At 37.4% G+C, this 482901-nt stretch overlaps 1 protein-coding gene and 1 non-coding gene across 2 annotated transcripts; one reads left to right on the top strand and one right to left on the bottom strand.

The window, feature by feature from the left end:
• The first annotated feature begins 100709 nt into the window (after positions 1–100709).
• Positions 100710–463358, top strand: SLC2A13 (solute carrier family 2 member 13). Its single transcript, XM_078075885.1, has 10 exons — positions 100710–101531; positions 154133–154292; positions 180680–180888; positions 259428–259536; positions 350693–350856; positions 359482–359602; positions 393997–394122; positions 451628–451749; positions 451873–452025; positions 458309–463358. Exons 1-10 carry the CDS (start codon positions 100982–100984, stop codon positions 458533–458535), a joined length of 1941 nt encoding a protein of 646 aa, XP_077932011.1. The 5' UTR covers positions 100710–100981; the 3' UTR covers positions 458536–463358.
• On the bottom strand, positions 221014–221151 carry LOC118545601 (small nucleolar RNA SNORA67). Its single transcript, XR_004922160.1, has one exon. It is a non-coding gene; the product is annotated as a small nucleolar RNA SNORA67 (small nucleolar RNA).
• Positions 463359–482901: the final 19543 nt, after the last annotated feature.

Below are 482901 nucleotides of genomic sequence, written 5' to 3'. Positions count from 1 at the left end.
GCAAATGTAGAACTATGTGAGTGAGTGATTTTCTAGTATGTGATATTTCTTCATACTTCTGGCTCAGGGACATTATGGAAACATCCTGGGTAGAGCTTAAAGCCATTTTCTTCAGTGTTCAGCAACGATTATGTAGGGCTGGAAGGATTTCTTTCTACAGTTTAGATGGCTACATAGGAAATTAAAAGGGGGATGGGCAGTAAATGAAAGGAAATAAAATTTACTGAGCACCTACAAATCCTACTTTACTCAAGACTTTTTACATATATGACATGTTTAAGTTCAACATCACTAAGAGGCAGCTATTACTCCTATTTTTTAAGAAATAGCGTTAGAGAAGTTACACATTGTCTAAGTAAGAGGGGAAGCTGGTATTCAAACACATAGTTATGTAACTTGGAGATAGTTCTCACCAGGAAGGACTCTGTACAGACAGAAAAGAAGTACCAAACAATGTGGCAGGTTTGGGGTCCAGTTTGTAATTGCAATCATTAAAATTTTTTTTGGCTAAGAACACCTCAAAACCTCAGATAAGAGTCTCTTTGACTTTAACTCATGACTTAGAGACAACAGAATGAGACTTGTTCTAAAACTCGAGATCGAAATTTGGATTCCTACACATCATAAAATATAACCCACATTCTGCTGGCCACATCAGACTAGGAAGCCACAGAGACTCACAGCAGGCAAAAAGCAGTGTTCAGGAACTGTCCCCCATATTCTTCCAAATATGCCTGGGGTCCCCAAGATATTTACCTCATGTGTCCCTCAATGTATTACTTGGACTACCAAGTAGGATTTAACTGTATTTTTTTCAACTCTTCATGACTGGACTATAAACTCCATAATACTCCATGAGTTTTTCCTCACTCTTGAATCCCCAGAGTTTAGTCAAGTTCCTTAATTCATGAAGACAGTTAATAAATATTAAGTGAAGAGGGAATTGCCCCTGTTTCTGATACAGCAAAAGCAAGAGGACTAATGCTGACCACATGACTGAGGATACTGTGGGCCACTCTGCCTGAGCCAAGGAGACCATCTCTAGTCCCTCCAAAGCGGGAAGCATGTCTGTTGATTGTGGCCAAATTCTCCTGATACCAAAGCTGCTGATGCCCTCAAGATGCAGCGAATACTGCACAAATGATATCAATGATATATTGACTTTAGTTTTTATTTACCTGATTTCCGTAGTCCTCTTGTCTTATGCTTCAGTCTAAAGACAAGTCCACATGACAGATTCTGTGCTGTTCTCTGAAATATCTCACCCCTCTCAATTTTGTCCCACTACCTTTGAAATAACCCTTTTTCCATAGTTCTTTTTTCCTCTTATAATGATCATTCTTAAGCTTATTACATATGTACATATTTATTATATATAAGCTTTTAAATGCATGCATATGTATATATTTATATGTGTATACAATATATATACAACTATACAATAGTACACATTGCATGTTTATTATATAGTCTATAATTATATATTGATATATGGTATATATTAAATACCACATAATACACATGATATAAATAATTTATAATTATGTTCAATTTATTATTTATGCCTGTGTATGATACATGTATATATACATGTATATCATATATATAAGAAAGGGAAAAGAGAGGAAAAAACTTTAAATACAGCACAGTGTGCTTGGGGTTTTAATTTCCAGATGTTCCTTTCTAGAAATTTGTGCCCCCCTTAGCTGGTACTTGAGGGAAATAGTTCTGATCTTCTTTGCCCATCTGCATTATTTATGAATCCTGTATCTAAACAGGTTTATTTACATCCTGGGTCATCTGGCCCAAATTATCACCTAGATGAGTCAAGAGGTAGCAAGATGTTGTAATTGTCATCATTGTTGGAAATTATGTTGGATTTTTGCTCTCAGTATTTTTCCTTCCACTTCCCATTTCTAACTGGTTATTTATGCTCTTTGTGTTTCTTGCCTAAGATTTATGGGCTCAGAGAGAAGATTCCTTCCCAACTTTTGTTATTCTAAGGCCTGTCCTATTTTAAGATATTAAGCTAAATGCTAATGAAAGTGAGGTGTTATTTGGGGGGGGGCGGGAAGGGAGTAGAGTAAGTACGATTTCCCTAAGATTTAAAAAAATGTCAAAAGTGAAGGGTGAGGGAGCCAGAGCTGGGGGGGGGGGGCGGGGGAGGAGGGAGAGAGGGCAGTGATCAGGGTTCAAAGCAAATTCCTTCCAGGAGTGACCAGGAAAGCTGGGCTCTGGTCAGGAGACTCCTAGGAGCAGCTCAGATTCCTGAACCCCTTTGGAGTCCAAGAACAGGGATCAGCAGGACTTCTGCAGGCTTGGACTAGGAGCAGCACCAAAAGGACCCCAGAGGTCTTTCTGCCATTTCCTGGATCACATAGAAATCTCTCTGATTCTGTGCAATCACAGGGAAGCATCCAGCCCCTAAATCACAGAGATTGCATTTTCTGCCATCTGGTAGAACTACAGTTTGGAGTTAGAATTCAATTGATTTAAAGAACATAAAGACAGTCATAATGTTTGCCCACTCGAGTGTGCCATCCGAGATTTGGTCCTGCTATTATTTTTTAAATTTTAAATGCAAAAATTCCTTAATGCATCTTCAATGAACTCATTCATTCAACAAGTATTTACTGAAGGACTTCTATGTGCCAGGCATTTGGGACAGAATGGTGAACAGGATGCAGGGGCCAGGGCTTGCAGCCTAGCAGCAGGGTAAACTAGTAAATGGAATTAAATACAGAGTGTTAAGAATAATGATAGAGCAAGATAAGTTAGGGGAGAGATGGGAGACCATTTAAGTCAGGCTTAGGGAGCAGACATGAGAATATTCCTCCTGGAACAGGCTTGCACAGGAGAGAGTGCAGTGAGTCCCGTATGGTGCTCAGAAGGCGAGACAACATGGAGCTCCGGGTGGGGAGCTGCGAGAAAGGAGCCCAGAGAGGCCACCAAGGTCCAAGTCAATAATGGCTTTGAAAGCAGTGTGAAGGGACTTGGGCTTCCAAGTGATTTCTCAAACTTTTCATATCTAGTACACATTTTCATCAGGTTTCTAAGGAGGTTTTCTTTCTTCCATTGCATTTTGCACCCCTAAGTGGCTACGGCTACTGATGCAGCCAGAAAAGCCTCTCTGATTTGCAGATTTGCTGGTTTGTATCTCCGCTTCTCTCCGAGCTGCACTGTGCAGTAAGCAGTGAAGGAAGTTTTATGAGTCACAGGTGGTTTTCACCAGAAAAAGGCAGTTTGTAATCTGGCTATAACCTGAAAATGGCCCCTCCTTGCACAGGATTCCTTCATCTTGGTTTTGCTTCCTTTGTCGCAATATTGAACATCCCCAAGATTGCAGCAGCTCAGGTCTGCTTCTGTGTAAAATAAGGAAGAACTGCTTCTACTTTCAATTTAGGTTTGTCATCACCTTTTAATATTTTGGTTCTGAAAATAATCTTCCATTAAAAAACTAACCAGATTAACTGATGTACTAAACTAGGCAGAACCCTTACCACCCACCCAGAACGACACAGGCCCAGGCAACACAGGGCTCAGCACTGGTGGGCGCTTTGTTCCAGAGCAGCATAATGTAAGCCCTCCTACAGTGAAAATCTGACGTGGTCATATCTGTTTAAATCTTCTTTCAACTGTGTCACCAGCACTTGAAAAGTTGAAGACAGCTTAAACATTAACTTTCAAGTCACTGGTTAAAATGCAAGGAGTGTCGCCTTACCCATCACCAAAAATTTCCATTTTCCAAGGGCTGGAAAGATTCCAATGAATGCTCTACCTGTTCAAGGCAGTTGGATGAATAAGCCATCATTCTGCAGCTGAGTTTATATTCACAGCGTGCAACAGAATTGTAGCTTAAAATTCAAAGAAAGTTCCAAACGTTTGAGAGCACACAAGGGATGCAAACAGAGATCTCAAACCTCCTGAGTGGCAAGAGGCAAACTGGGGGAAAAAAAGAAAAAAAAAGGTCAACCTCCACAATAGTATCCTAGCCAGCTAGAGAGTAAAATTAACTTATAAGGCGATATGGTTTTGTGTTCATTTAGCTTGATAATTTATCTAACACTTTGTTATATTTGAAGTTACCAGCTTGGGTGAATCCTATCTGGGATCCATGAGTTGGACTGCTAAAGAGTTAATGTAAATACCATATTTTCCCTGCTCTGTAATGTACAGCAGTGTCATCCACCAGGTCTTCATCCCACAGGCCTATGCTATGCAACCATGCCTAATATCCACTAACACATGCTCTGGACTTCTGGGAGTGGACGAGGCAGCCTGTGTGAGGGGCCAGTGTGGCCATAGGTGTTTTATATGCTTCAATCTTTGAAAGCAGTAAGTTTACAGTTTTGTCGGGGTCACTGACATAACTTAGCTACTCTTTGATTTCAAATGTATCACTGAGGTGGGAGCCATCACACACTCTGGCCATCTTCCAGGGTAAGAGACAAGATTGAATGCTTAATGATGCAGCTCTGCTGTGTGATCCAAAAGTGCAGCTTCCAACCACAATTACTTGTGACTTCACTGTGACTCTCCTCACGGGAGATCCATTTAAAGCCAGAGTTTGAGGAAAGCGTCACTGTGATCTCTTACATTAATAAGCACTGGGGAAAAAGGGGGAAAATATCTTTCATTCCAACAAAGTCATAGGCTTTAGAACACCTGAGCAAAACAAATGGAAGCCAGGGGTTTATAGAAAAGCAAGCAAAGAAATTGCTAAGATAGACTTAAATTAAGAGATGAATGCTGTATGGAAATAATTATATTAGAATATCATTAACATCTGAGTTTTATTAAAAAGGAGCATTCTATGAAGCTGAATTAAAATACAGAGCTCTTGATTAAACCAAACCCAAGAAATTTCTTGAGACTAAGGATGTAAAGAAAGATCACAAAATAACATACTAGTCACAATGCTCATCTCTACTATATCTGACTAAAATGCATAGGTTTGGAGATTATCATTTACCTGGAAATTATCATTTACCTGAAGTTTTTGAAGACAGTTTTACAAAAATGGATCTACTGGTGACATTTAAAAAATACTTAAAAACCTCAAAAGGTATTCGTCCACAGTCCTTTGATGAAATTAACAGTAACAAAAAATAACATGGGTAAAACATCCAGAATAATATCTAAAATATGCTTAAAATGGTTGTGGTCATTGTTTATTTATATAAGCCTGGCATAGTTCCAAGAAAAACTAAGGTTTATATTCCTATGTCATTTGGCAAAGACATACAATTCTTTACATCCATATTAGTATAGATTACATTATTAAAGACTGAAAATATCATAAACAAAGCATACTTGTATGAATAGGCACTTAGATTTCTTTTTATTGGCATAACTCTTACAGTAAAGTTTTTTTTTTTTTTAATTTATTTGCTTTATTCTAAAGAGAGAGAGAGAGAGAGCAAAGTGGGGAGGTGCAGAGGGAGAAGGCAAGAGTCTCGAGCAGACTCCCTACTGAGCGCGGAGCCCGTCGCGGGGCTCAATCTCATGACCTGAGCTGAAATCAGGAGTTGGACATTTAACTGCCTGAGCTACCCATGTGCCCCAACTGTAAAGTTTATACTAAAAAAGAACATGCAGATTATCAATATTTTAGAAACATTTAACTAAGCAGTATTGGCAATTCCTACTCTTATAATTAGGAAGCACTTTACTAAACATCACTTAAAAAAACAAACTCATAAATTTGGGAATAGAAATATGTATCCTTAGTGTGGATCATAATCAATAGGGAAACCTTAGAGACATTCCTATTTATTTATTTATTTAAGTTTTTATTTAAATTTCAGTTAGTTAACGTACAGTATAATATTAGTTTCAGTTGTACAACATAGTGATTCAACACTTCCATACAACACCTGGTGCTCATCACAGCAAGTGCACTCCTTACTCCCCATCACCTATTTCCCCCACTCCCCCACCCACCTCCCCTCTGGTAACTATCAGATTTTTCTCTATAGCTAAGAGTCTGTTTCTTGGTCTGCCTCTCTTTTTTTTTTCCTTTTGCTTATTTGTTTTGTTTTAAATTCTACATATGAGTGAAATCGTGTGGTATTTGTCTCTCTCTGACTGACTTATTTTGCTTAGCATTATACTCTCTAGATCCATCCATGTCATTACAAATGGCAGAGATTTCATTGTTTTTTATGGCTGAGTAATATTCCATTGTTTATATATACCACCTCTTCTTTATCCATTCATCAGTCAATGGACACTTGGGCTGTTTCATCAAAATAAAAAGCTTCTGCACAGCAAAGGAAATAATCAACAAAACTAAAAGACAACCTACAGAATAGGAGAAGATATCTGCAAATGACATATCTGTTAAAAGGCTAATATCTAAAATATATAAAGAACTGATACAACTCAACCCCCAAAAAACAAATAAGCCAATTAAAAATAGGCAGAAAACATGAACAGACATTTTTCCAAAGAAACATACAGATGGCCAAGAAACATATGAAAAGATGCTCAACATCACTGATCACCAGGGAAATGCAAATCAAAACTGCAATGAGATATCAACTCACACTTGTCAGAATGGCTAAAATCAACAACACAAGAAACAACAGCTGTTGACAAGAATGTGGAGAAAGGGGAAACCTTTTACACTGTTGGTAGGAATGCAAACTGGTGCAGCCACTCTGAAAAACAGTATGGAGGTTCCTCAAAAAGTTAAAAGCAGAACTACCTTATGATCTAACAATTGCACTACCAGGTATTTACCCAAAGAGACATTCCTATTTATTTAAACAAGCTTGTTGATAAAACTTTTTTATAGGGCACCTCCCTTATTGTAGGTATTGTAATGGGTGCTGAAGATTCAAAAAAGGAAAAAAGAGAACAGACTCTCAAGAAACTCAGAATCCCTTATTATTTGCTATTAGACGCATACTTTAATGTCTAATGAGGAAAACAGCATCATTTAACATTCTTTTGTAAATTTTGGATAAAGCGTAAGATAAACAGAAACAACAAAAAAGTAACTATTTGAGTTTCATTATTTGCAAATAATATATTCATGAGTCTAGAAATCTAAGTGAGTGATCACAGATCTCTTAAAATTACTAAGAGTTTATTAAAGAGATGAAATTAAAGGTTTATGTTAAAAATTAGTTTATAGTACAACAGTAAAGACTTTGTAAACATAATAGGAAAAAAAGTTTACGTAAATAGCAATGAAACAATAAATGGAAAAAATCCAAAAAAACCAAAAAACCCGGATTGCTCTAACAAGAAATGTGTACAGGGTCTATTAAATACATAAATACACATACACACACACAGAAAAGGCCCTTAAAATTACCAAAATAGATGATGAGATTGGAGTAAATGTTTTTGTTTCTGAATTAAAAAAATTAAATAATAAAGATCTGTGAAGATATTAATTCAACCCAAATGAATTTACAAATATAACATAATCTCAATCAAAATGTCATTGGTTTTATTCCATTAGTGGAATTAAACATGATGCTTCTAAAAGCACTAGAAAAATAAGTTTGTGAGAAAAACTAAGAAAAATTTGAAAAAAGGAAATTATGGGAGATTTGCCTTATTAGACATTAAAGTATATTATAAGGCAAAAATAATAGAAGAGTAGAAAATCATTGCAAATATTGTTAGAAAATGAGACAATTGATCCAAAAGAGAGCTTAATGGGGCACCTGGGTGACTCAGTCTGTTAAACAACCCATTCTTAATTTCAGCTAAGGTCATGATCGCAGGGTCATGTAATTGAGCCCCACAACAGGCTCTTTGCGGCATGCAGGCTGCTTAAGATTCTCTCTCTCCCTCTCGCTCTGCCCCTCCCCACTCATGCTCTCTCTCTCTCTCAAATAAATAAATAAATAAATAATAGAGAGCTTAGCGTATATGAAAGTTTAGAAGTAATCAGGGAAACATCGTGAATCAGTAGGGAAGAAATGAATTATTAAATAGTTCTGTAGAAATTAAAATTATTGAAGGAGGGTATCAAGTTTATTTCTTACAATGTATATCACAATAAATTCCAAATGGATTATGGAGCTATAATGTAAAAACTAAAAATGCAGAAATACATATATGTATATATGTATATATGTATTTTTTAAGTCTACCATAAAAAGGAATATTACATTTAATTGAATCTTTAATTTTTTTAAATCCTGTACACAAAAATACACTAGAATTTTATTTGGCAATGGACAGAGAAAATATATTTGTAAAATATATGGTGGGTAAGAGGTTAATGTCCTTTTTTTCTTTTCTTTCCTCCTTTCTCTCCTTCAACAATGTATTAACTTGAGCCGACAATGCGTAGAAATTGAAAATGCAATGACTAACAACATAGATTTGGTCTCCATGGTTGCTGCTACCACAGGGTATCTCAGGGGAAACTGGAGGAAAAAGGTGCCCCCTGTTGGCAAATTGTGGAATTAAGAAGAGCTGGATTTCAAGCTCCCCTGGCTCTTCTCATTTGCTGCCCCGAGGCAAAATGCAGGTACAGCCCTATGTGGCAGCTCTCCAGTCGCTCTGTACAAACAGGCAAAAAGGTCAACTGAACAATTCCCATATGATGATGCAAGACAGAACAGAGTAGGGAGTACTTAACCTGAACTGAGGAGTCTAGGGAGGCTAGCTGAGAGAAATGGCAATTACACTGAGAACTGGAGAATGAGCAAGATCTACACATAAATACAGAACAGCATATTTGCAGGGGCGCCTGGGTGGCTCAGTTGGTTAAGCGACTGTCTTTGGCTCAGGTCATGATCCCAGGGTCCTGGGATCAAGCTACGGACCCATTTTCCCTCTGTCCCATCCCTGCTTGTGTTCTCTCTCTCTCTTAAATTAATTAATTAATTAATTAATTCTAAAAAAAAAAAAAAGAGCAGCATACATGCGAAGGCAAGATCCTCATTTTGTAAAGAACTCTTGTGACCAATAAAAAAAATGGCATCACAAGATAAAATTAGGCAAAATACACTAATATTCATAGAATTTTAATCAGAGAACATAAACAATCACTTATCCTCCCAAATAATCAAAGAAATGCAAATTGAACCATCAATTGAGATATCAAGTTTCTTCTATAACCTTGAGAATACTTGACAGTTTGTGTTAAGAGCACTGAGAGAACTGATACCCTTTATTCAAGTAACATCACATATCAAATAATAATAATAGTAATGCAAAGATATAAGATTATTCATTTTCAAACATCAACTGATAAATGGATAAATAAAAAGGGGTATATCCAATGGAATAAAATTCTAAGACATGCTACACCAACGATGATCCTTGAAAACATTCTACTAAGTGAAAGAAGCCAGTCTCAAAGATCAGGTAGAGTAGTGGTGGTTGCTTAGGGTTGGGGGGCAGGGAGGGAATGAGATGGGTGAAGTTTCTTTTATGATGAAAATGTTCTAAAATTGACTGTGGTAATGGTTGCACATACTTGTAAATATTCTAAAAACCACTGTATTACACATTTTAAATGGATGAATTGTACAGTATGTGACTTACATCTCAGTAAAGATTTTAAAAACATTATAGTATGTCTGATAGCAAATAAAAGAAAAAAACTAATATCCAAAAAGTTTTTAAATGGTTAGACAATATCATGGTAGAAGTATAAGTTGGAATAGTATATGTAAAACACTGCATAATATGATGTTAAGGTGTAAAAAAGATATTATTAAAATCCACTTATATCTGGGGCACCTTGGTGGCTCCGTCAGTTAAGCATCAGACTCTTGGCTTCATCTCAGGTCATGATCTCTCAAGGTCATGGCACTGAGCCCCGTATCAGGTTCCGCACTCAGCACAAAGTCTGCTTGAGAGTCTCTCTCCCTCTCCCTCTGCCCTTCCTCCTGCTCATGTGTGCACACACTCTAGCTCTCTTGCTTTCTAAATTAAATAAATAAATCTTTAAAAAATATCTACTTATATCTATTATATAGCATTGACATCTAGTTATTTTTGGATATTGGCATTTGTGGGTGATATTATCTCTTCTGTTTGTTGTTGTTGTTCATTAAAACTCTTCTGTAGCATGGACATCTCATTATTTTAACAATGAAAGGAAATGACACGTTAGGAAAGACTAAAACAAATTTGTAAAATTTAAGAAAATGCCCAAAACTGGACTTCTGGAAGAAAAATATAGGACCTGGAAGTCAGAATAGTATAAGTTAGAAGCTCATTGTGTTTCTTTTCTGTTTGTTCCCTTTTTTTGAAAATGTTTGTAATATTTTACACAATTAACTTTGTGCCCTACACTTCCTGTGGTGAACCACGAGCTATTTAAAACTTTCTTTCTCTCATATTAGTCATTCAGAAGAAAAGGAAACTGTTCACAAATGATATACAGCTCTAAAAATCCTATGTTCTTCTTGCAATTTCAACATAAAAAAATAGGATGGGGGTGATTCAATGAGTACTCAATAATGAGATTTCTAAGCCGTTGATTCACTTAGAAATGAAAAAGAAATGTGAAAAACTACTAAAAAATTCTTAAAACCATGATACAACTTTTAGAAGTATTTAAGTTGACCTTCCTCCCAAAGTCTGGAGTTTAAGCAACTTAGAAGCAATCTTTTCTAAAATCAGCTTCACCTTTTCAAAATGGAAAGAACACATTGTGGTTATGTACAGAAATATCTATAATTTAATATGTAGGACTGAAATAACAAAATGTCTATTATTTGCTTTGAAATACTTAAGCAATAGGAAAGAAAAGGAAAAATGGATGGATAAAGCAGATGTGGCAAAACTTTGATAATTATTAATTTTAAGTTATTGATATATTTAGGCTTACTGTACATTTTGAAGGTCTTTATAATGAAATATTTGAGTGGAACATTTTAAATTTCTTAAAAAATATAAATATAACCTAAAGTAAAAGATCAATAGATTACACAAAGAGGAAGCTTACAAATCTTAAGTTAATATAAATGTGCTAAAGACAATTAAATTCATCTTTGGCTCCAAACATCAGTAAGCCATCTGGGAAAAAAAAAAAAATCTCAACTCCATATTCAGTTGTAAAATTGGAGCAGGAGACTTTATATTGTCCTGAGAGGTAAAACTCTAACGAATGGGTATAAACTCAAAGAAGACAAATATTCCAGAGATGGACTTCCTTTGGGAAGTTGTAATTTACTCACCTGCTAGGCATTCTCTCAGAAAGGCAGTTAGAGGAAGATTTCAGGCATCAGTTGTGGGTCTGGACTAAATAAAACTCCTTTAAGCTAACTTTGTTATTCAACCAAAGAGTGAGGCATAATAACGAGCTGGTTGCTAATTCCATGGTTCTGGGGCCAGTCATGCTCAACCTCTAGATGCCTGTGAAATAGTATCTATCTCTCAGCGTTGTTGTGAGGATTCAGTGATAAAAATATACATAAAGCATTAGAATAGTGCCTGGCTTATAGTAGGCACTCATCAATATTAAACTTTGTTGCTATGATTAACCTTGTGAGCTTTGGAGTCAAACATCTGCTTTGTAGCCCCAGCTCTACCATTTACTATACTTTTTTTTTAATATCTGACAATTTCAGTTTCCTTAAATCCTTTTACACTAAACACTGAGTAGCAAGTGCTAAAATTCACTAAGTAATGTGCACATGATACGAGATTGATTTAATAAATGACATTTATCTCATTACAGTAGTAATGACATTGTTTCCTCCATATCAAAATTTCTATGATTCCAAGAAAAAGTTACTGAATGATATTAATTATTTTAAATTTCATTTCCAACAATGTTTCTTTTGAACTTACTATATATAGTGCTTGGAATTTACTTTGAGGATATAAAACTTACTGTGGATAGCATTTGCTGAGAGTCACATTGGCCATTAACAGAGCTAAGGAACTCTGATTTTTGCTGGCTGGAACCTCCACCAGAACCTGTCCACTGACTGGCCGCCAAGGTCACAACAGGTGATTTATTCTTTCCAGAACATCCACATCTTGTCATCAGGAGGCTCTTCCAGAAGTAAAATCTTTGTGGCATTTATGACTTATTTTAAGATTTTTGGAAGAAAAGAAGGTAAAATATGAGTATTGCAGCATTTTTAAATAGGCTGTTACCAACTCATCAGCATCTAAGGAAAAAAAAAACTATATTTATCATTCTGATTCCTGATTGCTGTTCACCAACAGTTTAAGATTCACTGCTTTGTTGTCAGAGAAATATTTTCAAATGTCTGTGTATTTCTCTCTATATCTCTGTAATAAAACAAGGAATCCAAAACTGAAGGCACTTTGAATCAGTTTTAAATATGAAACATGAAATTTGGCATCAGTGTTTAGCATGATGTTCTTCCTGTAGTAAGTGCTCAAAAAACATATGTACGCTGTAACTGAAAAAGATTATCCAAAATAAATGGTCTTTACAATTCAGCAGTGTTAAAGATGTATTATGGGAGATATAAGAAGAAGGCTTAAGCCACTGTATCAACTAGTTATTTCTAAGTATGGCAAAAAAAAATTATAATGTATATAGATCTTAAACATCTTACCCATTATTATGTCTGTGCATATTAACTCAGTATTAAATTATGATGTCAGTAGTTAAACTATAATAGCCATCATGGCCCGTTTTATTGGGTTTTTTTCTTAAGGCAAACCATTTTAATTTTAAAAGAGTGTTTTCTCTAACAGGTTTTCTGAATATAAATATTCTGCATAAACTTAGAGATGAAAATTTCTGGGAAATTTTCTTAAAATAGAAAACCTATGTTGAGAGATTAAAATTAGTTTTTTGGTGGGCACAACTCAACTAGTACATTATAATTTTACAATATTTTTTGAAGATTTATTTGTTCATTTTAGAGAGAGAGAAAGTGCGGGGTGGGGGCTGGGAAGGGCAAAGGGAGAGAGAGCATCTGAAGTGGGCTCCCCGCTGAGCGTGGAGCCCTAGGCAGGGCTCTATCTCACAGCCCTGAGATCATGACCTGAGCTGAAATCAAGAGTCCAACGCTCAACCGACTGAACTGCCCAGGCACCCCAATTTTATAATATTTATATTGTTTTATTTTATTTAAGATTTATCTATTTTAGGGAGAGAGAGCACATATGTGCATGAGCATGAGGTGGGGAAGGGGCAGACGGAGCGGGAGAGAGAAACTTAAGTAGACTCTGCACTGAGCACAGAGCCTGATGCGGGGCTCCAACTCACCACACTGTGATCAGGACCTGAGCCAAAACCAAGAGTCAGATGCTTAACCACAGTGCCCCCTAAGTGCCCCTATAACATTTTTAATCATAAACTATCAACCATGTCTTAAAGTTTTTTAAAGTTGACCTGGCTCTCACAGCTAGGACTTGCTGTTCTATTGAGCCTAGAATGTCATAGAACATTAACATCAGACAAGGCCACTCTGTGTGATAGATCAAGGCAAAAACTAGAGCACTCTGCAATCATGTGTGAACATATACAAAAACATGAACTTTGTCCAACTCACAAAAATGACCAAACATTCCCTCTCCTGCTGTAGACTACTTCAATTCAAATGTTGAAACCCAATCCCAAATGTGATTGTATTAGGAGTGAGGGGGCAATTGGGAGGTGATTAGGTCATGAGGATGGAGCCCTCATGAATGAGATTAGTGCTCTTATAAAAGCAACCTAGAGAGCTCCTTTGCCCTTTCCATCATGTAAGGAGACCTAGCTGTCTAAGAACCAGGAAGCAGGCTTTCACCAGACACTGAATCTTGGCCTTCCCATTCACCAGAACTGTGAGAAGTGAGTTTCTATTGTTTAAGCCGCCCAAGTTATGGTATTCTGTTGCAGCGGCCTGAACAGAGGAAGACACTGGCTAATAGTGATTCCTGCTTCTTTACAAATTATATCTTTTTTTTTTTAAGATTTTATTTATTTGACACAGAGAGAAAGAGAGAGACAGACAGAGAGCACAAGCAGGGGGCAGGCAGGGGAGAAGCAGACTCCCCACGGAGCAGGGGCCCTGGGATCATGACCTGAGCCGAAGGCAGCCACTCAACTGACTGAGTTCCCCAGGCGCCCCTACAAATTACATCTTTAGCCTAGATTTAGCCTTTTCTTCTAGATAACATCTATTTAGATATCTAATCATAGAATTACCCTCACTTCCTAATGGTATCCTTAGACCCTCCCCAAATTACCTAACTCAAGCAAAAATTCTGTAAGTATTTTCTACCAGCTTCTTACAGGACCAAAACTGGGACAATTGTAGGCTTCTCATGTAGGGTATGGCAAGGGGCACTTATACTTCATAACAGCAAATGGATAAACACCTGTAGCCTTGCAAGAATGTGTGTGTGTGTGTCTGTGTGTGTGTGTCTGCGTCTGCATATGCACATACATGGCACAAAAGCCAAGAGCAGAGAGTAAAAGAAAGAATTAGCTCCAAGAAATAAGATAACTTACGAGCAATGACCTTTAATACGTTAACTTGGCCAGTAAAGAAACTTGGGCCAGTGGATATCTGAGAAGTCTGCAATTCTCCCAGTTTTCATCCTCTGCCAAGAAAGTTAAGGTCAAACCATGATGGGAGGTAAGAACCCAGCAGCATTCACCCATGTTCAGAAGATTGTCATGACAAAGCTGACATCCAATCACTTTGCTCTTAATTCCTGTGTATCCACTTTATCAGTCAAGACACTGGAGGACAGGACAGGTGAGCAGCAATCAGCAGAGGAAAAATAAAATGTTATATTGTATGTGTTATTTTCATTAAGAGAATGAAACTTCCTTCTTATGAGTTCTTTAGGTAATTGAAGACTGTAGAACACCAAAACTCTGAGCTTCACATCACTATTGAGCAGAATTCACATTTGGCCACAAAAGCTACATAATGCAGTGTTTTTCAAATGTGGCCCACAATGCATTAGTGTGTCAAGAAATCAATTTAACAGATTATCACCAGGAGTTTTAAGAAGCAAAATAAAATAGAATAGAAAATTGCAGAGCGCATTGGGGTTTGGGAGAGGGAAAGGGATAAAAAAATCTCAGTGTGGTTAAAAGTCTTAAACTTACGCAATTTACAAGTAGGAAAGTAGGGACTTCAGACCATCTGAATCCATACCATACATGCTTTTGGCTGTATGATATATCTCAGTTTTGCTGATTTCTAATAACTTATCTCCCAAATTCCTCAGTCAATTGTTTTCTTAAAAATGACCATGGTGATTAAATGCATAGATCTTAGAGCTCAAATCCTAGGCAAGTTACTTTCCCTTTTGGAGTCTCATCTGTGGAGATAATCACTGGACCTACCTCACAGGATTTATTATAGGCTGAATTGTTTTCTGCTGCCAAATTCATATGTTAGGGCCCTAACCATCAGTACCACAGAATGTAACTGCATTTAGAGATAGGATCTTTAAAGAGGTAATTAAATTAAAATGAGAAAATAAATATCTGTGGTTTAAACCATGCAGGCTGTGGTATTTTGCTATGACAATCCTAGCAAAATCATATGGGGTTGTTATGAAGATTAAAATTTTATATATATATATATATGGGTGCCTGGGTGGCTCTGTCAGCTAAGCAACCGACTCTTGATTTTGGCTCAGGTCATGATCTCAGGGTTGTGAGATCGAGCCCCACGATGGGCTCCACCCTGAGTGTGGAGCCTGCTTAAGATTCTCTCTCTCTCTCTCCCTCTCCCTCTACTCTCGATCTCTTTCTCTCTCTTTCTCTCTCCCTCTCTAAGAAAAAAAAAGTTAATATATACAAAATGATTTGTAATATGAGTTTTCTATTGTTATTGCTTGCCTCAATTTCTCTATATCTTCAATTCTTAAAATTTACTTCCTTTTTACATATATTTATTTATTTAACATTTGCCCCTTTGGCTAATTTGTAAGCCCCAAAAAGAGGAATTACTATGTTGGCCTGCTCAAATAGAAAATTGTTTAGAACCTATTAAGGACTCATTAAATATTTACTAAATTGATGAACAATGTAGGTGCTCTGCCGAATTATTTTTGCTAAAAATGGGCCAACTGATTTGAGAATTTCTTCTTTCACACCCATCTCTGGATTCTTGTCCCCATACTTTTTTAAAAACATACTTAAGGATATAATGCAGATTACAGATTTAAATCTTATTTTTCTACTGACCTTACAAAAGGATGTTGAAAGAGGAATAGAGGAGACAGTGACAAAGGGTATGATGACAATGCTTCAGTAACCGTAGAAAACCCATCAGGGGAGTATTAAGACTGACCTCACAGAGGGGAAATCACATTGGCTATAGATACGCCTCCCACTCTCTAGTGTAGATATGTTTTACCTCTGTGGCAGGAGAGCATTCAGGACAGGGACAGGGGTCATCTATGATTCATGAGTTTTGCTTTGCAGTGTCAAAGCCATCAATATAAAATCCCCAGTCTAGTTCCCAGAAATGCAGGCACCATTTACTAATCTTGCATACATCACTGTTTAAGCCTTAGAGCTTACACTGGGGGATATAATCTTGTTAATGGCTGAGGCTCTCTAGAGACTCTGCTGAAATTTATGTTCCTAAGCATGAAGTAGGAAGAAAAATGAAAAAGCACCATTTAGTTTGAGGAAGGAGTTCTGTTCCTCTTGTTTTCTGCTTGAGAGTATGGCAGGGCCTAAGAGGTAATAAGGACAGTATCTGTGGATGGTGCATTACAGTCAGGCCTTAAAGTATCAGATAAGATTCAGTAGGGACAAAAGCAACATAACCTACTGAGGTAAAAATAAACCATATTCTATTAATAGGACAATGACTATGACTCATCTCTTAGTAAAGACAGGAACATCATTAGGCCTTGAAAATATCTGTCTAAGGTGCTATTTGGTTAAAAGAATCAATGTAATGCCAGTCATTTTTAGAAAGGAAGCAAATTGTGAAACAGGAAGCTTGCCTTTAGATTCTTCACTATGCATCTTATCTCTAAGGCAGTGAAAAGAAGTTTTGGGTCAAGAAATTTTAAAGGCGACTTAACAGATTAGGAGAAGGTGAGAGAATAATGTAACTAGCATACTATAAGAGGTAATATAGCTTCTATATGTAAAAATACCTATGATTGGTTAGTCTGAAAAAATGAAAGAAGACAAAATCAAAGTTCGTAATATAACAACAGGTTATATACAGGACAAATGTAGACTTCTTTACCAGATCACTAAATGTTAGAAAGGGAGAAGACAAACTTGATGGAACATCAGGACTATACAGGACTTAGAAGTCATTCTAATCCAATCTCCTTATTAAAAATCAGAGAACTTATGGGGCGCCTCGGTGGCTCAGTCAGTTAGGTGTCTGACTCTTAGTTTCGGCTCTGGTCATGATCTCAGGGTCATGAGATCAAGCCATGTGTTAGGCTCCATGCTTAGCATGGAGTCTGCTTGAAATTCCCTCACCCTCTGCCCCTCCCCCTGCTTGCCCTTGCGTTTTCTCTCTAAAATAAAATAATTAAGTAAAATCTTAAAAGAAAACAGGGAATTGATATCCAGAGAAGTGAGGTGACTTTCCCAAGAACACCTTGCTGATAATAGCTGAGCTGAGACTAGGCCTTATTTCTGTATTCAACTACCTCTCTTAACTCCATTCAAAGGCCTCATAGAGCACTCTGGCTGGTAAATGATACTGTACCATAGAATCTCTTTGAGGCCTATTCAATTCATTCTCCTTTTTGCAGTCCTGAATCAACAACAGCTGAAGTAATTTATTCTAAGGTAAAAAGAACAATAACTGTATGCCTTATCTCCTCCATTGATTTCTATTGAGCACTCTCAGAGGGAAAGCCCTAAACCAAAGAGTTAAATGTTTACCTCACCACTCTCTGATGTCGGAGATCATGAGACCCAGGGCCATTCTCTTGGACTTTCTAAAATTGTACAACCTAGGGCACCTGGGTGACTCAATTGGTTAAGCATCTGCCTTCGGCTCAGGTCATGATCCCAGAGTCCTGGGATCAAGCCCCACATCAGGCTCTCTGCTCAGTGGGGAGCCTGCTTCTCCCTCTCCCTCTGCCCCTTCCCCTGGTTTGTGCTCTCTCTCTCTCTTTCTCTCAAATAAATAAAATCTTTAAAAAATATAAAATAAAATTCTACAACCTAGTACCCATTAAGTCTTGTTAAAAACAGGAGTTTTAAACTCCATTGCTCAAAATGGAGTCACCTATGCTTAAGCCTATACCATCAACTGAGACTTAATTATAGTTTTGATTCTCCCAGAAATGGAATCTTAAACCAGTCAATCAGGAATCACCTAATCAGCATTAGTTAGGTAATTGGCCTGACAGATCCTTGCCATCTGCTATCAGGAAAATAACCTTTAAATAATTAATTTGCTTTTTTTGCCTCTAGTACTACTCCCTTGTTCCTCCTTCCTTCTGCCTATAAAATCTCTTAACCTTGTATAGCTCTTCAGAGCTCCTTTCTATCTGTTAGGCTGGATGCTGCCTGATTCATGAATCACTTAATAAAGCCAATAAGGTCTTTAAAACTTACCCTTGAATTTTATTTTCTTAACTGTTTTGATGGTAGCAGTGGGATTCAAAGTTTCAGAGATAATAAGGAACATAGACATTAATACCCACTGAACCCTTTGCATTCTCTCTTTCTCACCATATCAGAGAGCCATAGGTAAGTTCCTCTTGGATCTGAACTCCTTATTTTTCTTTGCATCTGAACTCGCTGCTTTTATCGGATTTCCAGTCCAAGGCTAACAGGTCAATCTACACCATTGAGAGGATAATAGAGCACCAGTCCTTAGCAGTCCAGGGCTTAGCAGGTCAGCTTGAGCTGGCAGACGATTCCACTTGCAACTCCAGTCCCTAGCCCTTGGCAAATCCACAGTATCATTTCTTCGGTTACTGCTGGTGTCCACAGTACCACTTCCTGGGTTACTGTTGCATTCTGCTATGTGCACATTAGGTAAAGGAATAATAGATTTATCATTAATGAGAATCCCGGTAACCAGACTGAAAAATTAGTGGGCATGGGTCAAGAACTTGGAAGCTGTTAGGGCACTCATCACATAAATCTAAGATTCCCATCATAGGATAAGTTGGTCACACAACAGGTTAGATTGACACTAAATCACAGACAAACCTCGAGAAAATTTCCATGCAATAAGGTTCACTATAAAACACCACAAAATCCCCAACCCACAGCTCTCCTAGATATTAATTTGATTATGAGAGACACAAGATTTAACTAAAGAAATAGGATCCTCCAGTTCCAAAGGATTTAGTCAATGCACTAAAGAAGCGCACTTGAAAGCAAGGGCTCTTAAACAAAGAGAACAAGATGCCTATTTTAATTGGCATACAGAAGCATCCAAAAGTCTTCAAGATTCTATAATAGCTTATTGAAAGATTCATTGTAAAAGGTTAATGAAAAATTAAAGATACAAGAGGCACCCCAAACAAAAGACTGTAAGTCTGTGGTGACTCCTACTGTTTCCCTTTATCCTTCTTTATCTGAGTACTACCAGTGCTCTGTCTTAATTACCTTTCCACTCTGAAGGGACTATCAAATAGTCGCTTTTTAAAATAAGATCACCCAAGGTGATGCCCTTCAGTTATCTTTCACTTCTTGGTCAAAAACTAAACTAAGGGCCATAGTTACCTCAACCCAGGGAAGATTCCTAAAAGTTTTCTGAACAACTTAGAGTCTTCACTGTGGCCTATGACCCTGAGCTGGCAGATCTTGAAACCCAAAAAGAGATGTGGGAAGCAGAATGGCATAAGTCTAAGAGTAATATTTTAGATCCTCAATCTCCAACATGGTCCCCTTATGAAACAGAAAAAGGTCACAAAAAAACAACTGATCTTTAAAAAGCTATTACCAGAATCTTTCTGAACCACACTGATTGGTCTGTTATCCAAATCTTCAAGCAGAAGAAAGATGAATCTGTGGCAGATTTTTAATCCCATCTGGAGGTTATCTTCCTACAGTATGAAGAAAGGGCATGGAAAGGTAGGCAAGGACACACCTCAAGAGAATATCCTATTTCTCAGTTACAGCTGGGTTTATGAGACTCTTCTTATTGTTAACAAAGCCATTGTAGCCTTGGAAGCAAAATCTGTCATCATGCTGCCTTTTCCTATAGTGAATGTTTGCCTTCAAATTTCCCTTCATACGTTCGTCCTCTAAGAATGTCACGCTCTGAGATGCTCCTGGGTTGTATGGAATGATAATACAGGGGAGGAGAATTTTCCATCCCAAAATATGTCTCTTTGGCATAAGGATTATTTTAGGCTTTTTTTTTTAACATTTAATTTTTTAAAAAATTTATTTATTTAAGTAATCTCTACACCCCATGTGGGGCTAGAACCCACGACCCCAAGATCAAGAGTTGACTGCTCTTCCAACTGAGCTGGTCAGGCACCCCTATTTAAAAATGTTTTAAAGTATAAATAACCTACAGTTTTATATTAGTTTCAGGTATACAGTGTAATGACTCAACAATTTGATACATTTCTCAGTGCTCATCAAGATAAATGTACTCTTAATTCCCTTTTACCTTTTCACCCAACCCTTCACCAACTTCCCCTATGGCACTGACCAGTCTGTTCTCTGTACTTAAGAATGGGTTTTGTTTTTTGGGGTTTTTTGTCTCTTTTGCTTATTCATTTGTTTTGTTCCTTAAATTCCACATATGACTGAAATCATATGCTATTTGTCTTTCTCTGACTGACTTATTTCACTTAGAATTATATACTCTAGCTCCATCCATGTTGTTGCAAATAGCAAGATTTCATACTTTTTATGGCTGAATAACATTCCATTGTGTATGTGGTATGTGTATAAACATCTGTCTGTATATATAAAACATCTTCTTTATCCATTCATCTATCAATGGACACAGGTTGCTTCCACATCTTGGCTATCATAAATAATGCTGCAATAAATGTAGGGGTGCATGTGCCTTTTTAAATTAGTGGTTTTTTTTCTTTGGTTGAATACCCAGTAGTGGGATTCCTGAATCATATCGTAATTCCACTTTTCATTTTTTGACAAACCTCCATACTGTTTTCCAGTCAAAAACTCCTGGCAAGAAAAGTACAATCCTGCTATGTTTATTGAAGGTGGAAGGCCTACATTTTGGTGAATAGCATTAATACTTCCATACCACACAGCATTCTTATGAATCACCTTAATAACAGGAATTATAGATGTTCTAAGTGGCTTCTAGGTTTTAATGTAAATCTCACTGCATCAGTGAGGGCTCTTTACTTGGATACAACTGATTTGTTATTCTTATCTGAACTGCCAGTGACATCTCAAGCTTTGTTCTTCTTTTCAAGATTGCTTTGCCAGTTTAAGCAGAAGCAGGATATATTAAAGAGTATTCTGTAGCCCACAGGCTCTCTCTCAGATTTGAGAGCACTCCACACAGTCAGAAATAATATTTCTTTTTCATGTAAGGTTAGGATGTTTATTTGAGTTTTTCTTACTTCTTGAGGTAGACCTGTATTGCTATAATCATCCCTCTCATAACAGTTTTTCCTCATCCCAAAGATTTTGGATTGTTTTTCATTTTTATTTGTCTCAATGTGTGAGTGTGTACATAATGTTCTCAATCTATCCTCCAATCTTTTATCCTTTCAGTCATCATTTTGATGTCTTTAGTACTTTCCATTAAATTCTGAGAAGATATCTATAGATTCTATTTAAATTATCAGTCTATCAGAGTGCCTGGATGGCTCAGTTGGTTAAGCATCCAACTCGTAATTTTGGCTCAGGTCATGATCTCATGGGTCGTGAGATTGAGCCCTGTGACAGGCTCCATGCTCAGCAGGGGTTCTGCTTGAGATTCTCCGCCTCTGCCTCTCCTCCCACTTGCACTTGTGCTCTCTCTCTCTCTCCCAAATAAGTAAACATTTTTAAAAAATAAAAAAATAAAAATAAATTATCAGTCTATCAATTATACATTGCCTCCATTGTAGTTATAAACTCAGAGATCCTGTTACTCTCTTAGTAATCTTATATGTCAATATAATAAAGGTCATATAAGAAAAACCCACAGGTAACATCATAATCAATGGTTAAAAACTGATAGCCTTTGTTCTAATATCAAGAACAAGACAAAGAATTCCACTTCCAACATTTTTATTCAACATAATACTGGAAGTCCTAGCCACAGCAATCAGACAAGAAAAGAAATAAAAGTCATCCAAATTAAAAAGAAAGCAGTAAAACTGTCACTGTTTGCAGACAAAATGATACTATATATAGAAAACCCTAAAGACTTCACCAAAAAACTACTAGAGCTGATAAATGAATTCAGTATAGTTGTGGAATACAAAATTAATATATAGAAATCTGTTGCATTACTATGCACTAATAAGAAAGTAGCAGAAACGGAAATTAAGAAAACAGTCCTGTTTATACTTGCACGAAAAACAATAAAGTATTTTAGAATAAATTTAACCAAGGAGGATATAAACCTGTACTCTGAATGCTATAAAATACTGATGAAAGAAATTGAAGATAACACAAACAAATGGAAAGATATTTCATGTATTTTTTATTTCCTCTTGGATTTTTTTGTACCTATTCATTCTTTGGTAGCACGGTATTTAACCTCCATGTATTTGTGTTCTTTCCAGGTTTTTTCTTGTGATTGATTGATATCTGGGGTCATACTGTTGTAGTCAGAGAACATGCAAGATATGATTTCAATCTTTTTTGAACTTATTGAGACTTGTTTTTTATCTAATGTGATCTATTCTGGAGAATTTTCCATGTGCACTTTAAAAGAATGTGTATTCTGCTGTTTTTAGATGGAATGTTCTGAACATATCTGTTAAGTCTATCTGGTCCAATGTGTTATTCAAAGCCACTGCTTCCTCGTTGATTTTCTGTCTGGGTAATCTACCCATTGATGTAAGCGGGATGTTAAAATCCCTTATTATTATTATCATATTAATGTCAATTTCTTCCTTTATGTCTGTTATTAGTTATTTTATGTAATTAGGTGCTCCCATGTTGGGTGCATAAATATTTATAATTCTTATAACCTTTCGTTGGATTGTTCTCTTTATCATGATGTAGTGTCTTCTTTGTCTTTTGTTACACTCCTTGTTTTAAAGTCTATCTGATATAATATTACTACCCCAGCTTTCTTTATGCTTCCATTTGCATGGTAAATGTTTTTCTATCTTTTTACTTTCAATCTGCCCGTGTGTTTAGGTCTGAAGTGTTTAGGTCTGAGTCTCCGGTAGGCAGCATATAGATGGGTCTTGCTTTTTTTATCCATTCAGTTATTCTATGCCTTTTGTTTGGAGCATTTATTCCATTTACATTTAAAGTAATTATTGATAGGTATGTACTTATTGCCATTTTGTTACTTGTTTTATGGTTGTTTTTGTAGTTCTCTGTTCCTTTCTTCTCTTGCTCTTGTCTCTGACAATTTGCTGATTTTCTTTAGTGGTATGCTTGGATTCCTTTCTCTTTATTTTTCTTTTTCTATCTGCTGCAGGTTTTCGATTTGTGGTTACCATTAGGTTTATATGTAACATCTTATGCATATAGCAGTCTATATTAAGTTGATGGTTGCTTAAGTTTGAACCCATTCTAAAAGGACACAATTTTTATACTCCCACCTCACATTTTATGTATATGATGTCATATTTTACATCCTTTTATTTTGTGAATCCCTTGACTGCTTTTTATACATATAATTGATTTTGACTGCTTTTGTGCTTTAACCTCCATACTGGTTTTATCAATGATTAACCTACTTTCAATACCTTTCCATTTACCTGTAAAATTTTGTCCTTTCCTAATGTTGTTACTCCCATTTATGGCCTTTCCTTTCCACTCAAAGAATTCCGTTTAATGTTTCTTGTAAGTATTGTTTAGTGGTGATGAACTTCCTTAACTTTTCTTTGTCTGGGAAACTCTTTATCTCTCCTTCTATTCTGAATGATAGCCTTGCTGGATAAAATATTCTTGGTTGCAGGCTTTTTTCTTTCAGCACTTTGAATATATCATGCCACTCTCTTCTGGCCTGTAAAGTTTCTGCTTAAAAATCAGTTGATACCCTTCTGGGGTTTCCCTGGTATGCAACTGGTTTTTGTTTTTGTTTTTCTCTTGCTGCTTTAAAAATTCTGTCTTTATCACTACTTTTTGCCATTTTAATGATTATGTGTCTTGGTGTGGACCTCTTTGGTTGATTTTGTTGGGGGTGCTCTGTGTATCCTGCATCTGGATTTCTCTTTCCTTCCCCAGATTTTGGAAGTTTTCAGCTATTATTTATTCAAATAAATTTTCTGCCCCCTTTTCTCTCTCTTCTTCTGAGATTCTTTTTTTAAAGATTTTATTTATTTATTTGAGAGAGAAACAGAGAAAACACAAGGAGGGGCAGAGAGAGAAGCAGGATCTCTGCTGAGCAGAGAGCCTGATGTGGGGCTGGATCCAAGGACCCTGGGATCATGACTTAAGCCAAAGGCAGACACTTAATTGACTGAGCCACCCAGGCACCCCTTCTTCTGAGATTCTTATAATACAAATGTTATTATGCTTGATGATGTTACTGAGTTCCCTTAACCCAATTTCCTTTTTTATTATTATTTTTTTTCTTTTTGCTGTGAAGCTTGGTTTCTTTCCCTAAATTCTGTCTTGGTCGCTGATCCATTCTTCTGATTCCTCTAATCTGCTATTGATTCCCTCTAGTGTATTTTTACTTTCAGTTATTGAGTTCTTCATCTCTGATTGGTTCTTTTTTTTTTTTTATGTTTTCCATATCTTTGTTGAAGATGTCACTGAGATCTTCCACACTTTTCTCAAGTCCAGTAAGTATCTTTATGACCATTACTTTTAATTATTTATTAGGCATATTGCTTATCTCCATTTCATTTAGCTCTTTTGCTGTGGTTTTGTCCTGTTCTTTCATTTAGGACATATTCCTCTGTCTCCTCATTTTATCTAGCACTCTGTGTTTGTTTCTATGTATTAAGAAAGTCAACTATGTCTCTTGATTTTGAAAGTAGTGGCCTTATGAGGAAGAGGTCCTGTGGTGCCCGGTAGTAGGCACTTCAGGGGTGTCTGTTATGTGCATTGTATATACTGAATGAGTCCTTTGTTCACTAGACACTTCAGGGGTATCTGTTATGTGTGTTGTATATACTGAATGAGTTTGTGAATGAGCTGTTTATGTCTTCAGTCTAGTCAGCTGCAATGGCCCATTTTGTCCTTTTCTTGGTGCCCTGGGCAGGGTTTGGTCCCTATGCTGTTAACTGGCCAGTCTGGAGGTGCCTTGGGTTTGTAGTTGGGTATGAGCCAATTCATTTTAAGAAACTGCAGACACTGAAGCCTGAAATCTGAGTAGAAGTTACTTTCTTGTCAGAGACACTTATATTTATAAAGGAAATCTCCATTTGTAAGGGTTGTACCAGAAAGAGGGGAATGACACAATCTCAAATTTGTCAATGGAGAAGGAACAACTTAAATCTGTATAACAATCTTACTCTTGTTTACTGTGTTTTCCTGGAAACCTCCCAATACTGGTTTCCCAACCCCTACATCTTCCTTGTCTTTAGCTGAAGATGGTATTTAAGGTGGTGCCTTTGGCCAGTCCAAGGAATTATTCAGTTTCCCTGGGTATCTCCCTGTGTACAGAATGTATACATGTTATTAAAATTCTGTTTCTTTTTCTCCTGTTAATCTGCCTTAAATCAACTTAATTATAGACTATCTAGAAGAACCTAAAAGGGAAGAAGGGAAAACTTTTCCACCCCTACAGAGGGAAGAAGGGAGGATGACTCTCATCACTTCTAAAGCAGAGTTTACAATTCAAGCCTTAAAAGGGAAAAATACATAAGGATATGCAAACATAAGTTGAAGTATACTCAGTCATTGAGCCTGTGTGTTTAAAGAGATAAAAATCTACAGGGAAATGAGCTCACCAATCCCTGGGGCTATTGTTAAAGAGAATCTTGGCAGCATTTCATTTCATTAAGTAGAACTTGGGGAAATTATCCATTATAGACAAGTTTCTTTACTTTAAAATTTTACTTTTAAAAACCCAGGCTTTATTACAAGATTTCAAGCAAATACCCTTTTACTCTAAGAATCTAAAATGTAAGCAGTGATCTCTATATTCACCATTAGTCACCTAAGCATGCATGTTGGAGGTGATTTCAAGGACTCATCTCATTTGTCCTCTCACATTGAAATCTTCCCAAAGTCAAGAAGATCCCTTATTTTAAAATATCCTGGCGGCTTGTAAATTTTTTTGAATTGTACACATAAACATTCCTACTTGTTTAGTTTATAGTTTATAATTAGATGGTTATATTAAAAGTAGTCCACCAAATAAGTGTCCTTTAAGAGTTTTGCTAATGCCAGAAAAATTTAAAATAATGAGAAAAAAAATGTGAAATGTTACTATTTTTAACAGAAGCAAAATGTAGTTAAGATTGCAATAGGATTGTCAGTAAAATGCATACCTGCTATGCTAAGAACTTATGAAGTGCTTCAAAAATATTTGTTGAGTGAATGACTGATGTTTGGCCTTATGGGAAGAAGTGCCACTTAATCATAAGAATACAATGTTTCAAAACAGAAAAATTTCAGGAACTTGAAGGAACAGACAAATGCCAATAAGTTTTGAAATAGTACTATCCAACTTGCAATTGATAGGTTATCTCTTGCTTATGATAAGCCAATTAAATAAAGCAATGAACCTGCCTTAAGTTTTTAGAGAGGCATTCAGATTTTGATAGCTTTGTTTTTATAACTTTGAGATACAGATAAAAGCAGCAGAATTAGTTTATTCTACTTATTTTGCAGGAGTATCAACTGTGATAGGTTTTAATTGACATTGTCAACTGAGAAGAGGAGGTGAAACTGAAAAAGAAACAAAGGCCTTCATTGGGGGGTTCTCAGAACTGCAATTTGGGGAGCACAGATTCTGGCAACAATCAGAAAAAGTTTCCTGCCCGCGAGGGGAAAGCAAGGGGTTTTTATAAGAGAGATAGGAAGGAGGGGAGCAAATGCTTGACTTAAAAAAGGAGGAAAAGGTAATAAAAAATTGTCAACTGGTACTAACATGTTGAGCCACTTCTGTTTTCTACACTTTGATAGATGAATTTATTGGTGTTATGAAACAAAACTATTCCTGGTGTGCATTAGTTAACCACTCTGTCTTCAGAAAGTCCCCACTGACAGTTTTATGGTCTGGATGCCAGTGGGCCTGTTGATTTTACAAGCAAGTGCTTATAAAACAATTAGCATCTCTGACCCAGTTCAAAAGGTCTTTTCACCCAGTTCAAGAATTCATTAGTTAGAAAGGAAAATGAAACTTCAAAGTGGAGTCTCTCTTGTCCAGAAATTTTATAAAATTCCCATAGCGGAAAGGGCTCTCCTCCAAAGGAAAATGGCTCACCCATCTAAACTGAATCTCTTTGCATGAGAAGCAAGTGATAAAAAAAAAAAAAAAAAAAAGCACAGGGTTTGGATTCTGACACACTAGCACAAATCAAAGCTCCAACATTTATAGTTGCATGTGACTGAGGGCAAAAAACTTAATGTATCTGATCTTCTCTTCTCTTATCTGAAAAATGGAGACAATAGCATTTACCTCCCAAGATTGTTGTGAGGATTAATGATAATAAATGAAAAATTCCTAACATGTAAATGTTAACTTTAAAATTACTATTCTCAAAATTATAAAGAATATTCCAAAATGAGAAAATGTTTAAAAATAAGACAAATTTGGAATAATTATCGACTTAAAAATAGTAACATTCAATACTACAATTCTGGATAACAACATAAGCCAGAATCTTAAGTATTTTCTTTTTTTTTTTTTTTTAAGATTTTATTTTTCAACAGAGAGAGAGACAGCTAGAGAGGGAACACAAGCAGGGGGAGTGGGAGAAGGAGAAGCAGGCTTCCCGCTGAGCAGGGAGCCCGATGTGGGACTCGATCCCAGGACCCTGGGATCATGACCTGAGCCGAAGGCAGATGCTTAATGACTGAGCCACCCAAGTGCCCAAGTATTTTCTTTTTTAAAAAAATTTTTATTTGAATATAGTTGACACACAATGTTACATTAGTTTCAGGGTACAGCATAGTAATTCAACTGAACCTGAAGTATTTTCTACTCAGTATGCTGTTTTTTTATTTTTCTGCTTGTATAAAAACACTGAAGCTTACATTAAAGTTGAAGAATAGTACAATGAGCGCCTATATGTATGCGCTTCACCTAGAGCCAATAATTGGACATCCAACATTTTGCCACATTTTCTCTCAGTCTATTCACATACATGCATACACTCACTTGTGCTGGGTTACGATTGCCACACAATATCCATCCACCCCAGAGAACTCTTTCAGAAAGGGACTTTCACAATTTTATTCTTTCCCCTCAGCTTTTCCCCTTAGTCATTTCCTCTTTTGAGAATAAATGGAAAATATCATGACAATTCATTCCTAGATACTTCAGCATGCTTTTCCTGGAGAATAAGGATATTCAATAAGCTAATTTATTTTAATGCATCCATCAGGAAAAGTAGATGTAAACAAACTGTAATTGTTAAGACCAGAGTCTTCTTCTTGAGTTGGAAATCTCTCTATTTTTTTAGCTACCAATTTGCATCGGTAGCTATTTTATTACGAACTTAGGGTTTTATCATCAGTAACAGTATTTATGAAAATGTGCTTTTTTTTCTGAGTGGCTACAAAAACTTTATCGAATTATTTAAAATGTTAGCATTTACGTATTTGCATGTAGACATAAAATTGTTACATAAAACCTTCAAGTCACTGGGGTGCAAATATGGGACACACACAAGCCTGGTAGAACATGTGTTTTAATATAGCAATATAGCTGTGGAAACATCTAAATGACTGTGTAGACACATCCAAAGATCTGAAGACCAGTTTTCCAAATTTTACTATGCACTGCTGAGTTTTCTCTACTCTTTGCTCTACAACTTCTCTGGACAATAACTGGTGCTGATTAAGATTGTCACACAATATCCATCCACCCCAGAGAACTCTTACAGAAAGGGACTTTCACAATATTATTCTTTCCCCTCAGCTTTTCCCTTCAGCTCTATTCAATCTTTTCCTCTCCCTTTATGCACGATTCAGACAATTCTACCTGAAGTAACTTTTCAATAAGCAAACTCACCTTTGTTAACAAATTCCTCTCTCTTGTATTTCCTCTTTTAGAGCTTTTGCTCAATTATCACATCTCATTCCCTCTCTAGATCTTAGCCTTTCTCTTTTCCTTGTCTTTTTTATTATGGACTAGCAAAATAATCCAATCACTATCAATTAGCTAGTTAACTTTGGGCAAATTGCTTGAGTGTTCCTGGACCTCAGTTTTCCCTCCTGGCAGCCAAGGTTGAGTGAGCTGTATTTGCAAAGGCAGAATTTAGAGTCAGTTCTGCTTGAGTGAGATTAAGTAGATGAATTCTTTTTTTTATTATTATGTTATTTTAATCACCATACATTACATCATTAGTTTTTGATGTAGTGTTCCATGATTCATTGTTTGCGTATAACACCCAGTGCTCCATGCAGAACGTGCCCTCTTTAATACCCATCACCAGGCTAACCCATCCTCCCACCTCCCTCCCCTCTAGAACCCTCAGTTTGTTTTTCAGAGTCCATTGTCTCTCATGGTTCATCTTCTGACTTGAACCCGCCTGAATTCAAATCTCTGCCTCTCCCACTACTAGTTTGATGGCTGTGAGTGTTACTTAACTTGTCATACCTTGGTTTCCTACTTGTGAGGCAGGCATGTTAATAAGAGTAGCTGCCTCTTACTATGGAGTTAATGTTTGTATCCAAGGACATCATGACTGAAAAATGTTAAGAGTCATGCTTGGAATACACTCACATCAAGGAAACAAACACCAGTAGCTCTGAGATCTATATGGATAATAACCAATAGGATGAAATGTCTAAAAGTATTGAGTACATGTCAAACATTCTATCAGAATAAAGAACTATAAATGCCTCTCCTTTACTACCTGCTTTCTTCTCATCCTCTAATCAAACCTACTTGTCATCAAAAAGTCAAATAAGATAAAATTTCTTAATGTTATTTTAAAATTGCTCTCATTATAACACCCTAATTTTCTAAAAGTTAATTGTATATTATACCAGGTACCTTATGGGCTGAATTTATGTGGGGTGTGATTAGGGCTTAACCACAGGTATATTATTTCTAGGTTCTCATTAGGTCAAAGTATGAATTTCAAAGAGTTAAAAACAAGGCTCATAAAGTAAGCATATGCAAGGACATTTAACTGCTTAATCAGGGAACAAACAGAATGATGAACCTGGTTGCAAAGAGAAAAGGAGAGACCAGTATATACAGTAAATGGAAAAAAAGAACACCGAAAAAAAGGTTGCTAAATTATATTTTATAATACTGATTGCTATGCTGAATGTTCGTAGCATTCCAAAATTCCTCCAAAATTCATATATTGAAATCCTAACCTTTGGGAGGTCCTTAAGTCATGAGGTGGATCCCTCAAGTATAGCATTAGTGTATTGGGGGTTTTTTATTATTATTCATTAGAGAGAGAGAGAGAGAGAGAGAGAGAGAAAGAGCACAAGCAGCGGGGGAGGGCCAGAGGGACAGAGAGAGAAGCAGACTCCCCACCGAGCAGGGAGCCTGATATGGGGCTCCATCCAAGGACCCTGGGATCATAACCTGAGTCGAAGGCAGATTCTTAACCTACTGAGCCACTCAGGCGCCCCTGGGATTAGTGTTTTATGAAAGAGGCTCCAGAAGAAAACCTTAGTCTCTTCTGCCATGTGACCTGGAGGGGAGCCCTCATCCACCTATGCTGGCACCCTGATCTCAGACTTTCAGCTTCTAAACTGTGAGAAATAAATTCTGTCATTTATTAACTACCAAGTCTGTGATATTTTGTTATAGCAGTCCAAACAGACTAAGACACTGATTAATTTCCTTCAGGGCAATAAACCATAACGTTTGGGGTTATCTTTCTTACTAGAAAAACACTGTTTGCTTCTCTACCAGAGAAAAATAATTTACAATTTAACAATCTTTGTCAAAGTAACATCTACCTTTGCATAGCCTGAGCCCAATTAACACTAAGTTATTGACTAAGTTAAACAAAAGTTGCAATCTCTAAATGCCTTTAAGCAGGCTGATTGATTAGACAGTGCATTAGTATGACATTGAAAGCACCCTCCATGACATTTTTGCATTATCTTTATGTTTCGGATAATTTTTCAATGGTTTCATTTTACAAGGAAACAGTTCCAACACTATAAATTGTAATCCAGTTGTAAGCCATCTATAAATTGAGTATTTCCTATACAAAAGAAGTAGGCAAGTGTGGCCCATGACTTTGGGTTTCATATTTGATGGGGAAACTTTTACTTAATTTGGGAGGACAGTATATACATGCAGAAATGACTCAAGGGTACTTACAAAGATTTTTTAAAAAGTTTAACTCGGGGCACCTGGGTGGCTCAGTCAGGTAAGTGTCTGCCTTCAGCTCAAGTCATGCTCTTGGGGTCCTGGGATCAAGCCCTGTGTTGGGCTCCCTGCTCAGCAGGGAGTCGGCTTCTACCTCTGCCTCTGCCCCTCCCCCCCCGACTTGTGCGTGCACTCTCTCACTCTCTCACTCAAATAATTAAATAAAATCTTTAAAAAAAAACTCAATTCAATGAATGAATAAGTACTTGGAATCAATAGAGCTTAATGCAGGTAGTCAGAAAGCTATAAACATAATCTGTACACTTAAACGTATACCAACTTTTCAAAGAAATTACATAGCTTCAACATCCATACCATGTACTATACATTTAAAAATGTGTAGTGTATTAACTTCATGATTCCAGAATTCTAAAAATTCTATCAGTTTAAATTCAGTTCTTATGCTAAGCCAATAATTTTGAAGCCCCTCTTCTTCTCTGACTCCTCTGTATACACAGAGTGGAAACACCAGAAAAGCCTGGCTTTTTCTATGAAAAAGTCAGATTCGTATGCAAAAACACTGTGTGAAAGAATACATATTCCACAGTAATATTTTTTGTTGGTTTGTTTTTGTTTGTTTTACTGAAAGCAATGCTTTTGCAATCACATATTCAATATTATAACATGCAGGTAAAATAAGTCATTCTGGTTTTGGAGAAATTTTCTTTAAAATTCTTTTTCAAAATATCCATGTCTTTTCTTTTGAAAATCCATGCTTAAATAAAGAACAGAATGTCTGAAAGTTTGCAAGAGACTACTACACTTCTTGTACCTTACTACATTGTAGGAAATGTAACCTTGAGTTAACATAGTTCTCATAAAAAAAAAAAAAAACCTCATACAAATCAATAAGAAAACGCAAAGACACCAATTGATAAGAAGGCTAAAAGTATGAAAAGAAAACTAAAAGGAGGAACTGCTGCTCCACAGACTTATGGGAATATGTTCTAAGCACTCTAAGAAAGCAAATTAAAACAAAACTCCAATATTCACCTTAACTAGTATATTAGTTTCCTAGGGCTGCCCTCACAAATTACCACAAACTGGATGGCTTAAAATGACAGAAATTTATTCTCTCTCAGTTCTGGAGGCTAGAAATATGAAATGAAGATGTTGTCGGGGCCGTGTGTTCTCTGATGGCTCTAGGCAAGAATCTTTCCTTGCCTCTTCCTAACTTCCGGTGGTTTCTTTACTTGCTGTTTCTTTACTTACAGTTGACTCTCTCCAACCCCTGCCTCCATCTTCATGTGGCATTCTTGCCCCTGCACGTGCATCTCTGTGTACACATTCCCTCTTCTGTAAGGACACCAATCATTGGATTAGGGCTCATCCTAATCCAACATGACCTCATTGTAATTCAATTGCATCTACAAAGACCCTATTTCCGAAGAAGGTCACATTCTGATGCTCCTGGTAGTCATGAAGGCGGAGGGGCAGGGGATGGAGGGGGAACACTATTCAATCCAGTATAATGAGCTAAGATTTTTACTTAATGATATCTCCAGTACTTGGAGTCAACCAAGACTTACCTCTGTCTGTCATGTCGCATCTGATCATCAGCAAGCCTGTTGTTACTCTGTTTAAAACATCCTCTGACAGGCACCTGGGTGGCTCAGTCAGCTAAGCATCTACCTTCCACTCAGGTCATGATCCCAGGGTCCTGGGATTGAGCCCTGTATCAGGCTCCCTGCTCAGTGGGGAGCCTGCTTCTCCCTCTCCCTCTGCCTGCCACTCCCCGTGTTTGTGCTCTCTCTCTTTATCAGATATCAGATAAATAAAATAAAATAAAAAATAAATTGTAAAAAATATCTTCTGAATTTGACTTCTCACCATCATCTCTCTCCATCTGGGCTAGTGCAGCGCCACCTACTTGGTTTCCTGCCTCTGCCCTTACCCACCCCCCACACTCTCTTCTCCATACTGTGCCAGGGTGAGCCTTCAAAACCCCAATCACAGAATTTCACCTCTTCATTCAAAATCTGCCGGGAACTTCCCACCACACTTAGAATGGAACACAAAGTCCCTGTCAGGTTGTAAGAGGCCTTATGTGCTCCAGACCCCGGGTCCCTCTCTGGTCTCATTTTTAACCCTCTTCTTGTTCATGCCCTCAGGTCACTCAGACCTTCCTACAGGGCATCTATGTTCCCACTTGCAGCCATTTGCACTTGTTATTCTCTCTGTCTGCTATGGTCTTCCTCAAGATCTTACCATGGCTGGCTAATTCACTATATTTGGATCTCTGTTCATATGTCATTTTCTCCACGAGTCCTTCCTTGATCATTTTTCCTGAATAATACTTCTTAAGCACTTTCTATAACCTTTCTCTGCTTTATTGTTCTTCATGACATTCATCACTACCTGATATTACCTAGTTATATACATGTACATAAAAATGTACATGTAAAATATATGTAATATGTATATTATATACATTAGACCTACATTAAATATACATTACATCTAATTAATTGTATATGTGTGTGCGTTTGATGTTGTTCTCCGTACTCAAGTAAGCTCTCTGCTCACCTGGGATACAAGCCTAACTTTTTTCCTTCCTCTTTAGAAGTTTTAAATCCATGTAGGTAGGGCTGAGCAAATATATCATGAAATAGACTTTCAGGTGGCCATCCTGTTATATTAGAGTTTTGAGAGAAGAGATTCTACAGAAATAAGATAGAAACCAGCTTCAGTGAGTTACACATACGGAGTACTGGAACATACACAGGATCACAACCTAAATGGGGAATGAAGTACAACATGATTAAACCAGGCAAGCATGCTTTCATCTCTCTAAATTTGGCGCTTCAGGTAAACTGTATTAGAGAATGTCGTTCAGATTTGAAGGTAAAGTAAAATTTCCTAGTCTTTTCCCTCTGTGTTGAAGGCAGCTGATTCTACGGTGTATGCCCAGCCTGAATTGCTCACCCAGTTGCAGGAAAAGTCGTAACTGAGTCAGAGAACAGTGATCCTCTCTCACTGCGGTAGGGCGGTCTACCAGGTATAAATACTATCAGCCAAAAGAAGCACAGTAGAGCCCCTTGTGCCTGGATGCAGAAGATAGATGAGCATGGTATATCTTCAAGCCCTAGCCTTAGGGCAAAAAGAACCTGACCGATACTAAATGTACACCAGTGAATGTCAAGTTCTAAGTAATCAGAATTACCATCTCCTCATTTAGGCAGTGTTGTGGTTGAACTGTGTCTCCTCAAAGAGATACCTTCAAGTCCTAGCCCCCCAGTTCCCTTGAATGTGATCTTATTTAGCAAAAGGGTCCTTGCAGATGTAATCCATTTAAGATGAAGTCGTGTTGGATTAGGGTGGGCCCTAACGCAATGACTAGTATTCTTATAAGAAGAGGGGAATTGGTTGCAGAGATGAACACCGGAGGGCAGAACGCCATGTAAAGATGGAGGCAGAGACAGGAGGTGAGCAGCTACAAGCCAAGAATGCCAAGGTGTGCCAGTGGCCACCAGAAGCTGAGAGGAGGCAAGGAAGGACTCTTCCCTGGAGCCTTCAGAGGGGAGCATGGTCCTACCACCACCTTGATTCAGAATTCTAGCCTCCAGAACTGTGAGAGAATAACTTTCTGTTGTTTTAAGCCACTCGGTGTAGATACTTTGTTATAGCAGCCCTAAAAATCGGATACAGGAAGGAATACGGAATAAATTGGAGAGAAAGTCTGGAAGTGTTTCTTCCCTTCCGACTCTCCCTCAGATGTAAGAATGAGGCTTTTTCCCATTGGAATAAGAGGATAAAATATTGGAAAGTGAGAACTTTTCTGTTTCTCTCCTGCATTTTTGCTTCTACCGCTTAATAAAAATCTACAAAAGCCTTTGTGCTATGTTTCCCTCAACTAATGAACTGGAGATTCAGTAATGAGAGCCAGTGATCCCTGAAATTGGTCAGAATGAGATATTAATTATTTAACTCTGCAGATATGGTATGCCCTGAGCCAAAAAGTATTTTCTTTTCTATTTCCAATTTCAAAATATGCTCAACCACTACTTTTAACATACTCGCCAGAGCTCCAATTTTGAAAGTGAACCTCCTGCTCCCATTATTAAGTTCCCAGAAAGAAATTAAAGTCCTTCATTTTGCAAATTTAAGTTAAAAAACATGAAAGTTCAATATTCTTTCCTTTCTAATTCCATTTTCTCCTCAGTCTCAACATGGGGTCTCTCTGGTGCCCTTGGCCTACGTGACCTTTCTTTGCAATATTTAGCTCCTTCAATCCTCAAGAGCTGATTTAATCCAGCTGTAAATCTTTCATGTGTCCCACGGTGAAAGGACAAGTCTCAATAGGTTTTGGATCTGGGTAGGTTCCTTCAGAGAAGTCATTCTACTTTGTTCCCTGAGATCTTGGCTCCTGTATTATTAGTAGTAGTATTAATATTAACAATAATAATATGATAGTAGTTCACATATAGAATACTTACTATGTGCTCAGGTACTATGTTGACATCTTTATATATTTTATCTCACTTAATTGTCTCAAAAATCCTATGAGATCACATTCTTGTCATTCTTGTTTTCTAGATCAGGAAACTAAAGCACAGAGACTTAAAAAATAACAATAGCTGAGGTTCAAACCCCAGCAATGTGGCTCCTGAGGCCACAGTCCTCACCATTACATGATATTGCCTTTACAAACCTTGTTTGTCAGGACTCAGTCATACTTTTGCATCTAGGCACAAGTAAATTTGTCCTCTTTCTCTGAGTAACCATCCTTTAAAAACAACTGCACACAAATATATCTCATTATCTTTTTCTTTTCTTCTAGCTTGATATCTAAACTCTCAACATTTCTCCTAAGAAATGCTTGTGCTTTTTTTAGTTCTATTAACAAGACTTGCTTCACTTTTGCTTTATGTTACTGTTTCTAGAATGACTACTAGTCTTTCACATCTGACTTGTCTAATATTGTTTCCACAAGACATATCTATGCATATATATATTTATATAAAACCATTATTTAAATTAACTAAAGAAATAATGATCAAATAAAAATGTTGCAATTATTAAGCAATGCTGCTTGATTTTTTTAATGCAGGTATTTCAACTAGTTATTCTTTTTATTTCATACTCTTTTTTAAAAATTATATTTATTTATTTTAAAGAGAAAGAGGGCATGATGGGGAGGGGCAGAGGGAGAGGGAAAGAGGTAATCTCAAGCAGACTCCCCACTGAGCATGAAGCCTGCCCAATGTGGGGCTCAATCTCATGACCCTAAGACCATGACTCTGAGATCATGACTTAAGCTGAAATCAAGAGTAGGACGCTTAACCAACTGAGCCACCAGGTGCTCCTATTTCATACTCTTCTTATAATGCCTTTTTAAAAATGTGCCAGGGGGCACCTGGGTGGTTCAGCTGGTTAAGTATCTGCCTTTGGCTCCGGTCATGATCCCGCGGTCCTGAGATCAGTCTGTCTCTTGCTCTCCTGCTGCCCCTGTTTGTGCTCACTCACGCTCTCTCTCTCTCTGTCAAATAAATAAATAAAATCTTTAAAAAATTAAAATAAAATTAAAAATAAATAAAATGTGCCTAACACCTCTTTAGAGAACTCTTCTATATTTTTTCTGGGTAAGAGAGTATATGTGCCTAATAGTCTATTAAAAATACAACAAATAACAACTTATGTAGGTATGTACTATATCTAAAATCAAAGAAATTCTTTAAAACACTCTCTTGTAAAATGGCCCTTTAGAAAGAACAATCCATGTTCTTTATTTCAAAACTAAACCTGTTCATTGCCCAAGTCCTTTAGAAAATCACCAAGTCTTGGCAATTGTCCGTATTCAGATATTCCTTATGAGTCTAATTATGAGGTTAAGTTTCTACCAATACCTCTACTGTTATTTGTAAGAAAACTTATATAAATCCAAAGCATGCAAACAATTATATTTCATAGTAGGTGTATTGTGCAAGTGGCAAGTAATTCTATCCATTCCGCAGTAAGTCAAAAATCTTATAGCAGTTGTCTTCTGAATTACCTTTTAGTTAGCAGTTCAATAATCCCATAAAAGGATAGCATAAACTAACAAAACAGTTGTGGGAAGGTGCTCAGAAAAGATCATACAATCTAGTTTTATCTAGAATCTATAATAAAATTGTGCTTTCCTTTTTATTTTTTTAAGATTTTATTTATTCATTTGTGAGAGAGAGAGCGTGCATGCAAGTGGGGGGAGGGGCAGAGGAGCACCCTGCAGGGCCGATCCCAGGACCCCAAGATCATGACCTGAGCTGAAGGCATACACTTAACTGAGTGAGCCACCCAAGCACCCCTGTGCTTTCCTTTTTAAATGAAAATTATATTTCTCTTTCATTAACAGTTGAGTTGGGTTTTTCCATAACCAATTTTGCCCAGAAAAAAATGAGGAAGCAATTATATTATGATGTAAAAAAAAAAATAACTAGTATCATAAACTTTTAGAATTTGCTGTCTGGGTTCTAGAATTTGATTTTTATTTCTCTTCTTCAATTCCTAATTTAATAAACCTCAATTTGTATAGAATTATTTTTTGCAACATGACAAATCAGCCCAGAACATAGTAACTTAACACAATAAATGTTTATTATCCTCACAGTATCTGTGGCTCAGGAACTGTGGGAACAGACTAGCCGAGCTTGGGCTTGGGGTCTCTAATGAGGTCAGAACTGACAGGGGAACTGACATCTGAAGGCTTGACTGGGCTGGAGGTTCAATTTCCAAGGTGGCTCACTTACATGGCTGCCAAGTTGTTGCTGGCTTTTGGTAGGAAGCTTTAGTTCCTCCCCATGTGACTCTATCCACAGGTTTCTTAAGTGTCCTCATGATAGAGCAGGTGGCTGGCTTCCCCAGAGTAAACGACCAAAGAAAGAGAAAATTCATATCCACAATGTCTTTTATGACCTAGACTCAGAAGTCATACACTGTCCCTTCCACCACATTCTAGTTGTAAGAAACCAGTCACTAAGTCTGACATACACTCCAGGGCAGGGAAATTCGGCTGCACCTTTTAAAGGGAAGGATGTCAAAAATGTGAGAACATATTCTTAAACCACGACAGTGTTATTTACTTTATCTCTTATTTATTATAAAGAAAATCTAACATAAGCTTAATATTCTGGTAATAATTTATCTATTTTCAATATTATTTTTCAAATATTTCCCCAAATTTACTTAACAACCCTATATAGCCTAAAAAATCTCTCTCTAAATTTTATCCCTATCCTTTCTACTGGTTTTAGATTTTGTTTGTTCTTCTTTTTCTAGCTCCTTTAGGTGTACAAGTGGATTGTTTATTTGAGATTTTTCTTGCTTCTTGAAGTAGGCCTGTATTGCTATAAACTTCCTTCTTAGAAGAGCTCTGGCCACATCCAAAGGATTTTGAACTGTTGTGTTTTCATTTTCATTTGCCTCCATGTAGCCTTTCATTTCCTCTCTGATTTCTTGGTTGACCCATTCATTGTTTAGTAGCATGGTATTTAACCTCCATGTATTTGTGTTCTTTCCAGATTTTTTTCTTATTGCTGATTTCATAGCGTTTCATAGCATTGTGTCTGAAAAGAAGCATTGGGTTTCTTCAATCTTTTTTAATTTGTTGAGACTTGGTTTGTAGCCTAACATATCACCTATTCTGGGGAATGTTCCATGTCCATCTGAAAAGAATGTATATTCTGCTGTTTTGGGGTGGAATGTTGTGAATATATCTGTTTGATCCATCTGGTCTAATGTGTCATTCAAAGCCATTGTTTCCTTGTTGATTTTCTGTCTAGATGATGTACCCATTGATGGAAGTGGAATGTTATGTCCCCTACTATTATTGTGTTACTATCAATTTCTTCCTTTATGTTTACTAATAGCTGTTTTATGTATTTAGATGCTCCCATGTTGGGTACATAAATTTATACAATTGTTTTATCTGCTTATTTGATGGCTCCCTTTATCATTTTGTACTGCCTTCTTTGTCTTTTGTTACACTCTATTTTAAAGTCTATATTGTCTGACTAAAAATTTTTAAAAATAAAGTCTATATTGTCTGATATAAGTATTGCTACCCTGCTTTCTTTTCACGTCCATTTGCATGATAAATATTTTTCCATCCCTTCACTTTCAACCTGCATGTGTCTTTATGTCTGAAGCAAGTCTCTTATAGGCAGCATATGGATGTGCCTTGCTGGTTTATCCATTCAGTCACCCCATGTCTCTTTATTAGAGTGGTTAGTCCATTTACATTCAAAGTAACTATTGATAGGTATGTACTTATTGCCATTTTGTTATTGTTTCATGGTTGTTTTTGTAGTTCTTCTCTGTTCCTTTCTTCGCTTGGTTTCTCCCCTTGTGTTTTGATGGCCTTTTTTTTAGTGATATGACTAGATTCCTTTCTCTTTATTGTTTGCATATCTATTACAGGTTTTTGATTTGTGGTTACCATTAAGCTTATATATAACATTCTATGCATAAGGCAGTCTATATTAAGTCACCTAATGGTCACCTAATTTTGAACCCATTCTAAAAGCACTACATTTTTACTCCCCCCATGTTTAATGTATGTGATGTCAGATTCCACATTCTTTTGTTTGTGATTCCCTTGACTGCATTTTATACACATAATTGATTTGGACTGCTTTTGTGCCTTAACCTCCATACTGGTTTTATCAGTGATTAATCTACTACTTTCATTATGTTTCCATTTACCTGTAAAATTTTGCCCTTTCCTAATGTTCTTACTCCTATTTATGGCCTTTCCTTTCCACTCAAAGAATCCCCTTTAATGTTCCTTGTAAGTATGGTTTAGTGATGATGTACTTCTTTAACTTTTGTTTATCTGGGAAACTCTATCTCTCCTTCTATTCTGAATGATAGTCCTTGCTGGATAGAGTATTCTTGGTTGCAGACTTTTTTCTTTCAGCATTTTAAATATATCATGCCACTTCTTTCTGGCCTACAAAGTTTCTGCTGAAAAATCAGCTGATAGCCTTCTGGGGTTTCCTTTGTATATACCTGTTTTCTCTTGCTGCTTTAAAAATTCTGTCTTTAGGAATCACTGGTGGCTCAGTTGGTTAAACATCTGCCTTTGGCTCAGGTCATGATCTCAGGATCCTGGGATCAAGCCCTGCATTGGGCTCCCTGCTCAGTGGGGAGTCTGCTTCTCCCTCTGCCCCTCCCCCTACTCACTCACTCTTTCTCTCTCTCAAATAAAATCTTTTAAAAATAAATAAAAATTCTATATTTATCACTACTTTTTACCATTTTAATGATTATGTGTCTTGGTGCGAACCTCCTTGGGTTGATTTTTTGGGGGGTACTCTGTGCCTCCTGGATCTGGATTTCTGTTTCCTTCTCCAGATTTGGGAAATTTTCAGTTATTATTTCTTGAAATAATTTTTCTGCCCCTTCTCTCTTTCTTCTCATTCTGTGATCCCTATAATGTGAATGTTATTATACTTGATGATGTTTACTGAGTTCCCTTAACCTATTTTCATTGTTTAATATTGTTTTTTCTTTTTGCTGCTCGGCTTGGTTGCTTTATATTACTCTGTGTTCCAGCTTACTGATCTGTTTTTCTGTCTCCTCTAATCTGCTATGATTCACTTAATGTATTTTTACTTCCAGATATTGAGTTCTTCATCTCTGATGGATTTATTTTTATATTCTCTTTATCTTTGTTGAAGGTCTCACTGAGGTCCTCCACTCTTTTCTCAAGTCCTTTGAGTGTCTTTATGATGATTACTTTGGATTCTTTATCAGGCATATTGCTCATCTCCATTTCATTTACCTTTTGCTGTGTTGTTTCCTGCTCTTTCATTTAGGACATATTCCTCTGTCTCCTCATTTTCTCTGTCTGTTTTTATGTATTAGGAAAGTCAATTACATCTCTTATTTTTGAAAGTAGCGGACTCATGAAGAAGAAGTCCTGTAGTGCCCTGTAGTGCAATGTCACCTGTTCACTAGAAACTGTTGCTTCAGGGGTGTCTCCTATGTGTGCTATGTTCACCCTACTCTTGTGGTTGTGCCACATTTGTACAATCCAGTCGTCTACAATATCCCCTTTTGCCTTGTGGCCAGGGTTTGCTCCCTCTGCTGTTAAGGGGCCAGCTGGGGCTGTCTTGGGCTTGAGTTGGGTCAGACTAAATGTTTGTCTGAACTGTGGTAGCTCCATACTGCAGGGCACTCTCCCTGTGTTGTCACCTGAGGGGCATTTTAAGTGAGCAGGGCCTGCAGTCAGGCTAGATGTCTGCCCCCAGTCAATCTGTTTGGGTTGCAATGACCCCAAACTACTGAGTTAACTCTTTGTGCTGCCCCTTGTGATGTTTTTGTTGGTGAGTGAGTTCAGCTGTAAGATCAGATGTATGCCCCCAGCCCACTACTAGGACTGCGATGGAACCTGTATGTGTGGTTATCTCCCCCTGTCCCCAAGAATCACTTTGGAGTGGTTCTGGCCACTGTTGGGTCTGCTTTGGATGGACTCCTGCCAGGTTGGGCAGGTTGAATGGGGCTTTCTGCAGGAGAACACGGGGTGGGGGGGCAGGGCACATGGTGTTAGCAAAGAATGCACTTGTCTGCTTGCAGGATAGAACCTGGAACCACCTTGGAGGGACTTCTGCTAGTGTGCAAATTGGTTGGGGCAATCCATAGGAGAGCACAGGGGCTGGACACACAGTGTTAGCAAGCTAGGTTGCAAGTGTTCTTACTGGTTCTTGTAGATGTTCCAGTATCCAGGCTGGGAGGTACAGGAGAGATATGGTGTCCACCAGCTCTTTTGTTTTTGAAGAAGTCTCCTAAAGATCCCTGCCCCTCCAGCACACATTATGAGCTTAGTAAATAAATCTCCTTCTTATATACCCTATGCACTTTTCAAAATGCTATTTCTGTGCTGTAACTCAGTTGGGCTCTTGTTGTGCCATCTCTCAAGGGCAGGGACTGTTTCCTATTGTCCTCCAAGTCTCCCAGAGCTGAGCTTATTGATTTTTAAGGTTTCTGGTGTTATGCCCTATTAATTATAAAAACTTACAAAGTTAAGTCCCTCTGGTTTTCAAAGCCAAATGTTATGGGGACTTATATTCCCAGTGCTGATCCCGTGTCTGGAGTGCCTGGTGTGGGGTCTGCTCCTCTCCTCTACAGTTGTGGTGTCCCTCCCTTTTGTGGTTAGTCTCACAGGTTAGTTTGGTTCCTGACTTTCCTACCCTTTTCAATATGGCCTCTTCTCTATTGTTAACTGTGGAGAGTCTGTTCTGTGAAGTCTCCACATGATTTTCTGGGTTAGTTACACTGATGTGGGTGTTATCTACATGTGTCCTACTCTGCCATCTTCCTGGAATTTGACTTTCTCATGAAAATCTTAATTTCTTTCTCTCTCGTGACCAAAATTTTTCAATTTTGTTAAGAAAGCCCCAACCTTTCCTTGGATGAAAAACAAAGTAAAGTAAAAGCATTGGAATAACCAGTTAGAAATATGAATTAATTAATAACTTGAAGGAAGCCTCACTCAATTTCTCTTAAATTTCCAATGACAGCACAGAAAAGCAGATGAAAACTCACAATATTACTATTGAATAATGTGGACCACTGTGTGCTGGAATTGTAAGCAAAGTCTGCCAATGATAAGGCTAGTACCAAAGGATTGGTAGAAAAATTTTCAGGTTTTGCCTCATAGAGAGACTTTATTTTATTTAAGAATGAGAAAGAGAGAATTTGGGGGGGTGGGGAAGAGTCTAGAAAGTGCTTTATACCTGCCCCTCAGTGTGTAAGATCAGCGGCCAAACTCTATTTCACAGTGTTGTTCTATAACACCACAGAGGGGGGTCAACCTCATCTCCTTCCCTATTTGTTTCCTATATGTACACAAAGGCAGAAACTCCCAGCATGTAGGGGCAACTGAAGGTAGCTCTTTGATTTAAAGACTTAGGGGGAGACGAACCATGAGAGACTATGGACTCTGAGAAACAAACTGAGGGTTCTAGAGCGGAGGGGGGCCGGGGGATGGGTTAGCCTGGTGATGGGTATTAAAGAGGGCACATACTGCATGGAGCACTGGGTGTTATACGCAAACAATGAATCATGGAACACTACATCAGAAACTAATGATGTAATGTATAGTGATTAACATAACATAATAAAATAAAAATGAATTAATTAATTAAAAAAATAAAGACTTAGGGGGATATATTCTGGTGATAAACATTCTTCAAATACTGCATTTATTAAAAATATCAACTAACCAGTGGGTTTGGTTTCAAAAACTGCCTCAGAATTCAACAGAAACGTTTAATGAAAGCCAACAAGAACCTGGAAATGAGATAGACCTAAGTATATCAGTCTGCATTTCAGCTAGAGATTTGGAAAGTTTACCAAGAGTGGAACCTTAGCCATTTATTCTCTGGTCTATTGACAAACACTGACTTAGGACTAAATCTCTTTGGGTGGGAATTAGTAGAACACACACAACAAATATTGGACCTCTGGGAGAAAAGGGAATGAATTTTGCTGTAGAAGAAAGAGTGATAAGGAAATCCTGCCATTTGTGACATGAATAAACCTTGAGGGCATTATGTTAAGTGAAATAAGTCAGACAGAGAAAGACAAATACCATATGCTCTCATTTGTATGTGGAATCTTAAAAAAAACAAAACACTCTCATAGATACAGAGAACAGACTGGTAGTTACCAGAGGCAGGGGTGAGGGGTAGGAGAAATGGGTAAAGGTGTACACCTGGAACATATAATGTTATATGTCAATTATATCTCAATAAAAAAGGAAAGTGTGACAACTAAAATGTTTGAAGGAAACAAATTCTAAAAATATAAGATTCTAGAGAAAATTTCAATAAGCTGATATTATCAATAAAGGAGCCATGGCTTCTGTGAAAAGAGAATCAGATAAAAATAATAGAGAAACCAAAAAGCAACACTATGAGATGAAAAAGCAATAGATGAAAAAGCAATAGAATGAGAAGAGGAGGATGAACACAGTAAGATAAAAAGGAAAAATGCCGAATTATGGACTGAAGGTTTGTAACCTCCCCAAAATCATATGTTGGAGCCATAACCTCCAGTGTGGCTCTTTGTGGAGATGGGGCTTCTAAGGAAGTCATTAAGATTAACTGAGGTCGGGGCACCTGGGTGGCTCAGTCGTTAGGCGTCTGCCTTCGGCTCGGGTCATGGTCCCAGGGTCTGGGGATCAAGCCCTGCGTTGGGCTCCCTGCTCAGCGGGAGGCCTGCTTTTCCCTCTCCCACTCCCCCTGCTTGTGTTCCTGCTCTCACTCTCTCTCTGTGTCAAATAAATAAATGAAAATCTTAAAAAAAAAGATTAACTGAGGTCATAAGCATGGGGCCCTGATTGAATCGATGTCCTTATAAGAAGAAACCTCAGAGAACTTGTTCCCACTCGTGTGTGTGTGTGTGTGTGTGTGTGTGTGTGTGTGTGTGTGTGTGTGTACAAAAGAAAGGCTATGTGAGGACAGGGAGAAGGAGGCTACCAGCCAAAAGAGAGAGGCCTCATCAGAAACTGACCACACTGAGACCTTGACCTTGGACTTCTAGCCTCCGGAACTGTGAGAAAATATATTTCTGTTGTTTATGTTACCCAGTCTGTGATATTTTGTTATGGAAGCTCGAGCAGACGAACATGCTGAGATTAGAATGTTTCTGCAAGGAAGTCCAAAATATAATCACGAAATTAAAAGCTCCACTGAAGGTTGGAAATAGCACGATGTATACTGAAGAAAATATAATCAGTGTAGACTGTGTTTCTCACATTTCAGTGAGCATGGGGGGCACCTGAGGTTCTGATCCAGTGGGTCTGGGGTCTGAGATTGTGCCTCTCTAATAAGCTCTACTGTGGCTGGTCTGAACACCATGTCCGGTGCGACGTAGCTGTAGAGAACACTTGTCAAGCACAGAACATGCTAGACATGGCTGACAGTGAACATACATGTTTGTGTTTCTAAAGGAAAGATCGGTACAAATGCAACAGCAGAATAATTAAATGTACAATTGAAGGAAATTTTACTGAGGCTCAGAGGGAACTGAGAGTTCAGAGAAAAGGCACTACCATTTTACGTACAAAATTCAGTGAAATGCTCTTGTACCTCCTCCCCAAACTGAAGAAAAACAAAACAAAATAAAACCAAAAAAAAAAAATTACAACTAACATAACCAAAAAAAAAGAAGAAGAGGCAGATTTATATTTGTCATAAATTTGTTCACAATAGGGGAAAATGCAAATAATCTAAATATCCAATAGTAAATTGTTTTAAAATTGTGGTCTAAATAAAATAAAATTGTGGTATATTCATAGAGTAGAAACTAAGCTACAATTAAAGTTACATAGCAGAAAAACATAGAATGATATTAAAAATATTCACAATATATTGTAAAGTGAAAAAGAAGGCTGCAAAACAGCATATGATTCCACTCCTATAAACATGTGTATCAATGAATATGTGAATATATGCACTGAACAAACTGGAAGATGTACACCTGCTCCCTAATGTGGGATTCCAGGTGATATTTATTTTCTTCTTTCTTGCTGGTATTTTCCACATTCTCCATAGTGACGATAAAATGGATCCATATAAAAATGTCTAGAAAATAGAAATCACCAGCGATGCTATTGCTGGGCACTTTATGTCCAATGAAGTATTCCATATTTAACTATAAACACCTAAATGATTTTAAAAGTTAAATAGACATTAACAGTGTTCAGGGAACATTAATTACTACTTATCTTCAGGAAAATTAGCAAGGCAACCAGGGACAGCATGGCTATAACTTGACCTCTCTTGTTTGAGAAAAGAGTTTTCTTGTCCTATTTCCAATTTTCTATCTTACAAAAAATTTCAAACATTCAAAAAGAGAATAAATAAGTTATATTGGAGGTGGTTTTATTTTATGTCTTCTTAAAATTATTTTTCAAATCAAAATTCACTTCAGTAAAACTAAGAATAGATAACATTTTCAAAGTTACCATAAACGTCAGGACTATTATAATATCCACTTTACTGAGCAACAGATTTTTAAAGCAAAACTGAGCAAAAACGGGTGCTATAACAGATGTATTTTTATGCATAAGTGACGATAGAAAACTTTTTTTTTTTTAGTTTGAAGGAAAAAAGGGCCACATAGTATTTTGGAAATAGATTTTTTTAATGTTTTTCCCTAAATGTACTTTAGTTTTACTTTCTATGGGCATTTCCTAAGTCTAACTAGATATTCTGAATTACAAATTACAAAGATTTTCCCACATATATCCAATCTGCAAGTTCAACACTCTATTTAACGAGTTAAAAAGCTGAACATAATATATTAATTTCTATATCCAATTCTCATCTTTTAAAAATAACAATAACAAAAGAAAAGAAGAGAAAAAAGGAAAAGAAAACCAGTCACCTCTTCTCCTATTATTTTGGATATTAAAAGTAAACATATTGCATTCAAGTTATTTTCTAAGTTCAAAAAAACCACTTCAGGCATTTTCTAAAATTGAAACATGACATTCAAATTCATTTATGTCATTTCAGATAACTTACAAATAATTACTCCTGGCAGTGAAAAACTCAAGTTCTTTAGGTGGTAACTGAATTCCTAACTATAATTCTCAGTTTTTCTCACAATGTGGTAGATTTTTCCAAAATGACAGAAATGTGGTCCTCTCATTGCTTTAACTACTTTATGAGTTTGTCCTATATCCATGTCTTTCTGTGCTCGGATGCTGGCCTTGGGCATACAACTGGCTTTGGACAATGGGAGATCAGATGAGGTGACACAAGCAGATCTTTTTTTAATCATCATTTTAAAACTTTTCATTTATTTTTCCTTATCTGTTGTAATTTGAGTATAGTTGACTCACTATATTAGTTTCACGTGTACAGCACAGTGATTTGACAAGTTTATCATTGCGCTATGTTTACCACGAGTGTAGCCACCGTCTATACCGATCCATCACTATTACAATACCTTTGACTGTATTCCTTATGCTGATCTTGAAAAGAGCCAGCCCTCGCCTGTTCTTGCCCTCTTCCACTACATGAGATCAGGTGCCAGGTAGCCTGCTAGAAGACAAGAGGCATGCAAAGCACAGGCAAGCCTCCCCAGTTGTCACAGCAGGGTCCTACTACGTTGGATGACAGTTTTGTTGACTCCTAGACATGAGAACAAGTCCAGATGAGATGAGCAAAACCATCTAGCTGACTGCCCACACCACATGAGCAAAAAATCATATATTGTGAGACACAAACAATGAATCATGGAACACTACATCAAAAACTAATGATGTAATGGATGGTGATTAACATAACATAATGAAATAAAACTAAAAAGAAAGATAAATAAGTACTAGGGATATAATGTACAACATGATGACTGTAGCTAATACTGCTGTATGGTGTATAGGAAAGTTAAGAGAGTAAATCCTAAGAGTTCTCATTACAAGGAGAAAACTTTTTTTCTTTTATTCTTTTTTCTTTTCTTTTTATTGTCCCTATATGAGAAGATGGATGTTAGCTGAACCTATTATGGTACTCATTTTATAATATATGCAAATGAAACCATCATGCTGTATGCCTTAACCTTATATGGTAACAGGTCATTTATTTCTCAGTAAAACTAGGAGAAACCAAAATTTAAAATTTAAAATGCAAATTTTCGAGCACCATGGACCAAGGAGGTGTATATTTAAGTCCATTCCAGTGTAGAAAGGAAATTGAAATTTATATTTTTATCTCATTTCCTTAAGATTTCTATTTTAGGGACACCTGGATGGCTCAGTCAGTTAAGCGTCTGCCTTCGGCTCAGGTCATGACCCTAGGGTCCTGGAATCGAGCCCCGCATCGGCTCCTTGCTCAGTGGGGGGCCTGCTTTTCCCTCTGCCTGCTCCCTCCCCCTGCTGCTCCCCCTGCTTGTGTGTGCTCTCTCTCTGACAAATAAATAAATAATCTTTAAAAAAAAAAATCATATATTGTTGAATGAACACTACTCAGGTTTTGTGATTGTTACTCATCACTTATTATGGCAATATATAACTGATACAAAGGTAACATCAGCATTGTGTTAACACTGTTTTACAATAAAACAGTGAATTGAAGGTATTTAGAATATCCTGCAGAAGAAGCAATGATGATAGTGTCAGAAGTGATTGACAAAAGAAACTTGAGGGGCGCCTGGGCAGCTCAGTGGGTTAAGCGTCGGCCTTCGGCTTGGGTCATGATACCAGGGTCCTAGGATCGAGTCCTGCATTGGGCTCCTTGCTCAGTGAGGAGTCTTCTTCTCCCTCTGCTTGCTGCTCCCCCTGCTTGTGCACATGCGCTCTCTCTCTCTCTCAACCTCTCTCTCTCTGACAAATAAATAAAATCTTTAAAAAAAAAAAACTTGAGCAAGAGTTAAGAAGAACTGATAGGTGTTCATCAAGACATTTAAATATTCCTGGGAATTCTCAAATATTGTGGCTGTAATGAGAGCTAAATTCCCTACCGTCAAATGTCACTTGGGTAACACAAATTATTCTTTTTGGTTATTTTTTTTTAAAGAGAGATTGGGGCACCTGGGTGGCTCAGGCAGTTAAGCATCTGACTCTTGATTTTGGCTCAGGTCATGATCTCAGGGTCCTGGGGTCAAGCCCCATGTAGGGCTCTGCGCTCAGTGAGGAGCCTGCTGGAGATTTTCTCTCACCCTCTCCTTTTGCCCCTCCCCATGCTCGCTCTCTCTCTCTAAAATAAATAAATCTTAAAAAGAAAAGGGGGGGGCAATCTTATAAGGCCAGACGACTTAAGTACCTCATTTTACTAAAGTTTATTATTGTGAACTTCTTGAATCTTTAACAACGGAGGGAATAACAAATAAAACGTAAAGATTGTGTTTCTTTTTTCCATGATTAATAAACCACCAAAGGGCTGAGACAATGTTTAATAAAATTTATTTTATCTCCCACAGTACCTAATCCTATGACTTGCACATAAATTGGCACTCAGTACACAGTGTGTTAAACTGAGTTGGACAATTATGAAATAATTACTTAGTAATTTCTTTGAGTTCTGTGAGAGAATTTTCACCCAAGATTTTGCTGAAAGCTACATTCAAATGTTTGAAATTGACACAGAAATCTATGCTTATTTGTTTATGGCTCATTTTTAAAATATAACCCATTTAATCTAATTTCAGGTAACTATAAATTTAATATCATTGGCCCACGTTTCCTACAACAAAAAGTACAAAGAATGCCTGGGAGAAATAAGTTGCAGATGAGAAATGAAGAGAATGAAGCTGTTTCTAACACCAATGTTTCTAGCAGCAAAGGGACAAGGAAAAACTAGAAGATAAAGTTGTTTGCTTATTTGCTCTCTTGTACCTTTGGGACCTCAGGTAAATTAACCTAAGCACTTTTGCTTGATTATTTTAATTTCCTACTAAATGGGGGGAAAGGGAGAAATGGCAAAAGTATGTTCTGTGTCCCTCACTGGATTATAGTAAGAATGAATGAGTTGGGATATGTGAAAGCCATTCAGACTTTACACAATGTGATATCCCATCATCCTCGTTAATATGACACTAGATAAGAGCACACTATACTCTATGTAGCATCATACTTATCTAGCTCTAACTCTCTGATGTTAAATAATCACTTTCCTTCTTTTATTTTAACTCCAGAGAACGTAATTCCACACCTTCCCTTAACCTTGGCCAGGCCACAGACACACCAAGAACTCCCTCGGTGGGGCCATGCCTTCAACCTATGAGTCAGAGACTGGACTGGCTAAATCATGAAGACCACTTTAACTTGCAATTGCCTTATTTATTAGACTATACACAATTTCCCTATTTAAGTTAATGTGATACTTTGAGGACATTATATATGCAACAGAATGCAATATATGCAATAAAATCAGTATGTAGCCTATTCTGAAATTCAGTTAGCCCACCAGAAAGGGTCAGAGTTAAATCTCTGATATTTCATAGAAATGAAAAGAAAATTCACCACACAATAAGCTTTCTCTGTGGAATTCAGAAAAGAGAACACTAACAATATAAAAGAAACTATAAGTTTGAATGATCACCTACCAAGCACAAGTAGTGAGAAAAATTAACTAGATTTGAACCACAAGTTGTATGCTCATATCCCAGATTTACTCCCAACTATACTGTGATCTTGAGCAAGTTATTGCACACCTCTTAAGTATCCATTTTCTCACTTATACAGTGATATCAGTACCACCTACATTACACAATTAAAGATTAAATTTGGCAAGTCTTATTAAATAAGAGTAAAGAATACCATACTCTTAGTTTCTTTTTTTTTTTTTTTTTCATCTTCCCTGAAATTTGGTTAAAGCAAATCTTGTTTCTGTGGCCCAATGTTGGGGCACCTGGGTGGCTCAGTTGGTTAAGCATCTGACTTCGGCTCTGGTCATGATCTCGGGTCCTGGGATGGAGCCCCATGTCTGATTCCCCACTCAGCAGGGAATCCGCTTATCTCCCTCTCCTGTCCCTCTGCTTCTCTCAACCTGCTCCTCCCCCCTGCTAATGCTCATGCTCGGGTGCACGCTCTCTCTCTCTCATATAAATAAATAAAATCTTAAAAAAAAAAAAAAACCACCAAAGGTCCAATGTGTGTGTCTCCCTTCCCTGAAGCTAAGGCCGTTTCTGGTAAGACTATGCCCATCCAACTGTGTAATGTAAGTCCCATATTCTTGCTATCAATGCAGACCTTAGTAATTCATGTCATTTCTTTCTTACTCATATAGTCTCCAACTCCAGATCTCCGACTGTTGCTCTGTCGTATGGCAAATATCTTCCATGTGCTCACTGCATGAGCACACTTTATTACCCCCTTCACCTCACCTACTATGGTAGGAACCTATATAATTGTAAAGTGGTTGCATAGTAACCACGTTATCCAGTATCTTCATTCCACTTCTATCTTAAAACTCCAAACAACTAGTGGAGCATTTTTTCAGTAAACAACAGTCTTCAACCAGAAAGAGAGGAAATAAACTTCCAGGTTGCTGATTCTGTTATTTTTTTAAAATTAGTTACCTCTGTGTTTATATTCACCAGGCTTGTATGTGAAACAAGAACCTAAGCGCTCACAGATGAGGGGGCAATTAGCATCAAAACACAGCACATGCCAAACGAGAGCTGTTGTTGCCGCTATCCAGTTATCTAGGTTATCACTGACAAAGAGCTTCCCCCAGAACATGAGAAATCTACAGCCACCTGCTCTTTCTTGGCTGGTGGAGTGAAACAGACTTCATAGTCTACTGGCTCTGCTAAACTGTGAATGATAGGTGAGCCAAAGCCCCTCTGCCAGCCATTGAAAGAAAAATGACCTCAGTCAGCAGGAGGACGCTCCCTTGCCAAAAGAAAGGAAAAGAGACTTGAGAAAGCATTTAATCCAAGACCCTCATTGCACAGATTAGAATTCAGGTCAAGTGCTTTGCCAAAGTCGTAAAACAGTTATTTAATTGCAAAAATAGTAGGAGCAGAAACCTTTCTGCTTAAATTAAAGATTCTTCCAGGGAGGCAGCATGACGTATGTTGTGGTATTGAGTGAGACTGCCTCGGCTTGTATTTTAATTCTCCAATTATGTGTAAGCTCTCAAATTAACCTTTAGCAACTTCAGGTTCCTCAATGCTATCTCACAGGGTCATTTTGAAGAGTACATGAGACAATCCACATAATATTTGTGTAATTGCACCTTACATAAATTAAGTACATGCTAGCAATTATTATTATTCAGTGGTCCAGAAAACTTAAACCTGTCAGATCCCAAAATAACTTACTGATATCTTCAAAAGAAGGGAACATCTTACATTTAATGCAACGGTAAAGTCAAATAAACTTCCAAAATTTAAAGCTATATCTAGATCACCCATTATTCAGTCCTTTTAAAATTCTCTCTTCCCTATCTCTGGAATGACCATCCTAAGCTTTCAGCAAATGCAACTGGCCCAGAACAGTAACCACATATAATATAGAGCTTAACAAATAAAGGTTTTTATTTCCATCAAAAACTCTCATTTGAGCCTTTAAACCAGATTCCAGCTCTTTTATAGAAGAGGAAAAGAAAACAAAAATTTATGAAGTATGAGGAACCCTGTCTAATTTGAGCCTTGAGCCATGGCTTAAACATTCTTTTAAAGAAAAGCCTCCATGATTAATTATCACTAACTATAAATTTTTCTCTAGTAGATCAACAATGAACTAGATAACATTTGAGAGAGTTTATTTTTGGTTAGCCTATTAATCTTACCCAGAATAATCAGGGGTTGGGGATGTGAAAAAGATTTCAGAAACTATTCTGTCAAAGATCCGGGTTTTCAAAAGGACCAAGGCAGGTTTTTTTCCTCTCCTCAAAAATAACAAACAAGCAAAACAAACAGAAAACAGAAGGGTGAGGTTGGGGGTACCTATACAGCTCCCTCCTTTAAATAGATTCTTTGGAAAAAAATCATTTGGAATATTACTCTTAGGCCTCTCCATGCCTATTGATGATATAACTATGAATTCTGAACACCTCCTTCTTCTACAATTGTCTTTTCTTTGGGGACACCCATTCCTTCTCTAACTTCAAAGATCAGTAAGTATTAGCATACAATTTCAAGAGATCACAAACTCATTTAGCTTGCTTCTCTGGAACCAGGCATGTTTTCTCAATTTCCAAGTGTCATTTTTACCACATCCATAAAAGCAGAAGCCATTGGAAGTGGCTTGTTTGTTTGCAACCCAAGTTCTCCAGAGAAAATCTGAGACTGACCCCCATACACAGAGGACAGAAAGAGACCAAAGAAAGAGGCAGGCCACTCCAGATTGGTAGGTGGCAGTTTTAATAAGCAAGGAAACTTACACATGAGGCTGGGTCTTCATGACTTCAGAATAAGCAGATCTCCGCACCCACCCACCAAACCCATGAAAATTTATATAGGCCTCACCTGGGCTTAGTCCAGAGGGTCTCGACAGCACTTTGCTCTCTCACAGCTGTGTTCTTCGCGTGACTCCTAACTCGAGAACAGTGGGCAGAACATACACTTCAAGGACAGAGGAAGGGGTAAATAGCCTCTGATTGCTGGAGTTCAGCTCAGAGGTCAATCAGCGGTCACGTCCTTTGATGACCTCCTCCAATGTGGCTGGACCAAGCAACTGGGGCATCTACCTAGAGCTTTCAGATCTTTCCTATTTCTGGAGTAATTTCTCTGACTCTTATAAGGAGACTGCTATGGTATTTTCAGGCCAGTTTCATTACAATATTATAATCTGCTACTCCAAAAATATTTCTTTCATTTTCTTAATGGTACATTGGATCCCGAAAGACATTGTGGGTCTTTCTGTTTGATTATTTATGTGCATGTTTTGTTTTTGGAAACATCAATGCAGAAGGGGAAAATGATAATAATGAAGATCATCTAGTCTCAGAGTTCATTAAGCCAGTTAAAATTTTCCCAGTTGACACTTTTCTTCTCTTGCCTGTGTGATGAAACTGACATTTTGGGGGCACCTGAGTGGCTCAGTTGGTTAAGCAGCAGTCTTCAGCTCAGGTCATGATCTCGAGGTCCTGGAATCAAGCCTCATGTTGGGCCCAACCTATGTTCAACTGCAAATGTGGCATGATAAATCCTTTAAATGAGAATTGAAGCTCACAGTAAGCCATCAATTTCTGTGATGAAATTAGTAAAAATAATGGTTGTGAATTTGACTCACCGAATAATGGTGAGTTAGGAAATTGAGCGATGTGGACAGATGGAGGAAAAAAATGGATAACAGATCAATACAGTTCTAGCACAAATATAGAAGTGCCAATAATTTGAGCCTCATTTAACTTAGTTTTTTTCTAAAGTTTTGGGTACTTAGTGAGGTTAGAGAAAGATCCTCTTAGGAATCATCTAGAACAACATGAATGAACTTTGAAGAATTATGCCAAGTGAAATAAAGGAGTCACAAAAAGACAAATACTGTATAATTCTACTTGAATGAGGTACCTGAGTAATCAAATTCATAGAGACACAAAGTCTGGTGGTTGCCAGAGGCTGTCGAGAAGGGGATATGGAGTTGTTTAATGGGTACAGAGCTTCAGTTTGGGAAGATGAAAGTTTTGGAGTTGGATGATGATGATGGTTGTACAACAATGTGAATATACTTAATGCTGCTGAATAATACACTTCGTTTTTTTGAGAACTGTACACTTTAAAATTATAAATCTTATGTCTATTTTACCACAGTAAAAAAATCACCTGCAGAAAGATGGCAAAAGAAGAGATTAGGATGATAAAATTGAAATAAACGTGAAAAATGAAACATATATATATGTGTTAAAAAATTTCTTTATCATAAAATCTGTTTTAGTCTTAAAATGTGTAGAAAAATCTCAGCAAAAGAGTGCCCCCATGTGGACCTCTGTGAGGTGGCAAAATATATAATGAATAAGCCTGATGTCCCTCCTAAACTCTTTTGAATTATACATTCTAGTTCTTGCATGTAACCCCACACTTACATTCCTTGAGAGCAGAAGAACTCAAACACCTCCCCAAAGTTAATTCAAAATCAGAGACCAAAATAAGGATGTTGATATACTTTGGAGAGATTCTTTCTCTCAATGTCTTTGTTGACAGTCAATTGACAATTAAATTTCTTGAACGTTTTAAAGGTTGAAGCTCAATGGCTCTTATGCTAATTACAACCTAGAGTATTTAAATTCATATTGGGTTTCTGGAAGAAGCTTCTTTAGAAGAAAAAAGATATTTTGAATGTGTTTTTTTGGGGGGGTATGTTTTTGAAGATTAACTTTATTTCATTCATTACCACATTTAGTTCTGTTTCTCAGTAGGAATGACTGTTGTTGTTACTGACATCTAATTTTGTTGTTAATAAATAGGAAACTGGAGAAAATAAATGTATCTTTCATTATCACAAAATGGTAAAATGACCTTCCACAGTAGATATTTTTATTTAACACTTTAAGTTGTTTTTTTTTTTTTTATGATGACATCATTATTTCTTTTTTTTAACCTAGAGAATTTCATCAACCTCATTTGGTGGCCAAGGAACATGTTAAATAAGTTTCTAAGGTCATTGAAAGAATGAGTGGGAAAGCAAGATTAAAATTCTGACATACTGATTTCCTACACTAATCTTAGCTGATTGCCAATGTTGCTGCTCTAAAAATGTATATTCTTAAGTAGAGGCAATATTTTCGTTGAGATTTTTCAAGGTGATTCTATGATTTTGTGGGGGGAAATAACTTAAAGAATTTGATTTAAAAAATTATTTTGTAAACATAGGTTCCTAACAACAAATATCTTAAATTGAAGAAGACAATAGAATGATTAATTGTACCTACTGGCGGCCTTCGCTTGACCTTGTAAAGGTTAGAGTTCTCCAGAAATCTCATTAGAAACACTTTCTACACTTGAGCTTCTGTTTCCTTAGGATCTAGAAGCTGAACCAGTCTAGTATTAATGAAGTAACTGTAAGTAGCGTAAGCAATTTGTAGTTACCCATCCTGAGATGATTTGGAGACCATTTGTTCTAAGTTCATGATGTCATTACAATATCTCTTTAACAGTCTAGTATCATTTTCAATTGTAACTATGTGGGGATTTTTTTTTAAACTTCTTTGCAATGATTTAGATTTACAAAAAAATCCCAAAGGTAGTATAGAGACTCTCCATATACCCTTCACCCAGTTTCCCCTTATGTTACCATCTTATACTAACATGTTACATGTGTCAATATTTAGAAACTAATATTGATACATCACTATTAACTAAACTCCAAAATGTATTCCATTTTGCTACTAATGTTTTTCTCTAGCCCAGATTCCCAACCAGGAAATCACATTGCATTTAGTCATCATGTCTCCTTAGTCTCCTCTGATCTGTGACAGTTTCCCAGACTTTCCCTGTTTCTCATGACCCTGACAGTTTTGAGGAATATGAATTTTGTAAGTTGTCCCCAAATTTGGTTTTGTCTGATGTTTTTCTTATGACTAGACTGGAGGTTTTGTATAGAATACTAAAAAGATAAGAGTATCCCTTTCATCACATCATATCAGAGGTGCATGATATCACTGCTAACATGACCTCAATCACTAGGTTAAAATAGTGCTTGCCACATTTTCCACCGTGAAGTTGCTATTTTATCCATTTTTTCTTTTCACTATTCCTTGGAAGGGGATCTCTAAGTCCAGCCCATACTGAAGGTGGAGGAGGATTGAAGAATTAAACTCCACCTTCTGGAGGGGGCAGTATCTGCACATGTTATTTGGAATTTTCCATAAGAACGATGTATCTCTTCTCCCTCATCTGTTTGTTTATTCAACGATTTCTTTATATCAGTATGGACCTGTGCATATTTCATACTTTGTGTTATAATCCAATACTACTTTATTTTGATACCCAAATCATTCCAGATTTGGCCACTGGCATCTCTTTTTTGTTCCTGTGACCTTTTGACATGCCCCCATTCTTTTGTTTTCTTAAGCACTTCCTTACTTTTTGGTATTGCAAGATGCTCTAGGTTCCTCTAATATTTACCCTGACCCAGCCCTAAAATCAACCATTTTTCCAAGAAGCTCCCATTGCTATTATTGGCAAATGGTATTTAGAAACCAAGATCTCCACCCTTGGTGTGCTTATTGCTACTGGTGTCACTGCTTCTCAGCCCTCTTAGCAGATAGAACTAGGAAACATGGAGGCGCCTGGGTGGCTCAGTCGTTAAGCGTCTGCCTTCAGCTCAGGTCATGATCTCAGGGTACTGGGATCGAGCCCCATGTCGGGCTCCCTGCTCAGTGGGGAGCCTGCTTCTCCCTCTCCCCCTCCCCCTGCCTGTGTTCCTTCTCTCGCTGTGTCTCTCTCTGTCAAATAAATAAATAAAATCTTTAAAAAAAAGAAAAAGAACTAGGAAACATGTATGTATATTAACCTATGTATACACATATATCTATAATTATTTCTGTATCTCTCCAGCTATAGATAGATGCTTCATGAATGGATGGATGGATGGATGGATAGGTAGACAGTTAGATAGGAATTCATACTGAAGTCTCTGACACCAATCCAGTACAAAAGGATTTATTCTAGCCTTCTGTGAGAATTTTTTTTTAATCCTGAACTTTACTTCCTCTTATTAACTGATTATTTTTTGTAACTTATAGTAATTTATGTTACTAAATAAAATTCCCTATTAAGCCACTACCACTATACTTTGGTGGCATAATCATGTTGCTCTATCATTTTCTGTAAATCAAGTAAAAGCTTTTGACCCATGTAGCAGATACTGTTTATTGTATACTTAATATTTATTCATCTCTTCTTTGTTCCTAAAATTTTAAAGGTAGCACTGTATCCAATTAAAAAATTCTCCTCTCCAGACTGTCTATAAGCTAGAGTTGCTCCCATGTAATTTAGATGTATGGTATATGAAAGGAAGCTTCCTAGGTGCAGCATGCAGGAAAGCAATTGTTCTCCCAACGAAATACACCTTTGTTCTTCATTCTACTCTCTTCCTCCCATCTGAGACATGCACATGACATCTGGAGGTGGAGAAGTCACCTTATGGTCAAGAGGATAAAAGCCATACGGTAAAGATGGCAGAGCTGGAAGATAGAAGGAGTTGGTCTAATGAGTTCTTTAAGCAACTGCACCAACTTTAGACCGACTACCTCCAGAATTCTTGTTACATGGGGGAAGGGAGCTCATATTAGGTAAGCTACTGTAGTCTGTTATGTAAAGTTGAACACAGTCTTAATTGATACAGCCCATTTGGAAGAATAGAACAGTAATTTTTTTTTTAAGTGGAATGGTCTGATATTGTGATTATATGTGCCATGAAATACCAGCCAGTGCTGGTTTGTTATATCATATTTAGGTGTTGAAGTGTATATTCCAGTTTCAAGGGTTAGTATACAAAGAGTTTAATGGCATTCTGATTATCAGTTCACGGTCAGCAAGTTTCAGGATTAAACAAAGTTTCATCTATACATACCATGTAAAGGAATAAGTTTTAGAAAAACAATTTTCAGATTATCATATCATAAAAGATTGATTTTTCAGAATGTGACTTAATATATTAATATATATAAAATATAAAAGATTTTTGGGGTGGGAGGACGAGATACAGAGTAAGGATTGGGAGAACTCCAAGAGCGTCATGGGAGAATATGCAGTTTGAAAAAATCATATTAGAATTGTAATGACTTTTGATCAATATATTCAATTTTCTTTGAAAGTTAATACTGATGATGAAAATAACAGATGTGTCCCATGTTCCAGGCAAAATGCTAATCACTATAAAAGTATTATAACATTTATTTGCCACAATAATACTTTGCAGTAGCTACTCTTAGTATCTGCATTTTAAAAATGAGGAAATTCAAATATGGAAGTACAAGCTCACAAATCTAATTAGTGCTTCGTATTCAAAAACAAGTGTGTCTGATTCCAGGTTCCGTATCCCTACCAATCTCACTGAACTGTTTCCTTGCTAAATAACATTAAAGGAAATTATAGGGTCCCTATTTTGTCAAATAGCACTTTACAAAAGGTGTTTTTTTTTAAAGTAAGTAATACTGCTATACTCTTAGTGAAAAATGGAAAGATGTTTTCCTACCTACTGATAGGAGTAAATCACATTGCTTAATCACATAAATTTCTAGATGAATATAAAAACTTAAACTGCCATTTGATTTGTATGAGTCTATGACCTTAGTTCATTGCAGTGTAACTGAGAAATCTTTTCTCAATCAAAACATTAAAAATGGGGGTGTGGAGGGCTGGGTTAGCCCAGTGATGAATATTAAGGAGGGCACATATTGCATGGAGCACTGGGTGTTATACGAAAACAATGAATCATGGATCACTACATCAAAAACTAATGATGTACTGTATGGTGACTAACATAACATAATAAAATAAAATAAAATTTAAAAAAAAAGAAAACCATTAAAAATGAGATGCATTTGTTTCACATAAATTATTTGTAAGAGAAATATGTATAGCCATACTGCATTGCTCATAATTCACTTTTATATGAGCTATTTTGAATCATGCTAAAAATGACAGGCAGCGTCCACTGTCACTTTGATTTAGGAAATGTCAGGTATCTGTGAGCTTCACTGACATGCATGAAGTGTGACTTATGAAAGGTTTTAGAAAGATTTTTGTCATTTTTTTCTATACATAATAAATGTATATGATTGTATTCTTGGAAATGATTACTTGTTTAATAAATTAGGAAGTAGAAATATCTACCAGAACAAGAAGAAATAACTTTCAACTTTTACAGTATAGTCTTTTTAGTAGACATAGTGCTTTTTTTTGCTCTATTTAAAATAGTCACACTACCTATAAAAAATTAGCAAGAACACCACTGACTACTACCTTATGAAAATAAAGATTTTTGTTAACAGCTATGGCATCCCAATACAGCTGCACAGAACTGAATAAATTGTCTCAAATGGCAGTTCCCAAATATCAACAGTCACAGCAACAAAACCTCGTATCTGGAAGAAGCATCTATAATTCAATTCTAACATCAATAGAGTCTCATAAATCCTTATTGATTAAAGAAATAAATGTATCCTTTTTTCAAAAAAAAAAGACTTCTGCATATAAATATTTATTTATTTATTTATTTATAATGACATTTAAAAATCAGTATCATTGCGGTGTAGCCTCTGATGAGGAACATTGCTTGACAAAGTACGTGTTTTATATGTAGCCCGGGTGACATGTGGGATCTCCAGTCCCCCTAATGTCTGAATCAAATTTCCTCCATCATCCCATTCCATGCCTGTGTCAGTATAAAACTTTTCTCCAATTTTCTGGAAATTACCTAGGTCTAACATTTTCTTGGTCCTTCTGGCTTCTAACTTTTTGCTCTTTCAATTAACTTAACTGATGGATAACCTTTCCACCTGATAATACCACTTCTGTTACAGGTCATGTTAACCCAGATATGAAACTCAGTCATTTATTATGGTGCCACAAATTAAGAAAATTAATAAAACATGTATGTATGTGTGATATAATTTACTAAATTTGGGGGAATGAGAGGGGTAGGAGAGACTTTACATGAAAGAAAGATCATCATCTTATATCTAATAATAGATATCCTAGTTATTAAAAATACGTCAGACATCCTATCCACTGCTGGGGATTTTTCACTGCTACCTCACTGCAAAAGAATTTAGAAACCCATCTTCATACTATCCATTTGGCTCCTTTCTTATCTTCTCACTTCTGTCTCATCTCTTCCCTGCCCTCCCCTTCCTGAATTGCTACTGAGACCTCCAAATTCAGCAAGAAATAATTTATTTTGTCTTTCCCTGAGTACCCTAAAAGAACAGAGCATGAATAAAGCTGGGTTGTTTTATCAAGAAGTCAAATTCCAGGGAAGCAAGAAGGAGGTAAAAAGAAAAATGAAGCAGGGAGGGAAGAAAGGAAAACATAAAGGAGTGCATTACTGACCTGGCTGTAGTCTTACAAGGAAACACAACTGAAGTATCACAGGACACGTGGACTTTTTGCATCTCCAAATAGGCAGGGATGGCAGGGGCAAATAAATCGGCAGGATCCTTTTCCACTGCCTGTCTCTCATTGATCAGTTTGCTTCTGATGGGGCATTACCTTCTGGGCACTTGTGGTGTTAAACGCCAATATACCTCATCAGATACACGTGTAACAATATTACTGACTCTCACCAGATGACTTTACCACCTACCTCAGAAGGATTCGTCAAATTCCTACACCCAATTTTCAAATCTATCTGCATCCCTTGTAATCAAAAACAGGGTATGGCAGAAGGTAGGTAAACAATAAATACTTTTAAAATAAATATGCACCCACTTTTACCTCCCCCATCATGTAAAATGAAGAAATGGAAGGGTCTACCTGTCTCTTTATGGCACCAACCTTCCCCTCCTTACTGATGGGTATTTAAATATGATATAGTGTCTAGTGTCTCTCTGTTTTTTTTAAACTCGCTTCAGCTTTACACCCACACTCCCACAGCTGTATGGTAGTATAAATATCCTATAATTTATTTATCCATTCTACTGTTGGCCATTTGAATTATTTCCAGTTCTTTGCTATTAGTGATTCTACAAATATACTTGTGCGTGTTTTTTAATGTGTGTGTGTGTATATATATATATGTATAAATATATATATGATTTTCTTCAGAAGAGGAACTACTGGGTCACTGGGTAAGCACACCCTCAACTATACTACATAATGCCAAATTGTGATCCAAAATGGTTCTACCCTTTACACATGTGCCAGCCACGTGTAAAAGTTTCCATAGCTCCACATCATCATGAGTCGATATTCTCAAATTTTTTAGTTTTTGCAAATCAAATGGATGTGCAATCAAATGGATTGTATCACACTTTGGCTATAATTTGCATTATCTTTATTACTAATGAAGTTGACCATCTTTTCATGTTTATAGGGCATTCTTTCATCAGTGAGGAGCTTGCTCAAATATTTTGTTCATTTTTCTTTTGATTTCTTTATCTTTTTAGTACTGGTTTGAAGTTCTTTATATATTCTAAATATTAACATGTTTTAAGTAAATTTGCTGCAATACCTTCTATTTATGATTGGTTTTCACTTTCTATATGCTGTCCTTTGCTATATAGAAGTCTTATTTTTAATGTAGTTGAATTAATCAATTTGTCCTCTATATTTGAGCATTTTGCTACTTGTTTGAGAAATCTTTGCTTTGAGATCATAAAGATATTTTCATAGATTGTTCTATAAAAGTATTACAGAATTCTCCAATCCACCTATAATTTATTTTTGTTTATGTGTAGGCAGTTTCCAGGACCATCTCCAAAAATCCCTGCCTTTTACTCATACCCTTGTGTGTTATCTGCCAACATTGAATAAGGCTAAACTGGCTAATAAATAGGATACACAGAAATGATGGTATTTGGGGGCATCCGGGTGGCTCAGTCAATTAAGTGTCTCCCTTCAGTTCAGGTCATGATCCCGGGGTCCTGGGATTGAACCCCTGCTCAGCGGGGAGTCTGCTTATCCCTCTTTCTCTGCCCCTCCCCTTGCGCTCTCTCTCTCTCTCCTCTAGCTCTCTCTCAAATGAATAAATAATTTTTTAAAAAAAGAAATGATGGTATTTGACTTCTACGCCTAGATAATAAAAGGCATTGTAGTTTCCATTTTGCTCTCTCCCTCTTGTATCACTAACTATGGGAGAAGCCAGCTGCCATCTTGTGAGAACACTCAAACAGCCCTATAAAGTAGTCCATGTAGTTAGAAACTGAACCCTCTGGCCAAGAGCCAGTGAGAAACTGGTTGATAACAGCCGTATGGATAAGCGTCCTAGAAGTGGATTCTCCTGTCTCAGTCATGCTTTCAGAAAGCTGTAACACTTGGCTAACATTTTGACTGTAATCTCATGAGAGACTCTGAGGCAGAATCACCAAATAAGCTGCTCCTGAATTTCTGACCTATATAAACTGTGTGAAATCAGTATTTATTATTGTTTGGATCCCTACATTTGCGGCTATTTTGTAACACACTAATAGACAATTAATACATTATTTACATAAGGTAGCTTTTCATTTTCAATATTTTTCATTTGCATAATCAGTTATTCCAACATAATTTATTTTGAAAGCCCTTTCTATGTATAGTTATCTGCAAGAGTAACTCTGTCATAAATAAAGTTTCCAATTACACATGGATCTGATTCTGAGCTCATTCTATTTCATTGGTCAATTTGTTTATCCTTGAGTTAATTCTTCACTAATTACTATGAATAGATGGATGAACATCCACCATTTATTTTTGAAGTGACAAGTATGCCCACCTATAATTTATATAGTTCAGATACCATTCTACTTAGGTATTCAATATCCTCATCGGGATTTTTCCCCCACAATAAGAAGCACTGATGTTTCTGATTCTTACCTCAGTAGGCCACTGATAGAGGAATATAGGATCTAAAGGAAGAGCTTCAAGGTGTTGGAACATGGCATCTTATATCAGCTTGTCTTTTCATTTTCTTCTTTATAATATTTGCCATGTGTAACTGAGCTTTCTTGCTACGTATATTCAGCTCAACTTACTGTACTTCATTGACGCCTTCACAAACCTTTTCATGTGTAAGGATAATAGTTATATCTTTTTCCAAAGTTTGTTTTATTGATGTTTTTTGTTGTTGCTTTCTCTTGTTTGCTATAAAGATCAGCCTCTTGTTCAATGGAAAATATGACCAAGAAAAGTTTTCAGAAATTATATTAGGGCCCCATCATCACTACTATCATCGTTATTCCCACTGTGCATGGAATTTATAAATATGTCCAAATGCTCAACCCTAGACATCTCTTTTCATTGATATTTTTAAGTCTCTTAAGTACTACATCAATTTAATAACTTTTTTTGTTCTTTTTTCAAAATCTTAGGAAGAAACTACATACTGGAACTGAACCAACAATATGTGTTTCTCTCTGCGGATCAGCACAATTTCGTAAGAACTAAAATGATTCAAGCAGATGTTCATCATGGGACTGCCGGCAAAAGCACTGAGAGTCACAAAGATAAATTCCAATCCAGTGTTTGGAAATCTCCCCACCATACTCAAGCGTCTTTTGAAGTAGGTATCAGATTGTTTTTAAGTACTTTTAGAGAGCTTTTTAAATTTCATCTAAAAAACACTTTTGAAATCTGCAGTACTATTCCTGGAAATATATCTTAGATGGACTTGAATGGAGCGAGAGAGTAGATATGGATCTTTATTTTGTCTTTTAGTGGCTCACTTATAGGGAAACATATAGGGCTCTCCCTGTTCTAGCCATAGCTTATATCTTTTTTTTTTTTTAAGATTTTCTTATTTATTTGAGAGAGAGAGAGAGAGCATGAGCAGAGGGAGAGGCAGGCAGAGGGAGAAGCAGACTCCCCACTGAGCAGGGAGCACAACACAGGGCTTGATCCCAAGACCCCGAGATCACGACCCGAGTGGAAGTCAGACTCTTAACCGACTGAGCCACCCAGGTCTCCCTACTCATAGCTTATATCTTACCACCTATCTTTAAATCCTCTTCCACAGCGCGCCTGGGTGGCTCAGTCATTAAGCGTCTGCCTTCGGCTCGGGTCCTCATCCCAGGGTCCTGGGATGGAACCCCGCATCGGGCTCCCTGCTCGGCGGGAAGCCTGCTTCTCCCTCTCCCACTCCCCCTGCTTGTGTTCCCTCTCTTGCTGTGTCTCTCTCTGTCAAATAAATAAATAGAATCTTTAAAATAAATAAATAAATAAATAAATAAATAAATAAATAAATAAATAAATCCTCTTCCAATCACATGCAACGTAACAACATATCCTAAAGTATGTCATGCTATTTCACATCTTTGTGACTTTGCTTACGTTGTCCTCTTTCCCTAGAATGATCTCCTCAACCCCCACTGCCAAAATCCACCAGGCAAATACATATATATTTTCAGATTTAGCCCATCACCTCCTAGAAAACCTCCTCTGACTGCCATTCATCTCCCACAGGCAAAATAACTTACTATCCTTAGTACTCCCTCTTTCCACTCTAGACTTTTCTACCTGGTTCCTATAACACTCCATTGGCTCGTTTGAATTTGTGGTTCTCACTCAGCAATCATAAATAATTTGGAGGCAAATTGTACTTGCCCACCTTTGGATTACTAGTACCTAGCAGTGCCTGACTCAAAGTATGACCTCAGTGAATTTATTATAAAGAAGCGAATGAGTGAATGAATGATTGCCTGCATCTGCATCAGGGATTTAATACTTGATTAGTAAAGGTTTTAAATTTTATCCTCCTATATTTTGAGATTTAGAATTGTGTTAAATGAATTCAGTTACACATATTAGACATTACTTTGTCCTTTTCATTTGTCCCTAGCACATATCAGGTAAATCATCTCTATAAAGTTTAAGGAAGCATATTGTAATATATTGTAACATAGAAAAGGCATTTCTAAAATATTATAGTGCAGACACTTTGTTTCCAATGTTTGACATAATGCTGGAGCAAAACTTAAAGAATCTTGAAAAGAAGGAATATTTAAATAATGACACTATTATAATGTACCATTTATATGCTTGTAACTATACTGTGTCCTTTAAGTATTTTACCTCCTTTTATTTAATAGTCACAACAAGCCTATAAGATTTGTTGATATTTTCTTAATGTGCAGATAGGAAATTGAACCCCAGAGAGATTAAATAAATTTCCCAAAGTCACAAGTGACTTTGACTCTGTCTTTTGTTTTTTCCTTTTTCTTTTTCTTTTCCCTTTTTTACTATGGTAAGTACACTTAACACAAGATCTACCCTTTTAACAAAATTTTAAGTGTACAGGATAATATGGTTAACTATAGGCACAAAGTTATAGAGCAGATCTATAGAACTTAATCATCTTTCATACATGGAACTTTATACCAGTTGAATAGCAACTCCCCATTTCCCCCTGCTCCTAGACTCCAGAAATACCATTCTATTCTTCACTTTGACAATTTTAGATACTTCATAAAAGTGGAATCATGCAGTATTTGTCCTACTGAAAGCCTATGTTTTAATTTACTAACTTTTTGAAAAATAACAATAATAAACTATAGCATGTTAACATAAATAACATATTTATGAACAATAACTATATTTTCAAAAAATTAGTTAAAAAGAGTGGCATAGTTTTACTTATCACCACAATCTCATTAAAATGTGGGAAAATTGGACAGCCACATGCAGAAGAATGAAACTGGACCATTTCCGTACACCACACACAAAAATAGACTCAAAATGGATGAAAGACCTAAATGTGAGACAGGAATCCATTAAAATCCTTGAGGAGAACACAGGCAGCAACCTCTTCGACCTCAGCCGCAGCAACTTCTTCCTAGAAACATCACCAAAGGCAAGGGAAGCAAGGGCAAAAATGAACTATCGGGACTTCATCAAGATAAAAAGCTTTTGCAAAGCAAAGGAAACAGTCAACAAAACCAAAAGACAACCGACAGAATGGGAGAAGATATTTGCAAATGACATATCAGATAAAGGGCTAGTATCCAAAATCTATAAAGAACTTATCAAACTCAACAGGGAAATCCAAATCAAAACCTCAATGAGATACCACCTCACACCAGTCGGGATGGCTAAAATTAACAAGTCAGGAAAAGACAGATGTTGGTGAGGATGCGGAGAAAGGGGAACCCTTCTACACCATTGGTGGGAATGCAAGCTGGTGCAGCCACTCTGGAAAACAGTATGGAGGTTCCTCAAAAAGTTGAAAATAGAGCTACCGTATGACCCAGCAATTGCACTACTGGGTATTTACCCCAAAGATACAAATGTAGTGATCCGAAGGGGCACCTGCACCCCAATGTTTATGGCAGCAATGTCTACAATAGCCAAACTATGGAAAGAGCCTGGATGTCCATCAACAGATGAATGGATAAAGAAGATGTGGTGTATTTATATACAATAGAATATTATGCAGCCATCAAAAAATGAAACCTTGCCATTTGCAACGACGTGGATGGAACTAGAGGGTATTATGCTAAGAGAAATGAGGTAATCAGAGAAAGACAAGTATCAAAAGATCTCACTGATATGAGGAATTTGAGAAACAAGACAGAGGATCTTAGGGGAAGGGAAGGAAAAATGAAACAAGACAAAACCAGAGGGAGACAAACAATAAGAGACTCTTAATCTCAGGAAACAAACTGAGGGTTACTGGAGTGGAGCAGGGTGGGAGGGATAGGGTGGCTGGGTGATAGACACTGGGGAGGGTATGTGTTGTGGTGAGCGCTGGGTGTTGTGTAAGACTGTTGAATCACAGACCTGTGCCCCTGAAACAAATAATATGTTATATGTTAATAATAAAAAAAATGTTTGAACTATTGGGAAGCATCAAGTTCATGCTGATAGACACCAATTTTCCAAAATTTAGTGCTTCCTTCAAAATCAAAGTTAATTATTGCCAGCGAATATTTCAGCTGTTCTCTCTGAAGTAGCAAACTCACTTTGTTCATTTTCAAGAAAATATTTGCCAAGTCTGAATAGTTATAGTTTGCCTATCAGTGTTCTTTTAATGATGTTCTATTCAGTTAAAAAAGGTGGCAAGTTTAATCTCTAACTCACACAAATGCTTTTTTTTCTTCAAGACAACCATCATATTTTCATAAACAGCAAAAGAGTTTTATGTGTACTTCCCATTTCATAATACAGAATTATAAACAAGAATGTTCTCTAGAGGGACACCTGGGTGGCTCAGTTGGTTAAGCATCTGCCTTTGGCTCAGGTCATGATTCCAGGGTCCTGGGATCGAGCCCCGCATTGGGCTCCCTGCTCAGCGGGGAGCCTGCTTCTCCCTGTCCTCCCCACTCATGCTCTCTCTCTCTATCTCTATCTCTCTCAAATAAATAAATAAAATCTTTTAAAAAACAGAGTAGTTATTATTTTTATTATTATTTTATTTTATTTTATTTACTATTTATTATTTATTTATATTTTTGATGTGAGTTCGTGGTTGTGGAGCATACAATGGCTACTCACAGAGTCTGGTGCCCCTGTCTTGATTCATACTAAGGTGCCAGCATGTTCTTTTTTCTTTTTTTTTTAAAGATTTATTTATTTGACAGAGAGAGACACAGCGAGAGAGGGAACACAAGCAGGGGCAGTGGGCGAGGGAGAAGCAGGCTTCCCACGGAGTGGGGAGCCCAATGCGGGACTTGATCCCAGGACCCTGGGATCATGACCTGAGCTGGAGGCAGACACTTAACTGACTGAGCCACCCAGGTGCCCCGGTGCCAGCATGTTCTTATTGCTTTTGCCCCATCAGTGCATAAGTTAACACAGTGAAAAAGACAAACAACATCTTACTTACGTGAAAATAGTTTTGACTTCATGGACCCCTGAAAGGTTCTTGGTATTCCCTTGGGGTTCCTTAGACAACACACTGAGATCTACACAACAAGACTATTGCCATAGTCTTCTACCCACCCTTCTCTAATCTGTTCTCCCCATAACGCTCTAAATCAGATCATGTTATGCTTCTGTACACAACCTTGCATGGATCTCATCCCGGGCAGTGGAATGTGGAATGTCCTCATCTTTCTATCTCATTTCCTACCACTTTTCAGTTGCTCACCTTCCTCAAATCCACTGGCCTTCTTGTTCTTGAAAGTTTTAAGTGTACGCCTCCTCAGTAGACCTTTACACTCTCTATTCTTTCTGCATGGGACATTTCTTTTCTTAGGCATTTTCATGACTCATTTTCTTTCTTCATTTAGGTTTCTGCTTAAATATCACCTGACAGAAAGTCCTCCCCTGACCACAATCTCTAACTGCATCTCTGTCATCTTTTAAACCCTTAGCCTGCTTTACATTCCTTTTTGCCACTTATTTGTTAATTGTGACTCCCCCACACACACTCAAATATCAGCTACCTGAAACCAGGGATTTAGTTCTGCTCACTGGTGGTTTTTTTTTTTTTTTCTTCATTGCAAACAATGAAAAATGTTTGGATGAATCAATAAACTGCATTCTAACAGATGCACCAAGGTGAGTTCTTAAGACAAGAATATATTTGCCTCACAGAATCGTAACTTAACATAGTGTTTCCTAAATAAAAGCTCACAGTTAGACTGTATCAGATTAACTCAGTGTATTTGTTAAAGCACAGAATCCAGCTTCCACCCCCAAAGATTCTGATTCAGTCAGTCTAGGATGAAAAGAGAGACAATGTATATTTTAAAATTCCCGAGGTATTTCTGAAGAACTGTCAGTTTTGGGAAACCCTAAACCAACATGCTAGTGTCTGATATAAGGCATTAGTAGGTGTAGGATTTATATGAAAGGCAGCTAGGTAACCTGCTAAATCATCATTCAGATTATTCAAATTTCTGAAGATCATGATTATGAAGATGGCCATAAAAACACACAACTGTATAAAAAGCCACATAAAATAGAATGAAATAAATTTTCTATATTTAAGTACAGTATCAATATACAAAAATCAACTATTTCTATGCATTAGCAGTGTTCTATCTGAAAATGAAATTAAGAAGGCAATTCCTTTTACAATAGCATCAAAAAGAATAAAGTCCTTAGAAATAAATTTAATAAAAGGAATGTAAGACTTGTATACACTGAAAAATATGAAATATAAATAAATGGAAGGACATCCCAAATTCATAGTTGGGGAGACTTAATATTGTTAAGATGGCAGGATCCTCAAAGCTGATGTACAGGTTCAATCCAATTCTTCTTCAAAACCCCATCTGGCTTTTCTACAGAAATTGACAAGCTAATCCTAAAATTCATATAGAAATTTAAGAGACTCAGAAGAGCCAAAATAATTTTGAAAAAGAAGAGCCATGTTTTGAAAAAATAGCCTTTTCCACAAATGATACTAGGACAGCTGGATATCCATACACAAAAGAATGAAGTTGGATGTCTTCCTCACCATACACACACAAAACAATTCAAAATGGATTATAGCCTACATTTATGAGCTAAAATTATAAAACCCTTAGAAGAAAATATAGGAGTAAATCTTCGTGGCCTTGGGTTAGTCAAAGTCTTCTTAGATATGACACCACAGCACAAATGACAAAAGAAAAAATTGACACATCAAATGGAATTCACCAAAATTAAATGTTTTTTGTTTTAAAGAATACCATCAAAAAAGTGAAAAAACAACCCACAGAATGGGGGAAATATTTGCAAATCATATACTGATAAAGAACTAGTCTTTCTTCATATGAACAACTATTACAACTCAATAACATAAATAATCCAATTTAAAACTCAACAAATGATATAGACATTTCTCCAAAGAAAATAGGCAAATGGCCAGTAAACATGTTAAAAGATGCTCAAAATCATTAGCCATCAAAGGTACTTAAATCAAAATCATACAGAGATATCACCTCCAAATGACGAGGATGGCTAAAATAAAAAGACAATAACAAGTGTCAGCAAAAATGCAGAGGAAATAGGACACTCTCACATGGCTGGTAGGAACTTAAAATGGTGCAGCCACTTTGGAAAACAATCTGGCAATTCCACCAAAGGTTAAACATAAAATTATCAGCAATCCCACTTCTAGGAAAATGACCCCCCCCACAATGAAAACATATATCCATGCAAAAACACGTACATTAATATTCACAGCAGCATTATTCATAATACCCAAAGAGTAGAAACAACCCAAATGTCCATCATCAGATTAATGGATAAACAAGATGTGATATATCCCCAAATGGGATATTATTTGGCAATAAAAAGGAATGAAGTACTGATACATGCTACAATGTAGATGAACCTTGAAAACATTATTCTAAGTGAAAGAAGCCAATCAGACCACGTGTTATGTGATCTCATTTGTATGAAATACCCAGGATAGAGCTATAAAAAGTGAAAGTAAATCACTGGTTGCCTATGGTAAGTGGGGGCTTAGGGGAAATGGAGAGTAACTGCTAATGAGTCTGTAGTTATGTAATTTCTTTTGGGTCTGTTATGGCAACCTAAATGGACTAAGACAAACCCCATAGCTCAAATATTTAGTTTCTAAATCCTAAGTGTGTCAAATGTGTATTCTTGCCAACCATGTTACTTTTCAAGAAAACAAGGAGAGGAAGCTTCCAAGGAGAGGGATCAGCCTTTTGGTGAATGCCTGTGTTTCCTTTCATATTTTCCTTGATTAATTTACGAAAATTTACATTCTTTTTAAGTCATAGTCCTCATTAGCTACGGGGCTTAGGGGGGCATAATTTTAAAAAGATATTTTCTAAAAGTACACCAACAGAGGGTAATAGAGGTGGGTAGGGACATTCATTCTTATCTGACCTTTCTCTGATGTGCTCACATACTATTTAACACTCAAATGCCCTTTTATTGCAACATCAAAGTTTCTGATTCACTCTTCATATTTTATTTTCACAATAAAGAAATTGTCCAACTTAAATAATATTAAATTACATAGCAAATGACTTTTTTTTATTGTGGTAAAATATACATAACATAAATTTACCATTTTAACCATTTTTAAATGTACAGTTCAATGCCATTAAGAGCATTCACATCATTGTGCAATCATCATAACAGATGACTTTTGTATAAATAATTCAATGGAAAATTCAAACATATAATCAAATCTACAAAGTACCTTTTATTATTAAAGTAAAATCATACTTCTAATAAAGGGCACTATCATAAGGCTTCAGACGAACTAGTAACCCTATTAATAAATTCATGGCATTGTTATTTATGGAACCATATTTCAAATATATTTATACTTGTAATTTCCTTTTATGACCGAAAGATTTTCATCCAGATTTTGTATTGAAAATAAATTCATTGATGTATCATGAGACAGACTGCATATTAAGTATATTAAATGTCAGGCTTGTTATTCTAGTTTCATTTGGAAAACAAACTCTTCCATAAGGCAGGGACAGATGTTGATAAGATACTAGCAGCTGTGGCAGAGAATACATTTTCATTAAGTAAGAATGACAGTGTTTTTTTTAATGGGTAAGATTATTAATAGCTCTTTGGAAGTATTAGACAGAAGTTGTTACAAGATATTTTAAGATAATCAATAACCCGTCCACTGTGTTTCTTACTGTGGTGCCAGATGCTGTTGTTTGTTCTCTCTTGACAAGACATCAAACTCCAACACCATGTCTACCTGACCATAGCAGACAGGTCACACATAGCCATCAACTTGACTAAGAGAATTATCTAATTCAGCCTGAATTTCTTCAGTTTGTCCTCTCCTTTCAGGTCCTTCCTTCTTTAAGCTTGGTCTTTTGTCCATCCTTAGGGACTTGCTATCAATCATTTTCTCTTCAGTGGATTCATCTTCAAATTTTGTAGGTTCTCTCCCCTCAGCATTGTCATGCTTTGAAAATAAAAAAAAATCAAAAACCAAAATCCTTTTTCTTACCTCTCCTATGTCCACCCTGCTAATATTTAAGATCTCTACTGCACTTCATAGCCTGACTTCTTTAAAGAGGACTGACATCCCATCTTCACTTTCTCACCAGGATTCCCTCTCTCATCTAGTAGAATGTGGCTTCTACTGAAATGCCCATGCTAAGACAACAAAGGCCAAAGGATACATCTTGTTTTCTTACTTGACCTCTCTCTGCTTGTGATGATTTTATGGATTCTTATTCTGGAAACTTTCCTGCAGTGGCCCATGTGACACTATGCTCTCTTAGTTCTCCACATTTCTCACTCTTTTGCACTTTCTTTCATGGACTTTTCTTTCCCTGTCCTCTTCTCAAGTGTTGATGTTTCTCATGTATCCAACTCCTTACTAAACATCTATTATTGGACAGCACATCTCAAACTCAATTACAAAATTCATTTCTGTATTTTCTCCCCAATCTTCCACTCCTTAGATGTTTTCTTATCTCAGTGAAAGGTACCACCATTCACCCAGTTGTTCAAGTCTGAGCACCACCCTTGACTTCTTTTCCTTCCCCTCCTATACAACACCAGCTACTGGTCCCATCAAGTTCTCCCCCTACCCCGTTTATGACTAGTCTCCCTCATCATGCTGTGCCTCATGTTCAGAACTGGTTCACTGCAATAGCTTCCAACAAGTTGCCTTGTCACTCACTTTGAATCTCCATACTGCTCCAGAGTTATCTTTCTAGTTTTAAAATCTGATCATGTCACACCTTTACTTAAAATCCATCAATGCCTCTCGGGGCGCCTGGGTGGCTCAGATGGTTGGGCATCTGCCTTCAGCTCAGGTCATGATCTCCAGGTCCTGGGATTGAGCCCCATTTCTGTCTCCCAGCTCAGTGGGGAGTCTGCTTCTCCCTCTCCCTCTGCCTCTCCCTTTGCTCTTGTGCTCTCTCTGTCTCTCTCTAATATAAGTAAAATCTTTTAAAAAAAAAAATCCATCAACGCCTCCCAAAATAGAGTCTAAACTTGCCCCAAGATTCTCATACTGTTTCCCACTTTCCACTATATCCTCCACTCCCATCATTCCCAATAATTACCCTTCACTCCAGCCAAATGGAATTTATTAGATTTCCTCCAATATATAATGCAGTTTTCCTTTTCTTAGAATATCTTTCTCACTTTTCCCTTATCCATTAAAAATAAGCTAGAGTACCACTATCCCCATGAAGTGTTCTTTGTTCTTACCCACCCCCCACCTCCCCAAGCATAACCTCAGGCCAACTTTGATACCCCCCCATTTGTTCACCTAAAGCTGCCTCTGCATACCTCTTCCTAACTCAGCTTATATCAGAGTAAATTGTAATCCTAGATTTGTTTTTATTTCCTCTACTAAACTGTCAACTCTTGAGGGAAAGGAATATGCTTCACTTTCTTCTATGGTCCTAGAACTAACTATAGTATTTGGGTATAGTAGTGAGCAAGACAAATTTGTTGAATTAATGAATACAGAAATGAACTAAATCAACTAAACTTGTTTTGCCTTAAATATATGGCCAACAATATTATAACATAAGAACCCAGAATTATTGTCCTGCTACTCGAAATGCTCCTTTATAAATTGAACCTACTAAATACTTGGGTTTGAGTTTGGTTAATTCTTAGGCAAGAAGGCTTAGTGTACTACAGAAGTCATTTCATTATAATTTAGACTGTTTCGTTTTCTTCATTTTTGCAATCTGTCATGTATGTATACTCTGATGAAAAAAATATTTGAGCTTGACTTAACATTCAGTTGGTAAATATTTGTATGGGCATGAGTATAAAAATCTCTGGCCACCAGAATATCCTGATCCAAATAATGGAGCAAAGGGACAAGAGACTTCAGAAAAGTTGATTACACTGTTTTAATGACAGGGGGTTCCTGTCAGTAGCTCTCAGGCAAAAACCAAATGCTATGGTTGGTTTATCTGTTTGCTTATTTTTTCCTTGCCTCCAGTGCCTGACAATGCTAAGTAAAGAGTAAGAGCTGATCATTTTATTTTATATTTACATAGAAATTTACATTTTAAAGGACTCATTTGTTGATATGTCAATTTTATTTAATCCTCCTGAAACTTCAATGGTTCTAATAAACAAAAGTGTGGATTCATTTTGCTATCTCTAAAAGTTAAAATCCTCTTTTGTTTGAATTTTTTTGTCTGAATATTTTTTAAGAAAATTTTCATGATGTTTCAGGGTTTTTTTTAATTTTAGAAAATGGTCTATCTTTTGTTTTATAGTGCCTTTAAATTAGCTTTAAATTATTTATTTTCTATTTAAAGATCTAGGCATCATTCAGGGAAATATATAGTTCCAGTCTTAAGTATTCCAATGTCTTCTATGACCTTCAGCTGCAAATTACTTCTATGACTATAATCTGAAGACTGTTGTTCTTTGTTTATCACAGGATGTGTTTTTCCCAGTTACTAAGATAAAATGTCAAGTCACCACTTCATTTTGAAGTTGCTCCTTATTCTTGCAATGCTGTTATAAATATATATAAAAATATATTTATGTATATAAATATAATTTTTTCTGTAATGGAAGAAAAACAGTAATTGTTATTTCCAGGCTTTAGAAATAACTTTCTCCCCTGTCTTATTCTTGAACCGAAACCTCTGAAACCTACTGAACTTATTCTTACATGCTATCTACTCTTGATGTCTTCATATTCCCAGAAAGACTAAACCAAGAATGCATATAGAGTAGAATTTATATTCATATTGTAGCTTCAGCCAGTCATATATAAAGACTGTGTGACTGGGCATAAATAGTTAAATAGTCAGTCAACAACTAGTTTTTGACTCCTTCTATGGGCTGGGCATGGTTATAAGCCCTGGAGTACAATAGTGAAAAACAGTACTACCATTGATATGTTAACAATCATTGAGAATAATCAATAGTGTTTTACATGAAGTATCTTGGTGCCCATCATTCTGTTCAGAGTGACACCTTAAGTTTTATACCGATTTTTCCCACCTTAGTGTTCCTTTTACCCTTAATTCTTTACACATTATTTTAAAATTCTTGATGTGTATGTACATTTGTATGACACCTCGAATCATTATGCAATGAAGTGTGACATAAATAACTAAATACAACTCAATGCAAAAGTACATCTTCAGCCCAGATACAAGAAGTCACTTTTTCCTCCAAGTGAACAGGAAATCAGCTTTCCTTTGCCTCAGCTCATTAGAGAATGAAAAACACTCCTAAGTCAGAAATCAGAAATTCAGCACCAAGGAAGCAGAGATGGAAACCATTCCTAGAGTAATCAGTAACACACATTTTGCAGAGCAAACTTTTTAGGAATGATGCTTACATATTTAAAAAAGAGTTGGTATTTAAAGTGAACCTTGAAGAAACAATCAGCCAAACCTAGAATGTGGAAAATTCTACAGGACAAAAGATCCAATTTCTTCAATAAGTAAATAGAAAGAAAGAAAAAGAAAGAGAGAGAAGGAAGGAAATGAGGGAGGGAGGGAGGGAGGAGGGAAGGAAGGAAGGAAGGAAAGAATTGCTACAGATTAAGAGAGTCATAAGATATATATTGACCAAATATAATGGTTAATATTGTTACATTCTGACTCCAATAAACTAACTGTAAAAAGACACTTCTGAGACAATTAGGGAAAACTAAACATATATTAGGCATTAGATAATATTAAGAAAATATTATTAACTGTAGGAATGTGGTAATGAGATTATTAGTTCTATTTTTCAAAAGCCTTATATGTTAGAGATACATATTAATATGTTTATAGATGAAATATGTCAGATATCTGCTTTAAAATATTCCAGATTTATTTAATTTATTTGTGAAATAAATAAGCTTATCTGTTTAAAAGTAAGTGAGAAAAATAAAGCATACCTTGAATCACAGTAAATTTCTAGTAGAGTTTCAACGAATACAAATTATATTCTTATCTCAGTACAGGTTTTTCCAAAAGTAGCAACTGAGTAAAAAGCATATTCGAGAGTAATTTATTTGGGAATGTGATCCCAGGGAACAGCAATTGAGAGTCAAAGAGAGTAAAAATGGGGAAGAAGAGAAAGTCAATAGAGGAATGCTCACTGAGCTGGCTACCACTTTTGGATGACAGGGATCTCAGTCCTATAAAGAACATCTGAAAGCCTCAGGAAGTGCACCTCAGAACCATCCACAAGGGAAAGAAAAGGGAAAGCATTTATCAATCATCTCCCTTCTCCATTGGTCAAGGGCTAGGCCACAGGGCATTAACACCTCTGTACTTCTTAGTGACAGGAGCACGAATGCCAAGAGAGTTCTGTCATATCTAATGACTGGGCATAATTGAAGCCCCCCAGCAGGAAGAGAGAGGTGCCCAGGGTTAGCCTGAGGCAATGTACTCACAGATTTCACCTGAATGCATCTGGTTGAGGACTTCATGGGAGCTAGGCTCCACAGCTAAAACCAGAATAAGAGGATAAGAAGAGGCAGGCAAGAGCCCATTCTCTGTGTCTTCTTTTCCTTCCAGTAAGTCCAGTGAGTTAGGAAATCCCCTTCAATATGGTGGCAAGCTGGAATCTGTAAAGATCAAATGTAAGAAAGTTAGTGAAACAAACTGAAGTCCCCCCAAATGCTGCATCTGATTCCAAGGCCATAGTAGATATGATTTATCTCCTTTTTCCACTGCCAATTTTAGAATTCTCTTACCCTAGGCCTGCTGGCCTGTGTTGTTTGCCTGCTGCAGTGACCCAGACCTTCATCTCCAAAGAGTCTGTGCCCTTGATTTCTTTGTGCTTGTCAGGCTGTGGTTGCGGCAATTTTCCATCCACAATTGTCACCAGGCATGATGGCCCCAAGAGACCTACTGAGCATCCCCTAGACACTCTGTATATCTCCCTGCCTTCATTTTGTTGCAGGAAACCTAGTTCCTCCTGATAAAAATCAGTAGTAATTACCACCACCGGTACAAAGTGACTTTCTTTGCCTATTATTAGATTTCAGGACTCTAAGTGCTCAAACATAACAATGTACAGATTACCAATAAGATACTTAGAATATAACATTAAATACGGTAACAGAATACTGATCAAAGTCACAAACAGTCTAATTACCATTAGCAGGTGACATGCTTTACTGTTGTAAACTTGACCCCAAATCATCAATCACCTTAAAATACAAAAAACAAAACAGAAACAGATGGGTGAACATGTCTCAAAATACAAGACTAGGTTATACAAAATTTTTTTCCCATGAACCATTTCAGAAACTCTAATTCCTGTCTTTCTTTTTTTCTTTCTCTTTAAAATAGTTTACACTTTCGGGCGCCTGGGTGGCTCAGTTGATTAAACGACTGCCTTCGGCTCAGGTCATGATCCTGGAGTCCCTGAATTGAGTCCCGCATCGGGCTCCCTGCTCGGCGGGGAGTCTGCTTCTCCCTCTGACCCTCCCCCCTCTCATGTGCTCTCTCTCATTCTCTCTCTCTCAAATAAATAAATAAAATCTTTAAAAAAAAAATAGTTTATACTTTCTCTCATTCAATAAGAATTTGAAGGGGATGCATTGGATTAATAATTTTTAGCAAGTGTGGACAGAAGTCTGAGAGATTTTATTTAACAGAAAAGTAGTTTTATCTACCTCGTTGGCTATGCCTATTTTAGATGCATTTGCTTATTCAGTAATAACACAAATTCCTTCATTTATCATGTGCATCTGTTGTGATAGGTTCTTATATTAATTGGCCGCAATCCCCACAATAATGCTGCAAGGTAGGAACCGAGGGGTTATAGGAAGTAATTTATCAAAAATCAAATACCTAAGCCAGAATTCCAATTCAAAACCTGTTGCTTTAGGTTGTTTACTAATCTGGAATAGTAAAGGAATCACTCAATTTACAGTTGTAAATATTGTGGGAAAACTGTTTAGATTTGGAATCTTTGGATTGTCATTTTGTGATTCCAAATTAAGAACAGAGGTGTAATGAGGAACAGAGAGGTAATTCACAGCCTGTTGCTTTCAACCGGCTGGCTGTTGTATTATTTCATCATAGGCAAAAGCAGAAGTGCATATATAGTTGTCGTGGGTTGTAAATCAAGGTGCCCTTACCTACCACAGTCAAGGAGTCGTTATTTGACTTAAATTCAAACAGTCACATTTTCTCTCCTGAGATTGTGATATATGAGTGAAGTGACACAACATGGAAAAACAGATGGAATATACTTATTCCTGGGGCAACATTCTTACAACACAATCAAGCAGTTCAGACAGCTCAGCCTTTGGATTATGTCATTTCCCTGGGCAGCTCTTTAGTCTTCCTCTAGATTTTGTAAGGATATCATGATCTCCTTACAATAAACTTTTCTTCTTCTTCCTTTGTAGAGTCAGTTCCTGTTCACTAGCAATCAAAGAACCCTAAATTATATACAATTACAACAAAGAGTGACCATTTCTTTCTCCAAATACCTGTTGTCTTGTCAGTCCACACCATACAATTCAGCATCACTGTTCTCTAATTCTGCTTCAGTATAAACTACTTGGGCATTTCTATTATTATTCTATATGACATAGCACAGGGGTGTGTACTAAATTGATGGATAGATGTAAAAAACAATAATAATGGATACAATGGATACAATGGTAAAGGGTGAGGTGTTGGGAAAGTCAAGGATAGGAAATGAACATAAAGCTCAGGAAATGCCAAAGCAGTTCTTAAATCCTGCTTCAACGTACTCATGACTATTGCAAAAGCACCATTCTCCATGGGACATCAATTCAGACTTACAATAAAGTACACAAAAAAAAATCATCTTGGGCGGGTCAGCTTGTGTTTACTCAAACCTACTGTGTCCCACGAGGGGAAGAGTTGGAATCATTGGGTGCCCATAGAATAATGAGTCATGAACACATTTTCTTGCACACATATATAAAAAGTTACATAGAATGGTATTCTCATCTTTCACCAGCAGTAATGATTGTTGAAAATAATAAGGAAATAGGCAGAATGAAAATATAATCTCATATTAGATACTGTAAATGTAGTATTTTGAAGAGTATAAAAAATGTAGTAGAATGGCTTATTTTCCTCAGCTTGCAGAATATAAACAATTTATTTCAGAAAAAACCTCAATAAGAAAGGGTGATTACTTTTAGTATACTGAATTGTTGAAGGAGTGTTTATTCTACAGCTGAAGTCATTCCAAGATATGAATTCAGAGCATTTGTTGATTGTTCATAAGGCATGGCTGTTCTTAACCTGAATACTGAGAAAACAAAAAAGGAAAAAAAACACTTTAGGAAAAATGTTTAGATTTTTAGAAAATTGTTATTCTTTTGGTTGAATAGTGTAATGTCCACTCTTTCCTCTTTGCTTTTATCCATATAAATGCATGCCTTTTAGCAATTACAAAGGGTGACTCCATTTCAGAATGGTCTTATTTACTTTAAGATGAATTAAACATTACCTCACTATTCCTACCATGCTTTCCTTCATTCCCATAATTTTCTTTGAAACTTATCTTAAAGACATGCTATTATGGTAAAATACATAAAGGATAACTAAATTAAACATGTCTTTGAAATTTTTGCATAAAGAACACTTTCTGAAACTAGCAATTGTCTGTGAAGTCATTCAATTTTGAAGGGCATTCGTAAACTAACTCTACCTCCTACAAAACTGCATAAAAAATTATTTGAAAGGTTAATCCAGGGGGGTGTAAAGAAATACAAAAAGTGAAAGCAAAGATTCAAGAAACAAGGCCAGCAAAGTCTTACCAAGGAAAAGTTTTTTAAAAAAAAATCTAGAGAGAAATTAAGAATATCATAAGTATAAGATGTTTGGAAGATTCCCCTTAAAGTAGGAAAATTTAATGATACAAGATTACATATACTTCTTTAGGCATTCAACCACATTATTTGATTCAATAGAAAATATAATTCATATAGTAATATTGTATTTGCTGTTTATCACCTTTTGGAAAGAATCTGCAAAGAATAAGAAACATAATTTTGGGGTCTGTCATAAACCTTGATTATCGATATAATAACACGACAGCATGACTAAAACCAGAAGGTAAATGGGGAAAAGAGAAATTTGCAGGTAGGGTAGGCATGCTTCTGATAGGCAATCAATAGATACTGTCTAATGTTGGTAAATCTAAAAATGGCAACTCAGTGTGAATTGACCCTGAAACAAATAAAGCTTAAGCTTTGGGAATCTTAACTTGCCAGGACTAGGAACACTAGCAATTTTGTAACTGTGTGTTTCTTTTTCTTAAATGTGTATCCTCCTTAATGTATAAATTTGAGGCCCCATATAACCTGGATCCACCGGAGGCCAATCCCAGGGCTTTGGCAGAGACCCATGCACCTGGAGGACCCTGTCGCTAAAGTTCCTCTAGGGGCAAGGTAAATACAAGCTTGATGATAACCACCCAAATAACTAAAAGCAGAAATCATTGACCCTCCTTACTCCTTGGGGATGGTCCTGGTAGAACTGGGAGGGGCGGGGAAGAAGGCAAGAGGGCCGTATCTATTTTTCATTTTATAGCCACTAGTGTGGTTTTATCTATTTATTAACCTATAGATGTGTTGTTTTTAAATAGCAACAATTAATTTACAGTTTATTAGTCAACATGCACTTTCCTCCTTGGTATATACTAAAGCTATAGATTGAAGGTGAAAGATAGGGCTGCAATGTATATATGTATATTTAATACATTTTTTCCACGTCTGTACTAACTATCCTTATTTTCTCCTTACGTACATATTTATTCTGGGTTCAGTGCCACCTTTCAAGTTAATAGAAATTCCATATATGAAAGCAGCAGTATGTGAGATAACAGGAAATAAAAACACCTGGCATTATATTCTTGTCCTTAGGAAGAGCAGCCCCAGAGAGCATCAGTGATGGCCTTTTCTTATCAAATAGACAGTATTACCGATAGAATACTTAAAAATATAGGAACACTTTCTTCTTATAAAGAGTTTTCTCATGAATGGAATCTTATTCTTTCCCGAGACGCTTTTAAAAAAGAAAAGAAATTCATGGTTTTCATCATAAAATCTCTGCAGCTTTATAATAACAGGATTCTGCTCTTGTAAATAGTCATATTGTTTAAGGCAGATATATTTAGAGCCTGCAGTAGAGTAAGAAAACAACTGATTCATGGAGATATTTCAGAGTCTAATGAACTACCTTGCCAAGATGAAGTGTTGCGTTTTGCAGGTAATTAGACTGTTCTTTACCTGCCATTGAAGGAATGTCACTGTAAGCAGACACAAACTCCATGGCAACGTGTAGATCAGCACTTTCTCTGTCAATACCTGGGAAACATCATTTCTCTGAAATTCTGCTAAGGAATTTCTTCTCAGGAACAGATTAGACAACTAGTGACCAAGGAAATGTGTAAACATGTTTAAACTGCAAAGCATTATTGGGTCAGCCAACTACTTAAGAAAGGACAGCCTTGGCAAATGAAGGAGAGTGAGAGAGGAAGACGTGCAGATTTCCTCCTGGCCTTGAGATGAGAGCAGCTTGGCTGGAGGACTCCAGCTGGGAAATGGGGAAGCCTGATTGCTCTCCTTTCACCCATCTTCTGGACAGCTCTGCAAAGGATGGCAGAGTATCAAAACAGGACCTAATTCAATTACCTGTCTTTTGTTTACTTCCAGTCGAATGGTTAATATTAGCAAAAGCATTTTTATTACTTTATGGATATGAATGTAAATTTGGTATAAAAGACTGGCAGCTGACAAACCTGTTTACCTGGGAGTTTAGGGATGATTAATCCTTGGTGCGTGCGTGCATGCATATGTGTTTTAAATATTCTATTCTCAAGTTTTTCTAAGAAAGCCTACATTGACATTTTTAATACCAACTGTAAAAGATCGTGAAAAATTAGGCCATTTTAAATGAAAATAAATTCAGAAATGTGAGTATTACATACGAGATGGTTAAACACTGCATAATGAATAATAAATTAAAGGGAGCTTATTGGTAAAAAAAAAGTTGGAAGACTGAAGAATCTCCAAGGTCCACTCAAGTCTATGTTTCTTTGAGCAACAAAACAAGAAAAGATTGAGGAAATTCAGAGGCAAAAAAAAAAGTTCAACTTAAAAAAAAAATTCTAAAGTACTCTTCAAAATATTTCAGTATAATGACATAGAAGTCTATGGTTGTGCTTGATAGGTAAATGGTGAAAATGGTCATGTGTTTGTAAGGAAGCAAAAAATATATGCCTTAGGGAAATTGTGGAACCGAAGAGAAAAATGTAAGAATACCTCGGCAAAAATACACATGGGTGGAACATCATTAGAAGAATTGTTAGAAGCAGGCATTTAAAAACCTCAGAGAAATTGATGATAGGAGAATTAACAGTAAAAATAAAAATTAGGGGCCCCTGGGTGGCTCAGTGGGTTCGGTTAAGTGTCTACCTTCAACTCAGGTCAGGATCCCAGGGTTCTGGGATCAAACCCTGAGTTGGGCTCCCTGCTCAGCAGGGAGCTTGTTTCTCCCTCTCCCTTCACCTCTCTCCCTGTTCGGGCTCTCTCTCTCTCTCTCAAATGAATAAGATTTTAAGATTTTATATCTTTAAAAATAAATAAATAAATGAATAAAATAAAAATTATTTTGAACTACAAAAAGGAATAATTTTATGCAATGACGTGGATGGAACTGGAGGGTGTTATGCTGAGTGAAATAAGTCAATCAGAGAAAGACATGTGTCATATGACCTCACTGATATGAGGAATTCCTAATCTCAGGAAACAAACTGAGGGTTGCTGGAGTGGTGGGGGGTGGGAGGGATGGGGTGACTGGGTGATAGACATTGGGGAGGGTATGTGCTATGGTGAGTGCTGTGAATTGTGTAAGACTGTTGAATCACAGATCTGTACCTCTGAAACAAGTCATACAATATATGTTAAAAAAAAAAAAAAGAAGAAGATAGCAGGAGGGGAAGGATGAAGGGGGGAAATCGGAGGGGGGAGAAGAACCCTGAGAGATGATGGACTCTGAAAAACAAACTGAGGGTTCTAGAGGGGAGGGGGGTGGGGGGATGGGTTAGCCTTGTGATGGGTATTAAAGAGGGCACGTATTGAATGGAGCACTGGGTGTTATATGCAAACAATGAATCATGGAACACTACATCAAAAACTAATGATGTAATGTGTGGTGATTAACATAACAATAAAAAATTTAGAAAAAAGGAATAATTTTAATTGTTGTACATTCACAAAGTGCTAACAAGACCAGAATGCCCTGCAAGAATATTAAAGAGTAAACGAATGATTTGATATCATATTCTAGAGTTCAAAAGATCAAGGGAAGAGAAGAAAACATCAAGGAGGATCAAAAAATTTACTAGAAGTTTATCAGTGGAAGACATTCATTCTAGAAGATTTCATAGATCCGTCCCTTCTATTTCTCTAAAATCATCTTATTCTCCATTAACCTCCCCCCACCACCGCCCTGCACTGTGTTCTGGTCTCATGATCTGCTTTTACTTGTTTGAACATGACAAACTCTGCCCTACCTCATGTCCCCTGATGATGCTGTTTCCTGTGCCATGAATGGTCTTCCTCCTACTGTGCTTGCCTAGCTTTTTTTCATTTTTAGTTTTAGCTTAAAATATTATCCTGGCCATTTATGTTTCCTATCAAAGAAAGCACAAAGCATCCCAATGCTACTCCACGGCTACTGACTGACATTATTTTTTATATATAACATACATACACATATATACATATATATAACATACATATATACATATATAACACACATACATATGCACATACATACATATACAACATACATACACATATATACATATACAACATACATACGTATATACATATATAACATACATACATATATACATATACAACATACATACATATATACATATATATAACATACATACATATATACATATATAACATACATACATATATACATATATAACATACACATATAACATACATACATATATACATATATTACATACATACATATATAACATACATATATAACATACATACATATATACATATATGACATACATGCATATATACATATATATAACATACATATATATATGTTTTCTGCAGAACACATACCAAAATTTGCAATTATTTTATTTTTTAAGACTAGAAATTAATTTCAAAGCTAGAAGTTAAGCTCAATAAGGGAAAGGACTGTATCTCTCCTTGTCACTGCTGTGAGCCCATGACCTGGTAGGGTAATTGGCGTATGAGAGGCACAAGATAAACAATGGTTGATTAATGATTTGATCAATTGATGGATTAATAAACAAAACATGTAAGTAATATGATATAAAATATAATGGAATATGGAGGCAAACATCTGTTCTAAGGTTACCTTTTACAAACATAGCATGTTTTCCCAACTCTGTGAAATTCTGGCTTAATTTAGACCATAAACCCACTGTGTAGCTGCCAGAGATTATGGAGAACAAATATCTGGCCTTTTAGAGGCCTCCACCAAGACTGGCAGACTAGCAAATATTCCAAACGTCAGAAGGGGAGTCAGATACTAAGCAGCCAAAGGCCTCCAGAGATACGCTCACAAGAGCCAAGGGTCTTCATACTGGCATTAATTGTGTACAAGGTCTAGGGAAGAACTCTAGTTAAGGAAAACAAGTGAATTTGTTCACCAGTGATTACTGAGCTCCTGTTGAGTACCTATTGAGAAACTACTTTGTGCCAAGCTTGCTGCCAAGTCCATAGAAGACAAAGAAGAATAAAAAGCAATCTCCACTTTCATGAAACTCAGAGTCTAATAGAAGAAACACACACATATACATATATAGTTCTCTGCAACCTTGAGACTTACATTCTTGAAAATTCTCTGACAAGATAATTTGTAGGCTAAAAATATAAGAATTTAAGAGACAATAGGAATGTGGGACAAAGTTCATAATGAAAACAAGAAAGTCTTATTAAATGTGAGATTTTTATACCATTAAGAACAGTCTCTCTGGGGCACCTGGATGGCTCAGTTGATTAAGTGTTCTCCTGGGGTCATGATCCCAGGGTCCTGAGATCCAGCCCTGTGTTGGGCTCCCTGCTCAGCAGGAAGTCTGCTTCTCCCTCTCCCTATGCCCCCCCCCACACTTGTGTTCCTGCACTTGCATGCTCTCTCTCTCTCTCTCTCTCAAATAAATAAACAAATAATCTTTAAAAAAGAACACTCAGTGTAAAAAAGATCATCCAAGGATTTCCTTTGACATTAAAATCTGAAATAATTTATCAAAGATCTTCTTTAAAGCTTTAAGTTGAACATATAAACCTATTCTAATTTGAAGTTCAGTAAATCTTAGGGGCCCTTGGTTGGCGCAGTTGGTTGAACGTCAGACTCTTGGTTTTGCTCAGGTTGTGATCTCAGGGTCATGAGATCAAGCTCCTCATAGGGCTCAGAGCTCAGCGCAGTCTGCTTGAGACTCTCTCCTTCTCCCTCTGCCCCTCCCTCCCCACCTCTCTCTCTAAAATAAATAAATAAATCTTTTTTTTTTTTAAAGATTTTATTTATTTCACAGAGAGAGACATCAAGAGAGGAAACACAAGCAGGGAGAGCGGGAGAGGGAGAAGCAGGCTTCCCGCGGAGCAGGGAGCCCGATGTGGGGCTCGATCCCAGGATGCTGGGATCTTGACCTGAGCTGAAGGCAGACGCTTAACGACTGAGCCACCCAGGTGCCCCTAAATAAATAAATCTTAAAAAAATAAAGTTCAGTAAATTTTAGCAGTTTCTGAAATATGTTTGCTAAGTCCCATGTAATATTTTTAAATATTTTAAACTATTTGTAAATATAAAATATTCCATTTCCTTCTTAAGATCTTTGATTATAGGACCTAAAAATTTTTCAGGTATAAAATTAGTTCTTATAAAATTAAATTAATCTTCTTAATAATGTGATTCTTAAGTTCTCTTAAATATTTCAATATATACACTTAATAAGGGTTTAATTTAAAACCAAAATTCTAAATCAATCACTAAATGATTAAATTAGAACTAAGTGCTTGATATATGTTGCTCTGAAAGACCATTTTTTTAAATACAAGGACATTTCAAATATACTCAGATTCCATAACATAGAAATGTTAATATGATGAATTCTGATTCTCTTCAACATTGCTGTACACTTGACTCTTGAACAATGCAGGGCTCAGGAGCGCCAACCTCACATGCAGTTGAATATCCAAGTATAACGTTGACTCCCCCAAAACCATACTAATAGCAAGAACAGGGAGAGAATACTTTTTACTGTGATAGGCCACTTACTGCTCACGTGGAGACGATTAGCATCACGGGGCATTTTAAGTGAATGTTCACAAAGCTTGAGCTCACTGAAATAGCAGCAGGAGGTGGTTATGAAATTAACAGCAGTACAGCATGCACTATGATTAATTTTATGCAGTTATGACTTTACTGCATCTTTATCTTTGTTTACATTTCCTCTTGACTGCCAATGGCATCATGCATGATCTGTGTGTGTATAAGTTTTGATCAATTAACTTTTTATAATAGATTTGTGTATATTGCATGATAGTAAATGATAAAATATACTGGTATCTACATATAGTTTATATATTCTTGACATACCTAATTTTTCTCAAAAGTTTTTGGTATTTTTTTTTTAAGATTTATGTATTTATTTGAGAGAGAGAGAGTGAGCGAGAGAGAAAGCAGAAGCCAGGGGGAGAGGCAGAGGGAGAAGCGGACTCCCTGCTGAGCAGGGAGCCAGACTCAGAGGCTGAATCCTAGGACCCTGGGATCATGAGCTGAGCTGAAGGCAGACACTTAACTGATTGAGCCACCCAGGCGCCCCTCAAAATTTTTTGGTATTTCTAAGCTACGCAGTTCATCTGAGAGTTTTTTCAAATTGACATAAGCCTCCAAAGAATTTTCCGGGACTCCAGGTCCTGGGATCAAACCCCACAGCGGGCTCCCTGTTCAGCAGAGAGTCTGCTTCTGCCTCTCCCTCTGCCTTTCCCCCTGCTTGTGCTCTCTGTTTCTCTCTCTCTCAAATGAATAAATAAAATCTTAAAAAAAAAAAAAAACATGTAAAAGTAGACCCACGCAGTTCAAACCTGTGTTGTCCAAGGGTCAACTGTACTTAGTTCTAAATCTTTTAATAGTTGAGTAATGCTTACTTGATGGAGATTATTATTGTCATCCTAACCAAATTTCAGCATAACTATCATTGCTTGGTTTCATGACCAGAGTTTCTGGCTTTTGGTGCTGACTGGCTTCTTGTTAGCGATGGAACAGGTTTAGCATTGTTTGTATTCCTACATCAGTGCAATTTACAGCTTATGTAAATCACGTCACCAGGTTCAATTTATGCGTATCTGATCCTTACGCCTACTCACGGAAATCTCATAAGCCCTATCCTGCTTATATCACATGATTCATAGTTTGTGCACTTAGTGTATGTACATGTCTTTTCTGGCTACTTTTGATCCAGAAGAAATCCTACATTTAAAATTTATAATTCCTCGTGCTCGCTTTGGCAGCACGTATAATAAAATTTGTAATTCCTATTTCTTAGGACACCTAACTCTTATGGATATTACAATAATAAGCAATTCCATGTTTAATGTTTTAATGGCTTAGTATTACTATTCAGTTACCACTTCTGAGTCAGTCAAGACTTTACTTGCACTGCTTGAAACCAAAAAATAAAAATTAAAAAAATATCCACAGATCAATGGTTTTTAAAAAATTGATGCTTTCAGTTTTTCTCATCTCTGAGGAATACAGGGCTGGGCAGAAAATAGCTGATATGGCAGCTTCATGATGCTCTCTTGAAATCCTCTCTTTCTGTCTGGCCCTCAACCTTCTCATCCTCATGGACAAAAGATTTTGCATGCTTAAAATAATAATAACATCTGCATATAAAATAGAAAAAATATTTTATGTCTTTCTGAAAAAAGATGTATAAATATTTAAGCTTTTAAAGACAGCTTTATTGAGGTATAGTTAACATTCAATAAAATGCATATATATAAAGTATACAATTTGGTAAGTTTTGACATATGTAGACAACTGAGAACCCATCACAACAATCAAGATAATAAACATAACCATCTGCCTCAAGTACTTCTTTGAGATCCTTTGAAATTTCTTCCTTCTATCCCCCTTCCCCCAATGCCATCCCAAGACAACCAATATCTGCTTTGTTTTATGAGAGATTAGTTTGCATTTTATTTTATATAAACTTTATATAACTTTATATGAATAAATTTATACAAATTCTACAGTGTGGACTGTTTTTGTCAGGTTTGTTTCACTCAGTGCGATTATTTTGAGATTCATCTATATTGTAATACAACTATAGCTCATTACTTTTTATTACTGATTAGTTTTCCATGTACACATATACCACAGTGTGTCTATTTATCTGTTGATGGACATTTGGGTTGTTTTAATTCTTTGTCCGCTGCAAATAAAACTTCTATGAACATTAACAAAGCATTGTATGGACATATACTTTTATCCATAGAAAATACGTAGGAGTAGAATGGTTGGATAGGTATATTTTTTTAACTTTTTAAAGAAAATGCCAGGCTATTTTCAAAAGTGGTTGTATCATTTTACATACTCACTAACAGATCAAAGTTCCAGTCCCACCACATTCTTGACAACACTTGATATGGTCAGTACATTAATTTTTAGCCTAGCCATTCTACTAGATATGTAGAATAGTCATTCTATTAGGTATGTAGAATTAACTCATCATGGGTTTTAATTTATATTTCCCTGATGGCTAATGAATGTTTAGCATTGTTTCAAAAGCATATTTACTATCCATATATAGTCTTTGGTTAAGTGTTTTTCTGATTATTACACCCATCTTCTAATTGAGTTTTTTGCTTTATTAATGGATTTCAAAAGTATTTTATTTATTCTGGGTATGAGCCTTCTATCAGATATAAAATTTGCAAATATTTCCACCGGTCCATAAGTTGTCTTTTTATTCCTAGCTTGCTCAGAAATTTTTCTTTATTCAGAAATGGACGTCGTATTTTTCAAATTTTTTTTTCTGCATCTGTTGAGATGACCATATGGATTTTTTAAAGTAAGTTTTTAATATAGTGAATTGTATTAATTGATTTTTGAATGGGAAACCAACTTTGCACTTGTCCTGATGTATTATTCTTTTAATATATTGTTGGATTTAATTTACTAAGTTTTGTGTAGAAATCTATGTACGTGAAGGTTTTGTAGTTTTCTTGTAATGCCTTTGGTTTGAGAATTAGTATAATGCTAATATATTCCCTCCTCTTCAATTTTCTAAAAGAGTTAGTGTGGGATCATATTATGTCTTCCTTAAATGTTTTGTAAACTTCATCAGTGAAGCCAACTGGACCTGGAATTTTCCACATGGAAAAGTTTTAAATTACGCATGCATGTTTCTTAGTGGATCTAAGGCTATTCAGATTATCTATTTCTTTTTGAGTAGTTCATCTATTTTAAGGAATATGTCCATTTCACAAAATTTTTGGCATGAAATGTTTATAATATTCCTTTTATTCTTTTATATTTGTGGAATGTACAGTGATGTCACCTTTCTCATTCTTAATACTGGTAATTTGTGTCGTCTATCTTTTTTTCTTGATCAGTCTAATGAGAAAATTATCACTTTTATGAATCTTCTTAGAGAACCAGCTTTAGTTTCATTGTTACTGTTTTTCATTTAACTGATTTTCACTCTGACTTTTATTATTTCCTTCCTTCTACTTCATTGATTTCCACTCTGACCTTTACTATTTCCTTCATTCCACTTAAGTTTCATTTGTTTTTTCTTTTCTTGTTTCTGAAGTTTGAAGCTGAGATCATTGATTTGAGATCTATTTTTCTTTCAGTTATGGGTGTTTAGTGCTCTGAATTTCTCTTGAGTGTGTCAGTGGGATCTCACAAATTTTAATTGGTTGTGTTAACATTTTCATTCAGTTCAAAATACTTTCTAATCTCCCTTGTGATTCTTAAACTCTGGTTTATTGAATTCTGGTTTATTTAGAAGTGTGCTATTTATTTTAAAATATTTGGGGACTCTCTAGTATTGATTCCAATTTAATTCCATGTGGTCAGAGAATATACTTTGGATGTCATGAGTCATTGAAAATGTGTTAACACTAGTTTTGAAGCCCAACATAATGATTTAACTTGAGTTATTGGTTTTTTATATATTTGAAAGGAATGTATATTCTGCTATTGTTGGTTGAAAATGTTCTTCAGGTGTCTATTGGGTTAATGTTGTTGATAGTGTTATTCAAATCTTTAATATGCTTATGATATACTATTTTCTGTATATGAGTTCTATCAGTTATTGACACAGGGATAGTAAATCTTTGACTGTAATTGTGGTTTTGTCTGTTTTTCTTTTATGTCTATCATGTATTTTCAAGCTCTGTTTTTAGATGCCTAAACTTTTAGGATTTGTAATCTTAACAGACTCTTATCATTATGAAATGATCTGTTATATTGTTTGCTCTAAAATTTTGTCTGTATTAATATAGCCACTCTAGCTTTTTTTTTTTAAAGATTTTATTTTATTTATTTATTCATGAGAGACAGAGAGAGAGAGAGAGAGAGAGGCAGAGGGAGAAGCAGGCTCCTCGCTGAGCAGGGAGCCCGATGCGGGACTCCATCCCAGGACCCTGGGATCATGACCTGAGCCGAAGGCAGACGCCCAACCATCTGAGCCACCCAGGCGCCCTCTAGCTTTCTTTTGACTGTGTTAGCATGCTGTATCTTTGCCCATCTTTTTATATCTAATATATAAAAAATAAATATCATAACCTTTAACGTATCGTTTACACTTAACGTTGGTTTCTTACAGGCAGCAAATAGTTGAGCTTTGTGTTTTATATCCAATCTGATCATTTTTGTCTTTTAATTGGTGCCCTTAAACTGTTTACCTTCAATATGACTATTGATATGGTTGGGTTTTTGGATTGAGTCTTTTTTTCACTTTATCTACTCTTTTGGCTAAATTACTATAATCTTTTTTGTATTATTTTGGTGATTGAAGTTTTATATATCTTTACATAATATTATGTCATTTCAATATAGTATGAGAACACTACAAGTGTATACTTAATTTTTTTTTTATTTGAGTATAGTTGACACACAACGTTACATTAGTTTCAAATATACGACATAGTGATTCAGCATCTCTATGCCTTACACTGTGCTCACCACAAGTGCAGCCACCATCTGATACATACTGTGCTATCACAACATCGTTAACTGTATTCCCTATGCCGTATCTTTTATCCCCATGATTGTTCATTTCATAACTGGAAATCTGCATTTCCCACTCCCTTTCACGCATTTTGCCCAATACCCCACCTCTACAAGTGTATACTTTCATTCCTCCTCCCCTAGCATTTGTACTATGGCAGTCATACATTATATATGTATGCAATCACAGAATTTTGCAAGGACCATAGACTCATACATAGAGGCTATGCTTCCAACTGTATCCAGGCTTCTACAGTGGAGACCCTCCGCTGCTGCTGGGTGAAAACACCACAGCTCCTGCTGCCAAGTTTGGACATGGCACACCCCCACTATGCCCGCTGCTGTATGTGTGCCCTCTACCAGTCTATGCCATCCTCACTAGGCTGGACATCCCCATTTGTGTTATTACTCTCTTCCAATTAAAGTCTTGTACAGATGTGTTTGATCGGCTAAGCCTGGGTCACATACCTGCTCCTAACTCCAAGCATTGCCGGGAAAGTGAGCTTCTGGCCTCTATTTTGGCAAAGTGAGACTCATAGTACAGGCAGTTTTCCAAACAGAGAGTGCCCCAATGTGTGAGGAGACCACAAAGTATGATAAATGTCTACTATAAGTTGAGAGATTTTTAAAAATGCAGGTGGTATTAACATAACAGAATAAAATTTAAAAATGCAAAAAAAAAGAACATAATGTTAAAAAGAAAAAATTTTAATACAACACAGGTTTTAAAAAATAAAAGACACAAAGCAATTTTGCTACATACCTAAAGTATAACAGAAACCTGAAGCATTATTTTTTAACGTCAATAGGGGCTTTAAAATTATGATTATATATATAGTTGATGGCTTTTCTCCCTATCATTCACACTGTGTCTCTCATCCATCAGTATGATAATTGAAAGCCGAGTCTACACTTAGCCTGTAGGTCTGTGAGAAATAGCTGTGATTACTCCAGGGCTCCTGCATGGAAATTTCATGGCAATATTACAAAACAAAGATCATACAGAAGAAATTGACTTTGCTTTTCTTGCCAGTGCACTATTACATTCTTATTTTCTTACCGAATCACTTCCTGATGAATATCTGTCATCATTAGCCAGTGGCAATAACATGTTTACTGAATTTTTCAGTATTCATCCAAACATCTCTTATAACAGTTCAATGATTCAGAGAAAATAATGAAATTATTTTAGCTCTTCAGCTCAGAAACATATTTGTTTTTGTATTGCAATCTAAGGAATACTTTTTCACACATGGAAATTTCCTCTTTTTCATTTCTTTCTTTCTTTCTTTCTTTTTTTAGGATTGGGAAGAGCTGCTATATAGTCAATCCCTTTCTTGTTCTCCATAGAGTTCAAAGTAATTTTTCAAGATGACAGACCATTGATTGATAAGTAGATTGACTTAGCATTGAGCTTTAAAATTGTCAAGATTTTCTTTTCAAAGATTTTCAAACTCTGTATCCTATTCTATGTTTGGGGATTTATGTAATTTTTCCTCTATTAGACATTTTTTCTTTAGAATAATATGCAAAACTACAGAATGACAAGCAGGGTGATCCCATGTCTGGTTAGTAGCTGGGTAAGATGTCTATTACAGAGGAGGTAGCGCACAGAAGTTGTGCTTTGCTATTTGTAACCTAGGGTTTCCCCCAAATTAATGATGAAACGGTGATCACTAATAGGCCAGATGGATGTAAAAATTAAGTAGATTATAAAACCCAAGCAAACCAAAATTATTTACTCTAATTTGATCAGTTGATATTTCATCTATAATTTTGGTACCAATTAGGAATAAGAATAATTCTATTGTAACAATTTTGTTTTTTATATTATAGCTTTGAGCTGGAGAAAATAAATACCATTTTATTTTTTAAAAAATATTAAATTTCAGTCCATTGATCTCTCTTCTCCTCTCCACTGAAGTTAACCATGATTTTGTCTCTTTTAATAGTTTGGTACATAATGATTCCTATGATCAGCTTTTTTATATATGGGCAGTAGGAAAATACTAGGAATGAGGACAGTGGAGAACATTGCAAAGGAAAGTGCTTTTCATAAAGTAAATGCTTAAGAAATGGTATATTTATTTCTATTAAAATCTATAGTCTATGCTATAGATTTCTTAAGAAAAAACATGATTTGTTAAAATCTGACACTGCTTGAGCTATGTATAGAGTTGGGGTCAGGTGGTATGTTACACAAATACTTTGTATTATCTCAAAGTGTTGTTATTTCATTCTATTATGTATAGATGTGGAAAGTGATGACTTATGGACCCAAGCCAAACAGATTCCATACGGACTGATATCACTCACTCATACACTCGTTCATTCATGCATTCATTCAATAAATATATATTGAACCCCTATATGTGCCAGCAATGTGCTAGACTCAGGGGGTATGGTGGTAAACATGGCAAGCACAGGCCCTGCTCTCATTTGCTAAAACACCCTTTATAAATTCTGAGCTGATTCATAGATAAAACTTCTCTAATTGCACTTAGGAAGACACATTTTGCAAGAGTCCCCAGTTTAAGAAAATCACAGGAAGAGAGTAGTGAATGCTCCTACTTTTACCGTAAAGGTTTTCTGTCCCACACTTACTGACTCAGCATGAAAATCAGATGAAAGTAATTTCAGCATTACTCAAGTGTCATTTAGTGTATTTGAGATATAAAAAATATCCCATGGTATACATTGCAGAAATTGTGAAAGAGAGTGTAGAAGGAAATTATCATAGTATTCTTTTGGAAACATTGAGATTGGCCACTCTTGCTGAAATATTTTTTTGCCTAAAGTTAGTTTAATGATCATATTTTACATGTTCAAGTACTACTGGCTGGGAAGACAAAAGCATCCTTCAAAGCAGTGGTTGTTAATGCTATGCAACTTACATGGACAATAAGTTACACAATTTGTATTACCCAATTAGAAGTTTTTGGTTCTGGGCACCTGGGTGGCTCAGTCTTTAAGCGTCTGCCTTCGGCTCAGGTCATGATCCCCGGGGTCCTGGGTTGGAGCCCCACATTGGGCTCCCCTCTCAGTGGGAAGCCGGCTTCTCCCTCTCCCTCTGCCCCCGCTTTTGTTCCCTCTCTTGCTGTCTCTCTCTGTCAAATAAATAAAATCTTTTAAAAAAAAAAAAAAGTTTTTGGTTCTCCCGAGTTAAGAGGATAGAATAGGAAATTGGAATTTATTAATTTAACTAAATAACTGCATAGATCAACTATAAAATATAATTTGGTTGTTTCAGATGGATATTTTGCTTAGATTTAACATGATAAATACACTTAACATGGCATAGCAGGTTACCATATTACCACGCTTACAACTTCAGACAGAGTCAGTATTACAAATGATTTTACAATTTGGATTCCAAATGCAAAACAAAACCTATTGAATTGTTTAAAACAAAGTATTTGTGTAACATACCACCTGACCCCAACTCTATACATAGCTCAAGCAGTGTCAGATTTTAATCTTCTTGTGATATGGTGAACTTCTCCATATCACAAGTTCACCATATCACAAGATAACACTTGAAGAGTATTTTCCACTACTAGCCAAAAGATTGAACCTTGATGAAGAACCAGCATCACACCAAATTAATCACTTCTGAATTAAAGAAGATGAGTTGTTGTTAATTTCATTAGTGATTCTACTTTGAAACAAATACTTCCCACATCTCTCATTTCAGATTACTGGATCCTGTTTAATTAAAGGGTTTCTTGAAATGGCAAGCCAAGTTGTTTTCTTTTAACTGTTACAATTTGTAGCTACACATTTGGGTCAATAAGAAATATTTTGACACTCTGCAAATAAAGTTGAGTGCTATTGGAATTTTTGTCTCTAGCAAAAATGTGGTACACTATGATTTGTATTGTTAGCTATTTTTATATATGGTCATGTGGGCCTTTTATTACCTGGAATATATTACATTTGAAGATAGGGACTAGGCACTACATTTTTCTGCATACATTGGAAAAATATGACAACTGAAAATGTTGGTGTCCTCTTACCACTTTGGGGGAAGCCAGTGGAGGGCCAAACTAATATGTACACTAAGAATAGTAGAGGGGAGAAAAGGATAGAATTTGGGACTTTGATACCATTTTTCAAAGGGTGTTTATACCATTCTTGGTGCTGCCCACCTATAACGTTCAAATTCATGCAGTAATACATTTCTGTAGTGTATAATAACATATTTTGAGTATGGATTTTCTGCCATTCAGAATTGAAACTATGTAAATACTGATACAATATTATTATCTCCCTTTTACAGAAGAGAAAATGGAAACTTAGAGAAATAAATAAGTTGCTCAAGTCACACAGTCAAATACGTAGCAGAGTAAAGATAGGAACTTGGGTCTTTCTGCCTACAGTATCTAGGCTTACTCCATTTCCCCCCCTTCCCTGCCCTATTATTCATTTAATAGAACTCTTTCCCCATCCTTCTTATTAATACCATGTTCTTCTTTCCTACTATCCTTTTTTTGCTTGCCTTTTTTTTCTCAGAGGAAGAAGTGTTCCTTCTCCCTATGGCTAGATTAGCCTCTCCCCTGATGATCTTGCTGTTATTCTCCTGTCTTCTTTGGGACTTTGCTCTATCAATCATTCAGGCTCTTGAATTGTGAATTTCTTCTTTTCACTTTAGCATTATGAGTAAACTCAAGTCATGCCTGACACCCGCACACTTACCCTTGATTCTGATAACTCTTTAAGCTCTTCCCTCCTTTATTACATCTACCAAGAGACTTCTAGAAAACACAGCTACGTTTGCTATTTTCCTCTTAATTGAAATTGCTCTCTTTAAAGTCTCTGAGTGGGGTGGGGGTGGCTGGCGGTGCCTGGGTGGTTCAGCAGGTGAAGCATCTGCCTTTCGGCTCAGGTCATGATCTCAGGGTTCTGGGATGGAGTCTTGCTCGGTGGGAAATCTGCTTCTCCCTCTCCCTCTGTCCTTTCCCCTGCTCCTTCTCTCTCTCTCACTCTCTCTCTCTCAAATGAATAAATAAAATCTTTAAAAAAGTCTCTGAGTGGGGAGAGGCATTGCAACCTTTCTCACCCAAAAGAGGAGGAGGTATTACGTTGTGTTACAGGCTCTGTTCCTGGTTGGGTCGTGGTTATTAGTGGACAGGATCGATGTGTGTTAAAATATCATCCGTGACTCATGCTTTCTTTTGTGTTTCCTGTTCCCTGTCTCCCTGTAGTAAGCAGATCTAGATAGGGCATTAGTCTAGTGGGGCATGCTGATCGTCTTTTTTCTTACCCTGTATTCTTCCCTCCCTCATCCCATCTTTCCTACTCCTTAGAGCAAGTTAAAGAAAGGCAAGATTTTGGGGGGACCTCCTAAGCACCTATTGTTATATTTCAAAACTATGCCAAGAGACCCACACTTTATCTTTGTACCTATTAACAATATAGTATGTTTATTCTGGTGCTGCAATTGTCTATTACATGTACAGAAAGGAAGAATGGTCAATATGGCAGGATTCTGGCATTACTGGGTTTCTGAACATAAGACCATCAAAACAACATTCTGATTCTCAGCAGGCACCTTTCACCCCCCAGCTTTATTGTGGCACGATTGATAAATAAAAACTATATATGTTTAAGGTGTACCATGTGATGTTTTGATATGCATATACATTGTGAAATAATGACCACAACGAAGCTAATTAGCATATAGTATATTCATCACCTAACAGGTTTTTGTGTGTGTGTGTGTGTGTGAAAACACTTAAGATATACTCTATTAGCAAATTTAAAGTATACAACATATTAACTATTAACTATAGTCATGATAGTATACATTAGGCCTTCACTGTTGACTTTATCATAGTAATATTCAATGATTTCATATGAATTTTTATTTTCTTTGATGTCTATGCAATATGTTTGATTCTCTTAGCTAGTCACTTATTCTTGAAATGCTTTACTTGGTTTTTATGCCATGTCATTGTACTAGCTACGTAGAGTAACTCAAATCTGTTTTGGTCCAGTATTTCTTTACTTGTATCCTGGCAGATTTCACAACCTCAGCCATATGATTTACCTCCACTCATAGCTCAAGTTGCGGGCAGTGCTAGGCCCTAACTGGTCAGCAAGCGATCTCTCAGCCATGGTAATTGGGTCAAGGATGGGCACATAATTGACAGATCTAATTGGATACTATACAATAAGTTTTCGAGGACTTCAGAGAAAGAAACCTTTTTTATGACCCTTAGACATGGATGGATATAGAGTTTAGAGCTTGCTGTAGCCATGTGGCCACCATGTGGAATTTGAAAATGGAGTTTGAAAATGGAATTTGAAAGTGGAGAGATGGAGCAAAGTCTCTTCATGGTGACATCCTGGAGTTTGAGTCCTACATCGAGCTACTTTTCAGAGACAGGAACCAGTAAAGTCTCCCCCCCCCCCCCATGATTTTGGCTTAAACCAGTTTGGGTTTTTTTTCTCCTTTGCAATCTAAATAATGCAAAAACAAAACAACCTCTGCATTTTATTGTGTACATATAAATGCATACATATAAATTCATAGGGAAATTTCTAGAAAGATACACATCAAAGTGGTAGGAGTGGTTATCTCTGAGGAAAGGGGGTTATTATGGCAGGAGAGATAATTAGGAAGAGATTTATGTGTTTTTTCTTAGACTGCTTCACAACAAGGATCAGTCACTCATAAAATTAAAAATAAAGATTCAATAAACACAAAGACAACACTCTGCTACTACCCCCACTACTCCCTCCCAACAACAACAACTTCTGTTGAATTAGTAACCAATATATTTGTCTGATATTCAGGATCTAGAGCGGTGTAACTAAAACCTCTTCTTCCTCTCTTTTCTTTTTTTAAAGAATTTATTTCTTTATTTGACAGAGAGAGAGAGAGAGCAAGCACAAGCGGGAGCAGGGAACAGAGGGAGAGGGAGAAGCAGACCCCCTGCTGAGCAGGGAGCCCAACATGGGGCCCGATCCCAGGACCCTGGGATCATGACTTGAGCCGAAGGCAGGTGCTTACCTGACTGAGCCACCCAAGTGCCCCTTCTTTCCCTCTTCTATGGCAAGTCCTTAGTGTTCCTGGAGGTTTGTAAAGCAAATGTACTTAAAACAGGGGCTTTAGAACTTACCTTGCAAACTAATCATGATGCTTATAATTATTATTTACTCTGTAATGACAACCAATTCTATCTCAAAATATGTTTTCATGCTCACTCTAGTCAATGAGTAGTTGCTACACCATTTATCTGCTCTGCAAATAATAATAATAACAAAAAAACCAAGGCACAAACTAATTTAGAGCTTTGTTCCAAGTTGCACAGTAAAACAGCAATAGTGATGGGACTCATGTCTTTTGATTCTCAGCTGATGAGCTTTCCATCTCACCACAATCTGCAGCTGGGGCAGGATTCAGGGAACTCCAGTTAGGACTCCGCTGTGGTGTAAAATGAAGCTGGCTCCTTCCAACACTGAGGAGAACTCTGCTTAACTCTCTGATGCCTTTTTTTTCATGTCATATTTCTTTTGAGATATAACCTGACCTTAGATATATAAATGCCCCGATGATACAGAACAGAACCATTTTAAGTAGTTTAGTGTTCTGTGACACAAAATCTGAATTTCCAGCAAAGAACTCTCAGGGGGCACTCACTACACCTGCTTGGAGTAAAAGGCAGTTTGTTACAGATCAGCAAGAGGAACTGTTAACAGGATTAGCTGATTCTCATCTGGTGAGGCGGTCTCTTTAAAAGTGGTGAGCCGATTCACCACCAGGGGGCGCAGGTTTTCTATAGTAAGTGCGGAAAAAGATGCGCTCTCACCTGAATCTTTCCCGAAGTCTGAATATTAAAGAGTTCATTGCTCCGGAGCTAAAAGCTCTCTGTTTAATTGATCCCTGGGAATGATGATAGAGCCTTGCTTTAAAGCCACACAATCAGTTTAAACAGTTAAACCCTCTGAGCTCATTCATTCATTTTTCCTGGTTGCTGGAAAAGAAAGTGCTATATTATGGAGATAGTCATGACAGATAATCCAAATGAAAGCAATTTTGACAAATTCTAATAAAATTTTTTTGTTGAAACAGGGATGACAAAATCCTTTAAAAGGAAAATAGTTTAGACTGCATGAAAAATAGGCCTCAGGCTAAGAATCTTTTGCTCAAATAAAGGAAATAAGAGCCCTGGAATTGTAAGAATAGAATTATATGCTGCTTTAACTCATGCCCTCAGCCTGAAGAACGAAAGCAAATTAGAGAGACAAGGTAATCTTTCTCTTCTGAAGTGGAACTGTATAAAATGATTTACAAATGACTTAAAGTGGAGGGGATTCAACAACAGGCAATTAATTCAACAGTTTAAAAAAATCGGTCGCAAACAATGCCATCTTTGCTTTGTTTCAAGCAAATAAGGCACATCCTTTTTTTGGTGAGCATGTTGGGGGAGGGAGGTGGAGGTTGCCTATTAAATCACAGATCGGATTCTAGGGGTTTAATTTCTACCCGTGGGAAGCACCTGGTTATACACGAGTGGAAAGCATACATGTAAATTTTCTTTTACATATCAGGGATTCGTGCAGGATTTTGGGATTCGCCTGGGGAGATACTTTATCTTTGTCCTCAAAGAATTAAGATGTACCATAGCTTTACAATAAGCATGAACTGAAGAGGGACTAGCAATGAGGGGAGACTGCTTATAGAGATGGGAGAACACAGCTCTGAATGAGAACAAACTCATTTATGTCACAGTATTATAAAAGAAAGAAGGCTTGCTATGTACCATACCAAGATATATTTTCCTAGGCCCTTTCCAGCTTTGGCCATCCCCAGGTTGTTAGAAGACCTATCAGGATGTTTTAAGGGGTTCTCTCCCTAGCCTCCCACACCTATTAACTTGGCATTCCCACACTGGCCTGCTCCCCAGCTGCAGCCCCCAGGCCAGGGTTAATTCCTTACGGATGCCTGTACCCTAAATAAAGAAGCCTCGGTCAGAGGTCGCCCCAGACCAGGAGGGTGGGGTTTAGAGGTCTCGGGCGGCCCGCGCCTGGCCCCACCCAGGGAGGGGGCGGAGCGTCTCGCGGCCCTGCCCCGCAGGCCCGGGGCGCACGTGACCCGCGGCCCCGCCTCCCGCCCGCTCCGCAGCGCCAGCTCGGCAGGCGCGGGGCGTGAGTCTCGACTGAGACCCGCCAGGCTCCAACTCCGCAGCGCCGGAGCTCGGCGGGCAGCAACTTTCTCCCCGGAGCGGCCGCGGCGGCGGCTGCTGCCGTGGCAGCCGGAGTGGGAGCCGGGAGGAGGAAGGCGGCGGCCGTAGCTCCTGCCCGCTCGGGCTGTCCAGCCCTCGGAGACCGCCGGCCCGCCGAACCTCGCCGCCCCCCCGGGAAGTCCCGGGCCCCTGCCCTATGTCCCGCAAGGCGAGCGAGAATGTGGAGTACACGCTGCGGAGCCTGAGCAGCCTCATGGGCGAGCGGCGCAGGAAGCAGCAAGAGCCGGACGCGGGGAGCGCGGCCGGGGAGCGCAGCCTCCTGGCGGCCGCCGAGTCGAGCGCCAGCCTGCAGAGCGCGGGCGGCGGCGGCGTCGGGGACCTGGAGCGCGCGGCGCGGCGGCAGTTCCAGCAGGACGAGACCCCCGCCTTCGTGTACGTGGTGGCCGTCTTCTCCGCGCTGGGCGGCTTCCTGTTCGGCTATGACACCGGCGTGGTGTCGGGGGCCATGCTGCTGCTCAAGCGGCAGCTCAGCCTGGACGCGCTGTGGCAGGAGCTGCTCGTGTCCAGCACGGTGGGGGCGGCCGCCGTCTCAGCGCTGGCCGGCGGGGCCCTCAACGGCGTCTTCGGCCGCCGCGCCGCCATCCTGCTGGCCAGTGCCCTCTTCACAGCCGGTTCCGCGGTGCTGGCCGCGGCCAACAACAAGGAGACGCTGCTCGCCGGCCGCCTGGTCGTAGGGCTTGGCATCGGTGAGTTCGTGCTCTGCGAAGGGCGCCCCTGACCCTGGTCGCTGCATTCCTTTTGCCCCTCTGGGGTCCCCGTCGGGGCTTGCTGGCCCGGAGAACACTCACCTTGTCTGGTCCCGAGAGCCCATCTGTTTGTTACTCCGGGCTCTAAGGCTCCCGCGGAGGGTGGAGGTGGTGGTGTTCTCTCTGGGCTCCCTGGAGCCCACGTGGAATCTTCGATCGCCCACGGACAAGTGAATCCGCGCGATTGTTGCATGTCCTAGCACTTCTAGGAACCCGAGTCATTACCTTGATCCAGCCCTACCTGATGCTCCTCTAGACCTTATGAGGGGAGGGTCTCTTTACTGTATTGTTCTCTATTTTTTACTGCTAACCCCTTTCCTTTCTAGGATTCCAAAGTCCGAACCCCATCAGTCTTAAATTCCCAGTAAGATAATTTTTAAAGTTAATCAAGTGATCCTGGACTGTATTCTTTGCTACCGGTACTCTCTTTCTCTGGTCATTTATCTTTAGGTGGAGTATTATTTTTCCTCTCCTTTTGCCTTTAAAATTGTATTGTCTCTTTCATATTTTTCGCAAATGAAGTCCTGTTTTTCTAACTTTTTTCCTTTAAATCCATATCCACCCATTCTCCTTTTTCGTTTTGCCCCTCTTGCTTTCCTGTTGGGAACCAAATTATCTATTAAAGGTCATGTTCACTTATTAAATTCATTTAGGAGCCACTTCCCCTGTGGATAAATGCCCAGCAAGATAGATGTTTGCAATTACTTCAAAAATGAAAGGATTAAGGTTCCCCGGGCATTGATTTTTCACCCTGGTTGCTGAGCAGGGGAGGTACAATGGCAAGTTCTTGGCAGACGGAAGCTATTTGGAATGTGCTCGGTATTATTAGAAAGCACTTCTGAGGGAACGTAGGGGGTTGAAACATAAATCTCACTAGTAATTTTTCTAAGACATGCTGCTGATGCTTTTTAAATGTTTCATTTTATAAGTCAGTTTGTTTCCTTTAGAGTGCTGTTGAAGTAGTTTCCCCCCCCCCATGGCTGGGGCTTGATGAAAACTCTTTAAACCTGGGACTCGTTAGGTTTGTCCATTCACCACTTGACATCTTGTTTTTCACCCCCTTCCTTGTAGTCTCTAAGGGGAAGCAAGCCCCATTTATACAATTCTATGTTTAGGAACCATGAGCCTGAACTCCAGCTCACTGCAATTTATATCCAAAATCTGTCATTGCTGACTTTCCTTTTGTTTCTTGGACTGTTAATTAGTGAAGCAGGGCAAGGCTCTCAGTAAAATATTAAGTTGGCACATTAAAGTCCAAAATGACCAAAAAGTACAGCTGAAATGAAGCCTCTTTGTAGAGGAAATACCTGTCCCTTCAGGACCCTTCGATAAATAACTTGTGGTTAAAGTCAAATGATCAGGATTCTTTTCTCCATATTCTCTGCTTGGGGCGCCTGAACTATGTTGATTGTTTCTTCTGACCTAGAAATAACATCATTTTAGGCGGCAAGATTTGTTCAGTAAGAGTGAATCTTGTGATTTTGAAATTGAATAGTATTTTGCATGGTGAATGAATAATGTTTTGCAGCTTTGAATGAAGCTTCCTAGAGTTTAGGTGTGGCAAGTATTGGTTATTTGGATACTCTGTTTACTCTTTATCTGCTGGGAAAATTGAGCCCCTGTTGTGGGTAAGGTCTCCTCCTAGATGTTGTGAGCAGCAGAATGGTGAGGAGGATTTAACCCAGTAAGAGTAGCAGGGTGGGAATAAAGCCAGGTAGAACTTGCTAGGCTCCATGAGAAGGTCTCTCAGGGAGAGAGGGCTGATGCTTTCAAAAAGGGTACAGTTATCCTAACAGAGGGAAGCTGGAAGCTCTTCCTCATAGAAATGGTATGTTCATACGTGAGTAGTGTTTTAACAGAGGTGAAGAAAGAACCTTCTAAGCCAGGGGATGCTTGGGGGAATAAGGTGGATGTAACAAAGAGGATGAAGCAGGAGGTAAGATGGGAAAGGTTGATGTGCGGAACTGCAGACCCCTGTGTATCCCACAGCCTCCTTCTGTGGCACCTGGGCTGCTTGTCTGTGCATCCCAGTTGAGACATGGTCCTGATTTAGTCCTGGTGTGACCCATCTCCTCAGAAAGAAGCTCTTAGAATAGATGCCCTGATACAAAGTATCCTAAAAGTCTTCTTTACTTATAAAATGAGGAATGCTAAAGTCATAAGCAGGCTTTGAAATAGACCACATTTCGAATTAGGATTATGCAAAGCATGCAGTTGTACATGTAAAATCCTTAAAACTCACAAAGATTACTAACCTCCCAAAGGAGAAGTCACAGTTATTTTTAGTTACAAGGAAATGGGTCCTTAGCAGGAATTTTTTGGGGGAGTTCGGGAGGACGCTAAATCCGTTTTTCTTGCTTAAGTACACTAAATCTGGGTGAATTTCATGCTACTTTTTTTTGGAGTAAATTTTATGGGAAGTGGGAAGGGTTTTTGTTTTTGATCCTTTTGATACTTAGTAAATGTTGATGAATAACAAAATGTGGCTTTTGCTATTTTTTTTTTTTTTTTCCAGGCAAGTTTGCAGTGGTAATTTCTTTCACAGATTTACCTGTGGTAAATATAAAGCCCATGGGGACAGGGCTTTTTGTTCATTTTGTTTACTGATGTGTATTCACAGCCTATAGGAGGCCCTTACTGATTGGAATAGTGAGCAGAAACATTAAAAAAAATAATTCCACTTCTCTGGGTACCACTTTAAGATAGGACTATTCTTTAAAAAAGTGTTATTATCAAAATATTTGAAAGGCCATCTAAGGGTTTTATTTTCTAATACTTTAATGCAATCATTCATTTATATATTCAACAAATGCTAATTAAGCTTCCATTATTGATTCTGTCAGTTTTGGGTAGGCAGGAATTAGATAAAAATCCCACCCTGGAGGTGTTCATTCTCTAATAGAAAAGGACCATCAACAAACAATTAAAATACAATAGAAGTTTCTCTAAGAGCCAGAAGAGTAGGCAGTTGATTCTTTTGGGGGGGAAAAGTAAATAGAACACATGGGAGGTTTTACAGAAACATATTTAAAATGGAGTTTGAAGAGTGGGTAGGAGTTCAGCAGATGTAGAGGTAGCTGGGAAAAGAGCTAATATTTAGTGCTTTAGTTTCTACTAGGCCTCCTGCATTAGTTTCCATATATTTCATTTAATTTTTCTAACTCTGAAGTAGATGGGAAACATCTACTTCAGATCCCCTTTTGCTGGATGTAGAAACAGTCTATAGCAGTTAAATGACAAGGTCACTGGTACAAAGTCAGGATTAAAAAAGCAAAGACTCGGAGTCTTTTGCTTATATTACTCTCCTGGGCATTTAAGGTAGCATTAACAGCAAGTGTAAAGGCATAAAAAAATCAAAGCAGTATTTGAAGCATAGTGGAAGGTGGTGATGGGGGCTCATGAAAGTAGAATGATGTTTGGCGGGGGGCGGTGGGGGGGCTATGCTGAATAGGGATTATTTGGCAATGCCTATACAGGGACAGTCGTGGGAGGTTTTTAGCTATAAATGATGTGATCAGATTAAGCATCCTTTGTATCTGGTCTTTTTTCTCCCCGCCCTTTTGCTTTTAAACTCTTATTTTCTTCCCCAAACCTTCTTGCCTCTTTGAATTTTGTAGTGTTAGAAATTCTTTGTGGAGATGGTTACTGCAGGGTGGGTAAAAGCATAGCAAGTGGCCATGAATTACTGGAGTAGGAAGAGTCTGTGGGGCCTTCAACAGAAACCTTTGAAATAGATAAAGATAACCAAGCAGTACAGTGTAGTTGTTAGTCTGTATTAAAAGAGTCCGATGGTGAAAGAAGCATCAGAAATTGGGTATTAGTGTTTGAGTTAGTTTAAGGATTCAGTTTTCTTTTTACAACAAAATCAGCTGACTGAGTGCCTGTTTGATTAGGGCATTACTTTAGGCTTTTGTTTTCACCAGAGGTTCCTTTGGTTCATTTTGCTCTTGTCTTGAATTGAGTCCTGGGACCAGACTGTCTCATTTAGTCGTTTCTCCACAGTGTTGGCATTTACTCTACTGCTCATTATAAGCAGTGATTTAGCGCCTGTGTAGCAAATATCAAGAAGTGTCTAAATTCAGATATTCACCAGTATTCAAAACCTTTACTGAGAATTGACATATTAATTTATACAGCACTGGGTTTGTTAAATTAATCTTAGGTCTGCATCAGTTTTTCCTGTCTCAATACTCCCTCTACTGGAACACAATTTTTGGCTGCATATTGCAGCTTGTGATCAGTCTGCTATAACCCGTAGAGTAATATTTCTAAAAATATAACTTTTTTTTCAAATAGCATTTTGAATTCTTTGATGCAAAGCAAATGTAAAATCTTGTTTGATCAGAAACTCATTCAGTACTGAGATTAATGTCAATAAAGAATTTAGGTAAGCAGGGCTAGTCAGAATCAACCAGATTTTTAAAATATCAGCTGATGTGATTTCATTTTTGTTTTTTGCCATCAAGGTTGTTTTTCCTACTCCCTGCCACCCTCCACCTCCCACTTTTTCTTTCAGTTTCATCTTTTAAAGCAGGATTTCTTTGTTGGATTTACCAGCATGAAACTGACATGTAAAGTAAAACTTTATTTCACTTCCTCTGTTTCCTTGTCTCAAACAGGGTGTATGTATGTGCCACGCCCCCTCCACTTTTCTGTCTGGTGGCATTGACATTGCAGAGTTGCACTGAGGATTATGACCTAATTATGTTTGCCTAGTAGTGTTGCAACACCGTCCTCCAGTGAGTTGTCAGTAGGATGACAGAGAAGTCTGTTAACATGAGTTCTATGAAGTTGTTCACGTGACTTCAGTAGAAGACATTTCTTTTTCATCCATCCATATTTCTTTCAATTTTTTAAGCTCAAAGTCAGAACCCAGGCTAAGTTGACTGCCTTGGCACTGATGTTTTTGGCTTTAACACATCTGCTGACATAGAACCTGCTGGTAGGTCTCAAATAGCAAGCAGCCTTTGCCTTCTTACTGAAAAGCCCAGGAGGCTATTTTCCTTACCTTTTTCTGATCAAATCTGGTTCCTTTATGCATCCTTTTTGTCTACAACTCTTCTTATTCCTCTTAACTTTCTTTTTCTTTTGACCTTCGGAGTAAGTTGTAGCAACACTTCTGTGGAGAAAACTTCCGTTGTCAGGAGGAAAATCTGTACTCACCAGAAACCCAAAAACGTCTTTCCCACATTTAAAATTTAATTTCCCTGGATGTAGAGACAAAAATAGCCAAGTTTTATAGATACTTCTCAGCTTTAGCTGGGAGTACTGCATGCTTTACACTTAAGGCTTTATTGGGACCACTGTTCGGAGTGGTGTGGTCTGGAGTATGTGTCAGAAGCCACATGGCAGGAATTTCATGTCACAGTGCTACAGCAGTGTCCCGCGGGGGGGGGGGGGGGGGGCACCAGTGTGTGGTGGCACCAGCGTTCTTCTTTACCTGATCTCATCATCTCTGTCCTGCCCTGGGGGGAGTCTCAGCAGTCACTCTGCAGGGCAGAATGTGAATGGGCAGTCGATTTAGCTGCCAGTGCGCTGGAAACAGTACCTAACGCTTGTTCCGTGCCAGGCACTCTGCCCAACACTTTGCATATATCCACGTAATCTTCATAATAATCCAGTGGGACCATATGATTTTTTTTTTCTTTTTACGATGAAGATGTTTAGGCAGAAAGAGAGGAAGTAATTTTTTCATGGTCACAGAGCTCCTGAGTGGTGGTGCCTGAGTTGGCTCCCAAGAGGTCTGGGTTTGTCACTGCTCGGTGACACTGTTGCTTCTCTCTGAAACTAGCATAATAATTTTCCATGATATTAGGTGGATGTTACTTTTAAAATCTAAACTTTTAAAATGAGTTCTTCAAGAGTACAGCCATGGCGTATCAAGGAGTGGCAATGAGGAAAGCAAAGTTGGTTAGGACGTTTCTTTCCCGTACTAAGGACATGTGACCAGGGATGCCTGTAATCAGGACTGTCATGTTGCACAATCCAGGGGCTCCGTATTCACTATAGAGGGGCTGCAGTGAAAATAGGCCCTGGGAGTTGGACCACATGGAAATACTGCCTGTGGTACAGCAACTAAGATTTTAAAAATGGCTTTTCTGCTTTTCCCTTTAAGCTTATGATCTCTTTTTGGAATGGGCTTTTCCATAACATTCTCTCTACCCCTCGTCCCACAGCCATTTGCTGAGTGATGACTTTGTTGAGTGCTAGAGAGACTAAGATAAAAATAGTCCCTGTTTTTAAAAGACTTAAGTCTACTGGGAAAGACAAACATGAGAACATAGTGATGTGTTGTTAATCCTACGAAAGAAGTATCTGTAGGATGTTGGGCACCTGGGTGGCTCAGTCAGTTAAGCATCTGCCTTCGGCTCAGGTCATGATCCCAGGGTCCTGGGATCGAGCCCCACATCGGGCTCCCTGCTCAGCGGGAAGCCTGCTTCTCCCTCTCCCTCTGCCTGTCATTCCACCTGCTTGTGCTCATGCTCTTTCTGTCAAATAAATAAATAAAATCTTAAAAAAATAAAAGTATCTGTAGGATGTTTACTCATCCTTCTAGGTCCAGCTTTATCATGAAAGCTTTCTTAGTTGGCCTCTGCTAAACATTAATACTTTTCTCTGAGCCATGTTTATGGTATTTAACTGCATTACTCCTTGCAATATGCCTTTTGGCCGTGGCTCTTTTCTGCTGGTAGACCAGAAACTCCTGGTGTTAACTAATAAGGTGTTAATAGTGTTTATGTCCTCTAACTGCACTCAGTACCAGACTTTCTATATATTAAGCTCTTAAATGTGTATACTAAAGAATGTAGATAAAGAATATATGTGGGAGCGCCTGGGTGGCTCAGTCCGTTAAGCTTCCGACTCTTGGTTTCAGCTCAGGTCATCATCTCATGGGTTGTGGATCAAGCCCCATGTAGGGCTCTGTGAACAGCAGGGAGTCTGCTTGAGGATTCTTTCCCTCTGCTGCTCCCCCACTTGCTCTCTCTCGCTCTCTCATATAAATAAATAAATCTTAAAAAAAATATGTAGACTGAATATGTAAAGCCAAAGAATGCATAAATATAATTCTCAACAGGATGTTGCTATAGTTGAACACTTAGAAACCTCAGGTACACATTTAATTGCTGCATTGTTAATTCAGAAAGTGGAGTAGCACGGTGAAGCGTAAGGCCTCTGGTCCACACTGCCTGGGCTTACACCCTGGCTGGCCCCTTACAACCTGGGTGGTCATGTTAAATCTTGTGCTTCAATTTCCTCATCTGAAGAATACCTGCCTCATAGGGTAGTTATGAGGATTAAATGAGTTTATCTTATAAGTTGCTTTCATGGTACCTGGCAAAGTAAAGCATCACTGTTTGTTAAACATTCACATGTAAGCTGTGTAACCCTTGGCAAATTCCCACCATGCGCGTCAGTTTCCACATCTCTAAAGTGAGTGTTATGATTGCACTTAGAAAATAGGGTTGTTGTAGAAAGTACATGAGCTCATGCATGTACAAGTACCTGGGTATCAATAAAATGGTAGCTCTTGTTATCAGGTGTAGACATCTCTGTCATCACCCCACCAACATTTTACAATCAGGGAAATAAAATTATTATTAGATTTTGATGTTTATCATAACTATTAACAGATGAGTAAAAATTCCACAATATACATTGAACAAATCTGAAAGACAGAATGAGTAATGTGAAAGCAGAACGGTATTGTCTTTCAAGTGTTTAATTTGCATTATGTAAGATCTAACAAGACAGATGAAGTTTTGAACTAGGTCTTGGAGAAGGTTATAAACAGGTCGTCTGAGAGGAGGATACTTTTCTGGTGGGGGAAGGGAGAAGTGATAAATATAAAGCATTGAGGAGAGCAAGCAGTTTTTCCTGGCTAGGTGTAGGGCTTGAATAAGAAAGTAGTCAAAATGTGAACATATTTGTTAGGGTATAATCTTGGCCAGTGGTAAGAGACCAGTTGGATCTATGCTATTAGATATGTCTATAATGTAATACTTCATATGCCTGTTTGTAGACAAAATAGTTCAGTTCCCAGTGGAAAAGATATATCTGCCTTTTTTTTTTTAAAGATTTTTATTTATTTTTTGACAGAGAGAGAGACAGCGAGAGAGGGAACATAACAGGGGGAGTGGGAGAGGGAGAAGCAGGCTTCCCGCCGAGCAGGGAGCCCGATGTGGGGCTCGATCCCAGGACCTTGGGATCATGACCTGAGCCGAAGGCAGACGCTAAATGGCTGAGCCACCCAGGCGCCCCGATATATCTGCCTTTTAAGAGGCAAAGAATGAATAGTTTTAATAAAAACTTGAAAATAATAGCCTTGGAATAAAAAGAATTTTAGTAATGGAAGCTTTCATATGAAACTCCATTATCATATTTTTGGGCTTAGTTTATGACTCCATGTCAGGAACTCATTCCCTACAACAGAGAAAATTGGAAACTAAAATTGTGTGCATCATATTCAAGGACTAAACATGGACCATTTAATGTTTGGTTAGCAAAGCTTGTAGTTTTGAAAGAAAAGTATAATGACTGAAAATGAGTTGCAAGCACATCTAACAGTAGACTTCACAGATTCTTGAAATGCAGGCATCATTATAAATTAATATTAGGCTAAGATCTGAAGCAGTTGCTGCCAAGTCTACCTAATTCTAATACTTACTATAAAATCATAAAGAAAATGGCTTCTGATACTCCTCCTTCCACTGTTTTTGGACCAGTAAAATCAGTGTAACGTGGCCATCCATGATTCTGTAGGTAAATAGCATGTCTATCTCAGTGGTCATACAGGGCCCACAGGCTGCCTTGCGTGCCCGGCAGTGAAGTTGGTGAGGCTGGAAAACATGCAGAAAACACAAAACCGAAAACTCTTCCCATCCTTTCTCATGCCTGTTGAATGAAAGCTTTTTGGGAATTCTTACAGAATCTTTCATTTTACTCACTCCTATGTGAGGAAAATATGTAGAATTTTGGGAGTTCACTATTCTTTCTTGTACTTGTCTCTTTTAAATGATTTCTGATGTTAAAATTCATCCAAAGAACCTAGAGTTCTAACAGTATGTCATTTTTCCTTGAATAATCTCTCTTTGAAAATCCCTAATCTTCATTTCCTGGGGTGTAATGCTTACTTAAAGGCAGCTTATTAGAAGTATTATAAAAAGTCAAAATACGGTAGAGAGATCCTGAAGCAAAGCTCATCCTTTATGCCTATGTGTGCATGTGTTTTATGTGTATTCACTCATTAACCAAGAAGGTTCGTATTTTCCATACTTCAAGCGAATTAAAGGAAGTGTAGAGAGGTTTGATAAATTAGCACTGTTAGTGACAGTGCTGAGATTCAAATCCGGGTTTCTGATCAAGGACCAGTGTGTGCCCTACCTCTCCATTATATGAAAAATCCAGTTCTTGATTGTGAAAGCTAAAATAGTCACAGTATATTTCCTAGGTTAGTAGATGGATTTAATGTACTTCATGTAATTTAATTACGTGTATGTAATTAAAATCCTTATAAGATACTTTGTAGAATTCCAAAAATGATTGTCAAAGGAATGGTGATGAGGTTGGGGGTACAGTAATGAAAAACTAGGTAGAAATTACTCCAAATATACAATACATTGTTATATGGCATCATAATACATTTTTAAAGCCAGAAAAGAGATGAGTAGAACAGAATGACAATTTCAGCAATAGATCCAGCTCTTTGGATTTAGTATTCAACAAATCAGATAAGACAACAGGTAAAGAGTTATTAAGTAATTGAAAAAATATAATATGAATAAAAGTGTAAATGAAATTTATTCTCAATATAAGATATATTAAAGTTTAAAAAAATAGAAATGGAGTGATTTTCTTTTATCTTTATCGGTGATATGGTTCATTATATTATAATTCTTAAAACCTTTAGAGCTTTTAAAAGCAAGGTGACAGATTGGAAAAATATTGTGATACATTTATTTAACAGGAAAAAATATGCTCATAGCATATTAAATAGACTGCTTAGCAGCAAAGTAAATGCAAGTAGTAAATAAACTCTTAGAAAAGCGTTAAACCTTGTTAATAATTTGAAGTGAAAATTAAGGTTACATCATACTTACTAAATTAGCAAATTAGAAACAACTCAGCTAGTTGTACCCTAGGAAGAGCTTTTCTGGTTGGAAAATAAATTGGAATAATTTTTTAAAATTTTTACAATTTTCATTAAAGATTTTATTTATGAATTAGAGACAGCTTGCACATGAGAGAGCACAAGCAGGGTGGAGGGGCAGAGAGAAAGGGAGAAACAGGCTCCCTGATCCCAGGAGCCCAGGATCATGACCTGAGCCGAAGGCAGACACTTAACCAATTGAGCCACCAGGTGCCCCTGGAATAATTTTTTGTAGAGAATATTATACATAATATCCTGACATGTTTAACATGTTTCATTCATTTGTTCTTTTGTTCATTAATTCAACAAACCTATTCTGAATTACTGACATATATTAGTACCAAATTAAACACTGTGATACAGAAGTTAATAATGTGAGGTCTATGCTTTTGGAGTTCATTTGTAAACTGCTATTTTTTGATCTGGAAATTTCACTTGAGGGATTATAGTATAAGGAAATAAAAGAAACTCATTTTGCATGAAGATATTTATAGATGTACAATATGTAATTTTAAAAAACTGGGGGAGGGGCACCTGGGTGACTCATTCGGTTGAGGGGCCACTCTTGATTTCAGCTTGGATCATGATGGAGGGGTCCTGGGATCAAACCCTGCTCGGGGCTCAGTGGGAATCTTCTTGAGGATTCTCTCTCTCTCCCTCTGTGCGCCCCCCCCCCCCCCCCGCCCCACCGCTTGCCTGTGCTCTCTTAAAAAAAAAGTTGGGGGAAAACCTCTGAGTGCCTAGTGATTAGGAAATGATTATGTATGAACATTACATTGCCATTAAAATGAAACCATGAAACCACATGCACCTGGGATACATACAAATCCACAAATAAGCAACCCAAAGAATAGAATCTGATTAACAACTATATAAAAAATCATGACTGGACTTGGAGTTTGAAAGAAGGCATAACATTGTATATGTAGTTAACATGTGGCAAAATGGGTTTTAAATTTTGTTACTGTTGCCTTTATTCATTATTATAGCTTTACCTGGAATTCAGATTTTTGTTTTAAAATACACAGATACGTATATAACAAAAGACGCTGGCAACAAATTTTTTTCCAAGTGAGATTTTTACCTCTTATTCTATGGAATAAAGTTTTTAAGAAATGACAAAAATGTTATAAAGAATCTAATCATATGAGAGTTGCTTTAATGTATTTTCCCCTTAACTTTTAACTCCTTGCATGGATTAATAAGACTCCATGATATGTGATGTACATTTCTTGGATCTTGCTATTTTATGTTTCCCAAGAAAGTATGTTGCTTACTTTATCACTGGGAAAAATAGAAACAGTCAGAATGAGAACATCCCCAAAGTCCCTCATCTCCTCTGCATCCTCAGATGTCCCTGCCTGCACCTGCCAAATGCTCTGCTTTTCTTTCTATTCCCATGAATGCACTGTCCGTGCTCCTGCCAAGTGCAGCCTCTCACTCATGTCTGAGAGCTCATCTCTCTTTCCTGTTCAAAACTGTTATTCCAGCTACTTCCCTCTTTTATTGCATAAATTTTCCCTTTCTACTGAATCATTCCCATAAGCATGCACAACTCTTTAAAAAAAAAATCCTTTCTACCTCACTTCATCTTTCGGTTACTGTCTTGTTTACCTCCATTTCTTTACATGACACGGTTGCATATATTCCTTCTCTTCGGTTTGTCTCTTCTCATTCTTTTGTGACCCCTTTCCAGACAGGTTTTGCCCTTACCACTTCACCAGTGTTGCTCTTGTTAAGATTACCATGCCCTGTGTCATCCCAGAAACAGTTTTGGGGCCTGATCCTACTTGACCTGTTGTAGGCATTGGACAAACTACATCATGCCTTCCTAAGGTACTTTCTTTGGTTTCAAGGACACCACCCTCTCCCTCTTTTTCCTTAGGCTGTTCCTTCTCAGTCTCCTTTGGAGATTCTCCCTCATCTTTCAGAACTCTTACCTTTGGCAGGCCCCTCTCTTAGAGCTGGTGGCTCATCCTTGGAGCTCTCCTCTCCTCTGTTCTCATTTACTCTTTTGTTGCTTTTAACCTGGCTCATGCCTTAAATGCCTTGTGTTTGCTGACAACTATCTAGAATTTCAGCCCAGACCTCTTTCTTGATCTACAGACTCTTGAGCCCAGCTTCTCACCCAGCTTCCTGTTTTGCCCCCCATCTTCCACATACCAGGTGAGGGCATTCTTGGTGTTTGAGTCCAGGCCTTGGAGTCCTCCTTGACTTTTTCCCATGTCCTACATCCAATCTGCCTGAAAATCTTTGAATCTATCTTCTAAGTAGGGTCTATTTTTCATCAGTTCCACTTTAATCATCCTGATCTAAAAGGACATCTCTCACTTGGAGCCTTGCAAGTCTCCTAACTGTTCACCCTGCCACTTCCTCGACACCTCTGTCTTCTTTTCTGCACTCAACAGCCAGAGTGATTCTTGTAACATATAAATGAGATCATGCCACCTCAGTGCTAGTCAGAGTGCTGCCCTCCGTGGCTCCCCAGCTGTCTCAGGACAAGCCGGGGGCCTGCAGCCCTGCACTATTCTGGTCTCTCCCCGTTCCTTCTTTGACCTTCTTCTCTACTACTTTACTCCTGCTCCGAGCTGCCCTGGCCTCCAGGAACACACATGTTATCCTCCCAGACCTTTGCACAGTCTAATTCCTCTGCTGGGAAAACATTCCCCGCATATCCACACCATTCCCTCATCTGTACGTTTCCATGGTTGTCTTGAGTTGCAGCCTCCCGCCCCTGGTACTTCCTACCCTATTTTTATTCCCATTTTTGATTATTTTTTTACTTTTTATTTTTTTCTCCTTGCTTTGTTATTCTGTTAAGTTTTTCTCTGATATTTATGTTACTTGTTTTCCTCCCCTAGAATGTAACCTCCATGGAAGCAGGTTTTGTTTACCCCATTCTACCAATGCGTAGTACAGTGCCTCGCACACAGTGGTTGTTCAGTAAATGTTTGCTATGTAGATAAAAAACAGTATAACTCTGGTGAGTAATTTTTGAGCTGAGATTGGATTAATGTATGCATCAGAGATGTCATGTCATAGGAAATTTGTGCTGTGGATGGGGTTAATGAAATGTTCTCTAGGGTACTTCTTTTTTTTTTATTAAAATTTTAAAGATTTTATTTATTTATTTGACAGAGAGAGACACAGCGAGAGAGGGAACACAAGCAGGGGGAGTGGGAGAGGGAGAAGCAGGCTTCCTGCTGAGCAGGGAGCCCGATGCGGGGCTCGATCCCAGGACCCTGGGATCATGACCTGAGCCGAAGGCAGACGCTCAACCAACTGAGCCCCCCAGGCGCCCCGTCTCCGGGGTTACTTCTCATTCATGTCTGTGGTTTCAAACTTTTTAAAGTAGTTGGGAAAAAATCGATATTTTTAAGTCCATTTAAGACATTTAAGCTTAACCTTGTTCTCAGTACCTGGGACAAAAGCAAATCCTTCGTCAGGCTTGCAAGTCTAAAAAATGGAAGTGGACTCATGTTTGAAAAATAATCAGAGACTCTCGCGGATACATTTAGGGTAACTACGTTGACACGTGATGGCGGAACCGACCGGAGTGCAAACTTGGGACGTGGTACGTGTGCTTCTCTGCTGTCACCAATGCTCCAGCGTCTGCTCGTTCCTGGCAGGGAGGCTTGTGGGAAGAGGGATGATGATGACTTAGTTGCATCTGTGTAGTTGAGCTTGGAATTAAAGCAAAATGGCAGGGGCTTCGAGAGCCCTATTTCACCCCTACTGTAAAGAGGCCTGATCAATTTTTCCTGAACTTCAAGTCATCTCTGATTCCAGTTTTCAAAATTCAGTGCATCTTTTTCCTGGAAAATGCTGTGTTTGGAATTTGAATCTCGTCTCGCTCTTTTCTTAGTCCTCAGTCCGCATTTCATGTTCTGTAACAGAGTGAAATCCTGGTAGTTTAGGATTTAAAGAAATAAAAGCCACTTTGTTTTCCATTATGGATCTGGTTGTAAGTTTAAGGGAGAAAACATATAGGCAAGTGTACTGTGTGATAAGTTTTGAAAGACGGTATTAAATGTATGGAATTTTAAAAATAGGTATCATGATCTTGACGTTGCTCTGATCCTTCAATGTTATTTTGGTGTAATTCTGGATATGAAAAGTGGGGCTATGATTCAAGCAAAGCCAGCTTGTGACTCTTCATAGCAATGAAGTGGCATGATCACTGGTCCAAACTGTGGTAACAATTAAACAAAATATCAAATTGTGCTATGAATACCTGGCTTCAGCCAGATTTTCCTGTTTACCATTCTATGAAATTTTTAATCTTGTACACCCCTTTAACTCTTGCTACACGTGAAACCATTTTTGTTATCCCAGACATACTTTATTACACCTTTCTCTATACCACTTCTATTAACAGGTATGGTATTTACCTATCATTGAGTGAGGTGTTTTTCTATAGGAAAATACGCAAGGCCCCGTGGTACAGATAAAGTCTGCCTGGAACTAGCAACTCAGGCTTTGCAAGGAACTTCATAGGGTTCTTAGGTGGGTCAGTTGCTAAGTACTTTCTGTTAAAAGTTTAGTGTAGGGGCGCCTGGGGGCTCAGTCCTTAAGCGCCTTCAGCTGAGGTCATGATCCCGGGGTCCTGGGATCGAGCCCCGCATGGGGCTCCCTGCTCAGCAGGAAGCCTGCTTCTCCCTCTCCCACTCCCCCTGCTTGTGTTCCCTCTCTCGCTGTGTCTCGTTCTGTCAAATAAATAAATAAAATCTTTAAAAAAAAAAAAAAGCTTAGTGTAGTTCCTAGTGCTTGGTAAATGTTCAGTAAATATTAGCTATTAATGTTCTTGTTGTAATTGTGTTTTCATATGGTTCTGTTCTCTATCATACTCTAAGTTTGAAAGGTACAGAGACTGGTCTTCTGCCCACCCTTTTTTAAAATCCCTGTAGCCTACCAGATCGAGTGCTGGAAACCTGTGTTTGACTGAGTGAATTTTTACACCCAGTTTACCTCTATTGTAGACAGACATCAACATCTTAAATTGGTGAGCAGACTATACTGAATAGGTTTTCCTGGCACGTTAGTAAGGAAAACCTTCTGTAGGGCTATAATTTGCATGGTAGTATGAGAGCAGATGGACGAGTTACCTAGTTTTACATCCATAGATCCTGGCTAAATGGAGAGAGAAAATATGAAATTTTCATAGTGTGATTTGAACCTTGAAATATAGGACTGGACAGAAAGCAATAGAAGTTACTCCATCAAATTTATGACATGCTGCTACTCTTTGTTGTCGTTAGTTGGCCAATTTTAACTTTAATTGCAGGTCAGGCTTTTGTTATAGTATACAAAACTCAGGATTCTAACAATACACTTTTATTTTTAGATCCTATTTCCAGCTCCTCCTGTGAAATAAATAGGAACAAATGAGTGGTACTTTAATAATGTCAACATAAGTAAACTCTAAAGAATCTAATGATACTCTTACGAATGAATATGTCTTGTCAATATTTAACTTACTGCACAAAGTATGATACATAAAGTGGAATTAAGGGGCCTTATCTGATATAATACCAAGTTTCTACATGTATACCTCTCTACCAGGAATGTCTTAGTAAAGATTGTGTGGCAGTAATTTCATTTGCTTTTTCATAAGGTAATGTAAAGTAGCTGCAAATGTAAACGTCATTATTTCTTGTGAAAGAACAGATGTTGAGGTTGAGGAAGAATTCATTTTTAAAAAATGAGCTCCTTAACCTAATTAAGAAAACCATGAATGTAAAGAAACACATAATTTTGTGATATTCATTTGGTAATTACACAGTCATTTACTTAATCTTCATTTGTGTAAGAGATCATTATGTTCTGGAGCATTTTCAAAATTATATTTTTCTAAATATAACACCCATTTTCAAATATTTAGATGTATTAAGCATTCAGAATGGTAGTTATTAATAAGCATTAAAGCTTTGCATATAGATAGCTACTGCTTTGGTTAATAGTTAAATTTATTTGCTTTAAGTGAATAACTAGCAGACTTAATCCAGCTTGGATTAAAGGAATTTGTAGACGTGAACTCAAAGCCACTGTCAGTAATTTTTTTCTTTTTTATTACTAAGAGAGTCATGAAGATGAGGTATCCAGAGATAAGACATAATAGACAAACAATGCCTTAATTGTTCAAAAGGGAATGAATTCTGGGAATTATAGATCAACAGACGTGACATTGATTTCTAGCAAAATTATAAACTATTAAAGTTAAGATTTGGAAGCATTTAGAAGAGTCTGATATTTACTAGGAGCTTTTTTGGGGGGTTCACTTAGGCATATGTCTTATTAAACCTCATTTTTTTTTTCTTTAAAGCATTGCTGAGTTGGTAGATTAGGGAAATTCTGCAGGTAAGGAATTTGACATACTCTTCTTTCATTTAACATATTTAATAGAATATCTACTTTGTACTAGGTGGTAAACAAAACAAACTGTGTTAATTCCATGGGGGATAAAGACAACAAGTAATGTCTGAAGTCTGGCAGAGAAAAAAAAGACATGACTTAGTTGGATGCTCTGTTAGGATTGAAGAGTAGGTCCAGAAAGAGGTCTCCAGTGGGGTGCAACCTAGAGCTCATGCCTAAATGCTCCTTGCTTATCAAATCTGGGGAGCCCAGAGCAAGCTAAGTGGCTGTTAGGCTTGATAACAGAGTTAGTATTCAAAGTATTTTCGAGATACTAGAATGCTCTTGAAAATCAAGAAAAATTAAAAATAGCAGATAATATGTTTATATGTTCATCTTTTACATAAATATGTTTGCATTATTTCTTTTAACCCACACTTAGATCTAGCCAACAGGGAGGGAGACTCCTCCAGTGAATGTCCAATCTCTGTGAGCAGGCAGTCAACATACGGTACAGAGACACCTGTCCAGGGGTGGAAGGAGAAATCTTCAACGGGGCAGTGTCCTATTAGTGTTTAGCAAACGTTGGTTTGACTCACTGACAACACCTGAGTCATTTTATTTTATTACTTTTGGCTCCTTTTAAATTATAAAATTTACTTTTCTTGAATGTAGTTTGAGTCTCTCTTTATGAAATTAAGGACATTATTTTATGTTCTGATAATCTGTAAAATATGAAGCAGCTCTGGAAGCCAGCCACATGTCTCCGGCACCCTCTCTAGTGCCTCAGTTCTCTCTTGACTCGTGAAATGATTCATTCTGCCGCTGGCATGAATCCTCTCAAGAAAACAAATTATTTAGTGTTCTTGAGGTGATTGACTTGCAAATAATCTTGTGCTCCTAAACACTTTTTTGGTAAATTCACCAATTTCTGCAAACTAGAAATTATTTCACACTTACTCCAGTTGTAATTGAGTTATTTAGATCAGATATTCAGAGATTAATGGACTCTCAAAACCAGTAGGTGCAGGCATTGTACTGCACATTTTATGATGCTAGGATAAACGTTCATCTTCACTCTTGTCATTGTTAAAAAAATATTTCACCAAAGGAATTCTTAGGAAAACAAAAGCCAGTTGGTTCATGTGCCTTTCCTGGAGCTTAGGTTCCCACCCCTCTCCCCATCCCCTCATCTTCATCTTCCTTCCTAACCCTCAACACACTTTGTTGTCTTTATTTTTTAATAAAAAGCTTGGTGGTTCTCAATCCTAATGGGAAGTGTGAGTAAAAGCATTGTTAGGATTTCTTCAATATAGATATACTTGGCCCTGTCAACACTACTTCCAGACGAGACCCCTATCTCTTCTCCAGACAAATTAATACCCTCAAGGCCCACCCATACAGAACTTCTGGAGCTGTGATAGCTGTTTAGTTAAGACTTTCCTTAAAAGGCAACCGTTGTTGATTATTGGGTTCAAAAAGGTATTTTGAAGAATTTGTGATTTTTCTCCTTGAACAGGTGAATAACTAGTCAGGTGCAGTGACTTCTAATTTGTAACTCCTTTTATTGTGTGATGTCAAGGTCAGTCAGAAGGAGAACAGTTTTAAAATAAAGTGATTTAGTAAAGACAGTGTTTAAATGCCATCTTTTTCAGTTTTGGTATTTTAAGTCCTATGAAGCAGGTGTGTGTGTGTGTGTGTGTGTGTGTGTGTTTTGAGTAAGAACTGCCTACACTTTGGGACTTAGTATCTTTAACTGTTCCCCTTTTGTGCTTCATGTCCTAAAAGAAATGTTATACCCCTGATTTTTTTTTTTTTTTTTTACTGAATAGATTAAACATAATTTCAGGCCATTAAAAAATGAGGGGCTTTTTCCCTCCTTCCCTTTATTCCTTCATTCATAGAAAAATTTAGTAAAGTACAATGCAAGGAAAAACTTGGAAGGTTAGGAAGAGGTTGTAATATTCTTTGCCATATTTATTTATGTATTTTTTAAACTTTATTATCTTGATCAAAGCCCTTGACATGAGATCTACTCTCTTAAATTTTTAAGTGCATGGGACAGTATTGATAACTAAATGTACAGTATTGTACAGCAGGTCTCGAGAACTTACTGATTGTGGGTAACTGAAACTTTATGCCCAATGAATAGCAGCTCCCTATTCCCTGCACCCTCTCCTGCCACAACCCCAGGCAGCCACCATTCTACTCTCTACATCTATGTATTTGACTATTTTGGAGACCTCATGTAAGTGGAATCATGTAGTCTGATTCATCCAACTTGAGCTCTTTCCTCTTCCTGGAATAATGTCTTCCCCTGGGCATTGCATTCTAATGTATTAACTCATTTAATTTTCATACCGTACAGTAATGTTATTTTTCATTTCGCAAATGGGATCTTAGACACTGGGAGATTGAATAACTACATGAAGGACATACATCTAGTAAGTCGTGGAGGTAAGATTCGAACCCAGTGGTTTAACCCCAGAGTCTGGTCCCTTAACCATTGCACCATGTTCCTCCAAGATGGTGACAAGAGTAACTGTCTCATGGAGTTGGCTTGAAAAGTAAAAGAGGCAAATTGTACAAAGCTTTTATAACAGTGCCTTGCAGATAGTAAATGTTAGCTATTACTTTCATTGCTTTTAATTTTAATGTATCTACCATGGTTCAGCCTCAGTGGAATAGTGTAAAGGATATTTATACTGATTGTGATGTGAATTGTTTTGTGAACTGATATAAATTACCCCTCTGAGCCCTACGTTTCTCAGCTTTGATTATGGGGAAAATATTGCCCCCTTCATACTGGGTTTATGAGTATTAAATTAAGAAGCGTTATGTAAGGGTAAGTAGTATATATAAATGTCTAGTAGTGTTAGCTTACTCTGCTCACTTATGAGATAGGAGTTCCTTAAGGACAAGGTCAATGTTTTATTATTATCCATCCCAGACTCCATCCAGGTCCTGGCACATAGTAGACATTTAGTAAATGCTTGTAGAATAAATGAATGAGAGCATTAGAAGGAGAAGGAACAGAAGGAAAGACAAATGTGTGGAAATTTTTCTCCTGGAGCTAACTTTCTTTTAGGGAAAAAGGTTATTTTAAGGCCACATGGATCTAAAAAGGTTTTTTGTTTTTTTGTTTTTTTTTTATTTAAAGGTTAAATTGTTCTGATATTCTAAAGTATTATGCAAGTAATATGGCCATTTAAGTTCTGAAGAATGAAAGAGAAGGAAAGAAAGGGTAAGAGATTTAGTAAATACTATAGACCTGTTACACTCGAGTAAAACTCAAGTTACACTCTTGAGCAGTGGTTTCAGAGTCTTAGCACTGATGATCAGAAGGCCTTTGGAGAGCTATTTAGATGATTAGCCTTTATTTTCAAAAAATAATTTCCTGTTTGCCTTTATGTCTTTGAGGGTATCCTTTCTGAATGGAACCACAGCCAAAGGTGGTAGTGTGGATGTGGAAGTTTGAGGAGGGGGGGGGGTGTGTGTGTGTGTGTGTGTGTGTGTGTGTGTGTGTGTGTGTGTGTACCCCCAGTAACCAGAGCAAACAGCCTAGTGTCTGGTGAAACCAGTCTGAGGATTGGATACATACTCTCCACCTCCACTGTCAGAGGTAAGGTGGCAGTGCAAGGTGCTGCATTTCTAGAATTGGTTGTGACGTTCTATCTCAATGTCTAATTATGCCTCTTGGGATGAGATAGTGAAACTTACGTCCCAGGACTGGCCTTTGGTAACTGCATGAAAGAAGTCTAGCCTGACAGGTCATTCCCTCAATTTGGAGGTGTCTCCTTAAATGTACTGCAGTGTTAGGTCAAAGGCATCAACCAGGATCTGTCCTTGGCTGTGGAGGTACCGCTCATCACACTGCCGCCCATCAGTTGGGTTCTGGCACTTCAGAATGCCCCGTTCTTGTCACAGGTCTTTCTGCTTGTGGACAAGAGACAACACAGCATCTTTTGTTCCTTCCTCTTAGCTTCTCACAATTTAGCTTTTAAGACTGAATTGTCTGGAATACCTTCTGCTGTTGATGGATTAAGGAAAAGCCTGTGGTGTTTTTAACCAGTGGGGAAAAAGAAAATCTCTCTTACCCGTAGGGATGAAACGTAAGACTTGACCTGTAACTTCTTGTTTGAGGGCCTGTCCTGTTCCTCCGTTCAGCTTTAATTTTGCACAGTCACTGGTGACTGCCAGCTGGGAAAGGAGCTCATGTTATTTTATCGCAGCAACATGAGTTTATATTTATTTATTTTTATAAATGGATTCAAGTGAAGCTGTTTTTCAGAAAGGTGATATGAGGTGGGAACAGGGAGATTAAAAAAAAATCCACCTCTGGGCGCCTGGGTGGCTCAGTCATTAAGCATCTACCTTCAGCTCAGGCCATGATCCCAGGGTCCTGGGATCGAGCCCCGCATCGGGCTCCCTGCTCAGCTGGGAGTCTGCTTCTCCCTCTCCTGCTCCCCCTGCTTGTGTTCCCTCTCTCACCGTTTCTCTCTCTGTGTCAAATAAATAAATAAAATCTTAAAAAAAAAATCCCCCTCCTAGGCCCTTGCATTTTAACCACCAGTCCCTTTATGGGCGCCTGGACCGGCACCTCCCAGGTGCTGTCTCTGCAGGGGTTCCCAGCTTTTGGTTGGCTTGGGAGGCAGCCTGGACTCATATAAAGGACTCTGGGATGTGAAAGTAGAGATCCTGTGTTACGGTCTTGCTTTTGTGTTTTACTTCAATACGTGATTTTGGACAAGTCACCTGACCCCTCTGAACTTGTTTTCCCTTATGTAAAGCAAGAGAGTTGTATTAGATTCTGGGTAGTTTTTCTTTACCTTAGGCACCTAATTGACCAGGGGAGAGGGAACAAAAAGGAGTACTGAGATGATCTCCCACCTACTCAGGCCCCTGCCTCAGTGTGAAGTGGACATAAACACTGAGTGTCGGGCCTGAAGAGGAGACAGAGATCAATCCTAGTGTCGTAAAATTAAAAGCTGCTAAATAGAAGTTGATTCTAACATGTAGTTAGAAGTCCAGTGCTATCCTGTAGTGTGTCTCTTTATACTCACCCTAACACATTTTAACTTTTCATAGACTGCTCTTTCCCTCCGTTGAGAATTGGTGCTCAGTTCTGGATAGCTCTTCAGTCAAATGACCTGACTTGGGTTGAATCTTGTTATTTGAGCCGGCCCTGTGTGCAAGCTTGCCTTGCTGGCTATTTGTGTGTTTCTTGTTATTTAAGGCATCTTGTTGAAGCCGAAGAGTTTACTCTTTGAATGAGGTTTTTTTTTTTTTTAATGGAAAACTGTTGCATTGAAAAGTGGTTTTGTGTTTTCATAAGCCACACAATTCTGAGCCAACTGACACAGTTTCAAAGTAGTTATTGCTGGATAGAACACACTGGTCAGTACTTGAGAGCCTGGTGCAAGTAGTTTTGAAGTATTTGTAAGTATTCATGATGGAGAAGAAAGCACGATCCAGATTTGGAGTTTCCTGTTGGTTATTTTTACAGTATCTTAGAATAGATTAGTGTTGTGCTGTTACCTTGACAGATGTTCACTTCATCTTTAATTAGAAACATTTAAGTATATCCATTAAAGAGCATCTGATACAGTATCCAATGTTCTGAGCATTTAACTGTTATTGATATTATTGGAATGCTTTTTACTGCCTCTCAGTCCATATTTGTATCTATACTACATGCTGTAAAGGAAAACAGTTGCATTTAAAAATGGGATGAGTGTTATCTCATGCTGGTTAAAATGGAGTAGTAACTCCTCTATAGTCTGTTTCTTGACTGATTGCAGCTGAAAATTCTGGAACTAATGCAAAATGTAGCTGAATATTCTGAAAAGTAAATGGTGGCAGGCAGGTTAGGAAAGGAAGTCAAAATTTGAAGACTAACTGATAGGGCAGTGATTTATGGTTTGTTTTTTACCTCAATCTTCTGGTTTTGACTTGTGAACACCAATGGCAAAGAAACTCCAGGAGAATTCTTTTCTTTCTAACCAGAGGACTGAGCAAAAGGACTTGCTGTGAGCTAGAGGTGTGGAAGGATACCCTGCCTTCAGACCAGCCCCAGTAGCAAAGCTGCACAGCTGCAGTGGTGGTGGTAATGATGTGCCAAGACACTGAGCTAGAGCCCACTCTCTCTACAGAGGAACGAGGAAAGGGGTCCCTGGGGTCTAGAGAGCGTGGGGGAGAATCACTGTGATTTTTCTCTTGTTTCTCTTGTTCCAAATAAGTGGAACTGCATGACAGTGTAGAATATTAAAGTTCTGAGAGAAATCCTGAACTTCTGGACAACAGATTGGAAAAAGGGGACTCTCTGGGAGCCAGAGAGTATCAGGGAAGTGTTAGGAGAGAGCTGAAAAAGGTGGTCCCCTAATGTGTGTATAAATTGATACAAGTCTCAAGCTCACCCCTAAAGCTGCACATGCACAGATGAAACATAAAGTGGCATAGCAAGGTTTTAAGAACTGAACCATAGTATGAACTACCATTCAGGTTCCAGACTGTCCCATAAGGAACCCAAATAACGTAGGCCATGAAAACTTGGCGATTAAAAATTGGTGATTAAATTATCTCCTACAGAAGGCAGGGCAGAGTTTGTGTCCTGAGTCTAAGATTGCTTAAACAATCATCAGCATTTGATAAAGGATCTTATCAGGACCTAGAGACTCACAGCATAGTATTCAACATTTCCAGAATATCACCCCCAAATTACTTGACATGCAAAGAACCAGGAAAATCTGACCAGCTCTCAAAGGAAAAATTAATAGGTGCTCACTGTGAGATGATCCGGATGATGGATTTATCAGACAAGGAATTTGAAGTAGCTTTTGTAACCATGATCCAAGAGGTAAAGGTGAACAACTTTTGACGTGAGTGAAAAGATAGAAGTTCTCAGCAGAATAATAGAAACTCTAAAAAAGAATCAAATGGGTATTTTTAGAACTGAAAATACAGTATCTGAAATTAAAAATTTTGGGATGGGCTTAAGAGAAGAAGACAAATAACAGAGAAGTGAGTGAATTTAAGATAGATCAAAAGAAATTATCCAGAACATCAGAGAAAAATTAAATATAACTAAAGCCTTAGGAACTTATGATACAGTGCTAAAGGGTCTAAAATTTGTGATATCAGAATCCCAGAAGAGGTGAAAGAGTTGGCTACAAAAGAAAATAATTGAAGAAATAATGGTTGAAAACTTAAATTTGGTGAAAGACATAAACGTAGAGATTTAAGAAACTCCATGAACTTCAAGCAGTATCAATTCAAAGAAAACCATGCTTAGATGCATTACAATCGAACTGCTGAAAATCCAAGATTAAAAAAAAAAAACAAACTTGAAAGCACTGAGAAGAAAAAAGAAAAAAATCATAGTATACACAGGGGATCAGTGACTCAAATGACTGAATTTTTCATCAGAAGTCATGGAGGCTAGAAGACAGTGGGAGAAAAACCTTTAAAGTGCTGAAAGAAAAGGGGGAAAAAAAAATTGACCCAGAATTTGATACCTAATGAAAATATCTCTTTTATCAATGAAGGCAAAGAAAGGCTTTCTCAGTAAAGGAAAACTACGAGTATTCATGTCTAGCAGCCTTGCTCTAAAATACTAAAGGAACTTTTTTTCAGACTGAAGGGAAATGGTACCAAAAGGAAGCCTAGAACATCAGGAATGAAGGCAGAGCAACAGAAATAGTTGCATTGAAATAAGTGTGTAAATATAATAGTTTTTCTCCTCTAAAGTTCTTTAATGTGTGTATGATGTTGAAAGCAAAATTTATGACACTGCCCGATGGTTTTTCAGTATATGTAGTTGTAATATATATGACATCTGTAACAAACAGGGAGGTAAAGTGATCTTTATTGTTGTGAACAGACTGTATTTTACTGAATGTGTTAAGATATTCTAAGTAGACTGAAAGTTGGGGATGTGTATTATAATCTCTAGAGCAAGCACTAGAAAGTTAATACAGTGACACTGTCAAATGACCTAATCATTAAATTAAATGGAATATTGAAAAAATTTTTAAAAAATCCAAAACAAGATAGTGAAGAGGAACAGAAGAACAAAAGCAAAGGGTACAAACAGAAAACAATGTGCCAATTACATAATTATATTAAATATAAATGGTCTAAACATTGCAATTAAAAGATACAGATTGTTAGGTTTTTTTGTTTTTAAATCTAACAGTGTACTCTTTACCAGAAAGTGACTTTAAATATTAATGGTAAAGACAGGTTAGAAGTTAAAAGGCTGAGAAAATATATCATACAATGCTAAGTAAAAGAAAATTGAGTGTCTATATTAATATTAGATGAAGTAGCTTCAAAAGAAGGAAAATTTCCAGAGATGTCCTTCAATAAGGGAATGGATAAACTGGTACATCCATACAATCCAAGCATATTATTCAGTGCTAAAAAGAAATGAGCTATCAAGCTACAAACAACAAACAAGCAAGCAAAAAAACCGTCAGAAAACTGTGGTGGAACCTTAAATGTATATTACTGAGTGAAAGAAACCAATCTGAGAAGGCTACATACTGTATGATTCCAACTATATAACATACTGGAAAGGGAAAAGCTTTGGGTATGGTAAAAGGATTAGTGGTTGCCAGGATTTTGGGGGGATAAAGGGAAGAATGAATAGATGAGGCACAGGGGATTTTTAGGGCTGTGTGGTTCTAGTAATGGTGAATACATATCATTGTACGTTTGTTAAAACTCAGTGTACAACACAAAAAGTGAACCCTAATGTAAACTATGGACGTTAGTCAATAATAGCAAATGAATATTGGCACATCGATTGTAACAAATGTACCACACTAATCTGCCAATAATAGGTGGGAAGAGATAGGAGAGTAGATGAAAGTGGGGGGCATATGGGAACTGTATACATTCTGCCCAATTTTTCAGTAAACCTAAAACTGCCCTAAAAATAATTATTAACTTAAAAAGATGCTCAATATCATTATTAGAAAAATAAAAATTAAACCCACACTGGATACCATTATATACCTATTAGAACAGCTAACATCAGAAATCTGACAGTACCTAGTTCAAGTGAGTATGGGGTGCATCTGGGACTCATACATTGCGGTTGTAAATGTAACATTATATATAACCACTTTGGAAAGCAGCTTGATAGTTCATTCTAATTTAAACATACACTTACTATACAACCCAGCAGTCCCAGTACTAGATATTTACACAAAGGGAATAAAAACTTAATGTTCACATAAAAATCTTTATGCAAATGTGTATAGCACCTTTGTTCATAATCACCAAAAACTGGTAAAAATTGAAATGCCTTCAAATGGCAAATGGATAAGTGAACTGTGGTACATCTATAATGGAATACTACTCTTCAATAAGAAAGAATGAAGTACTGATACATGCAGCAACAGATACGAATCTCAAGTGTGGTAAGTGAATAAACCAGCCTCAAAAATTAGGTATATGTGATTACATTTATATGACACAGAGAAGGTAAAAGTATAGGGATGGTGAACACCAAGTCCCTAGTTGTAGGGTTGTGGTTTGACTCAAATGGACAGCATGAGGGAAGACTCCATGGTGATGGAAGTGTTCTGCATCTTGATTGTGGTGGTGGTGGTTACATGACTGCATTTGTCAAAATCCATAGAACTGTACATCAAAAGGAGCAAATCTTACCTAAATTTAAAAATTAAGTTTATTCCCTTTTATACAAATGAGGGAACTGAAATGGAGAGATGTTAAATAAATTTTCTGAGCTAGTCCATGGCAGGGACAAGCTTCATTTCACTCCTCCTAACTCAGGGTTTCTCAGCCTTGGCCACGTTGCTGTATAGGCTAGATAATTCTTTGTTGTAGTGAGCTGTCTTGTGCATTGTGGGATAATTAGCAACATCTCTGGCCTGTACCCACCTGATGCCAGTGGCAGATCTGTCCCCAGTGTGACAAACAGAATTCCTTCAGATGGTGTCAGATTTCTCCACTGTTGTTGAGGGTAGGAAGAACTGTCCCCAGTTGAGAACTGCTGGTCTAACCCATACGTTGAATCTCTGCATGTAACCTGTTGTTGGGTCATTGTTTCCCTTATATGAAAACAGGCAGGACCAGTTTCAGAAGATGGTCCTAGGCATCAAGTGAGATGATAATGTGGAAGTGCTTTGCGGGGCGCCTGGGTGGCTCAGTCGTTAAGCGTCTGCCTTTGGCTCAGGTCATGATCTCAGGGTCCTGGGATCGAGCCCCGCATCGGGCTCCCTGCCCCGCGGGAGGCCTGCTTCTCCCTCTCCCACTCCCCCTGCTTGTGTTCCCTCTCTCACTGTATCTCTCTCTGTCAAATAAATAAAATCTTTAAAAAAAAAAAAAAAAAAAAAAGGAAGTGCTTTGCCAAATGTGAAACTCCACATAAATTCTATTATTTTAAGTTGTTAGGAATAAAAAAAAATTGGGGGGTGGTGGTGGTGTAAAAAAAAAAAAAAGAAAAGCCCAGAGGAGAAGGGAGGTACCTGCTATGATCACAACTAAAGAAAAAAAACATTTTTTTTAAGATTTTATTTATTTGACAGAGTTGAGAGAGCACAAGCAGGGGGAGTGGCAGAGGGAGAAGCATGCTCTCCGCGGAGCAGGGAGCCTGATGCAGGGCTCCATCCCAGGACCCTGAGATCATGACCTGAGCCGAAGGCAGATGCTTAACCGACTGAGCCCCCCCCCATGTGCCCCAAGAAAAAAATATTTTTGAATAGAGATTGAGAAGATTGACATTTAAGAGAAGGTGTAGAATGGCTTTTCAAACAGCACCTCATTGGATGGTGTGATTTTAGTGGGGTCACTAAACTCTAGGTGCTGGCCTCAATTTTCAAGGCTATAAAGTTGACTTTATTCTCCGGTTTTTACTGAGTTGGTTAGGTTTGGGGGTGCTGATTTCCGCTAACCCAGCCAAGAGCAGATGGAGGAAGAACCGCAATGCCTTGTGTAAAGGAGTAGGGTTAAGTGCCACGTGGATCAAATTGCTCAGTTTAGTTGGTTAGTGTTTTGGGGTTTTTTGTTCTGTGTCTCCTTCAACCCACGCACCCTCGTGGAAAGTTGCTTGCTGAACCTGTAGTACAAAGGGAGTTAGTAGTATACCTGGAATATAGTTGGTGATTGATAGCCATTCATTTTCCATCTGTTTATTTCCAATATAGAGGGAAATTTACCAAATCAGGTAGTTTTTCACTGGTTTGTAGAGGAGTTCTTTCCCTTTAAATTGGCAGAGACGCATTGACACCTCTTTCTCTGTGGCTTTTTTTTCCACCCTAGATTTTGTACAGACCAGTGGGCTTTCTATTAACATATTTGTTGTTCAAGCTAATAATAATATGACAGATTAATTTACATTATATTCCATTCATGCCTTTCTGAGGACGTGTTCTTATTACCTTGATTTATAATAGCTTTGGTGTTTGGAAACCTTCAATCAAGAATTTGTTTATAAACCCCCTCTTAGAGAAGAGCACTATAGTAATAGTAGTTTTCTTATAATGATTACAAATAACTCTTAAACTGATTATACTTAAGAAATAATGAGTAGGGACGCCTGGGTGGCTCAGTCGTTAAGCGTCTGCCTTTGGCTCAGGTCATGATCCCAGGGTCCTGGGATCGAGTCCCACATCGGACTCCCTGCTCAGCGGGAAGTCTGCTACTCCTTCTCCCTCTGCTGCTCCCCCTGCTTGTGCTCACTCTCTCTCTCTGACAAATAAAAAAAAAAAAAAATCTAAAAAAAAAAAAAAGAAATAATGAGTAGTATAAAATTAGGGGTTCACAGTAATGATTCAATGTGAAACCAATTTATGAAATCCAGAATTCAAAAAGTCATATGCAGGTGCTAATGTCTTGAATGGGGGGTGGGGAAGAAGGTTTAAATGGCAAATGACTGGAGATTTAAAAACATGGGGTGTTTGTTCAGTGGATAAGAAAACTACTGAAAGGAACTATTTCCTGGAGAAGGTAGACACCATTCTCTTTTCTTTTCATCCCAGCCCTAATTAATTAATATATTCTGCATTTCCATGGTAGCAAGAAAACATCTCTTGATGCTTCTAATTTAGTAGTTGGTAATGGATTGCAATGAAATGTACTAATACAGAAAAGTCGGCAAGTGGACACCACAGTCCAGGAGCCTTTTTTCCCTCTGACTTCATTTCTTCATATTGCTTGACACATGTAAAATCCACGTCATTTACAAAGTTAATATTTCATCTTATTGAACGGATACAATAGGTAATTAACTTTATTTTTTGAATACCATCAAAAGGATTGTTTAGAAACACTTAATGAGTAAGTAGATTACGCAGTTTCTTTAAGGTACACACACTTTTTTGAATATAGTATTTCTGCTAGTGGATACCATAAAGACTTTGAGATGATAGTTGAATTCTGTTTTTTCTTCCTTTTCTCCCTCCCTCTTCCCTTCAGCAGACATTAAGTAACTAATATTTGCAAACTTACATTAAGTGCTCTTTATATTTAATTTTTATGACTATTGTATGACTATGAAGTATATAATTAGCTTATCCATTAAGCATACATCAGAAACAGCAATGTATAAAAAGATTATGTTCCTCTACCCATTTTATGTCTCAACATCCCTCAACATGGCTGGTCATGAGTTGTTTGTTCACCCGAGCCCCCCTTTCCTTGCAGGTGAGCATTGTGGTCAACTTTTGGAGATTCAGGCACTTCTTAGCCTTTCCTCAGCCCCTTCTTCGTAGTCTTGTGTTTGTGCCATTTCACATTTGGACAAGAAAAAAACTCCAAAAAACAAAGAAAATGCAGATTAAGTGAATTAATCGGACATTGACTCATTATTGCTCTACATTTTGTGGAGTACTTCATAATTATTTTTAAATTTATGAAAAGTACCTAAATTTCAGAAGGTTAAACTTTCTGTGAAATAAAATACTTGTTCATCAAAAGAACAATTTTCACTAGAAGCAGCCAGTGTATGAGGCTAAACACTGAAGAAGGGGAAAAGAAGAGTGAAAGTAAATGAAAAATATTGGTATTTATTTATTTATTTTTTTTTTTAAAGATTTTATTTATTTGAGACAGAGAGAATGAGAGAGAGAGAGCACATGAGAGGGGGGAGGGTCAGAGGGAGAAGCAGGCTCCCTGCCGAGCAGGGAGCCCGATGCGGGACTCGATCCAGGGACTCCAGGATCATGACCTGAGCCAAAGGCAGTCGCTTAACCAACTGAGCCACCCAGGCGCCCCAAATATTGGTATTTATGACAGTATTCTTTGGGCAGGTAATATAGAAGTTGAGGAGTGAAGAGAACATATTTGCTTTAATATTAGTGTTTCTTCAGTTGTACATATCACCAGCAACATATTGGTGACCTGAATAGACAGGTAATAGATTAGTAAATACTTAATTAGTATTAGAATAAGTAGGAAAAGAGAATAGAAAATTGTTTAAGAAAGGTGGTAGGATGATACTAGGAATCACCACCAATTCCTTAGAATTAGTACTTCTGGGTAGGTACTAAAAAAAAAACTGGTTAAAGGATTTTGAAAATACTAACCATGTTTACTATATTTAAATAACAGACCCAATTCATTATTAAAGATTAAAGTCTTTCAAAGAAAGTTTTTAGATACAAAAAGCAGAAAAGCTTATTTAATTTAGGCTAAGAATTTGATTTTAAAGAATTTAGATAATAAAATTAGCACCTGTCATTCCCCCCATACATTATCTAATTGAATCATAAAGCTTCCTGGGTTAGTATTGTCACCCACATTTTATAGATGAATGAACAGGATAGGTTAAACAATTTGCCCATGGTTACTACATACGAAGTATAAGGGGCAGACCTGCAAATTAACTCTTGTCTGTTACTGAAATATAAATACGTTGTTCTCTTCATTGCCATATAGAATATGTGACTTGCTTTTGTAGTTTAAATTAATTTCCTTAGGAATATTAGAACTTAAGTCTTTAGGATTTTTAAATCTCATGATTCTAGAAAAAAAAGCTTTTTGTTTTTCCAGCTTTCGAATTTAGCTTTTGACAGTAATGTGGCTGTGAAAACTATTAATTAAGATGTAATAATTTTCCTTCCATTAACGTACCTCCTTTTTACTTGCACGTCTAGTTCTTCCATGAAGCTGCCTGACAAGGCAGGAGGAGGGGTCTTCCCCTCCTACGAATTCAGGAGCCCTTCCTACACTGATTCCCGTTTAACACTTACATTATTTCACACTTATATTATTATGCATTCTTTTTTTTTTTTTAAAGATTTTATTTATTTATTTGACAGAGAGAGACACAGCGAGAGAGAGAACACAAGCAGGGGGAGTGGGAGAGGGAGAAGCAGGCCTCCCGCCGAGCAGGGAGCCCGATGCGGGGCTTGATCCCAGGACCCTGGGATCATGACCTGAGCCGAAGGCAGACGCTTAACGACTGAGCCACCCAGGCGCCCCTATTATTATGCATTCTTAATTGACTGTATATTTGTGCCTCCAGCTATATTACAGTTTCCCTGTGTTGATATATCTTTATGTGTAGGCATAGTATCTTCTTATGGTTTAGGTTAAATATTTTCTGAATGATCGATTATTATTGCTCATCCATGTCTTAGTTCTACCTCTAGAACATGAGGCATCTCGTAGTGAATTTTCATCATGTGGAGTTTGAAGGAGCTGGAAGACTTTGCTACTCTCATCTCGTGAAAAACTCCGTGTTATTTCTTTGACCGGACCCTCGTTTTCCTTTAGAGTAGTTATATTTGAGGTAAGCAGGATTAGAAGAGATGTCTGCGGGTTTGTTTTAAGGCAGGATTCGAAGCTATTAACTGTTATACCCAGTACAGTTGTATATAACACTCGCTGCTTTATATAGCACGAGGTACGGGCCTGAAACGTCCCGGCCACACCTTCGTACTTGGAGACTTTTGTTCTAGGGACTTAAATTTACTTTAAATATAAATATTTAATCTCAAATGTCTACATTTAGTTACCGCCACTAGACAGCTTCATTTCATTTTGTATGTGAGTATGCCTGAGTGCTTTCTTAAATTGTTTTTAATGTGTAAGTTTCCTAAAACCCTTTTTTGAAAAGTGGGCCAAATACAAAGACTTTCAGAGAGACTGGCTAAAGAATCAGGAGTATTCAGATCAGACAGTCTTGCCACTTACTAGCTGTGTGACCGTGGGTATTTTGTTTGACTCATTTAAGCTTCTGATTCTTTAGAAGAATGGAGCTCACAATACCTATTGCAAAGTGCATTTGTGAGAATTAAAAAGAAAGCATGTATGTAAAACCTGGCTCTCAGTAGGTGTGAAGAGATTATTATCCATTTCTTGATTCACTTTGTCTCCATTGTGGTTAAGTTTTGTAATAGCGTGTCAGAATCAAATATTCCTACCCTCTTTTTTTTTTTTTTTAAGATTTTATTTATTTATTTGACAGAGAGAGAAAGAGAGAGAGCACAAGCAGGGGGAGGAGCAAAGGGAGAGGGAGAAGCAGGCTCCCTGCTAAGCAAGGAGTCCAGTGCAGGACTCGGTCCCAGGACGCTGGGATCATGACCTGAGACAAAGGCAGTCGTTAACCAACTGAGCCACCCAGGCACCCCTGTTCCTACCCTTTTAAAATAATCTGACTCTTTGGGTCACTTCAGGTTGCCATGGAGAAATTATAAGGTGTCTGTACCATATAGAACTCTTAGAGAATCCTAGTAGATAGGTGGTATTGTTGAGGGATAGCAGAGAGATCGGAGTATGTGACTATAACAGCCAGAAGAATCTCTAATTGTATAATCTCAGCAATTTATTTTCATGTTGATAACTATTTATGTAGCCTATCATGGACTAGAGTTGCCTTCATTTTTTTCCTCTCTCTCACTTAAATATTGGTGCTCCACTTACTCATTTTTTTATTAGCTAGATTTTTAAGTTTTTCAACATTGACTATTAAAAACTTCCTGGTATTACCAGTATATATCATACATGATATTTATTGAATGAGTTATAAGTAAAAAATAGGGGTTTTGTTGTATTGTTTGACCATAATGATATCACTGTTTAGTTTTTAAAGTTTTTAATTAATATTTGGTTTTAGAGCAAGTTTAGTTTTTTGTTGAAATAATTTTTGAAACTTAATAGGTTTGGCTTTAACTAATTAACCATCAAAGTGCAGGTTTTTATTTTATTTTATTTTTTAAAGATTTTATTTATTTGAGAGAGAGAACACAGACGGAGAGGGCAGAAGCCGACTCCCTGCTGAGCAGAGAGCCCGATGCAGGGCTCTATCCCAGGGCCCTGAGATCATGACCTGAGCTGAAGGCAGACGCTTAACTGACTGAGCCACCCAGGTGCCCTAAAGTGCAGGTTTTTAAAGGACTTTTGGTAATATTACAAATGATGCACCATGATTTTTCCCATTGTTTCTTCCCACTAACACTTTTATATTTTACAGTAGCCTCAAATAGCATCCTTGATGGTATTATTGATAGCCTTGATTAAATATTTTGCTGTATTGATTGTGATGAAAACTTAATATACTGAGACATTATCAGATATTACTGGCTTGTAATGGGTTCCAATTTTGGTAATTTTAATAGGGCAGAAAGCTGTAGGACATTTGGAGTGAAAGTCTCTTGATCATGAAAAGAAATTTTTTGCACTGTGGGAGTCCGTTAGTCTTTTTAGTAATATTGTCATTTTTGTTCTTTCCTCCCTTCTTTCATCAATAAATAATTATGCCACACTGGGTATTTTTATTTAGGTTGGAATACATCAAAATAACATTTATTGTTGTTGAAACTTATATGTTAACAATTTAAGACCATTCAGTTGTAAGAAATAGACCTGATACTTTAAAATACATTTATAATTGATACTGGAGATTATTCCACAAATATTCCACTGGAGAAAAATAACCCAATGTTTGATATATGTGTTGTGTAAATACTGATGTTCGGTTTTAACAAAATGGGGGGAGAAAAGATCATGGAATTACATAGTCATTATTTTTCTGAGGTAAGCTAAATAAAACAAATTAAAGTTAAGTCTTTAACATTTTTGGAGTTAAACACCTTAATTAGTCTATCCTCTATGACTTTCTTGTTGGAGTCATTCTTCCAGTTATAAATAGCCCAGGCTTAGAAGTCCAAATGATCGTGTGTGGCTATTGTCATTTCATTGCTATGGCAATTCCACAATTAGTTTGGAAGTTACTGGCAAGCTCCTGGGTGAAGTTTTTGATGTACTGACTTGGAAATGGAAGAATAAAACCTTTTTTACAGCTGCTGTGTGATTCTGAATAGAGACACAGCAGCTCCTTTTTTTCCAGTTTTATACTAATTTAGATGTAGACATTATGCTTCCATGAATTGTTGGCAGAAATAACTCCTTATTCTCCTGTCTATCAAAGGGAAAACAAATTTAGGATTCAAGTAAATATTGGGGCAAGTTATTTGTGAAAATTCCGGAAAGTAGTGCTAGAATTGAGTTTTCTGTCTTTTGGCTTTAAAATTGAAGTGTCAAAAATGGTGAACAATCATTAGCCTGCAAAACTTCATTAGATTTTTTTTTAGTTCTTGCAATGTATAGATTTATTCAATTTCTTAGGATTAAAAGAAATTCAGAGGGATTATTGAATATCTATATAAAAGAATTAATAAAATAGATACTGGAAAAATAGTTATATATGCATGTAGCTAGTTGGCAGTTAACTTTTTGGTAAATGTCATTTTAAAAATGAGATATAATGAAAAAGCATTTGACGAAGTACAACATTAATTCATGATAAAAACCCTCAACAAAGTAGGATTAGAGGGAACATACCTCAACATAATAAAGGCCATATATGAAAGGCCCACAGCTAACATCATCCTCAATGGGGAAAAACTGAGAGCCTTTTCCTTAAGGCCAGGAACAAGACAAGGATGTCCACTCTCACCACTGGAAGTCCTAGCCACAGCAGTCAGGCAACAAAAAAAAAAGTACTGGAAGTCCTAGCCACAGCAGTCAGACAACAACAAAAAAAGTAAAAGGCATCCAAATTGGTAAGGAAGAGGTAAAACTATCACTATTTGCAGATGACATGATACTGTATATAGAAAACCTGAAGGACTCCACCAAAAAACTGCTAGAACTGATAAATGAATTCAGTAAGGTTGTAGGATGCAAAATCAATCTACAGAAATCTGTTCCATTTCTATATACAATAATGAAGCAGCAGAAAGAGAATTCAGGAATCAATCCCATTTACAATTACACCCATAAAATAAGATACCTAGGAATAAACTTAACCAAAGAGGTAAAAGACCTGTACTCTGAAAGCTAAAAAACACTGATGAAAGAAATTGAAGACAACACAAAGAAATGGAGAGACATTGTATGCTCCTGGGTTGGAAGAACAAATATTGTTAAAATGTCTATACTACCCAAAGCAATCTACACATTTAAAGAAATTCCTATCAAAATACCAACAACATTTTTCACAGAACTAAACCAGACAATCCTAAAATTTTTATGGAACCACAAAAGACCCTGAATAACCAAAGCAATCTTAAAAAGAAAAGCAAAGTTGAAGACCTCGCAATTCCAGACTTCAAATTATATTACAAAGTTATGATGATCAAAACAGTATGGTACTGGCACAAAAATAGACATATAGATCAATGGAACAGAATTAAAAAATCCAAAAATAAACCCATGAGTATGTGGTCAATTAATCTTCAACAAAGTAGGACAGAATATCCAATGGGAAAAAAATCTCTTCAACAAGTGGTGTTAGGAAAACTGGACAGCAACATGCAAAAGAATGAAACTGGACTACTTTCTTATGCCATACACAAAAATAAATTCAAAATGGATTAAAGACCTAAATGTGAGACCTGAAACCATAAAAATCCTACAAGAGAGCAAAGACAGTAATTTCTCTGACATTGGCCATAGCAACTTTTTTCTAGGTAGGTCCCCTGAGGTAAGGGAAGTGAAAATAAACTGTTGGGACTACATCAAAATAAAAGAGCTTCTGCATAGTGAAGGAAATAATCAAAACTAAAAGGCAACCTACAGAATGGGAGAAGATATTTGCAAATGATATATCTGATAGAGAGTATCCAAAATATATATAAAAAACACACCACCCCCAAAACAAATAATTGTATTAAAAAATGGGCAGAAGACATGAACAGACATTTTTCCAAGAAGATATCCAGATGGCCAACAGACACATCAAAAGCTGTTCATCATTGCTTATCATCAGGGGAATGCAACTCAAAACTACAATGAAATATTACCTCACACCTGTCAGAATGGCTAAAATCAACACAACAAACCAGAGGTGCTGATGAGGATGTGGAGAAAAAGGAATCCTTGTTCACTGTTGGTAGAAATACAAACTGGTACAACCATTGTGGAAAACAGTATGGAGTTTCTGCAGAAAGTTAAAAATAGAACTACCTTAAGATCCAGCAATTGAACTACAAGGTATTTACCTAAAGAATACAAAAAACCCTCACCCAAAGGGATACATGCATCCTTTATGTTTATAGAAGCATTATTTACAATAGCCAAATTATGGAAGCAGACCAAGTGTCCATTGGGAGATAAATGGATAAAGAAGATGTGGTATGTATATATATAATGGAATATTATTCAGCCATAAAAAAAGAATTAAATCTTGCCATTTGCAACAACGTGAATGGAGCTAGAAAGTATAATGTAATGTTAAGTATAATGTTAAGTGAAATAAGTCAGTCAGAGAAGGACAATTACCATATGATTTCACTCACATGAAGAATTTAAGAAACAAAATAAATGAGCGGGGTGGGGGTAGGGAGAGACAAACCAAGAAACAAACTCTTACCTATAGGAACAAACTGATGGTTGCCAGAAGGGAGGTGGGTGGGGGATGGGTGAAATAGGTGATGGGGATTAAGATGTGTACTTGTCATGATCAGCAGTAGGTGATTAAAAAAAAAAAGTGCTCACTTCAGCAGCACATATACTGGAAAAAAAAAGCTATAATGACTTCTTACTCTTGCATCACCAAATTCTCTTTAGGTAAAGCAGGATAAATAATTCAAGCTTTAAAAAGGAAGAATTTTCTCTAAATTTATAGTATAATTGTTAGTGTTACCCTCAAAAATTTTAGGAAAATTTTTTCTTAAGATGAATTTGAACTTAAGTTTTTTTTTTTTTCCCCAAGAGCTTAGTAGTTTTTTAATACATGGAAACCCAGTGTAATTTTTTCCTAAGAATATGAAAGATTATGGAGTGAAATTTAGTTTAGCCAGTGGTTTCTGTTCTGAAAGTACCCCTAAGGTATTTTAGAGTTGACTTTCTAATTTTATTTTTAATTAAAATGTCTTTTCAGTTTTTCCTGAAAATCCTCAAATGAAATTAGATGTCCTTTCCCCCTCTGTTGTTCATGTTGTCTCTGTGTTCACAACTTGTGGATCTTTTGCCTTTTCTTTCCGAAGCTACAGAAATAAGAAAACAAGAAATTTAGTGTTTTTTGTGAATCTGTTCTACAGTAATCTCATTTTCTGGTCATGGCACTACCCTCTACTATCAGTTAGAGTAGGTTAAATGGGAAGATTTGTAGATTTTCTCATTATAAAACCATAGCCTCTCAAGACCACCTCTCTTCTAAAAACTTTGTAAGTTTACTTTTGTTATGTATTTCTCTTTGTATATTTCCTCTTTAACTCAGCTTGAATTGATTTTTGTATATAGCGAGAGGTAGGATTCAAGTTCATTTTATAACATCTTGATACCCAGCTGTCTCACCGTGATTTATTCAAGGTCCATCTTTTCCTCTTGATACCGCCTCTGCTATACAGGTGTGTTGATATACAGGTGTGACCCATTCTGGGTGTTCTCTTTTGTTGCTCTTGTACTGTATGCTTGTAATAGCATTATAATACGTCTTGACACACGGGAGGACAAATCCTCCTTATTTTTTTCTCAAGAGTGTAATAATTATTCTTGGTTCCTTGATTCCCATCAAAGAGTCAGCTTGTAAATTTCCATTTTATTTTCAGCTTATGAAGTTAAAAAAAAAAAACAGTCTTGTTGGGATTTTGATTTAGATTGTGTGGAATCTAGGTATCAGTTTGGAAGGAACTAGCGTTTTTAGAATACTGAGTTTTCTAATACATGAACATGGGTTTTCCATCAATATTGATATATTCTTTAATATTGTAAACATAAAGTCTTATAATTTTCTCCTTAAAATTGCTTTTTCTAATACTCAATACTAGATACTTTATATTTTTGGTGCTCTTGATAATGGTGTAATTTAAAATTTTATTTTCAAGGTATTAGTATGTGAATATATATTAGAATTTTGTGTACTTTTTAAAAAGTCCAGTGATGTTGTTAAACTCCTTTATTATAACAGTGTATCTGAAATACACTGATATTTTAAAAAAAATACACAATTATATATGTGAATAGTGCTTTTTTTCCTTCTAAATCTTACACCTATTTCTTATCTTACTGCATTGGTTAGAACCTCTAGTGTTGAATAGAAGTCTTCCCAACTTCGGATAAAATCCTTTAATCACTTTCTTGTTCAGTATGATATTTGTTCTGGATTTTTTTCTTTACTCTTTATCAAGTTAGTGTAGTCCTTCTTTATTTTTTAGTTTTCCTTTTTATTTTTAATTATTAGTGGATGTTGAATTTTATGACACATTTTCTATATTTATAAAAGTGTATCTTCTTTGATCCCTTAATAAAGTAAATACATTAATTTATATTGCATTGGGAGCATAATCTTGTGTTTCTGGGGTATCATGATTCATTGTTATACAGTGGTGGATTGCTAGATTTTGTTACATATTTTTAGGATTTTTTTCCTTCTGCTCATTTGTAGTATGACATGTGCTGACCTTTTTAAGTTCGAGCACGTCAGGAGCTGTGAAAGGTGTTTTATCTTGCTTATAAGCTAAAAGTTAATCTTTCATAGTTTCATGGGTTCTGGTAGAAGACACAAGATTCCTGGGTCAGAGATGAAGGATAGCATTTTATACCCAACAGCACCCAAAGAATCATCATTTTTGCACCTGTTCCTTGAGCCCCAGTTCCTACATGGTGATATGAAGAAGACTAGATACATTTCACATACAGTGGATTATGATGTAGAAGAGGATCCCTGAGCTTAAGGAATCAAAACTTTGTAAGGGGCAGTAAGCATGCCTGCTTTTTGCTCTGGAGGGAGATATTTATCTTTATTTTCAAGACTGTCTCCAAAACTACCCTTTTCTCTAGAGGGATATACTGTCTTTTACTATACTAGTTTGCTATACTAAGTATCTTAAGAAGATAGTATGGAACAAAGACCAGTCAGTGCCTACTTATAAGACATGCAAAAGCACAAAGTATCTGTAAATTGTCTCTCAGTACAGCAAAGGTTATTCGAGCCCATTAAATCAGTTACAAAATACTGCCTTTTTTTTAATACTGTCTTTTTCTAATATTAAAGAATAGTTTATATAAGAATGGAGTTATTAGTTTCTTGAAAGTTTGTTGGAACTAACCAAAGCCATCTAGATGTGAAGTTTTTGTTACGGGAATATTTTTTTGACCATCTTTCCAATGTCCTAAATGGTTATAGGACTATTCAGGTTTTCCAGTACTTCCTGGATAAATTCTTTTTCTAGGAATGTGTTCATTTCATCTAAGTTTTCAAATTTATAAGAATAATGTTCATAGTGCCTCTCTTTATGTGTCCAGTTTCTGTAGTTATGTCTTACTTTTTCATTCTTGATGTTGGTTATTTGAGCTTGCTTTTTCTTGACCAGTTTTTCCAGATATTTGTGAAAAATAATATTTTAAAAGAACCAACTTTTGGCTTTTGAATCCCCTCTTTTCTGTTTCATTAGTTTTTGTTATATAGTATTTCCTTCTGCTTTTTTTTTTTTTTTTTAAAGATTTTATTTATTTATTTGACAGAGACAGCGAGAGAGGGAACACAAGCAGGGGGAGTGGGAGAGGGAGAAGCAGGCTTCCCGCGGAGCAGGGAGCCCGATGCGGGGCTCGATCCCAGGACCCTGGGATCATGACCTGAGCCGAAGGCAGACGCTTAATGACTGAGCCACCCAGGCGCCCCTCCTTCTGCTTTTTAAAGTTATTTTTTTCCCCTAAATTCTTTGGATGGACATAGATGATTTATTTTCAGGGCTTCTTATTTAAATACCTGTTTTGGTGAATCATACAACTATTCATATGGAGTGTTTATTATTTCTATTCACTTCCAAAAAAAAAAAAAATTTCCAACATGATTTCTTTGACCTGTGGATTATTTGAAAGCATATTTTTAATTCTCAAACATATGGCTGATTTGTTTTGGTTAATTTACTTTTTTTTTTTAAATTTGTTTCTTATGTAATTGCTTCAAGGTTGCAAATCATGGTCCATATCATTTTGGCCCTTTGATATTTGGTGAGGACTGTTTTATCGAACAATAAAGGGTTAGTTTTTATAAATACTCCTTTTGTGCTTTAACAATAATAGATGTTACTATCACTGTGATTGTGGATTTGTCTATTTTTTGTATTTCTGTCACCCTTTGTTCTCTGTATTTTCAAACCATGTTATAATTTAATTGTTCTCTCTTGCTTGTGAATGGAATCCTTCATCAGTATCAAATGACCCTTTTGGTCTTTAGTTAATAACTTTTTGCCTTACTGTCTATTTTAACTGAATGAATATGGCTGCCTCAGCTTTCCTTTTTTAAACTTTTTTCAGCTTTCTTTTATTTAGACTTTTCCTTGTTTATCTTTTTTATTTTGTTTTCAGTCTTGTTCATATTCTTTTAACTTTTGTGGGTTTTTTTTTTAAATATAAAAATAAAGTGTAAATTTTAAATCCAGAAAGATTGCTTTAAATCCAGACAGATCGCTCTTCTTTTTACTTGGCACATTTGATTCTTTCATACGTATTACAATTATTGAAATAATTGAATTTAAAGCTGTCTTTGTACCCCCAATTTATTGTGCTTCTTTTTTTTCTTCTTTTTGAATTGCCCTGTATATATAAATTTTTCTCATGCAACATTTCTTTGAACTAGTTTGGAAGTTAGATTTTGTTTGCATATATTTTTTTGGTAATTGCCATTGAAATTTTACTCATATTTAATAACATAATGAAGTCTGAAGTTACAAAATGTCTTTATCTTCCTTCTAAATAATACAAGCAAATTACAGCATATGAACTTCTTTTTACCTCCTCCCAACTTTAATTCTATTGTTGTCATGTATTTTGGTTTTCTTCTTGAGTTTGCATTTATATGTCCCAAGGTATTGCTAATGGATTTTTGTTTAGTTTTAGTTTTTAGATATCCTATGTATTTATCATTTTCTATGTTCTTAATTTCTTCTTGTGTCTTTATTCTTATTGCATCATCTCTTTGGGATCACTTTTTATCTGAAATACTGTGATATGTGATTTTTAGGAAATAGTATGTTTGGTCTTAGTCCATAGTTCCTGGCTCACAGTTCCTAAAACCCTTGGAATTTCCTAAGTGCAGAGAATGAGTGATAATGTGACTTTTGTTAAGCACCTAAAGATGGGGGCAGTTGCCAGGAGAGTCAACGATGTGATAAGAAGGTTGGAACTTTCAGCCCCACCTCCTGCCCTCAGGGGAAGGAAGAGGGGCTGGAGGTTGAAGGTCAATGAAACCTCCATTAAAATTCAAAAGGGTTGGGGGTTTGGAAAGCTTCCTGACTGGGGAGCATGTGAAGATTCTGGAAAAGCGGGATGCTGGAGAGGGCATGGAAGCTCTGTGCCCGTTCCCACACCTTCCTTGTGTATCTCTTCCTTCTGGCTGTACCTGAGTTTTATCTGTTTATAACAAACCAGTGAGCTAGTAAGTACAGTTGACTCTTCAACAACATAGGCTAGAACTGTATGGGTCCCCTTATATAGTGATTTTTTTCCTTCAATAAATACAGTGCGAGAGCATCTGGCTGCAGGGGTCCCAAACAGATCACGTTCAGCCACTTGCTGCTGACAAAATCTAAAGGTGGAGAAATGAGTGGTGGTGAAACAAAAGAGGAATTTATTTCCATGAGGCCAACACCCGGGAAAGACTGTCTTCAAAGTGCCAAAATACAGTGGTTAGTTCTTCCTACTTTTGTGTTTTCAAAGAAACTACTTGTTTCTTCTTTCTTCTCTTGTTTGTGACCCCCTCCCATAGATAAGATAAATACAAGCTTAAAGGTGGGATATACCTGCAGAAAGGAAATGTCAGGATTTGGGGAGTCCTATCCAGCTGGACAAGAGACATGTTAAGAGAAGGATGTTTTTAATTTTTTGTATTTAAAGCTACCCATTTGAGTGTTCATCAAGTTGAAATTAGCCCTTGGAAAATGAACAGAAATGATTTTTAATCGTATCTCTGCCATCTCTTGTCATCTATTCATCCTCCTCCTACATCTGTCTGTCATCTGCTGACTGTCTGCTCCTGAATAAGAAGTTGACTTCATATATATAAAAGCCTGTTGAAATATGCCATTAGCATACTTGTAGGTGGAGATTGTGCAAAATACTATTCAAAAAGGGTAAGACAATGAGCTAGGTGTTTTTACAACGGAATTACTAAGGTAAAATGGGAGTAGCAGCAGTGAAAGTCACTTTGCCTCCTCATTTGTTAAAGAATTGGAAACCACTGCCTTTATTCTGGCGGTGTCAGTGTCAGAGCTGCCGGAGCAGAACTGAGAGAATGCCAGCTGATTTGTGCCAAAGCTAGGCTTCCTTGACTGAGTCAGGGCCGCCACTAGATCTACAAGTAGAGTGAAATGATGTTTATAAGCCACAGAGAGCAATACAGGGGTTCATTTTAATCATCTCTTTCTAAAGCCAGCTTCAGAGAATGATAGTGCCTTTTTCAAAACGAGCATCCATATCGTTCATTATTTGTCATATCACTTGGAGTCTGCTTCTAAGAGTGTTACTAAGCCCACAGTGATGGCATCTTGCTTATCACCTTTCATTAAATGTTAAGGATCCCTATATTCTTTTTAGACCCTACAAGAAAAAAGAAACAGAATTGTACAGTGTTGATAAATGCTTCACTGTGATTGGTGCCTACCAATTCAAAGAATCAGTGAAACAGTCTTTGAGTTATGTATCCATTCTTGGTATACTAAAGAACATAATAGAAAGTTGGTTATGTCTATTAAAAACAATTTTAACTCTTTGCTAGAGAGAACCTAAAGATCATTTGTCTCTTTCACTCCATTCCCTTTTATCATTAGTGAGACTTAGTTTTCTTAAAGCCAGATGATACAGAACTAGGGCTCCTAAGAGCAGACAAACTTTTCCGTTTTCTGTCTCAAAAGTATCTTGGATGATAAGTGTAAAAAGTGTACATGTAGAACATAATTCCCCATTTTGTAGTAATAAAATAAGAGGCCAGTGGAAGCCAAGTTGGCTATGTTCCTCATCAAACAGCTAAAAATTTATTGTAGATAGATTTCCATGATTACCGGGGATTATTAGTGAAGAATCTGTGAAAGCAGGTTGTATGTCATTTTTTTGTAGACCTTAAAAAAATGTGCTTTTTTTCTCTGCATTTTTACTTTAAGATTTTATTACTTACCTTGCTTTTTTAAGTATAAGCAGCATAGGGTTATTCATATAGATGGAAAGAATACTAGAAGAGGCTGGGAGAAAAAATATCTATTGATGGGTGGCTTAAATGATTTTTGCCACTTTAAACAACTCAAAGGTAGGGTCATTCAGTGTACTTTTTAGAGACACAGGAAGTCATTAATAGAGATTTTTGGTTATGAAGATGGACATTATCTTCTACAAATCTTTGCCTTTTTGGACATGAAGTAGAAATTATTATTTAATAATTATTCAGGCATAATGTTCTAACCAAATAAAATGTTTAGCTATTGCTACCAAGTGCTGGAACAGAAAAAGACCAGTTAATGCTTTGAAGTGGTTATTAGACAAGCCAAGATATTCTATCTGTGCAGCTCGAGAAATGTTACTTAGAACTGGGAAAAGAGAGGAGCCATAATAAGAAGGATTGAGTGACTACTCAGTGGTCTACCCATTCAGCTATTTTTTTTCCCCCCATACTAAGTGAGGGGCAGATCCTCTGAGCTGTTTATACCAAAACTTCCCTATTCTTGAGGTTTTTGTTGTTAATCTTGGGGTTGGTTTAGAGGTTGTTTCAAACATAGTAAATGGGTGGTTTATCTTAAGTGTTTCCTACTTGGGAATGTCTTTCACATTCTCACGCCTGAAAGACAACTTGGCAAGATATAAAATACTTGGATCACAACATTTCCTCCTTAAATATGTGCAGGTGTTGTTCTGTAGTGTTTTATATTGCCTGGTTTTTCATACTTGGTGGGTGAGCTGTTTTTTTCTTTCTGCTCTATCTGTAAAAAAGATCTGATCAATTTTTTGTTAACTTTACAAATCAGAAAATTTCCCAGGATGTGTTTTGCTATTGCTACCTACCCCTGGGCCCGTTTATTTCTTTTATAACGGTTTGTCTTTCAACAATAACTTTTATCATTTTAATTTCCTTTGCTTTCCATTCTTGGACAGCATTTCAAATTGATGTTCCACACTGATTCCAGATTTCACACAGCTTCATTTCTGTTATTTACTGGTTCCAATATGGTGTTTACTTCTGTAATTATTTACATATTCTATTAATTTTTTAGTGTTCTTGGCAGTCCTTTACCCTACCCATTTACCTGTTGAATTTCATTCTGTTGTCTTTAAGCTGAATCCCTTCTCATGGCTCTCAGTTCCTGCTTTTTAGGCAAGGCCAGACCTTTTTTGAAGAACGGATTAAAAATTTGGTCGGGGGGGGGGTGTTCATTTAATACTTTGCTACTTTAATATTTCCTAAAATAATTCCTTCTGTTTTACTCCTCAGCCCTTTATATATGTTGCATGAATATTTCCACAACCAGATTCTAGCCCTGGGCTTATCTTCCTCTGTACACATTTCTTGTGTGTTTTGTCTATGCCTATTCAATTACAATCTACATTCAGATGATTCACAGCCGTTAGCTGCTGTTTAGGTCCACATTGTTTGTTGTGCTAGAACATTTATTTCTAGATGTCACATAGAGCTAAATATGACAAAGCACCACTTACGTTCCTGTTTGCTAAATTCACTGCCTCGAGGAAAACGTATTGATTTCTTATTAACCTTTGTGTATTCCATTTGTCGGGTGTAAAAGCATACTGTCTCCACTTTTGTTAGCATTTCATACAGTTATCTTTCTCTTATGACCTCTCCTGTTTTAGGAAATTTCTTACCAAAAAAAAAAAAATTTCTTACATAGGTATTAATTTCTTTATTTGCCCTCTCTGCTCATCAAGAAATTCTTTCCTTCTCTGTTTTTTTCCTGCCCTCTTCGATCTGTGTGTTCTTAGGAACACTTCTTTCTTCTTCTCTTTATCTGAATACTGGAATACTATACTGTTACTTAAAATGGTCTTGCGCTACAAGGGTGACGAGCCAGTATCTAGATTGTTGTATAGAGCTGCACAGGGATGTGTTTTCTTGGGTCTACAGAGTTGTTGTACCTTCTGTGTCTCACTCATTCGGCTTCTGTGTTTATTGTACCTGACTTGCTTCTGTAAGAAGTTTGAGACCCTCTTTTGAGAAAAGAATAAAGAGAAGGAAAATTTTTGTAATATAATGCGTTAAAGCTACAGAATTATGGGAAAAATACCGCAAGTTATAACCAAATTTTAATAGTGGTTATGTATGGGAGGTGTGATTAGAGGTGATTTTTATTTACCTAACTTCTTACCGGTGACTTCCAAATTTTCCCTGATGAATAATATGTATAGTGTAAAACCTGTCAGTTAACAATAATTTAAAAGGATATGGTTTTGTGAAACAAAATAAATAAATAAAAAATTAAAAAAAAAAATAAAAGGATATGGTTTTGTATATGCATCCCAAAGTACTAGATCAACTGTGAAGCCAAGGTCTGTGCTTGACAGTTAGGCAAGTTACAGTACAGAAGATATGTGGGTTATGATCATGCCATTAAAGGGGTTGTAGTTGGGTTTGGAGAAACAATGTGATACAGGTTTCACTGAGATGTTACCAGTAAAAAGGAATATGATGAGATCAGTATTATATTCTCAAGTAATAAGAAGGGAGAAGTCACTTAGGCTGTTAAAGACTGCACAGAGTTTAAATGATGGTGACATGTTTAGAATGCCTTGTGAAGAGCTTTTTAACACTATAGAACAATAATTCTGCTCGTAATCCCCATAGATAAAATCTCACTCATAACCTGGCTCCTCTGTTATAGGCATTTTGTGTTGTATATATGTTTTCATTACTTTGGGGCTTATTGCTCTTTGAAGTTGCCCAGTGGTGTTTGTGAAAGTCGTAAGTCTTGTTGTTAGAGAAGAATAAAAACTGAATTCTCAACTGTGTTAACAACCTGGTAACTGTAGATCCTCGACTCTTCAGAAGAATGCAGACAAAGCAGTCCTGGGCAGGACAGCCAAACGGAAAGAAACAACTACAGTAAGGGACACTTTTTTAGACAGATTCTCTTTCTTTTTATTAAAATTATTCCTTTAGAGATCATAGAGCAATGATTTGCAAAATGAAATTGGGACATCATGGTCCTTGTTCGAGAAGCATTGTTATGGAAACGTACCTTCCTGTGCTTCTAAGAAGCTAATTAGTCGCTGCCTGGCTTGTGTCGAGAGGCTGCTGTGGTTCATGGGTATTTACCTATCGCAACAGGATTTTCTAATGCTATTTGTTTATGAAATTATTTATACTTCTGACTGAGGGCTTTAAAAGGGCTTCCAGCAGTTTTTGAAAGCCAGCTTCGGCACTCAAGACCATCTGTGCTATTGATGGTGGATCAGCTTGGCAACATGAGACTGTGTGAATCGTGTTGCACTGTAGTGTCTGAGGTGCAGTTTTCTGGTGAAAGTCCTTAAGGGCAGGCATGGTAATGGGTTTCCATTGATGTAGACGTCTTTATTTATTTTGTAAGAAATAGAACTTTCTAACAATATTCAGAAACAGTACCAACATAGCTTTTTGTGGTTGCATTTACGCTAGTAAGCTGCCAACAGAAACTTGTACCGCCCCGTTCCTTATGTTCATTTCAGTTCATCGGTTTCGGGTGGACTATTAAGAATTTGTCCTTTATCAGACATTTATTTTGATTAGTGTTTGGAATAGGGAATAAGTCAGAAGTTCTTCATAGATTTTTTCCCTAAACTTTAACTATCATTAATTACATCCATTTGTGAAGTACTTAATTTGGGGGATTTCATACAGTATTACTTAACTGCCCTTCATTGAACAGTGAGCTCTGTCTCGGGACAGAATTCCATTTGTTTCCCTAAAGTAGCGAAGAGGTTTTGGGGTGGCAGAGCCTTAATAGCCAAGGTTTATCAGAAATGGGCACCATGTTTAGAAATCCATAAATTAGAGTTTGCATGGATATTTTATTGATAGCAAGGTGAGATAACCCTAGTGACTGTGGAGCCCGCTGCTCTCCCTGAACATGGCGTTCTTTCACAGTTCTCCATTTTCATACAGCAGTTTTATGGGTTTACGTTCATCTCGCTTGAAATTATACAGTGAATCGCATGTAATTGACTAACTAGACTGAGCTTTTTAACATGACATCTGGTGGCAGTAAGTCACAAAGCAAGTGGTAGGGGGCAGGAAAGAGATCAGACCCTCCTGCCCCTAGAAGTGTCCATGTGCTGACTAAGGTAGTAGGTCCAAAAAGAAAATGTGTCTGAGAAATTTCTAAAGGGTCACATTCGAGTCAGAGGCATGGCCCTTGGTTCTCAAGTGGCACATAACAGAGATTAGGGGACCTGAATCTGTGAGACTCACTTTGACATTAACCTGCTTATGTGACTTCCTGAAAATCTCTTCTTGTCGGTCTTTGATGCTAGGTTTCTTTACCTTTTCTTGGGGGATAATGAATGATCTCTGTCCTGCCTACCAACTGATAAGGTGACCTTACATAATAATATAAAATGGTAACATAAAAAAGACTTTAGAAAATAACATGGCATTCAGGTGTAAGGTGGATGCTTACTGGATGCTCCTTCTTACCTTCTTCCTCCAACAGTTCCATAAATACTGGAATTTTTCAGGACTAAGTTCTAGGCATTCTTCTCCTCTTCCATTTCTGGGTGATCTCATCCATTCCCATGGTTTCCTTTTCGTGCACCATCCACACAGAACTGTCTTCTGAGCTTCAGATATTTGTGTAACTTCCAAACCCCACTGGACCCAGTCTCATTTTGAAGTTGCTTTTAAATATATATAGTCTAGCAACTAAAAGCAATTGAATAGTAATATTACTCTGTATTTGTGTCTTGAAGAATATAATAGCATGTAGGTTATAACATAGCAATATTTCTTAAAATCTCTGTTGTCTACCCCTTTGCCTTCCCTCCCAATTCAGGCCTCAGTCAGTCCCTTTGTTAAAGACTCCCATTTTTTCCATACCAACCCTGAGGCTCTCATTCACAGCTCTCTCCAGTCTTTTTTCATTTGAACTTTTCCCTGCCAAACCAGATCTTTGGTCCATGTTTTCTTCTCCATCCTTTTTTGCCTAGCATGGTAATGGCTCAAGAACTAGGGTGACAAAGACCAGATTCTCCCTAGGGGATGAGAGAGGAAGGAAAGGTTGGTTATTTTGGCAGAGTTACTGGGTGGGAGAAATGAGGCAAGCTGGGAACACTCACATGTAAATATTCTGTATTCCTGACACACTCAGGGAGTGTTCTACTTGCTCTCTACTTGTGTGTTTCACAGAGCACCTCTGACTCAACCTGGTTAAAACTTGACCCTGTTATCTTCTACCCACACTTGCTTCTCCTCCAGTGTCCTGTATCTTTGTACCAAGTACCCATCATGCTCCTACTTGCTTATTCCGGACATCTGAACATCAATCCTCGAGTTCTTCCTCTCATCCTTCATGTTCCATCCCAATTCCCTTTAGCCTGGATACTAAATACGGATTTCTGGAATCTTTCCATTTTACTCCATCATCTCCTCTGCTGTCACTGTACTTGCTGCTCCCCTGCAATCACTTTTCCATACTCTAAAGAATGACTCTTTAAAAACATGACTCTGGTAGTGTGTTTTCTTCCATTATACTATTTAAAGGCTTCTGAGTACCAAGTCCTTAATATGGCCTCTTGTCTATGTTTCTGGAAATAGTCCCCCTTCTTCAACAGGTTGCATCTCTTTTCGCCTCAAGGCCTTTGTCTAAGCTGGACTGATTGTCTAAAGTGTGTGTCACCTTCCCCACGCTGTCATCAGGCTCTAGCTTACTCATTCACCTGATCTCCGCTTAAATATGACCACCTCATCCAACAACTGTCTGACTCGTCAAGCTGGGCCAGTCCCTTTGCCACGAGCTCGTGTTCTTCACACTTCCCCTTTGGTGAGACCCATCACATTTGACATCTGATTACTTGTTCAAGCACATTTTGGCTGACACTAAGCTCCATGAGGACAGAGGACATGTCTCTCCTACAGCACTGTGTCCCCAGTGCTTAGCACAGTGCCCAGCTCAGCTCAAGTATGCGATGAACACTCACTGATTAATGGATACTGCTTTCATGATTTGGGCTCTGTCTGCCTCTCTCCACACATACGCTGCTTCACATTTATTGTTTACCTCTGAGAAAATCCCGTATTATTTCATATTTCCTTAAGGCCATGCTCTTCTCTGTAGAATTGTTCCCCGCCCCCCGAACTAGCATCTAATCATGTCAGTGTGCGGCAGTTGTCCGCATCACAAGATGGAACCCAGTGTGTAGCTGTACTGTGACCCTTACCATGGTGTTTTGAAATTATTTATTTGATTGCCTCTTTATGTGAGCAGGGCTTGTGTATAGCTTCTCTTATAATAGAGACCCTATTTTGTTCACTTATATTCGTCCTGATAATGCCGGCACCTAACACAAGTCAAACTGAATCAAAAAAATTAAATTGCCTCATAACTAGAAGTATAGTAATCCTAGAAATAATCGCTAACATTGACTACTTTCCATATGCTAAGCACAATTTTAAGGGCTTTTACTCTATGAACTCAGTGAATCTCAACTCCTATGAAAGAGTTACCTTTATTCTTCCCATTATATAGGTGAGCTGGAGACCCAAAAAGGTTAATTTGTCCAGACTTAACCAGCTGGGGAGTGGCAAGGCTGGAATTTAAAGCCGCTGTTCCAGAGCCTACCCTCATCTGTGCTGGCCAGTCAGTAGAGTCTAGAACTTTCAAAATTGGGTTCTGGAATCTCTCTGTCTGGGCCAAATTCTGGTTCCTCCACTTATCATCATCTGACCTGGGGTAAGGTCCTTCTTTGCAAAATGGGGATAATTATATGTCCTTTATAGGGATGTTGTGAGGATTTAATAAAATAATCAGTCCCTGTGAAATATCAAATGCAGGCAGTTGTAACACTGTTAAGTCCATGTGAGTACTCCTTTAACAGATCTTTTGGGTTTCTTTCCAATTCTAAATCCAATGAGTCTGTCTTTTTATAGTTCCCTCAGTCTTTTCTCTTTGCCATTCCCTGTTACTTTTCAAGGTCCTGGTGTTTATTTTTAATAATTAACCTTTATAAGACCTGCCTGAGGCTATCCCTACATTTCTCTCAGGTAAAATCTATGGGCTTTGTGACAAGCATGTGCTACCTAAAACCACAGTCCTGATTTCCCATGCTTAAATCTGTGGGCTGCGTGCCTGAGTCAAGATGTCTGGCTAAAGAGAGCAACCGAATTCCTGTTACAGCCAGACAAGCAGGAAGAGAAATCCAGACAATTACTGTTGTCTGACTTTTGGAATCTTATTGAGATGTTCTAATTGTAAAAGAACTAAAAAGAATATACAATTAATTTGTCAACATTTGCATCAAATGTTTCCTCTTTCCAGGTTAGATGAAAGCCAATTTAGTATGATGTGTTCTCTTAAATTGATTAGCAGTCAGATGGAAACTTCCAGCTGTTTAGGTGATGATTTAATTGTAAAGACTCTTCATACTTTGTCTGCTAACATGTGCTTATTTTACGAAACTCATAAAATCTTGATTCTTTTCATGTATATTTATATATACCGATAGGCACTACAGCAGATAATACTTGGGGAAACTACAGAGTGTATAGTTCTGAGATTTAATGGTCTGACTTGTGTGCAGTTATTACTAGTAGTTATTCAATAGTACAGAAGCAGATATATATTAAATTAATCTCATCTGTCCATGTATTTGCTTGGTTCAAAGATGGAACCAAGTAAATAAAAATATGGCAAAACATGTCTAAAACAGGTGAAATTGGGGACAGTTTTGACATCAGGAGGGAATTTAGCTCACAGAGTAAATACCATGAATACCAAATACCAAAACGCTTAGTGTAGAGGTGGGCATCTCCGAGTGCCTAATAAAGAGGGAAATAAAAGACCGCTGTGTGATTTATAGTGCCCATAAACACAGAGAGGGAGCACAACTGTTGTAGTTACCGAGACTATAGACAAATATCTCCTGTTATCTGCAATGTGGTAAATAGCACCGTCAGCAGCCCTTGTTCAGAAAATACAGCAACAGGTATCTTGGTGCTGCTACTTTCAATATAGGCTATTTTTTGGCATTATAATGATTAACTCATTAAAAGCAGTTCTCCTTGGTATCTTACATAACCCATTGATGTTCTGGCTTAATGTAGAGATCAATTTATAGTATCTACAGGTAGAAGAAGATTACATTTTCTTAGATAATCCTGCTTGATTTTTTTTTTCCACTTAGCTTTTGACAAGTATTGATTAGATATTAGTTTTAGATTACATAATAAGACACACCTGGAAATTTTAAGTACCACTGAGAAGTGAGCTAGATATGGCCAAGAGGATCAAAATTTTCTTTTAAGAAATAATTTTGGATTAGCCTAAAGTTGTGGACTATAATAGAACTGTAGTTTTTTAAATACATGGTGAACATCAGGAGTGCTTGGAGGATTTTTATTTTTTATTTTTTTAATTTTTTTTTTAAAGATTTTATTTATTTGACAGGGAGAGAGAGAGAGAGAGCACAAGCAGGGGGAGCTGCAGAGGGAGAGGGAGAAGCAGGCTCTCAGCTGAGCAGGGAGCCCAATGCGGGGCTCGATCCCAGGACCCTGGGATCATGACCTGAGCTGAAGGCAGACTCTTAACAGACTGAGCCACCGAGGCACCCCGCTTGGAGGATTTTTAAAAGACCGACCCATCTCCCATCTCTAGTTTTCTATTTAGTAGGTCTGGGGTGGGTAAGGTGAGAGCATCCTTATTTAAAAAAAAAAAAAAAAAAAAAAGGCTACGTAAGTGATTTAGTGATCAGTGAAGTTCTGGAACTACATAGGTTATGCTGCATTAATTTCAGATAGAAACAGATTTTAAGCAGGTAAAATCAAATATACCTTAGCCATAAAACCATCTATTTTGTGGTTAAGATCATCTGTTCTTAAGGACTCTAAATTACCAAAGTATTGTCCATTGTAAGCTATTTCAGAAATCTCTACCTAGCCAGTCGAATAGGGTGACTTGCGGTATGGATTTTTTATTAGTAAGCCAATTAAGAGTTTTGGTGTATCTGCTAGAAATGATGACTTTTTGAGTAGTTAATATGCTCCTAGGATAATTTTTATTCTCATCATTGTCTGATTACATTTCCATATAGACTAAATATTTTGATAATTATATCCTATCTAGAGAGCATTTTCTTATTTTTAGTCCACAAAAATTATAAAACATGCTTTATATACATTCTGAAGTTATCTGAGAACTCTAAAGGTAGTTTCATTTGTAGGCTTTCAAGTGATAATCTGAAAATGGGTATCTCCACATTATGTCTTGACTTATCTGCAGTAGTCACTAGTTATAAACAGAATCTTTAAGTATCTGGTAAACTTTAAAGTAGAAAACCAGGGGTGTGTCTCTGTGTCTTTGTCTAGCTAGCATCAGTATTTATAACAACAAAGAAATGGTGAGTAAGGGCCTTCTGTTGACTTTTCCTTGTTTCTTCACAGGCATTGCTTCCATGACAGTGCCCGTGTACATTGCAGAGGTCTCCCCGCCCAACTTGAGAGGTCGATTAGTCACCATCAATACCCTCTTCATCACCGGAGGCCAGTTCTTTGCGAGTGTTGTGGATGGAGCCTTCAGTTATCTCCAAAAGGATGGATGGAGGTCTGTAAATTGTTCTTAGGTTTAATTTTCAAATCATGATTTTAGGGGATGGGAGAAACATTGAGAAGTGATAGGAAGAATGTAACTGGGTATTTTGAATCATTATAACTAATTTATAAGTGGGTGGCACTCAGCAAAATTGAAAGTGGATAAGAAGCTGATATTTAATGATAGACAAGGAACCTACCATTATGAATTGATATTTACAGGCTTTTAGCATTTAGGTGACATTTCTCATACTCTGTGTAATCTTTTGCAATATTTGTTTAAAAATGAATGCGGCAATAAATATGTATGGAGTTCTTGAATTGTATCAGTGATTGACAAGGTGTTTATGAACTGCAGATATAATTAACATCCTTTCTGGGTTTAAGAGGTTACATTCTGACCTGAGTGAAAGAAAACGCACTCTTTAAAGGTATAGATTAAGCTGTATAAAAATATATTGTTATATATGTATATATAAATTTAAAATACACAAATTGTTCCTTGATCACTATTTGCCTTATTCTGAATCAAAAGAGATGAGAAAAATGTTTTTAAAATGCTTTGAAATATTTTCAAACTAAGTATTATAGAAACAAACTAATCTTATATTAGAGCTTAAAACTATAATAGGCTCTGGATTTTGATATCATACTTTATAGTAATCAAAACAATAGATTCATGTAACTTCAGGGAAATTTTGTCAAAAGTGCAGCAGATTACACAGTATTCTCTTACTCTCTTGCCACCATGTATTACAACAGATGTTTATTGAATATCTCCTCTGTATGGGTGTTGGAGATACAATATTGAACAAGACAGGCTCTAGTACTTATACGCAGGGTGCTTACAGGGTAATTCTTAACAGCTGAAGAAAAAAGGGTTTGATATGATATGGATGTAGGGAATTAAGCTTCTCTGTGAACAGCACCATAAATCATGTGCCTTGATGAGCCATTAAAGGCTGAGACTGATGAAGTTTTACTAAAAGTTATGTGAGAAAACTTAATGATGCCAATTAGGGCTATACCTGTGTCAGGACCATTAAAGAGAGGACACAATTCTTAAAGCATTAGGTTCTTCCTGCAGATGTTGCTAAACCACTTTTGCCTTTGAAGGAATGAATCTCTGCCAAAGTGAGAAATTACTAGAGAAATGAAGAAACTGGACATTTCATCTTTCTTTTTCCACTTTGTAGATGAATAACTTACCAGCTAAACTGGTATAAGTTTTTCTTAGAAACTCACTGGAAGTCAATTTTTCAACCCCACGTCTTTAAGTAGATCTAAAACATTTATTTACATTAAGTTAAAATTTTAGGGGTACTTGGGTGGCTCAGTTGGTTAAGTGTCCGACTCTTGGTTTCTGCTCAGGTCATGATCGATCTCAGGGTCATGAGATCTAGCCCCACGTTGGGCTCTGTGCTTATTAGTACGGGAGTCTGCTTGGGACTCACTCTTCCTCTCTCTCTGCCCCTCCCTCCTGTACTCTTTCTAAAATAAATAAATCATTTCAAAAAATTTTATTAATGTAAATAACATATATATGCTTTTATTAAAAATATTTTTAGGAGCACCTGGGTGGCTCAGTCAGTTAAGCATCTGACCCTTGATTTCAGCTCAGGTCATTATCTCAGAGTCGTGAGATTGAGCCCCTTGTTGGGCTCCATGCTGAGCGTGGGGCCTGATTATGATTCTCTCTGACTCTGCATCCCCCCACCCCTGCTCATGCATGTGCATGAGCGCTCTCTAAAAAAAAAAAAAAATTGTTTTTAAATGAAAAGAAAGTGCATTAGCCATGTTTTTTACTTAAGTATAGCAATTTAGATATCTTTTCTCAGCACTGGTTAGGAAAGAGAGACAGATCATACAGTATTGAAGATAATTTATGAATGTGTGGTGTCCCTGTGTAGAAGTGGAGACCTTAGAACACTTTTCAGAGGCGTGGTGACACAGTTATAGACAGACCTGGATTCACATCTGTTTTCTACCTCTCATAAGCTATAGACCTTGAACAAGTTACTTAGCTCCCTGAACTTCACTCCTGTAATTGTAAAAAATGGGATCAAAAGTACTTGTTAAGATTATTGTAGGATCGGGCGCCTGGGTGGCTCAGTTGGTTAAGCGACTGCCTTCGGCTCAGGTCATGATCCTGGAGTCCCTGGATCGAGTCCCGCATCGGGCTCCCTGCTCGGCAGGGAGTCTGCTTCTCCCTCTGACCCTCCCCCCTCTCATGTGCTTGCTCTCTCATTCTCTCTCTCTCAAATAAATAAAAAAAAAAAAAAAAAAAAAAAAATCTTTAAATAAAAAAAAAAAAAAAAAAAGATTATTGTAGGATCTAAATTATTATATATAAAGTATTCAGCCCACTGTTTGGCATATGGCAGATGATCAGTAAACAATGAATCACATTATTATTTACTATTCTGATGAATGATTGCAGGATGGATACTATTATAGTTAAGTTTTGTAAGTGAGGTTGAAGGAAAACACATACTATGGCTTCTGTTTTCTTTATTGGTACAGATGAGGCTTGGAGGTGATAGGGAAGAGGCCTACAGAAAATAAATGTTAAATGCTTATAGCTGCCCTAGAAAATATAAGAAAGAAAAGACTAGAGACAAAAATGATTTTCCAAATAACCATGGGACCCCAGCTCAAGTTGGAGACATATATTTGCAGTAAAGCCGAATAGCATGCCTGTGTATGTTTTTCCCACAATACTAGACTGAAGGGTGAAAAAATAAAATATAAGAGGATGGGAAAACTAACTTGGGCTGGTAGTCAGCCAAATGCATTAACATACCAGATCACTTGGAACTCACTTATTGTTTGCATGAATACGCATTCACTTATGTCCACATGCAAATAAGTTTCCCTTTTTTAACTGGTGAATTTTCAGTGTGTTATTCTCTTCCAGTATCTGGTATCCTTAGCAGTGTGTTTAACTTCTCGGACTCCTGGGCTAATAGGAATGTGGTTACAAGCAAATAAAGGTTGAAGTACTACCTTAACATCAACTTTAGAACTGTCAGCAATTATAACTTATTTAAAATTATTAACAAGAAATAATTCATTTTTGTGGCAGTATATTTCAGAAATCCTAATTAAAATGTGGGTGTAAATGTTATACAGAATTTTTTCATACTCATATTTTTGCATATTATAAAGGAAGGTGTCCCCTATCTTCCAAGAGTTTTGACATTTTTAAAAATTTTTTTATTTTTTATTTTTTTAAAGATTTTATTTATTTTTTGACAGACAGCAAGAGAGGGAACACAAGCAGGGGGAATGGGAGAGGGAGAAGCAGGCTTCCCACGGAGCAGGGAGCCTGATGTGGGGCTCAATCCCAGGACCCTGGGATCATGACCTGAGCTGAAGGCAGTCACCTAACCAACTGAGCCACCCAGGCGCCCCCAAGAGTTTTGACATTTTAACATTATTTCTTTATTTCCCTTTTTGACTTTCATTGCCTCTGGACCTCTCTAGTTCAAGTTACCAAACATTTGGTGTTATTACTATATAACCAGTGTCCCAGATTTTACTAGCTTACATTGGAGTGATGAACAATTTTAGAGTCTGTTAGCAAGTACTATTTGATCCTAACCAAAATCTTGAGACACTGGTGGAACTGATATATTCACAATTTGCAGATTAAAAAAATGCTAAGAGAAGTTAAAGATTTGGTTGAGGACACATGGCTGTTACATAGAAGAGTTTAGAGCCAGTTCTTCTTACTTGAAATCTAACTACTTTCTTCCTCATTCTACTTCCAATAGTTTATAATTTAAAATGTAGTTATTGAAAATTCTTACAATAGTGATCAGATGAAGACTTATAGAAGATGAAACTGATTAATCAGACAGAAAAACTTATTAGCCTTTGATGTTCTTGAAAAACGAACTCCTCTTTTGTGCCAAAGGGGTCAAAGCTACTGTTCTCTTATTTGGATATCCTAGAAATAAATTGTTTTCTGCTGAACAACTAGAAGATTAGTTGTTTTAGAAAAAAGAATTGCCAGTAGAAAATTGAACCTTGGTATTTGTCTAGCACTCTTGCGTTATTATACATTCTTTGCTGGGAAAAATGTCATCCGGCTTCATGAGGAAAGAGGAATAAGGACTTTGAAGAGATCATTAATGATTAGAATTTTGTAAAAACAACTTTATTGTGATATAATTCACATACCATTCAGTTTACCCATTTAAGATGTATAATTCAGTGGCTTTTAGTACATTCGCAGAGCTGTGCAGCCATCAGTGCAATCAAATTTAGAATATTTTCATTACCCCAGAGGGAAACTTTGTGCTCCTTAGTTGTCACCCCCCCCAGCCTTCCAGCTCCTGCCAGGTCAAGGCAATCATTAATCTACTTCTTGTCTCTGTAGATTTGCCTATTCTGGATATTTCATGTAACATTATGTGGTCCCTTGTTGACTGGCTTCTTTCACTGACCATTTTTTCAAGGTTCATTCATATTGTAGACTGTGTAAGTATTTCATTTCTTTTTATTCGCAAATAATGTGGATATACCACATTCCATTTATCCATTTATCAGTTGATGGACATTTCCACTTTTTGACTATTACAAATAATGGTGCTATGAACATTTCTGTACAGCTTTCAGGGTGGACATGTTTTCAGTTCTCTTGGGTATACACCTTGGAGTGGAACTGCTGGGTCATGTGGTAACTACGTTTAGCCTTTCGAGGAACTGGCAGACTGTTCTCCAAAGTACTGCACTATTTTATATTCCCACTTAGCAGTGCATGAGAATTCCAGGTTTTCTGCATCCTAGTAAACATTTATTATCTGTCTTTTTGATTATCATCATCTTAGGTGGGTGTGAAGTGGCATCTCATTGTGGTTTTGATTTGCATTTCCCTGATGACTCATGATGTTGAGAAAGATTTTATTTTTACCTAACATATTACAGTGCTTACAAAGATGGCAGAGGTATTTTAGTAGTTGGTATTAATGATATAAAGTTTTATCACTGCCTTTTTCTGTGCTGATAGTTTTTAGTCTTGCTTATTTGAACATAGATTCACTCACTACACTTCAAGCAAATGAAGGTTTCCTTTTTTTCACTGCCAAATTAAAGCCTGGCATGTCGCAGGCCCTCAGTAAATATATATAATAGAGTAAATTTCACAGCTTCCACTGTGAAGGTATAAAACACTTACCTGGGCATGCCACTGCTTAAATGTTTCACAGCCTCTCCATTTCCCAGAGGAAATAAAAAATCAGGCTCTTATCCTGGTTTGTGGTGTCTTCCATTATCCAATCTGTGCCTGCTTTTCTCGATTGTTTTTAACTTCTCAGTGCCTCCCTCCCTCTTCCTTTATATCACAGCCATGCCTGTATACCTGATACACCACTTGCATCTTGCTTTTTCATGTTTTTAGGTTTTTTCCATCTGCTTACTTTACCTATAATGCTTTCCTACCCTGTCCTGCTTTACTGGTCCACTTGCTGTTCCTCCTTTAAATCTCTGCTTTGTATATCATGTGAAGCTGTTTCTGCCCCCTTGTCCTTTCATAAGACTTTGTACATAGCTTCACTGTTTTATACGCTTATTATTTTGAACTGGTTACTTTTTTGTCTGTCTCCTAATTCACTTTGGAACTCCTGAGTGTCATTGACTTTGTACTCGTTTTTAGATCTAGGGAAGAGCCTGGAACATAGAAAATGCTCAGTTAATGTTTATTGAACTGAGCTGAATTGTTTCAGCTCTAGGGAAGGCACTCTTAACTAAAGTGAAAAGGTATTGATTTTTAAACCAAAATACCAATTCATTAATGTATATTGAGGAATACATTTACTTCATAGATGGCTGGAAAACTAAATTATTAATCATAAGTGTTTCTTATTAAGGATAAAAATCAGAGAATGAAAATTAGTTTCTGAGCCCTTATAGCTTTCCATCCTTCAAAATAATATGCCTCTCTGGCTCCAGAACACTTTTGTTCTTCTTTTTTGGACAGAGCTGGTTTTCAAATGAGTATTCCTCTATTGATGATTACATAAACCACCATGTGACTTATAATAAGACTGGTATATCTATAGAGGGGCTAAATTATTCTCTTTTATGTTGATTTTTGTTCATTTTATTCTCAGATTTAATTTTTTAAAATTAGAGTTATCTCACTAGCCCATGCACAACCATTTGGTAAGTGTCTGAGTGTGCTAGGTATTTTCACATTTTTCATCATTTACATCATGCTTTTTTTGTGTGCTAAGGAAGCAGAGATTGAGGAAATGTAAGTGTTGAATGAGAAGCACAGAGTATTAGTGTTAATAACATCTGTATGGGAGATTTTTCTGGGATATCTTCAGGCTAATTCATGGATGGTGTGAGACTTTTGCTGAGTTATTTGAAGAATTGGTGGACAGAGGTGGAAATGGGGGCAGAATATAGGCTAGGTGAGGGCAGGATCGGGAGGCTTGAAACTGGGGTAATGAAGCGAATGAGATACGGGAGCCAGATTCTAGAAGTCTGTAAATTCTAGGCTTCGAGGTTTTGAACTTCTATCTACAGGCAAAGGGAAACTATTTTAGAGCAGAACATGCTATAAAGTAAGTCAAAGATTAATATGAGCGTGATGCCCAGAATTTATTGGAACTCTTGGCTCCTGGATGGTTGCAGAGAACATATTTGTGAGGCTGTCACCAGAATAGAGGTGTGAGGTAGTGAGGTGTGTTGCTCTTGGAGACACCAGTTAGTATAGGAATCATTCAGTCATTCAAGAAAAACTTGCTGGGGGGCACCTTCTTTACACTATGTTGTGCATGCTACTAGAGATAGATGAATAAGAAGTGTACCTGTTCTCAGGCACCTCACGGACTAATGGGGAGACTTTTTCATTAGCCTCTTAATTAAATGACGGATAGTGTTCTGAGAGCTCTTAGGCTGTGTGAATAACTTAGCTTTATGCTGGAAAGATACTTGAGCTGAGTCTTTATGAATAAGAGAGTTCTAGACATCGTGAGGGAGAAGGAAATTCTAGGTGGAATATAACTTTCAAAAGCCCGGTAAGTAGTGTGAAAGGGCCAGTCATATGTGGGCAATAGTGAGAAGTTTTAAAGCAGCTAGCTGGAGGGCTATGATGACAGTCTGGGAGTTTGAAGGTAGAAAGGTAGTCTTCAGTGGGTATGAATAGAACTTTAAATCCCTTGCACTCTCTTTAGTAGTACTTTGAATCAAGTTTATTGAAAGTACAGGTGATTATTTTTAAAATAATCACTTTGGGATGAAAAATGAGTGAGTCTCTCTCCCCGCTAATATTTTACAATTTAAAAAATCGTGTCGATAAGATGCTTTTGAGAATGATATTTCAAAAAGGTGATATTTCTAAACACATTTATGCTGGGGAAAGTGTTCTTACAATTTAGTGCTCAGAGATCAGTGGTGTTTGGCTCCATACAAAATACAGAGTATAAAGCGGTCTTAAAAATCTAACTGTGCAGTGGCCGCTTTAAGAAAGATGGATTTGGCTAACAGCTTGATTACAAGTTAATATCTTAATGCTGAAGATACTTGTAATTTCATTGTTGACAGAATTAGGATATGAGACTCTTTATCATAAAGATATCGATAGTGTTGTGGGAGGAATAGGTTGAAGACTTGCTTTCACAGCACATAAATTAATTTATCTGAGCTCTAATATCTTTATGTAGCTAATGCTTCAGCAGTTCTACAGTGTAATTAGGATCAGACGAGTTAATGGCTGTGAACATATGTACAAACTCTTAAATACTACTAGATACTCTTTGCTGTCATCTGCAGAAAGTCTTAGGTTGATTTTCTATCTTGTATCTAACACTGGCAATAAAAATTTCCCTCACATTCAATCATCTGATTTTTTTTCCAGGTAAACAGTAAATATAGTTTGCTAATGAGAATGCTTTGTATAAGACTAATCTCTCCTGAAGATGACTATTATAAACCACAGACAGAATTTTAAAAACTGTTTAGGACACTGGAAAACTCCAGCTCCAAGAATAGGTTGAAACTGAAGGGGATTTGATTCTTTTTTTTTTGAAGATTTTATTTGGGACACCTGGGTGGCTCAGTCGTTAAGTGTTTGCCTTCAGCTCAGGTCATGATCTCAGGGTCCTGGGATCGAGCCCCGCATCGGGCTCCCTGCTCAGCGGGGAGCCTGCTTCTCCCTCTCCCGCTCCCCCTGCTTGTGTACTCTCTCCTGCTGTGTCTCTCTCTGTCAAATAAATACATAAAATCTTTTTAAAAAGATAAATAAAAAAGATTTTATTTATTAGAGAGAGAGGGAGAGAGAGAGGTGGAGAGAGAGAGGTGGAGAGAGAGAACGTGCACAGAGGGAGAGGGAGAAGCAGGCTTCCCGCTGATCAGAGAGCACAATGCGGGGCTCAATCCCAGGACCCTGAGATCATGACCTAAGCCGAAGGCAGATGCTTAACCAACTGAGCCACGCAGGTGCCCCAGGGGATTTGATTCTTGAATGGCTCATGGTGAGTCTACATTTATGGCTTTTTACTTCAGGCAGCCCTCAATCCATAATGGACAGCTAGAACTTAAGTAGAAAACTACCGTTTTATTGGCTTACAGTCTCAGTGGCTAGAGTTTGGGGCGGTCAGAGTGGGGTGGAATTTGAGGGTGGAATTCCAGGAAAAGAATGATCCATAGAGGAGGAAGCCCTCCAGATCTGAATATTAATTTGCCGCAAATGTTTTATTGACCTCAGAACTCTGAATATATAGTAGAGATTCCACGGAGCCTGTGGAAGACAAGTTACAAGTTGATAAAAGCTGGGAGAGATTTTATTTCCTGCCTGTATGAGGAGTGCCATATTTGGAGTTTGAAACTTGAGATTACAGCTCAAGCTTTCCATTAGAACTACGGAAGGACTGGGCCTTAGAAGTAAAGACTTTGTTGCATGATTAAGGGTTTGCCCTAAGACCAAAACTAAATCAGATTCACACTAACCAAGTATAAAACCGAGCCTCCACAAACTCAAGGGGGCTGAGAGGAAAAAGTCTACGTCATTCAGAAGGAGAGAATAAAATCTAGAGTCTCTACAGTTTGTCATTCACGATACTCAGAACACAAAAAATTATTAGACATGTGAATAAACAGAACTTACGACACGTAACTAAAAGAAAAACTGGACAATATAGACAGTCCTCAAGATAACTCAGATGTTGAAATTAGCAGAAAAGGACTTTAAAGCAGATGTTATTAAGGTGTTGAAGGACTTAGCAAACAAAGATAGTCATACTGAGTGACCAAATGGTGAATCTTTGCAAAGAAATGCAACCTGTAAGAAATAAAACTGAGACGAACCATGAGAGACTATGGACTCTGAGAAACAAACTGAGCGTTCTAGAGGGGAGGGGATGGGGGGATGGGTTGCCCTGGTGATGGGTATTAAAGAGGGCACATACTGAATGGAGCATTGCGTGTTATACGCGAACAATGAATCATGGAACACTACATCAAAAACTAATGATGTAATGTATGGTCATTAACATAACATAATAAAAAAAGTGGAAAAAAAAAAACAAATAGAAATTTTAAGTAGTGTAAGTGCAATCTCTGAAATTATAAATTAACATCTAAAAAATTCATTGGGTGGACTTAACAGCAAGTTGAAGATGACAGAAGATAGGACCTGGAAACTTGAAGGCAGATCCATGGCTACCACCTAATCTGAAAAAGAGAAAATAATAAAGTTGAAAAAGAGGCCTCGGTGACCAAAGACACAATGTCGAATATTCTTATATACCTCTAATTAATACTAAGTAGTCTAATATACATGTAATTGAAATCCAAGAAAGAGAGAATGGGGGGAAAATATGTTAAAAAAAAATAATAATGGCTGCAAACTTCCAAAATGTGATGAAAACACTAAGTATTGATTCCAGAATACAGTGAATCCCAAGTAGGATAAATATAAAGAGTATACGCAGGCGTATCATAATCAAATGGTTGAAAACAGAAGATACATACAGAGAAAGTTAGGATCCAAAAAGAAAAAAGACATGTTACATGAAGAGGAGCAGCAAGACAAATGATGGCTGACTTTCCATCAGGAACAATGTGGGGTCTGGAGACAATGTCCAGTTGACCCTTGAACAACATGGGTTTGAACTGCATGGGTCCACGTAACAGATTTTTTCAACAAATACAATATAGTACTGTAAATGGATTTTCTCTTATCATTTTCTTAGTAACATTTTCTTTAGCTTTTTTAGGAATACAGTACATAATACAACTCACATACAAAATATGTGTTAATCGAATGTTACTGGTAAGGCTTCCAGTCAACAGTAATCTATTAGTAGTTAAGTTTTTAAGGGAGTCAGAAGTTATATTTGGATTTTTGACTGCCCAGGATGAGTGCCCCTCACTCCCATGTTGCTCAAGGGTCAACTGTACTGAAAGAAAAATGTCAATCCAGTAGGAGAATATCCTTCAAAAATATAGGTAAAATAAAAACACTTTCAGGTAAAGTAAAATTAAGAGAATCTCACCACCAGACCTGCATTGTAAGAAATGCTAAGGGAAATTCTTCAGACTGAGGGAAATGACCCTTGATGAAAGCCCATCTACAGTAAGGAAGAAGAGCACCAGCTATCATAAATAGGAGGCTAAATATAAAGGACTTTATTTTTTTTTTTCAATTTTTTCAAAAGACATATGACTTTACATTTAAATGTAATGTACTTAGCTATAAAATATATGACAATAGTAAAAACGTTAGAGGAAGTAAAATGGAAATTATCTATGTTTCTCAAGAGTTACAGTTTTATCTCTAAGTAGTAAAGATACATATTTTTATCCCCAGAACAACCACTAGAGTATATTATAAAAAGATATAGCTAAGAAGCCATTATAAGAATTAAAATGGAGGGGCATCTGGCATTATAAGAATTGAAACAGGGCTCAGTCAGTTGAGCATCTGACTCTTGGTTTCGACTCAGGTCATGATCTTGGGATCATAGGATCAAGCCCCATGTTGGGCTCCTCACTCAGTGGGAGTCTGCTTCATTCCCTCTCTCTCTCCCTTTCCCCCCTCTTCTCTCCCCCCCCCCAAATAAATCTTAAAAAAAAAAAAATTAAAATGGAGGGATGCTTGGGTGGCTCAGTCACTTAGGTGTCTGCCTCTTCATTTTGTCTCAGGTCATGATCTCAGGGTCGTAAGATCAAGCCCTGTGTCCAGCTCCATGCCTGGCGTGGAGCCTGCTTAAGATTCTCTCTCTCCCTCACCCTGTCCCTCTGCCTCTCTTCCACTCCCAGCTCACACTCTCTCTTTAAAAAAAAAAAAAAAAAAGGATATTTAAAATATTTGGATAAGCTGAGCAAAGGCAAGAAAGGAAGAACACAAGAATAAAGAACAGATGGAACAAATGGAAGGCAAGTAACAAGTAACAAATGGTAGACTTAAAACCCAATTATTGCAATAATTATAAAATGTAAAAAATGTTCATTGTGCACAAAAACATGACACAAGTCTATATTGTCTAAAAGTGACACAATTTAAGTATGATGCCACAGATAGGTTAAAAGTAAAAGAGTGGGCAGAGATACACTATACAAACACCAGGTATAAGAGAGTTGGTGTGGCTTTGTTAATAATCACACAAAGTAAGACTTTAAGACAAGTAGTATTTCCAGAGATAAAAAGGGACATTTCATAATGATAATAGAGCCAACTAGTCAGAAATATAATAAATAATAAAGACTAGAAGTCAATGTAATAGAAAGATAAGCAGTAGAAAAAAGGTTGATTCTTTGTAAAGATTAATAAAATTGATAAGCTGATATGACTGATTAAACTGATAAAGAAAAAAAAGCTAAAGCACAAATTATCAATATCAGGAGTAAAAGAGTGCATCATTACTATGGACATTATTAGGATAATGAGGGAATACTTTGAATGACTTTGTGCCAATAAATTCAACAACTTAGGTGAAATGGGCATATTGCTTGAAGATCAGGGCCCTGCTGAAAACTGACACAAGGTAAAGTGGAAAATCTGAATACCCCTGTATTTATTAAATAAATTGAATCATTATTAGTAGCCTACCTGCAAAGGAAAATCCAGGCCCAGATGGTTTCAGTGGTGAATTCTGTAAAATATTTAAGGAAGAAGTAGCTCCAAGCTTAAACAAAAGCTTTAAGAAAATAAAGATGGAAGGAATACTTCCCAGCTTGGATTCTGAGGACAGCATAACTTTAATATGGCCTAAGCTATTACAAGAACAAAAACTCTAGATACTGATCGAAAATATCCTTACAAAATAGTAGCAAATCAAACTAGTAATAAATAAAGGTATAATAAATTGTGACCAAGTCAGTTTTCTGAGGAAAGTCCGGCTATTTTGCATTTGAAGATAAATTTGTGCAGGTCACCATGTTCAAATTATTAAAAAGAGGAGAACCTATATAATTAACTCAATATATGCAGAGAAAGCATTTGTTGGAATAACATTCATTTATGCTAAAACCTTCCAGCAAACTAGAAGAGCACTTTTTTTTTTAAGATTTGTTTATTTGACAGACAGCCAGAGAGGGAACACAAGCAGGGGGAGTGGGAGATGGAGAACCAGGCTTCTCGCTGAGCAGGGAGCCCAACGCGGGACTCGATCCCATTACCCTGGGATCATGCCGAAGGCAGACGCTTAATGACTGAGCAACCCAGGCACCCCTAGAAGAGCACTTCTTGAACTCAATAAAGGACATGTATGAGAAAACCTGCAGCCAGCTTTATACCTCATAGTGAAAGCCGGAATGCTTTTCCTTATCATCAAGGAAGAGATGTCCACTATCACCATTTACAGTCTTTCAGATTGATTCAAATGGACAAGTGATTCTAAAAGTTTTTACAGAAAAGTCAAGGACCTAGAATTGCCAAAACCATCTTGAGGAACAAAATTGGAGAGTTCTGTCTGATTTCAAGACTTAGTATAGGGACACCTGGGTGGCTCAGTTGTTAAGCGTCTGCCTTTGGCTCAGGTCATGATCCCAGGATCCTAGGATCGATCCCTGCATTGGGGCTCCCTGCTCTGTGGGAAGCCTGCTTCTCCCTCTCCCTCTGCTTGCCTCTCCCCCTGCTTGTGCTCTCTCTCTCTCTCTCTGGCAAATAAATAAAATCTTTAAAAAAAAAAAAAGTATAAAGCTAAAGTAATCAAAACAGACTGGTAAGGATAGATAGATAAATCCGTGAAATAGAACAGCAAGGTGGCTATGTATCAAAAAAACATGATTGAAAGAAGTTAAATGCAAAAGAGTACAGTCTCCATGATTCCATATGATGTTCATTAACATGTAAAATAAGCTATGGGGACAGAAATTCAGTCATTGGTTGTCTATGGCCGTGGGGAATGATTGGAAAGAGAGGGGTATAGCCTACCTGCAAAGCAAAATCCAGGCCCAGATGGTTTCAGTGGTGAATTCTGTAAAATATTTAAGGAAGAAGTAGCTCCAAGCTTAAACAAAAGCTTTAAGAAAATAAAGATGGAAGGAATACTTCCCAGCTTGGATTCTGAGGACAGCATAACTTTAATATGGCCCAAGCTATTACAAGAACAAAAAACTCTAGATACTGATCGAAAATATCCTTACAAAATAGTAGCAAATCAAACTAATTTCTGGAATGATGGAAATGTTCTGATTTTTTATTGGGATGGTGGTTATAAGGGCATATATATTTTTCAAAACTGTTAGAATGGTATACCTTGGATCTCTTCATTTTATTATATGGAAATTGTACCTAAAAATTGTTGACCTGCACCTTCTGTTAGTTCCCTCCATTATATCCCTTTTCTGCATTGGCCAGTGACTAATTTAATTTTGCTTCTGCCATGACACTTTTTCTAACAGCCTCTGTTGAAATAACTTTTGTCCTTGTTCCGACACTCAAAACCTCAGTCATAGCAATTAAATATAACCCTATTTTGTTTGATGATTACTAGTGTATAAGCTCCTTGAAGTAAAGGATGTCTGCTAATCATTATATCTCCCAAATCCCTAGCCCAGAGCTTTGGATATGGAAGATTTTCAGTGACCAAAAAAAAAAAAGATATGTGTGGGTGTGGTTGTGTGTGCATTATTTCTAACGTTAGTACTATGCATTTTGTGTAAGTCATTGTATTTTGCCATGTAGTTTAAAACTACTTAATATCTGTGCAAAACACATTCATTTGTTTAATATCACATCTTATTCTGTCAAAGTAAGTATATTTTGCTGCTTCTAATATAATCACAACACTCTAAATAAACTTGGCCAAACTACCTACCCGATATACCAATATCAAATCACTTTGAGGCATTTCCCCTACCTACACAGAGTTAATATTTTCTTATGTTTACATATTTGGCAAGATTTTCTGTTAATAGTTTACACAGACTCATTCACCAGGTAACACAAAAGTTGCTCATTTGCTGATCATATATCACCTGCTTTTTACTTGAAAGATTCCAACTAGGACATACTGATTTCTTTTTCTTATAATGTACTTTCAGCCTTGGTCTCATGTTTACTCTCTAGCCACCATCAGATTATCAGGTATGTCAGTCATCAATTTTGATGTTCTATGTGGTCTTTGAAGGCAGAAGGAAATTAATTTACCAGCCTGGGATCTCTATTATTTTAATTTCTTATCTGTTAAAATGGAGTTGTGAATCCTGCACTAAAATTGAAAAATATGTTAACAGGTGAGTTGTAGTTATAGCAGGTGGCTAAATTCATTGTTACCCTTTTGCATCTAAAACTTGCATTAAGTAGAAACATACTACATAAGTTATAATTTTTTTAAGACTTTATTTGTCAGAGAGAAAGAGTGCGTGCATACAAGCAGGGGGAGTGGCAGGCAGAGGGAGAAGCAGACTCCCCACTGATAGGGAGCCTGATGCAGGTCTCGATCCTAGGACCCTGGGATCATGACCTGAGCTGAAGGCAGACGCTTAACCGACTGAGCCATCCAGGCCTCCCCATAAATTATAATTTCTGTCTGGTGATTATTATGTAAATGTCTTGTGACTGATATATATGGTGAGCGTTTCTGTTGTAAATCCAGTAATAGAGATCTTGTAGTAAATGCATAACTCATATGATTATTAAGTATATGAGAAGTAAATGAAAAAAACTCAAAATCCATGGGAACATTGAACAGTGAAGTCAGGTAGCTCAAGATGTAGGGCTGAAGGAACAGTGTTCTTGAATGTGGTTTGAAAGGGTTGGATTATGCCTTTTTAAGGGGAAAACATTTCATTACCCTAAACAAGGTAAATGATATATATTGGAAAGTTCCAGCTTGGGGGATGTTTCTGGATTTACACAGCACTACACTGTCTCTGCTTTAAGTGCTTCATGATGCTTAATGATTGGCATAGAGTTTGGCACTTAATGTACATTAAGGTGATGTTTGTTGGGTAAACATCTCAGAATAACAGCTCAGATAGATCATAGGAATTCAGCCTTACCTTTCCAAGCAATACAGTAAATCTTCATTAGGTAACACTTTCAAAGAATTTACTAATTCTAACTGCTGACCCTTTTTATTTTCAATGAGCTGTTTCAGCAAAAAATGGTTTAGAGTTTATTTCATAGTTCTATATAAAAGGATGCCAGTTGGAAACTGTAGAGTTTTAATGAATAAGGCTTAGTATCTTAATATTTATGATATTCCTCTAACTTTTATGTGCTATTCAGAAAGGGCTAACATGAACATGATTTCTAAATCAATAGGAAATATAAATGGAATGCAAGCTACAAGACAGAGGATGGAAATAAAACTATCAGAATTATAAATACAGTTTTGTCACTTGGGGTTTTTTTTTTTTTTTCAGTGTATTCTAAGACAATATTGGATATTAGAGAATATTGCTAATATTCAAACTTCAGAGATTGTCACTGAACTAATCTGAGTGTTTTAAAAAATAGCAAGATTCTCTATGACTAGAATATAAGGTGGAGATTTGGTTGAAAAATACATTTAGCTATGTGAGGTTGGGAGACCAGTAAGGAAGTGATTATTGAATTGCAGCTTAATGCTCTCATGGCCTATTGGGATAATTGGCTAACTGACTGCAGTGTCCAAAAAAACCTTTATACACTTATCAGAGTGGAGTGTCTTCCCTTAGTAGAACTTAAGAGCTGTAAAAACAATCGCATACAATTTGCTTTAAATATATTGTAATACAGCTCTCTTAGCTATGATAGTTTTTCTAGAATAGCTTGACTTATAATTAAAACCATAAATCATACAGCTCTTATACTGTAAGGTATTGGGAACTTAAGGAAAAAGAGAGGAGAAAAATAAGCAGCATGTGGGTGCAAGATATAATTCCTCACTCTTGCACAATTCCTTTTGGAAGGGGAGTAGCTTGGAGAGGCCTTTAGGAGGCAGAGATTGAAAAACAAAATGCAGTGGAAAGCAATGTTAGATCTCTCATGTCCCTCATATAAAATATTTTAAAAGGATCAAATCAAATTTTTTTTTTTTTGCACCCAGTCATCTTTTAAACTATTTCCGGCCATGTTACCTATATTTTCCCTACATGAAAAATGTATGTGTATGTTGAAAATGAAATTCAAATTCAGTTTGGCACCGTGTTCAAGCAGTACAAGTTTGCATACAAATGAGATATTTTCTTTTAATTCATAGTTGATTATTTTCATAGTTGAATATATTCCATTTGCCACCAGCAGGTCTGTGTTTTCCCTTCCCATGGGTGCCTTTGTGTCAGGTACTGTGCTCTGTATGACTGGGGGTGACTGTTCCCAGGTAGCCCCTTTGCCATGTTATTCTGCGGTGCTTTAATACATTTAACAGAGGTGAGTGAATAATAAAACTTATAAAGTTATCCTCGAAAGTCTTTAAACATGAGGTTAAGGTAAATTATCTCACAGTTCTGTGAGAGAATTTCTGCAAAATTAAGTTAACTAATCACTAAACATTTATTATAGCTTGTCTTACAGTAAACATTATTGGAAGCCAGATTCCCTAGATTTTATTTTATTTTTAAATTTTTTAAAAGATCTTATTTTAGAGAAAGAGAGCGGGGTGGGGAGGGGCAGAGGGAGAGGGAGAGAGAATCTCAAGCAGACTCCCTGCTGAGCATGGAGCCTGACACAGGGCTTGACCCCAGGACCCTGAGATCATGACCTGAGCTGAAATCAAGAGCCAGATGCTTAACTGACTGAGCCACCCAGGTGCCCCAAGAGTACCTAGATTTTAATCCTAGTTCCACTGCATACTAGTTCTTTATCTAATTTATACCTGGTTTCTTTGTCTTTAAAATAATGATACCCACTTCATAGGGTCGTTGTGAAGACAAATTAATGTTTCTTAAGCCCTTTGAACAGTGTTTGGCATATAGTAACTAGTGCTGTGTATTAGCTATTACTATTGCCACTATTAAGTGATTACATGTCTAAGCTCCATTCAAGTAGATTTTTTAAAAATGTATTTGGAACATAATCATCACCCTGTGGAACTACTAGAGAATAAGTAATGTGTTCATCATGTTATCAGTAGACCATGTTATCAGATAACCATTTTGTTATCAGAGAACTAGGGCAATTATGAACTACACAGTTGTGTATCTCACATGGCCATCTTTTAGAGGATACTTTCTTCAGGGTTGTAGGTGAGAGCAGTATGATTCCTTTAAAACAAGAATGGTGGCAAATATGGATTCCAGGCAGGACCTATTTGGTTTTATGTGGGGTACCACCAGGGGAAGGGCTGTCACCTGGGAATGCTGGATCTTTGATTCACAGAGCTTTGGTTCTTGGCACTGGGAAGAAGGCTTAACCTGAGGTAAAATAGCTGGGCTTGTCTTCTTTGGTGGTAGCTGTCCCAGCCACACCATTTGAAAGCATTGCTCACCATTTGAGGGCCCATCCTTAGTTTTCTGGTAGGCAGGTGCTGATATAGCTAGTTGGACCAGAAAATAGCTCATTTGTTCACTTCAGTTGAGAAAGTTTAAAAAGATATCTCTGTGAGTGATCAGGATGCCACAGAAGAGTCTAAAGAATTTTAGAATTCCTGAAAGCTTGGCATTTTTGCTCCAGTCAACCTACTTTCCCTTTCTGTCAGCTTGGTGTGCCTCCAGAAGATAAATAGCCTTTGCCTTATAGTATGGACCTTGGGCGATTACTGTTCACTTTCACCCCCTGGGTTTTTAAAAACACTTAGATCAGTGGTTCTTAGCCCTGACTGCACATTAGCACCACCTGGGGAGCTTTTAATAGAATTTCCTGGGCCTGGAGCCCAGACCAATTAATCAAAATCCTGGGTGGGTAGGGCCTGGACACTGGTATGTTTTAAAAGTCTCCCTCCCCCCCCTTCCTAATGTGAAGCCAGGGTTTAGAACCCTTGATTTAACTTACAATAATGAGATCTCCCATATCAGTAGGTAACACTTCTTTGTGGGATTGACTGCCCTGGTTTGTCAATAGACTGTTTGTCTTATTAGTATATTTTTTGTCATTCATGTGGTTCCTGATTTCCTTGGATTTCGAGGACTCAGGGTGAGCCCCAAATACATACTGCCTTAACTAAGCCTATAGAGTTCTTGCTCTTTTAGTCTCATGATACAATTTTCATCAGTAACACAGCAAAGCAATCTCTTTATTTTTTTCCTGTTCTCCAATCTGTACATCATCAGAGCAACAGTTTTTCTTCAAGAAAGAAATTGGTTAGTTCTCCCTACTGACTTTTGGGTGGATGATACAGCCACTATAGATAAGTTGCATTAAATTGATAGGTGAGGGAGTCAGGGAGGTAAAAACAAATTTTACTGGGTGCCCTCTCTATTCTAGGTACCAACTGTATGGTTTCACTTAATTCTCTCAGCAGTCCTATGAAATAGATGCTGTCACCTGTGTGTTAAAATATTAAATAACTAGACAAGGGTTTTGTGGTTAGTATGCCCAGGGCTGAATAGAGAACCCAGGTCTGTTCCTGTGCTCATCCCATCATAAACCACAGCTACCCCCTCATCTTATATATTTGGTCTCTACAGAGCCTTGGAAATTTATTATTATCAAAATACTTTTATCATTGTTTGGGAGGAAAACATTTCCTCCCCTTCAGAGTTCCTCTGCCTGGTCAGAGAATTAAATTGACATGAGGTCACTTAATAAGAGACAAACAAAAGTTTAATGACCTGTATACTTCCTGTGTAAATGGGAGAGACCCACATAAAACTGAATAACTCCCCAAAATGGCCAAAGCCATCACCATCTTCATCTATAGACAAAAGATGTTGGGGGTGGGGAGTCAGTTAAGACGGGTTACCAGGAAAAGCACAGTAAACAAGGGTAAGGTTGTGATACAGATTTAAGTTTTACCTTCTTCTTTGATAAGATTTCTGAAGACTGAGTCATCTCTCTCTTCCTGATAGAAGGAGACACCCTTATAAATGGAGGTTTCCCTTGTAGATGTAAATGCTTCTTACAAAAGGGTAACTTCTATTTGGTTTTCAGAGCTTTTGCTGTGTTTGCAGTTTCTTAAAGATAATCAGCCTAAAATAATCATTATGCCAAAGAGACTCATTTTGGGGCAGCAAATTCTGTACATCATGAAAGATAATCAAAATGTAGTAAAATAAGCTTTGTTTTACTTCTAGAAGAGAAGCATTAGGGCGTAAATGTATAAAACATGTTTTATTTTGCCTAGTCTCTGGAACCAGGCTTCAATATCCTTAAAGGTTGGCAGCTGGGTGCCACCCACCTTAGTGTTAGGGCATTGAATTGTATATTTCAGACCTAGACTCTTGGATTTTAAAGGACTGGAAAGCTGAAGTAGCCTGTCTTCTATAGCTTGCTTTAGAAACACGCTAATATGTATGTTTGCAATTTTCTTTTTGTGTTTCCCTTTTCTTCCCTTCTCCTTTTCTTTTAGTTTTTAGAAATACCGTGTCCTAAGATTAAATAGTGAGTAATAAAGTGCACAGTATTATGTGGGCATCTTTTGGCCTGAAAATGTTTCAGTTTCTATATTCATTTCAAGTGCTGCTTTGAAGTACCCTGTGCAGCCTTTTAATCTTAATTCATCACTAAGGGGGTTTGGAGAACAAAAGGAAAGATCATGAAAAATGTAGAGAAATGACACATAGGCTTCCATTTTTAGGATTTTAGAAATTTATTTCCTAATCCAATATATTTGGTATTTGTCTTTTATCGCTTTTCTTTTACATAATTGGCAGTAATTGGCAATACAATTGTGTATAACCTTTTCTTCAAGAGAACACAGGTCAATAAAAATGTCATTCATTTACAGCAATAAAACATACATTAAAGTAACACATTTGGTTGTACAAGTTAGCGTCTTAAGAGGAAGCTGCCACAAGCATGCATTTGTGTGAGCCAATCTCAGCTCTCACCTGGTTTTCAGATGAGACATCTTCTTCAGAAAAGTCTGATTATATCTGGAATAACAAACAGTTTAATTGAAAGGAATTACCTTGCAACTAAGTTTGCAGAGCTAAATGATCCAGAAGAATTGCTACATGAACCAGTGCTATACAAATGTGAAGTACACTTATTTTCTATCTAGCTAATACAGGAAGTTTAGATGTATAGCTGCTTTTGTATGTTTCTTAAAATATTTACTAAGTGCCTACTGTGTGCAAGGTATTTTATTAGGTGCTTTGTCAAATACAAAGTTAAATACACAATCAAGTGGGACAGGTATATAATACAAGGTATAGTGATGTAAGTGGAGGTTAAACACTGTTCTGTAGGTTAGCAGAGGAAGGAATGATTAAGTATTGGTATAATTATCACAGCCTATGGATTAAAGTATAAAACACTTTTAATAAGATTTTATTCAGTACTGTAAGCCAAATGATTCATTTAGTCATAAAAACTTTGTTTACTTTTAAAAATCTTAATTTTTCTGTTTCCATGTGTATTTTTAGCAGCTGTTTGGAGTGAGAGATACTCTTTTTTTTGTTTGTTTTGTTTTGGTTCAAGTTTTTATTTAAATTCCAGTTAACATGTAGTGAAATATTAATTTCAGGAGTAGAATTTAGTGATTACATACAACACCCACTGCTCATCATAACAGGCACTCTCCTAAATACCCATCACCCATTTAGACCATTCCTCCCCGCCTCCCCCACCACTTCCCTCCCTTCCAGCAACCCTCAGTTTGTTCTCTATAGTTTTTTGTGGGTTTTTTGTTCAATTTATTTTATTTTATTATATTATGTTAATCACCATACATTACATCATTAGTTTTTGATGTAGTGTTCCATGATTCATTGTTTGCGTATAACACCCAGTGCTCCATTCAGTACGTGCCCTCTTTAATACCCATCACTAGGCTAATCCATCCCCCCACCCTCCTCCCCTCTAGAACCCTCAGTTTGTTTCTCAAAGTCCATAGTCTCTCATGGTTCATCTCCCCCTCAGATTCCCCCCCTTCATTTTTCCCTTCCTGCTATCTTCTTTTTTTTAACATATAATGTATAATTTGTTTCAGAGGTACAGGTCTGTGATTCAACAGTCTTACCCAATTCACAGCACTCACCATAGCACATACCCTCCCCAATATCTATCACCCAGCCACCCCATCCCTCCCACCCCCCCACCACTCCAGCAACCCTCAGTATGTTTCCTGAAATTAAGACTTCCTCATATCAGTGAGATCATATGATACATGTCTTTCTCTGATTGACTTATTTTGCTCAACATAATACCCTCCAGTTCCATCCACGCCATTGCAAATGGCAAGATTTCATTCCTTTTGATGGCTGCATAATATTCCATTGTATATATATACCATATCTTCTTTTTTTTTTTTTTTTTAAAGATTTTAATTGATTTATTTGACAGACAGAGACACAGCGAGAGAGGGAACACAAGCAGGGGGAATGGGAGAGGGAGAAGCAGGCTTCCCGCTGAGCAGGGAGCCCGATGCGGGACTCGATCCCAGGACCCTGGGATCATGACCTGAGCCGAAGGCAGACGCTTAACGACTGAGCCACGCAGGCGCCCTATACCATATCTTCTTTATCCATTCATCTGTCAATGGACATCTTGGCTCTTTCCATAGTTTGGCTATTGTGGACATTGCTGCTATAAACATTGGGGTGCATGTACCCCTTCGGATCCCTACATTTGTATCTTTGGGGTAAATACCCAGTAGTGCAATTGCTGGGTCATAGGGTAGCTCTATTTTCAACTTTTTGAGGAACCTCCATACTGTTTTCCAGAGTGGCTGCACCAGCTTGTGTTCCCACCAACAGTGTAGGAGGGTTCCCCTTTCTCTGCATCCCCACCAACATCTGTCATTTCCTGACTTGTTAATTTTAGCCATTCTGACTTGTGTGAGGTGGTATCTCATTGAGGCTTTGATTTGTCTTTCCTTGATGCCAAGCAATGTTGAGCACTTTTTCGTGTGTCTATTGGCCATTTGGATGTCTTCTTTGCAGAAATGTCTGTTCATGTCTTCTGCCCATTTCTTGATTGGATCATTTGTTCTTTGGGTGTTGAGTTTGATAAGTTCTTTATAGATTTTGGATACTAGCCCTTTATCTGATATGTCATTCGCAAGTATCTTCTCCCATTCTGTCGGTTGTCTTTTGGTTTTATTGACTGTTTCCTTTGCTGTGCAAAAGCTTTTTATCTTGATGAAGTCCCAGTAGTTCATTTTTGCCATTGCTTCACTTGCCTTTGGCAATGTTTCTAGGAAGAAGTTGCTGCGGCTGAAGTCAAAGAGGTTGCTGCCTGTGTTCTCCTTTATGATTTTGATGGACTCCTGTCTCACATTTAGGTCTTTCAACCATTTGGAGTCTATTTTTGTGTGTGGTGTAAGGAAATGGTCCAGTTTCATTCTTCTGCATGTGGCTGTCCAGTTTTCCCAACACCATTTATTGAAGAGACTGTCTTTTTTCCATTGGACATTCATTCCTGCTTTGTTGAAGATTAGTTGACCCTAGAGTTGAGGGTCCATTTCTGGGCTCTCTATTCTGTTCCATTGATCTATGTGTCTGTTTTTGTGCCAGTATCATACTGTCTTGATGATGACAGCTTTGTAATAGAGCTTGAAGTCCGGAATTGTGATGCCACCAGCTTTGCTTTTCTTTTTCAACATTCCTCTGGCTATTTGCGGTCTTTTCTGGTTCCATACAAATTTTAGGATTATTTGTTCCATTTCTTTGAAAAAAGTGGATGGTATTTTGATAGGGATTGCATTAAATGTGTAGATTGCTCTAGGTAGCATTGACATCTTCACAATACTTGTTCTTCCAATCCATGAGCATGGAACGTTTTTCCATTTCTTTGTGTCTTCCTCAATTTCTTTCATGAGTATTTTATAGTTTTCTGAGTACAGATTCTTTGCCTCTTTGGCTAGATTTATTCCTAGGTATCTTATGGTTTTGGGTGCAATTGTAAATGGGATCGACTCCTTAATTTCTCTTTCTTCTGTCTTGTTGTTGGTGTATAGGAATGCCACTGATTTCTGTGCATTGATTTTATATCCTGCCACTTGACTGAATTCCTGTATGAGTTCTAGCAGTTTTGGGGTGGAGTCTTTTGGGTTTTCCACATAAAGTATCATATCATCTGCGAAGAGTGAGAGTTTGACTTCTTCTTTGCCGATTTGGATGCCTTTTATTTCTTTTTGTTGTCTGATTGCTGAGGCTAGGACTTCTGGTACTATGTTGAATAGCAGTGGTGATAGTGGACATCCCTGCCGCGTTCCTGACCTTAGGGGGAAAGCTCTCAGTTTTTCCTCATTGAGAATGATATTTGCTGTAGGTTTTTCATAGATGGCTTTTATGATATTGAGGTATGTACTCTCTATCCGTATACTCTGAAGAGTTTGATCAAGAAAGGATGCTGTACTTTGTCAAATGCTTTTTCTGCATCTCTTGAGAGGATCATATGGTTCTTGTTCTTTCTTTTATTAATGTATTGTATCACATTGATTGATTTGTGGATGTTGAACCAACCAAGCCCAGGGATAAATCCCACTTGGTCGTGATGAATAATCCTTTTAATGTACTGTGGGATCCTATTGGCTAGTATTTTGGTGAGAATTTTTGCATGCATGTTCATCAAGGATATTGGTCTGTAATTCTCCTTTTTGATGGGGTCTTTGTCTGGTTTTGGGATCAGGATAATGGTGGCCTCATAAAACGAGTTTGGAAGTTTTCCTTCCATTTGTATTTTTTGGAACAGTTTCAGAAGAATAGGTATTAATTCTTCTTGAAATGTTTGGTAGAATTCCCCTGGGAAGTCATCTGGCCCTGGGCTTTTGTTTTTTTGGGAGATTTTTGATGACTGCTTCAATTTCCTTAGTGGTTATAGGTCTGTTCAGGTTTTCTATTTCTTCCTGGTTCAGTTTTGGTAGTTGATACATCTCTAGGAATGCATCCATTTCTTCCAGATTGTGTAATTTGCTGGCATATAGTTGCTCATAATATGTTCTTATAATTGTTTGTATTTCTTTGGTGTTGGTGTGATCTCTCCTCTTTTGTGCATGATTTTATTTATTTGGGTAATTTCTCTTTTCTTTTTGATAAGTCTGGCCAGGGGTTTCTCTACAGTTAAGACTTTGTTTTTATGGTTTGCCTCTCTCTTTTTTTATACCTATGTTCATTTGTTTCTTTTCTTAAATTCCACATATGAGTGAAATCATGTAGTATTTGTCTTTCTCTGACTTATTTCGCTTAGCATAATACACTCTAGCTCCATCCATGTCTTTGCAAATGGCAAGATTTCATTATTTTTTATGGCTGAGTAATATTCCATTGTATATATTTTCCACAACTTCTTTATCCAATTATCAGTCAGTGGGACATGTTGGCCCTTCTGTAATTTGGCTACTGTTGATGGTGCTGCTGCAAACATCAGGGTGCACTTGTTCCTTCAAATCAGTATTTTTTTTATCCTTGGGTAAATACCTGGTAGTGCATTTGCTGGGTCGTAGGGTAGTTCTATTTTCAACTTTTTGAAGCACCTCCATACTGTTTTCCAGAGTGGCTGCACCAGTTTGCATTCTCACCAACAGTGTAAGAGGTTTCCCCTTTCTCCACATCCTTGCCAACATCTCTCATTTCCTGTGTTGATTTTAGCCATCCTGACAGGGTATCTCATTGTAGTTTTGATTTGTAGTTCCCTGATGATGAGTGGTGTTGAGCATCTTTCCATATATCTGTTAGCCATCTGTATGTCTTTTTTGGAAAAATGTCTATTTATGTCCTCTGCCCATTTCTTAACTGGATTATTTAGTTTTTAGGTGTTAAGTTTGGTAAGTTCTTTATACATTTTGGATACTGATAAACCTTTATCAGATATGTCGTTTGCAAATATCTTGGAGTGAGAGGTAGTTTTAACACCCATGTGACAATTGTATTTTTTTTTCCTGCTGTTTTTGGAATTAAAATGAATTTTGTTTGAAAAGTAATGGACTTATTTCACACATTTTATATCTGGAGGCTTCAAGGCTGCTCACTCTACTTTGGGTTTAACATAGCTTAAATGTTGGAATAGCTTTGAAAAGTGTATTGAGTCAAGTGACTTCTAATTGATTTATGAATATCAGTGAGTATGGTTGTTATGTAATCAGAGTTGGCTTTCTGAGCTCTACCATCATAAATCTGCCGTGGAATATACCCAGGGAATTTGGATCAACAGAAAACGTACAAGTGTCCTAGATCCATAGAAGTTCCCATTTGAAAGCGACCTCGCAGTTTATCTACTCAAACCCCTCAATTCAAAAAGATGGAGGCCTAACATCAAAGAGATGTTAGGAGATTGTTCCAGTGGTCAGAATAATTTTGGAGAGATCTTTGATATTGATGTACTCATATTACTATTTTTGTTATTTCTCTGATGGATTTAAAGTGATATGCTTATTTACTATACTTCTGTCATTTTAATAATGATTGTTTGCTTCTGACTATCCTTTTCTGCTCTGGGTTTCTCCTTAGTTAATGAGGATGAACATGATGCTTGATGGCAAAATGAAATCATTACTGATCATTCACGGAGCAAAACAATAAATAGTTTGGGACATTTATCTTAATGAAAAATATATCTTTTTAAACAGATTATCAGAGTTTTGTCTTAGCCTCATTTTCTATTGTAAAATACAGAATTATATGTATATTAGGAAGGGATGGTGATTATGATGTTTTTGCATGATATGTGTGGTTCAGAATGTATATACATAATTATTATGACTTTTGCTCCTTTTTACTGTAATTTATGTCATCAGATTTTTCTCATTTTTCAGTTTCTCACTACAGCATAAAAATATTCTTTTTTCTGGCCACACACATGGAAAATCATTCTAATTTAACATGAGATGCTATTTCCCAGTGTGGTGAACACAAACCTTTTATTTATACTAATAAGTCCAAATTTTATAATAATACGTGGATTTCTTATTACAGGTACATGTTGGGACTTGCAGCAATTCCAGCAGTTATACAGTTTTTTGGCTTTCTCTTTTTACCTGAAAGCCCTCGATGGCTGATTCAGAAAGGACAGACTCAGAAGGCCCGTAGAATTTTATCTCAGATGCGTGGTAACCAGACCATTGATGAGGAATATGATAGCATCAAAAACAACATTGAAGAAGAGGAAAAAGAGGTTGGCTCAGGTATGTGGATTTTGTACTTACATTAATTTTAAAACCACATAGTGGTTTTATTTAGAAACTATATTCTTCTGCTATTATTTAATATCTCTAAATGATGTAGCGATTTTATGTATATAACCAAATCAAAATATATTTTAATTCAGTTTTAAAAGTAATATAATGTTATAAAAGAAAGAAAACTCATCCCCATTATACCACTATCTTCATATAATTACTATTTTTATTTTTGTAGAGCCTCTTTTATTTCAAAATTGGATATACTTGACATGGTTGTCATCATTTTGTGTGTGGGTGATAATTTTTGAGTATATGTATATTTTATATATAAATATATATAAAAATAAATATGCATATTGATCTTCCATATTAACGAAAAAGTCATAGTGTGAACTATTTAAAATAAATCACTTTAGTAAAAGTAAAATACCTTGTTTACATGTGTTACATTAATTTCCAGTCAGGTTTTATAAAGAATAAGAATATCTTCAGATCCTAGTTTTGGAATCATTTTGTGTTTCCCTGTTTTCATTAAAATGTTTAATTGTCTAATCAAAATTTCACCCTGTCAGAAAACCAAAAAAAAAAAAAAGTTTCTAGTCCATTTATGTTGGTGAATTTCTTTTTGGAGAAGAAATCATGTAGGGTTTTATAAAATCTCAGGCAGGATCTCTAATCTTGACAGTCTCATTTGGGTAAGTGATTTGCAGGATGTACGTGATGTGAGGTAGACATTTTATAATACATTTCTCAACAATAACTATTACCCTGCTAGATTCACAATTCCCAAAATTGTCTCATTTTCTCCCAACTTTCCTTTTGCCCCTACATTAATTGGAAACCCAAGTGGAAATGCTGACTTTGCGTTAGTCAAATTATTTTTCACACTTAACGAAAAGGCAAACACCCACACTCATATATTGATATATGTCACACAGGTCTTGGAAGGTGTGTTCACTCACCTTCTCCTGCTGTTATTTTTGGTGGAGCTGAATGTTGTGCTTTCCTGAAACAATAGAATAAACACTGTGCAGAAGCTGGTGACCATTGTTAGCCACACCCGATTACTCTCGTCGTTGTAGTGCAGTGTTGTTATTCTCTTGCTCAGGTTAGAGCCCCAGTGAACTGAGCCAAATCTAGGTCAAGGTCATTTTTAACAAACAGGTTGGTGAGCGTATACCATGTGCCTGGCACTGTCAGCATTTCCAGCGTAAGATGTTAGTGCGAGTATTAAAGAGAATTCTGTTTTTAACAAAATAATTCACTTTTACTGAGTTGAACATTGTGTTAATTTAAAAATACTATTTTAAATGTTCATTTAAATTACAAATACCTTCATTTATGCTCCTGTCTGAATTTCTCTCGGCTGTGGCTTGCATGAAATATGAGCTTGTTTTTGTAGTAATCAGTATGCTTGAAGCTCTTGTACTAATAATGTGTGAGTGGAAAAACTTTTCAGGTTATTAGGTTATATTAAATACTATTTAGAACATGAGCTTTTGTTATGTAAAGGATAGGACAACAACTTAATAAAAAAAAGCCTTCCTGTGTAGGGGTAGGGATACCACTGATTTGACTATAGAGCGTTGACCATGTAGCTTCATTTGGACTACTTAAAAATTTCTCTGACTGGTATAGCCACAGAGCCATTGACAGTGCGCACTATTTGAGTTTCATGATGATTTGGAATGGTTTTTTAAGAAACTTGAGGTACTTAAGATTGTAATTACCCGCATTTGCTTTAGTTTTTATGAGAGGTCTTTTGGAGTTAAAATAGGGCACTTTTTCTTGGGTAAAAATAAAATATTGCTTTATATACACATTTGGCACAGGTTTAAAAAAAAAATACTGTGTTACCGATTGAATCCTAATAACATTTGTCCCATGCTTGGGTAAATATCTTAAACTTTGCAACTAATAGGATTTACAATTTACCTTTTTCTCGATTTGTATTGAGTACTATCATCTTGCTTAGTTTTAAAATTAATCTCATGTTCTTTTTTAAAAGTACAGAATTAATAGCATTATGGCATGAATTCACAAGGCAGATCTGCCAGTGTTACATAGCAGGTAATTTGGGGGCCTCACTTTTATGATTGAGAAATTTGATCAGGGTAAAACCTGTTCTGCACACGTGTGAATTTTATTTCACCATTGTCACGTCCAGGAATGAGACTCTGTGTCAAGTTAGTTGGAAAATAGAGACCAGTGCTAGGGCTTGTCTTAACACACCGACACGGCAAATATACAGGAAGAAACAGCTGATTTCAAAATAATAAAAATGTCCTGGCGCAGAGAAGACAAGTCAGCCATTGTATTGTAGGGTTAGAGAGTAGCGTGGGTTCACCTGTGCATGGATCCTGACCAGGTAAATTTTGAGCCCCGACTTTAAGCCTGGGAACTCTGGGCAACAAAGTGCAGCAGTCTGGAGGGAGGAACTTTGGCCTAGCCACCGCAAAACACTCCAGATATTTCAGGAGGTTAGAAAGAAGTTGTGCATGACCCCTGTTTCTTCTAGGGAGAAATGTTTTATCATCAGACATGGTGGCTTAGTTACCTGCTACCTGCCTGTGAACTCAATAAATAGATCTGATTCCTCATCAGTCCCCATGTCCTTCTCTGGGAGTTTCCAGTGGATTTGTAACTTGTGACTGTTCACGGTACTTGCTTATGTGACCCTTCTTTTTTCCTAGGATTTTTTTTATTTTGGTCCCTGGAGTTTAAATTTGATTTGTTTGAGGAAAATAGGCATAGCTACCCAAGTATGTATTAAATTGTTTTTTGGATGTGTGAGAGATCGGTGCCTATGGGATTGACTTCTCCTGGCTTCAGACACACTTTGTGACTTTCTGTAGTCAATCTGGTGGCTCTCTGGCCGTGGCTGCAGTGGAGGTGAAGCTCATAGTCCACGCTGCGGAACAGCATTGGATTTTAATGGTGTTCCATCTTGTCTGCACATGGCACAGAGATCAGCCTTCTTAGCATGTGATTTCTCCACTATAGTGGGCAAAAAAAAAAAAAAAAAAAAGAAAAAGGGCAATTGATGGGAAAAGAAGCAAACAATTGGTTTTCATGCATATTCAACATTGTTTATACATCCTGCAGGACTAATAAAGTGAGCTTGGTTTGGAAAGCTCCCTGGCGCGGGAGACAAGGGAAATGGTGATGAGTCCTGGCTCCACCCCTAGTTTGGAATCCTAAAAAGATTTTCTAGGAGTTGCCGAACCTCAGTTTCTTTTTAGGTTTGTAAGAAAAGAGAGCCAGATTATAATAGCTCCACAGTCTGATTTTTTAGAGTTTAAAAAATCTGTGAGAAATGTCTGCTTTTTAATTTTTAAATGCTGTGCAGCAGCCTTTCGTTCCAAAATGTTTATTGAGTGACACTCAAGAGAGTTGGGGATGTGGCAATAAATAAGACAAGGTTCTGGTCCATTCTGTTGGGAAGAAGCACACAGATGATAAAGAGTAAATTCCTGGATAACTGCAAATTGTAGTAATGGCTTTAAAGGAAACAAACAGGATGACGACATTTATAGAAGGCTTGCAGGGGGATGGTTAGGAAAGGCTTCTCTGACGAGTTGAGTGTAAAGGCTAAGGAAGAATCAGCAGAGTAGAGAACTGAAGGGACGAGTGTTCCAAGCAGAGGGAACAGCAAGTACCAAATTGTATGTATCACTAAGTGGACCAGATTAATTTTCTTGTAAATTTTGATAATTGTTATGAAGCGTACATGTGCCGGAATTCTAAGGCATTGCAGTAAGAACTATTCCTCTTTATTTGTATGGGGTTGCCAAGCCTAAACTTTGAATTAGTAGGGACACAGTTACTACTTTTAGAGTTAAAAACAAATTTGAGTACAAAGTAATACACATCATCACTTCCATCATTTTGTTGCTCATTTCTTACAGGTTGTTGCCTTAGTTTATTTCATGCTGTATACATGTGTACTAGTGTCGTGACTTTCATTTACAACAGAGGTAGAAGCTGGAGGGAGACCTCAGTAATTACTTAAGGCAGTGATTCTCAAACTTTTCCACTTAGCTTCAACGTTGAGTGGAGTGAGGCCTTTTGGGGCCTGGATTCCATAGCAAAAGGCAACTGCAGTAAGCCCAACATTTATTTGAATTTTTATGCTTTATCCTAGAAATTAACAAAAGTTGGTGTTTTGTTTCGTAATATACCTGTTCACTCTACTTTAGAAGTGTTTTTTCTAGATATCTAGTGTTTATTCTTTGACTTTAAAGTGTTCCATCACTCTTGTCGTGTTCAGTTCCTGGGATGTGCACCCCTCAGTTTGACAGACATGAACTTAAAGCATTTGGGGTACCTCTCTGGGGCAAGTCCATGAGGCGGGGTAGGAAAAGTTGGAGCTGCCTGTATTGTCAGAAGCAGATGGTCATCTCTTAATTTACCAGGCATATAGAAGAGCAGAGAGTCTTTGTCAGGAGCTTTAGTTTATAACAGTAATTGTCTTACAAGAAAAACAGAATTAGTCAACAAAAGAGATAGGACTCCTCTGAAGGCAATCTTTGGAAAGAATCTAGAGATGAAATTTGTGTATTCGTATGCTTTATACCACCTCGTTTGAAAGCACTCTCTAATGACTTCTTTAGTTTTCTGTTTCTAATTGATACATAGTTGACACACAACATTATGTGAGTTTCAGGTGTGTGACATAATGATTCAGCGTGTGTATAATTGCAAAATGATCACCAGAGTGTAAGTGTCATTAACATGCATCACCACACATAGTTAAAACATTTTTTTTTTTCCCTTGACGTCTTCAATTTCTTATCCTGCACCAGAGAGCAAGAAATAGATTCCTGGGATGAGGTGAAAGGAAAGCCAGGCCTGCTGCCCCACAGGTTAAGCAGAAGCCCCGTAGGCAGGGCTTAGGGAAAGTCTCACACTTCTGCACCAACGCAGCCACTCCGTCGTCTGCTCTGCCCTGGGGGGGGCTACGGCAGCCTCATCGGGAGGAAAATGTAAACAAGGCTTTCTCTCCCTGGAGAAACGTGCAAATATTGTTGTAGAACCAGTACAAAAACCCAGAGAAGGAAAAAGCAGTTTTGGGAGAATGGAGTTGTCTGGGCAGCTTCGTTGCAACAGCAGGTGGAGTGAAAGCAGCAAAGCAAGGGAGAAACTGAGGGCGCATCTCAGGGCAGTGGAGAGCAGCCTTCTGCAAATCTGTTTGTTTATAGCATAGGGTCAGTCCAGGGAACTTAAAAATGTATATGACCTTTTCTTTTTTTAAAGGGAAATAGCGTTTTTGTGCATCCTGTCTTTTGAAAATTATATTTAGAGTTAATATTATCCAGATCACTGAGTCATAGATGCTTCCAAAATAGATTTATTGAACAGAACAATATCAGAACGTTGGCCTTGCCCTTGGTCACTCAAATCTTAATCTGCATAAGTGAGAAGTAGCAACCAGAGGCCCTATCAGATGCTTTAGAAAAATTAGATTCAGGCCCACTGGTTGCTGTTATCGGAGAGTTTCAGGCTACCTACGCACAGTGTATAATCTTGCAAAAACATTCACGCCAACAACATTTGCATTGTTTAATTTTATCAACTAATCAACTCAGTAACTGGGCAGACGTGGCTCTGTGTTTTGCCTTTGTCAGGTAGCTCAGTCTCCAGCCTGAGAAGGAAGAACGTTGTAGGGAGGGGAATTTATTCAGGACCCTCCCGTGAGTTCAGTTTAAAACCTGTTTCGATTTACGTCCAGCTCTTGGGGGGGGTCACGTCTATCGTGTGCAGGAGGGGACAGCTGCATCTCTCTCTTTTCTCCTGCAGTGATCTTGCCATTAGTTCATCAAGTCTTATCTCCTCATAAGTCATTTCTTTTCCTGTGAATTGATATTGCCTGTGGCCATTTCAACAAATCCTATTCTGCAGAGAGGTCAGAGAGGGTAGATATTTATCATATCCTGATAGAAATCCTTCCAAAAGTTTCTTTAGAAATCTGATTCCGGCATAATAACATTGCAGTAGAATGCTCATTGCAGTTGACATCTGCTGCACTGAGGGGAAAGTAGTCATTTTCCCCAGTATTTCTGGTAGTTTTGCTTATATTTTCTTCACGTGGTGGTATACCCAAAGTAATGCAAGTATGTTATTTACTGGGTGAACTTGAAATAGGTATTGACGAATTGTTTCTCAGCAGGATGACTCCCAGTTTTATGAATATAGGCAAGGAAAACATTTCTGTATCTAATATTCTCAAGGTGTTTGTAAAATTGCTAAAATTGTCCAAATGTGAGGCTATTCTACGTATCTCCTATGGTAAACAGATTAAGACAAAAGGTCAAGTAAAAAGCCGCTTTAATTCTCTATTCTTGTGTTAACAAGCTGTCAGCTGGACTATTAAAACTATATACAATTCTACTCAGTTTCTAGTGAAACTTATTTTTGTATGCTGACTTATTTAAAAGAAACTCTATTTAATTCAACATGGCTTTAAATAAAGGTTGCCTTCGATTTTCTAAACCACAGAGGACTTTTAAAATCTTAGGCAGAATTGGAATAGTTCTTAGATTGTACATTAAAATGTCATTGACTCACCTTTTACATGGGATAAAGAATAACACAGAGATTTTTCCACTTAATCTACTTATGGGAGAAGGAAACGTTTTTCAGATAACCTGTAGGCTTTCAAGCCATTTTCCTTGATTTATATTGGAAAATCCAGATTGTCTTATAAGTTGGTAGGTAATACCTGAAGGCTCATCTTTCTGCTTTCTCACTAAAGTGTACTTAAATCCATATTTCATTTAAAAAGAATCCATGCTGAAGGAATTTTGACTGCCTCAGAGTTTTCTTTCTCCCCCAACACATTGTGAAGTTCATCCTGTTTTTTAATGCTCTGTATTTAATATAGTCAAGCATGAGTAAAAGACCCAACTAGGTAGATATTTAAAAAGGAATGTAGTTCCTTAGTTGCTGCTTCAGGGAAATTCATTACCAGCTAAACAGTGAATCCATCATTCAGCACAGGTGGTAGTCTGCTTTGTAAATAAAACCATAGTCTGGATATTTTTTTTTCCCTCAAGATAAGACAAATTGCTGTGCCGTTTAATGGTTACCTCGTCTTTGGAGAAGGTGAGAGGAAGATCCTGAAGAAAACCCAGTTTTTCCATCTCAGGGCGGAGGGCATATGAGCACTCTTTAATGTTGGGACTTTTTAGTGGTAACGGGACAATTCCATTGATGGGCTCTAGAATCAGAATACTAATAGCCATGTCATGTGCTATCTAAAGAAACTTGCCTGTTTACACATGTCAGGAGAGATCATCTAGTATGTTTCTTAAAAACCAAAGGAAGGGGTGCCTGGGTGGTGCAGTGGGTTAAGCATCCAGCTCTTGGTTTCAGCTCAGGCCCTGATCTCATTAGACTCCTCGCTCACCAGGAAGTCTGCTTGAGATTCTCTCTTCTCTCTCTGCCCCTCCCCCTGCTCCAGCTCTCTCTCTCCCTCTCTCTCTCTCTCTCTCTCTCAAATAAATAAATCTTAAAAAAAACAAAAGAATCACTCTTACCTTTTTTTCAAATATTTTAAATTCACTTTATATTTGGGAGATAAAGTGGTCAAATAACATTATTTTTCTCCTTCCTTTACCACTGTACTGTAGGCACTCTAACTCCTCTGGTCTACCCACTGAGCAGTGTTTTTAATCAGTACCTTACCAAACACCGTAGATGTGCATTTTAGTTAACTTCTCAGCATCTGTGTTGCTTGAAATGTAGTAACCTTCAGTAAGGAGATGTATACTTGGCAAGATAGATTGAGGAGAAAATTGCTAGGTTTCTGAAACTAGAGCAACATAAAAGTGCAGTGTAAGTGTCTCACATTTTCAGTATAGTTTTTTCCTCCTTGAACTTTTTAAGATATTTCCTTGAAAAAAATAACTCCCATTGCACATCTTTTAGAATAAAATAAAGCTTCGAAATAATTTTTTTTAGAGAACTGAATCCAATAACTGCTCTTGCCCAAAGGGTGGGGGTGGACAGAGACTTTCAAAACCAACTTTCTATAAAAGCAAAGACCTTTGGTAGGGTTGTCCAAACATTAATTATTCATATTGAATAATACTAGTGCGAAAATACTAGTAACAATTACTCTTTACCGAATGCCTGTTTTTGTAAATGTGCGTGTGTGCACACATACATTCCCTCTCTGTCTCTGTGTCTCTCTGATTGTTAAAACAGCCCTAAAAATTACACATTATGATCCATACTGTGCTGAGAAAATGGAGAGCTGGCAAGGTTGAACAGCTAGGAAATGAGAGAGGCAGAATCTGAGCCCCACTCCGTGGCCTCTCCCGTCTGTCCTCCCTCCAGCCGGCCAAGCTCTTCGATTCATGCTACCTCCGTGCCCTGTAGTTTAGATGTAGATACTGAGAAAAGACATAGGGTGGCGTGGTCCTTGTTCATAGGGAGCTGAGAACCTATCAGATTTCCTTAAGAATGTCCTCCTTTTCTAAAAGGAAAGAATACAGAACAGCTACAAAATAGAAACAAGAAGGTAAACCTTCAAAGTCAACTGACTTATTTATTTTTAAAGATTTTACTTATTTATTTGACAGACAGAGAGAGAGCACAAGCAGGGGGAGTGGCAGGCAAAGGCAGAGGGAGAAGCAGGCTCCCCACAGAGCAGGGGGAGCCCGATGTGGGACTCGATCCCAGGACCTACGGGGATCATGACCTGAGCCGAAGGCAGTCACTTAACTAACTGAGCCACCCAGGTGCCCGTCAATTGACTAATTTAGTTCAGTTGCTTCCACCTTGAGAAGAGTGTGGTTCACAACCGTTTCTCTTCCCTGCTGTCACTGTCATTGCCTGGGTTAGGTCTGTGGTGTTCACCCCTCTGCCTGGGTAATGGTGCCTTCCACGCTGCCTTTCGTTCTGGTATCTCGCCTCTCCATCTCCATACCCTATGGCTTCCAAAGTTACCACCCCAATGCACAGGATCAGTCCCTCTCCTCAGAAACAAGTTCCTTTACAATCTCGTTTCAGTTGATCTTTCCAGTTCATTTTGCTAGAGCCAGAACTCCATCATCATTCCAGGGGAGAACAGGGACCATGCCTCCTGCCTCCCCAGGCGGGGAGATGACGTGGGAGGGAGCTGAGGCGGTAGAGTCGGCAGTTCCTGAGCTTGCCTATTTCATCCAACCAGTGAACTCTGCAAAGAAAAACGTAAAAATTGTCTCATAAAGAGAATGTATTAAATTTGAGGACTAGTAGCATATTAGGGATTTTCTGTGTACTAAGAAGGCCTTTTGATACTGTTCTCCATTAGCAAATTTAACACGGTTCATTGTTTACTTTTAAGACCTTTTTTTTTTTTAAAAAAGACTGAAATAGAAATGTTTAAATGTTTCTGCCTGCTTTGTCCAGTAGATGCTGGTATTTTATTGTGTCACACAAGAAGTACAAAGTCTACAAAGTGGGTAAAATGATGTTTCATCTGAAAGAACTAATGACGAGAGTTATGGGAATATTCTCATTTTGCTTTTTAACAGAGTAGGTTTGGGGCTTTTCTCTTTTGAGTAGAAAGGAATTAATTTTGATGCTTGGTTCTGGGAGTTGGGGAACTTTTTCTGGAAAGGGCCAGACAGTGTAAGTGCTTGGCTTTGTGGCTCGCAGCTCCTTAGCTCTGCCGTTACAGCATGAAAGCCAGTGATAGTGTGTGAAGGAGTGAGTGTGGCTTTGTGCCAGTAAAACACAAAAGCTTGTTTTTTTGTCACTGTTAGGTTTTATTATTTACAAAAATAGGAAGCCAACTAAATGTGGCCTGTGGGCTACAGTTCGTTGACCCCTTCTTTAATCTTTGTGTCTGTTTTATCAGTTGCTTCAGTTTTTCTCTTAGGACCAATCTGGGATACTGTTTGTTTGTTTATTTTTTAAAAATCTGCCTTGAAGCCTCTTCAACATGATTTTCACTAGTGGGTGTGTCCCCTTTGATTTCTGTGCAGAGAGTGCATTATGTAAATGTGTCTGTCGTGTGTGTGTAAGTGTGCATGTGGTGTGTTGTCACAGAAAGAACCTAAGAGGGAGTGTTGCAGAGAATCCTCTGGGTGATTGAAGCGGGAGCTTTTATGAGATCACTGCTTGGAGCATATCGCTTTCTTAAAGGCTGGACCACAGCATCACGATGTACGGAATCACCTTTGCTCTGATGGGGCAGTAGAAACCAGGTGTCTCATCTCATACTGTGGCTGGCTGCCCTGTCAAAAACGGTTGCCCCCCGCCAAAAAAAAAGTGTGTGTTCACATGTGAACAGAAATTGTTGCTCCCTTTCCTCGGATGACAGTAAAAGCAAGATGCTACCTTTCGTGGAAGACAAAATGCACTGAACAAGTAGGGAGATGATTTTATTCAGGTTGTTGCAATAGGTGGAAGGTTCATTAAGGAGAAGCTGCTCAAAGAAGAGGGAGCAAACCTGGCATTTTCTAGAGCAGGCAAACAAGAGCCACCCTCCAGCCTTCCTCAGAACTCTTATCTCTCAGAGCACGGGGCAGCGTGCCTTCCTTCTCTGTGCTCCCAGCACCTGCACTTGATTCCTTCTCTGTGGCACTCTGCACTTGATTTTCACACTCCTGTCCCACTAATGACACAGTGTTCCTTATCTTTGCATCCCCACCACCAAATACAGTCCCTGCTTAACATCCACTAGGTACTTAATCAGTGTTTCTCTGGCTGCCTTTCTACTCCTGTGGGAGGATGGATGATGATGTCTGACCTTTGATCCCTGAGATTTGGAGAAGGAAATGGAGTGCCAACAGCACGAGAAGCCTTCCTTGTGTGGGATTCAGTCATCCTGAAGCCAGGGACCCCCCAAGTGGTTGGTGAGGAGGAGATGTAATTCAGTGCAAAATGATTATTGCTGAATGACCGACTTTCCAAGGGCAGATGGGTATGTTTATAGTCTTTGTGGATTTTATCTAGACTGTTTGGAATTTATTTGTGTGTCAGCAGTTACTATTTTCTCCTGGTCTCTAACATGTTGGACCTAATTTAAAAACTTAATTTTGGGGGCGCCTGGGTGGCTCAGTCAGTTAAGCGTCCGACTCTCGATTTTGGCTCACGTTATGATCTCAGGGTCCTGGGATCGAGCCCTGCATCAGGCTCCCTGCTCAGCGGGGAGTCTGCTTCTCCCTCTCCCTCTACTCCAACCTCTGCTCGTGCTCTCTCTTTCTCTCTCAAATAAATAATAAAATCTCTAAAAAAATAAAATAAAAAAAGTAATTTTGAGGTAAAGCATTTATGAGTACAATGGAATTTCAAATATAAAAGCTATACAATATTATGTGATTTATGACTATTTTAGAATTTTAGAGCAGACCATCGCTAATGTCTAAATCTGGGAAGTACCTCTTAAGAATGAGTAGATTAGGTTTTTGTTTATAATTATGGGGAATAGATTATAATTCAGAGTAGGCCCATATTGCAGGTGTGCACACCTCAGATGTGGTAAAATCTTCCATTATGAAAGGTGAGCCTTATGAAACCCAAACGTATGTTATGGGCAATGGCTGCAGTGGCTTTGGTAGTCTTAAAACAAATGGCAGCCTTGATCGTACAGTTGTTAGTTGGAACCTTAGATTGGTGTTCGTTTTGTTTGTGGTGGTCTCGTTAGCTGGTGTGTATTTAGATGTATCCGCCGCAGGAAGTCATTGAAAATTCATATTTCTCAAAAATATTCTGTGAAAAATGTTTTAATTTTGCTTTTTGAAATAGTTTATTATCAGTCTTTCTAGTCATTTCATAAGAATTACTGAAATACAGTCAGCATCATTCATGTAATAATTCTGTAGATTTTTCTATTTCTTGTCTAATAGTCTTATTGAACGTTCATTCAACTCTTCAGTGGTTTTTTGAAAAGTATGTTTTAGAATATGAGTCCGCTTACCTATGCAGTTGACATTTCTGGCAGCAATGGGAGAAAAATATCATTTAAAGTCTTACTGCTTTTAAAGAGGAAGCTTGAAAAACAGTCATGGTTTTTTTAAAATTTTAATTTATCTGTCAGCGGTTTGAAATCAATAAAAAAGAACAATCATTTTAGGAGCATTTACATTTACTTTGTGCATAGACTTTATATGGTATTATTGTATCTTTCAATCCCACAACAACACTCTGAAGTAGTTACTATTATTATTACACTGTTTGGGAGATGAGAGAAATGAGGCACAGAAAACATGGTCTCCCTGTGGTAGGTGGCAGAAAGTCAGAACTCAAATCTGGCTTGACTCAGATGCATATTCTGAATCATTCATTATCCCATCTTTCAGTGAATTTTAAGATTTCTGCATAAGAAAAATATTATTTCCATGCTTCAAGATTTTCTTTAAAATGTATTTTATTACAGTTTCATGCACAGAGTATAATTTTTTATACAGAAACACAGGCTATTCCGTTTTCTTGAACTGTAACAGATCACATTTTAATAGTTAGAATTGATCAAAACGGTGCCCCCTTCCATGGCTAGTATCAGTACATCTGTTTACGGGTCCTGCCATGTTAAAATGAAATCCCAAAGAGAATTTTTCAACCTTTTTCTGACTCAAATCAGAGAAGTTTTGTTTTTCTCAAATAAAAGTTGATCAAACTATTGATTGACAATAAACTATACTAGGGGAGAGGCAGTTGATAACTCCGAGTGGAGTTTAGAAGTCTAGGATAGTTCGTCCGTCCAGAGGCATTGTGTGACTGCTTACCCGTGTGTCAGGCGCTGTGCTAGGTGCTGGGGTACGGGGTTTTACAAGGATAACAGCTAACACTAGGTGGGCACTTCTTATGTGCCAAATACTGTGTCTAACCAATATAACTCTCACAGCAACAGAGGTTCATACTGTTAGGATCCCCATTTCACAAGTGAAGAAACAGACTCGGGGACCACACAGCAGTGGGGTTGTGTCGACACAGTGATACAAGGGAATCTGTATTCTTAATCAGATCACATAGCTAATAAATGGCAGAACCAGAATTTGTTCTAGGTAACGGTCTCTTAACCAGCATCCTCTACAGCCTTTCATACTGAACAAAATGGACAAGGTCCTTATTCTGAAGGAGCTTATTTCTACCTCAAAGATATAGCCACTAACGAAATAAATAAGGCACAGTCAACTACTGTCAAAAAAATTGAAATTATTCTTGGGAGGAGGAGGAGGGACTGTTCTAGGATGGGTGGTCACAAAAATGACGCACAGACAAGGGCAGGCAACAGTGTGGTTGTGTAGACACAGTGATACGAGGGAATCCGTATTCTTAGAATTCTTATTAAATCGTATATAGTGTTCAGTAATGTTAGCTGTTAATGTTATAGAGCCCTGAAAATACACAAAGTGAGGGCATTGGTTAAGAATGCAGTTTTCGGGGTGCCTGGGTGGCTCAGTCAGCTGGGCATCCCACTCCTGTCTTGGCTCAGATCATGGTCTCAGGGTCATGAGGTGGAGCCCCAGGTCGGGCTCCACGTTCAGCAGGGAGTCTGCTTGAGGATTCTCTCCCCTCCTTTCCTTCCCCACCCCCCCCCCCGGCTCGTGCTCACTTGTGTGCATGCATGCTTGCTCTGTGTCTCTCTCTCAAATAAATCTTCAAAAAAACATGCAGTTTTCTTGGTCTTTAGTAGTATCAGTGATGGTAGTCTGTTACGTGATATATTTTTATTTCTTTTAATGATTCCTTTAAACAACAAAGGATAGTTAGTTAATAAATCCAAAGGCTTTTAAGAAAGAGAGAAGGGTTGTGTATTACATTTCACTACTCAAAACGTAGTGTGTCCCTTGAAAACTTGAAAGAAGTGAGTTTAGGACATACAATCATTTTGCAAAAGGAGGCAGATAGATTTAATAATTATCTCACAAAATATAGTTTACGAAAAGATATATGGTGTCAAAATTCTTACTAACTTCTGTGGAGAAATGATGACTCTTTTACTTAGTTTACTATTTCCGGTGTATTTTGAAGTTTGGAAAGTTGATAAAATTATAACATGATCTGTGGTAAGTGACAAACTTGTTTATCCATTGACCACAAAAATTTCATTACATTCATTAATTTATTCGTTTAACAAAAATCAGGCACTTACCAAATGCCAGGCTCCATTCTCACTGCTCCGTTTACAGCAGTTACCACACTACGGACTCTGCCTTCACATACCTCCATGCGGTGAGAGAATGCAGACGATAAAGGAATATATAACATACCAAGGAGTGGTAAGTGTGATGGGGAATGGTAAAGTGATGGGGGGAAGAGAGTGTTAGGTGCCTGGGGGTTAGAAAGCTAAGGAGTGGCCTCTTTGATGAAGAAGCCTCTGACCAAACCTGAGGAAGTGAGGGAGTGGGTCATGCACATGTCTTCAGTAAGTGGTGCAAGAGGGGGACCGGCAGGGAGAAGATCCCCGAGGTGAGATTGTACTTGGTATGTTCGAAGCCAGTGCTGCTGGTGTGGAGTGAAGGAGGGGAGAATAGAAGGAAATGAGTTTCAAAACAGGTGGTTGAAGGGCAGGTCATGGAGATGGTCTGTATTATTTAAATCATTATTCACCATAATATACCCAGAGCCCAGGTAAAGTACCTGGAGCTCACTAGTGATTTGAATGAGGAATTTAATTTTAGGAGGCCACGCATTAATCAGGACACTTTTGGATTATATTTTGGAAACACAGCTCAAGGTAGCTTGAAGTTAAAAATGAGGGACAGGGTAGCTTCTGTAAGTTATATAAGCTTCCTTCTGGTCTGTGTGTATGAATATGTAGGCTTTATTCTCAGCTTGGCTTTCCCTGTGCGTTAGCAAAAGTGGCTATTAGATGTCTAGTTTTGCCTTAAATTTTACTACTTAGGAACACTAATGGCGCTACAGTACTCCTTTCCTGATATCTCCCACAGAAATTCAGAGAAGGCTCTTACTGGCCTGTCTGCTCTATGTGCCCACCTCTGAACCAGTCCGTGTGACCAGGGTTTATGGTGGCTTATTAGTCATATCCATTCCAAACAACGTGGACTGAGAACTGGGGAGTGGTAATTCTCCAAACAGGTGCCAACAGGTAAAAATATGTGCCGGTCATAGTAGAAGAAGAAATAGAATCCTAGATGATATGGAACTCAGAACTCTGGTTGCCTTTCATTTTATTCTAAGGGCAAATTGGGACCTAGCAGCTCTGCCTGCTGAGTGAAATAGTAAGCTGCCCAGGGACACTGGCCAGAAACCTCATTATTGAGATCTTGGTGTTCATGACTTGCTCTTATAAGAGACTCCACGAGATAGAAGGATTGGGGGTATTTTACAACAAAACTAGGAACAACTTTTAGGAAGGTAGTATTTTCAACATCAGAATTTCCTCTTATTGACAAAAAAGAAAAAGACTGCAAGCCACATGAGGACAGACTGATTTCTGTCTTGTTTTTCATTATTTCTCTAGCAGCTTAGCACTACACTTGAAAATATTATTTTAATATCTACTAAATGATAAAATCTGTGATAAACAGCAACTAGGGAGCCAAGCCAAAGGGTAACACTCGCATTGTGTTGAAGTGTCCTCCTCTTAAATATTAATGCAAATTGTTCTAATTAACCATGTTACCTTATTTATATGACATAACAATTTGGGGCTTTGGTTTCTCCAACCATAAATTAAAAGACAATAAGTGTTGGGGCGCCTGGGTGGCTCAGTCGTTAAGCATCTGCCTTCGGCTCAGGTCATGATCCCAGGGTCCTGGGATTGAGTCCCACATCGGGCTCCCTGCTCAGCGGGAAGCCTGCTTCTCCCTCTCCCACTCACCCTGCTTATGTTCCCTCTCTTGCTGTGTCTCTCTCTGTCAAATAAATAAAATATTTAAAAAAAAATAAAAATAAAAGTGTTATTGGCACAGTGTTGGGATCTTTTTTTTATTTTTTTTAAAGATTTTATTATTTATCTGAGAGAGAGAGAATGAGAGAGAGAGCACAAGATGGGGGAGGGTCAGAGGGAGAAGCAGACTCCCCGCCAAGCAGGGAGCCTGATGCGGGACTTGATCCCGGGACTCCAGGATCATGACCCGAGCCGAAGGCAGTCGCCTAACCAACTGAGCCACCCAGGTGCCCCTGGGATCTTTTTTTTTTTTTTTTTTTAATGTCTATCCATTCCTCTTGTCCTGTCATCTGTCACATACATGCATGTACACACACACACACGTATACTTTCTCTGTAAATCTTCCAGGACAAGCACTATGTTCTATACATCTTTTCTAGTGCTGGCTTCTCAATGCATATTTACGGAACTGTTAAATGGAACTTTACCAACTCTGAAAATCTTAGGACTCTTAGTATTTGTGTTTTACTTTCATAAAGGATAGTTTACAGATTATTCTTTAATACAAGGTTTGGTTTTATTGACATATTTTAAATGAAGGCTTAGGTATTAGCCCCTTCTTAAATGTCAGATCTTTTTTTTTAAAGATTTTATTTATTTATGTGAGAGAGAAACCATGAGAGGAGCAGAGAGGGAGAGAGACAAGCAGTTGACTCCGTGCTGAGCATGGAGCCCAATGTGGGGCTCGGTCCCAGGACCCTGAGATCATGACCCAAGCCAAAACCAAGAGTCAGTTGCTTAACTGACTGAGCCACCCAGGCACCCTTAAGTGTCAGATCTTAATGATAGAGAAGTATATCAGTATACTGATATGTGGTTCATCATGTATGAACCATGAAAAGATTATGCTAGATGGAAAGAAACCAGGCACAAAAGCGCTCCATGTTGTAGGATACCATTTAGATTGAATGTCCAGAATAGGCCAGTCAGTAGAGACAGGCAGTAGATCTGTGTTTGGCTGGGGCTTGAATGGGGAGTGATAACTAATGGGTATGGGATTTCTATTTTGGATAATGAAAAGATTCTGTAATTAGTGGTGATTTTGCACAACCTGTAAATTCAGGTGCTGAAGTCTGCCCCACACCATTGTTATGAGGCATGAATGGGACAGAGTATGTACCGTGTCTGGTGCTTTGGGGCTACAGACATTAAGAGCTCATTAAAAGTGAATTCCTCATCCTTTGTTTCATACGTGAGTGAAGTAAGCCCCAAAGAACATGCCCATAGTCCAAGGTTATTTTCATTTAAAATTTTTTATTATGTAATTATATGTATTTGTATGTATGAATAAAATGTCTGAGTGGCTTACTGTTAGAGGTGTAGGATAATGAGTTTTTACATAATAGAGTGGGATCAGCTTTGCAAAAAGACAGACTTGAGTGAGTTCAAAGCCAGGCTGTGATGCTGTGTGCCTTTCGGTAAGTCACTTAACATAGCTGACCTCAGGGGCGCCTGGGTGGCGCAGTCGGTTGAGCGTCTGCCTTCAGCTCAGGTCATGATCCCGGAGTCCTGGGATCGAGCCCTGCATCGGGCTTCCTGCCCTGTGGGAGGCCTGCTTCTCCCTCTCCCACTCCCCCTGCTTGTGTTCCCTCTCTCATTGTGTCTCTCTCTGTCAAATAAATAAATAAAATCTTAAAAATATATATATATAGCTGACCTCAGTCTTATCTCTAAGATGGAGATAATGCTATCTCAGAAGGCAGTTGTAAGATGTAAAGGTTCCTGGTAACTTCTTGTAATTATTCATTGTTGAATTAGCATCTTTATCTATAATAACCTCCTAGTCAGTCTCTTAAGATTTATACTTTGCAGTTGCACAAATTTACAGGGTTTCTGACGTAAGGGTTGGCTATATTCAGTATTTTTGTCTAGAGAGCTGCCTGCTTTAATTTCTGTGGGAATGGATGGTGGCTTTAAGGATATAGGTAGCAATTATGGAGAGAGAAATTTTGGTAGACACGGCTACCATTGTAACTATTTCAGGAAGACTCTCACTGGTTTTCTTAATTTTATAAGGGTTAAACATAAAACATGAAGGTATTTCCTTTAAACATCATATTTCCGTATAATATTATCTTTTGTTAAGCACTCTGAATGTGTCAGCAGTTCCCCGGAGACCAGATAGGCTGAGAGGGAGGAGAGACCAGCTATCTCAGTTGATGTGCTTCTTGGGAAGTGCCGCAGGGTTCTGGAGTTGCCTCAAGATCTGTTTACAGTGGCCACTTTCAAAGAAGAAGCTGCAGGGCAAAACGGTCTCCGTGAATTAGGGCTGAGGATAAAACGCACACATTTTTGCTATAATTCCTTTTAGAAGAGTTTGGGAAAGACTGTTGAAAAGATGTGAAAAGAAGCCAAAGGAGTCACGGACAATAATAAAAAAAAAGATCTTTAGCCCCTCTCCTATATTGAAAAAACAAACCATTCATCTTGTTTTGCTTTAAGTTGGGCCAAGGACGGCCTTATACTGTATTGGCAGCATATAAAAGAGTTTAATTTTTCCCTAGATTTATGAAATTATGACCTACTCATTATGAAAGGCGATGCTTTTCGTCAGTTTTTTATCCTGTTGTTTTCGTTATGCGTGTGGCGTAGTAAAGAGGTTAAGACCATGGACTCTAGAAAGAGCTGCCTGCCTGGGTTTTAATTACAGCTGTGCAACTTTAGGCAATTTAGTTGACCTCTTTGTGCTTCACTCTCCTCTCCTGTAACATGCAGATACTTACAATGTCTTTCTCAAAGAATTATTTTGAAGATTGAATGATTTAATGTGTAAAGCTATGAGAACTGTGTCTGGCACATTATAAACTCTGTAAAAGTATTAATTATTATCACAGTTAGCCTACCAACAAAGTAACCAAGGGTGTACTAAAAGTAATTAACTCGCATACTTTCTGCATTTTTAAAAGTGGGTTTCATATAAGGAATGAGAAGTCACATTCTAATCCACTATGTCAGCTTATTCTACATTTCTTATAAAGCATCTTCTTTTCCCTCATGTTATTTGAGGTGTTAACTGATTTCATTCACTCAATAAATATTTCTTAATTGCCTATGACATTCTAAGCATTATTTAGTAAAAACTAATTGTTTACCCATTATTTAGTAAAAACACTTGATGATTTGGGCTACCCTCTTTGCAAACAGTTTCTTAGAAGCTATCCTTTGTATATTTCCTTTGTATATTTCTTTTGATGATACAAGTTTAAAATGTTTTTTTTTTTTTTTTTTTTTACTGTAGCTGCCATTCCATATTTTGTTAGTGTCTCCATATGTCTGAAGGAATGTAGAAATCTCTTTAGAGGGAATTTTTCTTACCAATGCCTTTGAACTTAGAAACTGGGAAGCACAGAATTAGAAGCGACATCTTCTGTCAGACGTTCCCCAGCAAATGCTCCTAATAGCATTGTCATTCAGCCTCCGTTTCAGAGGTACACTGTCTTCCACAGCTGAAGAGGCTGGGGCACTCTGTTCTGGGATCGTAAAATTGGATTCCAAACCCTTGTTGGGAAGCTTGTGATTTGTTCCTTTGAACATTACCGAACCAAAGTACTAACCAGCTACTTGTGTTTGGAAGCAACCTTATCTGTCACATTATCTTGCTTGTTTACACTTGGAAGAATGTTATAAAAGGCAAAGGCAAAGAAATAAAAGGTAGAGTCAAGTATGTCCTAGTGATCTTTAGCAGGTTAAGACCAAACTGATGAGAGTAGAGCCAGATTTTAGGTTCATTGTAGTCACACACCTGCAGTAGAAAAATATAAATATCACTTCTTTAAGCCACACACATTCTGACATTTTGTACTAAGTGGTTATATCTCCCTTGATCATACTATAAACATAATGCTAATTTCCACACCTGGAATCAAAAAACTTGCCAAATGGCAAGGATAATTTAAAGAATCCATTGTCAAAGATAATTTTTGAGGAAAGAGTGTCTGTCTGTTCCCAAATGGCAAAAGAACATCATTAATATCTTCTTTAGCATTCAAGACAGGAGACAGATGCTACTAATAAACCATAATAAACTCCTCATGGTTTTGTTTTTAATAAAGCACAAATGATTTCATGGTCCTATAATTTGAACTGTCAACCTAATTTAGTAGGTTTGTGTTGAAAATCTGATTTTTTAAAAATTGAGGTGAAAAGTTAATTCACTATTATGTGCAACATTTTTTCTATGTATAGGGACTATTAGTGAAAAAAAGTGATAAAGAATATGAAGTATTAAAACCTCTTGATTCATTGAGATGTAATAGGTATTAAATTGACTCTGAATTTAGTAGAAAGAGCCCCTGGAATCTCAGGTTATTAGTATTCCTCCCCTGCCTATGACTAGGTACCATTGGCAGGGTGACTTTATGGATGTGTACCTTCTGCGGTAGCTCAGGGCCCTGTGCTTGGCTTAATGCTCTGCTGTCACCGTCTTGACATTCTTAATGATTTTTGAATGAGGGGCCCACATTTTCATTATGGCCTTGGCCCTATGAATCATGTAGCCAATTCTGGCTATTAACAGGTTACTTCTCTGAATTTCAGACAAGGCAACAAAGATCTTGATGGATCCAAACTTAATGAAATTCTATTGAGTCCCAACAAAGTTTACTGGGTATTGAAAGCCCGGGCTCCTTTCTAACTCAGTGGTTCTCAACCAAGAGCAGTTTTGCCCCCTAGTGGACATTCAGCAATGTCCGAAGACACTGTTCGTTGTCCCAGCTCAGGGGAAGGTGCTCCTGGCATCTAGAGGGTAATAGGATGTTTAATCCTACAAATGCACAGGATATCCCCCACAACAGAGAATTTGAGGGCCCTAAACTTCAACACTGCTTTGTTGAGAAATCCTAAATAACCCATTATTTGTGTCTCCAACACTTGGTACTGGCCCAGGGAAGTTACTCAGGGTTTGTTGAACCAGTGGGTGCAGTCTGGATCTTAGGTTGTTGTATTCCTTATCGTATACAGACTGAAGAACAGATCTGGTGATTTCTAAATATAATCTAACGTTTGCACGAGGTTCAGTGCAGAGATGCTTTCCTGAGGCACTTCCACTTCTCACACCCAATTAACTGGCAGTCCCCGTACCCTCTTAAAACCTTCTCTGAAGCCGATCACACTCACAGGTGATGGATGACTGACTTTCCGTGATCAGACGCCCTTGTACGTCTGACACCTGTTGTGCTGTTGGTTTAGCAAGTCATTTGGGTTTGTTCCCAAGTCTGTTGATGCCAGTGTGCTGGTTGCTGTAATAATCAACTATTACAGAACTTTAGGAAAAGAAAAATACTAAAGAAGGAGAGAGATTTCAGTGAAAATCGAAGTTGCAGGTTTTGGAAAAATTGAGTAAAGGTGTCACTAAAGAAAGTTGCTCTTGAATTAACTGTAGGCAAGATGACTCTAAAGGATTTGGGAGAGAATCGTTAAAATTAGATTCTGTGTTGAATTTGCATAACTCTCTTAAGTTTTCACTGTTCTTTATGGAGATTATAGACAATTACATCTGTGGTTTTTGCAAGAACGACAATACTTTAGCTAGCTGATTCATGCTCCGAGAAAAGGTTGTGTCCTACATTACAGTACTGCAGAATGGATACTCTTTATATATTTTAGGATGATACAAATTGTTGGATTCTGGAATGTAACTTTAGAGGACTTTCCCAATAATCGGTGCATCAGACAGCAGGGCTTCCACTGTATTTTCCTTATGAGAAACTAAAAAGATCATAATTAGATATTCTGCTTTTGTCACTTGTGGAGCCAAACAGCTCTCAGCTCAGTGAAGTCTATGAATAATTTTCCTTGCTTAACACCACCTTATATCTTAAGAAGATACTCCTTTAGTTCTCGATTCCACAAACACCAACATAAGGTCTATCTCTTGCCAGATTCAGTACTGAAGTGTTGAAGAGTAATTTGCTTCCTTTTTAGTTCATACATTTTCTCCCTTGAATTTTCCACGTGGCTCTATAGATTAGAGGTAATGTGTCACAATCTTTCAGAATTAAATAAGTATAAGTAGAAAATATCAGAAGTTTAGCTAAATCACTTAATTTTACAATTCTGTTAGAGCTGAAGTGAGAGACATTTGTCAGCCTCGGTGATTTTAGCATGGTATTATCTTGTCCCTGAGTCAGACCTGAGAGCTGACTTCTGGAGCTTTCAATCCTGACCTTGTTAAAAAAAAAAAAAAAAAAAAAAAGTAGATACCCCTTTAATATAAATTAACTCTTGCCATTTTTTGTTAACATTCATAAATACTTTGTAAGTATTTATTTTCCATTTTCTGTCACATTTTTGCATATAGTATCCCAACGATTTATAGCCATAGACATCTTACCTGGCTAGTAAAAGAAAGGATTCAACATTTATAATAGAAGACATCATGCTTTCTTCTTTCTTTTTAAAATAGCTCAACAAGTAATATATAAGTACTGCCTCCTTTTAAAAGGTTAGAACATTACACATAAAGCTAAATTCCACTTTGTCCATGTCCTATGGACTTGGAATGTATCCTTCCAGACACACACACACACACACCCACCCACACACACACCCACCCCCCCACCCCCCCCCACCACCCCACTGACCTGGACAGATTTTCTATAGTTGTGGTATCATACTGCATGTATTATTTAGTTACTTGTTTGCCTTCTGTTGTCAAGTTGAGTCGTTTGAATCAGATCTTATATAAATCTAGGTCATCCTTTTAGCTGCTATATGATATTCCAGGTACGAATAACATCACATTTTATTTATCTGTTCCTCTGTCAGTCGGCATTAAGTTTTTTGCTCTCAGTGTGTAATGACTCTTGTACATATATGTTTCTCCTTTAAGGTCCTAGAAGTAGAATTGCAGACCATCCATATCCTAGCATTGCAGGGAGGTCTTGGTTCATTTGTTTCCATGGTAGGTTCTTTCTAAACTACATGGTATATAGGACAAAAGTCATAGAATCAAACCTTTTTGACATTGAAGGTATCTTACATGTCACCATATGATGTGAAGGATTCATTATTTTCTCTATACTCTTAATATTTAGTATTTTTCCCCTGGAGCTTCCTCTGCAGCCTCTCCTGCTTCTGCTACCTTAGTAAAATCCTTTTGGTTCCTCTGTTGCTTCTACTTTTGTAACAAAGTTTGAAAGAACAAAATGTGTTATCTTTGTAAGGAATTATTTTAGCAGGTGTGTTAGTATATTTATTCTAAAATTTAAAAAAATTTATTAAAATACTTTCTTGAAATGTTTTGAGCGACTGCTTCTTTTAGAATTATAACTATGTTGCTATAACACTTTAGATCTTTGGATACTCTTTAATTACCTAACAAGTGGAAAAGGCTTAGATTTAAAAATCTAAGTTTTCCTGTAAATCCCCTTGTGTGTTATAAACTCGGTAAGGCTCACTTGTATGGTAGAAAACTTTAGGGCTGATCACCTCCCTCCTATCTTCCTTATTTGGACAGTGTTTCTTCGCTTGAATAATTATACCACCCTCATTTAATGGCTTCTGTATGTGAGGAGTTGTACCCAGGTTTTTTCCCTTTAATTCTTTTTTTTTTTTTTTTTTTTTTTTTAAAGTAAGCTCCCTGCCAAGCATGGAGCCCAACACGGGGCTTGAACTCATGATGCTGAGATCAAGAGTCGGATGCTTGACTGACTAAGCCACCCAGGGGGCCCTTCCTTTAATTCTTATAGCAAGCTTAAGAAATTGATATTCTCCTTTTATAGTGGTAAAAACTGATAGAGAAGTTAAGTAACATTCCCCATTACCCTGTGAGGAAGTAGCGGAGCTAAGGATTCAAAACCCAGCTTACCTCTTTAGAACCATATACACTTTTCAACATGCTATATGTAAAGGTGATCTCTTTTCCACCATCATTTAAAAATCATGTCAGTCTCCTTTCTGGAGGTATGCTAAATTTTAATAATGCTTTAAAAAGAAAACTTTCAATTGCTTTCAGGCATAATTGTAGATAAAATAGTTTTGTGTAGACAATCAGTTAATTTTGTATGCTTTTATTTTTTTTTAAGTAGTCAAAAGAACTTAGCAAGCTTCAGAACATTTATTCTTCTATTTTCATTTATTCATGAACTGTCTGTTGACTTTTTGTTATCAATTAAGCCCTATGCTTAAAATTTTCACATTTTAAAAGTAACACATACTTATTATAGAAAGTTTGAAGAATAACCTAAATTATTAAGAAAGTGGAAATTACCAGTAATTCTATCAGCTGTTTCTAATAGCAAATGTGCTTGTGAACCTGCCCACTGGCCACTTCTCAGCCGTATGGGAGGGATGGGAGTGGGTCAGTAGTTTCAAGAAATTCTTATATTGAGTCAGGTTTAGCAAAAAAAAATAAATGAATAGTGGGATACACATGTCCATTTGCTCATTAGAAGATTTGACTCATCTTCCTTATGAATAAGTAAACTGATTAATGACCCACTGCTGCAGACTTGCAAAATCAGAAGTACATGTGCATCTGCTAACATTACAGATACTCAGATGGGAATTTCTTTTCATTATTCGTGATTAACTTAAGAAATTAAGAATATGATCTTAGTATCTAAGAGCATAAGAGTCTGTTACCCACATTCGAATGTTGTCTAGCAGACAAGATAGGCATGAGTTATAACTCTTGTGAAGTACTCTTGTAAAGAGAGACTGAGTGAACAGCTGATTGCTTCCAAGGACAGGGTAAGGGGGGTGAATACAGTGTCTATACCAAACTGTATTTTCTTCCTACACATAAGCTGTGGAGAACTTCCCCTACATTCACAGTGTTGTTATTGTCTTAATACTTATTTTTTTTCCTTAGCTTAGAATATCAGAAAGACATTTTACCAGACTCCTAGAATGTATTCATTGTTCTGTTACTGTATTTTCATTTTAGCATGATTTTCTTCTTAGGAAGAAGTCTACACTTATGGAGTATAAGCTGTTTGCCAGTTACTGTGCTAAATGCTTTACATGCTTTGTTTAGTGCTTCCATCTCTTTGATGTAGGCTCATAATATTGACTGTTTTACAAAGGAGACATGGAGGCTTAGGAAAGAAAAAAGAAATTAACCAAAATGTCAGAGCTGATAGATGACAGAGCCAAAAACTCTCACTCAGGTGTCCCTGAGTTGCAAAGTCCATTTTCTTACCACTCTATAACTTATAACTTAAATATTTCAAAATTTACTTATGGAAAAAATAATTTTGTATCCTGTTTCTTCCAGTGGACGTGTCTAAACCTTGTCGTTTTACCGTAGTCCTGTGTTACTAATTTCAACTTTAAATTTTCCCTAGGTATTAGCTAACTCTAATGGTTGTTTTCCTTACAAATATATTTTTATTGGGCAGGAAGGTGAGTATTTTTAGACTTAAAACATTCATACACTGTTTTTCTTTCCTAAATTTTTAACACTGTTTGAGATTATAAAATCATTTAAAAACATAACATTGACTTAACATTGGAATACTAGGAATCTAAACTAACAAATAAGCAAAATCTATTAAGTAGGATTCCGTGAGGCGGCGCCTGGTTGGCTGTCAGTTAAGCGTCTGCCTTAAACTCAGGTCAAGATCTCAGGGTCCTGGTATAGAGCCCCACATTGGGCTCCCTGCTAAGCGGGAGTTTGCTTTTCCCTCTCCCTCTGCCCCCTGCCCCTTGTGCTCACTCTCTCTCTCTCAAATAAATAAAATCTTTAAATCAGACTCTGTGAGCTGGGACCCAACCTGAGAAGTTTCTAGTGATGCTGATATGCAGCCAGTGTAGAGAACTGGAGACTTAAAATACAGCTTTTGGTGGTAATGTGTCACTTAGTGTAGTTTAGAGTGGCTCTTAATTAGTGTGCATCAGAATCATGTGCAGGAATCACAGCCCTGTGCCCCTGAAACAAATAATACATCATATGTAAATTAATTGAATTTAAATAAATAAAAAAGAATCATGTGCAGGGAGAGCTTGTTAAGACACAGATTGTTGGGCCCAGTGCCCTGAGGTCTGAGGTGGATCCAGGGATTTGTGTTTCTAACAAGTTTTCCATGATGCTGACACTGCTCTTTCGGGCTGTCCTTTGAGAACCACTTCAGGTCTAGGTGTTAACTCTTTGAGAGTCACCAGTTTAGGGTTTCACTTTCTGAGTTGGTTTTTTAGAGGTGATCCCCATATCCACCCACCTTTTCCGCAATATACCCACATAGACTTTGCAAACTATCATTCAGGATTACTAGGAGCCCTCAGATGACTATTATCAATGTTGAAGTGCAGTCTTATCTCCAGATGAAGAATTTGTTGTTGTCCACATGGAAAAACCTCAAATGAATTTGACTCTTCCCTTCATCTGTTCTTTAAACTATAAAGCAATCAAGTACTTCTATTTAGAGATCTCTTCATACCAGAGCCACAGGCTTTTTTTTTTTTTTCCTTTAGTCCTTCAGTGATTTTTTAAAATCCCAAAAGGTAAACATATTTTCCCCTAATTTCTAATTCTAATTTGTTTCTAGCAAAAGGGTGACTTCAACTATGTTAAGTGATTACAGAGAAATTAGGGTTAACCAGTATTTACTAAAGGATCACTTAACTTGGATAGTTGGAATTAAAAAAATTTTTTTTCAATTATGATAAAATAGACAACATGAAATTTACATTTTAAATGTTGCAGTTCAGTAGTATTAAGTACCTTCATAATATTGTGCTATCATCACCAGCATCTCTCCAGAACTCTTTTCATTTTGCATAACTGAAACTCTGTACCCATTAAATAATAACTTCCCATTCATTCCCACCCCCACCCCCAGCCCCGGCAACCATCATTCACTTTCTGTCTCTATGAATTTGATGACTCTAGATACTGCATATATGTGGAATCATATAGTATTTGTCTTTTTGTGAGTGGTTTATTCCAGTTAGCATAATGCTCTTGAGGTTCATACATGTTGTAGCATATATCAGAATTTGCTTTTTAAAAAGGCTGAATAATACTCTGTTTTCTATATGTGTATTGTGTACACATACTACATTTTGCTTATCCGTTCATCTTTCAGTCAGCACTTGGGGTGCTTCCACCTTTTGGCTATTGTGAATAATGCTACTGTGAAAATGGGTGTAGAAATATCTGTTTGAGTCCTAGTTTTAGTTCTTTTGGGTATATTCCCAGAAGTGACATTTCTGGGTCATGTGGTAATTCTGTTTAATTTTTGATGAACTGTAAATGGAAGAGAAAAGAGCAGATAAAACCTTGTTATTCAACTTCTAAGTTGTCAGTAATACATCTCTATAAACTACAGATTGCTTGTATAAGGAAGATAGATTTGGGCAGAGCTGATTTCCATTTTAAAATTGAAATTAACAATTCCATGCTCAATCTGTTGTTTAATAAAATTAGCTACAAGATTTTCTTTGAAAGAAGATAATTTGATGTGTACTGTGTCAACTACACACATTTCTGGAGTAGTTGACAAAAGTTCTATAAAATAACATCAGAATTCTCAAATTCATTCCTTTATGGGTGGTCCTCCATGAAAGGTCTTCTTTATGTTAACATTTAACTGGGAAAAAATAGGTGGAAGGCAGAAGAATTAAGAGTAACTGATTCCTTTTCAGCAAGAAGTTCTTCAAATAAAAGAAAAATTACATTGGCATTTAGTTATAACAATACCTGTAGTTCATTAATTGTTTCCTATAGCACAGTGATACTATATCTACTCAGCCACATGAAAAAGTTTAGCAAAGTCAAGCACATGGACTCTGAACTGATGCAGACTGCTTTCTAATTCTGATTCTGCTACTTAATAGCAAATTATTTAATCTTGCTGTAGGTCATAAATCAATTTGCTCAACTCATTTTTTCTTTTTCTTTTTAAGATTTTTATCTTTACTTTAAAAATTATGAAAGCAGCAGGTGCCCAAAGTTTTTTTTTTTTTTATTTTTGTTTTTTTTTAAATAAATCAAGTAGTCTGAAAGGCTTATAATACAAAAAGTACAGTGTCCAGCTATCTTACCTACCATTATCTTGTTCCATAGAGCAAACACTTTACTCTCTTAGGAGATTTTCACCTTCAAATATAAAGTAATATGTTTATGTGGTTATTTCTTACTAATTTTAGACAATATCTATTATGGCTATGGAAAATGAGGGATTAGTGATAAATATGGATTTATCTTTTCATGCTTTACTATAAGCTTCATATACCTACTTCCACCATCACAATATAGATCTATTACTTAGGAATTTTATAATTACTACTTACATTATTGTGGCTCTGTAACTTTGGTTTACTACGGAAATATAGGTAGCATACTGTAATTACATTTCTGATAAATCCTCTCTTCTAGGAGTTACCAGTTGTCTTTTTAAAATATTAAACTTTTTTTTTAGAATACTTTTAGATTTATAGAAAAATTGCAAAGATAGTACAGAGAATTCTATATTCCCCACACCCAGTTTTCCCTATCCTTTGTTAGTATGGTGCTTTTGCTGAATTAATGAACTGATATTTATACATTATTTTTAACTAAACCTTATACTTTATCCAGATTTCATTAGTTTTACCTAATGACCTTTTTGCTCTTCCAGGGTCCAATTTAAGATATTACATTACATTTAATCATCGTGTTACCTAGGTTCTTTTAGATCATGACAGTTTCTCAGACCTTTCTTGATTCTCATGACTCTTCTAGATGTGAAGAACACTGGTCAGACACTTTGTAGAAAGTTCCTTAGTTGGGACTTACCTGATGTTTTTCTCATGAACGGGGGTTATGATTTTTTGGGAGGAAGACCACAAAGACCATTTTCATTACATATTTCAAATGTACCTACTGTCCACACAACTTCTCACTGCCCATGTTGACTTTGATCCTAAGTGTTTGGTTTCTCCGCGGTCAGGTTACTCTTTTGTCACCCCTCTTCTGTGCTGTACTTTTTGGAAACGAGTCTCAGTGCAGCCCTTACTTAAGGTGTGGAAGTAATGCTCCACCTCTTTAAAGACAAATATCTACATAAATTATTTTTAATTCTTCTATGTGAGAGATTTGTCTATTCTCCTCCATTTATTTATTCTATCATGTATTTACATTTGTATGACTCATGGATACATTATACCTTGGGCTGTAATCCAATATACTTTATTTTGTTGCATAAATTGTTCAGGCTTGGACACTGGAAGCTCTTTTAGTTGACCCTTATGTCCTTTTGACATACTTCCATCATTGTGGGTTTTTTTCTTTTTTTTAAGCATTTCCTTACTTTCTGGCACTGCAGAAATGCTCTAGAGTTATCTTTCATATTTCCTGCCCCAATTCTAGAATTAGCCATTTCTCCAAGTTCCTTTTATTTTATGTATTCATTGTTATTTGGGTGTTATTGCTTCTGTGCCCTTTGAACTGAGAGCAAGGAAATGTGTGTGTATACAATTCCATGTAGATACAAATGTCTGTAAATATTTTCATATGTAACCATTCATACCTTTATTAAGCTAAATATGAGTTTATTCTGATATCTCTGAATAGTGCTGGTAATATACATGCAGTAAAGACAGGAGAGAAGAGACAGGACAGCTGAGAAAGAAGAGAGGAAGAGGATGGTTAGTACAAACTACAGGATTTAAGGATTTAACCTAATTTCTATTATTCTCTATCTCTAAAAGATAGTTTTGAGAATTTATTCATTCAAGAAGATTTTGAAGGTATACATAATCTAATCAAAAGATAATAAAAGAAAGAATGCCAGTATTTGTGATGAATTGTTCTGAAGATGGTGTATCAATATTAACAAAAGTACTTTTATAAAATATTTTTTTTCTTTTTTTTATGGGACTATATACTGAAATCCAGGGTGGACATATAGGCAATGAAGTGAAAAGGAGAAAGGATAGCAGAAAGATAGGTGAATCAATTGATGGAATAATATTGCCACCTCATACATAGCCTTTCAGGATTTCTACTAAAGTACTTTGCATATGAATGAGGATAAGGCATCTTAGGGAGATGGACCAGGTTTTGAATAAGAGCTCTGTCTCTCATTACCTGGGTCACCTTGGGCAAATTTCTTAACTTCTCTAAATCTTAATGTTTTGATTGCAAAAATGGGAATAGCAATGCCTGTCTTGCTGAGTTGTGAGGATTAAATGAGATGAAGTTTATAGAGGACCAAGCACAGTGATTGGAGTAAAATGGAGAATTACCAGATACAACTTCCATCCTGATTTGTGTGCTGAATGCCACCGAAAGGTCCAGGGTTTTTCCACCATTTTCCTAGTATGTCTATGGGAGGCTGGATTAATTCTAAGACTTCTCAAAGTTTGGGTGTGACTTAGGTTGGCCAGCGTAGGTGCTTCAAACTTACTCACTGCCCAACTGAAAAAATAGACATTTGATTCAATGTTCAGTTTTACCTCATTTTAAGTAAGTTTTATGTATGAGACACTGAATTTATAGATATCTCAACAGTAGAGTTGTTTTAATAATGAGTTCCCATTACACATTTGAAATTATTTGACTTGCTTTACAATCTCATAATTACAAACCTAGTCACATTATTAAAAGAAAAATTTTTTGTAAGTAAGGTTTCTTGTGTATCACCATTAAAAGTCTGAATTTTAAGCAGATTCTTGACCGGTGTCTCATATCTTTTAGCTCATTCAGCTTTAACACCTGTCCTATCCCCAATAGCTTTTCCAGAACCATTACTTTCACTGGGAAGCTCCCTGAGTTTTCCTAATTCAAACAGGGCTTCTTCAGCACTGTTACCTTTATAATGACAGCATAGTGGAGAAGCTAGATTGGCCAGCCTTTTCTGTATCTTTCCCAGTGCTATCTGGAATCAAGTCATTTGTCTGCATCTCTCAGGTCATGATTTCCATCTTCTGGATTTGATGCTGAGCCTAAGAGGTCCTCTGAATCTGATTGTGGTGTTTTTTAAGTAACACTAACCCCAATTTAAGCAAATAACCATCTGTAGTTTTGACATCAACATGAGCTTTAGTCATGATCTGCCATTTTTTGGACCATGGAGCACCTTTTGTCATGATCCATGCCATGAAAGTTAGGTAGTTTTTGCCTTGAACATCCTCAGTAATTAGGCTGAATTTTCTAAATTCATCTTCTGCAGATTAGCAAGGCTAGCTCAGAAAACCTTAAGGCCATCACATCAATTTTGGTTCCTTGCAGTCTTGTGACTAGTATTTTTCCAAAATTTTTTTGTATTGACACATCTGGAGGTCTCTTTGGCCATGTAATACAACAGAAAGATAATAAATGATAGATAATAAAATAAAGAAGGCCATATGTGTGAAGGTTCCAGAGATCAGGGAGTAGAAAGTGGGAGTTTTTTTTTGGAGGTGGTAGTGAGAGGCACTACCTTTGCCTGCAGATTCCAACTCTTGTTTGGTTCATAAACCTAGACTCCACTGTAGGTCCCTAAAGTACAGCAGCTGGTCCAGAGGCACACCGTGCAAGCCAGCCTAAGTGCTTTCTTTCCTCAGTGCATATATTTTTATTTCAGAGATCTTGTTTTACATTCCTGCCACTTACGCTACTGTCAGGAGGTCTCCTGGTCTGCTGTGGAAACATGTGCCTGCACACATTTCCCTAACTTCACTATTGAGGGAACTGAGGAAGGGGTCTTGGTTTGCTGCCTCCCAGAAGCCTCTTGCCTTCTTATGCACTTTTATTTCCTTGCTCTGTAGGAATCAACTATGTAGGACAGGGATAGAAACTCCCTTAGATAGTTGATCAGTGGATTAAATGAACCAGTATTCATGAAGCAGAATGGTGAGGTGGTTATGAGCATAAGCTCAGAAGTAAGAGTACCTGGCTTCAGAGCCCATCCTCTCCTTGCCTCAGTTGCCTCATCTGTAAACTTCATTGGGTTTTTGTGAGAATTAAATTAGTCAGTACATCTAAATGTGTTAAAACAATGCTAGGCACACAAGCACATAAAAATGTTTATTATTATAATTATCATTTGCATAAGTACAAGGAGCAGAATAAGTGATAGTTAAGAATATTGCTTTGGAATTAGGCTGTCTGAGCTTAAATCCCACCTGTACCAGTTATTAGCTTTGTGTCTTTGGATATCTAAAAAGTTACTTAAACTTTTTATATCTCAGTTTCCTCATCTATAAAATGGGAATAATTGTTCCCATTTTGTAGTGTTTTTGTTTGTGTTATTACATGAGATAATGAAAAAAATGTGTAAGTGCTCAATAAATTGTAGATTCAATACATGTATTAAAGTTAAAAAACAATACTTATTGAGGGTTTCTTCTATTTGGAGAGTATTTGTTTTTTTATATCAGAGGTTAAGGCATATATTAGGGATTTGGGATGTTGTTAGCCCCTTTGGTAATCCACCTCAATAAGAGTCTCAGAATTTACTACCCCACTATGCAACATGCCCAAGGCTTATACCTAAGTATACAAGAACCCTTACAGGTATTTGCATACAAGGTAACTCTGATTTTTAAATTTGTTGTTGTTGTTGTTGTTTTTTGCTGTCAGCTCTCATTTATTTGGTTAAGTATTGTTTTTATCTCTCATCTTCATTGATCATTGGAGATACTGCTTTCTTAGGAAGCTAGCACTGCATTAAAAATCATATGTATTGAAATTGATCTAAGATTGTAGTTACTAGAGCAATTAATACACTGTTCTGCTTGAAGCAGAAGTTGAGGCTAGCATAATTTATAAGTTCTTCTCAATAGGTATTGCTTTTTTTAGAAGTCATTTTTATTCCTGGTTATATAACTTAATTTACAGTATTGTATTTGATGAAGTTTCCATTTCTAGATGGTTCTGAAACATGTTGTCCTGCCCTACCCCTATTATAATCTCATCATTCTTCACTGGGAGAGAAGGTGAAGGTGGAAAATAGCACAGGGTAGTGGGACTGTGGCTGATAGGCCTATTAAGTGTTTCTCACAAATCACAGATTTAAATGATTTATTTGTAGTTTTTGTTACGAATTATTAATCATACTCACCCTGCAGATCAGAATCTCATATGGTGTATTTTTTTGCTCTGCTCAAATCCAGTATAGAGGAATAATGTCTTTTTCTGTTAAATCAGTGTGTGGGTTTTTAAACATTCAAACACAGTGTATTACCAGAGTTCTAGGTGATCCAATTCATGTTGAGGCATGCAGTTTTTGGAAAATAGTCAGTTTCTCAAGGTACTTTATAATTTTTTTCCTTGATGACTATAACCTCCAGAGACCAGGAATTAGACAAATACTGATGTGAGAAGTTGCAGAATGAATAAATTGTAACCTGTATCAAGTCAAGTGGCCATCATTGAAGAACAGTTTCAGAATCTGTATTATCTGAGCCTATTACAGAAATATCTCTACTGTGACAGAAAGCCTTCTCCATTCAGCTACTTTGTTTTTTTGACTGCAGAATTTAGTCCATTACATTTAAAGTAATTATTGGTAGGTATATACTTATTGCCATTTTGTTAATTGTTTACTGCCTGTTTTTATAGTTCTTCTGTTCCTTTTTTCTTCTCTTGCTCTCTTCCTTTGTGGTTTGATGACTTCCTTTAGTGGTATATTTACGTTCTTTTCTCTTTATTGGTTGTGTATTTGTTACAGATTTTTGCTTTATGGTTACCATGAGGCTTATATATAACAACTTGTATCTCTAATAGTCTATTATCAGTTAATAACAACTTAACATTGATCCCACTCTAAAACTCAGTGTTTTTACTCTCCCTCCTTCCATATTTTGGAATGTCACATTTTACTTATGTATCTCAAGTGATTAATCCACTACATTTACTGTGTATTTACTTTTGTAGTGAGATCTATTGTTTTGTATGTTTTCTTGTTTCCAATCGGTGCCCTTCTTTTCAGCCTAAAGGTGTCCCTTTAACATTTCCTATAAAGGGTGTTTAGTGGTGGTGAACTCCTCTAGCTTTTGTTTGTCTCGTAGTCTCTCTTCTTCAGTTCTGAATGATGACTTTGCTGGGTAGAGTATTTTTGATTTGAATTTTTTTCTTTCATCGCTTTGAATGTATCATGCCACTTTTTTCTGGTCTGCAAAGTTTCTGCTGAAAAATCTACTGATATTCTTATGGGAATTCCTTGTACATAGTAAGTTCTTTTCCCTTACTGCTTTCAATATTCTCTCCTCTTTAAATTTTGACATTTTAATTATAATGTGTCTTGGTATGACTCTCTTTGGGTTCATGTTGTCTGGAACTTCCCGGGCTTCCTGCAAGTGGATGTTGGTTTCCTTCCCCAGGTTAGGGAAATTTTCAGCCATTATTTCTTCAAACAAGATTTCTGCACCTTTTCCTCTCTCTCCTTCTGGAACCTCTGTAATGCAAGTGTTAGTCCATGTAATGTTGTCCTATGAATCCCTTAAGCTGTCTTCACATTTTTTCTTTTTACCACCTTGACTGAATGAGTTCTACTGCCTCATCTTTCAATTGCCTGATCCTTTCTTCTGATTTATCTAGTCTGCTGCTGAACCCCTCTAGTGTCTTTTTCAGTTCAATTATTATATTCTTTAGCTCTGTGACTTCTGTTTGGTGCTTTCTTACATTTTTCCATCTCTTTGTTGAAGTTTTCACTCTGTCCATCAATTCTTCTTCCCAGTTTGATGAGCACCTTTATGACAATTACTTTGAACTCTTTAGGTAAATTATCTGTTTCATTCAGGTTTTTTTCTGAAGTTTTATCTTGATCTTTCATTTAGAACATATTCCTCTGTTTTTTCATTTTGCTTGACTCTCTGATGATTTCAGTACAGTAGATAAAACAACCACCTCTCCTCAGTCTTGAAGAAGTGGCCTTGTGTAGGGGGTGAACCTTGTCTTTCAACCCTGCCCCAAATATTTGTCGGATCTCAAACCTTTGTGCTTGTTCAAGCAACCTATTATATTTTTAATAGCTCCCAGTAGTTGAGGATATGCCAAGATGTGTCAGTGTCCCTAAAGGGAAATTTTTAGCACCTAGATTCAGGCTGACTAGAAGCCAGATCCTCAGATAGCACCTTTAAAGTTGGTGGATACATACAGTCCTGTGGGACTTCAAGCACAAGCCCTGTTAGCCAGGTGATCTGGCAGTGTTCCCTAGCTGACAGTTGCAGAAATTGAGGTTCTAGACAAGTGTATAAGCTCTTCTATGGAAGATACTGGCGAGCTGGAGGAAGAGGGAGAGCATCAAAATGGCATCCCTAGCCTGCGTTCCTTAGGAGTAGCTCTGTAATCCACCAGGTGTATGCCATACCTGAAGCCTATCCCTCGGGCCAAAGCTCCAGAACAAACTGAGGCCTCCTTCACAGAAAGACAGGGGGTATGCCTCGTTCTGTCTCTTCAGTGCCCTGGGGGTGGCAGCCTGCCCACAGCCATTTTTCTAATTGCCATAATATCATAGGACCCAGAAATGCAAGCCTCCCTGGCCACCAGAGCCTGACAGTCAAAGGGTGTCCCCTGGGCAGTGGCTGCAAAAACCATGGCACCAGACATAAAAACCAGGACACCAGCCCTGTGTAAAGCTCCCACCCCCCCCAACCCCAGGAATCACTGGTACTCTGGAGCACAGAAGACCTAGATTACAAAGATAGCTCCTGCCCTTCAGGGTCTCTAAAAAGGATTAGAGTCAGCACTTAGGTGCTGCATGTTTAATTAGAAGGCTGCCCTTTAAGCCACAGACATAACATTTACCTAATAGGCCTTATTTACAGAAAGACTAAGCTCCTGGGTCTATTGCCTCCTGCTGTGCCCTGGGAAAGGTAACTGATTAAGAATTCTTTGTTGGTTTAAGTCCTTTGGGACTTACAGTCATAAGCCCATGTATAAATGCTGCCCACAGCAGACTCACTTTAGATGTAAGGACACACACAGACTGAAAGGGAAGGCATAGAGAAAAGATACTCCATGTCAATGGAAACCAACAGAAAGCTGACGTATTTATATCAGACAAATTAAATTTTAAAACAAAGACTGTAATAGACAAATACGGGTGGTACATAATGATAAAGGGCTCAATCCAACAAGAAGATACAACATTTGTAAGTATTTATGTACTCAACATAGGAGCACCTAAATATACAAAAGCAAATATTAATAGACTTAAAGGGAGAAATAGACAGCAATACAATAGTAGTAGGGGGTTTTAATACCCCACTGACATCAGTGGATAAATCATCCAGACAGAAAAGCAACAAGAAAACATTGCCCTGATACCAAAATCAGACAGGGACACCACAGGAAAAGAAAATACATGCCAATATCCCTGAAGAACATAGGTGCAAAGATCCTCAAGAAAATAATAGCCAATTGAATTCAACAATGCATTAAAAAGGATTACATACCATGATCAAGTGGGATATTTATTCCAGGGATGCAAGGATGGTTCAACATCTACAAATCAGTCAGTGTGATACACCACATTAATGAATTAAAGGATAAAAATTATATGATCATCTCAAAAATGCAGAAAAATCATTTGACAGAATTCACCTTCCATTTATGATTAAAAACTCTTAACAAAATGGGTATGGAGGAAATGTACCTCTATACAATAAGGGCATATATGACAAGGCCACAGCTAATACCATGCTCAGTAATGAAAAGCTGAAAGCCTTTTCTCTAAGATCAGGAATAAGACAAGGATGCCCACTCTTGTCACTTCTATTGGAAGTCCTCGCCAGAACAATTAGGCAAGAAAAGGAAATAAAAGGCATCAAAATGGAAAAAGTATTAGCAAAACTGTCACTATTTGTAGATAGCATGATATATTTGTAAAACTCCAAAGACTTCATCAAAAAACTGTATAATAAACGAATTGAGTAAAATTTCAGGATACAAAATTAGTACACAAAAATCTGTTGTGTTTCTATACATTGATAAGAAACTATCAGAAAGATAAAATAATCCCATTTACAGTTGAATCAAAAGTAATAAAATTCCTTGGAATAAATTTAGCCAAGGAGGTGAAAGACCTGAATGCTGAAAACTGTAAGACGTTAATAAAAGAAATTGAAGAAGATGCAAATAAATGGAAAGATATACTTTGCTTTGTAGATCGGAAGAGTCAATATTGGTAAAATGTCCATACTACTCAAAGCAATCTATAGATTCTGTGCAATCCCTATCAAAATTCCAGTGATATTTTTCAAGGAAATAGAACAAATCATCCTAAAATTTATATGGAACCACACACACACAAAAATCCCAAATAGCCAAAGCAGTTTTGAGATAGAACAAAACTGGATGCATCATGCTCCCTGATTTCAAACTATATGATAAAGTTATAGTAATTAAAACTGTGTGTTATTGGCATAAAAACAGACACATAGAAAAAAGGAACAGAATAGGGAGCCCAGAAATAAACTCAAATATATGGTCAATTAATTTACAACAGAGGAGCCAAGAATATACAATGTGGAAAGAACAGTGTCTTCAGTAAATGGTGTTGGGAAAATTGGATAGCCACATGCCAAAGAATGAAACTGAACCACTATTGTACAGCATACTCAAAAATTAAAACAGATTAAAGACTTAAATGTAAGACATGAAACCATAAAGCTCTTAAAAGACAACATAAGGTATAAGCTCCATGACACAGGTCTTGGCAATGATTTTTTTTTAAATCTGACACCAAAAGCAAAAGCAACAAAAAGAAAAATTAAGTGGGATTATGTAATACTTAAAAGCTTCTGCACAGCAAAGGAAACCATGAAGAAAATGAAAAGGCATCTTAGTGAATGGGAGAAAATATTTGCAAATCAAATGTCTGATAAGAGACTAATATCCAACATATATAAAGACCTCAAAAAAATCAATAGTGAAAAACCAAACAATGATTTAAGAAACCAAACAATCTGATAAAAATTTTTTTAAAAATAGACATTTTTCCAAAGACTGGCCAATAGGTACTTGAAAAGATGCTCAACATCACTAGTCATCATGGAAATGCAAATGGAAACCACAATGAGATATCAACCTTATCCCTATTAGAATGACTACTAAAATGACAAGAAATAAGAAGTGTTATTGAGGATGTGGAGAAGAATGAATCCTTGTGCACTATTGGTCAGAATATAAATTGGTGTGTCCACTATGGAAACCAGTATGGAGTTTCCTCAAAAACTTAAAAGTAGAACTAACAAATAATCAAGAAATTACATTTTTGGATATTTATCCAAAGATGACCAAAACACTACTTTAAAAACATATATACAGCTCTGTGTTCATTGCAGTATTATTTACAGTAGCCAAGATATTCAAACAACCTAAGTGTCCATCAGTGAATGAATGGATAAAGAAATTGTTTTTACACAGACACACACACACACATATACACACAATGGAATATTTTCACTCATATAAAAAAATGAACAGTTGCCATTTGTAAAAACATGTGTGGACCTTCAGGGCATTATGCTATGTGAAATAGGTCACAGAAAGACAAATACCACAATGATTGCTCTCATTCAAAACAAAACAAACAAAAAAACCTCATAGATAGAGAACAGATTGGTGGTTGCCAGCGGTGGAGTGGGTAAATGGATGATGAAATGGGTAAAGAAAGTATAAATTTATTTTAAAAATAAAACACCTTTTCATATAATGTGTATTTATAATTTGCATTTATAACCTGAAATTGTTCATTGTAAAGCTCAGTCTTCTGAGGTGATTTTTAGGTATGGTTAATTATGTTTTTGCCACCAGAAGAGTCTAAACAGTGTCTTCTGGGAATTGTAATTCGTTGATAATGCTTCATTTTATGTTTCTAATGGGTTACTCTTGGTAAATAACATTTTAATAAAATTCTTACTAGAATTGCTAGTTAGATAATGTGTTAATAGCTGTCAGAATTTAGAGTTCTTTGAACTAGTATCAGAGATTCACTCATTTTAAAAGCAAATTTACTGGGTTTTAACATGTAATATTTCCTTTGCCCAATTTCCATATAAATACTATCCTGTATAAAGTGATGAAATAAACAGATATTTAATTTAATTTCCAAGTCAGAAACATGTTAACTGCTTTAATTTTTTTGAATAAAGGTAGAGATAATAACAAAAAGAAACTATAATAATAGTTGCTACAAATAATAAAAAATTTCTTTCTTTGCTTAGTAGCCTCTAGACATTTCACTCTTGAAATTGTAAGAACATGTTTACTTTTCAATTATGTCATTCTACAGTAAGAATCTATATAATTTGTAAGATTGACTACCTCATAAAAATGTCAATTCTTTATTTATATTTGACAGAAATTTCAAGTATTCCAACTCAAAATAAATTTAATAGGGGAGACTCATCCCACAATCTTGGGGTTTATTTAGTGTGAAATGGGTATTTCTGAGTGTTGGTTAATAAAGTGAAGACAAATAAATATTATCCTATACATTGTTTCATGTTGAAAATATTTCAGTGTTTAGATTGCTCAAAATATTTTTCCCTTGAAAATAACTTATTTTGATGAAAAAGCATGAACTGAAGGTAGGTGAATGAGTATATGTGAACAAGATGATTTTAAACTAGATAGTTTCAATTATCTATGAAAATTTTGATTTTGCTTGTTTTCCTTTGCTTTTTATTTTAAAATATCAATTATTTAAAAATGTAGCACTCAGGCAGTGTAGTACATAAATGTTGGAAATATTTTATTTCTGTTTATATATTGCAGTGTATACAGAATTTAAATCCTATATAAAGATATGAATCTGCAGGTAGTACCTCAGTAGACAGAAAAATGCAAAAATATTGAGCATCAAGAACAAATACACATGTTGTGCTTCTGTTCTCAGTAACAGTACTTGTTCAGGAAAATGTAATAATAGAATTTTATCTTAATAAAACCATTTTAATGAACTGTGGACACTGAAACATTCCTTTGGGTTAGATGAATGCTCCATATAACATTTTGTTTTGCCCCAGAATTTATATTCATTCATTCATTAAAAGAAAGTATGATAGGTGTCTGTCCCTGAACTTTCTCACCTTCTGGGTCCCTTGATCCCAGAATTGGACCCTGGCTGGGCCCAACAGCCTCCTCAAATGAGGTTAGCAACATCAAGGGGCATGTCCTCAATGGTTGTGTTGTAGATAGTTTCCATGTCCCAAGAGGTCCTCCTGTCTTCTGTCACTATGTTGATAACCACACCCTTAAGGGCTAAAATGTCTGCCATGACTAACTCTGTGGTTATAGTTTTCCTTGTTGGTGGGGAAGTCATGGTTGATGGCTGAAGCAGTCTGCTGCACATCAGTGTCTGGTCCATATCAGGAAAGATGACAATTTCAGTATGAGGATGGGGAGACAGAAGGACTTAGGCATATATGTAGGCAGTCAGAGGTCAAAAGGAAATATCACCTTACCCCCACAGACATTGGGTATGCCAGATTTCATCCGGTTGCTATGTTTCTGGGTGTTGGGGTCACTAGTTGGCCCCTTGTAGAGGGGCTTACCTTGGAAGAACATGCTATGTAACATCTGTGAGTGGTCAAATGGATATTTTGTGTAAAAGGACAGTAATGTCCTTGTATGGGCATTATTGGATGATCACTAGCATTTTATTATGATCTTATCTTCAAGCTTATGTAATTCTTTTATAAGCTCTTACCAGTTTTATTGTTTCTTCTATGTGTATCGCTAACCTGCTGAGTCACTTAGCCATGAGACTTGAAGAACCAGGGTCTCTAACTCATGTTTCATCACTTACTATTTTTGGGGGATTATTTGTACCTTACATACTTCTAAAAGACTCTTTCAATTCTTGTATGTATGTGCGTAGTGGGGTAGATACAAATTAATTAAAATGTCACTTTATAAAAAATGCTAATAGCCAGGGGAAAAGGGGCAACATGGTCACTTACTACATTTATGATGCTTATTTGATAAAAATTTATCAGTTGTTTGCAAGAAGTGTAGCTTTTCCTGGTATTGAAAGATGAGATCCAGTTTGCTCCATTGGTCCTTATAGAACAGACATTGTGATGTAGTAGGTCTGCTCATCAGCAGATTCTGTAAAATAGTATAACTTGATTTCTTTCTTTCATATTATGATTAAAGGTCAGTTTCAAAAAGGTGTTTTGAGTAAAATTCTGAAGGATATGCAATTCATTCTTCTTTAAAATTTTTTGAGATATAACTCACCATAAAATTGATGTTTATTACTTTTTATTTAGATAGTATAAATTTTATCCTTGGATCAAGGCTGGCTGTCAGAAAGTTATGTATTCCATGTAACTTTGGCCCATCAGCAATTCGCCTTTTCTCAACTAACAAAATGTTATTATGTCACTGGCTTGCAAGGAGAGTGAAAAGTGTCTTTATGAAACCCCTTCCTAAGGTAGTTATGTTATCCTAGTCTATCCATAACCATTATTAATGCCTTCTAAAATCTTTCCTATATGTTTATCTTCCTCAGAAAGCTTTGAGCCCTTCAAGGTAAGGGATTGTGTTATTATGATACTCTAAGGAGTTTTGGGGACCTAGGAGAGTGCCTGATTTGTGGCATGTGGTCAATAATTTTGTTGTATAAAAGAATGAATTAATGAAGATAATTCTTTTTTAAAGACTTTTAAAGGAAATTGCACTCATTTTATGTTTCATAGTGCCTGCTATTTGGAAATTGTACTTATTTTTGTTACTCTGTTGGCCCATTTCTTCACCTGCTTTCAGTTGTGATAAACAATATGTCATTCCTTACGGTCAGGATCAATGCAGTAGAGTGATAGGCAGTTTAAGCTTTGGAGTCAGAGCTGGGTGTGAATTGTAGCTCTGCCACATTTTAAATATGGGTTATTGGATATATTAATCTCACTTTTATCTCTTCATTTGGAAATGGATATAAAGTAGAACCCCCTTCATAGAGTGGTTTGTGAGGATTGAGACAATGCGTAAAGTACTTAGCCTGGCATATAGTAAACGCTTGATAAAACACGTTTAATCATAGTTGATATTCAGATACTTGACTTTCTCTTCATGCTAAATAAGCCTAGTTTCTTGGGGCGCCTGGGTAGGTCAGTTGGTTAAGCATCTGACTCTTAATTTTGGCTCAGGTCATGATCTCATAGTTGTGGGTTCGAGCCCTCCCGGTGGGGCTCCGCATTCAGCAGAGAGTCAGCTTGAGATTCTCTCCTTCCCTCTGCCCCTCCCCCTGATCGTGCACTCTCTCTCTAAAATAAATAAATCTTAAAAAAAAAAAAAAATAAGCCTAGTTTCTTTATCCTGATTAAAGTCTAGTTATCCAGTAGTTCTCCTTAATTTCAGTTAGCTGAAGAAATATTTATAGCCTAGGGAAAATACATGTGGTAGATTAAACATTATCTAGTTAATAATGTCATCTAGCTACTAGGTTAAATGTTGCCTTGTATTATTAATTATGGGGATCTGTTTTCTTATGTCGAACTTCTATTGTATTACCTAGTTATTTGGCCTCAACAAAAACCTTCTAAAATTTAAGATGATTGATATCTTAAGAATGTTACATTTGTTGACGAAACCAGAATCATTTTTACTTCAGACTAAATTCATTTTGTGATTATGTGCAGAATTTCAGCAAATCTAATTTTATTTATAGACCTTTATGTCCCAGTGGTGCTAAAATAAATAAAGTGAATTTTGTAAGATTATAGTTTCAATAACCCTGAACATCATTACGTCCCAAGAATAGAGTGCTGACTTAAATGTCAGAAGACTTTCATTCTTATTTTGATTCCCTTGGTTATTAATTTGTGACCTTGGGCAAGTCATTTAACCTCACTCTTTTCCATTTTCCTCATCTTTTCCTGCCTTCTCTACCTCACAGAATCATTATGAGAGTGAAATGAGAAAATATTTGGGGATGGTAAAAACTGTAGAAATCTAAGATTTTTGTGTATATTAATGGCAGTGTTTTGTGATGTTAATTTTTTAGACAAGATCATAGCATAGGCTGAGGCCATGAAAATGTGTCTGTTCACCTGACTTTTTATTCCAGGTCAGTGTCAGAATTACTCAGGAACTGCTTTTAATGATTTTTTTTTATAGTTCTCTTTGAAAGAAAATTTGCAGTCATCACACAATAGCTTGGTATCTGTTGCCCTCCCCAGTACTTGCAGCCACTTAAGCATTGCAGTTCTTTTAGTTGAAGGCCCAGCTTAAGTAAATGCCAAAGTCAGCAGATAGAGTTGCGGAATCTTGCTGAAAATGGCTGAACATACCAGTGTTTGTCCTTCTGTTTCCTCAGTCATGTTGATATTCATATGCATGTTAACATAATTTCTCGTAAATGTCCATGCCCTCCCACCTTGTTACCTTTCTTGATGAGGACCTGGAGCTTTTGAACCTTGAGGAGTGCATTTCAGCCTGCATGTGGAGCTTGTTCCCCTTTTAGTATTTCCTAGTTTTTACTGTTCCACTGAGACTGAGTGGAAGTGGAATGTTATGGGCTAAATTGTGTTCCTCCAAAATTCATACGTTGAAGACTTAACCTCTACTACCTGAGAATATGATCACGTTTGGAGATAGGGCAGAGGTGATTAAGGTTAAAAGGGGTCATGTAGGGGGCGCCTGGGTGGCTCAGTTGGTTAAGTGTCCAGCTCTTGATTTCGGCTCAGGTCATGATGTCTGCTTCGTGGGATCGAGCCCTGCATTGGGCTCTGTGCTCAGTGTGGAATCTGCTTGTCCCTTTCCCTCTGCTCTTTCCCCCACTTGCTCTCTCTCTCTCTCTCAAATAAATAAAACCTTAAGGAAAAATAAAAAAAGAGGTCATGTGGGCGGGCCCTGCTCCACTATGACTAGTGTACTAGTAAGAAGAGGAAGAGACCCAGGGATGCGCGTGCATAGACGAAAGACCATGTGAGGACAAGAAGAGACACCAGGATGTGCTTGCAGAGGAAGACCATGTGGAGACACACAGAAGGCGGCCATCTATAAGCCAAGGAGAGAGGCTTCCAGAGAAGCTCAGTTTGCGGACACCTTGATCAAAACTGTGAGAAAACAAATTTCTGTTGCTTAAGGCTCCCAGTCTGTGCGATTTTGTTGTGGCAGCCCCAGCAAACAAATACCGAGTCTCCCAGATCCTGAGTGCTGGGCCTTCTCAGGGTGTGTTCACCACTGGGATTGTAAAAAAACACCTTAAAAAGACTCCATAGTCCACGTGTAAATACAGTTTCAATTTGAATTTAGTAGAGGCTCACAGATTTTACAGTTTGTAAATTCTTTTTTTTTTTAATGTAGAAGTGGTGGCAAAGCTACTTTTAGGCATGGAAAAGACAAGACAGTATTTGAGATAGTTTATTTAAAAGCTTACTTTACATCTTTCATAGTTTGATACACTTTTTTTGCCTTAAAATTATGGAGGAATTAATGCAAATGGCTTAAAATCTCCTTCATAGACATACACAAACTAAGTTATTTTGGTTGTTTTTGGTTTATTTTAAATCCTTGCATTCCCGTACTTAGTTACTCACAGCAAGGGTTTTTTTTTTTTTTTTTTAAGATTTTATTTATTTATTTGAGAGAGAGAGAATGAGAGACAGAGAGCATGAGAGGGAAGAGGGTCAGAGGGAGAAGCAGACTCCCTGCTGAGCAGGGAGCCCGATATGGGACTCGATCCCGGGACTCCAGGATCATAACCCGAGCTGAAGGCAGTCGCTTAGCCAACTGAGCCACCCAGGCGCCCCACAGCAAGTGTTTTGATGTTAATATAAATGAAACAGTCTAATTTATGTATGAAATTTTGGGGGGTGGATCTTCCACCTCATCCATTAATGATTTTTTACTTGGCTTAATTTTGATTTTTAAATATTGAATCCTGTTTATATGCCTATTCATGGAAATGGCCATTTTATAAGTAAGATAATGATACTGTCTTTTCACACACAGTGCTGTACAATTTTAAAATGCTTGCACATGCATATCTCAACCCATTCTCCAAAAACCTTTTGGGGTTAGCATTGCTCTCTTAATTTTCTAGGAAATGATTCCCAGAGGGGCTAGGATACTTTCTCAGTGTCACACAGTGGATTCATGGATCCCATGTTTTCTGAATCCCCATCCAGAGCTTTTTTTCTGTTTCTTAGACTCAGGGACACCAAGCCCCAAGGACTGAGAGACACATTTGACATGTGTGTACACATGTGCCGTGTGTGTGTGTGTGTGTGTGTCTGTATTTTCCCTTAGCTTGTTTCTAGTTCTTCCCTTTTCTGGTAACTTTGTGGCAAGTATGTTACTATGGTAGTGGTGATGTGCATATTTTCTTTTGGGTACTTATGTGTGCATGTGTGCACTTAAACACATATATGTGTGTGCAGCGGTACCAAAATACAGCTTGAAGCGGTGAAGAGATTAGGCTCATCATCTATAAGCTTGGATAGCAGGATGGGTGCAACTTCTGGCTGAAAATAAAATTTTAAGATGTGCATAGCTGTTACTTCTTATTTCAGTGGGTACCAGAATCTGTTTATAATGGTTAAAGGATAGGTCTTTAAAGGAAATTTGTTTCTCTGGAAACACATCACCTGTAATCTTCAACTCCTAAGGTAGACAACCTCTGTGAGGGTTATGTGTTAGTATTCAGATAATTATTAAGCTAGCTCATTGTTCCCAGACCTAATACTAAATCCCTGTCTTTCACGTTTCCTAGCAACTGACTTACACGTGGAGGTTGCAGAAGGAAAGCCATCAGGGACTTGCTCTGCATTTCTCAAACAGCATCTGAGAAATAGTACCTAGACTACATTGTTTCTCTTCACGGTTTCTACTAAAATCTTGCCTTTTATGTTTATTAGCTTCTAAAAGAGGATAGTCATAGAGGATGAACATGAAAAATTGAGTAGTGATGATAAAACATCAAAGTCAAATTATTGGAAATTTTCATCAGTAGTAATATTTTTTTATAGTCATTGCTATTTGTGTATATCTTGAAATGATGGTACTGGGATAAGGAGAGGAAATCAGTTCTGTTTTATATTTGAGAATTAAGATCTTTATTATTACAAAGTAATTCCTCTTAGATGCCTAATAAGTACTTTTTCATAATTGTAAAATAGGTTGCATTTTAAGTGTTTCATTTTCTTAAAGGGAGGACTATGTACTCTAACTCTTTGTACACACATCTGTGAATTTTAAACCTTTAGACTGACAAATTGAGAAATGCTTTGTGAGCTAAATGATAAATTTCATTACATTTAGGCAAAGAAAAATAAGAACCCAGTTCCAATTTCTCTTTATGAGAAATTGATAGTAATTTGATGTTGTCAGTTTTAGCACATGTTGAAAACAGAAACTATGATTTTATACTTTTATGCATTATATTTCTAATGTCATTTAATCTTACTACTTCATTTTGGTGGTCTAAAATGTAAAATATAATGACATTTACCTGTTATTAATACTACGACGTAGCTATTAGGAAAAAAGTGCCTTTTGGATGACAATCTGAAGTGATGTTTTTTTTTTCCCTTCTGAACTGTCATTGTGCTGTTTGCCATAACTGACCTTAGGAAAGGGGATGGAAAGAAAAGAGTGTGGAGAAAAGGGGAAAAGAAAGCAAGGGGAAAATGGAAGGAAAGATGAAGCATAAGTAAAACAAAACCGGGGCGCCTGGGTGGCTCAGTCGTTGGGCGTCTGCCTTCGGCTCAGGTCATGATCCCAGGGTCCTGGGATCGAGCCCCACATCGAGCTCCCTGCTCAGCGGGGAGCCTGCTTCTCCCTCTCCCACTCCCCCTGCTTGTGTTCCCTCTCTCGCTGTCTCTTTCTCTGTCAAATAAATAAATAAAAAATCTTAAAAAAAAAAAAGGTTTAAAAAAACAAACAAACAAAACCATGGTTATAACTAGTGAAAGGTGGGGCAGTGGAATTGAGTGGAGCTCCTACACGTTTCTCCCTCTCACCTCTGTAAAAGTGATACTCTGTTGTTCTCTTGCCGGCATTGAGTTTGCTAACTGGCTAGCACCTGCCAGGGTGCGCTAGTGCTGTCCATGCAATATCCGGTGTGAAAAAAAGAAGAAAGGTAGAAAACATCATAATGTGAGTCCTTCAGTGTGAGCTGAGCAGCACTTTTTTCGTGTATCAAATGAAGACTTGGACTACATAACGTCTTTCCCAAAAGCCACTCTGGGGGCCTGTGCTGATCCATAGAGCTTGCTTCCCTCCCTCCCTCCCTCCCTCCCTCCCTTCCTTCCTTCCATTTTATTTATTTGAGAGAGAGAGACAGAGCATGAGCAGGGGGGGAGAGGGAGAAGCAGACTCCCCACTGATCAGGGAACCCCACGCAGGACTCCATCCCAGGACCCTGGGATCACGACCTAAGCAGAAGGCAGACGCTTAACCAGCTGAGCCACCCAGGCATCCCCATAGAGTTTTCTTTGGTTTTTAGCCAACTTAGAGAAGTAAGTATTTTATAGCTGTTCATTATATAGTCTTAACTTCATGGGGTTCAAACGTTTTAAATGTTTTTTTTTAATGTTTTTTTTCCTCTACTCACTGAGTCCAACTGTGCTTTGTAGAACTGTTCTTTCTCATAGTAAAGCAGAATTCTCAAATTCTGTTCCCCATTTTTTTTTCTAAGTCCATTTGATTTAAAACTTGTTTCCTTTCTGAGTTAAGGCTTTGTTCTTCATCTCTGATGAGCTCAAAGTGGCATTGTTGCCCTGCCAAATGTCAGTTGGTCAGACCACTTGGCTGCTGTGCCCTACCCCACCCTCTCCCGTTTCCCACCTATCACTCCTGCTGCCCGTAACGCTCCACTTCTCCCTACTTCCTGCTTAAATAGACACGGAGGCAGGTTAGTAAGGATACCTCATAAATCCATGCCTAGCTAGGCAATGAGGTCCTGGTTTTTCCCATTCATGCAGGTACCGCCTGTCCTGATGGGTGATTTTCTTGATCCCTATCTGTTGGTGTGGAATGTGAGGAGCACCCTTCTCTTTTCATATGTGCTTCTCTAGAATACAGGCTACTTAATTGCCCCTTGGTCCACCATTGCTTTGGATCCAATTCAATGCAAAAAAAAATGTCCTCACTATGCTATTATTTTTCACGCATGAAAAAATTAGGCTGCCTAGGGGCGCCTGGGTGGCTCAGTCATTAAGCGTCTGCCTTCGGCTCAGGTCATGATCCCAGGGTCCTGGGATCGAGTCCCACATCGGGCTCCCTGCTCGGCGGGAGGCCTGCTTCTCCCTCTCCCACTCCCCCTGCTTGTGTTCCTGCTCTCACTATCTCTCTCTCTGTCAAATAAATAAAATCTTTAAAAAAAAAAAAAAATTAGGCTGCCTAATATTCTTTCTTTGGACGGACTGCTTCTTATCCTAAAATCATACTCTTACTTCTTTATAAATTCTTTTTTTAAATTTTATTTTATTATGTTATGTTAATCACCATGCATTACATCATTAGTTTTTGATGTAGTGTTCCATGATTCATTGTCTGCGTATAACACCCAGTAATCCGTTCAGTACGTGCCCTCTTTAATACCCATCACCAGGCTAACCCATCCCCCAACCCCCCTCCCCTCTAGAACTCTCAGTTTGTTTCTCAGAGTCCATAGTCTCTCATGGTTTGTCTCCCCCTCCTATTTCCCCCCCTTCATTTTTCCCTTCTTGCTATCTTTTTCTTCTTTTTTTTTTTTTAACATATGATGTATTATTTGTTTCAGAGGTACAGGTCTGTGATTCAACAGTCTTACACAATTCACAGTGCTCACCATAGCACATACCCTCTCCAATGTCTATCACCCAGCTACCCCAGCCCTCCCAACACCCACCACTCCAGCAACCCTCAGTTTGTTTCCTAAGATTAAGAATTCCTCATATCAGTGGAATCATATGATACATGTCTTTCTCTGATTGACTTATTTCCTTCAGCATAATACCCTCCAGTTCCATCCACGTCGTTGCAAATGGCAAGATTTCAATTTTTTTGATGGCTGCATAATATTCCATTGTATATATATATACCACATCTTCTTTATCCATTCATCTGTTGATGGACATCTAGGCTCTTTCCATAGTTTGGCTATTGTGGACATTGCTGCTATAAACATTGGGGTGCATGTACCCCTTTGGATCCCTACATTTGTATCTTTGGGGTAAATACCCAGCAGTGCAGTTGCTGGGTCATATGGTAGCTCTATTTTCAACTTTTTGAGGAACCTCCATACTGTTTTCCAGAGTGGCTACACCAGCTTGTGTTCCCACCTTAAATGAAATTGTGACAGTAGATGGTAGTTGGTTTATTTTTGCTTCTGATGGAAAAAAACTGAAAGCTGCCAGCGCCTTATAGCTCACAGTCCTGATTTGGTAAGTCCACAGGTCTTTCAGGCATCCATTTTCCTCTTCTTTGATTTTGATCATGCTTAAGATCTGAGTAAGGTGCATCCACTATTACCTTAAGGGTGATTTTAAAAGGAGAGAGAAACAGCAATTGTAGCAGGGATTACAGCTTTATCCCAAACACTGACCATGACTGAGGCTTCTTCCCTGGAAGCCTCAGCGGTGGCAGCATCTGGGACCTTGTTCAGGGCTGGCTAGTCTGGGCAATGGAGTGGGGCGGGGGATGGGGACGGCCCTCCGTGTGGGTGCGGAAGGCAGTGGTGAAGCGCCCTTCCTTCACAAAGCCAGTAACGGAGGGGAGCGGCCACTGCCTGAGGGAACCTGAACCTCAGGAGAGAGAGAGAGAGAGAGAGAGGCTTCCACCTGACAACTACCTGCAAGGATTAGCGGGGAATCAGCACAGGTTGTGGCTCCTTCCTTAGCCAAACTATTTTGCAATGTGAGAAACACAGAGAAAGTGTTTTTGAATGATGCTAATGGCTGTTTATGAAATGTATAAACAAATGCACAAATGAAGGAATGAGTGAATTTTGAGGGTGGGCAACGGAAGGGTGGGGAAGGGAGGGAGGGATGGACAGACGTTGCAATGATGAAAAAAGAGAGAAGACATGGGCCTTGATACCTAGGTTTATAAATTTAATACAGTTGAGACTAATCTGAGTGTGTGTGTGTGTGTGTGTGTGTGTGTGTGTGTATGGAGGGTTTGGATGTTTAAGAAGCCCTAATATTTGGCTTTTACTAAAGCTTTTATTATAGAGACAGTGGCACTGCTTAAGGTCTCTAAACTGTGATCAATGGGTCCACTAAGTAAGGATGGTAGGATATTGAAGTGTTCTTAGCAGTGCTGCCACCAGGGGGCCACATAAAGCCCCAGTGTCACTTCCGTGAGGTGGGGACACCTAGTTGTGTCCCTGGAAGGAGTTCCAGGAATCTCTGCCTTCTTTTGCGGTGTTTCTCCTAGCATTGTAACATCACAGCCACCATTTCCCAAACTTCATGCTTCTCTGGCAGGTGCTGAGATACTATTCCTAGAACTTGGTAAAACCAGACATGCAAGTATGGACGCAGTTCGACTCGTACTTTTGATAATGTTAAGAACTCAATCAGGGAAATGCCCTGCTAAAACAGGAGCTAGAAGTTAAAATCTTAACCCTCTATGCAAAATATTCATTTCCTTATTATTTGAATTTCATTTATACATTCATTGAGCATTTATTGGGTACTCTGTGTGCTTGGGCACCTATCAGACCCTACAGATACTCTGGAGAAGAGAGGTGAGTCCCTGCTCTGGTAGAAAGAATTCATTTTCTAATGGGAAGAGGAGAAATCTACAAGAAAATAAATATGCATAAGACAATTTCAGATAGTGAAAGGTAATATTTGAGAAGTACGATTCCAGAATGGCTGTAGATGTCTAGGATAGATGTATGACAATGGAACTCTGAAGTCCTGGATGGTGAAAACTATTTTCTTCTCTTTGGTTTTCTTTTTAAAATCAGAATCCTAGTCCCCTCATACAGGGAAAACTCTAGGAGAATGAAATTGAACACTTGTGGCAAAAAAAAAAAAAAAAAAAAATAGTTGAGGCAACAATAAACATTACTGAGAGCAAGTTTACATTATTTAGAGCTTAATGTATTTTACAGTAATTTTTTACCTGTAAAATTTTATTAGGACTGTGGCAGTTTTCTTTCTTTTTCTTTCTTTCTTTTTTTTTTTTTTTAAAGATTTTATCCATTTATTTGACAGAGAGAGCGGCAGGCAGAGGGAGAGTGAGAAGCAGGCTCCCCACTGAGCAGGGAGCCCGACGCGGGGCTCGATCCCAGGACCCTGGGATCATGACTTGAGCCGAAGGCAGACGCCTAACCGACTGAGCCACTCAGGCGCCAATTTTCTTATTGTTAATCCATACCCTGATCCTTTTCTGGATCATGGGGATCACTTTCTTTTTTGGGGAATTCTCTCAGCTAGGAAGTTAATAGTCTTTCCTATAATGTATTCTTGTGCTTCAAGATTTTGTGGAAAATGTGCATATGGCAATGATATTTTTAGCCCTTTTCATGTCAGACAATCTTGAATCTTCTTTCAGGACCTAGTTTCAGTTTCATCTGTTTTGTGTAAATTCATCTCGGGCACTCCCCATAACCACCCAGAGCAGGACATCCATTTTGGATTATTCACTCATTCAGAAAATATTTGTGGTTGCCTATTACTTACTGGCACAGTTCTGGGTCCTGAAGATTTAGCAGTATTCAAAAGGAAGCCCTCCTAAAGTTTTCTTTCTACGGAGGAGAGGTGACCAATGAACACAAAAACTTAGTGAATGACAGGTGGTAATAAAGGTTAACGAGTAACAGTGATAAAAGTTAATGAGCAGATAAAAGATGGTAGATGACAGTGGGGCAAAGGGGTTACACTTTTTTATAGGTTGGTCCAGGAAAGTCAGGAAAGGTGGAGTGTGTTCAAAAAGCTGAAATAAGTGAGGAGAGTAAGCCATGCAGCATGGCTAAAGCAGAATTGCTTGGAGGGCTTCAGGAGGTAAGGTCAGAAGAGCAGGTTATGTAGGGACTATAAGGATTTCGGCTTTTATTCTGAAGGGGAAGAACACTGGAAGGTTATGAGCAGGGAAGACTTGGGTTTAAAAAGGTTCATCTGGCTCCTGTGTTCAGAATAGACTGGAGTGAGACAGTGGTAGACTCAGGTCCCTTAATTGGAGGCTATTGGAGTAATTCAGGAACAAGAGGCCTACACCTATGTGATTGCCACGGGGAGATTGAGAAGTGGTAGAGTGTAGAATTGACATATTTACTTACGCATTGGAAGTGAGGTATATGAGAAATAGAGGAATTAAAGTTTTTACCTTGAGCATCTTGAAGACTGGGGTAGCCGTTAATTGAGAGAGACTGTAGGAGAAGCAGGTAATGCTTTGGGGGAAGGGAGTTAGGAGTTTGCTTTGGACATACAAGTGAAAAAATTGCAGACAGTTGGATGAGCAAATTTTGGTTCAGGAGACAGGGTAAATTTAGAGATGCGAATATGGGAATCATTGTGTAGATGATATTTGAGACCATGATCTTTTATACGTGTCTCAATTATAGCACTTACTTCATTGTTTTGTCATTGTTTGTTGATAGATCCGTCTGTCTGGGAAGATCCTTCAGGACAGAGACTGAATTTTACTTGACATTTTAATATTTTGTTCATGGCAGCCTGGCCACAGGGTGAAGCTGTAGGTTTTCTTTGTGGGTGTGAGCAACTGGGTTTACTTATAGCTTCATGCAGGGAAAGCCTTTCTCTTAAAACTAAAAAGTTACAGTTTAAAAGCAACCAAAGGGGGAAATCAGGTTGTTAAATGTACAGTTTATGGCCAGAACTTAAGATTTTATCATCTCTAAGTATTTAAATCTTTCTTCCAATTGCTGTTACCCTTGTGCCTCTAAGAAATACTTTCCTTTGGGTAGCCCAACTCAGTACAGTCATAATCTCAGTATAAGTGACAACTTTAATCCAGACTAATGCCCTGGGGGAAATAAACCTCATGTAAACTCAGACCTATAACCTGTTGGCTAACGTGCCTGAGATTTATGCTCTTTGAAAGTGGTTGGCTTGCTGAGTGTGACCTGACCTGGTGCCTGTCTGTAAATACTACCCCCCTTCCTTTTTTTTTTTTTAAATGTATATTTATTTATTTATTTATTTTTTGTCTGCTCTGGGTTAAATTAAGAAATTAAGAGTATTTAGAAATCTGTATAGCCATGGACAGTATAATTTTATGTCTATCGAATCTAATAAAATAAGTGCTTGTATTTTGTGTGTCTTTTTTTCATTTCATTTTTCTAGTAATTTGTTTTTATTGTATTTAACAAAATACCAGTCTGCAACAAATTGGAAAATTTTTTTAAATTGGCCCATCAGAGATAGTTTGATAAACAGTGTACTGGTTCATTATATCAGAAGGCACTTCACCAGTTGAGGACTCAGCTAAATCAGTAATTCTCACAGGAGGTGGAGTGGATCAAAATGCAGCCAGCAGGCTTGGTCAGTATTTCCAGAAAATGTGTGTAGTTGGGAAAAAAATTCTTCACTCTGTTTTCCACGTCATGACTTATTGATGGGGGTGGCAGCATGAAAAGAGGTAAAGAACCACCCTAGTGCAAGGAACATAAAAGAATTAGGGATTTGCTTAATATCTTGTTGATCTCAAGTCTGACGTTTTGGTGGGTAGATTATAAGATAAACAACCACTGCTGGGCTTTGTAAATATTTCTTTTTAGCATCCAAATTTTAGGTGTGTCTTCATATGTCAGGATGTTGTTTTATGGTTTTCTAAAAACAATCTAATCTGCAGCCCATCTATGCACCAAATACTTAACCTTGTTTCTTAGCTTCTGGAACATTTTGACTCCTTTGATTTATCTTTTTGACACTTCAAAAGGAAGTTATTAGACACACTGTGAATTAATAATCATTTTGGTCTGTTCCTTACTACTTTTCTTAACCCTTTTTTTTTTTTTTTTTTTTATAATTTTTTTTTTTTTAAGATTTTATTTATTTATTTGACAGAGAGAGACACAGCGAGAGAGGGAACACAAGCAGGGGGAGTGGGAGAGGGAGAAGCAGGCTCCCCACTGAGCAGGGAGCCCGATGTGGGGCTCGATCCCAGGACCCTGGGATCACGACCTGAGCCGAAGGCAGACGCTTAACCGACTGAGCCACCCAGGTGCCCCTACTTTTCTTAACCCTTATTACCTCCCATGAATAATTTTATTTCATTTTTATTAAATAAGCGATGGTAATATGCCTCACAGAATGCCATAATGGTTAATGTGGTGATTTCAGAAACAGACAGTGAATGGATGTAAGGAATAGAAGTAAAAGGAGTTGTGGGAATTGTAGCAAACCATAGGACACTAAGAAACAAAGGGATGAACATATATACAGACGCAGTAAAGCACTGGAAAGACCAGCAGTGGTTTCCTCTAGGCTGTGAATTTTGAGATGGTCCCCCCTTGTGATTCATTATCTTGGAACTTCCTAGATTACCAATATTAACTGCATATTGTTACTACTCCTATTATGGGAATTTGTTTACATTATCACCCTGCCCTAAACATGTAAGTAACCTAACCATAGGTTAGAGAAGCAAAGTGGTGGATTTGGTATTCTGTGCTTTTGAAGGGTTTAAAAATTACTGTCAAACTCTTTCTTCTTGGTGATTTCCCCAGGGACTGCCTATAGATTCCTTCTTTGGTCTTTGTAAAGCTATATGACAGCACATCTCTACCAGTTAATGAACACGGGAAAAGCTATTTGTCTAAGGGCTGTTTGTTTCGCTACTTACAAATCTGTAAAGATGTTGACAAAAATCTCTCAATCCCTGTAGAATACTCTCGATTTTAGTCAACAAAGGCATTATCCACCTAAAAAATTAAGTGAGAGAAACTATTGGCTACCTTTTATGAAACATTATCAAAAAAGTAACTGATTTTGATTAAAAAATAATCACCCTAAAAAAATCATGAATGGAATATATTCACTGGATGTTAAGAATCCAGAATTTTTGCATTAAACCTTCATAATTACTGGCAGTAATGATTTCCTAATAATTTCCTTTCTCTATATATAATATAGCATATTGTATACTAGTTTCAGTACCAAAAATTTACATTTGAACTCTGTAAAAGCAAAAGGTAAGTCAAAAAAATTATTTCTGTATCTTTTTTCTTCATTAAACCCCTTGTTTATAAAAAGATTACATTTATTATTGCTCTATTATCCTATTTTGTAAACGGCTTATTAAACATTGAGTGTGACTCTAAAAGTACACATTTCGTAACCGACCGAGAAGAATTTACCTTTTCCTTCATTTGGGGGAGAGGCACTGTATTTTAGAGATGCTGCCATTTGTTGGTCAGAATATTTCTAATTTTATTAGAATTGCCTCAGGAGCCAGTTCTTGAGTCACAAAACAATATGTTCCATTCACTCATTCAACAAATGTTTATTGAATGCTTGCTTGCATCAGTTCTCTCTAGATGCCAGATATACTGCGAAAAAAACCACATGTTTACTGAGCTCATAGAGCTTACAGTGGGGTAGGGGAGAAAACAGTAATGAAAGCACACGTTAAGTAGTCTTACTAGTAGTACTAAGTAAGACCTCTAAAGAAAGGAAACTTATGAAAGATATGCTTATGAAAGATAATTTAGAAAGGAAGGAAGTGCTAGTTTAAGGAAGGCAAAGGATGAACAATAGGATGGCGTAGTTTATTAATTTATAGATACTTCTTTTTATCTCAGATGCTTTTATTCAACTAAAAAGTCCTTTAACAGTAAGGCTTGCCTCTGAATGACTCCACTCCGTAAGGCCAATTTTTTTTTTTTTCTGCAAAAGATAAAGATTTGTGATTACTAAGTTCACTCAAAGTATGTCACTAGTTCTGAAGATGGTTCTAAAAGATTTCCAGAAATATTTTGACCTGTAACACCGTCAGTAAAATAATTCCATAACCTTCTTCCCAAGGTGACTTTGAAGGAAACAGGTTTATAAGTTTTGATATGTTTCTTCAAAAATCAGCCGTATTTGGGGCCCCTGGGTGGCTCAGTTAAGCGTCTGACTTTTGGTTTTGGCTTAGGTCATGATCTTCAGGGTCATGAGATTGAGCCCAGCCCTCATTGGCAGCTTCATGGGCATCGGACTCCGCACTCAGTGAGGAGTCTGCTCGAGATTCTCTTTCTCCCTCTCCTTCCTCCCCTCCCCCCACGCACATGCGCTCTATAAAATAAATAAATCAATCTTTAAAAAAAAATCAGCCGCATTATTTCATAATCATTCTTAATGTAATGAGAATAGAAAAAGCCTGTACCTCTTTATAGTAAAGCCCAACTCCACTGCTTTTTCTTCTAGAGAAAGTGAAGACTGAGACAAAATAATCTCTGTAATCACGAATGAAGTTGTGTTTGTTCAGTGTCTAAAAGAAAGTAGAGAAACAGTTTGATATGTGGAAAGATTAGGGACTTTTTTGGACTTTGAAGTCAGATAAGCATTGACTTTGGCATGTACTAACTCTTCGAACTCTGAAAAGCTACTTGGCCTCTCTGAGCCTTTGTTTTCTAATCTGCCAAATGAGATTAATACTATCAATTTCTCTGCACTTAGTAGTGCAGATTAATTTACATAGAGCTTGAATCTAGTAGATGTCAAATTATTAGCTCATGCCAACTTCCTCTTTCCAATTCCTTCAAACCCACTTTAACCACAAATGTCAAACCTAGTGAAATCCACTCATGAGCTTAAAATACATATGTTGTTTTCATGCTTTCCTTTCTGGTTTTTTAAATTTTAATTTTGGGTGGGAAAACATATTAGTATGTTACACAAGACGACAGTGGGAGAGTTAAGGGCAGAGTAAGACAACATATATGAGGTTTTCTAGAAGGAGATTTTATTCTCCATGTAATGATAAGGCCCAAAAGCTTGAAGAGATCTAAGTGTCTAGAAGATGGGAGTTTTGGTCTGGGTAGTTGGAGAGTATTCAGTGAAAAAGTCTTCTATAAAATATTTCACAAGGGGGGCGCCTGGGTGGCTCAGTTGTTAAGTGTCTGCCTTCGGCTTAGGTCATGATCCCGTGGTCCTGGGATCGAGCCTCGCATTGGGCTCCGTGCTTAGCAGGGGGCCTGCTTCTCCCTTTCCAGTTCCCCCATGCTTTGTTCCCTCTCTCGCTATCTCTATCAAATAAATAAAATCTAAAAAAAAAAAATATTTCACAAGGTAAGTCTGTTTGGTTTCTCTCATTCAAATGATATATTTCTCATCAGAAGTTAAAACATTATTATAAGTAGAAACACCAGAAATAACATTTATGAATTCAGCATTGTAACTTGGAATGAATCATAGAACTAATAAATGTGTTCAAATATATTCTACTTCAGCCAGGATATACTTTCCTGTTCTCCACTTTCAGGTCATTAATTCATACTTTGTGGCTCTTATCAATGCCTACCATGATTTCAGTGCCTCACCATGCCTACCATGAGCCACCCTTTGTGGCTCTTATCAATGCCTACCATGATAAGTGCCATCTACGATGTAAGCTTCTTGAAGGCAAGACCGTGTCTCATTTATCTTTGGATCTGCCAGTTAGTAGAGTTCTGGTGATGACAATAAATTGCATTTGATGGTAACTAGAAAGAATTTGCTTTAGTTTTGTCATAATAGGTATCTACCATGATTATCTAAGGGAGCAGGTATCTTAAGGTCTGATTTTAGCCTTATTAGAAGACGAGAAGATGAAGTCCTGAACAAAGCTGATACCCAATGACAGCAGTGCTTTCTCTGAGTCCCATTTCTGAATGGTGTCCTTGGTGTGATGTATGAGTTGTTATATTTGGGCACTTAGCTGAGAAGGGAGTGCTACTAGTCTGTTGTTAGTGTACATAATTATTTAGAGCGTTCAAATTTAAAGAATATGGTTTGACGTTTATTTATGACGGGATTTATAAACAAATATGCATTATTGAACATTTATATGTTTTTACTCTTTAGATTTGCTCTATCCATTTGTGATGCATGTTAACAGAAAGTGAAATAAAAACAGTTGTGCTTAAAGAGCTGCATCTGTTCTGTGCATGGGTCGTTTGAAGTTTGGAAAGCTGTTCTGATCAAATGAATAAATCTTCATCCAGACAGGTGGCTTACTTGAATACTTATAACTTATTTTCAGATGCCCCCTGGGAAATCTTACGTTTGGCTGCAATCTCTAAACTGTTTTATTGGCCAAGGATAGGCTGGGAATGGGAAGCTTCAATTAAAATTAATGGGACTTGTCATGGAGAAATTTAGAGAATTTCCACTACTCTTCAGTGGCACTATAGTAAAAATATAGGCATTGTCCAAGTAGTCATGTGAATAAAGCTATTATATGGGCTTATCTTTGTATGGGAATTCAAAATGCAAATAGATTATCTTTTAAAAGGATGTATGTAGTTAAAATTATTGTGTTGGTTTAATATCAGGGAGTACAGAATTTTCTCAGTCCCCTCCCTCGGCATTATTTTCTTCCTATTCCCTAGCAGATTAACAAAATAAAAGGTAAGCAGGTGGAGGAAGGTGATCTTGTTTTTCTCCCCCTGGATTTTCTAAAATCATTATTTAAGAAAAAGTATACAGTTTGCCTAAGTGAAATTTGCTCTCCATAGCTGTCTGTTAAATATCTGTCTCTAAACTGGAGGCATTTTTTTTTTTTTTTAAGATTTTTTATTTGACAGAGAGAGAGACAACACAAGCAGGGGGAGTGGGAGAGGGAGAAGCAGGCTTCCCGCAGAGCAGGGAGCCCGATGTGGGGCTCAATTCCAGGACCTTGGGATCATGACCTGAGCCTAAGGCAGACGCTTAACGACTGAGCCACCCAGGCGCCCCTAAACTGGAGGCATTTTTTAAAAAGGATTGCTATAGTGAGTAGCAGTTTAGCCCTTTCCAGGCATAGCAAAGCATTTTGGTCATGAACGTAAAATATTTGATTAACTCAGCATTTTGGAAATGAGGAATAGGAATTATTTATCAAAATACATAATGTAAAGTTTATAGGCAGTGATACTCAGTGATAGTCATTGTTCTATGCCATTTTTCTAAAATTATACAAATTGCTATATAATGATACCTTAATAAATTTGCACATGTCTTGAAAAAAATTCTGTAGTATTTGCATTTAGATTCTCAATGAAGAAGTGTTTCAAAAATACTGGAAGAGGATACAGAGAATAAAAATTTTTGGAAGCAACGTGAAGCTTTTTAAAATGCAGTCACGTGCATGTGAGTGTCAGAACTCAGGACGGGGAGCTAGAAGCTGTTGAGTACACACGTCATTTCATTTTGTGTCGTCATCACCCTGCTTTATAGATCAGCATAGTTAGTAAGAACATGAGTTGAGGTCAGATCTGGCCTTGAATCCTCTTTGTGCCGTTCATAGCTCCATGGGAGACCTTGGACAAATTATGGAACTGGGGCTGCAGGAGAATATATTGACTAAGGGGAGAGGCTTTGAAAGCAGGTCCTCAGCTAAGTCCTAGCTCTACCAGCTAGCAATTCTGTGATCCATGAAACAGGGATAATAACAGTTGCCCCATATATGCTGTTAGAATTCAATGCTGTGTATATAAAGAAGTTGATGTCATTTGTGGAATATACTAAGTGCCGAATAAATGATGTCAGTGATGAGGATAATGCTGCCGGCAGGGTGGGGGTAATAGGGCAGACCTCATAAAGAAACCCAGGCACGTCTAATTCCAGAGCACATGCTTTTTCCACTGACTCTGATTCTGAAAGAGATCAGAAAGAATGGTATGGAAATGTGCCTTGAATCAAAAGCAGTTGTGGGTCTTGAAGCAGAAGAATTCTTTTAACACATATGCAGGGCACAGACTGTCCTGGGGATAGGCATTAGAGTCCAGGACCCCAGCTGCATAGAAATTAGTCTAGTGAGGGAGATAAATAGTAAACAAGAAAACAAATACCTAACAGACTTCTGATAGTTAGAAGTGCTATAAAGAAAAGGCAGCCTAAGTGAATAGATTTAACTGACAAGATGAAAGAGAAAGAGGACTCTAGTTGCCTAAGCAGCTGGGTAAATGGAGATTTTCTTTTGTGCAAAGAGGAATGCTGAAGGAGAAGTGAATTGCTGGGGAGTCAAGAGCACTGTTTTGGTTAGCACAATTTGAGATGTAGATTAGATATTCAAGTACAGATGTAAAGTAAGAAATTGGGTTTATGAGTCTGGAACTCGGAGGTGAGGTTGGCATCCAATGTCATGGGAGTCATGGGGTTGGAGGAGATCAACGGGGAATGCATTTATGGAGAGAAAAGGAGAGATCTGGTCCCCCAAGGCATTCCAAAGTTGGGAGGTCACGTAGAGGAGCACAAACAATCCAGCAAAGGAGATAGAGCAGGGGCATCCAGTATAATGCAGGAGTAAAACCAGGAGAAAGTGGTTTCTGGAAGCTAGCAATGGAAATGTTTCAAGAAGGAAGGGTGGAAGGAAAAAGCAACTATTTCCTCATGTTGCTGATAGTTTACCATTGAATTTGCAAAGTGGAGATAGATAGAAACCTTTACACAAGCAATTTCAGTGGGTTGGTAGAGATGAAAGCCTACTTAGAATGGGACTGAGGAGAGAAGAGGAGGTAAGGAAATGGAGATAAAAGGTATAGATGATTCTTGAGATTTTTCTGTAAACTAGAACAGAAAAATTCGGTATGAAGTGGAAGGTAATGTGTTTTTTTGTTTTGTTTTGTTTTTATTTGAGAGAGAGAGCATGCACAAGAGGGGGGAGGGCCAGCAGGGAGCCTGACGTGGAACTCGATCCCGGGACTCCAGGACCATGACCTGAGCCCAAGGCAGCCGCCCAACCAACTGAGCCACCCAGGTGCCCTGATGTGGTTTTTTTTAAAGTTTATTTTTCAGTTTTATTTTACTATGGATGATACTATATCAAGGTTGTATGCTAATGGGAAGGGTCCAGTAGGTAGGGGAAACTGACATTGGGATAGAGGGAGGGATAATTACAGGAGCAATGTTCTCCTCCACAAGCTCAAAGGGATAGGATTCAGATCAAAAGTAGAGAGGGTGGCCTTGTCCCAGGGGGTATGGCAGAGCATATGGGTCAAGATACAGGGAGATTGCTGTTGTGGTGAGAAGATGAATTAGTTCTCTTCTAATTGCTTCTGTTTTCTCAGTGAAATAAGAACTGAGGTCATTAGCAAGTGCAATATAATGGATGAGTCATGTTAATTAACCTTAATTTGCATAATCTGCATTCTTGGGCAGCAAGCTCTTGGGAGATACATTTCCCAGCAGAAGGTCTTTGGGTTTTGTGAGCTATGTTCCCTGCCCTACTTGAGCCATAAATGCTATTCCTGTTTTTACCATGTGATTCTTACAGATTTCAGTTGAGCAGTGAAGTGTGAATGAAAGGGTCCCAATGAAGAGCCTACTTTATACCTTAAGTTTTTCACTATATTTTATCAGATAGTTTCCTAAGAAGTAGGGCATCACAGTCAGTCTTTATGCATACTGTTTTCATTTTTCATTGTAGGCATATATTTTGCTCCAAACTCCAGTATAAATTATAATGATTTATAACTATAAATAGTATTTATAGTGAGTCAGAAGGTCATGAGAGGAATCGCTGCCATAAAGAAAATATAGCATGGGGATTTTCATACACCTAGGGATGCTGACACAACCCAAGCCAGTTCTGAAATGATGGAAATAAGTATGGTTAATAAACTTCTTGTACCATGTGACAAAGATGGTAACATTTCAAATTATTTGTTAATATCAGACCTTAAAAGAAATAAATGTTTATTAGAGGAAAAACATTTAAAGGAAATATTTTGTATAAACCAAATTATCTTTTGATTCAGTTCGATAATCAGTGAGCACTTACTGCAAGTTACAGCGAGGAAGCAAATGTATGCTTAACACATGGACTCAGCTGTTAAGAGGCTCAAACACCTAGTGGTAGATAAACAAATGTATAAAAATGCTCATTGTACAAGAAAAATAAAGTGATGTAAGAGGAGTTTGAAAAATAGAGCAAGCTAATAATTCTGACGTTTATGTTAGATTAGGGAAGACGCCATGGATAAGATGTTATTTGAGCTGGACCTCAAGGGATGGGTAGGATTTTGGAGGAGGAGATTTGGGACTGGTTTAAACATTCCAGGAACATGACAAACTTGAAATAGGGCACAGAGGTATGGCAGTATATGTGTTTTCTGAGTGGTGATAAGTTCACTGTAACTGTGCTATTATGGGAGTTAGATTTGAAACCTGATACCAGACTACTTTGAGCACCATAATAAGTCTTTAAGTCTTGGGGAATCATTGAAGTTATGTCTTGAAGAAAGGAGTAAAATGATTATGGCTGCTTATCAGTTTGATAAAGCTAAGCATGGGATGGAACTAGGAGATAATCGGAGGATATTTGACAGGCGTATTTGTTGATCAACCCAAAGCAGGAGGTAAGGAGCAAAGAGAAATCAAAAATGAACTGGTATTTCTAGAAGGAATTTTTCTATATCTTTTCCAAAAAAGAGCAGGGCTATCATATTTATTTTTGTGTGTATAACTGATTTAATGATTTGATTCTGAATTTGTTGAGTTCCTACAGTTCTACATTTGGTTGGTTGGTTATATCTTGACTTATTTCCTAAGTTATTTTAGGAAGCTTACAGGAAATATGTTCAAGAAAGTGGAATTAAAAATAAAAACATAATGCTGTGGGAAATTAAGAATTAGAAGAGTAAATCGACACCAGGCAAGAACTAACATGTGGATATATCTTATTAACCATAGGGGTGTACACATTTAGTGACAAATGGTTATATATTTGATCCTGAGCCCCCTGCCTGCCATACCTACAAGGATAATGCAGTTACATGATTCTCACTGTCCATGAGGGGAAAAAATGAAATAATACTTTCGCTGGCATTTATGTATTTTTGTACATGATACTTCCTAGAGGGGATACCCAGTGTGGGTAGTGAAAAATGTCCTCCGTGATAGCAGATGGCAGTAATATGATTTATAAAGTTAGTTGCTGAAGCATCAGGACACCACTTTAATGATCAAGAAGGGAGGACAGGATTATAGGTAAAAATTTTGTGTATGCGTGCATGGTTTTTGTTGTTCCATTTTTTAAAATGAGAAGATAGAATTTTGGAAGTAGAAGAGACTGTCTACAAAAGAATTTAAAGGATGTGGGGTAAAATTTTAGAGAATGCCTACGTTAAGGATAACTGAAGAAAAGGATTCAGCAAAGGTCACTGAAATGGAATAAAATGTTAGAGGTGAAACAATATTCTGTAATATCAGAGAAGGCAGGGAATGAGAGAGATTTACAAAAGAGTTGGCCATAGCGTAGCATGAAATGTAAGGAGATAAAGAGAATGACTGCCTCACTGTTGATGTTAGCAATTAGAATTTTATCAATGATATTTTGAGAGAGTAGTTTCAATAAGAGTGGTGGAGGACGGGGTGGGGGGTGCTTACATCATAAGAAAGGCAGAAATCAAGAAAGTGTATGTAGACCTATTCTTCTAGAAGTGTAGAGATGATGAAATTGCAGTTTGGTATAATTGGGATGGAGGTGTTGCTTCAAAGGAAAGATCCCAGGGGGAGGAAAGGAGAGAGTAAGACAGGGCACAGAAATGGGGGCTCAGAGAGAAAAGGATTCCTTTCACTCAGCTAGAAGAGGGTGAGTTACAGGAACTTACATCAGATGGCTTCTGAACTGGTTTAAGATTTGAGGTGATTTGCAGAGTGAGGTGAAAATATGTGTGGATAGGGACTCTAGGTCATCACTTGTTAGGTCAGAATGCCATTTTGGAACAGACATTTTTGAGGTTATTTAAATGCCATTTTCTGGTTTTAAATATGCCAGTTCTTTGTCTTATTAGAAATAATTTAGCTTGCCTTGCCCCTTTACAACCCTTCAACTCCCACACAGATGTATTTCTTTTTCATTAAAAGACCAAATGGATATATAACAACAAAGTGAAAGAGCTTTATACCAAATGCCTAAATAGAATATTTATGAATAGTACTTTTTAGAAAAGTGCTGGAAAAATGGCTTTCACTATTTTCCTAAAACATTTATAGTAACTTGATGAATAATGAATGGGAATAATTTATAAAAGCTGTATACCTCACTCAAATAGAACATTTGTTTATACTCCTACATAACAGTTACATCATGGCTATATTTCATATAAAGAGCCATATATTTTTAACGTAAATGTTGCTAAATTAGTTTCATTCAACAGAGTCATAGAATCTTGATGTTTTAAGGGACCTCAGAGGACAGGATGTTCTAGAACATCCCTGAGAAGCATTCAGCTGCACATTGCTTCACTTCTATTTAAATTGTGCCTTCAAATGATCATGAGCCATACTAGAATATAGGCTAAGCCATGAGCAAGTTGAATAGGAGGATCAGAACCATTTCCCCATCTCAGTGTGCTTTTTATATAGGCATAACCGAAAACATGTAGAAATGAATTTTATTTTGTTATTAAATTTTACAGTACAGAGGGGAGATTGCGTTTTTAAAAGACTAAGCTTCAGCATTCAGAAAAAGTAGATGGATGAAAGCATTTCTAAGTAGAAACTCAAGTTTCAGTCGTATTTTAAATAGACACATCCTGACTCCCTTCACAGATTGCCACTGACCATATGGTAACTGCAGACATGCCTCAAAATAAAACAGCCATATGTAGATTTTCAAATACTGACCTCATCCCTGGAGAGCCATATTTATCTAGAAGAGCATCTCAAACTATATCAAGTAAAATTATGGTTTGTGTCATGTTAGAAAATTAGAAGAATCTGCCTAATGAAAAACAATCACAAATTAAAAACAAAGATGCCAAGGAAATAAGGTTAGATACCCACAGACATCTAAAAACTAAGGCATCTGGAGAACTGCTTTTTGAATTCTCCTTGTCTAGTTGTTAATAGGCAGTAGGATAACACATAGGAGCAGCATTAAAAGCTCTCTTGTCTCTGGTTGTGAACATGGATTGAGTGAAATCACTTAGGGGATGATTAGTTGGAGTGCTGTTCTCAGGCTTGCAGGCCCTGAATGCAAATATCGGTCTGCTGCATGCGCTGATTGAATACCAGTATTTTTCTGGTTCCTACCATACAATTTCTAGAGTGGGGCATGTGGAACTCACTTCACCATTTCCTCTGCCAATTGTTCTCTGTTGAAATTCTGCCATAGTTTTTCAGAACTTTTAGACTTGTAGGCATGTGCCTATGCATTACATAGAAACATGGAAGAAAGAACAGAAATGTTATATCAATTTGAAATAAATGTATTTATATCTTCAGTGATACCTCATTTTCTTCAAGTAAGCATGGGGAAGGGGTCAGAAAAGGGGATCAGGAAGTGAAGGTCTGCAAGTGATAAAAGAGGTTCATTGTAATGGTGGTCATTGTAACTACAAAACCTCTCTTTCTGTATCTGTGTGTGTGTGTATATATATACATGCACATATGTACACATAAATTTTTACAGATACACATGGATATGTGCATATGCATAAGAGAAAATGGAAGATGTAATCACCCTCATAATGTACAGGCAAGCCCAGTTTCCCACAGGCATTGCGTTATACTAGCAGATCTCTCCTGTCCAAGTTTTATTTAAATCTGGAGGCTCAGGGTTATGCTATGTGCATAAAGTTAATAAAATAGTATTAATTACTCCTAAATATTAATTGAGAACTTTACTTTTCCTTTGCTTTCCTTTTTTTTTTTTTTTAAAGATTTTTCATTTATTTATTTGACAGAGAGACACAGCGAGAGAGGGAACACAAGCAGGGGGAGTGGGAGAGGGAGAAGCAGGCTTCCCGCTGAGCAGGGAGCCCAATGTGGGGCTCGATCCCAGGACCCTGGGATCATGACCTGAGCCGAAGGCAGACGCTTAACGACTGAGCCACCCAGGCGCCCCACTTTCCTTTTGATGTTAGTAGTATTTTATTGGATTTTATTGAGTGATGAATTGTGTTTCAGCTGTAGTGCTATATATCAGGTTTGTCTTAAATTAAAATCGTGATCTTGAAGGAAATTACCCTCATAGGGCAAGAACTCTGAAAATGGCACTTTGCCGTAAAAAGGTCACTGACATTTCTGAACTGATCTTTATAATGCATGAGTAAACCTAAGCCACGTCCTTTATAAAGCTGAGCCCCTCACTTAATGTGTCACTGGATATATAAGTAGATATTTGTGAAAATTTGTTTTTTAGTCATATTTTTATTTTTTTATTTCTGGTAAGTTAGAAGATTACTTTATTCTAAGCCAGATTTATAAGTAGTTTTTGAAAGTTATTTGAATTTATGCAGATTTATCAATCTTTCCCACCTTTGCAAGTTACCTCATTTTGTTCTTTTCATTTTGCTGCAAGTAACAAGATGAGCCTTTAAAAGAAAAGCTCAAAGCTTTATCTTCAATAAAAACAGTCAGTTCCTTATGGGAACCCAATAGCTTTTTTAAAAATTAAAACTAATGTACCAGCTGTTAATGCATATAAATTTCCTTTTTAGTATTTATTTTAGTTATTGATCTCATGAGGATGGGTATTCAGTTAACCACTTTAGGCCATAAAATATTTTGGAGAAAAGAAAATAAATGGTTTATTGTGGTACTGTATTGTTCCTAGCACATCTTTCTGGAATAAATGATGCTATGTTCATGCCAGTTAAGTTATATTTGATTTGGGAAATACAGTGGTTATATTTTGTCATTTGTGTATTACATGTTATTGTTGATTGGTGGATATTTTCTTCTGAATTTTGTCTAGTAAGACAAGAAGACTAAATGACCTCTCTAATGAAGGTTTTTGGTTTTTTTCTATTGAAACCCATGTTTTTATTCATACTTGGTATTAAAGCACCTTTCCACCAAGGTCAACAGAAGTAACTGGTGTTTTTTATTAATGCAAAGCAAATTCAGCAGCCACACAAAACTTTGGTGGAAAGACCTTAATTGGCAAGAGAGCCAGTGTACTGAGCAGCCCTAAGAGAGACTTTATTTATGTGCTGATGTAGGATACTTTAGGTTTGCCGCTGTGAGCAAAATAGATTCTAGAATCCATCATCCACCCTGAGGCCTCCAGGGTTGTGTGCACCACTCTCTTGGATTTAGCGAACAAACATTTATGGAGCTCCCTTGCAAACTTTGTCTGTTGTATTCATGGCTTAGTATGACATTTTAAATCTCACATGTCCTAGCATACCTGAACAAATGGAAGATGCGATTATTGCCGTATTCCTTTTTTAACAGCATTTACATTCTGCCATAAGTGTTATTTATTTTTGGAGTTAAACCTTGATAAGTGAAAGATGAAAATACTGGAAAATCCATATTTTGAATCAACTCCTCATTTCCATAAACCCAATGCTCCATCTATTTCCTTCCCTGTTTCGGAGAACTTAGTACTAAGTTCTTTTTATGAAACATCTTTATTTCTTATTCTATATTTAATGACTAACATTGCTATTTTGTAGCATGTAGGAGACTAAGATCCCCCGCCCCCCCGCCTTTTTGTTGGTGGTGGTGGTGGTGAAGGTAATTGGAGAGTCGGCAAAGAGGAGTGTGGGGCAGGAGAACTACTTTAGAATTAGTGAATATATTTATAGCCTCATATATTTGGTTCATTTTTATATCTAGTTCTTGGCTATTTTTGGAGTAATTATGATTTTCCTGAAAGTCCTGCTGACAGAAAACAGTCTTTTTTCTTTAAGATACTATATTTCAAGGTACCACATATGTTTGTAGCAATCATGCTTCCGGAATGTGGCAGGACAATCGTGATTTCTAGGTATTCTGCCCTACCATAAAATTATGAGCCATTTAATTCAGCCTGATTCTTATCTTTTTGGTATCTTTATTCATGGTAACTGTCATGTATAAAACCAAACATAAAAAGAAAGAACAGTAGAAAATGTATGAATCCAGGTTAGATTTTCCATCTTCATTCTCCATGGTACTTATTTATTGAATGCCTAAATCTAATAAAGGAACATGCTAATAGAATGTTATTCAAATTATCATGTAAAATTTAAATATCCATATGAATACATGCTATTTTTAAACCAAAAAAATTATACTTCATATATCTTAAAGTGTTCTAATCTGATAGATATAGGAATATTTAAATTCTTGGGAGTCTACACATGACCTAAAATGAAGGCAGAGAGGTGCCTGGGTGGCTCAGTTGGTTAAGCGTCTGCCTTCGGCTCAGGTCCTGATCCCCGGGTCCTGGGATTGAGCAGGGAGCCTGCTTCTCCTTCTCCCTCTGCTTCCCCCCGCTTGTGCTCTCTCTCTCTCTCTCTCAGATATGTCAGATAAATAAACAAAATAAATAAATAAAAATAAAATGAAGGCAGAGAATGGGATAATTCTGATTTATCTGTGGTTGTATGAATAGTTTGATAGCATACATCGTTGAATTTGATAGAATTGCCATTTATTACAGGTACCTATGGCATAGGTATTACTGATTTATTACCTAGTGGTTTATTAGTAATCTGTGTAGGAATGTTAATTATAAAAGAAATAGAAATTATAAGTATAGAATCATTTATTTTTTATGTTAATGGAGCTCTTTGAATTATTTTGTGGAATCTTAGAAGTAAAGACTCTATTTGTTTAGCTAAAAGGAAAGCCCATGTGATTTGGCGGTTTTCAATTTAAAACTTTCTAATTCTATTCATCTATGGAGAAATTCTACTAGAAAGCTGATGGATTAAATCATAGCTTCATTATTTGAGTTTTGTTGCAATATCTCACATGCATTACCGCCTTTAATCATCACGATGTATCTATGAAGTACATGTTGTCAGATATGAGACATGTGAGGCCCAGAGAGGGTAAGGAACCTGCCCAAGTACACACAGCTTCTACATAGCTGAGCTAGACTCAGATCTAGCTGATTTGATTCCCTAATGTGGAGGCTCTTGGTCTGTGCACTATTCAGCATTGCTTGTGGTTGTAATAGCTGTTAGCAGATGTAAGTCATACATATTCCTGTATCTTACTGTGTAATATCAACTGAAAAATTGGGTAGGTGAGAGACTTTTTATATCACTAAGAATGACAACTTGTTATGAAAATACTGCAGAAGACCATTAGGTTGAGTTATATGTTCTTTCACTTAAAAATTGCTTTGTCCAAAGACAGTATTAATGTTGAGAATATAGTCGTTTAAGAAGACTGTCCATTTACTTTAAAAAAGGATACCTGCCTTTGCTCAAGAAAGATTTGTGTAAAGGAGTAGTTTTTCCTTTTTTTTTTTTTTTTCCTCTCAGCATCACACCACACTCCCGTAGCTATCGGAAAGTTCAAAGATTTCGTTTGAGAATTGCTGGGCTAGATTTAGGATTGCCATTATTTATGTAGATACCTTTAATGAAAAAAATATTTTAGAATTAAGATAATAACAAAACAAGGTTTTTGAAAAAAAAAACAACAACAGCATTTTAGTAGCATAAAGCCCTCTCAGCATCTCCCCTTGTAAGTAGAAAAAAGTCTTTGCTTTAGCAACCTGGAATAATAATGACTGGATTAACACAGTCATTGCATACAGACCTTAATGTACCATGATCAGCTCACGAGCACGCATCTAGAGACAACCAGCCCAACACAACACCTTGGCAAATTGATTGCCTTAGAAGAATTTCACAATGTATTGGCATAAATGCCAGACTGTGAAGGAATGATTGAGCCACATGGGGTTGAATTTATCAGTAGCAGCAGTCCATCCTTCCAAACAGAACATGTGCCAAGCACCAGCTTGTAATCACAAACATCATCTGCCGCATATTGAAGAGGAAAACAGCATAGATATGCTCAGGATCTTAGTGGTCGTTTATAATTAATCACAACATTGTTAAGCAACTTGCAGTGTATTCAGATTGCTTTATTCTTGAGTTCTCAATAACCATTATTTGCTCTGGTGTTCCTTTCTCCCTCCTTCCCTTCCTCCTTTTCCCTCATATTCATTAAACAAATATTTATTGAATTTCTTCTATTTGCATGACCCTAGGCTAAGTACAATGGGAAGGAAATGATAAAACAGAGATGAAACCTGAGCCATTCACCCCACGTAATCCAGTATGGAAGAGACATCAGCTACCTCACCTGCAAAACAAATTAGCCAGCAGTGAGAGCATAAGGGAGGTATAAAACTGACAGCATGATTCAGATGACAGAATATCCTCTTTTGGGAACAGGAGTGACCTCATAGAAAACAGGAACATTGTAAGAGTGAGAGATGTAAAAATATGAAGCTTTTTTGTGTACGACAGGTTACCCAAAGATTGTTGAAGCTTAGCATATTAGAGGAGAAGTATTGTGAGATAAATTTAGAAAGACAGGCTGGGACAGGGGTGTGCCCTTCATCAGACAGGCACTGGTGTGTCTGTTCCAGAAGGTTTTGAGCAGGTAAGTGGAGTACGTGGTCAGTGGCATGCTTTAGCAGCCAGGATGGCAGCAGTGTGGAGAGGTTGGATTGACCGGGTGGAGACCATATGCGAGGCGTTGTCACTGAATACAGGATGTATTCGTATTAAGGGTCTCCACAAAGCAGCCAGTAGGAGAGGGGTGTGTGTGTGTGTGTGTGTGTGTCTGGGGGTGGGGGAGGGTGGGAGGGAGATCAATTTATTATGAGGAATGGGCTCACATGGGTATGGGGGCTGAGAAGATAGCATAATTTGCCCTCTGCAAGCTGCACACCCAGGAGAGTGATGGTGGACGTCCCGATCTGAGGGCAGGAGAAGACCAATGTCCCAAGTCAAATAGGTGGGCTGAGAGAACAAACTCTTCATCCTCTTTTTGTTCTGTTTAGACCCTCAGTGGATGGGATGATGCCCTCCTACATGGGGGAGGGCAGTCTGCTTTACTCAGCCTGCCGACACAGATGTTCATCTTACTCAGAAACACCCTCATAGACACACCCAGAAGTAATGTTTAACTAAATATCTGGTCACCCTGTGACCCAGTCAAGCTGACACATCAAATTACCATCACCACTACTGTATGCCAGGAAGTTTGTTATCTCTGATCTTCATAATGGCAAGTGCTACTACGATACCCACTTAGCTGAGGAGAAGATAGAGGCTTAATGGGCTTGAATACGCTGGTGAAAACCTCCCAGGGGCCAAGGGGCGGAGGTGGAATTTCAGCCCTGGTCTGCGCTGCCCTGTGCAGTCTCACTACAAGTTGGCTGGGAGTCCAGCAGGACAGCAGAGAGCTGGGGAGCCACGGAGGGTGCAGATGCAAGAATAAAAGTTTCTGATGTTTTGTGGAAAGAAGATAGGCATACAGGCATTAATTGTCATTACGATTCAGCAGTTCGCTGGTTATGGGAAGGAGGAAGAGGGAATGAATAGCCAAGTACCACATTTTTGATCCTGATTAACTGCAAAAAATTAGGTAACGCAGGGTGAAGAGCAAGTTTGAAGTGAGGAATGATGCCTTCTGTTTTATATGCACCTGAGCTGGCATGCCTTTTCTGGGTCCTTCCCTAGGCCTGAATCTCATAGTTTATGTATACCTCTGTTAGAGGACTTAAGATACTGTGCAGTAGCTTATTTTATTTCTGTACATGACTCCTTCCCACCCCAGTATCAGGAGCTCCTCCCAGGCAGGGCCTCCTTGTGTTTCTGTTCCTAGCACTGAGTAGGTTCACAGTAGGGGCCTCAGGCATAATACATGGGCTAGAGAATACTTGGTCAGAGAGACAGGAGGGAACAGTGGAAGTCCAAGGAAGAAAGACTCTTTGAAATGGGTGTTGTGAGACTATATAATTTGGAGCCAACTGGAGATGAACGAAAGGCTCCCCCGGCAGCACGAAGGGCCTGCTCCACAGACACACTGAATTGGTCATGAAACAAGTGTGTTCCATTTTCCTAAGTATTTGTAAACGATACTCAACTCCCTGGGGATGGGGATGGTGAACTTTCGGGGTAGAGTGAAATGAATGTTCTGAAACCAGTAACTCTGGAATTAAGGCTGGGGACGGTGGCAAGTGAGGCCCTAAAAAAGAGAAGAGGTGCTCGCTTTGGCAGCACATATACTAAAAGAGAAAGAGAGGAGTCTGAGGGATTGGAGTCATGAGCACAGAGCATGTTTATTACTGTAGCTTGAAAGTGCATGTTTTGTGTTTTGTTACACTGTTCACAGTTGTAATTTTTTTTATGCAAAGAAAAATCCACTTAAGTCTGCTTATACAGTGCCTCGTCCTTGATGGCATGAACAAGAAGGTAGCTCGAGTCCTAGATCTACGTGCTTGTTAGTTTGTGAGCTTGGGGAAGTTATCTGATCCCTCTGTGTTTCCTTTACTCGTTCCCACCAAATGCTCTTACCTACTTAGGACTCTTCTGATGGTGAAAATCGGTTCCTAAGGCATGAAGAGCTATTGAAATATTAGAAAATCCACTGAGATTGGAGCAGATGCCCTGAAATCCTCATTGATCTCTTGGTGTCGCTGTGGCTGACACACCTCTCCTTCCGGAAGGAGGGCTGCGTCCTCTAGCTGCGTCAGGACAGGACCGAGGACTGCGCTCATGGGTCCTTCCTTGCTCAGCTTGATTGTAGCCCAGTCGTAGGCCCCAAACTGGGGAGCAGGAGGGTAATGTTTGAAGCTGAGCAGTGATTATCCTGCTCCCAGTGAGGGTTCTGCTTTTCTCCATCCACAGAGCATCTTTTCTTATAACACAGAATTTAGTCTGTGAAGCCTGCCAGCAGTGGGGAAGCCGCCTACAGTTTGCATCTTGTAGTTCATTAGTCATAATATGTTCTACTTCTTCTTCCTTAAGTTTTCTTTAGTACATGGTAAAATCCATAAATAAACAAAACAAAAAGAAAGGGAAGAATAAGCGCAAGGAAAACCTCGAAGAGATTCCGAGGGTCCTGCATGCCTGTCAGTCCTCACTTGGTAATCTTGCCCTTGACTTCATCAGCCCAGTTTAATCAGATATTATTGTTGCTTCTTTTTTTTTTAATTTTATTTTTTTATTATTATTATGTTATGTTAATCACCATACATTACATCATTAGTTTTTGATGTAGTGTTCCGTGTTTCATTGTTTGCGTGTAACACCCAGTGCTCCATGCAGTACGTGCCCTCTTTAATACCCATCACCAGGCTAACCCATCCTCCCACCCCCCTCCCCTCTAGAACCCTCAGTTTGTTTCTCAGAGTCCATAGTCTCTCATGGTTCGTCTCCCCCTCCGATTTCCCCCCCTTCCTTTTTCCCTTCCTGCTATCTTCTTTTTTTTTTTTTTTTTAACATATGATGTATTATTTGTTTCAGAGGTACAGGTCTGTTGCTTCTAATTAGTAACTCCTTTGTGCCCTTCACTTAAGTGAAGGTTATGATCTTCGACTATTTGAATTTTCTCCTTACCAACCATTTCACCATGTCAGCCCTGTTGACGTCTAGAGTTTCTTTATTTGCGAAGGACTGTGTGTGTGTGTGTGTGTGTGTGTATGTTTTAGCAGCTCTAGTGAGGTACAGTTTACATACAATAAATGGAACCTAGTTAGGGTTTATAATTTGGTACGTTTTGACAGTTGTGTATGCTGTGAACCTCACCCCACCCCAGTCAAGATAGTAAACATGTCTGCCTGTACCCCTCAAAACCTTTCTGTTGTGCTCCTTCCTGACTCCCCTCTACAGGCAACTGCAACCCGCTCTGCTTTCTGTCAAACCATTGAGACTTGGGAGGAAATTTTTAACTACAAACTCAGTAGTTTTAATAGGTTATACTAAAGCAGGCTATTTTTTGAGTTAGCTTTTAGAAGATTCTGTCTTCTGAATTATCTAGGATGTTGAATTTAATGCCAGAAAGTTGTTCATAATACTCCTTTATTATTTTTTAAAATATCTGTAGAATCTGTGTCAATTTCACTTCTTCTGCTCATGATATTGGTAACTTACTTTTTTTTAAAAGATTTTATTTATTTTTATTTTTTAAAAGATTTTATTTATTTGACAGAGCGAGAGACAGTGAGAGAGGGAACATAAGCAGGGGGAGCGGGAGAGGGAGAAGCAGGCTTCCCGCCGAGCAGGGAGCCCGATGCGGGGCTCGATCCCAGGACCCTGAGATCATGACCTGAGCTGAAGGCAGACGCTTAACGACTGAGCCACCCACGCACCCCAGTTTCTTTTTTTTTTCCCCCCTGGTCTATCTGTGTTTTAGTTTCCTATTGCTGCTGTAAAAAATCACTACAAACTCGGTAGCTTAAAAAACACTAGAAATTTGTTCTCATGGTCTGGTGGCCACACGTTTGAAATGCATTTCACTGGGTTGAAATCAAGGTGTTGGCAGAGCCGTGCTCCCTCCAGAGGCTCTCGGGGACAGTATGCTTTTTTCTCTTCCCAACTTCTGGTGGGAGCTGTCATTTCTTGGCTTATGGCTGCATTGGTCCAGTCTTTGCATTCATGGTCACGTTGCCTTTTATTTTATCCTGAATCTCCCTTTGCCTTCCTCATAGGAATATATGTGATTGCATTTAGGGCCAAACCCAAATAATCCAGGATAATCTTTCCATGTCAGAATCCTTAATTTAATTACATCTGCAAAGTCCTTTTATGCCATCTAAGGTAATATTAACAAGTTTCAAGGATTAGTACATGTGCCTATCTATTGAGGGGCTATTGCTCAGCCTACCACAGTGTGGCTCAGAGTTTATTGATATTTTCAAAGAACTGGCTTTTGGTTTCTTTGATTCCCCCCCCCCCAACTGTCTTTTTGATCTATGTCATGGATTTCCGTTCTGCTCTTTATTATTCTCTTTATCTTGTTTATTTTGGGTTTCATTTGTCCCTCTTTTTCTGGTTTTGTAAAGTGGAATCCAAGGTCATTGCTATAAATTTTCCTCTGTTTTGCTTTAGCTCCATTCCACAAATTTTCAGTTGCTGTGTTTTCATATTCTTTCAGTTAAAATACTTTCTAATTTTCCATTATTCCTTTGACCCATGGAAATGTGGTATTTAGTTTCCAATTTGGAAGGAATTTTCCAGTTATCTTCCAGTTGTTGATTTCTATATTAACTTCATGATAGGCTGAGAACATTTTTTGTATGACTTAAACCCTTTTAAATTAATTGAGACTGGTTTTAGAACTGAAAATATAATCTAGGGAAATATTCCAAGACATTTACCTTCATTTACTGTTGGAAAGGATTCTGTATTGTGCTCTTGGTCAGTGGAGTGATATTTAAATGTCAGGTCAAGTCTGTTGATTGTGTTGTTGAAGTCTTCTCTATCTTTGCTGATTTTCAGCCTACGTACGTATTCTATGAGTTATGGAAAAGGAGGTGATGAAATATTTGAGTATAATTATGGGTTTTTCTATTTCCCCTTGCAGTAGTATCAATTTTTGTTTCATATATTTTGAAGCTCTTATTAGGTGCATAGACATTTAGGATTGTTATGTCCTCTTGATGAATTAATCCCTTTACTATGACGAGTTGTACTTTCCTGCCTTTTTGCATGCCTGATAATTTTTTATTGTGTGCTTGATATTATAAATTTTCTCTTACTGCTGAACTTTGTTCTGGGATGCTATTCAGTGCTTGGAAGCAGTGGGGTCTTGATTTTTAAGCTGTTTTAGATGATACCCAAGCAGTGTTTAATGTAGGACTAAATTTATACCATTACCAAGGTAATTGATTACTCTTACTTACGCTCCAGGTTTTTCCCTCTGGTTGGTACAAACAGGTCCTGGAGTTGATCTCTTTAATCTTTCTGTGGCTTTTTCTCCTGCCTTGAGTATTTCCCTCACACATATCCACTCAATGAAATACCCAAGAGGGCCTGCAGATCTCTGTGTCCTCTCTCTCTCCACTCTGGCACTCCGCCCCAACTCCAGCCATCATGGTGTCCCTGGATCCTGAGCTGCATCTTTTCAATTCAAGGAGACCACCAGAGTCTGCCTAGCTTCCCCTGCTTGTATTGCAGCCTGGAAACTTTTGAGGCATTAAACTTGGACAGTTGTTGTCTGGTTCACCCCTTTTGTTTCCTGAATCTCAGGATTCACTGTCCTTCATTGCCTGTTATCCATTGTCATGAAACCTATTGTCTTCTACATTTTTCATGGCTTTCTAGTTGGTTTCATGTTGGAGGGAAATCTGGTAACTATTACTCCATTTTGGCTGGAAGTGGAGATCAACAGCTGGGATTTTATATAGTGTGTTCTAGAGCATTTTTAATTGTACCTGGAAAACGTCTCTAGGCTTGGCTCACAGACAGCTATTAACAGGAATGGCTGAACTTGTAGGACTGTCCTTTGCATTCTTGCCACTAGAATACCTGCCACACTTGGACAATTAGTGTGAAAGTTACTTAGTATGAGGTGTTTAGAAAGAAGGAAAAGAGGAACCCATTTTTGGTTCTTGCATCTGTTGTTTTAATACGTGTTATATTTTGAGCCCTGTAGTTCTTATCTACTTTAGTTGTTTAAAGGTTTTATGTGTTACTGTGTGGGAATTTGTGTCTCAAAGATATAAATACCTTTTTAAAAATTAAGCATGACATGTTTGTATACACTGAATGTTTTTAGTTATAAAAATCAAAAGAAATGTAATAAGTAGAGCATGACATTTTAAATTTTCACTTATGAACATTCAACCAATTAATATTTTTGATATTTTTCTTCTGCCTCATAGCTTCTGTAATATAAAAATTAATGATAGTTTGCATTTGTTAAGTCAGTTTTACTGCCTAATAAAGCTAAGTTTATGATTTTAATGAAAGGAAATTCTTTCATTTTATTTATGCATAATCAGATGTGCAGCTACTATGACCAAAATTTATCTGTGTATTTAAAAAAAGCCAGTCCAATAACAGAACTGCTGTTGTTTATTTTTAATACGAAATCAAAACCAAGAGAAGGTTAAAAACTCAGAATTTTAAAAACTAGGAAGTATATATGTGATGTTTATACAATAGTATATCTCTTGGTATTTTGGCAAGTCAAACTTTAATCCTAATTTGTCTTCATTTTCTCTTTATTTTCCTGCCCTCCAAAATCATTATTAGGTAATCTGTCCATCAAATCACTGAACAGTTTAGTAGTGAAAATAGATGCAACTACCCACAGATTATAATAGATTCTTTGCAGAAGGCCTATTTCTTATCTGTGGAGGTTACTAAAAGCTGAAGAAGGTGTTTTATTTGTTTTTGTTTTGTTGTCGTTGTTTTAAATTTTCTATGGTACACCAAGTAAATGATAATCTTTTTCATTTAGATTTTCTGATTTATGGAAATCGGTAGATCTTTTTATGACGCTGTGTATGTTTTTTATGTTGTGGCTCACTTATAGATTGCTGAAATCGCAGGCAAACCTGCTCACCTTTCAGACAACTGATCCAGATATATTTCAATATTGTCACAGTAAAGCTTTCAAAATCGGCCTATTTCACACAGCCTTTCTGATGTACTGGGTTTTAATACTGCTTTACTTGAATCTAAAACAGTTGACATTTACAGTACTCTCTCCTTGCTTTCTAAATGGTTGTCGCTGCATTAAGCTTTAAGTGACCATAAATGCTTCTCTGTCCATGTCCCTGTCTTACCATTTTGGGACAGAATCGTTTGCAGTAAATCAAGTCTTCATATGATTTTAATCACACCCATGTACAGATGAATATTCTCATTCCTATAATGTTCAGTTCTAATTAATACCCTGGTTCGACATCCCATGTTAACTTTTATTGCCGAGACAACAGTATATTTTATTCCATTTTTGTGAACTAGAATATTAGATTTCGAAAAGGTTCCGGAATGGTAAAATGTCCTTGGATTTTAAACTTGACTTAGTTTAGGGTTCACTAATGAAACTTAGCCTCCAGGAAGAATGCCTCTAATTAAGCAGTTAACATCCCAGTGATCCCAGCCATCTCTTCTAACAGCAGGAATGCCATAGGTCCAGGGGAGTCAACTCTGGCCCCATCAAGGACACTGCATAGAATGCCCCTTAAAGCTAAGGTGAAGGTGTACTTGAAGCACTTCTGAGAACCTAAGGGGCACTTTACTTAAGGCCTCAGTGGTTCATACCTACAGCTTTCCAGAATTGATCTAGAGTTCTGATAGACCAAGGCATCTGTGCCATTTGGAAAGCCCATTTATATTTTGAAATGATCATTGAATGCCACTGATGGAGCTATTCAAAATCTAGAAATAACATATATATATATATGTATGTTGTGTGTATGTGTGTGTATATGTATGTGTATATACCCCTATATAAACTACTTTTTTTTCTTTTATTATCTTTTTGGATAACATTTATTAATAATATAAACTATAACCAAGTCCTATATCATGCCTAAATTCCTTAACTTTAATTGAATAGATTGGAGTAAATTTTGTTACTTAAGTAAAATAAATTGGAATGAATTCTGTTCCTTGTTTAATTGTTTTTAATGAATGCCATTCTTTTGGTTGATTAAAGCAATTTGCCAGTGACTTTGTAAGTAGTCCCACAATGAATGGATTTTAAATAATAATTAATAGCCAAGGAAGTGGAAAAAGAAGAGTAGTTAATGCAGTTTGTAGGGATTTAAGGAAGAATAATTTCTGACGGTTCCAATTATGTAGGTCTTTCTAGTACCCATAAATTGCTTTAACTTGAATTGTTTCTTGTTGCTTTTACAGTGTGAACTCAAATATATACTAATCTGTTTTAGAAAAGAGATTGTGCCCAGATTTCTGTAAACGTTTATATGTTCCATTTTACAATGCCCGGTCATGTTGATTTCACAGAGATTTGGGGAAATTGATCCTAATGGGAATAATTACTGTGGGAGCTAAAAATAATAGATGTGTCCTTCTTTTTCTTTCTTTTTTAAAAAAGCTGGACCTGTGATCTGCAGAATGCTGAGTTATCCCCCAACTCGCCGAGCTTTAATTGTGGGTTGTGGTCTACAAATGTTCCAACAGCTCTCAGGCATTAACACCATCATGTATGTATTTCTTTCTGGCTTTTTATTGAAAAGATTGTGAAGGAATTATTTTACATGGAAAAAAAGAATAGGACTTTTGGTGATTTGTTATATTAATTGTGTAGAATGGATCCTCCTTTTGGAAGATACTTTACAATTTTTAATCCTATCAGTGTGTGACTTAGAAGGAGATGATTTATTTTGTTATACTTTATTGGCTTTACTTGATTTCATAAAATTTTTCTTGTACACCATCCAGTACTTCCTTATATTCTGAGCTAATGGATATATCATTTTCATAAGCTATTTCTTGATGCTGGTCAGAAAGTGAAACAAGGGAATCACCTGGCATTGTCAGAGATAAATGGGCACACAGGTAACTAGTTCATTTCCTTTTGGGGCAGTCACTTACAATGCAATGTGATAAGAACGTTAATAGAAGGTGTTTATTACCACCAGGGTACAGTGGGCCAGATACAGAGTGGGAACAGAGAAGTGGGGAAGACACAAAAGTTTCCTGCTTGCTAGTTGTCAGACTAATCCCCAAAGTTATATGGGGGTTGGGGGTAGAGAAGGATGAATAGTAGGGGTTGTTCCATGTTTCATTCATTCAACATTAAACCCATTTTTTTATTTTTATTTTTTAAATTTTTTATTGTTATGTTAATCCCCATCATTAGTTTTAGATGTAGTGTTCCATGATTCATTGTTTGTGCATAACACCCAGTGCTCCATGCCGAACGTGCCCTCCTCAATACCCATCATCAGGCTAACCCATCCTCCCACCCCCCTCCCCTCTAGAACCCTCAGTTTGTTTTTCAGAGTCCATCGTCTCTCATGGTTCGTCTACCCCTCTGATTTCCCCCCCTTCATTCTTCCCCCCCTGCTATCTTCTTCTTTTTTTTTTTTTTCTTAACATATATTGCATTATTTATTTCAGAGGTACTGATCTGAGATTCAACAGTCTTGCACAATTCACAGTGCTTACCAGAGCACATACCCTCCCCAGTGTCTATCACCCAGTCACCCCATCCCTCCCACCCCACCCCCCACTCCAGCAACCCTCAGTTTGTTTCCTGAGATTAAGAATTCCTCATATCAGTGAGGTCATATGATACATGTCTTTCTCTGTTTGACTTATTTCGCTCAGCATAATACCCTCCAGTTCCATCCACATCGTTGCAAATGGCAAGATCTCATTCCTTTTGATGGCTGCATAATATTCCATTGTATATATATACCACATCTTCTTTATCCATTCGTCTGTCGATGGACATCTTGGCTCTTTCCATAGTTTGGCTATTGTGGACATTGCTGCTATAAACATTGGGGTGCACGTCCCTGATGAACATGGATGCAAAAATTCTCACCAAAATACTAGCCAATAGGATCCAACAGTACATTAAAAGGATTATTCACCACAACCAAGTGGGATTTATCCCTCGGCTGCAAGGTTGGTTAAACCCATTTTTGACGGCCTATTTTATACAAGACACACAGAACTGAATAAAGTAGACATGCTTCTTGGCCTCACAGCGTATATAGGCTGGTGGGAGAAACACATTAAATAAATTCACAGTTTAATGTAGAATTTCAAATTGTCATAAGGGCTATGCAGGATTATTCCAGTCCTCCACAGAGTAGACTTTTAAGATCCTAGGTAATAGAATGTGGGTTGTTAGAGGAAAGTCATGAGTTTTGCTGATAAACTAGTTGTTGGGTAAAAACCTGCTAAATCTTAGAAGTTTCTCCCCACTATCTCTTGGTTAAAATTATTCATCAAAAAATATAAATTATGTAAAATTCAATTTTACTTCATAAAGCATTTGTACTTAGGACTTTTGATATTTTCCTTTGAAGTTACTTGGGATATGATAACTTATTTAGTGATCATTTGAGAAGAGTGACTTGGTTAAAACAATCATTAAAAATAGTAATTAGGGCCCAGTGACCCATTAGATTAAATCAGGATTTGTTAAGAAACTCCACTTTAAAGATTTATTTATTTATTTATTTAAGAGAGAGAGCATGTGAGCGCACATGTGTGAGCCGGGGGAAGGGCAGAGGGAGACACAGAATCTCCAACAGACTCCTCACTGAGTGTGGAGCCCAATGCAGGTCTTGATCTCACAACCCTGAGATCATGACCTGAACCAAAATCGAGAGTCAGATGCTTACTGACTGAGCCACCCAGGCACCCCTGTGAATTTGATTTTAATCATAATCCTTGATAGACTATAACTTCCTGGATTACATTTTTAATATTTGATCCTCTCCTCCTTCCCTCTAATATGTACTTTCATTTTTCATCACCTTTATCAGCTCAATAAAGGCCTGTCAGTAGAGTACCCAACATGTTTGTTTTCTGGATGTGGTATACCATGACTGTTCTGTGTCCACCATCCTAAGTGTGGTGATGGAACAGAATTGTAACAAGGCTAACACCATGCTTTCAGATAATGCAATGCAGTAATATCCTATGTGAATATCTATTTTATCAACCTTATTTAAAATATGTTCTCTGTTACTGAAAATCTTTTTTTGTTTGTTCTGCCCTTTTCTGGGCATTTAAATTTGACAAAATGAATTTTTCTTGTACTTTTGTATTCCTATAAAACATCACAAACAGGACCAACTGTCTTTGATGGGTAGTGGCTAAGGCCGACGTGCCCTAGTTGAAATCACTGTCATAGTCCATTCGTAGCTATCTAGTATAAACTGTGCTAATGAAGGTTTCCAGATTTTAATAAGGCGTTCATTTCTCCAAATACTCAACCTTCTCACTGTGAGATCAAGTGGTATGGGCATAAGAATTCTGATATTCCTTAAGATTTATTGTAGTCATTATGTGCTTTGCTTATCACAAACTGTACGTAATATAGGTAGTGTTGTCCTACAGCTTTTGCTTGCAGTTGAGTATTTATCCTGGGAAGTAGGAAGAATAAAATAAGGTAAATGATGGCTCGATTTAGATTGCTTCTACATGGTGCAAAATAGCTGGCCAACTCCCTAAAGAAATTAATAAGACATTTTAATGTCTGGAGGTTAGAGGGTTAGACACTTAAATGATTCAATACCTATGACAAATAACTGTTGGTTATTCATAATATACAATTTCAAACATTCATATTTTAAGCCCATGAAACTCAGTATAAGTCTTTCATTATAATAGACTTACTACTGTCATCATCTGGATGGAAGATGACTAATCTGGGACTCATATATAATGTATTCTCTTCTACTCTCTCTCTAGTATGTCAAATTGGTGTGTGCACATGTATTTTTTTCCATTCTTAATTAAGATTCAGTTAATATTATCATAAATTTTCTAATTTGAAATAACCTCTTAATTAGAGTCTAATAGTTTATTTTTTATTGTTTTTGGTAGGAAATATTAATTGTATTTTTTTCTTATTTTAAAAATGTCATTTTGTTAATTGGGAGTTCTGTTTTTATGGATTTTCCATTATGTGTATTTCTTTACTCTTACTCTTTCTTTTCAGCTTCTTCCTGGCTAAGTGGGAAATAAAGTAGGCAGCCGAAACCTAATAATCTGTAGAAGTTGAAATCTTTTTGCAAAACCCATCTTTCACCCCAAAGTTTGTGTGAACCTGAAATAAGAGGTATTTTGAATTCTATTTCTCACCAAGAAAAGTTCATACAAAGATCATATAGAAAAATATTGAAAGATAAATCATCCTTACAATTACATTAGATGATCTTACCATGTTTAGGTTTCTCTCTTTTCCCTCATAGGATTTTTATTTCTAGCTCCTTGACCTATTTAGTATCCTATCTCAGTCAAGGAAATAGATTTTCTTCTTGGAATATTTAATTTTCACATCCTCTACCATGAAAAAAAATACTGCATTTGTGTATAGTGTGTATATGTCTAAGTATTTTTATTTGTATGATAACTTAGATTTATATCCTAACCTATACTTTATCCTCTATCCTATTGAACAGAGGACTTCTAAGTTCTTAAAAGTATAACATACTTCAGATGCTACATTTAACTCTTAGAAGAAGCAATTTTCTAATGACTGTAATCACTTAATAATTTCAGACATGCTGAATAGACTATTCTCTTTTCACAAGAGAGAAAGAACAGAGCAAATGGAGTACTAGCTTTCCTGATATGAAAGTGTTGATATTATGGCACTGTATGTCACAGACCAATAAAATATTTCCACATGCGATTAAGGAGAGGAGTGATAGATGAGGTTGATGATAAAGTGAAGGAAACTCTCTTAAATTCTCATTGTGATCTACTCTAAACTCTACTCATAAAGTCAAAAACTTTCCATTTTCTATCTAACAAATTTTATCTGATGAGTACTAATACTTGAACCCTTCCCACGTTATTATTACCACAGCCAAAATGTGTTTATATGTGAGCAGGAGGGAGAGCGGGAGAGGAAGTAAGAAAAATAAGATAAACACCTGTTTCCATGGAGGTCTGATAGCATCTTGCTTCTTTTCAGGAACTTATAATAAGCTATATCTTGATAACATTCTGATGAACATATATCAGTCTATCTTGGACAGATGGAAGTTATCACATTTTTATCTGAGAAGACCAAGTGGTTAAATGGCTCACTTGAAGGTTACACAGAAGATCAGTAGTAAAGAGGAGAGGGAAATTCAGAAATTTAAGCTTCTGAATCAGCTTCAGCTAAAAAGGATTGTGAGGGGGAATAAATTTCTTTAGGATACTCTGTGCCAGTCATCTACTTCTAAGCTATTCTTCTCTTAGATTAGGGTTCCCATATTTATCTCTTCCTACTCTTCCCTTTTCTATTAATTTAAAGTAGGGGTGGGAAATAGGCATTTATATTGGATGGGCAGTCACTCTTACTTCCATAACTGCATTCCCTTAATCTCCAGGTGATCTCTTCTTTTGTCCTATTTACAAGAGATAATAAAGACCTTTGGAAAATATGTCCTTATAATAATAAAGTTAATGGCTATCACTTATTGAACATTAAATACCAGATACTACTCTAACATGTATTAACTCACTTAAATATTAACAGAAAAGGAAAAAAAAAATAGGACAAAACTGTTAGCCCCTCTAATGGTGTAATTATGTGAACAAACATTTTTACTGCTTTATATATGTAACACTATAAAGTATTTTTATAGACCTGATCTTTCTTGACCTTCCTTAAAATCCTGTCAAGTAGGCACGGCAGCTCCTCTGTTTATTCTCTAGCTAAGGAAGCTAAGGCTTAACAAGTGCAGTGACTTGTCTGTTGTCAATTAATAAGTTTTAGCACTGAGGCTGGAACCCTGATTTATGATTCCTTATCACATGAACTACTGTGGTTGTAGAACACCAAAATGGCCAGAGTTGACTGTTTAAAGCTTGTTTGGTGGTGATGTAAGGTAAGAAATCTGAGTTAGTGGAACTCAGTACCATCCAAGGATAAAAAAAAATGTAGAATGTGTGCTAATAAGTGGCATCCATCTCAAGAATCATAAATCTCATCAGATTCTTTTATCTGTTGGTACCCAGTTAAGGCCTTTGCTTTATACTCTGATTTAGAGTTCTTGGACAAGCCAGTCTGATGGTTGGGTGAGTCATTTATATTTGTTAGTCATTTTTAATTAATTTAATTTCATAAGGGCAATATTTCTGAATGTGTTCCATTCATATTTTAGCCTCAACAAGCTCTCCTAGGATAAAAATTTATATTTTTATATTTTATATTTTATAATTAAAAAATTATCATGCAGTCAGGAAACATGGCACAACAAGCAGGCATGGCCAGATGGTGGTAAATATAGAGAAAAATAAAAGTGACAAGAAATAAGAAGAAAACAATAAGGATTGATGCACTCTCCTGCTGTAAATCCGAACCAGAGGTGAGGGCTTGCTCTCTGTGATCTTCAGCAAGCAGGATGAATGGACCAAAGCATCTGCTCCCTAATGTGAGCCTTCCCCTCCCTCTGCCTCCTCAGTAGGACTCTGGACATAATCCAGCAAAGCTGTTGAATGATAGTATGCTTAACCTCGTTGGAATGTTTCAGGATGTGTGTATTTGTAGTTGTTTGTGTTCATTGGATGAAAGGGATTGAGTCGATGAGAATATAGTTAAGGTTCATGGTTCACTCCTTTGAAAGATGAGTTTAATGTGTTGGGAAAAATACTGACCCAGGAATCGAGAGAATTCGTTTTAAGATCTGTCTCCATGATGGGATTTTAGGCGTGCCAGTTACTTGTCTTCATTCTAATTACCTTTCAAGTGAAAGTAGATTAAAGTGAACTTTAATGTACATTTGAATGAGAAAAAAAAATGGAGTTTCAAGTAAAGTGGAAGCTAAAACATTTATGTTTGAAATGCTTTAAACCTTTCTTGGATGAAAAGTTATCAGACTGCAGGAGATCAGTTTTAGTCTAAAAAGAAAAATGTATTTTGTTGGCATAATTTTTGGAAGATTGATTAATGCTTACCACATGCCAGTCATTGTCCTGGATGCTTAGCTTCTTATATGTTAAGACCACATTTTTATTTCCAAAGTATATATTTTTTAGAAGGACAGTCTTGGTTATAGTTAACTGTACTTCTTTGCTCCAAGATTGAGTAGCAAACCTATAACCTGATGTGAGAGAACTTTCTGTGGCTTCCATGATGTTTTAAGGGAAGGCTCAAGCCCAGTGAACTTCACTGGCCTCTCAAATCCTGTACAAGGGAAAGGATGCAACTTCGACCTCTGGACTCTAAGGCCATTTTTGGTGACAGATCACTATCTTACTGTATAGAGCAAAGCATTCTCATCAGATGAAGCTCTAAACAGAATGGCTTTCTAGTGTTCTAATTGCTTCCCATTTCCCTGTGTATATGTTGTACACCTATCTTAATTTGAGTTCCCCAAAACAGGCCCCAAGACAAAGAACTGGATGCAGGTGATTTGAGGGGAGTGGGGGAGATGAAACCAAGAAGCCTGAGTAAGAGAGCAGAGAAAGTGTGGTAGGGTCAGGGATACTGTGAAGGCTGTGCTGATAAGCAGTTGATCTCAGTCAGCAGTTAGAGCTCAATCCTGCTGAGGAATAGTATAGAATGTGCTTCAGAACTCCTCCAGGACTATTTCTTCACCATCCCCAGTCCCTCAATATGAGCGTCATGCCTGCAGTTATTCTGGGGGTTCCCTGAGCAATCTCTCCTGGGACCATAGCTCTCGGGACTGAAGTAGAGAGACACAGGGAATTTAACTAGAAACTGTCAGATTCTACATTGAGTTTCCATGATAACTACAGGGGAATTCAGAGAGGGACCAAGAGCATAAGGGGCAGGGCATGAGGAGCATCTGTTTAAACTCTTGCTGTGTCTTCAAATATGTGTAGAAATAAGTTTACACAGTATGGATATGGATTTTCTTAGTATCTTAACATAGTTATAGCAAATTAATGTTTAGTGAAAAAAGGTCACTAACCATACAAAAAGTAAGTAATAAAATGAGAGCTTCGTAAGAAGTAATGACAGTATATTTCCTTGAATATTATTATCTTTTGGAGGTATTTTTGGTATAATTCACAAATAACTTTGTCCTGTCGCAGGATTCTTTTTTTTTTTTTAAGATTTTATTTATTTGCGAGAGAGAGAATGAGAGACAGAGAGCATGAGAGGGAGGAGGGTCAGAGGGAGAAGCAGACTCCCTGCCGAGCAGGGAGCCCGATGTGGGACTCGATCCCGGGACTCCAGGATCATGACCTGAGCCGAAGGCAGTCGCTTAACCAACTGAGCCACCCAGGCGCCCCTTGTCGCAGGATTCTTAAAACTACATCTGCTAAAGTATTAATTTATTCCTTGAACCAACATTTACTATATTGTTGATAGAGCTTCAAATATTTGGAAACTATAATTCTTGTCATTGAGAAGTCTGTAGTCTACTGAGCGGTTAGACATAAATCCTTACGATGCAACATAAAAGCCAAATTAATATGTTGTAGGAACACAGAAAACAGATTAGTTTTACCTGGAACATGAAGAGAGCATATATAAATTATTTTTTGTTATATTTTTAAAATTTCTTTATATGGAGTTGTTTTCTGGCCAGAAATGTGGTATACCAAATATTAACACAACGTTTGAAGTTAGATCTGAATTTGTTTTTTTTGTTTGTTTGTTTGTTTGTTTTAAAGATTTTATTTATTTGACAGAGAGAGACACAGCAAGAGAGGGAACACAAGCAGGGGGAGTGGCAGAGGGAGAAGCAGGCTTCCCGCTGAGCAGGGAGCCCGATGTGGGGCTCGATCCCAGGACCCTGGGATCATGACCTGAGCCGAAGGCAGCCGCTTAACTGACTGAGCCACCCAGGCGCTCCTAGATCTGAATTTGAATCCAAACCTAGGACACTTGCTGCGTAAACTCTACATATTGCTTTAACTTTTGAGTCTCAGTGATCTGGAAATCAGGAAAAATACCTCCTACAGTTCTTACAGTGGGTAGAAGAGAATAGTATATATGGTTCAGGCCCATGGGAGGAACAGAGTCCATGCTAGCTTCATTTCTGCTCACTGTGTATTGCATTTTGTGAATTCCAGGGAATTTGCGGGAAGCAGGGACATTCCATAGTTAACGCATCCTCTTTGGCCCACACCCATTAATCCAGGATTTGAGGCAGCCTCTGTAGATACGAAATTGTTTTAATATCCTTCTTTCATGCATTCTCTATTCTCAGAATATAGAAAGGAATTATAATAGTGTTTTTCTTCTAACTCATGGTTGTGGAAGGAGTGTTGTCCACTTCAGTATTATATGTGTTCTTTTTACTTAAGTCAGGGAGAAAAGACCTCAATGACCTTTGAATGATCAGAGCTAATAATGCCTCCCTAGGAGGTGGGAGAATCTGTGGCTAAGTATACCCCATGTGGCATGACTTGTGGTTTACATCAAAAGATTATTATATTCTTTTGCATCCTTTCTGAATCAGATGTGAATTTAAGGTTCTGTGGCAATTAATGGAGATTTATCTCCATGGTTTGTTAAAGTATCAGCAACTAAGATTCTGGGTTCCCCAGGACATATTTGGTAATATAAAAACATGAGCTCCTTGCCTACCCTTTCTCTGACTCATGTTTTGCTGAAAGGTAAGTAAAAGAAATAGAGATGCTGTGAGGGAGTTGAAACAGCAACATGAAATCCGGGGCTGTGCCCCAGGAGATAGGTTTGCTGTATCCATAAAGCAAAACCTGGTCCCCCGTCATATGTGGATTTGAGAGTAACCAGTCTGCTTAATTCCATGTAGACAATTTTAAAATTGTAGAAATGTTCACTTCTTTATTCGTTATTTAAACAAATCGGTGGAAGTCTCTCTGCCAGGGACTAGAGATACACAATATGACTTAGCCCATCCCCAGGGAACTTTGGTCTTTTCCCCTCATCTTTAAAAGGATATGCTGCCACCTGTCTTGAAAAGTTGCTTTGAAGATGAAATGAGGCAGCAAAATGCCTTTTGTATCCAAGGTAGTCAGATGATGTTAGGGGGTTTGATTCTGCGGTCCACACTCAACATTTGTCATCCTCTCAGCGAGGTAGGTGTCTAGACTCTTGTCACATGGGCATGGTTCTCTTAAAAATTTTTCCTTTCTTGGCACATCAAAGCATTTCATCTCGAGTCTCCTTCATGACTTTGCCTACTTGTTTTGCACCTTAATGTCTGTGTTCCCCGGGCCTTGGCTTACAGCTCTACTGGAGATTTCGTCCACTGTCATGGTTTTGATGACCATCTACATGTGAGAGATGACCTCACCTACATTTCCAGATCAGAACTGCTCTGAGATACACAATTATATCCAACTGCTGGACATTTTTACTTGCATATCCTACTCTCACTGGTCTCTTCATGTACAAAATGAATGCCTACCATTTCCCTCCAGTTCTGCCTCTCCTATCATCCCCATTGCAATGCAGAGTATGACCAGTGGGTGCCCAAGACTGTATATGGGAGCCAACCCTTCCAAATCCAACCATTGCAATTTCCTTCCATTTTACTTCCTTAATATCTTTTATATCCTGTCTATTCTCTTTCTTTTCTTTTTTTTTTTTAAGATTTTATTTATTTGTTTATTTGACAGAGGGAGGGAGGGGAGACAGCATGAGCCAGGGGTGGGAGGGAAGGCAGAGGGAGAAGCAAGTTCCTCATTGGGAAGGGAACCTTTCATGGGGCTCCATCCAGAAATCCTGTGATCAAGACTTGAGCTGAAGGCAGACATTTAACCCACTGAGCCCCCCAGGCACCCCTCTCTTTGTTTTCATTGTGTATTTGAGTTCAGGCCCTGCTTCAGAGAGGGTTCATTGTGTTTGCATGCGACAGAATCCGACTCAAATCTTGCTGAAAGAAAATAAAGGGATTTGTAGTAAGGGCATAGGGACTGATGGCAGGAAATCGAGCTGGGCCTCGCAAGGGGCCAAAACCAGGCACTGGAAACTCACTTGTTCAGCCTCTGTATTTATTTATTTTTTTTTTTTTAATTTTTAAGATTTTATTTATTTATTTGACAGAGAGAGAGAGAGAACAAGTAGGCAGAGAGGCAGGCAGAGGGAGAGGGAGAAGCAGGCTCCTCGCTGAGCAGGGAGCCCGATGTGGGGCTCGATCCCAGGACCCTGGGATCATGACCTGAGCCAAAGGCAGCGGCTCAACTGACTGAGCCACCCAGGTGCCCCTCAGCCTCTGTATTTATATTGTATCTCATCCTTGCCTCTCTCTGACTGTATGCAGCCTCTTCCTTCTTTCTCTCTGAGATCTTCCTCTGGTTTTTTTGCTGTTGTTCATACCTGGCCATACTCTGCCACATAACCTTAAATGTATTTCTGAGTTCGAGCATCCACAATCAATTGACTGGAGTTGTCTCAATTCTTAATTCCTAAGAGGGAAAAATCAAGATGGACCTTCTGTAGCCCAAGTCTGTGAGGCGGGGGGCTGAGCAACACTGTAGGAAGAGACTCAGAGGACTTTTCTGCCTTAAATCTTGCCTCCCTCAGTCTATCCTTATCTCTGCCTGTGACCTTTCGGAAACAGAGTCAAATCATATCCCTTCTTGACATAAAATCATTAGTGGTTTCTACAGCTTTCAGCAGAGCTCAAAGTCTAGATCCCCTCATGTACTGACTTTTGTCCATTTTGCATTGCCCTATGTCCAGCAACTTCCCACATGCTCTGCCTCATGCTATACGGAACATCCTGTACTTCTGGCGATCAAACTAATCCCGGCCTTGGTGCCTTCAAACATACCATTCTCCCAAGCCAAAATATCCACCGTACCCTAAGAGACCTCCAAACTCAGGTCACATGCCATCACCCTACCTCCCTGGGGTAATTTATGTGATCCTGTATAGCACTCTGAGTAGATATTTGTCATACAGTTATTTTGCTTTATTATAACTGCAGATTTGTATCCCCCCCCCCCCAAGGAGCATACAAATAGTAAAATTGCTTTCCTTGAAGTACTTCCCAGGAAGAGCCAGCTAGATTTTAGGTACTACTGTTTTGTTTGGCTTTCATTCTGTTTGTAGGCAGGGTCATAGCCTTAGTGTTATAATTGGAACTGTCTTGGTCTGACTATGTGAGTCTCTCAATTATTTTGCAGTTATGGCCTTAGGAAAACAAAAGCTACAGCATTCGGGATTTGAGAACAGGATCTTTCAAAACCACTGACAAATAAGTTCTGAGCTTTAGAATTAGTGACAAACTAACAGCATTTCTAATCATTTATAATACTGGATAGATACTCTTTTAAGTTTAGTTTGAGTTTCAACACTGAAGATCCATGACAACAATTCTCCTAGTCAGATCTCTTGGTTCCTTCTTTCTCAGGGCAACTGAAGAGCTAAGTTAGTGACTTCTATCCAAGTTTGTGATCATGCTTCCTGTGACTGATAGAATTGCAGGATTTCAAATGCTATTAAGCTGCTTGATGCAGAGACAAATAGTCTGATGCCATGTCATTCATGGCAGGGAGAAAAATGAACAGTGTCTCTTGCTGGAACATCTTTATTTATTTTGATAAGATTATTTTGTACTGGACAGATTAAAATATACAGAACTAAATATAAGGTGCACCTATTACCACTTCTGGAAAAACACACAGTCCCAGAAAATACAAAATGTATAAAGTAGATTGAACTGTGCAGTTTTAACTTCAGTTTCCTGCACAGAATTAATAGCCTCCTCCTGGATTCTTCTAATAATCTTCAACTTCCTTAAGGCTCTCTCCTTAGCCACTTACCACTAATATGTTTGAGAAATTTAATCATGTATCTAAGACTATTTGCAAGGACTAAATTTAGCCCCTTGGCATGTTTTCTTCAGAAGGTGCAGAGTTTTCGCGTTTGTTCGATTTTACGTTATAGTCCAGATTTCAAGGGGACCGTATTGCCTCTTAGAGTGTATGTGTCCTCTCTAGTTCCCCACAACACATTCCCTGCTCCTCCCCATGGCTGGGCTCCATCAAGGCTTTTGAGGTTCTGCCACCTGCCCTAAGAAATCAACTTTCAATTAATATTCTACTTAGTACTGTCCCTGTATATATCCTCTTCAGGGCTGGGTCAAGATGAGGGCAGACAATTAGATTGGTCTGGTTTTGGAAATAGAAGTATAGTGCAGTCATTACAATAGCTGTGGACATTTGTAAAATGTTCAGTTTCATGTTTTACCTCTAAGACCTTTTTTTCACATTACAAAAATACATATTTTTTGAGACTAAGTGGATAAGACTGCCATTTGCCAACACCTTACTATCACTTTAATCAGCTAAGAGGGGAGTATGTTGTAGTTGACTTTGGAAGCAGACAGACCTATTTAATAATGTGGTTAGGATTAAATGAGATACCACATTTAATGTACTCTGATGTGACTAACTCATAGCAGAGTATTATTTATTACATTGTTATTTTACTTGGCATCAGACAGACCCAGAGTCAGATTTTGTTATGTTTCCTGACCAGTTGTGCTGCCTTCAGTGACTTCTCACAGGTAGAGAAATATATGAGATATTTTAAATTTGTGAGGGAAACCCTGACATGCTCAGACTACTATTAAGTAGTCTGTACCTTAAAGCGGCTGAACCATTAGGTATTTCTTTTGACTTAGGGGTAAAAAAAATTACTGAGACACAAAGGGCTCTGGGAGGCAAGAAAGTCTGAGAACTTCAGCTCTGTCCTATATCCTTCCCCTTAACTTCATCTTCCCTACTACCAGCCATCCTGGTCATCATTGCCTCTCGCTCAGTTATTGCAATAGCCAGTCTCCTCACTGGTCTTCCTGTTGCCGTGTTTACCCTCCATAAACCAGTTTCCACAGAGCAGTCAGAATGGCGTTTGAAAATATAAAGATCTTAACTCCATTACTCAAAACTTCTAGTAGCTTTCCACCACACTTCAGGTCAACCTGGCTCTTGGCCATGGTCCGTAGACTCTGCACATCTGGCCCCCATTTTATCCACCATCCTCATCTCCTGCCCCTCTTCCCACCATTCACTAGGTCTCAGCCACACCAGCCTTTTTTCTTTTCTTTCATCTGTTTCTCAAACTCTCCAAGTTTGTTCCCATCATAGAGACTTTGCAGTTGCTTTTCTTTCTGGCTGGAAAGATCTTCCTCCAGATCTTCCCTGTGGCTGGTTCCTTGTTGCTTGTGTCCAAATTTAAATGTCACCACCTCATGGAGATGAACCATGAGAGACTATGGACTCTGAGAAACAAACGGAGGGTTCTAGAGGGGAGGGGTGTGGGAGGATGGTTTGGCCTGGTGATGGGTATTAAAGAGGGCACGTACTGCATGGAGCACTGGGTGTTATACGCAAACAATGAATCATGGATCACTACATCAAAAACTAATGATGTAATGTATGGTGATTAACATAACATAATAATAAAAAATAAGTAAATAAATGTCACCACCTCAGATAGGCCTTGACCCTATTCAAAAATAGCCACCTCCTTTCATCCATACCACTGCATTTCTTTTTTTTTTTTTTTAAGATTTTATTTATTTATTTGACAGAGACACAGCGAGAAAGGGAACACAAGCAGGGGGAGTAGGAGAGGGAGAAGCAGGCTTCCCGCTGAGCAGGGAGCCTGATACGGGGCTTGATCCCAGGACCCTGGATCATGACCTGAGCCGAAGGCAGACGCTTAACTAACTGAGCCACCCAGGCGCCCCACATTTATTTTCTTCATTGTATTTATGGCTGCCGAAAATTATCCTCTTTTACTTGTTCATTAAGCTTTATGAGAGGAGAGCCCTCATCTGCCTCGTTCCTTTTGAAGTGTGCCCAGCATACAATAGGCGCTTAGAAAATATTGGTTGCATTGGAAATGAAGACAAATGCTTGTTCTGTTTCCCTTCTTCAGAACCAGATGATGTCGTTGAGGATTATTTGCACATTGCTGCTTTTTTATCATGAAGTCCTGCTGAAATTTTGAAAGATGGGCAACTAAGTATTTGGGGGGTTATTTTAAGCATTGGATAATTTGTTCATCTTCAGTAGTCAGGAAAAGAAAGGTAGTCATACTGGACTTCACCTTTATCTGAAGTGCCTGACTTTTCCAAATCCTTAGTAAACTGATTAAAAAAATGGAGAGGGAAAAAAAGTCCCTTTTCTTCCCTCTTAACCTGAGTCTCTGTAGATTGGCAAGCCCCACAGCTGGAGAAGTACTGGAATAACATACAATAAAATCAGCATCACCTTTGTATGCCACTCATTTCATTCAAACTCAGAACTGAAACCAGCATGGAAGAAAGAAGTTGATACAGCCTTTGGGTTTATCCTGTCACCTGTCCTAGGAAACGCGTGAACTCGATTGCCAAATTATATTATGCAGGGTCTGTTTGTAGTTCAGTGAGATGAAGCTTTTTCAGTAAAGGAAAGAAAGGAATAGCTACATGAGTAACAAAATGAGGACTCTACTAATTAACCTCAGTAAAATGGCAATATCGTAATGAGATGGTATTATATACAACAAACTGAAACTAGTAATATTTTCATAATTAGGACAAAATGCAAACAAGTAACTTTGGATAAGCATTTATAATTGTAGGTATTTATATTCTGGCTGTTTGTTTTGTAGGAGAGTATTTCTTTCGCTGGTCTTTACAGAGTTCACTTCTAACTTACTAATTGTTTGCTAAGAATTTAAAGTTCAGTAGAAAATTGTGAATCATTTCCTAATAGAAACTGTATGTTAAGCTGATACCCAAGTTTCTTTATGCTTTATCCTATCTGAAATACTGAAACAATCTTATCATTGCTGTTGCAGGAAAACTTCCAAGCTATAACTCAAGATTCCAAGTGTGTTTTTCCCTCAACCCCAGAATTCCCAGGTGGGAGTGGAATAGAAAAGCATAGATGCTCAGGGGACCCAGGGTCCTCGAGGTGCAGGTGTGGGTATAGGTAGGTGCCAGACCCTGCTGGTAGGTGAATGGGTTCAGGAGAGATGGTGGCCACAGCAAAAGCATCTGCAAGGGCAGTTGTAGTGATGAGAATTCTGGTCATAGTAGGGCGTTCCTTTTGCCCCTGGTAGGGGAAGAAGGAAGTACAGACGATGCTTATGGTGCTTGGGACAACGACTTAGAGATGAAGCGGGCAAAAGATCATTCCTATGTATCAGTTGTTTGTAAGGTGTATGTTGGTACATTAATTGATAATTCAGATGATTTCTAAAATCAGAAAAGCTCAAATGACTAGGGCTTCTCAGCATGAATCATATAGTTAGGCATTTAGGTATTTGTTTCCACATGTTCATTAGAAAGCCAATTTGTGCACTAATTTGGTTATTAAAATTATATTGTTAACTTATGTTGCATGTGTATAAGGTTTCAACAACCAGAAAAAAATGTCAGCTGGTTATTTTGATGGTAGAATATGGATCAGATTTGAAGATTGATCTCTTAAAGCACAGGAAAGCAGGTTTTCCTATTTTGCTATTTTTAAGGGTTTATTTCTTCAGTAAATGATAGACTATCCCCTGGAAGTTGAGTCAGTCATGTAGTAGGTTAAAAAAGTCACAAACTTATTTTAAGGTTATTGATATTTTTTATTTTAATTTTTATCTCAGTATTATGTATACAGAAGTCAAGGTATAGTATAAAGTTTATCATGAAAAGCAGTTGTCCCTGACCCGCTCTTCTCTTACTTAAGTTTTACTCTCCAAAGTCAATTACTTTTACTTCTTTTAGGTATTTCCTTCTGTAATAGCATCTGTATTCCTAAATAAATAACATTTATATAATTTTCATTGACTATGATTTTTGAAATTCTGAACTGACTTTTCATTATGGAAGATGAAAAACTTCTTTCAACCACCAGCCCCCTATTCACAACCCCCCTTATGACTGTATCTCAAGTTTTTGGATTAACTGACATTTACTGTTTTCATCATTATGACTACTGAAGTACTGTTTCCAACTGACCGGCTTTGCATGCCGTGATGACGTGCTCTTTTGCTGCTCTAGCAACAGGCTCCACGCTTCTTCACCTTACCCTGTGCCCCGGAGCCTGACCTGTGCGCTAATACATTTGTACCAACATTTTTTTCTCCTCTATAATAAATAATTGCCTCCTTCTTTAATTTGCTCAGTCTTCAATGTACCCCTCACTAATCTTTTCCACACACTCTTCAGTGGAACTGTAAGACCCTGTCTTTATGGTTAAGCCTAAAGAGAAGCATCAGGAAATCCATCCTGTGATTCTGCTTCCCCTCCCCTCACCTTTCTTGCAGACCTTCCTCCTGGAGCCTCCATTATCCTGTTCCCCTCTGATCTGGATGCTCTCTATTTCTCTTCTGTTTAACTTCCCTGTTTCCTGGGTCCCATGTCCTCTTTTTAGCCTAACTCCTTCTTTTTTGTGGTTCTTATTCTGCAGTTGTTGCCTGTGAAAAAGCTCAGTGGGAAGTAAAAAAAATTTGAGACCACAAAATCTTTTTTTCTGTCCTCAGACTTGGTTGTTGTTCTCCCTCAGAAGGCTTAAGGCCAGAGATTTTCATTTTCAGACCCTGCTATCCAGCTGGCCTTCATTGGGCCTGCTGTCCTCAACCCTGCGAGCTTGCTTGTTCGCCATCTCTGGACAACGATCCTCCTCTCTTCTCCAGGTGTGGGTCGGCTAAGAGCACTGGGAGGGAGATTGGGTTCTGACTGATAGCTGCAGAGATTTTCAACCAGTCTTCTCATTTTTAGTCTCTGTCTGAAATATCTGATACCTCCAATTCGTGAACCTTTCCAGAGTTTTGCCATGTCAATCATCTTGCTTCTTGCCGGCTTCCTCCATATGTTCTGCTCTTTTAAGCAAGTCACCCCTTGTCTATCCTCTTTCCATTGTTCAAAACTTCTAGTCTAGTGTTCTTTATCCTTGCAGACTTTAAAAAAAGTCAGTTATTTTACAGTCATTTTGGTGGAGAGGGTGAGAAAATTAAAGCTGCTGAGTTTAACTGGGCATCTTTCATAAGTTACTTAAAAATATTAAGGGGGCAAAATGTAGTCAAATTCATCATTGAAATGCTTCTTTGAAATAAAAATAGTTTTTTAAGGAAATTAATTCTACACTTAATATGTTCATATTTTTTTAATTTTAATTTTTAAATTGCATCTGTACAGAAGAGAATCTAGCATTTTGGCTCTGTTTTATCTATTCCCCACTGATTAAAAGAAGCACTCTGGGTCCTACCACTCCCACAGAATAATGCAAGCAGAGCCTGAATGGAGGACTGACAGGCTCTCAAATTAAACCACTAAATTTACATATTAGAAGTAACATGGATTTACTGTATAGACTCCTCTAATAGGAGTTAAGAGTAAGATTTTTTACCCAACCTAGCAAGTCCAAATTGGGTCAAAGCATGCCAAATATCAGTGCTCTGAAATTAAAATTTTTTTTTTCTGATATATGAAATTATCTAGCATTTTTTTATTTTTGAAAGAGAAAGAAGATTTGGGTAAAACATTTTTTGCCTTTTAGAGATATGTTGCTAAGGAAAGAATCCAAATGAAGTGACATTAATAACAAACTCTTAAATATCTACCAGGCTCTTGTTACTAGAAATTTAATTCATTTTCAACAACATATGCATTTGATACTAAGCCTACAGTTACACATATGATTTAATTTCTACTTTTATTTAATGTTTGTGTGTCCAATTTACTCAAAGTTAATTCGTTTATTTGTGTTTCAGGGACTTCAAGGGTATGTACTGTTTATCTCTGTATTCCACACTTCTATAGAAGTTCAATAAATGTTGAAATAAAGCAATCACATTTTATATATCTAGCATAGTGCTTTGAACATAGTGAGGCTTAATAAATTTGTCAAATTAATCAAAGAATACCCTTAGCTTTTCTAAAAATCCCTTAAAGTCTTTGAATATGAAATAGACCAGATTTAGCCAAGTTACTATATCACTGCATAAACACGTCTTGAATTTGAAAAGCAGTTTTTAGGGTAATGATAGCAAATGAAATGAAATGTTTCCTTGTTTGATATTTTATTGTTTTAAAAAAGATAAATTCTAGCTAAATGTAGGCTACATGTAATGAACATGCTATTTGAAGTATTAAACATTTTATTAACTTTAATAGAGCATGAAATTCTGAGCTAACTTGTACTGTTACATATATAGGGTTTTATATTTTAAATGACATAAGGGGAAGCTAGGGGTATGTTTTGATTAATATGTTTATGCTCTTTCCAGAAACGTTTTAATTCATATGACTCACCAATTTCCTATTAGTTTACTTTGCATTTGATTGTTTTTCTATAGCTACATGAAAACCTTAAACTCTGCAAATGTTTTGGGCTTAGGGATCAAAGATAGCAGTAAACTTGTGAAATTTAGGATTTTAAAAATTGTATAAAATGCACAAAATGTAGTGGACTGTTTCATAAAGACAGTGGGAGGAAAACATTATTATAGGACTTACCAGGCCATTTCATTATGATACATGAACTAAAGACTTTTGGCCGACAAGAATCTTAGCTGTTGAAAATGCTTAATGCAGAGTCTATTACTGTTCCGTTTATGTGTGAACAAACCAAATGTTTTGGTTCTGCAGGTACTATTAATTATGTAATGACACCTTGATGGCTGTGTCAGCCGAGCAGCTTTTCTCCATTAGATAACATCAGGAAGAGATTTTCCTCTATAAATGAAATCTCTAAAAAATCTTCACATTTCAAGTTAGAGCTGTATTCAGTTTATAAGACTGTAAAGATAGTTTTATCATCTATTGAAGTAATGACTTGCCTGTTAAAATACCAGTGAGATATACGCCAAAATACTAAAAGCAGTTTCTAGAACATTGTTACATGTCTTATTCACTGTAGGATGCTGGCCATGCAATTCATATTTCTGCTCCTGTTTCTGTAAACATCAGAACCATATAAATCTGTTTGGATTTTAAAAATACCTCATAATGAGGTTTTCTGCAGTGTTTCCTGAGAGTGCTGGCTATAACATATGCCTGTGAATCTCAAGCCTCTAAACCTGAGTCTTATATTTAGGATGTTCTTAAAAACTGGCTAAAGGAATATTAATCACTTTCTCAGAGTAGTTATCAGTTACTCTTTTCATAAGATATTAATGTTAAATATAAATTTAATATTTATAAAATTAAAAAATATGAAATGTTAAATACTAAAAGGAATTATGTAAATAGAAAGGATTACTGTTATTTACATATTTTAATAATTGAGGAAAAATTTATCGTGTTTTAAGGGACATTTTCGTTCTTGCTGTTTTAATGTTCTGAACATTATTTGAGTTCTCTTCAATAAATTCCAAACAGCCTACACTTCAGTATTGTAAGTATTTAATCAAGCAAATAAGGAAGTTCACCAAATCTATGCCCAGATGAAGCAGTAGGCTTCGTATTTATTTTGGAATCTGTCCTTTTCATGAAGGACTACATAGGCTATCCCAACAATTGGGTGAGAGCCACTAAAGAAATTAATATGGGTAACTTAAATACAACAGGAAAGTTATTTTATATTAAACCCTATACTAGGAAAGATTGGGAAATATTGATGTGACTTAAAATTTTTTTTTAAAGATTTTATTTATTTATTTGAGAGAGAGAATGAGAGACAGCATGAGAGGGAAGAGGGTCAGAGGGAGAAGCAGACCCCCCCACTGGGCAGGGAGCCCAATGTGGGATTCGATCCCGTGACTCCAGGATCATGACCTGAGCCGAAGGCAGTCGCTTAACCAACTGAGCCATCCAGGCGCCCTGATGTGACTTAAAGTTGATACTAGCTGATTTGGCTTTAAATGCCTTAAATAGACTTCTTGTATTCAAATTTTACCATTCATCTTTTTATGTAATAAAACTGAGGCATTTTATGAGAGAATACATATGTATCTGACTTTATTTAATCATTGAATCCTCCATGATAAGAGTCTAATTAAAATGCAGCTTTTCCAAAGTAATGGTTTTTATTTTGTTTTCATTAATTAATATTTTGTAGGCAACCCCGGAATGACCCAGATGTTGGAGTCATTATATAACAGTTTTAAAGCGCCTGTTATAACTATGTGTAGAGAGATGTAAGATAATATGTTTGTAATGAATTAAAAGATTGGGACTCTCAAGAAAGAAATAGGAACTATGAAGAAGAACCAAATGTAAATTTTACAACTGAAAAATATAATACCAGAAGTAAAAACTTTACTGGCTATCCTTAAGCAGCTAATAACGAATAGCAGAATGAAGATAATAAAGATCATTCAATCTGAAGAAGAGAGAGAAAAACTTTTTTTAAGTGAGGAGAGGTTCAGATCATGGGATATAATTTCAAAACATCCAACACATGGGTCAGTGGGATCCCAGATGGAAAAGAGAATGAAGAAATAATGGCAGAAAACCTATCAAATTTGGTAGAAGATACAAATTTACAGATTAATAGATTAAGCAATCTCAACAACCTGTTTGGTTTTTTTGTTGTTGTTGAGTTTTAAGAGTACTTTGTATATTCTGGATATTAATCTCTTATCAGATATATGATTTGCAAGTATTTTTTCTTGAATTCTGTGGGTTATCTTTTTACTTTGTTAATATGGTCTTGATACACAAAATTTTTAAATTTTCATGGAGTCCAGTTTATTTACTTTCTCTTTTGTTGCTTGTGTCTTTGGTGTCATATCTAAGAAATCATTGCCAAATCCAGTGTCATGAAGCTTTTACCCTCTTTTCTTCCAAGAGTTTTATAGTTTTAGGTCTTACATTTAGGTCTTTGGTCCTTTTTGAATTAATTTTTTTCATACGGTATTAAGAATTCACTTTCATTCTTTTACTGTTTTTTCCAGCACCATTTGTTGAAAAGACTATCAAAGTTTCGTATGAATTTTAGGATGAGTTTCTATTTCTGCAAAATACATCATTGAGATTTTGATAGGGATTTCATTGAATCTGTAGATCACTTTGGGTAGTATTGACATCTTAACAAATTAAGCCTTCCAGCCCATGAACATGGGATGTGTTTCTAAGCATTCATGTCTTCTTTAATTTCTTTGAGAAAAAAATGTAGTTTCCATGTACAAGTCTTTGGTTAAGTTAATTCCTAAATAGTTTATTCTTTTCAATGTTGTTGTACGTGGAATTATTTTTTTAATTTCCCTTTTAGATTGTTCATTGTCAATGTGTAGAAATGCAATGATTTTTGTTTATTAGCTTTATATCCTGCTATTTAGCTGAATTAGTTTGTTCTAAAATAATTTTTATGAAATCTGTAGGGTTTTCTACATAAAAGACATGTCATCTGTGAAGAGAGATCATTTTACCTCTTCCTTTCCAATTTGGATGTCTTTTGTTTCTTTTTCTTGTCTAATTGCTCTGACTAGAATATTGAATAGAAGCAGAAAGGCAGGCATCCTTGCCTTTTTCCTTATATTACAGGAAAAGCTTTTAGTCTTTCACTGTTGAGTATGATGTTCACTTTAGGGTTTTTTATATGGCTTTTATTATCTGAAGATAGTTTCCTTCTAGAGTGGTAAATTTTTTCAAATCCTTTTTCTTCATCCATTGAGATGATCATGTTTTTTTCTTTTCATTTTGTTCATATGACCTATTACATTGATTTTCATATATTGGACCATTCTTTCCTTTCAATAATAAATCTTACTTGTTCGTGGGACATAATCCTTTTAATATGCTGATGGTTTTGGTTTGCTAGTATTTTGTTGAGGATTTTTATATCTATGTTCATAAAGAATGTTAGCCTTTTCTTATAGCTTTTGTCTGGCATTAATATATGGGTAATGCTGGCTTTACAGGATGAGTTAGAAAATATTCCTTCCTTGGCGCCTGGGTGGCTCAGTTGGTTAAGCGACTGCCTTCGGCTCAGGTCATGATCCTGGAGTCCCGGGATCGAACTCCGCATCGGGCTCCCTGCTCAGCAGGGAGTCTGCTTCTCCTTCTGACCCTCCCCCCTCTCATGCTCTCTCTCTCTATCTCATTCTCTCTCTCAAATAAATAAATAAAATCTTTTAAAAAAAAAATATTCCTTCCTTTTCAATTTATGGTGAACTTGGAGACATATTGATAATGGTTTCTTCAATTTTGGTAAAATTCACCAGTGAAGCCATTGGGTCTAGGGCTTGTCTTTGTGAAGAGATTTTTTTTTTTATTACTGATTCAATCATCTTGCTAGTTACATGTCTATTCAGATGTTCTATTTCTTCGTAATTTAGTCTTGGCAGGTTTTGTGTTTCTGCAAACTTATTTATTTCATCTGGGTTATCCAGTTTGTTGGCATAGAACTGTTCATAGTACTCTTACAGTCCTTTTTACTTCTGTAGTATTGGTAGTAATGTCCCCACTTTTGTTTCTGATTTAGTATATTTGAGTCTCGTCTTCTCTTTTTCTTAGTCCACCTAGCTAAAGGTTTGGCAATTTTGTTGATCATTTCAGAGAACTAACTTTTCATTTCATTGATTTTTTTCTCTTTTGTTTTTCTGTTCTCCACTTTGTTTTTTTCTGTTCTAATCTTATTTCACTCCCTCTGCTAGCTTTGGATTTAGTTCTTTCTCCAGTTCCTTAAGTTGTAAAGTTAGACTATTGACTTCGAATCTTGCTTTTTACTGAAAATATTTATAGCTATAAATTTCCTTCTTAACACAGCTTTCACTGTGTTCTATAAGTTTTGGTATGTATATTTTATCTTCTTTTTTATTTGTCTTTAAGTATTTTCTAATTTCCCGTGTGGTTTCTTCATTGATCTGTTGGTTGTTTAAGAGTGCATTGTTTCATTTCTACAGATTTGTGAATTTTCCAGTTTTATTTCTGTTATTGATTTTTAACTTCATCCTGTTGTGGTCAGAGAAGATATCCTGTATGATACCTATTTTTAAATCTGTTGAGACTTAATTTGTGGCCTATCATATGGTCTGTCCTGGAAAACGTCCTGTGTACACATGAAAAGAATGTGTATTCTGTGTTGGATAAGCTGTTTTGTATATGTCTTTTAGGTCTAGTTGGTTTATTGTGTTAAGTTGTGTTTCCTTACTTCTGTCTGATAGTTTCATTATTAAAGGAAAGCACGGAAGTCTCCAGATGGAGGTAAAACAGTGTCCATGAAGAGTCAGTCTTGAGAAAGATGAAAATAATGAAATTCTTGATGAGTGAAGGTTACGCTTTTAGATGACTGGCAAAGAATTTGAGGCTGAATTAGTGACAGGTACATAGGAAAGTAAGTGAACAAGAAAACAAAAGGCAATCATTCTCTCTGTGGGTGGGGGTGATTATGCAGGAAAGGGATGGTAATAATAGTGCAATATAAGGCTCAGCTGCCAATAGCTTTGGCATGTTTGAAGTATTGGAAACACTGACTAGTGATATAACTGAAATTACAATATAACAATTTTGAGAGGACTAGCAGGGGTGCTTGTGTGGGTGGTGGGAAGGGACAGTGAGCTAAATCCCTATCTTTAAAGGGTAGTAATTGGGGCGCCTGACTGGCTCAGTTGGTTAAGCATCTGCCTTCGGCTCAGGTCATGATCTCAGGGTCCTGGGATCGAGCCCCATGTCGGGCTCCCTGCTCAGCTCAGCGGGGAATCTGCTTCTCCCTCTCTCTCTGCCTGCATCTCACCCTGCTTGTGTTCTCTCTCTCTCTCTGTGTCAAATATATAAATAAAACCTTTTAAAAAAATAAAATAAAGGGTAGTAATTAATAGGAATAGCTGAAAGCTTTTTATCAAAAAGCATCAACATATAGACAGAGAAATAAATACCAAATGAAAGTAAAATGGCAATGACCATAGAACTGGGTGAGAAGTGACATAGAAGACTAGTATTATTAGATATTTATATGGCTTTTTTAATAGTAAAAACTACAATAATTTGTATAAAAGTGATTAAGCCATAAAAAATCAATTTCTGACCCATAATTCTTGTATTTGATATTCTTAAAGATAATCAGATGAAGTATGAATATAGTGTCATTATATATGCTCAGCTGCTATAAGTAAATGCAGTCATTGAGATGTGTTACTATGGCTACTTTTTTTTAAAAGAATGACATTCAGTGATAAAAGATAAGTGACAGAGGTTAAGAGATTTAATTAAAATACATTCATTCAGTTCATCTTACTATTTTCCGACTTGTTTTACTAGGTAGACATTATAAATGCATTATAATTTATCTATCTATATATAGGACAGCTGACCTGTTCATTCATATGATATATATCATGTTCCCTAATATGTATGGTGATAATAATAAATTTTGAAGAATGGGGTTTTTTCCTTTAAAAAAAAATTTTTTTGGAGCTCATCAAACAGTACATTTTTTTAAAAATTTTTTATTTAAATTCAATTTAGTTAACCTGTAGTGTATTATTAGTTTCGGGGTAGAATTTAGTTATTGATCAGTTGCATATAATATCCAGTGCTCATTATATCAAGTGCCCTCTTTAATGTCCATCACTCAATTAGCCCCTTCCTCCCCTCACCTCCCCTCCAGTAACCCTCAGTTGGTTTCCCATATTAGGAGTCTCTTATGATTTGTCTCGCTCTCTGTTTTTATCTTATTTTTCCTTCCCTTCCTCTGTGTTCATCTGTTTTGTTTCTTAAATTCCACATATGAGTGAAATCATATATTTGTCTTTCTTGACTGACTTATTTTGCTTACCATATTACTGTCTAGTTGTATCCACATCATTGCAAATGGCAAGATTTCACTCTTTTTGATGACTAATATTCCATCGTATATAATATAACTCATCTTTATCCTTTGATCTGTCTGTGGACATCTAGGCTCTTTCCATATTTTGGCTATTGTGGACATTGCTGTTATAAACAATGGGGTGCGTGTGCCCTTTTGACTCACTGTTTTTTTATCCTTTAGATAAATACCTAATAGTGCAATTGCTGAGTCATAAGGTAGTTCTATTTTTAACTTTTTGAGGAACCTCCATACTGTTTTCTAGAATGGTTGCCCCAGTTTGCGTTTCCACCAGCAGTGTAAGAGGGTTCCCCTTTCTCTACATCCTCACCAACATCTATTGTTTCCTGAGTTGTTAATTTTAGCCATTCTGAGCAGTGTGAGGTGGTATCTCATTGTGGTTTTGATTTGTATTTCCCTGATGCTGAGTGATGTTGAGCATTTTTTCCTGTGTCTGTTGACCATTTGTAGGTCTTCTTTGGAGAAATGTCTGTTCATGTCTTCTGCCCATTTCTTGACTGGATTTTTTTGTTTTTTGGGGTGTTGAGTTTGCTAAGTTCTTTATAGGTTTTGGATAGTAGCCCTTTATCTGATATGTCATTTGCAAATATCTTCTCCCATTCTGTAGGTTGCCTTTTAGTTTTGTTGATTGTTTACTGTGCTGTGCAAAAGTTTTTTATCCTGATGAAGTCCCAACAGTTCATTTTTGCTTTTGTTTCCCTTGCCTCTGGAGACATGTCTAGCAAGAAGTTGCTGTGGCTGAGGTCAAAGAAGTTGCTGCCTGTGTTCTCCTAGGATTTTGATGGATTCCTGTCCCATATTTAGATTTTTTTCCATTTTGAATTTATTGTTGAATTTATTATTGTTTTTACTGCACAAAAAAAGTCCAGTTTCATTGTGAGGAATGGTTTTAGAGTAACAGTCCTTAGCAGATTTCCTACAACATATTAACACAGACAAAGAAACTTGTTCTTCATAATTAGTATCTATGTAGAGTCAGAAAAAGGTGAAGGCCTTTTAACTTGCTAAATGACTAATCTAGCTTCCCATATATTTTCCTGACAATAAATAAATAAGTAAATAATAAATAGATCTCTAAAACTTGCATTTGGTAAAGGTATTCATTTTAGTGAGTTTAGTAATTTTCTCTTCAAGAATGTTTTAGGTTTTCTGACGGTCAAAATTGTAGGATATTTTGCATAAACATTTATGTTTGTGTAAGAGTGTACATTATTAATGTGTTCAGAAGAAAAATGAAAGTCATTTAACAACATTTGTTCATTTTCTTTTGTTTTTGCTATTTACCTTGATAACCTATATTCAATACAAGTTATCTTGGAGCTTAAATAAAAGCCTTCAAGAAAAATAGAATTATTATAATTTTAGTGGAGAAATGAAAAGCAGTAGCATGGTTTGGTTTTAATTATTCTCCCACATTTGTAAAATAGTTTATATGTCTTACGTTTTTATAAAAAGGGTGTGGGTGTGCATGTTTTACCTCCTAACAGTGCTTTGGTGAAGCAGAATAGATGATGATTTGCTAAGAAACTTGGAAAGGTTTTGGTTCGTAGCTTTTCTATTTTTTCTTCTTTTATTACTTTTTTTAATTGGAAAATATATTTTTATTTGTTTTTTTGTTTTGTTCATATTAAATTTGACATTTTTACTGTTATTTATATTAACTTTGACATTTTTACTGTTTTAAATGTACAATTCAGTGGCAGTAATTATGCTTACAGTGTCATACAACCATCACCACCATCTATTTCCAGAACTTTTCTTCACACCAAACAGAAACTCTGTACCCATAAAGCAGTGACTCCCCATCACTCCTTCCTGTCAGCCCCTGAGATGTCTAATTTATTTTCTTTTTATGAACTTACATATTCTAGATATTTTATATAAGTGGAATCATACAGTGTTTGTCCTTCTGTCTGGCTGATTTGACTTAGTATCATATTTTCTTTTTTTTTAAAGATTTTATTTATTTATTTGACAGAGAGAGACAGCAAGAGAGGGAACACAAGCAGGGGGAGTGGGAGAGGGAGAAGCAGGCTTCCCGCGGAGCAGGGAGCCCGATGCGGGGCTCGATCCCAGGACCTGGAATCATGACCTGAGCCGAAGGCAGACGCTTAACGACTGAGCCACCCAGGCGCCCCAACTTAGTATCATATTTTCAAGGTTCATCCTTACTGTAGCAAGTATCAAAACTTTATTCCTTTTTTTTTTTTTTTTTAAGTGAGCTCTACACCTAACATAGGGCCTGAACTCATGACCCCAAGATCAAGAGTCATATGCTCTACTGACTGAGCCAGGCCAGTGCCCCTAGAACTTCATTCCTTTTTTATGGCTGAATAGTATTCTTTTGATTATTGTGAATAATGTTGTGGTAAACTTTGGTGTACAAAATATCTGTCTGAGCCTCTATTTTCAATTCTTCCTTTCTTAAATTTTTTTTATTTTTGAGGACAATGACAAGACTTACTAGTCTAGAATAGAGGGAACTATTTGGGGAAAATATTAGAGAAAAAAGATTGGCAGTATAAGGTGCAATAGGCTTGACTATTTCACGTGACAGAAAGCTAACTCAAGGAAAAACCAAAAGAAATTTATTATCCTGTATTTAAGTGAAAAAAACCCAGAATATTTTGATTCTGTAGGACTCTGTTTTTCCATTTCTAGGCTGTCCTTCCTTTACATTATCTCAGAAAGAATACCTTAAGAGGACAGCGACTCTTCCCCAATAGTTGGAGCAATGAATCTTAATCCTGAAACTAGTACTGATCTGACTAAGGACACAGGCCAACACCAGACACCCATCTCTTTTTTTTCAGGGAGATGTGGTACTCCTGATTGATGTGACTTGGGCCATATCCCTACCCCAGGAGGCAGGGTTGGGGAAGGTCAGCCCTAGTGGAACCACACAGGACAAGAGTGACAAACAATAGAGGCTCTGTCAGTAAAGATTGCACTACACAATGAAAAATTCTTCCTGTCAAAATCAATAGATTGAAAAGATTCTGTTAAATATGGTTATCTGGGGTTCTCTTTGCTTTTCATTTTCAGTTCAGCTAATATAGAGAATAATAGGGTTTTTAAAATATTTGTAAACCTTAACGGTATCTGCCTTACAGACATTAAGGCTTGTTCCTGATCTTAAAAGTTCTCATCACAAGAAAAAAAAATGTAACTGTATGTGGTGATGGATTTTTTTTTTTTTAAAGATTTTATTTATTTGACAGAGAGAGACACAGCAAGAGAGGGAACACAAGCAGGGGGAGTGGCAGAGGGAGAAGCAGGCTTCCCGCGGAGCAGGGAGCCTGGTGTGGGGCTCGATCCCAGGACCCTGGGATCATGACCTGAGCCGAAGGCAGCCGCTTAACTGACTGAGCCACCCAGGCGCCCCGTGATGATGGATGTTAATTAGACTTATTGTGGTGATCACCTCACAATATATAGAAATATCAAATCATTATGTTGTACATCTAAAACTTAATGTAATGCTATGTCAGTTATACCTCAGTTTTTAAAAAAAGAAAAAAAAAGCCTTCAAATTACTCTTTAAAAAAAGAAAAAAAAGATTACACAGCTGCTCATGAGCAAAACTAAGATTCAGTCCCAGATCTCTGTGACTCCAAACTATGTATTTGTAACTGCTATGATCTAATTTACTCTGGAACACAGTAAACTCTGTATGTCTTCACTAGAACAATCAGAAAAATGGCTAATTTCAGAAAGGGCACTCAGGTAACTTGCCCAGCAAATTCCTCGCCTGGACTGCACCCAGGCCACAGTCAGTCCTCATAGCTGCTACTGGTAACCTCATAGCTAGGTGTATTTTGTGTAAATGAAGAAGCTGCTGATTCTTCAAGGGTATCCCTGTGCTTTTGAAATCTCAATAAAGAACATTGTGTGGGAAAAAGAAAAAAAAGACATGTTCCTATGATAAACTTTCAGGAGACATGAAAAATTTGAGAAGTATCTGTTATCCTTATAAATGTTAATCAGATAGCATTAGAACTCAAACTACAGTTGACCCTTCAACAACATGGGTTTGAACTGCACTGGTCCACTTACATGTGGATTTTCTTTTTTAATAAATACAGCACTGTAGATGTATTTTCTCTTCCTTATGATTTTCTTAATAACATTTTCTTTTCTCTAGCTTCCTTTATTGTAAGAATACAGTATGTAATATGTGTAACATGCAGAATATGTGTTAGTTGACTGTTTTTGTTTTCTGTGAGGCTTCTGAGCAACAGTAGGCTATTAGTGGGGCGCCTGGGTGGCTCAGTTGATTAAGTGTCTGCCTTCAGCCCAGGTCATGATCCCAGGGTCCTTGGTTCAAGCCCCACATCGGGCTCCTTGCTTAACAGGGAGCCTGCTTCTCCCTCTCCTGTCTACTTTCCCTGCTTGTGCTCTCTCCCCCTCTCTGTCAAATAAATAAATAAAATCTTAAAAAAAAAAAAAAACACTAAAGACCCAGTAGGCTATTAGTAATTGAGCTTTTGGGGGTGTCAAAGGTTGTACACAGATTTTTCAACTGGGTGGAGGTCAGTGCCTCTAAATTTTGTGTTATTCAAGGGTCAACTGTAGTTGTTAATATCCCTGCGCGTACCTTGATACTTCTGAGTTGACCTTTTTGTTAGCACTTTTGTTTGATTTATATGCAGTGGTTATTGTCATTTAAGTGGATTTATCCTATTGAAATGTTGATTTCACCATTGTTTTAGCTGTTACTTGACTTAGTCTTATTGGCATATCAACTTGCACCTGAATTATGTAGTAATTTAATTTTCCTTTTTCCTTATCTAGAATGTTTTAAGACACACATGCAAGGATTACTAACATACTCAATATGCTCAGTGAAGGTTACCTTAATGCCCGTGTTTGACGCTTAAATGTTGCCTCCTGGCTAAATCAGAATTGTGAATTACCAAATTAAAATATAAGAATATGGTAATACTTATGCCCTGCACTGACACCCTTTGGAGAATGTTTTGTAGTTCATCAGTCATGTACTGTATAAACAGTAATCTCTACCACTTGAAAGCAGTTTACTCATATACAGGCAATTAGAAGTGTTGGAGGCTACAATGGCTTTCTGTGCAAGCATGGCTGGGCACATTCCTGCATACGTAAACACACTGACGGCTCTCTCCTCCAAGTGGAGAAAATAGGACAGTCAAGGCAGGAGAGAGCTCCATTTCTTTGTCAGTGGCTTCTTCGAACTAAGGGCAATTTCAGGCTTCAGAAAGATTCCCTGAACTCTTTCTGGTAACTGAAGATCGTCATTTTTTAGGAACAGAAAGAGGGAAGTTCGTGCACCTGAAAACAAGGTAGTCTCTCAAGGCAAATACCAGAGATCATGCACACAAGTCAATTCTTACCCTTGAAAATAACCCCCTCTTGCTCTCTATAGGCAATCCCAGTGCTAGATATCCCAATTAGAAACTCTCCGCGTAAACCCAAAATTGATTAGTTATGTTTTAAATTTTGTTTTACATTTTGGAATCACCTTTTGTATTCTCTCTGGCTTGCGGTTTTCTGGATTTGAACCGTTCTTTGTTTGCAAAAAAATTTAATACAAAGCATTGAAGTGCTTCGTACTAATGTTTTTTAGGCCCGCTTATTAAGTTACACCATCTAATGAGAGCAGGGACCAGGTTTCCTTTAATTATTTGTCACTGGCTTTTGGCATAGTGCCTGGCATTTAGTAGACATTCTGTCTAATGATAGCTAAGGTCTACTCAGTTGAGTTTGTGTGCCAGAATGTTATGCACAGATGACTTTATTTAATCCTCACAATATCTTTATGTGATTAATTTGATTCCTGTGTTGATTTTAGAGTTAAGGAAGCTGAACTTAGTGGAGTATTTTGCCTGAGGTCTTAGAGCAGTGATCAATATAGTTGGGATTTAGAGCCTGGACCTCACCCCAGAGCTCTTCACTACTCCACTGTACCGTGTTTATAAATCGTTCAGTAAAGGAAGGAGCCAGGATTTATTCTGTTGTGCTGCTTGGCTCAGCTTTCAGCCCTGTACTCCAGTTTTCATTAGGAAGGATGTTAAGAAGTACAGTGATACTTCTGGTACAGTTCTCTCTACCTCTGGGTAGCCCTTCTGTCCTAACTTGCCTCTTTCCATAATATAAGTCATTAACCAGTCAGAGGAATTCAGTTTAATAAAGCACGTACACTGTGCAGAACATTGTGCTGGGTCTTCTGGGAGATGATTAATATGTGGAAATTCTCAGCCTCTTGTTCCCTACATATGTACATGTAGGGTGTGGCTGATTCTAGTTAAGTAGAGAAAAAAAAAGTAAAACATGTAAATATGCTCTGAGTGTTGGAAGAGTTTAATTTTAAGTTTGGTGGGGTGGGAGCTTCTCAGACTGTGTCTTGGATGATGAGGAAGGTGTGCTTGGTGAGCACAGGCCAGACAGGACTTTCTACCAGGGATTAGTTTGTGAATATTTCACAGCTGTACTCTTCAGTAACAGTGCTCATTAAAATAATAATATTCAAAGATAAATCTGTCAAGGTGCCAAGTTTGGTTTAGGAAGAATCATTTAAAATTTAATACAGTAGCTTTGGGGAATGTGAAAGAATACTGAGGTGAGCAGTGTAGACCTTTTCACATATAATCATCATCACAAAATATATGTGTGTGAAGAATTCTTAAATAAGTAAAATCTTACTAAAGCAGTGATGACCTTCATTAACAGATGACCATCAGAAAAAGTAAAAATTTGCTATTTTTTTTATGAATTTCTTCAAGTGTTAGGTACTTGTAGATATTCTTTGTTATATGTTCAATGAATGTGTGCTTCCTTTTAAGCCTTTCTGCTGTGGTTTAAAACATCATTATTTATGTTAATTATATAGTTTTCTCAGAACATATTATGGTAACTATACTTCAAAACCTATGGGTTGACAGATTTTTTTAAGTTACTATGTTAATTATATACAACAGAGAAATTTTAGGCTCATATGAGTAAACATTGCTGAAAAATAAAGGGAAAAAAAGAAAAATTTTTAAAAAGGAGTAATATATTATTAAAAGTATCAGTTTATCTTGATTATTTCCACTTTACAAGTTACCTTTCTGTACCTTAGCATAAAAAACAAGATAGAAAAGACTTCAAAATTATTTTGCCATCTGTAATGTAGTTATCCATAATCATAGTTATCTTTTTAATATTGCAATATTAAGATTTCTTTTTAATAGTGGCATTTTACTTAAGCATTAGCCAAGATGAATACTTACCACATATACAGCTTATATTCTTTATGTTAAAATATTCATAATCTCCAAACATCTAGAAACTTCAAGTCTGCTTATAACTAAAAGATTGTTCTTTAACTCTTACTGAAACTGCACATAAGCAAGAACTTGGCATCCATCCTATATAGCAGATACATATAAAATATGGTAAAAATAATTGAATATTTCTTTCTGACGAATGATGATTTACTGCACCTTGGAGTCAGCTTTCTGATATTTGCAACCATAGCTCAGTATGAAGAAGGTGTCAGAGGTTGAAAGGAGTCTTCTCTGACCTTATTTAGGACTAACTATAAAATTTGAAGGGATGGGGGATTAATGTCTGGTACAAAATTATTTTATTAGAATTGAACTCTTTGTTTTAGAGGTTAAGATGTGAAAATAAAAATTTCATTAATTAGGAAATGGTTCTAATTAGGTAACTTTTATGTAGGAAAGGCAGGGGAAAAGCAGTGGTAACTATGTTAAGTGATGGACACTTTAATTAGCTTGATTGTGATGATTATTTCACAGTGTATACATGTATCAAAATACCAAGTCTTACACCTTAAATAAATACAAATTTTATTTGTCAGTTATAGCTCCATAAAGCTGTTTTTAAAAAGAAAAAAAGGAATGAAAGATGAGTGAATGAATAGAAAGCCAGGAGTGGTTCAGAGTACAGAATCTGTGGTAAACTATGTGAGTTTAAATACCATTAAAATAATTTTCATCCAGTGTTTTCATTTTAGTGAATAATTTAATTCTACTCAAATATAATTAACTAGTGCATACAGCATATATAGTATTCTAGAAGTACAGCAAAATATAGTAGATGAGATCTTTCTAATTAAAGTGCATCATATATTTTTGAGCACCTACCATGTGTTAGGTAGTGTTCTAGGCACTGGAGATTTCTTGGGAACAAAACAAAAATTTTGCCTTCATGGAACTGAAATTCTAGCAGAAGACAGACAATAAGCAATATAAAGAAATAATATATTTTAGAAGGCAATAAATGCTGTAGAGAAAAATAAAACAGGATAGGGATTATAGAGGGGGCTGGAGTGGGGAGGGGATTGAATTTTAGCGTTCAAGGGAGGTTTTGCTGTGAAGATGACATTTGAAAATAAGTCCTGAACGAATTGAAAGACTAGGCCATGAAGTGTGTCTGGGGAAAGAGCATTCCAAGTGCAAGAGCATGAGCATGTCAGGGCTCTAAGAAGCGCCTGGTGTGTTCACACAAAGGAGGCCAGTTAAGACTGGCAGTGAGCGAGAGAAGACAGGAAGTAATAGAGGTAAAGGTAGGATTGGGGCATAAGAGCTGAAAGGTAGAAGACTCTGAATGGAGTTGAGTTGGAGACGAAAGTTCAAATTTTGCATACATTGAGTTTGAGTAGCCTATATATTAATGTATAAATGGGGAGAGGAGTTTAGGGAAGCCATCCAGACTGGAGATGTGAACCCAGAGGTCAGCTATGGGTAGATGATGGCATTTAAAGCCATGAGACTGAGTGGAATCAGCAAGGAAGTTGAGATAACTAAAGAGATCCAAGGATGTCCTTGAGGCACTTGGCATGAGATGGATCCAGTGAAGGAGAAGGAGCAGCCTAGAAAGTGCCCTGTCATGCAAGCCAAGTGGGAAAATAGATGATTTCAGGAAGGAGGGAGTGATTTGATTGTGTCAGATGTTGCTGATAAGCCAAGTGATAGGAAGGACTAAATTGTCCATTACATTCAACAATGTGGAGGACATTGGTGACCTTGGGTTATAGTGGATAGTGGTGCAATCAAAAACCTAAGTGGAAGAATAAGAGAAACAGTGAGTACAGCCAAGTCTTTTGAGTTGCCCCCCACCTTTTTTTAAGGGGAAATGGGTCAAGAAAGGTGTGTGTTTTAAATTTTTGTTGGTTGATAGGAATGTTCCAGTGGAAAGGAAACAAATGATGCAGGGGAAAGAAGGAAGATTGCTGGAGTGGTGCCCTTGAGTAGATGAAGTGTTTTCACATGAGCAGAAGAGCATGAGTGAAGCTTTAGACAGAAACACATTTGTTCAAGAGAGAGTGAAGACTGCAGAGTTCATGCGAGAATCTAGTAGCACAAGTAGCTTGTGGAGTGCCTAGAGTATGATCCAAAAGGGAACTGAACTTTATTTTGTAGGTAGTGGGGATGCTGTTACAGGGCTCTGAGTAAGACACTGACCAAATACTCGTTTGAGACCATTGGTCTGGCACAAGTGGACAAAATAAATAAGGAGTAGAGACTGTATAAGGAGACAAAGTAGAAGGGCGCTACAGTTGTGAAGTCTGGATGATGAGAAAATAGCGGAAATGCTGAGGGCCTTGAGGGGTATAAAGACTGTATCCAAAAAAAAAAAAAAAAAATTTGGAAATACATGGACTCTTGGGGTAAGAACGAACGAGAGGTGCCTGAGTTTTCCATCCTGCTAATTGACAAATGTGGATTGGTCACAGGTAAAGAATGTTTATAATAAAGAATAACAACTGAAGCTTTTTTTTTTTTAATTTTTAAAGATTTTATTTTTTTATTTATTTGACAGAGAGAGAGACACAAGCAAGAGAGGGAACACAGCAGGGGGAGTGGGAGAGGGAGAAGCAGGCTTCCTGCCATGCAGGGAGCCTGATGCAAGCTCAATCCCAGGACCCTGAGATTATGACCTGAGCTGAAGGCAGACGCTTACGACTGAGCCACCCAGGCGCCCCACAACTGAAGCTTTTCTTAAGGGGTTTTTTTTGTGTGTGTGTGTATATTCTAGTTATCAAGGCTGATTAATAATATAAATTGTTAATTACCCATTATGTCAGTAAACACTTAAAGCCTACCTAACTGTTAAGATCTATCCCAGTCTCCTTTGACCCCTCTTGATTATCATTATTATACATCATTATTCTTTAACTGTAATTTGGCTTATGGTCTCACTCTACTGTATTTCTTTGTATCTTTTACTCTTAACTAAGAGCAATGTTGGCTTCTTATTCATCTTTATATATGAACAGGGTAGACAGTAAACATTAAAAGAATGATAAATGGCTTTTTTAAGTTTCTTTAAACAATTAGCCTTTGAGACAATTGGGGATACTTGAATGTGGACAGTATATTGGATTATATTATGACATTATTATTTTTCTTTAGTGTGATAAAGGTCGTTGGGGTATGTGTGTATGTGTGTATGTTTATGTTTTGGATTGAATTATGTCCTCAGAAATATTGAAGCCCCAACATTCAGTGTGACTATACAAAAAAGGACCTTTAGGAGGTACTTAAGGGTAAATGAGTTCATAGAGGTAGGACCTAATCTAATAGCACTTGTGTTCTTATAAGAAAAGGAAGAGACTCCACAGGGCTTTCTCTGCACCTGTGTACAGAGGAAAGGTTATGTGAGGACACAGTGAGAAGTTGGCCATCTGCAAACCAGGAGGAGCGATCTCACCAGACACCAACCCTGCTGGTGACTTGGCTTTGGATTTCCAGCCTCCAGAACTGTGAGAAAATAAATGTCTGCTGTTTAAGCCTTCTAGCCTGTGATATTTTGTTATGGCAGCTCAAGCAGACTAGTGGGGTGGTGGGGGAGGGCTGTTTGTTTCTTTATGTTGTATTTTTTTTCAAGTGGTGAGTCTAGGTGAAGTGTTGACTAGCTTTTTCTATAGAGAGCCAGATAGTAAATATTTTAGGTTTTGCAGACCTTATGATCTCTGTCACAGCTACTCATCCTGACCATTTTAACATCAGAATAGCCACAGGTGTATAAACAAATGGGCATGGTTGTGTTCCAGTAACTCGTATTAATGGACACTGAAATTTGAATTTTTTTAACATTTGAAAAATGTAAAAGCCATATGGGCTAAGCAGAAACATGCAGCAGACCAGATCAGCCCTGGGCCACCCCTGATCTAGGTTGAAGAGTGAACCCACGTTCATTGTGCTGTAATTTTAAACTTTTCTGTGGAATTATGAAAATTCTCATAATAGAAAGGTGGGGGGAAAGTGAATAATCTTAAGAAAAAAAGTAAAACCCAAAGGCCAGTTTCAAATTTGTTAATTAGTCTTCACTACTGGAACAAAGGATAATGAATTTCTCAAGAGAATACATTTCTTTAATAAACTTGGCTTTAGTGAAGAGAGAGCAATGGTTACGTAACGGATGAGAGGGATAACTGTAATTTGTCATCCAGTTGGGAATACTTTTGAGAATGGAAAGGGGCATCGGTGGTAATTTGGCCAGGACATAAAGTACAAATCAAGATGTGTGGTTACCCTAGATGGGAGATTAAGAAGGTTGTACTCCTTTTCTAGGGCTGCCAAAACAAAGTACCCCAAAGAAGGTAGCTTAAAACAGTAGAAATTTATTCTCTCAGTGTTCTGAAGTCTAGAAGCCTGAAATCAAGGTGACTCCTGGATCATGCTCCCTCTTAAAGGGTCCTTCCTTGCTTCTTCCAACTTCTGCTGGTTGCCAGCCGTCCTTGGCATTTCTAGGCTTCTCAACACTCCAGTTCCTCTCTTTGTTGTCATGTGCCCTCTTTTCCTGTGTGTTTCTCTATGTCTAAATCCCCCTTTAATTTTTTTCTAAAGCCACCAGTTACTGGATTTAGAGTCCACCATAGTCCGGTATGACCTCATCTTAACTAAGTACATCTGTTTCCAGATAGAGACCTATTTCCAAATAAGGTCACATTCTGAGGTTCGGTGGGAACACTATGCAACCCAAAGTTTCATTTGGTTGGTGGTTTAGTTGGTTTTGTTGTAAAACAGGAGAGCCATTGGCATGCTTAAGGAGTGAGGGGGAGGAGCTAATATCATGAAGGAGATACAGATGTGTTTTCCAGGCACGTCTCTGATTTGTATTGAACAAAAACTCACTTAAACTAGGTCAAGTAAAAAGAAAGTCATCAAAAGGCTACAATAAAATTTTATAGCATCCATGCACTGGGAATGATGTGTCTTGCCGAACGGGGAGGGTCCTTGGGGGGGTGGTCCTAGAATTTGAAATCAGAACTGAGATACTGCCTCTCTTTTAAGTTGCCTGTGTCATCTTCTACCTCAACACCTTCATCTTCTGGCTTCTCTCTGCAGAAAGAGGGAGAGATTGGTATGTAGATGTTGGTAGTAATGGGAAAGTGGAGAGACTGCAGGCCTCAATCAAGTAGGAACTGAGATTATTTACTCAGAGAGAGTGGATTGCATATGGAATAGTTATACCTCACAGGTATTTATTATGATTTCAACATGCAGCATGTTTTGTTGTCCTCCCCACGTCAGGAAGATCCTTCCATTTCCACAGAAGGATAATGTCACTGTAGAGTCATGGATGTCCTGGGGATCTGGCCTGAAGTAGTTCTCCATGTATATCCCACACACAGAAAAAAACCTGAAATCTCATATTCTATGCTGTTACATATGCATGTTTATTTTAATGTTTTCTCTTCTCCCAGAATAGTGAGCTACCTTAAAGCTCAAGTAAGATCTTCCCTATTGGGCACCTGGGTGGCTCAGTCATTAAGTGTCTGCCTTCAGCTCAGGTCATGATCCCGGGGTCCTGGGATCGAGCCCTGCATCGGGCTCCCTGCTCAACGGGAAGCCTGCTTCTCCCTCTCCCACTCTCCCTACTTGTGTTCCCTCTGTTGTTGCCTCTCTCTCTGTCAAATAAATAAATAAAATCTTTAAAATACAAAAAAGATGTGCCCCATTAACTGTTGGAGTTTTATACTGCCTAGGGCAGGGTTTTTATCCTGGGCGGGGGCAGGGAGGAGGGGCCGAGCATCCTCACACCCTGGAGAGGTGAAAGTCATAATGTGGGAAGCATGGCTGTGATCTGTGTCATTATTATTTACATGCATGAGGACAGTGAAAGTGATGTTTCTGAGTCCTAAGGGCTTTGCATGGTAGATACTCAGTGAGTGTTTAAGTTGATTTTTTAATGTACATTTCCTCATTGACACTTAGGTGAGGAGTTGTTTTTGTTTTGTTTTGTTTTTTGTACCCACGCTATTTTTTTTGAACCTTTGGAATAATTGAAAAATGGGAAACTGGGGGCGCCTGGGTGGCTCAGTCGTTAAGCATCTGCCTTCGGCTCAGGTCATGGTCCCAGGGTCCTGGGATCGAGTCCCGCATCAGGATCCCTGCTCCGCAGGACGCCTGCTTCTCCCTCTCCCACTCCCCCTGCTTGTGTTCCTGCTCCCACTCTCTCTCTCTCTATCAAATAAATTAAATCTTTAAAAAAAAAAAAAAGAAAAATGGGAAACTGAAATTAAGAAAGAAGGAAATTGAGATAAACTGAGTGAGAAAGAGGAGAGGAGGAGGAGAAGGCTGCTTTGCTTTTGTCCTGGTTCTAAGCACACTTCTTCCTACCACTGACCTTTACACAGGCCATGTCTTCTGAATAAATACCCTTCCTTTCCCTTTCTTTCTGAGCTGACTGTTAAAAACTGTATTTAATCATCTTTTCACCAGAAAAGACTCTTCTGACCATCCTGATTAGGTCATATTCTCAAAGCTCCATATGCGTCTCCGATTTTTTTATTACATCTAATTTTAGATTTATTTGTATATATTTGATTGATGTGTGCATTTTGCCCTACAGCAGAACCTCTAAGAAGAGAGGGACTATGTTTGGTTTTGCTACCAGCATAGTGGATGACCCATAGCAGGTGCTCAGTAACTATTTGTTAAATGAATATTTGATGTGTGACACACTTCACTGGTATGATTAGAGGAGAGAATTTTTGTAATCTCATGAGATCATCCAAAGTGGAGAAGGAATAAAGCTATGTTTTTCTGTGCTGTATGTTAAGGAAGGTGATGGAATTGTTAGTACCTGTGCATACCCCAGTGAGAAGAACAACACATGGTCTTCTGTTTCCACCTTGATTATCTAAATTATACTTTTTCCCCAGGACCATGACTACTCAAATGGGAAGCAAGAGGTACTAAGTTCATTAATTATTTAAACACAAGAACTTATGTTTTTTGTAGAGGTCAGGTTATTGCTGTACTCTTGGTAAGTGTTTTTTCATATAAAATGATGGTTTGGGCCAAAGCTGACCCAGCTGCCTGGTGAGGTATGGTCCGTGTTCCAAGGGAACATTTACGGAAAACATTATTAGTTTTAAAAGTGTTTTGCTCCTCACGTGAAAAAAAGAAATTAACCTTGAAAAGAAAATAGTTAACTAAATTACCATTTAGTTTTAGAATGCCAATGTGTGTGAAATTGGGATGCATGTCTATATAATTAAGCTAGCAGCTGAAGTTTCCATTTTCAGAATTAAGATTTTAGCAGTAGCAGAGAGAAATTAAGTTTTGTCTCTTACTTTCACTTTCCTTAGCAGTGAACAGGGAGATCTATGGTTTTTATTGTTAAAAAGGAAAGCACTGCTGGTCTTAATTTCTCAGAAAATTTTCTCCAGACAACCAAGAGCAAAGAAAAAATTCAATACCTTTTGGCGCCTGATTACGTTCAGTTAGATTCTTTATTATGTACAGTCCTACTTCAGGTGCATCTGTGCCGTAATGGAACTTAAAAATCATACATAATTCACACTTCTTCAGTGAACGCTCCCTCTTCATAGTAGTCACTTTAGGAATCTAGGCACATTCTGAAGATGGTGGTTTTTAAAATTTTCCTTTTTAATTTGCTTTTCAATTCCTAAGGCAAGTTCTTTTGAATATTCTCCATTGTAGTAGACCTGTGTCCTTTGAGGATGATGAGATTCTTGGTAACAGGCAGGAATAAAAGGCATTTAGGAGGCATTCTGTGTCTTTTGAATTAAGGTGCATGATCAAGCTTTCTTGATTACTTTCTTTTTTTAAATTTTTCATAGAAAATATGCTGTGAATTAGAGATTTGTCATGATGCAATCAATCATTGAGCTCTTTATGTTACATATACTATTAAATTTCAAACTTTCTTTATGATGACTGATTAATGTTTGTACTTGTGAAATTTGGCAGGCTACAGTTATTTTTAAGTCAGCAATGTCCTCAGTTGTCATTTTGATGAACCAACCCAGTCTTGATATTTTTAACCCTAGAATTTTATGTTTTCTTTCTATGTAATACTCAAAAATCCTGTTTCATCATTGGCTATTTTTAAGTTCTCTGAAAGATGACAATAAATGTCATGTCATTTACTCACTGAAAATTGATGGGCTTTTTTTTTTTTTAACTTTATGTGCAAGTTTGCTTTTAGAGGGAGTTTAAATACTTCTAACTCCTCTGCCATGATTTCTTTCTGGAACTGAACCAGATATCTGACCTTGCCCTGTGAATATTTTACTTCCTCTTGAGGGTGTATGTGTGACTGTCTTATGCATCATCATTATTGTCTGCCCAGTTAAGACCTTGCTCTTGACTTTGCTTCACTGTTTTCCTGTTACTGTTAACTTGTCAATTTTAACTTTACTGAAAATTTTATATTAGCTCTTACTCATTTTTATGCCAATATGAAACATACTAAGGTCCTGTCCTACTTCTTCTATATTTTCATTGCCATCCCACACATGACTCTTCTTGCCCCCAATCTTCCCTTCTCCAAAGGACTTATTCAATGTACCTATGTATTTTCAATGTCTGTAAGGTATATTCTTCCAATATACTAACATTTATATAACACATTTAATGTATTCATTTTCCTACTGATGGTGAATCTAGGTGTCTCCACCTCTTAGCTTTTATAGACAGGTGTACAGTGAACATCCTCTTACATATCTCCATATAAACCTCTATGAGGATATTTCTGGACTATGTACCCAGGGATGGGATTTCAGGGTTCTAGGATATTATTTAATATTTTAATATTTGACCAGGTCTTTTTAGATTATTCTCAGAAGTAGCTTCATCCATTTTCATTCTAAGCATTTGTATACTATAAGGGTTTCTATTCCCAACTCCCCCTGCCACTAACCCCAACACTTTCTATTATACAACTTTATACAGTTTGGACATCTGGTGGGTGTATATTTGTTATCTAGTATTTTAGATTTACATTATTCTGATTATTAAACATATTATTGAGAATTATGTTTCCATGTATGACCATCTGTATGCTTTATCCGTTTCTTTCTTGGTTTTCCTGGCTTTTTCTGGCTGATTTGAGGGTCTATCTTATGTATTACATATATCAATTTCTCAGTCTTCACTTCTGAAAATATCTAACCTATGTCTGTCACCTACCTGTTACCTCCTTGTTGGTGTAGTCAACAATTTTTCCCTTCATAATTTGTGCATTTTAGATCTTTAAGATGTTGTTTTAGACTGAAGTCACAAAGATGTATTCTCATGTTTCTATTAGCTTATAGTTTTATCTTACACATTTAAGGTTTACATTATTTTGGATTTTTTTATGATGTAAAGTAGGGAATCCAGTTCCCTTATATTGAGTTTGTTTTTCATTCACCAATTAAAATATAGTCTGTCATTTTCTATTGGTTTGTTATGCTGTCTATACCATATGATAAGTACATATATATCCATGGGTATGTTTATAACATGGAACTTTATTCTTAACCTTCAATAGGGTTTTTAAACTTCCCCATAAAGGCCCAATGCATTCACTGTTCATTGTTCTTAGGTTCATTGTTAGGTGTTGTTCTTATTGTTAATGTTATGTCATTTTCTATCACATGTTCCACTTGTTTATTTTGGGTATAGAAGAAATGTTAGTAAAATTTATAGGCTGATTTGATTAACCAGGACTGTGTTACTGCTGAACATTAATGGAAGCAGGCATCCTTGCCCCAGTCTAAAACAGTAAGGTCTAAAGTTGCTTCACTAAATATGAGGTTTGCTATAGCATTTGCTGTCTATTCTTTACTGAACCATCAAAGTTCTTTTTGATATCTACTTGTCTGAATTTTTTTTTATACTTAGGTGATTGGTAATACAAATTTATAGAGTAGTCCTGAAAATGGTCTGGTCATGAAGCAGTTTTTTACTGGGGGGAGATAGAGAGATGATGACAGTATGAGGTTTTAGATACTGTTTCAACTTCTTAAATAATTATTGAACTGATCATATTTTCCATTTCACATTGTTCCATTTTTTTTTTCCCAGAATGGATCTATTCCATCAAGGTATTCAGGTCATTGGCTTATAGTTGTTCATTAATATTTATTCATCTGTTTTGTGCTTAATCTGAGTGATAGTTCATGATATAGGTTACCCACGTTTCGCTCTGTGTTAATTTATACTTTCTCTATCTTCCTTTTTGATCAGTCTTGCCAGAAGTTTATCTGTATGTATTAGAAGTCTTTTCAAAGAGTCAATTTTTGTTTTGTTAATCATTCTGTTTGGAAAGGGGCTATTCAACTCTAGTGAGGTATGGTTTATATAAATAAAATTCTCCACTTTTTTTTCTTAGTTTTAAATTCTAGTTAGTTAATAGTGCAGTATTGATTTCAGGAGTAGAATTCAGTGATTCATCACTTACAACACCCAGTGCTCATCACAACAAATGCCTTTCTTAATCCCCATCACCTATCTAGCCTATCCCCCACCCACCTCCCTCCATCAACCTTTAGTTTCTCTTTTATTGTTGAGTCTCTTATAGTTTGTTTCTCTCTCATTTTCCCTCCCCCACATGTCCATCTGTTTTCTTTCTTAAATTCCACATGAGTGAAATCATATGGTAATTGTCTTTCTCTGACTTATTTTGCTTTGCATAATATACTCTACCTCCATCCAGGTCGTTGCAATTGGTAAGATTTCATTCTTTTTGATAGCTGAGTAACACACCACACCTTCTTTATCCATTCATCATTGACATTTGGGCTTTTTCCATAGTTTGGCTATTGTTGATAATGCTGCTATAACATTAGAGTACATGTACCCCTTCAAATCTGTATTTTTGTATCCTTTTGATAAATACCTAGTAGTGCAATTGCTAGATTGTAGGATAGTTCTATTTTTAACTTTTTGAGGAACCTCCATACTGTTTTCCAGAGTGGCTGCGCCAGTTTGCATTTCCACCAACAGTGCAAGGGGGTTCCCCTTTTTCCACATCCTCACCACCAGTGATTTCTTGTATTGTTGATTTTAGCCATTCTTGATAGGTGTTGTTTTGATTTGTATTTCTCTGATGATAAGTGATGTTGAGTATCTTTTCATGTGTCTATTCACCATCTGGATGTCTTTCTCGGAAAAGTGTTTATTCATGTCTTCTGCCACTTTCTTAACTGGATTATTTGTTTTTTGGGTGTTGTTTGATAAGTTCTTTATAGAATTTGGGTACTAACCCTTTGTCAGATATGTCATTCGCAAATATCTTCTCCATGATGTTCACCACTTTTAAGCGAAAAGTATGAGTTTTGAGTTTCGACAAATGTATATACAGTCATATTAGAGCATAGCTTTCTCATGACGAGAGCTTTCTCATGACACTTTATAGTTAATCTATTCTTGCCACCCCTGGCCCCTGACAACTACTCAGCTGCTTTTGTAGCTAAAGATTTGCCTTCTCCAGAATTCCATATGAATGGACTCATATAGTATGGAATCTTTTGTGTCTGGCTCTTTTAACTAGTATAATAATTTTGAGACTCACCCATGTTGTGTATATCAGTCATTCTTTCCTGTCTCTTGCTAAGTAATGTTACATCATAGATATTAATTCTTCCAGTCCATGAGCACAAAATATCTTTCCATTTGTTGTGTCATCTTCAGTTTTTTCATCAGTGTTTTATAGTTTTCAGTGTACAGATTTTTCACCTCCTTGGTTAAATTTATTGCTAAGTATTATTTTTGTTGCTGTTTTATATGGAATTGTTTTCTTAATTTCTTTCTCCAAAAGTTAATTGTTGGTATATAGAAACACAACTGATTTTTGCATACTGACTTTGTATCCTGCAACTTTCCTGAATTATTAGTTTTAGCATTTTTTTTAACTGGAGTCTAATGGTTTTCTGTATATACTGTGTCAACTGCAAATGGAACGGTTTTCTTCCTTTCCAATTTGGTTGCCTTTTATTTCTTTTTCTTGCCTAATGCTCTGGCTAGGGTTTCCAGTGCTATTTTAAATGAAAGTGGTGAGAGTGGGCATTCTTGTCTGGTTCCTGATCCTTTTCACTGTTTAATATGATGTTAGCTGTGGGCTTGTCATATATGATCTTTATTATGTTGAGGCATTCCTTCTATACTCAATTTGTTGAACGTTTTTATCATGAAAGGATGTTGAATCTTATCAAATGCTTTTCTGTATCAAGATGAACATAGATTTTTATCCTTCATTTTGTGTATGTGATATATCACATTGATTTTGCATGTGTATCCATCCTTGCATCCGTGAAATAAATACCACTTGATTAATTTTGTGTGAGCCTTACGATGTACTTTTGAATTAGATTTGCTCATATTTCATTGAGAATTTTTACATCTGTGCTTATCAGGGATATTGGCCTATAATTTTCCTGTAGTGTCCTTGTGTGTATTTGGTATTGGTAATGCTAGCCTCATAAAATGAATTTGGAAGCATTCCCTCCTCTTCTGTTTTTTTTGGAAGAGTTTGGGAAAGGTGGCATTAATTCTTTAAATATTTGGTACAAATATTTCTCCATTCAAGCCTTCTTGTCCTGGACTTGCCTTTGTTGGGAGATTTTTTATTAGATTCAGTTTCCTTACTAGTGATTGGTCTGTTCATATTTTCTGTTTCTTCATGATTCAGTCTCAGGAGGTTTTATGTTTCTGTGAATATGTCCATGTCTCCCAGGTCATCTTAATTGTTGGTGTATAATTATTCATAGTAGTCCTTTGTGATCTTTAGTATTTTTATGTTGTCAGTTGTAATGCCACCTCTTTCATTTCTGATTTTGAGTCTCTTTTCCTCTTAATCTAGCAATTTTGGGTATCTTTAAAAAAAAAAAAAACAGCCCTTAGTTTCATTGATCTTTTCGATTATCTTTCTAGTCTCTATTTCATTTATTTCTGCTCAGATCTTTGTCATTTCCTTCCTTCTACTAACTTTGGTTTTAGTTTGTTCTTCTTTTTCTAGTCCTTGAAGTGTAAAGTTAGGTTGTTTATTTGAGATTATTTTTCCTTCATGTAGGCACTTACTACTATAAACTTCCCTCTTAGAACTGCTTTTGATAGGGGCGCCTGGGTGGCTCAGTTGGTTAAGCAACTGCCTTCGGCTCAGGTCATGATCCTGGAGTCCCGGGATCGAGTCCCGCATCGGACTCCCTGCTCAGTGGGGAGTCTGCTTCTCCCTCTGATCCTCCCCCTTTCATGCTCTCTGTCTCCCATTCTCTCTCTCAGATAAATAAAAAATCTTTAAAAAAAAAAAAAAAAAAAGAACTGCTTTTGATAAATCCCGTAAGTTTTGGTATGCTGTGTTTCCACTTTCATTTGTCTCAAGATACTGATTTCTCTTGTTTTCTTCTTTGAACCACTGGTTGTTTAGGAACATGTTGTTTAATCATCCTGTCGGGGCACCTGTGTGACTCAGTCAGTTAAGTGTCCTACTCTTGCCTTTGGCCCAGGTCATGATCTCATGGGTCATAGGACCGAGCCCTGCATTGGACTCCACTCTGAGTACAGAGTGGGCTTGGAATTCTCTTTCTCCTCTTCCTCTGCCCCTCCCCCTGTGTGTGCTCTCTCTCTCTCAAATAAATAAAAAAAATCATCATGTATTTGAGAATTTTCTAGTTTCCCTTTTGTAACTGATTTCAAGTTTCATATCATTGTCCAAAAAATGCTTGATAGGATTTCAATTCTCTTAAATATATAAAACTTGTTTTAAAATCTTACATATGATCTATCCTGGAGAATGTACACTTGAGAAGAATGTGTATTCTGCTACTGCTGGATGGACTATTCTGCATATATCTGTTAAGTCCCTCTGGTTTAACATGCCCTCTAAGTCCCATGTTTCCTAATTGATTTTCTGTCATTTTTGAGAGTGGGGTGATGAAGTCCCCTAATATTACTGTATTGATGTCAATTTCTCAGATCTGGTAATATCTGCTTTATATGATTAGATGCTCCTATGTTGAGTCATAAATATTAACATATGTTATATCTTCTTTATGAGTGACCCCTTTATCATTGTATAATGACCTCTGTTTCTTGTTACAGTCTTTGACCTACAGTCTGTTTTTTTTGGTACGTATAGCCACCTCTGTTTACTTTTGGTTTTTATTTGCATGGATATCTTTCTCCATACCTTCACTTTCAGTCTAAATGTGTTCTTAAAACTGAGATGAGTCTCTTACAGGCAGCATGCAGTTGGATCTTTTTTTTTTTTTTAACCCATTCAGCTACTTTAGGTCTCTTGATTGAAGATTTAGTTCATTTACATTTAAGGTAATTACCAATGGGTACAGACTTACTATTGCCATTTTGTTAATTGTTTTCAGGCTGTTTTATAGTTCCTTTGTTCCTTTCTTGCTCTCTTCCTCTGTGATTTGATGATTTTCTGTAATGATATACTTTTATTATTTTCTTTTTATCTTTCATGTATCTACTATACATTTTTACTTTGGGATTACCAAGAGGCTTACATAAAACATCTACAGTAACAACAGTCTGTTTTAAGCTGGTACAACTAAAGCACTATAGTTTTTTATTTTGCCTCCCATGTTTTGTTTTTGATGTCACAATTTACATCTTTTTATATTATGTGTCTGTAATTGTTACAGGTATAGTTATATTTAATAATTTTGCCTTTTAGCCTTTATACCAGAGTTATAAGTGATTTACCCACCACCATTACACTATGAGAGTATCCTGGATTTAATTATATGCTTACCTTTATCAGTGAGTTTTAATTTTTTTTTTTTTTTTTAATTTGAGAGAGAGCATGAGAGACAGAGAGCATGAGAGGGAGGAGGGTCAGAGGGAGAAGCAGACTCCCTGCTGAGCCGGGAGCCCGATGCGGGGCTCGATCCTGGGACTCCAGGATAGTGACCTGAGCCGAAGGCAGTGGCCTAACCAACTGAGCCACCCAGGAGACCCTATCAATGAGTTTTATACTTTTATAAGTTATCCTGTTACTAATTAGCATCCTTTCATTTCTGCCTGAAGAATTACTTTTTTTTTTTTTAAGATTTTATTTATTTGCGAGAGAGAGAATGAGATAGAGCATGAGGGGGGGAGGGTCAGAGGGAGAAGCAGACTCCCTGCCGAGCAGGGAGCCCGATATGGGACTCGATCCTGGGACTCCAGGATCATGACCTGAGCCAAAGGCAGTCGCTTAACCAACTGAGCCACCCAGGTGCCCTGAAGAATTACTTTTAACATTTCTTATAAGATTGGTCTAGGGGCAGTGAACTCTTTCAGCTTTTGTTTGTTTAGAAAACTCCTTATTTCTCTTTCATTTATGAAGGACACCTTTGCCACATATAGTATTCTTGGTTGGCAGTTTTTTCTTCCAATACTTTGAGTGTATCATCCCATTTCTTTCTGGCTGCAAAGTGTCTGTTTAAAAATCTACTGATAATCTTATGGGGATTCCCTTATGTAACCAGTTGCCTTTCTCCTGTTGCTTTTAAAATTCTGTCCTTATCCTTAACTTTTGACAATTTATTTATAACGTTTCTCTCTGTGTGCATCTCTTTAAATTTCTTTTATTAGATCTCTTTGGGCTTCCTGGAGCTTTTTATCTGTTTCTTTTCCCAGTTTAGGGAAGTTTTCAACCATTATTTATTTGAATAATCTTTTTGCCCCTCTTCTCTTCTCTTCTCTTCTCTTCTCTTCTCTTCTCTTCTCTTCTCTTCTCTTCTCTTCTCGGACAGCTATGATACATATATTGATACACTTAATGGTGTCCTATAAGTCCCTTAAGCATCTTCACTCTTTTTATTTTTTTTTCTTTTTGTTCCTAATTTCATAAAGTCCACTGTCCTGTCTTTGAGTTCTCTGATCCTTTCTTCTACTTAATCTAGTTTGTTTTTGAATCCCTCTTTGAATTTTTCAGTTTACTTACTCTGTTCTTCAGCTTTCTTGTTTCTGTTTGGCACTTATTTATGTTTTCTATATCTTGTTGACATTCTCACTTTGTTCATACATTGCTTTCCTGACCTCAGGGAACCTCTTTATGATCATTATTTTGAAATCTCTATTGGGAAATTACTTTTCTCCATTTCATTAATATCAGTTTCTGGAGCTATATCTTGTTCTTTTGTTTAGAATATATTTCTTTTCCTTCATTTTCCTTGACACTCTGTATTGGTTTTGCACATTAGATAAAACAGTCACATCTTCTAGTCTTGGCATCTTCTGTCTTATATAAGAGACAAAACTCACTGATCACCCAACATGAGCTCCTTGTTTCCTCTCAAATCTTTACGACTGTCCAAACCACCATCTTTGTTCTTAGTGTCTCCCGGTAGTTGAAGGTGTGCCAAGACCTGTCGATGTCTCAAAAAGAGGATGGCATTAAGCACTTAGGTGCAGGCTGATTAGAAGCTAGGCCCTGAAACAGCAACTGATAAGGTATATTGTTAAACTCCTTACAGGGAAAGACTGGAAGTGGACATTTTTGCCTGTTCCTTTTGTGCTCAGTCCTGGGGGATAGCCAAGGGGAACACTCGTGCACCCATTAACAACCAATTCTTTATTTGCTATAGTCATGTGGGACTAATGTATGCAAGCCCATTGGCTTTCAGAGCTAGGTCTTATGGAGGTCTGTCCCTTGGGTGGCAGCCTTAAAATTTGGGGCACTAGATGTATGGCCCAAAACCTTGGCTTCTCAGGGAGAAGCTGGGAGTCGAGGGTTCCTTCTTAATTGTATGTTTTTTGTGTCAAGGCTGGGGTTTATGGCAAGAGTGTTTTTCAGCCTTTCCTACCCATTTTGATGTTGGTATTTTCTCAGTCACCTGATGCGTAGGAGACACTCAACTTGTTTCTGGATTTTTCTCAGTGGAAATTGCTCTATTTGTAGCTATACATTTGGTGTGTCCATGGGAGGAGGGCAATTCAGAAGCCTCCTGTGTCTTGGTCTAGACTTCTGTACTATGACATCCTTGCCCTAGAACATTGGTTCCACTATCCATATATCTTTTTTAGGTGAAAATTTGTCTGAATGTTGTGCCCTTATTTTATTGCATTGTAGGAGTTATTTTAATTTAGTTGTAATATATATTATATATTCTTTACCAGGGATAAGGCCATTTCTCAAGGTGGTGTTTGCAGCAAACAATCTTGAGAGATAGGTAATACTTTTCCTGCAGAGAAAAAGCAAGCTTGTTCCCATTTGCTGTAAAAGTTGTATTGTATTACCTCCAGTAATGGTACCCACTGGGTGTGCAGGCATCCATATAGACATTTGTATTACCCCCAGCATACTTAGAGGTCAAGGGAGAGCCAATGCCAACCTATATGATATTCCTGCTGCTTGCTCTGCCTTCAGTAAAGTTCTGTATCTCTGACCTGGGGAGTCTGTGTCTTCTGCTATGGCATCCATGAAACAGTAACAGGCTAATTTTTAGCATACAGGTATGGTAAAATCTTAAACCCTTCACAGATCCTGACAGGACATAATTCAGTTATTTGGAGTTAGTATGGTCCTTTCCAGGCTTGCTTTTAAGCTTTGTCAAGACAGTTCTGAAACCAGTTTCAGTCTTGTTCCACGACTGAGCAATACCTTGCTAAGGACTTTACTCAGTGCCCTGTGTGTCCACTCTTTTGAGTGGGTACACAAACTATTCTTGGCTCCATTTGAGCTTTGGGAGCTCACCTGCTCATTTGGTGGTTCTTTCTCTGGCCTCAATAGTTTCTTCACACACATGCACTGAGCATTACTCACCAGAGACTCCAGGAGAACGGATGCAGACCTCTGGGTACTCTCCCTCTGTGCCTCTCTCCTCTTCAGTACTCTTGAGTTCTCTCTCCCCGTGCTACAGTCTGAAAACTGGCCGTGGCACTTGTGCAGCTTACCTCATTTTTCTCCCCTTCTCTGAGTTCTCTGACCTGTGCTGTCTGTTGTCCAAAGTCTGAGAAACTCTGTTTCTTATATTTCACCTGATTTTCTGATTGTTTAAGGTAGTTGGGGAAATTCCGTACCTGTTATTCCACCATTGTTGTAAACAGACATTCCATTTCTTAATTTCTCAAGTAGACTACTTAGCTTGTATCTTTTCATTCTTTCATTTAATGTGAAAAATCTAGAGCTCTGCGTTTCGCCCTACTGCTTCAGGTGCATCTCCCACAGCCTTTGACATGTAGAACTTCCACTGTCATTCAACTCTTAGTGTTCTTTAACTTTTAATTTGTCCACTTTATTTGACTGTGAATTCATTTGGGTGATGGACATTAAGGAGCATATGTGATGTAATGAGCACTGGGTAGTATACGAGACTGGTGAATCCACAGACCTGTACCTCTGAAACCAATAATACATTATATGTTAATTGAATTTAAATTTTTTAAAAAACTTAAAAAAAACTATGAATTTATTTAACTATTTAGTTTCCTGACCTTTTTGTTTTTATTATTGATGTGAGGTTTTATTGCATTTTATGTAGAGATAATGGTGTATACATTGATTTTTTGGAATTCGTTGAGATGTCCTTTTAGTCTAATACATAAAAGGTTCATATATTCTTGAAAAAAATGAGCATTATATGTTGGGTAAAGTTTATACAATATATATTTAGATTGTGGTTGTTAATGGTGTAATTCACATTTACTATGTATTTATTTATTTTTCTACTCCATTTTAAAAGAGTTGTATTAAAATTTCCAATGAAAAATTACGCCTATTTCTCATCATGGTTCTATCAGTTAGTGGTTGTATATTAGGTGGACATATATTTATGAGCATCATATCTTACTGATATATATTATTATATGTTACCTTTTATGAGGAAATTCTGTGTCTTTTTAAATTGCTCTAATATTAAATTTTTCATTTGGTTAACATTTATCTTACATATATATATTTTTTCCACCTCCTCTACCAATCTTTTTTTGTCTTTTGTGGACAGTTTAATGCTAGATATTTTGTAAATCTGATCTGAGTCAGTCTTTGATCACTGAATTTGACAAATGTATTCTTATATTTATTATATGAAGGCTTTATTTCTGCCTTTTTTTTAAATGGAAATATAGCTGACACACAACGTTACATTAGTTTCAGGTGCAAAACATAGTGATTCAACAACTCTTTACATTCTGCTGTGCTCACCACAAGTGTAGCTCCCATCTGTCATCATATAACACTTTTACACTACCATTGACTACATTCCCTATGCTATTCCTTTTGTCCTCATGACTTAGTCATCATCACTTATTTCTGCCATCTTTTTTCATGTTGTTATTCACCATGTTTTCCTTTTTTCTTTTTTTTTCCCTTTCCTACTTTCTGTTGTTTACAACTCAGGCTTTATTCTTTTGTTTGAAAATTAGAAATTCTTTTTTCTTCTGACCAATATCTCTAACTTATTAAGAGTGATTTTATTTGTTTTTCCCTTCTAATGTGTAAAACTTAATATCTCTGTCTTCCCCCTCAATAAGAATCTTATCAGTCTTTGAACTCACCTCTCTACTATGACCTCTCTTCTTTTCATGTTGACATCATATGGAGTTTTTGTTCTATAACTGTACTTTTTTTAAAGTAGGTTCCATGCTTAGCATGGAGCCCAGTGCAGGGCTTAAACTCACGACCATGAGATCAAGACCTGAGCTGAGATCAAGAGTCAGATGTTTAACCGACTGAGCCACCAAGGCAACCCTGTTCTATATTTTTTATTCTTATTCATGTAACAATAAATTTACTAAGTAGTTACTTGCCATTGATTCCCTTGTTGTTTGATCTGGAATTCATTTCTCTTCTTGATATAACACATCCTGCAAGATATTTTTCAAAGAGGACCTGTCATTGTGTGATACATTTTGTGAGACTGGTACCTCTTCCTAGGCTAGGCATCTGTGGACACCTCCAAAATCACTTTCATTCATCGGCTGTTTAGTGATTACCTATTATGTATCAGGTATTACCCTCAGTCTGAGGAAGGAAAACCAACAAAAATCTCTGCCCTCTGGAGTTTACATAGGTGCAGAAGAGAGGGGTAGAGAACACTTGGGCCTGCAATCTTTGGTAGAGGCTCCACAGTCCAGCAGAACTCTGGAGCTGTCATGATGTTACCTTGTTATTTCTGAATGGTACTTGGCAGGAGGGGCTGCTTTTTTTTTTGTCACATCATGATGACTAGGCAACTGATATTTTATTCAGGAAGCTCTGGGAGAGAAAAAGGGCCAGAATGAGCTCTTCCCAGACCATCTCCATTTTGTGGCTATTGACTCTGCCTCTTTAGAGTTTATCTTTGCCATCCATATTAGGGGAGCTTCTTCCTGCTCTCCTGGGTTGTTGTTTTTTTTTTAAGTTTTATTTATTCCTTTGAGAGAGAACACAAGCCGGGGGAGGAGTGTTGGGTGAAGAGGGGTGGAGAGAGAGAGAGAGAGAAGCGGGCTCCCAGCTAAGCAGGGAGCCCAATGCAAGGCTCGATCCCAGGACTCTGGGATCATGACCTGCCTGAGCTGAAGGCTGACACTTAACCGACTGAGCCGCCCAGGTGCCCCTCTCCTGGGGTTTCTTGTCTGTCGGTATTTTTTTGGTATAGTTGTTTTCTTTGCTAAGTAAGGTTCTGAAAACCACTAAGATTCAGTATTATCTGTAATATATTTGGGATTCGCCTGCAAAAGGAGTCCAGCAGCCTGTGGTAGTTCTTCATCTTGTCCAAAATTGGTAGTCCTAGTAGAACTAATTGTTATTTATTATTATTAATTACTATTATTATGGGATGAAGGTGCAAATGAGAATCAATGCTAAGAGAGTTTTCACAGATGATTATCAATACATCCTTAATTTGAGAGGGAAAAGGTATGAAATTTAATTATGTATGTTGTCCCTAAGCCTAGAAATTACCAGAATCTTAGGGAAGTTTTATCTGCTAAGCTCCTAAGGGAATTAACCACTGTGGGGAGAAGCTAAGGCTCACTGGGTGCCCTTCTCTACATGGTTCCAGGAGGCTGGGCCAGTTCCTACTTCCAGCTCATCACAAGAGTCAGGAGTGAGTGAGCATCCTCTGATCAGAGTGTCAGAAGCAGCCCTGAATTTCTGCAGAAGCAGAGGCAGGAAGCTCCCATAAAGAACAGCTGCATGTGACTAAACTGTGTTGTCCATCTGCCAGCAACCTGGCAGCGTGCCTTACACACCTTTGATCCTAAACCATTTACTACTCCTGTCTGTGCAGTCCTAATTTTTGGACACACCCTTACTGCCCCTGAGTCTTTTTTTTTTTTTTTTAATTTTTAGGTAAAAGACTTTAATTTTGGATTTCATCTTAGTTTATTGCTCAGTAATTTCCTTGATATTCAGAAACTTCTCAAACCTGTTTCTGGGAAGGATGCCAGCCCTGCAGAAGGCTGTGGAAGTGGACGTTTGTCTAGAAGTAACCAGAAAAAAAAGAAAAAAACACTGTAAATTTTGGGTACTGATTTTACATTGAAAAAATAATATAAGCTAGAGGGTGGAGCAAATGCCAAGAAAGGGCAAAGGCTGTATAAAAACCCCTTTTGATAATTCCTCTTGTATTTTTCTTTGGCTCCCTAATTTGTATTAAATCTAGTTAGAACCAAGGCCAGCAGGATGAGGTAACAGTATCATAAAACAACAGCAAAACAGGTTGTATACCTAAAACAGTATTCATATTTAGTGACCAAACAAAACCCTTGACCTTAAAATAATGTCAATAAGTGAAAGAAAGCGTTAAGACAATGGTGATGTTCTGATGTAAATAAAAAGTGGGCATTAATAAAAGACACAATTTTATTGTTACGTTAAGCTAAATTTAGTCAAGATGAGGATGTTTTTGCCAGGGTGAGATTTTGAACATAATCACTCTGCCATGTGCTCTCGGGGTGTAGTAAGAGCATACGATAGAATACAGTGTTGCCTTAAGCTCATGAAAGAGCAATGAAATACCAGTTGCGATTAAAATAAAAAATGGGGGGCATATTCTTCTTCCTTTCGCTAAACTAATTAAACCGCACACATAACATACACACACTCACACTCAGGCTGACACACACTAACACATCGCCTCACTAGGTTATAGTAGAGAATGTTTTTCCTGTCAGAGTCTTAGTGAATCACGATTTGTTGAACTGAGAAGCTGAGTCCTGCAGCTGTCAGACGTGTTCTGTGGGTTCCCAAGGTTGTTGATTTCCTCTACCATAACAGATGGAGTGCAAGAGAACAGAAGAGAATATCCATCTAACAGGAGGCAGGCATATTAGTATTCTAAATGTATTCATGTATTAAAGCCAGGCAATGGTTAGGTCTGAAAAAAAGTACCAAAAAAGCACTGAGGTTTACCCTAGGATTAACTATACCATAGAGGTGGGTAGAGCATAAATCCATAGTTCACCTATCTGTGAGTATAGACTAAAAGACATTTGCTTCAAAGAAATGGTTAAATTATAAAAATACAGATATGTTTATTATGGTGTAGCAGTTATTAAAAATTGGCATATTCGTGTAATAATATCACTTTCTAGGATTGCTAGTATGTTTGAACTTCAATTATTCAAGAAGGAAATATATTTGCATATGACACAGTAGACAGTACTGCACAGGGAGGCAGGTAACCAGGTTTGGGTCCTTCTAAGGGCTCTAAAGCACCCTTCTTAGAAAGGGGGACATAGTAGTACCTTAACTACTCCAGATGAAAAATTCCTTCCCTTTCCGCCATTTTTTTTTATTATGGTAAAATGCCAGAGCTCATTTTAACTTGCCTTTTATTTCAAACACCTGTTATTTGTTACTGAAACCTGGGGACATGGAAAGGCAGAGAGGAAAGAACTAAACATTTATGGATTCCCTGTATATCTAGGGAGCCACTTTCTATGTTACTTACCCTCATTCTCTTCCCCCGCCCTCAAAAAAAAAACACAAAAACAAAAACAAAAAAACAAAACCTGAAAGAAGAGAAATGAGAGAACTGATATTCATTGAGTACCCACATGGGTACCTTACCTGCATTTTCTCATTTATTTCCCAATGAATTTTGTAAGTGTATTTTATTACCACCATTTAAACAACTTAGATTAAATAAATTGTCCAACATAACAGTTAAAAATGGGGCTGAATTAGGGGCGCCTGGGTGGCTCAGTCAATTAAGCATCTGCCTTCAGCTCAGGTCATGATGCCAGGGTCCTGGGATCAAGCCCCACATCGGGCTCCCTGCTCAGTGGGGAGGCTGCTTCTCCCTCTCCATCTGCCTCTCCCCCAGCTCATGCTGTCTCTCATTCTCTCAAATAAATAAATAAAATCTTTTTAAAAAAATGGAGCTGAATTTAAAATTAAGCCTCTTGACATCTTGACTTCACAGCTAAAGAACTTCAAATTCACCTTCTAAATAGTCATTATTTCTGTATCTTCAAATCTTTTTTTCTACACAAAGACTTGCATTTACTCATAGAGTCAACATTGTGTTTTGATTTGTTTTTTGTTTTGGGGGGTTTTCTTTGGCCGCTTTGGATATGTTTATAGGTAGTATGTCATGAGCATTCAGCAATATCTCTAAGTATGTCATGAGTATTCAGCAATATCATGGCGATAAATTAAAGATTAACACTTTCTTCTGAAATATTCATGGTAGGCAAAGCAGAGAGTATGGAATCAAAAAAATTGAATGGTGATTTTTTTTTTTTTTTTTTGCCACATTATTGACAGATACAAGCTGTTCATGTTTTGTTATTGGGTAAATTTGTTAGTCATATTGTAAATGCCCTCCTTCTCATCTTATAAAACTAATTTTAGAAAAGAAAAGCATATTCAAAATAGAATTTGGTAATTAGAAGAAGTAACTTATCAAGGAATTGCATGATTGGAAAATTTATATATTTAGACCTCACACCAGTGTATAGATTTTAGTATAATCTATTTTTATTTGAAAATGGATTAGTACAAAATATTAATTTTCTTTTGGTATTCTCTATCCTGGAGGTTTCTAAACATGGAAAATATATGTATGCCAGAGATGCCTTGTGAGCACCACTTGTTTCTATCCTTGTGGATTATACCCCTTTTTAAATATAATAAAATTAAATGCTTTTTTTTAGTTTTTAAAAAGTTGGTTGGAAATGTAGACTCTCAGGCTCCATTCTCTTTCCAGTACCCAAGGAAGGAGAGAGCACCTGGGCTGAAGTAGATGCAGAATCAATGGAGAAGGAAGCAGGTGGGCCAGTTCCAATGGCATGTAAAAGAGAAATTACTTCCAGGACAAGTATCCAATCTACATACTTCTCAGACATTTAGAGATTTCTGTTTCATAGGCCAGAGGGCTTTCTACTGTAGGGTGATTAGTGAGATGGGTCTGATTCTATTTCCAAGATAATGTGTAGGGGATATATAACCATAGTACTCAAAACTGATCATTTAATACATCCCATTAAAACATCACTTCACATTGTGGATAGGTTCTATATCCTATTAGTAGTATATATCAGCTACATTATGGATTTAATAGAGTTTAGTGAGAGCCCTGGGCCTCTAGCTTCTTTTTTTCTATGGGAAAACTCATACTGAGTGCCACAATTAAATTTTTGGCATCTTGTAAACTAGAGATCAGCTCGTAAAGTCAGTGAACATATATTTCATTTCTCAATTGAGAAAATTAAATAGGGAAATCAGCATAAACAATTTAAATTTGCCCACTAGGTTTATAAATAATACATGTGTGTTCTCTTTCATTGTTTTATATATTGATGAATTTTTATGAATATATAAATATTTGAAAGACTAAATACATACCCTCATAAGTCAGTAAAATAGAATGGCTTTCCTATTTAGAAGGTTTATGTATTACTTTAATTACAAAAAAAAAATTGTAAAGGATTACAAAAATGCAATAAAAACAACTAATTAAGCATCAATATGATAGCATATAAATGTAGTAAACCTCTGTTCATTTACCTTGATTTATGCTTTAATTTGCTCAGTTTCTTCCTATAAATGTCTCATTATATTAAATGAAAGAAATCTAAATGAGAGACAAATATCAAGGCAATTGACTATTTATAAAAAGATCAAGTGTACATTTTTACTCCCTAATAGACATTGCAAAACAAATTTTATCTACTTTATCGTCCCTCATAATCATTTCACCTACTTTCATACTTCAAGGGAAGTGAGGGGAAAAATGTTACTGCAATCATCTCCACGTTATCAACCTTTAATTTAAAATCATCACAGAACATATAGGAACTGCCTACATTTGAGTAGTGCTCACTTTAATAAGAATTTTAGTAAGTGATTTAATATTTACTTGGCCTGAATAATGCCACTGAAATTCTCTGCCAGCACCCCATCCTCATCCTCTTGGTTGCTCAGCAACATAGAACAAAGCAGAGACCCAGTGGAACAAAAAAGCAGGTTTAACTATCACAGAAATCAAACTATTTCTTTCAGATTAGATGAAACACCAGTGAAAGTTATCTTTTGATTTATATATCTAATATGTGTGAGTATGCATGTATGTACATAAAATTTTAATACCCATAAGCAGTAGGGACAGTTACCTCTGATGAAATTTAGTTAACAAGATTGCTTAGTTATTTAAATAGAGATTCAGTAGTAATTAAGGTGGTAATTTGCCCATAGCCTGGATTTCTTTCCTTAAGATAGGAAATGAGAACTGGAGTTACTGCCTTCAGGGATTGGGGCTTGGAAGGATATAAAAGCCAATAGAAAGCCTGTGCTGTATAAAGTAATTGCACTTGAAAACAGCTGTTCTTTATATGCAAGAATTAGAGCCTATCTAATGTAGGTGAATTTAATCACAAACAAGTTTGTCTATAATGATAAAGTTGAAGTGTTTTCAGAATTTAGGATGCCTTTCAGATTATAAGAATCTTTTTAATCAGGTGTTTGATTTCACTTGACAAGTAAAACTGTAAGTATACTGCTTATGCCAGATATAATTTAACTTACCAGAAATTATTATTCATCACAGCCAAAGAGATTTTGATTAAAAATTCCAAAGGATTATCTCATCTATGAGAGGCAGTGGAATGAGTTACAAATGGAAGTACGGAAGAAATTTTTTCTAGGCATTTTAATAAAAGCCTAGGGCCATATCAGCGTCTGTTTGAATTTGTAGCAGGACTTTTTTCTTTAGGTTAAAAGGATATGCATGATTGCTTCCTGAGATTTCTCTTGGTGTGTGATTCTGCAGTGTGCTTTAGAATATTGATGTTTATGGTTATTAAATGTCTTAAAGAGTAACATTCTGTATTAAAATCAGCAACATTTGTAAGACTTAAATGGAGGAACCTTTACTTCTCTACTGTACTTTTATTCAGAATGGCTTATTTACTAAATTTACTTATTTACTAAGGAGAGTACAGTTGACCCTTGAACAACATAAGAGTTAAGGGCACCAACCCCCAGCATAGTTGAAAAGTCTGTGTATAACTTTTGACTCCCCAAAAACTTAACTACTAATAGCCTACTGTTGACCAGAAGCTTTACAGTAACATGAACAGTTAATTAACACGTACTTTGTATGTTATATGTATTATATACTCTATTTTCACAATCAAGTCAGAGAAAAGAAAATCATAAGAGAAAATACATTTGTTGTACTGTATTTAATGAAAAAAACCCACGTGGTTCAAACCTGTGTTATTCTAGGGTCACTGTATTCTTAGAATATATTTGTAAATATGACAGGGGGGAAAGTATGCCAGAAATGAAGCAGCTCTTCAGACACTTAATTTAAATCATGATGATATATTCAGCCTGGAGTTCAGTTTTTTTTTTTTTTTTTAAAGATTTTATTTATTTGACAGAGAGAGACACAGCGAGATAGGGAACACAAGCAGGGGGAGTGGCAGAGGGAGAGGGAGAAGCAGGCTTCCCGCTGAGCAGGGAGCCGGATGCGGGCTCGATCCCAGGACCCTGGGATCACGACCTGAGCTGAAGGCAGACGCTTAACCGGCTGAGCCACCCAGGCACCCCTGGAGTTCAGTTTTATTTTCAGCTAGTCATCTGCAGCCATGCTTCCCACAGAGGGAGGTTTCCATACTCACAGCACACTGTGCAGCTTGGATGAACAGTCTACCGGGCTACTTACGAGCTCATGACATCTGGGATCTGTGACGAGCAGCCAGAGCAGCAAGACAAAATGCCGATCGCAGGCTATTCTCTGTGGAGGTTTCCTACGTGCCTGATGCTCACCACTTTTCTTCAGTACAGTGTTTGGAAGATATATATATATATTCCTTGATTGTTTTTCTAAGTCCAGCAACTGATTTTATGATTTTACAATTATTTATATGGACAATAGTTCTATTCTGTAGGCATGTTTGTGTTCTTCAAGTTAATTTAGTGACTTGTAGCTATAGCAGTAAACTGAAGTAGCCTTTGTAATGCTGAGACTTGCTTAGTTTGCCTACTTGTGTCAGCAAGTGGCGTGCCTTTTGTGTGTGCATAAGTATGTATTCATATGTTCAAAGGAGCAAGGATACAACAGAAAGCAATGCAGACAATCCATTAGTATGGGAGCATGGCAGGTTTACATCTTAGAATGTATCTATCCAACAGATGTGTATTAAGCAAGATGCAGTAAGAACTCTGGATATAAAAATAAATAGAACATTGCCTTGTTCTCTAGTGGCTTGTAGTCTGGTTTACTTGGCTGCATCAGAGGAGGGCACATAAAGACAGACTAGAGCTTGAAGTGAGGTCCATCCTTCTATCAGAAGAGGGCAGATGGCAGGACATTGAATTTATCTGCAGTATTTGTGATATCCAGTCTAATAAACAAGAACACTGTCCACAGAATGTGGTGGGTGGCAGTTAGAAGAGAAACTGCCCTAACTCAAAGTCCTGAAATATCCCAAAGAAAGAAAAGGAGTGTGCAAAGAAGAGTTAGCGTGCCAGGCCTGAGATTGATATCCTTAGAAAGGCTGGTTTGTGAGGTTGGCCCTTGGCTGGTGCTTGGGAACTTGAATGATAAACAGTTGCCTACAGTGATTTAAAACTTTTTATAAATGGCGGGAGTGGCTCATAGTGTACTGTGTCTAAACTGTTTTTACAAACAATGTGGTTTATACTGAACATTTATTTTCCTTCCAGGAGACTGAATTTTTATATGTTCTAGGCAGAGAATGCATATGTGGCTAGCCCCCAATAAAAACACTAGGCACTGATTCCTTAATGAACTTCTGAGGTAGACAGCATTTCACAGGTGTTGTCACAACTCTGTGCTGAAGAAATTAAGTACATCCTTTGTAACTCCACCAATAGACTCTTGGAAGCGTATGCGTGGTTTCCTATAGACTTCACGTTAAGAGCCTTTTCCTTTACTGATTTTACTTTGAGTCCTTTTGCTGTAATATATAACAGTCATAAATCAAACCCAACTCCCGGGTCCTGTGAGACCCTCTAGTGAATCACTGAGCCTGAGGGTGGTCGTGGGCACTCCCAACAAAGGCAGAATCTGAATTTTGATCCAGTGTGTAGCAGCAGGGAGTCTGAAGGAGAGCAGTAGCTCATCTATTAAGTCCGCCTATGAGACTCCAAGAGATTTTGATCCAGTATGAAATGTCTCTTCTTGACTTCTCCTGATAGTTATAAGAGACATTCAGTCTACTGTGCTTTTCCCACCTCCCTACCCATTAATTTTGAGTGATGGGAAACTGAAGCTAAATGGAAATTTATTGATTCTCATAGCTGAACAGTCTTGGGATAGAGCCTGCTTCAGTTTGATGCTCACGTTGACGGGCGTATCCATTTCTGGGTTCCGCTGCTGCTCTGCTGATCACTTTCTCCAACAAGGTCTTCCCTTACTGTCACAAGAAAGTTGTTGCAGCACCAGCATCGTATTCTTTCTTACGACAAGGAAGAGCTGAAGTTGAAAATTAGAGCTCATTAGTTCAGTTTTTGCTGTGTGCCCATATGAACCACATACTGAGCACTAGCCCCCACCCACCCAAGGGAATTGGCATGAGCCTCCCCTACCCCTAAAAAAATCAAGATTAAGAATATTTTCCAGAAGTGGAGTATAGCGAGAGGCCACCATCACAGCCAGTGTTTACTACCCTCACCATCCCCACCACTGAAGGATCACTGATCATCTCAGTAGATGCAGAAAAAGCATTTGATAAAATTCAACACCTATTCATGATAAAAGCTAGTAACAAGAGGGTATAGAAGGAATGTATTCAATATAATAAAGGCCATGTATGACAAGCCTGCGGCTGATATGATCAATGGTGAAAGGCTGAAAGCTTTTCCTCTAAGATCAGGAAGAAAAGGGCCTGCTCTCACCACTCCTATTCAACATGATACTAGAAGTCCTAGCCAGAGCGGTCAGGCAAAAAAAGAAATAAAAAGCATCCAAATCGGAAATAAGAAGTAAAACTGTCTCTGTTTGCAGATGGCATGCTGTTATGTATAAAAAATCCTAAAGATTCCACCAAAAAACTGTTAGAACTAGTAAGTGAATTCAGTAAAATTATGGAATACAAAATGAACATATAAAAATCAGTTTCATTTCTATACAATGACAGTGAATTATCTGAAAAAGAAAGAAAACAGTCTCATAATAGCATCAGGAAGAAGAAAATATTTAGAAATAAGTTTAACCAAGGAAGTGAAAGATCTGTATACTAAAAACTCAAAAGACAGTGATGAAAGAAATTGAAGAAGACACAAATAAATGGAAAGATATGTCCATGGAGAAGAATTAATATTATTAAAATAGCTGTACTACCAAAATCCATCTATAGATTAAGTGCATTCCCTATCAAGATTCCAATGGTATATTCTACGGAAAAAAGAAAATCCTAAAATTCCTGTGGAACAACAAAAGACCCTGAACAGCCAAAGCAATATGGAGAAAGCAAACGAAGCTGGAGGTGTCACACTTCCTGATTTCAAAGTATATTACAAAGCTATAATAAAACAATATGTTACTGGCATTAAAAAAAAACACATAGATAAATGAAACAGAATCAAGAACCCAGAATAAACCCCTACATGTATGGTCAATGAATGTTTGACAAGGGAGCCTGGAATATTGAATGGAGGAAAAGATAGTCTCTTCAATGAGTGCTGCTGGAAAACTGGATATTCACATGCAAAATAATGAAAGTGGACCCCCACCTTACGCCACTCACCAAAATCATCTCATGAGACATTAAAGAATACTTAAGTGTAAGACCTGAAACCATAAAACTAGAAGAAAACATAGAGAAAAGCTCTTTAACGTTGGTCTTGGAATGGTTTTATGGATATGACACCAGAATCACAACAATAAAAGCAAAAAGAAACAAGTGTGACTACATCAAAATGAAAAGCTCCTGTATAGCAAAAGAAACAATCAGCAAAATGAAAACGCAGCCTACAGAACGGGAAAAAATACTTGCAAACTATATATCTGATAAGGCATTAGTATCTAAAATATATAAAGAACTCCTACAACTCAAGAGCGAACAAAACAATGTGACTTAAAAATTGGTAAAGGACTTGAATAGACTTTTTTCCCAAGTGTATATACAAATGGCCAACAGGAGCATGGAAACGTGCTCCTCATCACTCATCATCATCAAAATGCAAATCAAAACCACAATGTGATATCACTCACACTTATTAGAATGGCTACTATCAAAAAGACAAAAGATAAGTGCTGGTGAGGATATAGAGAAAAGGGAGCCCTTCTCTGTTCTCGGTGGGACTGCAAACTGGTGCAGCCACTATGGAAACAGTATAGAGGTTCCTCAAAAAATTGGTAATAGAACTACCATACTATCTAGCAATTCCACTTCTAGATATATTTCCAAAGGAAACGAAATCATTATCTGGAAGAGATAGGTACATTTTCATGTTCATTGCAACATTGTTTACGATAGCCAAGACAGGGAAACAGCCTGTCATTTACATCAACATGAATGACCTTTAAGGGCATTATGCTAAGTGAAATAAGTCAGAGAAAGACAAATACTGTATGAGCTCACTTACATGTGGAATCAAAAAAAAAAAAAGATTGGTGGCAGTTGCCAAGGGTGAGGGAAACAAGTGAAGGTGGTCAGAGGGAACAAACTTCCAGTTATATATAATGTACAACATGGTAACCATGGTTAATACTGCGTTGTATATTTGAAATTTGCTAAGAGAGTAGGTCTTAAAAGTTCTCACACACCACACACACACACACAATTAAAACTATGAGGTGATAGATGTGTTAACAGTATCTTACAATTTATACATGTATCAAATTTTAAAAATCACTGGCCTACCTGGTGAGTTTTATAGCTTTGTTTTCAGTATTTTTGTGCCTTTTGGAGAAATTCTGCCCAAAGTAATTAGGGCAGCTGGGTGGCGCATTTGGCCAAGCATCTGCCTTTGGCTAAGGTCCACGATCTCAGGGTCCTGGGATCGAGCCCCACATTGGGCTCTCTGCTCAGCAGGGAGTCTGCTTCTCCCTCTTCCCTTCCTTGTGCTATCTTTCTCTCTCTGTCTCTGTCTCAAGTAAATAAAATCTTAGAAAAAAAAGTCATCTATCCTGTACAGTATTTTGATTAAAGGACTGATCACATAGTTTAGCGCCCACTTCTGGAATCTTTTTGTATTTCAATTAAGTCCTGTACCTTAATTAATGGGGTAAATTTCACATTCAGGTTCAGAATATTATTCAGACTTTGTCTTTCTGTAAGTAATTGAGCCTGTGCCTATCAGATCAATTTAGATTTTCACCTTATTTTTCCATCTAGATTTGCTAATTGGACTCTAAATTATTACTGTAGTCCTGTGGCCTTTTAATTCTGTCTCTTACCCTTATTACTTGTCTCATAAGCACAGTAATTTAACTTTCCATCGCCTTGAAGAAAGGAAATGAGCTTTTTATGAACAAATGTTTCCTGGAATGTGGTCGACCTTTTATATGCAACACAATAGGGAATAAGATGCAGAATAAGACATTGAATTCTTAAGAGAATGCGTTTCCCATTTGCTTATTTCTTTTGAGTTTGGACCTGAAACTGTTGGGCCATTTACCTCATTCACAGTAGATAACTAAAATGATACAAATTATGTAAATATTTAAATCCCATTTATACCCCATTATATTTAAATCCCATTATCTTTTTCTGTTAGCCTATAGGGTAAATGAAGATGACTTAAAAAGGATATAGGAGGGCGCCTGGGTGGCTCAGTTGGTTAAGCCACTGCCTTCGGCTCAGGTCATGATCCTGGAGTCCCGGGATCGAGTCCCGCATCGGACTCCCTGCTCGGCGGGGAGTCTGCTTCTCCCTCTGACCCTCCCCCTTCTCATGCTCTCTCTCTATCTCATTCTCTCTCTCAAATAAATAAATAAAATCTTTAAAAAAAAAAAAAAAAAAAGGATATAGGAGTTCCAAGGCAATGCAAGAAAATGCCAACCTCTTGCCTTGCTAAATTGTTGAGCTTACCTTAGACATAACTTTTTCTAGATTTCACTTGGGTAAAGAAAAGGAATATTCCTTCTCATTTGTGATTTTAAGTATACCTGGCAGAGCTTGAAAACAACATGAGATCTTACCTGGTGTGTTCTGGGGATGAACCACTGTTTATTACCAGCAGTATGAACAGAGCATTGAAATAATACTGCACATTGGTAGTGGGAGAAGAGGACACATTTCAGGTTTAAAAATAGTTCTCTCATGTGCATACACACATTTTTTTTTTTCACTCTTCAGTTCTTTTCCTTCTTTTTCTTCCATCTTTCATTTTACACACAAAAATATAGAATGTGTTAAACATCCTATAAAGTCACACCATTTGCACATTTAATTTGTTTATGCTGAAGGAATAATCCAGAGAGATATAAATAGTGTGGGTGACTATGGTTCCATTCCATGAACATATGCCCTAGATTGAGCAGTAAAGTGGGAAATTGCAATCTGCTGTTTTCTCATGAGGTCTCAATTCCCTGTATGTCTCATAATGTGAATGTAATGCTGACTTGAGTGTGATTCCTTAATTTCAAGATAAATATGTTATATATAAAATAGCCCTAGAGACAAACCAGGTGCTTTGCCTGGTGTTTAACTGGAGTGTAGTAATCTGTTCAGTGATAGAGGGAAAGAACCTGCTCCCACGGAGCTCTTCAGTGGCAGAATGTAGCATGTCAGTCTCCAAAAGGACACATGAATACTGTTTACTGTAATTTCAGGATAAGCCAAAGGATTTTCTTAAGGTAATGGTGGGATCTTTGTAAACTAATCATCTGCATGATTAAATCATCATCACCATCATCTCTTTTCCCTAATGATACCGGTATAGGGGTTTGTAAGGTTTATATCTTCAAAAGAGTTTTGTCTTTTCATTGGTTCTTTTCTGTGTAGTGATTTGGTAATAATTCTCCACAGTCCGAAAAAGAGATATTTGGCCCATCAAATCCAATTCCACAAATGTATTCTAAAGGAATATTCCTATAAATGGAACAAATAGATACACAAATATGTTCACTGCAGGGCTTTTTATAAGAACAAAAATGGGAACAAAAACCTAAATTCCCAATAGTGACAGACTGTTTCATAATGCCACCTTACTATAATGTTATACTATGTAGTCATTAATAATAATGGCTGCTATCTATCAAGGGTTTATTGTATTAATGTAGAATAATTCTTAACAGCCATAGGATTTTGTAGATCTGCTTTAAAAATGTCTGATATGCATTTGTATGTGTTTAGTTTAATGTATGCATGTATACATATTTAAATTCATGAATATATTCAGCATATCAGGAAAAAAATCTAGAAGAATATAACAAATGTAAATAATGATAGCCAGAGGAAGAGAAAGTGATTTTTTAAAAATATCCTGTGATGAAGATAATACTTCATTTGGGCCATTAGTTACAGATTCTCTAACTGTGCTGTCAATAGAATAACCACTGACCATGTACCTTTTAATGAAAATTGAGATTAAATAAAATTTAAAATTCACTTTCTCAGTAGGACTTTCCACCTTTCAGCTCTCATATTGGACAGAGCGGATACAAAATATTTTTTGTCATCACACAAAGTTCTGTTGGACAGGGCTGCCTGACTTGAATTAAAGGTTGTAGTCCAGCAGCAGTTCCTTGTAGAAACATTAAAACGTCTCCACCTTACTAGATACAGCAATGGAATTGCTACATCTCTTCCTACATACTTGCAGTAGGTAGCTGGGAACTGTTACAGCAGCTGTCTGGTTTTTTTTTGTTTGTTTTTTTTGAGGTAGTGTTCCATGATTCATTGTTTGCGTATAACACCCAGTGCTCCATGCAGAACATGCCCTCTTTAATACCCATCATCAGGCTAACCCATCCCCCCACCCCCTCCCCTCTAGAACCCTCAGTTTGTTTCTCAGAGTCCATAGTCTCTCATGGTTCGTCTCCCCCTCCGATTCCGCCCCCTTCATTTCTCCCTTCCTACTATCTTTTTTTTTTTTTTTTTTTTTTAACATATCTGTTAAGCAAAGGTGATGAGATTGTGAAATTGGAAGCTGCATTTGGGTTTACCTTCCAGGCTGTGATGGCTGGCAGCAGCTTGTGTTCTTTCAAAGATTGTTTGGTCTGGGCTAACATCTGCTAGTCATATGCATATCAACGGTCAGCATTCTCTTTTGTAATGGATGGAAAGATGGAGTCTCAGAAAGACTGACCAAAAAGCATAATCGGTCTCGTACTCCAGAGGTTTCTTAATTCAGAGGACTACTGATGAGGAAATAACTATTAAGATCAGTTGCTTGCCCTCAGGAAAATAAGCATTGAACTAAGGGTCACAACTTGTCTGACTCTTCTTCAGTGTATGTGTTTTGGGGGGAGGGGGTGTCTTTTTTTGTTTGTTTTTAACTACACCTCCATCTTTGTAGTAAAAATTAGAAAAGTGAGGACATACCATCATATTTCTACTCCACCGTTTCACAAGTTGAAATTCCAGTCAATGAGAAAAGGACATTTTTTTTCCCCATGCATGTAACTTGATTGCTGTAACTATAAAAACTGTAAATATTTTTAGCTCACTATTGGCAAAATAATTTGTTTCTCAGCAAAAGTATATATAACTTTATAAGCTTTGGTTATGTGAAAAATTGCAATAAATACGAAGGGCAAGATGTTTTACCAGGATATACTGTAAAATATTTGAAGTCTTTTTTTTTGTTTTAATTTTAATTCCAGTTAACTTGATGTCTTAATTTCTGAGAAAACTGGGATATATTTAAACCCCATTGAGCATTGTTTCTTCCTGCTAGAAATTATAGTTTTCTTTGAAAAGTAACTTCTGCATTTCAGCCACATCCTGAGGTACATCCAGGAGTGGCAGACTTACTGCCTATTACTTAGGGCTCTATTGCTGCTGGATGTAGTTCCTTCTCCTTCCTGCAGGATTTAGGTCAGTCCTAGAGTTTTTTTTTTTTTTTTCCCAAGATTTTATTTATTTATTTTGATAGAGGGCATGCGTGCGAACGAGTAGGTATAGGGACAGAGCGGGAGGGAGAGAGAGAATCTGAAGCAAACTCCATGCTGAGTGTAGAGCCTGACTCGGGGCTTGATCTCACCTCGAGCTCATGACCTGAGTGAAATCAAGAGTCCAACGCTTAATTGATTGAGCCACCCAGGCACCCCTCCTAGGGTACTTCTTAAAGTACTGGCATAATTGGTTCTGCTCATCAGCTTTCCTCATGGCAGTCATTAGGACAGTTCTTGTTAGTACTCTGGTTTCATCTCCATTTCTTTTCTTTTCTCTCTTTTCCTCTCTCCCTTTTGCTTCCTTTCCCTCTCCTTATCTTTGTTGCATTAGTCCCTAATCTCTACATCTGCTTTATTCATTCTTTTTATTTCCACCCAAGGCCAGCATTCTCCTATGAGCCTCACTAGCCCTTTAGATTCACCTTGAACTTAATGATTGTTAATGTCTGTTTTAGTTGTTTGCCCTTACTTTAAAAGGTGTACATTTGAGGTAGCCCGAAAAAAAAAATCAGTTTTTTTTTCAGTTAATCACTTCAGTGTTTGAATTTTTTTTTTTTTTTAAAGATTTTATTTATTTTTATTTGAGAGAGAGAGAATGAGAGAGTGAGTACATGAGAGGGGGGAGGGTCAGAGGGAGAAGCAGACTCCCCGCCGAGCAGGGAGCCCGATGCGGGACTCGATCCAGGGACTCCAGGATCATGACCTGAGCCGAAGGCAGTCGCTTAACCAACTGAGCCACCCAGGCGCCCAGTGTTTGAATTTTTAATCTGTCTCAAATATGGTCTGGGTTTAGCCGCTCCAATATCCAAGCTAAATCATTTCCACAGGACAGATTTTTTTTTGTAGACTTGAAGGGTCATTTTATCCTTTCTTGACATTCTTTTCTTACATCAAGTAAATCTTTTCTTTAAAGGTTTAGTAGCTTCTCTGAGTATTGATTATGGATCAGAGAAAAAATTCAACCAAAAATATTACTGCTGTGATCTACTTTTATTCATCATGTTTGTGAATGTTCTGTTAGTCAGATTCAACATGTGGATAACCAGTATTTGGTGAATTAGAATTAAACAAATAAAGCAAAATAAAAATTAACTCAGAAGCTCTGATGCCATATTTCTTACCGATAACAACTGAAGGCACTTCAGGGCTTTCAGAGTCCTTCATTTCAGTTTCGTTAATAGAGCTGCCGCTGTGGGCAAAGACCTAGGACAGGATGATAGTTAGCAGAATGCTGGTATGACTGTGTTTACTAAATGTTTGCAAAAACATTTATTGAAATGTGCTAAATAGTTACTCTAATGTACTAACTGCCCACCAAACATTCTAAAACTTTTAAAAATAGATTACTTTTTGAAATACTGTACATTTCATGATTTTTTTCAACATTTACGTTACTCCCTACTAACCCATTAATTAGTTGTAAAAACTAATTTGTTTAACAAAAAGAATGGATTTACTTTTTCGATTCCATGTTGATTGTGAGTTTAAAAATTGAAACTTTAAGTTATTAACAGAATCTCAAGGTGTGATTTTGTGGCCTTTAATAAATTACAGAAAATATATTTCTTTTCAACTTCATTAATAAATAACTTGAAAATGAAGACTTTAAAACGAACTCTAGGATTCTTTCCACAAACACTCCCCACCCCAAGAAAAGCACATATTAGTTTGTTGCACAAAAGTTCAGTTTTTATAATTGAAATCTGACTTCTTTTATTTTTTTATTTTTTTGAGAGAGAGCATGAGCAGGAGCCGGTGGGGGGGTGGTGTGGGGGGGAATCAGGGGTCAAAGAGAGAATCTTAAGCAGGATCCGAGCTCAGTGCAGAGCCCAACATGAGGCTCAGTCCCACAACCCTGAGATCATGACCTGAGCCAAAATCAAGAGTCACACACTCAACTGACTAAGCTGCCCAAGCACCCCTGACTTCTTACTTTTAAGTCAGCCCTGAATTTTCTTTTTCTTAAGGAAGAGTGGAAAAATTTCAAATGTTTTATTTTCTATAAAATAGACATGGATAAATTATTGGAAAAAAGCTATCCACTTCAAATTGCACTAACCATTTTTCTAGAAAATTGGCCAACCTAATTTAAATGACTGAATATCGTTTTGCATTCTTATATTTGATAACTGTGATTGGTTTCTCATATATTTGTGGCCTTTCTCAGTAGACATGCAAGACTACATTATCATGGTTTTCATCTCAATAATATGGACATATCTTAATTGAATTTAGAGTAACTTGAATCAGATTGTAATATCACAATTAGAATCTTAATTAAAATTTTTGATTTTATGTTTTGATTTTAAGGTTTGTTAATTTATGAGTATAAATGTCAGGGCTTGCATTCTTTTTTCTTTGCTAATGTCACAACGTTGCTCTTTGACTTTGAATGATTTTACCTTTCTCCTTTTCATCTTATGTCTGTAGCCTCATTTTGGAAGAAATTTTTATCCCCTCCACTGCAGAGAGCTTTTCTGTCACTAGTTTGGAACAAATGACATTGCTTATTAGTTTTAAAAGAAAATTAGGTCTGTATTAATTGGCCAGACTGCTATTTATATTTATTAATTGCTGTTTTCAGTGGTAGAGATGAAAGGCAGATTCATGAGAAATAGGTTTATTGTTTGCACCCAGTTTATCAGTAAAAAAACAAGAAAGCAATGAAAATTAAAATTAGGATAGCAACAGTAAAAAAAAAAAAAAAAATAGCCGTCTTTCTCTTTACGGGAGTTTAAGTTTCAACAGTTCTACTAATCAAGTCAGAGGGATAAAGCCATAGGCAACTTAGTGCTCATCCAGTGAAATCTGTTATAATAGGACGCAATAGTAGGTCATGTGGCGGAGCCCAGCTGTTCCATAGGTCTCTTTGGAAAGAAGTAAAGACATGCGTGAGCTAGCATATGTGCCCCTGTGACTCAAACAAGTGAAAGGATGAATAATGGTGGCCTTGCCAACCTGCTGCAAAACATGCAGATTAATGAAATAGCCTTATTAATTACAGAGGTGTAACCATGGCTTTCTGTCAGTTCAGGCTCTTTTTATTACTTACAATATAAATTGTATACTATGTGGAGTACAAGTGGAAGCGTAAACTGCAACCAGAGTGCATGGTCTTTGGTTATTTGCCAGCTTTTGAGGACAAAATTTACCTAATGGGTGTGCTCTTCTCCACAGGAGAGTAGAATTAAGGTATGAATTAACAGGCTTGAGTAAATCTGCTAACAAAGCTATATTCATTATTGAGATAAACATATTTCCCAGGATAAGGATTATTTTCCTCCTATGGTACCTACAAACTTATTTAAAAAAACAAAACAAAAAAAACAGAGCCATAGATAACTAATGATGTTGATTAGACCACTTATAAAAATGGTAATTTCACAGTAAAGGAGAGAGATGTTCTCAGCTGAATATCTAGAGAGGCTGTAGATAAATGTTGAGCGCATATATATTCAGTCAGCAGTGTGATTTAGGGAATGAACCCTGATCTGAGCCCATCCCTGCCACTAACTTCAGGCAAGTTCTTAACCTCTCTGAGTCTCCAGGTTTCTAATATGCAGACTTGCTATAATAATGCTTACCTTAAGGATAGTTGGCAGTAAAATAGGCCTGTAGAAAATGACATCCATTATTTCTAAATTCCTGTCTTAATCCTCACTATAGAACTCATGAAGCAACATACTTTTATTGTTCCTGTAATTCATTAATTGAAGAAGCAGTAGGTTTGAGTAAATAGAGAGGTGTTCATATGCCTTCTGAAAATAAGTTATAAACCTCCCGTCTTCTTAGGCCTAAGCTATTCTTGATTTTACTTGTGAGCTAAGATCTGTGAATTAGAAATATGCAGTGATGAGCAAAATAGAGTGCCCTTCCTCAAGTTCAGTGAGAGTTCAGTGGAGGAGTCAGTTCAGAGATGTATGGGAATGGTAGTCACAGAGCATAGGGGGGAGCTCAGCAACCTGATTGAAATGGCTGAGGGGACTGGGAGTGATTGGTAAATGTTTCCCAAAGAAGCAGTATCTGACATGCATCTTCAAAATTAGATCTAAAGCAAGTACGTTTGCAACTTTGAGAGACTCTTAGTAATTTAGGTGCCCAATGTTTTTCTGTTGTTTGCTCTTCTGTTTTTTATTTCTATTCTATTTCTATTTCTCTGTTTTCTGTTACCATTTTCTGTTTTTTAAAAATATATTTATGATGAATTGTTAACCTACGATAAAAGTATAAAGAAATAAAACTATAATCCCACGTTCCAGAGATGACATTTCACTTTTCATGTATTTTACTTTTCATGTGTTTATACTTTGATTTACAGAAATTAAGATCATGTAGTGTATGCCCATTTATAAGTTTTTTACTTAATAGTAAAATGTTAGTATTTTCCATGTTATTATTTTAAAATGTGTTTTTAATAGCTTTGTAGAGATCTTTGTATGGCCAGGCTATAATTCGTTTAACCAGAACCACAGTGTAGGCTATCAGTGTATGTATTAGTCTTCTGTTGCTGCTGCAAATATCCTAAGTTTGTAGCTTAAAAAAAAAACACACAATTTTTTTATCTTACAATCCTGTATGTCAGAAATCTGACAGGTGTGTCATTGGGCTAAAATCAAAATGTCAAAAAAAAAAAAAAATAAATAAAATAAAATAAAATAAAATAAAATCAAAATGTCAGCAAGACTGCATTCCATTCTGTAATCTCTAGGGGAGAGTTTATTGCCTTGCCTGTTCCAGCTTCTAAAGGCATTCCTTGGCTCATGCCCCCACCCCCAAGTACATCTTCGAAGCCAGCAATGATGAGTTGAGTCCTCACATCACATCGCTGACCTCCTTCATAGTCCCATCGCCCTCTGACTGTTTTGCCTCACTATTTCACTTTTGTAAGACTCTTTTGACTGTGTTGGGCCCACCTGAATAATCCATGCTAATCTGCCTATCTCAGAGTCAACTGATTAGCAACCTTAATTCCATCTGCAACCTTAATTTTCCTTTGCCATGTAAAATAGCATATTCACAGAGTCTGGGGATTAGGACATGGACCTCTTTGGGAGGCCATTACGCTGCCAGCCACAGTGTAGTTTTATTTTTTTCAGTTTTATAAATAATATAAATTGTATAATAATGATGATGCTCTAGGGAACTTTCTACTACATGAATCTTTAGTTACATCTCTGTGTTTTAAAGGAAAACGGATGGCCACCTTTTTTGCTGTAAGTTGAATTATCTGCTTCTTTATTAAATAGAACTCCAGATTTTATATACTACTTAATATTTGTCTGCTGAGGACTGAAAGAGTGATCCAGACATATATTACTTCATATTAGTGACTGGGGTTATTTTTCAGATTGTAGAGTTCCTACTCACCGGGAGCAATTTTAAGTTAAGGTTGCTATGTAGAAATACAAAATATTGGCCAGAGACAAATGAGAAGTGGAAGCTGATAAATATATGAAGAATGATACTTATTTCTCAGCTGAAATAATCATGTGGGATTTTTGTAAAGCATTGAATAAGAACAAATGAGGTTTTAGACAAAGTAAGATTTCTTTCACCACTAAGTATGAACTCTGCCTGAACTCACTTCAAGTGTATAGTGTGTATGAGTATCCTATATACATTCACATTCTGATAATTATAAAATATAGAGTAACTTGTCAGAGTGTAAGACTGTACATACTTATAGTAATGTACCTTACAATTTCTCATTCAATGTAAAAACACAAGAATCTGCAAATACGTTAAATGCTGAGAGAAATATATCACATCCTGAGAGAATAAAGTAATCATTTAGAAATATGTAGTGAAAAATTTAGCAACAAATATGAAATTGATAATTCTAATGTGGGTTTTGAATCGGTAATATATAAATGATCTGCAGAAAGATAGACTAGGCCTAACATACTTTAGAATGACGTGGTATGCTATAACATGAGCTGGGGTCTGGTTTGCGTTTAGCAAGAATAAGAACATTCCCTTCCTCTGGTTTATGTTTGTAAATATTTCTAAAACCACAGTATCACAGCTAAGTTATATTGTTCAGTGTAGGGAGAGTTTTCATTTTAATTAATCCCTATTGGTGTTTTTGAAAAGTAAATACTTTATTTAGAAAGGAAATGGGTCAGTATTTATGGCTATTTGAAATCCTGGAATAATTTTAATTTTTTTTTTTTTTTCCAGATTTAAGCAGATCATAGCCATATGAGTCAGGTTGTAAAGTTAAGTCCTATCAGTTATTAGTATCGTAAAATTTCAATTCTAGGGATTCTAAATGGAAGAAAATACTGTATTTACAAAAGGATCTCTATGGTGACTAACTTCTGTGCTGGGGTGTTCTGTGAACATATACAAAGTATGAGCGAAGAATGATCCCCAAGTTAGTTCGGTGGCCTCTGGCAATTCTCTGCTGTCTGGTAAAGGGTGACTATTCAAAAGCATTAAGTTTTGCATGTTGTCCTGAATTGTAAGTACCTTAGTAAGTTGTATGTTTTAAGTGACAAACCTAGAATGGTTAAATACGTAAGCATTTTCTCCCATGAACTAACTAGACAAGCAGCAGAACTTGGGCATTTGAGGCAGCCTGGCTGGATGGCATTGCCACTTCTCTGGGAGAACATGGGTCCCCCAAGGGTGTTTGCTATGTCAGCCCAATCAGTTCATCATTGGGGACTCCCCAGATCAGGCCATAAGAGTTTCTAAGCATTCCGTCACAAGACTGAGAGTGGGGCACAGAGATAGAGTACAAAGAGGAGTAAACTACTTTGGGGAGGTTCCTGAAATTAGAATCAATAGCGTTGTTGATCAGCAATCTGTTCACACCACTTCCTTCCAGCTTCTGCCTTATTTAATTGGTAAGGGGAAGGAGCACAGAAGAAGGGCCTCAGGAACAAGAACAAAAACTATTTCTTGGCTCCAAATTTATGCTCTTTCCTCTCTGAACCAGTGTGTCTTCTTCTAAACTTCTGTGTCTTCCTTGCCAAGTAGAAAGAACTTCTAGAAATTAAAAGAAAGAAAGAAAGAGGAAGAAAGAAGAGGAGAGGAGAGGAAAAAGAAAGGAAAAAGAAAAAAGATTTAGCCTAAAATGTAACAGCTTTAGGAATTTGACCAGCTTGTGCATCCTATACATGTTGCCTGGGGGAGGCAGCGCTATCAGGCATGTGATGGACTAGGGTTGGGGTACGCCAGACCAGGACCCCACCCCAGCCCCTTCTAGTGTTGGAGTAGATTATCAAGATGAGACAGCCAGTGTAGACCCTTGAGCCAGAGCCTGGCAATTGGAGGCTCCCCACTCCTCCCCAGGGCTTGGAATGTGCATTCCACTTGCCTTCCCCACTCCCAGAAGCTGCCCCAAGGATACACCCTTGAGATAGAAATGTGGTGTTGAGGCTGTTTGGACTGGGTACATGTCTGAACCCAGTTAGGCCTCTATATAAAATTTTTTTTTTTTTTTTTTTTAAAGATTTTATTTATTTATTTGAGAGAGAGGGAGAATGAGAGACAGAGAGCATGAGAGGGGGGAGGGTCAGAGGGAGAAGCAGACTCCCTGCCAAGCAGGGAGCCCGATGCGGGACTCGATCCCGGGACTCCAGGATCATGACCTGAGCCGAAGGCAGTCGCTCAACCAACTGAGCCACCCAGGCGCCCCTCTATATAAAATTTTAAGATTCTAGTGGGCAGGTGTGGAGAACTAGTCATCTTGCAGCCACCCAAAATAGGCTTCATACGTTCCCCTATTCATTAAAAATGGGGCCCCAGTTTCAAATTACACCCAGGAAGCCTTGAGGAGCTTGCAAACCAACAATTTCTTTTCTTTTCTTTTTTTTTTTTTAAGATTTTATTTATTTATTTGTCACACAGAGAGAGAGAGTGAGGGCAGGAACACAAGCAGGGGGAGTGGGAGAGGGAGAAGTAGGCTTCCCGCTAAGCCGGGAGCCCAGTGCGGGGCTCGATCCCAGGATCCTGGGTTCATGACCTGAGCCGAAGGCAGACGCTTAACAACTGAGCCACCCAGGCACCCGCAAACCAACCATTTCTAAAGATGTTCTTTCTGTTATTTATATTCCCCTGTGATTCTGCTCTTTAAATTTATTTTAATCCATTCTAGAGCTCACAGTGGAGAGTTGAGTTTGCTATGAGCCTCTGAGACAGACTGGTGCTCTATATCCCCTTTAGGGGAGAGCACACTTCAGAGATACCCCTTGTAACAGCTGGCTGCCTTTCCATCAGCCCATCTCTGGAGGTTTCTTTCTAACTAAATGCTGTTTTATGATTTTTATATTTTGTGAATTTCACTACTGATGACAACTTATTTAACAGCAAAAGTGCTACACTAAACGAAAGACTTTAGCTATAGACAATGAAAATACTTTTTATGCAGAGACAAAAGATACGTAGTGTGGTAAATGTGAGTAAGGGTTTATGTTTTGCCCTGTATGCAGAATGAATACACCGAGTAAGAATTTCCCTAATGGCTTATTTGGAATCCTGAGTATGTATAAGAATGGAATGTAGAGCTTTTATGTTGAGTTAATTACACTGTAAAAATGCTTAGCGTTGACTTTTCTCAGGTTTGCATTTTCATAAGGTGTTTGTGATGATTAACATGAGCAAAACCTATCTGGACACTGCTTAGCATAGAGTAATTACTCTATAGATGGTATTTCTGCCATTCCTCTTTTATCAGGAGATGAGAGTTCTGCCATCAATTCCAACTTTCAAATTGAGTTTCACAGACTCAGAAAATGTTCAATAAATGTTAGCCATTACTCTTGTTGTTTTTCCATTCTGTATTTTCTTATAAAGCAGGCTTAGTGTTTTCATCATAAGAAACAAGAAGTGAAAGGGGCATTTTAGGAATATAATTCTACACGCATAAAGGAAAGTAGAGAATTAAGACAGGGCAATCAATTTAAACAAAAATGTTTAACTCAAAATATTTTTCTAATTCGGGTTTTTCAGAATTAGCGAGATGATTCAGTGCTTCTCTGTAGTATCCGAGAATTAACATGAATGTCTTTCATGTATTATTCCCTCAATAAATGTATGCTGACTCTTTATAATTGCTTTCCTTCTTCAGGTCCTATTTCATGTGTATACGTAGGCAGAATTTTTCTTTGTCATGTGTGAAAGGTCCTGCAGTGTCACTGAAAATGGAGCACGTATGTCCTGGTGCTGCCTACATGCACTGGAACCAAGTGTAGTTTTCGGGGTTTCCATTTGAACATCAAAGGACATGGTGGTGTCACTGTGCCTACATCAAGTCAGCAGCCTTATTTACTATTTAATAATACATTGGCGTGGCAGGCCTCTCTTTGCAGTCTTTTTTGCTCAGGGCTGTTAACAGCTCAACTAGTTCCTCTGCTGTTAAAAAATTGATTAGCTTTCTTTCCCCAATATTTGGAAAAGGATAAATAAGATTTATTCATGTTACTTCGAAAGACTGTATTCACTTCAGCCCTTCCTTCCTGCAGAAACAGTTTGAGGGCTTCATTGAAGGTATGGAGAGGCAATAGATACAATAAACTTTAAATTTAGTGATTTAGGCAATAGAGCAAAATAGGAAAAGATGATTCCTGCACAAGGAACTTGCTGTATAATAGTGTCTGTGTGAACTAGGTCACAAAGCCTGTCTTGTTCAAAGTGGTCTTGGAAACCCCCCCCCCCCCACACACACACACACACACACGTTAGTATCTCTTGAAATGACTCAGAATCCTGGCTGGGTGGGTGGGGATGGTAGGGGCTGAGTGGGTGGGGATGAGCAGAGAGCATGGACAAGTGGGAATCTTGCATTTTTTACCATCTCCTGATGATTCTTAGTCACAGTAAAATTTGAGAATCCTGTTGCTCTTAATGTTTTAGCAGCCAATAAAAAAAAAGGGCAGACATGTCTTGTTACATGATTCAGTGTCCCTAAAATAGAAACCAATCAATTGCCGTAGGGAAGCTCAAGAATTTCTCTCTGAGTGCTTTGGTGGTAATATAATATCCATTCATATTAATCTACCATTTCATAGAAAGTTTGTTGTAATCATCTAAACTCATAGGTATTGGCTTTGATGTCTCCAACAGTTAAGTCATGGCGTATAATTGCTTCATCCATCTATAGCAGGGGAGAGAGGGAAATAGGAATTATCTTTATACTTCTTATCTGTTAGATGATGCAATCAAGTAGGATTACTTAGACACCTTGCTCATAGTATTGTGTTCTCCTTCCCTGCTTATTCTTGTTCTACAAGGAGATGAAATCATCATTTAGAGAGTCAAAGAATGAGCATATGAGGGAATGTCAATGATCATTCTGGGTGTGGTTCTTAGTCTTTGAGACCTGAGCAATTCTGTTTACAGCATCCTGTTCCTCCAGTGTGCCTACTGCCACTCACTTCTTTGTCCTCATGTACACCGGTGGATGGCGCTCCTTTTCCACTTACCATGGATCCCCTGCATCAAAGGCTTACCTAAATGTAGTCACAAATCATTGCCCTCTCCTATGAAATCAAGATCTAGAATTTCCTTCCTGGCCACAACATCCATCCCTGCCATTGCAGTTTTTTCTAGTCAGTGAACCAAACAGGTATTTGTCATCCTGATTATGACTTACAGTCCCTCAAGCCCTTTCCGGTTCTTTTTGTGCCTGATCCTTGAGCTGGTTTCGAATGCTCTCCCTGACTAACCCCTGTGGTAGCTAGCATCGTAAAGTTCTTGCCTCTTTGTAATTTTTCAATCCTGGAATATGGGTAGTAGTAATATGGTTAATTGGGATCACTAATTAATTATTTAGACTGTAAGTGGAGTTAATCAATACCTTTATATTCCATTAGCACTTTACTCTTACTGCTCTTTACTAACTTGGCCCATAGAGGTGTAATTTTTAGGGGGATGGTGGTCTCCTTCCGTGGAAATAGAGACACTGCCCTCCCCAGACAGTCCCAGGTACTACTGGTATTTTTATCTCCCACTGTGTCTGGCACATAAGAGGCCCTGAATAAATGTATTTTAACTGCATATAATTGAGACATTTGGCCATTATATACTTTTCATTAAAATATTTATTACTATTACCATGTTTAAATATTTTTTGAATTGAGAGAGTAAACCAAGTATTTACTAGTGGTGTATTTGTACTGTTTTGGATACCGAGAGGTAAAAAACATGGATTATTTCATTTAAGAAAATATTAAGTTTGGCAAAGGAAAAAAGTATCTTTCTCTGAAGACAAACACATATATTAGTTGCTCATGATTATTTCATGTTTGTTTTATTTAAAATAATATTGAATTTAGTTCACAGAGTTGGAGGCTTATGGTGCCTGAATACGGTGTATGATGTGTTCGATATACCAAAATTTAACACCTTAAACAAAACTTTTAAATAATGTGTGCTTACTATAGAAAATTGGAAACATATAAAGAAGAACAGGCACCTGAAATCTTACCACCTGTAGCGTGTCTTAACATTTTGGTGTATTCATTTGTCTTATTAATTTTAATAGTTGAGTTTCTACCCTCTAAATAATTTTGCTTTTTTCCTTTTTCAATTCATCTTGTATGCTCTTGATCTGTTTTCCCAGTCTGATTCCACAGAGATTCAGAATTATAAATAATGTGCATAAAACTACATATCTTTGCATAATCCCAGTTTTGTGTGACCATGCTCTAAAGTGTTGCTTTTATATAGATTAAAAGTTTTCACAAACTTTTGCTTACAAACAAACCTTGGACTCCATTGCAGCATAAAATAAAGTACTGCTTTGTTCCTTTTTGATAGTGCCAAGAGCAGTGTTTTCATAAAGTAAATGCTGTGACCTGCCCCTTTTTCACACTCAGGCTCTTAAGCTTCCTGAGAGGAATTTTAAATAGACTATTTCCTTTTTTCCTCTTGTTGCTTTAATGAGGTATTAGATGAACACAATTTGGAACTAGAGAGATAAGAAATGATGGGAAAAAAGACTAGCTTGTATCATTGTTTGACTGAAAAATCTCACAGGTCATATACAGTCAATTTTTAATATTCTCTTCCCCAGCCATGAGGGTACTTGGGAACTCAGGACTGGCCTGTAAGGTAGAAAGGATTATAGCTGAATCCAGAAAGCATGAGGAATATGTTAAAACTAAATCCTTCAGGACACAACCTTCTACCCTTCCCTCTCACCTTACCCCAAAGACTTTATTTCTTTAAACCCTCTGGATTTTTTAAATACCTTATTATGAACATTTATTATAATTATTTAAGAGATTAAAATTTAGTTGAGCTGTACTAAAAACCACTGCATTATATGCTTTTTTAAGGTTGCGTTTTTTGGTATATGAATTATACAGATAACCAAGATGTCGGAAATGGACTTCAGGGTAACAGTATGAAGACAATAGCTAGAATGGAGAAATCGATTAATGGAAACATAGTCTCTAAGGGCAGAAAGCTGAAATAGCAGAACTTAAAAATGCTATCAATGAGATCCAATCTAATCTAGATAATCTAACAGCTAGGGTAAATGAGGCAGAAGAGCGAATAAGTGACCTGGAAGACAATATAATAGATAAAAAGGGAAAAGAGGAGGCCAGGGAAAAACAACTCAGAATCCATGAAAATAGAATCAGAGAAGTAAGTGACACCATGAAGCGTTCCAATGTCAGAATAATTGGAATCCCGGAGGGAGTGGAGAGAGAGAGAGGACTAGAAGATGTATTTGAGCAAATCGTAGCTGAGAACTTCCCTAATATGGGGAATGAAACAAACATTCGAGTCCTAGAGGCAGAGAGAACCCCTCCCAAGATCAAGGAAAACAGGCCAACACCCCGGCATGTAATAGTAAAACTTGCAAATCTTAGAACCAAGGAAACCATCTTAAGGGCAGTTAGGGGGAAGAGATTCCTTACGTACAGAGGGAAGAACATCAGAATAACGTCAGACCTATCCACAGAGACCTGGCAAGCCAGAAAGGCCTGGCAAGACATATTCAGGGTACTAAATGAGAAGAACATGCAGCCAAGAATACTTTATCCGGCAAGGCTGTCATTTAGAATGGATGGAGAGATGCAGAGCTTCCAAGACCGGCAGAAACTGAAAGAGTATGTGACCACTAAGCCGGCCCTGCAAGAAATATTAAGGGGGGAGGGTTCTATAAAAGGAGAAAGACCCCAAGAGTGATATACAACAGAAATTTACAGAGACAGTCTATAGAAACAAGGACTTCACAGGCAACATGCTGACAATAAATTCATATCTTTCAATAATCACTCTCAACGTGAATGGCCTAAATGTTCCCGTAAAACGGCACAGAGTTGCAGATTGGATAAAAAGACAGGACCCATCCATGTGCTGTCTACAAGAGACTCATTTTGAACCTAAAGATACATCCAGACTGAAAGTGAAGGGATGGAGATCCATCTTCCATGCCAACGGACCTCAAAAGAAAGCTGCGGTAGCAATTCTTATATCAGACAAATTAGATTTTAAGCTAAAGGCTGTAGTTAGAGACACAGAAGGACACTATATCATTCTTAAAGGGTCTATCCAACAAGAAGATCTAACAGTTGTAAATATCTACGCCCCCAACATGGGAGCAGCCAACTACATAAGCCAACTGTTAACCAAAATAAAGAGTCATAATGATAATAACATGTTAATTGTAGGAGACCTCAATACTCCACTCTCAGCAATAGACAGATCATCTAAGCAGGAAATCAACAAAGAAACAAGAGCTTTGACTGACACACTGGACCAGATGGACCTCATAGGTATATACAGAACATTCTACCCTAAAACAACAGAGTACTCATTCTTCTCGAGCGCACATGAAACTTCCTCCAGAATAGACCACATACTGGGTTACAAATCAGGTCCCAACCGATACTAAAAGACTGAAATTATTCCCTGCATATTCTCAGACCATAATGCTTTAAAATTGGAACTCAATCACAAGAAAAAATTTGGAAGAAATTCAAACACTTGGAAGCTAAAGACCACTCTGCTCAACCAGGAAATCAAAGAAGAACTTAAACAATTCATGGAAACCAATGAGAACGAAAACACATAGGTCCAAAACCCATGGGATACTGCAAAGGCGGTCCTAAGGGGGAAATACATAGCCATCCAAGCCTCACTCAAAAAAAATAGAAAAATTTCGAATTCACCAACTAACTTTACAGCATAGAGAAGTAGAGAAAAAGCAACAAATGATGCCTACCTAAGCCACGCATTAGGAGAGAAATAATTTAGAGCAGAGATCAATGAATTAGAAAACAGAAACACAGTAGATCAGATTAATGAAACTAGAAGCTGGTTCTTTGAAAGAATTAATAAGATTGATAAACCACTGGCCAGACTTATCCAAAAGAAAACAGAAAGGACCCAAATCAATAAAATTCTCAATATGAATTTTAAACCAAAACCACAGTGAGATACCACCTTATGCCAGTTAGAGTGACAAAAATTAACAAGACAGGAAACAAGTGTTGGCAAGGATATAGAGAAAGGGGAACCTCTTACACTGTTGGTGGGAAGGCAAGCTGGTACAGCCACTCTGGAAAGCAATATGGAGGTTCCTCAAGACGTTAAAAATAGAGCTACCGTATGAGCCAGCAATTGCACTACTGGGTATTTACCCCAGAGGTACAGATATAGTGAAAAGAAGGGGCACATGCACCCCAGTGTTCACAGTAGCAATGTCCACAGCAGCCATACTGTGGAAGGAGCCAAGATGCTGTTCAACAGAAGAATGGTTAAAGAAGATGTGGTCCATATATACAATGGAATATTACTCAGCCATCAGAAGGGATGAATACCCAACTTTTACATCAACATGGATGGAACTGGAGGGGATTATGCTAAGTGAAATAAGTCAAGCAGAGAAAGACAATTATCATATGGTTTCACTCGTATGTGGAACATAAGGAATAGCTCAGAGGACCACAGGGGAAGTGAAGGAAAACTGCATGGGAAGAAATCAGAGAGGGAGACAAACTATGAGAGACTCTGGGCTCTGGGAAACAAACTGAGGGTTACAGAAGGGAGGGGGAAACCAGGTGGTGGGTATTAAGGAGGGCACGTGTGGTGATGAGCACTGGGTGCTATATGCAACTAATGAATTGTTGGACACTACGTCAAAAACTAATGTACTGTATGTTGACTAATTGAACATAATTAAAGAATTGAAAAAATGAAAAATAAAATAAGGCGAAAGAAAAAAAAAACAATAGTCTACTCCATCCATTCATTTAAATAAGCATTTACTAAGTGTCAAAAGAAATAGTCATAAGCTGGCTTTGTCAGTTGCAAAAGTAAATCACATGCAGACTGTTTTTTGCGGAGTTTATGGTCTAACAGAGGAAATAAAATGTATATTGAAGTAAGTCTAATAGCAGAAGGAAAGTTGTGTGTGTTGTAAGAGAAGTGTTGACAAAATGCTGAGGAAAAGCAGAAGATTGATAATTCCAGAAGCAATATTGAAGAAGGAATCTAGATAAGATAAGAAATGTTTGAGTGCTAATCAAGTTTTCATGGATTAATGTAGAACTGATCCAGTAGGTTGGTAGATTTGATGGTGGTAAAATAAAAAAAGTAGCTCTCTGATTGCTCACACTTTCCCAGTGAATATTAGGCAAGATTTCACCTGAGGCTGGATAGATTGGGACACTAGAAGGAAAGGCGGTCGGGGGGCCTGGGTGGCTCAGTTGGTTAAGTGTCTGACTTCCTTTGGCTCAGGTCATGACCCCAGCATCCTGGGATCAAGCCCTGCTTCAGGCTCCCTCCTCAGTGGGGAGTCTGCTTCTCCTTCCCCCTGCTCTTGCGCATGCTCTCCCTCTCTCCCTCCCTCTCTCTCTACCCCCCTCAAAAAAAAATTAAATTAAAAAAAAAAAAAGGAGGTGCCATGAAGTCATCCTTTGCAGAGCTCTAGCATGTGCATCTTAGGGAATTCCCAAGTTCACGAATCGAATTCAAATTGTGTTTGTCTAGAGCCTTTCAGCTGCTAGGTATAAATGCAGAGTAGAAGAATAATTGGGTATAAGTAAGCACAGTTGGTGTTTATGACATGGATATGATAAAGGGGGAACAGACCAGGGAATTGGAGAATGGTGAAAAGAACATGATTGTTATAATGGTTTGGGGAACTATATTTTCAAGGCAGTGTCAGCATTACTTGGAAACTTGGTGGAAATGCAAATTCTTGGTCCTAGACCTACTGAATCAGAAACTCAGGGTGGGGTCCAGTGCTCTGTTTTAACAGGCCCTCCAGGTGATTCTGTAGCACATCTGGACCTGAGAAGCACTGGTTTGGGAAATCTAAATGGATGGAGACATTAAGTACAATTATGGGAAAGGAGCAGAAATGGGTGATGATAGATAACTAAAAAGAGGAAAGTGTGTGCATGGCTCAGCTTCTCCATGAAAGTAGAAGAATTCAAGTGAGCCGTGAGGGTGGGCAGTGCTGAGAGACTAGGTGAGAGACTAAGATCCTTGAAGGATTTCAGAAGTGGAGCAGGTAGGAGACTCAGGTGATGTCTGGGTGGTCCATGTTGAGGCTACTCTCACCAAGAATCATGACACAGAGGTAGAAGTGGAGAAGAACACTGCCAAGCAGGTACAGACGTCACCATTGAATGAGGAGTGACCAGAAAGTAGGCGGCATTGAAGAAGGAAGGTTAGGGGATAGTCTAGCTAACCTCTTTGTTCCTGTCATCTCTCTAGCTCCTCAGGCCTCCTCAAGTATATAGGATGTAAGAGAACAACAGCCAGGATCCCACATCCAAGTTGTAAGAAGGTGGTGCCCTCATGTCCAGACTTCGTTCATGGGGCACAGGGAGAGCATGGGAGGGCAGGGACAAGAGGAAGATTGAGGCAGATCAGTGAATGTACAGGTTAGTGTGGAAGTAAATGACCAGGTGGAAACGGCTGACCTGAATCTCTTGGACTCTTGCTTGTTGCTGAAATAAGCAGGTGTGTGAGACATGACGGAGCAAGGTGAAAGCCCCGGCATCTGATGGGATGAGGGTCAGCACTTGTTTAGTTACCTGACAAAGACGGCTATGAGGAAATGATGTATATATACCTTCAACATTTTATTTTTAGTTGTACGATATTTACTTATATCCACTGCTTGAAATTCCAGGTTGTTTCTCTTGCATAAATCACACTTGATATTTTTACCTATGGAATCCAGCTTTTAGGTTCCTTTCACACAGAACAAGAGCTGAAAGATACTTGAGAAGAAACCTAAGGGCAAAATCTTCTAGACTTTTACATTTTATCCCCGACTGTTTATAGTTGTGTTGCCCACACAGTTGGGTTTTTTTTTTTTTTTTTGTAATAACTCACCTTTATTCACTCTTTCCAAAGCATACAGTTTTGTTTTTAATACCTCTTTTTTAAGCATCTGATGTTCCATTGCTTTTTGTATTATTTGATTACATAATATAATGGGCATAAACAGGATTGGGGAAAAAACACACCTGATTTGATTTACATACAGCTCAACAGATGGGAGACGCATGCCTGCATGAAGTCCCACATGTTCATTTTCCTGTAGGCATATGTTTTATAGAAAGAATAGGTTAATCTGACAAATTGCTGAATTGCAAGTCAGAATAGAGAGCTTCTATCATTATTCTTAGTGTTGCTTAGAGCAAAGTCAATGATCTGGCTGAGTTGGGTGGGTGAGACATGAGGACAACTCTCCTGAAGTTTCCAGAGGTTTGAAGCCAGGGTGAAGGAATTGGTGGTCTCTGAGATGGAAAGTAGGTCACAGTGGGAACACTGAGGGTCTATAGAATCTCTTTTAACTTTCTTTAACACATTTTTACTTTGTTCTTCTCCAAACACTCATGACATAATTTAAATTATGAAAAATGCTTTGTAAAATATTAAATGTGATTAATAATTACACTTTCTGAGGATCATTATGATTTTGGATTATTGTTTGATTTAAGCATAGTATGGTATAATGTGTTAGCTCAGAATACATGTATGATATACATGAAATCCTAATTTCTACTTTTCTAACTTCTATTTTTTGCTTTATGGCTTGCACCTGATAATATAGAAAGCTAATTTTTTACTGTACAAAGTACGTAAGATAGGTTTGAAAATCTTAATCATTTTTTAAACAGTTTTTAAGATGTTTGTATTTAGGCGAAACATTTTTTTCTTAAAGCTATCGGTGTGTTTTCCATAGTTATCCATGTTTTTAACTGTATAAATACCATCCCAGTGGGAAAATAATTTTTTTTTTCAGTTAAAATAACATATTTTATTAGAATGGTATTTTAAATTCTGTAGTCAGTGGACTTTGCCATATGATACAAATATATTTATAATACAGAACTAGAAGAGCCAAACAATATAACTTAGCTAATAAGAATCTTCCAGGCCTTACAGTCAATCGGCTGTGCTCCATAAGTTCCCATCTTCTCATTATCTTCTCATTTAGCTTGGTCTTTATCACAAGTGTGAAAATAACCCACAAGTTTGTTGAGTAAGACAAGGCTCACAGATAACCGAATTTGGAAGCTATCTGCAGCGCTGGAAGGAGTATATTCCACATCTGTTTTATTCGGGAAGTTAAAGTCTCTATAGTTTCATACCAGAAAAAGTTTGTCTTTATTATGAACTGATACGTTTTGTTTTGTCAGACGGTTAAAACTATTGTTTACTACTCTGCTTTGGCTACCGGGAATCTTAGGGCTAGCCTGTCGTTACTATGTGGCCACAGTTTTTATATAATCATCTTCATCATCTACCTCTCTTACCAGTCTTTTTGTTTTAAGGATTCTATCATGTGTTTTATATTATAAATATACTTAATTCCCTTTTGAAACTCGGTGGTAGATAAATTCAATAAACTCAACAACTATTGAGTACTTACTTTTTACGTTGTTAAGTCTGTTGACCTGGCAATAGTGAAACAGACAGGTATGGCTTTAAGTAGTTGGAAAAAAAAAATTTTTTTTTTTCAGAAATCCTTAGAAAATGCTTTGTTTAAATATAGCATAAAGGAAAATAATATATGTATTTTGCTAAGCGTGTAAAGTGCACGTTTATTCTTTTATTGGTAGTTTAAAGTCCTCATTAAGATAGATGGCCATTATCAAAGCCTAGATGTTTTCTAGAACTATTCTGTTTTATTCAGAGTTAAAATCCAGTGGGTCTCAAATAATCTCTGAGATAACAGTGCACAGAGAGTCCAGCCGTTTCTGTTCTTAGATGTCCACAGAGAGCTGTGAAGCTGGTCTTCTGTGAGAACACACTGCCCTCAGGCCTTTCAGCTTCACTCTGGGGACGAGCTGGTATGTGTGAGGTGACCAAAGGTTGCCCAGGGAGTCCTTGAAAAAGATGACAGTTCGTCTGATAGGTACTGTAAAATGATTTTGAAAAGAGAAGGCATCCCTACTTTAGTCTAAAAGGAAAGAAAGCCTTTTTTGGTTGTTCATAGTGTTCTTTTATGAAGAAGACTCTTATGCTTTGTGCAACTTTTAAACAAACACCGAGTCCCTTGAACATTCAGACTACTACCAAAAGGCTTCGAAGGTTGTAAACACAAACGGTAGTCCATTCCGCGAGTGGTTGGCCAGTGCACCATTTACAAAAACCTTGGAATTCACACATTTTAAAATGTAAATTCAATGTATCTTTTCACCACGACCTGACTGAAAAACTAGGTTCATGAATTATTCTGCCCTAGATATGTCATCCCCTGCCCTGTGAAAGAGAATCCAGTTATTGCCTGAATTTTTCTGGAACCGATTGCCCTTTAACTGAATGTCCTTGTCTTTTCCTTCTAATTGATGGCCTTTTGCTTATTTTACTGCTTATTAACACTTTTATTGTGTGTGATATGCAGAATGATGCCCTCCCCCTCCACACCAAAGATGTACATATCCTAGTCCCCACAACCTATGAACATGTTACATTACATGGCAAAGGGAAGTTAGGTTGCAGATTGAATTACATCTGTTAATCATTTTACCTTAAAACGGGGAGATTATTCTGGATTATCCAAGTTGCCCCAGTGTATTCACAAAGGTCCTTAAATGTAGAAGACAAGTGATGTGACATGACAGACACTTGACCACTTTCCCTGGCTTGGGGTTGAGGAGGGCCTCCGACCCCCCCACCCCCCCGCAACCCCCACCCCCGAGCCTGGGAACATGGAGACTTCTAAAGCCTGGGAAAGGCAAAGAAACCTGTTTTCCCTTGAGCTTCCAGAAAGGAATGGCCTCCTGACACCTTTGATTTTTAACACCCAGTGAAATTCATGTCAGATTTCTGACTTACAGAACTGTTAGACAGTATATTTTTGTTGATTTAAGCCACTAACCCTGTGGTCATTTGTTATGGCAACAATAAAAACAAGTCCATTTACCAGTGTTCCAAGAAAGGGAGAATGAAGATCAAACTCTAGGTACTCCGTCCAGGAAAAGATTTAGTGTAATGTTGAAGTTGCAGTGCTTGCTGGCAAGGAGATAAAAGGCCATCAGTGAATTTCAGCACCCTGCCCTCATTGCTTCCCATTAATGCAGAAAATTTACAGGTGCCTGTTGCCAGTGTAATGACCTGAAATACACTTCAAAACACTATACCTTTGTTTCAGTCAGCCTCCAGGCTGCCTGCTTGGCTATCATTGGAGTGAGCTTTTCATGAAACAGATTTAATTATGTTATTTCTCTTTAAAGTCCATTGTATGATTTTCCATTGTCTAGAGAAAAAAGCCCACACATACAGCTTGGCAGTCAAGGTCCCTCGACAACAGAAGCTTTGCTGCAGCCTGTCATACTTCTCCCTCTTATGCACCTTGTGTTAACCAAGGTAAAGTACTTAGGTTCTGTGAGTCTGGCTTAGTGTTTGGCGCTTTTATTCTTCCTGCATTTCATTTTCTCTACCACCAGTGTCCTCCCAGATCTTCACACTGGCTGGCAATTCCCTATGAATTCTTTGAGACTCAAACGAAACATTAAATTCCCTGGAAAATCAAGGAACATACCACATCAAATAAAATTGTTTGGTCTGTCCTTTATGTCACATTATGACTTGTGTACACTGTGATTTTAAAATTATTTCCATTTCATTCTGTTTCATTCTGTGAGTTTCTTGAAGATAGCAAGTAGGTCTAATAATATATTTATGGGATCTGAGTAACTCACATAGCTTTTATACAGTAGGTACTCAGTAAATAAATATGAAGTGAACAAATGATTATGTTACCTGACCTGGCCAACCTACCACAGAGATATCATTAGAATGCAGATTTTGGATTCCCAGGCCAGGCTTTTGTTGTATTCTGCCAATAAAACTTAAGTATTACAAAAAAACTTTTTTTAATACCTAGGGAACATTTTCATTTTAAGTAAAATTTTGATACTGACCAGCTTACTTTGTTTGATACCATTTCCCCTTCTTTATCCCTTAATTTAACACTTGGAATTTCATGATTTTATTGTTATCAAAATGAAAACATGAAAATAGTTTCTCTGTCTTGTTTAGTTTCTTTTCATGGATCTAATTGCAAGAACTATTTTGTGTGTTGGGGCGTCTGGGTGGCTCAGTCAGTTAAGCATCTGCCTTCGGCTTAGGTCATGATCTCAGGGCCCTGGGATAGATCCCCAGAGTCTGCTTATCCCTCCCCTTCCCCCTCTGCTCCTCCCCCCACTCAAGCACTTGCTCTCTCCCTCTCAAATAAATAAAATCTTAAAAAGAATTATTTTGTGTGATGATCTATATTTATTTATTTAAATACTATGAAAATATCAAGAAGACTGAAATGTAATCAAATAGCATGGCAAGTATCAAATTCCTTTGACTTTAAATACTTGAATTTTTCTCTCAGCACTTCTATTTTCTGCCTTTTTAAATTTGTTACATGTTTATTTCTCAGTGGTTACAGGTCTGACCTTGCTGCGCAAGTCTTTATGAAATTGAAAATGTGTATGATAGAGCTTGGAAACTATAAACCCTATTCAGAAGGAATGAATTATTTTCATAACTTTTATTACCACTTTACACTGTGACTGCAAAATGTTCACAATTTTCATGATGATGGGAATAATTCCACTGGGGATTTCTCTTTTTTACAACTGCTGTCAGAATTCAGAATCTTAAAATGGTTGGCATAATTTTTAGTGTGATCAGTAAAACACATCCTTCATGTTACGTAATAATTTATGTTTGGTTTACTACTTTTAAAAAGGAAAACACTTTTTATTAAGATGAATGAGTGCGTTGGTGTTATTGCTTTATGTTAGAAGATCATCATTAATTTAGTAAATGAAGGCCATTGATAAATCATTGAAACGTAAATGTATTTAAAACAGATTTTTATTTTTGAAATACTATGAAAATGTTGATAAATATTTGGAAACTGTAGATTGTAGCTACAGACATATCCAGCTTGACTGAACATTGCTGGGATGCCCACTCTCTGATCTGGATAAGCTAACATGTTTTAGAATGGCTCAGAAGCTAGGGAAAGCCATGGTTCAGAATGTCTTCAGGATTTGAATTCTGTCACATTTCTTAGGTGACTCACCAGGAGTATTTTGCTTCCTTTGTTTTAAGGACAGCTTTAAAGTAATCTTCTGATTTAGCTACTGATATTTTCATCAGAAAAGAAATGTCCTGTAAGAAACCTGTCTTCTTTAAATGTATCAGAGATATCCCCTATTATGCATCAACAAATTGGCATTATGGTTTTTTTAGAGCTAGTCTCCAGGGAAGTCATTTAGAACAAAAATGAGTCTATAGAGCCTTATCATGTAGATTGTGCTAGAGATTATACTTTTCTAGAAAACACAAAACCATTCTCATGCACATCAGGTCAGTTTCTCATCGCCTTACAAAATGCCAAATAAGTGGACACATTCTCACTCCTCTTTAAAGAGGTTCCTTCTACCTGACATCTGCCATTGTATCACACTTTCCTTATTGTGTGCAGTGTCTATTTATTCTTTTAAGTACATAAATGTACAATGTACGATGACTTCTAATTCGTTCCATGGACTTGGAGCTTATCCTTGATTAGTGTAGTAGGTTTTAGTGAAACAACTCGCTGCCCTGTCCCTAGCTGCAGAGTACCTTTCACTTTTAAAGCCTTCAGCCCTCTATCCACTCGCTTGAGTATCTTTTCTTGATTATACAAAGTTCAAAATTTATCTGAACAGAGTCTCAGTGTTGTGATCCTCTGAATACTTTGCATGAATTCCCATGCTGACTCGATGCCATTACTGTAGCTACTCGTGGTCTTTTTAGGTTGACTGTATTTCTCTCCAGGAACAATTCTGTTTCTTTGAATAACTGTCAGCAACGATTGTGTGATTCTCTGCTCGCAGGTACTACAGTGCGACCATCCTGCAGATGTCTGGTGTGGAGGATGATAGACTTGCAATATGGCTGGCTTCAGTGACAGCCTTCACAAATTTCATCTTCACGCTTGTGGGAGTCTGGCTTGTCGAGAAAGTGGGCCGCAGGAAGCTCACCTTTGGGAGCTTAGCAGGTAGGTGACTGGATGGAGAAGTCAATTACAAACTTCTCTCTAATGATGACAAGTTCACCTTCCAAAATAAAATACCAGTTCCACTTATGATATTCTCTTAGCCAAATAATAGAGTTCTTCTAGACAAAACGTTTTTTATTTTTTATTTTTTTATTTTTTTTATTTTTTTTTAAAGATTTTATTTATTTATTTGACAGAGAGAGACACAGCGAGAGAGGGAACACAAGCAGGGGGAGTGGGAGAGGGAGAAGCAGGCTTCCCGCAGAGCAAGGAGCCCGATGCGGGGCTCGATCCCAGGACCTGAGCCGAAGGCAGACGCTTAACGACTGAGCCACCCAGGCGCCCCTAGACAAAACGTTTTTTAAAAAAGAAGTGAATGTTATGATATGTAACTAGAATGTGACTAGAAACTGGAATTGTAAGAACAATTTGAATCTACCGAGGGTAACATTCTGCTGTTGTTATTTTTGAGTTCTGCTCAAAGGTACAAAAGTGAAAAGAATTAATTGGTTTTTGTTCTTCTTTGAAAAATTTGATATTCATAAACTCACTTTTCAACACGTTTTATTTTTAAGTTTGGTATAATATGGAAGTAAATTTGGGGCATTTTTTTCTTCAGAGCTCTTTCAACAGTAGAATATTAGAACTCTGTAATTTCTTCACAAAGCAGCGACAGACTCTTTTTGTGTTTGAACCAGGCTCAAATTCTAAGGTAAATTCTGGTTGGTGAAGTGTGTTTTCTATAATAGCTAAGTAAGACAAAACTTTTCTCACTTTCAAGTATCTTTTGTCTTTAAATTCTGACATTTCATTATTTATTTCTCTGTTTCACTTGACAGAATGAGACCCACCTTTGCCATTGTCTTCACATGTTCACCATATAATTTTCTTATCTTTTTCATATCTACAGATTCCTAATTATCAATTAGCTGTCTTCTAATAGCTCCTTTATAAGTTTAATTCGAGTAAGAATTCATTTTTCCATTAAAATGTAACGTTTCCAGGCTGGCATGAACTGAATTCTATTTTCACCAAATTATACCTTAAGACATTGATCTAATAGCACTGCTTCCGGCACTTGTCCCAGATTTTAATGAGAAAATACATTCTGAGTTCCAAACTCAGTTATTTGGAACACAGAGTCTCTCCCACCCCTTCCTCCAGAAGGAAGAGTGGAATGCTTCCACCCTCTGTTCTTGCCTAAGCAGTGGATGGACTTGAGTCTGATAATATAAGTTGAACTGAGGGGAAGGTGAGCAGAGATTGTCTGATTAAGAGGCAAAGGTAATTTCAACAGCCAAGGTACACAGGGAAGCAGGAGGGTAAGTGAGGAAAGGGGAGGGACAAGGAGGCTAAAAACCATTCATTCATACACTTGTTGAAGAAACCAGAAGTGTTTTGTCTGGAAAAAAAGACTAAAGGGTTACCCAGTAGATACCTAATTCTAGCAGATGGTAGATGTCATGAGGGCATTATTTTTACTTAATATGGGAAATAGAGTCTTAATAATCAGAACTATCCAACAGTGAATTGGGCTGCCTCATTAGGATGGTAAACTCTCAACAAAAGGGTAGATGACCATCAGGTAGTGTTGTACCAAAAAATAAATTCCTACAGTTGGCTAGAAATTGGGTTTGCTGATTCCTGAGGTGCAGTTCAACCCTAAGAAGAGGTAATAGCTGCTTTAAACATTTTTAAATGGATACCTACCCTTCCTTTTGAACGGGGCCTCTGTATATTGCTACCTTTTAAGAGGTCTGTTTTTTAAATAGAATTTCAGGTCTTCTTAAATTTGGGATTTGGCTTTTGAGAGCTGAGGAAAACATTTTTTCTAGTAGTCTAGTCCCTTTATTTGTTGTATTCCAAGAGACACTTTCTCATCAGTTCTGAAGGTTTTTAAGGCATTGCAGATCTAGAACCATACTGCTTGGGTTTGAATTTTCTGACTTTAGGCAAGTTTCCATTTTCTCATTAGTAAAAAGCAATTCATTCTAGTCCCTACTTCATAGGGTTATGAAGAGGACTGAACACATTTATACACATAAAGCATTTAAAACTCTTCCTGACACAGATAATAAGGTGCCTAGCAGATCTTAGCTACCACAGCATTATTGCTGACAGAGTGGTTCCTTGTCGTTTTAACCATAATGTGAAATCAACTTGCATCCCCAGAATCCAGGAACTTTCCTGAACTCTTCTAGCCGATGTCATGTTTCACCTCTCAGTGTAGGTGCTCTGCTCCCAGGATTTCCAGAGCCCATCCGTGGCTGTTAAAGAGAAAGGATTAAGACAATTACCTGGGAGGACAGTACCCAGAGATTTCAGGGACTGCTTTTTATGAGCAACCTGGCGGCACTTTTCTTTCCTGCCTTGTTTTCTTTTCAGCCAAAACCACCAACACCCCAGCTGTGCACACTGCTAAAACCATGCAGTCATTGCTCTAGAATGAAGGAGATCTTCCATCATGTAGACACCTGAGTTCCTTGTTATGTGGCCAATTAAAGTGATGATGTAGATATTACAGTGGTTTAGGAGGGAAAAGGCCTACTTTCTTGTCACAGGTCTCCTCTTTTACGTGTACATATAGATGCAGTTCTGGTTTTTAACTGACTTAATAGGGTCCCAGTTTACCATAATGACCAATGGAAGCTTACACATTCGGTAGAAAACATGCTGTTCAACAGCCTTGCTAGTGGATGAGTATTACCCTTCCAGGAGATGTTCATTTCACTTTCTGATGCCAAATGATTCTGGGTTAGTTAGTTATTTCAATGTTTTTGTTTTTGTGTAGGTATCAATATTATGATAGTGCTATAAGTATTAGAATACTGTTCTGCTTAAAATTTCTTAAAAGCCTTTGGTCCGGTTTTGTCCCCCTTTTTATGTTTTTATTATGATTTATCTTATGATACTGGGGTAAATTACGGGGAAAAGTCATATCAAAATAATTTTTGAATAGGTATTCATTCTTTAAAAATTACTACAAATAAACTATGTGTATCTAGACCTGGACAAAACTACTCTTTATACAAAGAAATATAAAATATATAGTCCATGAATAATTTTAAATGGAGGACATTCTGTGGTGTTCTGACTTTTAATAATTTTTTAAAGAATTTATTTATTTGAGAGAGAGCAAGCAACGGAGAGAGCAGGAGGAGGGGCAGAGGGAGAGGGAGAGAGTCTCAAGCAGACTCCCAACTGAGCAGGGAGCCTGACACAGGGCTCAATCCCATGACCGTGAGACCACGACCTGAGCCAAAGTCAAGAGTCAGATGTTAACCAACTGAGCCACCCAGGCACCCCAGTGACTTTTAATATTTTTAAAGCTTGCTTAGAAAACTGGTCTTTCTCATAAATATTACACATTTAAAGACAGCCTCTTGATTCTTCTAATAGAATAAGGTCTATATCTACATAAGTTTATTGTAACTAATCAGAAAACCAGAACACTGTGTCATTTTTCCCCAAAACAGCACTCTTTTTGTGTTTGAACCAGGCTCAAATTCTAAGGTAAATTCTGGTTATTTTTGAGTTCTGCTTCCCCTCTAGAACCCTCAGTTTGTTTCTCAGAGTCCATAGTCTCTCATGGTTCGTCTCCCCCTCCGATTTCCCCCCTTCATTTTTCCCTTCCTGCTATCTTTTTTTTTTTTTTTTTAAACATATAATGTATTATTAGTTTCAGAGGTACAGGTCTGTGATTCATCAGTCTTACACAATTCACAGCACTCACCATAGCACATACCCTCCCCAATATCTATCTCCCAGCCACCCCATCCCTCCCACCCCCCACCACTCCAGCAACCCTCAGTTTGTTTCCTGAGATTAAGAATTCCTCATATCACTGAGGACATATGATACATGTCTTTCTCTGATTGACTTACTTCGCTCAGCATAATACCCTCCAGTTCCATCTGCATCGTTGCAAATGGCAAGATTTCATTCCTTTTGATGGCTGTATAATATTCCATGGTATATATATACCACATCTTCTTTATCCATTCATCTGTCGATGGACATCTTGGCTCTTTCCATAGTTTGGCTATTATGGACATTGCTGCTCTAAACATCAGGGTGCACATACCCCTTCGCATCCCTATATTTGTATCTTTGGGGTAAATACTCAGTAGTGCAATTGCTGGGTCGTATGGTAGCTCTATTTTCAACTTTTTGAGGAACCTCCATACTGTTTTCCAGAGTGGCTGCACCAGCTTGCTTTCCCACCAACAGTGTAGGAGGGTTCCCCTTTCTCTGCATCCCTGCCAGCAGCTGTCATTTCCTGACTTGTTAATTTTAGCCATTCTGACTGGTGTGAGGTGGTATCTCATTGAGGTTTTGATTTGGATTTCCCTGATGCCGAGCAATGTTGAGCACTTTTTCATGTGTCTGTTGGCCATTTGGATGTCTTCGTTGGAAAAATGTCTGTTCGTGTCTTCTGCCCATTTCTTGATTGGATCATTTGTTCTTTGGATGTTGAGTTTGATAAGTTCTTTATAGATTTTGGGTACTAGCCCTTTATCTGTCATTTGCAAATATCTTCTCCCATTCTGTCGGTTGTCTTTTGGTTTTGTTGACTGTTTCTTTTGCTGTGCAAAAGCTTTTTATCTTGATGAAGTCCCATTAGTTCATTTTTGCCCTTGCTTCCCTTGCCTTTGGCGATGTTTCTAGGAAGAAGTTGCTGCGGCTGAGGTCGAAGAGGTTGCTGCCTGTGTTCTCCTTTAGGATTTTGATGGACTCCTGTCTCACATTTAGGTCTCTCAACCATTTGGAGTCTATTTTTGTGTGTGGTGTAAGGAAATGGTCCAGTTTCATTCTTCTGCATGTGGCTATCCAATTTTCCCAACACCATTTGTTGAAGAGACTGTCTTTTTTCCATTGGACATTCTTTCCTGCTTTGTCAAAGATTAGTTGACCCTAGAGTTGAGGGTCCATTTCTGGGCTCTCTATTCTGTTCCATTGATCTATGTGCCTGTTTTTGTGCCGGGACCATACCATCTTGATGATGACAGCTTTGTAATAGAGCTTGAAGTCCAGAATTGTGATGCCTCCGGCTTTGATTTTCTTTTTCAACATTCCTCTGGCTATTTGCGGTCTTTTCTGGTTCCATACAAATTTTAGGATTATTTGTTCCATTTCTTTGAAAAAAGTGGATGGTATTTTGATAGGGATTGCATTAAATGTGTAGATTGCTCTAGGTAGCATTGACATCTTCACAATATTTGTTCTTCCAATCCATGAGCATGGAACGTTTTTCCATTTCTTTGTGTCTTCCTCCATTTCTTTCATGAGTATTTCATAGTTTTCTGACTACAGATTCTTTGCCTCTTTGGTTAGATTTATTCCTAGGTATCTTATGGTTTTGGGTGCAATTGTAAATAGGATCGACTCCTTAATTTCTCTTTCTTCTGTCTTGTTGTTGGTGTATAGGAATGCCTAAAAGTAACATAGACCAGAAAGAAACACAGACAATATACAGTAACAGTCACCTTATAGGCAATACAATGGCACTAAATTCATATCTTTCAATAGTTACCCTGAATGTAAATGGGCTAAATGCCCCGATCCAAGGCCTTCCTATATTGAACTCAACTCTGGGTTAGAGTAATGATCAGTCGGCAGTAACCATAATAATCTGAACACTAACAGGTGGCTGATAAAACATCTGTAACTTGTTAAAGGAAATAATTCAAGTAGTTTTAAGCTTTAAAGGTATATGGGTATATGACAGGACTAGGTGATCATTTTAAAATTTATTCCATAAATAAAGTCATTTAAGATACCATGCCTTTCCCTTAAGGAGTTTATCATCTTAAAAGTTTATTTTACAAGTTATTATTGGGGCACCTGGGTGGCACAGTCAGTTAAGCATTCAACTCTTAGTTTCGGCTTAGGTCATAATCTTGGGGTTATGAGATGGAGCCCCGCGTCAGGCTCCGTGCTCAGGGAGGAGTCTGCTTAAGACTCAACTCTTCCTCTGCCCTTACCCACCCCACCGCACGTGCTGTCGCACTCTCTCTCTCTCAAATAATAAATAAATCTTTCTAAAAAGAGTTTATTTTACAAATTATATATATCATATATATGTGTGTGTTTGTGTGTATGTATAAAATAAGTTATGCCCAGGCATATGGGATGCCCAATAACCTGGGGAGCTGTTTAAAACTCAGGTATCTGATCCCCATTTTCTGGAGACTCTGAGTCAGAGGTTTATATACATCCCAAGCATTTGCTTCAATAGGAAATCAGGACTGAGAAACACTGCTATATATAATAAAGAATGTAAAGGTGTAATACTGACTTTTAAAGGACTGTCATCCAAAATGCATTAAAATAAAGTAAAATTTGTGCTTAAGAAGGGTTGAATTGCCAGCTTTTCAGGAATTTTGTGCATCCAGAATGGTCAGTTCACCATATTTTGCAGTAAGTTGGACCTTTTTAGAGATGGATGCAAGAGACACATTGTATATACTGCAGAACTCTCGCTAGAATATATACCACATTCTAACCTTATGACCTCAATTGGGTAGTCTTAAGATTTTGTTCTTTTTTTTTTTTTTTTTTTTTTTCAAAAATACTCAATATTACAAAAATCTGTGGCTCTATGGTCCATTCATTAATGCAACCAGTACTTCTAGGGATCTACTGTATGCCAGGCCTTAGAATCGGATGTATGTGAGTATGTGCTAGGCATACTATCTTAGAGTTTATATTTTATCATGAAGACAGGTTATTTAATAAACATTATGAAAGAAACATATCATGTTTCCTTCATATCTTAAAGTATCAAAATTCCCAGATTGAAAAAAATCTTCCCTGCCCCACAACAATATGCCATGGAAGTAATTTGGAGAAATAGGTAAGGACCCAGGTTCTGTGATAGGCAAATTTACAGTAAAATTCAAGGTTTGTTTTGTTTGAAGAGAGAGGGATGATTTTCATAATAAACCTAATATATCTCCTCTCTTTCTAAAAGACTTCTTTTCAGTTTCCCAGTTCAGGGCTCTGATAGTCTTTTCAGAAAAGAAATGCCTCAAATATTCCTAGTTCTGGTTTGAGTTTTAAGCCAGCAAGGGGCAAACAAGCTGGATTTTAGGTTCATGGCTTTTTTGACCCAGTATGGCAAAAACAGACTTCTTATCTCCCCTTCAGGCCTCCCCCTTCCTTCAACTTTTTTCTACAATTTTGAAAGTATGCTGCTGCTTCTTAACGACTATGATAGTACAATAGCATTTTCTAGCATTACCAAAATCCTTAAAATGCATTAGGATATTTAAAATTCGCTGCAGTTCTGCAAGGTATTTTCACTAAGCCCCGTTTTATGGAAGACAAAATTGAAGTTTTGAAAGGTCCTGTGCCTTGCCCGAGATCACAGAAGTCAAGAAATGGCAGAACTGGAATGTAACCACAGCATTTAACTGGACACATCCGCTGCATCTTAAACATACACACCTCAGCCATTATATAATTCCACTGTGCTTGCACAGTGCTTCCCAAAGTTCTCCTTTTATCCATTCATTTAATAATATTTTTGGTCGTATCTTAAATTTACCTCCCAGTTTAATCAATAAAAACTTTGAAATGCCCTCCCTAAATTCCCTATTTTAAACACATTGCCCCATTCAAATTAATTGTACAAATTACTACAATCGTATTTTCTTTCTTCCTATGACTGTGTATCCTCTCAGTGGCTGGAACAATAGTCAGAAATTGGAAAACTTTCTTTTTTACTGTCAGGATGTCTCTCCGGGACTCAAAAGTGAGCCTTTTAAGTGATACACATAATCACTGTTTCTATAATTGAAAGATTCTACTTCCAGACCCCAGCAGGAAAGAAATGAATACATGTGCTAGATCCTTTCTGGCACCTTCAACTCATGAGGAAAGAATGCTACTCCTCTTTAATAAGAAATGTTCTCTCAGCTGCTTTTGAAATGTTCAGTTTGTTCGTTTTTAGTGTACTGATTTGGGACCTTAAACAATGAACGCCGTTAGAACAATTTTCTTGGCAACATGAGCAACACTTGGTGTGAGTCTGTCACCTTTGATACTTCTGACATCTTGGGTACTCAGTCACGCTGGTCGCATTAGTTTATTGTGAGTGAGACTGTCAGCAATCCAAGGTTTTTTTTGTTTGTTTTAAGATTTTTATTTGTCAAAAAGAGAGAAAGAGAGAGAGCACAAGCAGGGGGAGCGGCAGGCAGAGGGAGAAGCAGACTCCCCACTGAGCAAGGAGCCCAGTGTGGGACTTGATCCCAGAACCCCGGGATCATGACCTGAGCTGAAGGCAGGTGCTTCACCAGCTGAGCTACCCAGGCACCCCTGTTTTTGTTTTGTTTTGTTTGTTTGTTTGTTAAGAAAATCATTACCAGTCCTCTGCTTGGCTAGCAAATATATTTGCTTTGAATTTCACTCTTGTCATGTTTCACAGTGAATGTGCTAGTGAGTTTTTTCTGATAATCTTTATATATATTAGGAACTTTTTTTTTTAATAATCCAATGAAAGTAAAAGAATTTTTTTCAGAGGTATGTCTTGCCAAACCCAGTCTGCTTTGAAAAAATGTTGCCAACTATTCTCTGATGTAAAACTTCTTTTTAATTTAATTTTTTTTATTTTTATTTTTTTAGGTACCACTGTAGCACTCCTAGTTCTTGCTTTGGGATTTCTGCTGTCAGCGCAGGTTTCCCCACGCATCACTTTTAAACCAGTAGCTCCATCAGGACAGAACGGTACTTGCACAAGATACAGGTGAGATTTCATAATGGTTCCCCTGCCTTAACCTAACTCTAATAACTTTTTTGTTGGCTTTTAACTTTTCTAAAATTTGAGAGATGAGTAGGACCTTGCTTATGAAGGAAGATAAGACGATGGGAAGGGTGGTGGGGAGGGACCATGAGCAGGAGGAACAGCATGTGCGAAGACACGAGGACAAAACTGCTTAAGGAAAAGTATTAGATACAATATTGACATCTTTCTGGAAGTTAAAAGTTGGGATTGATATGGAATCTAAGCAGGAATACTGTGAAACCATTTTAGATCATATGTGTATGACTCAGTGGCATCTACATTCCAGGTAAAATAAATAATCAGTAATTAAACTTTTCCATGATGTACACGTCTGATAGAAGAGATTATCATCTGTGTATTCTAACAGTCTTCACAGAGTTCCACAAGGATCCTCTCATTCATGTAAGCAAAAAAGGAAGTTTTCTTTCACTGCTGGGGTTCTTCCAGAGCATTAAAAAGTGGAAAGAGATGGTGGGAGAGAGTGAAATAATTCTGATGGCCAATTGCAGGTGTAGGAACTCTAATGTTAAGTCTAATGGTATACACACTGTGTGATTAGATGGTTGGAGAAATGGATGGATGGGTAGACAGATGGACTAAAGAATGCACAAATGAATTACTTAGAGATTGAATGAACAGGTCAATTAATGTATCTGGCAGCAGAGTTTCAAAGTTTATTAACTTCATTTTAGTGGTTGAAAAGGCTAGCAGCCCCTTTAAAATACATGGATAGAACAAGACCTATCTTTACTTATTTATTTAGAGCGAGTGAGCAAGCGCATGCACATGCAGGGGTGGAGAAGGGGCAGAGGGAGAGGGGGAGAGAGAATCTTAAGCAGGCTCCACACACCCAGTGTGGAGCCCAACACAGGGCTCGATCTCACGACCCTGAGATCATGAACTGAGTTGAAATCAAAAGTCAGACGTTTAACTGACTAAGCCACCGAAGTGCCCCAAGACCTAGTTTTAAAAACAAAAAAATGATAGTCCTTCAGCCTCAGCTAAATGGACACAAGTCTCAAGTCAATGGGTAAATGATTTATTAATTTATTAACTTTTACTTATATACTCCTATATGAAATTAAAACATTACATTGATACACTAAATTCCACTTGGAATCCACTTGGAACTTCATATTGAGTGGGTATTGTATCTGTGGTGGTTTCTCATTATAACAATGAGAGGATATATATTATGCCTTCCAGGTCCCAAATTCTGATATTTACTTTCCTTTAGAAGTAAATGGTTATACTCTTCCTTCCTCTTACTAATAAGTTTACTTATATATTTGCCTACTGATTTTTTAATATTCTTTATCTTGTTCTAAAAAAGACTTAAAGATGTCTTGATAAAAGAAGTTAACTTTAGAATAGACTGTTCCTAGATGTAGTGATGTTTACTTTCTTTGAACATCCCACATCAACTGCTAGATGATAGAGCAATTACCAGAATTCTGCGTGCTCTGCTTTTGATTTTTTCTTGATAGATATTTTAAGTAAAATGTTTTTAACATAGTTACTTCTGGCAAATTATTTAAAATATTACTGTTGTTGGGACGCCTGGGTGGCTCAGTCAGTTAAGTGTCTGCCTTCAGCTCACATCATGATCCTGGGGTCCTGAGCTCCACGTTGGGCTCCTTGCTCAGCGGGGAGCCTGCTTCTCACTCTGCTGCTCCCCCTGCTTGTGCTCTTTCTCTCTCTGACAAATAAATGAATAAAACCTTAAAGAAAAAATTACTGTTGTTTGAGCAACAACTCCGATATATGATGTCTGATTTAGATGGAGTAATTTAGATTCAGAATAAGACTGATACACGCATGGTCAGGGTATCTAAAGGCAGAAAGTTAGCCAGAGTATGAGAAAAGTTTTATGAACTTCTGATACAGGAAAAGAATGACAAACTTTTGAATGATTGTCATAATAAAGTAGTTTTCTTGACATCGACTTTTAGAGTTTAAATAAAAATATTTATTGCCCTAGTTAGTTTGCATAGCAGTTTATGATTACCAACCTATTAATCCTTCTGATCCTTCTAAGTTGTCATCTACCTAGGATTTCAATACCAAAGTATAATGGAGTAAAAGTGGTACAGCTTAATTTTATTCTCATCACAAAAACAGGCAGTAGTTTTTAAAACAGAACCAAATTTTAGATGTCCTTTGGGAGACAGTGAATATGAAAACAGTTATATGTTGTGTACCATCTTTCAGTTACATATTATGCTTTGTGGGAATTTGATAGGACATACATATATTCTGAGTGATTTTATAAAATAGGCCTGCATTCCCCATACTGATTTTGTTCTAGTCTCCTGGTTGTGTTCTTGTTTTGTTAAAATTATGTATACACTTTCCCCTTTCTTTAAGATAAGCATGAAAGTCATGTTTGCAATACAGTACCATAGGATGAGTAATGTTTAGGCTGTAAATGTAGGTACTGTGCTTTCCTCATGGAATGATCCATATAGGAAAATTGAGCAAATAAAACAGATTTAAAAGGGAAATTGATTTAATATCTGTCTTAAAAATGTATACTATTGATGAGATTGTTAATTTCTCTCCATTTTGGAAGGAATACAATTCTGCCTAATAAGAGTTAAATGCCTACACCTACTGACTCAGCACTTCCGCTTGTAGAAATCTATAGACTGTAGCAATGAGTATGTATTCATTCCAGTTACGGCCAAGTATTCTTTATCTGATTAAACATAGTTTCTTATGAGAGCTATCAAAGCTTTGAGGATTCATACCTTTCCTAAGTAACACTTCCCTCAAATTCTTGACATTTTCTTAGTTTTGAGTGTGATCTCAGTATATGCAAATCGCTATCATAAAATCCTTCAAAGTAGGCAGATATTTCCTAAAATATATGTGAAATTTCAGGGTTTTAATCTCATCTCATTCATTCATTCATGTGTTCATGCATGTAGTTAAAAATATTTATGGAACACCTACTTACAGGATTATAGTAAGGATAAATTAATATAAGAAAACAGTGCCTAGCACATAACAAGCATTCAGTAAATAATGTAGCCATTGTTATAATTAATAAAGCTTATAATAGGAGATGAGCGTGGGATGATGGGTAGTCTTTCAGAGAAGATTACCCTGAGCATTGGCTGTTTGAACTGAGCTCTGAAAGGGAGAGAGGAGCATGGCAGGCAGAACAAACAGCATATACAAAGGCCATGCAAGGCACAGAGAACTTGGCAAGTGCAAGGAACTGAAAGAATGCTACTGCAATTAGAGGAGCTTAAGAGAACACGGGTAAGGTAGGCGGAGCCAGGTTCATGCAGGACCTCAGAGGTCATGTGAACGATTCTGATCTTCAGTCTAGGAACATGAACCCATTGAGAAGTTTTAAGTAGGGTAGTGACTTGACCAGATTTTCAAGTCTAAACTTTCTCTCTGGGGGTGGGGTGCACAGAGGGCATATGCTGATGTAGGGAAACTGGTTATTAGAGTTGTCTATGAGAAAGACGATAATTGCCTGAACTATGGTGGCAATATTGAAGGTAAACAGGTAGGACAAATTCTAAATATATTTAGGAGAGAAAAATCAACAGCGATTAAAAATAAGTAATTGATTAACTATGAGCAACCAGGTAGAAGAGATCATGAAAATGCAATGTGGTTATTGGGTGAGGCAATCACTATATTTTAGTAGGAGTTGACGAAAGGGGCTGTGTATCTAATTCATTTTTATTTTCCCTTTTAAAATTTCTCAATTGAGAATCTTACTTAGAGTCATCTGAGGAAGTGTTTAAAGCTACCCATCCCTCATTCCCATGGATCTGCCTCAGCAGAATGGTGGAGGGTATGTTAGAAATACTCCCCCGGCTGATTCCAGTACATCTTCTATTAAGAATCACATACCATAATGCTTCAATTTTTTTAAATTTTTTTTTAAGATTTTATTTATTTATTTGAGAGAGAGAGAATGAGAGACAGAGAGCATGAGAGGGAGGATGGTCAGAGGGAGAAGCAGACTCCCTGCTAAGCAGGGAGCCCGATGCAGAACTCCATCCTGGGACTCCAGGATCATGACCTGAGCCAAAGGCAGTTGTTTAACCAACTGAGCCACCCAGGTGCCCTGCTTCAATTTTTTTAACTGCCAGCTTCCTTTCATTTCTTTTTCTTTTTTCCCTTGAATGTTGTTAAAGCAAGCATACAAAAATAATCAATGTGGTTCTTTTTCTATTGAGTAATATTTTTGTGTTTTTCTCTCCAGATGAAGTTTACAAGCATTAAAATTTCTAAACTGTTGCTTCATTATAGACCTCCCTATGATAATGACACTGGTTTTGAGAAACTGTATATGCCTAACTAAGTAGCTCCTCACAGTTTAGTTACAGTAAGAGTATTTTTGCAATCACTATACTTTCCTTCTCCTTTTGCCAACCTTGTGTGATTTAGCACATGTTGGCATGACACTATAAAGCTGTTAGATTCAGTTATAAAACTTAGAATGTGCAGAAGCCCTGTTAGCCCCTAATTTTTTTTTCCAGTGTTTGGCATCCTGGTGATGATGTGTTTGTATCCAGTAATTCTGAGCAACTTGACAGTGAATATAGTATTATACTATGAATTGCAACTTTCCATTTTTGTCAAATTTTGTCTTCTATCTAGTGATTTCCATTAAAATTAACTTCTTTTAATTTTTTGGCCTGGTTGTATAGGCTAATATTCTTTGAGGTTACAGAGGACAATATGTCAGTTGAATAATATCCATAGACCTACTTCAGATGAAGATAAATGTACGTAAAGGGAAAATGAGAGTTGAAACAAAAACCTCCTGACCTTATCATGTACCCTTATCTCCAAATAGTTATACATGTCTTTTGCTAGATTTAAATACCTAGGCCTGAATTTGATGCCTGGATGAGAGAATTGTGGAAGAGATTCTTGGAGGAAGTTGGTCACTTATGGGACATTCTCATTTTCTTCATGACCTTTTTATCTTCATGCCGTGGCATTTGGCCAGGGACCTGCAAAGACCCCCACAATAGCAGGATCCCCTATATAAACTTGTGTTTTCTACAATCAAGAAGTGCTTCTTGGGAAGCCAGAAAGGCAAAAAGGAGGACTCTAGTTTAGCTGTGCAAAGTAGGGAAAGAACATCCCAGGAAGAAGACACATCCTGTAGACAGGCCCTACGCAGGGAGCCTGGCTTCTTAAGGAGTGTGCTAGTGAGGCTGGGTCATAGCGGGCAAGCAGGAGAATGCCACAAAGATAAACTGGATGACAGACCATGCCGGGACCTCATAAACCATGAGAATTCAGGACATCATCTTAGATTATTGAGAAGCCTTTGAAGGGTGATGAGATGAAATGACATAATCAGATTTGTGTTTTTAAAAGATGACTCTGAAAAAAAATTTAATTTAAAAACATAAAAGATCACTCTGGCTGCAGAGTGGAGAACTGATAGAGGGACAACAAAGGGTGCTAGAGGGAGATGAGGTAAGAGAGCTCAGGAGCCTAGGAAGGAAGTAATGCAAAGTTGACATCGACCATGGAGACACAAAAACTCAATAGTTTGGAAGGGAGTGACAGGGCTGGGTGATCGGGTGGATGACATACAGGGACAGATGCTTTAGGCAGGGTTAGAATCATACTCAGGTGAGAGGAGCCCAGGGATCTGAAACTTCACTGCCGTCCACTTCTCAGAAACACTGTTCCTGGGGTATAACTCTACAGAGTCTTTCCCTTGCTTTCCAATTAAATATAGCAGTTACATAGTAAGAACAGTCCTTAGTATTAGCTGTCACTTATATTCTTATTTGAAACATTCCTTCTGGACCTCAGAAGACTTGGAGAAAAGCTGTTATGAACTTGTCTATTTAGGTTTGAAGTAACACAAAAAGGCAAAGGGAAAAACATGTATCTCTGATAACCCATAAGGACCTTTTGTCTCATTCAAGAGCTCTGGTCATTGTAATGAATAAATAAAATCAACCTGGAGGAGTTCTGTTCACATTTCAAGCCAACCCACTTTAGAATATCATCCCTGCTTTGTTCCATGTAAACAAAAAGAATACACTCTCCAGTATAGTGACAGGAATAGACTGCAGCCATAACCACTGGGGTATTTCCTTACAATAAAGGCCAAGGAAACTACAAATAAAATGAGTATAATGGAGTTTTTTTTTTTTTTTAAGACTTTATTCATTTGAGAGAGAGAGATAGCACGAACAGTGGGGAGGAGCAGAGGGAGAGGGAGAAGCAGGCTCCCCACTGAGCAGGGAGCCCAGTGTGGGGCTCGATCCCAGGACCCTGAGATCATGACCTGAGCCAAAGGCAGACGCTTAACTGACCAAGCCACCCAGGTGCCCCTAAATGGAGTTTCTAAAAAAAAAAAAAACACTTAACTATTCTCTAATTAAGTTTAAATAAGATCACTTTCTTATAAATTATGATATCAAATGAGCAATGAAAACAGTTCAGGTATTAACACTAAAACATTCTGGTTTGCTAAATAGAAGCATTTCCATCACAATGTAAAAGCATGTTACACAGCCCCTTCTGTGTTTGCCCTACCTATCGCCGTGGACCATCCTTTTAAAAAAAATTTTTTTTTTAATACAAAGCATAGCAATATGGTTAAAAGACTCTCTTTAGTGAATGTAACTTTGGAAACTATCTTTGTTGTCTGGGTGGGTGGGTGGGTGGGTGGTTGGATGAGGTGGGTTGGCTGGCTGGAGTTCAGAGAAGACAGGTGATGTACTGACGGAAGGAAGTTTTTAGTATAATTTTGTAGTCCTAGGAGTTAGGTATATTTGCTAGAAAATTTGGCAACACTCTGTTGCTATATATAGTTGCCAGTGTAGGAAGCTTCCAAGCCTTTGTTTCTTCAAAGTGCTTGGCCTTTACCTCTACTCATGTCTACAGCACGATGACTGATTCATTTTGTAGGCCTGCTAAAAGACTCCGCAGTTTAGTTGGGAAGATCTCTGGGCACGCAACGAGTCACATGCTGCACAGGTAATGCTTCAGTGAATTTTTCAGGTTGCTGCTTGGTAGTAACAAGAGAATGTTTTCCTCGTATTAATAAGCAAATAACAAAACAAGATGGTATGACACATGCCTCTTGGACTATAACGTCCAGGTTATATGGTGAGTAAATTAGAAGACTAGAAAAATGAAGTCAGGTATCTGGAACAGCCTGGTTTTAGAAGCAGACATCCAGCAATTGGTTGTTGTATGATTCTACACACTTTAGCACATCAAAGAATATGGCACTTTAGGAAAATATGTATATGCATTTGTAGTCAGTTCATTTAATAAACATTTTTGAGAGTGACAGTAGGTCAGGGGATACTGAGATTAAAGGGAAAAAAGGAAACCTTACTCCACATTCACAGCTAGGAGGGAGGAAGATGCAAATAAATAATTGCAAAGTAGCGTGATCGAGGCTGATAGATGTATCAGAGCATGCCCTGGCATAATTCACTTCTCCTGGAGCCATCACAGAAGGCCTCACACAGGAGGGTTCTTAACTTTAACATTCTTCTAGACGCCTTCTGAGAGTAATGTTCTCAGCTGCATAAAATAAATTATATGAATACACGGGAAATCAATTATATTGAAATATGACTGCCAAATATTTTTTAAATAAACCTGTTATATAGTAATGTATATAGTTCTTCACTAACATTAATAGATCTAGCTGCAGAGCTAAGTAGTTTCAAAACCACAGTGAATGTAAATGGTTTTTGTGATTTCTGCAACTACTGTAATGGGATATGAAAATATATGTGATTTCTATTGTCAGTAGTTTATTGCCTACATTCATAACTGAAGGAAATGCTAAATTTTAGTAAAAGGCTAATGAAATAGAGGTGTAATTTTTTTTTTTTTTTTCTCATCCGAGTTCATAGCCCTGTATTTAAGTCCTCATATAGGAGGGAGCTTGATCTAATTCTTCCAGGGTAAGAGTTTCTCAGACCAGTGAAAGTGGAGATGGCCCCCAGGGCATGTGTCAAACAGATTAGCTCTTCAGGGAATTCTAAAGTTTAGTAATGTTGGTGAAAGGGACACCGGTCATGAGATGAGGTAGAAGGAAGGGCAGGGCTTTATATAAGTCAAAATGTGTAGTTGATGAAAAGCATTCAACAGCATCAAGCAAGGAAGTAACACGATCAAATTTGAGCTTTAGAAAGAGTTTTCTGCTTGAATTTTAGGGGACTTACTGAGAGAAAAGGACAGAGACCTCCAGAAAGAAATAACAGGAGTCTGAAGTTATTGCATAGATGGTGAGCTTGAGGACAAAGGGGTCTTTGGAGATATGATTGGGAGTAGACTGGTTAGAGGGAAAGAGACTGTGTTTGGATAGTTCAATTCTGTGGATATTCAGTGCAGGTTAAATGACCCCAGGTGATATGCCTAGGAAGATAGATGGACCATAATTGCAGGCATGCTTTTTATTTAAAAATAATAATAGTTTCTTTTAATTCTTACTGTATGCAGGTATCATTCTTTTTGAATATAATCTCATATTACCCTTAAGTTTCCCTACGTGGAAGTTGCTATCATTATTTAATTTTATGGGTAAGAAAATAAGGCTCAGAGAGTTTATATAGCTTGCTGAGAGTGATGGAACTAGTAAATTGCAGAGCCACCTTATTCTCTCCACCACCCTCTTTAGTCAAACTAATGGCCTTTCTTTGAATATGTGTCAGTACTACCCAAATCTATGAGTATTCTAATGACACGGGTAGGTATCTATTACTCAAAAAGCAAAGGGAAGGGTTATAAGTTCTGCACATTAAATGCCAGGTACTTAAATACTAAGTTTTTATTTAACAAAATACTTCCCTGAAAACAAGTATCAAGTGATGAGAATTGTTAAAACCAGAGGCAACCTAATTAAATTTTGTCCTAAGGGTGCTATTTAATTGAACTAGCATTAAAACTCTTTAAAATCACTGCGAATCATTTCACCTTTTCAACATCTCTGATCCTAGCAAAATAAGAGGTACCTTAATAAATACCACGCTCTCACAAAGCCCTTACTGACTTGTAGGAGAATCATTTATGGAAAGAAAATAATGCCCAGCTTAGAAGTGTTAAGGAGTAGGTTTATAAATCCCTGCCTTAGGACCTTATCAAAATTAGAGAGGACTCCCTTCATTCTCCTAAACTTGCTTTTGATTCTTTTTAAAAAGAAAGAGGTTAGGAATTTTGGGACACTGATCAAGAAACTAGTCCTAGAGACCGTGTACCATAAACACTGTTCTTTCCAAAGGAATGCCAAACAACATTTAGTTATCCCCCATACTGGTTCAGCCTTCTTCTGGTGAGATGAGATTTCTTTATTTTCCCAAAAGTGTGTCTAGTTCTGGACCCCCACAGAGGGAGCATAGGAGACACAGAGGCAGGTGCCTATAATTCAGCTCAGTTCTTTGTGTGTACACCTGGGCAGTTGCTTCAGGTGGGCAAGATAGTCGGACCCTTTTTCTTACCTCCTACTAGAAAATGATCAGCAGTGGTGGTGGTCAGCCATAGGTTTCTTATCTTCTTTGAGGTTCATTCAATGGACAAGTCCCCTTTTTTCTCTAAAGCAGCACTGCAGGACAATAACTTCTTGACACAAATTTCTCACAGGAATTGTATAGCATTTTAAGTTCTGTTTGTTGCACTATAGAAAGTACGTGTGAATTTTGGTCTTACTCAGGAGCAATCGATTATAGTCACAGTTTGTACTGCCGTGTTAACAGGGCTTTAGGCCCATAAAGAGAAATTTAACCAGAATATCCCAGAACAGTTCCAGAAACTGATTCATTATTATTTCTTCCCAATAGAATGTTATTTCTCATGAAAAAAACTAACCCATGTGAATGAGTATCTGATGAAAGCACTATGACTTACCAAGCTACTTATTTTATACAAAGTTTGTAACAAGTTGTATTAGAATCATTAATAAGCACCTTATGGATCTTAACACACCCAAAACCACACACCCATGTTATAGTCCTTTATAAACCATGCTATCCCTTGTAATTGAAAACAGATTCCATAACATCTTTCAGTACTCTGTTGTTCTGAGATGACAGAGGACAAAAGATACTGAGACATTGTTCCTACCCTCACAGAACTTTTGAGTTTGTAGAAGAGAAAGATGCTTTTTCACAATTGCCTATAGTCTATATTTTAACACAAGAGTAAAGAATATCATTCTTTTTTATTCTCAGCATAGGGAAATAGATAATTCTATCATTTTTGGAAGGTACGCTCTGAAAATTTACTGTAAACTGTGTAGGAGTACTTAATATGCAATGATAAACTCAAAGCTCAGCATGTCTTGAATATTCTGTATTATTAGGTAGCTGATGATACAAATCTGTTTTTCGTTCCACTGCTTTTTACTTGATACATCTCGTGTAGCTGTATTTCTTCCAGTGCATCCGTATTGCATAGTTACCCATTTTTTTGTAGAAACCTGTTACTCTTTGGCATTAGCATTGGTGATTATGTCAATTCTGTGGTAATTTCATCTTAGAACAATTTTTTTGAAGTGATGTTGTACATTAGGACCAGCTTTTTGGTAGATTAATAAAGTCTCTAACCTCCACAGAGGCTTAAAAAATGCACTGCTCATTTTTATACTTTATCAGTGTCATAAACTCATTGCCAGTAACCTAATTGAGAGTCAGAATTTAACTTTTTTAAGCTTATTATCTTTTCTTTTGTTTGCTTTTAACTTTTATATCCTAAATCCATGCTGATTAGTCTTGGCAAATCAGGAATAAAAGTGTTTCATAGAACTTATTAGCATTTTCTAATTTTATCAATTCTGAAAACAAAGGAAATCTTTATGTTAATTGATTAGTATTTATACAAACATTTAACTCTGTGGGGCCTGAATATTTAACTCTTACTGACTTCTCGTTTTTATCTTTGTATGATTAATATGGGAACTGTCATACATATCTTCACAAAAGTTTAGTGTAAGATAATAAACATTTGAAATTGAAGATAATTCAAACAAATATTGGTTAATGTAATCAAATTTGGCAAGAATATGTATTATCTTCATTCATATGTTATTACAATCATGTATTATGCTGTGGGTCAGCAAAGACTTAAAATTCAATGAATGTATAAATTCCTGGCAGTTAGCATGTACTAATGTTGACACAGATGTAATTCTTTGTTAATGTTCTTTTCATCTCTCATATTGGGTGTGGGTGTTGATTTACTGTATAGGATAAGAATAAACCAGAAATCTAAACATGCTAAATTAATATTCCTGCTTTTTGTACTTGGAATTCCAGTGTGTATACCAAAGTGGTCTTTTATTCTTATGTGAACCGACAGTGTCAGTTTAGTCAACTGCAGAAGAATTAGAAGAAGAGTTAGTATTGTACTTGTTTTATGTCTGTTCTGTTAATATCTCTAGGCTACCTTATTTTACTTAATACCCAGATTGTTGAAAAATATATCTGTGCAGTAGAGAAGCTCAGTATTTTAAAGAGTCATTCATATAATTATGTTTTATAATAATAACTCTTTTTTGGTTCCATCACTACCCATTGCCAAATCCATTGACTTTTAGGATAGTATGAAACGTTTCCCAAAGCTGGGCAGACAGCATTCCAGACAAAAGGGAGTAAGTAGCATGTGTGCACAAACAAGTGAAAGCTTAATATTTTATAGGATCTACAAGTACAGGATATTTTCTAGTTTCAGATGCTCAATTTCACAGAATCCAATTTTTTTCTTTCATTAAACTATGTGCCTTATATAGCTAATTTTTTTAGAGATGACCCAAGAAGCAGTAATTTTAAGCTCTGTCATGGCGGGCAGGGCACTGGCATGAAAAAAGTATAGGCCATGGAAGGGGGGCCTGAAAGTTCTTAAAAATGCTTATGCTGTGCTTAGCAGAGCTGCACTGGTTCTCCAACTCTCATGGTCTAAAACTGTCTCCTTTCCCTTTCCTTTCTCCCTTTCTCAAGCAGAGGGGGTTTCCTTGCAAATCAGAGTCAACATCATCAGTGAGCATCCTTTGCCATGGCCTGACCCAATCACCTTCCCATCCCCTGCGTCCATTAGACAGATGAACATGGGGCCAGCTTCACGGGAGTCACTGAGTTTGTGGAGGAGAGCAGCTAAGGCCCTGCCCCTGCTGTGTGGCCTTTGCTGTGGTGTCTGGGGAGGATAGTGACTCTCCCCACCTCACCCCCCAGCCCTCCAGTACCCTTCCCATAGTCCTGTTTCAGGTGTTTGTCATGGGCTAGTTCAGAAATTTAAAAGCTGGGGTTTTCAAGTCATCTTTCCAATTCCTTTCCTCTGGAAAGAAGACACTGTCAGTGCCCCTGGATCCAAGGGAAGGCTCCTGTGGTAGTTCCTCTGTTAGCAGATGTCTCTCGCACTTTCAGGCATTGAATTTGAGGCAAATTTTCAGAAAATAGATGGTGCCTATAATTCTATTCAGGAAACATGGAGTGGACTCTAAACAAAAGTGGGAGTTGGTGAGAAATATACCTGACAAGCCTGTTGGGAACTTAAATTATAAGAAGTCATATGTACCAGAAATAAGGATTTTGAACTCCCACATTAAAAAAAAAATATGTGGGGGGCGCTTGGGGGACAGAGTTTAGCGTCTGACTCTTGGTTTCAGCTCAGGTCGTGATCTCAGGGTCATGGGATCGAGCCACATGTTAGGCTCCACGCTCAGCGTGGAGTCTGCTTAAGTCTCTCTCTCTCTCTCTCCCTCTGCCCCTCCCCCCTGCTCTATCTCTAAAATAAATAAAAATCTTTTTAAAAAAAGAAAAATACGTGAAGCTACATTAATAAGAATGTTATTTCAGATTTGTATTTTACAAAGATCTTCCTGGCAGCAAAGTAGAAATGGCAAAAGGACAAAGCTTTAAGAGTCTAAATTAAGACCTAAAGTGAAGGGATGAGATGTTGTCAGGTCTTGGTGACTGGAATGACTTGTAATGTTATTTGTTAATGTAGTTTAACTGCCCAGTTTTTATGACTTGCCTTCCCAACTAGAAATTTGTAACTTGAAAGCAGAAATTATGTTTCTTCTCTTTTTTCTCCCACAGTTTGCTTCCTTTCTTAAAAATAACCTTGCAACGGGGCGCCTGGGTGGCTCAGTCAATTAAGCGTCTGCCTTCAGCTCAGGTCATAATCCCAGGGTCCTGGGATTGAGCCCCATGTCAGGTTCCCCACTCAGCAGGGAGCCTGCTTCTCCCTCTCCTCCCCAGCTCATGCTGTCACTATCTCTGTCTCTCTCTCAAATAAATAAATAAAATCTTTAAAAAAAAAAATACCTTGCAACTAACATCATAAGGTACTTGTTTACTGATCTGACCGAGTAGTGAGACCTGATGTTTGCATGACTGTGGTGTTAACTTGCATGTTTTCCTCTGTAACTACACTAAGTACATAAACTGATTTGGAAATACATTAAGAGATTTTAATGTCAATCTTATGCCTACCTCAGCAAATTGAAGGTTCTCAAACAAGTTCTTTGTAGTACCCTATAACTGCTCTTCAGGCCTGGATATACACTGATAATCTTTCGTTTCCATTTAATTAGATGCTTGCATTTGGCTTTCAGCACTCACCTGTTTTGTTCTGATAAACTCAGTTTGAACTGATAAACTCAGTTGAACTGAGTTTGAAGATGTGGAAAGACACAGGGATCTAAAGATTTTAAACTGCAAGAGCAAAGTAAAATCATATATACAAATAATAAAGAGAGAAGAAAAAATACTCCTCTGAGAGAATATTTTTCCTAAAAAATCAACAGAGACTTGAAATCTATCCAGGAAAACAAAAAGAAAGGAATGGCTATATAATTCTGAAAGTAACTTAAAATCTACAAGATCTTTGAAGATTAAAGTCTTAAAAGACAGAAAGCAACAAATTGAACATATATGAGAAAAAGCTAAGAAATTTACTCATAAATGAAACTCAAATAAACATGAATCTCTGAGACTCCAAGAGAGACAAACTTAGTAATTATCCTGTCAGAGAGAAATTGGAGCAACAGAAATTGTAGCACTAAAAAAAGCAGCTTAACTGCTCATTTACCCTTTAAGGAAGAGTCACAAAGGAACAATTTACCACCTCAATCAGAGAAGTGCTGAGGTAAGATAGATAGTCATGATTACCTCAAAAAACAGAATCACAAAGAAAAATAACCTTGACAAGCTAGAGCACTCACATCATCGTCATTACCAAGTTCAAGCTCACATGTAAGAGTTGTGCTCAGCCATGGAGCCTCAGCCATTCTTAGGTGGGTGAGATTAATGGAGTGAGGCATCAACTCTGAGACTTTTTAGGTCACCTTTCATAGTGTTCAAGTAGCTTAAAAGAACCAGCTTGCTTACTAAATGCCCTACTCACCACTAGACATTAACTGAGATGGTGGGGGAAATCAGCATTACCAACTTGCAGTCATAGGCACACACCACTCTTACCCACATTTTGTTTTTATTTGGCCTACATTGCTGAATACTAACCATTTACCGGTTATTAAGCCAGCTGTTAAGGAAACAAAGCCCCTTGTCAGAAGTTGGCAATATCTTAGGTTGGCTTTTATTTACACTTTGAACCCATACTCACATTTCACGTTTTTAGAGAGATGTTGGTGCTTGAGCAGAAGCTGATATTTCAGAGTATATTTAGAAGTGAGTAGAAACTTACATTTAAGCACTGAAAAAATACTCTTGTAACATTAGGAATTGTATTTGGCTATATATAACAGAAAGACCCAAAATAACTGGCTTAAACAAGAGAGAAGTTTCTTTTACTCTTGTGTAAAATATATTAAAATGTAGGGAGTTGGGAGAAAATGTACTAGATCTAGTATCATCAGGGATCCAGGCTCCTGTCTTTTTGCTTTACCCACGCAAGTATTCATCACAAGTTCAAAGGATGGTCCAAGATGGCTGCAGGAGCTCCACCATCAGGTCTGAAACATGCCAGAAGGAGAAAATGTAGAAAGAATAATGCTTCCCAGCTGCATCAGCTCCCTTTGAAGTCTTCCTGAAAAGTCCCACACAGTATTTCTCACAGGCCAGAATTAGTCCCTGGCCATTTCTATTTGTAGTGGAGACTAGGAAATGTATTCTTTTATTCAGCAGTTGGAAGAGGAAGGGGGACCAGAGTGTTCCCAGTTAAGAATCAGATTCTCTTACAAAGGAGGAAACAAAGAATGGATATAGGGATAGACTACTAGCAGTTTTTGATATAGCAGTAGAGAGAGACATCATATTTATGAGTGGTTCTGTTTGACAGCAGAAAGGATGGATTAATTAACCAAATAGGGCTCTACACATTTTCATGGTTTAGTTCTCTTTATAGTGATTAGAAATCTTAAGGTCAACTTTGCAGGTGTCAAGAAATACGGCCCTCTTCAATAATTTACCTCCAGCTTTGCAAGAGAGAAAGAATCATTAAAATCGCCATTTGTGTTATTTCTTTGGCCTCATAAGCAAGTGAAATAGCTGCCCTTTGTCATGTTTGTTCAAAATGAGTGATTTGAGTAAGTATTTTGCTCATTTATCCAAAAGCAATAGTCATGGCAGCCACTATTTATGATATAGTCATCATTGTGCTGACCACCATGCTAAGAGCTTTACATGGAATCTCTTTCCTATCCTTTAGCAAAACGGAGGCAGATGCTATTATTTTCCCCATTTTTACCAATGACACTGAGGCTTAAAGAAGTTAAGTGAACGTTAGAAGATCATATGGCTTAGCAGACACTAGAAGTGGGCTTTAAGAACACAGCTCTTCACCATTAAACTCTTCATTCTGAAATTTACCAATTAAGCAGTGGAATGCCCCTGCCCAGAGAGGGTGTCACATGCCTTAGGAAAGTGAATAATAATTCCTTATGATCAAAGGCCAGTAGGTCTAAATATTGCTGTGTTTTTACTCATTCACTGAAATTGAGATACTTCTTCTGAGAAATCTTTTTTTTTAATTTTGCTCATTTATTTCATTTATCTATGTTTATTCAGCTCAGAAAATTTCTGTTATTTTAAGGATCATCACAGAGTATCTTTGGTATACAAGCAAGTGCTTAAGATAAAGTAAAATCACTCTAAAATATTTTAAACAATTCACCACCTTGGGTTCCCTTAGAGCAGCAGAATGATCTGAATTACCAAATTTTAAATGTGAGTATCTGATCCAAGTTAAATTACAGTGTTTATTTTGTTTGTTTGGGTATTTGGTTGTTTTTAAGCTTCTGTTATACAAATAGATGAATATGGAAAAAGTAATTTAGAAACAAATACAGATGAGATGCACTTACAAAGAAATACCTTTAGGCAAATGAGACCGTATCTGTACACTCAGATGAGAAAATGAAGACCATGAATGCCGTTCTCTTCCTTGCTTCTTCATCTAGTTATGGAGATGAATTACACAAGAAAACCTGAATATTTTTCTTAAAGTGAAGAACCATTGTGTGCTGATATTAATATTTTTACCCCTTAACCCCAACATCACTTTACTAATAACTCTGGTTCCATCAACCTTCAATTCTTTATAATTTTGTGAAATTCTGTCAGCGTGACAGTCTCTACCCTAAATGGAGTTGCAGACAGCAGAAGACATGACTGTATCCAGGGAGATGACTTCCGGGCTATCTCATTTCATCTCTGTCACACAGCACAGCTTTCAAATCAAACATCATTCTGGGGCTCCGGGAGCTGATTGTTTCTCTCACTCTGCAAGCAAAACTCACATTGTCCTTGACATTCAGACATATCATTTCCTGTAACATAAGAAAGTGCTCCCAAGTAACCATGGAAGAACTGATAAGCAAATCCATATAAGCCAAAATATATTTATCCTTTTGATTTTGTTGTTTCTGTATGAAGCACTTCCGATATGATAAGCATAGTGCCAGGTGTTGTAGTTAATGAAAAATATAAAACAGACTTGGTTACCATGTTTCTTTCTTGGTGCATAAAGAAGATACTTGGGCAGTACTTAAACATAGAACCATCAATTATCAAAGCAAACAAATGAACAAAAATGTGTCCCCAAAAGAGCTGCAGTTTTAAGAAGTGTTTCCACAGATAGGTTTAAAAAAAAAACTAAGTGCTCACTATAAAACAACCTATTTTTTTGTGTGTTCATAAAAAGAAAATAAAGTCAGTGTGATTGTGCATTCACAAAGAATGCAGATACTATATGCTGCAATTTCATTTTGTGATACTTAATAAAAGTTAATTAGTTCAGAATAAAAATTGATTCCTTTTTCTAAACATATAATCTAGAAATCATCTGTAACTAGTAGGTCTGTTGGTTTAATTTTTCTTGTTGATTTTAAAAGTCATGAATTTATGTAATTGTATATGAAAAACCAGCACTGTTGGAAGACCATCCAAGATGGTAGCAGGGAAGACCTTGAACTCACCTCTTCCCATGGACACACCAAATCTACACCTATATGTAGAGCAATTCCTTCTGAAGAACTCAGGGCTGATTGAGCAGCTTCTGTACAACAAATGATAGAGGGACCATATAAAGAAATGTAGGAGAGATGGAGACACAATAATGACAGGAACTCTGCCCCACCACTACAAACTGTAACAGGAATATCACTGAGTGGCCCGTGTGCAGACTTACCTGCCTTGGAGCACAGCAAAAAAAAAAACCCCAAAAAATAGTAGTTTAAAAGGCAACTAGACTATAAGTGAAGAAAATCCATGTACTCACCATAGAGCATTCACCAAATGGGTGGGGAAGTGCTAGAACTCCCTCCCAGGTCAGAAGTGCTGATGAGAGCTGTTTTTTTGTATTTCCCTTCCACCTTGAAGAGCTTGCAGGAGAAGGGTACAGGCCCTCTAGCTGACCTGCTAGGGCTTCTCCATCACACCCTAGCCCACACCAGCTGTCATCCTGCCAAGGCAGTCCCAGTATGGTATACTTTGTCATGCCCCCTGGCCTGCACTTGATCCAGTCATCCCAACAAGGTGGCCCCGGGTGGCACTTCAGGACCCACCCTTGGTTTGTACCTACTCCACTACCAGCTGTCCCACCAAGGATACTCTGACCCCCTTCAGTTCCCCTTGTCCCATCAAGGCAGTCCCAGCATGGCATACCCCAGGATCCCCAGCTCTTGCTCATTTGAGCTCCAGCCAGCCTGCCAGAGCTTCCAGACTACACACAGTCTGCATAGGGGACACTACCACACCAGGCATTTTTCAAGACTGGGAGAGGTAGCTGTTCTGCCTCATAGAACCACAGAAAGTCAAGCAAAATTAGGAGACAGAGGAATGTGTTCCAAACAAAAGAACAAGGTAAAACCCTAAGGGAGGGGGGAAAACCGTAATGAAATGGAAATAATTTACCTGACAAAGAGCTCAAAGTAATGATCACAAAGATGCTCACCAAACTTTGGAAGAGGACAGTGAGAACTTCAATAAAGGATTAGAAAATATAAGAACCAATCAGAGCTGAAGAATATAATAACTGAAATGAAAAATATGCTAGAGGGAATCAACAGCAGATTAGATGATATAGAAGAATGGATCAGGGATCTGGAAGACAGAGTAATGGAAATCACCCATTCAAAACAGCACAAAGAAAAAGAATTTTTAAAAGTAAGATAGGTTAAAGGACTTTTGGGACAACATCAAGCCTACTGACATTGATATTATAGGGGTCCCAGAGGGAGAAGAGAAAGAGGCAGAAAATTTATGTGAAGAAATAATGGCTGAAAACTTCCCTAACCTGGGAAGGAAACAGACAGACATCTGGGTTCAGGAAGCCCAGAGAGTCCCAAACAAGGTGAGCCCAAAGAGATCCACACCAAAACATATTATAATTAAAATGGCAAAAGTTAGAGTGTCTTAATGGCTGCAAAAGAAGAACAAATAGTCACATACAGGGAAAATGCCATAAACTATCAGCTGAGTTCCCAGTGTAGGCCGGAGGATGTAGCAGGATATATTTAAAGTACTGAAAGGAAAAAATTCATAACCAAGACTATTCTACCAGCAAGGTTATCATTCAGAATTGAAGGAGAGAGTTTTTCAGACAAGCAAAACCTAAAAGAGTTTATCACCACCAAACCAGCCTTACAAGAAATGTTAAAGGGTTTTCTTTAAGTGGAAGAGAAAAGGCCATAACTAGAAATAAAAAAATATATGAAAGAAAGAAATCTCACTGGTAAAGGCCAATATATATAGTAAAAGCAGTGGATTAGCCATTCTTAAAAAGCTAGAATTAAAGTTAAAAGATAAAAATAGTAAAATCAGCTATAACTGCAGTAAATAATAAACAAAATATCTAAAATATGACATAAAAAACATAAAATGTGGTGGGGGAGAGTAGAAGTGTGGTGCTTTTATTTATTTTTTTAAGTAGGCTCCATGCCCAATGTAGGGCTTGAACTCACAACCCTGAGATTAAGAGTTAGATGCTCTACCTGCTGAGCCAGCCAGGTGTCCTATAGTGTAGTGCTTTTAGGATGCATTTGAAGTTGCACAACTACAGCTTAAAATAGACTGTCATATATACATATATATGTTTCTATATATGAATCACATGGCAACAACAAAGCAAAAACAATAGATATACAAAAAATGAAGAGAAAGGAGTCCAAACATAACAATAAAAAAAAAAAAATCAAACCACAGGGGCAGAAAGCAAGAGAAGAAAGGAACAGAGAACTACAGAAACAACCAGAAAATGATTAGCAAAATGGCAATAAGTACATACCTATCAACATTTACTTTAAATGTAAATTGGACTAAATGCTCCAATCAAAAGACAAAGGGTGGCTGAATGGATTTAAAAACCAAACAAAACCAAACCCAAATAACCCCAAAACAACATCCAGTTATATGTTGCCTATAAGAGACTTGCTTCAGATCCAAAGACACAGACTGAAAGTGAAGAGCTGAAAAAAAATATCCCATGCATATGGAAGTGAAAGGAAAGCTGAAGTAACAATACTCATATTAAACAAAATAGACTTCTTTTAAAAAAAAGATTTTATTTATTTATCTGACGGAGAGAGAAAGAGGGAGAGTGGAAGAGGGAGAAGCAGGCTCCCTGTCAAGCAGGGAGCCCAACGCAGGGCTTGATCCCAGGATCCCGGGACCATGACCCGAGCCAAAGGCAGACGCTCAACTGACTGAGCTACCCAAGAGCCCTGACAAAATGGATTTTAAAACAAGGACTGTAACAAAAACAAAGAAGGGCAGTACCTAGTGATAAAAGGATTAATCTAAGAAGATAAAACAGTTGTCAATATTTATGCACCCAACATAGGAGCACCTAAATATATAATACAAACAATTAGCAGACATAAAGGGAGAAATTGATAATAATACAATAATTGTAGGGGACTTTAATACCCCACTTACATCAGTGGTTAGATTATCCAGACAGAAAATCAATAAGGAAACACTGGCTTTAAACAACTCTTTAGACCAGACGGACTTAATAGATACATAAAGAACATTTCATCTAAAATTGGCAGAATAGGGGCTCCTGGGTGGCTCAGTCATTAAGCATCTGCCTTCAGCTCAGGTCATAATCCCAGGGTCCTGGGATCGAGCCCTGCATCAGGCTCCCTGCTCAGCGGGTAACTTGCTTCTCCCTCTCCCACTCCCCCTGCTTGTGTTCCGTCTCTCTCTGTCAAGTAAATAAATAAAATCTTAAAAAATAAAATAAAATTGGCAGAATACATTCTTTTGTTTTTTAAATTAAGCTTATTTTTTTAATTCCACTATTGTTAATATACAGTGTTACATTAGTTTCAGTTGTACAATGTAGTGATTCAACACTTCTATACATTATTCAGTGCTCATCATGATAAGTGTACTCTTAATCCCCATCACCTATCTCCCCCCGTCCCTGCTTCCCCTCTGAACCATGAGTTCTCTGTAGTTAAGATTCTGTTTCTTGGTTTCTCTCTCTCTTTTTTTCTTTGCTCATTTGTTTTGTTTCTTAAATTCCACATATGAGGAAATCATACAGTATTTGTCTTTCTCTGACCTATTTCAGTTTGCATAATACCCTCTAGCTCCATGCACATCATTGCAAATGGCAAGATTTTATTCTTTTTGATGGCTGAGTAATACTCCATTCTGTGTCAGCATCTTCTTTATCCATTCATCAGTCAGTGGACATCTGGGCTCTCTCCATAGTTTGACTGTGGTTGATAATGCTACTATAAACATCAGGGTGCATGTACCCCTTTGAATCTGTATTTTTGTATCCAGTGCACTTGCTGGATTGTAGGGTAGTTCTGTTTTTAACTTTTTGAGGAACCTCCATACTGTTTTCCAGAGTGGCCACACCAGTTTGCATTCCCACCAGCAAGGTAGAGAGTTCCCCTTTCTCCACATCCTCACCAACATTATCATTTCCTGTGTTGTTAATTTTAGTCATTCTGACAGGTGTAAGGTGGTATCTATTGAGGTTTTTGATTTGCAGTTCCCTGATGATGAGTGATGTTGAACATCATTTCATGTGTCTGTTAGCCATCTGGATGTCTTCTTTGGAAAAGTGTCTATTCATGTGTTTTGCCCATTTCTTAACTGGATTATTTGTTTTTTGGGGTGTTGAGTTTGGTAAGTTCTTTATAGATTTTGGAAACTAACCCTTTATCAGATATATTGTTTGCAAATATGTTCTTCCATTCCAATGGTTGCCTTTTAGTTTTGTTGATTGTTTCCTTTGCTGTCCAGAAGATTTTTATCTTAATGAAGTCCCAATAGTCATTTTTACTTTTGTTTCCCTTGCCTCTGGAGACTTATCTAGTAAGAATTTGCTAGGGCCAATGTTGAAGGGGTTGTTGCCTGTCTTCTCTTCTAGGATTTTGATGGTTTCCTGTCTCACATTTAGGTCTTCCATCCATTTTGAATTTATTTTTGTGTATGGTGTGAGGAAATGGTTCAGTTTCATTCTTTTGCATGTGGCTGTCCAGTTTTCCCAACACCATTTGTTGAAAAGACTGTCTTTTTTCCATTGGATATTCTTCCCTGCTTTGTCAAAGTTAAGATGACCATACAATTGTGGGTCTTGATGCACTAATCTTAAAGCATCTTAGCCCCCTGTTTTCTAATAGTCTGTGCACTTACACTTAACTTTGTCACATCCTGGAAATTGTCATAATCTAGAACAGAGGTCGGGAAACTACAGCCCTTGAGACAAATCAGACCACCATCTGTTTTGCAAATAAAGTTTTACTGGAACACAGCTATACCCATTGTTTACTTACTGTTTATGATGGCTGTCAAGCTTCAACAGCAGAGCCAAGAGGTTTTAACAGGATCTATAGGGCCTGCAAAGCCACAAATATTACTATCTAATCCTTGACAGGAAGTTTGCTGATCCCTGATCTAGAATACATACATATGCATATTTCTCACTCCTTCCGCTTCAAGATCTCACTTCCTTATCCTAGGACAACTGCTTTTCTACCTCAGAGAACTTTCATATCCTTTCTTCCTGAACTTTCAGTCACTCCATGGCTCTTCATCCTTCTCTGTCACTTTCATGGTGAAATCTCCTTAACCATTCTAACCAGACCCTCCAAATCTTTGTATTTTGGTACTTCTGTATATCACCTATAAACTTTTATATTTGACACTTTCCAACCATCTTCTTTTCTTTCTGCATCTAGGTTGCTCTGTACTGGTGGAGAATTAACACAACCAGGCACACTGATAAAAGTACACATTCACAGTATTCAACCACAGCTGGATCCTCATTGCTAATTGGGAACTTTTACCTGTCACTGGTCGGTGCCTTTCCCCAGCCCACAACTGATGTCCCAAACACCCACAACTCTCCTCTAATCCAATCCTATCCTCCTGCCCATCTCTTACAAGATGGCATTGTCTTGCTTGTGGTGAAAACCGAAGGGACTAGGTAGGAACATTCTCAGCTTTAAACTCAGACATGAACAAAGATCTCAGTAGCCAGGTCTGTCTTCACTCTTTTCTTCCAGGCTCTGCAAAATGTCATCCCTCCACCAGGGCTTTTAACCTTGATCCCTCTGGTCTTCACCCGCACCAACACCTTGTCCAATTGGTTATTTTCTTCTCTTTCTACTTTCCAACCTCTCCTAGAATATACCACACAAAATGTGCAGGCTCAAGCCTTTCCCTTACTGAAAAAACTTGAGAAGCTCTCCTCTCTACTACATACTTGCCCTGCATACCGTTTCACATGGGTCACTCAGTAAAAAGAGGCCAAGTATGAAACAGTATTCCATTTCCTTGCCACCACAGAGTCATTTGGACTTAGAGTCCCTCAGGCTTGCAGAAGCAAGATAAAATTTCCTACCACATTCTTGACCTGAAATTCTTTTCATCATAAAGACTATGGCAAAATTCTCCCAAATGTAATAATATTTCTAACTTCAACTTGACATTTAGAAGGTAACACAAAACTTTAAATATCCTGGGGAATCTGCTAATTGACCTTTTACAGAGAGCATGTATCATAACTGTGGCTCTAACAAATGGCATGAAAAATGAATAACATCTAGAAATGGCTATTTTTTATTCGTGATTTACTCTTTAAGGCTTTCTTGAACATGACCTGATGAATTTATGTCACGTCTTATACATATAAAGGCTGAAAACTTAAATATAGTGGCACTAGATGAATGCTCATAAGAATATTCTAAGCACAGGGACACCTGGGTGGCTCAGTCATTATGCGTCTGCCTTCGGCTCGGGTCATGGCCCCGGGGTCCTGGGATGGAGCCCCACATCAGGCTCCCTGCTCATCAGGAAGCCTGCTTCTCTCTCTCCCACTGCCCCTGCTTGTGTTCCCTCTCTCCTGTCTCTCTCTCTGTCAAATAAATAAATAAAATCTTAAAAAAAAAAAAAGAATATCCTAAGCACAGATGAAAACATTTTTGTGTGAAAGCAAACTGGCTAATTAGGCCCCATTTATCCTCTTTCACACTGTGACCTGGGGTGAGTTCTAAATTCTGGACTTCAAGTTTTCCATTTCAAGAGCACATGATCTCTAAGAAACTACCCAGTTGCAAGATTCTACATGAAGGGGAAAAAAAAAAGAAAAATACATATACGCTAACTCTTCATTCTCATAAACTTTAACCATGTAAAACATTATAATATTGTGACATCTCACAAATGTTTACTCTTGCATGCTGATTTCAAGGGCAGAAAGTATAAGTGTGCTCTACTTTAAGAAACTAAAGTTACAAAAGAAATGAATTAAGAAGGTATTTACAAAAGGACTGTGCTTTATAAAAGGAATTACTGAATGAATTAAACAAAATGAGGATACCTCCCTATTGATACAAAATATTTTAAATTTCAGACAAATCAGTGTGTAGTACAGTTGATAGAGATGGCCCTCCTCTTTGCTTCGTGCACACCTCCATCATAGAATTCCAATGTTCTTTACTGACTGGTTTGCAAAATCGACTGTGAGGTCTATATCCCAAGGGAAAAGACCATGTTTATCAACTGTTACCTGCAACACCCCATTGTAAGCTGGTTCCTTAAAATATGTTTATTGAATGAATCAAAGCATGACAGCTCTATAAATCAAGGCATTACTGTAGGTTCATTAGCCTGTTCTGCCCATTTATGGAGAATAATTTTGGGGGGTGGGTGGGTTGAAGTGAATATCTGAGTCATTTTTAGAATGAAATAGAAAGGGCGCCTGGGTGGCTCAGTCGTTAAGCGTCTGCCTTCGGCTCAGGTCATGGTCCCAGGGTCCTGGGATCTAGCCCCGCATCGGGCTCCCTGCTCCGCAGGAAGCCTGCTTCTCCCTCCCCCACTCCCCCTGCTTGTGTTCCCTCTCTCGCTGTGTCTCTCTCTGTCAAATAAATAAATAAAATCTTTAAAAAAAAAAAAAAGAATGAAATAGAAAGATGGTCAATCTAATTGCCAGAGGGTTCCTTAACCTGAGCTCAGTTTTTAAACTGCTAGAGGCTAAAGTGGACAATTTGCAAACATTCAGTCCACAGCCCAAATGAAATTGGTTAGTAATTTTGATAACTCAGTTTCAGAAACACCAGCTAGAAGGGCTAATTTCCTTGAAGCCTGAAGAAAAAAGCCACATTAAGAGAGGGTCCTCTTTTAAATCGCATCCTGTGAAATTTCTTAGTACCAGGACATTATGATATTTAGAGAGAATTTGTGATAAATAAGTGTGCCCAGAATTCATGCTATTGTTCTTGATTGTGAATACTTTCACTTGGGGAGGTTATATAATAGCTGATGATGCTGCTCTTCTAGAAATTGTTAGGGGAACTGAATGCAGAGCATACTAGACACTCTAAACAGTTGGGAAAATATATAATCTAGATAATAAAATTACAATTAGAACCAAACAGTTTGTTTCTTGCTAGTTGAAGGGAAGGAAGATTTAAGTTTTCAATCTCTGAACTTTTTAGAAAGGGAGAAAAACAATAAGTGTTCACATATTTAGAAAACTGGTCCTGAAACTTTAAAATGTTTCCAATTAAAGTAAAAAAGAGCAGAAAAAGAGGTAGCTTAGTGTCTAAGGGAAAGAAAGGACGGCGTGTTTTCATTTAATCAATTGTTTACATGTTTCACATGGCACCAGGGGCTTAACCGAAGGTGCCCTCTTCTCTCTCCTCGGCAAATCTTTAAAAAATTGATTGGGGTTAATTTAGAACATTTTTAGTTTCTACTCTGTGAAGTCGAGTGTGAACTCAGCCCTCTAGAAAACGGTCCATTTGTTTTTAAGTATGTGTCATTAAACCCAATAAGATGGAGCATTAGGGACAGTGTTTGGTCTGAAAATGCCTGTCTCTGGCAGGGCCTAGCCTGCGGACAGTCGGCGGCGGCAAATGGTGGCCATGAGGGCCAGCCGCTGGCTCAGGCCCAACTCCATTGCCTGTGAGGAACTGTGTTCACTCGCTCGTTCCTCATGCATGAATTTCACACCCTACTTTGTGCAATAATGGCACTCTGTGTCCCAAGACAGCTACTCTGAACTTTCCCTACCACCCTCTCCTCACTCCTAACTGCCCTGCTGCTTTTGGCAGGTGACTTGGAACCAAATCAACCAGAGAACACCCTGGCGGGGGGGTGGGGGGGTGGGGGTGGGTAGGGATGGAGGGCTGGGTTGAGGCCACAACGGCCCGCCTTGCTGTAGCCCTCTGCAGGACTGGGAGTCTGCGTGCGTGCTACAAACAAAACTCCAGGACTCCTGCCTTCTTTCTTGGCCAGCCTGTGGATGTCAGGTGACCCCTCTCCCTTATTTGGACTGCGTAAGTAGGGAACTTTTGAGAATTAAAAAAAAAAAAAATTACCTAAGTGATCGGAAATTATGTTAACAATCTGGGGAGCTGCTGGCACTGACTCCATGAAGCGGGCCATGCCTCACCGCTTTGTGAAAGCTGCTCTGAGGTTGCCAAGGGTCTTCTCATTGTTAGCTCTGGGCGCTCTCCTAATCTTAATTTATTGATCTGTGATAAATTTTCCTACAATGTTTCCCTTGTTCCTGGCACTTCCTTACCCCTTAACACTAGTCCCTTTTATGTTTCTTCCTTTCCTCAGACTGCTGCTTCTTAGTCTTTTCCTTCTCCTCTTGGTCCTTTCTGCTTTGCTTCTCTTCTTGGCAGTGTCCCTTCACACTGTACACTTTTGCTGCAAAGCATCACCCTTATGTGACCTTTACTATCACCGACACGCTGAGACTCCATGAACTGTTTCTCCAGTTTGTTTCCCTTCCCTAAGTGCCAGGCCCATATTTCCAACTGCCCAGTTCTCTGGATGTTTCATAAGTACCTCAAACTCAACACCCCTAGAGCTCGATCTTTGGGTTTCCTGTCAAAGCTGCTGTTCTTTTATGTCTCACAATTTAAAAACCTGAGTGTGATCCAGAATGCCCACATTTAAATAGCCACAGGTCCCTCAGGTTTGTCCCCAAAATGTGTGTGGTTCCTCCGCTCTCCATCCTTACCACCTCTCATCTCAGCTCTTCCATCTGTCTTCTAACACGTCCTCCTGCCCTCAGACAAGTGCCACTCCATCCACTCTACTGCCTTACATCTCACCTGATCAGATCTCTCCCCTATTTAAACTCTGCAGTAGCATCCCCCAGTCTGTATGATGAAGATCCAACTCCTCACTATGGCACAATCTACCCCTCTTAGCATGGCAATCTTGTCTTGCTATTTCTTCCCAGGTGCCATGGGCTCTAGCCTGTCCATATGAACTGCAGGAGTCAGAGGAGGACAAGCTCTTATGCTTTTCCCTATTGTGTTCTCTGTCTGGACTATTACTTTCCACCTTTATTTTCCTACATATTTCCTTCAAGACTCACATTTGGCATCACCTCCTCTGTAAAACTTCTTGACCCTAGCAAACTTAGATAGATCACTGTGGTGTCAGAGGCTCACAAAAGACTACTATTATTACTGCCCATCACATTATTATCTCTAAGGGTTTATGATATGTTTGCCTTCTCTTACTGCACTGTGACCTTCTCAAGGGAGAGATTTTTGTCTTGTACATCTTTTATTCCTAGTGATTTCCATGTTACCTGACAGACAACTGTTCAAGAGATACCTGCTGAGTATGTAAAGTGAAGAATGAATGTCACTTATATTGACAGCAGATTTACTAGTTCTCTGCAGTTCCATTACACAGGTTACACCTTGCTTCGCTATATGTTGGTCCATGAGGCTTGAATCAAGCTGTGAATTGTTCCCTATAATTCATGTCTCTCTGATCAAATCCATACACAAATGGATTTTGGAACATAAGTCTTATTTCCAAGTATCTGGAACATAGTCCTATTTCTCATCTCTTCCCCTTAGAAAGTGAGGCTATGAATACAATGGATTCCTGAGTTAGATGCAAAAGATTCACAGCAGTAAGGCCTGCAGATTAAAAGCAATCACAAACTCTTGCTCTTTGGTATATTATTAAAGAGGGTGAATTTAAGCTATTTCTCAGAGTAGGCTTCTTTCCTTCCATTCCTTTTTAACATTTACTGGTACTTTAGCCTCTAATTTTTTGTAACTGTCTAATCTTTTATGAATTCTTGGACTGGTTCTCCCATTTTATCTCAGAAAAGTTCACAATAAACTCTACAGGGGAGGTAAAAAGAAGAGAGCTCGATCTGCCAAGCCTGTCTCTTTCAATAGGGCTAAGTATTTTCCTATTATACTACATGAACCTTTGGTTAACATAGTTAAAAACACAAATCTCAGCTTCAACTTTGCAAATATAAAATGGCATGTATGTGCATGTTTGTATATGTACATGTGTGTATTTAGGTAAAGAAATGTGTGTATTATACAAACAAACATACACATTTGTATGCAACTTTTCAGTCAATAAATTGAAAGTAAGTACACAGTTCTTTCTGTTATCTGTTATTTATTATCATCACCGTTTGAAAACTTTTATATTAAAAGAGCCTATTTTATGTCTTTGTGATTGTATTTGTATAAACACTGATGGGTCCCTAAAATCTCTATAACACACACTCCTGTTATGCATTTCACTAGGCACACTTAACCTGATAGGAGCTGCTGATATCTGCATAGTACTCCTAACACTATCTCTTTTATTTATTGAGAACTTGCTGATATTTCAAAGCATAGGGTGGCTAGAGAGTTCCTCGTTAATGTCACAATTTGGATCATAGTGACAACTATAATAGCATTACACTGAGAGATACATTCTTTCATTAGCATTGTACTATTTTTAAATATAATGAGTGAGCACCTCATAAATATCTTCCCATTATAGAAACCATAATCATAAATATTGCCTCTTCTGAAACTTTTTAGAATTAGAAAATAAAAGTTTAAAAGAAAGTCAGGGTATCCCTTTTAGAAGACATAACATTCTTTGATTTCTCTTTCTGCTGCTTCATTGCTGGTATATAGAAATGCAGCAGATTTCTCTACATTGATTTTGTATCCTGCTACTCAAAACAATCTACACATTCAGTGCAATCCCTATCAAAATACCACCAGCATTTTTCACATTGCTAGAACAAAAAAATCCTAAAATTTGTATGGAACCACAAAAGACCACAAATAGCCAAAGCAATCTTGAAAAGGAAAAGCAAAGCTGGAGGCATCACTATTCCAGACTCCAAGCTATATTACAAAGCTTTAGTCATCAAGACAGTATGGTATTGGCACAAAAACAGACACACAGATCAATAGAATAGAATAGAAAACCCAGAAATGGACCCATAACTATATGGTCAACTAATTTTTGACAAAGCAGGGGAGAATATCCAATGGAAAAAAGACAGTGTTTCCAACAAATGGTGTTGGGAAAACTGGACAGCCACATGCAAAAGAATGAAACTGAACCATTTCCTCACACCATACACAAAAATAAACTCAAAATGGATGAAAGACCTAAATGTGAGATAGGAAACCATCAAAATCCTAGAGGAAAACACAGGCAATAACTTCTTTGACCTCAGCCGTAGCAACTTCTTACTAGACACGTTACCACAGGCAAGGGAGACAAAAGCAAAAATGAACTATCGGGACTCAATCAAGATAAAAAGCTTCTGCACAGACAAGAAAACAATCAACAAAACTAAAAGGCAACCATTGGAATGGAAGAACATATTTGCAAACAATATATCTGATAAAGGGTTAGTTTCCAAAATCTATAAAGAACTTTTCAAACTCAACACCCAAAAAAACAAATAATCCAGTTAAGAAATGGGCAAAACACATGAATAGACACTTTTCCAAAGAAGACATCCAGATGGCTAACAGACACATGAAATGAAGCTCAACATCACTCATCATCAGGGAAATACAAATCAAAACCATGATGAGCTACCACCTCACACCTGTCAGAATGGCCAAAATTAACAACATAGGAAACAACAGATGTTGGTGAGGATGAGGAGAAAGGGGAACCCTCTTATACTGCTGGTGGGCATACAAACTTGTGCAGCCCCTGTGGAAAGCAGTATGGAGGTTTCTTAGAAAGTTAAAAATAGAACTACCTTTCGATCCAGTAATTGCACTACTAGGTATTTACCCAAAGGATACAAAAGTACAGATTCAAAGGGGTACATGCACCCCAATGTTCATAGCAGCAATTTCAACAATAGCCAAACTATGGAGAGAGCCCAAATGTCCATCGACTGATGAATGGGTAAAGATATGGAGATGTAGTGTATGTGTGTATGTATATGTATAGTAATGTATGTGATACACATACATATGTATGTATATATATGTAATGGAATATTACTCAGCCATCAAAAAGAATGAAATCTTATCATTCACAATGATGTAGGTGGAGCTAGAGTGTATTATGCTAAGTGAAATAAGTCAGAGAAAGACAAATACCATATGATCTCACTCATGTGGAATTTAAGAAAGAAAACAGATGGGGTGCAGTCTCTTAAGCATCTGATTCTTGGTTTTGGCTCAGGTCATGATCTCAAGGGTCCTGGGATCGAGCCCCATGTCAGGCTCCACACTCAGCATGGAGTCTGCTTGAGATTCTCTCTCTCCCTCTGCCCCTCCCACTTGTGCTGTCCATAAATAAATAAATAAATAAATAAAATATTTTTTAAAAAAGAAAGAAAATTGATGAACATATGGGGGGGAGGGAAACAAACCATAAGAGACTCTTAAAAATAGAAAACAAACTAAGGGTTGTTGGAGGGAGGTGGGTGAGGGATGGGCTAGGTGGCTGATGGGTATTAAGGAGGCACTTGTGATGAGCACTTGGTGTTGTATTTAAGTGATGAATTACTGAATTCTCCTAAAACCAATACTGCACAGTATGTTAACTAAAATTTAAATTAAAAGAAGAGGATCTAAAAAACATCCCCTCCCAAAAGAAAATTAGTGTATTGACTACAAATCATCCAGATCTAACAGACATTTCGAGAATACTCTGCTACCAATAGAATATACACTCCGTAAGTGCACAAGGAAGATTCTCCAGGATAGATCATATGCCAGGCCACAAAACAAGCCTCAATAAATTTTAAAAGGTCTGAAATCATACTAAGTGTTTTCTGATAACAGTGGAGTGAAACTGAAAATCACTAACAGAAAAAAATTGGGAAATTCATGAATATGTGAAAATTAAATAACACTTCTTAATCCAGTGGGTCAAAGGAGTCACAAGGAAAATTAGAAAATTCTTTTGAGATGAATGAAAATGAAAACCAAACATACCAAATGTGGGATGTAAGTACAGCAGTGTTCAGAGGGAAATTCATAGTTACAACTTTCTACAGTAAAAAGGAAGAAAGATACCAAATCAAAAAGCTAATCTTCCACCTTAAGACAATAGACGTTAAGAGAAAGAAGGAGCAGTAATCAAAAGGGCTAAGGAGATGGAACGGAACGAAAGCCCAGATAGAAAAGAAAAACAATTTCTCTTTGTTACTGGAGCAGAGGACATTATGATTATTTCTATGTTTTCTGTAAGATTATAAAGTTACCATCTTTACCACTTTCATCTGTTTTCTATGTGAAGGTAGACTTGAGGTGAAGCTGGATATGAAGTGACTAAAAGGACAGAGCATTGGAGATTTGAAGAATAGTCCACATGTAATGTGGTTGTAAAGTCCTTGTGTGGAGTTGACTACAGAAAATTATTAGGAATGTCAGGCCATTGAGGATCCTTTGGAGGCTGGTAGCAGTGTATTCTAGAGAACTACTGAGCTGCCCTGTTGTGTGATTCCCTCAGCTGCATTCAGGTCTGTGGGGAAGGCATAGAAAAAGCAAACGTTGACGTTCACATATGGCTAGGATTTTTGCTAGTCGGGTGAGATGGAAAGAAATGGGCAAGGAAATTTAAGATGTTGAAATGATAGGCCATGATCCATAAGCTAGATAAGGATGAACCAAAGAAAGTAAAAAGCTAATGAATAGGGAACAAGTAGAGGGTTCAATGAACCAGAGTCACCAGGAGGTCTAACAGCTCCATGAGGGCAGGGAATCTGTTCTGTTTACTAATGTGGCCCAACCCCCAGAATAGTGCCTGGCACATATTTGTATTGAACGAATCACCAGGGCAGAGCTGGGATCATTTATAAGCAAGCTGGAAGAACGGGAGGTTGTGGTCAGAGTCAGATGACTGAATGAGGGATGGAGGAGGCAAAGCATCATCAGTGACACCTTGTGATGTCTGACATGCTCGTGTGGTAGGTTCTCGGTAACTGTTAGCCTTCATCATTACTTTTTTTGGCCTGTTGTAGGAACTACTTATTTTTAAAGAAATAGAGTCATTTCTCTACCGTTGGATGAGTTGACCTTTCCCAAATAAGTATCATTTAAAGCCGTTGGAAAAATCGGGGTTGTTAGATTCTACCTCACATGGGTGGAAGAAACCAACAAAGTGCTAGCAGGAATTCCCTTCCTTTCCAGATTAGCCCTGTCTAGTTGTGAAAGCTAGAAGCTCACAGTACTTCTAAAGCTTCCTGTTGTTCTGTTTCTTTTGCTTATCACAGGTGTGGACCCTTTTATATTTGCAATGCTGTATCACCTCTCTAAAGTATATTGACCTTTCAGTAGGTTTTCAAAGCCCTCTCTTTTGCTTTTAGTACAGGCATACCTCGTTTTCCTGCGCTTCGCTTTATTGCATTTCACAGAATAGTGTGTCTTTTACAAATTGAAGGTTTGCAGCAACCGCGCATCAAGCAAGTCTGTTGGCACTATTTTTCCAACAGCATTTGCTCATTTGTATATGTCACGTTTTGGTAAATCTCATAATATTTCAAACTTTTTCATTATTATTAGATTTGTTATGGTGATCTATGATCAGTCATTATGACTTGCTAAAAGCTCAGGTGATGGTAGCATTTTTTAGCAATAATGTATTTTTAAATTGAGGTATGTACATTGGTATATTTTTTTTAGATATAATGCTGTAGCACCCACAACAGACTACAGTATAGAGTAAACATGACTTTTATATGCACCAGGAAACCAAAAGACTCATTTATTGTGGTATTTGCTTTATTGCAGTGGTCTGGAACTGAATCCTCAATATCTCCAAGCTATGCCTCAAGGGGTCTCAAGTCTCCTTTAAAATTAAGGATGGCTGTTTGCAAAGGAAAAGTTTACAGAAGGAGGCTGAAATGATAATCTTGTTTTTAAACAATGCCAGTGTTTTCCCAGTTAGCTAAATTAATCAAGGAAGTATTTTGATTTTGAGGATTCACCTCTTTTTTGGATGCTTGACAGTAGTACTTACCCTGTTTCTCCCCCACACTCCGTCATATAATTACTTGTACACAGTCAATAATAAGTCTGTGCTGACTGATCTTTAATTGTAGAATAAGCAGTCCTCTGAAATGCCCTGCCCTCTACCTCTTTGCATGGTAAATTTCTTTTATGATCTATGTCAAGTATCTCCTCCCAAACTATCCCCAGCTCTTACAGGCAGATGAACAGGCCTCTGTCCTTAGAGTAGCTCACACTAATTTCTATTACACTGCCATTTATTTATTTGTATATCTGTTCCTGTCCTTGCCTTTTATCTACCCAGGAGCAGGGACTTTGTCCTATTCATCTTAGTGTCTGCAGCGCCCTGTGTGCGCCTGCCATGTTTGAGGTACTCCAGAATTGTCTGGCAAATGAATTTGACCGCAAGAAAACACATTTACAAGTACTTTGTAGACTTAGGTTGGAAAACCCTGCCCTCTAAAGGATTTTGCCTCTTTAGAGTTTTCTGCAGTTAGGACACTGCTGTTATGTGAGCAATGATTAATTGATTATGGCTCTGTGATCCAACCAGTAGATGCAATTAACTTAGAGAAAGTTAGCCTTTTTTCCTATACCAACTTATTTTAAATTAAGCATAGCATATAGTTGGTACTCTGTGTAGATTTGTTAAGAGTACAGATGTCCTACCAAGATGTTAACAGTGACCATTATTGGGGTGGTGATATTTTTGTTTTTAACTTTTTTCTTCAGATGTAATGTTTTTCATTCTCTGAATTTTCTATTTCAGTATTTATATTGGGAAATATGTTTTCCACTTTTAAAAGATAGGATACGGAATGGAGACATTTAAGAGAAATAAATGCTTTGGTACAATTTGGAACGACTCCGCTGGGTCACATTGGGCCAGTCCATGCTTTGATAACAAATCTCAGTGGCTTAGAAAAGCAAATGCTGATTTGCTGAGGGACAGCTGGGGATCTTTTACACCCAGTGTCTCAGATCCAAGCCTCCCTCCATCTCAAAGTGGCTTCTGCAGTTGCTGTAGCCAGGGGAGAGACAGGTGGGGAGACCTACCAGCTCCCAGCAGCCTCAGCACATGTCCCTTTGCCATGGCTAACATGAGTGCCGTGGCCCCAAGCTTCCTGCAAAGTATAATGGAAAATGTAGAAGAACATCAGTTGTCTTTAACGTGATATAACTCTTTATTTTACAGTTACTGTAATGAATGTATGTTGGATCCAGACTGCGGTTTCTGCTACAAGATGAACAAATCAACTGTCATTGACTCCTCCTGTGTTCCAGTTAATACAGCATCTACGAATGAGGCAGCCTGGGGCAGGTATGTCATCCCTTATATACCATAAGAACATAAAATACAATTCCAGAATGAGACCTTTTTTTATTATTGATTATATTCCCTATGCTATACATTTCATCTGTGTGACTTACTTATTTTATAACTGGAAGTTTATACCTTTTAATCCCATTTACCTATTTCCTCCATCCCCCAGCCAACCTCCCGTCAAGCAACCACCAGTTTGTTCTCTGTATTTAATAATCTGTTTTTTTGTTAGTGTATTCACTTGTTGGTCTTTAAATTCTACATATAAGTGAAATCATATGGTATTTGTCTTTCTCTGACTCATATCACTTAGTATAATACCCATGAGGTCTACCCATGTTGTCACAAAGGGCAAGATCTCATTTTTTTTTATGTCTGAGTAGTATTCCATTGTTGTCTATATGCCATATCTTCATCTAATCATCTATTTTGGACACCTTGGGTTGCTTCCATATCTTGACTATTGTAAATAATGCTGCAGTAAACATGTGGGTACATGTATCTATCTTTTCAAATTGGTGTTTTGGTTTTCTGGGGGTAATTACCTTGTAGAGGAAGAACTGGATCAACTATTTTAGTTTTTTGAGGAACCTCCATGTTTTTCATAGTGGGCTGCACCAGTTTACATTCCCACCAACAGTGCACGATGGTTCTCTTTTCTCCATGTCTTCATCAACGCTTGTTATATCTTATTTTTTTGATACTAGCCATTCTCACAGGTGTGAGGAGCTATTTCATTGTGGTTTTGATTTGCATTTCCCTGATGATTATTGATATTGAGCATCTTTTCATGTGTCTGTTGACCATCTGGATGTCTTCTTTGGAAAAATGTCTGTTTAGGTGCTCTGCCCATTTTTTTTTAACTTCAGATTGGTTTTTGGTATTGAGTTGTGTAAGTTCTTTTTATATCTTGGATGTTAACCCCTTATCAGGTATATCATTTGCAGATATCTGCCCCCATTCACTAGATTGCCTTTTTATTTTGTTGATGGTTTCCTTTGCTGTGCAAAAGTTTTTATCCCAGGGATGCAAGCATGGTTCAATATTCATAAACCATTCCTTGTGATACATCACATTCACAAGAAGAAGGATAAAAACCATATGATTATTTCAATAGATGCAGAAAAAACATTTGACAGAATGCATTTGTTTGTGATAAAAACTTTAAACAAAGTGGGTTTAGAGGAAACATACCTCAAACTAATAAAAGTCTACATATGAAAAACCCAGAGGTAATATCATACTCAGTGGTGAAAACTGAAAACTTTTCCTCTAAGGTCAGGAACAGGACAAGGCTGTCCATTCTCAATACTTTTATTCAACATAGTACTAGAAATCCTAATTGCAGCAATCAGACAAGAAAAGGAATTAAAAGGCATCCAAATTGGTAATTATTTGCAGATAACATGATGCTATATATAGAAACCCTAAAGACTCCAAAAAACTATTAAAACTGATAAATGAATTCAGTAAAGCTGCAGCATACAAAATTAATATGCTGAAATCTATTGCATTTTTATACACTAATAACAAAGTAGCAGAAAGAGAAGAAAACAATTCCATTTACAGTTGCATCAAAAAAATAAAAATAAAAAACCTTAAAATAAATTTAACCAAGGAGATGAAAGACCTGTGCTCTGAAAACTGAGACAATGGTGAAATCAAAGAGGACATAGACAAACAGTTATATCATGCTCATGGAATGAAAGAATTAATACCATTAAAATGTCCATACTATCTAAAGCAATCTACAGATTCATTGCAATCCCTATCAAAATACCAAATGCATTTTTACAGAACTAGAACAAATAATCCTAAAATTTATATGGAATCACAAAAGACTTCTAAGAGTCAAAGCAATCTTGAGAAAAAGGAACATAGCTGAAGGTATCACAATCCCAGATTTCAAAGTATATTACAAAGCTGTAGTAATCACAACAGTATGGCACGAAAATAGGTACATAGGACAGTGGAACAGAATAGATTCCAGAAATAAACCCATGCTTTATGGTCGATTAATGTATGACAAAGGAGGCAAGAATATACAATGGGGAAAAGAGTCTCTTCAATGAATGGTGTTGGGAAAACTAGAGAGCTACATGCAAAAGAATGAAACTGGACCACTTTCATACACCACACACAATAAACTCAAAATGGATTAAAGACCTAAATGTGAGACCTGAAACCATAAAATAACTAGAAGAAAACATAGGCTGTAATCTGACATCAGCCTTAGCAATATTTATGGATATGTCTCCTCAAGCAAGGGAAACAAAAGCAAAAATAAACTATTGGGACTATGCCAAAATAATAACCTTTCGCACAGCAAAAGAATAAGTCTTATTTTTAAACTTACAGCGTGACTGCATTTATAGTCAATGACTGCAGTTCTTTTAAACTAGTCTTTTAAATGGATTTTCACAACTATATTACTTTGCAGCATATACTGATATAAGGTGGCACTATAAAGTTACACTTGTATGTTTCACAAACTTAGAGTAGAAAGCACTCAAGCCTAGACTTTAGGAAATTCAGATCCAGACCCAATTCTGTCTTAAGCTATAGAAGGTTGGCTCTTGAGTCAGATGTTCCCTCATATTTCCAAGGCAATTCTCCCATTGCATATTGTTTAACTACACCAGTAATTTTCAAACTCTGAAACTTAAGTAAAAGAAAATTTTCAAGTCACAATAAATTGATATCACTTTAAGTTCTTTCATGCAACTATTGTTTTCTTTGAGTACATTCCTGGAATTTAGTAAAATTAAGCAAAACAATGATAAAAGTTGGTAATCACTGGCAGTAACCAGTCTGGGAAGCTATAAACTTTTCTCTTTTTGACAGATTACATTGGTTTGTAGTAGGCACATAAATGAAATATTTGTATGAATAAATATTCCCCACATTTATGAACTCCTGTCATACCCATGGACATAGGAAATATATAAATGTTATTTGATATGGCCTTAACCTCTGATGTATTCTAAATTCCCATAAAAAGAATAATATTCTCTCTTTCTGTCTGCCTCATAGAACTGATGAAGGCAATGAAATCTGTTAATTACTTGTATCTCCTAGAAGCTATAAAGTATAATGTATCATTATTAATCATTATGCTGTTATCATTAATCATTTTATTAGGGAACTACTGCAAAGAAGTAGAAGTAAATTATGTAGTATTTGACTGAAAATCCAGACTACATTTTAAATATACTAATTACAAAGAAATATGTAAAAGAAATGCAATTATTACTTAACATGAAAACTTGAAAGAGCTTGTTTTAAAAACACCCAGTATATAATTTTCATCAGCCAAGCTTCGTTAGTGAGTTAATTGATTAAATATTTCTGGATGTAATGCTTTACAGTTTTAGCCCTTATGATTCTTTTTTCAATAGATAAAAACTGAAAGTTTGCTTGTCTGGAATTATGAATATGTCACAAAATCTGTGTATGTAGTTTCCCGTACTTCACAGAATTAACTTAAAAACATATTAGAAATGTATATTAATGATAAGGGGACACTAAAATTAGGCGTTTCTCTCATCCTCAGTAGAAGGTCTAGAGGTCTCAGGCCCCAAAATAGGAGTTTTGTTCCTACTGTTTGCAAATAACAGATAGTACAACTTTTTAATAGAAATGTATACTACTTCTTTTATGTTAACTTATTCTTACATTTTATTTATATATTTAGAGCATTATGCCTTGAGTGTACTCACTACTAGGGAAAAGTGAGGCACAGATAATGCCTAGGGAAAAACACAAAGAACTAAACAAAATACACAGAGAACTTTTGTGTTTGTAGAATATTCTTAGAATATTTTCAAACTCTTTACCATTCCCCTTCAAAAAAAGACAGTTTTCCTCTCACTCTTTTCTGTGCTGAGTGACAGGCCTCATCTAACTTAGCCACTATGGTTGGTTGCTCTGTGCTAGAAAGAAAGCAAAAAAAAAAAAAAGCAAAATGTGTTTGCCATGAGAAATTCCTACAACACATTTTCCATTTATGTGGTAAAATAGCATTCACTATATTTTTGTTGGTTGATAGGTTTTATACAGTTACTTGGAGTAGAATTCTCAGGGCAAAATCTACCATTAACCTTGGATTCACATCTGAAATATACTGTTTATAGATATTTCAGGGTCAAGTTTTGGGGAGATTCGGAGCCATATATCCTGATCTCTAACTATAGCTGTTTCCTGAAAAGACACCAGGTGGAATGATAATACCACTCATGATGGAGATAATATAATGATTTTGGTGAACTCTGAATTGTCTCAACATAATGAAAACTATTTGCTTACATAATCTACTATAATAAATTGGAAACAAAACATTAAGTCAATTGGCATGCTTTTCTAATATCTGTTGTTAAATTTCAGTAAAAAAGTTTTTTTCTAAAAATCAGTTCTCTAAAGAAGATGCACAATTGGCCAACAAGCACATGAAAAACTGTACATCCCTAATTATTAGGAAATGCAAAACAAAATTATAATGAGACACCACCTCATACCCATTAGAGTGGCCACTATTAAAAATTTATCTATAACAATTGTTGTGGAGGATGTGGAGAAATTAGAAACTGTGTGCACTATTGATGGAAATGTAGGGTGGTGCGCCCACTATGGAAAGAGTGGTGGTTTCACAAAATTTTACAATAGAATTACGTGTCCTCTAACAATTCCATTTCTGAGTACATATCCTAAAGAATTGAAGGCAAGGTCCTCAAGAAGTATTTGAATGCCTATGGTCATGGCAGCATTATTCATAATAGCCAAAAGATGGAAGCAACCCAAGTGTGAATAGACATATGCATGGATAAAGAAAATGTGGTGTATACATACAGTGATACATTATTCAGACTTAAAGGAATTTTGGCACATAGTACAACCTGGATGAATCTCGAAGACATAATGGTAAGTGAAATGAGCCAGTCACAAAAAATACAACACATGCCTCACTAATAGGAGATACCTAGAATAGTCAAATTTATAAAGACGGAAGAATGGTCATTGGTGCAGGCAGGGGGAAGTGGGGAATAGGGAGCTGTTCAATGGGTATGGAGTTTCAGTTTTGCAAAATGAAAGGTGTTTTGGAGATTGCTTCAAACATAAATGTGAATATACTTAACATCACTAAACTGTACAATTTAAAATGGTTAAAATTTAAAATGGTGAATTAAGATGCCAAGTTTTGTTATATGTCTTTAACCACAATTAAAAATAAAAAGGAAAACCCATTAAAAAAATTATTTAGCATACTTCTAGAAAATAAACTACACTGTGTTGATGGAAAACCTTCTCTCCCTGCCTGTCACCCCTTATACCTCCCGTATGCATCCCCTACACATGCAAATACAAGTTTAATGCACAGCTGAATTTGAGGGAAATCCCCAGGTGCCACAAATGAGAGCAAGAACAGTGAACCACATGGAAACCCAGGAGCCCAGGAGCTACATCAGAAGGGAAGCAGGCCTGAAGAGTGAGAAGCTAGTGTTTTGAGTGCTGAGGGAGATAGAGCTCCAGGCTTTCCCTCTGGAGCTATGTAGTGCTATATGGGCTCTGAGTTAGGGGCAAGAACAACTGCCAGGCTGGGCTGGGAAAGCTGTAAACTTCTCTGTTGCCCACTTAGAACCTTGAGTAGAAATAGTGTCACACGTAGGAAAGCAAAGCCAGAAGCCGTTACTATGGGGTAATACGGGTTCTAATGTCACAGTGCCTTTGTGGTATGGGAACCATAAATTGAGAAATGTGAACACTAAAAAAAAATGTGTCCCAAACTGGATATAATCCACAGAGCCACTTCAGAAATAAACATGCAGTTGTCAGGACCCAGGACACGTGAGCCTTGCACGGAAGGCAACGTGGTAAATGTGAGAGCACAGTCAGAAATTATAAACTGCATCAATTAATGAGGGAAGGAAGCCGCAAGTATGACAGAGTGAGGAATGAATTACCTAAACAACCTTCCATTACAAAAAAGATATGAAAGAGACTTTAAAATATGTTTGAAAGATAAAGGAAATAGTATAATTTGGTCAATTATACTGAAAGTCGTACACTTATGATTTGTGCGGTGTGTGTGTGTATATACACATGTATAACAGACGTTATACTTAAGCAAATTTTACTAAAAATAAAATCTTCAAAAGCTAAAATTCTAGATAAATAACATAAAAGGGGGTATGAGACCTGTTAGACAAAAGCCCCGTACATTCCTTTGTTTGTTCCCAGAAGGAAATGGAGACTATAATTAGTTTTGCAGCTTGTTAATTATAGGTGTTAAAAATGTGAGTGTAGGGCGCCTGGATGGCTCAGTCAGTTAAGCTTCTGACTCTTGGTTTTGGCTCAGGTCATGATCTCAGGGACGTGGGATCCAGCCCCACATTGGGCTTCACACTCAGGGAGTATCTGCTTGAAGATCCCCTCTGCCTCTCCCCCCACTCACAGGCACGCATGCCCTCCCCCGCCAAATAAATAAATCTTTTAAAAAAATGTAAATGTAATCTCTTAAAAATATGTACTAGTGGAGGAAAAAAAAAATAAGAGAAACTAGTAAGGCAGGAAAAGGGGAAAACTATGGAAGCAACTATGGTTAAGAGAAATCAATTAAAAAAATCAAAATGAAATTTAAATGCAATTATTACAGTAAAAATAAACCTATTAAACATACCTACTAAAAACAAATATCCTTATACTGGATTTCTTTTAAATGCAGTTGTAATGTTGTTTACAAGAGATAATCATAGAGGGGTTGGAATTATAGTGAAAAAAATTAGGTAAGTGCTAAGTCAAGAAGACAAAAATTAGAGATGAGAGAATTCGGAAAACTTATCTAATAAGCTTGATGTAAGTGAAATTATGAACCTAACTTATAGAGAATTTTATTATTTCCAAGCAAATGTTGAATACTTATGAAGATTTACCATATTTAAGCAGAAAGAATAAACTTAATGAATTTGTATAAATGAATATATATTCTAAAAATTCTAAATAAATCAGATAATCAATATTTGCAAAATATCTTTTCTAAACAAAATACAGTAATACTGCAACACAATATAAAGATATTTATTACCGCTTCTACTTTAGTTTGGAAACTTAAAAAAATTACCTTAAAATTAATTAATGGGTTAAGAAGAAATCATAATGGAAAATAGGACATTAAAAGTAATAAATGAAAAAATCCACAAGAAGTTAGAACTAGAACAGAGAATTAGCCTGTAGAGTAAGCAGAGGATGGAAAGATAAGAGAAAGAAAATAATGGAAAACAAAAAAATACTAGAAAAGACCAAAAACCGAAAGTTGGTTCTTAGAGAAGACCAATATAATGGAGAAATCTCTGGCATTGCTGGTTGAGGAGAGAGAAGGCACACATAAACCAGAAGTAGAATGAATAAGAAGGGCATATAACAACAGATAGTAAAAAATTTAAAAATCATGAGAACACTACAAATAATATCCAGTGCATTTGAAAACAGATAAAATGGACAGCTTTCTAGAAAAAAAAACCTTCCAAAACCAACTCGACATCTCTGTGAAGCTTAATTTTCATTCCCATTATACAGATGAAGACAGTGATGCGTAGAGGGTCTCAGTGAAGTTCTCCAAGTCAGAAGCCTTTTAGGGGAGCAATAGTTGCATAGTAGGGAGATGCACATCCTAGAGTCATGTAGATTCTAATTTCAGCCTTGATTATCATTTACCTTGTTTGTAAATGGCACCTGGACAGTCTGGGCCTCTCTGAGCCCCATTTCTCATCTATACAATGGAAATAATACACTTGTTGTGTTGAACAATATGGCTTTTATGACGATTATGTAAGAGTGTATCCGAAGACACTTAAATGTCTGTGCAAATGTTGGTGGTAAATATCCTGTACTAATTTTTTTTCTTAGATTTGTCAATAATACATTTTCTAGATTAGAATAAGCACTTCCTAACAGGTAAGCGCATTAAAATACTTTCTGTTTAGTTGTGTGCCTCTGCATCCACCTCCCTATCCCCTGGCTCTCTATACACACAAAACCATAAACAATCTATTCTGGAACTTCAAACATCCTGACTCTTTAAAAGTATTGCTAATGAGGCAAACTTTCTTAATGTGCTGATTCAGTATTTGCTTCCTATAATAACAACATTTTCGCTCTGTAATTAGCACACTAAAATAGCTAGATAGAGGCCCTATTTGGCAGTTCATTGTTCTAACTCACACTGAATGCCTGGTTTATTGTATTCATTCAGCAGAGATGTTTTTCTCAAAGCTGCACCCTGATGCAACACTCAGACTATCTCCCCGGCGTCCCACTCTTCTCCCACACAGAAGTCCTGTCGACCTAAATCCCTTGCTATCACCCTAATATCCATTGTGATTTCCTACCTCTGTGCCTTTCCTCACGCTGTGCTTTCTGCCTAGAATTTACCCTCCTTCTTCCTCCTTCTGCCTGACTTTTAACCATTATTTTTTGCCCAGATCACATGTCACTTTTTCTTTGCAGTCTCTCTGATTAGCCCCAGCAAACAATCCTTATTATATCCCTTGCTTGCCCTTTAGCACTTCCATGCTAACTTATATGATAATTATACTGTCTTCTATGATAGTGATTTGGGTTTGGATGTATCTTTGCTTCTTGATTATAAATTCCAATGTCTGTATCCTGCACTGTTTTTAAAGATACTTATTTATTTGAGAGCGAGAGAACAGGAGCACAAGTGTTGGGGGGAGGGTAGAGGGAAAGGGAGAAGCAGACTCCCCACTGAGCAGGGAGCCTGAGATCATGACCTGAGCCAAAGACAGACGCTTAACGGACTGAGCCACCCGGGCGCCCTCATGCACTGTTATTTAATCCCTTGGTGCCTTGTACATTCAGACATTCAACAGTAATTGTTAAATGACAAAATGGAAAGGCTTCCATCACTGGAAAATAAGGGTTTGAAAGTACGGCAGTTCCAAATCAGAGGTGTTCCAACTTTAGTGAAATCTTCTACATTGATACTTATTTCCAGGAAAGAGAATCTCTAAAAGAAAAATGAGAGTGATGCACATTAATTCACAATGCTAAATATTTACCTGGTACTAATTAACACACTAAAGAAGTTTAAAAAATAAAACTTAACCATGTCCTTCAAGTATATGCATGCTATATTGCATGTAGTCATGCTACATGAAAAATACTTTTAAAAAATTATTGGAAGAAATATTCAGCATATGTCCTCAGAATATTCACTGGTATGCAAGGGAAGCAATGTATTTATGGTGACAGTATAAGATCAAGTGTATTATGAAACCAGGCCAAATAGCTAAAAATAGAATTTTCCCTTCATCACCTTTTTTTCTTTTTAACTTTTAAAGGTATATATCCATTTCGCATTTAGAAAAAAATTTATAATTAACAAATTATATCAGTATCTTAATATATTCACATATAGGATTGATGTTTTTATTAGTTATTCATATTAAGAATTTAAAATCCTCAAGCTATGCTTCTAAATTAATAATAATATAGTTCAAGATTAATTTTTGCTAGCATACATTTTAGACAGAGTAGAGCAAGACTCTAACGTAGAATATTTTAATCCATTTTGCTTTTTAAATTACACTTTCCTTCGTGTCTTTACTTGAATAGAAGTCATTATGCTAGATACTTTGTTTAAGATCTATAGCTCTACAGTATGTATTTGTAAGTTTCATCTATCCCTAAGTAATTCACGTGTCTCTGGATTCTTCTTTTTTCAAGCCCAGAAACTTAGCCTCTCTCAGCATTAATGACTTCATTACGGAATGATGCTGTTTTATGTTACAAAGTATACAAATCAGAAAAGCAAAACATAAACACAGCATAATAAGATAAAAATTTAAAAAAAAAAGAAAAGCAAAACATTTCTGAATAATTTATCTCCCATGGGGCCCCTGGGTGGCTCAGTCGTTAAGCGTCTGCCTTCAGCTCAGGTCATGATCCCAGGGTCCTGGGATCGAGCCCCACATTGGGCTCCCTGCTCAGTGGGAGGCCTGCTTCTCCCTCTCCCACTCTCCCTACTTGTGTTCCCTCTCTCACTGTGTCTTTCTGTCAAATAAATATTTAAAAAATAAGAAGAATTTATCTCCCTCCTCCATGTTAATTTGTCCAATTTCTTAGTTGACATTTAAATAATAAACACATTTTCACAGTTTTATCCAAGTAGTAATACTCATAATGTGTTTGACTACACTTCATCTTAGGCCCCAACTGTACATTTCTAGTCCAGTCCTTGTTCCTTTTATGTTTTTAAAATTATTCTTCAGTTCATATTTCATCTGAAAAGGAGTCTGTCAGTTATTTCTCACTAAAAAAGACTGACGAAGACTGTGAGACTTTTAGGGTTAAGGACAGGGCCAAGGCTCGAAGTGCTTGGTAAATATAAAATAACAGGGCCAAGTCTCGGTTCATCAAATAATGGTGCATTTAAGCAGAAGATGTGCTACTGCCGAGATGGAGTCTGGGGAGGTTGGGATTTTTCAAAAGGGGGTCGAGGGAACAATGGGAACAAGAGGAATGAAAATGCATGACTGGAGCTGATACTGGAAATGTGAGTTTGAATCCAACTGTAAGCCTTATTTAGGAATTTTAATTCAATATTTACAGGTACGTTTTATAGGTATGGAAAGCATACTGGCAGTGGATTTTAGGTGAATGACTATATGTGATACCAGTTGTGGATAGGACATGGTATCACAGAATGAGATAAAATTCTCTTCCAAATATTCCTAATATATTAAGAAAATCAAAGTGAATTATGTTGAGTGAACTAAACCCAGTCTCTAAAAGTTACCAAAAAAAAAAAAAAATCAGTTGGCACTAGTGTGATTTTAACACTTGGTAGGAAACATTATCTAACTCGAAATTATTAGCATTGTGTTTTCTTTACATAACTATCTTCTATTCTTGGCAAGTGTGACTGATTGCATTATTGTTCAAAATATCTGCTGCACTAGCTAGGGAAGGACTAGGTTTTTCTGGCCCATTTGGTCTTATCCACATGACTTGCTCTGGCCAAAGAAATGAGAGTGGAACCAACCCATGCCACTTCTAAGCTGAAGCTCTAAGAGCAAGGATTTGTCATGTCCTCTTTTTCTTCTGGAGTGAAGTTGGCAATGTCCCAGAATAAGAAGGTGTCCCGTTAGCTCTGGTCACAGAGTAAAGAAAATGTGGAGTAGAACTATAACTGACCTCATATGGACCTGTCTGCCGCATACGACACTGTAGCCCCATCATGGCTCTGGGATTTGGGGCTCTTTTGTTAACTCTGCATAACCTCTTGTCTTCTGACTGAAAAAGCAAGATAAGCCATATTCCACTGTGGAAGAGGCACAGATTTTCTTTATATCAGTTTTAAAAGGAAGCTCAGTTTTAGAAACTATTGAATAACAACACAGGAAAACAAAAAAATATGGTAAATAGTCACAAAGGGGGTTATGCAATGCCTTAGTTTGGGGAATACTACTATAGGGGTAGAGGGCTGTTAAGATTTTTAAGTAAGGACTAATGTGAATGGCTTTGGGTTTAAAAGATAAAATCCTGATTGAAAAAGGAAGGAAATGGGGCACCTGAGTGGCTCAGATGGTTAAGTGTCTGCCTTCAGCTCAGGTCATGATCCCAGAGTCCTGGGATCGAGCCCCACGTCCAGCTCCCTGCTTAGTGGGGAGTCTGCATCTCCCTCTCCCTCTCCCCCTGCTCATGATCTCTCTCTCTCTGTATCTGTCTCAAATGAATAAATATAATCTTTAAAAAAAAAAGAAAAGGAAGGAAGCATTTTTAAAAGAACAGGTGGGAGGAGGGTAAGGCAAGGCATTTGGAAATTTATTAACATAAGGGGTGTGGATGGGTGGTATCTGCATTTTAACATGGTGTAGGGGCACCTGAGTGGTGCAGTCAGTTAAGCATCTGACTCTTTTTTTTTTTTTTAATATTCAGCAACATTTATTTTTTTTAAATTTTTATTGTTATGTTAATCACCATACATTACATCATTAGTTTTTGATGTAGTGTTCCATGATTCATTGTTTGTGTATAATACCCAGTGTTCCATGCAGAGCGTGCCCTCTTTAATGCCCATCACCAGGCTAACCCATCCTCCCACCCAGCATCTGACTCTTGATTTTGGCTCAGGCCATGATCTCATGGGTCCGGCTCTGTGCTCAGAGGGGAGTCTGCTGGAGATTCTCTCTCCCTCTCCCTCTGCCCCTCCTCCCTGCATGCGTGCTCACTCTCTCGCTCTTTCACTCTCTCTCTCAAATAAATAAATCTTTAAAAAAAGTAAAATAAAATGTTCTTATATAATATCTTTAATAAAGACATTTAAAGGAAAGATTATACATGTTGCTGTGGATACAGAAAGAACAGCATTCGAAATGCAAATACTCTTAGAAAGTTCCTGCTAGAGAGTATTTGTGAACCTAAACTCCAGTTGTTCTAGTCAGAGACCCAGTGCCTCAGTACCCATCATTTAGGTCCTTCCTACTCTCATGTTTTCAGTGAGAGCTTTAAAAAAAAAATAAAATAGTTTAACCCCTTAAATCTGGGTTTACAACGTGTACCGTTTGTACGGTAACAACCACGTTGTATCATTTGGAATTTGCATGGACCTTCATGAACCAGTACCCATCGGAATTCCTATTGTTTCCAAACAGTGCCAGAGAGGCAGCCTGAAAACTGTTGAAACTCAGTTGCTCTGTCTTGGGATTTCTAGGAAGAGTTCATTGTAACACTCTTGACTGTATTATCACTTGTCCTCTTATGACGAGTGCTGTCTTATTTTATCTAAGAATGTTATTTTTAAAATAAAGAGTCCTAAGTGTTAGCCAACTTTATTTCCATTTCAGAGGCACATGTGCCCTGGAACTCTCTGGAAAATACAACAAAAAATGTATTTTAACTTTCTGTCGTTTATTTCATATATGAGTTTTGGGGAAGAGGTTGGATATAGACCTGTTCTGCGTGAACAAACCCATAAATATTAATATTCTTATGCTTAATTATTGGTATGTTGAATTTTATAATAGGATTTAAGTTCAGTTCATTTGGTATGAAATCTATAGCTAGAAATACGAAGAGGCTTTTTGTGCATTCATTTTATAACATTAATATTTGATATTCTGCTACATGCTGTTAGAAATATATTAAAAATACACAGACATTACCTCAAGATTTATAATCTAGGACAGATAGCAACATTTACACAAGTATACTTTAAAGTTACTGTAAAGAAATTAAAGTTCCTTTTACAAATACATTAAAAAAATACTTGCCAAATATACTGCTTAGGGTCCAGGACATGTAGAAAAAAGTTTCATGAAAATAAGTTTTAGAATGTGCAGCATTTAAAAAATCAGCCCTAGCTTTTAGGAATCTCAATTAATGGAAGGCTTGAGGAATAAAAGTTTGTGGCAAACTGTAGGACAGAGTATTTCAGAAATGGACCGTAGATATTTGGGAAATTATGTGTTCCTACCTTAGAAAATATTTTTAAATAGTGTTGAATTCCTTCTATCACAAGGGCTTACTTGAACTGCTTATGACATAACTGAGGAAAAAAATGTCCAAACTATAAAGTCACTTATGAATCATTAATTTATTTTATGAGCTTTTAAAGCTCATGAAAATTTATTTTTTCAGCTTTATTGAGGTATGAATGACAAAATTATATATATTTAGTGTGTACATCATGATTTTTTTAGATGTACAACATGATGATTTAATATATGTACACACTGTAAAATGCTTACCACAATCAAGTTAACACGTCCAGCACCTCATGTAGTTACTGTGTGTGCAGTAAGAATATAGAAGGTTTACTCTCAGCAAATTTCAAGTCTTCAGTACAGTATTATTAACTATAATCACCATGCTGTACATGACATCCCAGAATTTATTCATCTTGTAACTGAAAGTTTGTGCCCTTTGATCAGCCTCTCATTTCCCCACCTCCCAAGGGCTGGCAACTACTGTTCTACTCTCTGGTTCTGTGAGCTTGACTGGTTTAGATATCACATGTAAGTGGATCACACAGTCTTTCTGCATCTGATTCATTTCAGTTAGCATAATGACCTCCTCGTTCATCCATGGTGTCACAAATGGGAGGATTTCCTTCTTTTTTATGGCCAAATACTATTCCATTGTGTACACATGTATATGCATGCACACATACACACATGATATTTTTTTATCCATCTACCTGTGGACACTTCAGTTGTATATCATATACAGTTGTATATCCATATCTTGGTTCTTGTGAATAATGTTTCAAGGAACATTGTTTTTCTTGACAAAAATTTCATTGGAAGCTTAAAAATGAGATTGATGTGTGATGTGTGGATACCCATTTATTAAAGCACTCAAGCTATCAAAACTTCTGAAGCATCAGGGATGTGAAATTTGTTCATGTAACTATACTGTTGTGTTGTTTTTTTTTCCCCCCTGTGGGTGCAGGCTGGTTGACTGATTGGTAATGGAAAATCAGCTTATTTGTTTTAACATTGAACTTTTAGGAAATTCTTGATTATGCAGACCATTGTTGTTTTTTAATTATTTGGCTTAGGAAACAGGTGATCAAAATTCTGCTCAGGAGAATCAAAGGATGAGAGAAACGGACAGTGCAAAGTCAACATTTTATATGTTAATAACACCTGAAACTTTTCTATGTCTCTGTGTTCAAACTGTAGTTATCATCTGAGGGAAAATGTGTATGAAACTTAATATCTACATTTATCTGCCTATTTAATTATTCACCAAACATTGACTGTACTCTTTATTACCTAAAATAGGATTGCAAAGCTTGATATTCCTAAAAACTTGGAGGAGATCAACTAAGACAGACACATGCAAAAAAGGATTTCAGAGGTATTTACAAAGCAGAAAAATGCCCTTGTCCTGGGCAGAGTCACAGAACTACTTTTAGTAACACCACAGTTAGTAACACAAAGGATGTGTTTGCCCAGAACATCTTCTTCCCTGTAATCGAGCTATTATTGTCAGTTCTACATTGATTTGTAAGATATCTAATACTTGGGAACAGTGAACATTTTAGCAAATAGTTCTTGGTCTGTGATTACAACTCTGCTCCTTTAAATAGAGATTCAGAAGGTACATAGAAATATTTCATGTCTTTTACAGTTAAACCAGGAAACATATTTAGTACTGCTGTTCAATTAAGTCTGAGGAGTTTTGTTTTTTTTTTTTTTTAGTTTCAGAGGTAGGATTTAGTGATTCATCAGTTGCATATAACATACAGTGCTCATCACATCAGGTGCCCTCCTTAATGCCCATCACGCAGTTACCCCATCCCCCCACCCACCACCCCTCCAGCAACCCACAGTTTGTTTCCTATGATTAAGCGTCTCTTATGGTTTGCCTCCCTCTCAGTTTTCATCTTATTTTTCCTTCCCTTCCCGTATATTCATCTGTTTTGCTTCTTAAATTCCACATATGAGTGAAATCATATGGTATTTGTCTTTCTCTGACTCTAAGTTTGAGGACTTTTACGTGATTATTTCTGTCTGCCCTGAGCCAGAAAGGAGTCAAGCTCTGGGATACCACGTTAGTGTAAAGGAGGAATTTTTTTCTCTACCCATGTTAGGTTCTGGGCTGGGCTCTGTAACAAGACAAGAGAAAACAAACAGGTAAACCAGACATACTCTGGTTTCCTCCATTTGGCATACCAGGGAAAGGAAGGGGGATCACACACCCAGGGATGTCACTTGGATCAGAGGAGTGACCCAAGGAAGCTCTCCAGGAGAGTAGGGGTGCGCAGTCAATTAGGAAGCATGGATAGTTGATAAAGAGCTGGAAAATGTTACGACAAAGGTATCCGCATTGGAAAGACAGAAGAAAGTAGAGGAAAATAGAATGAAGATAAAATGAGACAAGCCTAGAGAAGTTCAAGGGAAGTGAATCTTGAAGCCAGCTCGGCAAATATTCTGAGACCATAGTCAGCCTTTGCTGAGTGTCCTCGATAGCCAGTCTCTCTGGGCTGGGCAAGGAACTGCCTTTGAAGTAAACAGAATTGCCCCAGATACATTGACAAAGTCCTGATTAGACTGACAGCTTTGAGCTTTTCTTACAGAATTAGTATTTGGTGTCTCTATACCCTGGATATAGATATTTTTTAAATATCTATTTAAAATATATAAAAAGCTGAAAATGAAATAGTATATATAGCATTAGATGTTATTGTCTACTGTGTAGAGATAACTCCTTTATGAATGTGCGCGCAGGGTGCTGTATCTTTGTTTGATTAAACCCCTGAGCAGTCATCAGTTGCTTTCCTCAATTGGCTTCTATAAATATTTCATGTCCTGTAGTGCAGCAGTTTCATTTCAGGCAAGGCATTGTTTTCTGCATTAAGTGAGGAGCTAATAGAATGTAAATTATTGGGTATTATATATCTGTGGAGCAGATGATCCGCAATCAAAAGCTGGCAGAGCCCCTCTTCCGCTGGAAGAGGGATGGAGCCGACCATCCCGGGGCTCTACCTGTGACTTGTGTGTGACTTGTGTGTGGCCGCGACGGGCGACCTCCTCATCCTGCCCCAACACGCCCGGACACCACCCCCAGGATAAGCAACACACAACTCCCTGCTTGTGAGTTGGTATGATTCTTTAAAAAGGGATTTTCTGTCCCTTCTGAATTTGTTGAGTACTCCTGAGATGTTCAAAGAAGTTTGTGTTTTACCAAATTTAGGGAACTCTTTTATCTTCGAGATTAGAGATTGAATGAGATTTTGTGTGTGTGCAGCTCTTTTAAAACAAGAAGGATAAAGTCACTCACTACCTGCATATTCTTTTATTATATTTTTTTCCCTCAAGGTGTTTGTGGGTCTTGGCATTCTGACACATTCGTTGTTTAGTAGCATGTTGTTTAGCCTTCATGTTTTTGTGTTTTTTCCACATTTTTGGTTAATTCATTTCTAGATTCATACCATTGTCATCAGAAAAGATGCTTGGTATGATTTCAGTCTTCTTTAATGTATTGACACTTGTTTGTCCCATGTGCACTTGAAAAAATGTGTATACTGCTGCACTTGTGTGGAATATTCTGTATGTATCTGTTAGGTCCATCTCATCTAATGTGTTGTTTAAAGCCACTGTTTTCTTGTTGATTTTCTGTCTGGCTGATCTATCCATTGGTGTAAGTTAGGTGTTAAAATTCCCTACTATTATTATTTTACTGTCAATTTCTCCCTTTATGATTGTTAATATTTGCTTTATGTATTTAGGTACCCCAATCTTGGGTGCATAGATGTTTACAATTGTTCTATCCTCTTACTGGATTGATCCCTTTATCATTATGTAATGTCCTTCTTTGTCTCTTGCTACAGTGTTTGATTCATAGTCTGTTTTGTGTGATGTAGTATTGGTATCCTGCTTCTCTTTTTACTTCCATTTCCATGGTATATGTTTTTCCATCCCTTTACTTTCAGTCTGTATCTCTTTAGGTCTGAAGTGAGTCTTATGTAGGCAGTATATAGATGGGTCTTGTTTTTTATCCATTCAGTTATCCTCTGTCTTTTGATTAGATCATTTAGTCCATTTATGTTTAAAGTAATTATTGGTAGGTATGCACTTACTGTGATTTTTTTAATTGTTTTCCAGTTGGTTGTAGTTCTCTGTTCCTTTCTTCTTCTCTTGCTCTCTTTCCTTGTAGTTTGATAGCTTCCTTTAATGCTATGCTTAGATTCCTTTCTCTATTTTTTCTGTATCTGTTCCAGGTTTTTGATTTGTGTTTACCATTGGGTTCATAAGTAACATCTGATATGTATAGCAGTCCGTATTAAGTTGACGGATACTTAAGTTCTAACACATTCTAAAAATACTAAATGTTTATTCCCCCATGTGTGTTTTATGTATATGATGTCATATTTTACATCTTTTTGAATTGTGTTTCCTTTGACTAATTTTTGTAGATGTGTTGATTTTACTACTTTTGTGTTTGAACCTCCATGCTAGCTTTATAAGTGATTAATCTAGTACTTATAATATGTTGGCTTTTATGTGAAATTTTTTCTTTCCATAATTTTCTTCTAATTATGGCCTTTTCTTTCACTTAAGGAATTTCCTCTGTTTCTTGTAACACTGGTTTAGTGGTAATGAACTCTTTTAACTTTTGTTTGGGGAGCTTTTTAGCTCTCCTTCTATTCTGAATGATAACCCTGCCAGGTAGAATATTCTTGGTTGTAGTTTGTCTCCCCCCACCCCCTTTGAGCACTTTGAATATATCACTGTGCCACTCCCTTCTCCCCCTGCAAAATTTCTGCTGATAAATCAGCTGATTGCCTTTATGGGATTTCCCTTGTATGTAACTATTTTCTTTTTTCTTGTTGCTTATAAAATTCTCTCTGCCATTACTCTCTGTCATTTTAATTATTATGTGTCTTGGTGTGGACTGCCGTAGATTCACCTTGTTAGTTGTTCTCTGGATCTCCTGTATCTGGATGTCTGTTTCCTTACTGAGATTAGGGACGTTTTCTGCCATTATTTCTTCAAATAAGTTTTTTGCCCCATCAACCCTTTGTTCTTCTGGGATCCCTATAATGTGAATGTTACTTATACTTGATGATGTCACTGAATTCAGTTTTTATTATTCTTTTTTCTTTTTGATGTTCAGCTTTCTTGCTTTCCATTACCCTGTCTTCCAGATTGTCGATTTGTTCTTTTGCATTCTGTAATCTGCTGTTGTTTCCCTCTAGTGTATTTTTGCATTTCAGTTATTGAAATATTCAGGTCTGGCTGTTTCTTTTGTTATATTTTTTTATCTCTTTGTTGAAGTTCTCACTGAGATCATCCACTCTTTTCTCAAGTCCAGTGAGCATCTTTATGACTATTACTTTGAATTCTTTATCAAGTATATTGCTTATTTCTGTTCCATTTAGCTCTTTTACTGTAATATTTCCTTATCCTTTCATTTGGAATATATTCCTCTGTCTCCTCATTTTGTCTAAGTCTCTTTTTTTGTTTTTATGTATTAGATAGGTCAGCTCCCTCTCTTGGTCTTGACAGTACTGGCCTTGTGTCAAAGAGGTCCTGTGGTGCCTAGCACAATCCCCCTAGTTGCTAGAACCCCAGATGCTCCAGAGGTATCCCCTGTGTGGGCTGCGTGGACTCTCCTCTTTTGGCTGAGCTCTGATTGCTTTCAGCACAGCCGGCTGCAATGACCTGCTTTGCCTGCAGTGGGTACACTGGGCAGGTTTGGTCTCTGCACTGTTGGGAGGCTTGTCTGAGGCTGCCAGGGGCTCGTTGATGAGCAGGACTGGCAGTCAGGCTTACTGTGTGCAGTGATTCTCTCTGCCATAGTTGGGGATGCACTGTAGGGCAGGTCTTGCTCCCTGGGCAGCCAGCTAAGAGGCAAGGCTGCTGGAAATGACAGTGAACTGATGTGTGAGGTTATCTCCCCCATGCCTAGGGTAGGAGTTACTCTGGAGTGATGCCAGTCCCTGCCAGGGCTTCCTGCAATCTGTGGCAGGGCAGGAGTCATTTTGGAGGGATGCCTGCCAAAGTGGGTGGGTTGAACGTGGCACATTCGCAGGGGTATGTGCAGTTGGGGCTTATGATTTAGCAAGGTAGGTGGAGAGTGTTAGCATTGCCTTCTTCAGGTGTCTGGCTCTCTAGTCAGGGGCAGGGGGTGAGAAATGGCACCCACCAGCACTTTCATTTCCAGACAAATCTGAAGATCCCTGATCCTCCAGTACACTTCATATGTACCCCAGCCACTTTCCAAACTGCTACTTCTGTGCTGTGTCGAGGCCAAGTTACTTATTATGCTGCCTCTTTAAGGGTGGAGATTCAGTTTCCTATCACTCTCTCAGAGTTAAGCCCTGCTGATTTTAAAGCTCCTGAAGTTAAGCCCTGTTGGTTTTCAAAGCCAGGTGTTATGGGGACTTGTCTTATGATTACGGGTCCCCAGGATCAAGGGTGCCTGGTGTGAGGTCTCCTTCTCTGGGCTTGTGGTGTCCCTCCCCTTTGTGGTTAGTCCTGCTGGGGCTTTGGTTCTTAACCATGTCTCTCCTGGGCTCCTCTCTACAATTAATTATGGAAGGTTTTTTCTAGCAGTCTTTAGGTCATTTTCAGAGGTGGATGCCTAGATGTAGCTGTTATCTCTGTGTCCATGGAACAAGGTTAGCTTAGAATCCTCTTACTCCACCGTCTCACCCCAACCCCCAGGAAAACTTTTATTCCTAGAAAATATGCTATTCTAATTCATAGCACATCAGTACATATTCTAATTTGAGAAGCATGACAATAAAGCATGGACCCAAAAACAAACACCTAGTTCACAAAAATTAAAAAGAAGTGGAGAAATTGTAGTGAAACTGTTTCAGACCTCAGTTCAGTATCAGTCTAAGATACATTGTATGCCTCATGGATTTAAATGTTACAGTTAGGATTTTACAAACACTGTAGGGTCTATAGTATAGCTAATTGAATAAGACTTGAACATCAGTTGAATTTCTTGTACAAAAAATAGGCTCAGAACTGAAGGGAGAATACTTAGAAATCTATGTCTTTGTATTATCACTGAGTAATTCTGAAACATAAACATTAACAGATTATTTTACTTCTGCAGTTTTAATGCTACAATTATTTGACATTGGCTCTCATTTATAGAATGGTGGGCTGTGACATAACTTAGCTAAAATAATGGTTAATTATTTTTCACAGACTAGAAATACAAGAAGTTATTTCATTGTAGCTAGCATATATTAAGATACTTTTCAATTATTATTCCACAATACTCTATGTACTTAAGCACAAGCACTTTTTAGTACTTTGTATATAAGCTATAATTATTTTCTTTTGTTAGTTATGGTTATACCTATTTGCTTCTAACTGTCCCCAACTGGAAGCTTCTCATGGGCAAAGTTGGGATAGTATTGTTCTCTCTGTGAGGCATAATGCCTGGCATGGAGAAATCCCTCAGTAGATGTGAATATTATTGAAAGAACAGTAATAAGAAAAAAGAGAGTGCTGTAGCCTCCAGTCCTCTAGATGTTTCAACAAAGAATTCTCAGTTTTATTCTTCTGGATAATTCTGGGTCATTGGAGAAGGCCAGACATTTTTGAGAAACTTGTAGTGGAAATGGCAGTGGTTAACAATAAAGGCCACACCGTCACCCTACCCAGCACAGCTCACAGTTTCTCTGCCTTGTTCCATCTCCTCTTTTTATATTTCTGACTTACAATTGGGTGTATGGTTTTCAGCAAGTTTCTTTCAGAAAGTCTAAAAATCAGTGTGCAGCTTAGCTCTTTTGTATAACAAAGAGTCAGAAGACTTTGATATGTGTCTGGACTCACTAACTGACCAGATTATCACCTTGGGTCATGTAGTTTACCTCTCTGAACCTCAGCTTGCTGATTTTTTAAATAGAAGTAATATCACTTGCTTGCCATCCATGATCATTAAGGAAGTGAAATGAAAATGTATATTGAAAGATTTGTACATTGACTAAATAGAAAACCCATCTGATTATAAATCTTATTTCTACAATCTGTTATATCTTCCTGACTTAACTAACTGTATAAATTGACTGGAATTGCATATCTAATTGGCAAAGGTAAAATTAAAAATTCCTTTCTTAAGCATGCTAGTATTTAAGGATAAAAGAGGAGTTCATTTTCCTACAAATGCATTGTTAAGTTTGTAAAAACTTTCATCAATAATTATCATTAAATCTTATACAATTATAATAATGCTTAATACTATCAGAATTTTGATTAAATTTCTTTAGTGAGTCAGTATGTTTTTTGACATAATAAAATCAGCTCATGCATTGTGTTTTTCTTAAAGTAATAGATGTTTCCACTTTTTCCTCCATTTGTAAGAAGTTTAGGCTAGTTTAAAAAAAAACTACAATGAGGAAATTATGAATGATTCATTAAATGTCTTTGATAAGCTTATTCCTTATAAACTATTAATTGCTATTTACATATGTAGCTCTTTTCTTTGGGAGATAAAATAATGACATTGAAATTCCAATAGTACTATCTACATCAAAATGGTGACTGATTTTTTTAAAGTCTCATCCCTAGTCTTCACATTTGAAGTTAATTTAAGTCTTGTCATAACGAATAACAAAATGCAGATAGAATTTAAGAAAATGTTCATGTACACTTTTCCTCCTCTTGGAAGATATGATTTTAAAGAATTTGGTAATATAATGTTGATGAAGCAATAGGCAACTACTCATGTTGGAAATTGTCTAAACTGAAGCTTTCAAAATACGGAGATGTAGCAGTATAGGCTTCAGAGAATTTCCAAGAATGACGTTCTTCAATATAAAATGGAAACTCCATGGGGTGCCCAGGTGGTTCAGTCAGTTAAGCATCCCACTCTTGATCTCAGCTCAGGTCTTGATCTCAGGGTCATGAGTTTCAAGTCCCACATTGGGCTCCACACTGGCTGTGGAGCCTACTTTAAAAAAAAAAAAAATGGAACTCCAATTTAAAAATGTATGTAGTATAGGAGCTCTACTTGACAAATATGGCAAATTAAATATTTTTACATATTTTAAATTTTAAATAAAATTTGGTTTAGAAATGGTAGTGGCAGCAACAATGTTTTTAAATTTCCCTGACTCTCTTTTAACCTCACACCCCCCCCAAAAAAACCAAACAATTGGCAAGAAATGATCTTATTTGAGTATTAATTCAAACAAACTGTGAAAAAATCTTTAAAAAATACAACCAGGAAAATCTGAACAATGATTCACTATTTAATGTTCTGAAGAAAGCAGAGCATTGTTACTTGTTAATTTCTGTTATTGTTCATTTCTTAGATGAAATAATTGTTTTTATATTTTTAAAAACTTCTTACAGAGATATGTACTGAAATAGTTACAGATGACATAATATATTTGGAATTTGTATCACAACAATTTAGGAGAGGTGAGAGTTACTGAGAGTTTAGATGAAACAGAACTGGCCATATTTTTATGGTTGTTGAAGGTTTGTTAAGGGTATGGGTTGTCTTTTTAATATACTTAAACATATTTGTTATAAAAGTAAGTTTCAATGTTATATCAAAATAAATGCTGGCCTACACCTATGACTAAAAATTAAAACAAAAAAATGATAGCTAAGAAACAAATAGAAAAGATAAAATGGAACGTGAACATATATGCAGTTAAGGCAATAGAAATCTTAAAAAAAAATAACAAATGTCAGATGGAATAAATGTAAAAGAAACAGGTGGTAGATTTAAACCACTATATTGATAAATTACATTAAATGTAAATCATCTACAAACTCCAAATAAAAAGCAGAAATTGTCCAAGTGGATTTTTAAAAAAGCAAAACTTATTTGCTGTTGGGGGTTGGGAGGAAGCAATTTAAATATAAAGACATGTATGGGTTAGAAGTAAAAAGATAGAAACAGACATACCATGCAAACATGAATCATATGAAAGCTGGAGTGGTTTTGTTAATATTAGGTAAAGAAGACTGCAGAATAAGGAATATTATCAGAGATAAAGAAAGACACATCATAATACTGAAGGGGCCAATTCATCAAGAAGACATGAAATCTTAAATGTGTATTTCTCTAATAGCAGAGCTTCAAAATAATAAAGCAAAAACTAAATCCACAATTATCATTGGAGAGTTTTTCACTACTCTCTCAATAATTGATAGAACAAACAGGCAAAAATGTAAAGACACAGAAGACTTAAACAGTACTGTCAACCAACTGCAGAATACATATTCTTTTAAAATAAACATGGAACATTACTAAGATCTCTACAGTATTCTGCACTATAAAACAGGTCTCAACAAAATTTAAATAATTGAATTCATAAAAATACGTTGTCTGACCACAGTAAAATTAACTTAGAAAACAGTCTTTAAAAACTTGCACGAAAATTCCCAAATATTTAGAAATTAAATCGCACACTTCCAAATAACCAATGATGTCAAGAAGAAATTACAGGGTGAATTAGGAAATATTTTGAACCCAGTGAAAATGAAAGTATATCAAAAATGTTGGAACTCAGCTGAAAGTGAAAGTAATGCTCAGGGCAAATGTATAGTTTAAGATAAGTATATTAGAAAATAAGAAAGGTTTAAAACCAGTGTTCTAAACTTCCATTTTGGAATCTAGAAAATGAAGAGCAAATAAAACCCAAAGTAAGCAGAAGAAAAGAAATGTTCAGAGTAGAAAGCAATAAAATAGAAATGGAAATGCAAAAGCTTTTTTTTTAAAGAGATCAGTAAAGTTGATTAAGTTATACCTAGACGCATTAAAGGGGGAAAAAGAAAGAGAAGACATAGTTTACCATTATTAGAATTAAAAGAGAAGACTTAGATGAAATGGACAAAATCTTTGAAGACACAGATTTTATAAAACTGACACACAAAAAATAGAAAACCTAAATCATCCTGTATCTATTTTTAAAACCAACGTTTAAATTAAAAACCTCCCCACAAAGAAAACCCCAGATCCAGGTGGCTTCATTGGTGAATGACACCACATATTTAAGAAAGAAGAAATGCCAATCCTATATAAACCCTTTCAGAAAATAGCAGAGAGGGGAACTTCCAGTTCATAAGATTAGTACCATCTTGGTACCAAAACCATACAAAAACTACAAGAAAGAAAAATTATAAACTAACACCCTACTATCCTTCATATATACAGACAGAAATTCTTGAATCCAGCAATATAAAGGATGCAAGGTTGATTTAACATTTGAAATCAATTGATAAAACTCATTATATTAATAGAATAAAGAAGAAAAACCATATGATCATCTCAATAGATGCAGAGACCATTTTTGACAAAATTCAACATCCATTTAATATAAAAACTCTTAGAAGGCTAGTACTGGAAGGAAACTTCTTCAACCTGATAAAGGACATCTGTGGAAAGCCTACAGCTAACATCATACTTAATGGTGAAAAACTAAATATTTTCCCTCTAAGATTGTGAACAAGGTAAGAATGCCCACTCTTCCACTTCAGTGCAGTATTTTACTGGAGAAGCTAGCCAGTGCAGTAAGACAAGAAAAGGCCTACAGGTTGGAAAGAAAGGTGTACGCTCTTTTCAGATAACATTAAATGCAGTTAGCAAGGTCTCAGAAAAGATCAATGAACAAAAATAGTTTTATTTCTATTATTTAACAATTGGCAAATGACAAAAAAGCTACTTATAATAACATCAATACCTATAAATTCTTGAAGATAAATTTAACAAGAAATATCAAGATCACTACACTATACACTGTAAAATATTCCTGTGAATGAAATTGAAGATATAATTAAATAGAGAGATATACCAAACTAATGAATTAGAATACTCAATACCTTGTTAAGATGTCAGTTTTCTCCAAATTGATCTATATATTCAAATAATCCCAGTCAAAATCCTAAATTATTCTGTTAAAAAAAAAAAAATGGCAAGCTGGTTCTAAGATTTGTATAGAAATGCATGGGGCACCTGGATGGCTCAGTCAGTTAAGCATCTGACTCTTGATTTCAGCTCAAATCATGATCTCAGGAGTCATGAGATCAAGCCCTGCATTGGGTTCCAACTCAGCAGGGAGTCTGCTTGAGATGCTCTCCCTCTGCCCCTCTTCCTGTGCTTGCTCATGCTCTCTGTCTCTCAAATAAATAAATATTTTTAGAGAAAAGATTTATATGGAAATGTGAAAGAGCTGGAGTGGCCAAAACATTTTTTAAAAAGAAAAACAAGGAAGATTTGACTTAAACAATTTCTATAAAGTTACAGTAATGAAGACAATGTGGTATTGAATGTAGAATGGACATATACGTAATGAAACAACAGAGTCCACAAATAGATCCATACAGATAGGGCCAATTGATTCTTAACAAAAATGCAGAGTTAATACAATGAGGAAAGGATATTCTTTTCCACAAACAGTGCTAGAACAATTGGCTGTCTACATGAGGGGGAAAAGGACCACAATCCTTACCTCACTCCATAAATGAAAGATAACTTAAAATGGATCATATAGACCTAAACGTAAAAGCTAAAATCATAAAACTTCTATAAGAAAACATAGAAGGAAATCTTTGTGACTTCAGGGTAGGGCAAATAAGTTTTAGACAGGACTCAAAAAGCACAAACAATAAAGAAAAAAATGGATATATTGGAGTTCATCAAAATTAAAATCATCTACTCTTTGAAAAACACTGTAAGAGAATAAAAAGCCTTCAGAGTAGAAGTAAATATTTGCAGACCAGAAGATATATGTATTTGCAATACACATATCTAACAAAGAATTTTATGAATAAAGAATTTTACAACTTAACAATAAATGAGGGAACAATTTATTCCCTACCCCTGCCCCCCCAAAAAGAAACAGGCCAAAAGATTTGAACAGGCACTTAATAAAACACAATATAAAGATGGCAAATAAGCACATAAAAAGATGTTCAACATCATTAGTCATCAGAGAGATGCAAATAAAAATCACAGTGACGTGCCACAGCATACCCACTAGAATAGCTAAAATGAAAAACACTGACAAATGCTGTGTTAGTGACGTTGTGAAGCATGATGTTGGGAATGCAAATTGGTACAATTTAGAAATCAGTTTTGAAGTTTCTTATAAAACTTCTTGTACATTTTCTGTACAACCCAGCAATTTAGTACATACTTGCTCAGGAGAAATAAAACAGGCGTCTAGCAAAGATTTATATGCTTTTGTTAGTAGTACCCTTATTTCCAATAGACAAAACTGAAAACTCCAAATGTTACTTCAATAGTGAATAGATAAATTAACATACAGTTAAAAACCACCCCAAAATGAACAAAATAAATGACCAGTACGTCCACTAACCTGATACAGTTTCAGAAACATGCTGAGCAGAAGAATCTAGAAACCAAAGAATATATACTGTAAAGTTGTCTTTATGTGAAATTCTAGAAAAGCATAACTAATTGCTAGTGACCAAAAGGAGATCAGTTACTAATGAGGGCTGGATATTAAGGAATTTTTTGAAGTTATGGAAATATATAATATTTTATTTGTAGTGGTGGTGGTTACTTGGGTCTATCTGTACATTCTCAAAACTCATTGATTTACATATTTTAAATGACTTTTTATTATTTATGTTATGCGTCAATAGATAATTGAATTTCTAGATTGCTTGACTTCTAAGAATTACTCCTAACATACAAAAATATGTTTCTAGCTATTTTCAAAGGGCAAAATGATTCTGTTTTTAGCAGGCAGCATTTGGCGACACCATTAGCCACTGCAAGATTCTCCTGGTACTGGTATTAAAAGCCAAATTCTGAAAAGTTCTATCAGTTCATCTTTGAAAGTGAACAAGGAGCCAAGCTGAGATACTTACCAAGTCTTCCAGCCACCCTTTACTTTTTTTAATTAATTTTTTTGTTTTTAAATAATCCTAGATTTATATGCAGTTTTAAGAAATAATAGAGATCCCGTGTACTTTTTGCTCAGTTTTGATGAGAATATCTTGCATAATGGTACTACGGTATCGCATTATGTATCCACCGGCACAGTCTGGACACACTTCCATCACCACAAGGATCCCTGCTACAGCCTCCTTCTCCCATTCCACTTCCCCCAAACCACTCCACCCCTTTCCTTAACCCCTGACAACCACTAAGATGTTTTCCATTTCAGTAATTTTGTCATTTCAGGAATGCTTAATAAATGGAATTCTATAGTAGGTAACCTTTGGAGATTGGTTTGTTCTCTGCCTAGTTCTGGAGATTCCTGTTGATGTATCAATAGTTTGTTCCTTTTTATTGCTGACTAGTATTGCATAGTATTGGGTGCCCCCCTGTTTAGCCATTCACCCATTGAAGGACATCTGGGTTGTCTCCAGTTTTAACTTCTAAAAAATATTTCCAAACATCTTGATTTTATTACTACATGAAAGAACTTATAACGGTTAAATTGTTTCTTATATATAATTTAAGCACTTTGGAGAATTCTCAAAAATTAAAATACTAACTTTTTGTATAGTGTCTAGAGAACCTTCAGTTATTTTTTTCCCCTGAGTCAGTTTAACTATAAGGAAATTTGCTTGAAGAAGTTACATCTTTTCATTGGAGTTTCATTTACATAGCACCTAGGTTTATATTGGATTAGATTTTATCACAACTGAGAACATGCCTTTTTGTGGACCTTTTTTAATTTGCAGGTAATGATAAATGAGGTCAGCATCCTGGGTAGCTTCTAATGAGAGCCTAGGGGAAAATGTCTCCAGCAGCATTTAGGAGAAAGGGACAGAATACAATTTTATCCTGGGAAAGGGTCATTCATCAGGCACCTGGAGTCACTTAGACCTGCCCCTTCACAGGACCTAACAGTCTGTTGGGCAAAGGTTTGGTTCTGACATACCCTTCGTTCCTTTTTCAAATGGATTGAAAGCTTTTGGTCTGATTTTTCAGCTTCAGAGGTTCCAGGCAAGGTCAAGGAGTCAACTCTGAAACAGGAACTTGTCAGCAATGTTTTTCTTAATTTTTAATCTGTGAAATCATTCTCTAGAGCCCTTGTGAAACTGCCACACACATTTATACATGAATTGGTTTGTGATTCTGAATAATCTGTTCTGCGGTAGCTAAGACTTAGCCGGGCTAAGCTTTGTCAGACAGCAATCCGTATCAGAAAGACGGCTGTAAACATTGCAGGGAAGCTGCTGTTGGTGAGGAAAGTGTTTGATGCCAACCATTAATTGTCTCTTGCTGGTTCATCCAGTTACCTTGAAACTAGGCAAATCGTGTCCACAGCTTTCTGCTCTCTGCCCATGTTTTGAAAAGAGCCATCCTTCCTTTTTCCATTCAGCAAACAAGAATGGAGAAAGGCCCTGTAACTCCTCTTTCTCTGTCATTTGTCTAAGATCTTGACTCTGCCTTGCCCCCTCAGATCTGGTTTCCTTGGTACCTGAGTTACTGAGGAGGTGCCGCCCCCACCCTCAACCCCCTTCACTTCCCTTTGTCTTTTAACGAACAGTTTATTCATGCAGAATGTTGTGTATGGTTTGTTTGTTTGTTTTAAGAGAACTCTCAACAGTGTTTACAACTTCAGAGCTATTTTTTTTAAGCGCATTGCAGTAGATCAGTTTTTAAATATAGTTGTTTTAGATCGATAGCCTATGGGAGTTAAGGACTCTTTGAAAAGAGAAGCAAACCAGAGAAATTAGGAACCCTCAAGAAAGAGTAAAGACTCCTCATCTATCCCGTGCGCCCTCTTCACACCCCCTCCTACTGACTGCACAGTGTCCCTGCCGCGGTTTCTCTCCCTGGGATTACGGCAGAGGCATCCATCCGAACCTGTCCCCTTGCTTCGGCCCTGGCCCCTGCGCCCTCCCCACAGTGACCCCTTTAAAACCAGAAGCCAGATCACACTGATCCTCTGTTCAGGATTCTGTGGCTTCCCACATCCCATCACTTCGAATGACACCGCACGTTACAGAGTCCTGCTCACCTCTAACCCGGCCTCGCAGGGCTGCCTCCTTGCCCATGGCGGGCAGCTTCTGTTCTCGCAGCCGCCCAGCAGGCTTCCATCGTGGGCGCTGGCACGCACTTGTCTGGAAAGCTCTCCTTCCGATACCTGCAGGGAGTGCATGCTTCCTTCTCCGCTCTGTCCTCACCTTAGCCTGGCGCCCTTACCTGAAAGCCCCGTGAACACAGCAAACTGCCCCCACCGACTCTTTGTCCTATTCACTCTGCTTTTTCTTTTTAGTATTTATAATGTGTTTATATGTAAACATCTTTGTACATTTATCCGTTTTATTTCTGCCCGTGTAGAATGCAAGTTCCTTGAGAGCAGAGCCCTTTGGTGATGAGTTACTGTGACATTCCAGGCTGGACCAGAGCCTGGAGCCTGGGAGTCCTGTAGTAAATATTTGTGGAGGAAATTAATTAATTAACCAATCTGTGCCCCCGTGGTTTCATGCTGCATTACCAAAAGTGACAGAAGAAGCTAAGAGCAGAGGACTCAGGGAATACTAAAGCTATTTAATAAGCATAACACGAGTAGGGTAAATAAATGGCTTTTGGCAGATTAGTATTTAGTAGTCGTAGTAGTAACCTAGCAGTTTCTGAGAGTGAATGTTTAATTCTCCCTTCTTGATTTTGAAGGTGTTGCTTACATGGCATGATGTTCGTGCGGTGTTACCTTCCATAGCTTGAAGTATGTTTAATCAAGTGTTTACAAGATTAGAACTATTAAATTTTTGGTGAAATGAACCTTTTATTGTGTATATATCACTGATCCTTGATAACTCTCTTTGCCTTAAAATCCATTGTGTTCCTTATTGTGTAGTTTTGCCAGCCTTCTTGTTGTTAATATTTATTTCATAAATATTTCAACCGTCTGCGTCCATCTGTTTACAGGGCTTGTGTCCTCTCAATTTTCCCCACCATTCTAACCAACTGTCTTCTCATCAGTTCACAGCTTGTTTATATTTATTCACATGCACATCAGTTTTTTTATTCATATTTCTTCTTCCTCTTCCATATCCTTTAGAAGTTTTTTCTGCAAGAGAATTAGCAGTAGACTCTCCCGAGCTTTGTCTGAAATTTTACTTGTTTTTCCATCACTCATGATAGCTGAACATAGAGGTCTAGATTCACAGTCCTTTTCTCCCAGTACTTTGGAAATGAGAGTCCAGTGCGCTGAGCAGTCCGCCACCAGGCTAGGTACTCCTTTCTAAGTAGTCTTTGCTTTCTTTGGATGCTTAAGCCCTTGTCTTCGTCTTTAGTGTTTTATAGTCACAAGAATGGGCCTTGATGTGAATTTCACTTTATTTACCTTGCTAAGGGATCATTGTTCTTTCTGAATTATTTTTCATTAGTTATGAAAAAACGCTTTAAATATCGTCCCCCCAAATTCTCTCTCTTCTGTCCTTCTGGAATGCTCATGAGATGCATGTTGGCCATCACATGCTGCCTTCTCTCTCATTTCCTCTCTTTCCCAGTGCCATGTCCTGGGGAATTGGCTCGGATCACTCCTGCAGTTCTTGCATTTTCTTCACTGAGGTCTCATCTGCTGGTTAGCACATCTGGTGAAGGATTTTTTTCTGTGACAGTATTTTTTTGAAGAAGTTATATTTGATTCTTTTTCAAATCTGAGTATTTTATATAAAGTGTTGTATTTTTTCTTATTTTAGGTCGTTCCGTGAAATCATTTAATCATGCCTGGTTGGTTGGTTGGTCTGTTTTGCTTCTCAATGAGTTTTACAGCCTAAACTTCTGGTGGCTGTGATTCTGCTGTTTGTTGGTGTTTGCGGTTACCTACTGGAAACTGATCACAGTAGATTGCTCGCTTACGTGTTCTACAGAATCGTAACGTGAGTCCCTTTTCAGCTGGGTTCATCTGTGGCCGTCCTGTATAGCCCACGTTACCAGCTTGTCCTTCCAGAGGACATCTGCCATCAGCTGTCACCGGCCTGCAGGCTGGTCCCTTAAAAGGACACCTAAAGTGGCTGCCCTGTGCCCTGTTCTTTAGATGACTGTCCATGGGTGGCTGCACCTTACTCCTCTTTTCTGAACATTACTACAAATACATTTAGAAATTTCTGTCTTCCTGGTATCCTAGGGGGCTCATGGAAAATTCCTGAAGTGAGGTTTCTTTTCAAATGTCATTATCTTGGATGACTCCACACTTGTTGAATTGTCCTTCTAGTAGGCTTCATTGTCCTGGGACACATTTTTATGTTTCTTTCTCTAATTAGACACTCATAGATTATTCAGTAACAATGAAAAATCTCAATCTGATATATTTGGCCTATGGATATACATTCTCAGGTTAGAGATATCAACACATCATTATTTGTGTACATGGGTGTCTGTATATGCACATGTAGTCACAAGACACACAATGTATGTTGTTTCAGCCTGAGTTTATACCAACACAGGTAAGTTTTCTTATGTCCCTCTGAGCTTTACTTATGAGCTTAAACAGGTTTTACTACCTTGAAAATGTCAGTGATATTGAAATTTATCATTAACATATTCTCTTGCTGCTAGATTTCACCATACCCTTGATCCAAGGACAATCAGTCCACTGTGGTCAGAGAGCTCAGTGCCAACCCTCATAAGAGAAAATGCATTTGAATTGTCAATCTCTGTGGTCTCTCTTTACTTACATTATTTACAATTTCATCAGAAAGTATTTTAAAATATTTTTGATTCATGTGTAAATTCTTCTAGACGAACATTACTTAAATCATTTCTAATTTGTTATTTGCTTAATGTATATTTTAAACGTAAGCGTTTGTTAATTCATAGACGTTGAGAAATAAGTTAATGATCACTCCGGTAACAGCAGCAATGCTTCCGATTAAAAATAAGGCCATTGCCAGCTCTATTTCTTACTGCATTTTCTTTTTAAATTTAAGTTCTAAAGCCTACAATTGTTTTTCAAATGCTGCTCTAGCTGTTTAGAATTTCACAATGATGTGACAGGCAAAGTACAAGGAGTTTTAATGGTGAACTTGGTATTATACCTGTGACAGTTAATATAGCTTCAGGCCTCTGAAGGGCAAAGCCGTGTTCTCATCATGATCTGGGAGTTTTAGCTATGCAACTTAGTGCCTACCGTTCAATGTACTTTATTTTTTAATTGAATATAGCCATTGTTACCTATTCAAATTAACAGCGTTTAACAATAAAAAATTTTCTTTCTGTTCATTACTAGCTCTTTATATTTCCTAAATGTGTAGTTTTGTTGAAATTCCCCATCTCAGTGGGTTTTCTGGTTAGTTGTGTTCAATGAGCAATGATAGAATGTTATAGTTCTAAGAGCCCTTAAAGATGATTGAGTCCAGGGGCACCTGGGTGGCTCAGTGGGTTAAGCAAGTGACTTCAGCTCAGGTCGTGATCTCAGGGTCCTGGGATTGAGCCCTACGTCAGGGCTTCCTGCTCAGCAGGGAGTCTGCTTGTTGCTCTACCCCTCCCCCCACTAGGGCTCTCTCTTGTCTCACACTCTCTCTGTATCTCTCAAATAAATAAGTCTTAGGAAAAAAAAAAAAGGATTGGGTCCAAGGGTATGAACTATGCACCTCTGCCATTTCTCTACCAAGACTTGCCCTGCCAGACATTATTAATCGATTACCATCTCCTACCCTCTCGTGTCTCCGAGCAGCCTGAAAACCTTCCTCAACATATTACTGATTTTGCGCAAAGGAGGAAGTCTTAGGTTCTGGTCTAGGCCTTTCATTATACAGATGAGGAAACTCAATCCCAGACATTTAAACTGATTGGCTGCACCTCACAAAACCAAGTAATTTGCTGGTCTAGGACAAGAACTCTTCTGACCCCAAATTAAATCTTGTTTCTTTTCTTTTTCTGTTTAAGCTTTTATTTATTTATTTATTTGCCAGAGAGAGAGAGAGCACAAGCCGGGGAAGCAGCAGGCAGAGGGAAGGGAGAAGCAGCAGGCTTCCCGCTGAGCGGGGAGCCGGATATGGGACTCGATTCCAGGACTCTGGGATCATGACCTGAGCCCAAGGCAGCCGCTTAACTGACTGAGCCACCCAGGCATCCCTAAATCTTGTTTCTTTCAGCACTAGTACCTTTGATGAATTTTCCTGCTTTAGTAATCTTTTTATGCAATTACCTGACTTTTTAAACCATCTTAAAATGTAATACTACGAAGTTTGAATCTTAGGTTTATGCCCAGGGAAATTAGATGAGGCAAGAAGTCAGCCCTCTCAAGTGGATCGCCGTCATCTGTGGGGGACGTCAGTTGTTTATGACTCTGCTACCCTCAGCAGCCCAGTCTTTGCAAAACCCCTCTTGGAAATAGCCCTGCCGAATCTTACTCAGCATAAGTTGCATTCCTATTTTTAGCCTTCTCGGAAGAAGAGATTTTAGCCACAAATTTTTCTTCTGCTTACAATTTTCATTCAAAGTACTAATTACCTTTCTTCAGAAATCCCAAGAATTTGAAGATGTATGACTGGTTTGGGAAGCTCAAGTTTTAGAGTGGCCCTGATTTTCCCACGAGCTAAGATTGGAATAGGACCAACCAAATAACACAGCATATATTGTAGATAAGCTTTTTCAGCCGTGATTGGTTTTCCATGGAACTGCAGAAAAAGCTGGGCATCAGTCTTCATTATGTATTTTGTGCATATCAGCTGCTTCACTGCAGATTAGCAGCAAATTCTTGTTCGAAGGATTCTGACAGGTTATAAATTATGCTGTTATAAATTTGATTCTCTCTCAACCAATGAGCTGGAAGTTCTACCAAATTTCTTTCTGAGTCCCTGTGAACTCATGATCTAAGCAACCCTCCACAGTTGTCAGACTTGGGTAATGTGAAGGTATTCTCCCTCTTTCTCTCTGAGCATGTTTTGTATAATAGGCCTTACTTTATGTATTTATTTTTTTTAAAAGATTTTATTTATTCATTTGAGACACAGAGATACAGAGAGAGAGAGATAAAGCATGAGCAGGGAGAGAGGCAGAGGCAGAGGGAGAAGCAGGCTCCTTGCTGAGCCAGGAGCCCGATGTGGGGCTCGATCCCAGGACCCTGGGATCATGACCTGAGCTGAAGGCAGACGCTTAACCATCTGAGCCACCCAGGCGCCCCTAATAGGCCTTACTTTAAAAAAACACTCAGTTGCTGCATTTTGATGATGCATTCTTCACCTTTTAAATTGCTTTTAGTTGCACAGACCAATTTGTCACCTTGATTTTTCCAATCTTTTTGACCTTGCTGCTAGCTAACCTTAGTTTTTTTTGCTTGTTTGTTTATTTTGAGCTGTCATACGTGTTTCTTTATCTGGTTTACTGTGCCAGTGGCAGTGGAAATGAAGGTTATTTTTTATGTGATTTTGAAGATTACTCTGGGTAGGTCCATATAAAAGTATACCTCGAAGGTGCTAATGTTCAAAATTGAAGAACAACAGTGATTCTCCAGGTAGTTGTACCTTTCCCGAATAGGGGATAAGGGTGGTGGGATTGAGTATAGTTTGGGGGCAGGTGATGCCTTTATTTCATTACCTGACTTATTTGAGGAACCATTCATAAAGTATTTTGAGCTTCGTTTAGTACTTAAAGGAGTGTGAGAGATTTTTATGATTCTACAGAGGTGTCATGGGAAGTGTCCTGAAAGCTTAGGAGAGCCTGGAATGAAGGTGGTATGTCCCGTGAGTCTCTCCTTTGCCCCAGCACTAGCCTGAGCCGTCCTGGGAGGTATCTGTACGTGCCTTGCAAGGAGGCTAGAACAGGAGGCCTTAAAGCACCGGCTTTACAGTTAGAAAAAGTTAAAGGGCTCTTCTTATACGTAAAAGGCGTGTTGTACATTTTTAATGAATTAAAAGTTACTTGGGAATATAGATTTTTTAACATACAATGTATTATTTGTTTTCAGGGGTACAGGTCTATGATTCATCAGTCTTATATAATACCCAGTGCTCATTACAACACATGCCCTCCCCAACGTCCGTCACCCAGTTAATCTACTATTAAGGTGTCTTCTTTTGCGTTCAGTTTCTTATTCAAGTTAATTGATTTTTCACTGAATATTCAGAAGCCCTGTATTAGTAATCTTTTGCTACATAACCTCAAAACTTAGCAGCTTCAAACAATAAATATTTACTGTGCTATACAGTTTCTAGGGGTCAGGAATCTAGAAATAGCTTAGCTGAGAGGTACTGTCTCAGTGTCACTCGTAGATTGCTATCATCTGATGGCTCGACTGGAGTTGGAGGATCTGCTTCCAAGGTGGTTCCCTCATGTGCCTGGCAAGCTAATACTGGTTGTTGTCAGGCCTCAGTTTTTCTTAATGCAGAGCTCTCTATTGGGCTGCTTGAGTGTCTTCATGATAATGGCAGCTGGCTGTCCCCAGCACGAGTGGTCCAAGAGAGAAGCAGGCAGAAGTCACAATAGCTTACATTAACTAGCTTTTGGAAGTCATACTTCATCATCCACAATAATAGTTACACAGGTTAACCCTATTCAGTGGGAGCTACACAAGGGCATGAATACTAGGAGGTGGGATCACAGGGTTACTTGCAAGCTGACTCCCACGGCCCTGAAGAAAAATCATGTTTGAAGTAGATTTAACCAAAACAATAGCTTTTATATTCAAATGGATGGAGTGTGTGGGGTAAGTCATGGCTGGTTTTCATTGTGTCTGTGTGTATCTGTGTTTACCATAACAGGCACATAACATGTAGCCATTAGCTTTTCTTTTTTGTTTTAAAGTACACTTGTGTCTTGGACTGTTATTAGATTATCCAATGTATATTTATCATTTTCACAGAATAAAAGCTACCAATATGAGACAACAAAAATTAGGGATGCAGTTGTCCTCATCATTTAGGTGAAACCAATTGAAATATTGACCTACTTTAGAAGAGATGGGTTATTGGATTAGCTCCTTATTCTGTATTAAATCTCCACTTACATATTTTTCACATAATTGCTGATGTTTGTGAAAACAGAAAACCATTTTCTGTTACAGAACCACAATATAAATGAGAAAATATTGAGCTGAAATAGGAAAATAACATTATAATTATAGCTCAGGAAATGCAAGTCAGAAATCCAAAATAAGTTAAATATATGCTGAAAATGATAGCATTTTTTAATGTATTTAAAGATAATTATATTGCAAACATAATACAATTTTTACCATTGTTTCCCAGTTGAAGGGCAGAGGAATGCTTGCATGCTTACTTTAAGTCCCTCAAAGAGATATGTGTTGTTTTTTTAGCAATAAAATGAAGTTTCACTATCGATTACTTACTATTATTTATCTTAGGCAAGTTATGAAACAAACACCTTTTGGGTTATTTTTGAAGTTTTTTGAAACTGAGCAAAAAGCACTCTTCTGCACTGACGTCAAGAGTAAAACATCTTTCTAAATGGAAATTTGCCAGTATGTATCAAGAGGCTTCCTAATATCCGCACCCTATAATTAGCAACCACACTTCTAAAAATGTGTTATAAGGAAATAATTGGAGAAGAAGCCAAAAACAGATATGTTTGTGACATTATTACTATTAAAAATATTGAAATAAAATCCAGGAGGCAAATGATAAAATAAATGATGCTATATTCTAATTATGTTAGCATCTGGGCTAAACCGCTATCAAAAGACCTGTCTAAACAAAGAAGTTTATTTCAGTAAAGTTTAGTCTTTCGGAGATACCAGCCCTTGTGGCCGTGCACCACCAAATGGGCAGGGACCTAGGTCTCCACTTTCTTACTCTGTTCATTTGAAGAATTATACTTTTTACAGAGCTTTAGCCAATTCACCATCACCAAGACCTTGTGCCAGTCCATGTGGCTGGGGAAGAGGAGAAAGTGGGCAAGCAACTTTCTGTTTTAAAAATGACCTAGAAGGCCTATACCTTATTTCTGCTCACGCACCAGGGCCCCACTCAGGTCAAATTAAGAAGTCAAGGGCTAGAACCCTGCATTGTGACAGTCAATGAAATATGAAAGTTGCCATGAATAGCCTTGAAAACATGAATATGTTAAGTGAAAGAAGCCATTTCTACAAGGCCACATACTATATGATTCCATTTATACAAAATGTCCAGAATAGGCAAATCCATAGAGACTGAAAGTAGATTAGTGGTTGTCAGGGGCTGGGAGGGGGAAGGGTGGGGAAGTGACTGCTAGTGGGGATGGAGTTTCTTTTCGGGGTGATGAAAATGTTCTAAAATCAGACAGTGGTGCGTAACTGTCTTGCATAACTCTGTCAGTATACTAAAAAATCAATGAATTATATATACTCTAAAATGATGAATTTTATGGCATGTGAATAACACCTCAACAAAGCTATTATATTATAAAAGAAAGAAAAATGTTCCAGTGCAGAAAAGGACAGTAGGAAATTCTCCTTTCTCAAGCCTCACATGGATAGAGGGGAACCCTTGCTCTACCCCAGAAATTTAAAACCAGGAGTCAGCCCTCATGGGTTTCAGCCTTATGGGTTCCTCACTCCCTGTGTCTGTAAAACCGCCGGCTTATGGATTTAATCCAAAGTGGTCCCCATTCCAGAGCACCCTCCCGGGGGTCTGGCAGAAGCAAATGTAAAATCCTCTCTGGAAATATCAGCCTCAGTCAAAGCCTCAAACCATTCCATAGATAAAATCACAAGGTAGATAAGTAGTTAATAGTTCAAATCACAAAATATACAAGGGTACTAGGCACTCTGAATGAGAATCAGTGAGACACATGACAGCAGTGATGGCCCCACAGGGATTTCAGGGATTGGATTTGTTAAGCAGACATAAAATAAGCATCATTAATATGTTTTATTTTTAAAATAAAATATTGAAAATATGACCAAAGAATGGGCAGATTAGAAAAATTAATTTTAGAAAAAAAATATGTTTAAAATTTGGCTACATAGATTTACCAGCAGATTTGACTTAGTAGAATCAATGAAGACCAATATGAAATGTTATCCTGAACGACGTCTAAAGAAACATAAAGACGAAAAATATGAGAAAGAGGTCTGGATATGAGAGGGAGTTAGGATAAGAAGTGTGACGGACATACTTCACATCAGACTTCTAGAAAGGAGAAAATAGAGGGAATGGGGAAGAGGCAGTATTAAAGATATAACTGGGAATGTTCCAGAATATTTGAATCCACAATTTTAAGAAGCCCAAAGCATCCCAAGCAGTATAAGTAAAACCATCTCCACACTAAACATATTAATGTGAAATTGCTGAACAACAAAGAAAGGGAGAAAATCTTAAAAGCTGCTAAAGAGGGTGGGAAAAGAAATCATCTTCAAGGCAAGAGCAGTTAGACTGACAGCTTATTTCTCAACAGAATCCAGAAGAGAATTGAATTATATCTTCAATATGCTGAGAGAAAATACACATCAACTTACAATTCAATGCCCAGTGAAAATCTCCTGCAAGAATGAGAGAGTAAAAGGCTCTCAGTTTCTCAAAAATCCTCTAAACCTCAAAAGGGAACAGAAAGAAGTACTTTATTCAAGCAGTTGCAGTAAGGAGAACAGCCACAGGAAGTGTCACTCTGAAAACGAAGGAGATTTTGTAGAGGAAGGAGACCAAAGCTGAGCGCCAGCTGCAAGGTTGGTGGGCGCTGGTCAGGCAGGTGTTGCGATCTTGTAGAAGGTTGTTGTTTTCCTTGCAGTTTGGCTGTCCGAAGGCCATTAAATCCTGTTCTAGGACTTGTTGGCTCAGAAGGGGAAGTTAGAGGGAGTGGGTTAGTTTCTCAGTACCAGAGGACAGGGGAGTTGGTGTGAAGTTCAGAACAGAAAATGTTTACAGCCCTTCACAGCACCTTCTCTTGAACAAGCAGACAGAATCCAGTGCCTACCAACCTTAATGGATCTGTAGCGATAGAATGAAAATCCTGAGAATGGGGGTCAATGTTAGGGGTTAAATTTTCCTTTTGCTTCCGTTCTGAGATTCTGTTCTGGAACATTTGTTCTGAAAGTATGTCACTGCTTAGCTGAATGACCCTAGAAACTACACATTTAATGAGAGGGATTCCTACCAAGAGGAAGAGCAGGTGAGTGAACAACCTTTGGAGGAATATTCAGAGCCAAGACTGGATTTCTGTCAGGAGTATCCAAAAGAAAATAGAGGTTATTTTGGTTGGCTTCACATCAGAAGGGTTCTGAGGGATGTGCATGCAGCAGTCGTCTGAACAAGAACCCCCCCCCCCACCCCCACCCGGAGGCTAAAAGATGGAAGAAAATTTGTCTTGGCTCTTTGGCTCCCTTGCAGTTGCATATGAATTTTATAATCCGTTTGTCAATTACCCTCCCCCCCCAAAAAAAAAGCCTGCTGGGACTCTGATTGGCTTTGGGTTGACTCTATAGATCAATTTGGGAAAAACTGATATTTTTAACAATAAACCCATTAATAAGGTATATCTGCATTTATTTAGTTTTATTGTTTTTCTGGAGTATTTTGTAGTTTTTAGGTTACAGAACTTGCACATACTCTGTTACATTTATTCCTAAATATTTCATAAATTTGATGTTCTTGTTAATGGAATTTTTCTTAATTTCTGATGGTTTACTATGTAAAAATACAGTAAGTCTTTATATATTGATCTTGAAAAAAAGCAACACTGCTAAATTCACTTGTTCCAGTAACTGTTGTTGTTGGTTTCATTGGATTTTCTACATACATGACCATGTTATTTGCAAACTGTAAAACTTTTAACAGACAATATAGCTGTATATCTTTATGACCCAGGGAAAGGGAAGGATTTTTTTTTTTAAACTAGTCATAGAAAATGAAGACCATACAGGAAATTCTGGATATACCTGACTACTTTCAGAATTCTGATTCGTGAAAAGATAGCTACCTTAAAGAAATTTAAAAAAGAAGCCCCACGTTGATAGAAGATATTTACAATACATATACCTGGCAAATGCTTAGTACCTAGAACTGTGCTGCCCACTGATGGAGCCACAAGGCCCTGTGGCTTTTGAGCACTTGAAATGTGGCTCGTCTCAACTGAAATGTACTGTAAGTGTAAAACACACAGCAGGCTTCGGAGACCTAGTACAAAAAAAAACGTACAACATCATCTTAATAATTTTTATATTGGACTTGTTGAAAGTATTTTAGATATATTGAGTTAAATAAAATATATTACTAAAATTGATTTCACTTGTTTCACTTTTTGAATGTGGCTACTAGAACATTTTTACTTATATATGTGGCTCACTTTATATTTCTCTTGAACAGTCCTGATGTACAGTATATCTAAATATTTCTGTGAGCCAATTAGAAAAAAGAATCCAGTTGGAAAATGCAAAAGAGCAGAGCACTTTATAAACGCAGATATTCGAATGGCCAATACACATATAAAAAAGAGGCTCAGGCTCTTGGTTAATCAAGAAAATGCAAATTAGAACTATAATGGAGAGGGGCGCCTGGGCGGCTCAGTCCTTAAGCATCCGCCTTCGGCTCAGGTCATGATCCCGGGGTCCTGGGATCGAGCCCCACATCGGGCTCCCTGCTCAGCGGGAAGCCTGCTTCTCCCTCTCCCACTCCCCCTGCTTGTGTTTCCTCTCTTGCTGTGTGTCTCTCTGTCAAATAAATAAATAAAATCTTTAAAAAAAAAAACAAAACAAAAAAACAGAACTACAATGCAGTACCATTTTCATCTACCAAATTAGCAGATGTGAAAAAAATAAAGCTGGCAAGGTTGCAGTGCAGAGTTCTCTCTTACCTACTGATGGTGAGAATCTAGATGGACCCAACTCCTTTAGACAGTTTGTGTTGTCGATAGTTGGCCGTGCACATAACCTGTGATCCAACATTCCATTTCTCTGTACTTAACAAACTCTCACACACATATACCAGGAGATATGTTAAAAATATGTTCCTAGAGCATTACATATAAGTTTTAAAAACTGTAAACAACAATAGGATAAAATACATTCATACAGGTATATAGCGTAGCACACTGAAAATGAAGTATAGCTAAAGGCTAGCAACATGGATGAATCTCAAAAGCGTAATTTTCAGGAAAGAAGCAAGTCCTGAAAGAAAGCATACAGTACTCCACTATGTCAAATTCAGTATCAGGCATAATCAAGCAATGCATTTTTTAGGAATGCATATATAAATAGCATCACAACAGAGAAAGACAAGGACATAATTAACACAATTAATGATGGTGATTATCTATGGGACCAAGGGAGGCATGCAATCAAAAAGTGGCCTATAGACAGCTTCTAAAGTCTAATAATAATGTAGTTTTTAAACTGGTTGGTGAGTATACGGGTGGTTATCTTCTTGTTGTAGTTTATAATGTACCTATTTTACAAATTCTTTATATGTATGACAGACTTTAATAAATTAAAACAGTCTCTAAAACAACTATGGCATGAACCTAATTTTATTTGCACACACACGCAAACTAGATTTTTAAATATGTATGGGGAAGGAACTCAAAAAAGTATACTAAAATAATGTATTTCATGATGATAGGTTACATGCAGATGAGGAGTTGGAATTTGGAAACTTAGGTCGCAGGGCAGTTTTGATTGTCAGCTACTTAAATCAGTGTTCTGTTAATTGTGCTTATTAAAAATATAAACAGCATGTATCACTATCATAACTTGAAAAGTAAAAATTACCAGCAAAAAACTGGGTTTATTCAGGAATAACAGAGAATTGCAATTCGGGACATACAGGCTAAGGCAAAACCACAGGCAAATCTAACAGAAGAGAGGAATGTTATTTTAAAGAGGAGGAATTTGGGAGTAGTTGTTTTGAATGAAAGTCCATTGGAGATGGAGGAAGAGCAAGAGTTCAGGGTGACTGATGACAGTTTCTCATTGGCTGACTTGTAGTGGTTGATTTCTTGTTGATTTGATGTGCATCTTTTCCTGTTGGGGCCTGTAATTGATGTTGAATGGTATGGCTCGCCCTTCTAGCCCCTTTACTCCACTTTAGTGAAATTTCCCTTTATTAAACAGGCAAGTTTGAGTATTTTTAGGGAAGTTTCAGATGGTTCCTAATTCTTTTGGACATACAGAAAGTCATAATTCATCTATTTGAATGTACATAAGTCTCCTAGGAGTAGAATATTTTTGCATATGTACTCCAGCAAATATGTGTAATCGAGTATTATTTTTATTTCTATGTAGTTTTTCTTAGGATAGATCCTCGTACTTGGTCCAGATTTCTATGATAGAATTAAGAGTATCATGTGTGTTATCTTAGTACCAGTAAAACTTGTAATGTGATCATTCCCTTCCTCTCTTGATGGATTCATGGCTAACAAATAGCAATTTATCATCCACAAGCTTGGTGCATTTGCCCTTTTTGATTTTTTGACAGTAAGAAAATCTAAGCTAAGTCTCCCAACTATTTCCATTCACCTTGCATCGTGATGTATTCATTTATTCACAGGCCACCTTCTCTTGTCTCTTACCCTTGCTGTTTATTCATTTTCATCCTAAAATTTATAATGTTCCAGAAGATAATGCTTATACATTACTGTATAAAAAGAATAAGTTTATTCATGATTGCATGAAGAGAAAACTTGTTTCAGTAAAGACTAAAGAGGAAGGAAGTATATCAAAGTATAGTAGTATATCAAAATGCTATAAAGAGATTAACAAAAAGACTGTGACTGGGATAAATAAATGAGCTGGGAAGGAAAAAAAAAAAAATCCTAGGAATCCAGATGATATTTCCTTCTTCTATAGGAAACACATCATATCCACAAGGGAATACTGTAATGTATAGAACTTTACACAAGAAAAAAATATTCCTGTCTCTGGTGCCCACGCCTGCAGAATACATGTGTTTTACTAATAGCAACAACAATTACTGTTGTTTTCATAATAATAGCTTTATTACATGCTAAGCATTTTTAAATGAAGATAGTAAGCCTCAGTTAGCTTAAATCACTTACTTACGGTCCTTGGTGGAAACTAGCAAGTGGTTGACCAGAATTCAAACCTAGGTCTATTCTCCTGCAAAACTTGTGCTGTTAACCTCTGTACCAAACTGGCCCTTTACCCAGTCCAACTCCTTTTCTTCTGAAACTTTTAACCAGATTAACTCCTGATATCCGAATCAAAGGTTCGCTTTAACATCACTGTTTTACATTACAATTTTATCTTTTTTAAAAAAAAAAACATTTACAGAAAATTTGTGGCTATGATTTGATTCATATAAAAATGTTTTGGCTATTACAGGCACCATGCCAAGAACAAAGGCAAATGGGACCCAAAAAAGCTCAAAGTAGGCCATTTACTGAAATCTCAAATTTGATCAGCACTTTCTTCTGGGGAAAATACTCTTTGTACATATTACCAGAGAGAGAGGATTTAGATAAAGTATTTAACCTTTGGCGCCATCCCCCCACTCCACATAGGATAGAGTACAAAGAATGATCACTCACCAAGGTTGAGCCCAGATTTAATACTCTGTCTGAAGTTTTCCCAGCTCCTAAAATTCCATGATTCTGGGTTTTCTCTGTTGTGATTAGGGCAGCCAGACTGATCTAACCATCACCAAGGACCGGTCACCTCTGATTTTGTGTTATCTCTGTATATGCCAGTATCTTCCTACAGTGTGCATTTCAGATGCTTCAGGACCCCCTTTCCTTTAAGGGATAGAACTTTGAGGCATATTACCAACTTCAGGGACCCTCTGGGAAAACTTCGACCCAAGGTGAACACAAGGTTTTTTCAACGTACTTTGTAATAAAAGCAGTGTGAAGAAAAATACCACAGATCCCCACTAATCTTCTCTTCTTTGGGTGTGGGTGTTTGTGTGTGTGTTAGGAAAGATGAAAACCTCACCTGCTCATTTCTTTTTGGCTGTTCTTCTAATAATTTAATTGACACTGAGCTTGTAGTAAATTACTGTTAAGTGATGGAATGAATGAATATTTAAATTCATCTATTCTAATACTTATTCTCATGCCTAGAATACAACAAACATTTATTTGCTGAAATAATAATTAAAGGAATGATTACTTGGAGTTAAAAACTTTAAATACCTGCTATAAACTAACAAAATCACAAAAATTCATACGAAGAAGAAAGAACATATTACACTAATTCATTCTCTCCTTACATAAAATTGCTTTGGAAATAAAGGAATTTCAGAATCACGAGGCAGTATTTTCTTGTTACACTGTCAAGTGGTGAAAGTGATTGATGCATGTAACAAATATTTACTGAGCACCAACTGTGTGCTTGTCACTGTGCTAGCCCGTGGGAGCAGGAGTGATGGTAGGTGAGGTGGAGGACAGGCTGGGTAAGGCTGGAGCAGGGGGCAGACCTTGCAGGGACCCTCCTGGTGTGAAGCCAGGGCTGGTTTTAGGGTGAGGAGCCTGAAGGTGGGTGTGACACGATTTGCTTTGTTTGCTCCAGTGCCAGGAACACAGGAGAAGGAAGGACAGGGTGGACGTTAAAGGACCTGTTAAACTATGCGTTCACCTTTGCAAATGGCAGAAAACCCAGCTTTGATTTAGAACAATCGAGACACATTTCCGTTTTATAGGTTTGTTTCATTCCTGGGAATCAGTAAAGTGTTTCAGAAGTCTCTATACAAATCAGAAAGTAAGAAAAAAGGCAATTGCCATTAAAATGCTTAATTTATGAAATGATTACGTTTTCACTTTAGCAGTAATTTGAGATAAAATAATGCGAAACTGCCTTACGGTTTATAGTTTTTTCTAATAATGACTCCATCTCCTCATTATTTACAAAATTCTTATGTCAATAACTGATGGCACAGTTTCTTTTTTAAGTAATCTCTGAGACATTCCATGCACATTTTCATCCTCTAAGCAACTTTCTGGGGAAACTTTTTTTTTACTTCCTTACCAAGGACTCTATCAGAGAAAGTCATTATGTAGTTCTGTGTTTTAGAGGATGTATTATTTAAAGACTGCTTAACACTGCCATCTTGTTGTATTGGAATGATTGTTCTCCTTGCAATACATTTGTAGTGTTGACATCACTGCCCTCAAATGAGTTATCTAGTTATTGAGATTGTTTTGTGATATTTTAACTCCTGGCTCATATCAGCATCCTTTCTGTCCTGATTATTGTTTTGTGCATTGGGGCAGAATGGATACCAAGTCAGAAGAGAATATACAAGACACAGAGCTCAAATTTGCCAAGGTGCTACTCATTTTAATTCCTCATGCTCTTTGGGAGGCATTTTATTCTCATTTTGAATAGAGATTGAGTGATTTCACTACTGACATTAAGGAAGAACACTGACTTAGGGGAGATTTCAAGCAGAGTTTTCATATCTTCTTTTTGTATTTATATTCCATAAAAAAAAATAAGGCACCTCAAGAAAGAGGTTTTCATATATACATGAACTGGTAGGATGATTATGTTGAAGGAGAAAGAAACCGAGAAGACTGGGTTTCAAATACTACCTCTTCTGTGTAATCTTGGGAGAGTCAGCATTTTAAAAAGACTTTGTCGCATACGCAGAATGAAACTATCAATGCTGTTGTTTTGGATTATTATGGGAATTAAATGAGTTAACGTATATTAAGGTGTTTCGTGTATGGTAAAACTCCATACAAATATTAGTCAACTTCCTCAAGTGAAGATTTACTGCTACTCAAGGACATTTCTGTTGGGAGCACAGCTTTCAGAAAGAAGCCATAGAACTCACACTTGATGGAAGGCAGCTGTAGAATGGATTGAAAAGAATCCAAGAAACAAATTATACCATTGTTTGCATCAAGATAGCCAACCGCGAGAAATCAGCTACATTCATTCCCATGCACCTGCAAATTAAAACGCGCGGGGGTACTGTGCAGGAACTCTCGCGGTGGAAAGAAAATGAGCCCAGAGCACTGTTGTGAAGTTCTCACAGCTTGGGATGATACAGACAGATTTCATTATGCTTATGTAAGGAAGTATGTCTGTCTGATATCATCATAGGCAATAACTTTTTAAATTCAGTAGAGATAAATTCTTAAAATTTAAAATTTCAGTGGCAAATATGTCTTCTCTAATACAGCATCGTGGAGAGATTGGTATCAGATGACCAAAGATCAGCTTAAAATTAATAAAGTATTTTTATCGTTTTGCTTAAAAAATATGGAACGTTGTTTATGTGTAAAATGTACTACGTTATAGTGGTCTATCAAGCCCTAGGGCAGGAAGGAGAAAGAGAGAGGTACTGTGTCCTTCCTGGAGAAAGGTCCCCAAGACATGCAGGAGAGCAAAAGAAGTCAGGCAGGAGAGCAAAGCCTGAAGGGTGGGAAAACCTCTGGTCTCTGAATTGAATTCGAACTTGAGAGGGATGGTATAATTCACCATCATGAGATCCTTACCATAGCATCATCACACAAGAGCCAATCCTAACCCTGTCTCATGATAAATTGTATTATTAATTTCATTTACTAAAGTATCATCTTTGAAAAAATGTTTTTAATTATAAATGGTTATTGAGTTATGAAACCAGTAGCAATCAGCAAAATCGACTCTACTGAATTAAGCCTTTTTTCATTTATTTACTCATTTATTTAACAAATAAGTATATACATTGTGCCAGGTATTAGACATCATTTAAGATCTCACAAGTGCCTTTCAATTTAAGTACCACTGATGGGAGCAGTGTGCCTGCAGCACCAGCCCATTTAGCAGCATCCCACATTTCTCATGGCTCTGGAGCCCGTGACAAACAAATGAACTTATTATGCTGAGTTTGTTGCTATTACTTCGATTACACTGTTTCCCCACCTTCATCCCATTTGGTTCAGTCTCTCCTTTTTACCCAGTACTTCACGGATCCTCATATGATTGGCTCATAATGGCAAGAAATAAAAGAAAGGAGGAAGAGAGCCCAAAGTAGAAAATGGAAAAAAAAAAAATGACGGTTTTCTTGAATGACAAAGAAGCAGATTCTGAATGTGATTCCGAAAGGAATTCCAGAAAATATATGAGCAACAGAGTACAGCATAGTTGGAATAGGGTAGCATCTCCCACAGTGACTGTATGGGGAAAAGTTATCTTAATATTTTATACCATATTTTCAATATTTAAAAAAATCTTATTGCAAGAATGGAACTGTATGGCCATTATGATACATTCTTTTGAGGACCTGTGGGATTTTATAGATGCAGAATCAGGATCAGTACTCTTATGTTAGACTTTAGCCATTCTGTTAATAACTTTCCATGTTGAGAGGAACAGACACACCAGATTTCCTGGTTAATGGAAGTTTTATGGTGAAGTTACACAGAAAAGTAAGAGAACAAAGTTAGAAAGAAGATCTAGACTACTGTGCATCACACTGGTGGTGGTCTGCCCTTCGCCTCTCTCTTCTGCACTCCCCCATCACTGTCAACTATATGATCCTTCTTACGGCCTCTGTTTACCCTCTTCTCTGAGTCTTTCCACTTCTGTATTGCTCTATCCTGTTCAAATAGGTCATATTCTGACTTCCAGAGAGAGGGAACCTAAACCATTCGTCAAGTCATTCTCTAGTATAAAGCATCTACCGTGTGCCAAGGCTGTTGGTATCTAACATAGAGCCAGGCAAGCCGTTCGTGGGGCAGAGTGTGACCACTTGCGTGGGGGGGGACTCCTGAGCTGTGAACAGAGGCAGGCGCCGTTAGGCTCCTGAGAAGGGAGGCCGTGTGGTGACAGCCAAGTATAAATATGGAAACCGGAGCCTGGAGGCCTTTGGGGCAATATGAAGGAACGGCGTGATGGAGAAGACTTGTAATTCAAAAGCAAGATTTCCCTTCCTTTCAGTGCCAGTGGAAGCCAGAGAATGACCAATAACTTTAACTCTAATGCTTGCCTTTACTACAGGAAAAAATTTAGAGTGAAACAAAACAATGGAAAAAGAGGCCCAGGACTAGTGGTCTGTGAATTCTTAAAGTTGCTCCCGTCTTGTCACAGGGACATTATCACAACTATAAATTCAAAAGTGAAAATCATCATCATCATAATAGATTTCCTTCCCCCCCGCCCCGTTTTCCACATTTCCATTTACTCTCCTGTAACCTTGTATCATAGATAATATTTTGTAGTTTGATATTCCTGCACTGCCAAGTTCATGGTATTTTCCATGTTTCCAGGTAATCTTTACAAAGTAGACCATGGCCAGGCTTGCTGTTGGTGTAATGATGCAGTAGGAAAAAGAATGATGAAGTATTTTCTTTAAAGTAGGGAATTTTTCTTAGACAGAAACGGGGTTGAACTCTGAACGCTAATGTGGACCCTCCTCCCCAAGGCAGAGTACAGGGCTCTTCTGGCATATTTTTTACATTGACCCCAGAACTTCAGGGGACAAGTCTGGGAGGATCTGGAGAGGCAACAGGGAACCACATCCACTTCTATTGATTGTACAATCACTGTACTGTTCGTTTGATACCAAAATGAAAGTAACCTAAGTTAGATCTAAGACTTAAACTTCAAATCTTTGTAGTTTAGCCTAACTTACTTTTAAAAATTATTTTAGGGCGCCTGGGTGGCTCAGTTGGTTAAGCGACTGCCTTCGGCTCAGGTCATGATCCTGGAGTCCCTGGATCGAGTCCCGCATCGGGCTCCCTGCTCGGCAGGGAGTCTGCTTCTCCCTCTGACCCTCCCCCCCTCTCATGTGCTCTCCCTCTCTCATTCTCTCTGTCTCAAATAAATAAATAAAATCTTTAAAAAATAAATAAATAAATAAAAATTATTTTAATTCACTTAACTACCCTCCACTGCAGATATCTTTATTATTTCTAATTTTCATCTGTGTTAAGCCTGTGATAAATAAAAGTATAGTGAAATATATCTTTCAGCATATAATGTTTCCATTCAGATAATTTCCTAAGAATAAATTTTAGAAATGAGACGTTAGGTCATGAATATTTGGATATGAATATTCTTATGTCCAAATTGCCAGATTTCATTCCAAAAGGAAATTATACCAATTTAAACTCTTACCAGAATTAGAGACTATACCAGTATCACTGTATCTGTATAGCTTTAAGTATTATTTTCATCTGGTTGCCCACTCGTATTCTTTCCATCTATTTCCCATACTCAGGATATATAAGCTAGCCAACATCCTGGTAAATAGTTTAGATACCACGACTTACATATAAATAAAACTTCATTCATTTAAAAAGAGGCTTTAGCTCCAAATATCTAATGCTAATAAAATTTACCCATGTCTATGATTTGTCTCAATAATTCTAAAGATTTTCTTTTTACCAGAAAATGATAATTAACAAAAGATAATCAATGATTTTTTTCAACTTGTCTTTATGTGACAGTCCTCTGTAGGAAAATTGTAAAACAAAAAAACAGGAACAATAAAAGGTAGACAATAGAAAATCATCTGAAGCCAAGATCTTCAACCTGGTCTGCATGCTACAAGCTAGGGAGCCATACTTTTCTAAAATTATTCAACTGTACGTATGTTAGAATTTAAATGCTATACTGGGGCGCCTGGGTGGCTCAGTATGTTGAGCATCCAACTCTTGGTTTAGGCTCAGGTCATGATCTCAGGGTCGTGAGATCGAGCCCCGTGTTGGGCTTCATGCTCAGCAGAGAGTCTGCTTGAGATTCTTTCCCTCTGCCTCTCCCCCTGCTTGCTTGCTCGCTCTCACTCTCTAAAATAAATCTTTTTTTAAAAAAATTTAAATGCTCTGTTGCCACCCTTGACAAGTTTATTTCATGTTAGATTATCATGTAGGAATTATGCTAGTGAACAGAAATTAAAATGAGAAGTAATGAGTCAAGTTTCTAACAGTAACTTTTCCTGTTGCTTTGATGGGAATGTTCAAAAGTTGAAATTTCTCATGGCTTTGGTTGCTTATAAATTTACATCATCCTGGCCCTCTGAGTGATTGGCATTATGTTTATTTCTCTTCAGACAAGAGCAAAGGTGTCCTTCCCTGGGGAGATACTCTATCCTTTTCTAGGTACCTCTCCACCACCATGCTCAGACTAACTGTGTAATCAGGTCATAAATTCCTATCGATAAAGAACTATTAAAGTTCACCCTTTGGGGTGTCTGTTTTGAGGTGATAGCTTAATGATGTTCTTCAAAGAAATCACAGACCTACATCAGGAACTAGAGATGAAATCATGCTTCACTCCCACTTCCCAGTAATGAATTTACGTGCAGTAAACTCAGTAGAATGGTAGATGTGGCAGACAAACCCTAGCAAGCTTTCTTTTCCCTTCTCCAAAACCCTACATCTTTTTGTAAACTCTGGGACGGGGGCAGAGTTCTCTTGGTTTCTCAACAATTAAGATTGGCTAAATAAAATTTGAAGTTTTGCATTTTAAATACAGGTTGTATTTTCTAGCATCCCCCACCTATGAACATGAAGCAGTTCATTTCATCGTGATTAAAGGAGCAATAGAAAAGCATGTGCTGTGTAGGAAGCACAGAACAAATTGCTTATGGTTAATTGGGGCAAGAGCAGTTGTAGTGCTTAGTTCCTTTGGTTATTTCTCTGGATATCTGATAGAGAGGTCACACACACACAATAGGCAGAATAGCTCTACATCTGAACTGGTGTTAGAGTGGGTGTTGAGTAGGCAAGGGAGAACTGTTCCACCTTGGAAGAGAGCTGTTAATTTCTAGAAGCGTTATTAAAGGCAGCACTGTGGGCTCCGCGGCTGGAACAGCGAACTGATCGTTTATGGTCTGCATGGCAGGTGTTCGTCCTGTCGCTCGCTCGCTCGCTCACTCGAGTAGTCCTCTGTCTCTGGCAAAGTGAGACCTGTCTTGCCTGCTTGCGTGATTCTGCTGCTCTTTCCGCTGCAGCAGCCTCTCTGCACAGCTCCCGGTATCGTCGTCCGTTTTCTGGTTTTTGCTCTAGAATGTGGTGAGGTGTCCCGTCAAAGAGCATGGCTTTTTCTAATCCCAGCCCGCACACTGATGTCAAAGTATTTTTTGTTCTTTCTCTGGAGCATTATGTTCTTCCACCTGCAGTCACTCAGCCAGGAAAACATGAGGGTATTTTGCAATAACATTTGGAATATACATTTTTATCTTTTAGTTGGGATTTCCAGTGTTTATATTCTAAAGGTCAGGTGATGTCACCATCTTAGTCATTAGTGGTCTGCGTACTGCTGAGTGTGTAACTCTGCCAAGTCAGAGCCTGTGGCGCTTTCCTAAAATCAGCATGAGGATGACGAGGAGTTACTCGCCCTTTTACGCACATAAACGTGCATGGCCAAACAGTGAAAAGCTACACCCAACCAAGCACAGAGCTCACCCTAAAATATGCTGCTTTCCGTTGTTCCAGCAAAAGAGATCCTGCAAGTGACTTTGATAATAATGAATGAAAATGGAGAATAGAATTTTTCAGTGAATTTTAGTGATTTGAGTATATGTAAGCATTTCCCTCCCCAGAAACCTGCCTGCTTGTCTTTTTCACTCCTCTCTCTCTCTCGCTCTCTCCCTCTGCCTCCCTGTCCCCTTTCTTATATAATTCAAAAGACTATTTGGTGAGGAATGAAGATGGAAGATATTGATCAGGGGATTTCTAATGCTGTTTTCTACTCACAGTTCAGTGTGAAGGCTTCATTTATGTCCATAGAGAATACTAGTATGAACTAGAGGTGGAGATTTAAGAAAAGGCAGGTGGAGGATACAAAACTGGCTATTCTTTTGGCATACACTTAAATCACTTTCTTCGTGCCATGCAATTACAACTGTATATAATCTTTGTAACAAGTTTATTAGGGACTTTATATAGATTAGAAAACCAAGGTACAAAGAGGTTGACTAATTTGCCCAAAGTTACACAGCTGGTAAGTAACAGAACCTAGATACAAAACCGTGCAGCCTAACTCTAGATCTTAACCTTTGTGCTGTGCTGCCTCGGATGGGAGTCCAGGACAGTAAAAGAGGGAGGATATATAGATAGGACATTTCAGAGCACGTATATGATAATGAGGAAGTAAGTGAGGAAAATGGAAATCCATTGAGAGAACAGAGTATTTCAGGTAGGTGAGTGGGTGGCATCTGTACTCACCTTGAAGGCCGAGCTAGACTGTGACAGTGGAGATCAAGAGTGAGAGTTTGCCTTCAGTTAGAGGAAATGGCATGAGTAGAACATCCCGGGGCTGGAAAGTTGGTTCAAAAAATTAGTAGTATAATTACTTGGAGAAAAGGACTGTATACAGGAGTATAAGATACAAGGTAGGCTGCAGCCAAATTTTGGAGGCCCCATTTTATAGGCAGTTGGGATAAGGGGGCTGAAGGTTTTTGAGCAGGGAGGTGGCCAGAGCAGTGCTTTCGAGAGCTCAACTTGGTGGGGCGGTAGTTTGAAGAAAGGAATGCCAGACGCAGGGAAAATCATTAGGAGACTATATTTATTTGCTATTGCTGCTACAGTAATACTGCCACATACTTACTTAAAACAACACACATTAATTACACCCCAGTTTCCGTGGGCCAGCAGTCCAAGCACAGCTTAGCTAGGCCCCCTGCCTAGGGTCTCACGAGGCTACAGAGTGTTCACTTGGGCTGTGGTTGTTTCTGAGGCTCAGCTAAGGAAGATCTTGTTAGCCGAATTCGGTAACTTTTGTACCAAGGACTTCAGTTTCTTGCTGTCAATCAAAGGCTACCCCCAGCTCCTAAAGACTTCTCTCAGTCCCTCCCATGAGCATCCCAACACTGGCATCCCATCACGTACCAGCTTACTTTTTCAAAGCCAGCAATGGAGTGAGAGACTTCCACGGAGCAGCTTACATAATCACATACGTCCTGTCACTTCAGCCACGTTCTGTTAGAAACAAGTCACAGGTTACTCCCACACTCAAGGAGAGAGGACTAGAGAAGAGGATGAGTATCAGGAAATGGATCACGGAGAGACTACTCCAGAGTCTGCCAAGGAGACAAATGCAGTTGATGAGACAAACTGTCTGAACTGGAGCGGTATTAACGCAAACAGAAAAGGCAGATTCAAGAAACTATGTCTAGGCAATATAATTATGAATTCTTACCCACATCCTGTGCAGTTCTTTGCATACATCGTCTCATGTAAGCCTCAAAATAACTGTATGAGGTAGGTGCCAGGAAAATCCTTATTTCACAGATGAGGACACAGGCTTTGAAAGTTAAGTACGTAGGTCACAAATATCCCAGCTTCAAATCTGGGTGTCCCAACCTAGATTTGAACATAGGATGTCAGTCCCAGAGCTCATAGTCTTAGCCACTCTTCTTTAATTGGACTTAAAAGTATAGAGGATTTTAAGAAAGATGGGTAAGAAAATATTGAAGATAACTGCAAGAGTTTAACCCATTTCAACTCAGGGAGTGGTGGTGGTATCGAAAACAGAAATGTCACGAGAGGCACTATTACACTAATACTTACTGTGCATACACTACATGCCGAGCAGTGTGCTAAGCACTCAGTATGCATTACACAGTTAATGTTCCAACAGCCTGTGATAATAGTGGATAATTCAGCAGGTACCTAAATTCCATCAATGGAGCATAAGGAAAAAGAATAAACTATCAGGGAGCATCCATGTGGAAACTATCAATCTCTAAAATTAGATGAGATGGGCATGAGGGTGATCTAGCAGTGATATGTCACCCCACTGATCGCCACGGCTGATTTGGCGGCTAGACATGTGTCCCCTTCCTCACCCTTCCATGTGCACCTCTCCTGTAGCTGTACACTCAAAGAGGATGACCTTCCCAGATACTGTTCTTCCATCAAGGGTATATGAGAAGCTGTGCACCTGTCAGAACCTCCAAACGAGCTCTCAAGTTCAATTTGTAGGAGAATGTAGGGTAGTCAAGATTCCAAGACTCCAGACACATCCCAGTGAGGCACTGCATGTGGCAGTCTTCCTTTCTTTTAAAAATTTAATTAAAATTATGTCTCTGTCAAATAAATAAATAAAATCTTTAAAAAAAAAAAATTTAATTAAAATTAGATGAGATGTTTAAGAGACAAGGGACAGACCCCACAATAGAACCTTAAAGCACACCTTTAGAGGTTGAGGGGAGGAAGAGACACTTTAAAAAGCAATGAAGACATATATATCAGAGGGAGAAGATGAAGATATAACTGTAAAAAGCAAAGGGGAAAGAGAAGACAAAAGGTCTGTCAGCAATATCAAGCACCAGAAAGTAATCAAAGAACCTCAAAATCAAGGCAAGATAAATGAATTTGGCGGTTAGAAGGTCTAACTTTTGGGTGAGTAGATTCAGGAAAACAGAGCCTGAGTGAGTCAGAGTTAGCTGGCCTATGGGTGGACAGGGGAGCTGGCCTAGGAAGGAAAGAGTAGGTTGTAAGGATGAAGAGTTCACCAGTATAAATTCCTCTGTAATTGCAGATGAACTAGTAGTGTAATACGAGAGGGGTTGAACAGTTGAGTAGCAGCAAGCTTGTGTGTCATAAACAGAAGGGAAGGCTCATGTCAGAAAAAACTGAAAATGGCAGAAAGAGACAGACTGCTGATGGAACGTGACCCCAGCAGAGACAGAAGGAGAAGGAGGTACAGGTCCTTAGAAAAGGCAAGAGACATGTTACTAATGGAGGTGTAGGAGAAGAGCCCTGAAAGAAAATGCAGAAAAACAAGAGGTTCAAGAGAGTAAAATTGAGGGTGTTCAAATTGAACGTCCTCATTTTCTTCTTAAAGAAGGACCCAAGTTCATAGTAGTGAGAAAGAGGGAAAGATTTCAGTACTAGAAGATAGTACATATTTTAATTAATTGATGCAACAGTTGAGCAAAGTTTAGCCCAGTGGTAATTGAAGGCAGTTAAATAGTACTGTGCATGGTTGGAAACTGACATTGTGAGGATGGCAGATAAGCATGGAGGAAGGAAAGATGGATTCTAGAGACCGGCAGAGTATTGGCATGGTCTACACTGAGTGATGAGGTTAAGTGAAAGCTGAGGGGAGTTTAGAATCTAAAGATTGTGATTTGGGTGTGGAGGAAGTTATCAGAAATTAGGAAATAAAATGCTTGTTACCAGAAAAGAAATGCTGAGACCTTGAAGTAAAATAGTTCCAAATCAAGCAAAATGCCCTCTTGCAATTTCAGAGGCTAAATAAAGAACTATTAAGCCAAAGTATTATATGGGCCAGAAGTAAAAATAAACAGCTGTGGCAGAGGATGTGAGGGGGTAGAGGATATGACTGACCAGGCACTCAACTCAGGAAGACAAGGTGGGGTGTTATGATGATGGAGGTCATAAACAGACCAGCAAGGACAGGGCTTAAATGTTAAGGTTCAAACATCAGAGGTTGATAGAGGCAGAACACTAGTCTAAAAATGACAATGAGGGCAAGAATGTTTGTGAGGCTGGTTGTGTCTTCATGGGCAATTCCAGTTTCAATTAAGGTAAAGAATTGGAAGTTTAACTTGAGAGTCAATCTAAGACCAGAGGAGACTTTGCTTGACAATAGAACTAGGAGGCAAAGTCACTAAGGAGTGACTGAGACAGAAGCAAGGACACACGGCAGGAAGGGAAAGTGTTAGTTGGGATCAGATACAAGCACTGTTCCCTCCCCACATCTATGCCATCACCTGTTTACAAGGGACACTTCTAATCCTTAAGGTATTATCCCCATTTTACAGATGAAAAAAAAAAAAATCTGGTTTGGGAACTTGAATCTTGTCTTGACTGCAAATTCTAAGGTCTTTCTACCACGACAGACTCTCGGCAGTCTTAAAGTGTTACTATAGCTTTCGAGGACTAACTGGAAATCATGTCTGACTTATATGAAGTGGGTATAAAACACAATGTGGTTTTTTCATTGAGATATAATTAACCTATAACATTGTATTAGTTTCAGGTGGACAACATGGTTTGGCATTAAACGTCCATCATCATACATTATTTACAAATGTTTCTTGTCATGAGACCTTTTAAGACCTACTCTCTTAGCAACTTTCAAACATGCAATGCAGTATTATTAACTGTAGTGGCCATGCAGTTCAATACCTTCCATGACTTATTTTTTAACTGGAAGTTTGTACCTTTTGACCCATTTCAATTCTCCAAACTCCGTTCCCCAGCAACCACAAATCTGTTCTCTGTATCTATGACCATAGCTCAGTATTTTTGTTTAGATTGCACATACAAGATCATATGGTATTATTCCACGTAGCATAATGCCCTCAAGGTCCATCCATATTGTTAAAAATGGCAAAAATTCCTTTTTTTAAGGCTGAATAATATTTGTGTGTGTGTGTGTGTACACACATTTTCTTTATCCATTCATCCATCAGTGGACACTCAGGTTACTTTCATGTCCTATTGTAAATAATGCTGCAGTGAACATGCAGGTGGATATATCTTTTGAGTTAGTGTTTTCGTTTTCTTCAGATAAATACCCAGAAATTGGATTGCCAAATCTTATGGTAATTTTGTTTTTAATTTTTTGAGGAACCTCCATCCTGTTTTCCATAGTGGCTGCACCAATATACATTCTCATCAGTAGTGCACAAGGGTTCCTCATTCTCTACATCCCCACCAACACTTGTTATTCATCTTTTTGATGGTAGCCATTCTAACAGGTGGGAGGTGATATTTTATTGTGCTTTTGATTTGTATTTCCCTGATGATTAATGATGTTGAACACCTTTTCGTGTACCTGTCATCTATATGTCTCCTTTAGGAAAATGTCCATTTAGATCCTCTGACCATTTATTTTATTTATTTTTAGTGAGAGAGAGTGGGGAGGGGACAGGGACAGGGAGAAAGAATCTCACTGAGCACGGAGCCTGACTTGCATGGCTCAATCTCAGGACCCTGAGATCATGACCTGAGCCGAAACCAAGAATCAGACGCTCAATCAGGTGCATCCCCCCTGACCATTTTTTAATTGGATTGTTTTTTTGCTGTTGAGTTGTACACACAGTATATTTCTTTGTTTTTCTCTTGAGTTATATTCAGATCTAAGATGTTCTATGTGAGCTTTACAGCGAATACTGTATACTTAAATCTTAATTTTTTTTCAAGAAAAACATCTTGGACCCTTTTCCTTAACGATATTAAGGAACTTTCAGATATTTCCAAGATAAGCACATTGAATTTCTGCAACTATACCCTAAAACATTAATACTTATATTGCATTATTTTTCAGATGTGAGAATGAAACCAAATTTAAAACAGAAGAAGTATTTTGGGCTTACAATTTCTGCCCTACGCCATACTCCTGGACTGCACTTCTGGGCCTTATTTTATATCTTGTTTTCTTCGCACCTGGTAAACAAAGGCTTTGTGTTGTTGTGTTTAATTTAAAGTGTCTCTTTTTAGAGGACAAACTACTCTTTTTCAAATTCCTTATAAACTATTTTACTGAAATTTTTAGTTTTATGTTTTTCTCAGGAATGGGACCAATGCCTTGGACTGTGAATTCTGAAATATATCCCCTTTGGGGAAGAAGTACAGGAAATGCATGTTCATCTGGAATAAATTGGATTTTCAACGTTCTGGTTTCACTGACATTTTTACACACAGCAGAGTATCTTACATACTATGGTAAGAGATTATTATTCCCATCTATAGTTTCATTTTTATTTTTCCTCCTTTTTTTATATATGCTATCATTTGTGTTTAAAAGTATAGTGGTTATATTTTTGCTATTATAAGTAATCTCTATGTGGGTCTCTCATTCCCCAAAGGCCATGAAAATGTACTTGGAAAAGATAAAAGGAATTCTCCTTTCCTAAGCAGCATTGCTTCTTGTCCTTCAGTGCTTTATAGCCTTCTCCCACCTTCCAACTCAAACATCTCTCTCCCAGCTATCTCCCCAGTTGGAAATCTTCACAGTGTGCTTTTAGTTTAATGAAGAAACATAAAACGAGAAAATGGCAGAAAGGATGCAGGCAGGGAATGTAAGGGCTAATGCTTGAAGATGTCTCATGACGGAGATGGAGTCATGTCCAAGGAGATCCCCCAAAGGTTGTGCTGTGATTTATGCCTTCCACTATGTCATCTGTGCTGTTCAGGCCACGGCATATTAATTTCAGCGTCCACTCAGAGCAGCACCCACCACTGCCTGAAGCATAAACCTGACAGCGGAAATGTGTGGACCATAACTCAAAACAGTATTAGGAAGTAGCTGAGTCAGGAAAAAACTTCTAAAATGAAACTTTACTAAAATGACAAGATTTTCTCTTTAGCAACAGAATTTCTTCATTATGAGTTTATAGTTTATAGGATTCTAAAAGATGAAATGTGAGGTTTTTATTCTACTCTCCCCGTAAGTCTCTGTATGTATATGGAGTGTCTCTTGCTTATGCCATTCTCTGGTCCCTTCCCCATCGCACACCCCTCACAGTTGGACCATAAATGTTTGGAGCTCAGGCCAGGACTTATGCCTTGTTCACCATTATATTCCCAATGCCTTCCAGGGCATTCTGTTCATGTGATAAGCACTCAGAAGTGTCTGTCAAATGAATAAATATGCAGAAGAATTTTGAATATGAGGAAACATTATACGAATCTAATCCTCCTCTCTCTTCTGAACATCCTGTATTGGTATTTATTTTTATTATCTTTATAAAACTCTTTGTTTCTCCCAATGAACATTTAGAAATTTAGAAACATTTTATTAAAAAACTTAATACACTGGCATTTGAAACTGGATATGTATTTTGTATATTCAGTTTTAACCCATTGGCAATTAAAGCTTTCTTTTTGAGAACATAAATTTTACACAATAAATACCCATATTTGCTAATTCTTGAGAATGCTTAATTTTTTTGTTTTGGAAAATTCTTAAATATTTAAAGACCTAAATATAGATTAACATCCTGAGAAAGTATTTTTTATTAAGTCATAGACCAAAAGTCTACAAGGCAAGGCTTTTGTTACCAAAGCTCCTCTCAAATTTATGCTGCCCAAAACAACATGAGGCAACAGAAGTAAAATTTAAATGGGGCATAGCCAGGCTTCTTTCAGAAATATCCAATTAGGGCACCTGGGTGGCTCAGTTGGTTAAGCGACTGCCTTCGGCTCAGGTCATGATCCTGGAGTCCCAGGATCGAGTCCCGCATCGGGCTCCCTGCTCGGCGGGGAGTCTGCTTCTCCCTCTGACCCTCCTCCCTCTCATGCTCTCTGTCTCTCATTCTCTCTCTCTCAAATAAATAAATAAAATCTTTAAAAAAAAAAAAAAGAAATATCCAATTAGAACAAACTGGCGGTTGCCAGAGGGGTGGGGAATGGGGGGGATGGGCAAAATGATTGGTAGGAGGTACAGGCTTTCAGTAATGGAATGAATAAGTCAGGGAGATGAAAAGTACAGCATGGGGGGGGGGCGCCTGGGTGGCTCAGTCGTTAAGCGTCTGCCTTCAGCTCAGGTCATGATCCCGGGGTCCTGGGATTGAGCCCCACATCAGGCTCCCTGCTCCGTGGGAAGCCTGCTTCTCTCTCTCCCACTCCCCCTGCTTGTGTTCTCTCTCTGTCAAATAAATAAAATCTTTAAAAAAAAAAAAAAAGAAAAGAAAAGTACAGCATAGGGCATATGGTCAATGGTACTGTAATTGTGCTGTATGGTGACAGATGGTAGCTATACTTGTGAGCACAGCATAAGGTACAGAGTTGTGGAATCACTATGTTGCACACCTGAAACTAATGTAAATTGTGTCAACTGCACTTCCATTTAAATATATAATATATAAATATAAACATTTTTATATATGATACAAAATAATATAAAATATTAAATATTTTAATAAAATATAATTTAATAAAATATAATTTAAAAACTATATATATATCCAGTTAGAAGCAGCTTTTTGCTTTGCATTAAGCCAAGCTTCTGTTATGTCAGCACACTGGTCCATTAGGTCTACTGCTTGCTAGTAGTGGAACAATATTTACGTTCAGGTGAAGTTTTTTCCCTGTTTTTGGATTTGAATTTTAATCTACATGTTACTGGTTTATGTAACATACATGTTTCTATTCCTGATTTAACAAACATATACCATACTGAAGTATCTCTCTTGAAATATGCAGGTCTTTTATTTCCTCCTTTCTTATTTCATAAAACCTCAAATTTTGTTTCCTTTCTAAGCTATACTGCTTAGAAAGGTCTGCCTTGGACCCCATTCACTAATGTTTATTACTAAAAACTGTCACCAGTATACCAATTTATGTATAGCACTGTGAGTACTAAATACCAAATCTACTATATAGATCCCTTGGAAAGCAGTGTATCAAAGTTCCTGTACTGAGATACTGAAATTCAGTCACACATGATCTTTGATTCCTCATTCTATATAATTCAATTAAATATTTGTGTTAAATCTGAAACTTAATATAGGACTCTAATAAGATTTATTTTCTTCAGAATAAAGCTGAGGAATATCTGCACTTAACAATCCTGACAGACTCGTTTACAGACTTTTTTTTTTTTTTTTTTTCCACTTTCATTCCAAGGAGAAATAAGTAAGTTTACGTAACTGACCTGGCCATTACTTAGAGCAGGTCACAGCGCCCCCCTGCTGGCTCCTGCCTCTGGGGCTGAACCACAGCTCTCACCAGTGGAGCACCCTTAAGAAGTTTTGGTATTTGCCTGCTTTGCACTCTTTAGATTCTATAAAAGGGTCTTTTATTTTAATAGGATTTTCTTGATGTTGTTTGGCTTGGGAATCTGGGTCACAAGCAAAGCCACGCCTTTAAGAATCTTTAATCCATCTAATTGTTTTTAACTGTAGGGGTTGAGGACTGATAGATTTGATTTGTTATTTTTCTTTATGCCACTGTTCCTAAATTGTGAAACATGATTGTATTTTATAAAGCCAAACCTAGTTTGCTCTGTTAAGAGATTTTGGAGTTTAGCAGCCTGATTGATTTAGTCTAAAATGTTTTACCATCTGCACTTATTTTTTCTGTGTTATCATCATGATTACCATCCTTTCTTTGTCCCTTCCTGCTAAAGATCCCATTTCTCTTCCCACAAATTTCACTTCTCTGTAATCAAACACAGTACTTGATCTCCTTTCATTTTTTTCCCTAAATCCCCACATTATCCAAGACCTAGCTTGTCGGTATCACCTTTTTCATGAAAACTTTCCCAAGTTTTAAGTCCTACTAATGTCATTCTATTCTAATAGCAACCCTTCTTCCTTAATCATTTAGTTGATTTTGATAACGCTATCCCTTTTTTGGGTAACCAACCTCCAGAATTCTAACAGGCATGTAACATACATTATTTCTGTTCTTAGCAGTTGGGCAGGGCAGCAGTTATTTTCCCCATTAGACAGATGAGGAAACCAAGGTCACGAGAATTTAAGAAACTCTCCCAGGAGTCTGCCTGCCTCACTCTGTGACTTTCCGATCCACACTCTGCAGAGCCATGATCCCCATCTCTCACTGTAACACTCGGTCATGCATCCCCGGTGACCTAGTACTGTTTTCTGGTTATTTACCAAGTAGAAGACGTAAAAAATAGGTCTGTTGAACATGAACCAAACAAATGAAATAAAGGGACCCCTACATTTGTAAATGGAGTTGTATTTTTAAACTGAGAATGATTTATACCAGCCCAGCTCCTTAAGAGTTGTATGGCTTCTGATGATTTAATCTAACAAACTATGTCACGATTTAGTCATTTCCTCGAAATCGCATTATTTATACCTCTTTTTCACTTCTTTTCTCGTAACTCCTCCTCATTCCAGAGCAGATTCTTCCAGGTGGCCAGTTCAGCAGCATTTTTCCTCCATAGTTTTCCTTGAGCCTTCCCAAGAAATGTTTCTGTGGATATTCCTGAAATGGCTGCTTATAGGCATGTCTTTAAGAAAGTAGTTTTGGGGCGCCTGGGTAACTCAGTCGGTTGAATGTCCGATGGTTTTGGCTCAGGTCATGATCTCAGGCTCATGGGATCAGGCCCTGCATTGGGCTCCACACTCAACGGGGAGTCTGCTTGAGATTCTCTTCCCTCACCGTCTGCCCCTCCACTCACACATGTGCCTGCTCTCTCTCTCAAAAAAGAGAAAGTAGTCTTAATACTGTCTTTCCTATTCTGTAATGATTCAAAAGAACAGAGAAATATTAATTTTGCTTAAAGCCTAATTTTGAAATATGTCTTTATGTTGTCTAGTTTAGCCCTTTATTTCAAATCTGTTTACCCAGAGTATTCCATCTGGCAGTCAATAAGAGCACATTTATTTCCAGACCCTCCAGTGTGTCAGGTGCCATTCTAGGCATTGGGAACCCAAATACAAACAAGCCAACTCAGGCCTCGAGGAGATCAGTTTTGACACTGCAACAGAAGAGCACATCTCCCTCTCAAGCACCTCATAACCATCTCTCTACCTGCTCCTGATTTGGGTTATAAAATTTACAGAATTATAAATTAAACAGAAGCTGAGAAACCATCTTTTTTTTTCCTTGACATGGAAACTGAGGCACAGAGAGTAGGTTAAATGACTGGAAGTCAGACAGAAAGATTTAAACCCAGACCTTCCAACTCCCAAACTGATTGATAGCCTTTCTGCAGTCATTTGTTGTTATATTAGTTTGTCATCTTCCTTCACCACGATGATTTGGATTTAAGGCCTCAAATTAGGCAGGAACTCCACTGTAGTTAGGGTCTTATATTTAAATTGAGAATTCTATTATTATAAAGGAAAGACCATCTTGGAAATATGTAGAGGATATACACAAGTCACATCTATCTCATCCATCTAGGCTTGCTGCATTGACACTTAGAAAACACAACCAGGTACTACTAAGGTCTTTTTATTTATGCTGCATTGGCATGCATAGTGTTACAGCAAAACAATATTCTCTGACCTCGTGGGACTTACATTCTTGTCAAGGGAAACAAAACAATAAGCTTTATAGTATGTCAGATGATGAGAAGTGCTACAGACCAAAAACAAAAAGGGACCTTAGTGGTCTAAGAAAAGGAACAAGGGGACTAATTAAAAGACTCCTGCAATAGTTCAGATGAGAGAGGATGGCCCTTAAACTAGAGATGCCAGTGGAATGGCGAAAAGTGGTCATTTCTGGTATTTTGAAGGTAGATCCAAGAGGATCTCCTGACAGATTGGATATTGGGCAGGACAGTAAGAAAGTCAAAGTTGACTCCTAGACTTTGGGCATGAGAGATTGGAAAGATAACAGTTGCCATGTACTTAGCTGAGTCATGAATTCAGTGGCATCACTGTATGTGGTTTCAGAAATACAAGATAAATGAGAAATTTCTCCCTCAAAATGCCTGCAGTCTAGTAGACAAGACAGACATAAATTCATGCACCCAATTATACTTCTTGTTTATTATGATGGGGGGGGGGTCTCAGCAAAGTGCTGTAAAAGTACATAGGAGAGAACAATGATCTCTAGCCAGGGAAGTGAGGAGAGATTCAAAGCAGAAGTTATGTCTGAACCCAGTTTATCATTCTTCTTGAGTTAGACATTACATGACTTGAGCTTAGAAAGATAAATTGGGGGCGCCTGGTGGCTCAGTCATTAAGCGTCTGCCTTCGGCTCAGGTCATGATCCCAGGGTCCTGGGATCGAGCCCCGCATCGGGCTTCCTGCTCAGCGGGAAGCCTGCTTCTCCCTCTCCCACTCCCCCTGCTTGTGTTCCCTCTCTCACTATGTCTCTGTCAAATAAATGAATAAAATCTTTAAAGAAAGATAAATTGTATTATGTTCACAGAGCTAGAATAAAGCAGTAAAGCAGGCTGGTAGTTATTTTTTGATTCTATGTCAGACCACAGTTACACGATTGACCAGAAAGAAAAGTCAAAATCAAGTACTCTTTCCAACCTAGGACTGTACGTACAAATATGTACTATTTTCCATTGCAGGAGCCTTCTTCCTTTATGCTGGATTCGCTGGTGTGGGACTCCTTTTCATCTATGGCTGTCTTCCTGAGACAAAAGGGAAAAAATTAGAGGAAATTGAATCACTCTTTGATAACAGGTTATGTACATGTGGCGCTTCAGATTCTGATGAAGGGAGATATATTGAATATATTCGGGTGAAGGGAAGTAACTATCATCTTTCTGACAACGATGCTTCTGATGTGGAATAATTTTCAGCTGCTGATATATTTAGGTATTTAAACAAACCTGGGGGACAAAAGCAGCAATTGGTGACCTCAATGCCCTGCTTTTAATCTCGTTCTTTCCACAGTCTAGTTTTGAATGACCTCATCTTCTAGAATATTTGATTAGGAGGAAGATACAACCATGATGACATTTTTTTTCACAAGCAGAAATGTAAAACAATATTTAGAGATTTTAAACTAATAATTATTGAACAAATGTATGTAATTCCTTCCTGAGGTAGTCTAAAATGAATATTGTATCCAGTGACTTCAGTGGTATCCTTTTTTCCTAAAACCATATATAATTATTAGAGTCAGTGCTAATCTAGCTTAATCGTATATGTAGGATATACTTATGAAGAACGATTCTGGAATAAGATCCAAGGGTGTTTTCTGTCAAAACAAGGCCCATTGGCCCTAAATTTTCCTAAGGACAAGTAGCTTATCTGTGATCAGCTATTAGAAAGTAAATTCTATTTAAGCTTTCAACAAATTCAAAAGTGCCTCCCACAGAGGCACGGTTGTCCTTATCTCCTTTGGATTCCACATTTTGGTCTCTCTCTCCAAATCAGATCTTTATAGGGTTCTTCAGAAGCTGACTCTACACAGGACCTTTTGAACATTATGAAAAGCAGGTCTTTTAGGGTTTATTTTCATACATATTTTTTGCATTGGTGATAAGTACCCATTTGCACAGATAAGCTAGCAAGTTTTGATAAGTATATTTTATTGCTAGAAAGTAAGAAAGAAAACATTTTTATGGATCCCTGATTTGAGTTAGTTACTTAGGTATGCAACTGTAAACACAAAATAGCACCAGATCTTCAACTGTATTTCAGGGTTTCTGTTCATACCAAAATCACCTTATACTCACCACGCCTTCACTCATCGCCTCTGGAGTCCTACTAATTTGTGCCTTCATTTGTTTTAATATAAATAGCTGCTAGCAGACTATTTTTCCCTTTCTTTTAATCAAATAATTCCCGAAACAAAAAAGAAAGAAAATCAGTGACAGATAATCCTGCTGTTATTGATGTTTTAAACAGTGGGACTTATTTTTTCCTTAGCTTTTTATTAACTCTTAAGAGAACTGTGACATTACTTAAAAGTACTAGTCTTTTCTTACTTTAAGAACATAAACTCGTTTTTATTTTGCACACCCTTTTCTCATTTTCCTTGACAGTTTATCAAAAAAAGATACAGATTTGTCTGTGGGTGTTTCCTTTTTCTCATACTTGGCTTGGATTTTTTTCCTTCTTGTCTAAAAATTGGGGTTTTCTATTGGAACAGATTAATGGTTCTAATATAGCATACATTTCTACAGTGTCTTCTCAAAGTGTTCATTGGTTTTTATGCTCGTTAATCAATGAACTCTAATTTTTACTCTTAGGAACTATACAGAGTATACAAAATTACTTGCTAGTTCCAGTGAAAATATGAATGAATCGTCTGTGGCCAGATAGGAATATATAAGTTTGATGGATTTTAATATGGCTCTAAACCTCTAATAAGGTACTCTTTGGAGTGAAAAGATGGCTATCTCTAAATTCAATGTGTGTTTCTGCCAGTCTCCAAGATGTTTTGTTCTTTGCTTGAAGTCTGGCTTATTCCTATCACTATTATCAAAACTGAGAATGTAGCCAAGGAGGTTTGTTCTCATAGCCACCGGGGGTATGATAAGTGCTTGAACTGTCACTTTACTGGCCTAAAAATCCTTCAGCCAAAAAAAAAAAGTTTTCTCCTTTTGATCATTTCATACAATAGAAAAAATTGAGTTTTTTCCCCTGAATTAGGTGCTTTGACAATTGATTTCTAAGGGTATATTAATACTGATTTTACCCCAGAAAAGCAGATGTGACTTAATATAAAATTATTGATATTTCTTATCCCATAAAAATTTCTTATCTGTGTAATACTTCACACAAGTGAAGTGAAGTGGAAAATGAGCTATTATGTGGTAAAATCAGAATATGATGGGAAGAAAAAATATTTAGACCAATAAAGTGCTCTCTAAAAATGTATTTTTCTGATTTATCCAAATAATTGCCTCTATTCTTCTCTTTATTATATACATAGCCTTAACTATATGCTTCTGTACTCAGCTGGGCTGAATGCACAGTAACTTTATTAAAGGAGCAACTGGACTTTTATTATTTCCTAAAGCAGAACATGGCCTGTTCTCCCTGACATAAGCAAACGGTATATTCAACTTTATATCCATAAATGCACAGAGTAACAGGGAAAATTAGCCACAGTTCTCCTCCCCTATTCTCCTCAACCTCTCCTTTAAAGGACTATTTGTTATTTATATAGTGATAAAGACAATATTCCTTATCTTTGAAGTACAAGACAGAGTGGCACAGTATAAAGATTATTTATAATTTTTTTAAAAACAACTACTTAAAAAGAAACCTTATACAATTAGAGTATTATTTTTAGATTTGGTGAACCTTTATAGTATATTTAAAAATTAAGCATTTGAATTTTGCAGGTTTTTTTATATTATGTACCTTTTAAGTTCTCAGCATCTTTGGCTACCACTATCAACTGGAAAACATTCCATTTGACATATCATCAAATATATATTTTGTAGGACAGTTTATATATGGTATGATTTGAACTACCATATTAAAACAGATAAAGCATCATGCTTTTAACTGAAATTAAGTTTTCCTTCTAAGCATGCTGCACATTCAATAGAGACATATTATGTTTTAGGAGCACATAGTAAAGAAAGTCATAACCCCTATTTGAGGCTTAGCTTGGTGGCTGATGAGATCTGCCATAGACTAAAGAGAATATAACCCTTTATCTGCATTTGAACACATAGGGCTGAATGTGATGTCAGATAAATTTTAAAGATTTGGTATTAATAGTTTTCTTCAATACAAACATTCCTAATAATTTTGACTGTTGCACCTTAGTCGTTAATTACCCAAAACATGATTTTTAATGTATTTGTAAAAGATCTAAATCAAAACTAAATTTAAAAGGTAATACTTCATAATGCTGTCAAGTGCTTTTTCATAATTTTATTTTACCACTGAGCTAGATTTTAGTATTTAAGAATCTAAATATTTTTTAAATTATTCACTCTAAAATGAGAATTCCAATAAAGCAAAAAACTTAGAAGTTGTTTACTATCATTTCAAAATCCATAATCTAGAGGACGAATGAACAGGAAAAATGTAAACTGACAATTTACCCTTTTGCTTTATATTGGAAAGTAAAATCGAAATGTATTGTAATCATAGATTCTAGGGGGAGGATATTCTAAAAAAACACTATATCTTATCTAAGAAAGTTTCACAACTTAATGACACTAATACAGTTTAGAAATATTGTCATGCAATTAGGGGGAATGGAAGGATTGTTTTATCGGCACAGTAATTAAGAACAATTAATGAGATTTTTGTTATAATCAGTTTTGTTTTGACCACTCTCCTGGTTATAAAATCTCAAATTATACTAAGCACCTTATAGCTTTCACTTATACAGCTTGTTGCAACAAGTTTTCAGTTTATATCTTTTTACTAACTGCAAATAAAACAATGACCTAGCAGGCCCATGGCAGAGAATTCATAACATGTGCTTTACAGCAAAATCTATTAAATAGTGGATGAAATGTATAGCTCACGTACAGCCGCTGCTTATGAAAAGACTTAGAATTCTTCTCTGGATTATTTTTAATGTCCTGTTTTCTGTCAGTCACTTTTCTTATCAATTTTCTTAGCCTCATGTACAGAAATGTTAAGCTAATTTGATGAAGTGATCAGGTGGTAGCAACGTATCAATTATCAGTACATTCAGTTCTTCTGGGTGAGAAATGTTGTTTTCTGGAAATAGCAATCATTTTAAAATGCCAATAGCTAACTGCTATCAACTCTTTTTACGTTATCTTTTAGGGAAATATTTGTGTGCCAATACTCATTAAAGAGCTCTTTTGTAAGAGTGTCAATGATGGTCAGAAGTACATGAGAGAATTTTATCCGCTTAATTTGCCTGTGAGTGTAAAATGGTGTAATTTCCTATAAATCTTTATATGTATAAAGCAGTCTTGCACTTGAGTGATTTGGTCTATGAAATGTTCAATAACTACCTTCATTTAGTAGTAATATTCATATATTTATTTCACAGTTCATGTGTTTGATTTTTGTCATGTCAGTATGAGAAAAAGGAATGCAGCTTACAAGTACTTAAACACCTATATTTTGTGAAGTTTTACAATTTTAGTAAAGTTAACATCATTCCATCTCATTTGAAGGTTAAAAAAAAATGAGACTTAACTCTAGCCAAAGTAGAACTTTATATTCTACATGTCCAAACTGGTTCCTAGCAGCTTTTGGACTGTATCTCATTTGATGTTATAGTATCTTTATTTGTAATAAATGTTCAAATTTCTATTTAGAAGCTCTAATGTACATCTAGATTAAATCAAAAGTTTTATGCTTTTAAAATATGTATTTCAAAATGTATATTTTAATTTGAGTGCATGTTATATAGTATTTAATATTTCCCATGTCTTGGAAAATTCAATATAAATATTTATTCTTACATGTGACATATGGGATCTCTCTTAAAAATTATGAATATGTATCATTTCCTTCAAAGTCATTCTAGCCTATAGCTGTATCAAAAGTATTGTATATTTTATGGAAATTTAGTGATGTATATGTAAATTTTTTAAGTTATTTTATTGAAGTTCAATCTTTACATAAAATTAAAATCTTTTTTTAAAAAAAGTGTCAGTGCCAGAACTGTAAATGAAAATAATCAAATAAAAGTTATGACAATTCATTAGTCATTTATCTCCTTTGCACTTTTGTATTTTCTCTAATTCTCTTCCTTTGATTTTAGGATCTAGGTTACCCAGGAAAGGCATCTACAAAATTAGTTCTCTCTATATATTTATGCGGTCCTCATTTTAATGATATTTTACCTCTTTTGATAATGGGTAAACTCAACTATTTTTTTTTTTTTTTAAAGATTGTATTTATTTGACAGAGAGAGACACAGCAAGAGAGGGAACACAAGCAGGGAGAGTGGAAGAGGGAGAAGCAGGCTTCCCGCCGAGCAGGGAACCCGATGCGGGGCTCGATCCCAGGACCCTGGGACCACGACCTGAGCTGAAGGCAGGCACTTAACGACTGAGCCACCCAGGTGCCCCTCAACTATCTTTTAAAAATAAATATATAATACCCAAAAATTGTTCCAAGGAATTATTCTAAATAATAAATATAAAACTTTGAAATGAAGTGCTTTAGGAACCCTTGAAATATTATTTCTGGTTGTTGTCAAAACCAGGTGTGACACTGGGGCACCTGGGTGGCTCAGTCAGTTAAGTGTCTGCCTTTGGCTCAGGTCATGATCCCAGGGTCCTGGGATCGAGCCCCATATCGGGCTCCTTGCTCCGTGGGGAGCCTGCTTCTCCCTCTCCCTCTGCTGTCCTCCCCCTGCTTGTGCTCTCTCAAATAACTAACTAACTAACTAAATAAATAAATAAAAAATAAAAAACCAGGTGTGACATAAGCCATTATGTTGGGTTGACAAAAACTGTATTTGCTTTGTAAATAACACAAAATACCTGCTGGATGACCTGTTGACAGTTCCTTTTGGAATTCTATTGCTCTCCATTGTCATTTTGCCCTAACTGTAGCTTTTATTAGCGAGAAATTATCTACTGTTTGTTTGTTTGATCTGGGCAACTGTTAGACTTACCTCCATAGTTAGTTAGGGTGTGCCATCCTGAGCCCAAATGTAGAAACAGCCTGAGGAGATCCCATAAAGACACTAGATCCACTTGTCCAAAGGCTTATAATATGGGGGTCTCATGTCTAGGTGGTTTCCCCATGCACACAAAATTAAATTTTATTTTCTCCTGCTTAAAAAAAAAAAAAGTGGAGTTGCATTTAATCAAGGATTCTGATGCCAGCAACTAAGATAAAAATCCTACAGTCAGAATGACCCAAAGAAAATCCCATAAATTACTCAAAAAGGGTCTACTCACCAGGACACCTAAATATTGCAGTACATATTTGCATCAGTGGTCAAAGTCCTCATTTAACTATCCAGTCCTGTGGGGTAAACATTGTAGTGCTTTTATGGGTACTAAACTTAAGTTCAGAACATTTTGATGACTTGCCCAAGATCACAAACCAGGAAGTAGTACAGAACTTCTCTCTGTGTGGACTACACCAATAGTCTTCTCTCCGTCATCATTTGGAATGTCTTCTGGTCAGACCTAGGCAGAAAGATTACAAAATAAACATTGTGGAATTCCTGTGTTAGTTATTACTTAAAAGGTATGCAGAGGAAGAATCAGATACCTCACTTTAACCTGGTCTATAGACACAAATTCTGAAGACCTTTGGAGATTTTTCTCCAAATAGTACATTGTTTAAGGAATCAGAATGAATACAAATTGCCAGCTTTGAATCCCAGCTTTTCTACTTACTGCCTGGTAACCTGAATTACTGACTTACTCTTTGCCTCAATTCCTGTCTATAAAGTAGAGACGTTACTATCTACCTCATATATTTGTTATGGGGGTTACATTAGTTAATCATCTAAAGCACTTAGAGCAATAGCACGTAGTAAGTGCTGGGTAACTGTTGGCTGTTCTCAGTGTCATCCTGCACATGCTAACCCTGATGCTAAGGTCGCACTGTCCAAAGCACAAGCAGTGTGTTTATAAATTCCTTTCCTGAGAACAACTACGGGGGGCAGGAGCACACAGGCTTGACGTATGTCATATAGGGTGTATGACGGCAGCAGCCAAGCTCCTGCTGACCAGAATGGTTTGCGCTGATATGGCTGACTAGCCTGATGTTCCTCTTCCCTTCTCCACCTCTTTCCCTTGAGCATCCTCCTGAATGGCACAGTTAATGAAAAGCACAACCTTCTCACAGTCTCCAGATTAACAGGATTTAATACACAGTTTCTCTGTATGTGATCTCTGAGTCAAGAAACAAAAATAATTTTAGAATATCTCTTGGTAACCTATCATTTAAATTCCTTTTAGCATTTAAAAAAATAATTTTCGAAATTCTCTCCAAATGCTCTAAAAAGGGGAAAAGGGGTGGCAGCATCTGGGTGGCTCAGTCATTTGAGCATCCAACTCTTGATTTTGGCTCAAGTCTTGATCTCATGGGTCGTATAAGATGGAGCCCACATCAGGCTCTGCACTCAGCTGGGAGTCTGCTTGAAGATTCTCTCCCTCCCCATACTCGTGTGCTCATGCGCTCTCTCTCTAATAAATAAATCTTTAAAAAAAAAATTCTCTCCAAATGAAAAATGACATTAACCCTTCACTAAGTGGCTATATTGAAATTAAGCTATTATAAATGCTATGAATTCAACATGAAACATTGATACTATTTTTACCTTTAATATTTCATACGCTTTTCCACTACATTTACAAAAACTGCATGATGAGCAGCCTGCAGAGCAAATTAATTTTTTACATGAAAGAAAATACTGACATGGTTCACTTCTAGCAAATGGATACTAAACCCAAAACAGATTTGTTAGAACAGTGGTTCTCAAAGCATGGTCCTCAAACTAGAAGCACTGGCATCATCTGTGACTTTGTTACAAATGCAAATCTGTAGGCCTCACCTGACCTACTGAATCAGAATATCTGGGGATATAGTCCAGGAAACTATATTTTTAATTGAAATATAATTGACATATAACACTGTATAAGGTATACAATGCATTGCTTTGATGCACATACTGCAAAATGTTTACCACCATAGTGTTAGCTAATACCTCTACCACATCACATAATTATCCTTTCTTTTTTGTGGTAACAATATGGTCTCTTAGCTACTCTAAAGTTTATTAGTACAGGGGCACCTGGGTGGCTCAGTCGTTAAGCGTCTGCCTTCGGCTCAGGTCATGGTCCCAGGGTCCTGGGATCGAGCCCCGCATCGGGCTCCCTGCTCCGCGGGAAGCCTCCTTCTCCCTCTCCCACTCCCCCTGCTTGTGTTCCCTCTCTCGCTGTGTCTCTCTCTGTCAAATAAATAAATAAAATCTTTAAAGTTTATTAATACAATACTATTGTCTATAATCTCTATGCTGTGCATTAGCTTTCCAGGACTTGTCTACTAGTTCCAAATCTGTACCCCTAAACGACATCTCCCCAATCCCCACACCCCACCCCCCAGTCTCTGGTAACCACCATTCTACTGTTTTCACAAGTTCAGCTTTTTTAGATCAGGGAACTGTATCTTAAACTCTCCAGATGATTCTTAAGCACACAATAGTTGAACCACTACATACGATTTTTGAAATCATCACATTAAAAAGGAATCCGCTGCATTTTCTTTCAAATGGTGAGCTCATCTAGTGAATAATAAACTGACTGAGGGATTTATATGCAAGTTACTTAGGAATTCATAAAGCTAAGTCATTTCCACCTCAGAGGCTTAGCATGTGGTGTTACATCTGCCTGGCATGCTTGTTGCCCTATTCTTTGTGTCTCATTCCTTCTTGTCATTCAGGTTTCAGCTCAAAATCATCTCCTCTGAGAGCCTGTCTTGACTATTCAATTTCATCACTCCTTTCCTCCCCAATATCATGTAAACTTGTTTTATTTTCTTCCTAGTATTTATCACTATTTGAAAATTATTTTTTAGTTCTTATCTGTTTCTCCCATGAGAATATACACTGCATGAAAGCGGGGAATTTGCACTATTCACTACTGACTCTCCACCTCATACAGTGCCTAGCATATAGTATGTGCTCACTAAATATTTAAAGAATAAATGGATGCATGCATCTCAGGTGCTCCTGGGGCCTACAAAGGAGTAGTGGGAAGTTTTAACTGGGCTGGAAAAAAATGATTAAAATGATACCATATTACCAGGCCAATATCAGCATGTTTCATAAATCAATCTCTGTATAGCAAAGCTGTTTTAATCAAACAGCCAATTCCATATGCTATATGAAGACATGTATATTCACATAAACACATCTGGATGATAAGTTTGGTTTCTTATTCCTATTAGAGGAGGAGAAAATCAAAATAGCATAGCAAGGTTGGGGTGAAATTTGCATCTTTTATAATATTCTATTTCTACATTCTTTTTATGGAATAAAAACACACTTATATGCTATATACTTTATACACATTATTTTATCTTCAGGAAACCCTGTATCAAAAGTAGCATTATTACCCTTATTGTATGGATGAAGAAATAATTGAGTCACAGGAAGTAACTTAAGTAGAACAGAAAGGTCAGTTTGTGCCAAAGTCATTTTTAACAAGTACTATTAATTTTCTTTTTTACAATGAACTTTATCATGGAAAATTTTATAACTGCCTCTACCTGAAAATATTTGTACTTTTTTTTCCTGCAGGGTCACTGGTTATGGACTTAGAAACTAAAACATAACTACTGGATAAAACTGACAATAACATTTAGAGGTAAATGTGAAAAGGGTGGAATTTAAAGTCTAAAATGATCAGTAATTTCCAAAATATGCCCAAATTTACATTTATAAATTAACCCACAGAATCCTAATAAGCTTCCTTGCTCTGAAGTCTGCTTTGTCTGAAATTAATTTAACTATTCCAACTTTCTTTTGATTAATGTTAGCATGGTATATCTTTCTCCATCCCTTTACTTTTAATCTGCATGTGCCTTTATATTGAAAGTGAGTTTCTTAAAGATAACATATGGTTGGGTCTTGTTTTTGATCCACTGACAATTTGTTTTTTATTGGTATATTTAGACCACTGACATTTAGGGTGATGAAATATCTACCGTATTTGTTACTGTTTTCTATTTGTTGTCTTTGTTCTCTATTCCTATTTTTGTTTTCTACTTTTTCCATTTTTTGTGGTTATCACTAAGCATATTATATGATTCCATTCCTCTCTTTCCTTAGCATATCAACTATACTTTTTTCCCTTTTTTAGTGGTTGCCCTAGAGTCTGCAATGTACATATATAATTAATTCAAGTCCACTTTCAAATAATAGTATACTCTTTCACAGATTAGAAGAGTCAGATATTCCTAATTCTGTCCCTTATGTCACTGGTGTCATTAATTTCACTTGTACTAAGCTATACATTGCACACACTGTTGCGTTTGCTATCATTTTAAACAAACTTATCTGTTCAATCAACTAAGAATAGGAAAAATAAAAGCTTTTCCTATACACTCATTCCTTCTCTAATGCTCTTCTTTTCTTTATGCAGATCCAAGTTTCTGACCTGTATCACTTTATCTCTGAAGAACTTTTCTTGTTTTAACATTGCTTGCACAGGTCTAACTGGCAACAAATTCCCTCAATTTTTGTCTGAAGAGTCTTTTATCACTTTAGAAGGATAATTTTGCAGGCTCCAGAATTCAAGGGTGGTGGGTTTTTTCTCTCAACATTTCAAATATTTCACTCCACTCTCTTCTTGCTTACACTTGGGTTTTTGAGAAGTCAGATGTAATACCCATCATTGCTCTTTAAGTAAGGTGTTTTTTTTCCTCCAGCTTCAAGATTTTTTCCATCTTTCATTTTCCACAGTTTGAATATGACATGCCTGGGTGTAGTTGTGTTTTTTTTGTTGTGGTGGTGGTTTTGGTTTTAGTGGGTTTTTTTGGCATTTATGTGAGCTTCCTAGATCCTGGGTTTGTTATCGGACATCAATTTGGGGAAATTCTCAGTCCTTATGACTTGCAGTATTTCTTCTATTCCTTTCTCTTTCTTACCATTCTAGTATTCCCCTTACAACTTTTGTACTCATCCCACAGTTCTTGGATAGTCTATGCAATTTTTTAAAATCTTTTTTCTCTTTGCTTTTTAGTTTTAAGAGTTTCTACTGACATATCAAGTTCAGAGATTATTTCCTGAGCTATGTCTGGTCTACTAATGAATCCATCAAAGGCATGTTTGTTACTGTTACAATGTTTATCTCTAGCATGTTTTATTCTTAGAATTTCCATCTCTCTGCTTACATTACCCATCTGCTCTTTCATGTTGCCTACTTTTTCCATTAGAGTCTTTTAAAAAAATATATTTATTTATTTATTTATTTGACAGAGAGAGAGAGAGAGCACAAGCAGGGGAAGCAGCAGGCAGAGGGAGAGAGAGAAGCAAGCTCCGATGTGGGGCTCAATCCCAGGCCCTGGGATCATGACCTGAGCTGAAGGCAGATTAACCGACTAAGCCACCCAAGCACCCCCATTAGAGTCTTTAATATATTGGTCATAGTTCTTTAAAGTCTCAATCTGATAATTTCAACATCCTTACTATATCTGAATCTGGTTCTGATGTTTGCTGTCTCCTCAAACTGTTTTTTTTTTTTTTCCTTTTAGTATACTTTGTAATTTTTTGTTGAAACCTGGACATGATGTAGTAGGTAAAAGGTAAATAGGCCAGTAAACAGGCCTTTAGTGATGTAGTGGTAAGGTGTGGGAGAAGAGGAATTGTTCCATAATCCTATCAGTAGATCTCAGTCTTAATGAGCCTGTGCCCCTGGGATATAAACTTCACAAAAAACTTTCAGTTTTTTCTTCCCCTTTGGTGGGACAGGATGGCTAGAAGGAGCTGGAGTTAGGTAGTTCCTTTCCCCCAGGTCAATTAGACTCTGATAAAGCCCAACCAAGTTAGGCTCTGGTAACATACTTTCTCTTGAGGGCAGGCCTTGTTAAGAATAGTTTGTGGGACACCTGGGTAGCTCAGTCAGTTGGGCGTCTGTCTTCGGCTCAGGTCATGATCCCAGGCTCCTGGGATCAAGTCCTGCATCGGGCTCCTTGCTCAGCAGGGATCCCGCCTCTCCCTCTGCCTGCTGCTTCTCCTGCTTGTGCTCTCTCTGTCTCTCTCCCTCTCTCTCTGATAAATAAATCTTAAAAAAAAAAAAAATAGCTTGCTCTGGCCTATTTACAATTGATTCCTTTTCCCCTCCTCCTGCCAGGCGCCTCAGAGAATTTTTCTCCAATCTTCACTGTTACAACCTGGTAGAGCCCTTAGAAATAAAACTCAAAAAAGTGTAAGGAAGCCTCACTATGACTACACCCTTCTGGAATTTTTGGCTCTCAGACTTGTCTACATTGAGCCTCCAGCAATCCATCAATTAGTTTAGGTTTCCTACTTTGACACTGGTTCCCATAAATGTTTCTGCTCTTGACTTTCTGCTTAGGCAAGTTGTGATTCTCCGTGTCTTCTCCAATTGTGGGGGCAGTGATTTGCCCTGTGACCTCACTTTTCAAGAGTTGTTTATTTTCAATTTGTTCACCTTTTTACTTGTTGTCAGGATGGAGTATGACCTTCCAAGCCCCTTACATACAGGACTGGAAACCTAGTAAGCTTCCTCAACTTTGTAAAATACAATTTTAAAAACTCCAGGTGAGGTAGACACAATACCTTTCTATGTGCTTTAAGAAGCCCTTTTCCTACCAGAAGGAATAACTGGGCAAGTGACCAGAAGACACTGAAGTCTTGTCAGAGGTGTTCACCACGAGCAAGTCCCAGAGCTCCAAGGCAGCTGTACCTTTAGAAAACAAAAATAAACAAATTACCTTTATTTCTAAGGTTTAATCAGAAGTCTCAAGGAACCTGCAAGTGCCAACAGGAAAGCCTTCAAGTTGCTAGACAGTAGAGTTCATTTATCAACATACTTAATAAACATAACGTATAACTGGCAGTTACATGACCTCTTCCTCCCTCCATAAATGGGGGGGAAAAGGTGTTTAACTGTAGAGAGGAACCTGACAAACTGGCCTTTCTAAAAAAGCCATCCAGACTTCTGGGGAAGACGGTCGAATAGGAGGATCCTAAGCTCACCTCATCCCACAGATACAACCAGATAACACTCACATCAGTGTAAATATCCCAGAAAACAACATGAAAACTGACAGAACTCTCCACAACTAAATGAAGAGGCCACATCAAAGAGGGTAGTAAGGACAAAGATACAGTCCAGAGCTAAAGGGAACCTCCACACTGTCCAATGGAGGGAGGGACACCACAGGTGCAGAAAGAGGAGTGAAACAGATTCACACCAGGGATTCCACAGGGGAAAGAAGAATCCCCCTAACATTTGGCTCTGAAAACCAGAGGTGCTGAAGAGTGAGTTCTTACAACCAGCAGGACTTAAAACCTGGAACTTTAAAAAATCAGTGGGCTCAGCTCAGGGAGAGCTGGGAGGGCAAGAGGAAACTGAGTCCCTGTTCTTAAGGAGACAGTACAACAAACAGCCCCACAGAGATACGGCATAGAAGCAGCAGCTTGAAAATCCCCTGGGGTATACAAGACGGAGATCTGTTTACTAATTTCAGAGCACGCACTGTAGGTGCAGGGATCCTTGGGAGACTTGGAGGCAGGGGGAGGGAGAACAGACAACAAATGAGCCACTTCCCTCCCCTGCCTCCCACCCTACCAACACTAGCTAACTAACTTGGTAAAAATGAGCCCCACCCTGCATTCTCCTGCAGACATGCCCCCTCCAGATCTCCTTCCACAGCAGACCAGCATAAACCTTGCTGACAGCTTGTGTGGATCTGCCCCCTTTAATACACTCTTGGCCTGATCCACCTAAAGCAATGCCACAAGCCTGGCAGTGTGCGAGCAGCCCCAATAGGGGCCAGTACCACTCCGGAGTGACTCCTGCCCCAGAGAGAGGGAAGGAGAACTAGACACACCAGTCAGACTGTGGCTCCAGCAGAGCTGGGGGCAGACAACTAGTCTGACTACAAGCTCAAGCCACCAACAAAAGCCTCTCGGGACAAAACAGAAAGAGCCCTGCAGTTCAGTGCTACTGCATCCATGGCAAACACCTGGTCTGACACAACTCAAGCCCAAGGGGGCCCAGACTGGCCCACTAACAGCACAGGAACCAAACACTTCCCACAATAAGCAAAGAGAGCAGCTACAGATGACTAAACTGAAGGCAACATCAGCTCAGCCACACAGCAGGGCACGCACAACACATATGGGAGACACCCCTGAGGTGCCAGGTTCTAGTGAACCAGAGACACTGCATGACAGGGCAGTACAAGACCTCTTCAAGACCTCTTTCAAGAGCAGGAGACATAGCTGACTTTCCTAAAACACAGAAACAGACAAGGATACTTAGATAAAATGAGAAGACACAGCAATATGTCCCAAATGAAAGAACAGGACAAAAGCACAGCAAGACACCTAAGCAAAACATAGGTAAATAATATGCCTGATAGAGTATTTAAAATAATGATCATAAAGATACTCACTGGACTTGAGATGAGCAGAGGACATCAGTGAGACTCTTTACAACAAGACAGAAAACAAAAAAGAAACAATCAGAGATGAAGAAATCAACAACTGAAATTAAAAATACACTAAAGAGGAACAGACTTGAGAAAGCAGAAAAACAGATCAGCGATCTAGAGGGCAGACTAATGAAAGCAACCCAACTGAATAGGTGAGAGGGAAAAAAATGATACAAAATGAAAACAGACTTAGGGAACTCAGAGACACAATCAAGCGTAATAACATTCTCATTACAGGGACCTCAGAAGGAGAAAAGAAAGAAAAGGGGGCAGAAAATTTATTTGAAGAAATAGCTGAAAACTTCCCAAATCTGGGGAAGGAAACAGAAATCCAGATCCAGGAGGCACAGAGAGTCCCCAACAAAACCAACCCAAGGAGGTCCACACCAAGACACACAGTAATTAAAATGGTAAAAAGTAGTGATAAAGAATTTTAAAAGCAGAAAGAGAAAATAGTTGCTTGCAAGGGAAATCCCATAAAGTTATCAGCTAATATTTCAGCAGAAACTTCACAGGCCTGAAGGCAGTAGCATGATATATTCAAAGTGCTAAAAGAAAAAAACGCTCCAATCAAAAGACATAGGGTGATGGAATGGATAAAAAAGCAAGACCCATCTATATGCTGCCTACAAAAGTCTCATTTTAGACCTAGAGACATATGCAGATTGAAAGTGAAGGGATGGAGAAGAATTTAACATGCAAACAGATGTGAAAAAAGGCCCAAGTAGCAATACTTATACCAGATAAAAAAGACTTTAAACCAAAGACTGTAATAATAAGACACAAAGAAGGACAGGGGATAGTCCAACAAGAAGATATAACAATTATAAATATTTATGCACCAAACATGGGAGCACCCAAATACATAAAGCAGTTAATAACAAACAAAAGGGAAGTAACTGATAGTAATACAATAATAGGAGGGACTTTAACACCCCACTTACATCAGTGGAAAGATCATCTAAATGGAAATACAAGGAAACAGTGGCTTTGAATGACACACTGGAACAGATGTATCTAACATATATTCAGGACATTCCATCCTAAGACAGCAGAATATATATTCTTTTCAAGTGCACATGGAACATTCTCCTTAAGAGATCCCATATTAGGCCACAAATAAAGTCTCAACAAATTCAAAGAGATTGAAATCATACCATGCATCTTATCTAACCACAACACTATGAAAATAAAAATCAACCACAACAAAAAATCATGGAGGTTAAATAACATGCTACTAAACAATGAATGGATTAACCAAAAAATCAGGAAATCAAAAAAATATATGGAGACAAATGAAAATGAAAAAACAACAGTCCAAATCTTTGGGATGCAGCAAAAGCTGTATGAAGGAAGTTTATAGCAGTACAGGCGACTTCAAGAAGAAAAATCTCCAAGAACCTAACCATATCCCTAAAGGAGTTAGAAAAAGAACAAAAAAACCAAAACCAGCAGAAGGAAGGCAAAAATAAAGATTAGAGCAGAAATAAAACAGATACTTAAAAAACAATAAAACAGATCAATGAAACCAGGAGGGTTTAAAATAAAATAAAGATTTTATTTATGTATTTGTCAGAGAGAGAGTGAGAGCACGTGCACGCATAAGTAAGGGAAGCGGCAGGCAGAGGGAGAAGCAGGCTCCCCGCTGAGCAAGGAGCCCAATGTATGACTCAATCCCAGGACCCTGGGATCATGACCTGAGCCAAAGGCAGACACTTAAATGACTGAGCCACCCAGGCATCCCAATCTATTGCATTTCTATACACTAATAATGAAGCAGCTGAAAGAGAAATGAAGAAAACAATCCCACTTACAGTTGCACCAAAAATAATAAAACACCGAGGAATAAACTTAACTCAAGGGGTGAAAGACCTGTACTCTGAAAACTATAAAACCCTGAGGAAAGAAACTGAAGACAATACAAACATGGAAAGATACTCCATACTCATGGATTAGAAGAACAAAAATTGTTAAAATGTCCATACTACCCAAAGCAATCTACAGATTTAATGCAATTCCTATCAAAATACCAACAGCATTTTTCATAGAACTAGAACCAACAATCCTAAAATTTGTATAGAACCACAGAAAACCCCAAATAGCCAAAGCAGTCTTGAAAAAGAAAAACACAACTGGAGGTATCACAATTCCAGATTTCAAGTTATCCTACAAAGCTGTAGTAATCCAAAGAGAGTATGGTAATGGCACAAAAACAGACACATAAGTCAATGAAACAGGATAAAGAGCCCAGAAATAAACCCATACTGATAAGGTCAATTAATCTTCCACAAAGAAAGGAAGAATATGCAATAGAAAAAAAAAAAAAATCTTTCTTCAAAAAATGATGTTAAACTGGACAGCTAAATGCAAAAAGAATGAAACTGGACCACTTTCTTACACCATATACAAATATAAATTCAAAATAGATTAAAGACCTGAATGTGAGACCTGAAACCATAAAAATCGTAGAAGAAAGAACAGGTAGTAATCTCTATGACACTGGCCAAAGCAACATTTTTCTAGATATATCTCCTGAGGCAAGGGAAACAAAAGCAAAATAAACTATTGGGATTTAATCAAAATAAAAAGGTTCTGCACAACAAAGGAATCAATTTAAAAAACTAACAATCTGGGTGCCTGGGTGGCTCAGTTGGTTAAGCGACTGCCTTCGGCTCAGGTCATGATCCTGGAGTCCCGGGATCGAGTCCCGCATCGGGCTCCCTGCTCAGTGGGGAACCTGCTTCTCCCTCTGACCCTCCCCCCTCATGCTCTCTCTCTCTCATTCTCTCTCTCAAATAAATAAATAAAATCTTTAAAAAAAAAAAAAAACTAACAATCTACTGAATGGGAGAAGACATCTGCAATGACAAATCCAATAAAGGGTTGGTATCCAAAATACATAAAGAACTTATACAACTCAACACCAGAAAAACCAAATAATACAATTAAAATTGGGCAGAAGACATAAACAGGCATTTCTCCAAAGAAGACATACAGATGGCCAACAGACACATGAAAAGATGCTCAACATCATTCATCATCAGGGAAATGCAAATCAAAATCACAATAAGGCATCACCTCACACCTGTCAGAATGGCTAAAATAAAAAACACAAAAAAACAACAAGTGTTGGCAAGGATGTGGAGAAAAGAACCTACCCTGTGGGTAGGAATGCAAACTGGTGTTGCCATTGTGGAAAACAGTATGGAGGTTCCTCAAAAAAACTAAAAATAGAATTATCATATGATCCAGTTATTGCACCACTAGGTACTTACCCAAAAAATATAAAACACTAATTCAAAAAGATATATACACCCCTATATTTGTTACAGCATTATTTATAAGAGCCAAATTATGGAAGCAGCCCAAGGGTCCCAAGTATCCATAGATGAATGGATAAAGAAGTGGTATATACATATAATGGAATATTATTCAGCCATTAAAAAAGAATGAAATCTTGCCATTTGCAAAACATGGATAGACTTAAAGGGTATAACGCTAAGTGCAGTAAGTCAGTCAGAAAAAGACAAATATCATATGATTTCACTCATATGTGGAATTTAAGAAATAACAGCAACACAAACCAAAAAACAAACTCAACTATAGACAACAAACCGATAGTTACCAAAGGGGAGGTGGGGGAAAGGCGAAATAGGTAAAGGGAATTAAGTGTATGTTTATCTTGATGAGCACTGGGTAATGTATAGAATTGTTGAATTATCTATATTGTATTCCTGAAACTAATGTAACACTGTATGTTAATTATACTGGAATAAAAATTTTTTAAGTAAAATTTTAAAAAGCAATATGCCACATCTCAAAAATAGTTTATAGTAACATTACCTTGCTTTCATCAATAAGCAATTATAGAATATGCACTGTATACAAATAAATTAACTAAACTATTAATTTAATTAACAATTAAATTATTTTATAACCCTTTAAAAAAGCCATCAAGCTAGCTCAAATCAGAAAACATTAGGGGCACCTGGGTGGTTCAGTTCATTGTCGGACTCTTGATTTCAGCTCAGGTCATGATCTCAGGGTCATGGGATCGAGCCCCACGTCAGGCTACAATCAGTGTAGAGTCTGCTTGTCCCTCTCCCTCTGCTCCCCTCCCCCACACTCTCTCAAATAAAATCTTAAAAACAGAAAAAGAAAACATTAATTATCACTGTACTGTCTGCCACCTCTATATCCAGCCATATCCCAAGCCCTGTTAAATTAATCATGTAATAAAATTCTAGTCTCAGTAATACTGATTCTCCTCAGCAAAAAACACTCTCATCATATTCCCTGGTAAGATGATGACCAGGCTACCTGAATTCTACTGATATGCTTGGATGTCCCCAGGATTATGGTAGGTCCTATGTAAGCTAAGGACATCAACCCATGAGAATTTCAAAGTCCATTTAGAATGTAGAATAAAAGAGATTTAAATTTAATAAAAACTCTAAAGGCATAAGAAAATATTTTTTCCAGAGATATAGAAGTGTTAAGAAAACCTGAAATCCTTTCTATAAATTAAAGATATATTTAAGAATTTAAAGGAATACTTTTGTTCATGAAATGACTACTCAAACTCAAGATACACTAGTTTTAAAAATACAGTTTATTCAGAGAACACAAATTAGACTTCCTTCATGTGGCTTTCATTTCATTACAAAAAAATAGCTGAATTTTAAACATTATCTCTTAGTTTTGGGGAAGGAAGAAAAAAGTTGAGAAAATATAATCTAAAAAAAATCAAGCAAATTATATTTTCTGAGCAAATACAGTTGCTTGGACTCTAAATCTCACATTCTTTCTTCCTCACTATATTATTTATTTTTTTTAATTTATTTTTTTTTAAAGATTTTATTTATTCATTTGAGACACAGAGAGAGAGAGAGAGAGAGCATGAGCAGTGGGAGAGGCAGAGGGAGAGGAAGAAGCAGACTCCCCGCTGAGTCAGGAGCCCGATGTGGGGCCCGATCCCAGGACCCTGGGATCATGACCTGAGCCGAAGGCAGACGCTTAACCATCTGAGCCACCTAGGCGCCCCCTCTTCCTCACTATATTATTTAACTATAGGAAAGCAAGGGCCTCACTGATTCCCTCCGGTGATTCTTATTTCTGACCACAAATTATCCTTGTAAGTGATACCAAGATATAAACTGAAGAAAACCTTAATATCACTTTTACTTAGCAAAGTGCCCCCCCAAAATCAAAACATATAAGCAAAGATATTAAAAAATTACAACACGCTGTTTCTGTGAAACTGGATACACGCTGTTTCCTATTAATTTGATACAAACTTTTTGGAAAGCAACATAATCCGTGCATATTATAAATCCAAACTCCATGTTTGCCACAAGAAATTTGCCATAGGAATTCACCCCAGAAAATAATTGGCTTGCTAAAAAAATTTCCAGAAGTATGTATACCGTACAAATGGTATTGAGAGTTTGGTAATTAAAACATTCTTCCCTACATGCACTTTTTTCTTTTTTTTAATTTTATTTTATTATGTTAGTCACCATACATTATTAGTTTTTGATGTAGTGTTCCATGATTCATTGTTTGCATATAATACCCAGTACTCCATTCAATACATGCCCTCCTTAATACCCATCACCAGGCTAACCCATCCCCCCACCCCACTCCCCTCTAGAACCCTCAGTTTGTTTCTCAGAGTCCATAGTCTCTCATGGTTTGTCTCCCCCTCTGACTTCCCCCCCTTCATTTTTCCCTTCCTACTATCTTTTTTTTTTTTTTTTTTAACATATAATGTATTATTTGTCTCAGAGGTACAGGTCTGTGATTCATCTGTCTTACACAATTCACAGTGCTCACCATAGCACATACCCTCCCCAATATCTAACACCCAGCCACCCCAACCCTCCCACCTACGTGCACTTTTACTTATTAACTAAGCTACATCAGCTAATTATTGCTATGTAAAATACAACCCAAAATGCAGGGGTTTCACATCCACAAGTATTTATTTAGCTCATAATTTGATGGGCTGACAATTCAGACTGTGCCCAGATGGGTGGTTACTGGGTTATTGCTGAGCTCACTAATGCATGAGGTCAGCTACTGGGTGGGTGGGGTGATAGCTGTCCAAGAGGGCCTCAGCTGGGATGGCTCATCTCTCTTCTATGTGGTCTCTCATCCTTCAGCTGGCTTGCCCAGAATTTTCCAACACAGCTGAGCATCCTTTTAAGAAAGCATAAGTATGCAAGCCCTCTTGAGTCTAGGCTCAGAACTGACACAGAGTCACATCTGCTAGATTTTATAGGCAAAATCAACTTATGACACCTACCCAAACTGCAAGGATAGAGAAATAGATTCCACCTCTTAACTGAAGAACATGCAACATTATAATGTACCAGTTGTGACTGTAGGGAGGGATAGAGAATCATGACCATTTTTGCAATCTTCAGTATTTCATTTGGTTTCTACCCCTCTTATATCCATTCTGCTCAAAAATGAAGACAGCATTTATTTCCCAGTGACTTGTAATATTTGTAAGTATACCTGCCAGAAAGCCTTACCTGAGCATCCTAGCCAAAAGTGATATATTTTAACTCTCTTTCTATAAATAATTCAATCATGATATTCTGTATTCTCTTTATGGTAGTTCCTACTAAACCATGAGTTTTATGTGACTAGGGATCAATGTATCTTGTTTTCTTCTGGTCATTGCTTTCACAGTGCCTACACTGAGTACACATGAATGAACAAAGGAATTAATCCTTTATTAAATTAAAAACTCACTGGGAAAGGGGCTATCTCAATTAATTTGTATCTCCCATAACCTCTAGGTTTTTGCACATACATATTTAAGTCCTCTAAAAATAATTGTTAACTACATTTTTATATGAAGAGCAAAAGGAGGACTTATAGGTTAAGAATTCTGGAAAATATATATACTTTCTTTACCTTGCAGGATTTTTTAATGTGTTAAGGCTGCATGTTCAAAAATATGTGTAGCCATCCCAGTGACATTTGAAACTTAACTAGATGTCTGGAAATGTTGTATGGAACAGGCTGTAAACACTGACCTCACCACATTGCAAAGGAGAAAAAAAAGATAAATATGACCTTATAGCTATAAAAAACAACATGTTATAGTGATTCTACAATAGCACCCCTACCCCAAACCCACAGTTAGTTGTAAACAGCTCTGCAACTCTGGGTCTCAGTTCCACATCATTATTTCATCAGCCATTTCATTTACAATGGTCATCTTTTTATTTCACGTTATAAAAACATGAAGGTTAATGCCACTAAAGAACATTTAATAATTACAGTTTAATAGAATCTGTTGGCTTTAAACAGTCTAGTTTCTTTCTGCTACTTATGAGTTCCAATATCACAGAATTTGGAGGAACTCAATATTTTCTCTCTTAGGCTACAAATGCTCACTTCAATCAATAATATTATGGGGTGATTAGCCAAAGATGACATATGCTGTGTAGAACACATATTGGTTATTGTTATTAATGGTAATAAGCTGAGAAGGAAGTAGGCCTGGTGTGATAGCAAAGAAGGAACTTTTGGCTACATAAGGCCTTGAATGTTAGATGGCTTGTGAAACGCTACAGAGCCTAATTCCTGTTCGAGCCATATGAGATGGTAAATAAAAATAAGTCTAGGCCATCTTAAAAACATCCCCATTTCTGTCATTCCAGTGACTGCAGAGTGACCAAATCTACCCAAGAGAAGAGTCTCATTCCTTCAACAAAAATTTAATAAGTACCTATTGTAAGATACACTTTATTCTAGGCATTGTATACAACATGGCAAAAACTATTCTACATTTTACAGTGAAATTCAGAAAAGATTTCTAGATTAAGAAATAAACTGAAATATGTTACCTTCATGGGTATTGAACAAAGAAGTCATTACTTAGAGCCATTATGAAGTAATTTGGAAAATGCCACTTAGCAATTTTTGGGAGGGGTGTCACATCACATAAAGTCAGATGAAGTAATTTCCAAGTAAAAACAGATATGGAAAATCATGATCCTTGGATCTGATCTTAACATAAAATTAAGTAGTGCCCCATTATCAACTATTAAAGACAGACTGGAATTAACTAATATCAAACATAATAAAGTTTCAGTATGCAGTAGACCCAAAACACAAGGTTTGAACTGCAGGGGTCCACTATACTTGGATTTTTTATAGTACTATTAATGTATTTTCCTCTTCCTTATGATTTTCTTAATAACATTTTTTCTCTAGCTTACTTAAGAATACAGTATATAATGCATATAACATACAAAAAATGTGTTAATTGACTATTCATGTTATCGGTAAGGCTGCAATAGTAGGCTATTAGTAATTAAGTTTTTAGGGGAGTCAAAAGTTATATGTGGCTTTTTGACTACATGAGGGTTGGCACCACTAACACCTGTGTTGTTCAAGAGTCAACTGCAATTAAGTTATGACAGGAAAAAGATATCTTTGCACTTCATTGTACTTTGATTTTTCAAATGTTGCTAAATTCTCTTTTGGTCTACCTTGTTAATCACTCTCAATTTTTATACTTCACCTTTTCTCTAACTCATAAATTACATTTCAATAAAAATCCTTAAAGCAACAAATAAGAGGCAAATATGGTTCACATACAACATATTCAATGACACCAAAGTATTAGTGAGAACCAAATAATTTGGCTGAGAACCCAATGACCAATAGCAGCCAAAAGAGTTAACTATTATGCCAATATGCAACAGAAAAATAGACTTTGCAATGTGAGCAAATGATTTCACCTTAACAGGAAAAAAAAAAAAGTACTGGTATATGAGCAAGGTTTAAAATGTCTAATTCTAAAACTGAAATCTAACATCAGAAAGAACTGTCATTAGTCTTACCCATTCATTCTTACAGGTTCTATTTTTTCAAGCATGGAAATAGTTCAATGGCTTCAGTGAATATTAGGTTTTACATATTTTCTATTAAAAAAAAAAGCAGAGTTATTCTCCATATTACTGAAATAGGTCTTGGTTCTGATTTTTTGTGTGTACATAATTATATTTTTAAATGGTAGATTCTTTCCATGGACCCCCAAAAATGCACTACAGGATAGAATGTAGCAACATACAAATCAGAGGCAAACAGGACATCAGTTCTGGAGTAGGCAAGGCTAAATTGCAAACCAAATAAAGGGTGTGGGCAAAGTCCATGATCAACAACTAGAAACCTATGTTAACATCAAAATGAGGTAAAGCATAGTCATTAAGCATAGGCTCTAGAGTTAGATCTTTGATTTGAATCTTGTCTCTACCACTGACTGGATGACCTGGGAAAGTCACTTCACAAATTTAAAGTTCAATTTCCTTATCTATAAAATGGGGATAATCTTCATAATGTTGTTGTGAGGATTAAAAGAGGTAGTGTATATAAATTACTTCAGTGTCTTTCACATAGGTAAGGTCAATCCACAAATGATTACTAATTGTTTTATATAAATGTACTAGGCACTATTTCCAAGGGATACAGTGGCTCTTGAGCTATAAAATTTATATATAGGTTAGTACATTTTAGTAGTTATTATCATTATCAGGTCATAAGGCAAAAGTTAGGTTAAGGAATAAAAATCAAGATGAAGTGAAAGAGATAAAAGTTATGAACTAGAGCCAAAGTCAGAAAGTAAGGTAAACAAAGCAACAAGAACAAAGGTTTAAAGGAGAAATGTGAGGTGATAACAGCTATAATGCTAGAATGAGAGCTAGCTACATGTGGTCTGGTTGTGCTTCAATCCATTTTACAGAACCAACTGGATTTACTGAGTGCCCGTTGTATGAAAAGCACTATTTTAGGACATATACATTTAAAAAATATATTGCAAAACAGGGTTCTAGCTCTCATCAGTAAATGTAGCAGTGAGGAGAGTAAGACCTGTAAACATGAACTATCTCAGTTATCTAATGCTATGTAACAAATCACCTCCAAATTTTTATTAGCTTGAAACAACATACTTTGATCACAAATATGCAACATGAGCATGGCTAGCAGGGACAGCTTATCTCTATACACTCTTGGCTGGGGCTGCTTAAAAGCAGAGGGATAGTTCATTTGCTCACACATCTGGTGTCCAGGCTGAGAA

The sequence above is a fragment of the Halichoerus grypus genome, chromosome 6 (genome assembly GCF_964656455.1).
Source record: "Halichoerus grypus chromosome 6, mHalGry1.hap1.1, whole genome shotgun sequence".
Taxonomy (NCBI): domain Eukaryota; kingdom Metazoa; phylum Chordata; class Mammalia; order Carnivora; family Phocidae; genus Halichoerus; species Halichoerus grypus.
The sequence above is the reverse complement of the archived record's forward strand: the minus strand, read 5'-3'. Positions and strand labels throughout refer to the sequence as shown.

Coding starts and splice junctions, on each gene's coding strand:
- SLC2A13 (XM_078075885.1), top strand. CDS start 100,982: ATGTCCCGCAAGGCGAGCGAGAATGTGGAGTACACGCTGCGGAGCCTG. Junction 180,889..259,427: donor GGAAAAAGAGGTTGGCTCAG/GTATGTGGATTT, acceptor TTTTTAAAAAAG/CTGGACCTGTGATCTGCAGA. Junction 359,603..393,996: donor GGTACTTGCACAAGATACAG/GTGAGATTTCAT, acceptor TTTATTTTACAG/TTACTGTAATGAATGTATGT.